Genomic DNA, 526,014 nt, shown 5'->3' with positions numbered 1-526,014 from the left:
TTGCCAGATATTAAAACATACTTTGACTTGAAGATTTTTATCAAGCTTTGCCCTACCTCTTCAACTTCTACAAAAGATATTAACATATAAGTTGTTATCATCATTGTGGTATTTTGTTTATGCTCATGAGGAACAATAGAAAGCAACATGATTAATTATCCTTATGTAGATTCTTCTTTTTGCCTTTGGATGGATGATAAAATCAACTTTTCCAATTCTATTTACATTTTCAAGGAGAAACTATGGTCTATCCTATTTACCACCAAATCCTTTATGTCTTCTAATTACATTGATAGAGAGATATTTTTTGATACTGACTTAAGTATGTTCCTCCAACAGTAGATTGACTGGTCTTTATGTAAGAAATAATTGTTATTATAAATATTATAAAAATTAACTTATTTTAATATCATTTGCTAAAGTCATATGTAGCAAATAAATCATAAGACCAAATAAGAGTGAGGATTGATTTATATTTTGATTTCTTTCATTGGCATCCATGATCAAAAAATTCATTAGTAATTGAACATCTTAGTGGTAAAAAGTCTTTGCACACTTAGACTTGTCCTCCAACAGCAGATAAACTGGTATTTACTAGGACCATGTACACCATTTTTCTCTCATGAAAGAGCCTGTCTAAGCATAAGCTTGTAAACTCAGGTTTGCAGATATGCTGTGATGAGGCTTCTGAGAACTACCTGAGAAGCTTATTTTAAAAAAGAAGGAAAAAAATTAATTTAGTTTGGCTCTTGGCTGTATACTCCCTGGGACTACATACCCTCATGTTCATCCTGGATATTTGCAAATTGACTACTCATTTGTTTTATTCATGGCTTTGTGACTTCTCTAATCATAATTTCTTTCCCTGGCCATCCCTCCATGACATGCATTATTTCCCCAAATAAAATATAAGCTCTTTGAGAGCCATGTGTCTTTTTTGTATTTATATTTCCATCACTTAGCACAATTGTTGGCATATGATAAGCCTTTGATAAATGCTTTTCATTCATTTGGCATGGCTCAGGCTGGCTTCTAATTACCTCTTTTTTTCTAAGTGCTTGCAAACCACCTGTCTTTTTTAGAAAGTTGCAGAAAAATTTGTATCAAATTTACCAGTCTAAAATTCTAAAATATAGCTTTCCCCCTTTTTTGAAACTTGGTGTGATGTTTTTCTAACTTCTGTTATTTGACACATCTCCTAGTTTTCTATAAGTCCTCAGAGAATACTGACAATAGATTAATGAGAACAGAAGTGAATTATTTCAGTGCTATTAGTTGTAATATTTCTAGATCTGAAGAACTGAACTATTTAAAGTGCCTAAATACATTCTTTTTTTAAAAAAAATTCAATTTCATTTTCAGTTCTGAATTTTCTCCCTCTTCCTTCTACCTACTCTCCCTATTAATAGTCATGCAAAATAAATTCCCATAGTAACCCAAAACAAACAAAACAAAAAATAAACAAAGAAAAAAATTTGCTTCAATTTGCATTCTGAGTCCATCATATCTGCTTATTTCATCATAAAATCTTTGGAATTATGTTGATTATTGTTGATCAGTTACTAAATCTTTCAAAATTCATTTTCTTTACAGTTGTTATTGTATGAATCGTTCTCCTGGTTCTATTTATGTAAATTTTTCTTTCTTTATGTTTGTGGTATTTTTTTTTTACTTGATTTGAAAGCTCTGGATTTGGGCTATAATGTTTCTGGAATTTCCAATTTGGTATTTCTTTTAACAAGTGACCAGTGCATTCTTTCACTTTCTACTTTGCCCTCTGATTCTAATAGATGATTAGTTTTCATAATAAATGTTATGGCATCTTGAAATATGATGTCTAGGTTCTTTTTTTTTTTTTTTTTTTTGCTCATGGCTTTCATGTAATTCATTGATTTTTAAATTATCTATCCTTGATCTATTTTCTAGGTCAGTTGTTTTTCCTATGATATATTTATTATTTTCTTCTATTTTAAAAAAATTGGCTTACTTTATTGCTTCATAGAATCATTAGCATCCACTTGACCAATTCAAATTTTTAAGGAATTTTTTTCTCTGTTAAGGTCTTGTACGTCTTTTTATCAAACTGTTAATTTTCTTTTGATAGTTTTTTCTCCTTGTTCTTGTCTCTTTTCTCATTCTTTACTACTTTCAAATGTTTTTTTTAAACTAATTTTTAGCTCCTTCTTTAACTCTTTTAGGAATTCTTATTGGTTTTCTGTCTTAGTTGCACTTTACTCTGAGGCTTTATTTGTAGGTGTTTTCTTTTAAAATTTTAAAAATTTCTTTTATTTTCAATTTATTAGATAAAATATTTCTATAACATATTATCGTAAAATGATTACATATGATACTGCTAATCTATTATGTACATTTTATTATTTCATTTAAATATTTACCTTGTCAATTTCTTTTTTTTCTTCTTTTTTCTATCATAGAGATGGCTATCATTAGATACAAATATGTATGTGTGTATGTGTGTCTATACATACTTCTATTTATCACTTTTTTCTCTGCATGCAGATAGCATCTTCTTTGATATGTCCATTGTAGTTAATTTGGGCATTTATAATAGATAAAATCGACTTATTCACTCAAAGTCATTCTTAGAATAATATTGCTGCCTTCCTAGCTGTATAACCTTGGGCAAGTCACTTAATAGTGTTCTCTTAGTTCCATTCCATTCCATTCATCATTATTTCATGCAAGTCTATTCATGTTTTTCTAAGATCATGGAGTTCATCATTTCTTTTAGCATAGAAGTATTCCATCATAATCCTATACTATATAGACTATCCTATATCCTATAGCCTAGCCTAGCCTAGCCTATAGCCAACTTATTTGGCTATTCCCTGATTGATTGCTATCCCTCCAATTTCTAGTTCCTTGTTCCCACAAAAAGAGCTGGTATAAACATTTTAGAGCATATAGGTTCTTTTCCTTTTTCTCTAATCATCTTTGGAAATAGATCTAGTAGTGGTTATTGCTGGGTCAAAAGTATAGGCAGGTTGGTAATTGCTTAGGCATAATTTCATTTTGTTCTCCACAATGGTTGGATCAGTTCACAATTTTTACCAACAATGAATTAGTATCCTAATTTTTCCATATTCTCTCTGACATTTGTCACTTTTTCCTTCAGATAGTTTAGCTAATGTTATAGATGTAAAATGATCTCTGAAGATTGTTTAAATTCACATTTCTTTAAACAACAATGATTTATAACATTTTTTATTTGACTATAAATTATTTTGACTTCTTCATTTAAAAAAACCTGCCTCTTCAAATCCTTTGACCATTTATCAATTGGGGAATGACTAATATTTTATCAATTTGACAAAGTTCTTTATATATTTGAGATATGATACCTTCAACTGAGAGACTGTTTATAAAAATGTTTTCTCAATTTTCTGTTTTCCTTCTGATTTGGCTTCATTTATTTTATTTGTAAAAAAAAAATTAAAAATTATGTTGTTATTTTATTTGTACAAAACAGTGAGGATTCTTATTTCATATCTGATCTTACTGAAAAATTTTCTGGCTTAGCTCCATTAGAAATAATATTTGCTAATGGTTTTAAATAAATGATTTTTATCAATTCAAGGAAAAAAAATCCATTTGTATCAAAACTTTCAAGTGTTTTCCCCCTGAGGCAATTGGGGCTAAGTGACTTGCCCAGGGTCACACAGCTAGGAAATGTGAAGTGTCTGAAACCAGATTTGAACTTAGGTCCTCCTGACTTCAGGGCTGGTGTTCTATCTACTGTACCATCTAGCTGTCTCCAACTGTTCGTTTGTTGTTGTTGGTTTTTTTTTTTTAATAGAAATGAGTGTTGTAATTTATCAAAAGCTTTTTCTGCATCTATTGACATGATCACCTGATTAAAAAAACTTTTATTATTGATATAATCAATTATGTTAATAATTTTCCTTATACTAAAACCTGCATTTGTTCTCTGTTTTTATTTCTTCTAGTTTAGGTGTCAGTATTCTATTTGTTTCATAAAGGGAGTTTGGTAGAATTGCTTTTTTGTCTATTATTCCAAATAAATTTTTAATACTGGAATTAATTGATCTTTAAATATTTTATAGAATTAACTTGTAAATCTACCTGGTTCTGGTATTTTTTTCTTAGGAAACTCATTAATAGGCCATTCAATTTCTTTTTCTAAAATAGATGATTTAGATATTCTGTTTCCTCTTCTGCTAATCTAGGCAATTTATATTTTTCTAAATAGTCTTCCATTTTACTTAAGATGTTAACTTTATTGGCATATAATTAGACAAAATAGCTTCTTAAGATTGTTCTAATTTCTTCATTGTTAGTGGTATATTCACCTTTTTATCTTTGATAGTAGTGATTTGTTTTTCTTCTCTCTTTTAAAATCAAATTAACCAATGGTTTATGTTATTTGTTGTTGTTGTTGTTTTTCATGAAAACAACTTCTGTTTTTATTTATTAATTCAATGTGGGAGTTACACTTGATTTTTATTAATTTTGACTTTAATTTTTAGGATTTTTAATTTAGTGTTCAACTAAGAATTTTTAGTTTATTCTTTTTCTAATTTTTTTAAAATTGCATACCCAATTAAATGATCTACTCTTGCAGATTTTTAAAAGTCCTGTTTCAGCCATTTTTGTGTCTTGATCTTCCTAGTTACCATAATAATTCTTTATTATGACTCTTTTTTCTCTCTCTCTCATTCTTCCAGTCTATCTCTTGACTGTGGATTTTATGTTACAGTCCAGCAGAGTAAGGGCAGAGTGGGTAGGGGGACATCTGGTCTGAGTTTCTGTCTTTTTATGTCCTGCTACTTTCTCAACTTTGGATGGGACTCTGAAAATTTGTGTTTTCAAAGGGGTGTGATCTAGAGGGGAGTATGTTCACTGCCCTCCTGGTCTGAGTTCTACAAATTCCTGGCCCAAGTTTGGGTCCATCAGATTGTTTTGGATTGATAGTTTCAGCAGACTGAAGCCCTTATTAGAACTAATAGAAGGCTACATGACCCTTTGGGTCTAGGTATATTGGATCTAGAATATTGGGTTCTGCTCCAGGAATAAGTGCCACACAACTACAGTGGGCTTCCTAAACATCTTCCTTTGGGTTGCCTCTAGAAACTATTCCTCTGTGGCCCAGGTTTGTGGAGATGGGCATTGATTGGTGGGTGACAGTACTGCCAGATGTCCCCATCTCCTATATCCAGTGCTTGATCAAGGATCCTCTGAGATCTTTCTGGTTCCTTGCCTTGGTCCTCACCCATGAGCATTGAAATGTTTCCTGTGCATTTGCCTCTAAAGCATTCCTAACCTCCTTACTGTAGTGTATGCAGATCTCTCTGTCCCTTTCCCTAAGTCATCTTGGCCTAGAACAATAACTCACTGTGAATTCTTCTTTGGTTTTAGAACAAGAATTCAGTCTGGTGCAATTTTGAATTTTGCCAAGAAGATATGTGGGGATGTGAGCTAGAATCTATTACTTTCATTCTGCCATCTTGGTTCAACCTCCTTAGATGCAGTTTTAATATCTTCCTATATGACATGGAATTCAATTCCCTCTTAAGAATGACATATTAAAGATATCATATCCCTTATGATATCTTTCTACTTTTAAGAGTATTATCTTTGATACAGGAAATGGAATGAAATGAGTGTTTATTGGTTTTATTTTTTCTTTGTCATGTATTAACATAATATCCAAATATGTACTCATAAATGCTTAACAATCAACTTTTAGGAAGGGGAGGGAATCCATTCATTCATACGTTTAAATGTTATCAATGTTATTAACATTAAATCCATACCAAAGGTAGATCTATATGGGGAACCATAGTGGAAATCCAAGTAGTGGCATAACAAATTGGGGGGTAAGGTGGGGGAATTGAGGGGAAGGGCCATGGGATCTTAAGAAATGCTAAAGGATGATAAGGGCAGTGTTGTAAAGAAGCCTAGGCTTGGTTTGCTTTCCATGTATTTTTGGCCTTCAAAAACTAGTCCCCAGAGAGTACTAATTGTAGTGACCCCTGGAAGTCAGCACGAAGCACCAAATATCTTCAAATACCCACTTGCCTTTCTAAATTAATGTACATGGACCTATTTACCTTTTTTCATGCTTTTTAGCATTCATACCTTTTTAGCATTTTTCATGCTATACATCAGAGAGACTAGGATTTACTGGGATGTTCCTAAAAAAAATCTTTAAGTGTCAGGTTTGTATTTCCTAGAGTCTTTATGGCAGGTCCAGGATTCTGCAAATGATCCAATGTTTGAACTAGGCTTGAATTAACTGGTGAGCAGGATTTTATGTAACAAAAAAGTATTTATGTCTGTTTCTTCCAGAATAGTTCAGAATTGGAAGTGAGGGGGGAGAGAAAGTTAGTTGTATTAGCTAGGGTCTGCCAAGAGATTTTTCTATAACTATGTGCTAGGTAAGTAATTCATGTAGCCTGGTAGAAGGGGTCAAACAATTAATCATCCTGAAAATTTTTCATCAGCTTTTATTTCCTTGATTTGAAAGCAAAGTCACATCAGAAGACAGGGAACACCAAAAGTTTCAAGTAGTTTTAGTGCCCCTGGGTCACATTTTCCAATTTTATTAAAATTCTCTCTATTCCACAACCAGATTGGATAGTCTCAACTCAATTTATTTTAGACCTGGATCTGTCAATCTATAATTATTTGCATAGATGGACTCATTCAGGATTATTCATCAGTATGCTCTTCTCTAAAGAAAGATCAATATATTGAATTAAAAACTCAGACTTGATAAAATGGAAAAGTAATTTGTGTGTGTGTGTGTGTGTGTGTGTGTGTGTGTGTGTGTGTGTATTCAGTTTCAGGCTGGAAAAAGTCATGTGACACCTACTGATGATGTCAAAATCCAAAATTCTAGGAGACTATAAATACAAAACAAAAGAAGGGAGGTGTTATTAGATTGTAAACTACTCCAAGGCAGGGACTGGGTCATGCTTTATTTTTGTAGCTCCAGAACCTGGATTATTTCCTTACCCATAGTTTTTAATAACAATTCTGGGAACTATGAATATATTTGCAGGAAAACTCTTAGGGGTGGAAGTTTTTATGGGACTGGGGGCTTGGAATGTGGTTATATCCAAAGTAGTGGTAATGTGAGGAAAAATTTGCAAAGGAAACTTTCAGTTATTACATGTTTTTGTTGTTCATTTGTGCCTGACTCTCTATAACCCCATTTGGGCTTTTCTTGGCAGAGATACTGAAGTGGTTTGCCATTTCCTTTTCCAGCTCATTTTACACATGGGGAAAGAGAAGCAAACAGGAGTAAGTGACGTACCCAGGATCACACAGCTAGTAAGTGTCTGAGGCTGCATTTAACCTCAGGAGCATGAATTTTCCTGACTCCAGGCCTGATACTCTTATCTAATGCCTTCTAGATGTCCCTGTTACATAAAACACTATAATCAAAGCCTTGATGGTCTCTTATAAGTCTAAGATACCATAGATCTAGGCAATAATAATAATTGTCACGTATGTAACCTGTTAAGATTTGCAAAGTTCTTTGCAAATATTTTCATTTAACACAAAAACCCTGTGAAGTAAGAGGTATTACTATCCTTATTGTTCAGAAAGGGAAATTATAGATGATAATGGCTAAATGACTGGCTTAGGACACTCAGCTAGAAGTGTCTGAGGCCAAATTTGTACTAGGAATTTTCTGCTTCTAACCTGGTATTCTAAGTCCTACACCACCTACTTGCCTATAAGGCATGTTTAGAGGACAATAAACCCTTTCCTAAAGCAAGTGATGGTATAAACATAAAAGCTTATGAAATCAGGAAGAGTTGGTGTACCAAGTCTATGTCCAAATGCTCCAGATATTCATTCTCTTGTTCATTCTATCCAGATTTGATAAGCACAGCTATCTAGAGGTTGAGTAGATCTCCCTTAAAATCACTTTCCTCCCATTGCCTCTTTCCAGTGTGACATACATTCAGAAGCTAGAGAGAGTAGAACATCTATGGGTTTTTTTTTGTTTTGTTTTGTTTTGTTTTGTGGCTTCAGGCAATCCTAAGTTAGAGACAATCTCCAAGCTTTGAAGTCAACCCACATACTGGCATCTATTATTTGGATGTTTCTGTCATATGTCTTTCTTTGCAGTGTCAGTTTCTTGGACATGCTTCTGTTTCATATTTTTAAAGCTCTCCCCGTTTTGAGTTAGTTTAAGCAATAGCCAATCCTCCCTTCCAATGTGCCCCTCTCTATTGGTTATATCCTTCTTTCCTACTAGTATCAGAGCTAGATTGGATTATAGGAATATATCAGTTTCTTCCCAACAAAGTATATAAAAGAGAATCATAAGTATATTGTTTTTTTATAATCAATGTACAAACATAGGGAAATTGAGGTACTATTTGGATACACAAATGAAATTACTTATAGGAAGTGGCACAAAAGGGCAGTAGAAATGTGTTATGTGTCTTCCAAACCTAAATCACTTTGTTTAAATCCAATTGCCTAAAAGCAATTTGACTAAGAAGAAAACGTGTGGTAAAGGGTTGTCAGAATAACTGAAATTGTTATAGTTAACTTTAAAAAAAAATAAGAGTATTTTTTCCAAATACATGCAAAGATAGTTTTCAATATGCACCTTTGTAAAACCTTGTTAGACTTGACTTATGCTTGCCCCATAGGGAAAATTGATTCCAGGAAAACCAACTTTAGGAGAATGGATTTGAGTAAATTGTCTTTTCCCCTTCCTAAAGAATTTTCTATTACTAGAAACATCAAAGTAGACAATAGATGACCCCTTGAAGAACATGTTATATAGGTGTTATATAGTTATATAGGTGCTTCATGTAAGGGTTTGACTAGAGGACCAAGGTTCTCTTCTCAGGTTTAATCAATTACCCAAAAAAGAATTAATTAAGCATTTACTATGTTACATGTACAGTTTTAAGTGCTGAGGATACAGAGTAAAAAGCAGAGTCTCTGCTCTCAAGAAACTCACAATCTATTGGGAGACAACATGCAAAAATTATGTGCATATTAAATATTAATAATGTAATGGAAGATATTCTCTGAGGGAAGGAACTAACAGTTGTGGGGATCAAGAAAGATGTCTTTCAGTAAGTGAGATTTGTACTGAAGGAAGCCAAAGAAACTAGAAGGCAGACATAAGGAAGGAATATATTCCAAGTATAAGATGCAATCAGTAAAAATGGAGCTTGGACTTGGGAAATGGACTATTTTCTATAAAAAAACCACAAGAAGGTCAATATTGCTAGATCATTGAGCATTTGCAGGGAGTCAAGTGGAAGAAGACTGGAAAGGTAAGAAAAGGCCAAGTTATGAAGGACTTTTAAAATCCATGTAAAGGATTTTATGTTTGATCCTGGAAGGAATAGGAAGTTCCTAAAGTTTCTTAGTGTAGTAGGGTGGTAAGTAGGTGGTGGGCAGGAATATGGTTAAAAAAAAAAGCTCCCCTATAAGAAAATCACTTTAGCAGTTGTTTAGAGGTTGGACTTGAATGGGAAGATGAATTTGAGATGAGGAGAACAATCAAAGAACTATGGCAATAATCCAGGTATAAGGAAAGGATAACCTGTACCAACATGGTGGCCGGATTAAAGGAAAAAAAGAAGTTTATGTGATAGATAATGTGAATATAGAAATAGCAAGACTGGAAAAGTAGAATGTATTTGAAGAATAATCAAGTGTGTCATCAAGGTGGCAAACCTGGGTGACTAGATTATGTAGGTGACCTCAACAGTAAAGAGAAGTTGGGAAGAGGGAAAAGTTAGGGGGAGGTATACATTTTGTTTTGGATCTTGAGTTTGAGATGTTATTGGACATTCAGCTCAAGTCCAAGAGGCAGACTTTGACTTAAAAGTTAGGACTAGATATATTGATCTGAGAATCACTTACATAGTGTTAGGATTACATGGTGAGAACTCAGGTTATTGGGACAGTGACAAGGTGAGAACTCAGGTTGACTTGATAGTTCTCTAGCTCACACCTTTGGTTCAGGCTTTTAAAGGGAGTTTACACCTTAGGAATTCTAAGAGGAGCAAGTTCATTGGTGGAAGTATTTCCCCATGCTCCATTGAGTTCTCACATGCCTATTCTCTGGGAGGATAAAAGAAGGGCAGCATTGGGTCTGGGAGAATCGACTCTGGGATAGAGTTTTGACGCCAGGCAGGCTGAAAGGAGACCAGTCTGATTTGAGAAAGGACAAGAGCTGGAGGAGATTCAGAGCTCTGCGCACAGAGGAAAAGATTTTACAGATCTCCTCCCAGAGAAGGATTATAATTGAGCAGACGACTGGACCCTCACAGTTCAAGAACTTTACATATTGGTGCCCAATGTGGGGCAAGGACTTTTGCTTATCCTGACAAAGACTTATTCTGAGCCCTTCAGAGGAGCTAGACCGGACCATCGTAACATAGAAATGATCAAACTGTATTTCTTTTCTTTTCTTTCTTTCTTTTCTTTCTTTTTTTTTTTTTTTAACATTGTATCCTGAGCTGTGCCTGTCTTATTTTCTTGAGGAAACTAAGGATCCATTAGGTCACATTGTTTCTCTTTAAAAGTCAGTTCAGTGATGCTAAGTAAAATAAGCAGAACTAGGAGATCATTATACATGGCAACAAGAAGATGATATGATATTTGATTCTGATGGACATGGCTCTCTTCAACAATGAGATGATTTTTCCAGTCCTCATTCTTTGTGACCTCTTCAAAGCATTTCACACTGTTGATTATCTTCTCTTCAATATCCTCTCTTCCACTGGATTCTGTAAAATTATAATTCTCAGGAAACCATGCCCATTAAGTCCACACTTTGTCTGACCTACCTGGATCCTCATTTCTACATAGCATTTCCTTTGTTGCCTAGCTTCTCACTACACTCACTTTTGCAAACCTTCTCACTTCCTCTCCTCTCAACCTCCTTATATCAACCTGAACCTTCTCTTTTTCACCAAATGATTTTGCCAATTATATTACTGAGAAGATTGAATATATTCGTCTTGAGTTTCTTCAACTGCCCTCCATAGCTCCAAAGCTTTTTTTATACTCCTAAGCGTTTCCTTTTGTTGTGATGAATTATGTTGTGATGAAGACAGCCATCTACACCCACAGAGAGGATTGTAGGAACTGAGTGTGATTCACAACATAGCATTTTCACTCTTTTTTGTTGTTGCTTGCTTTTTATTTTCTTTTTCTTTTTCTTCCTGTTTGATTTGATTTTTCTTGTGTAGCAAGATAATTGTATAAATATGTATGTGTACATTGGAGTTAACATATATTTCTATCATGTTTAACATATATTGGATTACTTGCCATCTAGGGGAGGAGGTAGGGGAAAGAAGGAAAATTGGAACACAAAAGTTTGCAAGGATTAATGTTGAAAAATTATCCATGCATATATATGGTCCTCCAGACCTTAGGGCTGATGCTCTATCCCCATGCATATGTTTTGAAAATAAAGAGCTTTACTTAAAAAAAAATAATAAAAGTCAGTTCAGGTTAATTTCTTATAATACACCTCAGAAGAGAGGAAACATGGCATAGTTAGCTGAAGAACTGACCTTGGAGTGAGGAAAATCTGAGTTTGAGGCTCATATATTGATTTTGCAATTTTATAGTCTATATAAGAACCTGTTACAAAATTTGAATTGGTACAGAACATTTCCTCACTGTAAGTTACCTATGCTAATAACATTACAGATTGGGGTGGAAGGGGTTAGACCTCAGGAACTATCAAACTGTAATACGTGTTTTGAGATGGAAACCTATTTTTCAATGGTATCTGATCCTGGCATAACCAAGGATCCTGTTAATAACTGAACTGAATATTTCCCTTTCTTCATTCTATTATGCATTCATCCTTGGCATTGTTCTGAATGTTAATGAATGAGAATGCTTTTAAATATTTGGAACAAATATACAATGGAAATAATAAATACTCTTATGATACATGTTGGGATAATAACTTCCCCTCCCCTCATTTATCGCCCTCCTCTATTTGGCCAGGAGAGAGATGGTGAAAATAACTAGTGAGCAATAAAAAATTCCTCAAGAAAGGCAAGTGACACTGAAAGAAATATAGTCAGAAAATAGCAATCTGGCATAAGTCAGAGGAAGATACTAAAGCAAAAAATAATACACCAAAATACTAAGGATTGCTGGAAAAGTCAGGAAACCACGCCCATTAAGTGCACACTTTGTCTGACCTACCTGGATCCTCATTTCTACAAAGCATTTCCTTTGTTGCCTAGCTTCTCACTACACTCACTTTTGCAAACCTTCTCACTTCCTCTCCTCTCAACCTCCTTATATCAACCTGAACCTTCTCTTTTTCACCAAATGATTTTGCCAATTATATTACTGAGAAGATTGAATATGTTCGTCTTGAGTTTCTTCAACTGCCCTCCATATCTCCAAAGCTTTTTTTATACTCCTAAGCTTTTCCTTTTGTTTAGGTCTCCCTAAAAAAAATGAATGAAATAATTTATGCTTTCAATTCCATCCTTTTCAGTATTTTCCAAGACACTGCTTTATTGGGCATCCAGTTCTTGATACTTTCTATTCCTACTTGTCCCTTGCCCTTCTGCCCTATCTTTGAAACAAGAACACCTTAAAACAATACAACTTGCTTCCCTTCACCATTTATAGGTTATCATCCTATATCTCTCTTCACTTTCCTTCCTAACTTCTCAAAAAAGTAGTTTATACTTTCCCCACATCTTTACCATCCAATGATTCCCCAATGCCTTACAACATGAATTCAAATTTCATTACTCTCTTCTAATTGCTTTCTTTTCCATCACTAATGAGCTCCATATCAACAAACTGAATGGTCTTTTTCCAGTCCTCATTCTTTGTGACCTCTTCGAAGCATTTCACACTATTGATTATCTTCTCTTCAATATCCTCTCCTCCATTGGATTCTGTAAAATTATAATTCTCCTGATTTTCTTACCTCATTCTTTCTGGCTCTGGATCTTATTTCTATCCACAGACCTTAAATGTGGATGGGCCTTTAGACTATGTCTTCTATCCTACACTTTAAATAGGTTATAATATCTCCTTCTAAATTTTTATTTCCACTCTCAAATGTCTCTTTTACCTTTTTAGTATCACAATTCCAGATGTGCAAGGGGTATCTCTGGCTTTAAGATCCCACCATCAGGATAGTGGCCTGAAAACTATTTCAAAAAATAATTCATCTTCTTCACTCCAATACCTGCCCATCCTACCCCATTTCTTCATGTCTGTTGATATGATGATACCAAAAACTGTCCCCCCTCCACCCCAAAACAGGCTTCATAACCTTTTTTGACTCTTTCTGGCTTCTCATTAGTTGCATAATCTTGTCAGTTTGATAAATGTACAGCATCTCTTTCATCCATCTCCTCTTTTTTTTACTGACAACCTTACATAACACCCTCATCACTTCTTACCTTCACTGCTATAATAAATAACTTCCTATCTGTTTCCTCTGACCTCAACACCACAGCTTGGAATAGCTCAGATATCATCATTGCTATAGAAAGCAGGGCAGGAGGCCATAGCTGAGATGTATAGTATTGTTATGAGTGCTTGGTGCTATTATGTAGAATAAAGATTTAAGGAAAAAGAACAGATGGATCTACTGCTGCCTAATATCTAGATTGGCCACAATTATGGAGTCTTTTGGGAAATTTGGTTGTTTTCAATTAGATATTTGGATTCAAATGATCTTCCAAGTTATAATCACCCAGACCATGCCTATTAAAATTTGGAAACCTTATGTGAACATATTATTGTATTTTCTCCCTGCATACTGGATTGTGCAACAGGAAAATTGAAAATTCTCCCTCTATCCCTCCCTCCTCTTATCCCTCTCTCTCTTCTTCTTCCTTTCCCTCACTCCTTTCCCTCCTTCCTTCCTCCCTCTTTCTCTCTTTTACTCCTTCCCCAGTCTCTCTCCTTCTCCCCTTCCCCTCTCTGTTTATTTCCCATGGGTATCATGTCAATGCTCTGTGTCTCTTTCATGGCAAAGGTGCAGAGACGATCAACCTCTTACAATTAAGTCTTGAAAATGGGTTTTCTTAGACAGCTGTAAATCTAATATTGCAACTGTGGTAAAAATCTCTCCTATTGACCTGAGTTTATTTGGGAGTTCTGTGTATATATAAACTCCCATTCCCCTCCCCCCCCAAAAAAAAGTTGTCTGTCATAGCACTATCAGAATAATTTTTCCAAAGCATAGTTAAAGCATCTCACTTTCCTGCTAAAAAAAAAAAATCCTTCACTAAAATACACGTGCCTTATCATAGCATCTGAGGTTCTCCAATAATCTAGCTGAAACTTGCCTATTCATTACCTTTTTTTTTTTCATGCTACTCCACTCTCATACTCTTTTGTAGCCTCTATGGTCCCCCAACATGTTATTGACATTAAAGGTATTTTAATTAAATTTAAAATGTAAATAAATAATAAAACCCTTCTTCCACATGCCTTAAACTCATTCTCATATAAATACAAATATATTCAGTGGGAATAGGATGTCTTTATGAGAATTATGTGTGGGACCTCTACACATGCAAAGCATGTGAGCAAACATGTAAGAAGGAATACAAAATGCCACAGCAAATATGTAGCCAAAGCATCTACATGAAGGAAAAATTCAAGCCTTCAGCATGGCAAGACTGCAGATATTTTCTGTTGATGCTCTCAGCTAAACCTTTTCCTGCCAGATATTGTTTTCTTATGCTAATCTCCCCACCAGCAAGTTGCCACCTCCAACCTATTTTCAAGATAATCTTATATTCCAAACAGAGACTGAAGAGTCAAAGAGGAAGAAGACAGCTAATTTTTAAGAAGACAAATAAGTAATCCAGAATGTGATAGTTTTGGTTTCTTGGTGGTCAGATCTATGACACAGGCCACCAACAGAAGAGAGTATCTAAAGATCTAGATTCTGTCCACACAATGGATAAAATGCTGGTTAAGACAGAGTCAGGAAAACTCATCTTCCTGAATTCTAATTTGGCCTCAGAAACTTACTATCCATGTGACCCTGGGAAAATCACTTAAACCTTTTACTCAGTTTCCTCATCTGTAAAATAAACAGGAGAAGAAAATAGCCATTCCAATATCCTTGCCAGGAAAACCTAAATGGAATCACAAAGAATTGGGCACAAAGAGTTGAGTTTGAAGATGTAATAAACTTCATATTTCATGAAAAAAGAGATGGATAGGTGACAAAGAGATAAGGCACTGGATCTAGTATCAGGAAAATGAGTTCAAATCCAGAATAATTCATCTTATTCACCCCAATATCTACCCCTCCTCCCCTACTTCATTTTTGTTGATGTGGTGATATTGAAATACATCTTCTATCCCTGAAGCAAAATTTCATAACCCTCTTTGATTCTTTCTGATTTCCCATCAATTGCAAAATCTAGTCAATTCAATAAATCTGCAATATTTCTTCCATTCATTCCCTCTTTTTTTTTAACTGATAGTCACCACTTTACATTATACATTACCTTCATTGTATGTATCTATTTACCTCAATTTACTCAACATAAAATGGTGGATTTTTCCTTAGAAAAGAAGGCTACAGCTCTCTTCTCAGCAAGCCAACTAAAACCTGCATTGATGCTCTTAACAGCTTCCCCCGCCAGCTCCCTCAACCAAGCTGTCTCAGAAGACAGAGAAGCTTATGCTGACTTTAACCTCTTCTTAAAACTCTTTTATTAACTGCTTCTCTTCTTTTGATTTCTTCTCTTCTCTGAATTCAACTCAATGATTCCATTTCTTCTAGACCATATAGTTTATCTAAAGACACCTGTTTCAGTTAGTGAGTCTTTTTTGATTCCATCACAGAATTAAATGTCCTTTGGACTCTACTCCCTCTAATAAGCATAAAAAGATTGAAGGATATTGTGATAAGGAAACTTTTTTTTTAACTTCACCTCAATAACCCTTCTTCTTAAAGCAAAATACCAATGGCTATAATAGCAAGATAATTCTGAAGGGTATTGACATCTTTCTTCTTTTTTCCAATAACACATCGTAACCATGACCCTGACCTCTCTGTACTATGTACTTACTAGATAAATCAGTCTGCTTGCCGTTCTGTGACTTCATTCTGGTCCTCTCTCATATCTGTGCCCTTGGTTCAAGCTGCTTCCTGTACTTAAAATGAGCAATATATGTAACTCTTGAACTTTTTGCCTTCAGACTCAGCTCAGCTTTCTCCTTCCATAAGACTCCACAAGACATATCCCCTCTGCCTGATTTGTCTTCTTGAATCACTAATGCAATTCTGGTTATTTCTGAATTTATAATATAGCGATTTATAATCTAATTATTTGTATATTTCTCCTAGCCCTTCAAATAACTTCTCCCCTCCCACAAAGATTATAAAAATCTAGAAGTCAGAGACTATATCCTGTTTTGTTTTTCCATTCCCTAATGTTCATCACCATGTGCTTCACAGAATAGGTGCTTTCATAGACATTTTTGAAATTTGCTTATTGAATCATTGCTATTCCTTATTTCCTAAACAAAGATAGAGAAGTGTCACATAGCTGTTCACAGTTAGGATTACAATTCAGGATGATTTTCAGCCCAAGTCTCTTTCCCTTTCTCTTTCATATTTCAAAGGTCAGTCCAGTCAATGAGTGGTCCAGAGATCTAATCCAATTTATGATTGAAGGGTACTTTCATTATTTTCATATAACATTTTGTATTGTAGCTATATGCATACATGTCTTATCCCCTTTCTAAATAAGTAAGCTATTTGAGGGCAAGGATTATGTTTTGTGTAAATTTTTTATTTTCCATAGTGCCTAGCACAGTACTCTGCATATTTGTTATTGTTATTCAGTCATTTCAGTCATGTCTAACTCTTTATGACCCCATTTGGGATTTTTTTGGCAAAGATTCTGGAGTGGCTTTCTGTTGCTGTTTGTTCTCATTTTGTTTCCTTTTGCAGTTTTTTTTTCTTCCTTCTTGATCTGATTTTTCTTGTGCAGCAAGATAACTGTATAAATGTGTATACATACATTGGATTTAACACATATTTTTATATATTTAACATGTATTGGACTACCTACTATCAAGGGGAAGAGTGGGGTGGGGAAGGAGGGAATGATTTGGAACAGAAGGCTTTGCAAAGATGAATGTTGAAAAATTACCTATGCATATGTTTTGTAAATAAAAAGCTTTAATTAAAAAAAAAATTCTGGAGTGATCTGCCATTTCCTTCTCCAGATGAGGAACAGAAGCCAACATGGTTAAGTGACTCGATCAGTGACTTGATCAAGGTCACACTAATCTCACTAGTCTCTCAGAGTAAATTTGAACTCAGATCTTCCTGACTCAAGGCTGAGTAGTCTATCCGCTACACTATTAGCTGCCCTATTCTACATATAGTAGCCATGTAATGCCTATTATTGTTTTTTGTTGTGGCCAAGACAGTAAAAGACAACTTTCAAAAATTTTCTCAAGTACAAATTTTATGCCAAAAAAGAGAAATGAAAATGCATGATTGCTCTGTATTTTCTCCATCTAAATGATGGATTCTGAGAATTGCATGATATCCACTAGTGAACTCTATCCTAAGTAATTAGAGGTTGTCACAAGGTTGGTAGAACTTCATTGGATATGATTTCTAGGAGGGCAGTGATAGAAACTCTCTTTATAAAATTGAGATAATTTACAGAATAACTCAATTACTCTGTTCCCTGAGGGAACACATTGCTTTATAAACCCTTTCCTGATCTCCCTCCCCACTCTGTTGACCCCCTCACCCTTCAGTTAAAAGTCATCTTTCCAAATCTCAGATTTCTCATAGAACTTTGACCCTCCACATTGCTCTTAACAGATCCTGACTTGTATCATAGCTATATGTTTAAAACATGCAATATTTCCTCAATTAGATTTCAAGAACATTGAGGGAAGAGTGTTATCTTTCATCTGATAATTAGCATAATTTATTATAGTTACCAATTAAATATTTATTGAATTCATATAGTTTGGGTAGTAAGTAGAGACTTTAAACAGTCTCTGTTACCTTGAGTTTAAAATTTAGTTTTAGAAAATGTTTAGAATTTTTAGAAAATTCACTTAGAAGTACAAGATGGTAAAAAAAAAAATTATGATGGTAACAATGTATTCATATCCTTTATTCAAAATGATTTAAAAGTTGAATTGAGTTTATATGTTTTTAAATATGCATATGGAAATTTGAATAGTTAATCATAAATTCAGTTTGTGCTTCTCTGGGTCAATTGTAAAGTTAAATACATTTATTTACTCATGTAAAAGAAACTTCTCTATTTCACATTATTTAACTTCTTATTAAATGTAATCCTTTTATCCTCTCAAAATCAGTATTTTGACATAATCAATTTTTACTATGAATATCTACCATGCTCTTCTCCTAACTATACAAGGACTAATCCAACTATCAGTTTTATAGTCAATGTCATTTTCTTAGAATGCTTATCTTTTGCACTAGCTTACTTTTTGATGTAGTTAAGTCAAAATTTCCTGGAGGTCTCCAATATTTCCTTATATCCTCATGATAGAATCATCCAACACAATGGACCAGCCTTAGATAAAAATTTGAAGATAGCAAAGAAATGTTTCCTTCTAATATTCATCTCTTCCTAGATAGTAAGTGTGACCTCCTTGAATAGAAAAGCACAGCAAATAATGTCACTAATATCTTAGCTTGAATTCATTTAATGAGTTTTCCCTCCCAATAATATACATATTTAAAAATCACCTCTTTATCCAACCATTCTGGAGAGCATTTTGGAACTGTATAAGGTTATAAGACTATGTGTACCTTTTGATCCATCAATATCACTACTAGGTCTGTGTCACAAAGATTTTTGAAAAGGGGAAAGGACCTATTTGTACAAAATTATTTATAGTAATTCTTTTGTTGGTGGCAAAGAATTGGAAATTGAGGTAATGCCCATCAACTGGGGAACGGCTGAATGAGTTGTGGTATATGGATCATAGTGGAAATTATTAGTTATAGTACTATAAGAAATGATAAGCAGACTGATTTCAGAAAAATTTGGAAAAGCATATGAAGTGATGGAAAGTGAAATGAGCAGAACCAGGACAACAATGTACACAGTAACAACAATATTGTATGATGATTGATTGTGAATGTCTTAGCTGTTCTCAGCAATACAATGATTCAAGATATTTCCAAAGAATAAAAAAAGCAAAAACAAAAACAAACAAAAAAAAAAAACTTCCTTTAGCGAAAAAACTGATGGAGCTTGAATGCATTTTGAAGCAAATTAATTTTTGTGTGTGAGGTTTTGTCTCATTTGGGTATATGATCATGATAGGGATGTTCCCTTTTGATCTGTAAAATTAACACTTGAAATTCTGTTCCCTTTGATTCTTGACCCCTCCATCCCCTGCCAGATTCCAGAGAGTCTATGAAAGCATATTCTCCTGGCTGGGCCTTTTCTAAGGCAAATCACCCCATGGATGCAGACCCTTTTCAAGAAATTCCAAATTCCAGAAGCCTTCAAAAAGTGATTTCCATTCAATTGGATATCTAGGCCTGGGGAATTTGGCTTTCTTTTCTACCTAAAACCTGAGCCTCAGATTTTCTATAAAAGATATTTCTAAAATTACTTCTTTGCAAAATGTCCAAAGTAGCATGCTTTGCCTTTTTGGCATAGCTGCTAGGACCCATTCTCTTCTCAGTGCCAGCTTCTATTTCCCTTGCTACTAAGAAGTCAGTCTCGTCACAAAGTTGACTTCTCATCCAACAATAAACGTCCATTTTTGCCACTTAAAACTCTTCAGATTCGTTAATTCTTTCACAAAGGACCTATGCCAACCAAAAGAAGATTCCCACAACTCTCTGATTGCCACTAGAACCCCATCAATCATACGTTTGTATGACTGAACATATATAACCTTTATCAAATTGCTTACTGTCTTGGGGAAGAAGCTGAGAGTGAGGAGGTTTTGTTCCCCTAAATCCCCCTGGGATTTGGCACATGGCAGGGAGTTGTGGGAACCCCCTTCTGGCAGCACAGAGGGCTTTTATAAAGGAATTTATGAACTCAAAAAGCTAGACTGGTAAAAAGAAGTTTATTATTGGCATTGGGAAGTCAGCCTTTGCTATGGATGAATAGAAAGACTGAATTCCTTAGTGGCAAGGTCTGATAGAAGTAAAGTTTCTAGTAGAGAAATCATGACAGAGAGGTATAAAGTCTTGTTAGGGAAATAGGTTCAGAAGATAAAGAAAGGGTAATGCTGAAAGAGAATATCATTTCAGTGGGCAGAGGTTGCTGCTATGCCAGGGAGAGAGATTCCTTGGCATATTAGGTCCTCTGCAAGGACTGAGTTTAAAATTGTTGTTTTTATAATAGAAGCCTCAGCTACAAGCTGGGAGTTGCTCTTGATGGGGGCTGGTGGGTACTGTCCCAGCTGAAAATCTTGGAATTGAATGAGTGTCTTTAGGCTGATCTTTCATTCAATGGGAAGCTTAATCATTAATGAGTGTTATCAATAGGGGGTGGTGCTGTCTCTTAGGATAAGAGAATGAAGCTGTTTATCCTGTTTCCCTTGGGTGGGGTCTTTTACAGAAAGCCATCATTCAAGGAGAATCTCTTCTTCAAGGAGTTTTAGAGAGAGTTTTGAGGCTCCTCTCATCAAGAGCAGAAGAAAAAAAATTGGAACTCAAAAGTTTATTTAAAATAATTAAAAATTGTCTTTATATGTAATTAGAGAAAAATAAAATATTATTTTTTTAAAAGTTTTGAGAGATAAAGCCAAAGCAATTAATTTATAATGGTATTGTAAGCATCTGCTAGATGGAGAAATGGTTATATTTTGGAATAGGGAGATTATTCTGATATCCCTGAAATTATACCATTCAGTAGGTTATCCCAGTGTTGCAGACTATAAAAATTGAATAATACTTGGAGCATTTGTTAATCTCTATAGGCCTTGAGTTTATGTTACAAAACAAGGGGATTGAACTAGATGACTTCTAAAGTGACTTCCAGCATAAGTATTCTCTGATCACTTCTCTACTAAGTAGTATGAAATGACATTTCTTCCCTAAAGTGAAGTATGCCTCAAGTAGTACTCCAGAGCAACAGTTCATTTGTTTTTAATTCTCCAGGCATTTTTGTATGTCACAGAAGGGCTGCAGCTGGCACAAAAAAAAAAAAAAAAAAAAAAAAGGCATTGTCTTGAAGTCAAAAGTCCTATATTCTGGTAATTCCTAATCAAACACTTAGTAATTGATCCATGGGAAGCTGGTGTTTTCATTTGTTTGTTTTATTTTCCCTAAAGACATTAAACATGTGGACATTAGAAAGAGAAATCTGGTTAAATCAGTAAAACCAAAAATAAAAATAAATGATATTTTTACCAAGTTAACTCATCCCTAACTTTCCTAATAAAAATGCCTTCTCTATAAAAATTAGAGTATAGGTTTTACAGTAGAGATTTTGGTTAAATTTATGTAACTTCCTGGACTTCCGGCCAAGATGGCGGCGTGGAGGCAGACAGCTGCTTGAGCTCCTTGTTTTCTCTCAGAACTTACTTCATGACAAGCCTCAGACTTAATGCTTGACCCAGAAAGAAATCCACAAATTATCACCAAGAGAAGACATCCTTGAAAGTCGCCAGAAAAGGTCTGTGTTTGTTCGGGGGAGGGTCAATCAGACTGGGGGCAGACTGAGGGCAGACAGCCAGAGCAAGACAGGCAGCTCACACAGCTCAGACCGGAGGGGGAGGGGTGTGATCTCTGCCGTTTCTGCGAAAGGGCTTTTGCCCCAGTGTGGATGCTCCGACTTGGCAGCAAGCCAGGAGCAGCAGAGAGGGTGTAAACACCGGAGGTGAAGATTAAAACCCCAGAAAGCCAGGGTCTCTCAGAGCCCGGTCACCCCCAACCCCCACCTGGACTGACTCGGTGCGTTCTCAGAGCCTCAGAGCGCAGACTCAGTACAGTCATTGCTGTTCTGTTAGTGGCTCTCTGCTGCCCTACCCCCAGTCTGTAGAGGAAGCCATTAATAACATCCAGCCCTATCCCCCGCAAAACAGACCAATTGTTTCTCTTGTCAGTTTGTTTTCTTTGATTCCTACTCTGACAAAATGAACAAAAAATTCAAAAGGGCTCTAACCATTGACAGCTTCTGTGTGGAGAGGGAGCAGACTTCAAATGCTGAGGAGTCTAGGAACAGACTGTCCCCAGATGTATCCCCTGGGAGGGATATAAGCTGCTCCTCAATACAAAAGAACCTCATAGAGGAAATCAAAAAGGCTCTCACAAGAGAGCTGGAAGAGAAATGGGAAAAGGAAAGGGAAGCTTGGCAAGAGAGCCTGGAGAAGTCATCCCATGCATTCAAAGACAGAATGGATAAAGAAATCAAATCATTGAGAAACAAGATTAGTGAGCTGGAAAAGGTAAAAAACTCCAAGGAAAACAGGATTAGTGAGCTGGAAAAGGTAAACAACTCCAAGGAAAACATGATTAGTGAGCTGGAAAAGGTAAACAACTCCAAGGAAAACAGGATTAGAGAGCTGGAAAAAGAAATCAGCTCTCTAAAAAAATAAAATGGATAAAATGGAAAAAAATTCCATAGAAGATAAAAACTCAATTGGACATTTACAAAGAGATATAAAAAAAGTGAGTGAAGAAAATACATCATTGAAAATTAGACTGGAACAAGTAGAAATGAATGACTCAAGGAGAAACCAAGAGGGAGTCAAGCAAAACCAGAGAAATGAAACAATTGAAAAGACTGTCAAGTACCTTACCAGAAAGACAACAGACCTGGAAAACAGATCCAGGAGAGACAATTTGAGAATAATCGGACTCCCTGAAAAATGGGAGGAAAAAAAGAGCTTGGACACCATTTTCGAGGAAATTATCAAAGAGAACTGCCCAGACGTTTTGGAAACAGAGGGTAAAATAGACATTGAGAAAATTCATCGATCACCTACTGAAAGGGACCCTAAAATCAAAACGCCAAGAAATATAGTGGCCAAGTTCAAGAACCATCAGACAAAGGAAAAGATATTGGAAGCTGCTAGAAAAAAACAATTCAGATATGGAGGATCCACAATAAGGATAACACAGGATCTAGCAGCATCCACATTAAAAGAACGCAGGGCCTGGAACATGATATTCCGAAAGGCTAAGGAACTTGGTATGCAGCCAAGAATAACGTACCCAGCAAGAATGAGCATCGTTTTCCAGGGAAGAAGATGGACATTTAACGAAATAAATGAATTCCATCTATTTTTGATGAAAAAACCAGACCTACATAAGAGGTTTGATCTTCAAATACAGAACTCAAGAGACTTCTAAAAAAGGTAAAAAGAAATCTTGAGAACTATACTTCTGTCAAAAAAATATGTAAAGAACATATGTACAATTTGTCTTAGAAACTAGAGGTGGAAAGGAGATTATATCATAAAAAAGTGTAAAGTGGTGGTACTACATCTCATGAAGAGGCAAAGGTAACCTATTATATCTGAGAGAAAGAAAGGAGGGAGATGAACATAGTGTGTATCAATAGACATATTCGATTTATGGTGAAACTTCTTCCACTTTATTGTAAAGTGAAAGGGAAGGAGTAAGCTAAGGGGAAGGGAATACAGTAATTTCGAGGAAAAGGGGTAAAATAAGGGGAGGATCTTTAAGGTGGGGGAGGGATCCTAAAAAGGGAGGGCTGTGAAAAGCAAGTGGTGTTTACCAGTTTAATACTGGATAGGAGGGTAAAAGGGAAGGAAAGGGGAAAAGCATAAGCAGGGGTTAATAGGATGGCAAGCAATATAGAATTAGTCCTTCTAACCATAAATGTGAATGGGGCAAACTGCCTCATAAAGAGGAAGCAGTTAGCAGATTGGATTAAAAGTCAGAACCCCACTATATGTTGTTTACAGGAAACACACCTGAAACAGGATGAGACATTCAAACTAAAAGTAAAAGGGTGGAGCAGAATCTATTATGCTTCAGGCAAAACCAAAAAAGCAGGAGTAGCCATCCTAATCTCAGATCAAGCAAAAACAAAAATTGATCTAATTAAAAGAGATAAGGAAGGGCATTATATCCTGCTAAAGGGAAGCATCAATAGTGAAGCAGTATCAATATTAAACATGTATGCACCAAGTGGTGCAGCATCTAAATTCTTAAAAGAGAAATTAAGAGAGCTGCAAGAGGAAATAGATAGCAAAACTATAATAGCGGGAGATCTCAACCTTGCACTATCAGAATTAGATAAATCAAACCACAAAATAAATAAGAAAGAAGTCAAAGAGGTAAATAGAATACTAGAAAAGTTTGATATGATAGATCTTTGGCGAAAGCTAAATGGAGACAGAAAGGAATATACTTTCTTCTCAGCAGTTCATGGAACCTATACAAAAATTGATCATATACTAGGGCATAAAAACCTCAAAATCAAATGCAGTAAGGCAGAAATAGTAAATGCATCCTTTTCAGACCATAATGCAATCAAAATAACATTTAATAAAAAGCCAGGGGAAAATAGACCAAAAAATAATTGGAAACTAAATAATCTTATACTAAAGAATGATTGGGTAAAACAGCAAATCATAGACATAATTAATAACTTCACCCAAGAAAATGACAATAATGAGACATCATACCAAAATGTGTGGGATACAGCCAAAGCAGTAATTAGGGGAAGTTTTATATCTCTACAGGCCTACTTGCATAAAATAGAGAAAGAGAGGGCCAACGAATTGGGTTTACAACTAAAATTGCTAGAAAAGGAACAAATTAAAAACCCCCAGACAAACACAAAACTTGAAATTCAAAAAATAAAAGGTGAGATTAATAAAATTAAAAGTAAAAAAACTATTGAATTAATTAATAAAACTAAGAGTTGGTTTTATGAAAAAACCAACAAAATAGACAAACCCTTAGTAAACCTGATTAAAAAAAGGAAAGAGAAAAAGCAAATTGATAGTCTTGAAAATGAAAAGGGTGAACTCACCACTAATGAAGAGGAAATTAGAACAATAGTTAGGAGCTACTTTGCTCAACTTTATGCCGATAAATTCGATAACTTAAATGAAATGGAAGAATACCTTCAAAAATATAGCTTGCCCAGATTAACAGAGGAAGAAGTAAGTAGTCTAAATAGTCCCATCTCAGAAAAAGAAATAGACCAAGCTATTAACCAACTTCCCAAGAAAAAGTCCCCAGGACCAGATGGATTTACAGGTGAATTCTACCAAACATTTAAAGAACAACTAACTCCAATGCTATGTAAACTATTTGAAAAAATAGGGATTGAAGGAGTCCTACCAAATTCCTTCTATGACACAGACATGGTACTGATACCTAAACCAGGTAGATCGAAAACTGAGAAAGAAAACTATAGACCAATTTCCTTAATGAATATTGATGCTAAAATCTTAAATAAGATATTAGCAAATAGACTTCAGAAAATCATCCCCAGGATAATACACTATGACCAAGTGGGATTTATACCAGGAATGCAGGGCTGGTTTAATATTAGGAAAACTATTAATATAATTGACCATATTAATAATCAAATGAATAAAAACCATATGATCATCTCAATAGATGCAGAAAAGGCATTTGATAAAATCCAACATCCATTCCTACTAAAAACGCTTGAGAGTATAGGAATAAATGGACTATTCCTTAAAATAATAAGGAGCATATATTTAAAACCTTCAGTAAACATCATATGTAATGGTGATAAACTAGAACCTTTCCCTGTAAGATCAGGAGTGAAACAAGGTTGCCCACTATCACCATTACTATTCAATATAGTACTAGAAACTCTAGCCTCGGCAATAAGAGCCGAGAAAGAGATCCAAGGAATTAGAGTAGGAAATGAAGAAATCAAATTGTCACTTTTCGCAGATGACATGATGGTATACTTAGAGAACCCCAAAGACTCTGCTAAAAAGCTATTAGAAATAATTCAGAATTTTAGCAAAGTCGCAGGATACAAAATAAATCCACATAAATCCTCAGGATTTTTATACATTACCAACACAATCCAACAGCAAGAGATACAAAGAGAAATTCCATTCAAAATAACAGTCGATAGTATCAAATATTTGGGAATATATCTACCAAAGGAGAGTCAGGAATTATATGAGCAAAATTACAAAACACTTGCCACAAAAATAAAGTCAGATTTAAATAATTGGAAAGACATTCAATGTTCTTGGATAGGCCGAGCGAATATAATAAAGATGACAATACTCCCCAAACTAATCTATTTATTTAGTGCTATACCAATCAGACTCCCAAGAAACTATTTTAATGACCTAGAAAAAATAACAACAAAATTCATATGGAAGAATAAAAGGTCGAGAATTGCAAGGGAACTAATGAAAAAAAAGTCAGAGGAAGGTGGTCTAAGTGTACCTGATTTAAAGCTATATTATAAAGCAACAGTCACCAAAACCATTTGGTATTGGCTAAGAAATAGACTAGTTGATCAGTGGCATAGGTTAGGTTCACAGGACAAGATAGTGAATAAAAATAGCAATCTAATCTTTGACAAACCCAAAGATCCCAAATTTTGGGATAAGAATTCATTATTTGACAAAAACTGCTGGGAAAACTGGAAATTAGTATGGCAGAAACTAGGCATGGACCCACATTTAACACCACATACTAAGATTAGATCAAAATGGGTCCAAGATTTAGGCATAAAGAACGAAATCATAAATAAATTGGAGGAACATGGGATGGTTTACCTCTCAGACTTGTGGAGGAGGAAGGAGTTTGTGTCCAAGGGAGAACTAGAGACCATTATTGATCACAAAATAGAACATTTTGATTACACCAAATTAAAAAGTTTCTGCACAAACAAAACTAATGCAAACAAGATTAGAAGGGAAGTAACAAATTGGGAAAAAATTTTTACAGTTAAAGGTTCTGATAAAGGCCTCATCTCCAAAATATACAGAGAATTGACTTTAATTTATAAGAAATCAAGCCATTCTCCAATTGATAAATGGTCAAAGGATATGAACAGACAATTTTCAGATGATGAAATTAAAACTATTTCCACTCATATGAAAGAGTGTTCCAAATCACTATTGATCAGAGAAATGCAAATTAAGACAACTCTGAGGTATCATTACACACCTGTCAGATTGGCTAAGATGACAGGAACAAATAACGATGAATGTTGGAGGGGCTGTGGAAAAACTGGGACACTGATGCATTGTTGGTGGAGTTGTGAAAGAATCCAACCATTCTGGAGAGCAATCTGGAATTATGCCCAAAAAGTTATCAAAATGTGCATACCCTTTGACCCAGCCATACTACTACTGGGCTTATACCCCAAGGAACTACTAGAGAAGGGAAAGGGTCCTGTATGTGCCAAAATGTTTGTGGCAGCCCTTTTCATAGTGGCTAGAAGCTGGAAGATGAATGGATGTCCATCAATTGGAGAATGGTTGGGTAAACTATGGTATATGAATGTTATGGAATATTATTGTTCTGTAAGAAATGACCAACAGGAGAAATACAGAGAGGCTTGGAGAGACTTACATCAACTGATGCTGAGTGAAACGAGCAGAACCAGAAGATCATTATACACTTCAACAATGATACTGTACGAGGATGTATGCTGATGGAAGTGGATTTCTTCAACATAGAGAAGAACTAATCCAATTCCAATTGATTAATGATGGACAGAACCAGCTACACCCAGAAAAGGAACACTGGGAAATGAATGTAAACTGTTATTTTTACCTTCTGAATCCAATTCTTCCTGTGCAACAAAAAAAAATTCGGTTCTACACACATATATTGTATCTAGACTATACTGTAATATATTTAACATATATAAGACTGCTTGCCATCTGGGGGAGGGGGTTGGGGGAGGAAGGGAAAAAATCTGAATAGAAGTAAGTGCAAGGGATAATGATGTAAAAAATTACCCATGCATATGTACTATCAAAAAATGTTATAATTATAAAATAAAATAAAAAATTAAAAAAAAAAAAAAAAAAAAAAAAAAAAAAGAAAGGAACTCTAAAGAGACTCTACTCTAACAAGAAAGATTAAGCAGCTTACCCATGGTTTATTGGCAGCAATTGGCAAAGCTGTTATTTGAACTCAATTTCCCTGCTAGTGTGCTTTCCATTAAGTTGTTCTCAGTTTCTTCATTTGTAATATGGTAAAAATAATATATGCAATATTTAAATCATAAAGTTGCTGAGAACTTTAAGGTAATATATGTAAAATAATCTGCAAAATACCTCAAAGCCCTAAGTAAATGTTAGCTGTACTTCAGTAGAAAATAAAATTTTCTTATGTCTAAAAAAAAAAAAATAAAAAATAAATTTATGTAACTTCCTCTTCCAATTAAATATCATTCATGAAACCAAGAGAAAAACATCTTTCTCATTGATCATTTTTATACAACCCAAATAACTAATTAAACCTAAATATGACAAAGTTTAAAATGTAGCAGAAATAGACACTAAAGCTAAGTATTTCTGTAAAAAAAAAAAAAGGTTTTTTTTTTTCTAAATAAAATGCTACCCCATCAAGGTGAAATGTATGAGTGTAGCAAGAAAAATAAATTTTATACAAACCATCTCACAGAATAGTTAAACTTTGTAACCTCAAAAATGCTTTAGAAAGATTGTTGATAATTTGTATCCCATTTTGGGAACCATTATGCCATGGTGGATGAAGACCTGCTCTCCATATAAAAAAAGACCTGGCTATCAGTCTTGCCTCTGATGAAACCTGACTCTGTAACTCTGGCTAGTCAATTTTTCAGTGGCCTCAGGAAGACTTTTGGTTGCAAAGCAGATACTGATTTATTTGAGTGGGTGGGAGAGAGACATTCCATATTGGGAGCTCCTCATACTGATAATTCTAGTTTCAAAAAAAGGAAAGTCCTTGTTTTATAGAGGGAAATGTATTCTGCCACAAATTTCAACTCTGATCTTCAGGTGGAAGGTCAATGACCCTGGGCTTTTGAAACCTATCACAGTCAAGGATTAGTAGTAGGAATTCCTAGATAGCTGAAAATGCAATGCTTAGGAGAAAAAAAAAAAAAAAAAGGAAATGGACTCTGTTCTCAAGGAACTTGGCAGGTAGAGGAAACTAAAAGCCAGAAAGGTCTATTTGTTCAAAAATGTTTGTGAAGGGGCAACTAGATGGCGCAGTGGATAGAGCACCAGCCCTGAAGACAGGAGGCTTTGAGTTCCATCTGGTATCAGACACTCAACACTTCCTAGCTGTGTGACCCTGGGCAAGTCACTTAACCCCAACTGCCTCAGCAAAAAAGAGAAAAATATTTGTGAACCAAGTAAAAATGACCATGACCATATAGCCACTCCCCTGTAATATGCTAAGCAATCTCAGATTCTCTTCCATGGAAAAAGCTGAAAGAATAATAGATACACAGATGAAATAAAAGATCCTTGGATAATGGAAATAAGATTCAAATTCTTCCTTTGTTATTTGCTACCTTTGTGATTTAGGGCAAGACATTTTATCTCCCTGAGCCTCACTTTTGTCATCTGTAAAATGAGGATAAGCCCCTTCTACTCTAGATTTGTGATCTATCCTATTCTCCCTGCCCTGTGAGCCTTCCTTGTTTGGTTACAACTTCAAGTCCAATTGCTGAGGCTAATGCTTATGCTTCATCCACCAGAAGCGTAATGATAAACCAGTAATGTTCCCCCTTTCAGAGAATCTGAGATTGCTAAATACGTTACAGGCCACAGGCTAGACCACCATCAATCATCCTTACTTAAACTATGACCATTTTAAAGCAAACCAGGTCTTTGGCTCTGCTGTGTTTTTTTCTGGGGGATAAAAAGGAAAATCATCTTAGGGTCTCTAAATGAGAGATATACACAGACAGTAGAGCAGCTCAACTGCAAATGTATTTCATGGTTAGTGCTTTTGTTTCCAAGTATTCAACATAGGACTCTATTATTACAGAACAATAGGAGTCATTAATTACCTGACTTTGGGGAAATTCTTTGTAAGAAAGTCAGTCTTTGATTATCTATCTTTGTCATTTCTTCAAGGCATTCTATTAGACTAGTTGTAGTTATAGAGGAAGAACAAGAGGAAGAGAGAAAGAAATCCTGCTGAGGAAGGTGACCCAGGTTCATAATTGCCCTCCTCCTCTGAAAATTTCAAGTGTAATTATGTTTCAATTGTCTTAGGTGAAGAAGCTCATATTTGAAGATTGAGTCATGTGAATTTAGGATGGAGAGACCTCACTGAACCACATAAGAGATCCTGAAATAGCAACTTGGGGCTAGTTAAAGAGAGAAGATTTTTAACTTCTTGTTACCTGTCATGGAAAATTGGAAGAGACCTTAGAGACTATTTAATCCAACCCTTGATTTTACAGTTGAGAAAACCAAAGGCCAGACAATTTAAGTAACATCCCAGGTCACAGAGGCAGAATTCACATTGATATCCTATGATTCACAAGTGATAGAAGTAGGATTATATCATAATACATACATCCTTCTGTTCCATGATCTGAGTGTGTGTATGTGTATGTGTAAAAGGAAAAACAAAACTGTTATGGGCCAGAACTTGAAACAAGATGCTAATGCTTATGTACTTAGTTCACACCTTTAAAGGAGTTCACACATTAGAGAGAGCATATATATATAAGGAGGAGTTCACAAGCCCATTAAAGGACAAGCCCACTCTTGGACTTCTGGGAGATTCACAAATCAGAAACCCCAAAGCCCACTCTCTGGGAGGAGGAGTCAAGATTTCATTCCAACTTCCACTGGCTGGAGACTTTGGGAGGACAAGAGGCTGAAGATGGCAGAGACAAAGGACTAGAGACAAGAGCTCTCAGAACCAAGGAGAGAGATAGGCCTCTATTAAAGCTAACTAGGCCCAAGGAAGGACAAGACTTGGACAGCGACAATAAAAATTTTGGACTTTAATTCCTGGCTGCATTCAGGGTGATTACATTGAACTGAAACTAAGGCTGCCTCCAGAAGCCCTCCAAGAAACCTGCTCACAGAGATTATATTCTAGAAAAAAAGAACATTACATAAAACCATTTAGAAAAAGGTAAAAGGAGTAATTATCTTATACAAATGGGGGGCAATAAGAACTACACTGACACAGAGGAATTAGATGGGGGAATAAAGCTAATAGTTTTGGAACCCCATCTCACTGGGAATGAGTTAAAGAGGAAATGACATATGTATATCAAGAAGTATATGAATTATTCTATATTCCGAAGAAAATAAGGGAGTAAGAAGATAGAGAGAAAGAAGAGGATAAGGGAGAGATTTTTGGAGGAAACCACACTCATATTAGATCTGGGTTAAAAAGAGAATATCACATACATTTAGAAGAGAATAAAAGTCTTCTAAATTTATAAAGAAATAAGAGGGTGAGTGAATAAATAAGTGAATAAATAAAAATCTTATAAAAAGAAGAGGGCAAGGAGAAAAGGGAAGAGGATAAAGGAGGGATCCTTGTGGGGGGTTAAATATAGGGTAAATAATAGGAGGGCAAAGTAATGAGTAGAAGTAAAGCAGAGGATTTAGGAAGAATAGAAAATAAGAGATACATGCAAACATAAAATAAAGATGATGAGTAGAATTTATTAGGAAAAAAAGCAGGAGTAGTAATGATCTCAGACAAAGTCAAAGCAAAAATAGGATTAATCAAAAGAGAAAAATAGGGAAACTATACTATATGTCAGCCATATTAATCAATATAATTTTAGAATATCTAAAAGAACTAGATAATATAAGGTTAGAAATATTGCTGTAGCATAGGAAGTGATGATTTGATGGATTTAGAAAAATATGAAAAGACTTGGACTTATGAAGGAAGATATTTACCTTCAGAGAAACAGAGGACAAATAAGCACAGTACATACAGTATTACATAGATGCATATGAATATATATGCGTATGATTGGTAGGTTGGTTTTGATTATTTTCAAAGAGGACCAAAATGACATCATTTTATTAGAGTTGACATCATCTTATTATAGTTGAATTATAGTGTGTCCAACTGTGGCTAATCATACTATTAGGAGCTCAGAGTGCTCTGCCACAGGTCAGACACAAATAGTCCATATGAACATTTGGGGTACCTTCTCTAATTTTGTGCATCTTGTGTTTCTTCTGAGCTAATTTAATTATGCTAAAGAGCACCTTCTCTGATAAGGGCATGCTGTGATGGTTGGTCCTATGCCAGTGTCTCCCATATCATGCACCATGTATAGTGTATTATAGATAGATATATTAGAGATAGTATTTAATATACCGTGTATGGTGTATTATAGATATTTATGTATATGTATGTGTGTATGATGAGGTCCTGAATGGTGTGTTGGACAGAGAGAAACTAAAGAACTGATCCCTGAGGCAGGCAGGGAGAAAGCAGTGATAGAGATCACTGTAGCTCCATGGTTGCATCCTCTGGGGAAGTATCCCAGTCAGAAATCTAAGTTATGTTAAACTCCTGAGATCTACCTCTATAGGAGTTTTAAGCAGTCTCACCTTGCCATGTCTTGTCAAAAATCCCAGTCATGTCCATGAGGTTAAATTTTCCCTATAAAATCTACTTATGAGCCATGACTTAGCTGCTGCTCACCTCTGAATCAGTCTGCCAAGGCACTCTACCTCATGATGTCTTTCTCCTTACCTCCCTCACCCCCCCAGAGTCCCTCTTAACCCCCTCATGCCTTATGATGTCTCTCCTAATTCGAGTTCTCCTCCTTAAGTCCCTTTCAGGATTTAGCCTGCTAGCTAAAGGTATACCCCAACCTCATAGAGTGGTTTCTTTCTCCTAGTAAAAAGGCAAGTTCTATTATGGAACTTGCCCTTTCCATCATTAATTATTAAAATCCCTTTCTATGCTCTCCCAACTGTATTTCATATTTTTCCATTCCTGATATCTATTATATCCCTTCATTTTATCTATAACTTCTTTCCTAAATAAGTCTACCTTTTGTCAATGAGAATAGCCATTGTGAATTCTTCACATGACCAAACCCCAACTTTTGGTGCCTACCATCAGCCGGTGTCTACACCCACATCATGTATATGTATATATGTATTAATGTATGTATTTGTGTGTGCATGTATATCTGCACTTAACTCTAGTCTTGGGGTGGGAGGAGAGGGGAAGAAGGAAGAAAAGGAATAAAGTAAAAAATTCACAGAAGAGAACAAAAGAAAATGTCCAAGGAAGCAAGGAAAAGATGGGCAGTTCTGATCACAATATGTAGTATTTATTATATAGACTTTCTTGAAATGGAAATTTATTGCTTTATATTTTGAATATAAAGTCCTTTCATGTTCTGCTGTGCACATGGCAATTTTTTTTTCTTTTCCTATTTTGTATTTAAGTTCTCAATAAATAAACAATGTGAAAAGGTTAAGAAAAGGGGGAGGGGAGTAGTGAATCTTTCTAGCTTAACAAGGTTTCAGGGTTTTCGGCTGATTACTTAGATCTGAGTCTAAACTTTTTGTAATAGCAACAGATAGAACTGCTTCCTTCTCTCATATCCTCTGCTTTCCTGAGTTACTGCCTGGCTGACAGTCACTGGAGCTCTGAGATGGGGGAAGGTCCAGACCCTGAGAGGGTGGCAGGGACTTGGAACTAAAGAGTTGGCTGCACACAGGGCCATCACCTCAATTCACCATACCCTAGAGACATCTCTGCTTACATTGGATCATTTGGTATCTTTGTCTGATGGGGTTCCTGAATGTCTGAGCATGCAGGTGATTTGCACACTGTAATATAGCCTCCACAGTCCAGCCAAAATCCAGGAAAAGATTTTACTGAAGAGGGAGCCAGCCTGGTCTTTGTCACTGCCAGTGGATCAAAAGACAGACACTGAGGAAGATCATCCCAGGGTCCAAAGCCAGAAATACAGGCTGGTTTCCAAACTCTTCGAAGGCACTGATTACAGAGAAAAAGACCAGGCCATTTCTTAGATTTTCTTATGGGTCTTCCCTTTCCCAACCATCTAATATATACAGTAGAAACAATGTTTAATGACTTGTTGTTGCCTGGATTCAACTATATTATGAGGTAAATCATCATCAATAAAATACACCATTATAATGGCATGATGGACTATATCATTTTCCTATGGAATATAGGATAGACTTGTTTTCCAAAAAACAAGGTTATGGGAGCAGTTAGGTGACTCAGTGGTTAGAGCACTAGCCCTGAAGTCAGGAGGCCTTGAATTCAAATATGGCCTCAGACAGTTAACCACTTCCTAGCTGTGTGACCCTGGGCAAGTCACCTCAGGGGAAAGAAATAACAAGGTTATGAAATATAATTATTTAGCAGCTTGATATAAAGCACTGGTTCTGGAGTTAAAGGATCTGAGTTCAAAAAGATGATGTAAGAGTGCTAACCATGATCACTTCAGACCTACTTCAGTCTTGACTGTCCAAACTCCCTTGCCAGGGAGGATTATCATTTCAGGTCTCTTGTGGTTGGAACTTAAACTCTATGAAGGCAGGGACTGTCTTTTTTATTTGTTATTTATAATCCCAGCATTTGATTTGCTCCAGACTTTTAGTAAGTGCTTAATAAAAGCTTTATATAAGTATGGTTACCTATCTCAACTTCAAAGCTTCTGAGACTTTGGGTGAGAAACCACTTCTAAGAATCTCAGTTTTCTCTTTCGTAAATGAAGGGATTAGATTAGCTGGCTTCTGAGGCAGCTTCCTGCTTTGAGATCTATGATTCTAATAGTCAAGCTACAAGTTACAGGTGAGACTAAGAAATGAACTCAGCTGCCAAACCCAAGCTATGCTCCTGCATGGTGTGAAGGAGACAGATCATACTGTACACACCCTTCCTTCTCACATTACTGCATCCAGGTGAAAACAAATCTTAAGAACAACTCTGAAAGAAACATATACATCCTGTATCTGGTGGATGGGGACTTAAGATTTTATCATTAAACTTTCTTTTTCTTTTTCTTTTTTTCTGAATAAGCCACAAAAGACTACACATTTTTAAGAGTTTTTGTTGCTGAGGCTATTTTAACCAAAATGGTCCTTCCTGGCTTCTGAATTCAAAGCATCCTAGTTCATTTCCTAAAATAATCCATTATAAATTATGACAAACTTCCAAAAGCCTGGTTGAAAGTTTGGCCGGACAGGCTGAGTAGGTCTCACTTTTCTGTCCTGTTCATCTCAGACAAGTTCCATGCGTGACAGGTCAGGAGACTGTTGGTCTCAGTCCAAGCATTTTTCAGATGATCATTATTTTATTTTTAATTTCCCTACAAACGTACGCCAGGCGCGGATCTCGTCACTTACAGACATAGCTCTCTAATCTATGCCGCCCTTCCGTAGTTCATACTACGAAATGAATTAAGGTCCGGTTACATATAAAAGTGATTATGATCAGTAAAATAGCCAAGGTCGCCCCTGAGTCGGCAATCCCAAAAAAGGACAAAGGCCCTGAGTTGAGGCACTCTCCTTGGCTTCCCAGGGACAGGCTCTGCGAAATTAAAATCACCTTGTGAGCAGCCTTCTCAACATTCCACCGGTTTCAGATTTTATGGCGGGGCAGCTTTCCTGCTGGTAAACACCCCCAGCGTCCTGTTGCACAGAGACAATGAATTGTTTTCTATTGTTGAAGGAAATAGTCTGTTTTCCATCTCCATCAGAGGCCATTCCTTTTAGTCAGAGCTGACCTCATCCTTTTGGAAATTTCCTCATTCATTTTTGCAGTATATGACTTCCCCACTGAGGCAGGTGAATTGCTTCAACTTTCAGCATTTGAGAGACTTTACCCATTTTCTTGTCTCTATTAGGTTCACCAAGAGCACCCTTGAGACTTTAGCCTCTACCATCATCTCAAGTCAGCCTACTGCCCCCAAAGGATCCACCAAGCCTAAAAATATGTGATGAATATTAGAAGGAAATGAAAACAAAGCAAAAACATAGATATTTTCCAACCTGGAGGCATTTATAATCATTTGGGGGCGAAGAAATGGAAAGCCCCAACAATATGAGAACATTCACACAGCCACATGTGTGATAAAGCCATGTATAAAGCAGGATAAAGCAATGTATCTATTGAAGGGATATAGTATATAAATTAGAGTTCTGATCTGGAAATCACTAGCCTAAGCTGCAGTTGATTTTGTTTGGGTAAGTTGCTTTTCCCAGGGACTCAGTTTCTCAATATAGTATAAGAGAAAAGAATTGAAAGATCAGTATTATCATAGATTTTGCAGCTGAGGAAACTGAGATTAGAAGTCCCTTGTTTTCTCTGGGTCTCAATTTCTCAACATAGTAAAAGAAAAGAGTTGAAAGAGCAATTATCATTAGTCAAAGATTCTGAGCTAAATTAAAAGTTCTCCACTTGTTAACTTGGACAAATCACTTTTATCTGAGCCTCAGTTTCCTTGTCTGTAAAATAAATTTTTATTAGGTTATTGTGAGTAGCTGAGGAGGTAATGCATATGCATAAGAAGAAAGGGTATTATTTATCCATTTTGCAGCTAAGGAAACTGAGATTCGGAGAGGTGAAATGATTTGTTCATAATTACACAGTCAATGTGTCCTAGTAGCATAATTCAAAGCAACTTCCTTAGTGACATAATTAGAAACTGCTCCTCACTGTTTTTCTGTAAAATGACCAGTTTGGCTTAAAGAATTTCTAAGGTCCCTTCCAGATCTGGCATGCTTCAATTCTTTAATTTACTTGTATAATGGAGGAGTGGAATTAGGCAATCTCTTGGATGGTCCTTCCAAATGTAACATGTTTTGCTTGTAATTATAAAAGCTAGCATGTGTTTAGCATGCTTTTAAGGTTTGCCTAGCACTTTATAAATATTGTGTTATTTGACCCTCACAACAACTCTATTAGATAGATGGTATTATATCCATTTTATAGAAGAGGAAATTGAAATTGATGAAGATTATGTGATTTGCCTTGGGTCATACAACCAGGATCAGAGACTAGATTAGAATTCAGGTCTTCATGTTTCCAACTCCCTTATTCTATCCATTGTACCACTTTGCTGACAAAGAACAAAGAAATAAGTAAATCAAATAATTCTTTCTCTTTTCCCTAGGGCACCAAGGATAGCTACTTTCCATTTTCAGAATGCCTATTCCTAAAGAATTTCTAGCCTGATCCAAAGTGGTATCTCTTGGGGGCAGACCTATTCCTGTGTATTGCCTTGATCCCAAAACAAGTAGAGGACCACTGATTCAAATCTTTAACATTAGGGAGCTCATAAATTCAAGCAACCCCCACAAGGGATATGATGACTCTCACAAAGGGTCAGACCACAAAAAAGCAAGTTACTGTTGTCCCTTCCCTTGACTATAAAAGGAGGGAAATAGTAGTTTTTTTCTCCTGGATTAGTGGCCTTTAGGAAGTAAGCCAACTCTGAGACTCATCTTTCAAGTTGCTATGGCCATTTCCTTGGTCATCCTCTTTCATTTTCCTTCCTATTCTGTTTTCAAATCATTGAGTTTAATACTAGAAAGAACCTTAGAGATGACCTTGTAGTCAAAACCCGTGCTCATTTTGCAGAGGAGTTGGTCTAGAAATATTGTGAAGTTATTGTTTGTCCATTCTGGAAAAAGACCATGATGTCAGTGAGGTGATACCATGACACACAAGTGAATTGCATTTAAGTGGGGGAGAGCTGGGCAAGGTCACCTACCTCATTTTTTGCTCCAGAACCATCTGGGACCAGCAGTAAGGCATAGATCAAGACAACTGGAGATGACCATAGATGAAATGGGAGACCTTGGCCTATTTAAGCTAAGATATTCAACAAGATTCAGTGCTATTCAGGCCATACCCATTCTGTGATTTAGACTAGGTAGCAACTGAAGCAAAGACAGATAGACAGATAGATAGATAGATAGATAGATAGATAGATAGATAGATAGATAGATGAATGAATGAATCTGGGAGGGGAAAACCTCAGGGTTTCTGGCCAAAGCAGACAATCTGAGTCAATCAGGACTCAAACAATAACCAAATGTAACCTGTCAAGGATGCACAGGTAGCAAGAAGAGGAGCTGCCATTTAAACACAGATACTCTGACAAACCCAGAGACACCATATGGCTTTTCAGATGTTTACCCAAGGGTCATGACCCTTGCAACTCACATTGCAGAGTGTAGCTTCACCTCCAAAAGGGATTCTTCAGCAGGGTCATTTATGGTCCATAAAATTGCCTTCTGCTGTTTCTGTGTGCTATTCCAAGGACTTCTTCTTAAAAGATCACTTTTCTTCTCCTCCCACCTCCTCGATTTCCTATGCCTTCCTCCCCCCCCTCCAAAAAAAAAAAAAAAAAGTCCCTGCAGAGGCTGGAAGAGGGTTTGGATCACTGGCTTAAAATGCGATTAATCCTGGATTAGTCCAAGTCGGATGCCAGAGGATACAGTGCCTCCTCTGCGGGAACACTGGTATCGTCTGTGCTCAAAATGTTATCCCTCACTCACGGCGGCCTCAATTTGATCTGGACATCCGGATTCTGTAACATCATTTTATAACTGTCCCCCCGACCCTGATGCTATCCTTTAGCGCTCCGAGGACATGTAACGGGAAGCCGCTCTAGTTTCTCTCTCTCTCTCTCCCTCTCTGCTATCGGCCGCCCGTGTCACCTGCTGTCCTGGCATCATCCCCCAAGCATCTGCTGTCACACTACACACCGGAATGTCAGCTTGCTGTTTGAGATTCACACCAGCACTGGGCCCCCAGAGGGTGTTGCGTCCTGGAGCCAGGGCTGCTCTTGGGAGCACATTAAAGCGCTGGAGTCCCCTGGCTTTCTGGCAGGACTTCAAGGGACTATCCCAATGAAGAGATCTGGGCTGCATACTTGTAAACTCCACGGGCCCCAAGGGCTCAAACACCACCATATTTATGCCCTGGGGGATGGATCGCCAAAATAGTTGAGTTGTTATGCAGACGTGGCTCTCTTAAGCAAGGGCCAGCATTTCTGACACCTGTTAATTGGCATTTGAAAAAAACAAGAGTGAAAGTGGGGGTGGGGGACAGGGAGGGTGAGGGTGGAGGGAGTGGCTGTACCTGAACAGCTGGGGGTCTAACTGAATTTTTCTTCTGGACTTTTTAGCTGGTTAAACTTTAGAAGGAACTGATTGAGAGTTGATTGGGATTTCTCGAGCACCTATTATATCCCATGCACTGTGGAAAGTCCACTGTGCACCCAAAGAAAGGCAAAGAACAGTCATTTATCTCAACACTCAAACATCTACGTATAAACAAAGAAAAAAATAGAGAAGACAAAATGGGGGAAATCGTAGGAGTAAAGACACTATGATGAGGGAGAACAGAAAAAAGACTTCTTGCTGTTTAGTGGGATTTTATCTGAGATTTGAAAGAAGTAATAGAAGAGAAGAGGTTGAGATAAGAAGATAAGGGCATTTCGGGGATAAGAAACTGAAGAATATAATTTTTAAAAAGAAAAAAAAAAGAAAGGAGGTAAGAGAACAAGTTAAAATCGGGGTGGGGTGATAAAAGAAGAAAAACTTAGGTGATAAGGGAGAAGACTTTGTAATTATGGTAATCAAGCCCTGGTTTTTTAGTCCCATTTTCTTTCTTTTTTGAAATACTTGAAATACCCCTTTGCTGCTGTCTATCCAGTCCATTTACCCAGCTTTCAAGGCCCAATTCAAGTGATACTTTATGAAGCTTTTGATAACTATTCTCTCTACTATTTATGAATATTCCTTGTACTTATGGTCACCATTATACAATGAAGCAATATCAGATTCATTTTTAATTGTTCATTTTCTCTGCAGACTATAAACTCCTTGAAAGCAGGGACAATATTTTCTTTAAACCACCTCAGATCTCAAATATTGCTGACTGCTGCTGGATATAGATTTTGTTTTCAACTCCCTCCCTTTTTAGTGCGTTAAAACTGCCTTCTGGTTCTCATATTGAGCAATTTTTTTAGGTAGCCAAACTCTGAAATATGCAAGTCTCACTAGCTAAGGGTTTCTTTGTGGCCTATCCCCCAGCCTCATAAAGTCTGTTGTCGTCTTTACCTCATGTGTTCCTACATTGAACAGATAATTTTTTTAAGTTAATGTTCTATTTTACAAGTAGTATTTTATTTTGTTTTTTTAGAAGCTTTTTATTTTCAAAACATATGCATAGTTTTTAACATTCACCCATGCAAAACCTTTTGTTCCAATTTTTTTTTGTCCCTCTCTTCCCCCACCTCCTTCCCTAGACAACAAATAATCCATTATAGATCAGATGTGAGCAATTCTTCTGTGCATATTTCCACAGTTAACATGCTATACAAGAAAAATCAGTTCAAAAAAGGGGGGAAATGAGAAAGAAAACAAAATGCAAGCACAACAACAAAAAGGTGAAAATACTATGTTGTGATCCACATTCAGTTCCCACAGTCCTTTCTCTGGAGGCAGATGGCTCTCTCCATCACAAGACTATTGGAGGGGGCAGCTAGATGGCCCAGTGGATAGAGCACCATCCCTGAATTCAGGAGGATCTGAGTTCAAATCTGGTCTCAGACACTTAACACTTCCTAGCTGTGTGCCCTGGGCAAGTCACTTAATCCCAGCCTCAAAAGAAAAAAAAAAAAAAAAAAAAAGACTACTGGAACTGTCCTGAATTATTCCCTTGAACAAATCATTTTCAAATCTTCTTAACCCCTCAACATATAGTAAAATTGAGAGGGTATAAGCTATTCCAAGGTAGGGAATATAACTTAGGATCATGAGGCTTTAGAAGTTGTGGTCCAGCACCCTAATTCTAAAACTGAGGTAACAGCTTGGCATGGAGAGAAATGACTTGAATAAAGGTTAGAAATGGGGTTTGATCCCACTTCATCTGATTGCAGATCTAGTGGTCTCACTATGAATCACTCCAGAAGAGGGAAATTTACAAAGAAATGGAAGCTTTCACTTTGCCTGATTAGAGGAGGGTATTGACAACAGTCAGATAGGGAAAATATAAAGGGGTGAATTATGGCCTATCTTCTGAAGAAAAAATATTAAAGTTTATCTTTGGTGTTTTTCCTCTTTTGTCATTCCTACCTCTTCTCCAACTCTGGGTCTCTATATCCCTCACTGCCAAAGTTCTTTCTTCATTTAGGCCTTTCTTTGCCATGCTGTAGTACAGCCATTTTTTAGTCTACTTTCTAAATAGATTAATTATCAAGCATGTAGAACCCAAGATGTTGAGACAGATTTAAAGTTTTAGGAATATAGGTTGTCTTCATAGAAATCACAGAGTAACATGAGTATAAAGTTGTCAGCTAAATATAATATGATATGAACTGTTGAGAAAGAGATATCATGAAGGAGTTAAATTTAATTTGTCTCTTAAAAGATTGAAAGATCAATAGAGGAAAAGGTACATAGAAGATATTTTAAGCTGAGCTGCCCTCACCAGTTTTTGCTTCTTAATTTTGTTGGCTTCCTTTAAGACTCAGTTCAAATCCCACCTTCTGTGGGAGCTCATTCCTAGTGTCCACTCCTCCTTCCCATTCTGTTAGTGCCTTCCCTCTGAGAATAACTTCTATCTCCTCTACCTCTATCTTTTATGTACTTTCTTATTTATATATTATCCTTCCATCAGAGTGTGCCTTCATGACATCAGGACAGTGTGCAATCTTAGCTCTAATAGTACTTCATTTTCATTTTTTTTCCATTTTTTTTTAGAAGCAACTGGGGTGGACTTCTGGCTACTATGGCGGCGTGGAGGCAGATAGCTGCTTGAGCTCTGCGTTTTCTCTCAGCACTTACTTCATGACAAGCCTCGGAGTTAATGTTTGACCAGAAAAGAAACCCACAAATAATCACCAACAGAAGACATCCTTGAAATTTGCCAGAGAAGGTCTGTGTTTCCTCCGGGAAGGCTCGAACAGACTGGGCGCAGACTGAGGGCAGGCAACAAAAGCGAGACAGGCAGTTTACACAGCTCTTACCAGAGGAGGGAGGGGTGCGATCTCTGCTGTTTCTGCAAAAAGACTTTTTCCCCAGTGTGGATGTTCCATCTTGGCAGCAAGCCAGGAGCAATGGAGAGGGTTTAAACACTGGAGGTGAAGAATAAAACCCTGGAAAGCTAGCATCTCTTGGGACCCGGCCACCCCCACCGCTACCTGGAGTGACTCAGCACGTTCTCAGAGCCTCAGAGCTCAGACGCAGCACAGCCATCGCTGTCCTGTTAGTGCCTCACTGCTGTCTCCCTCAGTCGGTAGAGGAAGCTCAGTAACACAATCCAGCACCATTCCCCCCCCCCCCCCCCCCCCAGAAACAGACCAATTGTTTCTCTTGTCAATTTGTTTTCTTGGATTCACGATTCACGCTCTGACAAAATGAACAAAAAATTGAAAAGTTCTGTAATCATTGACAGCTTCTGTATGGAGAGAGAGCAAACTTCAAAAACTGAGGAGACCAAAAGCAGATTGTCTCCAGAGGAATTCCCTAAAGGGGATATGAGCTGCTCCTCAATACAAAAGAATCTCATAGAGGAAATCAAAAAGGCTCTCATAAGAGAGCTAGAAGAAAAATGGGAAAAGTAAAGGGAAACTTGGCAAGAGAGTCTGGAGAAGTCATCTAGAATGGATAAAGAGATCAAATTATTGAGAAACAAAATTAGTGAGCTGGAAAAAGAAAACAGCTCTCTAAAAAATAAAATGGATGAAATGGAAAAAAATGCCATAGAAGAAAACAACTCACTTAAAAACCCAATTGGACAATTACAAAAAGATATTTAAAAAATGAGTGAAGAAAATACATCATTGAAAATTAGACTCGAACAAATAGAAATGAATGACTCAAGAAGAAACCAAGAAGTAGTCAAGCAAAACCAGAAAAATGAAACAATTGAAAAGAATGTCAAGTACCTTATTGGAAAGACAAAATACCTGGAAAACAGATCCAGGAGAGACAATTTGAGAGTAATCGGACTCCCTGAAAAATGTGAGGAAAAAAAAGAGCCTGGACACTATTTTCCAGGAAATTATCAAAGAGAACTGCCCAGACATTTTGGAAACAGAGGGTAAAACAAACATTGAAAAAATTCATCAATCACCTACTGAAAGGGACTCTAAAATCAAAACACCAAGAAATATATTGGCCAAATTCAAGAACCATCAGATGAAGGAAAAAATCCTGGAAGCTGCTAGAAAAAAGCAATTCAGATATGGAGGAGCCACAATAAGGATAACCCAGGATCTAGCAGCGTCCACATTAAAAGAACGAAGGGCCTGGAACATGATATTCCAAAAGGCTAAGGAACTTGGTATGCAGCCAAGAATAACTTACCCAGCAAAAATGAGCATTGTTTTCCAGGGAAGAAGATGGACATTTAATGAAATAAATGAATTCCATCTATTCTTGATGAAAAAACCAGACCTACACAAAATATTTGATCTTCAAATACAGAACTCAAGAGATTTCTAAAAAAGGTAAAAAGAAATCTTGAGAACTATATTTCTGCCATAAAGATATATAAAGAACACATGTATAATTTGTCCTAGAAACTAGAGATGGAAAGGAAATTATATCATAAAAAAGGGTAAAGTGGTGGTACTACATCTCATGAAGAGGCAAAGGTAACCTATTATAACTGAGAGAAAGAAAGGAGGGAGATGAACATAGTGTGAATCAATAGACATATTCGATTTATGGTGAAACTTCTACTTCATTGAAAAGTGAGAGGGAAGGAGTAAGCTAATGGGAAGGCAATACAGAAATTGTGAGAAAAGGGGGTAAAATAGGAAGAGGAACTTTAAGGTGGGGGAAGGATACTAAAAAGGGAGGGCTGTGAAAAGCAAGTGGTGTTCACAAGTTTAATACTGGGTAGGGGGGTAAGAGGGAAGGAAAGGAAAAAAGCATAAGCAGGGGTTAACAGGATGGCAAGCAATATAGAATTAGTCCTTCTAACCATAAATGTGAATGGGGTAAACTCCCTCATAAAGAGGAAGCAGTTAGCAGACTAGATTAAAAGTGAGAATCCTACTATATGTTGTTTACAGGAAACACACCTAAAACAGGGTGATACATTCAAACTAAAAGTAAAAGGGTGGAGCAGAATCTACTATGTTTCAGGTGAAGCCAAAAAAGCAGGGGTAGCCATCCTCATCTCAGATCAAGCAAAAACAAAAAATGATCTAATTAAAAGAGATAAGGAAGGGCATTATATCCTGCTAAAGGGTAGCATAGATAATGAAGTAGTATCAATATTAAACATATATTCACCAAGTGGTACAGCATCTAAATTCTTAAAAGAGAAATTAAGAGAGCTGCAAAAAGAAATAGACAGCAAAACTATAATAGTGGGAGATCTCAACCTTGCACTCTCAGAATTAGATAAATCAAACCACAAAATAAATAAGAAAGAAGTCAAAGAGGTAAATAGAATACTAGAAAAAGTATATATGATAGATTTTTGGAGAAAACTAAATGGAGACAGAAAGGAATACATTTTCTTCTCAACAGTTCATAGAACCTATACAAAAATTGACCACACATTTGGACATAAAACCTCAAATTTAAATGCAATAAGGCAGAAATAGTAAATGCATCCTTTCCAGATCACAATGCAATTAAAATTACATTTAATAAAAATCCAGGGGAAAATAGAACAAAAAATAATTGGAAACTAAATAATCTTATATTAAAGAATGATTGGGTAAAACAGCAAATCATAGACATAATTAATAACTTCATGTAAGAAAATGACAATAATGAGACATCATACCAAAATGTGTGGGATACAGCCAAAGCAGTAATAAGGGGAAGTTTTATAGCTCTAGAGGCCTACTTGCATAAAATAGAGAAAGAGAGGGTCAACGAATTAGGCTTACAACTAAAATTGCTAGAAAAGGAACAAATTAAAAATCCCCAGACAAACACGAAACTTGAAATTATAAAAATAAAAGGTGAGATTAATAAAATTGAAAGTAAAAAAACTATTGAATTAATTAATAAAACTAAGAGTTGGTTCTATGAAAAAAACCAACAAAATAGACAAACCCTTCGTAAATTTGATTAAAAAAGGAAAGAGAAAAAGCAAATTGTTAGTCTTGAAAATGAAAAGGGAGAACTCACCACTAATGAAGAGGAAATTAGAACAAGTTAGGAGCTACTTTGCTCAACTTTATGCCAATAAATTCGATAACTTAAATGAAATGGACGAATACCTTCAAAAATATAGCTTGCCCAGATTAACAGAGGAAGAAGTAAGTAGTCTAAATAGTCCCATTTCAGAAAAAGAAATAGAACAAGCTATTAACCAACTCCCTAAGAAAAAATCCCCAGGACCAGATGGATTTACATGTGAATTCTACCAAACATTTAAAGAACAACTAACTCCAATGCTATATAAACTATTTGAAAAAATAGGGATTGAAGGAGTCCTACCAAATTCCTTTTATGACACAGACATGGTACTGAAACCTAAACCAGGTAGGTTGAAAACTGAAAAAGAAAACTATAGACCAATTTCCTTAATGAATATTGATGCTAAAATCTTAAATAAGATATTAGCAAAAAGACTTCAGAAAATCATCCCCAGGATAATACACTATGATCAAGTAGAATTTATATCAGGAATGCAGGGCTGGTTTAATATTAGGAAAACTATTAGTACAATTGACCATATGAATAAATCAAATTAATAAAAACCATATGATCATCTCAATAGATGCAGAAAAAGCATTTGATAAAATCCAACATCCATTCCTACTAAAAACGCTTGAGACTTTAGGAATAAATGGACTATTCCCTAAAATAATAACAAGCATATATTTAAAACCATCAGTAAACATCATATGTAATGGTGATAAACTGGAATTTTTCCCTGTAAGATCAGGAGTGAAACAAAGTTGCCCACTATCACCGTTACTATTCAATATAGTAATAGACAAATAAGAGCCGAGAAAGAGATTTAAGGAATTAGAGTAGGAAATGAGGAAATCAAACTATCACTCTTTGCAGATAACATGATGGTATACTTAGAGAACCCCAAAGACTCTGCTAAAAAACTATTAGAAATAATTCAGAACTTTAGCAAAGTTGCAGGATACAAAATAAATCCACATAAATCCTCAGCATTTTTATACATTACCAACACAATCCAAGAGCAAGAGATACAAAGAGAAATTCCATTCAAAATAACGGTCAATAGTATAAAATATTTGGGAATATATCTACCAAAAGAAAGTCATGAATTATATGAGCAAAATTACAAAACACTTGCCACAAAAATAAAGTCAGATTTAAATAATTGGAAAAACATTGAGTGCTCTTGGATAGGTCCAGCGAATATAATTAAGATGACAATAAATACTCCCTAAACTAATCTATTTATTTAGTGCTATACCAATCAGACTCCCTGGAAACTATTTTAATGACCTAGAAAAAATAACAACAGAATTCATATGGAACAACAAAAGGTCGAGAATTTCAAGGCAAGTAATGAAAAAAAAAATTAAGTGAAGGTGGTCTAGCTGTACCTGATCTAGAACTATATTATAAAGCAACAGTCACCAAAACCATTTGATATTGGCTAAGAAATAGACTAGTTAATCAGTGGAATAGATTAGGTTCACAGGGCAAGATAATGAATAAAAATAGCAATCTAGTGTTTGACAAACCCAAAGATCCCAACTTTTGGGATAAGAATTCATTGTTTGACAAAAACTGCTGGGAAAACTAGAAATTAGTATGGCAGAACTAGGCATGGACCCACATTTAACACCACATACTAAGATTAGATCAAAATAGATCCAAGATTTAGGCATAAAGAATGAAATCATAAATAAATTAGAGGAACATAGGACAGTTTACCTCTCAGACTTGTGGAGGAGGAAGGAATTTGTGACCAAAGGAGAACTAGAGATCATTATTGATCACAAAATAGAAAATTTTGATTACATCAAATTAAAAAATTTTTACACAAACAAAACTAATGCAAACAAGATTAGAAGGGAAGTAACAAACTGGGAAAACATTTTTTACAGTTAAAGGTTCTGATAAAGGTCTCATCTCCAAAATGTACAGAGAATTGACTTTAATTTATAGGAAATCAATCCATTTTCCAATTGATAAATGGTCAAAGGATATGAACAGACAATTTTCAGATGATGAAATTAAAACTATTTTCACTCATATGAAAGAGTGTTCCAAATCACTATTGATCAGAGAAATGCAAATTAAGACAACTCTGAGATACCACTACACACCTGTCAGATTGTCTAAGATGACAGGAACAAATAATGATGAATGTTGGAGGGGCTATGGGAAAACTGGGACATTGATGCATTGTTGGTGGAGTTGTGAAAGAATACAACCGTTCTGGAGAGCAATCTGGAATTATGCCCAAAAAGTTATAAAAATGTGCATACCCTTTGACCTAGCAGTGCTACTACTGAGCTTATATCCCAAGGAAATACTAAAGAAGGGAAAGGGACCTGTATGTGCCAAAATGTTTGTGGCAGCCCTTTTTGTAGTGGCTAGAAACTGGAAAATGAATGGATGTCCATCAATTGGAGAATGGTTGGGTAAACTATGGTATATGAATGTTTTGGAATGTTCTGTAAGAAATGACCAACAGGAGAAATACAGAGAGGCTTGGAGAGACTTATATCAACTGATGCTGAGTAAAATGAGCAGAACTAGGAGATCATTATACACTTCAACAATGATACTGTATGAGGATGTATTTTGATGGAAGTGGATATCTTCAGCATAGAGAAAAGGTAATCCAATTCCAGTTGATCAATGATGGACAGAATCAGCTATACCCAGAAAAGGAACACTGGGAAATGATTGTAAATTGTGAGCATTTTTGTTTTGTTTTGTTTTGTTTTTCTTCCCAGATTATTTTTACCTTCCGAATACAATTCTTCCTTTGCAACAACAACAACAACAACAAAATTTGGTTCTGCACATATATATTGTACCTAGGATATACTATAAGATATTTAAGATGTATGGGAATGCCTGCCATCTAGGGGAGGGGGTACAGGGAAGGAGGGGAAAAATTCGGAACAGAAGGGAGTACAAGGGATAATGTTGTAAAAAAAAATTACCTATGCATATGTACTGTCAAAAAATGTTATAATTATACAATTAAAAAAAAAACCCACAAAGCAACTGGGGCTAAATGACTTGCCTAGATTACCCAGTTAATAAGTGTCTGAAGCCAGATTTTAACTCAGGTCCTCCTAATCCCACAACTGATGCTGATTTCATTGGTCCTTCATTTTTTTTTTTTTTCTGAGGCTGGGGTTAAGTGACTTGCCCAGGGTCATACAGCTAGAAAGTGTTAAGTGTCTAAGACCAGATTTGAACTTGGGTCCTCCTGAATTCAGGGCTGGTGCTCTATCTACTTCGCCATCTAGCTGCCCAGGTCCTTCATTTTCAAAGAAGACTAATGACATTATGGGATAATGTCCTGAATCTCTTATGAATTGGATTGAAGTGAGGCAGAGTTGTATGAAGTCTCTCTTTCAGAGTCATCAAAATCCCATAAGGGTATTTCTCATTGATTTAGTCTTAGGTTATATATTTGCATACTTCTAAGATCTGCAGTTGCATCTCTGAGTGTCCCTTCCACTGTCATTGATTCTGACCACTCCTTTTTTTTAACAGAAATGTCATGGGTAGAACACTGGAGTTGGTCTCAGGAAGTCTTGGTTCTGAAACCTGCCTCAGGTGCTTATTAGTTGTACAATCTTAAACAAGTTGCTCTTAGGGCCTCCGGTTTTTTAAGAAGTGAAAGTGAAGGCTGTCAATGAAGAAGTCAGTCTAAGAAACATTAAAAATAGGACACTAATGAATTGTTTTTAATTTTCCAGAAGGCTAAGAAAAGAAGAGCTAAGTATAAATTTTGACAAATGGAAGGCAAGTTAGAGAAGATAGCAGCATTATATAGCAGAAATGGCACTGCACTAGAATTCAAGGGCAGCCAAGTAGTCCAGTGGGTAGAGCACCAGATTAATAACAGAAAGATCCAAATTCAAACCAGCCTCAGATGCTTATTAGTTGTGTGAACTTGGCAAGTCACATAATGCTGTTTGCCTTAGTTTCCTCATCTGTAAAATGATTTAGAAAAGGAAATAGCAAACCACTTCCAGTATCTTTGTTGAGAAAATCTCAAAAGGGGTCACAGAATGTCAAGCCGACTAAAAATGACTAAACAACAACAAAAATCAAGAGACTTAGGATATTCTCTTCTCTCCTGCTAACTAGCCATGTGGCCTCTATCTGTAAAATAGGTAGCTTGGATTAATTGATTTTTAAGCTCCCTTCTGAACGGCCGTTTGAGCTAATAGACAGGGGATTAGATATGGAATCAGGGTAACCTGAGTTCAAATTCTGCCTCTGACACCTACTGGGGTCAAGTAATTTAATCTCTCAGTGTCCCAGGCAACTTCTACAATTCTGAATTCCAGATGAACTGTCAATCCTACACCTGGAGCTCCCTACTCCATTACAATCACAGATTGGACCAAACCCAAACCCAAAAAAGTTCCCTTCTCATTGTATCACGCCATGATCTAAAGGGGAGAACTTCCTGACAGTAAGGAGTGCTAAACACTAGAAGATTAGCAGGGCCATGGCAGCATTTCTTTCCATAGAAATACTAAAGAAGAAGCTAGAAATTTATCTGCCTGGAATGTTTGAGGTGTAGGCTTTCCTGGAGACAAGAGGATTAACCAGATGATATCTCTAGGTCCCATCCAATCCTCAGATATTATCATGCATGGCGTTTCTGCAGTGACCCAGTTTGTAGCCTCCCAGACACATGCAAAAAAGGGCAGGTGCTTGGCGAGTGTGAGAAACTGAACTCTCTTGGCTCTCCCTTAGCTCCGTGCCCTCTCCTTTCAACATTCAGGGGTGAGTCTGTTCCTTTGGCATTAACCACCAACTGTCTCATAGTGGGTGTACTATATTATTAGTGAATTTTTCTTGTGTTTGTGCATTTTCTTCCCAACTAGATTGTAAGCTCCTTCAAGGCAAGATCCGTGGGTCTTACATTTCCTTGTATTTTCTCACAACACCTAGCATAGTGTTAAGCTGGTGCATGGTAGATACTACTTGGCTTAATTGAAAGCAGGATGAGATCAGGGCAAAGAAATTTATAGGCAGGGATGTTCTTCAACTCATTCTGTTCCCCAGTTAGCCTGCCCCACCCCACCACTCCTCTGTAATGGATTGAGTCCATAAGACATAGCCTATGCTTAAAAACTGAAACTTTTAGGCAGGTGTCTAGGGATATTTCCAAATATCCATTATGTTTGGTTCTGTATAAACAGAATATCAGGCTGATTAATTGTCTGTTTCAGACTCGTGATTTATATTATCATGACAACTTGTAGGGACTCTATGCATGTGTTTTTCCCCTGGAAACTATGTCTAAGATCATAATTATATCAAACTTCATAGTACAGTGATGAGAAATAAAGGATTCACTGTGTAAATAAAAATGTCAGTGTGAGTGTTCCACCTTTTATTTTTCAAAGCCTTTTTTTCAGTATCTGAATCCTATCCATCCTTCAAAATCTAGCTCTTCTTACTTTCTCTACAAAATTTTTTCTTTTCAATTTAGTCCACAGTGATCTCCCTCTTCTATGGCCTCCTATGGCACTTACTGTCTCTATGGCACTAGCAAAATCTAAGAATTGGAACAGACACAAGAGACCATCAAATCCAAACCCTCTCTGATCAGAACCCCCCATCCAGCACCATGTTCAAATAGTCATTCAACCTTTGATCAAATACCTCCAGTGATATGGAACCCCACTATCTTCTGAGGAAGCTTATTGTACCTGCACTCCTCCCAGTGGTAGGAAGTTATTCCTTATGTAAAACCTAAATATATCTCTCTTCAACTTCTCAGCCATTGCTCTTGGTTCTGCCATCTGGGATGAATCGAACAAATCTAATCCCTCTTCCACAAGAAATTTCTTTAAATACTTGAAGACAGCTATCCTGTTCCCCACTAAGCTTCCTCCCCAGGTAAAACAATCTCAGTTATTTCTACTGATCTTTGCATGGCACAATCTTGTCAGAAAAGTCAAGGGAAAAAAATAGTATCCAGAAGAAGAGAATGTTAAAAGAGATTTAAAAGAGGACATGATCCAGTCTTTCCAGGAAACTCTTTGTCCATTTACTGTCTTCTTTCTGACTTATCAATGTCCTTCCTATTAAGTAGTACTTAGAGTTCAACATAGTAAGTACTGCAGGTATGGTTCCACCAGTCCAGAATACAAAGAAAATCTCTCCTTTGTTCTGGTCATTAATCCCATCTTGTCTTTTGTTACTAACCATCCTTTCATGTTCATGTGTCCCATGTACTCCCACTGGACGATAAGTACCCTGAAGTGAAGAATACATATTATGTCTCAGGATTGCCCACAGAAGTTAACACAATAACTTTGTACATTGTGAGTGATCAATAAATACTGGATTGATTGAGAAATAAGAAAATGAACTGTCAATTTCAGCCCAGTTGTCCTAAATTATTTCTACTGAATGAGTGGGCAAACCAACATTTTCAGTATTCTATGTAATATTGAACAAAGCTTAGAGATAGTTGAGAAGAGCAACAGTTAAGCCCAGGCCAAAAAAAAATCAGGGAGGTACAAGAATTGACAATTTTTAATATAACCTTTTTAACATGCATGTTTTAAATGTAAAGAATTCTGTTCTCTGCAACACCTAAGTTTTTGTTTTAGGATAATTCTAGCTTCATTTGTTCCAAGGAGGAACTAACTCCAGCAATGGGTAAGTTGTAGAGAGGAACAGACTTTGGGATCATAGCAGAATTATCTGACAACACAAGCAATTCCTTATAAAGCAAGAGATATGGAATGGCTATGTTTGCTATACATATCTTTACCCTAGAAAACTCTTTGCTAGATCTTTTTAAGTTTCCCAGTGGATTGTGTTCACAAATACTTTTCAAAAACAAAATTCTGAAGTTGATGATAAGGTTTGATAGAAATTTGTTTTTTCATCTACTTGAGAAATTAGTTAACTTGCTACTTAATTTTTATATTAGAGCTAAGCATTGCTAGAGAATAAAAAAGCTTGCAGCACCTTTGTCTTCATTCTCAAAATATTCAATTAAATTCAATGAGTATTGGGAATATCATGAAAAATATGAAATAGTCTATATCATAAAAGAGCTTACATTTTATTGGGTAGATAGAATATGCATCTAAATAAATGTAAAATCATTTGAGGCAGCATAGAGGACTAAGAAGTGGGGAGATCATAAAAAGTTTTGCATAGGAGGATGTTGAGCCTTAAAGGAAACAGAGAATTCTAACAGCAAAAGTAAAGAGACAGTGTATTCATTGGAGAGATGGGCTGGGGGAAGGGGAACAGTCTATATAAAAGCATAACATTAGGAAATGGACTATCAAGTGTGGGGAATAGCTAGTAGGTCCATTTGGGGCAATGAGGAGGCTCAGGGGACAGAACACCAGGCCTGCAGTCAGTTGACTTTAGTTCAACTTGAGTTCAAATTTGACTTCAGACACTTACCAGATATATGACCCTATAAGCCTCCATTTCTTCATCTGTAAAATGAGTTGGAAAAAGAAATGGCATACCAGTTAAGTATCTTTGCCAAGAAAACACCAAATGGGCTCATGAAGAGTAGAGCAGCAACTGAAACTGAACAGTAACAATTAGGCTAGATCATAGAGTAAAAAAGGGGGAGAAATAGTAAATAATCTTAGCAATATAAATGGAAATTTTATCATAAAACATTTTAAATGCCCAGTGGAGAAGTTTATATTTTATCATATTGGCAAATGAGAGCTACTGAAGAATATTGGGAACAAGAATGCTAGATTTGTGTCCTGGGAATATTTTGTCTTAGGCGATGTGGGAAAGAAAGATTGAAGAAAGGAGAGGTTTGAAGGAAGTACAGCCTTTATTTAAGAAGGCCAATGTGATAGCTGTGATGAACAACAGTAAGATTCTGAACTAGTAATATGATCCTGTGAATTGAGAGAAGGGGAAGGTTTTCAAAGAGATTGTAGAGGTAGAATGAGGAAAGACAACAACAAATTAAATATAGTGGGAGAGTGGAAATAGTTAAGGAAAACTCTAAGGTGGGTGAACCTTAGAAAGATGGTGACATACTCAACTAAAATAATGAAGTTTGGAAGAGATTTTCTTTTGAGACAATTGGAGGAAACAGACTTAGGAGTCGGGGTTATAAAAAGTTCTTCCAATCTCTATAAGTCCCTCTTGCTCCTCATAATCTTTCATAGAAATTCTCCTTCATAGAAATTCTCCAATCTAACATGGACACAATGTCTTTTCAGTGACCGACTATTATTTAAAGTTTGTTTATCTCTCAATTGCAGGTCTTCTCCATTAATATTCTGACATTAAATTAGAATTTGAGAAATCTCAACCTCAATCTTGCCCATGTTTGAGTTTTTCTTCTTTTTTTGATTATCTTTTGAAATTTTCATAAATATTTTTTGGCATTTTGCAAGCACTATGAATAAACGTTTCCACATAAAAATTCGGAAATGTTAGAACATGCGCAGCAATGCCATGTCAATTTGATGTACATACAGTATTTCATCCTACCTTCCTACAATGCCTGTTTATGCCTCTCACTAACAGGCAGTACAGACCTATATCTGGATAAAATCAGAGCCACAACATGATCCAGTGACTGCTACAGTAAAGAACTCAACCATGAACTTCAGGCCTGTTGATATTCACATTCTGAAGTAGGTCACCAGGCTGATATCCCTGTGTTCTGACCCAGCCAAGTTCTCCCTGGTTTAAAGAAAACACAGGTAAACAGGATTTTTTATATATTCTCATAACTGACACTTCTGCTGCAATGACAAGCTTCTCCTGTGGAGTGAAGCCTGGTCAGAAAATCTAGCATTACCAAAATCTCTGAAGGGAAGAGAATTTAATGAGATTTTAAGAATTCTTTCTATTGCAACTCTTTTGGGTCCTCATCCAGCCTTCACTAACTAGAGGCTTCTGGGCTATGGGAGTGGGCTGGAGGAGAGACTCACTATCCACTTAAAATAGTCCTGTTCAATTTGGACGCGTCACCTTCTCAGCCTCTCTAGAACAAGTCTAATCCCTTTTCTAAGTAACAACCTTTCAAAATGTGAAGACAGCCTCCCTCTTTCCCCAATCTTTTCTTCTGTGGGCTAAAAATCTTTAGTTACTTCAACAATTCTTCCTGTGATAAGGTTTCCAGTCCCCTCTCTTCTGTATACACAAAAATGGAGTATCTAGAATTTCACACAATTCTTCAGATATGGTCTGAGGAAGGTAAAGTACAATAATACTAACATCTCCCTTCCTCTGGGCAGCCTCTTTTTTCATGACAGCCTAACACTGAATTAACATTTTTGACTGGCTCATCACATTGCTAATTCATTTCAAGCTTGCAGTTACCCAAAACTATGAATATCACTCTGGCTAGGATCAGGGATATAAGAACATGGTATAGTACAAAGGGCACAAAATTTGGAGCCAGGAAAAAAATAAAAATTAAAAATAAAAACTGGGTCCAATTCTGCAGATATTTGCTAGGTTTGTGGTCTAGGGAGAAATCATTTTTTATTTTTCATTATCTTTTACTTTTCATATCTATAAAATAAGGAGATTGAGCTTGATTGCCTTGGAAATCCAGCTCTAAATCGTTAATCTAATGAATTCCTGCATAAAATAAACATTTCTTAAACCCTTACTGTATAAAGAGCACTATGTTGGGCACTGGGAGAAAGGATAAAATGTTTTAACTAAAACAGTGTTCTTACAATTTAGCAGGACCAATAATATCGCTTTGATTCTAGTTTTCACAGAATATTAGGGCTGGAATGAATGAGCAAGATCATGTTAAGTGCAACCCACTCATTTTTACAAATGAGGAAACTTTATCAAGGAGAAATTCAGTGATTTCCTGAAGGCTTCCCATCTGGTTATTGGCAGAACCAAAGTCAAGATCTCCTTATTCTCAATATGTGTTGAACTATCTTTCTTTATCCCTATGTTCCATTTTCTTCTAAAGTGTTAAGCAGACAGTCCCTTTGCAAAGAATAACAGTGATAATTAGTTCAGATGTTCTTATAGGTTTTAGCCAAGTGCTTTATGAGAATTGTTGTTGAGTCTGAAGACTTAAGGACTGAGGGTTTTAGTTTTATCCACAGTCTTTATACTAATGTTATTTTAAATATATATGTCTTTTCCACTATAGATCTCAAAGTATTTCATAAGCAGTTGTGTTTGCTGATTTGTTTAAAATGAAGTGACAGCTCCCATTATAGGTAAATTTGAGATAATGAAAATTTGAAGGATGGAGTCAGAGGCACAGAGAAACCCAGGAGATGGGCAGGCTTGATAACAAGTTCAAATTATTTTTTAAAAAATACCCACCATCATTCAAATGAGGATTGACTGGATCTACACTGAGTCAGTGGGAGAAGGTTACTAAGTCACACAAGTTTTAGTAAAAGTCTACTAAGCTCTCACTAGGGTTAGGGGTCACCCCATCAATGTCCTCTGGAGACCAAGATCCTAAGGGTTAGCTGAGAAATTTGAAGCATTTCCTCAATATTGAAGACACCTTTCTGCATGTTTTCTTAAGTGCAGAATGCCTAGGTGGGAGCATAAATATATGTTCACATACATATTTAATTTATTTTGGAGGTGAGAGAGAGCATGAGAAACACTAGCCCAGAGGGGAAACTTTAGTATATAGAAAGTAATAAGCACCTGGAAACCAAGGTTAATAGTGAAAAGTCTCTCCCATCATAATTCAGCCATTGCTGGGGTGAAGTTATAATTTACTATTTCCTGAATGTTTCGTATATTCTTGAGAATAATTGAGGGGTTGGGATAGGGTGATCTAATGGGGCATTTCCCCCCTTAATATAGATCCAAGTGGAGGTATAAACCTTACCCTTGAGGATTTAAACTGGAGTCTGAGACATCCCCCTCTCCCGGTTCAATTTAGGTTCCCTCTTTCAAAAATAGAGGTTGTCATTTATTTACACCTGCTGTCCCTGCAGCTTTGCTTCCTTTCTTCTTCTTGTCTAATCTGGCTTCCAGGAAGAAATGTCATTTCCCCTATCCCAGACAAGCTTCAGGGATGGAGGAAGCCAGGAAACAACTTTTTGGACCCCAGCTTTCCAGTCAGATGAATGTCAGGGTTTTTTACTCTTGTCTTCCCTGGAGAAACTAGTTTCCATGAGTATATCAGTAAACAGCACTGAAATGCCTTTCTTCAGAGACTACTGCTCTATAATGGAGAAGCTCTGCTCTCTAGTGGTCAATGAGTTGTACTAGAATGGCCAACAAGGCTGAGCTATCAACTCATTCCTTTTGCCTGAGTGTATATCCAAGCCCCTGTCCTGATCAGATGGCAGCTGCTTTGCCTTCAGTCTGACCCCTAGGCCCCTGGAGTGTATCCAGATTTATGACCAGGAGGGGCTTCTTTTTTTTAATCTCTTTAGGAAGGCAACGTTTTGCTTGGGAAGCTTTACAATTTCCTCCCAGACTGAGCAAAGCCACTCCAATTTCCCTAGGCCCCCATTCTCCTCTCCTCATGGGGCAGGCCTGGATGTCTCATCTCAGGGTAATCAGCACTGGACTGACACCTGCACATCCGTGTTTTGGCCAGGCCTTTGACTAATGATGGGGATGGTGACCAAGAGAGAAAAGTTTGCAGATTTTATCTTAAAGATCAGTTTGTTGTAAAAGTTTTGGGCTATTATTCCCTTAGGTATAAATAATCGCTTGGAATTTCTGAGGAATCTTATAACTGTTCTTCTGTCCCCCCTCCCCCCCATCTCAATCTCCTGCAGGAGATCAATTAACCAAAGGTAAGGGGACCTTTTCTAAAATTTGTCCTGAGAGATTTAGGCAGAATTTAGCCTCATGCTTCTTTCAGTGACTATTTTAGGTGTAGTCATCTGGAGGTTGGGACTAGTGAGTGTATCTTTGGCTGGAATGGGTCAAGAGAGGGCTGGTGCTCTCATTTTAATCCTGAGATTATATAATGTTGTCAACAAGAAAAAGATATGAATGTAGGACAGTTCAGCAAAGCCTTGCATTGTACTTGTTTCCTCAAACAATGTTTGGTTGCTGTCATTGTTTTTGTTGTTTTGTTTTGTTTTGTTTTGGCTTCAAAGGTTCCGTGCTCTCACTTCCCCCACTTTTCCCCACCTCTTTACACAGATTCCCCCCTTCAAACTCCCATACTCACCCTCCCACGCAGTTATCCCTCTTAGCCTGGTCCCCACAGCAGTGTCATTTGAAAGTCAGGGAAAGCAGTAAAGTCGGGACATCCCTTTTATACCTTTGTGAATAACTTCCATTTCGATGGGGCCTTTTATCCTGAAACCCTTTACCCACTTTATATCCCAGGATCACTTCACCCATCACTGAAGTGCCGCCAGCCGACTCAGGAGCCTAAGTGGCAGCTGTTCCACAGTTTAGGGCAGGAAGTGAAGAAGAACATGATATTCAATTAAAACTGCAGGGGGAATTCAGAGAGGCAGCAGGGCCTGATGGAGAACTATGGGCCCGGAGGTCAGGAGCTCTGAGTTTCATTCCCAACTCAGTCACTAGTCACTCACAGAGGTGACCTTGGACCAGTCATTGAAACTTGTTGGGTCTGCATTTCAAACAAACAACTAAGGGGGGGGGGGAGAAGGAAAGGAGAGGGGAAGAAGGGTAAAGGAAAGGAGGGGGAAAAAAGAAAAAGGAAGATAGAGAAAGAAAGGAAGGAAGAAAGGAAGTAAGCATGCAAGAAAGCAAGCAAGCAAGGAAGGAAAATAATTCTCTAGGTTGTTTGAATTTGTTTCATATGTCAAAATAATTACAACAATGAAAATAACTTTGGTTGATATAATATTTTGCAAGTATCAATACTTTATATCCATTATTCTCATTTGATCCTTATAAGAGACTTTGTGAGACAAAGAATGAAAAATATATTATCACCATTTTATAGCTATAAAAACTAAGGTTCAGAGAAATTAAATAATTTTTCCTAAGATTACACTATTGGTAATAAAGGAGGAAATAGAAATTTATATTCAGGCTTTTAAGACTAGGGCTCTTCTCATTGTAGTCCTGCGCCTTCCCAAAAAGGCACTTAAGCATAGAGGCCATCCCATACTTAATACAGTAGGTGGTCTACAAATCTATTCTCCTCAGGTGAGGTGCCTGCCCCACAGTGTCTGAAATCCCTATTACGATATTGTCTGTCAAAAGTCCCTGCATGTTAAAATGAGCAGGACCAGGAGATTGTTGTATACTTCAACAACAATACTATATGATGATCAATTCTGATGGATGTGGCCATTTTCAACAATGAGATGAATCAAATCAGTTACAATAGAGCAGTAATGAACTGAACCAGCTACACCCAACAAAAGAACTCTGTGAGATGACTATGAACTACTACATAGAATTCCCAATCCCTCTAATTTTGTCCACCTGCATTTTTTATTTCCTTCATAGGCTAATTGTACACTATTTCAAAGTCTGATTCTTTTTGTACAGTAAAACAACTGTTTGGACATGTATACATATATTGTATTTAATTTATTTAACATGTATTGGTCAACCTAACATCTGGAGGGGGGAGGGAAAAATTAGAACAAAAGGTTTGGCAATTGTCAATGTTGTAAAATTACCCATGCATATATCTGGTAAATAAAAACTATTAAAATAAACAAATAAACAAATAAATAAATAAATAGATAAACAAACAAATAAATAAATGAAGTCCCTGCATGTTATCTCATAACCCATTTGCAGAGAACTTTTCATTCCACAGCACCCCAACAGGTAATGGGACTCTGAAGATTTGGGACCAAGGACAGCTACATTTTAATAGAAAATCTGCAAAGGTACAGAGCATGGAAGATTTCAAAGAAGTCAATCCTGAGGGACAAACTCTAGTCTGGAGATCTGGGCTATCAAGAAGGAAACATGAAGAGGCTGGTACCCGAGGAGACAAAAAAAAAAAGGGGGATTTTTTTTAAAGACAGTCTGATAGAAAGAAAGATGTTCATGATTTTTCTTGGACCCATAGATGTTGAGAATGGAAGGGAGCTTAGAGAACATTTAGTTCAATCTGCTCATTCTGTAAAAAAAGAAAACTGAGGCTCAGAAAAGTGAGGTGATTTCTGTGACTACATGGCTTCCTCCTCTCCTTCTTCTCCCTCCCTTCTTCCCTCCCTCCTCCCTTTCTCTCTCCCTTCTTCCCTCCCTCCTCCCTTTCTCTCTCTCTCTCTCTCTCTCTCTCTCTCTCTCTCTCTCTCTCTCTCTCTCTCTCTCTCTCTCTCTCTCTCTCTCTCTCTGTCTCCTTCTCCCTCTCCTCTTTTACCCAAATAATTGACTACTCATGTAAAGATCACAAAATTTCTGGAATAAATCTGTTCCAACACCTTTCCTCCTTCATACATCAAAACCTATTTATAGGCAACTGATTAGAATTCCCAGAGGCAAATGAGCCCTCAAACCTTCCTTTTCAAGATGGGAAAACAGGTTCAGCAAGATTAAACAATTTACCCAATGTCACATAGAATCAGAAGGAAGGACACAGATCCTTTGACTTTAGAACCAGCTACAGTCAATTCTTTCTCTCTTCCCACTTAAATTCCTTTTCTTTGACCTGGGTTTTAAATGATAGTAGCAATTCTCTTTTGCTCCACCATCAAAAGATAAGATGCCCTTTCTTGCAAAGTCATTTCATTTGTGACTGATACTGTCCCCCATCTGTCTTCTCTGTGTAGTTTCTCTCTGTCTCTGTCTCTCAACCTCTCCTCATCTTTCTGGATGTGTTTCCCTCTCCTGTCCCCTCATTGGTGATTTCATCCTATGACTTACAAATTTACATATTGATTCCATCTCTCTCCCTAGAATTCCAATGTTCTATTAGCTTCTTGCTGGACATAGCCACTAGAACCATTAACCCAATATATTTAAAACAGAACTCATCACATTTCTCCCTAAACTTGCCTTTCTTTCCAACTTCTTTGTTTCTTTGAATGGCAATACTATCTTCCCAGTTCCCGAAGTTCAAAACTTTGGAGCTACTGTTGGTTCTTTTCTTTCCCCCTCATTGGGCTATTCACCATCCTCATATTCTGCCCTTCTTACCTTGTCTTTATATTCTTGTTCTCATTAATCATTATCCCTATAATGCCTTCTTCCATCCAGTTCTTCATACATTGCATTTTTAGTCAAGCCAACAAAAGCAAGTGTTTATCAAATACTTATTATATACTAGATATCATGCTAAATGTTGGAAAAATGACAAAGAAGTCCCTTCTCTCAGTGAAATGGAAAAGATGCCTATTCATTCTTTGAAGTTCAACACAAATGTCATGTCATCTAAGAAGTTTTCTGATTCTGCAGGTTGCTAATGATCTTATTTACCTCAGACCTCACACTGAGCTTCATTTGTAGCTATCTCATATACTTTTCATATGTAATGATATATTTTAAGTTACTTGTACATCCACTAGACCATGTGCTTCATTGAGAATATACGTCCAAGTCATATCTAAACTTTTTATTTTCCCCAATGTTCTGAACAAAATTGGTGCTTAATCAGTGTTTATTAATTAACTAATTGAAAAGCCTGGTCTAGAATTTTACTCTAGAGCTCACGTTCTTTTTACTAAAGCACAATATCTCTTGGGGGCAAACTTCAGTGTTGTTTGGTTACTGAGTCAGGTTCTGCTCTCAATAGAGCTACCCCCTGCCACACACACCTTCATTAGACATAAATTTCCCCATGGTAATGTTAAAAAGTGCTATGCAAGACAAAACTATCATTACTATTTTAAAGATATATTGATCAATGTCATAAATTCAGATCCTGGGCAACAAAGCAAGGATTTCAGACTAGAGCACTTGTTTCTTATTGAATTCACAATAAACAAATTTCTAGCATAGTAGACATTTCTTCTTTAGAGTAGGAGAAACCAAAGAAAAAATGTCTACTACACTAGAAATTTACTTTGGTTTGGGATTAATATTTTTTATTTGTAAGACACTTGTAAGATTATTTTTTAATTGTAAGATTAGGTGGCACAGTGCAATGGTTAAAATTCTGGGCCAGAAGTCAAGAAGTTTCCCTGGAGGAATGGATGGATGAGAATAATTTGTGCCAATAGCCATAAAGGTGGCTGGAACAGGCACTGTAGAACTTAGTCATATATGAAAAATGTCAAGGTCATCCACTGCATCTTGGGCCATTTCCAGTTATCCTGACTTTCATCTTACTACTGGACTTCAATAACTGGAAGAAACATTGAGGTTGGTCACTTTGTGTAGTTCTACTCACTTAAATCCAAGTCACACCCAAGTCAAGACATCACCTGTGTTACTGGATTTATTCAAAAATGAAGAATGAATAACAACAATATGAATAGTCACCAAGTTTAACCTAGCCTTTAGAGATTAAAATCAGGAGACATATAGAATGGTGAAATCATATTAGAAATAAGTCATCTAGGGAGAGGTAAGGCCAATCATCTGGAAGTTTAGTTTAAAAGTTTAGTTTCCAAGAAACCTAGATCTTGAGGGCCTTAGCTATTTAGCTAAGACTGAGTCTGAACTGGAATCTAAAGATTTGGATGCTTGGAAAAAAGAACCTCTTACTAAAATGAGAGGCATTCTTTTTTTAAATTAAATTTTTAGCATTCATTTTTATATGATTTTGAGTTTTAAATCATTCACCCCTTTACCCCTCTTCCAAAGATAGTTTGATATAGTTTCTACATGTGTTACCATGTAAAACATATTTCCACATTAGTCACATTATGAAAGAAGAAACATATCAAAAGAAAAAAAATGAAAAAGAATAAAGTAGATGAGGAAAAATATGCTTCAACTAGCATTGAATCCATCAGTTCTTTATCTAGATTTGGGTAACATTTTCCTTCACGAGTTCTTTGTACTTGTCTCAGATCATTGTGTTGTTGCTGAGAATTCACGAGTAGTGTTGGGATGCTGTGTACAATGTTTGTCTAGTCCTACTTATTTTACTTTTAGTTTTTTTAAGAGGTCTTTTCACTAAGACTCTGAAATGAAATGACAATAGCAGGGTACTCCTGAAGAAAAATTTTGGGAATATTTTTTTTCTTTTCCTAGGAAAAACTTTTGCTAGTCCATGACTGAATGAAGAACTGATTCTTTTCTAAGAGAGGGAACAAGAGAGAGAGAAGAGAGAGAGAGCAAAGAGAATAGGAGAGAGAGGGGGGAAACAAGAGGAGAGGGGGAGAGGGAGGGAAAAGAGGAGGAGGAAAAGGAAGGAAGGAGGGAGGGAGGGAGGGAAGGATATAGACAATCAAACAGAGATTTGGGGTTTTAAATTTTAAAAAGCATAGATGAGCCCACTCTTCATATGGGAAAAATATGGTACTATAGCTAAGGACTTCAGCTAAAATAAAAAAAACTAGGCATATAGAAAAAAAAACTTTAATATCCCATGCCCTGGGATCTATTCCTGATGGCAAATTGTAAAAACTACATATATCCAGGAGCAGTATCTATATGTATCAAGTGGAAATTAGATATCTATTGGAATAGATACTCTGGTAGACACTCAGCATCTAGCAAAGCAATATCTGATAAAGAGAATGTGGCGGGAGGAGCATAGTTAAAAGATATTGTCACCCATGTTATTCCTTTATATCTGTGCTTGTGTATTTATGATGTATACTTTGACCATACATATTACTCTCTAATAATATTCTTTATATGTTTTTATTCTTCCAAATAATTGTATATGTATCTGTGGGAGAGTGTGCCCCAGCTTTATGAGAGAAAATGTTCACTTCTACTTTTATATATACATATATATGTAATTATATACATATTATATAATATATATATATTATTTCATTAAATGTTCTTGCTGTAAATTTCTTGTATCCTTGGACTGACTCTTAGAAAACACTGATGGGATCTTAAACTGTGAATTTGTGGAACAGTTGTTAGAGAACTGATTTTGTAGCCATGAAGATTGGATCCTGTCACTGATATTTATTGTCTATGTGGCCCTAAGTCAATCACTTAACCTCTCAATATCCTGAGCAAGCCATAATAAATTATTTTTTTAAAGTTCATATCTACACTGATAAAGAAAATTTCTTGCTGGGAACTCCCTATACCAATGATGTCCCAGGTCTGGGGAAAAAAGCTTTGTTTAAGGGATCCATTCAGTGAGTTAAGTGCTATCTCCAGATGTTACATGAGTTATTAATTGTGATGACCATTGTATAAACATCATTGACTTTTGAGTACTCAGGACTCATCCATTCCTTGCATAATTTCTGTAGGTTGAAAAATGATTATGGAGAAGAGAGTTAGATTTAATGAATGCCATTCATGATGGGGAATGCTTTTGTCCTTTCTCTTTTCTTTCTACACTGCTGCAGAGAGAAGAGCTCAGGTGGCAGAGTTTGGGGCCACCCATGGAGCAGGAACTAATTACACCAAGTTTGAATGCTGTTGCAGAAGGGCATACTTCTCCTATGCCCCAGAGCCCTCTTTGTGCCAGTTACCTACTGGCATCTGTGTAGCATAAGCCAAATGCTCAGCTTGATCTGTTCCTTCCTTGGAGGCAGACAGACATGAGGCTCTGTACACTTCTCTTCATGTTTCTCCTACTTTCCTATTCCCTGTCAAGAAAGTTCAGATCCTCAGAACTTCAAGTCTCCAACATCCAGAACCAAATGAACTCTTCTACAGCTCCTGTCAGGACTTTTATTTTTTTCCTTTCAGATTGTTTTTCCACTCATCACCACTTCCATTAGGGTCCTGGTTTGGGGATAATTCAAAATTGACAATTTATAATCAGTTTCTGGCTGTAAGAAAAGATGTTAAAAATGTAATTGAAGTCATGAGAGAAAGTAAGGTTTGGTGATGAGCTGGATTCATTCATCTATGTTTTCCCTTCTTCCCTTCCATGGATGATGGAGAAAGGGCTATCTCAGCTGCCGGAATTCATTGCATGGGACACATTGGGATATTCTTCCTGCTCTTTTCTGGTAGGCATTTCATAGTGACTCCAGAGTGCCCTTAGTAAAACAGGTCAGTGAGGCTGGGGCCTCTGAAGTGTGTAATGTATACAAGTCAGTGTCATAGTGACAACAAAATACCTTGCCTTTCACCTGGTTTGATGTGGTTTGAATTTGGAGTCTAGCATTAAGAAAGTGTCTTGGGCTTTCTTTGTCTTCAAAGTTAAAAGGGAAGACTGGGAAAGAGGGAAATCCTGCAGGCATCTCTCCACCTCTGCTGAGAACAAGCAGAAGAAACCCACAGCTATGTAACTATCAAATAACAGGCTTGTGTGTTTATTGTCATGGAAATGGTTATGCAGTTCTCAAAAAGAATGCCCATGAAATGTCATACTGAACAGATGCAAAACCTATTTTCAATCATTTATAACTAAGTTAGAGAAAGATGTTTTCCTAAATTAATTGGGATAGCCTTCCATTTACAGAGCATTGCGTGCAACAAGTTGAACATTTTCAAATTCAGCTGTTTTGAATTAAGTTTTAATTTTGTGTAATTTTTTTTTTAGAATTGGGGGTGGGGACAGTGGGAAGACACTCATTTTGACTCATTCATAATTCAGAATTTCTTGAGAAGCTGACAGTTTAGGTAATATGGACAGTCAGAGACACAAGGCCCCTTGGCCTCAGATGGATGACCTTGCCTCTTTAAGGGAAATCACTTCTTAGCAGCCAGGGAAAACCCAGAGCCAGGAGAGATACCCAGGCATGGCCAGTTGTGCCCATTAAGGGGGGGAATGGGTAGGAGAGAAGAGGAAAAGGGATCCCCCACCTGCTGCTATGGAAATTTAAGCCGGGAGGTTCCGAGTGGGGATTACCCTGCTCTAGACCCTCTTGAACAGGTGGGTAGCTAAGAGAAGTGATGGCCTTGAGATAGATGTGTTTTGGCTGTTTCAGTGTCTCTTCCTTCCACCCACCCCCCCACCTTGAGATTCATCAACATTCTTGGCTTTATTCAACTTATCTATCTTTGTAACTCTTTGAACAAAGCAGGCCAGAATTCTCAGCAAGCCAAAAATAGCTGTAAATGTCTTTTTAGAAGAAAAAAGACAAATTACAAGAAAACCAAGATATTACTAGAGACTCAGTAAAACTGAAACAAAACAAAGCAAAACCACCTTCTTAGGTTTATCCTGGGGTCAGTACACATGCAACTTAATCTACTTTACATCTTCAGTTCCATACCAAGAGCAGTGATGCCTCTCATGATGACCCTAAGGCCCTACAAGATCCTTAATCATCAAACACAAATCCTATTACTTTTTCTATTGTAAAGTTGTATCACTAAAGACAGATTAAAGGTTGAAATGAAGATAATTTATTATGGCTGGCTGATACTCAAATGATTCCAAATTCAATCAATAGAACAATCAGTCTTTGAGCATTTTGGTTAATGGAGATCAGATCAGACTATGTCTGGCTTTTGTTGGGAGGGATGGTAACCAACAACTCCCTAATGCTTTGTAAAGAGTAGTGAATGCCTTCAGGGATTTGAGTTTCAACTTTATTACATAAGAAGGCAAAGCAACAGAGATTAGCAGTAATTCTCTTTTCATAGGGAAAATTTCTGTTATGGAAAGAACGTTTTCAAAATTGTTTCACAGTTCATTGTGTACGCATTTATTATATGCAAGTCAATTTACCTCTTCTGCAAGTACCTAACATCCCTATAATTTCTCCAAAGATTTTTGATTGCTTTTCAGAATTGTATTGTCTTGCTCTCCCAAGTCTGTGACCAAAACTCACAGAATTAAAACTAAAATAATGAAGGGAACAGAGAGGGGGGAAGGAAGAGTTTGTGGATGGGTATGTAGTGCTGTTCAGGGGTGCAGATTGATCCAAGTTATCTGAAATCTCAACTTTGTTAATTTTCCCCCATAATATTTCAATTAATTTTTCTTTGGTACCACTGATTGCCTTAGAGAATAATGGGAACAAGCTTAATTACTTCCCTATGAGCCAGAAACATGCTCTCCTAGAGTCAAAGAGAAGTGTCATCTGCTCTTTCCTCCCAATCCCCTGGTCTCCTACAGCTGGGCTTGTGATAAGCAGTTCCCTCATCTGTCAGCTGAGAAATGGAATTAAATAATCTCTGTTTCAATTCCATTTCCACTACAATCTCAGAACTACCTATTGTTTACAAATGTCACTACAGAATCAAAGATCTAAAGCTGGAAATTACCTCAAAAACCATGTAGTCTAAACCTCTTCATTTTAAAATTAAGGAAGCTTAAAAATCAAGTGATCTGTCCAAAGTGTCTGAGTAAATATTTAAGGTAGGATTTGAAACCAAGTTTTCTAATTCTAAAGCCAATGATCTATCTCTCCACTGGATCACATTGCCTCCATGGTGCAAGGGACATGATTTGAGAAGTACTAGAAAAGTCTCTCACACAAATATCTTCCTCCTGGTCCTGTCACTTAGGTCTGGAATTCCACTATTAGCTGGTTTTTTGTATTAAGCATCATTCTCTTCTATCCATTTTAAAAATACAAACATCTTTTAGAGAAGGGTAACATTTTTGGTAATTAACACTTTAGTAGGAATTAGTTTATCAGATTAACTGGGGAAAAAACCAAAGGAATTTGAGGGAAAAGAAAGCAATGCTACACAAGACTATTCCTTGAAGACTAGAATGGTGAGAGACTATCATATATAAGATTCTAGGACTTAGAACTGAGAGAAACAGAAATAAGTCAATCAATTAACAAGGATTTATTAAGTACTTACTGTGAGGCAAACACAGTGTTTAGGTGTTGAGATTATACATGCAATGCATGAAATAATCCCTACTCACAAGGAACATATATCCTAATATGGAAGACAGCAAGCACTTATATGAGGACATACAGAAAAAAAGGAAATTAATATAGATAAATACAAAGTCATTAAATATAAGGTAGTATAGAAGGGAGGGCATTAGTCGTTGGGAAGATCAGGGAATGACTGACCATGCAGAAAATACAGCTAGAGCTGCTCTTGAAAAAAGAAATGAAGTGTGTGAAACACATAGAGATGAGAGAGTAGATTCCAGAAAGGAAGTCGGCCTGTGCAAAGGTATAAAGATAGTGCCCAGCAGATGAAGAACATTTAGGGGAGCAGCTTGACTAGATCATAAGGTATATATATTCGAGGGGAAAAGAGGCAATAATATTCAATGAGACAGGAAAATAGTATGGGGCAAGGTTTTTGCTTTACCATAGAGGCAATAGAAAATCATCAAATTTGTTGAGTAGGGGAGTAACATGATTTATTTTATGTAAAAAGAAACTCACTTTGCCAGCAAAAGAGGGAGATGAGCTCATAGGGTAAAGTGGTGATCTCAAGTAAATGGCTAAGGAAGAACTTGAACCCAGTTCTCCTGTCTCTAAGTTTGACTCTCTTCTACTATACCACTTTAACTTTGGCCCTTTCTTTTTCACAGTGGGCTTTTGGAACAGAACAATGTCCCACCACTAAGTACATGATTATATGCAGTCAGGCTCTGCTTCACGTGTGCATGTTTTATCTCTTTAACTTTTTAAAATTTATCTTTGCATTCCTCTCATTATCTACAAGTGTACCTTGCATATAGCAGAGGCTAAATAAAGATTTATTGATCAATTGATTGAAATATTTGAACAATATTAGGATCCAGGTTTCCAAATAAACAATTTCCATTCCTAGTATCAGAAATCCCAAGTTAATCTCAACTAATGGAATCTCCAAGGAACTATAATGAGAATATGCAACAAAGTTTGTCTGCCCCCTCATGGTGGGAAGTATTAATGAATGATTATATATGCTAGTTGTAATATAGAATGAAAGGCATGTGCTAGTTCTAAGGATTAACTGTTTCCTTTATAATAAATGTGCTTCTAACATTCTACAAACCCTCTCTTGGCAATATATGTACTTCCAGACATTTTTCTATGTATTTTCTATGTACTCATACTTCTGGGTACGCCATATAAGCAATGACACATATCTGTGAGATAGTTGGATGGCATTACAAGTTCAAGATCATACTGGAGCCAGCTCTTTTAAACTTCTGAAAACCAATTATTAAAATTTTAGTGTAAGCATTTATTTCTTGGAAATCAGCAAATGCTACAAATCAGGATTTGATTTATTGTTTTGTTGAATGAATAGATTTAAGAGAGCGATGGGGAAAACATTAATAATGCAGGTAAAATTTTATTTTTTTCAAATAAAACAGATCACTTTGATTACAAGTAGCTCAAAAACTTCTGCACAGGCAAAATCAATGCATCTGGGATAAAAAGAGCAGTGATTGGGAAAAGATGCTTTGGCTTATTACTGTCAGTATAAAATTGAATTTCATTTGCCTTCTTATTGAACCAAGAATGCAGCAACTCTCTTTTTAAAACATATTTCCACATTTGTCATGTTGTGAAAGAAGAATCAGAACAAAAGGGGAAAATTACAAGAAAAAAAGTAAAAATACTAGTTCTTTCTCTGAATGTGGAAAGTATTTTCCAGCATGAGTCTTGCATGAGTATTTTAGAATTTTCTTAGATCATTGTATTGCTGAGAAGAGCTAATTCTATCAAAGTTGATAATCTGCACAAAATTACTGTTACTGTGCATGATGTTTTTCTGATTTGGTTTCAATCAGTACAGATTAAACTTTAAAATGTAATATGTGCCCATTATACACACATGCATACACATATTTTTTCAGATAGCCAACTGTTAAACACTTATCCTGAGTATAATATATGGCTTTGAGGTAAATATAGTTGTGACCAATGTAGGGATCTTTGTCTCAATAACAATATTCTCTAGTCTTCTAAATTAACATCTGCTGATGGGCAGATTTGTCCCACACTAGTCCTACTACTTATTTATTCTGTTGTTCCAAGATGCAAATTCAAGAAGGTCTTTATTTCCTTTTGTTAATTGCAGTATTTCTACTACCCTTCCTATCCTTTCCTATCCTTACTGGTAGTATCTCCGAAGTAAAAATTGATTAACTTAAATAGAAAGAGAGTGGGCTCAGTCACTCTAGAATGAAATCCAGGGAAGTAACTAGTAACCTAATGTGTAGCCTTTTGCCTATCAGAGAGAGTGTACTTGGCAATAAATGTCAATTTACTGTGAGCTAGGACAGAGCTGACCAATGATTTATTAAAGATGTAATAAATAGCAATAATATAATGAACTTTCTTTTTGCTCTGTTTACTAGAACTCCAAATCTGCCAGGACTAGGAAGCAAATGAGTTGTTATGTTACTCCAATTAATAAATTTATAATATATTCCAATGTGAAAGACAATGTGATATAGTAGATAAAGAATAGACCACAGAATCAAGAATACCTGAGTTCAAGTCTAACCTTTGACACATCCTGTGAGCCAATGTGTAACTCACTTAACCCATGAATTCTCCATATAATTCTCCAAGGCAAGAAGTTTCAGAGGAAGTAATGGTCTCCATTGGTAGAAGGATATCTTTTAGCTATGACATCACAGCTTCATTCCCTATCTTGAGCACAAAATAATTCATGATTGCTTTTATATGGATCAGAATATGCTAAAATATATTTCTTTGAGGACATAGGTTTGAATCTTGGCTCTTCCACTTATTCCCTGGGTGATCTTAGGCAAGTCACTCAACTTTTTTTTTTTTTTTTTTTTTTTTTTTTTTTTAACCTTGGTTTCTTCTTCCATAAAAGGAAAGGGGTTGGACCTCTAAAGTCTCTCTCAGTTCAACGTCCTAGTGTGCTTGCTGAATACAACTTAAACCTTCTTTGTTCCTTCAGAAAGCATTTCAGAACCTGAAATACTTTCCCATGCTTTCGAAGGACTATCTCCAATCTCTTATAGACATGTATAATAGGGAGTTCCAAATAATGGAGAGTTTATCGGGTTCCTGTCATTGACAATTGATGAAATTTTATGAGATTTTTGTAAATATAAAATCTCATCTGAACCCAGGTTCTTTTATCCTCTCTTTTTTCCCCTAGGTCACCATAAAAGCCTTAAGCAGTTGAGATATAGCTGACTATTGCATAATCCAAAACTCTGGAGGGTTTCAGTAGTTTTAAGAGTTAGGGGAAGAAACTTTGTTCCCTTTAGGAAATAAAGACCGTCCAGTGTATGAAACAAGATCTTCCTTTTTAGTGGTCTTATTGGCCCCGCATGGCACTGGGGAGTATCATAACTGTAGGATCTAAGAGTGCTCTATGCAACACAACATACTAGTCCCAGAATGGTGAGGGAATGGGGCGGTTAGATTAATAAAATAGTTTTCTATGGTACCATCCATACTAATATTCTTCAATGTTGTTGATTTTTGTTAGTGTGGGTATTCCATCCATTCCAGATCATCTGTAATTTAGTAGATGGTAGGAAAGATTGATAATTCCATTGTTCTCCAACCAACTTTGTGTGAACAGTTTCTCAGAATTTAGGAAGATTAGTTCTCAGATAATAGATGAGAAAGATTATCACCATGTCTGTAATGGAAGACTTTCCAGCTCAGGAGAACCAGCTAACACTTAAATTCTTTTTTTTTTTTAAATTAATTTTATAATTATAACATTTTTGACAGTACATATACATAGGTAATTTTTTTTACATTATCCCTTGTATTCCTTCTGTTCCGAATTTTTCCCCTCCTTCCTTCCACCCCCTCCTCTAGATGGCAGGCATTCCCATACTTATTTAATATGATATAGTATATCCTAGGTACAATATATATGTGCAGAACTGAATTTTGTTGTTGTTGTTGTTGCAAAGGAAGACTTGGATTCGGAAGGTAAAAATAACCTGGGGAGAAAAACAAAAATAATGCTAACAGTTTACACTCATTTCCCAGTGTTCCTTTTCTGGGTGTAGCTGATTCTGTCCATCCTTGATCAATTGGAATTGGATTAGCTCTTCTCTAAGTTGAAGATATCCACTTCCATCAGAATATGTCCTCATATAGTATTGTTGTTGAAGTGTATAATGATCTCCTAGTTCTGCTCATTTCACTCAGTGTCAGTTGATGTAAGTCTCTCCAAGCCTCTCTGTATTCCTCCTGCTGGTCATTTTTTACAGAACAATAATATTCCATAACATTCATATACCATAATTTACCCAACCATTCTCCAATTGATGGGCATCCATTCATCTTCCAGTTTCTAGCCACTACAAAAAGGGCTGCCACAAACATTTTGACGCATACAGTCCCTTTCCCTTCTTTATTATTTCCTTGGGATATAAGCCCAGTAGTAGCACTGCTGGATCAAAGGGTATGCACAGTTTGATAACTTTTTGGACATAATTCCAGATTGCTCTCCAGAATGGTTGGATTCTTTCACAACTCTACCAACAATGCATCAGTAACACTTAAATTCTACTGGTATAGCTTTCCAGAACCCAGAAAATCCATGGTGAGATATAAGAGGACTATAATGAAGGGCATACCATGAAAATATCAATTGTAAAAAGATCAGGATACAATAGAAATAGTCCAACCTGTACATAACTGCAACTTCATTTGATGACTGAGAAGCAGCTACTAAATTTTGGTTATCATTATGAACATCAATGAAGTTCCAATCCATTCCAAGAAGGAAGGCATAAATTTCCACTGAATAGATGGTGCTCACTCATAGTTTTCCCACCTTACTTCTCATGTTAGACACTCCCCACCAAAAGCCTTCCCCTCTGTGTTGCTTCATATATTTTCCCTCTACTCTCATTCTCACCCCTACCTTCACAAAGGGGCCCTCAGGTTGTCCTCATAGCCATGGCTCTGCCAGTTCATTGTGTTGTATGCACCTTAAAATAGGACCAGGGTAAGGGATAGAAAGGGATAAAACTCATAGGGAACAGAAAAGATAAACTACTCCATTTTTGGAGTGGCTACCCAACCATCTGCACCAAAGCTTCAATCTTCATATCCCAGACTGATCTTCTAGACCTATGAAGCAGAAGAGAAGGCAGACTCAGAAGCTGAATCTAAACTATAAGACCAGAAACAGCTCAAGGATACCTTAAACTATTAATTGTGGAGCACCTAATAGAACATAAACAAGCCCAAACAACTCAACTCCTCTCTTCACACATTTCCTTCTCAGTTCCTGGTCTTGCTCTTGCTTCCTTTCCCTCTCCTATCTGCCTTCCTGCTCTGAATCTACCCCATATTTGCTTTAAGTTCCCTCTCTTCATTCCATTTGCCCATTCCTCCACTTTTCCTATTCTCTATTCTCCTTTCTATAGGTTTCCTTTGGAACTTATTAAAGAATGAAGACAAAGAAAATACCTAATTGAGGGACAGGTTTTATAGATGTGTGTGTATTTATGTAAAAACTTCCATTTCTTCCCCCCCCCAACAACATTATTAAAAGTATGGGCATGTGAAGCATCCTTTTCTCATTACTTTGTACCTTGGGAAAATAGTTCCACATTAATGCATTCTTAGCTTCTACAGCTAAGGAGCTGTAATTTTTATTAGTGAAGGTACCTTTACAAACAAACAAACAAAAAAGCTCATAATGCCTGTATGATAAGTTGAGTCCAATGTCCTTATGGTCCAGATGAGAAAACTGAGCTCCAATAATATTACATGACATGTCCAAGATGATATAGTCAGCAAATGTTAAAGGTAGAATTTAAAACCAGGTCCTTTTGATAGCAAGGCAGTGCTCTAGCTACTCCACCATGCTGATCAATTGCCAGAGCTTGTAGCCTTCTTGCTTAATGCATTTAATGATAAGCCAGAGTGGAGCTGTGATAGAGAACATATTTTGTTTTACCTTTAAGAATTTGTTTTAATTCTTTTGTCTATGCTTTAATATGGTGCAGTTAGCATTGTTTTTTAATAAAACTATTAATTAGAACCCAGTAAATTGAGAGTGTTTGGCCAGAAGTTTTGCTCTCCAGATTGAAAAGAAGGGGGTAAACCCTGAAAAAACAAAAAAGTATCTTATCTCTTACACTTACATAATTTTTTGGACATAAGCCCAGAATATGAGAGGTGGAAAAGACTGGCAATCATTTAGATCTCTCCTTAGACTGGTAAGCAATAATAACCTATGTTACCAGTGACTGCCAAGAACATGATAGAAACTGAAGCTTCAAAGAAAGACTCAATCATATGCATAATATTAATTTCTAACAAGAATTTGAAGGGGGTAAAAAGATTTTCTGCCAAATGCTAACTAAAAAGAGGAATTTTAAATGAAAATTAAATTAATAAGAAACATCAAATTTCTATAAATATTCCAGTTATCAAGTTTTCCTTAAAATAAATGCATAGAGAAAATAAATATTCATCTACCAATCCACCAGGATAAAGATTGTAAATATACCAAAATAATACATCTTGATTCGTCTGTTAAAAAAAAAAAAAAAAAGACATTTTTGCTTTCCCCACTAGATGTCTCACAACACCAAACAATTAGCACCATTCTGTCTGAACAGTTGTATGTATATAAACTCTGAATACCTCCTAGAATGAATGTTATTTCATTTTCTTGAGGGTTTCTCTCTAAAAGGAGAGTGCTGGGAGTGAATGTAGGTAACTAACAAAATGTCTTAAATCTTGCTGCACATCAGATAAATCTAATTGAAGCAAGCCCCATTTTGAGTATGGTGTCCATAATAATTAACTATGCCTTGTCCTGTTCAGATTGAATTTGCTGAAGGATAATGTTTCAGTATCACTCTTTAGGAAGAATGTAGACAGACTTTTTAGGAAGTATGTTGACAGATGTAGGTCAGCATAGTGAATAGAGGGACTCAAGTTTGACCTTTGATAAAATGACCCTGGGCATTCACTTAATGTTTCATTGCCCCAAGAAATAGCCTCAGACCATAAACTGAAGTTCCTCTATATCAGATGAAGAAATTTCCTCAACAGGAATTCACCACACCAGTGAAATCACCAACCTGGTATAATAACACCAATAAAAAGCACATCCTTAAATATATCTAGAAAAAAAAGCAAAAGGGATAGATAGTAAAGGGTCTTAAGACCACCTCTCTAGAGAATCAGTTGAAGGAACTAGAAATGTTTAGGCAGAAGAGAAGTGATGTGGTGTGGAGGGAACAAATCTCTGCCTTCAAGTATTTTAAAGGATATCATTTGGAAGAGAGATGAGACTTTTCCTATATGAGATTGATCAATTCTTGAGGTCTTTTATAACTTTAAAATTCAATGATCTTCTTCCTTCTAGTTTACCTTCCAGCTCTGAGATTTTATGGATAAAACTTTGTTTTATCCATTTTACCTACAAGTATAAGGAAAATAAAATCTGACATACAGACTGAATCTAAAAATGACATGCTGACTTTCCTTCAGCAGCCTTCTTCTCAAGGCTTTTTCAAGCCAAGATTTTCAATAAATTGACTCTAAAAACTTTGCCTAAAGCCCATTTCTATAAAGATTTAGAAGGCATCCCATTTTCAGACAGATCAAAGAGATGAAAACAACTATCTCCCTGACTGTTGGCAACATACATTATTGAAAAAGTCTTCCTTAAAAATTTGTTGGCATGAAATATCATAAAATGTGAAAGTAAAAAGGAACTCTTATAATAGAGATAAGTGAGTCATCCATTATTAATGCAGCTACTGTTCACATACATACACACACACACACACACACACACACACACACACAGACTCCATTCATTTGTCACCAGCTACTTGATTTTGGACAGGTATGTATAGGATGCACCTAGTAAGGAACTTTCTCTGTTAATGCTGATCATACCTGCTCTGCAATATATTGTTTTGGAGATTTACTTGGGGATACAGAGAAGTTGTGACATGGAAGGAAGTCTTAGATTTTTCTTTCACAGATCAGTTTTTGATATATCAGCTGATATATCTTTAAGCTCCTAGAGCACAACAACTAAATATGGACATATATATGTATATATATATGTATGTGAATATAATGCATATATATGCAAATATATACATATTTTCATATGTATATATGTTTGTAGTATTATTTTTCTAGAGTGCAAATATATATACATATATTATTTTGCATATAATATTTAACCATTTAAATGAATTTAAGGAAATAAATTTGTGGAAAATAGACTTAAAAGACTGTATTATATATTCCAAATTTAAATTCTGAGATTATTTACTCTTTTACAAGGACAACTAGGCAATGAAATGGAAAGAGAGCTGGACTAAGTGTCAGAAAGACTTATCTTCCTGAATTCAAATCTGGTTTCAGAAATTTACTTGCTGTGTGACCCTGAGCAAATCACTCAGTCATAATTGCCTCAGTTTCATTACTGGTAAAATGAACTGGAGAAGGAAATAGATAAACTACTCCAGTATCTTTGCCAAAAAAAACCCAAATGGGGTCCCGAAAAGTTGGATACAATTGAACAACATAAGAATTCTTTGATATTATCTATATTGTATCTATAAATATGGATAACTGAATAATAATTATGGGTAATATGTATACAGAGTCCTAGATCCATATATCAGTGTCATCATCAAAAAATCATGAGATATACGGCAAATATATCTCATCATTATAAGATAAATCACCATCTTGATATAACCAGACTCTTTTAAAAAAGTTTTTGCACATATGTGTGTAAATTCTTAAACAATAGTGTTCATTTTATTTATTTAATTCATCTCCTCTCACGAGATCACAAAATATACTTAAAAAAGAATGCCCTCTGCACTTTACATATGATCATCTTGTCTCACTCTTCCTCAGTATCTCCAAGGGGGTAGCAGGAATTCCTATCTGTTGAAGAAGCTCATTCCACTTTTGAACAACTCTATTTCCTGCTTCCTGGTATTAAGCCTAAAGTAGCTTCTTTCTGATTCCTTCCCACTGTTTTTTCCCCTCTGGGGACAATCAGATCATAATCTCTCCTTCTCATAACAGAATTTAAAATATTTGAAGACAGCTCTCAAATTCCCTGAGTCTTCTCTTTCTAGGCCAGGCATCTATTTCAATCTATACACTGTTAGACTATGGCTCAACAATTGAGGGTTAGGATTAAATCCTCCTTGGCTACTTGACCACTGCCATCTTAGTACTATTATTAGGACTAGTATCCTCTTCAATAAGCTAGCAGGTTTACACAATGCCTGTTGGTGCTAGGAGAGAAGTAAAAAGGGAAGACGTAGAAGGAAAGAACTAAGCAGTGAGAATAGAAGATGGAAAAAAAAAAAGAAATGAAGAAAAAAGAAGGATAAAGCAAAAGTGCCTATGGTGGATCATGGCAGAGAACATACAATTTCAAGATGTACTAGTGTCTCCAAGGCTTTATCATAATGTGAAGATATTCTTGGGATCTTGAAGGGTTTGCAAATGAAATGCCAGCTCTGGAAGGTACTACTCAGATAGCAAGGTTCAAAAAAAGTGGTGCATTGTTAGTACCTGACAAACCTACCTAATCTTAGAGAGGATTTTCATTTTCACTTACAACTCTCAAAGACTGTTTATAATACTATAAGCAATCCAAACACACACTGACAAACTTAAAGAGAAATACCTTAGAGTATTTAAATATTAAGAGCACATGGAATTCTAGACTTGGAACCAAGAAGATCTGAGTTCAAATTCTATCCCAGACATTTACAAAGCTATATGGTCCTGGGCAAGTCATTTAAACTGTTCATCTTAGTTTTCTCATCAGAAAATTGGGAATAATACTCCTCATCTCCCAAGCATCATCTCCCAAAGTTGTGATGATCAATTGAGATTATATAGTAAAGTGCTTTGCCAATCTTAAAGCATATATATATATATATATATACATATGCATATATATATATATACATATATATGTATGTGTATTTTAGTTACTGTTGTTATCAACTGTTATCAGTTCTTACTCTGGAGTTGAGTAACATTTTTTCTTATCATAAATCCTTTGGAACTATCTTAGAACATCGTATTGCTAAGAATAGCTAAATCATTCACAGTTGATCATCATATAGTATTGCTGTTACTATATACAATGTTTTCCTAGTTCTGCTCAATTCTTTTTCCATCAGTTCAAGTAAATTTTTCCAGGTTTTTTTGTAAGCATTGTGCTGGTCATTTTTTACAGCACAATATTTTTCATCAGGTCATACAAGATATCAGCCATCTCCTCAATTCAGGACAGTTAAGTTTTGATGGTATAAAGTGATCAGGAAGATTCAAAATATGTTAAAAATGAATTATGTGTCCAGTAGGCACGAAACATGAGGACACTGGGCTGGTAGAAGATGAAAAAATATGAAAAGCAAAAAGATGCTGTTAGGAGAATAAAACAAAGGGTTATTTTATTTCTTTGATTTTTTTTCCTCCACTTATCTTAAGAGTCTACATTTTAAGAACTGAAAAGTGGGCTATCTTTCTCATTTTAGGAAATTTCCCCCCAGAATAGGCATTCAGTGGAAAGAAATTTGTGGGTGTATTTCTGTGTGTATGCATACATATATGCATTTACTCAGTCATGTCAGGGTCCTCTGACTTTTAAGTGCCTCAGTCTGGGAGTCATTAATGCAAGTACAAAGACATAAAATTGTTCCCATAATTTTCTTGAGACAATAGGTAAGATACACTGGATCACTTGTGCCACAGATTATGCAGTTTCTGAGTTAGAAGAAATCTTAGAAATCATCCACCTTATATCTGAATAGGAATCACTTCTAAATTACTACCTATAAGTGGTAATCCAGTCATCACTTCACTACTTCTAGGGAATGAGAACCCATTTCTTTCTGAGGTATCCCACATTTCCATTTGTGAATATCTCTAATTCTTAGGAAGTTTTCCCTCTTGTCAAGTCAAATACTACTCTGCTCTGCTCTAATTGGTCCTAACTTGACCCTTTTCAACCAAGCAGAATAAATCTAATTCTCCTCAATCCAATATGATATCTCTTAAAAGCATCTAAAATGTCTTTCCCAAGCCTACTCTTCTACAAATTGAACTTTCCTAGTTTCTTTACACACTCTTCACATGACATAATTTCCATTTCCCAAACCATTCTGGTTGTTTTCCTTTAAATATGCCTTTTCTTAAATGTCCTCCCTAAAATAGAGCTCTCAGAATTGAATAAAAAAATTCCAGATGTGATCTGAGTAGGACAGAGTAAAGCAGTATCTATCTATCATCCATCCATCTATCTATCATCATCATCATCATCTTTGTCTCTCTATTCACCTATGTATTTATCTATCTATTTGTTTATATATTTTCCATCTATATAATCTATTATCTATGTGTTAATCTAAATATTTATCATCTATGTCTATCAGCTATGCATCCATCTATCTATATTTATATCTCATTTATATAATCTATTTATCTCTAAATAGATACAGATAGAATAGATAGAAATATAGATAAAATAGATAGAAAAATAGATAAAATAGACAGAAACAAATATCTTTTGTTAATCTAGCTAGTTAGCTAGCTAACCATTTACCTAATACCTGTCTTATTCTGAACACTACGCTTTTCTCAGAATTTCCTAAGATCTCATTACTTTATCTCACTGCCCTGTTACACACTATTGACTCATATTGACTTTGTTTTCCACTAATACCCACATATCTTTTCCACATGAATTCTTTACTACATAAATCTAGATACAGGCTTAGACTTGTTCTTCTTGACCACAGAGGAAAGAACTGGGAGAGATTCCCAGAAATTGTAGAGAGGTAGATTTTTACTTTACATAAAGAAACAGAACTATCCAAAGGGTTTTCTCAGTATACTGGTTTCCCTCTCATTACAAGTATACAACTAGAAGCTGAATGATCTTTCTTTTGGATGCCATTGGATAGATTAATAATCAAATGTAAAGTGGAAAGACAGTTTGTCATAGTAGATAGAATGTCGTCCTCAGACTTGGAAATGTTTGAGTTCTAGGCCTGCCTTTAACTTATATTGGTTTTTATTTCCCTGGACAAATTAATTAGCCTATCAGAGTCCCCAAAACTCTCTAAGCTGTAGAGTACCTGCCATGTTATTTGGTAGAGGGAATTTCTACACTGAAAGTACTTTAAAAATTCAAGCCAAAAAAAAAAAAAAAAAAAAAAGAATATGGTGGCCTCTGACATTTTGTGAGAGTCTTACTGCTACCACAATCAGCAAAGTGGAACATCTTCATAGATTACAATAACTACCCTCTGAAAGGGTAAGAATTAGCTATCAGTAACCACTTATCACTCTTCATTATCACAACCCACTCTCCAGAAAGCCAGGAAGACTGGGTCTAATTTGGATTCTCTAATTTGGAAAAGTTTTCTGCTTCTCCCTCAAAGACCCTTGATCTAAAATAAGACCATGTTTGCTGCACAGAAGGAATCAGTGTGTTTTCAAAGAGGATTATAATTTCTGGGAGTAAAATTTCCACAGCTGGCTTGCATGAGAAATGCCCAAACTTTAACAATTGTACTATACCGGCTTCTACTGAAGATCCTCCTGTGATACCTCTTTGGAGGCTAGAGCTCATGCTGCATTTTAATTTGTATAGATACCTTTTTTTTTTTTTCACATACATTTCCCAATACATTTCATTCATCTAAAGTCTTATTCCAGAGTTATCTATTATAACAAAGAGGAAAAAATGATCTAATAAAATGAAGTCTCATATAAAACAAAGTCTCATATATATATAATGTTGTGTAATGAGAAGAATATGCTGTGAATGTCTGTTTGGACATGGCTTGGCAATGTCACAGGTAATAGGTGATACCCAATTATGCTTTCTAACTATTTAAAATTGGATGGAAAATTCCTTGTTTTTCCTTCCTAACCTTCAGATAGAACAGGTCTTAGGAAGTAATGATTTTCCAGTGTTCCTGGTTGACCAGAATGAGGGCTCCTTTCTTTTTATGAACAAGGAAGGATCTCATTAATTCAAAATGGTGGCTTCCAATGAATCATATTGATGAAATTGATGAAGCAACTTTCTATCATGAATAAAACAATGAATAAAACAAAACATTTCTTTAAAAATTGAATTCCCTGCATTGACCTTCAAACTTTTTCATAGAATGAAATGTAGAAGATAAGCTGTCACTTGTAATAAAGTGAGAGAAGAAGCTGAGCAGAGCTCTTTCTCCCCTTTCTCTCCCCTTATGAAAAACGGAACAGTGGGGAACATCCTAGTTCCTCAACTTCTCTTTGGGTGAGTGAATGGAAAGCTTCCCTTCTTGGGGGAAAAGAAGTAACTAGCAGTTTCTTAGTCTTTTTTTCTCCTTCTCTGCCAAAATTTGAGACATATGAACAGCCTCATGACAGTACAGGATCAGCCACTGATAATGGCAACTCTTTCATTCCAGTACCTGCAGTTATCATCCTAGGAAACAGACCCTGTGGAGTTATAGCATGTCATCTGCTCCTACTGGTGTTTTAGCCAAGCTACTGGAGACTCTGAAAAGAAATTCTTGTCATCAAAATCTTTGGTTCAGTATTAGAAAAAATGTTTTGGTATCAGACACTGAAATGATATTATCAGTGGAATGACATTAAAGAAGGGGCATCAACATCTGCTTTACCTCTGGACTACTAAGGACTATATAGATCTTTTCATCTGACCTCATGTGTTGTCTCCTCCATTAGAATAGACATCCCTTTAGAAGACAGCGCTTTGAACATAGTAAGCATTTAGTAAAAAATAGTGTAACTGGTGATATGAATCTTTGGAGTTATCCACATAAAATAATCACTGAAGCTGTGGGAGTGGAACAAATTATTAAGGTAGAGAAGATCAAGAGAGAAGAGTCCCTGAAATGGAATCCTAATAACACTCACATTTAGAAGGCAGAAGTATAAAAGGGAATTATTGAGAAAAGAAATTCATAAAAGCCAAAAATGTGCTATAGAAACCATAGGAGGTCATTCCATGAAGGAGGTAGTAGTCAATAGGATGGTAGAATCATGGGGGATGTAGAGTGAGAAAATACCAAGGACTTTGTTGATTGAGAGGAAGGAGTGACCTTCAAGAGAGCATTACAATGGGGAAGAATAAGAAAATTTGCTAGAAATTAAGGAATGAGTAGGACTGGCTTGAAGACTAGAGGCAGCTAGGTGGCTTAATGGTTAGAATACTGGTCCTGAAATCAGGAAAACTTGAGTTCAAATGCAGTTCAGATACTCACTAGCTATGTGACATTAAGAAAATCACTCAACCCATTTGCCTTAATCTGTGGGAGATGAAAAAGGCAAGCTATTCTAGCATCTTTGCCAAGAAAATCCCATGTATAGTGTGGTATGTCATAGTTCATGGGGTTTGAAGAACTGGATACAACTGAACAACAACAAAGAGCAAGATTGTAATGAGGAAGAAGAGACTATTTATTTTTCAAGCTGTGTAGTAAAAAGAAGAAAAGACATAACAAAGTGTGTGTGTATGTGTGTACATATATGCATATGCATTGTACACATGTGTGTACATGTATATACACATATGTATATATGCACTGTACATATTTATTGTATATATGCATATTTATATGAAATTTATGTATATGTATTTATGATGTGTATACACATATTTATACAATATTTATATACATGGTTGCACATACACATGTATGTCTAGATATACATATATGCATCTAGATACACACATGTGTATATTTAAATCCTTTTGTGTATTTTCATTTATATTGTACATGTTTGGAGACAGAAGAGAAGGAGTCAATAAAAGAATATGCAAGGATAGATGGTGATTGGGAATGCAAAGTGGAGAAATAAGGAGCAAAATGACTCTAGATTTATAGGAATATAAACATGATCTCTAAGATCGTTGAGTACAATCTTCTCATTTTATAGTCAAGTAAAGTGAAGCCCAGAGAAATTAAATGAGTTGCTTGGTGCTATAAAATCAGTCAGTGGGCTTTAGAAGCTTAGGTCTTTGTGATTCAAAGTCTAGCACTGCCCATTACATCATACTTCCTCTCTAAGTAACAGCATCAAAGGTAGAGATAGAGTGATTGACTTTAACAAAGACTCTTCTTCCTCTGAGGCAGGTAGGAACAAAGAGAAAATGGGTGAAGATATGGAGTTTTGTGAATTGGAGGCAGCTCATATTAAATAGTTTTGATATCAGAAAAATGAAATATAAGATCATCTACTGAATACAAACAATTAATCAGCTTGCTTAGAGTAAGCAAAGTTTGAAAAAGCTGTTGTAGGGAATTCAATAAGGAGTCAGCAAAAGATTAATTTAAAAGGATTGCCAAGACAGACGTGAGGTTCGATAGCATGAACTTGTAATGGACCCAATTGGCATGATTTCATAATTCTCCAGCAATACTCAGCAGCTAGGGAGCAGAAAAAGAAAAATTAGACAGTAAAGACTGACAATGTTAAAGATTAGCAAGAAAAAGAAGACAGAATATAGAGACCAGACGTACTATGTATTATTGAGGAGATTGTTGAAATGGCCTACCATAAGAAAGCAAGTGAAATTATCAGGGGTTGGAGAGAATGGAAAGAGTGTTACAAGAATGTCCTAATCTATTGTTTGATGCTTGGAGATTTAAGCTATCAAGTTAAAAAAATACAATTTAAATAGAAAGATTTCAGAAGGGATTGGTAACAATTATTCCTACAATCAGGAAAGAAAGGCTATGTTTGAATCAAGTAGGCTGCAACTGTTGTCAAAACTTGACAAGATCACTAACTTATCTTCTCCATTAAACCTGCCTGTGTCTAGCTTAAAAAAAAATCAAGTTTTCAGTTTTCTGGGCTGATGTTTCTTTTAAACTTGTTCTAGATTTAGAGAGTGGCCTTGTTATTATGAGATGAAACAAAAGAAGCAATTGACTGCACTACTTTAGAAATCTTGTAGTTCTATGGGATCTGATTACGTTGGTTACTCTCCCTGTGTTTATTTTTTTTCTCTTATACTATTGTGCCCCTTGGATAAATGATATCAAGTCAAGTCAACAAGTATTAGGACATAGCACACACCAAAGAATTGGGCAGTCATGACTTTGTGTCTTCAGACTAATCAATGATGGAATCTTATAACACCTTCAGATTTTTTTCAGTTGTCAAAAGTCAAGAGATTTCTTGCAGTCAGAAATTCTGGACCCTTAATAGCATTTTACTATGGAGAAAGAAATCTAATTCAACTTAAAAAAAACAAACATTGGCTAGCTATAATGTTTAAAACACTTTGGACGTATAGCAAAGGATAAAACAGTATTTGTACTTTTGAGAAAAGTATAATTTAAGAGAAAATATACACACATGAAAAATAAATTCTGTGCTAATTATCAAAAGAAGTATAGATAGAAATTGCCATCAGGATTCAGAGGAGGTAGACATTCTTATGGGCAGGCTGGTGAGTAGAAGAAACTTCATGTATGGCAAAAGATTTGAGTCACTATAAATCCTTAAACATAGTGTACAGTGAGCTCGTACTTACAACTATAAGCTGGTTGTACTGAAAGCACATTTTGATGAGGAAGTTGACTACACTGAAATGTAGAAAAGATGCAGGAGCCCAGGGGAAGATAAAGATGAAGTTAAGGCCTAATGGAAAGAAGAAAATATGATGAGTAGTGAAATTCAAAAAAATGAATCCGATCTCAAATTTTTACTTAAGACCAATTCTGTTTCTACTTGAATTCTGGTTTCACATCCAAGAATGAATTATTTTAGAATCTTTTCCAATGCAATACAGTTTTATTCATCAAGTTATATCATCACCACCAACATCATATCATCACAATCTCTTTTTAAAATGCCTATGTTTTATGTGAAGAGAAAAGAAGTGATGTTAAGAGTTATTCATTCATTTATTATTTATTTGATGTATTATTATACTATGTTTAAAACACTGATCTCTTTGGGGCCAGGCTTGAATTAGTCTAGTAATAGTTTAGGATCAAAATTAGAATCAAATGACATACTTATAGACTATCTAACAAAGTCCCAAACTTTGTTTCTAGTTCTTTGCTGGAATAGTAGCAACAAAAACATTATTATAACTATTTTTGTACATATAGATTATTTTACTTCTTTGATATGACTGAAGAATACTAAAAATAACATTATTCATTTAAAGAATGATGAATTTGTAAAAGATGGAGATGGGGTAGTATATTGTTCCACCTTGCTATCTAGACTAGAACAGTGATCTATTCATTGTTTCAATAACAATGTTATTACTGTGCGCTGTTTCTTAAAGGTACAATAATAATGGTCACTTACCTTTTTTGCCATCTTTGCAAATTTGATGAGTGTGAGATTAAACCTTGGAATTAATGTGCATCTTTCATGTTATTGTTATTAGGGACAATTTTTTTTCATATCACTTCCCTTATTAGAATGAAAACTCTTGAAAGTAGGGATTATTTCATTGTTTAAATACTTATATTCATAGTGCCTAGCACAAATGCCAGACACACCAATGGTGCTTAATAATTTCTTTTTTATTGGCTGATTGATAAAGTGGGTGATTTTATATATAAAGTGAAGTTATTTTTCCCCAACTAAGTTTAATTGAAACTTTAGGACTCTATAAAAAACTTTCATATCGTTTACAAAAAAGCAATGATTTTATTTTTCTGTCTTAGTTTATCCTCTCACACACACTTGCTTTTTCTTATCATATTGCTTTACCCAGTTTTTTAAAAAACTATATCAAGTAAAAGTAGTGACATTGTACAACCTTGTTTTAATCCTGATATTATTGAAAAGATTTCTAGCATTTCTCCATGACAATGATTAATTTTGGCTATAGATACTGTTTACAATTTTAAGAAATAATTTATTCCTATGATTTTGAGTTATTTTGTAAAAGAAATAATTATTTTATTTTGTCAGAAACTTTTTCTACATTTGCTGATATAGTTATATAGTTTTGTTATTAATATATTCAATGTTGTTAATAAGGTCTCTAATATTGAACCAACCTTATATATCTGGCATAAATCTAACCTGGAATATATAATCATTTAAATATGTTATATTCTCTCTGACAACATTTTAACTAACAATTTTTCATTAATATTCATTAGTGATATATATTGATATTCATTAGTGATATTGGTCTATAGTTTTTTTTTTTCATTCCTGGATATATCTCCTAGGATTAGATACCAGGGCCATATTTGTCACATTCAAGATGTAGAATCTCTTCTTTCCATATTTTATTACAATTAATATAATAATTCAATTTTTTTGAACTTTTATTGAAGAAAATGTTTAGTCATAAATATTTCCCTTTAGAGAGTGCTTTGTGTGAATATCAAAATTTTTGTTATATTATCTTTGCTCTCAGTTACTTTAGAACAATTAATTTCAATACTACATAGACTCTTTGTAATAATAAAAAATGAAGGCACCCTTTCAATATCTTTTAAGGATATACATATGTTTTATATAACTGAGGAATAGATGAAATGGAGAAAAAGAAAATTATAGGGAAATCTCCTTAATGAACATTAATTTAAATACTGAATATATGAAATAATGAAAAAGAAATTCTGTGCTAATTATCAAAATAAGTACAGATAGAATTTGCCATCAGGATTCAGAGGAGGTAGAGATTCTTATGGGCAGGCTGGTGAGTAGAAAAAACCTTCATAGAGTTTAAATAAAATAGTAATATACATGCTAAAACAACATATTAGAAAGATTACATTACATACTATAACAAGAATGCAGGGTTCTTTCAATATAAGGAAGATTAAAAATATAATAAATTATGTCAATAATACAAATGACAAAACCATAAGATTACATCAATAGATTCTGGAAAGATTTTTTGTTAAAATCTAACATTCATTTTTATTAAAAACTATAAATCATAGGAATAAATGTACATGTTCTGAGAATGATCAATACCATTTATTTAAATCCAGAAGCAAATGTTATATATATAAAATGAAGAAAACCTAGAAGCCTTTTTAATAACATCAGGGATAAAGCAAGAATGGCTATTATCACTTCTACTGTTTAACATAGTGCTAGAAATGCTAGGTGTAGCAATAATAAAGGAAAAGAAATTGAAAAAGTAAGCATAGACAAAAAGAAAATAAATGATCATTTTAACACATGATATGAAAATGTAGAAAACACTCACAGTCAGCTAACATTAATTGGAATCATCAATATTTATCAATACAAAATTAGCAAGGAGGGCTTGAAAAAGAAATTCTATTCTAAATAACTATATAAATTGCAAAAACAAAACTTAGATGTATATATTCCAAGATTCATCCTGGGACTATATCAATCTAACTATAAAATTATAATTATAAAATGATCCTTGGAGAAGTAGGCAGACTTAAATCATTGGAGAAACTATAATTGCTCATCAGTATGTCTAGCTATCATAATAAAAATGACAATAATATCCAAATTAATTTACTCATTCAAAATCTCAAAAGAATATTTTATAAAGCTAGAGAAATAATAATGAAATTCATATAAAAAAGTAAAATCCAAATTTAATAGTGAAAAATTGGGAAGAAAAAAAAGTATTACTAATAGAGGTCAAATTATACTATAAAGCAATAAATAATAAGTTTGGTACTTGCTTTAAAAAAAGAGAGTTTGTTCAGTGGAACATCTTAGTATACAACATACATAAGCAAATAGTAACATTGTTTTTAATAAACTCAAAGAACCCATTTACTGAAAAAAGGATTCATTACATGACAAAACCTGCTGGGAAAACTGGATAACAATGTCAGATATTAGAGTTGGACAACTATCTCACAATGTGTACCAAGATAAATTCCAAATAGTTATGTGATAGATTTTGTTTTTTAAAAATTACACCATAAACAAATTAGGGAAGCAAAAACATTCTTTCAGATCTATGAACAGGGGGAGAGTTTGTGATGAAAATGACAGAACCAAACAGGACCCAAAAAATAATTTTGATAATTTAAAATTTTTAAAAATTGTACAAATTAATCTAATGAAGGAAAAAATAGGACATAATCATATCCTTTTACTCTTTCCCCCTTATCCTTTCTTTGGGAAAAAAAAGAGAGAAGAAAAAGGAATCTGATCAATACTAGTAAATTAAATTGAAATTATCTGTTCTTACTCTACTTCCCTTCCAAACCTAAATTCTGATCTCTTGTCCTTATACTTTTTTGTTTCTTTTTTTAATCTTAACTTTATTAATTATCCTTTTTGACATTTATTTTTTGTGACTATTACTTCCCTGACTCTTCCTTCTCTCAACCTTTGTTGCCTTCCCCTTTTTTCCTTTTTACTCTTTATTGAATTTAAAGAATGTCTACATAAAGTTTCTTTGGTGTTTCTGTGTCTCTGTCTCTGTCTTTCTCTCCAGCTCTTATTTTTCAGCTTCATATATGAATAAGGTTCATAAAATACTCAATGCCTCCAAACTCTTCCTCCATGCTTACAGTTATATTTATCTGCATATACCATGGTACCTTAATAATCATACCCTTTAAGCATTTTATATATCAATAAAAAGGACTTTCTTTATCTTATCCAATAAGAATATTTAATAGTATATAGAAATGAAATTATTTTATGTATATATTTTAAATACCATTATTTCTCTGAATTAGTTCACTAATTCACTCATTTATTTTGATTATTTTTCATAATTTTAAGAGTTTTCTATCTGAATATAGAGATGATTTTGTTTTCTTTTTCCAATACTTATTACCTTATCTAGTCTTTTTAAAAATTCCATAGCTCATATTTTTAATACAACATCAAATAATAGAATAGAATAGGAGTATCCTTTTTTTCCACCCTGAGTTTATTGGGAAAGAATCCAGTGTTTCTACATTATAAATCTTACCAGCACTTGGTTTTAAAGAAATATTTTTCCTACTATTAAGAATAGGCCCCTCATTTTTATTTTTTTTGCTTTTAGTATTTTGATAAAATGAATACTGTGATTTATCAAAGCATTTTTCTTTATTAAAATTATTATTATTTTGTTAATGTTAATAATATTATTTATTTTGTATTTTCCTAATGTTGAATAATCTTGGCATCTCTAGTATGATTTCAATTTTTTCTTAATAGACATTTTTGAACAGAGTAGTAAAATCATTTTGTAAATATTTCATCTAAAATGATTGTATCATTGTTTATTCATGAATTTGAACCATTATTTTCTTTGCTTACTTGATTTAATCAGTAGGATCATAATTATTTCATAAAATGAAGGTGGTATTATTTTGAGAAAAATTTGTCATGTATTTTACTTTGGCAATAAATGATTAATAACATTCACTTGAAAATCCAAAAGGTAGGGTTTTTTTTTTTTTTACATTAACTAAGACTTCTCAAATTTTGTTTCTGAAATCAGGTTATTTAAGATTTCCTTTTTTTGGTTAATTAAGCATTTTATTTTTGTAATTATTTATCAATTTCTCTTAAATTCTATATTTTATTTTCATATGGTTGTGTTTTCTGATAATTTTATTTATTTCTTATTATTCATTATTTTTCATTTCATCAATTTGATTTACTTTTTTAAAATATTAAGGTAGTTAAATATTTAATTATTTTGTATATGTTTAAATAAAAATAGTTCTTTATTTTGATTATCAATGCAATGCTAACTCAATTAACAAGTATTAAGTGCCAACTATGTACTAAGGTACTAGCTATACAAAAGCAAAAATTAAATCAATTAAATCATCCCTGTTCTTAAGGAGCTTACTTTCAATTGGGGGTGTGGGGTGTGGGGAGACAACAAATATACATATTGTTTTCAGTTTTAATTTTCAAATCTTCTTCTTTTATGGTTTCTTGATGATTCGTATATTTAGTGAATTTCTAGGTTTAAAAATGGAATACTTTATTTGTTATTGCTCTTTGTTCCTCCTATGAGAATATATATTTGTATAAGAGAGAAACATTTTTCTAAGCCTCAGGTCTTCTTTAACTGTATCCCATAGATTTTGATATGTTGTCCTAACATTAATATTTACATTATTCATTGTTTATATAATTTGGGTTTTTTGATGTATTTGTTTTTTAGAATTTTTATACTTAGTCTCTATTTCAACCTGTAATTTTTATTATTATTCCTTCAGTGATAATTATTTTAACTGAAATTTTACCTATAAAGGAAATGTTTACTATGTCTATTTTTGTTTATTCTAGCACATGATTAGCTTTTGAAATACCATTGTGTAATACTGAAATATATATATATACATATATATGTATGTATATATATATATATATATATATATATGTTTGCTGAGGCAGTTGGGGTGAAGTGACTTGCCCAGAGTCACACAGCTAGGAAATGTTAAGTATCTGAGGTAAAATTGAACTCAAATCCTCCTGATTTCAGGGCTAGTGCTCTGTCCACTGTACCATCTAGCTGCCCCCCAAAAGTATATTTTAAATAAGCTCATTAAATATCTGAATGGTTCTAGTAAATTTTTTCCAATTTTTGTTCAATTCTATAATTTCCTCCTCTATCTTTATACTTTTTGCTGAATTTAACAAGTTCTGAAAGAGAAACATTAACATGATCTAAAATTATTGTATTGCTATCTACATCTTTTTTGCAATTCAATGAACTTTTCTATTAACTTCCTCATAATGTTTTTTAATTATAGTGTAAGAGCTTTTTTTTAATTTATTGGTTTATAAATTTTTCAGTCTCTGTTGGTCTTAAGACTTTTTATCTGACTATTCTTTTTTTCCCTTATTGTCTTCTTTTTAGTGTAATTTTACTTTATATAGTGCTTAACTTGATTTTTTTTTTGTTGTTAACTTATTGTCATTTTTTCTTTATTTGATGTATATCTTAGTATCTTGAAATGGAGTTTGCCTTAGACATGTGCTATTATTCAACCATCTATCTGGAACTATGCTGGTTTTGAGCTACATAGATGGAGGAGGTTCTTGCCCTTTAAAAAAGACAAATATTTATATAAACACATTTTTAACAAATTTTAGTTTTTTATTTCATCAATTGGTAGAAAAACCAAAATTGGTAGAAAATTGGTAGAAAAGATGGGAAGGAGAAAATTCAGAATTGGAAATAAAATAAAATTACATTCAAAAATACATATATAGAGGTATAAGTAAGGTCAGATAACTGTGGATGTATGCAAAAGAAAAACATGTTCTCATTAAAAAAAAATGTTTAAGAGAGTTAAATCCCAGAATAACCTGATGTTGATGAATGTTAAAAACAAAACAAAACAAAAGTTATTTTTAGTTTGGTTTGGGACAAGAAGCAGATCAAAGAAGGAATAGGAAAAGTAATTGAGTTTATGATAATGGATAATGGGCGGGAAGTGGGGGGGAGACTAAACTCCTCAACTCCAATTTTATTTCTGTTTTTTCTTCCAAGTAGAATTTTCTTCATCCTAGCAGGCAGGGAATGGGAGTGGGGAATGGTATCAGAAAGTAGATACCCAAGATTAGTTTTTTTGCCTTTAAAAGTTCAAATCAATAGATTCGGATGAACTATCTTCAAGAGTAGTGGTGTCAAACTCAAGTCAAAACGGGCTCCTATGAGGGTGAATATTGATTTAGAAAATCACAAATTAACAATAGCTGTATTGCATTTTAAAAAATTATTATACATCTACCAAATTTCATTTTTATTTGGTTACTTACTCTGCGGAGTTTTGCTGATAGGCTTGTGACTGTGGTACGTATACACTGAAAGAGCTGAATGATATGGCGATAACTGAAATTCTCTCTATTATTCTTTTGTGAGACAAAAGGAGTAAAGTGACTTGCTCAGGGTCACACAGTCAATGTTAAGTGTCTGAGGTCATATTTGAACTCAGGTTCTCTTAACTCCAGGGCTGGTGCTCTATCCATTGTGCCATCTAGCTGCCTTTGTTCCTCTTATTTTAAATGGAGGGGGAAGATGTTATTTCCTAGGGACCAAAAAGGATTCTCCATCCTTCTTCCATTAATTTTAAGTTGAGAGAACATTGTCATCCTTCTGAATAAAGCTCTGAGGTTCTCTCTGGCTGAGCAGGGAGTTCAGAGATATTTTATGAGAACTTGCCAGAAAGAGAAAAAGAATATTCAAAGCCCTGGAGATCACAAACAGGAGGATTAGACTTTGAGGTACTAACAGAAAAAGCAGTGGAGCTGGGGTAGCTAGGTGGTTCAGTGTTTAGAACACCAGCCCTGAAGTCAGAGGGACCTGATTTCAAATCTGGTCTCAGATCTTTAACACTTCCTAGCTGTGTGACCCTGGGCAAATTACTTAACTCCAGTTGCCTCAGCAGAAAAAGCAGTGGAGCTGCTTAATATCCAAGCACAAACACATACTTTGTCCATGAATCATTGACAAATTAGGACATCACGTTTTTAATTTACATTTTCTTTTTTTTGCTGATAGTATTACATAAAGTCATTTTATGAAGGTAAAAGACAAAAAAAATCTATATTGGACAGTTTTCCTTTTAGACAAAAGATTCATTTATTTAATTTCTCTTTACAGAGGTTCCTAGTGTTTCAAATGACTGTGAAAATCCCTACTCACCTTATGTCTTGACATATAAGGATTTATTTCCCACTAGTATACATATATGTTATTTTAGTGGCTTGTCATATTTAATTGAAGATAGTAAATTGAAGAATGTGAATTTTATATGGGGAAAAAGAGATGTCTATGACCTATGAATTTTTCTAATTATTGAGAGACCCACAGAGCACCACTTATGACAAACTTTTCAGTGAGGTTCCTATGGTATGGAAGACGATATCTCTGCCATTTGAAGCTCAGCATATAGCAGACTGTTAGTACCCTCAAGCTTTCTGTACCATCTTGATATCCATGACTAGTATATGTAACCACTCAATAAATATTAATCACATTGAAATGGAAGGTTTGTACATACAGTAAAACCTCTAGTTTGAGGCAAGATTTTCATTATTCAAATTCTTTTTTTTTTCTACCTGCCAGCAATGCTTTGATGTGTTTTGGATTGAGATTCAGGGAGCTAATTCTTATCCATGTTTCTATCCTGATAATCTTTGGAGCAACTGGTGCATACAATTGGAAACACCAGGTTCTCCCACAGATAATATTTTGTTCAGTAGATACAATCAACTGCAAAATCTCAGCAAAGATGTTACATCATATTCTGAGCATTAGAGAAGCTGAGATTCTTAACCCATAATATTTTCTCTTGACAGCATTTTTTAAAAATTCATTACATAAAGGAGAGTTAAAAAAATCTTTAGATTTTTTTCCTCCTAGTCTGTGCTTTCTCTCTTTTTTTTCCCTTTCTGTTTTGATTAAAGGTATCATTACATTGTTTGCTATAGACATGCAAAACTGTTCAGGGTTAGAGTTTGTAGCTGTTAGGTTGTCCTATAAGCCTGCATGCCTTCATAAAGCTTGAATTCCCCAATATAATTTTAATATGAAACATTAAGGACAAGGAGAAGGACAATGACAGGACAATCTCATTCACTACAGATGAAAAAGAAATAAGGAGGGCATTTTTGAAGATAGTGCTCAGTGATTTCTTTTACCAGCCCCTGGTAGCAGTGTTGAACTTAATTCAACTATGAGTTTCTCAAGAAAGCTAACAGAAAAGTATTTTCTTCCACTATGTATTATCTATAGGCGCTGTCTTTTCAATCATAGGAGGCTTTGTCCATTGATTCCCTCTCTTCACAGGCTACATACTCAATGACTTACAAGCAAAAATCCATTTCTCTATTATATTTGTAGGAGTCAACATATTTAGTGACTTAAAATAGGTTTTTGGACCTTAAAGGAATGTAAGATGTTACCTAATCAAACCATATGTTTTATAGATTAGGAAACAGATTTAAAAAACATAATTTGCCCAAGATAATTCAGTTGCTCAATGGTAAAGAGGGGACTGGAACTATGATCTAGTGCATTTTCCTGGTAAGGTAGTCTTACAATATGTGTAAATTATAAAGTAGACTTAAAAGTTCCTGAGTTAATATAAATACCCCACCCTTTCTTGAGGCCTTGTTTTGTCACACAACTGAATCTTTGTTATCTTGAAAAAAAACATAAAAGTTGTATGATCACTATAGTTGTAGTTAATTCAAATGTTGAAGATGAATTATGTTTCTTATTTCTAAAAGGATTCAAATAAGAAAAATGGGGAGTCATAATCAAAATAGTAGGATGAAATGACTGGGACTTTAATCCTAGAGCAATGACATCTATGGGGTCATGCTTCCTTATCTCAGAATGTTGACATCCTGGGGAATGTGCTTCTTCCTTGTGATCATTTATGCATGCTTCACAGTCTCTTCCTAGTGCTGTGCCATCCAGCAACTCTCCTTCCCCATCCCACCCCAGATATCCTTCCATGTGCATCCCATCACCAACATAACCATCTCCAGGCCTGATTTCCCCCAATATTATGCTGGACTTGGAGCATTCATGAGTTGCAGCCTCCTCCTCTCCCCCTTATTCAACTGAATTATTTGCCTCCATATCTCAGAATTCCTGGTTATGGCTCTGGAGATGAATGTTACATATTAGGAAAATAGGCTTCAATACATGTCTTTTCATTTGTTTCTAAATGTTTCAGAATGAAACTTTGGGTTTACCAGCTCCACTTCACAAACTAGACTTTTTAGGAGTTGTAACTGCATCTCTTGTGGTAGAAAGGACAGTTTAGATTCTGCTCAGATGATGACGGGATCAACTCTTGACTTGGCAAGGCTGAAGAGAAGCTAATTCATAATAGCATTTCCAACTTCTGACTGTTAGGATGCCCTCTCACGCTGAACTCCTTGAAGTTTTAACTTCATAGAACATCCCAATGTGATGATTCCATTGGCTGCAGTTTGAATAAGTCCCTGATCCAGTGGTCATGCCCAGGACAATAACCCCTCTCAGAAGGCCAAACCCATAGATAGGGACCAAACAAAGTACGGCTGTATTAAAGTTATTTCATAGAATACTGATGTGCAATTCACCAACCAGAGGGAGGGAATGTCTGGGTGGGAGAGTACATATAGAGAATAAAGAACAAAACCTAAGTCTCAGACACAGAGTTCAAGTATGCCTAAAAAAAGAAATTTGGGCCAAGAGTGCAAAGATCCATCTAACAAGATAGGCTCTGATATTTGGGCAGAATAGGAAAAGAAAGCACTATTATGTAGATGCCCAAGTATGACAGATATAGCTATGCTAATAGATAGTCCAACTTCACTAAGCTTCTATAGGGCCTCTTTTTTATTCTTTCTTTGGATGCCTCTTAGGGTTTGGGTGATCTGGAGATCAACTAGACATCAACTTTCAGAAGAGGTTCTTAGGCTAAGACTAGAGTTTTAACAGTGATCGTGGAGTGAAATTTCTTTGGAGATTAATTCTTCAAAGGTCTAGGAAAAGGAAAGTCCTCTTGGGGGTCGGTGGGGTAAGGGAAGCCATATATGGAAAATGGCCTGAAGCTAAGGAAGGAGAAGTTCATACTCAAAAGTTAGATAGAGCTCTCAACAATAAACTATTGATGAGGAGTTTCAAAGATGGGACAGAAAAAAAAATGAATGGAAACCATGTAAGGAATGTGCTGAAATCAGACTGACTAATCAGAGTGAGGCACGTAGTCTTCTGGCTTCTCTTTCTTTAGGATTTCATAAAAATGTATGCTTCTTGGTTTTTTAACATATAAATCAAGTTGAAAAATGCAAAAAAGAGATATTTCCTGAATGTTAAGTTGTACTTGTAAAATAATTGGTAGAATGTTTTGATTTGATAATGATTCTCTTATTTTTAAAAAGCCCTACAATTCTACCTTGATGAATTACAGAAACTTTCCAAGATACAAGTGAAGGAGTGTTGATAACTAGTGGGTAAATTTTCACTAGATTTCAATGTATCAAAAGATGTGAGACTTCCCTGAGTTTGGCACTCCTTCCACTTATGCAGAACATAAACAAATTCTGTATACAATAGTATATTATTTTATGAATAACTATGTTACTGAAATTAATCACCCTGGGATTTTGGATCTCTCTACACTTGGTTAGGGGTGGAGCTGGTCTCCCAACTAGGCTGGGTTCCCACTTGGAATTTTTTCCAAGCTTGGTAAAACTTAACAGAGCTTGTGATTCTCTAGCATAGACTTCAAAAATCTAGGGTCATCTCTGAAGCATAATTGGGAACCTCCCTAATGGAATTTCAGAAGTTTAGGTTCATGGATTTGTAGCTCAAAGATCTTTCAAATCATCTAATAGCAACAACAACTAATCCAAGGCATTCATCTCACAAAGGAGTGAGATAAGATAAAGCATAGAATCATGGATATAGGGCCAAAAAGGATTCCCTCTTCTCTCCTGAAATCATCCATTTTGATTTCATTTTATAGAGGAAGAACCTGAAGCATAGAAAGGTTAAGTTATTTGCTGAAGGTCACACAATTGATAAGTGCTATGATTTGAACGCAAACTCTCCAACTCTACAATCATTGTATCATGCTCTTGAAATATCTTGATTTGCCTAAAATTAAGGCTTTTTCTATTTAGAGTTGAGCACAGATAAGTCTTGACAAGTGCAAATAACAAATCTTCATGAAATAGTCATATTATTCAAATTCTCATTGCATATTTCCACTGGACTATAACCAAATATCATATTTTAGTATAATTAGAATAGCAAAAGACCTGGGAAAAACCTTAATTTAAAAAGATCAAAGCTTTCCATTGCATTCAGAACCAGAGGAGAAAGTAAGGCTGGTGACTTTGCACAGCCCTGCCTTACTTAAATCCAAATCACTTTCGAGCATGGTGTCATCTTTCTGATATCATAGTCCTCTTTGATGATTAAGAACAAACAATAACAACAACAACAACAACAATAACAACTTAGAATGGCTCAAATTTCAATAATGCTACTACTTCTTTATTCTTTATCCTCACTCATCAAAACTACCTACAATCATTATCTCCACTAATAAGCAGAACATTTTATAAATACCCATGTTGAACCCTAAATAACATTGCATATATAACATAGTAATTTAAGAGAAATTTAAGTACTTATTTATTGCTTACTATTTAAATAGGTTTCCTTTACTCCTTTTTACTAATATGTTTGAGACATTGGAGCATAAAAGTTTTCCTTTTTAACAGTGTCTTTAATTTTTTTTTAACATTCATTTCAAATTTTTTCAGTTCTAAATTCTCTCCCTTCAACTATTCCCACTCATACTATTGAGAAGGTAAGCAATATGATACCCATTGGACAGGTGAAATCATTCAAAACATATTTCCATATTAATCATGTTGACAAAAAAAAACAAAAAACAAAAACAAAAAAAACCCCCAAGATGGTAAAGAACCTTTCAAAAAATTGTTTCATAATATACCCAGAATTCAGCAGTTCTCTTTCTAAAGGTAGATAGCATTTTTCATCATGAATCCTTTTGACTTGTTAGCTAAATCATAGTTGATCATCATTAAAATATTCCTTTCACTGTAGATTGTAGTCTCCTGGTTCTGCTCACTTCACTTTGTATCAGTTCACATAATTCTTCCAAGGTTTTCTAAAACCATACAGATTTTTTTCTTATAGCACAATGCATACAAGTCTTTCTACCACCAATTAGAGACTCCCCCTATCTCTGAATCAGATCCAACTGAGTACCATTCAGTCCTATTAGCTGTCACTCTGTCCTTTACTAGTTGTTTACTCGCTTGCTACATTCTCTTTAGCTACTATGTTTTAATCAAAACATTTCTTTCTCAGACTTCTATGAGATGAACTCTACCTTCATCCCCTAACTTCAAACCTCTTCGAAGGTCATTCCCATGAGCGTACAACATGTTCCAATTCATTCCAACAATATTATTGTCATACTTAAAGATTTTCTTCAGAAAGTACCTTCAATAGAAAGCCTTCCAAAACTTAACAAAATTAAATTTTTATGCACATCCATAAACATGCATGAGTATATGTGTGTGTGTGTGTGTGTGTGTGTGTTTGTGTGTGTGTGTGTGTACCTTTAGCCAGCAGTGACTCTGTGGGAAAATTGTGAAATAGAGTAATCTGTGCTCTTCAGTCTCTCCTTTCTGAGTTTCCATGTACTATTTCAGCTTCTATTTCTTCCCTCATACAATTCATTTCAACCATGATTTATGAATCACAGTATGTAAAGAGAATCTGGGAGAGATACAAAGATGAAAAATGGCACAGTTTCTGCCTTTACAGAGCTTAGGGGTTACAGGATAAAGCAGCATAAATAATTGTAATATAAGATAAAATGTGATAGAACACAAACTGAGGGCAGACCTTAGGAAGGGGGGAAGCAATCAATTTTAAGTTAAGGAGGAGGAAAGCTCTCTCATCTAGGAGGGATGGTATCTGAGGAAGGAAAAGAATAACTGAACAGCCAGGTATGTGGAAGAAGTCTGTTCTGGACACAAGTTTACTTTAACAAATGAAAAGGGGTAGGAGGAGGTAAGATAAGGCATGTCTCCTGAAATACATAATGTTTGAAGTACCTATATGGACTTGATGGATCCCCCATTAGAGTATTCTGGAAGAATAGGAGCAGTGTATTTCTTTATATTTTTGTCCCTGTTGCCTAACACAATGTTTTACTTTGACTTATCCCATAGACAATCAAAAGTTATTGCAAATATTTGAACAGGAGCATCATGGTAATAGTGATATGTATAGAAGGATGTGTTAAGATTCCTTTGAGAGAATAGAGCAGGAAATAGTACAGTGAGCCCTTTACCATTTACTACAACTCCTCCATAAAGATGTAGAAAACACATGAAACTGAACTTTTGTTGTAAAATACAAGGAAATCAATCACAGTAAGTTATTTTCCCAGCCCAGGTTGGCATAGAAATACATAGTGATTAATGGACAAGGGGTCAGGGGTGTTCAGGAACACATGCTGTAGACCACAGGCAAGGGGAAAGTGATTACCAGGGCAAAACCCTTGTGTAAGCTGTGATACAGATGCCAGCTCTAGCTCTATCACTCCCTACTCAATTTTGGGTCATAGATCCAAGGTAAATTAAATAAAAGGACTTGAGAGGAATGAACCCAGAACCTAAACTGTGTATCTAGCAAGAAGCAAGTCCGGAAGCAAGTAGCAGCTGAGTGTCTTGGACACCAGGAGCAAAGTGGGGTCTCTGTAGAGGAAAAACCAGGGCAGGAAGCCAGATCAAAGAGAAGTTCATCATAGTTGTGTCACTCTGAACCAGCAAAGTTTTCCATCTAGTTGACTGACAATGCTTGAAACTAGAAGCATTCTTTTTTTTAAATTTATTTTAACTTTTATTTCTATTAATAAAGTTGCTGAATATATAAACAAGGACAAAAAATAAAATGAAAAATAACACATGTGCATCAAATAAAAAACAAGTCATTCAGAATGATTACATAAATGTCTGCAAACTTCTGCATTAACTCCACCCCCAATAGTATTCATATATGTTTTTTTTTTATAATTATAACTTTTTTTTTGACAGTACATATGCATGGGTAATTTTCCATAACATTATCCCTTGCACTTACTTCTGTTCAGATTTTTTCCCTTCCTCCCCCAACCCCCTCCCCCAGATGGCAGGCAGTCTTATACATGTTAAATATATTACAATATATTCTAGATACAATATATGTGTGTAGAACCAAATTTCTTGTTGCACATGAAGAATTGGATTCAGAAGGTAAAAATAACAGTTTATACTCATTTCCCAGTGTTCCTTTTCTGGATGTAGCTGATTCTGTCCATCATTAATCAATTGGAATTGGATTAGCTCTTCTCTATGTTGAAGATATACACTTCCATCAGAATACATCCTCATACAGTATCATTATTGAAGTGTATAATGATCTTCTGGTTCTGCTCGTTTCACTTAGTATCAGTTGATGTAAGTCTCTCCAAGCTTCTCTGTATTTCTCCTATTGGTCATTTCTTAAAGAACAATAATATTCCATAACATTCATATACCATAATTTACCCAACCATTCTCCAATTGATGGACATCCATTCATCTTCCAGCTTCTAGCCACCATGAAAAGGGCTGCCACAAACATTTTGGCACATACAGGTCCCTTTCCCTTCTTTAGTATTTCCTTGGGATATAAGCCCAGTAGTAGCACTGCTAGGTCAAAGGGTATGCACATTTTGATAACTTTTTGGGCATAATTCCAGATTGCTCTCCAGAATGGTTGGATTCTTTCACAACTCCACCAACAATGCATCAGTGTCCCAGTTTTCCCACAGCCCCTCCAACATTCATTATTATTTGTTCCTGTCATCTTAGCCAATCTAACAGGTGTGTAATGATATCTCAGAGTTGTCTTAATTTGCATTTCTCTGATCAATAGTGATTTGGAACACTCTTTCATATGAGTGGAAATAGTTTTAATTTCATCATCTGAAAATTATCTGTTCATATCCTTTGACCATTTATCAATTGGAGAATGGCTTGATTTCTTATAAATTAAAGTCAATTCTCTGTATATTTTGGAGATGAGGCCTTTATCAGAACCTTTAACTGTAAAAATGTTTTCCCAATTTGTTACTTCCCTTCCAATCTTGTTTGCATTAATTTTGTTTGTGCAGAAACTTTTTAATTTTCTATTTTGTGATCAATAATGGTCTCTAGTTCTCCCTTGGACACAAACTCCTTCCTCCTCCACAAGTCCGAGAGGTAAACTATCCCCTGTTCCTCCAATTTATTTATGATTTCGTTCTTTGCCTAAATCTTGGACCCATTTTGATCTAATCTTAGTATGTGGTGTTAAATGTGGGTCCATGCCTAGTTTCTGCCATACTAATTTCCAAAAACTAGAAACATTCTACCAAAACTCTTAATAAGAGACAACAGGAATATTGTGAGGACTCGATGCCATGGTAAGAATCTGTCCTGGATCAGACCACTTTCAGAATATTGAAAATTTTCAATTCCCAGCCTGAGAAGATCTTGAAATCTTGGAATAATATACCACTCAATACTCTGAGAAAGCAGCAGAAGGACCAAAAGAGACAAAAACTCAACCAAGAAATTCCCCCTAGAAGGATGAAGATGCTAGCTCTAACATAAAGTCCAAAATCAGGACATGTGCTGAAAGAATGAGTTAATATACAAACAAAAAAAGAACCCTGCCTTAAAGAGCTACTATGGTGTTATTGATGCTCAAGATACAGATCCAAAAGCAAAGCCTCAAAGAGAAACACAACTTAGGCAAAAATTCAACTGTAATTCCTGGAACAGATGAAGTGGGAATTAAGGCAACCTTTCATAAATGAAATAAGAATACTATAGGAAAAATTAAAATGAAATGAGAAGTATGGGGGAAATAACTAGAAAGGAAATTAATAGCCTGACATAGGCGGTAAAAAATCTTATCTAAACAGCAAACTCATTGAAAATTATAATGGACCAAACAGAAACTAGGTGGTGAAATATATATAGTGTGTCAAGCCTGAAAGATTCATCTTCCTGAGTTCATATCTGGCTTCAGAAACTTAGCGGCTGTGTGATTCTGAACAAATCACTTAACTCTGTTTGCCTTAATTTCCTTACTTGTAAAATGAGCTGAAAAAGGAAATGACAAACTACTCTAACATCTTTGTGAAGAAGACTCCAAAAGGAATCACAAAGAGTCATACAGAACTGGAAAATTATTGAACAACAAGTAGAAACCAGATTTCATGAGTCAATGACTATGGTGATCTGGTGTTTGATAATCCCAAAGACTCCAGCTTCTAGGAAAAAACTCAATATTTGACAAAAATTGCTTGGAAAATTGGAAAATACTATGGTAGAAAGTAGGCACTGACCAACACCTAATACCAAGATGAGGTCAAAATGGGTTCATGATTTAGACATATAGGTGATGATACTATAGGTAAATTAGGAGAACCAGGGCTAGTCTATATCTCAGATATGTGGAGAAAGAAAGAATTTATGGCCAAAGAAGAACTAGAGAACATTACAAGATGAAAAATAGAGAATTTTGATTATATTAAATTTTTAAAATTTTGTACAACAAAACCAAGGCAGCCAAGATTAGAAGAAAAGCAAAAACCTGGAGGGGAGGGGAATTTTTATATCTACAGTTTCTGATAAAGCCCTCATTTCTAAAATATAAAGAGAATTGACTCAAATTTATAAGAATACAAGCCATTCTCCAAATGATAAATGGTAATGATATGAACAATATGAACAATTTTCAAAGTAATTAAAGCCATCTCTAGTCATATGAAAAAATGCTTTAAATCACAATTGATTTGAGAAATGAAAATTAAAACTACTTTGAGGTACCCCTTCATACCTCTCAGATTGACAAAGATGACAGGAAAAGATAATAATAGATTCTGGAAGGGATGTGGGAAAACCAGGACATTAATATAGTATTGGTGGAGTTGTGAACTGATTCAACCATTCTGGAGAACAATTTGGAACTATGCGCAAAGGGCTATCAAACTGTGCATACCCTTTGGTCCAGCAGTGTCTCTACTGGGGTCTGTATAAGAGACCATAAAAAAAGTGAGGAGGATCTCAGACCAAATTTGGATTCAGATCTTCCTGACTTTATAACTTCCTTATAGAGGAAGTCTAATTAGACAAAAATCCTGTGTGTCTTAATGATCTTTTTTTTTTTTTAATCATAGCTTTTTATTGACAGAACATATGCATGGGCAAATTTTCAACATTGACCCTTGCAAAAACTTCTGTTCCAACTTTTCTTTTCCTTCCCTTCACCCCCTCCCCTAGATGGCAGGCAGTCTCATACATGTTAAATATGTTAAAATATATCTTAAATACAATATATGTATACATATTTATATAGTTCTCTTGTTGCACAAGAAAAATCAAATTTAAAAAGGAAAAAAATAACCTGGGAAGAAAAACAAAAATGCAAGCAAACAACAACAGAAAGGGTATAAATGCTATGTTGTAGTCCACAATCATTTTCTAGTGTTCTTTCACTGGGTGTTGCTGGTTTTTTTAATCACTGATCAATTGGAATTGAGTTGGATCCTCTCATTGCTGAAGAGAGTGACGTCTATCAGAATTGATCCTCATATAGTATTGTTGCTGAAGTGTATAATGATCTCCTGGTTCTGCTCATTTCCTAAATGCATCAGTGTCCCAGTTTTCCCACATCCCCTCCAACATTCATCATTATTTGTTCCTGTCATTTAAGCCAATCTGATAGGTGTGTAGTGGTATCTCAGAGTTGTCTTAATTATCATTTCTCTGATCAATAATGATTTGGAACACCTTTTCATAAGAATAGAAATAGTTTCAATTTCATCATCTGAAAATTGTCTATTCATATCCTTTGACCATTTATCAATTGGAGAATGGCTTGATTTCTTTAAATTAGAGTCAATTCTCTATATACTTTGTAAATGAAGCCTTTATCAGAACCTTTAACTGTAAAAATGTTTTCCTAGTTTATTGCTTCCTTTCTAATCTTGTTTGCATTAGTTTTGTTTGTACAAAAGCTTCTTAACATGATACAATCAAAATTTTCTACTTTGTGATCAATAATGATCTCTACTTCTTCTAGTGTCCTCCTCCACAAGTCTGAGAGGTAAACTATCCTATGTTCTTCTAATTTGTTTATAATCTCATTCTTTATGCCTAAATCATGAATCCATTTTGATCTTATCTTGGTGTATAGTGTTAAGTGTGGATCAGGGCCTAATTTCTGCCATACTAATTTCCAATTTTCCCAGCAGTTTTTGTCAAATAGTTAATTCTTATCCCAAAAATTGGCTCTTTGGGTTTGTCAAAAACTAGATTGCTATAGTTATGGATATTTTGTCCTGTGAACCTAATCTATTCCACTGATCAACTAGTCTATTCCTTAGCCAATACCAATGTTTTTGGTGACAGCTGCTTTATAATATAGTTTTAGATCAGATACAACTAGGCCACCTTCATTTGATTATTTTTTTCATTAGTTCCCTTGAAATTGTTGACCTTTTGTGCTTCCAGATGGATTTTGCTGTTATTTTTTTCTAGGTCATTAAAATAGTTTCTTGGAAGTCTGATTGGTATAGCACTAAATAAATAGATTAGTTTAGGTAGTATTGCCATCTTTTATTATATTTGCTTGGCCTATCCAAGAGCACTTAATATTTTTCCAGTTGTTTAGATCTGACTTTATTTTGTGTGGAAAGTGTTTTGTAGTTTTGCTCATATACTTCCTGACTTTCCTTTGGCAGATAGATTCCCAAATTTTTATACTATCGACAGTTATTTTAAATGGATTTTTTTTTTGTATCTCTTGCTGTTGGATTTTGTTAGGGATTTCTTTTTAGCTTTTTATGTTTCTCATGAGTCCTATATTTGGAGGGCAAACTTTTTGTTTAGTTCTGGCTTTTTCATCACAAATAGATGGGATTCACCTGTTTCATTGAATGTCCATCTTCTTCCCTGGCAGAAAATGCTCAGTTTGGCTGGGTAAGTTATTCTTGGCTGTATACCAAGTTCCTTAGTCTTTTCAGAATATCAGATTCCAGGCCCTTTGATCCTTTAATATGGCCACTGCTAGATCTTGAGTAATACATATTGTGGCTCTTCTGTCTTTGAATTTATTTCTAGCTGCTGGTAGTATTTTTTCCTTCATCTGATAGTTATGGAATTTAGCCACAATATTTCTTGAAGTTTTGATTTTGAGATCTCTTCCAGTAGGTGATCGATGAATTCTTTCAATGTCTACTTTAATAATTGACCATATTAATATCAAATTAATAAAAACCATACGATCATCTCAATAGATGCAGAAAAAGCATTTGAGAAAATCCAACATCCATTCCTACTAAAAACGCTTGAGAGTACAGGAATAAATGGACTATTCCTTAGAATAATCAGTAGCATATATTTACAACTGTCAGTAAGCATAATATGCAATAGAGATAAACTGGAACCTTTCCCAGTAAGATCAGGAGTGAAACAAGGTTGCCCACTATCATCATTACTATTCAATATAGTACTAGAAATGCTAGCCTCGGCAATAAGAGCCGAGAAAGAGATTCAAGGAATTAGAGTAGGAAATGAGGAAATCAAACTATCACTTTTTGCAGATGACATGATGGTATACTTAGAGAACCCCAAAGACACTGCTAAAAAGCTATTAGAAATAATTCAGAATTTTAGCAAAGTGGCAGGATACAAAATAAATCCACATAAATCTTCAGCATTTTTATATATCACCAAAAAAATGCAGCAGCAAGAGATACAAAGAGAAATTCCATTCCAAACAAATGTAGAGAGTATAAAATATTTGGGAATCCATCTACCAAAGAAAAGTCAGGAATTATATGAGCAAAATTACAAAACACTTGCCACAAAAATAAAGTCAGATTTAAATAATTGGAAAGACATCCAGTGCTTGTGGATAGGCTGAGCAAATATAATAAAGATGACAATACTCCCCAAACTAATCTATTTATTTAGTGCTATACCAATCAGACTCCCAAGAAACTATTTTAGTGACCTAGAAAAAATAACAACAAAGTTCATATGGAAGAATAAAAGGTTGATAATTTCAAGGGAATTAATGAAAAAAAAGTCAAATAAAGGTGGTCTAGGTATACCTGATCTAAAACTATATTATATAGCAGCAGTCACCAAAACCATTTGGTATTGGCTAAGAAATAGACTGGTCGATCAGTGGAACAGCTTAGGTACAAAGGACAAAAAAGGGTACAACTATAGCAATCTAGTGTTTGATAAGCCCAAAGATACCAACATTAGGGATAAAAATGCATTATTTGAAAAAAACTGTTGGGAAAACTGGAAATTAGTATGCCCACACTTAACACCATATACCAAGATAAGATCAAAATGGGTCCATGATTTAGGGATAAAGAATGAGATCATAAATAGATTAGAGGAACAGAGGATAGCCTACCTCTCAGACTATGGAGGAGGAAGGAATTTATGACTAGAGAAGAACTAGAGATCATTATTGATCACAAAATAGAAGATTTTGATTACATCAAACTAAAAAGTTTCGGTACAAACAATACTAATTCAAACAAGATTAGAAGGGAAGTAACAAATTGGGAAAATATTTTTATAGTTAAAGGTTCTGATAAAGGTTTCATTTCCAAAATATAGAAAGAATTGATCCTAATTTATAAGAAATAAAACCATTCTCCAATTGATAAATGGTCAAAGGATATGAACAGACAATTCTTAGATGATGAAATTGAAACTATATCCACTCATATGAAAGAGTGTTCCAAATCACTACTGATCAGAGAAGTGCAAATTAAGACAACTCTGACATATCACTACACACCTGTCAGATTGGCTAAGATGACAGCAACAAATAATGATGAATGTTGGAGGGGATGTGGGAAAACTGGGACACTAATACATTGTTGGTGGAGTTGTGAAAGAATACGGCCATTTTGGAGAGCAATCTGGAACTATGCCCAAAAAGTTACCAAACTGTGCATACCCTTTGATCCAGCAGTGCTACTACTGGGCTTATATCCCAAAGAAATACTAAAGAGGGGAAAGGGATCTGTGTGTGCCAAAATGTTTGTAGCCGCTATTTTCGTAGTGGCTAGAAACTGGAAGATGAATGGATGTCCATCAATTGGAGAATGGTTGGGTAAATTATGGTATATGAAGGCTATGGAATATTATTGCTCTGTAAGAAATGATCAGCAGGATGAATACAGAGGGACTTGGAGAGACTTGCATGAACTGAGGCTGAGTGAAATGAGCAGAACCAGAAGATCATTATATACTTCAACAACAATACTGTGTAAAGATGTATTCTGATGGAAGTGGATATCTTCAACATAAAGAAGATCCAACTCACTTCCAGCTGATCAATGATGGACAGAAACAATACACCCAGAGAAGGAACACTGGGAATTGAATGTAAAATATTAGCACTACTGTCCATCTACCCAGGTTACTTATACCTCTGGAATCCAATACTTAATGTACAACAAGAAAACTGGATTTACACACATATATTATATCTAGGTTATACTGTAACACATGTAAAATGTATAAGATTGCCTGTCATCTAGGGGAGGGAATAGAGTGAGGGAGGGGAAAATATGGAAAAATGAATACAAGGGATAATGTTATAAAAATTATTCATGCATATATACTGTCAAAAATGTATAATTATAAAATTAATTTAAAAAAATGTTTACCTTCTGTTTCTATAACATCTGGACAAGTTCTCTTTGATGATTTCCTGAAAAATAATGTTTAGGCTTGTTTTTTCATCATAATTTTCAAGAAGTCCAATAATCCTTAGATTATCTCTCCTACATCTATTTTACAGGTCTATTGTTTTCCTATGTAGGTATTTAACATTTTTTTCTATTTTTTTCTTTTTCTTTTCTTTTTCTTTTTTTTTTTTTTTTTTTTGGTTTTGCTTGACTGATTCTTGATGTCTCTTCAAGTCATTCACTTTCATTTGTTCAATGCTGATTTCTAACGAATTTTCTTCATTTATTTTTTATTTCTTTTTGTAATTGTCCAATTGAGTTTTTTTAATGAGTTGTTTTGTCCTATGGAAAGGACAATTTTATTTTTTAGGGAGGTATTTTCTTTTTCCAGTTCACTAATTCTGTTTTTCAAGAAGTTGATTTCTTTATCCACTCTATCTTTTAATGAGTAACATGACTTATCCAAACCCTCTTGCAAAGCTTCCCTTTCTTTCCCTATTTCTCTTATAGCTCCTTTAAAAAACCTTTTCAATTTCTTCTATAAGAGCCTTATGTGATGGGGACCAAGTTATATCACCATTTGGGGCTTCATCTGGAGACAATCTGCTTGTACTCTCCTCAGGATTTGAAGTCTGATCTCTTTCAGTATAGAAGCTATGTATAGTTATAGCCCACTTTGCCTTTTTACTCATTTTGAAAAAAAAACAAAAAACAAACTGCAGTTTGTTTTTGGGGCAGTGTGGTGTTACCAAGTTTCCTCTACACACAACAAGAAATAGTAGTGAAGCAGGAGTAGGACAATAATGGTTGTGCTGGGATCAGCATCTACACTGTGATTAGCATCTATCCTGTGGTCAGTTTCTGCCCTGCAATCAGCGGTTGCATGCTGAGATTATGCTGAGTCCCTCAGTCCCTGAGGACATACACATCTTGGCTCTGCCCACTTATATATGCATGTCTTAATGACCTTAAAAGAAAAATGGGAAAAAAACAAGAAGACTACCTAGAGAATGGAGGAGGAAGAGAAAAGTTATCTCACTTAATCATGGTGGGAAGTAGAAGTCTATACAAACACAGAAGACATGGGAGAAGTTGTGGACATGTGCCTAATTCTCATCTGAACTGGGCAACGAAAGGAAGAATAAGCACACACAGTTGGGTACCCAAAATATATCTTACTCACTAGGGATATAGGAGAGAATAAGAAGGAAAGGGAGAATAAAAGAGAGGATAAAGGGAGTGAATCCTAAGCAAAACAAAGACCATATAAACATATTTATAGCTCTTTTGTGATAGATAAAAAATATTGTGTATCAATTTGGATGCTGAACAAGGTACAGTATATAAATGTGATAAAACATTACTGTGTTGTTGTTTGTCCTTAGTTTTTGGAGAAGATCAGTGACATCACAGCAAACATCACAAAAGTGGCTTGACTCATCCATGAATTGAATTTAAGTGAGACAGCATTGTACAGTCATCAGCCTCACTTTCTTTTCCAGAGTCATAGAGTAGCTGTTAGGTTCTTACTAAGTGCTAAGTCGGTACTTGACAATTCTCTAGTTCTGGTCTTTACTGGGAGTTTTTACTTGTGAATTCCTGGAGAAGAGCTTGAATGCTTAGGAGGAGCAAGTTCATTGGTTGACGCAATTCCTCCAGAGCTGCTCTCTTTATCCTCCCAGAGAATGGGAGTGGGATAATGCAAGGGCTTCTGGGAAGATACTGCAACCAATGAACTTGCTCCTCCTAAGCATGCAAGCTCTTCCCCAGGAAAGAATTGTCAAGTACCAACTTAGCACTTAGTAAGAACCTAACAAGTAGCAAGACAAAATTCAGGACAAATGAGAATGCCCTGGGGTGCAATGAATGACTTTGGTGCCTTCAATCTCTAACCAAGTTCTTCTTTCTCTACAACACTTGCTTCAGTCATCTTCATAGTTATTGGAACAAATTGCTCTCCCTGCCCATTCCACTTGAGGATATTTTAACATTTCTTATGGTACACAACCCTTAACTCATCATTGGGTTTTACTGTAGTGTAAGAAACAATGAAAAGTCTGATTTCAGAGAAATCTTGGGAAAATTGTATGATTTGATGCACAGTGAAGTTAATAAAAGAGAGGAAGAGTTTATATAAAGACAATACTGCAAAGTTAAGCAACTTTGAAAGATTAGGAAATCTAATAAATGCAATAACCAATCAGATTCCAGAGGTGAATATGCTACTGGTAGGTGAAAAATTCAACAGTGTAGAATGATACATATACACATGTATACATACATACATACATACATCATATATATATGTATGTATATATATATTACATTTAAATAGACTGACATATATGTTTGTAGGTATATCAAACATGGTCAATTAAGATCTTTTTGCTTGACATACATGTTTGTAACCAGTGTCTGTTTTTCTTTTTCATTAGGACAAGGAGAAGGGAGGAGAGAAAGCAAATTTTTGCTGATTGAAGAAAATAAATTAAAAAGACTTCTTTGACTTTTGCATGAAGGATATATTTGAGAGGGAAGAAACTAAGGACGGGGAAAACAGTTAGTTAGAAGGTTATTTTAATAGTCTATATAAGAAAACTTATTACTCTGTTCAACCTAAATTTTCCTCTGAAAATCAACTTGCCTTTAAATCTCTCCAGCTCTCCCTTGTCTCTATTTTTTCCCTCCTTACTAAACTATAATCTCTGAAAGAGGAATCAAGTCATAGAAATTCTTTATTTGTATTTATGTTTGTATTCTAGTGGTAATGAATCTATACATGTTGTACTTTTTTATTCACTTATATTCTAAGCTATATTATAGCTATTTGTGTGTATTTCTTACAACACCTATTAAATCCCCTTGTGAAGCAAAGAGCTATGGATACCAAAGGTAGCACCAGTTTAAAACATAAAACTTATTTGCAAAATCTTACAGAGGAGGATAGGGGAAGATTATGCATAATACCACTTCATAAGATAGCAAGAAACAGTAGAGGGAAAAATTAGTTGATAGAAAATTTGACATGAAACCCAATTAAGTCAGATCATCTTAAGAGCATTTAAGGACAAAACTTAAATGAGAACTCTGAAAAAATGAAAAATGGAAAAGATCTGTCAAAATTTCTTTAGCAGATACTTTTCTCCATCAATTACAGAAAAGTCACCTATGATTTGCACAGTCTTAGCTACTAATATCTCGCACAAGAAAGAAATGACACTAAAGGGGAAAAAGACAGAAAGAGCAGTGGGAACAGACTAAACATCCTCAAAGGATATCCACTGATGAAGATTTGATGGATCCATTTTCAATATATCTGAAAGAATAAAGGATACTTAATGACTATAATAAATCATGACATCACAAATAAAAAAGCAATCATGAATATTTAAGTGATTACAACTTACAGCTCACTTTTTTCATTTCTACAAAATCTTAGGAGAATAATTTGCACAAAATTGATAGCATTCTTGATTAGAATGTGTTTGAGCAGACTTTTGCAAAGGATGTAACAGCACAGTGTTATGAACAAGATATTAGACTTAGAGTCTAGAAGACTTGAGTTCAAATTCAGCCTCATACCCTGACTGTGTGATCCAAAGTAAGTCACTAAACTTACCCTACGAGCCTCCATTTTTTATCTATAAAATGAATAGATTGGATTCAATAGTTTCTGAGGTCTGTCCCAGTTTTGAATCCTTAATACTATGATGTTTTGTTGCAGATCCCATCTTGGAGCACATGACTGACTGAAATATGTTCAAAATGGAAAATTCCATTATGGTCCTTGCTTGCTGATATTTAAAAGCCTTTCATTATGTTGAGCAAAAGGTCCCTCCTACATGAGAATTCTCCTGTGTACACATTAAAATTACAAACAATCCCTTTAAAAGTGCAATATCAGAGATGATTTAGTTGGAAGATCCTCTGGTTATTAATATGCTTATAAATAATTGCATAAAACAGGGAAGCTAATGTTAAATGTATTTACCAATCTCCTGGAAGGAAGTGCACTTCAAAATAACACAAACTCTTAAATGAGAACTAGGATCAATCAATCAAAAAGAATTAATGTTTGTTTGCCATATGCCAGGTTAAACACTAAACATACAAAGAAAGGTAAAAATAGCCTTACCCTCCAGTTGCTTACAATCTATTGGAGGAGAAAAACGTAATTAAACCAAAATTATATTAGGTCTAAGGGATGGTGATCTCAGAGGGAAGTCACTAACAGGTGAGAGAATTAAGAAAGGCATCTTGCAGAAGGTGGGATTTGAACTAAGATTTAAAAGAAGCCAGGACAAGTATAGTCTATCTGCAGAGGAAAAATTAGGCAGACAAAGAATGCCTCTTCATAAAACTGTGATGTGCAATTGGATGGAGAGCATATAGAGTGTGTCAATTATTGATATATCTTGGACAGACAATGTAAATATGCATGTAACTGAGTCCAGACTGGAATAGAAAGAAAACTTTGGAAGATTAAATTTCACTCGGGAAAACATACAACACTTTCAATGATCCAAGACCTACCCTTAAAACAAAAATTCATCTTCTCAACATAAATATTCTTTCTGAGGATGCTAAGACGATGAATCATGAAATGTCAAAGTGTCTAAGGAATCAAAATGACAGGTCACCCAAAGGACAATCAGAAGCATATGGTGAGTTTAAAAACATGGCTGCAAGATATAGAGTATATAAAGCAGCAAAAAAGAGATATGTGACCAGAATAAAGTGGACTAACTATGTGACAAGAGCAAGGGAAAACAACAGGAGAGCCTGCATGATGCCTTGGTGCCTACATTTGACAAAAGACCTAAAGAAAGACTTTCAGAGTGTTAGGTAGACACCATCCAGAGCATTTCCCTTGGGAGGTTGCATGATGAGAAAATACCAATGGATTATCACCTTCATTGTGTGAGGGATACACAAATCAGTGAAAGCATAAATCCAGTAAAAGAAGGAAAGTCAGAGGAAGGAGTAATGTTGACTTAGTTGAATTGCCTCATGGAATCTTAAAGCAGAATGAACTGTTATAAAATACTCAATGTGCTGATCAGTGCTAATTCTTGATTATCATTAGTGACGGGGCAATAGTCCTGAGGAGAGGGGTGTCTGGTGACCTGGATAACTGGAGATTAAAGTGAATACGAAAGTTTCTCCTTTTGCCAATACTTCTAATTATCACTTTCATCAAGATTTCATTCCTAAATGTTATCCTTTCAATTAATTCAACAAAAACTTACTAAACTGCTACTATGTGCAAGAATTTTAGCTATGCCCCAGAATTTTAAAAGCTCAAATTTTATAATAATAAATGAGGACATAATAATGAGGACTAGACATGTATATAAATAACTCTGAAGTGAGGAAGAATGTAAGAAATGTTAAAAAGCAGAGATATAAACCAAATGATGAGGAGAGATATTCCTTTGTGGTGGTCCTAACAAGGTTAGAAATGTCTACAAGGCTGGCATCCAGAGAAGGGAGAGAGCAGAGGACCTGGATAATTCACAAGCTGAATAATCAGTCCCTGAATAATTGAAAGTTGCTTGTATTTGTAACCTCACTTCATACCAATTAGGGGGTTAGACTTCCTAGATTTCCCTGACCAACCCAAAGACAACAAATCATCCCTTTCCTTGAAATTCAGTCACATCATTTTTTAAAGATAGACATTGACTGACTGGGCTTTATTAAAATGTATGTCTGTGTATTTTCTCTCTTTTTATCATGTGCTGTATGTGTACACTTCATGAAGATATAAAATTGACTTCAGGCTCTTTTATAATTGTAGGGGGAAAAAGGTGGAACAAAAGAAGTCATATTAAACCTATGTGTAATAACAGTAACTAATGTATATATATGGTTTACAAAATGTTTTAAATATATTATCTCATTTAATCATACCAACAATCCCAGGAGGTAAATGATATAATTATCCCCATTTTACAGATGAAGAAATTGAGGCAGACAAAAGTAAACTTCTCCAGAGTTATATAGCTAGTGTCTAAAGAGGGATTTAAATTCAGCTTTTCCTGATTATGAGTCTAGAACTCAAAGATTCCAGGTGACTGACTTATGTGTTTCAGGATTTTGGAAACATAATACTAGTATATGTGATAAGCCAAATCTTTGGTTTTTAAAAATATATCTGAATTTTGGACAAGCTGGGAACAGAATTTCTATAAAAATAAGTATGGATGACTCAAAAAATGCTTATACTATTTTGGATAATGGTAATAATAGTGTTGTGTATTATAGCTATCAATGCATACATCATTTCTGCCTAATGTAAGTTCTATGAAGACCTGAATCATACCTTATACAAACGAACAATTCCTCATGCAGGAGGAATTTAATAAATGGATTTTTGGATCTAGTGCTGTCTATTTATTCTAGTGTAATAAAGTTTGTATTGGAAAATACTCCCAGGGAGTATCTTTCTGGCAATGGATTTTGTCAGGGAAGCTTTCCTTTATCATTGTGGATCACTATACAGCCATAAACACATGGAAGCTACAATTCACATCCTGTCTGGGTAATGCTGACCCTAGGTTTGAACCTGCCTCTTTTGTGCTTATTTTTAGGTGAAGGAGTATCAATCCCGACATGAATATGTTTAGGTTTGGAGGTTGTCTTCTGATTTCAGGTAATCTTCCTGAAAATTCTGAATCCTTGGTTAGTACTGAATATGAAACTGGAATCCAAGTATATCTTCACTCAAAGTTTAACACAACCTAAGATGAATGAGACTTAAAGCTTGTGGATTTTTATTCTTTGAAAACCCTGAACTCAGGCAGATAGAGTTTCATTCTGGGGCCTAATCCCAGAGAGAATGATTTCTCTTCTTGATTCTATCCCTACACAGAGAAATCTCCAAAATTAAAACTCTGGAGGAATTTCTAAAACAAAGTTTAGGTATGGCTCACATCTGGGTGTCTCCAAATATGAGTCACAGGAACCATTACTGGCAAATATCCATGCTCTATAATCTCAACAAATTGATCATGGGGAAGGGGCTCATTGGATTAGTCAAAGACTCGCTGATTTATCTTCACTAACCCTTGAGAGAATGACTTTGCTAGAGAGGTTATATATGCTGACATAATTTTGGCAGAACACAAAATGGAGAATTAAATGCTTTCTGGGAGTAAATGGGGTCAGCAAGCACCATTCCTTTATGAAACTCAGGTTTGGCCTTTGTCTTTAAGTGGAAGATTACACAAAGTTGTCTTCCTAGAGGGCACTAACTCTGTCACCTTTTTCAAAGTGCAAGAAGTGAGAAAGCAGGTCCTAGTTGGTGATAGCCACCTTGTATTGGTGTGAGACGGGAGGCTACAGGTTTCACTCTGTGGTTCATCCTCATCCATCACAGCTCTGACAGACTCATTGTTTCCTGTTAATTCTTTTCATTTTTGGCTTGTCAGGTTATGGGGAAGACACCACCTTTGAAAACTGAGAAAACAAAATGTTTACATTGATTTTGCTGCCCACTATCTCTTGGCATGAATAAGACTTGGGGTTTGGAAGGGAGAACTAGCAGGCAGCAGGGGGCTTGAATTGAGAAAATTTGCTTTAGAATTAAGATAATAATCTTGCAGTTGTGGGGACAAAAGAACAGCATGTGTCAATGTAAATGGTGTATCACACTTGGGGAGGGGTAGAGCCAAGAACTGTGGAATCAGATTAGTATGATAGTGAATAAAGCATATACAATGACATATGAGTAAGAAATGGGGAGCCACTCTCTGCCAACCATATAAAGGGATTCATGCACAGCCTTACCTGGGCAGGGCTTGATGTCTGGAGCTAGATATACTCCTTTTTTGTGAAGAAATGCAGAATACTAAAAAGTGACCTCTTCTTCCCCTCTTCCCCACCACCAGACTGCATCTTCAGGAGACTGCCTGGCTCATTCTCTCCTGCAAACCATCAGCTGCACTTCTTTTAAACAAGCAGTTCTGGATTGTTTATATGCATGAAAGAGGAAAGGAAAATCAAAGTGATTTCTTCATTAAAGCTAAGATGGCCAAATGTAGTCTGGAAACTATAAGAAATTCATAAAGGGGAGTGCGAGGATAATATATTTATAAGGAATTTAATATGAAAAAAGGGGTTTTAGAGATCTTGATTGGATTGATAATTTTTATCTTTTTAAAAGCAAATTTATACTTTTGAAAGACTTAAGAAATCTGATCAAATCAGTGACCAACCATATTTCACCAGACCTATCACAAACATGTAACTTACCCCTTCATAGAATAGTGATGGACCCAAAGGACAGAAAGAAACTTTTATCTTTGGACATGGTCACTGTGTGGATTCATTTTGCCCAGTTATGCTTATTAGATACATGGTTTTGATTTTTCTCTTAATTAAGGGCTGGGGTAAAAATAAAAGAAGGTTAAAATGTGGTGTCAAAACAAAAAGAAGGCCATTGTAACTTTAAAAAAATGCTAAGGAGAGAACATAAAGTTCAGAAGGAAGCATAGATAAAGAGGACAGTTTTGAAAGTAACACATAGGATTTATTATATCCATTTTAAGAATGCAGAAAGACAGATTTACTTTATTTTTCATCCTTTTGTGCCATCTGCTCTGTGTCTAGAAATGTTCCATTTGGGGGTATTTCTATGCACAAATTTATGATGTAGCAGTATGCCAAACAAATTTGAGAGAGTCCTAGATTGAAACACCTTCTCTAATGCATCACTTCTTTTCTCCTAGCTTTAGTTACTCTCTCTGAAAATGGAAATAATAATACTTAAAATATTTGCCTCCCTATTGGTAGGGTTCAATGACATCCTTTATGCCACAGAATTTTGCCAACCGCAAAATGTTACAGATATGTGAGCTATTATTTTGCAAATCCAGTACTGGAAATTGCTCAGCTGAGCATGCATGGCCTAAGGTACCCACTCTTCCTCAACCTAGCCATTGTGATTTTTGAACTAGGTTTAGTTTGGACAACTTGGACTCTAACAGGTGTCTTTTTCTTGTCACACTTGGCTCAGTAACAACTCCTCCATCCCACCAACATTAATTATGGTTACTCACTGAGATGGTATTCTAATAGTATGGTACTTCTCTTGCTTCTCTGGTTATAGCATGAAGAAAGCAGCATTATTTTTTAACCTCCCTTCCAAGACCACAAGTTTCTCCTATCTTCTCAAAATTCTGCATTGGGCATGAAATTATTTCTGACATGTTTAAACCCCTGGATGTTTAATTGATCACAAAATGATGCCGAACAAGCTCTGCCTTACATAAACTATAGTCATGCAGGCAGATGGTGAAGGAGCCAGCTCTCCCAGGGAAGTCAGGGAGGTTTGAGTAGAGATATATAAGATGAAACAGTTCCTTGCAGGCTTCCTCATTTTTCTTTCAAAATCAATGTTCTCCTCAATACAGAAGATATGAAATATATTAAAAAAAAAAACCCTCTTTCTTACTTTCTTATTTGTTGGTGTTAGAACTAGGGGAAAATTTTTCCAAAGTGCTTAAATTGCTAATCAAATGAAGTAAGATGGTTTGATTACCAGTGGCAAGGCATATATATGTCTGATTATAAGCCTGACTGGGGATTGCTATTTCCTTTTTTTGTTGTTGGATATTTCTTCCTCCTGATTTCTTTAAAAGGATGTTTTTCTTTAGTTTGATTGCAATGTATTCCTAATGATGTTTTAGGAGCTTGCTTGCATATTATCAGCGAGCAAGAGATTTAAAGCATAATTATGATGACGATTATATAAATTCACCAATATTAAATACTAAATATTAGTAATCTCAATCTTTGCAACCTTAATGGGTCCACAGCATTATTTTGTTTTTAAAGTTTTATAGAAGAATAAAAAATAACAAACAGGTCCCCTTAAAACTGAATATCGAATAAACACAATCATTAAAAATGTTCATAAATGTGGAAAAATGAATAATGTTATAAAAATTACTCATGCATATATACTGTCAAAATTTATAATTATAAAATTTAAAAAAATGTTCATAAATGTTGCCAAGGTGCCTTATAGACACTTTAGATTCTGAATCTGTATTGATGCATTAGTGGCTACTAGCGTTGAACCACTCAAACAGGGTCATAGAAAAAATCCAATGCCTAGAGTAAAGAATCAGCTTGATCTCTCTCTCTGGGTATGGCTGATTCTGTAGTAGCATAGGGAAGCAGTTAAGAAGGGAAAGACTTACTAAAACTTAATAGTGAATTGGGTTTGGAGACAAGGAGAGAAAAGGAGACATATCATTTCAAAGATGCAGGCATGGTCAGATTGGGGTTACTGTTAACAGAAGTGAACAATTTTAGCCACTTAGGATTTGATTGAATTCAATCTAGCAGACATTTATTAAGCATCTTATGTAAGTACATCAGTAATATTGCTTTCCTTGTTCTAGGGATTATATTAATATAACTAAAGATTGTCTTAGCTTTTGTTAGCAGTCACATTATACTATGTAATTTCCATGCAATTAAAATCCTTAAATCATTTTCATGCCAAGTTTCAATTACCTAAATGTGATTGGTGTTTCTGTTATGTCTTCATCCATATTGCTGAATAGCAGCATATGACTGAGGAGAGAAGTATGGAGGTAGATAGAATGCCAAGCGTGGAGTTTGTTTGTTTGTTTGTTTGTTTTTTTACCTTCCTGAGTTCAAATCTGGCCTCAGACATTTACTAGCCATGTGACCCTGGGCAAGTCATGTAACGCTGCTTTTACCTCAGTTCCTTCTTTGTAAAATGAGTTGGAGAAGGAAATAGCAAACCACTCCACTGTCTTTGTCAAGAAAACCCCAAATGGGGTCACAAAGAATTAGACATAGAGAAATGACTGAAAAACAACCCAAGAGAATCTCAAGGCAAACAAAAAGAATGCCTTTCTTTAAGTTAATATTGGTTATTTAATCATCCACAAATCTTCCTAATGATGCTACCAATCAGCCTACATTTCTACAACTTTTTGACAAAGATTTCATAATTCTGTCAAATGCCTTGCCAAAAATCCAGAAGCAATATGTTTGCAGCATTTCCTTAATCTAAAAACCAGTAGCTCTATTAAAATAGGAAATAAGATTAGTTTGGAAATATTTGGTCTTGGTAAATTTCCTCTAGCTCCTAGTTATAATAACTTGTTTCCCAAGTGCAAACCATCTATTTGATACTTTGTTTTAGACTTTTGCCAGGAAGTAAAGGAATCTTGCCAGGAAGTAGTTTCTGGAATCTATGTTTTTTTTTTCCTTTGTGGAACTTGTAATATTTCCCACCTCCATTCTTCTAACTTCTCTGCATTTTCCATAATTGTCTAACATCACTAAAAGCAACTCAGCAATCATTACCTACAAGTTCTTTTATAGTAGTACCCTGAGATATAATTTGTTTGCTGCAAGGGATTTCTCAGTTAAAACAGTCAGATGTCCCCATATTATCTCCTCAAACCACTTCCTCTCAGGAATATGAGATTAGAATTATAATGTCATTGATACAGAAAACTATCAGATAAGGAAATTCCCTCTGTCAAGACAGGTCAGCATATAAAAATTAATTCTTTCAAGAAGGGTCTCCATAATTCTCAAGGAATTACTTCTAACACTGAATTGCCCAAAAAGTAAGAATGTGCTAATATTGGAATTTGAACCCAGGTTCTATGGATACTATTGGAAGGAAAGCATTTTGCCCATATTGAAGCTTTCTATAAATGTGAACTTATTTTGGTAGGTCTTATTTGTTCAATTTGAATATCTTTTTCATTTGTAAAGAAGATAGAACCAAAAGAAAGGTTAAGTAATGCATCACATGTACTATTTGTGTTTAGAAATTCTTATTCTTACACTGAATATACTTTTGAAAAATCCCTTTTAATGCCCTTAATATCTTCCTTGAGAAGTAGCTCATTCTAGACTTTACTGATCTTACAAGATGATTTCATATTTTTGTATTCATCTTTTGCAATATTTTCCAAATCCATCATTTCTATGCATCTTTTTAAGATCTAAACTCATCCTTCCACTTTTAAAATCTCCATTTCTTACCAAGAATACAACTTTGTGCCTAAATATTTCATCAACTTGTTAACATTTTGACAGCACATCATTTGGGAACCATCTAAACTGAGAAAACTATCAAGGGTCTCTGAGATGACAATAGCATGCTTAAAATCTTCCACCACTTGGAGGGATGTGAAAAGTTAAATCCAAAATTCCAAATTCCCCCAATCATAACAATAAATCATCAGTCCAAGTTCAGAGTAAACTGAGTTCATAGGCAAACGCTAATGCCTTCTTAAATCAAAGAGAACACATTCCTTCTTCATATATTCAAATATTCTTAAATTCTTCATTTCAGACAATTTTTTTTTAAAAAACAACTCTATCCTATTCTATACAATTTGTGTGAGTGAATGAATGGATTTTTCAACCTCACAGCCACAAGAACTCACAGTTTCTAAAGGAAGAGTGCTAACAATGTTTGATAATAAATATGAAGAAGTAATGACAACACAAGAAATAAAAAAGATAAAAGAATCACAGAATTTGAGAATTAGAAGGACTTCACAGGATATTCAATCTCACTTGTACCTTACTCTGAGTCTCCTCTATGATATCTCCAGTAAGCAGCCAATTGTCCTTTGCTTGGAATTCTAGGGATTAAGAATTCACAACCACTCCAGGCAGTCTATTATAGTTTTGGATAGTTCTACATGGTCTTCTTCGAGAATGAAAGACCACCACCAGCAACAACCATAGCTCTCATAAACTCCAAATGGGGTCATGAATATTTAGACATGGCTGAAAATGACTAAACAACAAAATTTTCAGAAGGTTTTCTTATAATTCTCTGCTGTTCATTGGTCCTAATTTTGTTTTTTTAACTTGCATATTCTTTAATAATATCCTCTTAAAGGATGGCCTCTTCAAATCATGTAGAAATGGGTTTCATAAAGATTTTATATAGACACCATCATATTTGTTTGATATTTATAAGGTTCAAAATTTTTTTCCATGCTTTTGGCATCTCCAGAAATAGATGTTTCAAAGTAGACTTTCTTTACCTTGATGTACAGAGGGAAGAACATTGGACTTTTAGATAGGAAAGCTCAGTTCCAGAGTGTGCTAAAACAGTTCATACCGACTAGAGAGAGACAGTTGTTAAAATGACAATGTTAAGATTTATACTTCAGAAAAAAATTTTGAATGTTATAAATCAGGGCTTGATTTATTGTTTTGTTGATTGTCTAGACTTAAGAAAGTAAGGGAGAAAACATTAATAATACAAGTTAAGTGGATTTTGAATGCATTTTTTCTTTCAGAGAACTGATTGCTAAATATCAGTTCAATTCTCAGCTTTCCATCTACCCTGGTGAAAAAATATGGAGCTCAGTCGCAAAGTTTTAGGTGATCAGATTCCTCTTAGACCAAACTTATGGTACATATCACTATCACTACCACTCACAAACCCTTCAGAAATGGACTCATGATTTTGAATCAGCACAGGGCTCAGTTGTGGACCTCACATAGATATAGTAGAAAACATATACATCAAATTAACTTCTAACACTTTACCAGAACCAGATCATCCAGGACATAACATCACAAAAGAAGATAAGAGAGAAAACATAGTAGCTGAGCTGATGGAAGCTATTTGGATTCTTAACTGGTCATTCTCTCTTATACTTTCATACTTATGCACAAACTATATTATGAATATCACAAAAGGTAAACTTGTCTGATATTGGGGCACTAATGCTGAAAGAAGTCTGAAACTAGCAGATAGGTATCATTTCTGAAGTTTATATTCTACCCAAGGTAAATAAGCATTTTTAGTTATATAAGGAGCCTCTTTACCTCACTAAGCATGTTTTCTTATTTATATAATGGGAATAATTCTATTTGTACATCCTATTTCACATAGTTGTTATAGGGAAGTACTTATAAGTCATAAGATGTTCTGTGAATGAGGATTTATTATTAATCTACTAATCCAATTTAAAGTATCAGTTAGTCCAGCTGTGAACTACTCTGATAAATACTACTACTGCAGCAATGACATTACAGCAAAAAAGCAAATTGGCCTATGATGTGAACACTTGACTAAGATCTTAAGCCCAAATTCAGTTCCCTTCTTGCCTTTGTGTTGGTTGTTTATACTTCATTTTGGAGAAGTACAATGACATTATTGACTGCTGTGAATTGGATTTAAGTGAGACAGAGTTACAACTCTGTCTTCAACTTCATCTTTTCTTTCAGAGTTACAAGAAAATAGTATAAGACTAGAGATTTAGAGCTGGAAGGGGCAGAGAAATGGTTGCTGCCTTTACTATATGGTACTTTGAAGTCATACCCCAAAATGCATGGCAATTATAAAAACTTTGCTGGGCTATAAATCACTTTAATATAAATATAATTTGTTTTTATAATGGAAAACATCTAGCTCAAGACAAACTATATATCAATCATAAAGGTGATGTTCAAACAATTAGATTATTGAATTGAATTTATTTTTAAAAAAATAAATAAAGTTATATAGATAGATAGATAAATGTTGATATAGATAGAGATAGAGATAGAGATAGAGATAGAGATAGAGATAGAGATAGAGATAGAGATAGAGATAGAGATAGATAGGATAGATAGCATAGGGAGTTCAGTATTTAGAGAGCTGGGCTTTGAATCTAGAGTTCAATGAATCTGAGTTCAAATGCAGACTCAGAGACTTACTTACTGTGTGATTCTAGTCAGGTCACTTAACTTCAGTCTACCTAAGTTTCCTCCTCTGTAAAAGGGGAATAATGATAATACCTACCTCCTCCCAGGTTTGTTGTGAGGGTGAAATAAGATAATATATTTTGAAAACCTTAAAATGTCATATAAATGCTAGCTACTATTATATCATGCTACCTCAACATTAATAACAAAGAAAAATACTTAGCTCAATTTAATATAGAAAATATTTCAGAGTTCAGATCACTAAACAACTATTACCAACTAACATTTAGGTGACTGTATATTTTAAGTGAATAAATTTAATGTCTTTTATTGGCACTAAAAGGTTAAGATTAACACTTAGAAGTTCAGCATTTCTCCAGACCAAGAGTGTGATTAAGTTGAACCCTGGCTAGACTTGGAGTTCTATTTTGTGTGTATACACACACACACACACACACACACATATATATATATATATAGATATATAAATATATCTATATATATATATATACATGCTAATTCAATCATTTTACATCATGAAGACCACAGGTGAACTTTTCAGCTGAAAACAAAGATATGATATTAGCTTAGATTAATAAACTCTAATATAAAAGAATGCAGCTTTCCTCTGTCCTTCTTGCTGAAAATTAAAAAGTGAAAGGTTTCATAATTCCTTCACCATATATCCCCATCTTGGTGCTATCACTGTCTTAATAGTGTATTGATTAGCTCTCACCACCTGCTATCTTTAAAGAAGTATTATTACTCTGTTGGGGCAAACCTGAAAAACTACTTTTAAAGACCTTTTATTACATGTTCTTGATTTCTTAAAAGCTTCTCAAATGCCTATTGAGGGTCTGGGGTTGCTGGAATCAATTCTACAATAGTCTTTTTATCTATTTTTAAGGCAGTGAATTTATCTGAAGCAAACTAAGTTATCTAGGATCCAAAGGAGGGGGGATATTAGGAGCCTGGATGATAAATTAACATGGTAATTAGATTATGCAAAAATATATTTCAAGAGATTTCTAAATGACAATTCCTTCTTTTGTGATATGTAGCAGTGGTTCTTTTGAATATAGAGGGGCATGAATGTATGGGTATAGTACTGAGTCAAGAAAAAATAGGCTAAAAAACCAAATATTCAAATACTCAATTCAAAAATTTAACAAATATTTACTAAGTGCTTGCTATGGATAAAGAACAATGCTAGACATTAGTTACAAAGATTAAAAAATAATAAAATTTACAATCTAATTGGAAGGAGGAGGGGAAACACAAGTACAGAAATAAGTATGAAAGATGCTCTCTCTCTTCTTAAAGAATTTTATGTGAATTTAGTCTGCCTCCATGTTTCCCCACCTTCAGTGATACTTATTTATATATTTATATATATATTATTCTATGTCTTTCTGTAAAAGGCCAACTTCTCAACAGGTATTGTCTTCCACAAGGAAAGCATTTTATAAATTCTAACAAGATGGGAGGCTTCAAGTAACAATCTAATAATGGAACAGATACTTTTTATGAGTAATAAAATAATAATGAAAATAGTATTAGTTTCTTTTTTACTTCAGAATATCCAGTAGGATGAAACAAGAGGATGGACTCTGAAAACATTTAATAAAAATGTCTTTGCATTGCCTGAATTTCTCTAGAATAGTAGGAACATGAGATCATAGGATGATGAATCTGGGTTCAGAAAGTACTTCAGAAGCCATCTAGTTCAGCCCTTTCCATACACACATCCCTATTTTATGATGAGGAAACTGAGGTCATACAAGTAGTATCAGATGTGAAATAATTGAAATGGAAAAACATAGAAAATAGAGTCAAAAACAGTGATTGGAGTCCCTTATTTGCAATGTATTTAGCTTTGTATCAGTCTCTCACCTTGGCTTCATTTTTCTTCTTTTAAAATGGAAATTTAATTAGATTACTCATCTCACAGATCTACAAGTGATCAATATAACATCTGTAATATTTTAATTGGGATAGAGGACTGCCTCTGGAGTTAGGAGGACCTCAGTTAAAATCCAGCCTCAAAAAACTTAGTAACAATATGACTTTGAACAAGTCGCTCTACCACTTTGCCTCAGTTTCCTCATCTGTAAAATGAGCTGGAGAAGGAAATACTAACCCACTCCAGTATCTTTCCCAAGAAAACTCCAAATGGGGTCATGACAATCAGCCATAATTGAAACATCTTTTTAAAAATATACTCCACTCAGGCATATTGCAATCCTACCACAATTTAGTACATATGGTCATCTCAAGATTGTTATGGTCACAGGATGATTTCAGAAAGGCCTGGAGAGACTTACATGAACTGATGCTGAGTGAAGTGAGCAGGACCATAAGATCATTGTATACTTCAACAACAATACTATATGATGATCAATTCTGAAGGACACGGCCATCTTCAACAATGAGATGAACCAAATCAGTTCCAATAGAGCAGTAATGAATTGAACCAGCTACACCCAGCAAAAGAACTCTGGGAGACGACTATGAACCACTATATAGAATTCCCAATACCCCTATTTTTGTCCGCCTGCATTTTTGATTTCCTTCACAGGCTAATGGTACACTATTTCAAAATCCGATTCTTTTTGTACAGCAAAATAACTATTTGGACATATATACATATATTGTATTTAATTTATACTTTAACATATGTAACATGTATTGGTCAACCTGCCATTTGAGGGGAGGGGGGAAGAGGGGAAAAATTGGAACAAAAGGCTTGGCAATTGTCAGTGTTGTAAAATTACCCATGCATATATCATGTAAATAAAAAGCTATAATAATAATAAATAAATAAATTTTAGAGTACATAAAATAAAAAAAAAATCTAAAAAAAAAAGAAGATTGTTATGGTCAAAGAAAATCAATACAATCAACTATTGGATTAATCTTACCAAATTTAGTTAATAAGCTGGTCTTTGGACAACCCACATTCATTCCATCAATGAATTGTTCCATGAAAGAACTCATAAGAGCTTAAATTCCACTGGTCTGGCTATTACATGGCATAACTAAAATGCTACACATAGAATCAGAAAGACCAGACTCAGATAGCTATTGGATATATGACAAGCTACTTAACCTATTTGTCACTGTTTCCTCAACTGAAAAATGGGGATAATAATATCCCTTATACCCCCACCTTGGGTTGTTATGAAGAACAAATGAAATAATGCTTGTAAATCACTTTGCATAGTATCTAGAACATTAGATAATATTAATATTATAAGTTAATACTATCATTACTATTGTTATTAATATCAAGCACTTTTATACCACAATGAGGCATTAACATGGGGCTTTCGTGGAGGAAAGAAAAGAAAATTTAAAATTTCTTCTTCTAATTCTCAGAATTGAATTTGTTTGTGTCCTTTCTTAGTATCCTTGCAGGAAGAAAGAAAAAAAATCCTCCATTTATACCACTACTGCAAAAGCAAAAGTACAACTGGGTAGCAAAGCATATGGAAATTCAATTTATAATTCCAAAACCATTTGAGAATTTAGAAACAAATGGAAGTACTACAAATAGAGAACCAAATTTATGATGTTAGTGGGACTGACATCTTGATACCAGGGATATATGTATTGAAGAAAGTGTTACTAAGATGAGACTTAAATCACCGAGTCATATAATTTCAGAGCAAGAAAGAACCTGTGCAAGAATCTCCTCTAGAGATGGAATCAATAACATATGATAGCTGATTGGATGTGAGAAAGAAGAGTCAGAGAAAATCTCAACATCACAAATGTTTGAGACGGGGTGCCACTGCTGAAAATGAAATCAGAAAGAGGAGCAGGTTTAGTGGGAAAGCTCCTGAGGTAAATTTTGGACATGTTTACATTGAGTAGATATTCCCAAAAATAGTTGGAGCCCATGAGTCTGATGCTCTGAAGACAAGTCAAAACTGGAGGCAAAGTTTGGGCAATTATTTGCATAATCCTTGCGAAATAGAAATGAAAGAGATTGATAACAGAAAGAATGTAAAGAGAAAAAAACTAGAATAAGTGCTTGGGGAGATCTTACATTAAGAGTTTAGAATTAAATGAAAAAAAAAAGAATGTACACAATACACTTTTAAGTTTAACTTGCATTAACATTTTCTCCATAACTTTTTAAAATCTAGAACCAAACAATTGAATATAACAATAAACCAAATCCTAATTCTTGCCCAAAGTTTTGGGATAAGAATTCATTACCTGACAAAAACTGCTGGGAAAATTGGAAATTAGTGTGGCAGAAACTAGGCATTGACCCACACTTCAACAACAATACTATATGAAGATCAATTCTGATGGAAATTGCCCTCTTCAACAATGAGAGGATCCAATCAGTTCCAATTGATCAGTAATGAACAGAACCAGCTACACCCAGGAAAAGAACACTGGGAAATGAATATGGACTACAACATATCATTTGCATTCTTTCTGTTGTTGTTTGTTTACATTTTTGTTTTTCTTCCAAGGTTATTTTTACCTTCTTTCTAAATCTAATTTTTCTTGTGCAACAGGATAACATATGAATATGTATACATATATTGTATTTAACATATTCTTTAACATGTTTAACATGTATGAGACTGCCTGCCATCTAGGGGAGAAGGTGGAGGGATAGAGGGGAAAAGTTGGAACAGAAATTTTTGCAAGGGTCAATGTTGAAAAATTACTCATGCATATGTTTTGTCAATAAAAAGCTCTAATAATAATAAAAATTTAGCTACAACTCTATTCTCGTTCCAATTCCTGGGAATAATTCCAATTTTAGTTTACTTAATACTTTTATAAGGACTCAGCTTAATAAAATCCCACAACCAACTGAAACAGACATTTTTCCTTGTGTGACATCATTTCCTTCTTCATGTGACTTTGGATTGGGAAATTTCTAATAAAAACTCTTCTTATTAATGTAAGGATGAAGTCTGTGATAAAAATTACAGAGTTCAATATGGAAGTAGACTGAAAAAAGGTCATTGGAGTTGATCATCTGTTTCAGGTTAATGTGCAATTCATCTTTTAAGAGAGAGAATAAGTACGAAGGAAATAGTAATACTGTGTTCTGGTAGCTTTTTCAAGAAGTGAAGAAATAAAACGAAAGAGGATTGGTCAGCAGATGAATTAGGTAGAGGGATAGAGGGAAATTGTTTTGCTTTTGTGAATAGAAAAATATGACAGCTTTTTATTTTTGTTTTAATTATGTATGCTTAGTTTTGCCCTGAGGGACCAGAAAGTCTGGCTGACCATTAAAAGGATTACAATAACCCACTTGTTCCCAGAAATGCCGCCAGTTATTTATTCCATGTTCAGAGGTATCCTACACTTATCATTTCCTTTCCATTTAAAAAAATTGCTTTACATTGATCTGGTTTCAGATATGAATTTGACCCATTTGAGACTGTTCTGATTATACTAAACTAAAGATAACTACAGAACCTCCTAAATAAGATTCACATTCACCCACAAGAGTTTAGCCTAACTATCCAGAAAAGAAATACTGAGTGCATAAAGAACATCTATTGTCCAGAATATGATCCTATTATATGTGTATGCATTGGATGATGCTATGTATATGTATGAAAGAATCCTTATTCAGACTGAACCTATATCCTGTAAAAATAGATCTTCATATTTTAATATACACATTTGTACCATATAAATAAGGTAAATGAGATAAGTGGTTCATTTGTATGAAAAGACCAAGAATACCAGTAAGCAATCAGCAGAATGAGTGATCTTGACATTGATTTATTATACTCTTGGACTCAGAGGATGCCCCAAAATAATGAAGAGTATTTTGGATACCCTAGAGTCTTAAAGAAGGCAATACAAGTTACCATAATTTTCCAGTTATTTTATACGATGTATTGGAGAAAAATTCTGTCAGTGCTTTCAGAAGAGTTTGAATTTAAAGAATTGTGTGATAAATATTATCCACAACTGAGTCATATTAGACTGTGCCTGGAGTTCACTAAGGTGTGGTTGGTGAATAGGAACATTATTTGCTAAAACTATTCTGTATAGGCTGATACTTTTCATCTTCATTGAAATAATAATTGATCATATTCATAAAGCTTTAAGGTTAATGAATCTTAATGGTGTTAACAGAAAAATGAATACATTGACTTCAGTCTAGCTGGACCTAGAAAATATCATTGTAAATCAGCAATAATTGGAACCAAATTAAATCTATTCAAAAACCTAGCAAGATACTAAAGACAAGATGGGACCCAGTACCTACACACTCTAACCATTCTATCCAGCCTTTCAGAGGACTATAGCAGAAAAGTGTTCATAATGAATGGTCATGGGTATCACAGTATATATCAAGAGACTAATGTTTCAATTTATAAGTGGATCCCAAGATATTTGAAAAATAAAAGAATTTAGTTGAGGAACAAGTTCAGCAAGAGGGCAAATATATTTACATTTCATGGAGGAGTGTGTAGAGTTTGATATGATATACACCCAAGGAGTTTACTGACTCCTGGACAAACAAGGGTATTTATTTCATCTGTGGTGCAAAAATACAGGAGCCACCACCTCAAAACTCTATTTGTCAATGATAACTTCATGGAATCCAGCAACTGATATGCATTACCTATACTATAGTACTGGTAACAAAAAATTCCACTAACCCACTTGTGCCCAGAAATGTCCCCAATTATTTATTCGATGTTCAGAGGTACCCGACACATATAATTTCCTTTCCATTTTTTAAAAAAAAATTGCTTATCATTGATCTGCTTTCAGATATGAATTTGCTCCATTTCAGACTGTTCTGATTATACCAAACCAAAGAAAACTGCAGAACCTCCTAAATAAGATTCATGTTCTCCCAAAAAAGTTTAGCCTAACTTATCCACAAAAGAAATGCTAAGTGGATAAAGAATAACTATTGTCCAAAATATGATCCTATTTATTATATGTGTATGCACTGGATATTACTATGTATATGTGTATGAGAGGGTATGAAAGACATAAGTATGAATTGAAATGAATGAGCACACCATCCCAAGAGTTCAACATTATGTGGGCTGCCTATTAGGTAGCCTATCAGCAGTTTTTAGCATTAGATTTACACACTATATTCCTCTGATGGAAGAAAATGAGAATATGTTTTTAATCTTTCCAAACAGATCTTAATGAGTTTAACCATCTACCCCAAAATCAGCTACCAAAAACTTACCAGTAATATGGTCAGTGACATAAAATACTTGCCAGTGTTGGTGATCTTGATAATATTATCATCTTTGAGACGACCTTAGAAGAGCATGGGGACAGGTAGATGAAGTTAATGATTTGGCAAGTAAAAAATGACCTGAAGCTTTCAATCAACAAATAATAATTTTGCAGTCTTTGTCAAGTAAATGTATTCTATACTAAATATCTCAACAAGTACCAGAGATGACAAAAGTTCTCCTGTTATGACTGTGTCCACAGAACATTCAGGATCTAGGCAATTTTCTAGTATTTGTTGGTTATTATTCCAAGTTTGTTTCAAACAAGGCTTCTATTGCTAAACCATTGGATGACCCAATCTTACTTAAATGATTGAAGAGAACCAAAAAAAAAAAAGACCGATTTATCTTAAAATTCATGAAGTCCACTGGAGGTCAATGGAGAGGCAGATGTGAACCAGCTTTCAAAGTCTTGGTAGACTGCTTTATACATGGGATTATGCAGATACAAACAAGCCTTTTGTCCTGAATACAGAAGCAAAATTAGAGAGTTTATGATTAGTTTGATGTTGAGAGATAAACCAGAAACTAGTTGCATTTGGCAGCAAAGAGCTAAGTGACAGAAAGGCTCATTACCCGACATATAAGCTGGAATTCTTGGCTTTGAAAGTGAATTGTAACTTAAAAACTAAAAGATTGTGTATAGAGCAAAGTTGCAAGTGTGGACTAACAACAATTCATTGATATTCTGATAAGTACCAAATAAGTGTCTGCTTGCCAGAGATAAGTATAAACCAATTACATATTTAGCATGTACTCCTGGCTAAGGAAGACTACTGTAGATGCAGATGTCTTGTCCCAAAGTTCATTTGACATTAGAGCTATATATACCCAAGGAAAGAGGGAAGACTATATGTGACACGGAAGAAGTTAGCTTACAGCTGAGAATTTAGAATTTCCACCAGAGTTATAGCTTCATCATATGCAAGATGAGGATAATGATTGCTTCACTAAACATGCTACAGAGTTGCTGTGTGGATCAAATGAAATAAAATATGCAAAAACACTTGATAACATTAAAGCAATATAAATATGATTAATTATCATTAGTGAAGAGGAGCTTAGATGAAAAGTGTCAGACCACACAGAAATAATATTAACAAACTTTGGTGCTACTCACAAGGAAGCGGAGAAAACAGTTGCTAGCAAGGACAGTTTCAGTCTGTCACCTCCATATTCTCAATTAACAGCACATAGAAAAGGAGATCCATGATCCAGTTGAAGACTCAGAGTCTTTTAGGGCTCAGTCATCTATCATTTGATACATAAAGACAGTATGATAACCACTAAGTGATAGCTTATTTTTTGTTAATTGAGAGTATTTTCTAAATTACTCGATGAGGAACAGAAAACTATGGAACTTCACTCGAATTGTATTGATCAGTCAAGAGTTTGAAAAAGCAGAACCTGGTTCTATACTAATTAAACCCATTTTCAGTGATCACTATCACTTGGAAAAGTGTTAGGATTACTAAGTGAGAACTCAGGTTGTCTGGACAGTGACAAGGTGAGAATTCAGGTTTTCTGGACAATTACAAGGTGAGAACTCAGGTTGACTTGATAGAAGGGGCAAGCTCATTGGCTGGGGTGGTTCTTCCCAGAAGCCCTTGCATTATCCCATGCCCATTCTCTGGGAGGATAAAAGAGACAGCACTGGGCCCAGAGAGCAGATCGGCCTGGAGAAGGATAAGAGTTGGAGGAGATTCAGAGCCAGGATTCAAGAAAAAGACTCTGCATTGCATCAGGCTTGACGGGGCTCTCTGCAGGAAGGGAAGTCACTTCTAAGGACAAGAGTTAACAGCAGCTGCCTGGAGACAACGGTTCATTACAGGAAGAAGAATCTGTCTGAAAGATTTGAGTAGACACAGCAGATCTCTTCCCAGAGAGCGATCCAGCAGCTTCTGGAGACAACAGCACGCTACAGAAAAGGATCAATAGAGAAAAGAAAAGGAAAATTTTGTTTACAATATGTACTCTCATTCCTGTGGCATCATTATTATCATCAGACCCTCTCACAAAACATTTTGTCAAATGCAAACTATTATTGTTTTTGCTTTATTAATATTTGTCACTTTACTATTTAATGGTTCTATGACTTTATTAATATTGACACACCTTAGGGAACTGAGGCAAATTAATAATTATACAACCATTCCCTAATTGATAAATAATCAAAGGAGATGAACTAACACTGTTCAGATGAAGAAATCAAAGCTACATATAGGCATATGAAGAAGTGCTCTAAATCACTTTTAATTAGAGAAATTTAAGTTAAAACAACTCTGTCATACTACCTCATACTTATCCGATTAGCTAAAAAAAAAACAAAAAAATGATGAATGTGAGAGAGGATATGGGAAAATTGGGCCATTAAAGTAGTATTAGTGGAATTGTGAACTTATCCAATCATTCAGGAGAGCAATTTGGAACTATATTCAAAGGGCCATCAAGCTAAGTATATCCTTTGACCCAGAATATCACTACTAGTCTGTATCCCAAAGAGATAATAAAAAGGGAAAATGACCTACATGTGGAAAAATGTTTATAGCTGTCCTTTTTGTGGTGGCAAAATAATTGAAAATGAGGGGATGCCTATCAATTGGCAATGGCTAAACAAACGATGATACATGAATTTAATGGAATACTATTATACAATGAAAAGATGAACAGGCAGATTTCAGAAAGACCTATAAAGATTTGTATGAAATAATAAGTGAAGTGAGCAGAACCAGAAAAGCATTGTACACAGCATCAGCAACATTGTGTGATTACTAACTATGAATGATTCAGCTCTTTTCAGCAACATGATGATCCAAGATAAGTACAAAGGATTCATGAAGGAAAACACTATTCATAACCAGATAAAAAAGTGATTGACTCTGTTTGAAGATTGAATAATATTTTTCATGTACTTTATTCTTGTGTTTTTTTTTTCTTTTGATATGTTTCTTTTTTCATAAGTGGCTAATATGGAAATGTGTTTTGCATCATAGCAAATGAATACCAGGCCTATCATCATCTGAAGAGAGGAGTGAAGAAAGTGAGGGAGAAGAATGTAAAAATTTGTAATATCTTGTAAAAAATGAATGCTAAAATTTTATTGACATGTAGTTGTGGAAAATAAAATACTATTTAAAAAAACATTGGCACATCTTCCAATGATACAGATCCTTTCCATTTTGGTGACTCTTGTGCATTTTCTCTTGTAAATCCTCCACAGGATGTCTACTCATTTTGCTGGAGGATGTCTTCATATCTTGATACATGGTCACCAAAGGAGCACATAGTCCATTGGTTATCCTTTCATTTTTTTTTCACTGCTTGATTTACCTACCTTCTTTTCCAACTTCACATCTGTGTGTGTATGTGTGTGTGTTTGTGTGTGTGTGTGTGTGTGTGTGTGTGTGTGTGTAGCTTTTTGTATAATTGAATGTTGATACTGCTAGTAGATTCCATGGCCATTAATAATGTTTTTGTTTAAGTATAAATTCATAGTTAAAGAAGGAAAGTTAGCCCTTAAGATTTCCTCTATTCACCCAAGGAAGGATTGAACCCACTAGAGAAACTGTTTTCTACTCATTTATTGAGATTATTCCAAACCATATCTGCTGGATTGCTTTTAAACTTGGAAAGAGATAACTAATAAAGGTATGATCCAGTAGTAGAGAGAAGTTGGGGTTGATGAGAGTGCCCTTGAATTCATCTGAGAAGTACTGCTCACATCCATTTACACATAACTGTATAAGTGTTATGATCCCCATTTTACAGATGATGAAACAGGCCCAGAAAGGTTAATTGACTGCAAGGTCACACACAGTAAATAAACCCTGGAATAAGTACTTAAACTCAGGACTTCTGACCTTTCCACTATATCATGAAGTAAAGAGTTTGGAGAACATTTCTCAAGGGGAAGTTTTGCTTGGGATCTAGAGGATGAGGTCAGACTGACTCTGACAATGTCAGAAAGGAAAACACTGAGTCAGGAAAGGAGTACGTAAGAGGGAGGCTGAGGGTTCCAAAACAAACTGCCTACTTCACAATTTTGCTGAGAATGAGCTGTCCCTGCAGCCTCCTCTTCATTTTCTTCACTTCTGGCTCCAAAGATGGATTTCCTGGGTTGGGAGAAAGGGTAAGGGTGGCAGGTTTGGTGCTTCTAAATAGCAAGAACACTTTCTTGGCTTTAGAATTTCTCCAGAGAAACAATTTAAAGCCCAGAAGCCTGCAATGTAAGTGGTAATTATGAAACCATAACTAAAAGGACTGAACTCTGCCACTTTGGCAAACAACAGTAAAGGCGGGAAAATGATTTTGTTTCCCTTCTATTAGCCTCTGAAATTTTACAGTATTATCTTGCAAGGAGAGCTGCTGCCTTAGATGAATGGGGAGAGCTTGGCAAGACATTAATCATGTCACTTTTAATCCTGGACAAAGTCATGTATGGTTGGTCAAAAACTTGGGGCAGAGGGAGAAAACTATTGTAAAAGCAAAATCAAATTACTACTCAGTCACATTCATGTATTATTAATAAAAATGCAAAATGAACTCTCAGTAATAATAATTTTTAAAAGTCCTTAAAGACACAGGGTTTCAGACTGTTAGTGAATCTGTGTCCCCTCCCTTATTCTGTCAGCTCCTTTTCTGCCCTGCTTTTTGGAATGTGGGGAATTTGAGTGGATCAAGATAATGAACAACACCTCAGGTGCAAAGAGGTTCTATAGTCATGGTCAGGAAGAGGATATTCAAGGCAACAATAGTGGTGACAGTCTGCTACTTCCTAGCCCAGGTGTTGATTCCACAAACCTTGCTTCATAGTGGCAAGTAGTGCTCCTGTACTGATAAACCAATACTAGCAGTGGGAATTACTGTCTTCCCCTGAATTTACTTGGATTCCAAGTCCATTTGCTGTGCTTTGAGTTCCTCAAAAGTAAAAGTTCTTTCCCAGAAGTCCATGGATACATTTTTAGGTATCCACAACATTGCATTGGGAAAAAAAAAGTTTTATCTAACCACTAACTTAAATTTAAAATTTCCCTTAATGATTTAAAAGCATTATTCTGAGGAGTTGCTAGGCTTCATCAGACTGCCAAAGCTATCTATGATACCAAAAACAAAGTTAACTTCTGTTTCTAGAACTCCTATTTCTAGAACCCTACTGGAAGTGTAAGTCTAGCTTCAAGTGGGCACTCAAAGTAGAACAAAAGGGAATAAATTAAATAAACTCAAAGTGAATTAAAATTTTTGGATTGGATTGGATAGGAAAAGATTGACATAGTATGTATTTGGTTGAAGGACTATCTTCAAGTTCAATCTGTCAATGGATACTCACCAAATCTCTACTAGGTGATTGGCACTGTGCTGTGTTTACCAAACACAGATTACCAAAAAAAAAAAAAAATAAATCAGAAGATGGTTCATGTCCTTAAGGACATGTCTCTAATAAGAGAGAACAAGCAAATGAATATGTAAAAAACAAACCATATAAAAGGAAAAAATAATTAAAAGGCATAAGAATTAAGAGAGATTAGGGAATGCTTCCTTTAGAAAATGGGGTTTCAGATGAGCTGTGTTATTGTTCATCCCAGTGACATCACAGGATAATTCCTTGACATGCTTGTGAATTGGATTCAAATGAGGCAGAATTGCACAAAGTTGTCAGTCCTATTCTCTCTTTTAGTCATTGAAATCCAGCAGCAAGGCAAAAATCAAGATGACTGGTAATGGCCTGGGATGCAGTGGATGACCTCACCTACCTCTTTCAGGGCCATTAGACCAAATAATTCTTATCTGCCCATTCCAGCAGTGGAAGTCTTTACATGGGGAGACATCATACATAGACAGAACATTTTAACAAGGGTTTATTATATTCCAGGCAAAGTATAAATACTTCAAATACAAATAGAAGCAAAACAGTTGAGCTTTGTATCTGTCAAGAAAAGATTCCCTCCACCCAGGAAAGCTAATAGGAGTATATGAGGAGCAAGAACATTTTAGAAAGAAGGACAGGATAGACTTTAAGGTTTTCTGCTTTATTCACTTAGAGTATGTAACAAAACCATAGAAAACTGATACTAATATAAATGTATGTACTAGTCTAGATGTCTGTACTAGATGAAGAAATAGATACACGCACACACACACACATACACACACACACATATCACAGAATTTTTGAACTAGAAGGTTTTTGAGATCAGGTAGTTTAATCTTCTCATTTACTGATAGAAAAAATGAGCCTCCAAAAGATGAATTCTTTTGGTTAAGATCCTGCAACTAACAATTGTTATATAAAGAACGGAAGAGAGAAACACTGGGGAAAATTAGGAAAATGAAGACACAAAAGATTTTTAAGTGGAATTAAATCCTACTAGAGAGTAACTAGTACAAACAGCCTCCCTTCTTTCTATTTTTTTTTGATTGGAAAGAAAAGTTTATTTTATTTTTTGAAGTGATGGTTCCTTCCTTGTTTTAAAGAACATTTTATGACTAGCTTTACCTAAGAATTTTTCTGCTGGTTTTCTAATCTCTTCAATAAACTCTAGTTTGGACTGTATTATAGAAGTACCCTGTAGAGGGATTCCCAGAATACATAGCTTCTGGAAGAAAAACTGCAAGCCATTCTCTTAGTTCTTTGCCATTCTATCTATAGCTCATCATTCTTTTTTTTTTAAATTTAATTATAATTTTTATTTACCAGATATATGCATAGGTAATTTTACAGCATTGACAATTGCCAAACCTTTTGTTCCAATTTTTCCCCTCTCCCCCCCCCACACACAGATGGCAGGTTGACCAATATGTGTTAAATATGTTAAAAGTATAAACTAAGTGCAATTTATGTATACTTGTCCAAACAGTTATTTTGCTGTACAAAAAGAATAGGACTTTAGATAGTGTACAATTAGCCTGTGAAGGAAATAAAAAGTGCAGGTGGACAAAAATAGAGGGATTGGGAATTCTATGTAGTGGTTCATAGTCATCTCCCAGAGTTCTTTCTCTGAGTGTAACTGGTTCAATTCATTACTGCTCTATTGGAACTGATTTGGTTCATCTCATTGATAAAAAGGGCCCCGTCCATCAGAATTGATGTTCACATAGTGTTGTTATTGAAGTGTATAATGACCTCCTGGTCCTGCTCATTTCACTCAGCATCAGTTAATGTAAGTCTCTCCAGCCTTTCTGAAATCATCTTGTTGGTCATTTCTAGCCAATCTGACAGGTATGTAGTGGTATCTCAGAGTCATCTTAATTTGCATTTCTCTGATTAATAATGACTTGGAGCATCTTTTCCTATGGCTAGAAATAGTTTCAATTTCTTCATCTGAGAATTGTCTATTCATATCCTTTGACCATTTATCAATTGGAGAATGGCTTAATTTCTTATAAATTAGAGTCAATTCTCTATATATTTTGGAAATGAGGCCTTTATCAGAACCTTTGACTATAAAAATGATTTCCCAGTTTATTGTTTCCCTTCTAATTTTATCTGCATTAGTTTTGTTTGTGGAAAAACTTTTCAATTGGATATAATCAAAGTTTTCTATTTTTTGATCAGTAATGATCTCTAGTTCTTCTTTCGGCCCCCTTCTTTAATGTTTCTTTATCCATCCATGGTTAAACTTCTGTTTTTACAGTAGCCATCTCATTCTAGCATTTCAGCAGTGTTTTGCATGGATTTGCCACTGTTCCAAAATCCAATCTTGGATTTCCTATTAAAATAGAGTTAAATGTAGATAATTTAACTGAAACAGCATTTTCCTTCTTCACTAAGCCCAGGGCTTTTTTCCCCTCTTCTGTCAATAATCCTTTTGTCATCTGGTTTCTAGATTACATCATATAAACTGAGAGTATTGATAGTTTTCTGGGTTATTCTTTGATACTGATGAGGTATATACCTAATGATGAGGTATAACCAAATGATATCTAAATAAAATTGGGATTAATTGAGATCTAGTGGCAGGTTTGGGGTACAGGGAGTCAAGTGGATCTCCCCTGAAACCCCTTTGGATTCGGCACAAGGATACAAAATTAAATGAGTTCTAGTGGTGGCAAGAGTCCTCTGTAAATGAATTTACAGGCCTGAAAACTTAAGATTGATAAAAAGAGATTTATTGTAGGGTTTGGAAGTAAGGTTAAAGTCTGGTTAGTAAAAGGTATTAGATAGAGGAAGAAATACACCAAAAGTAGCGGGACAGAGAGTCTGTGATGCAAAGCATGGTTGCCAGCATGTTTCAGCTCTCTGCCAAGAGATGATTCCAGCTTGGCTCTTTTATTTGCTTCAAGGAGCCTAGGGCAGTGGCCAAATGCTTGGCGGGTTTTTCAGATAAGGAAGAAACTGTTTTGGGGAAACCTGAGCAGATAGTGGGGGTTGAGAAAATCCAAGCCAGCTCAGATCCGGTGGGGGATGGGTACAAGCCCAAACTGGCTCAGATACGGATCTCTCCCCTTGGAATACAAAAGGGTGGTTTTGACCAGATCTTGTAAATCAAAGGTCAGTCCCAAAGGAAGTTGAAGATGAGAAAAGGAATCTGCATCAATACAACCCTAAAATTTTCTGGGACATCTTTGTTATATAAAGTCTTTGAATCTCCCTCAATCTAACTATTGGCTTCAGCTCTGCTTCTGTGTTCTTCTATTATGCAAGAAAGAAAGGAAGAAAGAATGAAGAAAAGAAGGGAGGGAAGAAAGGAAGGAAGAAAGGAAGGAAGGAAGGAGGGAAAGAAGGAAGGAAAGAAAGGAAGAAGAAAGGGAGGGAAAAGGGAGGGAGAGAGGGAAGGAAGAAAGAAGGAAGAGAGGGAGGGAAGAAGGGAAAAAGGAAAGAAGGAAGGAAGGAAGGAAGGAAGGAAGGAAGGAAGGAAGAGAGGAGAGAGGGAGGGAGGGAGGGAAGAAGAAGGAAGGAAGGGAGGAAGATTTAAATTATTTCCTACTTCTCTCAGACCACATTTCTCTCCAGTCTTTTTTCTGCTCTTATCTCCCATCCTCAATTCCCACTAGATCCTGCTACAATCCCTTAGTTACACTTGGGCCTTTTTTTATCCTAATACCACTCTTCACACTCAACCAATAGATAGTAAATCAGTCTCCTCCCATCATACTTTTATGAATTCCCTTTTACCTTCTTCACACCTTTCACTCCATTTTCTTACCTGGCAAATTTCCTTCAGAAACACCCTTCCCTTGCCACCTTCCAGTCTCTACACAATACAATTCCCAATCTCTTTGAAAATCAAATGGGAAGAAAGAAAGAAAGACAATTTAGCAGTCTCTCACACCTTTCTAAACACTCTTTAGGTATCAGGAGTATTGTATTCAATGCCTGAATTATTTTTCTAAATTAGATCTTAAGTTCCTTGGGATGGAGACCTTGTTTTTTTCTGTCTCACACCACCAGGAATATGCTCTCAGGGTTCAATAAACGATAGAGGAGAGTAACAATCTCCTCGGTCTCTTTCATCTCCCTTTACCCATTCATTCTCTCTCTCTCTCTCTCTCTCTCTCTCTCTCTCTCTCTCTCTCTCTCTCTCTCTCTCTCTCTCTCTCTCTCTCTCTCTCTCTCGTTAGTTATCCCTTTGGGAATATACATGATCTTATTGGAAACTCAAAAACAAGGTGGTTGTTATTTCCTGGCTTCCTCTTTATTGAAAAGTAAATAGCAATTGGGCTTCTTTTCTCTTTCTTTCCCCTTCTCTTCTCTTTCCCTCTTTTCTCTCTTTTCTTTCCCTATTGCCACTTTTCTATCTTCATTTTCAAAAGTCACAATTTCCCTCAGAAGATGATGTTGACAAGAAATTTTCCTGAATCTATCAGAAACACTGGTCTATAATTAGCAAAGATGGATATATTTCTTCATAGAATTTCTGGAAAAAATGTGGAATGTAGAACGTAGTCTTAAAGATTATCTTATTTATTTTTTTCATTTTACAGATGAGTTAATGAATCACTTGTTGGATTGAAGGTTTGTTAAATTCAACAAACTGAGTACCAATAAATGTATGTTCTAGGGATAGTGGTAGAGATGGAAGGAGAGATGGAAATAAACTGATAGAGAAAGGGGAGAGACAGAAACAGAGAGGAGACAGAAAATGCAACAAAAAGAAAAAAGAGAGGGGAAAGAGGGAGGAGGGGGGGAGGAAGGACAGAGGAGGAGGAAGAGAAGGAGGAGGGGGAGAGAAACAGAGAGACAGAGACAGAGAGACAGAGAGAGAACACTTAAATTTTACTGGCAGGGAGGAGAGAATACATATACACATATCCCAGGTTAGACATATAAGAAAATACAAAATATATTTCACTTGTGGTCTAGGGACTTTGAGCTTACATAAATCTTGTTTGACCCTGGAGTTTAGCCCCAAAGGGTTTTAGTTTCTTTCTTTGATTCTTACCCACTGTTTTTTTAGAGTAGAACCCAAGGAAATCTGAAAAACAAAGATCAGTTTTGGCTTGTATCTATTTCCCTAAATGATATCTCTCACATATGCATTCAATATATAATATGTATATTCACCTGCTATAATAAAAAATTAATATTCTATTATCTCAGTAAGAAGTAGGGATGGTTTAGCAAAATTGATCAAAGTATTCCTATTATATATATACAAAGTAATTTGGGGAATGGAGAACACTAACTAGGGGAACCATAAAAGACTTCCTATAAGTAAAATAAACTTTGTTTAAATAATTGGACATAGATACATAGATAAGTAGATTAGATGATAGAGATAGATAATGGGTAGAACTAGATTTTAGATAAATATAGGTAGATATATAAAATAGATTGATAATAGACATATATATTTTTAAATAAAGATTAGATTATTGTTGTTTGTCCTTGGTTTTTGAAGAGGACCAATGACATCATGGGATAATGTCTTGAAAGCTTGTTCGTGAATTGGATTTAAGTGAGGCAGAGTTGCAAAAATTCATCAGCTGCACTCTTCCACTGTCCCTGAAGTCCAGGGACAAAATAAAAGTCAAAGTGCCTGGTGATGGCCAGGGATGCCATGGATGATCTTGAAGTGTTTGATAACTGACCAAGTTCCAAGTAGTCCACACACCCACTTTAGTCAGTCCACCTTTATGGTCCTTAGAACAAATTGCTTTCATTCACCCATTCCACTTCTGGAAATCATCACATATAGAAATATGGTTCATAGAACATTTTATTCAGGATTTACCATGTGAAAGGAAAATTATAAATACTGAAAATACAAGTATTTGCAAGTACTGCTGTCAAGGATCTTACATTATATTGGGGAAAGACAATGTATAAATGGATAGTAGAAAGAGTGATGGGGTAGGGAAAGGATAAAAGGATATCTGTACAAGAGGGTAGGAAGGATATAACAGGAAGTGATAGTTGGGGAAACCCAGTTCTCAGCAAAATACATAAAGGACTCACCTATTAGAACTGGGGAGAGCTAAAAATGTATGTATCAATCTAGATGTTTATCCTACATGAGAAAACATATATACATACATATGTGTATATGTGTATGTGCATATTGCAACTGTTTGAGCTAGAATGGTTTTTTGAGATGACCTTGTCCAACCTTCTAATTTTATTGTTTCATCAAGTTGTTGAAATAAATAAAATTTGCAGTCTCAACACAGCTGTGTGACAGAAAGAAAATTGGATCTCTAGTTTCTTGATTCCCATTTGGTGGTCTTTCCACTATATCACTTCATTGTATATATTAAAAAAAAAACCCTCACTTGATGTTACCCTTTTATGGATATATGCCTTAAAAAATAGTCTCCTAAAGACTAATTATCTCCACTTTCTTCCTGATACTTCTCAAGTTTTTCTAATCTGCTTCAGACTTTATCTCTCAACTGAAACTGCTTTTCCCAAAGTTGCTTATTGGTCTCTTTAATTTTCAAATCCAGTGACCTCTCTCAAACCTAATAGTTCTTGATCTCCCTTCTGCATTTGGCACTGTCAACAGTCTTATCCTCCTGAAAACTCTCTCTACATAACTATTATTTCTTGGTTCTCTTTCTCCCTGTGTGACTGCTCTTTCTCAGTCTCCTTTGTTGGATCATCATCTATATCCTGTCTCTTAACTGTGGCTATATTGATCCTTCAACTTTTTTTCTTCTCTCAACCTTCTCTTTGTGATTTCAGCAGCACACATGTTTTCAATTACTATGACTATCCAGATGTCATACCATCTTTATATCTTGCCCTAGTCTCTCTTCCCATCTCCAGTTTGGCAAGACCAATTATTAGACACTTACATCTTTAAGTTCCATAGACATGTTGACTCAACATGTCCAAAATTGGACTCATTTTTTTCTCCAAATTTCCTCCTTCTTTGAAAATTCTCCTTTTCTGTTGAAATTATCCCCATCCTTTCAGTTACCAAGATTCATATCCTTTGCCAAATTACTGATTCTGTCTACACAACATATCTGACATAAGTCCCTTTCTTTTCAACCACACAACTAAACTACATTTAATACAGTATGCAGGCACAATAGTAGGCACTTAGTGTTTATTGATTTGATTGATAGAGCAGGTCACAAACCTATTTTGCTTGGACTATTGCAATAGTATCCTAACTGGTCTCATTTTCTCAAGTCTTTCCCTTCTCTAAACCATACAATTGCCAAAATAATATTTTTAAAGCACACATTTAACTATTGTGCATCTTTGTCTAAGAAGCTTCCTATTTCTTCTAAGCTCAAAAACATACTGCTCTATTTGGCATTTAAAGTCTTCTCATTTGGCTCCATCCTACTTTTCCTTCCTTCCTGCATTTTACCCTTTTCATGCATTCTGTAATCCAAACAAATCAGTTTACTTGCTATTTTCACATTTAACATTCATCTCCTGTTTCTGTCTTTGCATAGTTTGTCCCTTATGCCTTGAATGTTCTTGATCCTCACCTAACTCTTTTAGAATATCTATTCTTCAAAGGTAAATTTAAGTGCTACTTTCTACACTGGCCCTTTCCCAATGCCTTTAGCTGCTAATCCCTCCATGCAAAATTATCTTAAGTGTTGTATAAGTTTTGTACCTACTAATATGTGGAAATGTTTTCCCCAGATAGAAAACAAACTTTTTGAGGGCAAGAATTTTTTTTTTTATTTTTATCTTTGTACCCCTGTCAAATCTGAAAATGACCAAAAAATCGCAGGTTATCTAACTCTATTAACTCTAGAAATTCCAAAGAATTCACTCAGATTATTACAATCAACACTAGGAAATAAAAATAAAGAGCTAACAGTGGTCATAGGCAAAAAGCTTTCTTTATTCTGTTGGAAAAGGGAAACCAGATATATGTGTTGGAGTGTCCTATAGGAGATTTACTTTGGAGTTTGATTCATGCAAAGCTTCATGAACAGAACATGGAACCTGCAGGTATTTGAACACACTTGGGCTGGTGTTAAACAATTCTGAGATTCTGCTACAACAGAGTTTATCCAAAGGATGATTGCAAAGGATTATTGTTATGCCAAGCTCAAAATACAGCTTGCTTGCTGGACCTTAGCTCTGGAAAAACAGTGACTCCTAATAATAAAAAGAAAGGAATCAAAAGAAATGCTTAGTCTTGGCATGGGAATCCTGATATCCTGGTTCCACCTAGCCCCTGGGGATATTGTAGATACTTAATACATACTTATTGACTGATTCTTAAACTACCTCTAATGTACAGAAAAAAAGATGGATTTTGGCAACAAATTGTCTCTAATCCTGAATTCACCATCATTCTTTTTAACTTTGTTCCATTGAGTGATACTGATTGGTATTTAGACCATTGGTCCCTAACATGAAGGTGACTTTGCATACCAGAGAGGATTTTCATGGACTCTTCCACTTCTGGGAAGATGATAGATTCATGCTCTTTATGACATAAAGAGTCAGGTTACCAATGCTAGATGGATAGCATACTGGCCCTAGAGTCAGGAGTTTGAGTTCAAATATGGCCTTAAATACTTAATATCTATGTGACCCTGTGTAAGTCACTTAATTCTGATCAACTCCCCCTCTTCCCAAATTAAAGTGGGGTTGACCCCATGTAAGATTGTGAAGTAAGAAAATTTTGCATTTGGTAACCACATCCTCTTCATATACACCTTTCTGTTTTTCATTGCCTATTTCCAGGCACTCTTTGCTTCATGCTTCCTCCTGGTTTCTTTTCTCTCCCATCATATCTGGTCTTCCTCTATTTTATATTTTTTCTACTACTCTTCATTCTCCTGTCTCATCATAAAAATTCAATTTCCTTATCAAAGACCTGAAAATGTTCTACAATATAACTTATAGATAATCTTATACATTTATCTGTACTTGCTTTTGAGTCCTCTCACAGTTCTCAGGCAAAATATGTATATTAGGACCAACTAAAGGCAATGCCTTAATTCAAAGAAGGATTCTAATTTTGCCAGTGGGCCAAAGATTTTGATCATTCGAGTTCTATAGTGCCCATTAAGTCATGCCAGTTATAGAGTTACCTATTCTGCTTTTGTTTAGGTAAGGTCTACCATGTATAGAGGGGAAAAAAAAAAAAAAAAAACAACTACTTTTTTTCCTGTCAAGCAAAGAGCTTTATTTCCCTTATTTAACATAAATAAAATTAAACATCTGTAAGGGCATAAAGTTCTGAAGGCTCACAGCAAGTCCTTTGCCACTTTTTTTGTAGCAAGGAAGTAAAGTTGTTTCTCTGTCTTTGTCTCTGTCTCTCTACTTGCCCCACCCCTTGAAATCTGGTGACAGGATACTTGAAAAAAGTTTGAAAATATATGCATTTAGTATCTTCCTTCAAAAAAAAAAATTGAGGGGACTTCCGGCCAAGATGGCGGCGTGGAGGCAGACAGCTGCTTGAGCTCCTCGTTTTCTCTCAGAACTTACTTCATGACAAGCCTCTGACTTAATGCTTGACCCAGAAAGAAATCCACAAATTATCACCAAGAGAAGACATCCTTGAAAGTCGCCAGAAAAGGTCTGTGTTTGTTCGGGGGAGGGTCAATCAGACTGGGCGCAGACTGAGGGCAGACAGCCAGAGCAAGACAGGCAGCTCACACAGCTCAGACCGGAGGGGGAGGGGTGTGATCTCTGTCGTTTCTGTGAAAGGGCTTTTGCCCCAGTGTGGATGCTCCGTCTTGGCAGCAAGCCAGGAGCGGTGGAGAGGGTGTAAACACTGGAGGTGAAGATTAAAACCCCAGAAAGCCAGCGTCTCTCAGAGCCCGGCCACCCCCAACCCCCACCTGGACTGACTCGGTGCGTTCTCGGAGCCTCAGAGCGCAGACTCAGTACAGTCATTGCTGTTCTGTTAGTGGCTCTCTGCTGCCCTACCCCCAGTCTGTAGAGGAAGCCCATTAATACCATCCAGCCCTATCCCCCGCAAAACAGACCAATTGTTTCTCTTGTCAGTTTGTTTTCTTTGATTCCTACTCTGACAAAATGAACAAAAAATTCAAAAGGGCTCTAACCATTGACAGCTTCTGTGTGGAGAGGGAGCAGACTTCAAATGCTGAAGAGACTAGGAACAGAATGTCCCCAGATGTATCCCCTGGGAGGGATATAAGCTGCTCCTCAATACAAAAGAACCTCATAGAGGAAATCAAAAAGGCTCTCACAAGAGAGCTGGAAGAGAAATGGGAAAAGGAAAGGGAAGCTTGGCAAGAGAGCCTGGAGAAGTCATCCCATGCATTCAAAGACAGAATGGATAAAGAAATCAAATCATTGAGAAACAAGATTAGTGAGCTGGAAAAGGTAAACAACTCCAAGGAAAACAGGATTAGAGAGCTGGAAAAAGAAATCAGCTCTCTAAAAAATACAATGGAAAAAAATTCCATAGAAGATAAAAACTCAATTGGACAATTACAAAGAGATATAAAAAAAGTGAGTGAAGAAAATACATCATTGAAAATTAGACTGGAACAAGTAGAAATGAATGACTCAAGGAGAAACCAAGAGGGAGTCAAGCAAAACCAGAGAAATGAGACAATTGAAAAGACTGTCAAGTACCTTACCAGAAAGACAACAGACCTGGAAAACAGATCCAGGAGAGACAATTTGAGAATAATCGGACTCCCTGAAAAATGGGAGGAAAAAAAGAGCTTGGACACCATTTTCGAGGAAATTATCAAAGAGAACTGCCCAGACGTTTTGGAAACAGAGGGTAAAATAGACATTGAGAAAATTCATCGATCACCTACTGAAAGGGACCCTAAAATCAAAACGCCAAGAAATATAGTGGCCAAGTTCAAGAACCATCAGACAAAGGAAAAGATATTGGAAGCTGCTAGAAAAAAAAATTCAGATATGGAGGATCCACAATAAGGATAACACAGGATCTAGCAGCGTCCACATTAAAAGAACGCAGGGCCTGGAACATGATATTCCGAAAGGCTAAGGAACTTGGTATGCAGCCAAGAATAACTTACCCAGCAAGAATGAGCATCATTTTCCAGGGAAGAAGATGGACATTTAACGAAATAAATGAATTCCATCTATTTTTGATGAAAAAACCAGACCTACATAAAAGGTTTGATCTTCAAATACAGAACTCAAGAGACTTCTAAAAAAGGTAAAAAGAAATCTTGAGAACTATACTTCTGTCAAAAAAATATGTAAAGAACATATGTACAATTTGTCTTAGAAACTAGAGGTGGAAAGGAGATTACATCATAAAAAAGTATAAAGTGGTGGTACTACATCTCATGAAGAGGCAAAGGTAACCTATTATATCTGAGAGAAAGAAAGGAGGGAGATGAACATAGCGTGTATCAATAGACATATTCGATTTATGGTGAAACTTCTTCCACTTCATTGAAAAGTGAAAGGGAAGGAGTAAGCTAAGGGGAAGGGAATACAGTAATTTCGAGGAAAAGGGATAAAATAAGGGGAAGATCTTTAAGGTGGGGGAGGGATCCTAAAAAGGGAGGGCTGTGAAAAGCAAGTGGTGTTTACCAGTTTAATACTGGATAGGAGGGTAAAAGGGAAGGAAAGGGGAAAAGCATAAGCAGGGGTTAATAGGATGGCAAGCAATATAGAATTAGTCCTTCTAACCATAAATGTGAATGGGGCAAACTGCCTCATAAAGAGGAAGCAGTTAGCAGACTGGATTAAAAGTCAGAATCCTACTATATGTTGTTTACAGGAAACACACCTGAAACAGGATGAGACATTCAAACTAAAAGTAAAAGGGTGGAGCAGAATCTATTATGCTTCAGGCAAAACCAAAAAAGCAGGAGTAGCCATCCTCATCTCAGATCAAGCAAAAACAAAAATTGATCTAATTAAAAGAGATAAGGAAGGGCATTATATCCTGCTAAAGGGAAGCATCAATAGTGAAGCCGTATCAATATTAAACATGTATGCACCAAGTGGTGCAGCATCTAAATTCTTAAAAGAGAAATTAAGAGAGCTGCAAGAGGAAATAGATAGCAAAACTATAATAGCGGGAGATCTCAACCTTGCACTATCAGAATTAGATAAATCAAACCACAAAATAAATAAGAAAGAAGTCAAAGAGGTAAATAGAATACTAGAAAAGTTTGATATGATAGATCTTTGGCGAAAGCTAAATGGAGACAGAAAGGAATATACTTTCTTCTCAGCAGTTCATGGAACCTATACAAAAATTGATCATATACTAGGGCATAAAAACCTCAAAATCAAATGCAGTAAGGCAGAAATAGTAAATGCATCCTTTTCAGACCATAATGCAATCAAAATAACATTTAATAAAAAGCCAGGGGAAAATAGACCAAAAAATAATTGGAAACTAAATAATCTTATACTAAAGAATGATTGGGTAAAACAGCAAATCATAGACATAATTAATAACTTCACCCAAGAAAATGACAATAATGAGACATCATACCAAAATGTGTGGGATACAGCCAAAGCAGTAATTAGGGGAAGTTTTATATCTCTACAGGCCTACTTGCATAAAATAGAGAAAGAGAGGGCCAACGAATTGGGTTTACAACTAAAATTGCTAGAAAAGGAACAAATTAAAAACCCCCAGACAAATACAAAACTTGAAATTCAAAAAATAAAAGGTGAGATTAATAAAATTGAAAGTAAAAAAACTATTGAATTAATTAATAAAACTAAGAGTTGGTTTTATGAAAAAACCAACAAAATAGACAAACCCTTAGTAAACCTGATTAAAAAAAGGAAAGAGAAAAAGCAAATTGATAGTCTTGAAAATGAAAAGGGTGAACTCACCACTAATGAAGAGGAAATTAGAACAATAGTTAGGAGCTACTTTGCTCAACTTTATGCCGATACATTTGATAACTTAAATGAAATGGAAGAATACCTTCAAAAATATAGCTTGCCCAGATTAACAGAGGAAGAAGTAAGTAGTCTAAATAGTCCCATCTCAGAAAAAGAAATAGACCAAGCTATTAACCAACTTCCTAAGAAAAAGTCCCCAGGACCAGATGGATTTACAGGTGAATTCTACCAAACATTTAAAGAACAACTAACTCCAATGCTATGTAAACTATTTGAAAAAATAGGGATTGAAGGAGTCCTACCAAATTCCTTCTATGACACAGACATGGTACTGATACTTAAACCAGGTAGATCGAAAACTGAGAAAGAAAACTATAGACCAATTTCCTTAATGAATATTGATGCTAAAATCTTAAATAAGATATTAGCAAATAGACTTCAGAAAATCATCCCCAGGATAATACACTATGACCAAGTGGGATTTATACCAGGAATGCAGGGCTGGTTTAATATTAGGAAAACTATTAGTATAATTGACCATATTAATAATCAAATTAATAAAAACCATATGATCATCTCAATAGATGCAGAAAAGGCATTTGATAAAATCCAACATCCATTCCTACTAAAAACGCTTGAGAGTATAGGAATAAATGGACTATTCCTTAAAATAATAAGGAGCATATATTTAAAACCTTCAGTAAACATCATATGTAATGGTGATAAACTAGAACCTTTCCCTGTTAGATCAGGAGTGAAACAAGGTTGCCCACTATCACCATTACTATTCAATATAGTACTAGAAACTCTAGCCTTGGCAATAAGAGCCGAGAAAGAGATCCAAGGAATTAGAGTAGGAAATGAAGAAATCAAATTGTCACTTTTCGCAGATGACATGATGGTATACTTAGAGAACCCCAAAGACTCTGCTAAAAAGCTATTAGAAATAATTCAGAATTTTAGCAAAGTCGCAGGATACAAAATAAATCCACATAAATCCTCAGGATTTTTATACATTACCAACACAATCCAACAGCAAGAGATACAAAGAGAAATTCCATTCAAAATAACAGTCGATAGTATCAAATATTTGGGAATATATCTACCAAAGGAGAGTCAGGAATTATATGAGCAAAATTACAAAACACTTGCCACAAAAATAAAGTCAGATTTAAATAATTGGAAAGACATTCAATGTTCTTGGATAGGCCGAGCGAATATAATAAAGATGACAATACTCCCCAAACTAATCTATTTATTTAGTGCTATACCAATCAGACTCCCAAGAAACTATTTTAATGACCTAGAAAAAATAACAACAAAATTCATATGGAAGAATAAAAGGTCGAGAATTGCAAGGGAACTAATGAAAAAAAAGTCAGAGGAAGGTGGTCTAAGTGTACCTGATTTAAAGCTATATTATAAAGCAACAGTCACCAAAACCATTTGGTATTGGCTAAGAAATAGACTAGTTGATCAGTGGCATAGGTTAGGTTCACAGGACAAGATAGTGAATAAAAATAGCAATCTAATCTTTGACAAACCCAAAGATCCCAAATTTTGGGATAAGAATTCATTATTTGACAAAAACTGCTGGGAAAACTGGAAATTAGTATGGCAGAAACTAGGCATGGACCCACATTTAACACCACATACTAAGATTAGATCAAAATGGGTCCAAGATTTAGGCATAAAGAACGAAATCATAAATAAATTGGAGGAACATGGGATGGTTTACCTCTCAGACTTGTGGAGGAGGAAGGAGTTTGTGTCCAAGGGAGAACTAGAGACCATTATTGATCACAAAATAGAACATTTTGATTACACCAAATTAAAAAGTTTCTGCACAAACAAAACTAATGCAAACAAGATTAGAAGGGAAGTAACAAATTGGGAAAAAATTTTTACAGTTAAAGGTTCTGATAAAGGCCTCATCTCCAAAATATACAGAGAATTGACTTTAATCTATAAGAAATCAAGCCATTCTCCAATTGATAAATGGTCAAAGGATATGAACAGACAATTTTCAGATGATGAAATTAAAACTATTTCCACTCATATGAAAGAGTGTTCCAAATCACTATTGATCAGAGAAATGCAAATTAAGACAACTCTGAGGTATCATTACACACCTGTCAGATTGGCTAAGATGACAGGAACAAATAACGATGAATGTTGGAGGGGCTGTGGGAAAACTGGGACACTGATGCATTGTTGGTGGAGTTGTGAAAGAATCCAACCATTCTGGAGAGCAATCTGGAATTATGCCCAAAAAGTTATCAAAATGTGCATACCCTTTGACCCAGCCATACTACTACTGGGCTTATACCCCAAGGAACTACTAGAGAAGGGAAAGGGTCCTGTATGTGCCAAAATGTTTGTGGCAGCCCTTTTCATAGTGGCTAGAAGCTGGAAGATGAATGGATGTCCATCAATTGGAGAATGGTTGGGTAAACTATGGTATATGAATGTTATGGAATATTATTGTTCTATAAGAAATGACCAACAGGAGAAATATAGAGAGGCTTGGAGAGACTTACATCAACTGATGCTGAGTGAAACGAGCAGAACCAGAAGATCATTATACACTTCAACAATGATACTGTACGAGGATGTATGCTGATGGAAGTGGATTTCTTCAACATAGAGAAGAGCTAATCCAATTCCAATTGATTAATGATGGAAAGAACCAGCTACATCCAGAAAAGGAACAATGGGAAATGAATGTAAACTGTTATTTTTACCTTCTGAATCCAATTCTTCCTGTGCAACAAAAAATTCAGTTCTACACACATATATTGTATCTAAATTATACTGTAATATATTTAACATATATAAGACTGCTTGCCATCTGGGGGAGGGGTTTGGGGGAGGAAGGGAAAAAATCTGAATAGAAGTAAGTGCAAGGGATAATGTTGTAAAAAATTACCCATGCATATGTACTGTCAAAAAATGTTATAATTATAAAATAAAATAAAAATAAATTAAAAAAAAAAATTGAGAAACAATAGTTTGGACAGTTTGTGTTGAAATCCTTGGCCAGTAAATTAATCAATGTAACTAAAATTTATAAAGGAAAGAAATAGAAATAATTTATTCTGAGAACTCTGACTTCATCTAATTGTTATTAATTAGTAAATTGTCATATTGATATTATCATATTAATAGATTAAGTATTCATTTTTAAAAAATGTATTAATTTTATAATTATAATTTTTGGACAGTACATATGCATGGGTAATTTTTTTTACAACATTATCCCTTGTATTCACTTTTCCAAATTTTCTCTTCCCTCCCTCTACTCCTTCCCCTAGAAGGTATTCATTTTTAAAATAAATATTTATTAGGCACTTATATTCAAAGTACTGTACCAGGCACTAGAGAAGAGATACAAAGTTTTAAAAAGATACTCCTCTGTCCTCATGAAGTTTATAATCTGGTAAAGGAATAAAATAGGAATACAAATAAGTACAACAATGCACATCATGTGATAACATCATTAGAAAGCTAAAATAAAACAAAGGGGGACATTTTGTTCAAATCTATTATTTTTAAAATGAGGCACATTTCTAAAATATTTAGAGAATTGACTCAAATTTATAATAGTTCAAGCCATTCTCCAATTAATAATAAGTGGTCAAAGGATATGAACAGACAATTTTTACTTGAAGAAATTGAAACTATTTGTAACCACATGAATAGGTAGATGCTCCAAATCACTATTGATCAGGGAAATGCAAATTAAGACAACTTTGAGATACCACTTTATACCTGTCAGATTGGCTAAGATGACAGGAAAAGATAATGATGAATGTTGGAAGGAATGTGGGAAAACTGGGACACTGATACTTTGCTGTGAATGGGCCCAACCATTCTGGAGAGCAATTTGGAATTATGCTCAAAAAGTTATCAAACTGTGCAAATCCTTTGATTCAGCAGTGTTTCTATTGGGATTATCTCCCAAAGAGATATTAAAGAAGTGAAAGGGACCCAAATGTGCAAAAATGTTTGTGGCAAGCCTCTTTGTAGTGGCAAGAACCTGGAAACTGAGTGCATGCCCATTAATTGGAGAATGGCTGAATAAATAAATTATGGTACATTGTAAAGGGCTAGAACTGAGCAATGCACTTGGATGGTGAAGCACGTGAGACTAATTGCCAATTGGACGGTTCCCTATTAACTTGTTTAAGGTTGACCCTCCCCAGCTGTTCTGTGCTGACTTGATTGGTGGGACAAAGAGGGGGAAGTGACGTGTGTGGGAGGAGCAAGAGAAACTTGGGTGGTGGAACTCACGCTCACTTGCACTCGTGACCGGGCGTTGGAGGCGAAGGTAAAGATCTAGAATAAAGACGTTTAGTGATCCTGACTCTTGCTGATTTCTGGAAAGATAGAGTTCCAGCAGTACATGAACACTATGGAATACTATTGTTCTGTAAGAGATGACCAGCAGAATGATTTCAGAGAGGCTTGGAAAGATTTACATGAACTGATGCTAAGTGAAGTGAGCAGAACCAGGAGATCATTGTACATGGTTAGATTAATTCTGATGGACATGGCTCTCTTCAACAAAGTGATGATTCAAACCATTTTCACTTGTTCAGTGACAAAGAGAGCCATCTACACCCAGAGAGAAGACTGTGAGAACTGAGTGTGGAACAAAACATAGTATTCTCACTCTTTCTGTTATTTGCTTGCATTATGTTTTCTTTTTCAATATTCCTTTTTCTTCCTTCTTGATCTGATTTTTTCTTCTGCAACAAGATAACTGTGTGTGCATATCTATATCTCTCTCTATATATATGTATGTATACAAATATTGGATCTAACATGTACTTCAACATATTTAACATGTATTGGACTATCTGACAGATAGGGGAGGGGTTGGGAGGAAGAGGGGAAAATTTGGAACAAAAGGTTTTGCAAAGGTCAATGTTGGAAAAATTACTCATGCATATGCTTTGTAAATAAAAAGCTTTAATAAAAAAAATAAAAAAGAGGCAACTGAAGCCTCAAGTGATTTGTTAATATCATAAGCAGTCTTTTTTTTTTTTTTTCTCTTTTTTTCCTCTCCTCTTCTCTCTTCCCATTCTAGGTCAGCATGACAAGGTAGTCAACTGGAGCATTCTGATGGCAAACCATTTCTTTATAAATTTTAAGTGAAAATGAATTAAAGATTTTGACTTTGCCTGAGAAATTCTCCAATGAACACTTCATTTTTCTCTCCTTCATTTAGAGTATTACAGAACATTTTCTTGTTTGATAGCGTTGACCTTCCTCTTCTCCAAAGGCCCATGAAATTCATTCTGTGGAATAAAGGTCAGAGTTCTTTCTCAATATTGAAAAAAGAAGGCAGATTGCTATCCTATAGGAGACCTTGTTAATTGAGTCTGACTCTCAGGTCAACTGGGTCAGCTGTTCTCTAAAGACTCAGGAGTGCCTCTTTGGCTTTTTTCAGAACTTTCTTCTCACCATTGGCAGAAAGCACTTTCAGAGCCTGAAAGACATGAAATTGGACCTAGAGAATAAGATTCCACCAAGTTTAAGTCTAATATGCTATATGATACTGAAAAATATCAATAATAATAGCTCAAATATATAGGACATGACCTGCCTGCAAAACAATGTGCAGCCCATATATTCTTAACTGAGGGTGGGGAATAGGGACATTAATGAACTTTTTCTTTTTAAGTTTTTTGATAAATCCATTTAATTCAGGCAGCTAAGTGGTGAAATGGGATAGAATTCTAGGTCTAAAATTCCCAAGTCCTGAGCTCAAATGCGGGCCCAGATATTTAGTAGCTTGTGACCTTAGATAAGTCATTTTACCTCAGTTTTCTCAACTGTAAAATACCTGGCTCTCAAAATTGCTTTGAGAATCAAGTAAGATATTTGTAAAACAAACAATAATAAATGATATTGTTATGTAACTGATTTCCTTTGTAACCATTTAAAAGCATTATTATGAAAAGAGGTCTACATAACTAATAAGTGTCTGAGACCAGATTTCAATTTAAGACTTTTTGATTCCTGACCAGAAATTCTATCCATTGAATTGTCTAGCTGCCCATTTTATAGATAAAGAAAAGGAGGTTGTGCAAGATTAAACTATTTCTCCAAGATCACACAAAGGCAGTAAGTATTAGAGCCTGAATTCCAAAGCAGCATTTTTGCCTCTGAATCTAGGGCTCTTTAAACCAGTTAGATTATCCCTAGTTGTTACTATTATTGATAAAAAAAATGAGAATAACTTCTTACAGGGAATTTTTCAAGTTGTAGTGATTGTAAAATGCTTTAATATTTGTAGGATACTTTTTGGATTCATAAATAACGGCAATTCAAATCTCTTCACAATTCCTGGCTATCTGACCGTGAGCAAAAGATATTAATGGTATTATTCCCCTACCCCACCCCCAACTTTCTGCACTTAGAAAAGATTTGGGGCTAATAGCTGAGGACTCATATATACCAAGGAATTGGATCAGACTTTGGATTTATTCACAGCACACCTTTAAACTCCTCCCATGTCTGGCAGCACAAGGTGTGTGTGTGGGGGGGAGGGGGCGGGGCAGGGATGAGGAGAGAAAAAAAAGGCAGCTATTAGTCAAATGATTAAACTTCCCCAAATCGATGTCATTATATAAATTAATCTTTTATTTGTCAAGTTTCTTTGACTTTCTTTAAGTTCCACCTTCCTCCCCGTACCACTCCCCCCCCCCCAAAAAAAAAATCCCAAACAAACTAGGATGGGCTCCTGAAATATGATTAAACAGGAACTAAAAGTGCTAGGATGTTTGATCCTCAGAGGTTGAGGCCCATGCCAGGAAGACCTGCTATATTTTTTCACTACAGAAGTAATTTCTCTCAGAGTAAGAAAGTACACTAGATAGACGTATCGTGGATTGGATCCAAAATGGCCATTCTTGTGAATTTGTCCCTAGGAATCGATGAGTGTTCCATATTCACTATTCTGTTTATATATCTGAACGCGAATCACAGAATTTTAGAACTAGGGATGAATTAAAAGTCATTTATTTTGCTGCTCTAATACTTAAGCCTGGACACTGAGGTTATTTTTTCGTGTCCGTGCTGCCAGGTGATAGCCTCTGGGCAGCAAGGACCAGGCAGGCATTCCAGGAACAGAAGACACAGATTCTCGGGGAGGAGCAGAGGCAAAAGTTGCTCAGGTCTTGATACACCGTCTCAGGGGTCAATTCCAAGGACCAAGGCAAGTAATTTGTGTATCTTTCCTCCCTAGATCCCAGCCCTACCCATCTTCTAGCCCCCGGTTTCTGATGAACCCACTCAAACATCCCCCATTTCTGCACCGCCGAACTTAATCTGGAGTTTTACATCCATTTCTACCCCACCCAGGAAATTCAGATTTCGAAGATGGGAGACGACCTAGCTTCCCGATCCTACCCACCTCCCCGCCCCCTCACGCTTCCTTAGTTTAATCCGGGCGCTGCTATTTTATACTGAGTGGCCAGAGAGGATTCAGCAACCCATCTGGGTTTGTTAAATCCTATTTATCTACTTAACTCCGCAGCCCCCACCCCGAGCACCCTTGTTCCTATCTAAGGGCTTCCCCACCTCCATATTCCTCTCTGCCCACTGGACTTGGAGCCGAAACCCCCGACCCAGAAAAAACCTCGGGTGGTGGGGAAGGGCAAATCCTGGGGAAGTAGAGGGTTACCAAAAAAAAAAAAAAAAAAATTAGGGAAAGGGTCAATAGATCGAAGTTTCGGTGACAGGATCGGGTCAGTGAGACAGTAGGAACTGCCTGTAAGGACTCACACACTTAGTCCTCTTCGGGCTACTGCTCTCACCCCCCTCATCTCCCCTCCTGTCTCATCCCTCTACGGCGTAGAAAAAGGAAGCGAATAGTTTACTAAAGAGGGGAGTTGGATCTTGTGGGGACGAGGGAGTGGGGAGGGGTGTCTGCCCTCCCAAAGTGGGTGAGGGCGAAATCTGCCTATTTGAATTAGACTTGAATATAATCGCATCAAAGGGCCAGTCTGAGCCTCGCGCTTCCCAGTCCATCCTCTGTCTGCCTCCTTTCCTCTCTTTCCCCCCACCCCGCCTCCCACTCATCTCCTCCTTAAACTCCCCCCCTCCCCTTTACTGCAAAAGAAGTCCGACTGCTGCTGGGTGCGGGCTCCAGTACCGCTGGTTGACTTACGGGCGGACCAGCTGCTGCCCTTCTACCAGTGGACTCCTTCTAATCCCTGGTTGCATCTCCATTCAGCTCGGGGATCCCCCTCCCCAAACCTCGAATCTGTCTCAACCTAGTACCGCAAGGACTTTTTCCATTCTTTGCTCCGGACTTTCAGAAACTTTACGGGCGACTCGGGGCAGATGGATTTAGCCAACGGATCCCGCCGAAGCGGTTCCCACCGAAGCGGTTCCCACCTCCTCCTCCTCCTCCTCCAGTTCTTCCTGATTTTTGGCTTTGGACCCGACTCGGCTTTCCCTAGGGCTGCTCTCCGAAAGGAAGGTAAAGAGAGTCGGGCTGTCTGCCCGTAGCCTTCGCCCCTCAGTCCCCTGCGCCCCTGTCCGCAACTGTCCTTGCCCAGTAGAGCTATTGGTGGAAAGAGGTGAATCCTAGTATTCCAATAGTGCCAGGGGAGAGTACTGAGGCTCTAGTATCTTGAGAGCCTGGAAAAGACTGTCTCTGCCCGGATTCTCACTCTTGCCGGCCCAAATAGTGCCAAGGATAAGTATTTGTTTAAAAGAATGACACATTTTTCCTGCTACAATTGGGACGTGGGCGGGGGTCTGGAGAGAGGGTAGTTCTGTTTTGACTACAAAGACCTAAGAGTTGGAGGAGCCTCCATGTGATCTCAATTACTAGGCTCAGGCGGCTGAGGGAACGTGCGAAGCAGTAAGAAGCAGCTCATCTCTGCTTTAAACATCTTGTTCGAACCACATTGTCCAGAGGCTAGCCATTCCCTAGGAAGCATCCGTGGGTTTCTTTGGAGGAGAGTTTCTGATCCTCTTTGCTTCCGGGACAGTTGTTTAGAGATGCTCCCTTTGCTTGGAGGGGGTGATGTGGCTGATCTTTTCACGGCAGTGCTTGCAGAGGGAGGTTGCGTGGATTTATTTCGACGAGTTTGAATCCATGTCTTAGCAGCTTTTAAAGAAATATGTGTTAAATGAACTGTTTCGATAATACCGGAAGACTTAGTGACTTCCAGTTTCAGGAGACATGCAGATGGGCTCGAGTGCTTGTGAAAAAAGGAAAATCATACTCTTGGCTTCTGTTTACTTTTATTTTGTCTGTAAACTTCGATTATGGGGTGGGGGGAAGGGAAGATAGTTGGTTGAGAATGGGAAAGTTCCAAATGGGAAAGTGCTTCCTTATTAAGGGTTCCTGTTCTTTTTTTTTTTTTTTTTTTTTTCTGAGTCTATATTTAGAACACTCACAAATATGTTTTTTCTTAGTTTACTTTGGTAAACGAGGTTGTCTTATGGGATTAATTATCTCTTTTGAACAATGGAAAACAATATGACTATTTCGGGGACGTCTCCAAAACCTCATAGAAAGTGTAGTTTGTCTTCTGTAAGAAAGAATGAAAATCAGAGGGCAAAGAAAAATCTTAGCATTTTCTCATACGGCTGCTTAAATATTTTAGATGTTTCTGATTTCTCCATTTGGAAATCTGACTTGTTGCCCGTCAACCCAGCAAAACATACTCACTCTATTACCTGTACATTCCCTGCCTCGAAATGAAGTTATTATCCTACTATGTGCCATAAATAATGCATGAACCCTTTTTACTTCCAAAGGATTCTATTCATTTTTCCAGATAAGATCAATAATTCCTGAAAATGTAATAAATTCTTTGTCCTCTTACTATGTACACACACAAATATATTTTCAATGAAAAACTTCAAACTTCCCTTCCCAAATTAGCATGTGACATGATTTACTATTTGCAAGTTGCATTCAAATGAACCTTGGTTGGCTTTCCGCCCTCCCCCCCCCTTTTAAACATTAGAGTTCAGTTTGTGATTCTCCATGAATGATATGTATGGCCCTTTTATTAATAGTTTTCATTTCTTTTAAGAAAATTTCTTGAAGTAAGCCTTGCAATAAAGATTGTGAAAGAATATAATCCTTATCCAGTTTTATTAGCCTCCTTTATAATTCTTTGCTATTAGCTCAAAATTTGTAGTTGTGCAATTAAGTATATTCTTGATATTCTATCTACCTGTTTCTGCTGAGTACTGTAATTTTTTTAAAAAGTATTTATGGCATAATGGTTTATAGGTGAGGGACAATTTTATATGCAGCTACTGATCTCACCCAAGTCAGTATTACAATTCCTGGTATCAGAAGACCTGGATTTTAATCCAACTTTGATAAACATCTGTAGGACTTTAAGCAAGTCATTTAATTTTTCTGAGTCTCAGTTTCTTCAAACACAAAACATTGCTTACCACATAGATTTGTTCTTTGTATGGATCTTCAAGGGATCTATTTCCAACTTAAGACAGCAGAAAGGCAATGAGGTACAATGGCTAGAGTACTTGGCTTGAAGTCAAGAAGATCTAAGCTCTGGGATCCATTTCCATCTCTTCTTCCACTTATTAGTTGTTCAAAGCCCTGTTAAGTTATTTGAATTTTTTATAATTGAAGCAATTTGCTAGGACTTATCTACTACCACTTAGAATAATTTTGATCTTCTTTGTTAAGAGCAAGCCCCATCCAGGAAACAGCACATTGATAAAATTCCATGTATATACAAGTGGGTGCATGCCAGTGCATATACCCTCCCCCAGACATAAAATTGAGGAGGGTCCAGACTTGTGATTTCATCTGAAGGAAGCACCCTGTATCGCTCTCTGTTTTCACTTATGTAAATAGACAACTCATCTGTAAGGTGAAAAAACTTAGCCTTAGTCACAACAGCTGGTGTGGCTCAGAGCTCAAATTTACACCCAGGTCTTCCTGCCCCCAAATCAAACTGTTTATGCATTATTCCACAGTCTCTAAGAACTATTAAATGTCATCTTATATAGGAAAACAGTTTTTTAAAGACCAGAAACAGAATGACCATAGGAAAACTCTTAAGATTTTTAATTTGTTCATCCATCTTTAAAAGATCTGAGCATTCCTTGATACATGCCCTTTCTTTACCTAGCTTTAATATATGTGAGTTGTTATAGTCTCTCCTTTCTAAAATTATCCAGTGTTCAAGTTTTAGTAAGGGGCACTGGTATGTTAACTTAAGTGTATTTTCAAGGTGGAAGGTAGATTCAAATTCATTTTCAAATCTGAAACAGATTTTTTTAAAAGTTACTTTGTAACTTATCCAGAGCACTGACTTTCAAGTGACAAAGATACTCAGACCTCTGCTTCATAAACCTGCATGAGAATTACCTCTTGGGCTCATTTACATCCCTTGGAGAAACTAATTTTTGATCCGGAAAATCGGTCCAGATTAAAAACTGAACATATCCAGCTTGTCTGTGATGTGAACACCAACCAGCTAATACATAAGCTTCCCCAGAGGCCAGTAAGCTCTGTTAGTACTCAGGTGAGAGCTTCCCTGTACTTTGTGTTCTCACAATAGAAATTAAATTGTGAGTAGGACTTTGAAATAGTTTGGCCATGTTGGCTATCCTAAAGGGATTCTTTATAAATGTATAAAACTCTTGAATAATTGCATGTTTATCATTGTTGATTTTGACTGTTTTCCAAAGTCATGCTTCAGACCTCTACCAATAGGTTAGAAAGGGTGAAACAAAGATTTACATCTTCTCTGTGCAACAATAAAAATCCTGAAAATCATAGCTGTTCTGGCAGATAGCATGATTCCAATTTGTAGGTAAAATGAAAAGTCTCTGTTTTTATTGCTACAAGGGAAAATGATATTTGTAATTCTTAAAAATTATAATAATATTGCAACCATTAATCTAATATCATAGCTAGGAGAAATATATAGAAAAAAGGTTTGGGTATAAATTGAATTTGAAGGGTGGCATTAAAAATAATTAAAGGATGAAAAAGAAGAGCTTACTGGGTATAGAAGGAAAGGAGAGGTAGAATGGGGTAAATTACATTAAGGCACAAAAAATCTTTTAGAATGGAGGTAAATATAGGAATTAAAAAATGGGCATTGCTTGAACCTTACTCTCATCAGTATTGACTCAAAGAGGCAATAATATACACATTCAGTGGAATATAGAAATCTATGTTACTGGACAGGAAAATAGGAGGAAAGGAGATTAAGTAAAAGGGAGCCAGGGGCAGGGGAAGGAAGAAAGGAAGTTGACAAAAGAAAGGGCAGGCCAGGGGAGATGACAGACAGAAGCAAAACAGTGGTGAGGAGGGAAAGTGTGAAAGGACAGATGGACAGAGAAGACAAAGAAGAGGAAAAATGGAATGGAAGGAAATGCATAGTAATCATAACTGTAAATGTGAATGGAATTAACTCTCTCAAAAAATGGAAGAAGATAGCACAGTGGATCAGAGTTTTAGAGTTCTACAATATGATGTCTACAAGAAACACACTTGAAATAGAGAGATACACACAGAGTAATGGTTAAGGGGCTGAAACACAACTCTTATCCTTCAGCTGAAGTAAAAAAAAAAAAGGCAGAAGTAGCAATCCTAATCTCAAAGTAATAGCAAAAATAGACCTTACTAGAAGAGATAAGAAGGGAAACTACATCTTGGTAAAAAGTATTATATACAACAAAGTCATATCACTATTAAGCATATATGCATTCAGTTGTATAGCTTCCAAATTCTTAAAGAAGTTAAATGATTTATAGGTCCATGACCAAATAAGAGATAGGAGAGCAAAATGCAAAATGCATAAACAGTCAATTTTCAGATAAAGCTATTCATAACAAGTGTTCTAAGTCACTTTTGATCAGAGAAATGTAAATTAAAACAAGTCTGAGATACCGCCTCTTACCATATACACCTATATTTGCCCAGTGTAACAAAAGAGGAAAATTATAAATGTTGGAGAGGATGTGGGAAAATTGGGACACTAATGCACTCTTGGTGGATCTCCAGCAATTCTGGAGAGCAATTTGGAATTATGCCCAAAGGGGATACCCAAAGGTTGCCAAAAGGCAGTTAAACTGTGCATATCCTTTAATTCAGCAATACCAATACTATATCTGTATACCAAAAAGATCATAAAAAGAGAAAAGGAGCTATATGTGCAAAAGTATTTATAGCATCCCTTTTCATGGTGGCAAAATATTGAAAATTGAAGAGATGCCTATCAACTGGGGAATGGCTGAACAAGCTATGCTATATGAATGCAATTGAATACTATTGTGCAATAAAAAACAATAAACAGATAGATTTCAGAAAAACCTGGAAATACTTACATTAGCCAATGCTGAGTGAAATAAGCAGAACCAGGAAAATATTACACAAAATATCAGCAACATTGTGTGATGACCAACTGACTTACTCCGCTCTTCTCAGCAACACAATGATCCAAGACAAGTAGATAGGACTAAGGAAAGAAATGCTATCCAAATCCAGATAAACAACTGATGGATTCTTAATCCAGATCAAAACATACTTTTTTCACTTATTTTAACCTTTTTTGTGTGTTTTCCCCCTTTTTATCTGTTTCTTCTTTCACAACTGTGACTAATACAGAAATGTGTTTTACATGATAGCACATGTATAATCTATATCAAAATGCCTACCATTTTAGGAAGAGAAGGAAGAAAAAATTTGAACTCAAAATCTTACAAAAATGAATGCTAAAAATTGTCTTGACCTGTAATTGGGAAAAATGAAATATTATTTAAAGAAATAAAATGATAAATTCTTACAAGGACAAAGTAAGTATGCATCTTTATGGCACTTAGTGGAGGCAGGAGAGATTTTTCAACTAGCATAACTAAAGAGCAAAAAAACCTGATTCAAGAAGTGTCAAGATTAGGTTTGATAGCACTTCAGCTGAACCCTTCTCTGAGTAACCTCAGTTAATGATTAATATTTTAGGTTTTGGTCAACCTTAGGACTTTGGGAGGACAAAGATCTAGATGGAGTGACTATGACCTTAAGCTAAATTTTTGGACAAAACTGTCCTTTTATGTAAAAATTAGAATCTATTAAACTCCACCTAAGAATCAGGAGAAGCCTTGCAAAGGATTCATCCTCATATCTTTGAACTCCTAGAAGCTAAGGAACTGAAGGTTCCAAGTGATCTGCCCTAGCTATTGGAAGAGAAGGACTCACACTATTTTTCTTTGCCATAATAGTATGAAATTGATTATAATTAGATGTCCCTACTCCACATCCCCTTTGAGAAAATAACATCAGTATTATAGATACTATTTGGATGATATTTCAGGGGAGGCAGGGTTGACAAGGCTATGGAAGGAATATTGAGCTGGGAATGGGGAGAACCAGGTGTTCCAATGATAAGATAGTATGGAAAATTCCAAGCTAATATCAATATCCAAGAATATGGAACACACTCTGAACCTAAATCAGTGCTTTGAATATAGTGAGGACTTAGCAAATATTTGTTGGATGAATAAATGAATAAGAGAAGAATGGATTTGACCTGAAGAGTCCTATGCTATTATAGTTATTACCTTTGTGACCTGGGCAAGTCACAACCTTTCTGAATCTGAAATTTCCTTACCTTTAAAATAAAATTTTTGACAATAATACTTGCATTGCTTATCTCTTAGACTTGTTGTGAGGAAAGTAACTTTATATTTTAAAGCATTGTATAAAGATGAATGATGCTGCTGCTGAAATATTTGCACCCACATGATTAGTTTGTGCATTACAGTATATTCCCGCTAAGGAAATTAGTAATTCTTAACCTTGTTTGAAAAACATTTTTTACCAATGTTTCATGAAGGACTCAGGTGTTGGAGTATAACTTTCTGATTTAAAATTATTTGTCTTCTGAGAGAAGTAGGCAACATTTTGCATCAATTCCCATTTCAGGTGCACAAATGCTACTGGGCTTGTGTTTCTAAAATGTGATTTCACAACATAATAATTCTCAAGTATTTTTATGTTTTTTTCCCCAAAGTAGAGATCATGTAGCATTTTTTTGCAGTCAGGAGGGACCTCAGAGCCCATTCAATCCAAGTTATATCTGAACAAAATTCCCTTCTACAATATACTTGACAAGGGCCCAACCAACTTTTGCTTAAAACTCTCTTTAGTGTGAAGGGAAGCCTTGGGAATAAGGAGTGAATAGGCCTTTATTAGCCTAATATGTACCAGGTATTTTGGTAAGCACTTTACAGATATCTCATCTGATTACTTATTTTCTCATAGGAAACCTATTCTATATTCTATTTTAGATAGCTCTAATTATTTGTAAGTCTTTCCTTATGCCAAACCAAAACTTTTTTGGTTTTGTTTTGCAACTTCCGCTGAACAACTCCTAGTCCTGACCTTTGGAGTCAATCAGAGAAAATTAAATGTCTCTTCCACATGAAAGCATTCTTCCTAATATTTACAGATAGCTGTAGTTTTACTTGCTGTCCAAGCTAAACACCCTCAGTTTCTTCTATTAATCAACATGCAACCCACTTTCAAGGCTCTTCTCTATACTGTTTGCCCAGAACACCTTCTATTTTATTAATGTCTTCCCTAAAATAGGGTACCCATAACTAAAACTGGTATTCCACTGATACTCTGATTGGGATAATTTTACCTGTCTAATTTTCCATTCAGCCTCTCCACTTGCCTTTCAGATGCCTTGAAATGAATGTCAAGTAGACATCTCAAACCCAGCATGTTCCAAACCCGCTCCCATTCCTCTGACATCATTACTACTTTAGTGCAGGCCCTCCTAACTTCATGCCTGGACTATATTGAAATAGCCTGAAATAAATTTTTTTCCCTCATGTCTATCCATACTCTGATTCATCCTCCATTCAGCCATTAAAGTGATTTTCCTAAAGCACAAGTCCATCTGTGGTGCCCCTCTAATAAACTTTAGTGGCTGTCTATTTCTTCCAGGAACAAATAAAAAATGCTCCATTTATAGTTCACCATTTTTGATAACTTAACCCTTCCTTCCTTTCCAGTTTTCTTATATCTTACTCCCCACCACATATTCTGATTCAGTGACCCAAATCTCCTGGATGTACTACAAACAAAACTTTTAGCTTCATCTCCTAGTTCTCAGCATTTTCTCTAGCTGATCCCATATCCTTGGCTCCCTTCAAGTTCCAATGAAAATCCCTTCTTTTCCTGGAAAGGCTTACTTGAATTGATGCTGAGTGAAGTGACCAGAATCAGAAGAACACTGTACATAGAATAGCAACATTGCATGATGATCGAACATGATAGACTTAGTTCTTTTCAACAATACAATGATTCAAGACAGTTCCAAAAGACTCATGATGGAAAATGTTATCCACATCCAGAGAAAGAACTGTGGAGTCTGAATGTAGCTCAAAGCATACTATTTTCACTTTTTTGGTTTTTCTTTCTCATGATTTTATCCTCTTGTTCTGATTCTTCTTTTATAACATGATTAATGTGGAAATGCATTTAACATGATCATACATGTTATAATCTGTATTGGATTGCTTGCTATTGAGGATGGGAAAGGGGAAAGAAAGAAGAAAGATTCAGAACTCAAAATATTATAAAAATGAATGTTGAAAACTGTCTTTACATGAAATTGGAATATCTATATCTATACTATTAAGTACAAAAATAAAAAATCAAATATTAAACCTTAAATAAAATCCCTTTTTTACTGGAATCTTTCCCCATCCATTCTTAATTCTAGTGCTCTCCCTCTGTTAATTATTTCCTATTTATCCTGTATGGAGCTTCCTTTTTATATATTTGTTTGGCTATTTTCTCCACCATGAGAATGTAAATTCTTTGTGGGTAGGGACTGTCTTTTCTCTCTTTTTGTATCCCCAATCCTTAACATAGTGCTTAGCACATAGTAGGCAATTAATAAATGTTGCAGATAGTTATTAATAAATGCTGGATTGATTGATCTTTCCCTAATGTTTTTAGGAAAATAAAATCTGGAAGATATCAAGGGATCCTTGGAGAAAATAAATCATTGAAGAACAACATTAAGTGTGACAAATGGTGGAAAAGGGAATTCAAGAGAGACAGAGACAGATACAGAGATTCCTTCCATATCCCTTTTTAATTCCCTGAAGGTGATAGAAGAAAATACTGTGTGTGTGTGTGTGTGTGTGTGTGTGTGTGTGTGTGTGTGTGTGTGTGTGTGAAGGGAGATAGAAAGAGAAGGAATTTAGGTAATTTTCCTTGTTTGAAGTTTTCATGATACAGTGACAAAGGTAATCCATCCATCCAGAGATGGATTCCTCAGGAATGTTCTTTCCTTTTCTCCCACACTATTCCCATATAGCTGGCTCAGTTGACCTTTTTTGCCTAGGAAAGAAAGTGACCTGACTACTATGTATTAGATTTCTCTTTCTTCCCCTCCCCGACAACTTTGTGCTTATAGCCGTCATGTGCCACCAGGGAATCCTCTCTAATTTATTCTCTTTCAAGTAATTTCATCTCAATTATTTTTTTTTTGCTAGATGTTCAAATCACCCCTTGACGTGATATTACAGTGTATTTATGATATCCCACAGAAAAGAAAAAATATAGTCTCAGTACTTCTTTAGGTCACAAGGAGAATAGGATTCATATTCAGACATTGTAAGGAAGGGACACACTCCTATATAATAATACAGTAGGACATCAGTTCATCTCTCCAGCTCACTAAAAAGGGTGTCCTAAGGCTTAAAAATTCAAGGCAGCATGAATAGGGACTGATAGACTCTAGATTAAGAAAGGGATATGTTTTTGCAGGCACAGCCAATATAGATATTTATTTGTTTTGCCGGATGATACATGTTTGTTATAAAGGAGGGTTTTATTTTAGAAATAGTAGGTTAGTGGATGAGATAGATAAGATGCAAAAAAAATTGTTAATAAAATATTTTAAAGAAATGAATAGTAAGTAACAATGTGTCTACGAAAACATCTAGATCCGTTTTGTAACTACCTTATTAAATATCACAAATATATTTACAAAACCAGACCAAAAAACAAAAAACAAAACTGTTCACAAAAAAACTTCATCAACTTCTTAAATAAGCCTCTTGTCTCTCTTTTTTATATATTGAAGTATTTGTGTTAATGATTAAAATCACAATTAAAAAGAAAATATTAAAAAAAATGTCAGAATGGTAGAATATGGGTAACTAGTGGAATTAGCTCTAAGCAGAAGCTAGTCAAGGTAAAATGGCCAGGACCTAAATTAATAGATGGGATCTCAGGTTTGCTGTCTTTGCCTAAAGCTTTTATTGTTCTTTCTACCCATTTCTAGGGTCTATCACAGAACTATGTGAAATCATAGAATATTATGAGAGTTAAAAGGGACTGTAGAGATTGCTGTCATCAATGGATGAAGAAACTGAGGTTCAATGATATTTGTGACTTACTAAAGGTCACAAAGCTCATTAGTGTAATATCTTAGGTCTCTTGATTCCAACCCAGTCTTCTGATTCTATCTTTCCTGAATAATGGGCATTCAAATAAGTTTTTGATGATGAAGGGAATAGAAAGAACACTTTGGCTGGCAATAGAGATTCTTACTTCAGTTTTAATCTTAAAAAATTGCTTGTTGACTTGACTTGAATAGATATTTATGAAGTTCCTGTTTTATTAAATTTTGTGCTAAATACTGAGAATACAAGGACAAAATGGAATAATTCCTGCCCTCAAGGAGCTTATATTCTGCTGAGGGAAGCAATATGTTCACATATTAGTAATTTTAAATATATATGAGTGTTCATGTTTGTGTATATATGTATATATGTGTGTGTGTACACAAACATAGACATGTATGTACATTTGTGTGTATATATGTGAACATACAATGGTATATGTTTATATATATACATTTGTTCATACATATTATCTATGGTATGGTATACTAGGAAGAACCTGGCTTCATGTACTGGCTGGGTGAGTCTAAGTAATTCATTCAGTATCCATCTGGGAAATCAGCAAATTCTTTAAATCAGTACTTGATTTATTATTTTGTTGTCTGTCTAGACTTAAGAAAATGATGGAGACAATGCTTATAATTCAAATTAAAGTTCAAAATGAGTCATTTGTCCATTTTTCCTCCTGGTTAAATATTTATCAGCACATCCATTCCTAGCTACGCAGAATTATAAATTGCAAGGTTGCAGTGTCCAGGGGCTAATCTTTAAAGGAGGTAAAGGAAGCTTCCTCACTGGGAATTTCCTATTTCAATGAAATAACATATCCCTCAAAAATATGCAAAATAATTTGAGGACAGGGGAGTTGGTGCTAGCATCTGGGGGGAGGAAATCAAGAAAAGTTTCTTGGGGTGAAAAGTGAGTTCACTGTAAGCAAGGGTGACAGTCAGTCTGGGTAGGGAGATGTGAAATGGTTTCTGATCATTTTTCTAAGACATTTTTCCTTCCAGGCTGAATGCTTTCCTTAGGCAGGTGATTCTAAAGTGAAGGGAAATCATTCTTGAGTTGTGCATTTGGAATGAACAAATTCTACTGCTTTGTGTCAGTTGCTGTTTGCTTAACATCATGATTGTCTTTTAACATCTATCTCCTTTCTCTCTATCTGGATTATAAACCCCTTGGAAATCAGAGATGGTGTCTTTTGTAGTCTGTCTTGGTCTATCCAGTACTACTAGCCCAGTGGTCCATGCCCAAGAGGCCCTTAGTAAATGTTTTTTGATGATGCTTTCAGCAGCTTCTGTTTTCTTGAGAAAATAGCAGCTACTCACACTCCACCTCTCCACTGTCACCCTTTGCCACTTTGTTTCCATAAGTACCTACAAAGAAATTGATTTTTCTCATTTCTGATTTCTGTTCCTCTGACTCTGATTTTGAATTATGGTTGTATATATCTAATAACCTCTAACAGACTGAAAGTTCCTTGAGGGCAGGGATCTTGCCTCATTTATCTTTATATTTCTTTCAGGCTTTGACAGTGCTTTCTATACAGTAGTAGGTCTAATAAATATTTGCTAAGTCAGTGTTCTCTTTAGCCTAGGTCTTAGGGATTTGTTGGTGGTGGTGGCTTCATATGATTTGAAGTGGGCAGGTTGGGAGAGGGAATCTTTCTCAGTTTGTTTCCATAGACAAGAGTAATGGCTAAAATGGGCCATATTCTGTCACTGCCACTCTTGATCCCCTTCCCACCCACCCTCACACTCTTCATATGTAGAAGGTTTTGATCATTTAAAATTCTTTTTGGGGTTTTGGCTGCTGATCAGGTGAATTAATTCAAAAAGATCCCAAGATGCCTTGGATTTAGATGCTTTATCCATTGACTGAAATGAACCTGAAATTGAGACTAAGATGGGAAAGGGAAAAATTCTTAACACCCCACCTAGGTTTTATAGAATAGATACAAGGTATCATACTTAAGAAATGCTTTTTCATTCATTCATTCATTCATGTATGTGGCACTTTAAGGATTAAAGTTCACTTTATGTACATTATTTCCTTTAGTGATACCTAGCGTTTATGTAGTGTTTGAATGATTGCAAAGTGCTATACAAATATCTCATTTGATCTTCATAACAGCCTTAGGTGTAACACTTTGGGTCTGTTCTCTATAAGAATTTTTCTCCTCATCTCAGCCTCAGTCTTTAGCCTATGCCTAAAACCAAAGTCGTCTTTGAATCCCTTTGAATTAGGATAGTTATTATTATTCTCATTTTACATTACGAGTAATGTGAGACAGACAGCAGTCAGATAACTTAGCCAGCATCATGCAATTAATAAGTATCTAAAGGCTGAAATTGAACTGCATCTTCCTGACTCCAACTCAGTGCTCTCTCCACTATGCCACCTCGCTGCCTAGAATAATTTGAGGCAACACTATGAGGTAAATGCTACAGGTATTATCAAAGATGAAGAAACAATTCATAGAAGTTGATGGTCCCACATCTGGTCTTAGAGGAAAGATCTGAGCCTTGACTGAGACCTGGCCATAGACTTGATTTTTTTCTCACAATATCATGCTGCCTCTCATAACGTTTTGCTGGAAGATCAGCTGTTGTCCTCATTTAATATACAAAATAAACATTCCTTCCTTCAAAACAAAATTTGTTTTTTAATGAAGTCATGCCAAATCTGGCAGAGGAAGGTATAGACCTGGACTAGAAACTTGATTATGGCAGAAGGAATAATAACAATAAAAGCAACTCCCATTAATGTAACATTGTGATATCATCTGCTCCATGATACCTTGGAACAATGGAATAATTTTTGTTTCGTACTTGACCTCATTGAGGCAGACTCAGGATCACAGACAGAGAATTTGAAAGGGACCTTAAAGAGCATTGACTGAAAACTTCCTTTTTTACAGATAGGTAAAACAAGGCCCAGAGAAATAAAGAATTGTCCATGTGAGAGTATCACAATATAAACCCAGATCCTTAGATTCCAAATCTAGCATTCTTGACACATGCCTTTCCCTTCAAGTGATACAAGAAAGAGTAATAACAATAATGACAACTATTAATAGCTAATATATTTATTAGTATTACTATTATTAGCTAATGAGTTTTATAATAATATTTATTCTTATCATTGCTCATTAGTAGCATTACCCTTACTAAGCTGCTGCCTATATAGAAATTTAAATTTTACAAATATTTACAAATATTATCTCACAACAACTTTGAGAAGTAGTCATTATTATTTTCCCCATTTATACAAATGAGGAAATCTAGGCAAATAGAGATTAAGTGATTTGTCCATTATCACTACCTAAGAAATATCTGAAGCAGAATTTGGACTCAAGAGTTCCTGACTCCAAACACTGCACTCTCTCATCCCACAAAGCAGTCTATTCATTACCATCCTATCCAATTTTTGTCCATATTCTCCAGTAAATCCCACATAAATTAATCTGCCCACAGAACCTGAGGTCTTCCTCTAACACAGAGGAATTTCTAATTTTTTTTTTTTGGTGTTCTGAACCTGTCTGCTGAGGCCCAATGGACATTAATTAAACTGCACAGATTACCAAGGAAACCAATGTTTCCTTATGTTGAAACTGGTTATGAAAATATTTTTTAACCAAGCTTATAGATGGCATTTGAAGAATTCAGGCTAAATCTTTTAATATTTTGTGTTAAAAGAACAAGTGTAATACTTAGCCTTTCCATTAGTTATCCTTTGCTCTTATTTTATATGTGACAGACTCACCTTCTTTTCTGATCACACATTTCTGGTAAAATATTTTTACATCATATTTTACATGTGAGTCAACATTGTTATAAGCTGCAGCCTAGCAAGCTTCATTCTCTCCTATGCCTCTCTGAGTATTATAATCCCCAGACGAAGAGAATGATCAAGATAAGTGAAGGGGTTTGGAACCATGCCATACTAGGATCTGTTGAAGGAACCACGAATGTTCTTTTTAAATTAGAGAGGACAATATGGGAGTGGGGAGAAGGATGAGGAAGGCAGGGCATAATTGCTGACTTCAAATACTTAAAGAATTACCACATGGAAGAGAGCTGGGATTTTTTTCTATTTAGACCCCAAAGGTAGAAACAAATTGAAACACTAGATAGAAGTTTCAGACAGATTTGAATGGAGTTTGAGAGAAAACTTCCTATCAATGCATTGAAGATATTGCCTCAGGGGATAGTGAGCTTCTCCTTATGGAAAATCTTCCAGTACAACCCGAATAACCATTTGTCAGAGATGTCATAGAGAGAATTTCTGATTCAAATTGGAAACCTTAAAAATCTGAAATTTTGTGATTCCTATGAAAGAACAAATGATGATGAAAATCACACAATAGTGATTTAGAGTCTCTTCTCTTCAGTACATTACATTGTCTCAGTTCTTCATTTATCACATGAACTCCTCTCAGAGTTCTCTTCCAGGACTAATTTTGAGGAAAACTAAAACTGCATTTTTTTCCTACAATACCTAGCCCATGTCCCACCTTAGGGATCTGATGTGTTCAGACCTTTCTGTTCCCCTCTTTAAAAATCTCTTGGATCTATCAAGCACAATAAGGAATGAATCTTTTGGCAGAGTGTGGTTAGAGTTCTGGACCTGGAGTTAGGAACATTCATCTTCATGAGTTCAAATCTGGATTCAGATATTAGCTGTGTGCACCTGAGAAAATTATTCTTGTTTGCCTCAGTTTCTTATTTACAAAAGGAGCTGAAGAAAGTAATGGGAAACCACTCTAGTTACTTAGCTAAGAAAACCCAAAATGGGCTCAGAGTCAACCATGACTGAAAAAGGACTAAACAACAACAGATGGAGTATCAACTCTTGCCTTTCCTTCCTGCTCCCAGTCCCATCAACCACACCTCCCCCGTCCACTCACACAAAGAAGGCAGATGGACAGGTTGGGGGATGGGGCAGGCATATAAGCAGATAATTCAGGCCAACCAATAAGTTAAATTCATATACACACATCTAATTCAAAAATATTTGTCAAAAGTCTACTATGGTCACAATTCTCCTATAACTGCCTATTTTGCTACCTTTTTCTGTTGTAGAAGTGAACCTGTGTTCTCAGAAGCTACCTGTAGCAGAACTCAAAATTTCTTGAAGCTCTTAGCAAGCTGGAACAAATCCGCAAAGGTTTCAGTGCCTGTTGTCTGAGGATCAGCTTAATTTAGCTTAAAGAGAGGCTCATCTTTAGAAGGATGGCAACTAATTCGTGGTTTGTGTTTGTTCGTTGTTGCTTTGACTACAGTCATTCACAAGGATCTAAGGGCTGCAACCTGCATTGGTGAGGGGAGCATTACCCTGAGAAAACTGCACTTCCTAATAATTTGAAGTATACTGAATCAACACACTTTATATCCCTGCCTCGCTCCACTCCCCAAACATTTTTATACTTCTCTAGTTGCATGTTGCTCTTTATCAAGTCCCTTTTATTTATTTCTCCAACGTGATTTTTAATGCTCATTTGAATTCAGTTTTACCTGGGCAAAAAAGTGTCTTGTGAATGTAATGAGGACAATATGGTTTGGCAAGAAATGATGAATGTATAGATTTCAAAGCTACATGGGAAAATTAGCATAAACTAATGTGCAGTGAAATTTTAAAAATAGAGGAACAATATATGCAATATATTATAAATAATACAATGTAAATGAGAAGTTTACTTAAAAGGATATGAACTCCAAATAAATAAAAAATAAATAATAGTTTGGGAGACCAGATAATGAAAAATTATTTTCTTTTCAAAGCAGAGTTGGGACTACCAGGATAGAATGCTACAAACATTGTTAGACAAAGTCATCATATCAGGATTTTTTTGTCTTTTTTTTTTTGCTTAACTGCTTTTCTCTGTGACAGGGAAAAATTCAGTTTTCAGGTGAAGAGGCAGAAATATAGATGATGTGATATGAAATTAAATGTAATATAAAATTAAAACTGTTTTAATGTAATGAAGATGAGCCCCACAGTGTGTTTTCTTTTGATTGTTTCTTTCATTTCAATATGACCTCCTATACAGCCACTCATACCTGATGGAAATCTGGAGACAAGACTTACTTGAGGTATTCAGTTCAACTGAGACAACCATTTTTAACTATTTGCAGTCTTTCTATCTTATTTTCTATGAAAAATTAGGAATTATATAGATTTTGAGATTTTTCTTAAGCCTTGCTTTTTTATTTTCATTATAAACTTAATTCATTAAAAACTTTTCATTTTTTACTTATCCTGTTCTTCTCCTTCCTTTTCCTCCTTTTCTTCCTCCCTTTTCTTCTACAAAATAGAGGAAATGTTCATATTTTTCCTTCCTTAAAATAAAAGACCAAATGATGCTCAATAATGTCAAGATGTGGTCTCTTCTGTATTTTACAACTTAAGAAGGACATAGAGAAGATCAAGAAAAATCCAGCAGATTAAAAGTGCTGGAAATCATATTCTTAGACTAAAAATTGGAGGTGTAGGGATGATTTAATCTGGAAAAGGCTAAGGGAATTTAAAAATAAGGAAGGATTTCCTGTCAATGTATGATGTGGGTTATGTTACTAAAGGAGGTTACAAGGTCAACCAAATCTGTAATTTTTTTTTAAGAGAAAGGCTTTATTTCCCTTACAAGATGATGGTATTATTTTTCTAACCATGTGCAGAGAGCTAAAGAACTACTATGCATCATACTCCCCAAAGTGGGGTTGATGTGAATTTTTTTTTATCCAGTGGTTGGGGCTAGCTTCAAAGGGTATCATTGTGGATAAAGCTCAGGAATAGAAAATGTTCTGTAAATATTAAGACAATAAGGAAATGTCATTTGTTGTTATTTTGAGGTCCATTCTCCCCTTCTATCCCAAGATGAAGTTCAGGAACCCCATGAAATTGTGCAGCCTGAGTTGGAGAGGTCATCTAACCAGAATTGGGACGAGGTGCTTGTTGGACCCAAGACAAAGTCTGAAAAATGCTTTTCTGTGTATTACTCCTTGTTCACATGAGATATTGAGTTTTCATATGCTATTTGAGTTGCCACAAAATAGTATATCAGAAAGTTAAAGGAACTCTATCACTGTTTACTATTATTCCACTCTCAATGATACATCAATTTTCTCATCTATATAGTGAGGATACTAATGTCTGTGACTCATTGGAGAATAAAAGTGCTCTATGATGTATGAGACATTATGCAAGTATAAGAAATAATCCTTACTATATTGAATAATAATAATATAATTTTTTAAAATTGGCCATATCAGTTGATTTTGTATTTTTTAACTTGACGATCTTGGTTTAAAAAACAATTCTTGTATTGCATTTATCTGACTTACAATACTGATCAGTTTAAACTTAACACTTCTGTTTGCTGACAGGGCAGCTAAAACACTGGATCAGATTTAATGGAATGCTAATGCTATTTATTTTTCTTGGTGCAATAAGTTTATATTAGCCATTTAATGGTTTACATTGTACAAAAGGAGTTGTATCAGCAGTCACTTTTGTGCAACATCTGGACAGTTTGAAACATAATACTTATATACAACCTGAGCTTAAAGCCTTCCTTGGACAGATGGCTAATTTTATTGATCTAATCCTACACTTAGGAATCAAATCCCATGATCCTTTGCTAGTCTTGGGAATAAACACTGAAATAAATGAGATGGATGATAGCTGTGAATTAAATGACTAAAAAACTGCATTGGTAAATTGAATATAGTATACTACCAATGCAGTTCCTCACATTTTATGGAAATTTTAAATTAATGAAACCAGAAAGTAATTAAGATAATATTCTGTCTAGCCCTAAAGTTCCATGATTCTAATCAATGGGTTAAACAGAGAAAATGTGTAATGCATAATGTGTAATGATACGACTAAAATTTCAGAAAACATTTCTGGAGGGTATTTTGTAATCTCTTGGGCAAAAATATGTCTTAATAGAACAAATTATTCAGGGAGAAATAGACTTTTACATAGGAGATACATTTTTAAACACTGAAGACTTCTTAACTAGGAAAAAAGGTGAATTCTCAACTCATCTTCCAACTCATCTGATGCTCTTTCTCACTAGTCTTCATTAATTTGTGGAATGTATAGTTTTCTGTGTAACATTTTCTCCCTTGTTTCAATTGGGATCAGTTTCTTCATCTGTAAAATGAGCAGCTTGTTACTATTATTTCAAAGGGCTTTTCTCCTTTTTATTGACATTCTCCCCTGGCCCTCTTGTGCCAAACTAGATTCTGCAAGAGACATATCGTTGCCTTCTAGCCCTGGATGGTGCTTTCTACCTGGTTGGTGTTGAATTTCACCATAGGCTAATTAAATCTACAGTACATCTTAAGTTTCTTTCTAAGTGAAATTAGTTCCATGGCTTCCTAAAAACATGGGGAAAACAAGGATGACTCTCCTGACATTCACACCTTGGTCATTTGCTGTCTATTTTTTTTTATCCTCAGTAGGGTGCTGGCTCACTATTGGATTTTTTGTACCTTAAATTGGTATTTGCTGCAACTGGCCTTGGTAGTGACAGCAGCATATTTGGATCAGGACAAACCTGGATTCAAGCACTCCCACATCTGATACTTCCTTTCCAGATGACCACGGGCAGATCATTTATCTCTCTGAACCTCAATTTCTTTATTTCTAAAATCAGGATAGTATTTACTACCTGAGGTAGTTGTGAGGAACAAATGAGATAACATACACAGACTTCAAAACTCTGTATAAATATCAATTACTATTACTATTGTTCATCAGATATCCTTTTTATATATGAGTGATTTTAATTTAGTCTTCAACTCTGAAAGAATAGGTCTTGTGTCTTCCCTACATACTATAAACCTCCTATCATCTAATACCACACCTAGCATCCTGTGGCCATTTACTAAATATTAATTGATGCAACAAAAACAGGACTACATGGCTGATGGCTGTTTCCATGAAAAATAATACTTAGATTTTGACCAAATCCATCTTAACTTTATGTTGCTAATCTGATCCTGACCAGTCCCCAAATTTTACATAGTTCCAGAGAATTCAAGAAAGGTTATTTTTTCCTTTTTTTTTTAAAGTAGCAAGGAGGGGAGGGGGGAACCTCAACACATCCATGTGCCAACGATTTCACACAAACTATGCAGACATTTGAAAACTCACATTGCAGCATGATTTAGAGAAGGATATTCCCTGGAGAGTTAGTCTGCTGCAGCATGTAATTTAAATCCCACCTACATGCTGCCAGGGGCTATTGGAATTGTAGGTTTTCAAGGAGCCTCAGATTGAGACCATGCTGTGAAATATGTCATTTTCGATAACCAGAAAACAGGTAGAATTGGAGAGAACAGCCTTGCCTCAGACCTGCTGTTTATCATATGTTGGGAGGTTAAGAACAAAAGGTAACTACCATTTACTTAGACATCAAAAGATAGGGGCTGTGGAAGAGATAAAATAGTCAAATGTTCTCTTCCCTGTCTGTATAAAACCAGAGGGAAAATGAAATGTGCACAGGAATTGGTGTCCAAGGTAGTGTTGGAAAGGTCATGCTGCAGGAGAAATTAATAAAGCCAGTTCATCTCCAGTAATGAGATTGGACATAGGGGTCTCATGGGTCATGAAGAAAATGGTAGTCAAACTCTTCAACATTTTTCTTAAGTTTTATCTTGCCAATCCTGGCTTGCTAACCAAAATCAATTCTATAATCCCTGGAAAGCAAACCAGTCCCAAGCCCAGCACATTTGTAAAGATTTTCTCTCTGGCTTTCATTTCCAACAGTATATATCTGATAAAATGAAAGCCCTCAGTAGACCTGAAGTGAAACATCCTGGTCTCCTCTGTATAGCTTTGGGCATATATCTGTTTGTAATGAGTCATATTTCATATTTGTGAAAGGAGTGGATGAGGAAGTATAAACAGCTGCATTTCAGAGGGGATTCAAATCCTGGCTGTGTATAGAGGACAAATGGAAGGATTGCTTCCCAAGAGTTAAACTCCCCCCAGTCTGCTTTATATCCACTTTGAGATTCTAGGCAGCTTAAGAAATTGGTGTCACTTTTCCTTGTGTGCTGTTTCTTATTTATTTTCTCCCATGAGTAAGAACTATAGGTTTTAAAAGTTATCAGTGGATTAGATCCTAGATGAATGTAATAGCTCATATTATCACAGGACCTAGCACTATAGAAATAGGAATGACTTTGGGGGGAGATAATTGAGTCCAGTCCCCTCATTTTATGGATGAGGAAACTGAGGTTCAGAATGATTATGTGATTGGCCTAGGTTAATATCATTTGAGGAAATATTCAAACTCAGGTCTTCCTGACTCCAAATCTACCACTATGTCTCGGAGAATTACATGTCTCATATTAATGCTTCACACCATTGGTGTGATCTAACCATTCTCAAAAACAATTTGGAACTATGAACAAAAGGCTATAAAATTGTGCATACTCTTTGATATAGTAATAACCACCACTAGGTCTGTATCACAAAGAGATCAAAGGGAAAGGAAAAGGGGCTTTTTTGTACAAAAATATTGTTAGAAATTCTTTTTAAATTTTTATTAGCTTAAAAAAACAGTTCCAAGTTTATTAATTCAATGGTCATTTTGCTTTCAATTTTATTAATTTATTCTTCAATTTTCAAAATTACTACTTTGTTGCTTAGTGGGAGGCAGAGATGCATTTTTTTGAGGAGTTGGCTTACTTATGTTGTGGTGTTCTTCTCTTATTGTGAATTGGTGTCTTAGGTGGCTCTGGCTCCTTAAAAGCTCTTTATAGTGAAAGTTTTTGTTTGTTTACTCATTCTAGACTTACTTCCTGAATCAGACTTTGTGTAAGAGCCAAGCTTTAAACAGCTCTAGAGGGAAGAATAGGGCTTTGTTGAATTGAAGCTATATTCTCCAGGTACTGAATGCTTTGTTTTAGAAATTATTTTTGTGGTGGCAAAGAATTGTAAATTAAGGAGATCCTCTTCAATTGGAGAATGACTAAACAATTTATGATATATGGTTGTAATATAATGCCATTTTGCTGTAAGAAATGATGCAAGGTTATTTTAGAAAAACTTGGGAAGACTTATGTGAACTGAAGCAAAATGAAGTGAGCATAACCAGGAAAACATTGTAAACACTAACAACACAATTGTAAGGATGATCAACAATGAAATACTTAGCTATCCTGATCAAGACAAATTTCAAAGGACCCAAGATGAAAAATGTTATCTACTTCCAGATACAGTACCGGTAAACTCTGATTTCAAGTTGAATTACACTTAGGAAAAAAAAAACCACCTTTCTTATTTCTCTCTCTTCCCTTTCTCCCTCCATCCCCCTTTATTCTCTCCCCCATCTCTATTTCTTGTTAATATTTTCATTTTTAACATGTATAATATATAAACATGTTTTGTATGACTTCTCATTTATAATTGACAACCAAATGTTCTTGACAGCCGCTACTATCTGAGTCAGTTTGGGTTTGAATTCTGAAATTGCTGCTTAGTGTATGACCTTGACCAATGCACTGAGACTCAGGTTCATATCTCTGTAAAATGAGGACGCTTAACTAGATGACTTTATGATTTATTCTAGTGATAGGCTAAGAGGACTTTAAGTCAGTAGTTTGGATATTCAGAGAAATGAGACAAGGCCTGTTTGAGATTTTAAATTTCCCCCAGGCTCAGTTCAGGCATATCTGACTCTTTTTTCTTCTACCCCCATTAAATCAGTTGTCAAGTTCTGTCAGCTCTGCCTCTGGATTCAGTTTTCTCCTTTTCAGCCCCATTTCCACTATTCTATCCAGGCTCTCTTGATTTCTCACTTAGATTATTGGAAGAGTTGCTCACTGGCCTCCTTGCTCCCCTCTGACACTTCCCAATCCATCCTTTACACAACTACCAGAGGAATCTTCCTAATGTATTCATCTGACAATACTATTTTCCTGGCCAGACATTCAATAGATCCCCACTGCTTGCAGAAGAAAATACAGACTCCCTTGACTGATATTTAAGGACCACCACAGACTGGCTAAGCTGCTATCCTTGACTTTCATAACGTTCTTCTTCATACACTCTGTCCTAACCCAACTGGACTGCTATCTGCTCCCTAATCTTATCTTACCCACTTCTAATTCTGAACACTTATACACATAGGCAATGCCCTGTATCTAAAACAATCCTCCCATGTCCCTGGTTGTTCATATTCTTCAGGATTCAGTTCCAGTGATCTCTCCTCTTCCTCCTTAAAGCCTCCCTGATTTTTCCAGCTAGAAGTATACCAGCCTTTTCTAAATCTTTTACATCTTCCTGTTTAATTTTTCTTATGCACTTTTCTTTTTTTAACTTTTATTCTGCTAACTATTTTTTTAACTTTTCTGTTCCTAATTTATACTAAATGTGTGTATTTGTATTTTTGTAGTCATACTAAATTGAAAACTCCTTGAAGAGAGGGGATATTCCATTTTTAGGCACAAGTTTAGAATATTGTGCATTTATAAGGATTTAAACAATGTTTTGTTGAATGAATAGATGGATGGATAGAGATGGATATTTTAGATGACATTTGTAACAGTGGTTTGAATTACATATAACCAACCACAGTGTGGTGCTTAGTAAGTCAACAAAGATTTATTTTTTATGATGCTACAGGTACTCTGATAAGCACAGAAGATATGAAGGCAAAAGCACAATTCCTATTTCAAGGATTTCATATGATGGGAGAGAATATATATATATATATATATATGTATATATATATATATATATATACACACACACATATATATATATAATATACAACTAAGATACACATATAACAATATACATCAAAGATACACACACACACACACACACACACACACACACACACACAGAGCAAATAAAAGTAATCTCAGAAAGAAAGTCCTAGCTGTGTAGAATTAATACTTCCTTTCCCTTCCCCTCTCTATATGAGCCTAATATATGGGGAGAAGTCTCTGCCCCTCCACTTAGACCTTTTTAGAGAGCTTCTATTTTCTTTTGTTTTTTCTTTCTTTCCTATTGTATGTGAGATTTAGAAAGACTGGAGTGAAATGATGGTTATCCTCAAAAGGAGTATCAGATAAGACAAAGAATGTTGCACGGTGGAAAAGACAGACATTGAATCTTGGAATCAATTCACTTCTGGTTCAATTCACTTCTCTGCATCTCAACTTTCGCATCTATAGCTTAGATAAGGTGCTTTTTACCTCTGGAATCCTAAAATTCTGTGTTTTCACATAATCTTAAATTTCAGTTATTCTTCTTATGTCTTTCTCTTGCATTCACCCTCAAACAAATCAGGAATTATCAGAGAAGATGTCTAACATTATGCAATATACAAAATACAGGTCATAGAATTTTGGGTGTTTAGCAAGGCTCTGCTTTATTTAAGATGTTCAAATAGGTGTGTCATATCAATCATTTAGATTAATTGAGAGTGAATTAGTGGTAGTCATTTGTTCATCATTTGACTTTGCTAATTTGCATTTGATTTTTAAGATTCTTGGATACCCAAAGGTCATTGATTCTTTATCTTTCTTCAGATTTTGTAGAGTTTTTATTTTCCAGTTTTTATTTCCTCTTGTCATCTCTATATGGTCCTTAATTACCCAGGCCCTTAGGCAGCATATGTTTTGTGGCAGACAGGGAGGGCTGACTAATTTCTGAGAAGGAAAACATAGGGGGGGAAAGGTAAAAAAAAAAAAATTACTTATCTTGGTATATCATTCTCTTTGGGAGAAGATGGCAGCAGCTGCTGCTCTCTAGCCCTTTGACACCTACTTGGCCATATCTTCCTCTTTTTCTTCTTCCTTTTCTGATTTTAAGCTCTAGGGACTCCCAGGCTCATTTCAAACTGAGCCTTGAAGTGGTGAGGAAGAGGCTAGAGAGAGTATTGGGGCATTTTGGGAGCTGGGATTATTAGATAGTTTCATTAGACCAAAGCTGAATTTAATCTGTATCCTTGAAGTTTCCACAAAGATATTTTTGCAAGTATCTTTTTATTGTAGGAACATATTAATGGGTTACTCATCCTCATTATTTGCCATTTCGTTGTTAGTCAGAAGTTCTCATTGTTCATCTACTATGAATCAGGACTTACTGTGGTATAAATTCTGGTTTACAGAATGTTTTCAAAAAAAGATGTTTTCAAAGGCATTAAAGTTACAGAATTTCATAGTTGGAAGGAAACTGCTGCTTTTACTTTTAATACTTCAGGAATCTCAGGTTACTGCTGAGTGGGTATTTTCTCTCTACCATCATGGAGACCTGTGTACCCCACGCCCAGAGGAGGCTTACATAGAACTTTTATGGAGGACAGTATTTTTTGTAAGCACAGAAAATAACTTGAGCTAAGAACAGACACTTTTTCATTAAAACAGAACTAGTACTTGGGAAAACTAAGAGCTTTCTATTGTTAGTAGAGTTTAGAGATAAGAGCCATGCCTTATCCTACTATTGAGAGATAAAGACTAGCCCTGTGAATTTATTGGTTTAAAAGAAACTCATAGGTAAGGAAATATCCTTTACCATTATAGGTGGGAGATTTTTTCTACAACTAAAAGTCTTAGATAATTGCCTAAAGCAGTGAGAGAGGAACAGCCAGATGGCACAGCCTGTAGAGTTCGAAGGCAGAAGTTGGGAAGACCAATCTTCTGAGTTCAAATTTGACCTCAGACACTAATTTTATGACTCTGGACATATTACTTAACCGTGTTTATCACTTAACCCTGTTTGCCTCAGTTTCTTCATCTGCAAAATGAGCTGGAGAAGGAAATGGCAAACCATTGCAATATCTTTGCCAAGAAAACTCCAAATAGGGATCATAAGAAGTCAGATATGACTGAAAAATGATTGAACAACAAAAGAGACATTAAATGATTTGGCCAGATTCACACAGTCAGTATGTGTCAGTTGTTGAATACAAGCCTTCCTGGCTTTGAGTCTAGATTTCCATTCATTTTTACTACAAAAACTTACCATCAAGTTTATTCCTTTAAGTAGTTAAAACAGGACCTCTGTAAACTAAGGATTATGGGCATAGATTTTAGAGTTGGAAAGAATCTTAGAGAGATTATCTAATAGAAACCTCTCATTTCACAGATTAGAAAATTTAGGTTTAGAGAAGTTAAAGGATAAAAATTAAATGGCAAAGATTTGAGCCTATCCCCTTTGTCACCAAGTTCAGAATTCTTTCCATTTTTGGACAACTCTAATTTTTACATAGTTGTTTTTTAAATCTAATTCTACTCTGCCCCAACTTCTATCCAAACAATTAAATGGTTCACTGACTAGAAAGATGGACCTGTAGTACTCAAGACCTAAGTTCAAATCCAGATTTGGATGTCATTATTGCTGTTATTTTCCAACTTTCTAAGACTTCATTTGGGTTTTCATGGCAAAGATTCTAGAATTTAATATTTCCTTCTGTAACTCATTTTACAAAAGAGGAGACTGAGGCAAACAGGTTAAGTCACTTGTCCAAAGTCACATAGCCAGCAAGTGAGTGGAGCTGGATTTAAACTCAGATCTTCCTGACTTTAGGGCTGGGGATCTCTTCAATGTGCCTGAGCAAATCACTGAATGTATATCTGCCTTGGCTTCTTTAATTGTAAAACTAGGAAAATAATAGCACCTATTTCCTAGGTTTGTCATGAGGATCAGATGAAGTAATATTTGTAAAGCAATTAGTGCAATACCTGGCATATAATAGGCATTTAATGAATATTTGTTCTCTTCCCCCTTTCCTTTCCCATAGTTTCTAATTCTGACCTGTGGAGTCAAAAAGAATAAATCTAATCCCTCTCCCACATGAAAGGCCTTCAATTATTTCAAGACAACTATCATGTGCTCCTTAAATGTTCTTTTCTCTAAGTTAAATATCCCCAGTTCTTTCAGCAGATCTTTATATGTCATGACCTAAAAGTCCACACATTTAGGGAAAGATCAAATGATGTAGTTCTGGTGTTTTGCAATGAGATTAGAAACAGGCTTGCAAAACAAGGGACAAGATTGGGTTACCAGAGGAAGCTCACATACTTCAGAGAGAAGAGGAGATAGATCCCTATGAATGGCATGGTGGGAAAACAGGAAAAATCCCAATGGGAAATACACCGTGATGATGAGAAAATGGAGATCCAAGAGTTAGTGGGCTATGTTGTTGTCATTTACTGATTGTTTCATGAGATCATAATTTCTTATTTTTAGAGCTGAAAGAGACCTCAGCAGTCATCTTGCTCAGCTCCCTTCTTTGACAAATAAGGAATAAATGAAGTCCAGCCAGGACAAAGGATTTGCCCATGATCACATAGGGAGGAAAGATTGGAATTCAGATCTTCCTACTCCAGTTAGCATCCTGACCACTGCACTGTAATATTTCACCAGATTTTTTTAAAATGCCAATATTTTAAAAGATCTGTGATGTCATTAATGCTGTTATTCTTTTTTGCTTCTATGTCTTACAACCCATGTATGCCTTAAGTAGATAATTCCCTGAGTCATTCTGGCCAATTTTTCTATCACAACTTAGTGTGATCCTTGGAAAAAGAGATACAAAGATTATCCTTGGTTTGTAATCAACTTAGTGAAGCTAGCCAAAATTCCTGTTCTTCTGACATAGCCTTGGATAACACAGGTCATGTCCATGGCCTGATGTGGCATCAGAATAGGAATTTAGGGAAAGATTACTATGTATAACTACTTTTTCTTCATTTTTAGTACTTAACAAAATTCCAAAGTATGAATAAAATGCTTGGCCAAAATGAATAAATTTAATATAATGTAACATAACATAGTATAGCATAATATAAATAACCTAACATATTTATGTTTTATTATATCATATTAATATCACATAATGTATAAAATATAATATAATAATAAATATATTGAATCTTAATACTAAGGGATTATAAGATCTTAGACTTAGAGCTGAAGGAGATTTCGGAGGTCATCTTGCCCAATTCCATTTTATAATTGAGGAACGTCAGTGAAGTTAAAAGATAAAGTCACACAGACAGGAAATAGCTGAACCAGAATTTGAACCTAGGTATTCTGACTAGAGGCTGCCAGGTGGCATGTGGATAGAATGCTGGGCTGAAGTGAGGAAGACTTATCTTCCTAATTCAAAATCCAACCTTGGAAATTTACTAACTATGTGACCCTGGCCAAGCCACTTTACCCTCTTTGCCTTAGCTTTCTCATCTTTAAGATATTCTTTATGGAGGAAAAAAAATGACGAACTTCTCCAGGATCCAAGAAAACCCCAATGGGGTCATAAAGAAATGGATATGGTTGAAAATTACTGCACAAACACAACATATTCTGATCCTAAAGCCCATATTCTTTGTACTAAAACTGAATTAATTAGCTAGCTAATAGTTAATTGAGAATAATAAGTTACTGGAATCCAGAGTGATTTTTAGGAATCATTTAGTCCATCCCTCTCGCTATTTTCATATGTAAAACTAAGACTCTGTGTTCAAGATCATATAGCTAAATAATGCCAAATTCAGTATGAGCAGCCAGGTTTTCTCTCTCCTATTTGAGGGCTTTTTCAGTTTGTTCCAAATTAGTAATGTCATTTTGGTCCTCTTCAAGAATGAAGGATACCAACCAATCAACCAACCAACTAACTAACCAACCATTGTTCCACATAGCGATTGTAAGCCCAGAAATTATTTGCTTATCTTCTTGATTTCTCACTCATATCACCACTTTCCCTAGCTAAAACCTTGTAGCCACCTTTGGCTATTAGTTACATCTCACATAAAGTCAGTGGTCATGCTGTGTTATTGAATTCAAAACCCTCTAGCATATTACTGATAGAGTAGTATAGGACTTGGGTTTGCAGTCAGAGGAACTAACTGAGCATCTATAACTGTGGAAGGGCTACTGTAATTTTGTCCCCAGGTATTTAGAGGGTACTATAGCATAAACAGATCTTGGTAGCACTTCCCTCTTGATCATAGTCTCAATCACAGTGACATGGGTTACACATTTCACACACACATTACACAATTATAACACACACTCTGATCAATTTTTTCCCTTTTCCTTCCATTTATCTTATTTTCAAAACATGCATAAGTAATTTTAAACATCAACCCTTGCAAAATCTTGTGTTTCTTTTCTTCCCTCCATCTCCTCCCTTTGACAGCAAGTAATCCAATACACATTAACATGTGCAATTCTTCTATACATATTTCCACAATTATCATGCTGCACAAGAAAAATCATATCAAAAAGGAAAAAAGAGAAAGGAAACACAATGCAAGCAACAATAAAAAATGAAAATACTATCTTGTGATACACACTCAGTTCCTACAGTTCTCTTGGTACAAATGGCTCTCTTCATCACAACAGCATTGGAACTGGCCTGAATAACCTTGCTGTTGAAAAGAGCCATGACTACTTGTTTGACATGTTTGGGGTTCTTGATCTATGTACAAAAATTACTGTATATTACTCTAAAGTGCTTCTTTAATACTTATTCACTCTGTGGTCTTAGACAAATCATCTGTCTCCCAGAGCTTTGATCTTATTACCTACACAATGAGGATAATGACATTTAAAATGAATAATTATGGGGGAAATGTGATTACTATGGCATCCTATTCAACTATTGGTTATTCTAGCTAACCTTTTCATTTTAGGAACATTGGATCCTCCTATTGTTGTTCGTCCTTCATTTTTAAAGACATCATGGATGATGTCTTGACCTTATATGAATTGAATTTAAGTGAGATAGAGTTGCATAGAGTTATTAGTTTTAGTTTCTTTTCCTGAGTTTTTGAAGTCCAGTGGAAAGAAAAAGTCAGGACAATTGGTGATGGCCAAGAATTCTGTGGATGACCTTAGCATCTTTGATATCTGACCAAGCTCTAAGTGCTCTACGCCACCTGCTTCAGCCACCTTCATGAGTTTTGGAACAAATTTGTCCTCATCCACTCATTTGCTCACAGAATAGCACTAACTTACTAATGAATTTGAGGTCTGTCCATTACCTTCAAATTGGTTTATCCCAACTGTCAAGAGAAGCTAGGATACTCTTATATGTAGGGCTGGTAGAATATCTCAGCTGTTATCTAGTAAAATTTCCCAATTTTACATGAGGAAATTGAGACACAGGGACATTAAATGACTTGCTCAGTTGAGCTTTAGTTCTTTTGTTCTGTCTACACATCCCACAAGATTGTATTGAAGAAATATGCTACTTTTGAAAGTCCTAGAAAAATGCATGGAGCCTTTTGGTAAACAGCAGCTTTCTTTCTTTTAAGCATGATATCCATGCAGTGTGGGCCTTTTGAGTGTTGATACAGTCACCATACTTTTTCCACTAGAAATATAAAAGAATAGAGAATTGTCTGCTCCATTAAATCAACAAAAGTGAGAGAATGCAATTAACCCCAAAGAAAACTGGCCCAGGCTCTGGGATAGAAACCTGATACTCATCTCCATATGCCAAGGAGGACTAATGACTGGCACTTGATGCATTCTTTCTTTACATATTAGAGCTAGAGAAATAAATTTGCCAAGTGAATATAGGACATTTTCAGAAAAATCCCTGATAGCCCAGAGAAGAGTGTAGGTAAAAAGGTGGCACTCCTCAGGTTATTTTTTTTTCTTTTCAAAAAGAAATGCCTGTTCTCTTAAAAATAGTTCTCAGATTTGCGAAATGGTGACAAGGTATTATATTGTGAAATAACATGAGGAGGTGTGATTTCAGACACATCTGTAGCCCCTCTGTTTTGCTTCTGGTCCCTGGCAGGATTAACTAGCAGATGTTTGGGAAGATGGTATGATTAGTATTGTCATCCAATTGTGAAATGCTATACCTTAACAGGAAATGTCTTCTGACCACAGATGGTGATCAGTTGAAGTTTTAGAGAAAAAAATGATAAAAAAGCCCTTCTAATTTTATTACTATTAATGCAAAACCAGAGAGTATAGTTAATCGAATGCTTCTTTAAAATATCTTAAACATATGAAAGCACAGCAAATGATGAAATCTTGAATTAGACACTAGTTTAAAAAAATCCCATATTCCATTTTAAATTAGTTGTCTTCTGATTACATTGTCTTGTTCCTTTGTTCATGGTTAGCTCTCTCGTATGTTTAAAAGAAAGCAACTCAATTGTGGGCCTCAGTTTTCTTATATGTAAAGTGAGAGGCTGAGATCAGAAAATCTCTAAGGTTGCTTCCAGCTCTAATATTATTATAACCATTAACAATTTGACACTAATTCAACTTAATTTTTGACACAATAGTAGCTAGATATTGTAATTTAAGATTTAATAAACTCTTACACAGATGTTGACTCAATGATCCTCACAACAATTGTGGGATATAGATACTATTATTATTATTCCATTTTACAGATGAGAAAACTGAGTTTGGAAGATTAAATGATTTGCTCAAATTTACACAGCTAGTAAGTGTGTGAGGCAGCATTTGAAATTTAACATTTATTGAGTGTTCACCATGTGCATGGAACAGCTAGGTGGTATAGTAGATAGAGTGCCAAACCTGGAATTAGGAAGATTCCTCTTTATGAATTAAAATCTGGCCCTAGACACTGTGTGACCATGGCAAGTCACTATTTGCCTCAGTTTCCTCAGCTGCAAAATGAGCTGGAGAAGAAAATGACAAATCCCTTCAGTATCTCTGCCAAGAAAACCCAAATGCAATCATGAATTGGCAGACATGACTGAAAAATGACTGAACAATAATAAACTAAACATGACCCTGCACTTGGCCTTGAAGACATAGAGACATAAACAAAGAAATGTCTGCACTCAAGGAACTTAACATTTTACTGTAAGTAAAAATCTGTATAACGTATATATATGTAGCCTATAAAATAGGTAATTTCTGCTATATAAAGTACATACAAGGTAATTTCAAGAGAAAGAAAAGTGCTCATAATTTAGGACCTTGGGAAAAAGCCTTTTTGGACAAGAAATATTCCGAATTGTGTTTTGTGGAAGCCAGACATACTAACAAAATGAATCAACTAGGTGATTCAGTGATGGATGGAGCACTGAGTCTGGAGTCAGGAAGATTTCAGTTCAAAAACAGCCTCAGATACTTAGTATCTGTGTGACTCTAAGCAAGTCATTTAATCTGGGTTTCCCTGAGTTTCCTCATCTGTAAATTGGGATTAATAACATCATCAGCCTTTCAGGGTTATTATGAGGATCAGTTGTGATATTTGTAAATCACTTTGTTCATTACCTGGCATTTAGCAAACTCTATATAAATGTTAGATTTTTCACATTAATATATTTCTTTAAGGTTTGCAACATACTTTGCAACATGTTATCTCATTTAATTCTTGTTAACTCATTTGATTCTCATAATTGCCACCATGAGGTAGGTATCACAAATAGCATTGTCTCCATCAGACAGTTAGACAATGAAATTCTGAAAAGGGATATGACAAACCAGGTTTCTCTTACCTCAATGTACATGAGATTTTTTTTTGCTATGCCTTCTTATACTATGGTTCAATAAAAATCTTAAGTCTTTTTCTGTAAATAATATTATGCCAGGTAATGGGTGAGATAAATTTGAATAAGGCAGGGAGCTTGCCCTTCTGGAACTCAATTCTTAGAAGGGTTTGATATTATGATATATGCACAAATAGCTACAATATAAAATTGAATATATGAGAGGAAAGCTACAAAAAGCTATGAATGAATGAAAAAGCATTTTCAAATGCTTACCACATGCCAACCACCTGCTTGTGAGGTCTGAGGAGTGAAAGGCGATCATTATCTACCAGAAGGAAACAGAAGACACTTTCGAGACATAAAAGGCGATCATTATCTGTTGGAAGGAAACAAAAGACACTTCCCCTGAAAAATGGAATGAGACTGAGCTTTAAAAGATTTATAGGATTCCAAAAGATTTTTACTTATTTTTAATAAAATATTTTATAATATTTCTAAATAATATTTTATAATATTTCTAAAGAATAAAAGGAAAGGGCATTGTAGGATAAGGAACATCATATATAAAGCCATGAAGGTAAGAAAGTATAGGACATTTACGAGAAATAGCAAATGGTTCAGTTTTATTAGAATATAGAGCCAGGTGGAAGGATGAATAAGATGAGAGTCAAAAGGTAGAATAGGACTAGGTTTTAAAATCATTCAGTTAGCAAGCATTAATTGAGCCCTAGTATGTGCCAAGCACTGTGTTAGGCTCTTGATATACAAAGAAAGAGTGACATAAAGTCCCTACTTACCAAGCTGCTTATAGTCTAATGGGGAATTTTAAATGCTGTTGAAGATCTGGCAAAATCCATTCACTTTTGAACAACTATGCATTTCACTAAGGAGCTTCTATGGTATTCTGAGGGAATGATTGATTTAACTTACTAGCTGAATTGGCATTAGGTAAGTCACTTAACCCAGATTGCCTACAAAAAAAAATCACTGATCATAGATCACCATACTAAATATAATAATAATAGTGAAAAAATTTGAAATATTCTGAGAATGATCAACATGTTAGAGATACAACGTGACCACATACTGTTAGGAAAATGGCACCAATAAACTTGCTTGATATAGGATTGTCACAAACCTCCTATTCACAAAAAGATATAATATCTGTGAAGCTCAATCAAGCAAAGCACAAAAAACAAAGTGTGCTATAATTGAATCCATGAAAGAAAAAGAGATCACCAAATAAGTATGTAGAGAATAAAGGGAAGCATTTAGTTGAGAGTGAAGTATACCTACAGTTAGTGGTCATGACATGGATGAAAGATCATCAAAATAAATTGAGAAAGATTTTTTGAAATATTCTGTTATGATTTCTTGGTTGAATTATCCAAGTGATACCCAAGGGATATTAAAAAGCATGAAACTCATTCTTGTTTGTATTCAACTGTGATTATTTCAAAGACAATGGGTTTTGCTCTACTCTTGACCAGTGGCTTTTATTTTAACTTCTTCATTTAGATTACCATAAACATTTTATTTTCACTTGGCAAAAGTTTGATTTATACAGGTTTGATTTATACAATTTGAATATACAGGTACCTCACTTTCTATCTAATAAAGAGACTACTATAAATATCTTTATTTTAAATCTTAATCAATCAAAAAATGAGCATTGCATAGACACCTTGCTACCCATAGTCCATTCTTCATGGATTTAATAGCATTTTCAGGTTTTTGACACAGATATTTACTTCTCCAGAAGTAGACCCCCCCCAAAAAAAAAAGTTGTACCTTTTCCTTAGGAGTGTCCTTTGTTTGGCATCAGAACTTGCTTAGAGATTAAGATTTTCATGTATACATGTAATATAAATGTATATAGTAAGCTAAAACAAATACTCCAAATCTCTCAATTCTACTCTTTCCTAACTGATCTATTTGGATATTTGAGAATGCCAATAAGAATCTCATGATGTATTAAAAACCTTCTTGGTTTTCTTATTCTCTTTGTTAATTTTCTTTAGGAGTGTCTTGTGGAGGTAGATATTTATGAAAGATGAAATTATAGAAATTTTGGCTCTATGATCCTTTGAACATCAATATCAGGCAGGACATAACAGGAAAGAGATGTGCTCTGCGATAGTGTTTTGTCAAGTTTCATTAAGGAGCATAAATACAAAAGAGTCTCTCTTTATATAATAAAAGTCCCCAAATATTCTTAATTGTGTGTAACATTGTGCTGCTTATATGTATCACTGCAATACTACTATCTTTCTGCAATGTTATACTCAATCTGTTAAAAACAAATCTGCCTAATAATCCACAAAGAAAAAACTCAGAATACATATTGCCAGATAGTGATGTATAATTAGAAGGGTAGCTCATGGCATTGAATTAGGGCTAATGGATTGGACTATATAAGTTTCTCTTGAAACTTTCATATCACTTCTGATTATCAAAAGCTGCTTTCTATCATAAAAGTTTTTTTTAACATTAATATTCTTCTAGTGTTGCTGTTTAGTGGAGAATCATGGAATGTCATAATCTCAGAAGAATCAAAATTATAGTGACCCAAAGGGCAATGGAGACATAGATTGTGAGTGTTAAGTGGGTTGTACCATATTACCAATGACAACTTTGTATAAGAAAGGTAGGAAGAAATAATCGGTGATAAATATGATTGGAAAGAAGGTAGGCTGGTCACATTATGAGTCTGATGAGTCAAGAGATTGACAGAATACTACACTGCTGTGTTAAATAGGAAAATAAACAACATGTTGAGTGCTTCCTCTCTAGAGGACTTATCAGGAAGACATGGACAAGGACTATTCAATAAATCAACAAATGGTCTATTAGAGGCACTTTGTAGTGGGCAGAATATTGGCTTGAGAGTTAGAGGACTTGAATTTCAGTTCCATTTCTATCATTGGTAGACTAGGTGACCTTGGGAAGGTCACTCAATCTCTTTGCCTCAGTATTCTTAGCTACATAAAGAGTATAATGACATTTGTATCACTCGGCTAACAAGATACTTATAATACTTATAATAATAATAATACTTATAATAGTAATAACAAGTCTTCATAAAGTGCTTTATGGTTTGCAAAACACTTTACATACTTTATCTTATTTGATCCTCCTAAAAGTCCAGTAGTTAAAATGAAATAACTTAATGACATTTGAAATCATTATGTAAAATGATTTATAAAACACTATATAAAGTGTCTCAAAAATGACACAGTTTTAAGCTTTTATGCTTAAAACTGTGCTAAGATTTTTGAGACACTTTGTATACATTTCTGCTATTATGTTTTGCCTGAGAAATTCCAGAATTCCTCTCAGAAAATGCCCTCATGACAATAATGATTCCAATAGGATAGTCAAATAATTCTTGCAAGAACACTCTTATGCTACTATCCAAAATTGCTTCACTTTTTAAAAATGACACTCATCATCTTTTAAAATGATTGGGTTTGTAATGCCAGTGATTTGTTTTCTGTCCCTTGAAGCCAGTTACTTAGTCATTCTGCATTGATGGTTATTCTTTTATAAGTATGAATAGAACTAGCAAATTGTGTTGATGATTATGAGTACATGGATCCAGTATTCAGATAACACCACCAAAGAGTATTCAGCTAATTCAAGTTGTTGGCTCTGATACTCTCCCAAGTGATCCTGTATTCACTCCACCATCTATTATGTAGTACATGCTGATTTCACATATTCTCATTTGTTTATGAGTGAGAGATGAGGAAGACTGGGAGTTTCTGTTAAAAAATTAAGATGGCATCTAAGTCCAGGCTGGACATTCATTTGAAGAGGAATGCTATTTCAGATAATATATTTATTAGATGCAAATGTTGAGTGGATTAGGTGTCCACTGGACCCCTGAAAAAGCCAAAACTTGGGTAGCCATTAATTAGGATGTTAGCTGGGATTTATGATTTGGGTAAATTTTGGGAAAAAATTCTCAAGAATCCTTTTCAATTCTAAAATTCTAGGGTTTGCTAGAAGACATGAGAAAGGTCATGAGTTTATAACTACAAACTTATTCACAGGAAAGAGATTGAAAATCTCAGATAGGAAAATAATAATGGATCTATTATCTCCATAACATAGGATCTCCCTCCAAAAGTAAGTAACATAATCTATACATGATTTCTCATCCTGTACAACTCTTATACAGCAGTAATGAGAAGACTTATCTATCTAGGAAAGCTAGTCCAGATACCCATTAGAGGCTGACCTCCAATTCTGACTTTTAATGATTTGTCTGGTGCATCAAAAAGTTATGGGATTTTTTGATCTGATTTTTCTTGTGTAGTATGATAATTGTGGAAATATATATATATATATATATATATATATATGTATATATATAAATTATATATGTTTAGCATATATTGGATTACTTTCTGTCTAGGGGAAGGAATGTGGAGTGAAGGGAGGGAGAAAAAATTTGGAATACAAGATTTGGGGGTGAATGTTAAAAACTGTCTTTGCATATATTTTGAAAATAAAAAGCTATTATTTATTTTTTATTAATTTTATAATTATAACATTTTTGACAGTACATATACATAGGTAATTTTTTACAACATTATCCCTTGTACTCCCTTCTGTTCCGAATTTTTCCCCTCCTTCCCTCCACCCCCTCCCCTAGATGGCTGGCATTCCCATACATATTAAATATGTTATAGTATATCCTAGGTACAACATATATGTGCAGAACTTAATTTTGTTGTTGTTGTTGTTGCAAAGGAAGAATTGGATTCCAAAGTTAAAAGTAATCTGGAGAGAAAAACAAAAAATTCTAACAGTTTGCACTCATTTCCCAGTGTTCCTTTTCTTGGTGTAGCTGATTCTGTCCATCATTGATCAATTGGAATTGGATTAGCTCTTCTCTATGTTGAAGATATCCACTTCCATCAGAATACATCCTCATACAGTATCATTGTTGAAGTGTATAATGTCTCCTAGTTCTGCTCGTTTTATTCAGCATCAGTTGATATAAGTTTCTCCAAGCCTCTCTGTATTCATCTTATTGGTCATTTCTTACAGAACAATAATATTCCGTAACATTCATATACCATAATTTACCCAACCATTCTCCAATTGATGGGCATTCATTCATTTTCCAATTTCTAGCCACTACAAAAAGAGCTGCCACAAAAAATTTTGACCAGAATGGCCAGATTCTTTCACAACTCCACCAACAATGTATTAGTGTCCCAGTTTTCCCACAGCCCCTCCAACATTCATCATTATTTGTTCCTGTCATCTTAGCCAATCTGACATGTGTGTAGTGAGACCTCAGAGTTGTCTTAATTTGCATTTCTCTGATCAGTAGTGATTTGGAACACTCTTTCATATGAGTGGAAATAGTTTTAATTTCATCATCTGAAAATTGTCTGTTCATATCCTTTGACCATTTATCAATTGGAGAATACCTTGATTTCTTATAAATTAGAGTCAATTCTCTGTATATTTTGGAGATGAGGTCTTTATCAGAACCTTTAACTGTAAAAATGTTTTCCCAATTTGTTACTTCCCTTCTAATCTTGTTTGCATTAATTTTGTTTGTACAAAAAAAGCTATTATTCCAAAAATAAATAAAAAGGGAAAAAAGTTATGGAACTTACTCAGTATTATTTAATATTAAAAGCAAAACTTGAACCCAGGTTTTCTCAATGCCAAGATAGACCCTCTGTCCAATACTTCATGTTGCCTCTTGACTTTGTCTTCCCATAAGCACCCATTAGTGTTGGACCCATGTGTTGGAAACCTTCCTCTATTTATCTTGCCATTGTGTGTATACTAATAGAACATGAGAGTCATCAGTTAGGTATTCTTTGTATGACTGGCTCTCCATCTTTACCCGTCTCCTCTCTCCCTCTGATAATAAATGCAGTTCTTCATTAGGAATAAAGTATGGCCTACTCATGACTACCATGTGGCTTTCTGATTCCCAGCAGATGACCAACAACTCCAATTCAATACAGAATTAAATTCTCCCATGGTATTCCATTTTTCATAGCCATCTAAGATCACTAAAGAATATATCTGTGGGAATCATTAAAATGATTTCACAGTTTCCCAGAGAAATTCTTGCCTGAGAGACTGATATGATTCTTTCTAATTGCTTTCTTCCTAGAAAAAGACTTAAATAGCCTCTTTATATTGCTATTGTATGGTACTTTAATATTCTATGGATGCTCCAACTTCTAGTATTTTATGGATACCAAGGTAGCGCTTGGACTATAATGGGCTAGTCTGATTCTCAATATATGACTTGCCTTACTATTTTTCCATCCAATAAACTCAATGGTTCACTCTTCTATGATTGATTTTTGGAAAGACATGGATGAAAGTGAAAAGATGTGAATGGGTTTTGAACTGAACTGATTCCAGAAGTACCCATATGGTTGGGATAATAGATCTGTGGCAGAATTGAAATGTCAAAGTAGTTAGTAATAATAATACCTAGTATTTACATAGCACTTAAAATTTGGGAGGCATAGTTAAATTACTCTTTTTTTTTCCTGATGCAGTTAGGGTTGAATGACTTAGCCAGGGTCACACAGCAAGAAAGTGTTAAGTATCTGAGACCAGATTTGAATTCAGGTCCTTCTGACTTCAGGGCTGGTGCTCAATCCACTGTACCACCTACCTGCTCCTAAAGTACTCTTTAGTCATTTAATAAGTTACTATGGAAAAGAGAAATCATTAGAAGGTAGCCCACTCACTTTGGATGATTGCACATTTAATGAACTTACATTTTATCTTCAGATGACAGACATATAGGCAAGTGTAGAGGCAAGAGCAATGGGTTAGAATTCAGAAAACTCACTGCTTCTCCAAGGAAGTCTCTTTTTAACATAATAATAGCAAATAATATGAATATTTATATGGCAATACAATTTGCAAAGCATTTTCCAGATATTATCTCATATGATCCTCACGATAACCTTGTGAAGTTGGTGTTATTATTCCCATTTTACAGTTAATGACACTGAGGCAGAAAGAGATAAAATGACTTCTCTAAGGTCAAATAGGAAGTGTCTAAAGTTGCATTTGAACTCAGGTCTCCTTAACTACAGGGGTATTTCTCTATCCGCTGTGCCACCTAGAGACTTTGCAATTAATTCATGCCCACCATGTGCTACTCCATTGTCCTGTGAGTGACAGCAGTTCTAAATCTTCAGATTGCTATTCCATGATTCAGAGTCATATAGAATCAATGGAACTGTAATAGTGTTTTTAAAAAACAAGGCTTGTTTCAGAGAGAAGCTTGAAATAACTAAAAACCCTGTGCAATTTTTAAAAAGCAATCCAGACTCTTCTTTTCCTCTTTTTTAATTCAAGTTCCAGTTGTCTATTTTCAGTTACTATTCAGATCAATGAAATGTGCTTCTTTCCAGCTATATTTTATAGCCTATACAATAGATATTCTACATCCACATGATTTTTTTTTCTGTGTGAATTAGGTAATACTTTTGAGGTATAACAGTAATTATATTAGAGTAAATGCAATAACAGCTAGCATTAATATAACACTTTGATGTTTGCAAAGTACTTTATATGCATTCTCTTATTTAATCCTCACAACAATTCTGTAAAATAGGTACTATTATTATTCCCATTCCCAAAAGAAGCTGAAATAGATGTAACATGACTTGCTTAGGGTCACACTACTAAGAAATGACTGAACTGAACTTAAACTTGAGATCTTAATGATTTTCAAGTCCAACACTATGCTGCTTAGGTGCCTCTGGATCTTTCTGAAGAAGTTTTGCATTCTTCCAGGTTTGAAACATCTGGCACAATTTTATTTACATCTCTATCAGTAGGCAATCCTCTTTCATTTGGAGGTTACAAACATTAATTCACAAGAATAATAACTTTTTGTTTTCCTATTTTGTAATCTCAAGCACATCCATCTTTAAACAAAACAGTACCTTCACTTATTATTCTTTAAAATCAATCAATTAGCATGCATTTATTAAGTGCTTGTATGGAAGGTACTCTGCTGAAGAGTCCAAGATAAAAATAACATTTAAGAAACTTACATTCTTTGCAACAGAGACATGTGCATACATATGTGTATTTAGACATATATAAGTATATGCAAAATAAATACAAGATAATTAGGGATGTGTGAGTACAGTAGATTTATTTTATATAAGGATTTTTTAGAGTAGATTGAGAACCAAGACTTTATAGGAATTACAGACCATGGCACATTGATGAGTTATCTGGTACTAGCATCCTTGGAAGTTAGCGGGAATTTATCATGAATTTCCTTATCATGAATTGTTTTGACAGTTTTTCCAAGAAGTTCATAGAATTTCCTTGCTTAAGATTTTTAGACATGCCAAACTTTATTATTTGAACACAAAGCTTTTTTTCAAGATATATGAGAATCAAAAACAGCTACCATAAAACAAGTAACTTTTTTCCGCCTGTGTTGAAATAACTCTGAAATGGGCAATATAGATTTTTCTAAAGCTTCCCTGAAAACTCACATCAGGAAGGATACAAAGCCTTTGTGATTTTAGTTCCCAGGTAATTTCCTGAATAGACTCTTAAGTGACTGAAGTGGATATTTACAGAGCAATCTCTATCTTTAGTTGCTGCTTTGGCACACAACTTCCTTAATAACCTAGATTTAGTGATAAACCCATTCATTTCTTTAAAGGGCTAGAGCATTTTGCAGACATTATCTAGCCAATCTTCACAGCACCCTACTGTGGGAGGTAGTGGAGAAGTCGCCACATTGTCATTTTCCAGATGGGGTAAGTAAGGATAGCAAAAAAAGGCAGTAATGCCTTTGTCCAAGGCCAGTGTCACATGAATTAGTAGCAGAGCAAGGATGATAGATCCTAAGTATGTGATGACTAAAACTATGTAGATCTTTTGTTGATGTCAGTAAAAAGAATAACACCATCATTAGTATGGTCCTCAAATGACAATGTATAAAATGAAAACCATCAGTCCAAAATCCTAGAATAGAACAAGGGCATTAAAATATTTTATCACTGGCAATATCCATCAGAGTAAAATCAACTATGGGGAAGTCAACATTATCTCAGTGTATCATAAGATTGTAGCTTTAAAGATGAATGATAAGCACCAATGCCTATATTAAGTAATCCTTCTACCATTGCTTTTACTCATTAGTATGACCCATAGAAATGATCCATATACATAGTGTTGCTGCACTACAATAGACTATTATGATTTTCATCAAAGGACATGGTCACTATATAGACATATCATCATTTACCAAAGGAAAAAGTAGGATTTTATTACACATTGGAAATAGCTGAAAAGCTCTTCAGATAGCTAGTAGCAAATTAGGAAATGTTGAAAAAAATAAATACTGAACTGGGATTCAAAAAAACTGACTATAAGCCCTAAATAGTACTGTGAATTTCATCTTGTTTCAATCAGAATGGAATTTCTGACAGATTTTCTATTTGCCTTACTGACATTATTATCTCTAAAATGGAAAAAGAGTAGCATAGAGGAGTGCTACTATGAATTTTATAAAAATAAGAGAATTTTGAATCCTGAAAAGGTGGAGATAACATACACTGATCTCATTTATTATTTTTCCTTTAAAAATATGATTTTTTGTAGTGTAGCAGAGTTAGAAACAGAAGTAGCTTGTTGCCTACTGGCTGATGTCCCCAGCCAGCCCCTTATGTGGTCATTAATATATGGTATTGTCTCTGCTTTTTCCTCTTCCTCTGTCCTCATTTTTTCCTGATCTAACATGGATGAGATTCAGGGATGGAACAGCCCAGATCTGACCTAATGTACTCCAAAAAGTCAGGACACTGGACATCCAAGAACTGGAGTCTATAATAGTCTTCTGATAGCTATTATCTTCAGAGCTGGAGAGCAGGCAGTCCTGCTTTCTCAAGCAGGAGTAACCTTCTTGACCCTGCTCAGCAATGAACTGATCTTACCATTGAGTCCCTTTGCCCTGCAAACAAGGGAATGATTCATTTATCACTTTCAGAAATGAATTTGGTGGGAAGAATATTTTGTATCAACCACTTTAAGTTTGAGTCCACTCTCCTTAGGGACCAACATGGTAGAGGAGAGTGTACTTCCAGTCTGAGAGATGGATGTACTTCAGTCTTTGCTACTTCTACTTTCTTAGTAAAATATTCCTTTGTAAAAATTAATTACTGTTAATTTGTCAAATACTACTGTAGAAATGTTAACCGGCAGTGGATATTGAGGGAACATATCAGTGGAAGTAGTAGAAACTCTGTTCCCCCACCTTCCAGGTTTACTTTTAAAACTCTGACGTAGATAAAGAGGAGGAGAAGTAGCTTCTATCTGGAGGCTTGATTAGGTTGGGAGAATGAGCTCCATTAGGCTATATGTTACATTATACATTTCTGTTGTCAGATCAAATAAATTGTTTAAACTGCTTGTTTATGATTCTGACTTTATTTAAATTTCAAAATTATGTGCAAATTCTGCATTCTTTGAATATGTTGAAAGAAATCTTGACAGTCAAAAGTCTTTCATGATGACATTTGTGATCAAGGGCCAGGCAGCAAGAAAATGAACAATGAAAGCAAAGCTATCAACAGATCTCTTCCTTCAGTCTATTTTCCTATGTGCTGCTCCTGAAGATAACTAGAATCTTTATAGTGACACATACCTCTACTCATTCTAATGTATCAGTTCTTATCATTCATTTGTTCATTCATTTAATAAATATTTACTTAGTGCCTATTTTGTATATTAAATGCTAGGAATATTGCAAACTGAATGAAAGGGAACAGCAATGAGGATAATCCAAATAATACAGATTTTAAAAATATTTTAAATATGATTTTCATATTGTAAACAATAAAATTCTTAATAAATACAAGTTAACATAAAACAGAATAAATAAAGAATTGTACCTCAAGTAAAGTCATAAACTTTGAGCTACCTAAATTTTTATTAAAAAACAATATCATGGACAGAATCAGCTACACTCAGAGAAGAAACACTGGGAAATGAATGTAAACTGTTAGAATTTTTTGTTTTTCTCTCCAGATTACTTTTACCTTCGGAATCCAATTCTTCCTTTGCAACAACAACAACAACAACAAAATTCGGTTCTGCACATATATATTGTACCTAGAATATACTATAACATATTTAATATGTATGGGAATGCCTGCCATCTAGGGAAGGGGATAAAGGGAAGGAGGGGAAAATTCGGAACAGAAGGGAGTACAAGGGATAATGTAAAAAATTACCTATGCATATGTACTGTCAAAAAATGTTATTAATTATAAAATTAATAAATTTTTTAAAAAATGGGTTATCTCACAAAAAAACAATATCACAATACTATAAATGTTTTTAAATAGCAATTCATTTGTTATCTATCTCCTTATAACAATTTTCCTGAATACTTACCAAGTTTTGTTGTTAATACAAAGATAAAGTTTATGTTGTTTTTCTAATTCTGCTCTCCTCACTTTGCATCACTTTCAGACTTTTTATATTGGTAATTTTATGATCATCATTGTTGTTAGCATAATATTATTTCATTACAATAATATACCACTTTATTGAGCCATCCTCTAATTGTTGGTATATAGATTGGTTTCAGCTTTTAGAAATTATAAACAGTATATTCATAAGTATTTCTCTGCATATGATAATTTTAGGACTTTTAGTGACATCCTTAGAGTACAGTCCCAAAAGTAGGTCAATAAGTATGGCCAACTTTGTAACTCTTAAATGTATTCTAAATCTTATTCCTAAAATTTTGCATTAATTTATAGTTCCCCAACTCCAAATTTAATACAGTACTCATCTCCTCACTGATTCATCAACATTGAATTTTATCACTTTAATATATATTTTTGCCACATTCATGGGTACATGGTTTGTTAGAGCAGGTTTTTTTGTTTAATTTCTTTGATTAATAGAGAGTTTGAAGAGTTTTTCAAATGGTCATTAGCAATTGGTATTGCCTCCTTTAAAAATTATCTGTTTCTATTCATATATTTTGAGTAGTTTAGACTCTATTTGACACTGGAGAATTAGTATTATTCTTATGAGCTGATTTTTGTTTCTTAAAATTATGGATTCACATTTTTTATCTGACATATTTGCTAAAAGACTGTCTTCTGATCTGTTTCCTCTCCTTTTTTTTAAATGCTTAACTTTGTTTTACAAAACTTTTTATATTTTGTGTGCCCAAACCTTTCCATTTCCTATGCTTCAAATAACATCATCTATCTAATTGAAAAACATTTAATTCCAGTTAACAATTCAAATAAATACATTAATCATTTTTCTTATACTTTTAGTGTTCATTTTTTCATACAGACATCTAATTTTCCCAAATATTTTATTGGATTATTGAATTCATCTTACTAATTTAAAAATATTTTGTTTAGTAAATCCTAATCTCTCATGTAAACTGGGTTCTATTTATGTATTATTTAATCTTTTCTTCTACTCTACTTTATTTTTTTTATGCAGTTCCAGAAAGGGTCTTATAATTATTTTTTAAAAGACATTGCTATCTGGCAAGACTACTTCCTTATTTTTGATGTTATTGTTGTTGTTGTTTCATTTCTTCTCTTTATGACTTTATTGCTCTTTCAATTTTCATGCTTTGTCTTACTAAGAACATATTCCTTTTGATTTAAATCTCTGCATTAACTTGGGACCATTTGCATTTGTTACATTAGCTTGATCTAAAAGAATGCAATAATTGACTTCCCTTATTATACAGATGAGTCAAATCAGGATCGTGGAGGTGAAATTAGAGCCACTCACTTATATAACAACCAGAATTCAGACTAGAATTCACATATCCTGATGCTAATTCTTTGTTCTTTTCACTACACCATAATTGACCAATGAGAAAATGTTGATTTAAAAAAAAAAAGCAATGGAACTTTGGGAGAAATTACTAGGATCCTGGAATTTGTGGTAGCTGTTGACAGAAATGCTGGATGCATGCTAGATTTTAAGAAAACAGGTTTCACAAAGTTCAGTGACTAATTAGCCTTCCCATATTCACAGATACATCAATTATACAAGATCAGTTCTGTTAATGATTTATATAAGAGCCACTCAGAAAAAGATAATTTTGATGGGTTGCAAGTTCAGTATGAGCAGTGTGGTTGCCAAGAACAATAATGCTATTGGGGATTGCATTAATAGTTCATTAACAATTAATTAATAATAATAATACAATACCTGGAATAAGGGAGATAATAATCATAACATATTCTGTACTGCTCAGATCACATTTGGAATCTTATGTACTTTTTTAGTACATTGGGAAGGACATTGACAAATGGCTTCCTTAGCTTCCTTCAAGGCTCAGCCCAAAAATTTCAAAAATTTCCGCAGATCTTTCCAATCCATCCTTCCTCCTAGTAGGACCAGGACCTAAGATGTCTGACTCCAAAAACAGAACTCTGGGCCTTGAAAAAAGGAATAGAAATATTTTTGATATTCCTTTACCCTTCTACTCTTTATATCATCTATGACATTCAGGCTGTGGATTCCTGGTTCCAGAGTTCAGAAACTGCAGAATACCACCATCACCAGCACCAAGTGTCCCCATTGCCTCCTACATTTCTAATGCTTTTTTCTCTAAGATTTTATTCATTTACATTGCATATATCTTGCATGTGTTAAGTTATTTTCATATTGTCTTTCCCACTAGAATGTGAACTCCTGGAGATCAAGAACCATGTTTGAGCCTTTGTTTATATTCTCAAAATTTGGCACAATGCTTAGAGCATTGTTACCATTTAATAATGTCACATTGGCTAACTGATAAACTGGAGTACATTCAGAAAATGAACAGTATGGTGTGCTGCCTAAAAATCATGTTTTTTGACAAATAGTTGAAAGAATTAGGGGATGTTTAGCCAGAAGAAAACATTATTTGGGAGATCAACAGAGGTCAGAGTTTGGGAACAAATTGCCTTCAGATCCTTGAAAAGCTTGCTTCTGGAAGTTTGCTTCATATTCTAGATAGCCTTAGGAGACAGATTATGACCATGAATAGAAGTTCCTGGAATACCAATTCTGCCTTGGTATAATTGACTGAAAAATGTGGCATGGAGGAATAAAAACATATGTATATATTCATATATATGATTATATATTATTATATTTATGACAATGAAGATGTAAAAACAGAAAACATCCATAAACATTTTAAAGTATTCACTTTAATATAAAAACTCACTTTAAATAAAGTTTTTTCCAACAAGATATCTGATAGTGCCTATATCAGAATTACTCAAGATTCTTTGAGAGAGAATAATTAATTAATTTAAAGCTTTTTATTTTCAAAACATATGCATGGTTAATTTTTCAATATTGATCCTTGCATAGCCTTCTTTCAGATTTTCCCCTCCTTCTCCCACCCCCTCCCCTATATGGCAAGCAATCCAATTTATGTGATACATGTTAAAATATATGTTAAATCCAATATATGTAAACATATTTATAAAATTCTCTTGCTACACAAGAAAAATCAGATCAAAAAGGAAAGAAAATGAGTAAGAAAAAGTACATGTGAACAACAACAAAAAGAGTGAGAATATTATGTTGTGATCCACATTCAGTTCCCACAGCCCTCTCTCTGGTGTAGATCACAAGATCCTTGGAACTAGCCTGAATCATCTCCTTGTTGGAAAGAGTCACATTCAGTGATTATCTTATAATAGTGTTGTTGTTATGTATAATGATCTCCTGGTTTTGCTCATTTCATTCAGCATCACTTCACGTAAGTCTCTCCAGGCCTCTCTGAAATCATCCTGCTGATCATTTCTTATAGAACAAAAATATTCCATAACATTTATATATCATAACTTATTCAGCCATTCTCCAATTGATGGGCATCCACTCAGTTTCTAGTTTCTTACCAATATGAAAAGGACTGCCATAAACATTTTAGCACATGGGGGTCCTTTTCCTTTCTTTAAGATCTCTTTGGGATATAGGCCCAATAGAAACACAGTTTGATAATTTTTTTAGCATAGTTTCAAATTGTTCTCAAGACTGCTTGGATGTGTTCATAGTTCCACCAACAATGTGTCAGTTTTCCCACATTCCCTCCAACAATCGTCATTATCTTTTCCTGTCATTGTATCCAGTTTTGAGTGTTGTGCAGTAGTATCTCAGAGTTGTCTTAATTTGCATTGGAGAGAGAATAATTTAGCTAACCTGTTTGGCAACCTCCTGATTATTAAGATCAAACAAGGCATAAGACAGGAAGATCTATGCTCCCCCAAATCTATGATCATGAAGGATATTCAATACAAAGTTCACAATTCAAGTAGAAGAGAGATTTCCTATAGGTGTTAAGGTGCTCAAGATGTTCCAGGTTGTTGATAAGATTATTTCATCAAGCCCCAAAATATTACAGAATGTCTGAATAAGTCATATAATCCCTCAAAAGAGTTTGGCCTAACCATCCATACCTGAAAAATCTAATGGATAAAGAATGACCATTGTTTTTGTTATGTTGTTGCTTATCCTTCATTTTCCAAGAGCCAGGCACATAGCTAGCTGTACAGTCTCTTAGTCTTATCCATCAGGATACATACCTTGGACAAACACTTCAAAAGGAAAAATGATAGGATGTAAAATGAAACAGGATGATTAGAGGAGTCTGGATTGACTTTGGGAAGTTGTAAAGATCTTTTAATGACCTTAAACTTCTTCCTGAAACAAAGGTTCATATTTTTTAATACCAAATATTCTACCAGTGTTGTGCTATGGCTATGAGTCATGGAACACTTCGGTCTCTCAAGAATTGACAATGAATATCATTCAGAGGACACTGGAGAGATGTGTAGTAGCTGTGAGCAGACTGTAACATATGAGAAAAAAGGAACTATGAGGAAGCACCAGGGTGAAAGAGATTTCCAAAGAAATATATGATTGAAAAAGAAATGATATGGTCAAGTGGAAAAAGTAAGGCATTACTAGTAGACACATCATGTGCTCTGCTTGTATCTTCACAATCACAAAGAAAACAAGAAAGGTCTCTGCATTTTTGCATGAAACTCTCCTCCCCCCAAGTTAGAGGAGGATATGGTCAAGAGTCACACTGGATACTCAGGTATAGATGGATCACAGTCTGCCTTATTTGAGGGAACATATAACATTGATGAGATTAAAATTCCATTTAGGTAACATATATATGTATACATGCATATACATATATATTTATATACACACATGTAAAATATCCTTATGCATTGAAAGAAAATTGAAGCTATCAATTTTAGTACACCTCTACCAGTTTAGATCAAAATTCATACCCCTTTCTTATCCTGAATGATTCATGCCCATGCCCTTCTATAAATCTTCCATAGATAACCTGCACAATGTGGGGTCAAGCTTCCCTTAGATATTTGAACACTTCATGAATACCAGCACAACAGTCATACTGTGTACCTCTTACTCCTCACTTTCAATATCTTATCATTCTAGTTTCTTTTTCAAATATACATAACCTTAATGATACCTTTTATACTATTTCTTGTGTATAAGTTATCATTAGTAATATATCATAGACATTATATACACTATTCACTTTTTCATCCATGCTCTTTGTGTCCAGTAATTTTGATTCCTTTAGATAGTGTGACTTTTTCTGATTTATTGTGGATCTCATTAAGGAAGGCCTATGTATTTCAACACAATCAAAATATAGCATTTGTGGGCTACTTTGATTAGAATGTAGAGAAGAAGATCTCACATCTAGAATATCAGAATTTAAATTAGTATGTGTAGACAGTCTAAAAAATTTGGGATTCTTAGAAACTTCTTATTTCTTTCCCACAATCTGTTACTGTCACTGTAGGACCAGAAGGGAGCTGACAACAATTTTGTATTTTTATGAAATCATGGGTCTCCCAGTCTAGTAATTCACCACGTAGTAACCAACTTCCTGTCAATAAGCCTGTCTATTCTTAACTAGGCTGGTGTTCAATCTCAGTTGCAATATGTTGTAGGGACTATAGTTGAAATCCTTTTCAGCTTGGTAAAATCTATCAGAGTTCTAATTCTACATATATAGCCTAATAGAACTTAGAGCTACTTCTGTACCCCAGTGAACATCAGAGTAGACCTCAGGTGGAGCGCTTTCATGTGGGAAATCTAATTATTAATCTATGATCCCAAAGGTAATAGAGTTTCAAGGTCAGTATTTTGGGCAGAGATTGAGCATGAGGGAGGAAATTTAAAATCTGAGGTAGCAGATTAGAGCCAGCAAATTAACAGGAGGGGAATGGAGAGGTGGGAAGGGATTACTTCATCACCAAATTGACACCATATCAGAGAAGGAATCGGCTCATTGCTGGGACATTTATTGTTCTTTCTGGCACCGAAAAGGGGCATGTAGGAAAATATAGATAAATGCTTCTTACTATTTGTCCAACATAAGCTATTCCTTATCTAGAATGATTATTTTCAAAATATATTTCAATTTTAGGGAATATTTGCTAAAATGCGTATAAGATCTTAGATATCTTTGCAACATCTTTGTACAACTGGTAAACCATTATTGAGTTTGTACCAAATAGGTGAATGTTGCTCATTATCTATTGTTATACTGTCAGGTGAAAATTGAAAGAAAAAAATTCCCCCTCTCTTCTCAAAGTGCACAAACACTATAAGTCAGTGAAAGACAGAAACAACGAAGAATGTTAAGAGGAAGGGAATAGAAATGGAATATGGAAGTGACTAAAACATGAACTAAATCTGGCTAGAAAAGAGAATCAGAAAGAATAAAAGTGAAAGAATAGTCTTTATGATGCCTTGGAGAAATTAATAGAAAAAGCTAAGTGACACAGAAAAAATGAGCTAGTTCTCTTTCTGTATGTGTCTCTGTCTCTGTCTCTATCTCTTTCTCTCTGTCTCTACCTCCCACTGTAAGTCTCTTTCTGTCTCTCTTTCTCCCTCTCTTTTTGTCTCTGTCTCTCTGTTTCTACTTTCTCCTTATTTCTCTCTGTCTCTTCCTTTGTCTTTGTGTCTCTGTCTTTGACTGTCTCTGTTTTTGTCTCTCTGTCTGTAACTGTCTCTCAGAAAATAGTAGCTTTTATTTGTGTATGAATTGCTATCTTGTCATCTTAGAGATTTTGTTTTAAATGATTTGAGTTTTCTCTAATAGTTGGCAACAACCTCACTTAAACCTTGGAATGGAATTGCAGTGCTGGAATTTCTGACTACCTGTTATTTGATCCCTATATCTGTCACTACATTTCCTGCAGTGTGGCATTATCTCTCATAATGACATTTGGTGTTATTGTGCAGAAGTGTTATTACCATTCATTAAGGCTGAACATTTAGCTCAGGTTGGACGTTACCTGCCCCCAAAGAATTGAATTTACTGTGCTGTGAGGAATGTGTTTACAGGTTCTCCTTTTTATTAGGAGAGAGGGAGGGTAATATAAAGAAAGATCCAATTCAGGGATTTAGCCAGGCTCCAAGAAAGGCATTCTCAGACCACTGCCCAAGCAGGTTGCTTGTAGTTTACATTATTGTTTTAAAGAAAGAAGTTCATGCTTTTAGGAAGGCATTATACAAAAATGCGAAGATGAGAATTGGACTTGGATTGTTCTTAACTCAAGTTCCAGGTACCATTTTCAAAAAGACTTTCAGATTCCACCCATAGATTTGACCTACAGATCAAATCTCAGTAGACTCTCTCCATCTTTGGGAATATCACATCTTGATTAATTAGGAGAGGGTGAAGTGTTCTCTGTATCTACTCAGCAAGCCCAGGGCATAGGAAGAAAGATTCATGCAAACAGGGATAGATTGATATGCTTCTGTATCCCTAATTTCTCTTCTTTATCAGATCCATTGATTGAATGGAGTAAACACAGGAATTTGGTTCACAAATTCTTATGCAAAATTTATAAGTTCCACTGGCTGTTTCATCTAACAGAGGTGAACTTGAATGGGAAGCAGTGCTATTTGTCACTGTAAATCTCTGCCAGCTTTTATCCATTCAGGGACAACTTTGTTTGCCAATGCTTTTGAATAATATACTTCACAATGCCAGCATGGATGCACCCATCATTCTGTGACATGTCCAGGGCCCTTTCCCTTCACAAATACTCATTAAAAAATATGTGACTACACTTTATGCAGTAAGGGTTTATGAAACCAAGTAGGTAATTGCTTCTTAAAAATTATTTTGTGTCAGTAACAAATAGATTTGTCTCATTGTTTGGCACTGGCATCAGCCACGTAACAGTAACTCAGTAAATCATAGATCTGAAGCAGGCTAGCTCCTCACAGGACCTTAGTGGTCATTCCTCTTCAATCCTGTCTTTTTATACAAAAAAGGCTTTACCTATAGGCTTATTTTTTAAAAAAAATTATGTTCAACTCTTTTGAAAGGACTCCTACCAGAAATACCTTATTGTGCCACTGTGGGGAAGCTTATAATGAATATTTTCCATTTTTGCATTTACTGAGTTCCTTTTGCCTTCCCACCAAGGGATATTCAAGATCTCTAGTTCAAAATAATGTTCTCTTGACTCATTCTGTGAGTAACTGAGCACATGGAAGAAAAAGTAGCATTGGGTTTCTTCACACTTAAATTTTTCACTGAAAATTTGAGAAAATGAGGAGCCCTTAACACATCACAGTATGGTATGTGTGTGCCTGTTTCTCTTGCTAAACAAAGTGATGCTATTTTAAAAATTCTATAGCCCAAGTTTCTCTGTACAAATGACAGGTGGAAAGAAATTAGTGTTTTAAAAAAACAGTAATAGTTCTTAAAAATTAGGAAATCCTACTGACCAGTTGCCTGATTTGGTTAAGTAACAAAAATCTCTTGGTCATACTCTTATCTTTTTCTGTTACATTATATACAACACCAAAGAACACTCTGGGATGACTCAAGTTCTCTATGGTTCTCAGAGGGTTGACTACTTCTCTTAACTGGCTCTTCTTTTATGTGAGTAGTAATAGTAGCCTAAGAGTTTGTGGGAGTATGTAGATTTATCCAATCTTTCTATTGCATCATGGCAATACTCATATAAGCATGGCATAAAATTGTATCTAGCTTCTTGCTAATAACAATAGAAATGGCATAAAACCAAATAAAACACTCAATATAGACTTGGGATCTCATTGCTTCTTCCTAGTCCAGGCATTCCATACCTCTTTGTTCCACAAGCATGTTAATCTCAGAAGTTCAAAGATGCATAATTTGAATACTCAGATCCAGATCTTCCTCTTGTCAAAATGTATACATTACGTGCTTTCCCATAAAGCGAGCCAAGTGTCTACCCCAAGCTGGTCTATTCATGGCCAACTGCTATAACCAATACTTGGGTTGACTGTAGAGCGCAGGATTCCTTGAATGGTCTGTCTCATTCTGAAGAGTAACCTGAGCCTTTAGCTCTACTGGTATTTTAGATTAGACTCTGATTCCTCCCCTAGGCAAACATATCTCTGTTTTCTCTCAATTGTCAATCTTTCTATTTTGGCTATATACCCTGCTTTTCAACTCCTTACTCTCATACAGGTTCTCTAAGCCTTTTTTATGCATAGGAGTTGCAACCTCACTATTAAATTTTCACCAAGAGAAAACAAGTCTGTGCTCTTTCTGGTCTCCTTGAAATCCAGACTAGATTCCTTCAATCTTTTACCCTTCTCCCAGCTTTTACTGGGAGGTCATGGTAGTGGAAGCTTAGCCATACTCCCTAATACACTTCTTCATTATCACCACCAGTATTATGAAGTTTTTTAAGGTTTTCAGATCATTTAATGTTATGTCTTTGGATCCTTACAAAAACCTTGTGAGGTAACTGTTATTATTAGACTCACTTTACAAAGAAACTGAGACTAAAAGAGGCTAAACCATTTACATACAGTTCATACAGCTAAAAAATTATATCTATATCTATATATATATATCTATATATATCTATATCTATCTATCTATCTATTGCTGAGGCAATTGGGGTTAAGTGACTTGCCCAGGGTCACACAGCTAAGAAGTGTTAAGTATCTGAGGCAGGATTTGTACTTAGGTCCTCCTGAATTCAGGGCTGGGTGCTCTATCCACTGAACCACCTAGCTGTCCCCAGCTAAGAAACATCTTAAGATATGAAGCTGGTTCTTAAAGATTCCAAGTCCAGCATGCTATCCACTGTACCAGTCCTCTAATATATTCTTCCTTGAAAATTTCCTGATGTCTCCAGTTCAGATGATTTTCTTATCTCTCTACTTTCTTGTTTATTGATTGTATCACGCATTTATACCTGAAAGAGCTCGAACAGAATCTAGCTACCTGGTAATCTTCTTTATATCTATCCTATTTACTATTTGTTTCACATTCACATGTCTTGTCTCCCTCTTCTAGGTTATATATTACTTGAGGGCAGTGAGAATCCCTTATACTTCTAGGTGATACAGTGCTGGGCCTGGAGTTAAGAAGAACTGATTTCAAATTCAACCTCAGACACTTACTACCTATATGATCCTAAACAAGTGAACTTCTGTCTTCCTCATTTACTTCAGTTATAAAAGGGGGATAATAAGATCACTCAGGATTATTGTCAGGGTCAAATGAGATAATATTTATAAAGCACTTAGCAGGCCTTGACACACAGTAGACCCTTGATAAAGGCTTATTTCTTTTCTTTCTCTCTTGTATATGCTTCTGGACCCTGAGCACTGAATAAACACATGGTAGGAAGGTGTAAAAATATTTATTGGTTGATTGAGTTTGGAATTTTGGGGAGATGTAAGGGATGTTCATAGAGGACTGGCATCTTACTGAGCCTTTTTCAAAACTGCTCATCCAACTTTGATGTCTACCACCTGTGGTTCCAAGAAACTGTAGCAGGCCTAGCGGTCACACCCCTTGGCAGAATGTCTAAATCAAGTTAAGAGTAACCAATGGGCCTCAGCTATCCTTGAGTTAGAGTGATGTCTACCTCAACAATGTGAAGACTTCCCCCAGCAAAATGGGCAGATGAAAACAATGTATTCCAATGGCCATGAAGGTGGCTTAAGCAGGCTCTTTGGAGCATATTCTGGACCATTGCCAGTAATCTTGATTTTTATCTTGTCACTGGACTTTGATGACTCTGGAAAAGAGTGAGACTGATGAATTTTTGCAACTCTGCTTCACTTAAATCCAATGTATATGAAAGTCAGGACATCACCTCATAATGTCACTGGTATTATTTGAAATAAAATTTAAAATATCAGAATATTTTATGACATTAAGTGAATTCAGTTTTGTGACATTAAGTGAATGCTTTTGACATCAAGATTATTAATTCTTTGGATGAGGGAGATAATCTTTTTGTTGTTGTTTTTAATTAATATTTTATTTCCCCCCGCAATTACATGTTAAAAACAATTTTGACTTTTTTCCTAAATTTTGATTTCTAAACTATCTCCCTCTCTCTTACCCCACCCCATCATTAAGAAGGTAAGCAGTTTGACACAGCTTTACATTTGCATTTATGCAAAACATATTCCCATGTAAGTTATACTGTGAAAGAAAAAACACAGACAGATAAAACCCCAAAAAATAAATAAAGCAAAGACAAAATAAACTTTGATCTTCATTTAATCTTTGTTCTTTCTCTAGAGATGGATGGTATTTTTCATCATAATTTTTTAAAGTTGTCTTGGAACATTGTATTGCTGAGAATAGCTAAATTATTCACAGTTGAACATCATACAAAATTGCTATTACTGTATATAATATTCTCTTGGGTCTGCTGATTTCACTTTATATCAGTTCATATAGATCATTTGAGTTTTTTCTGAGATTACCCTGATCATCATTTCTTATAGCACAATAGTATTCCAACACGATCATATGCCAAAACTTGTTCCAACATTCGCCAAGTGATGGATATCGCCTCAATTTTCAGTTCTTTATATATATAATATATATGTATATATATACATATATATGCATATGTATGTATATATATAAATATATTTATACATATGAGTTTTTTCATTTCTTTATTTTTTATCTCATTGGAATACATTCTAATAGTAGTATTATTTAGTCAAAGGATATGAATGGGTTTTTTTTTAGCCCTTTGAGCATAGTTCTAAATTGCTCTCTAGAATGGTTGAATAAACAATTTCACCATTTATGAAACTAGTATATCAGTAAAGGGGCTAGGAATAGCAGTGCTGTTTTGAAATCTCTATCCATTTCTTTTCCAAGGACAATGAGGAATTAAAAGTTCCCTATGGCTACCTACAGGCTTATATAATCACATGGCCTTTTAGACCATTAAGCTGTATGTCCCACTGGCCCTATTCCTCTGCTTCGCACAAGCCTTAGGCAAGGTTTACAAACTTTCTGCTGTGTTCCTTGTTTCTTTAGCAGGATTTGTTGTGGTCAGACTCCTGTGTAACAGAAAGGATAAAAATTTCTTTCTAAGGCTAGACACCTCTCCATCCCCTTTGGATGCTATGATAGCTATATCCATTCAGAGGAGGTGTGGACTAGCATTCTTTAGTAGAAAGACTCAGGAAGAGACTTGAAGTCAGGAGAGACTCAAATTCAGTCCTGCCTCTGGTACTTATTGGCTATAGCTCCATGAGCAAAAGGATACATTTCTATCTAACATGGATAATAGTACCTCAAGAGATTGTTATGAGAATCAAATGAGGCAGTACATATGAAGCACTTTGTACCTGGCAATTACTAGGTAGCATAGTGGCTGGAACACTGCACCTGAAGTCAGGAAGACCTGAATTCAAATTCAACCTCAAATACTTATTAGCTGTGTGACCTTGGACAAGATACTGAAATTCTGCCTCAGTTTCTTTATCTGTAAAATAAATACAATAACAACATTTATCTCTCAGAATTGTTGTGAGGATAAAATAAGATAATATTTGTCAAGTGCTTTTAAATAGTGTTTGCAAATGCTAGCTACAAGAGGAATAGAGAAAAGAGGAGATTTTGATGAAACTGGAAAGGACCAAAGCTCATACTTCTTTCACTTAAGTAAAGTAAATATAATCAATGAAAGTTAGTTGCTCTTAAAAAAATATTCCTCTTCTGTTTTAGCTTTTATCATTTGAAATAAAGAGGCAGCACCAAGGAAATAATGCTTCTGGTTTTGAAGTTCATTGGATCACAGATTTTAGAGTTGGAAAGTACCCTAAGACCATTTTGTCAATCTTCCTTATTCAATCATGAAGAACCTGGAAGCCTAGAAAATTTCAATACTTGTCATAGATCACTCAGAGGATAAATGATGATAGAGTGATAATTAAAGTGAAAATAATTCAATAAAATTGTAAAAAATTGACAACTCCTGGTCAAATGACATTAGGCAAAATTCTTAGTCTCTGGGATAGTGAATACCTTCTATGGTCCATAGAATAGATGCTGAACAAATCTTTGCTATATGAATAAATGAAGTGATGCCCTTCATTATGGTCTTGAAAGTTCATAAAGATCACTAAGGTGAGTGGAACTGTATAGAAAATTCTATACTCATCATAGGAAGTAAGAAATTTTCCAGTTGCTATACACTATATATATTATAACCATAGTTCTTATGTTATCGCTAAACCAAATCACAATTAAATTTAGGTTCAAGGAAAAGTGAAGTAGTATATAATCTCATCAATTCAGGTGCATTTCACTAGCTTAAGTGCTGGAAGGAACTTTAGAGATTCTCTAGTTTTAGGACTAAAGAAACACAGGGTCAGAGAGGTGTTCATTCCATACACAGCTTGATTTGTATATATTTGTTTGCATGTTGTTTGCCCATTGGATTGCAAGCTCCTTGAGGGCAGAAATTATCTTTTGCCCTTTTCTGGTAGGCCTAGTGCTTTGCAATTAGCTGACACATAGTTGGTGGTTAATAAATATTTATTGATTTATTGATTAAGTTACTTGCCCAAGGTCATGTTACACAGTTAGTCTTTATTAAATATTTATTGATTTATTGGTTAAAGTTAGTTGCTTAACATCACAGTAAATGATAATGTTGAATTAGGAGTTGGGTCTAAACTATATGCTTAAAATTCTAGTACTCTTTCCATGTACATGTTATCCCTACCTACTTGTGCAATGTATGCATACAAGTGCATATATATATATATATAATATATGTGTGTGTGTGTATGCATATATATGCATACACACACACACACACATGTAAATATAGAGCTACAAGCTGAACTCCATTTAATCAATTCCTATTCTCTCCATTTAGTAAGTTTTCAAGGAGAATTCTGGAGTTGAATCATTCTTCTTGGACCCTTAGCAAGATTCCAAAATGGGTTGTATTTCCTTAATTGTTTCTGAATAGATTAAGGATGTTTTCCTATCTGGATCTGAGATCCAGAAGCCGGATTAGAACCAAACTCAATTGTAGGAATATGTTGTATTGGTTGTGATTAAAGAGGAAAAAGATAAGTAGGTGTTCAATTCAGTGAAACTTTTTGCTACTAGAAAAAAAAAAGTTTGTTTTTTTTTCTTTCTTGTGATTTTTCCCCCTTTTTATCTGATTTTTCTTGTACAACATGACAAATATGGATATATGTTTAAAAGAATTACACATATATAACCTGTATCAGAGTGCTTTCAGTCTCGTGGAGTAAGAAGGGAAATAAGGGAAGGAGAAAATTAGGAACACAAAGTTTTACAGAAAATGAATGTTGAAAACAATCTTTATATGTGTTTGGAAAAATATAATTCTATTAAAAAAAAAAGAAAAAACATCCTTAGAATTTGAACTATTTGTTACTTGTAACTGTGACTTACAGTTATGGAAACTCAAGAAATGGAAAACAGTATGTAAACCAAAGAGAAATGCAGTTATAATCATCTCTAGCACAAACATAGTGCACACTTCTACTTAGCTCAAGTAATTTTTTTTAAAAATAAAAGATGTTGGGGCAGCTAGGTGGCGCAGTGGATAGAGCACCAGCCTTGAATTCAGGAGGACCCAAGTTCAAATCTGGTCTCAGACACTTAAATGTCCTAGCTGTGTGACCCTGGGCAAGTCACTTAACCCCAGCCTCAGAAAAAAATAAATAAATAAAAATAAAAGGTGTTCCCCCTCCAAGGCCAATATTCTATAGTAGGTTATATAAGGTCATTTAACCTCTCTCAATTTCAGTTTCTTCATAAATGAAATGAGTATGATAATAGTATTATTATGTGGTAGTATTATTAGCATGTATTATTGTGAGGATCAAATGATGGACTTTTAACCAAGGTTGCCATGGAAAAATTACATAACATTGGGGGAAGGAGATTAATATAGAGTAGGCTGGTATACTGATTACTCCCTTATTGTGAAGGATCAGCATTATTTTTCACTCACCTGAAAGTTTTTAGCCATTTTCAATTAAATTCAATAAATCTTTATCAAGTTTCCACTATGTATAAGACACTGTATTAGTTGCTAAGGATACAAAGACAAATACAAAATAATTCCTGGCTTTAAGGAGTTTGTTTACATTCTATAAGAATAATCCATGTGAATAATACTAGATATAGTGGTATCTATATGTCCAAGATAATTTATGGACCACCTAGAATAACAAGATGATTTCCTCTAACTGGTTCATTTGCTTAGGTAATTTTTGTTTTGGTTACAAAATTAATAGTCATTTCATACTACATCAGTCTGAAATGCCATATAGTTGATTGTATGATTTGATTAAACTAAAGAGCTAAGTCAGTATGGTTTTTTTTACAAAAATATCTAGGGAAGATGGGAGATTCATGGTAAAAGATGCCGCCAAAAAAATTTTCTTTTAATGCCCATTGTATTTGGGATACATAGGTAGTGCAATGGATAGAATACTGGGTCTAGAGTCAGTAAGATCTGAACTTAAATCCAGCTTCAGATCTTAGCAGTGTGATCCTAGACAACTCACCCTCATGGAGAGTTTCTTCATCTATAAAATGAACTGAAAAAGGAAAAGTCAAATCAATCCATTATCTTTGCTTAGAAAAGCCCAAATAGAGTGATGAAGAGTCATTCAGGCTGAAATGAATAAATAAAATATTATGGAGGTAACATAGATTCTTGAAGGTTGGACCAATGGAATACAAGCTCTGGCAAGTTCTTCCAAGTTGGAAAGGCTTCAAGAATGACCACAGGACCAGTTCTATGGTTCCTACATGTTCTAAATCCTGGACTTTTAGGAGGACACATATGTTAGGTAGCCTTAGCTTTGGGCAAATCATTCCATTTCTCTGACTTCTCAGTTCTCTTATCCATGGAAATGAAGGGGTTGAAATAGCTGATCTCTTAAGTTCCCTTCTAACTCTAATTTGTGATACTACTTTTGCTCATAGTCCTTCTTTTGGGAAGAAGCACCTTAAGATCAATGAAAGGGAAGAGTGTTGGTAGTGGAATTTCTAACAGGTGAAAGGAAAATGCAACAGGCATTTATTAAGTACCTACTATGTGCTAGAAATTGTGATAAGTACTTTACAGATATTGTAAGAGAAACTATTGTTACTGTAGACCTGGGGATCCTTCACATATTTTTACAACTAAGTTTTATAGATATCATTTATCTTTACATCAACTAGCTTGCCTCCTATGTCTTACTCCCATAAGTTCCTCCAAGAACCACCAAGATATGACCCTCACATATTTTAAACAAAGGATTATTCATAAATTTGCATTATTTCACATGTACAATTAATATAATACTTGACTTTTTAACAAATGAGAGAAGATCTCAAGAGAGGGAGATAATCTGAAACTTAAAATGTAAAATTAAAAATGAATGTTAAAAACAAATCCTTTTTTCAAAGTATGGCCCCAGGAACAGACTAAGTCTGTTTTCCACAGAACAGACCAGCTAATCATGGGGAAACAAACCCAAATTGCGAACCATCTAATCAGGAAAATTTTTTGGCCATGGAGAAATAAATGAGGGAATCATATTATGAACAATCTCTTTCAAAGAAAGATTGGTGGGTGGTGATCATAGAAAACATAAAACAACATCAAGAAAAATGAAATTATGTTTTAACAGACAAGAAAAGATTGAATCGAGTGTCTATGCGCAGTCAGACCACTTATTCATCAGAACTAAGATAAGAATTTATAATAAATAAGATAAAAGAATAGTAATAAGAAAAATGCATAGCATATAACTAAGATTTAACTCTGAATTAAATCAGATATAGAAATTTTAAAAAGAAAAACATGCAACATAAACAATATCTACATCAGCTATGACAATTTTATCCCGATACTAAGCCAATGTAAATTAATTGCCACAACAGGGAGACTAAAAGAGCCCAGAAAATGCCTCAGTCAACAAACATTTAACTTACTTGCCAAATGGAGAGAAATAGCTGCCAAAGACCAACACCTGTTTAGAATTTAAATTCACATGTAAAACATTATGAAGGAAGATTATGAAATGTCATCTCATAAAGCAAAGAGAAGCAATGAAGGATAAAAACAGTCTAAAGAAAGATATCTTACTCAGGAAATTGCTAATCACGTTTACTGATTCCTAGTTTTATATAATAAGAAAGGCATATCTTTTTAATATAAACTTTTAAATTGGCAGGGTGATATGATAGTAAGACCTGGTACTTCTGAAGATCTAAAGATGAGCACCACACAAAGGGCAATATAAAGAGAGGTGGTGGATATGAGCAGGCAAATAATCAAATAATCTGAAAAAGAACATACGTAAATGATATCAAAGAATTACATATAGAAAAATAAGATGAACTGTCAGAGTTCTTCTAGTATCTGTGACCCTCTACAGGTAACATGACAAAGGTACTCTATTTCTATCCTCAGGATTTGGGGGGAATTTAACTCAAAATGTAAAAGTAAAAATGAATGTTAAAAACAAATAATATTTTTTTTAAGAAGTATGGCACTCCATACTTTTTGGCAACTCCAACACATTGGGCAGACTTTCTCTGGTGAACAAGGAAGGGAGTAGTACAAGATGAACAAGTATAGATGGGTTTATATTTGGCATCATTGGAGGGAACTCCTAACTTGATGAGATTAGAGAGCCATTTGAGCATTTAAGTACTGAATGGAAATGGCTTAAGCTATCCACAAGCCATGTTAATCTTCTAGGCATATATACCTTTGCATAATAATAAGTACTAAGGACAAGACTGTAAGGTTGCATATCTGATGATGTGATAGAGGCTGTAGATATCTTTTTAAAAATCAATCAATAGTCATTTATTTATTTTGAATTTTTTTTTTGTTACAGTTTTAAATTCTAAATTGTCTCCGTGCCTCCATTCCTCCCCTGAATAAGAAAAAGTCACCATTTGACAAACACACGGTTATATATCTGTATATGTCATATATGAAAGAATGTATATAAAACCAAACTAAGTATATTTCTATTTATCAATTTTTTTCTCTGTAACCTCTTTTGTAGTTGATCTGAATTTTTTATAATACTCAAAATAACTTCATTATTTATAAATCTTTTGGTTGTGCTCATTTCACTCTTTGTTATTTCATGTAAATCTTTTCATATTTAAAAAAAAAATCAATAAGCTGCGCTACTGGGTCTGTATTTTAAAGAGATCAGAGGAGATAAAAAAAAATGGCCCACATGTGCAAAAATATTTGTAGTAACCCTTTGTGTAATGGCAAGGAATTAGAAATTGAGGGATGCTCATCAGTTAGGGAATGGTTGAATTATGGTATATGAATGTAATGGAATATTGCCATTCTATAAGAAATAATAAGTAAGCTGATTTCAAAAAAGCCTGGAAAGGCTCCCATGAACTGTTGTTGAGTGAAATGAGCAGAATCATGAGAACATAGTACACCGTAATAAGATTTTATGTGGTGATGATCAACCATAATGGACTTGGCTCTACTCAACAATGTGGTGATTTAAGGCAATTCCCAATGACTTGGTATGGAAAATGCCATCTACATCCATAGAGAGAACTATGTAGACTGAATGTGAATTGAAGCACAGTATTTTCACTTTTTTTCTTGTTTTATTTCTCATGTTTTTCCCCCTTTTTGGTCTGACTTTTCTCACACATGAAAAATATGGAAATAGGTTTAAAAGAATTGTACAATTTAAATTATATCAGATTGCTGTCTTGTGGGAGGAGGTAAGGGAGTGAGGGAGAAAAATCTAGAACACATCATCTTACCAAACTGAATGTTGAAAAATTTATTTACATGTATTTGGAAAAATAAAATAATGAAAAATTTAAAAGAATAGAATCTATGAGCTCATCTTTTCTTACAGCACAGTAGTATTCCATCACAATCATAGACAACAACTTGTTTAGGTATCATCAAAATGATGGACATCTCCTCAATTTCCATCAACAGGTATTTATTAAGCATTTATTATGTACCCCTCACTATACCATGTACTAGTGACATTAACAAAAAGCAAAAATATCCCTTGCCTTCCAAAAGCCTATAATATTCTTCTCATCATCAAGGCAAATGATAAAAACTGTAGTATTGGCCGGTGAAGAACTTTTTGAATCCTATAATAACCAATGACTTCTTTGACATTTTATGTATGATTCTCTTCTTCAGATGGTCCTGGCTTTTCAGTTGTAAACATTCTTCATTGTTCCATCTGTTCTTTTGTGTCTAAGCATAACTCTAGTTTTATGAGGGGAAGTGTCAGTAGTAAGAATCAGTTTTACATTTTTTGTAATATTTCAGGAAAGTCAATAGCTGCTTATCATTTGGGAAAGCATCCTCACCCTAGGAAATCTAGTGCCACAGAAAGTTTGTTTTCTATTAAGCAGTGAAATAGCTGAACAATGGTCCTCTCCTTTTCTCTCTTCTCCTCTCCTTTCTCTTTCTTTCCCTTTCCCTCTCCTCTCCTCTCCTCTCCTCTCCTCTCCTAATCCTTCCTTCAAACTTAAACTTATTGGAAAGGCTTCAAACTTATCCCCATTACAGATAATGCTCGCTGATGGTTTTGTATAGATACTACTCATCATTTTAAGGAATGCTTCTTTTATTCCTATACTCTATGTTTTTAATAGGAATAAGTGCTATATTTTGTCAAAAAACTTTTCCAACATTTATTGAGATTATCATATGATTTCTATTGATTTTGTTATTGATATGGTAAATTATATGTATAGTTTTTCTAATATTGATCCAACCCTCTATTCCTGGTATAAATTCTATCTTCTCATAGTGTATAATCTTTGTGATATATTGCTATAATCACCTTGCTAGCATGTTGTTCAAATTTGTTTCATCAATTTTCATTAGGGAAATTAGTCTATAATTTTCTTTCTTTGTTTTAATTCTTCTGGTTTAGGTATCAGCACAATATTTGTGTGATAATAGGAGTTTGGTAGGATTCCTTCTTTGTTTATTTTTCTAAATAATTTGTATAGTATTAGAATTAATATTCTTTAAATGATTAGTAGCATTCACTTGTGAACCCATCTAGTCCTGGGGATTTTTCCTTATGGAGTTCATCAATGGCTTATTTAATTTTTTTAAATTAATTAATTAATTTTTTTTTTTTTTTGAGGCTAGGGTTAAGTGACTTGCCTAGGGTCACATAGCTAGGAAGTGTTAAGTGCCTGAGACCAGATTTGAACTCCAGTCCTCCTGAATTCAAAGCTGGTGCTCTATCCACTGTGCCACCTAGCTGCCCCTTTTAATTTTTTTTAAAATGGGATTATTTAGGAATACTATATCCTGATCTATTAATCTGAGTAATTTAAATTTATATAAATATTTATTAATTTCTCAAAGATTACAAGATTTATTAACATATAATTGGATAAAATGTTTCCTAATGATACCTTTAATTTATTCTTCATTAATGGTGATTTCATCCTTTTAATTTTAATATGGATATTTGGTTTTCTTCTTTTTTAAATCAAATTAAACTTTGATTTTGCTATCTTATTGTGTTTTTTTTTTCATAAAACTAGTTCCTATATTTATTTATTAGCTTGATAGTTTCTTTTATTTCAATCTTATTAAGCTTACTTTTGATTTTCAGAATTATTTGTGTGGTGCTCAATTAGGGGTTTTTAATATGTTCTTTTTCTAGTTTTTTTTTTAGTTGCATACTTAATTCATTGATCTGTTCTTTTTTTCTGTTTTTTAAAATGTAAGAATTTAGAAAGATCAATTTTCCTTCTAGTATCTGTTTGGCTGAATCTCATACATTTTTATACATATTTGAAATGTATTCTTGTTGTCATTCTCTTTAATAACATTATCAATGGTTTATATGATTTGTTTTTTGACCCACTTATTATTTAGGGTTATATTATTTAGTTTCCAATAAATTTTAATATTTTTGCTGCCCTTTGTTGAATGTAATTTGTATTGCATCATGATCAAAAAAGAATACATTTAATGTTTCTGCCTTTCTACATTTGATTTTGAGTGGTTTTTTTCCCTAATATTACATGGTCAATTTTTGTGTAGGTATCATATGCTGCTGAGAAAAAAAATATATGTATATATGTTCTTTTCTTTTCCCATTCAGTTTTCTCCAAAGGTCAGCCATACCTAATTTTTCTAACTAAAATATTTGCCTCCTTTCTTTCTTGTTTTCTTTTTTTTTGTTTGTTTCTTTATGTATTTATCTAATTGTGAGGGCAACATTTGAGGTCCCCCAATAATATAGTTTTACTGTCTGTTTCTTCCTGTATCTCATTTAACTTCTTTAAGAATTTGGATACTGCAGTCAGAGCCAAGATGGCAGAGTAAAAGCAGTAATTCTCCATGAACTGCTCCAAATCCTTTATGACTCTAAACAAATTTTAGAGCATGAAAACACCCAAAACAACTAACCAGAACATTTTCTAGCTGAAGACAACATAGAAGATCAGCAGAAAATCTTTGTGTTACCAGAGTGGGAGTCCAGGGTGCACTCCCGGTGCTGCCTCGTTCCAGCCCCAACTCTGACCCCATGCCAGCAAAGCAGGAACTGGCCAAGAGACCTCTGAATCAGTGGCAGTACTGATGGCTTTCAGACTTCTGCCCATAGACACCAAAAGGGATTTGCAGTGTCAGCAGAAATGTTCTATGGCAACAGAGTGTGAGTTCTGTGTGTAACTTCAGTGCAGGCTATACCAAGCTCAACCCTAGACCTAGTGCTAGACCTCTCAGCCCAGAGACACCAACGATGACTGAAAGTTCAGCAGAAAAGGTTTGTCAATAGGATGAGAGGGCTTGGGAAACCAGCAAATCAAGAGTGTACATGGGCGGTGGTAGTGATGGCAGCTTCCAGAGATCTCAGCCCATAGGAAATCTCTTTATTAACATTAAAGAAGCACTATGTTGCTTTAGCACACTAGATATTACAACTGTAGTGGGACAGGAGCATTCCTAACAGTTTCAGGGCAGAAAAGTGTGCTTGTGTCAAGTCCCTAGAAAGATCTCTTAAAACAATAGCTTGGAACAATGCACCTTCCACCCTGGAAACAGAGCCTTACTTTAATAAAGAGTTAAAAGCAGAGTAATTTGCTGGGAAGATGAGCAAACAACAAAACGAGTTTCTGACCATTGAAAATCACTGGGCTAACAAGGAAGATCAAAACACATTCAGAAAAAGATTTCAAAGTCAAAACTCTGACATCTAAAGCCTCCAAAAATAAGAATTGGTCTCAGACTGTGGAAGAGCTCAAAAGGGATTCTGAAATCAAGTAAGAGGAAAGTAAATAAGGGGGAAAATTAAGAAGAGAGTTGATAGTGGTGTTAAAGGAAGTACAAAAAATTAATGAGGAGAATGTCTTAAAAAGTAAAATCAGGCAAATGGGAAAGAAGGTAAAAAAGCTTACTGAGGAAAATAATTCTTTAAAAATTAGAATTAAAAAAATTAGAATTGAGTAAATGGAAGCTAGTGACTTTATGAGAAATTAAGATAGAATAAAGCTAACCAAAAAAAGAAAAAAATAGAAAACAATGTGAAATATTTCAATGGAAAAATAACTGGCATGGAAAAGAGATCCAAGAGAGATAATTTAAAATTATTAGTTTACCTGAAAGTCATGATCAATAAAAGAATCTGGATATTATCTATTAAATTATCAAGGAAAACTCCTGATATTCTAGAACCAGAGTTAAAATAAATTGAAAAAATGAAAATTACCTCCTGAAAAAGATCCCAAGATGAAAACTCCAGCAATGTTATAGTCAAATTCTGGAGCTCCCAGGTGAAGGAAAAAATATTGAAGCATACAGACACAATTCAAGTATAGTGTAGCCACAGTCAGAATAATATAAAACTTAGCAGCTTCTATATTAAAGGACCAGAGGGCTTGGAATATGATGTTCTGGAGAGCAATGGGAGCTAGGATTACAACCAAAAATCACCTGCCCAGCAAAACTGAGCATAATTCTTTGGGGAAAAAGGTCAAAATTCAATGAAATAGAGGATTTTCAAGCATTCATAATGAAAAGACCAGAGCTGAATGGAAAGTTTGATTTTTAAATACAGGACTTTGAAGAAGCATAGGGAGATAATCAGGAAAGTGAGATTGTAAGGTACTTAATAAGTTTTATCTGTTTACATTCCTTCATGGGAGAAGGATATGTGTAATTCATTAGAACTTTCTCATTATTATGGCAGTTAGAAGGAATATATATATATATATATATATATATATATATATATATATATATATATATATATATATATATATATGTAGACAGAGGGCATAAAAGAGAGTTGCATATGAAAGGATAATATCTTTAAAAATTAAGTTAAGGGTTGAGAGAGGAATTCACTGGGAGAATGGGAAAAGAAGTGGAATAGTGTAAATTATCTGCCACAAAAAGAGGCAAGAAAAAGCTTTTACAATGGAGGGGAATAAGGGGAAGAGATAGGGAGTAAATCTTACTCTCATCAGAATTGGCTCAAAGAGGAAATAATACACACTCAGTATAGGTATTAGATATTTATCTTGCCTTGTAGGAAAGTAGGAGGGGAATGGGATATGGAAAGGAGGGAGAGTGATGACAGAAAGGACATATTAAGGGAAGGAGTGGTCAGTAGCAAACTGCTTTTGAGGTGAGACAGGTTGAAAGGGGAGAAAGAACAGAATAAATGGTGAGAAATATAGTTAGCAATAGTAATTGTAAAAATAATTTTGAAGCAGGTTTCTCTGATGAGACCTTATTTCTTAAACATAGAGGAAACTGAGTCAAATTTATAAAATTAAGAGCTATGCTCCAATCGATAAATGATCAAAAGGTATATATTTTGCCCAAAGAGTTACAAATTCATGCATATCCTTTGACTTAACAATATCACTATTAGGCATAAATTCCAAAAGCAATTTTTAAAAAAGGAAAAGGACTTATATGTACAAAAATATTTATAACAGCACTCTTCTCAGGGCAAATAAAAGGGAAATTGAGGGGATGCTCATCAATTAGGGAATAGTTGAATAAATTGTACCATGTGATGATGATGGAAAGTGATTGTTCTGTGGGAAATGATGAGAAAGATGCTCTCAGAAAAGCCAGGAAAGTCCTCTATGAAATCAAGCAAAGTGAAATGTACTGTACACAAAGTAATAGCAATGTTCTCAGATGATCGGTTATAAATGTCTTTGCTATTCTCAGCAATATAATGATCCAGACTACTGTGAAGAATTTATGATGAAAAATCCTCTCCATACCCACAGAAGGAAATGACAGCATCAGAATACAGATTGAAGCATTCTTTCTCTCCTTCCATCCCTCTCTCTCCTTTCCTCCTCCCTCCTTCTCTTCTCTCTCTCTTTCTATGTTTCTCTGTCTCTTTCTTATTTTTAGGGTAGGAGATCTATGTTTTCTTTCACAACATGACATTTATGGAAATGTTTTGCCTAATATTATATGTGGTTTCTTAATGGGGGTTGGTGTTAGGGATAAAGGAGAGAGTCTGGAACTCAAAAGTTTTAAGAACAAATGTAAAAAAAGTTATTTTAAATGTAATTGGGGAAAATATTAAATAAATACATTTGAAAAATAATTTGGATGCCATGCCACTTGATGCATATATGTTTAAAACATCTGATATTGTTTTATTGTCTTTGGCTCTACTTGTTAAACTGTGGTTCATGATACCATGTGGGTTGTTGTAACTGAATGGGGAAATCATGAAATTATGATTTATTATCAGTAAACATTTGATTTTATGCCTATTTTATATACTTATATACCTGGGGTCATATACAAATTTCTTTGTACAAAGGAATCATAAATGGAAAAAGTTTAAGAAGTCATCATTCCTCGATAATTAATCTCTTTTATTTAGGTCTATTTTTACTTTTATTTTGTTTTGAAATCAAGATTGCTACATTTTTTTATTTCAGTGGAAACATAATAGGTTCCACTTGTCTTGCCATATAATCTGGGTATATCTCAGCTTCAAGTGTGTTTCTTATAAACAACATTATAAGATTTTTTGAGCCACTCAGCTATCTACTTCTGTTGCGTGGGAGAGTTCATCCCATTGATATTCACAATAAGGGTTACTGTATATTTCCAATGATCTTGTGATGGAGAGAGCCATCTGCCCTTAGAGAGACAATTGTGGGGACTGAGTATGAATCCAACATAGTATTTTCACTTTTTGTTGTTATTGTTGTTTATTTTAATTTTATTTTCTTTCTCATTTTTTCCTGTTTGATCTGATTTTTCATGAGCAGAATGATTGTGGAAATATTTATGGAAGAATTGCACATATTAACATATGTTGGATTACTTGCCATCTAGGGAGGGAATGGGAGAAGGGAGGGAGAAAATTGGGAACACAAGGTTTTACAAGGTTTACAAGTGAATGCTAAAAACTATTCATGTGTTTGGAAAATAAAAAGTTTTATTTAAAAAATTTTTAAAGGATTACTATGTGTTTCCATCCATCCTATTTTTCTTCCCATTTGTCCTCTTTTTCCTTTCACCCTTTCTCTGATCACCAGTGTTTTGCTTCTGTCTACCACCTACCTGAGCCTGCTCTTTCTTCTGTCAGTCTCCCTCACCTCTGCTTCATTTAATCTTCTCCCTTGTCCTTCCCTTTTGGATAAGATAAATTTGTATATTCAATTGAATGTGTATATTATTTCTTCTTTGACTCAATACTGATGAAAGTAAGGTTTGAATGATGTCAATTGCCTACCCTTCTATCTCCCTTTCTACTAAGATGGGTCTTTTGGGAATCTTCATGTGACACAATTTACTTCATTCTACCTCCTCCCTTCTTCAGCACCAGTATACTCCTCTTTCTCAGTCCTTATTATGTCATTCCCTCAACTTAAACCATATACCCATATCATCTCTGTGTAATCCTTTAGCTGCACAAATAGAAGTGTGTATATCAATTTCATTATCAATGTGGAAATCCCTAGAAAGTACAATTCCAAGGAAACTGAACTTATCTACAGCATTAAAAACGCCTCCATTTGCTGTAACTGATTGTTCCACATATGGATGATGTAGTGCTAACTGATGGAGCATCTGTGTTTTCTTGTTAAGTGTTAAGACAAAATTAGACCAAGTATCAGAGAATCTATCTATACTTCATATCCATAGCTTCAAGGACTTAACTGAGTGCACAGTCATCTGCAAAGAAAAATCATGTACCAACACTCCCTTCACTTTAGTTTTTGCTTGTAGTTATTTTTTTTAAGTTGATAAATTTACCATCTGTGCAGTAGCTGATTTTGATGCCATATTTACCTTCATTGAAGTTGTGTGACATGGCTGAAAACATGCTAAAAAGCATGGAAACAAGCATACAACTTTGTTTCACTCTATTGGTGACTGGGAAAGCTTGAGAATATTGTCTATTATCCATTACCTGGAAAGCATGCTATTATGAAATTGACATACCATGTTGATGAACTTCTCTGGGCAACCATATTTTGATAGAATTTTCCATGATCAACAGTATCAAAGGCCTTGGTCAGATCTACAAATGTTATATATGACCTCTGTTCTGCTCCTAGCATTTCTCTTGGAATCGTTGAACATCAAATATCATATCAACTCTTCCTTGGTCCTTTCTGGTCACACTGGCTCTCAGGTAGATAGCCTTCTTCCAGGTGCAGTATTAGCCTATTAAAGAGGACTTTGGCAAGAATCTTGCCAGAGATGTCTAAGAAAAAGATACTTCTGTAATTGCCACAGAAAAATTGATTCCCTTTACCTTTATAAAGGTGACAATGGAAAGATCCTTGAACTCTTGAGATATAACCTTGTCTTGCCATATAATCTGGAAAATTTTAGTCAGCTTTTGTATGTGCTATGGAACCTCCCATCTTGTAAATCTCAGCTGGCATATAAGCATAAACAGGTGCTTTGTCATATGGAAGTAGCCTAATAGCTTTCAAAACCCCTTCTTTAGTTGAAGCTTCAGCTAGGGAGTAATTGATTTCAACCTGAGATAAATTGTCAGTGGCTTCAGCATTGATTGATAATAGTCTATTGAAGTGTTCAACCTATCTCTCTAGGATCTTGTTCTTATCAATACCTACTATTTCTCCATCAGCACTGAGTAATCGAGAGGTCCAATAAGTCTCTAGTCTATAAATAGCTTTCAGTGCATCATAAAAGTACTTCAGATTGTTATTTTCAGCATAAAACTGAATTCAATCTGCCTTCTTACTGGATCTCCTGCATCTCTCTAATTTTCAATTGTATTTTACTTTTGATGGAATTGAATGCCACATTCTTAGAGATGGATTAAAAACCTTTCCACTGGTACACCCCATGAAGTTCTCATTTTTTCACTGAGCAGTTTCTGAATTTTCCCATCATTTTTGTCAAACTAGTCTTGATGTTTGAGAAAGTTCAGCTGAGCAGTCAACAGTTACAGAAAATGGACAAGTTTTGAATGTTGTGGATAAATTCACTTAACTTGGCAGCATACTTTCCAGGAATATTCACATTGATAATGAGGTTGACACAAGCATTGCCAGAGCTAGCTCAGTTTCCAGTTTCTGGCCACTACAAAGAGGGCTGCCACAAACATTCTTGCACATATAAGTCCCTTTCCCTTCTTTAAAATCTCTTTGGGATATAAGCACAGTAATAACACTGCTGTGTAATGTTCTGTTGTCTCCAAAAACTGCCGATCGCTCTCTGGGAGGATATCTGCTGTCTCAACTCAATCTCTCAGCCAAATTCTTCTTCCTGTAGAGATGCCGCCCACTCTGACCTAGAGTAGAGACTTCTCTCCCTTGCTTAATGTTGCTTTCTTTTTAACTCAGGGGCTTCTGGGAAAAAATACTTCAACCAATGAACTTGCTCCTCTTAAACATGCAAGCTCCTCCCCAGAAGTTCAAAGGGATAAAACTCCCCTTAAGGCTGGAACTAGAGAATTGTTAAGTACCAACTTAGCAATTAGTAAGAACCTAACACTGCTGGATCAAAAGGTATGCACAGTTTGATAACTTTTTGAGCATTGTTCCATATTGCTTTCCAGAATGGCTGGATATATTCACAATTTCACCAAAAAATGTATCAGTGTCCCAATTTTCCCACATCCCCTCCAACATTCTGCATTATCTTTCCCTGTTATTCTAGCCAATCTGGCAGGTGTGTAGTCATAGCTCAGAGTTGTCTTAATTTGCATTTCTCTGATTAATAGTGACTTGGAGCATCTTTTCATATGGCTAGAAATAGTTTCAATTTCTTCATCTGAGAATTGTCTATTCATATCCTTTGACTATTTATCAATTGGAGAATGGCTTGATTTCTTATAAATTAGAGTCAATTCTCTATATTTTGGAAATGAGGCCTTTATTGGAATCTTTGACTGTAAAAATGTTTTCCCAGTTTATTACTTCCCTTCTAATCTTGTCTGCATTAGTTTTGTTTGTACAAAAGCTTTTCAATTTGAAATAATCAAAATTTTCTATTTTGTGATCAATAATGATCTCCAGCTCCTCTTTGGTCATAAATTCCTTCCTCTTCCGCAGGTCTGAGGTGTAAACTATCCTATGTTCTTCCAATTTATTTATAATGTCATTCTTTATGCCTAGGTCATGAACCCATTTTGACCTTATCTTGGTGTATGGTGTCAAGTGTGGGTCAATGCCTAGTTTCTGCCATATTAATTTCCAATTTTCCCAGCAATTTTTGTCAAACAGTGAGTTCTTATCCCAAAAGCTGGGTTCTTTGTGTTTGTTAAATGCTAGATTATTGAAGTTATTGGCTATTTTGTCCTTTGAACCTAATCTATTCCACTGATCAACTAGTCTATTTTTTAGCCAATACCAAATGGTTTTGGTAACCACTGCTTTAAAATATAATTTTATCTGGCATAGCTAGGCCACCTTCATTTGATTTTTTTTTTCATTAATTCCCTTGAAATTCTTGACTTTTTGTTTTTCCAGATGAATTTTGTTGTTATTTTTTCTAGGTCATTAAAATAGTTTTTTTGGGAGTCTGATTGGTATAGCTCTAAATAAATAGATAAGTTTAGGTAGTATTGTCATCTTTATTATATTTGCTCCCCCAGTTCAAGAGCATTTAATAGTTTTCCAATTGGTTAGATCTGACTTTATTTGTGTGGAAAGTGTTTTGTAGTTTTGCTCATATAGTTTCTGATTTTCCCTTGGCAAAGAGATTCCTAAATATTTTATACTATCAGTAGTTACTTCAATTGGAATTTCTCTTTGTAGCTCTAGCTGTTGGATTTTGTTAGTGATATATAAGAATGCTGATGATTTATGTGGGCTTATTTTGTATCCTGCAACTTTGCTAAAGGTGTTGATTCTTTCTAATAGCTTTTTAGTAGAATTGCTGGGGTTCTCTAAGTATATCATCATATCATCAGCAAAGAGTGATAATTTGGTTTCCTCATTACCTATTCTAATTCCTTTAATTTTTTTCTCAATTCTTATTGCCAAAGCTAGCATTTCTAATACAATATTGAATAGTAATGGTGATAGTGGGCAACCTTGTTTCACTCCTGATCTTATTGGGGATGGTTCCAGTTTATTCCCATTATATATGATGCTTACTGACGGATTTAAATAGATGCTACTGATTATTTTAAGGGAAAGTCCATTTATTCCTTTATTCTCAAGTGTTTTTAATAGGAAATGAATGTTGGATTTTATCAGATGCTTTTTCTACATCTATTGAGATGATATGGTTTTTGTTAATTTGGTTATTAATATGGTCAATTATACTAATAGTTTTCCTAATATTGAACCAGCCCTATATTCCTGGTATAAATCCTACTTGATCATGGTGTATTATCTTGGGGATGATTTTCTGTAGTCTTTTTGCTAATATCTTATTTAAGATTTTTGCATCAATATTCATTAGGGAGATTGGTCTATAATTTTCTTTCTCTGTTTTCAAACTACCTGGTTTAGGTATCAGTACCATGTCTGTGTCATAATAGGAATTTGTTAGGACTCCTTCAATCCCTATTTTTTCAAATAGTTATATAGCATTGGAGTTAGTTGTTCTTTAAATGTTTGGTAGAATTCACATGTAAATCCATCTGGTCCTGGGGATTTTTTTCTTAGGGAGTTGGTTAATTGCTTGTTCTATTTCTTTTTCTGAAATGGGACTATTTAGACTATTTACTTCTTCCTCTGTTAATCTGGGCAAGCTATATTTTTGAAGGTATTCTTCCATTTCATTTAAGTTATTGAATTTATTGGCATAAAGTTGAGCAAAGTAGCTCCTAACTATTGTTCTAATTTCCTCTTGATTAGTGGTGATTTCTCCCTTTTCATTTTTAAGACTAACAATTTGCTTTGTCATGTTCCATGACCTTTTTAAATGTCTTTTAATGTTGCAACTGCTAAATTCTGTGTAATCTTTTTGCATTACTTCTTTCTGGCCACTTGCAGTACTCTTTCTTTGACATTACAGTTCTAAAATTTGGCTATAGTCTTCCTTGGAGTTTTTATTTTGGATCTTTTTCCTGAGGCAATTTGTGAATTCTTTTAATGCCTATTTTTGCTCTCTGTTCTAGGATACTAAGGTAGTTTTCCTTTATAATTTCTTGAAAGATGCTGTCTAGGTCTTTCTTTTGATTGTGACTTTCAGATAATTTGGTGATTCAGATACTGTCTCTCCTGAATCTCTTTTCTAGGTCAATTGTTTTTCTCATCAAGTATTTTACATTTTCTTCCATTTTTTCATTCTTTTGAATTTGTTTGATTTATTCTTCATGTCTCATAGAATCATTAGCTTCTGTTTGCCCAATTCTAACATTTAAGGTGTTGGTTTTCTCAATTTGCTTTTTATTTGGCCAATTATATCCTTTGAGGAATTGTTTTCTTTGGTGGATTTTTGTATCTCCTTTTCTCTTTGGGCAATTCTACTTGAAAAATTTTCCTTAATTCTTCAGCAGCAGTCATTCCCCCCCCCCTGCTATTTTTCTTTTAACTCTCTTATCTGATTTTAAGCTCTTTTTTTGAGCTCTTCTATGACTTTGTAGATTTGTGACTACTTCCCATTTTTCTTTGGGGCTTTGCCTATAGGTGTTTTGACATCATTATCCTCTTTTGAGATTGTGTCTTGATCTTCCCTTTCTATGGAGAGATTCTTTTTTGTTGCTATTATTTTTGCTTGCCTTTTTTGGTCTTTTTCCTTTTTAAAAAAAACATTGTTCCTGGAGTGGAAGGGGTACATAAGGCTTCTTGGGCCAGAGATTGCAGGAAATAGCTTTTTACCTGGTACTGTACTGATTTTGCCCTCAGGCCCATGGAGGGACTCTTCTGTTTGGTGTTGCACTGAGGGAGTGTGATGGAAGGTGGGTGGCATTGTTCAAGGCTGTAGGGATCTGACAGCTTTTGCTGGTGCTGAACTGGAGTCCTAGGTTGATGTCTGCATATATTAAAGTTTTTGGGGTGTTTTTGTACTTCCCTGGACTATCCTTGAGCACATAGAGACCTGCCTCTGGAAGTTATCTGCTTGGGGCTGTGCTGAAGCACAGAGCTCTGTCTACTGGTTTTCAGAACTGGAGTCTTCCCATTCCCCTGCCAAAGTTGAGGCATATAGGGAGTCCTGGTGTTGGCTTTTGCCTGATCCACTGCACTGGGTGCTCAGGATATATTGCTGGTTTGCTGAGGTGGTTTTGCTGCTAGCTTTCTGGGATGCTTTCTGTCCTGAATTGTGCTTTTACTTGAATGAAACAAATCTTTCCTATTTATCTTTCAAGTTTCTTGAGCACAAAGACTGTTTCATATCTCCGTTTTTGCTAGTTCTATTGTTCCAGGATTTATTTTGGGGTGCTATTTTATTGTTGTTTGGAGATGAATATGTGAGAGTTATGGAAAATATGGGAGAATTGTAGCAATTTACTGCTTATTTCCCTATCTTTGTCTCTTGAAAGCTAAGACTGGCTTGATTGCCTTTTATTATCTTCTTTCTTCTTTTTTTCTATCTTTCTTCCCACCCATATATTGAAAATATGTAGAAATTCCTAAAGTCTCTCTACAAGTTCATCCTTTATCAATACCCTGATCTGCAAAAGCATCAAAACCTGATGCAAATAACATCAAAATAACACCCACCAATTTCAAACCTTAATAAAGAAAGGTTTCCATGATGCTTAAAAAGTCCAAGTACAGTATGAATTCTTAAGTAAAGGTACTTAGCTTGAAATGTTTAGTATCCCTATCACCAGTACTACAGCCATCATCCTCATTGCATTTGACATAGATGAAGACTTCTGCTCAGAGGAAATGACTTTGCCCAAGATAACAACAACTACTAACTAATGATAAGTTTAAAGTAAGGTCAAGTTTTGCAAAGAATCCCCTTAAGCCAAAAAAAAAAAAAAAGTGATCATTGACTGCAGGTTTTGGATATAGGTACTACTTAAGTACCTTATTCACAGTATATGCATAAACTCCACCAAATCTCATTTTGCTATTTGGCCCTAAAGCTCACAGAGTTGATATAATGCACTGGGTATGTGTGATTTGTTCCAGGATGTTGACTGGTTGTTGAAATTCCTCATCTCTTTTCTCCTTTAAAACAAAAGACACCATGTCTAGCCTTCAAGTAAACTGGTGCAGTTCCTGGATCTAAATGGAATGACAGTAGGTTCCCTGTTGTAAACTCTCAAAGCCCTGAGAACACTTTGAGAAATCTATTGACAATTTCTTTTTACTTTGTCTAGCCTAACAATATGCAGGCCTACCACAATGATTCCCAGTGGTGTAGTCTACTGCCTAAGAAGTACAACTTGCTGACAATAATGATTAGAAGTTTTTTCAGGAAGGAAGTAAAAAATACATATTCCCTATACAACTTCCAAAAATATTTCCAATGTGGTTATTGAAATTTTGAATAATGCATAGCAGTTTCAACATAGTATACTACTGGATCATGAATAAAAAATGAGAAAAGGATCTTTGAAACTAGTTAGTCTACTACCCTCATTTTGCAGATAGGGAAATTAAGGCAGAGAGAATTTCAGTGGCTTACCTAAGGTCACACAGGTAGGAATGACAATGTCAGAACTAAAACCTGGTCCTCCATTCTCCATGAGTCTTTAAGAGAACATTTTGACAGGTATCTTTGCTAATTAATGATACCTCATGACTAGAATTAAATTTAATTTTGTGGTTTGGGCAATTTATAATTACAAGCATAAAAACTGCTGTGCTCTGTCATTGGCCCGCTAAAGATGATATAATTCTGGAAAGCCTACCATCATGCAGTCCCTGAAATTAATTATTAGGTTTTCAATTCTTGGGCTTTCTTCTAGTGTATCTAAAATAATGACCCAGTGGTAATAATAAAAATAGTAATACTTTCAAAGTGACTTTTCTTAAATGATTTTATGGGTTCATATATTTAGAGCTGGAAGAGACCTTAGAAGTTATCTGGCTTAACTCCCTCATTTTAACTGAGGAAACTGAAGATGCCCAGAGAATTTAAGTAATTAACCCAAAAGTCATACATATATTAAGTTGTGCAGATGGGTTTCTAATCCATATCCTGACGCCAAATTCAACTCTTTTCCTACTATACAATGTTGTCTCTCCAGCGTTTTTTTTCCTGCATTCTCGAATCTACCAGCAGAGTATCCTTATACTCTTCCATGAGGTTGGTATGTCTGAATTGTAATAGTAAGAATAATAACAACAATAGCTAGCATTTAATGCATAATTTTAAGGTTTGCAAAATGCTTTGCAAATATCCTCTCATTTTATCCATATGACAACCCTGGGAGATAGAAGCTATTATTATTATGCCTATTATACAGATGAGCAAACTAAGGCCAACTAGTTAAGTGACTTGTCCAGGGTTACACAGTAAGGATATGAGGAAGGATTTGAACTCTGGTCTCCCTGACTCTAACCCTATCCAGTGCAATACCTTGCTTCCTTACCTGAAACATTTTTCCTCTTCTATTCTGACTACTGACTTTCCTGAATTCTCGTTGTCCCAGGTAAAATTCCACCTTTAAAGGAAGCCTTCCCTAATCTCTCTTAACTCCAATGCTTTCTCTCTGTTAATTATTTCCTATTTTATCCTGTATATGGCTTGCTTTTTATATGTTTGTTTGAATATTGTTTCTCTGTTAGTGGGCTCCTTGAGGGCAGGAATAGTATTTTGCCTCTTTCTGTTTTTCCTTTGCTTAGCATAGTGCCTGCAACAGAGTAGGTAGTTAATGTTTATTGAGTGATTGATTCATCTATAGATACTTCAAAGTGTGCATCTACTGACTCTATTGGCAAGAATTCTCTGTGTGTCATAGTGTCTGTATTTAAGGCTGCTCTTATTCTATGGCTAGTGGTTAAGCCTCAATATGAAATCTTAACTTACTCTATTATAAATGTCAACTTTGCTTTTGTCAAGAGGTTCTGTTCAAAGACTTTATCATGAACTCCACATACAGAGTGATTCTGTGTCAGCTAAGAAACCCTACCCCATCCTTAATGACTGTGTTGAGACAGACAGTGCTGCTCTGTAATACATCCTTATCAGTCTGGAGTTTCCTTTTTTGAAATAGCAATTTTGGGACAATGACTGATGATACTCATGAGAAGTGTACTTTCACTGATCCTACAAGTTCATTAAATAACATTGTTTTTGGTGAAGTGATGGCAGTACAATATGTTGTCATGTTTGCAGCTTTCAATCTATCAGACCAGAACAATCTTCTTTTCTGGATTTTCTACTTTTGTTTGTTTCAAGAGAGCAAGGTAGTCACTTTCCTTAAGAATTCCTGATTAGAATGTGTCATATATGATTGCAATAGGTTATAAAATAGTCTGTTCATATTCTAAAATGTACATTATATTCAAATGGATATTCATAGTTATTGAACAAGAGTTGATTTTTACCATTTATAGTTACCTAACTTCAGAATTCCATTTTCTTTGCCAGAAAACATTTTGTGTCCTATAGTAATAAACATTCAGAGGACAAGAAAACTTTTCACATGACTAAATTTTATTGCTGCATTCAACTCAAGAAATCACTACATCCTGCAACTATGAGAGGTCAAAAGATCATAAAACATTTTGTAAACCAAAGATAATAAACCCTCTATACTACAACAAACCACCCCATGGTATACATATGCAGCCAAGAGGAATGATTTGTTAAAAAAAAAACTGCTTGTCTAATTTCATTTGTACACTAAATTTCACTTAAGTGGTTTTTTTTTAATAGGTAAAATGGGAGCTGTGACCCTTGCAGAAATCTTGACATTCCACTCTTAGTGAGTAGATTTGAGATAGGTACAGTTCAGGAAATTGGAACCAGCTGAATTTTAGAATAGAATGAAATCATAGAATATTATATTTGGAAGGAATATTAGTAGAGATCTAGATGAGACTTTTGAAATCAAATAAGTGACAGCCCTTGAATCCCAATGAGAACCTCAACTCCCATGGCCTTGGGATCTTCTTAGAACTGACAAAGAAAAAACTTGCTCTTGGATGAAACTTTATATAACTCTAGCAACAAAGATCATGGCATCTGGTTTATTTGGTCTTGTTTATAATAATAAGAACATAGTTTGTTACTTTTTACAAAAGGAAATTGTTGTGGCTGTTGATTATTGGTTTTGGAGTTGTTTCAATTATGTCTGACTCTTTGTGATTCTCATTTAGGGTTTTCTTGGCAAAGCTACTTGGAATGGTTTGCCTCTTCATTCTCCAACTTATTTTACAAATGAGGAAACTGAGACAAATGGATTTAAGTTACATGCCAGATTTGAATTGATAGTTTTTTTTTCTGATTTCAGACCTGGCACTCTATCCACTATGCCTAAAAGGCTACCCAAAAGGAAGTTTCGGTATTATAAAAAAGATGAATCTAGATTGAACGATTTTTTTTCTTCTTTGGAATTCTTTCTTCAGAATCCATATCAAGAAAAAGGGTAGTGTTGAATAGCAGAAAGAGCATTACACTTACTAATTAGGAGTCCTGAGTTCTAATCCTAACTTGACGAGTCATGGAATCCGTGTATTGTGAGTTGCTTAAAGTCTTTGGATCATAGTTTCTGAAATAATGAAATAGGGGGTTTGAGAAAGGGCTTTAATAATTTCTTAAAGTAAAATTTATTTTATAGATAATGGTATAAATAATTAATAACATAGTATTACTTTTGTACAACCAAACCAATTTTTTAGTTTTTCATTTTACTTTATTTTCTTCATTATTTGTAATCAGAATTCATGTTGGCATTTTGTCTCCAATGTGTATTAATCAGACGTGCCCCACTCCCTCCCCACTACACACATGGATACCCACAAGACCCACTTAAAAAATCTTGGCTCAGAATTCGCAACATCAGACGTTTTCTTACTTAATGCCCTCTGTACCACCCCTCATGCTGAATCTGAATCTCCTTTATATTTAGTCCATATATACATAGCCATCTACTTCTCACTATCCTTCACATATAACACCAGAAGAAGTCCTTGAGCAATAGTTCCCTGTTTCTTCTTCCCTGCCTCTGAGTAGATGCTCTGGATATGCTGGATCTGCCAAAATTCTGGATTGGGAATTTGGCATTGTTTCCCTGCATTCCTTCAACTTCTCCAGCATAGTCTTAACACACAAGTCTACTAACTAGAGTCAAGTGGCTTCTAAACATTTTAAAATGGGTTATCTCAGGATCTGCTTCTGAAAACCTCTAGTTTCGTATATCCATACAGACAGAGACCTCCCAAGAAGCCTTATTATTCTTAGTACCCAGAGAGCAGGAGAATGACAACAATTTGAATGTTCTTTAACATAATATTTTAATAAGGCTCTTTTAAGTGTCATGCATTCTAAAAATCAGATATTGGAAAATCCTAAAGTGTTATATAATCATTAAAAAGTTAGGGTTTCATAATCTTACAATTGAGGATCTGTTATAAATTTGGGGTGTTTCACATTCAATTTGTTGAATATATAGCTGTCTTGATTTTTTTCTCTTAACTGAACCCTGGCTGTTTGTAAAGGTTTTTCTTCCACAAAAAGCATAACTTTGCTAAATTTTATTTTTCTTTGCAAGAGAAATTTTATTTTTAAAAACACAATATACACATCCAAAACACAACACACACAATGGTGTGACTAGATGATCTTGAAATTATTCCTCTTAGAATTCTCTTTTTAACTCTTGGTATGGTCAGAATATAATATCAAGGTAATTATTTTAAAATTATTTTGATTTGTCATGGCTAATACAGCTTTTATTTAATTAGGTTTATTTTACTATCTTATTCAAAATACCATCATACCTTGTAAAAGGAAATTTCTGTTATGGGATTATTAGCACCAGACTCAATCTCCTGGATGAGAATTTAAGGCTCTGTCTCTGGGAGAATCATAGCCTAATGAAATGCGGGGGGGGAAAAGGGGGCTCATGGTAGGGTAGAGAGAGTGGAGTTTGGCCATTGGATGATCTAGGGCCAAGGTTCCATGATAGAATGAATGTAGATGAGAGCATCCCTAGAACCTTATTTCTCAGAGGGTCACTTCTACAACTCTTGGGAAAGTTAGATACGTATAAGTACAGAGATGCCTGGCTGCTATTGTAACATCTCTTCATGGTGGGAATGGAAGGGGAAATTTCCTTACAGCACAATTATAGTTACAGGGTATGGCTGTAGTGGCCCTTCCAAGCCCTAAGGCCATCTGTGGCTGTGAGAACTCTTATGTATCGCCAAAGTTGTTGATTGCCCACCTGAAAGGTGAAAATTGTGCTTGTTTTATTTTGTTTTTTTAAGAATGATTGGCTTTTATGGAAGGAAAGAGAAAAAAGGCCACAAAAAAAAAAACAAGGATGAAGCAAACCCTAAAATGATGAGTGACTGAGACTGTAAGGGATGGTTCGTGATTCGTTAGCTAGCCTTTATATTCTAAGAGGACCAATGACATCACAAGGGTATTATTTTGACTCATGAATTGTAAATCCACAGCTTCACAGAGTCATCAAAGTCCAGTGACAAAAGTCAAGATTACTGACAATGATTTAGGAGGGTTTATAGAGTTAGAGCAACAGGGATAGACCCTTCTGATTCAGCTTTTTCCAGTACCTTCTCACATACACTCCAAAATAACTAAAGCCCAGATTTAGTATAGAACAAGGGCAAAAGGAACAAAACTATGGATCTAGAGCCAAAATAAATATTTTTAGGGCAAGGATTTTTAACCCTTCTTTCATGTCATGCCATAAAATCTATAGGGATCATATAGGGAGGCTCATAAAACTACAGAGATATCAGAATAATGTTTTACAATGCATTGAATAAAATATATATGATTATATAGGAGGTCCATTAAAATGAAATAAAGTTACCAAACTAAATAAAAATTTCTCAGACTATAAGTTAAGAATCTATTGCAATGCATCTAGTCAAGCTTCTTCATTGTACAGATAAAGAAATTCAGTTGTAGGAGAGGTTAAGGGTCTTGTGTGGGGCCTAGTAATGGACATAAGAGGTAAGTTTTGAACCAAGGTTCTGTGTCTAAAGAGGGAGTTTCACAGTACTGCTCCTGCTCCAAATCCACGTAACCTACTCGCTATTAAAAAACATCTTTGAAGAGGAAAAAAAAATTTGTATTTTTTATCTACTATGACAGAAGGTAATACTTGGGACAGCATTGGTATAAAAAAAAGTAGATCAATGGAAGAAAATAGTAGAGATACAATTTACAACAGAAAATAACTATAAAATCCTTGTGTTTGACAACTGTAAAGTTTAAGTTGGGGGAAATAATGTATTATTTTATATTTTTAATCCTGTGATTTATAAGAGAAGAGTTCAGATGATAGAGTTAATTGAAAGTCTATAGTCTTGTCTGATGGACCCTAGCACAGTTTAGGTTATGGAATAAATGTTCAATAACTAGTTTTCAGTTGAGTGATTGGCTTATAGCTCAGACAACACCAGATCTTCAATAGACTTTGTGTGACACTTAGCATTACTTTATAGGTTGTAGTTAGAAAGAGTGACTCATGAGGCCCTTGTTTTCTTCCTAAGTGTATATGGCCTTTAGTTATTATCAACTACTAACAGGTAAACAAGTGTCTTGAATGCAGTTTTTTGTCTGAATGAGCAAGCTATATTATAGATATGGATAATTCAGCAAATATTAATTAAGTACCTGCTAAAATAGAACAATGTGTTCATCCTGGAGATATATATATATATATATATATATATATATATATAAAACTTAAGCAGCCCCTGACCTCAAGGAGCTTACTTTCCATAAGAACAATATACCTTGTGCACAGATAAGTAAATATAAGGTTATTACAGGTGAGAGAGAACACTAACAAATTAGAAAGATTAGGAAAGGTTTCTTGTAAAAAATGGCCCCTGATTTGAGGTGTGAAGGAAGCAAGGGACGCTAAAGTGTAAAGGGAAGGGGGAAGCAGTGCAATCTAGTTATGCAGGATAACTAATCTATGTAAAGCCATGTAATTGTGAAATTTCGTGCTAAGTTTGGGGAGCAGACCCATTTGATTGTGTTGTAGGATAAATGAAAAAAAAAACAGTAAGTCTAGAAAAGCTTGTGGGAGCTTTTTTCATAGGCTTTTATATCCTCAACTAAACAGCTTATATTTTATTTGAGAGGCAAGCTCTACTCAATAGAGAACCATTGAATATGTCTTGAGTAGGGGAGTAATATGGTCAGACTTCTATATTAAGAATGTTATAACTACATAGAGGTGTATCTAGGTGTCACAGTGGATAAGAGCACCTAGATTTAAGAGGACATGACTTCTAATCCAGTCTCAGGAACTTAGTAGCTGTGTGACCCTGGACATGTTTCTTCACTCCATTACCTCTCCAAAAAGTAAATATAAAATATATATATAAAAGTATATACAAGGTAAATTGAGAGGGGGAAACTAGAAACAGGAAGATCAATTGTAATAGTTTAAACAAAAGGGGTTGAAAGGCTGAAATATTTAATGAGTATATGAATGGAGAGAAATGTGTGAATGGGAGACATGTTGTGGAGATAAAAATAGATGATATAACAAGGGGTTAAGGGAGGAGAGAGAAGGATTATTTTTAAGTTGTGAAAAGGGAGTAGATATTGTGTGCTAATGTTCTCCATAGAAGCAAGAAGTTGAGAGGATGCATAGGTTTTGGAGAAATATAAATAGTTCTGATTTGAAAATGTTAAGTTTGAGATGTTGATAGGACTTCAAGTCAAAATATCTGGCCAACAGCTGGAAATACAAGTCTAGTGTTTAAAAGAGAAAGTAAGGGATAATTAGCTAGCTAGCTGGGTAGCTGCCTAAATAGATGGATGGATGGAAGGAAGGAAGGGAGGAAGGAAGGAAGGAAGGAAGGAAGGAAGGAAGGAAGGAAGGAAGGAAGGAAGGAAGGAAGGAAGAAAGAGAAGAAGGAAGGAACTATGGATGGATAGATAGGTGTACTAAGAAGGTAGATTAATGGGAGCTGATGAAATTATTTAGGAAGAGAGAAGAGGTCTTTGGATAGATTCTGGAGTCACTTATATTTAATTGGCAGAAGAAGATGATGATCTAGAATAGTATTTCTCAAAATGGGGTTTGGAGAATACTGGGGGTCTTTGAAAGACCTTTCAGAAGGTCCATAAATTCAAATTTTGTTTCTATATTGCTAATATAGTAAATACCTGTAAATATAACTCACATGAACAAAAATTCTTTGGATGGTTTCTCAATAACTTTTAATAGTATGAAGATACTAAGAAGAAAATTTTGAGACACACTGGTTTAAGAAATCTGACAATGAGTGTTCAGACAAGTGGGCATGTGTATTGGTTTCTGGTAAGTGAGGTTATTGAAAGTGTATTGGAAAAGAGCATGCTCAGCCCTATAACAGAATGAGCAGACTGACTAGTCCTTTCTAATCTCTGAATTCTGTACTTCATTGAAAAATGTTACTCTGCTTTCAGCACAGAAATGAATCAATGTAGACCTGTTTGTTTATAAGCTATGTGGTACAGTGGGTAAGAGCACCTGGCCTTGGAATCACAAAGATCTGAATTCAGATCCAGTCTTAGACACTCTTTCAGAAGGTCTACAAATTCAAAATTAGTTTTTATTTTTTAATATGATAAATATCTGTAAATATAACCCATATAAAATTATTTGGACAGATTCTCAATAATTTTTAATAGTATGAAGTTACTGAGAAGAAAAGTTTGAGAACCAGCTGGGTTCACTTAACCCCGTTTACCTCACTTCCTTATTTGGAAAATGAACTAAATAAGGATATATTCCAGTATTTTTGCCAAAAAAAAAAAAAAAAAAAAAAAGAAAACCCCAAACCCAAGCCCAAATGGATGAAAAGTTGAACACATTTGAACAAAAACAAATTCAAAAAAATCCAAACTTTAATTCAGGAAAACAGGGATATGTAGTCACAGCTTCTGATTCTTAATTAAGACAGAGGATAACTATCTTGGCCCTAAGCCAAGCTGATTATCTCAAAGTGGCAAATCTTGTCTATGTCTGGGTAACTCCATGACATTACAGGCAATGATAACAAAACACATCACTTGATCTTTCTGTTTCTATATTCAGAAGCAGGGGTTCTTACTTTTTTGTGTCATGTACTTTTTCGATAGGTTGGTGAAACCTAAAGACTGTTTCTCAGAATAAAATTTTTAAATGCATAAAATAAAACAATAGTGTTATACAGCATTTTTAAAGTTTATGGCTGTCAAGTTAACCAATCTCAGCTTTTAGACTGCTTTTGGAGATCCTATCTTTCATTCCCTACTTACAGAACTATAATTGGCTCTTTAAACCCTCCATTTGCTGAAGGAGTAAAAAGAGCAGTAGGCTGGCTTGTCATGGGCCACAAAGTTTATCATGCACCACAAACATATGATGCCTTTACATAGGATGTGTAGTAAATGTGTAATAACCAGCTTTATGAAAGAAAACAACACAGTTTAAATTTTTATCTGCATTGTGAACATTGTTTTCCCCATCACTTTCTTGAGTCTAGATAATTAATAAAACAGTAAACCAAGCCAATTTCAGTGATACAAATGTTCACCCTGGAAATTTGACAATTAGTTTTTCTGTTTGTGCTATCTACAGCACATTCCTGAATTTTTCTTATATTACTTTGTAAATGGCTGTTTTTTTTGGTGAGATTTGTCAGAAAGTTCAGGAATGCAAGAGGTAAGTTATTAAATATAAATAAATTATATAATATAAATATATGTGTGTTCATATAAAGTATGTGGGCTACTAAAAATTTAGCAAGCAAGCAAAAGTACCATGTTATATATGCGTGTATGACATTTAATTTGAATATCTCTGCTGTTGGCAGTCCAGCCATGGTGGCCCCCTTGTTGCTCTTCACATAAGACATATTTTCTTCTCTGTCTCTTTTAACTGGCTGTCTTCATTCATGAAACATTCTTCATTCTCAAATGGATCTCCTAGTATGTTTAGTTTCTTTCAAGACTCCACCTAAGAACCACCAATAATACAGGAAGCCTTTTCTGGTCTTCATCTCATCCTCCACTTGCTAGTCCCTCCTCCTCCATCTATTTGTATGTATTTTTAATATATGTTGCCTTCCTCATTAGAATAGAATTCTCTTGAGAATAGGTACTATTTCACTTTTTTTTGAAGCAATTGGGGTTAAATAACTTGCCCAGGATCACATAACTAGGAAGTGTTAAGTGTCTGAGATCAGCTTTGAACTCTGGTCTTCCTGAATTAAGGGCTGTTGCTCTGCCCTAGCTTTCCCTACTATTTTACTTTTGTCCTTGTATTTCCAACCCCAGCGTGGTACCTTGTGAGCATCAAGTTAGCACCCTGGATACCTTAGAATCAGCCAGAGTCAGGATAAGCCCTTGGTCTTAGGGGTAGAAGTAAATTAGATGGACAAAGGATCTCCACAACTGCCCTTCTCTTCCTCTACCACCAAAGCCCCTTTGGCTTGTCTTACTCCACCCCTTACCCCCTCCTACAATTCTCTGTATATACCAAAGGATTGAGCCAACATAGAATAGTGAGAAGGGCCATTTCCCAAGCATTATGCTAATAGAGTATTGTCCAATAAGTAATTAGCCTTAAGTGCTCAGTTGTCCAAATGCACCTACTCAGAGTTTCAGCCTTTTACAGTACCTGGCACATAATAGGTGTTGATTGATTCATTTCCCCCAAGTTTCTGGGGTCTTTCCTCTCAAGAATGATCCCAACATAGTGATGTCATTTTGCTCCTTTTTAACTACAAATGACAACTATTCATATACACACACATATGGTATCCCCAGAATCAATGTTGTTTTATATGTGTATGTGTAGACATATGTATGGTTATATATATTGACACATATAGTCACACAACACATACTCATGCTTCTGCAAGGACCAAGCCCTTGGCAAGGATACTGGCCAACTCTTCTTTAAGGATAAAGGAGGACAAAAAGGGAAATGATACAGATGGGCTTTGATCTACAGTGTAAGGGAAATGAGGAATGTAGGATGGATGAACTCTTGTCTTCTCAGTAAGGTCCTCTGCTGAGGAGAAAGAGGAAAGAGTTGAGTAATAAGAGGCTATTTAAATTAGATATGGCTCAGCGTATGATAGAGTCAACAGGAAAGAATTAAAGGATTATCATGTAGGAGTGATAACTTCAGCTGAGGTTACAGAAAACAAATTGCAGTGATATAATTGCATGGCTTTTTTCAGTAGTATTCAGCATTATGTGAGAAGGAATAGAGAAGGCACCTTGGTCTGGGGTTTGTCAACCCCAATGACTAATGATGAGGAGATGAGGAACTCAAAAGATTTTAAGAGTGGAGCATAACTGAAAGAAACTTTCTTTGCCATAATTTTGAAAAAATCATATATATACATACACACACACGTGCACATGTTCTTTCTCTCATAGAAAAAAAGCCATTAAAAGATTTTAAGAAGATAAAACAATATAAAGCAAGATTTAAAGAAATACAAGTATTTAGTAACAATTTGGTTTCTTTTCTCACTTATATTTGTTAATTTCTGGTTCTTTCTCAAAAGAGAACATATTAACTTGCCTTCCCTTTCTGATGGGAGGCATTCTCAATATTTATCTTGATGCTTCAAGAATATTAACTTTTTTCACCCAAAACTTTTCAGGTAATTTTTACCTACCTTTGATCTTTATTGTAAGAGGCTTCTGAATAACTATTTACAAATTATTGGGCATAAAACATTCTAGTTTTATGTTTCTAGGCATCCTACTATTAGCTTCTGTTTCTTTTCAGTTAATTGGCAGGGAAATTTAAAACAATAACAACAACAGATCCCATGATATAATAGAATGATGCTATTGGTCTGCATAAAATCTAATGAGAAAAAAGCTGGTTTTCTCTAACTTTCTCTGTTGTTATGGTCTCAGAGCAATTTAAGGGACATTTAACTGTTACCCTTCCATTTTGGTATTGTCAGAGTTTAGCCATTTTTAGTTGGTTGTCTGATTCTTTAATTTAAAGGTTTCTGGGCAAAGATACTGAAGTAGTTTTCCATTTCCTTCTCCAGCTCATTTTACAGATGAGGCAAATGGATCACACAGTTAGTATCCATCTGAGGTTGGATTCAAACTTAAGTGTTCCTGACTCCAGGCTTGGCATTTTATCCACTGCCATCTACTCTATTCTTGTATTCTTGTAAACGCATGCAATTGACAAAAGATTGCAGAGAAATGCTTTTCTTTTCAAAAGTTCACTGAATAAACATGTTAAGACCCATATCAAAATATAAATACTTTTTTTTTAACATTTTTACCAACTTAAATTTTTTTTTCAATTGGAAGCATTTATTTTTTTCTCCATCTTACCTTTTTTCTTGCCTGATTGAAGTGGGGGAAAGGAAATCAAAATATTATAATAACATTTTGATGAAGGAGTCCTCTGACTTTCTGACGTGAGGAAGAAGGTATATTTTATTATCTCTTCTCCAAAGACATTATTGATAGGTTTTTCATTTTTCCTCTTTTAGCTTCTACTCCCATTAACATTTCATGTGCAATGTTGTAGTTGTTTTTTTTTTCACTCTGCAGTAATTCATACAGATCTTTTCCATGATTTTTTTTTCTAGATTTCTCATATTTGTCTTTTCTTATTGCATCCTAAGATTATATTATTTTCGTATTCCATAGGAGCTTTTTGTTGTTGTTCTTTGTTCTTGGTCATTCCCCAAATGATAGTATCTACTTTATTTCCAGTTCGTTGCTAGAAAAAATTTACATAATAACATTATTTCATATTTAAAAGAAATAGCAAGTTTTACATTTTATGGAAATGTTTTGTTTCATAAATTACAAATTAAATAATTTTACAAAAAGAGAACTGGTATTACAGGTATTTCTAAAAAAATCTAATTGTGGTTTAACTTAGATGTATGAATGCAACAAATGTACTATAAAGGCATTTTGAAAGTTAATTATATAAATTTATTTCATATTATTAAAATTTTTGAATTCTGAATTATACTATTTTAACAAATTTAATGAGATGGAATACCATGTCCTGCTGCATTGTATGTATGAATTGCTGGATGATACTTAATCAGATTAGAGATTTGCTTGGCCTCCTTGGTCACCTAAGCTGTAATCATGGACTCTTATAGGGTCAAACTATCTTGTTTGTGTCAAAACCTCATTCTTTGGAGGATTTTAAGACTAGGATTGCAAATGAAATACTTTCAGTCACTAAATAATTGTTGAAAAATTTTACAAAGTTAGAGTTTGGTACAAAATTACATTTATGTTGAATTTTCTTAAGAAACATCAATATTTTAAAATTTTAAAATAACTAGTCTTTCAAAAATTGTTTTTCAAGCTTGGGACATTTATATTTCTAAAGTTATTAAAGCCTGAAACTGCAATAAAAGTTTGAGACTGTGCTGTTTATTGACAAGCACCATGTTTTAGAAGGAATGTAGATAGGTTGGATTATGTCTAAAGGAGAGTGAGTGTGATTGTGAGGGAAAGAAAACAATGAGTTTAAATTAAAGGAATTGGGGATTGTTAGCCTGAAAACTGAAAACTTTGGTGGGGGAGGGGAGTCACTATTGCAATTTCAAGTATTTGAAGGGTAGTACAGCAGATGGAAGTTAAATCAAATAAATAAACATGTATTAAGCAGAAAGATATATTTATTTTCCTTGCCTTCAGAGAGAAATTTGTAAAAATTTCATATAAGCAGTTTTTGGTTTTCAATAATGGAAAATTTTTCTAACTGTTCAAAATTATAATGGGCTGCCTTTAATATTAATTCTCTGTTAAGTCCTCAAATGGAGTCTATGTGATCAGCTATTGTGTTATGAGACATAAGTGAGGGGGGATGAGTTATGACAGACTCTATGGGCATGGTTCTATGACAGGCTATCTAATCAGTCACCAACTCTTGTCAGTTTTTCCTAGTTGTCTTTGATTCACGACCCCATCTATATTCTCATTGCAACCTCCAGCTCCTACTTCCATGTTTCCAGTTCCTTCTTTCCAATCCATTTTATCTTTCCTTGAGAATCTACCTAACATACCATATTCAATATAGAGTCAATTTTTTATATAAAGGAAAGAACTTTGGTCTGAGAATAAGAGAAGTTAGATTCTAAGTCTGATTCTCTTACTAATTAAATGTGTAAACTTGGGTGAGTTATATGACTTCTAGGACCCAATTTCCCCATCTGTAAAAGGAAGGCTGACTACAAGCCAGTATGGCTCTTAATGACAAATCTCTTAATGATAAATGCAACTTAATCAACCAGACTTCATTAATCAGCAACCAAAAAATATTTATTGAAACCCAATGACAAAATCTCTGTCATAAGGAGTTTAAATCAATTGAAGAGACAAGACAAACAAAACAATTAATGAACAATCTACTGATTGAATGAGGGACTAAATTGCTGAAGACAGTCAATTAGATGACTGGACAATATATCATAGGGTGCTAATTATATAGTGCACAGAATAAACACAAAATAAGGAAACTGAAGGAGAGAAAAATCCAATATGGATTTGAGGCATCAAGAAAGACTTTATGGGGCAGTTGAAAGAAGAACTTGTCTTTCTCTTTGTTAGCATTCTTTTTATATATTTTTAAATTCTCAACATTTACTTTATTAAGATTTTGATTCTCATTTTTATTCTCCCTCTTCTTTCTTCCTCCTCAAGAAGACAAGTAATCTGATAAAGGTTGTACAAGTATATTCATATTAAATATATTTCCACCTTAGTCCTTTTGTCAAAGAAGAATTATAAAAAAAAAGGAAAACTGTAAGAAGGGGAAAAAACAAACAAAAAAAGAAATTAGTATGCTTCAATCTGCATTTAGATATCTTAGTTTTTCTCTGAGTGTGTTCAGCATTTTCCATCATGAGTCTTTTGGAATCGTGTTAGACCATTGTATTGCTAAGAGCAAACTCTATCAAAGTTGACCATCACATAATGCTGCTGTTACTGTGTAAAATGCTCTCTTGGAGAATAAATAATTTTTTATTGGTTCAGGTAAAATCTCTTGAGACAGGACAGCCTAAGGCAGGGATATATTAAAGTATGGCAAATTTCCCCTGATTCTAGAAGCCTGAAATATTAGATTCCTATATTAGAGCTGGAATACAACTTAGAAAACAGCTAGGTTAATATACTTATTTAAGAAATAAGGAAACTGTGAAGTTGTGCACCCTGAGGGCCACAGATATTTTGTGGTAAAGCCTAGATTAAAACATCTTTCTCTTGACATAGTTTTGTGCTTTTCATTTCCTCAGCTAACCCTTCTTTCCAGAACCTCTGATCAGTCAAGATGCTTTAGGTCTCTTGACAATGATGTCTAGAGCAGGAAGGATGGCATAATGTAATGGAAACATCATTGGATTTAGAATCAGAAGAATTAAGGATAAAACTGCTTCTGCCATTTATTACCAGTATAACCTTGAGCAAACTTCTTTTCTGCTCTGGTCCTCACTTTTCTATATAATGGTAGTTGATCTAGATCACCTTTAAATTGACTTCTAACTCCTAATATATGATCCCATCAGTCTTTCTAGGCTCTTCTTTTTGTAGTCTAACTATGCAGAAGCTGTTTTTTAATGCTTCTGAATTTTAAACACCCTGTTTTACTGCCATCTTTTGTCATACCTTTTTTCCTAATTATTCAAGCCTCCCTTTCTCAGTTATCCATCCCTTGCAAAAAAGAGGAGGAAAAAGAAAGAAAAATGTAGTTCAGTAAAACCAATTGACACATTAGTCATAGCTGGTAATATATGTGATATTCACAATCTTATCCTTTACTTTTGAAGAAAAGAAAAAAGAACATTTTCCTCCTAATTCTCCTTTGGGGACAAAACAATCGATAACTTTAATAATCTATTCTTTGACAAACCCAAATACCCCTGCTTTTGGGATAAGAACTCACTGTTTGACAAAAATTGCTGGGAAAATTGGAAATTAATATGGCAGAAACTAAGTATTGACCCACACTTAACATCGTACACCAAGATAAGATCAAAATGGGTTTATGACCTAGGTATAAAGAATGAGATTATAAATAAATTAGAAGAACATAGGATAGTTTACCTCTCAGACTTGTGGAAGAGGAAGGAATTTATTACCAAAAAAGAACTAGAGATCATTATTGATCACAAAATAGAAAATTCTGATTATATCAAATTGAAAAGCTTTTGTAAAAACAAAATTAATGCAGATAAGATTAGAAGGGAAACAATAAACTGGGAAAACAGTTTTACAGTCAAAGGTTCAGATAAAGGCCTCATTTTCAAAATATATAGAGAATTGACTCTAATATATGAGAAATCAAGCCAATCTCCAATAGATAAATGGTCAAAGAATATGAATAGACAATTCTCACATAAAGAAATTGAAACTATTTCTAGCTATATGAAAAGATGCTCCAAGTCATTATTAATCAGAGAAATGCAAATTAAGACAACTCAGAGATACCACTATACACCTGTCAGATTGGCTAGAATGATAGGGAAAGATAATGCAGAATGTTGAAGGGGATGTGGGAAAACTGGAACACTGATACATGGTTGGTGGAATTGTGAATATATCCAGCCATTCTGGAAAGCAATATGGAACTATGCTCAAAAAGTTATCAAACTGTGCATACCCTTTGACCCAGCAGTGCTACTACTGGGCTTATATCCCAAAGAGATCTTAAAGAAGGGAAAGGGACCTGTATGTGCAAGAATGTTTGTGGCAGCCTTCTTTGTAGTGGCCAGAAACTGGAAACTGAGTGAATGCCCATCAATTGGAGAATGGTTGAATAAATTGTGGTATATGAATATTATGAAATATTATTGTTCTGTAAAAAATAACTAGCAGAATGATTTCAGAAAGGCCTGGAGAGACTTACGTGAACTGATGCTGAGTAAAATGAGCAGAACTAGGAGATCATTATACATTTTAACAATAATACTATATGATGATCAATTCTGATGGACGTGGCTCTCTTCAACAATGAGATGAACCCAATCAGTTCCAATAAAACATTGATGAACTGAACCTGCTACACCTTGTGAAGAACTCTGGGATATGACTATGAACCACTACATAGAATTCCTAGTCCCTCTATTTTTGTCAGTCTGCATTTTGGATTTCTTTCACAGGCTAATTGTACACTATTTCAAAGTCCAATTCTTTTTGTGCAGCAAAATAACTGTATGGATAAGTATACATATATTGTGTTTAACTTAAACTTAGGCATATTTGACATGTGTTGGTCAACCTGTCATCAGGGGGAGGGGGTGGGGGAAAGGAGAGGAAAAGTTGGAACAGAAGATTTACAATTGTCAATGCTGAAAAATAACCCACGCATATGTCTTATATATGAAAAAACTATAATTTAAAAAAATTATCTTTTGGAACCAAACTTGATCATTATAATTACATAGTAATTAATTGGATTACCCCCCTTTCCATTTGGATTGTCATTATGTTTATTTTCTTTGTTCTAATCACTTTACCCTGCATGAATTCACATGGATCTTCCCATGCTTTACCATATTCTTCATTTCTTAATAATGTTCATTTTCTCAATAAAATTCATTTTCATTCATATTTAAATTCATTCAAATTAATATTCAATTTCTTGATAAAATTTATTTTCTTAATAATATTTATTTTCTTCAGTAATACTCCATTATCACAATTTGTTGAAGTCATTGTTGTTGGTATCCATTACAGCTTTTCCAGTGACTACTTTCCTAAGCACAAATCCCTAGGTTGTCAAGAAGATAAGTCTTTCCTATGCTGCCAACTGCATCTCCCCCTACTCAATACCAGTCCCCATATATAATAATTCTGATGACCCAAATGTGACATTGAGGACAGGGGGGTTCACTTGTATTATTTGGTCTCGCTGCCTTTTAAAGCCTTTCATATTCTTTAGATGCTCTCTAGTTGAGACTTATATTACAAGTATGTAGACATTAAGAACATCATAAAGAGACAATAGTGAGACCGACTAGACATAGTATTTCCTGCCATTTGTCAATTATTGAGGGTTTCTGAAAGGCCCATATGACTCAAATGAACTATGTGCTTCCTGAGTCCAAATTTTCCTATTACCTTGAAGGCATCACCTTGGAAATGCCCATAGTGGGAAGATTCCTGGTGACTTATTCACAGCAGCCTTAATAAAGCTCCTATTTGGAGCAAGCTTCCAAAATATGGAAACATACTATGTGTGGTGGGTTGTCCATTCAGAATTTCCTGATTATTTTTAGTTCATCTGGGAAGTTTTCTTTCCATTTGCATCTGTGGGTATAACTTGGTTTATTTCATGAAAATCAAATAATTCAAGAGCTAGCAATGTATTTCTGTCATATGGTATATTTTTTATTTGTGTTTTGGGGATATTTATATGAATTGAATTACAAGAGTAATTACATCAGAAATGCATTGCTCTCAGGAAGCTGAATTGAAGTTTTTATTAAATAAAATTAGCACAGGAAATTTGACCTAATTATTCAGAAAGTTGAGATACAAACCAAATAATGTAGTGCAGTGAAGCCAATGTTTTGACATTGGATTTACCAATAGTGCTGGGAAATGGCTTTTATTCCTTTGACTTTCAAAAAGTACAGTTTTCTTTTACTTATGAAAGTACTTTAGGGTATATTATATAAAAAATAACTTTCACCTTTTAAAGGCCACAGTTCTTCAAAACTGGCTTAATGTTTCCTTTATTCTGCCTTTTCTAACCACTGCTAATTAAATAGGAAATGTTATTTTGTTTTTAGGTTTAGAAGCTATATACATAGACTTGTCTAACTCTCATTTAAATTTGTCACACATGTGAGTGACCTTTGAAAACAACCTGATTTCATTTAGCAATGAGTAAGCATAGGCACTTTGTTATGCTATGGTATAGAAGGTCACAGAAAGAGTAGTTGTTTAAAATCCTCATGAAAACATTTGTTTGGAGATAAATTGTTTCTGTCTGCTCACCATTAAGCATGTTTGAGAAGCATGACTCTGATTTCATAAATATGGCTTATTGCCACCAATTACTTTACTAAGGTTGTAAGAGATGTATGAAATACCTTCAGAGGGGTTTTGGTCTTGTTATTAGTGTGAGAAGTAGGAAAAGGACATCAAGAGGATCATTTTCAATACCCACTACCTCCAATCTCTTTCCCAGTATTTTCCATACTAGCCTGACCTCTGAACTTCGAAATATATCAAAAGGACTCATAAATTTTAGTTCAGTAGGTCTGAGAGTATAGAAAACTTCCCCTCCATCACTTCTTCTCCTATCTTCTTTTCCTGAGGAAAAAAAAAAAGAGGGAGTGGAGAAATTTTCAAAGAATTAAAGAAATTAATCCTATTAATCCTATTTTCATACCCCTCAAATTGCCATACATACATATTTTGATGTGTGTATATATATATATATATATATATATATATATATATATATATATATATATATATATATATATATATATATATATATATATATACTTTCATGGATAAATAACATTTTTGAATCTCATTCAGTTTTCTAAGACTGCTTCTGCATCAGTGGAGGGAAGGATAGATGAATAGATTTGGAAATGGAAGGAACCCTACAGGCAATCTACTCCAAATTCCTCATTTTATATTTAAAGCAACTAAGGTACAGAGTGGTTAAATGATTTACCCACATCACACAGGTAGGAAGTGGCGTATCTGGGATATAAACCCAGATCTTCTGATTTCAATTTCAGTATGCTTCCTACCAGCTAAATCACAGGTCTTTGATGTATCACAACTAGATGGAACAGTAGATAGTGCCAGGCCTGGAGTCAAGAAGACTCATTTTCCCAAATTCAAGTCTAGAGCCTGATACTTACTAAGTGTATGACTCTGGATAGCCTCAGTCAGCACATTTGTAAAATGAATTAGACAACAAATGGCAAACTATTCCAATATCTGCCAAGAAAATCCCAAATGGAGTCACAGAGTCACAGAGACAAGAATGAAAACTACTTACAAATAACACAATTGTACAGGAAATGTTTTAAAGCTATCCATATCTCCAAAATGAGTGGGTTTTTTTCTGGAATCCATAGTTTTATGGTGTTAAACCCCTGGTAATGAGGGAAAACACTTTGAGAAATGCTGTTTTTACCCAGAGTCTTATGCCTGAGCATCAATTGCAATAAAAAAGACTTTTATGTGCCCCATTTCGTGAAACATTACACATAGAAACATGAGAATGAGGATTGTCAGTCTCTAGAGTAAAAATCATGTAGGATTCCTCATGAACAGGATTAATCCTTGCTATTAGCTGTTGCCATACCCTGTTTGCTCCAACCACTGCTTTCTTTATCTCTACTGTTTTTTCTTCCTTCCACTCCTTAGTATTATGGAATCATAATAATACAGTGAGTTAGGTGAAGACTTCCCCTGTCAAAATAGGCAGATGAGAAGTTTGTCCAATGGGCATGAAGGCAGCTGAAGTACCATGAAGGTACTGTAGAATGCTCAGAGCTTGAAGACCAGAAGTACATTGCACTCAATAATAACAAGAATGTATGATGATCAACTATGAAAGACTTGATTCTTCTCAGTGGTTCAGTGATCCAAAGCAATCTTAACAGACTTTGGATAGAAAATGTCATTTGCATTCAGAAAGACTTAAGGAGACTGAATTTACATTCAATACATGCTATGTTTATTTTTTTTTCTCTTTTTAATATCTCCCATGTTTTTTTTTCTTTTTGCTCTGATTTTTCTCTCCCAACATGATTCATAAAGCAATATGGATTAAAAATAGATGAATTTACTAGGGAAAAAAAGAATGCTTAGAACTTGGTCAGACATTAGAGACACCAAGGTCATCATTACATCAAGCCATTGTCTTGACTTGGTTGCCAGCTAGTTAATATTAGAGCCCAGAACTCAAAGTTCCTGACTTAGGCCATGTACCATAACAGCCACTGGACCCTATTTTCCTTGAGGGTAAGGGTATTAGGAGATTTCAGAAAACTGGAAATGCATATAAATGTCTGGATGTTTCCCTTCTGATTACTGGCTCGTGCCTCCAGAAAAATCTCTTATTATCAAACTTCTTCATCACTCTTAACTTGTATTTCTCTTCTGGTAAAGAAATATTTGGGTAACATTGAAAATTTATTGAATTTTTCCTAGAAAGCTAAATTTTTCTTGAAACTCTTGACTATGAATGTTATGCTTCAGTGATTGGTCATTGGGTCAATCCCTGTTATCCCCTTCTTCATCATCTTTTTTGTATCAGAACTTCACTTGTATAATGATATACCCAGATTTCTACCCTTACCACTGATTTTGTTTTTTTTTTTTTTTGTTTTTGTTTTTGTTTTTGTTTTTGCATTTATGACCTTGGAAATAAGTGATAATTTAAACTCCTTGGGCCTTAATTCCTCATCTGTAAAATGAGGGTAGATAGTTTCTAAGGTTACTTCCACCTCTGGAGCTATGATTCCATGAATAATCCCAGATCAAATGACATCTCCATAAAGCCTACAAAGACAATTCTCTCTTCTGAATTCCACTAATTCTTTATACCTCTCTTGCTTTACATTTATATTCTATTTCGTACTACTGTAAAGTGTTTCTATACTTATCTTCTAACTAGTCTATGAACTACAAAAGGACAGACTGTTCTACCCAGAATACCTAGCACAAAGCTTTAATCATAGCAGGCATTCAATAGCTGTTTATACATTGAATTAATGAATGAATGAATCATAGTCAAAGGTAGTATTTTCAAAGACCTATCCATACTCACCATCATCCCACATTAGCAGTTTTTTTCTATAGACCAGACTGTCCTTTTCTATAATATTCCACAGGAAAAAAATTAAATATGCACTTTATCATAGAACAAAATAATTGGGAAGTCTTACTCCAGAGAACGTTCACTTCAATTTTAAAATTATTGTTATTTCCCTGAAGTATTCTGTGCCTGAATGGCTGGAGGGTCACACTATTTGGATGTTCTACACAGCTTTTTGCATGTGGGAGTACCTCAATAAATGCTAATTAATGATTTAGGATGGCATAATTTACAAAAATGAATAGCTTTCTTGCTAGGGCTCATTCATTTTCCAGAACAGTTGGTCATTATTTTACACAGATACCATACCTTTTGTTATTTTGTCAAACTAATAGACTTGCTCAGTTAATTGCCTGCTATTTTTGGTGTTATTGTCTAGGAGATAGACTCTGCATGAAAAAAAAAATGAACCAATATAGTGGAGTCTATTTTAACTCAAATAAGAGTAATTAAGCTGGTGTTTTATTGTAGATTTTCTCAAGTAACAAAGGACAGGAGTCAGCACACATGATCACAGGTGTGCACTCACACATAGTGCCTTCATTTTGTTTCATAAAGAATCTTTGAAGTGAAAGAAAATTCTAAGTCATGATCACTTTTCAGGACTCTCTCTTTAATGTATACATTATATTGATGCCTCCTGTCTTTAAATATCAATTATTTCAAACCCTTTCTTTCATACTGAATTTTCCCATAAGACAGAGAGAAATAGAAACAGTAACCAACACATCAACCTTGTCTGACTTTATGAAATATTTCATATCCATACTTCACTTTTGGAAAAGAAATCAGAAAGGTGAATTTTTTCCATCCTTCTTTGAAACCAAATTTGTTTATTATATTCAAACAATGTTGTATCCTGATCATCCCCTGCCTTTCTGCCAGAGGGAGGGCTATTTCCTTGGGACATACATTGGTTTTTTTTTTTATTTTCAGTTACTTAGACTTCCTTTTAGTGAACTTATATTGTTATCTTGCACTTAAATTGTTATAGGTATGGTGGATATATATGATTCTCTTGGTTCTCTATATCAAGTCTTGGAAAATTTTCAATGTAATTATATATTCTTTATATTTCTTTTTTTAATGCATAATAATATTCTTTTATATTCATATACAATAGTTTTTTTTCTGTCTGTCCTCCAGTTGAAGGAAAGGCAGCCATTTTTGTTTCTAAGTCTTTGCTTCCATAAAAAGTACAAACATACTTGTATATGGTCATACATGTGAATATTATACATGTATTTTTGTAGTCTCTAATGTGTGAGTATATTCTTTGTAGGCTCATACTTGTGAGTATATTTTTTGTAGGTGAATACATGGGACTATGCTTTTTGTAGGCTTATAATTGCTCTTTTTGTGCTCATATGTGTGTTTGTTTTTATAGGATATTTATATTATGCTATTTATACTATAAATGTTGATATATATTGAAATTTTGGTTTTTTATCTCTGACTTTCTTATAATACATATAAAGTGATGATATTGCTATGTTGAAGGATATGGAAAATTTAGTCACTTCCTACATAGTTCCTAATTAATAGATAGATTCATTGATCCTCTAGAAGTGTATAAGCAGACCTATCTTCCCAACATTGACTTTTCCTAACTTTTTATAACTTATATTCTTAGATTTATTAAACATTGGCCAGTTATTAAATCTAAACTCTCTATTGCTGAATGTGACATTAAGGATGGTGCATTTTTAACAAATTCTCTTTAAAGTAACTATAAAACATTGAAAGAAAATCTCCCTTGCATTAATTCTAACTAGAGAAGTAATGAATGGTTTTCCCAGAGGAATGTAGCAGATGGTCTCCTGCAGGTCTGTAGGTGAATCAGTGATTATTATCTTTGGCTTTTGTTCTGCTTAAAGTCTGATAAGTTCTTCTGACCATCTTTTCCCTTTTTACTACATGGTCCTTTAAACTCAAGAATAAATTGATAAATGGTAGATCTTAAGGTTCCAATTTTGTCTATAACTAAGCTCCTAGCTAGGGTAAATTACAAAGTGTCAATCTATTCTTACCTCAGAGTCTTTTTTATGGTTTTCTGGGACTCCAGAAAGGATTTGATCAAGAAACCTTAGTTAATTTGCCAAGAAAAAAAAAAACCCAGAAACAAATCCACCATAATAAAATACAGAAGACTATCTATAGCCTGAGTTGCAAATTATATGACTGTGAATTTTAACTGGGTTTCTGCATAGTTTCTTCTTAACATCCACCAGATAATACCTCTTGCACTTTCTAACACATTGTCCTTTTGTTTTGAGGTAGGCAGACTGGGTCCCCCTGTTAACATCCTACTGAATTCTTTAAACTGTTCAGCTTTCCTGATTCAATGGAAAATGCCACATCATCACATCAGTCTCATCACTGGATATACTGTGAGTATATAGGTTTGATGGTTGGGTTTTTTTTTAAATAAAATGTCTGCCTTTCTAATGTTTATCAACCTCTCCTCTCTCCTATCCTTATGTGAGCTCTTGGTCCATGAGCATCCCTAACTCTAATAGGATCATTTCTTTGGAAATATCCCATTCTTCTTGAAATTAGGGCAAAAGTAGCTTGTACTTGCACATTCACTAAATACTACAACTGGATTAGTCAAACATCCATTTGGTTGTTTTCACATCATTCATAGCTTCAGGCCAGGTTTAATAGAGGTGGTAAATATAGTTCTTGCCATCAAGTTTGGAAAGACAAAGCATATATGTATGAAACAATTGGAATACTGCTATAAAACCACCCTAGTGATAAATGAAAAAAATATGTCAACATTAAATCCAATTGGTAGGCACTGAGGGACCAGAAAGAAAAATGACAGGTTTTTTTTTCAGGAAAAGCCACCTATAGAATATAACCTGAAGTAGGGTTACCCATATAAATTAAATGTATGGGAGGACAGGGGAACAGAAGGAGAAGGATGTGAAGGGAGCAATGAAACATAAGAAATTAATTCACTACAGCTTTTAGTGAAATTAGAGCATCATATATTCTATAAGAAAACCTTTGCACTGCTGTTGACCCCAGTTAACTATATTTCCTCAAGGTGTTTTACTCTGAGGCTGGGGAGGTCCTACATCAGATGTCAAAAGATGTACCGCTTAATGAGGACATGCTCAATATGGTGAGTATCCCCATAGCTGGCAATGTTCCTTGAATATGATATGAATGTCAGTGCCCACAAGGACACTCTTGATAACTAACAATGAGAATCAGAATGTCTTTTATCCTTTAAGAAAATGTATGTTTTTCTCAAATTTGCATGTTGGAAAGGTGAGAGACTATCAGGTCAGGATTTTGTGAATACCATCAGATAAGATATTATATATGATGTTTGGGCTTATTTTTCTTTCTCTTTTTTCCTTGAAAGTTCAATCCGGAGGAGTAGAGTGGGATTGCATTCTCTTTTATATCCTATGATGACAGTGATATAATGACAAAAATCATCATTTTAAAAAATAAAATGTGTATGTTGTATATCACAAAAATTCAGTCATTTGCAGAAAATATAAGTTTAAATTGTCCTGTTCACTATTTCCTTTTTTGGTTGATTGCCCTGAAAATAAGTTCCTTATTGCTGCTTTTTCCTTATACTCATAAAGTTCAATTTTAATCTCTTAGAACTAACTCACAGGAAAGCTTTATAAGTAAAAATGACAAATCTAAATGTTCCCAACTACCTAAAGAGACACAATGAAGAGAACAATGTATTTTCAAGTGTATTTTTTAATGGTCCTATCTTACATTTTTCCACTTTCTTATTACTTGCTCCTTCCATTTTCCTACAGCTTTCTTAATTCTTTTCTATGCTTTCACCTTTCCTCTTTGAGCAAATTTTTCTTCTTAGACATTTTCTTTCTCTTCTCCTCCCCTCCAGTTTTTTTTATTTGGGGAAGATATGTTTTGTTTTCCCATCAACTTCATTTCCAAATCTGTTTTTCTTCCCCTTCCTAAACAGAAAGCCACCTTTTATAATTTACGTTCAATTGTTTCAATCATGTCCATCTTTTTGTAACTCCATTTGGAATTTTCTTAGAAAAGACAGTGTAGTAGTATGCCATTTCCTTCTCCAGTTCATTTTACAGATGAGGAACTGAGGCAAATAGGATTAAGTAACTTATCCAGATCACATAGTAAATGTGTAAGTACCTGAGGCTGTATATGAACTCTGAAAGAAAAGTTTTCTTGACTCCAGACCCAGAACTCTATTTGCTATGCCACCAGTTGCCCATTTTTTATAATAAATGATCCAAAAGAAAAAAACTCAGTAAAACTGCCTAAGACATGGCATATATTCTATACTTTTTCCCCCATTCTCAGCATTCTTTCTTCTCTGTCTCTATCTGTCTCACTGTCTTTGTGTGTATGTGTCTCTCTGTCTCTACCTCTCTCTCTCTCTCTCTCTCTCTCTCTCTCTCTCTCTCTCTCTCTCTCTCTCTCTCTCTCTCTCTCTCTCTCTCTCTCCATCCCTACTTCTTACTCTCCCTCTCTCCTTTTCAACAAAGTAGCTTTCTCCATTTTTGATTAAGAGTAGGCAAAAGATTAAGATACTGGCCTCAAGGCCTTAAAGAGAAAAATGTTCCTATTGTTGTCTCTCAGCACAAGAACTTCCTGCCAGATTTTAGTCTTTTTCCTCATCCTGCTAATGTCAACAAGCATTTATTGTGTGACTGACTCTTTTTGTTCCCAGTTTAGTAGTTTGAGGCTAAGTAGTAGGGTGGATATAAGAGAGTTATAGGATGTGGATCCTGCCTGTGAGCTGCCTAGAGCCTTATTGGAAAGAGAAGATATGAAATAGAGAGCAGAATTAGTTTTTTAGGAATAGTCATCAAATGCTGAATTGTGTGCCATAGAGTACAAACATTATAGGAGCATAGAGAAAAGGGTTGTTAATGTGGATTGCACTGATCAAGAAAGATTTCGTGGAAACAGGAATTTGAGGGAGCATGAGGTGCTGCACTTGACATGAAATTCACAGAACCTGAAATTTAGATCTTGGCTAGATTTGGAACTGGAAGAGATCTTAGAGTCCATTGATTCCATTTTATAAATGAAGAAACTGACATGCAAAAAAAGCTGATGTGACATACCCAGATTCATAAAGTTAGCAAATCTCTTCGTCGAAATTTGAACTGAGGTTTTCCCAACTCCAAAGCCACTGTTATTTTCACTAAACCACTTCATTCCCTTTCTAAAAGATATGATCTGTGAGGCTTTGGACAAATAACTTAACAGAGTTTCTTCTGTGATCATAGATTTGGAATTCATATAGTCAAACTACCCCATTATACAGAGAAGAAAATTAAAGAAAAGAAGGGTTACCCAAGATCAAATAGAAAGAAATGTCTAAAATGGAGATAATAATTTTATTTTTGTATTTGTGGGCTTTTCTGTGATGAAACCATTTTATAAAATGTAGAATTCTATATAAATGTGATATCATTGTATTTGACTGACAAGATGGGATAGGATGAAGGAAAAGCTTAGTGTAAGAAAAGACTAGAGTTGGTTATGTAATTACAAGAAAAATGTCTGTACTGACTGGAGCAGAGGGCTCCTGAGGGAATGATGTAAGTACCCAGCTTTGCCTAGGCAGTAGCATAGTTGGTTTGCAGACTGACTTTGAAGCTTTCAGTGTCCCATCATTCTTCATGCTATTGTTTCTTTTCTTTCCCCTTTACAGGGTCAACTTGATGGCCAGGCATCTTTTGTAAGTATGCTTTAAATGCTAATGTATCCATGATGCAACTCTAAGAGTGTAGGTGGTCTCTTCTCATCCAAATATTGAAGTTGGCAGACATCCTTTTGATATTTATTAATCAAAAAGACCAACCAGACAGTGCATACTGTTAGTGAGAGCAGAGACCATGGAGTGTACAAGGTGAATTTTTAATCATTAAAAAAATAAGCTTCTCTTAGTTTTGCTGTGTGATGCTTCAGCTCACATGGCAATATAAGCATGAGGCCCATTTTTAAAGATTGAAATAATTTAATCTCTGTCTTGAGACCAGGTGAAGTAGATTGGAAGAGAGAAAAAATATTTAAACTGGTAAAGTGAAATGGTGTTTTTTTTAATAAACTCTTTTTCCTTCCTTTCCTTTCTCTCAATCCCCCTGAACTTTTGCTGCACACAGTTTCAATTACTTCAGACATTTCTTCAGGATGTAGTCAATTTAACCAAACAAGAGGTGATTTTTGAAAGTAGAACTTATAGCATGCTTACTGAAAAATAAGGATTTAAGGTAAAAATGATGGGTTTAATTTTTTTGGTAGACTTCCAAACAATGGACTGGATTGACAACCAGTTGTTCTGGTTCAGTTAATAAAATGGCCATAATAATGTGGCTTTTTGTTTGGAGTACAGATCTATTGTTTCATGATCCATTCACAGGCATTCATTAAGTGAAAGATCACTAGATTTTGGGTCAGTGGTGTAAGTTCTATTACTGCCTCCATAATTTTCTATATGACTTTGTGGAAAAGTAATTAGCCTTTCTAAGCCTCGATTTCCTAATATGTAAAAATTAGTGACTTGAATTTTGTTATTGTTCAACCATTTCAGTTGTGTCTTACCTCATACAGGGTTTTCTTGGCAAAGATACTGGAGTGCTTTGCCATTTCCTTCTGCAGCTCATTTTACAGATGAAGAGACTGAGGCAAACAGAGTTAAATAACTTTCTAAGGGTCACACAGTTGATTACTACCTGAAAGCACATTTGAACTCAGGGAAAATGAATCTTCATGATTCCAAGCCCAGCACTGGGATTCCAGGACCCTGTATGAATATTGGAGAGATAGGAAGGAGCCAGGTTAGGAAGGGCTTTAAAAACTAATTATAGGATTTGATATTTGATCTTGGAATAGGGAATCATTGGAGTATTGAGGAAAAGAAGTAAAATGATCAGACTTTTATCTTTGGTAACTGAGTGGAAGATGGCTTGTAATAGGAGATATTTAAGGTAGGAACATCAACCAGAAAGTCTGTTTCTGTTGGAATAGCTTTGAGATCACATCTATCAGGGCTTCTTAAACTTTTTCCACTTAGGACCCCTTTTCATGAGAAACTCTTACAAAATTCCAGGTATATAGGTATACAAATCAAACATTTCCTAATAACAAATCATAATTTTATGACCCAAACATTCAGTTAGGAGACTTAATATGGGGTCATAAATCACAGATGAAGAAGAAGCTGGGATCTTATTTATGTGTTCTTGGGAAAGTCACTTAACCCCAATTGCCTCAGCAAAAAAACAGAGAGAGAGAGAGAGAGAGAGGAGAGAGGAGAGAGAGAATATGAATGAGAATGAGAAGCTGGCATCTATGTGAGTGGAAGGAGAGATAAGAGACATGTTGTGGCATGGATCCCAGTGGGACAGGAAAACTGAGTAGTAAGGCATTGAGGAACAGAAGAGTATAGGCAGGTTATATTCAGTTCCCACAAGCAAAGAACTCTTGAGTGAACTTTCTTGTCTTTTCACTAATTGCAAAATAAGGAAATGTTGGGTTTGCTAACTGCAGATCAGAGAACTGTATATGCAAAAGGATAACAAATAATTAAGACATAATCCAAGCTATTGCAGGGTTTAAAACCCAACAAGGAATGGAGATGGCAGGGGAAAAAAGGGATACACTGCGCTCATCTTAGACCATTGTAACAGAAGCTTATTGTATTTTAGGTGATAGGAATATAAAGATGGAAGAAAACATACTCTGTACTCTTAAGGAGCTTACATTATCTCTCTTTTTTTTGGGGGGGCAGGGATGTGACATTCAGAATTAGGTGGGTTTTTTTGTTTTTTTGTTTTTGTTTTTGTTTTTTTATCTAGGATCACACAGTAAGCCTGAGATCTGATTTGAATTCAGGTCCTCCTGATTCCAAGATTAGCAAACTATTTACTATGCCATATTGCTGCCTACATGTTCTATCTTTAAATATTATGAAATAAAATTTAAGTAAAATGTATAAAAACATAGAATGAATTTTGGCAAATTAATTGGTTAGTTCAGTTCTTGTGGGAAACTAAAACAGATACTTAAAAGGAAATCTTTCCTTGTATTTACTCTGGCACATCTGCCTCCTTGATATTAGATTATCAGAGCATGGGCATTTAAAGGGCTGTTTTATCAATCTTGAGTGTTTGTGGTCACTGAGTCAGAGTGGCTGCTGTGGGGGCATTTGTTCTCATGGAATGCAGAGTACAGTATTCTGGTTGTCGGAAGTGGCCCAGCATCCCTGAGGAGCACTTCCAGAAAAGAGGAGGATGCTGTGGAAAATCTATTCAGTGCCAGATGCAGACATAAGAGATTAGAATAATGACGAGAGCCTCACTTTGGGGAGATTTCAGGGGAAAAGCTAGGGGTTGACGAGGGTCCTCATAGACAACTCATCTTTTCATGAATTTGCAGGAAATAGCTCAACCCATTTTCATACTTTATTTCTTCTCTCCCATACCTTCCCCTCCTTTGCTCTCCTGTACTCTCTTTTCACTCTCCTGTTCTCTGCTCTTCTGGTATCCTATTGCAATGACCTTTCAGTGCATTTCTGACAAAATGCTCCCCATAGTACAAATTACATAATCATGTGATAAATATTTCCTTTTTTAAAATAGCTTTTTACTTTTTTTTAAAACATATGCAAAGATAGTTTACAACATTTACCTTTGCAAAACCCTGTGCTCCAAATTTTTTTCTCCCTCCCTTCTCCCTATCCTCTCCTCTAGACAGCAAGTAATCTAATATATATTAAACATGGGTAATTCTTCTATACATATTTCCACAATTATCATGATGCACATGAAAAATCAGATCAAAAAGAAAAATAATTGATAAAGAAAACAAAATGAAAGCAAACAACAAAAAAGGTGAAAATACTATGTTGTGATCCTCTCTCAGTCTCCACAGTCCTCTCTATGGGTATAGATAGCTCTCTTCCTCAAAAGATCATTGGAACTGGCCTGAATCATTTCATTGCTGAAAAGAGCTAAGTTCATCAGAGTTGATCATTGTATAATCTTGCTGTTACAGTGTATAATGATCTCCTGGTTCTACTCACTTCATTTAGCATCAATTTATGCAAATCTTCCAGGCCTCTCTGAAATCATCCTGCTGCTCGTTTCTTATAGAACAATATATTATATTCCATAACATTTGTATACCATAACTTACTCAGCCATTCCCCAATTAATGGGCATCTACTGAGTTTCCAGTTTCTTAGCACTACAAAAAGGGCTGCCACAAACATTTTGCAATTGTGGGTCCTTTCCCCTTTATTATGATCTCTTTGGGATACAGGTCCAGTAGAAACATTGTTGAATCAAAGGGCACGCACAGTTTGATAGCCTTTTGGGCACAGTTCCAAATTGCTCTGCAGAATAGTTGGATCAGTTCACAACTCCATTAATAATGTATTAGTGTCCCAATTTTCCCATATTCCTTCCAACATTTATCATTATCTTTTACTTTCATTTTAGTTAATCTGAAAGGATATAATGGAACTCAGAGTTGTCTTAATTTGAATTTCTCTGGTCAATAGTGATTTAGAACATTTTTTTCATATGACTAGAAATGGTTTTAATTTCTCTGAAAATTGTCTGTTCATATTCTTTGATTAATTATCAATTGGAGGACGGCTTGAATTCTTATAAATTTGAGTTAATTCTCTACATATTTTTGAAATGAGGCCTTTATCAGAACCTTTGGATGTAAAAAATTTTTCCCAGTTTCTGCTTAACTTCTAATCTTGTCTGCATTGGTTTTATTGGTACAAAACATTTTTAATTTAATATAATCAAAATTATCCATTTTACATTTCATAGTATATTGTAGTCCTTCTTTGGCCATAAATGCCTTCTTTCTCTACAGATCTGAAAGATAGACTATCCTTTGTTCTTCTAATTTTCCTATACTATCACTCCTTATGTCTAAATCATGAACCCATTTTAACCTTATTTTGGTATAGGGTGCGAGGTGTTGGTCAATGCCTAGTTTCTGCCATACCATTTTTCAATTTTCCCAGCAATTTTTGTCAAATAGTGAGTTTTTATTCCAGAAGCTGGGGTCTTTGGGTTTGTCAAACACTAGATTACTATAATTATTGACTATTGTGTCTTATGAACCTAACCTATTCCACTGATCAGCTACTCTACTTCTTAGCCAGTACCAAGTGGTTTTGATGACCATTGCTTTATAATATAGTTTTAGATCTGGCATAGCTAGACTACCTTCATTTGAAGTGATACAGATTTTCTTGAAGATTTATGTTCACTATGTCTCTTGTTTGTTCTCAAAAAATTAAGTAACATTGGTTTTTCCTGCTAATCTTTAAAAAGAAGCAAAAGAATCCCATATTCTGGGGTCTATCTTAGACTAAGTATTTGCCCTGGGTTCCTTTTGTATAAGTAAAGCAAATAGAAGCAAAGGTTCAGGAGCAGGAAAGTATTTGGAACAAAAAGGACCTTAGATATCTAATATAATCTTACTTAAAAGATGAGGAAACTGAAACCTAGAGATTAAATAATGGCATCCAATTATTACCATTAAGGAAATTTTAATAGAAAAAAATTTAGAACTCATTCTAAATATTTTAAAGAAGTTCTGGAAAAAAAGAAAACTAGTGTTATTTTATTACAGCAAAGCCCTATCTTGAATAGGAAAACCAATTTTGTTGCTGCTGTTATAGACTTGAATCCTATGTAAAATCTTAGCATTTTAAAAAATTCTCTTTTTCAAGATAAAGCAAAGGTTAAATAGACAACAAGATCATAGATAGAAACAATGCAGAGATAGCTTAACTTGTCCTTAAATTTCCATTCCATTAAAAATATTCTTTTTTCTACTAAAAGAAAAAAACAACACATACCCTTTAACTTCTTATCTAAGTTGGTGCAAATGTAAATAATGAATAGTGGACAGTGAGATTCCAAGGATTACTGTGATGTTTCATCAAGAAAATAAGACATATCACTCCAGTAATGAAGCCAGCTAGATAAGAATAGGGACATTAGAGGAGGAAATGAGCAATTAGATGGCCAAATTCTGCTCCTTCCTTGACATCTTCTAGGTTAGAGACTGTTTTCTAACCTAAAGTTGAGCTCACTACTTCACACATAGTAGGCCTTTATTGAATTAAAATAAATTGAAATGCCAAGCCCACAATGCAGGAAAACAAATTAACTCTGCCTCCTAAAGTGGTAGAGTTAAGTGGAAAGAAAGCTAGCTTCCCACACCAAATGGAGAATTTGGTTTATGGTTGGTTTTTTTGTTTTTTGTTTTTTTTAATCCCACATGAAAACCTTCTGGATATAAAGATTTTTCCTAATTTTTAAAAGTGAGGACCTTGCCTTTTTGATTTGTAAACCTGAGCAGACCCAGGGCAATCTGATCTTGAAAGTTCTTACTAAATATTTCTGGTGATTTGCACATTTCTTAATCTTTTCCACCCATGTATCAGGCAGCTTTACACTCAGGGAGAATGTTTAATGTTAACATTTGGTACATACTGGCTGAACTCTAATTTATGACTTATAATGATTTTTGCAGACTACATCTTTAATTCATATGGTTTTATGATTTTTAGGAGAGGAGGAACATGAAACAGATGCCTTTGAAATATTTCAGTTGGTCTAGAAGAGAAATTCTGTTTGCATTAGGAGATTCAGGGGTTGGAAAGGAAGGACTAGAAAAGGATACCAACCTTCTAGTCTCTTTATCCTCCTTAACTAGAAATGGAGAAATGGATGCTCTAAGTGATTCCAGGAGACAGAATTCAATGCGAAGAGGGTGAAAGGCAACATCACATAAGAGATGAGTTGCAGAGAAGAGGTTTCCTCTTACTCCAAAAATGCCTATGAGACATGGGGGTAGCTAGAAAACCCTGGCTACTTATCAAAGACAACTTTATTTCCTCATGTTGCAAACATAGGTCCTATTATTTCTTGCATTGAGTTCAAAAGAATAATATTATTTGAATAGGTTCAACTTCTATCTTTTCCAAGAATAGCTTGTAAAGTTCATGAAGGAGGGAAATTCAGTGTCAAGTTCAGGGAACAGGAGGGAACAGGGAACAATCATCTACAACAGCAACATTTTTTTCCTACTCAAGATAGGGCTTTGCTATAATAAAATAATACCAGTTTTCCTTTTTCTAGAGTTTTAAAAATGTTTAGAATGCCTTCTAAATGCTGATTTTTCTAGTTTAGCTGGAAAAGTTTGTGAAGGCAATTGATAGGGAATAAGGTTGCAAAGGCAGGTAAAGTCAATAATTAAACATTTAATAAGTGGCATTGTATCTGGGGATACAGAAAAAGGGAGAAGGAGAGCAAAAGATATATATATATATATATATATATATATATATATATATATATATATATATATATATATATATGTATATATGCATATATACATATATACATATATATACATACATATGTGTATGTATATAAAAAGATATACATATATATATACACATACATATATATGTATGTATGTATGTAACAACCTGTATACGAGATAAATAAGAAATAATAGAGAGAAGGCACTAAAATTGAGAAGTTTTGGGAAAGACTTCCTGTAAAAAATGAAATTTTACTTGGGAAGATAGGAAGTTAGTAAACAAAATTGAGGAGGAAAAGGGTACTAGGTATGGAGGACAGCCAGAGAAAATGCTTGGATCTCAGAGATAAAAGATCTTGTACATCAAAAAACCAGTATCAATAAATTGAAGAGGATGTGGCAGGGAATAAAGACCTTTGCATTGTCAATTCTACCCGACTCACCTCCTCTGAGGCCTTCAAAGGTCTCTGGCCACGATCTCTTGAATCTATAGCTTAATAACCGGTAGCGCATTCAAGAACAGCCACGTGTAATCTTAAAAGCCTTTATTATACCTACTCACATAATGCCCTGACTTGATGCCCTGACTTCTTGGTTCCCGAGTGAATACCTGGTCAGAAGACCCATGTGTTCACTACCAAAATCCTTATCTCTTTTGGTTACCCAGCTTGGCTTGGCCACCCAGGCTAGAGAGCCAGGGTAAACTTGAAAGGTATGAGGGGGCTTTTTGTATTTGATCACTGAGACACTGGGTAGCCATTGGAGTTAATTGAGTTGGGGGGGTGGTGATAGGTTGCACCTGAACTTTAGTAAAGTCACTTTTTTAGTCACATTGAGAATGGTTTGGATGGGGAAAGACTTGAGGCAAGCAAACTCACCATCAGACTATTGCAATAATTCAGGAATGATGTGGCCTTGCATTAGAGTGACGACAGTGTCAGAGGAGAGAAAAGGGCTTATACAGAAGATGTTGCAAAGTTAAATTTGATGTCTTGACAATGTATTGAGTCTGAGGGGTGAAATCATGAGAAGTTGAGGCTGAATCCTAAGTCATAAAACTTAGGGGCTGGGAGGATGGTATTGTTCTCTATAGTAATAGGGAAGGTATGGTTTAGGAGATATGATAATGGGTTCCATTTTGGATATGTTTAATTTAAAATGTTTATTGGATATCCAGTTTGATATGCCTGAAAGGCAGCTGAAGACAGGAGCAGGTAAGAACCATGCTGTGGTGGGCTTTAAATGCTGGGCTGAGGAGTCTACATTTTATAGGGAGTCACTGACATATTATACAAGTGCCTTAGGAACATTATTTTGGAAAATGTGATGGATAGATTGGAGACTGAGGGAAAATGAAAACAAATAGACCTATTAGGAGGCTATTACATCACTGAGTTGTGAGGCAATGAGGGCCTGAACTAAAGTGATATGTAAGAGGAGAGAAGAGCTACAAAAGCTATTGTGGAGATGAACTCAACAAAAGTAGGCTAATGAGGAAGAGGAAGGAGACAAGGATGACTGTAACGTTGTGAGACAGTAGAAAGAGCACTAATTCTCGAGCAAGAAGACCTGGATGCAAATTCTGCTATCTGTGTAACTTTGGGCAAATCAATTAATCTTCCTTGTCCTCTACTTCTCCTTGAAGACTGAATGATCTCTTGGTTTCCTTCTAGCATTCCATAGCACCTTTAATCCTATGGTCCTGTGAAATAACTAGAAGGATGGTGAGGCTCTCAACAGAAGTATAAAAATTTGGAAGAGGGATAGATTTAGAGGAGAAATAATGAATTCTGTTTGGAGCTCCATGGGAAATCCAATCGAAGGCATCCAATAATCATTTAAAGGTGTGGAACTGGAGTACAATTAGATTAGGACTGGATCATAAATTCATGCATCATATTTACAGAGATGAACTTTCAGCCCATCCAAACAGATGAGATCACTAAGGAAAAGAGGGAGAAAAGAGAAAAGGGACCAGGATAGGTATCTGGAAAGCAGCCATGATAAAGGTAAAAGAGATTGATAACGATTCAGCAAGGAAGAATGAAGGGTGGTCAGGCAAGTAGGAAAACAAAGAGAAGAATGTCTTGGAAATCATGAGGAGAAAAAGCACACAGTAGCAGGTTTGACAGTGATGTCAGAATTAGAGAAAGGTCAAGAAAATATGTTTTAAAGGACTCTACATGTTTTATATCAGATTGCTTGTTTTTTTGGGGGGAAGGGGAAGATAAGAGAGGGAGGGAGAAAAAATTTGGGACACAAATCTTTCTATCCACTCTTTCAACCAGCAGCCCCTTTATGTATCATATTTTATGCAATTTTAATGGCAATTAAAATTTGCATGTTTCACCAGCCTTCTAGATTGCTATAACTCAAAAAAAGGTCAATTCCTCATGTAATTTATATGGCTTAATCAAGGTCCTATTGGCAATAAGAGATCCAAATAAAATTTGAACTCAGATCCTCTGATTTCAAACTTTATATACATTCTATTATACTACACTGTCCCTAGCATATCTTACTCATTATTTAGTTTTGTGTTTTCATTGCTTTTTATACAATAGCAGATGTAGAAAGTGCGTAGAACAAGTCTTGGCTCAGTCATTTCAGATTGGTGGTCTGAGGATAACCAGAAATGTGGTTGAGGGGCAAGTCTGGATCTGTAACTACATATTTTTTCTGTACCCCAACACAGTCAAGGTAAGAATCAAGGATCCCATCTCTTGTGACTAGTTCCATTTCCCTCAAGATATTTGAAGATGAGATAGGTATAGCTCATGAATCCCAATATTTGGCCCAAGGGATGAATCTTACTTAGGTCCAGCAGTTAAACGATAGGAGCTGCTTCAAACTTCATAAATCGTTTCTGAATTGTGAAGAGTAGTCATTCCAGGACCATTTAAACATTCCTCTAGAGAGCAAGCCTACCAGTTTAATAGGAAACATGTGAGGTTTCTTTCTTGATTTTTAAAAAACAGAACTGACACTGCTTTTGTTTTTGAAGAAAGTCTGAAAACTCTTGCAAAAGGATTCTCCAGGTAGCCCATATGATGCAGTATCAATGAAAATTTCTAAATCCCCAGACTTATGAATTCTTTGTCTTTCCTTTTTTGACCATTGACAGGAAGTAGTGATTGGGGATTTAAAACCAGGTACCAGCTACAGAGTGAATGTAAGAGCTTATGGCTGGAACATCAAAGGACGTCTAAGTACTCCCCAACATGTTACTACACTATCAAAAGGTAAAAAGTTGCCCTGAATCCCTTTCAGTATAAAATGCATGGTCTCTATTAATAAGAAACATTTCATTTTGCATAAAAAATATAAGTGACTGAGAACTCAAGTTCTGCTCATAGACTGAAATCCTGTCAACATAAAATAAAAGGCATGATATTGTAAATTGTGAAACCTTTCTCTAAGTTTAAAAGGATAAACACAAGTGAGTTCCTGAGGGCTAGATGGTGTGAACTTCTTAAAAGCTAAATTTTTTGCTGGAGTTATCATAGGAAGAAGAGGGAAAGACAGTTTTTTTCATGACTTTGCTCTATTTTCTCAGAAAGAAGCATTAGGATGGAGGGCTTCAAAATCAGTAAGCCCTGGGTGTCAGTTGTTCTAGATCTTTGAGATTTCTTCTGATGTTTGAAAACGGTGTGTCTAAATTGGGCTATTTATGAAAATATAACAATTACTTTGCAATAAAATACTCTGATAAAATAAGCATATCTATGGTACAGTGAAGCAATGAAACTAGGGACCTGATACAAGTTAACATATTATCCTGAGAAAGGTTTTTTAATCTTTCGGTTCTCTGTAATGCTCAAAGCTCTAGAGCAATGAGGTCAAGCTTGAATGGAAATCAGGGCCACTAATCTGTACAGAAGGATCCCTATCTGCACCTTTCCCTAGTGAGTTGCTTAATTGACACCTCTACGCTAGGTGAATCTCTAAAGTTTATAAATTGCAGAAAAGGTGCCCATTTGCAGCTGCATAGGGAAATTCCTCAGCCAGGAATTTCCTACACCAATGAAATTCCATATCTCATTATTATCCATTCACTCCATACTTAGTGAATCTATGGAATCTTAAAATCTCCTCTTTAGAAGAAGTCATCTGGTTCAGTTAGCCATAAATCCCCTTCATAGTATTCCTGACAAAATTATCATGCAGCATTTTCTTAAAACTCTTCAAAGCTGATGAACTTTGATGAACATTGATCCCTTATATCAACCCTTTCAAATTGTTTGTTGTTCAGCTATTTTCCTGACTCTATAGATACTCTTCCTGACTTCATTTGGAATTTACTTGGCAAAGATATTAGAGGGATTTGCCAATTTCCTTCTCTGTATTATTTTACAGATGAGGAAACTTGAAGCAGACAGAGTTAAGTGATTTGCTTAGGGTCACACATCTAGAGTCTGAAGTCAGATTGTAATTTAGTGAGATGAGTCTTTCTGATTCCAAAGTCAATGCTCTATCCCTTGTGCCATCTAGTTGCCCTTTTAACATTTGGATAATTCTAATGTTTCCTCATATCAAACCTATACCTGCTTTTTGACAACTCCCTATTACTCTACTTTTATCCTTAGATGCAGAATAAAACAAGTTTGACATTTCTTTCTTAAGACAACTCTAACATATACCCTCCTCAAATTCTAGTCTTTTTTTCCAAATTCCTTCAACTCTCTCTTGCCCTTCTTTTTTTGGCATGAAATCTAGTTACTTTACCCTCCTGATCATTCTCCTCTGGATGGACACTCTTGTACTGATTAATATCATTCTGAAATGAGGCTCCCAGAACTGAGTATTATATTCCCAAGCATGATTTATCTAGGGCCATCTTTCTCTAGGGCCATCGTGTAAGGTGGAGAATAAAGGATTGGGATGTTGATATCTTAAGCTAGCAGAAAATACTCTGAATGAGATTCAGTTATTCTATAAGAAGAGTCTCTTAGGAGAAAAACATATTTTGCGGCCATAGAAAACCTATTAATTTTACTCTAATAATCTGACAATTTTTTTTTTGCTCCTGATAGATAAATGCATGCCCCCATCATCTCCTTCTCAGCCTCAAGTCATCGTAGTTTCTGACTCTGAGGTGGCACTGTCCTGGAAACCTGGAGAAAGTGAAGGAAGTTCGCCTATTCAGTACTACTCTCTGGAGTATATCAGGTACTTTGATGGGTCTAATCTAAATGCTCAATGTCTTCATTTCAAGTATTTAAGCTGTGAGCCCTAGTCATAGGGGATGTTGACACATATTTAAACTCCAACACTGAACTTGCCCAAATGATGCCTTTGAAGTCCACCATGAGACCTAAGCCAGTGTTAAAGGGAGTGGCCTAATGCTAATGTTATCACCAACTGCCAACCCTAACCCCAAGTTGAGAAATTGCCCTATATTCTAAAAACATCCAGATTGTATCTGGCATATTATAGACTCATTGTAATTGGCTTGTCTTTTTGAAAATTTTGCCCCCAAAGTAAATATTTGATACTTACTCTTCTTAGAAATTTTAAGAAATGAGCACTAATGACACTTTTGTCACTGTGGGGAAATGTTGATCCTTTCTTTATCCCCAATCTCTGTTCTTCTACTTTCATTTATCAGAAAGGGAGGATAGAAGAACTTCTCTGCTTAGGAGAATCATGGAATCTCAGATTTAGTCTTGAAAGGTTATGACCTAGTGCCAACCCTCTTGAGATTTTATAGATGAGGAATCTGAGGCTTTGGGGAAGGCATAATACAAAGACTTCTTAGGTCAAATGCTCTTTTGTTTTTTTTAATTCTGATGGTCACAAATGGAGTTTGAATTAAAGTCCCCAATGATTAGTGGGTCTGAAACACAAGAAACATTTATGACTTTTGGAATCTATTCATTAAAGATGAGAGGGAGGGGGATTTTCTCTCCTCAGTTCAAAAAGGGACTAGGTTAGCTATTCATCTGAGTCAGATGCTCTCCAAAGTTTGGGGAGATGATTCTGCCAAGATTTATATAGCTATGTTCTTGGCTGTAGTCTTCCCACACTTTACCTCACTCAGGGAGGACAGGAAGTAGGTTCTTGGAGGAGAAGGATCAAGTTCCTTTCACTGGCCTGGGTAACTCATGTGTGAGGGGTGTGTGTGTGTGTGTGTGTGTGTATGTGTGTGTGTGTAGTATTTTGTTTTTCCCCCAATTACATGTAAAAACAATTTTTAACATTAATTTTAAAAACTTCAACTTCTAAATTCTCTCCCTTTTCCCCTTCCATCTTCCCTGATTAAAAAGGCAAGCAATTCAATATAGGTTATAAATATGTAGTCATGCAAATATATTTGCATATTAATCATGTTGTGAATAAAAACATAGACCAAAAAAAAACCCAACCAATCCTCAAGAAAAATAAATTTAAAATTATGCTTCAATATATATTCAGACACCCTCAGTTCTTTCTCTGAGAAAGGATAGCAGTTTTAATCATAAGTCCTTCAGAGTAGTCTTGGATCATTGTAATGCTGAAAATAGCTAAGCCATTCACAGCTGATCATCTTACAACATTACTGTTACTTTGTACACAGAATATTTCACTTTTCATCAGCTCATGAAAGTCTTTCCAGGTCTTTCTGAGAGCATCTTGCTCATCATTTCTTAGAGCACAATAGCTTTCCATCACAATTACATGGCACGGTTTGTTCAGCCATTCCCCAATTGATGGGTTTTCACCTCAATGTTCTTTTTTATTACCAGAAAAGAGCTTCTATAAATAATTTTTGTTCATATAGATCCTTTTCCTTTTTGTTTTTAATCTCTTTTTAGATACAGATCTAATAGTGGTATTTGTAGATCAAAGATATATATATGATTTTATAGCCTTGTAGGCATAGTTCCAAATGGCTGTAAAAAATGGTTGAATCAATTTACAACTCTACCAACAGTGCATTTCCTCCATATGCCTTCCAAAATTTTGTTATTTTTCTTTTCTGTTCTATTGGCCAATCTATTAGGTATGAGATAATGCCTCAAAATTGTTTTAATTTGCATTTTTCCAATCAATATTAATTTAAAGCATTTTTTTTTCATATTGGCTAGAGTAACTCTTAGCAGGGTCTGTTACTATCACATAACATACTTTTGCAGATGTAGAATTAACAAACTCATTATCATCCTCACTCAGGATGCATTGATATATAGACACAGCCAGAAATGTTAGGATTCTCCTACTGATTCTAGTTAGTACTAGTTTATTGCCTATATCTTGGAAAACCTTTACAAATTTCTACTTAAAGAATCTGTATATGTTGGAACTGGAAGAGATCTTAGAAATCATTTAGTCCAAGGATTCTAAACCTGTCATCCATGAACTTGAAAAAGATATATATTGGTAACTATTTCAATACTCAGTATCTTAAAAGTCTTTGTTAAAACTACATTAAGACTTTTGGGACACCTCACACGATTGATTTCTTGTATAAAACTTTGTATTTTAATTTATGTATTTTAAAAATATTATTCTGAAAAGAACCCCTGGCACTCACATACATAAGAGGGCAAGGACTCTTTCTTTAGTCATGGGATACTAGGATCATTGATTTAGAATTGACAGGGACCTGAGAGACTATACAACTTCCTTATTTATAAATAAGAAAACTAAAGGCAAAGAGGTTTAAGCCTAAGCATAATGGAATCTGGTGCATTGACTCTAATTGACCAAAAAGCCAGTAGATTGGGGGATAGGGAGAAGTCACTTAATTTCTCTCTACTTTCCCCACTTGTAAAATGAAGAGATAGAGTAAATGACCCTCAAGGTCCCTTCCAGCTGTATGAGTCTTATGAACAAGAGAGGAAAAAAAATTTCCCCAGCACATGAAAGTTGTTCCTTTAGCTTCCTGCTCTGCAAAATAAAGTTTGAATTAAGTCTATTCTGGTCCAACAAAGCATACCATTGGTAAAACTTACAAAGAGGAGGGAATTTTCAGGTAAGGCACAGGGGATCATTTGTAGAAGTTCATTCATTCATTTCAAGGGCATATGTCTGTTAAATATCTTCTGTGTAACTGCTACTTGGGTAGAGAGAAGACACTGAAAATTATGATGAGCTCACAGTTGAAAAGAGATTACTTGTATTTTGTTGCAAAGTTTTTACTTTGATATTTCAGCCTCAATTTCAATCAATCAACAAATGCTTAATTAAGCATCTCCCTAAAATATTATGCTTAGCCTTAGCCTTGAGAATTCAAAAATGAAACTCCCCATTCTTAAGGAGTTTTTGTTCTATTGGGGAAGACAGATGGAGTTGTATATATAATATATACAAAATTCCCTGTGTTTTCTGACCTCATTAATTCCTTCCTTCAAAAAAAGCATTCTAATATTAAGAAGCAAAAGGGACTGTCTTCAAGCAAGACAAACGAAGATAGTAGGGTAGGGGTAGGTGAAAGAACTAGGAAAAGAAATTTCAGCTTCCAAAAAGGAATAAGAGAAGGGAAAGGATACTATGACTGTATAGAAAAGATGTACATGTTTGCTTCCAGACCATTCCAGGCCTCAGACCATTTCACACTATTGCTGATTTCTAACTATATTATTCCCTAGAAACCATGGGGAATGGACATTTCAAATAAAATATGTGTAAACTTCTTTCTACATGGCCCTTTCTCTCTTTGTATAGAACAAAGGACATTCCACAATCTACATTTGTAGAACTCTCCAAAGCACATCCCATCTCTTTCTCCCTTTTCTCCTCTGAGGTGCTGATGATTCTCATTTTCTAGGTGACGAAATTTAGCCTAAAAGAGATGATGGCACTTTCTCCTATGACACTAGCTCTAGGGCTGGATGGTAACTTGAAGGTCATCAGATCAACCCCTTCATTGTATGTTAGGATTACTAAGTGAGAACTCAGGTTGTCTGGAGGGTGACAAGGTGAGAATTCAGGTTTTCTGGACAATTACAAGGTGAGAACTCAGGTTGACTTGATAAGAGGGGGCAAGCTCATTGGCTGGGGTGGTTCTTCCCAGAAGCCCTTGCATTATCCCACGCCCATTCTCTGGGAGGATAAAAAGAGACAGCATTGGGCGCAAAGGGCAGATCGGCCTGGAGAAGGATAAGAGCTGGAGGAGATTCAGAGCCAGGATTCAAGAAGGAAGACTCTCTGCATTACATCAGGCCTGACGGAGCTCTCTGCAGGAAGGGAAGTCACTTCTTTGGACAAGAGTTAACAGCAACTGCCTGGAGACAACGGTTCACTACAGGAAGAAGAATCTGTCTTAAAGATTTGAGTAGACACAGCAGATCTCTTCCCAGAGAGCGATCCGGCAGCTTCTGGAGACGACAGCTCGCTACATTTGGCGTCCACACGTGGGGCAAGGACATTTGCTTATCCTGACAAGAGGAGCTAGACCAGACCTTCGCAATCTGGCGCCCTAACAGGGACAGACACGGTCTTGATTTCAGTGGAAAAGCCTCCCATCCAGATCTCAGTCTCTCTGACCCAGAACCGTGAGTAACGAGGAAACTTTGTTAAAGATTAAGTGAGTGTGCTAATAGATAAATAAGGAACTTGTTAAGGACTAAACCAGGAATCTCTTATAGCTGAAATGGGGCAAACACCTTCTGTTCAAGGAAAATGTTTAGAGAGCATCATCAAGGTTATGAAAAGCCAAGGATTGATTATAATTTTAGAGGAGATTACTGAACTTTTAAGAACTGTGAAGGTTATATGTCCTTCTTTTTCTCTGGAAGAAGAATTGGATCCAGATGAATGGGAATTAGTAGGAAAGCAATTAGGTGAACACTACAATTCCAGGCCAAACTCAATTTCCAAAGATACAATTCATATATACAATGTAATCCAATTGGCTTTAAACAATGTTATTCTAAAGGAAGAGATGAAGGAGCAAAATGGGGAAGTGTCAACTAAACTAGGTGAAAAGGATGAATCAGATAACAATGAAGTTAAGTACAATTCTGAGCAACAGGAGCACCTCCCATCTCCTCCCTCAATTAACCCTTCATGGGTGGAGCAAGAAGGAGGAGAGGAAGAGGCAGAAACACAAACAGAATTGCCTGTGAAGCAGCCTAAGCCTATGACAAGATTAGAAAAAGCATTGGTTAAAGCTAAGAGAGAAGGACAGGATATAAGTGATTTTATACATGCATATCCTGTGATTGAAAATATTGATTCTGTAGGTCATAAAATGAGAAGATATGCACCTTTAGATTTGAATAAAATTAAGGATTTGAAAAAAGGTTGTACCCTTTATGGGGCTACATCAGCTTATGTCAAAATGTTACTAGATGGTTTGTCTTATGAAGTCCTACCCCCGAATGATTGGAAATCCATAGCAAGGATATGCCTGGAACCTGGAGAAAATTTATTATGGCTTTCGGAATTTCATGAATTATGTAAAATTCAAGTCAGATGCAATTTGGAAATAGGAGTTAACACACAATTCACTTTTGAGCACTTGGCTGGTGAAGGTCGGTATGGAGAGAATTCGGAACAGATTCATTATACCATGACAATATATGAACAAATTGCCAAGGCTGCAATAAAAGCTTGGGGTGTCCTCCCTGGACAGAAAGATCGTGGAGAGGCTTTCACTAAAATAGAGCAAGGTCCCAATGAACCTTTTGCAGATTTTGTGGGACGTTTGCAAACTGCTGTCAAAAGAACTATTGGAGAAAATGCAGCTACAGAAATAATGACCAGACATCTGGCTAAGGAAAATGCCAATGAGATTTGCAAAAGAATTATATGGGGATTAGACAAAGATGCTCCTTTAGAGGAGATCATAAGACGCTGTGCTACAGTGGGAACAAATGCTTTTTACACCCGGACAATGATGAATGTGGAAAGACAGGGTCCCTCCTGGCAAGGGACTTCTAGAGAAACTCGGCGATGTTTTCAATGTGGAAAAATTGGGCATCTAAGAGCTCAGTGTAGGTATGGAGATACAGTGAGAAGACAGGGTGAAAGAAGACCTAAAACCCCATGTCCAAAATGCAACAGAGGACTCCATTGGGCATCAGAGTGTAAACTAATTCAGGGAAATAGGATGAGGGGCCCAGATCCAGGGCCCCAGGCAAAAAAGACTTGGGGCATGATGGCAGCTGATGTTACACCTAAAGAGCCTTTAGAAGGTCAGGACTCTGATTTAATCAATCAGCAGAGAAGCAATCACATGGCAGAAAGGGATTACCTGATAAGTCAGTCAAAAGGCAATCAGATTGCAAAAATGGATTACACTTGGGGAGAATACAGGCCTTTTAAACCAACAGGGCTGTACCCAGTGCAAACAATTCCGATGTAATTGCCAGATGATGAGGAGAGATCCAGAAAGTGGTGAATGGAAGGGACCAGATAGGTTAACTGCCTGGGGGAGAGGGTTTGCTTGTATTTCTTCAGCAGGAGAAGGAATCAGATGGGTGCCAACGAGTCATATTCGCCTTGTCCATCAGAGAGAGACAGAAAAAGAGAAAGATCTCAAAATAAAGGAGAAGATCTAAGAAACATCTGACACTGAAAGAGCCATTGGACTTCCTCACACAAGATGAGACTAATGGACAATGGACTTATGGACATTTATAAATTTTCGATTTATGATTATGTTATATACTTCTAGCATGTGTTATGTTACTATGTTACTATGTGCTTATGTAATTCATGTAATTATCTGTAATACTTCCCATATTGATGGATTTATGTTTCAAGGTCATTTATGTAATTATCTGTAATACTTCCCATATTGATGGATTTATGTTTCAAGGTCATGACTGTCCTATGTTCTAAATCAAAAGAAAGGGGGAGATGTTAGGATTACTAAGTGAGAACTCAGGTTGTCTGGAGGGTGACAAGGTGAGAATTCAGGTTTTCTGGACAATTACAAGGTGAGAACTCAGGTTGACTTGATAAGAGGGGGCAAGCTCATTGGCTGGGGTGGTTCTTCCCAGAAGCCCTTGCATTATCCCACGCCCATTCTCTGGGAGGATAAAAAGAGACAGCATTGGGCGCAAAGGGCAGATCGGCCTGGAGAAGGATAAGAGCTGGAGGAGATTCAGAGCCAGGATTCAAGAAGGAAGACTCTCTGCATTACATCAGGCCTGACGGAGCTCTCTGCAGGAAGGGAAGTCACTTCTTTGGACAAGAGTTAACAGCAACTGCCTGGAGACAACGGTTCACTACAGGAAGAAGAATCTGTCTTAAAGATTTGAGTAGACACAGCAGATCTCTTCCCAGAGAGCGATCCGGCAGCTTCTGGAGACGACAGCTCGCTACAATTGTACATATGAGAAACTAAGATCATGAGAGTCTTAATGGGTTGCTCAGGGTTACACAGGCAGTAAGTGACAGAGCCAGGGTTGTAACATACAGGTCTGACAATTCCAAGTCCAACATTATGTTAAGTATTCTTTCCATTGTACCATACTTGCTGAAGATCAGACAGCTAGTTCATGGCAAAAGGGAGCCCAGGTTCCATTCTAGTTTTCTTTGTACTAGCCTGTATTCTAACCTTATATAAATATCCTCTGCTCCAAGATTCAAATCAGCAAGCATTTGTTCAATACCTACTATTTGCAAGGCTTTGGAGTAAGTGAAAGGAATGCTAAGAAAAATCTCTTCCCAACCCCAAGGAGCTTACTTTCTCTTGAGAAAAACACAATATTTAAATAAAATAAATACAATATAATTTGAAAAGGGAGGGAGCAGTAATAATTAAAGGGCTAGGAGAGATATCCTGTGAGAAAGTATACAGGAACTGATCCTTGAAGGAAGCTAACGATTCTAAAAGGCAGAGATGAGAAATGAATTAATGCATTTCAGCCGTGGGATTAGTCTGTACAAAGGGACGGTGGTAGGAAATTCAGTGCTGTGTCCCAAGAACCTTAAGTAGACTTATTTGGTTGGAACATAGAGTGTTTGAGTGGAAGTAATGAACATTAAGTGTGGAAAGGTAGACTGTAGCCAGATCATGCAGAGCTTTAAATGACAGAGGTGTTTCTAGGGATAGAAGATAGATCTATAGCCATAATATTCAGGGAACCAGCTGTCTAAAGAAATTGGGACCTTGATTTCTATGATTTCAATGTTTGCTGTGTTTCAGAAAGAATCCCATAGCAGTATGTTGCTCTGTTTGTTCCCATGTTTTAAAATAAATACCAGCATTCGTTTGTAAACATCTCAGATTATACTCTATTACAGCTGAGTGCCCAAGGATGTGTACTTAGTAAGAGCTTGTGTGGGCTCAAAATCAGAAAAGGCAATTAGTATGGATGATTTCTCAGGCTTCTCAATTATTCCTTCTCTCAGATATGCCTGTTGAGTGTTTAATACTAAACTCTTCTTGTCCCGATACTTCATATCTGCAGAAAAAGGAATAAGATATGGCTCTGGGGGCCCCAATTTTAAGATAAATTAATGGGTTCACTGCATTCCTGAAAGGTTGTATTCTAGGTGCTATTATAGACGACAGAAGCACCTATTAAAGTTAGAGAAAAGGATTACCAGCCTTCAAATTCAAAGTAGGCCAAACTGCCCAAGTCTAATGATTTCCAGCTTATGAAATTTAAAAAAGTCATTTAGGGTCATGCAAGGGGTTACTCACAGAATGTGTGCCATTTGACTGCTAGGAATGTGATTTTTCAGAAATAGGTTAATATAAACCCCAAATGGTGTTACTAGAATTTAACCTGGGATACTACTCTAAATTATGATCTGTTGCTTATTCCACCTGCTGCCCCATATAGAGTCAATAATGAAATTTTAAAAACTCATCTACACCCAAGGCTCCTCCAAAGCTGATAGTGATGCCTAAGAATTGATTTCATTTGAGAGCCTTGATGTCATCCACACTTGAGCTGCTCTGTACCAAAGCTCTCTGTACTACGAGGGGAGATCTGGGTTGCAATGGCTTTAACTAGCTGTGAAATTATGAGCAAGTAAGTTTACCTCTTCATTTCATCACTCAACAGTTGGGATAATATTCTCCCTACCTGGCTCATAGGGTTTTCAGAATGAAATTAATGTAGAAATATGCTGTATCATAAATATGATTACCAAAATGGGCTCCCAAGTCTTGAGCACTCATTTTCTATGGAATTCAAGTTTTAGATATATTTCCTATGTTGTGGGGATGATGTCATCAGAAACAAAATAAAGCAAAGAACTTTTTGTAATATTTTAGAAGTATCTATCTTACAATGTTATTTAAAAAGCAACTGCACAATGTCATTACCTATCAATGAATAAGCAAATATGTCTTAAATGTTACTACTCGGAATCAAAGACTGTTATCTGCTAAGGATACAAAAACAAATTGAGACAGTCTCTTCCCTCAAAGAGCTTCAAAGAGCTTACATTGTATTAGAGGAAATAATACATACATAAATAAGGTTATATAAAATAAATACAATGTATTTTTTTTCAAAAGGGAAAGATAGTAGCAAAAGAATGGATCAGAAAAGTTCTCAAAAAGAATGTAGGTTATGGGCTAAACTTTGAAGAAACTAGGGGCTCCACGAAGCAGAAGAGAGGAGAAAGTGAATTCCAGGCAGGAGGGATAAGATACAAAGATGTGGAAACAGGCCAGGGAGTATTACTTGTGAAGAAAGACAAGAATACTTTCCTGGATGGATCAAAGGGCATTTCTGGAGAATAATGTTTACCTCTCTAACCAGAAACTCAAAAATCATTTGCATAAGACTCAGTGGTGATGATTACTCAGTGTTCCACATTTAAATAAAGGGCAGAGTTAGTGAGACCTTGGGAGAGGAGAGAGTCTGGTCTCCTGATTTCCATTTTTTGAGGAAGGAGCCTTACAATTCAAGATTCTTTTGAAGAGAAAGAAAAATTTCAAAGAAGCTGACATGGAGAGAAGCTGGTACTTTGATGATATCCCTATCCCCAGTTTGCTACACTAGAGAATTTGAGGAATTTCTCCTAGGGTAAAATCTATTTTTCCCTTTCCCTCTCCCTCTCCCTCTCCCTCCCCTTCTCCCTCCCCCCCTCTCTCTTTCTTCTCACAGTTCCCTGTCTCTATTTCTCTTGAACTAAGTTATTTAATTTCTAGAGGAAGGGCACTTCACTCTGAATATTAATGAGTATATTCTTATCTTTTAAACTTCCCTGATTTTTCTATCAATCTTGATAAATGCATTTATTTAATAATCATTTTGTCTCTCTCTCTCACACACACACACACACACACACATCTGGTGTTTGATAGGAAGGGAATCAAGCCTTAGATATACAATTTGAAGATCTCCCCATTTAGGAATAATGCTCATAAGAACACCCTGAATCTAAAATTTTCATTCCCCACACCAGTATTTTTTCTGCTCACCTTTCTTCCAGGGAGATTGTCTATATATTTAGCCTAGTATCCCCTCTCTCTGAAATCACAGTGGCTGACCTTTTATCCTCAACCTCCTGCTTCCCTTCAGGGTAGAATCAAAGTCTCCCTTGGAGAAGAGTAAGTGAAGGAGACTCTAGAAAACAGTGTGTAATAGGACTGCAAAGGTAGTTATGTTAGCAAGGGTTTTAAACCAAAGCAGAACATGGGAGGGATTTCTTTTGTCACTGACAGTATCAATGTTACATGTCAGGCCACAATACCCACATGAGGCAGTCACTAAACAAGGTCTTAATATCAAGAAGTGAATGTTTTGCTTCAATTTACCCCTTTCTGAGAACAACCACAGTTCACCTATAGGGTGAGACCAAACAAAAGAATTTATTCTTTGTGACTATCAGAAGAGAAGCTTGTCAGAAGCTTAGGCTGAGGATGAAAGTTTTCAGTCTGGTGTGATCATAATAATTTATGAAAGCCAGCCTACAGGCTTGAGATTAACTTAGGCTCTAGCATTTTATCTTTTTCAAATGTGCCCAGCAGATGGTGGGTTGTTGTTTTTCTTATGCAATGGAGAGAATATTTAAAGTCTGCAAGCTCAAAATAAGCCTGTAGACAATAATGTTATCATTTTTAAACTTTACCCAATATTTTAATATAACAGATCCTATTTTCAGGTGAAGATGAATATCTGTTTTCCAAATGATGTTGGGCATATCTTGGTGGACAACAAACTTAGTGCTTATTGAAATAAGAACCTAGCATATGTATAGCTACCCACATTTGAAATATTTTGGTTATGAATATCTGAAAAGTTATTCTTTCTGACTGTGAATTTCCCTGGGGTATCTCCCATTCTTATAAGAAAAAAATGTATTCTAAGAAAATAAAGCTAGAGGCCTGTAAAGGAAATATTTTTCACCTTTGATGTCCTAGTCTTTTCAATGCCCATATCCATATATACTGTCTGGCAGGTTGATCAGAGGTAAAAAAATAGTTTTCACTTAGCTCCCTTCTATAGCCTTTCAAATTGAACATTCCCATAGGTGTGGACTGATTGGTTAAAATTTAATCACAGCATAGTATTATTGACCAAGAAGGAAAAATAAAATATTCTTGAGTCAGAAATAACTTTTAATTCCACCATTTTCTTCTTCTAGTCCATACAAAAAATTCAAGATGATATATGATTTAGAGCCATGGGTCAAAAAAAAAAATCTCAGCAAAAAATTAGATACTTTCTTGGAAGGAAAATAGTTTTTTTCCCTCTCTTCTCCCTTCTGTCTCTTCTCCACTAAATATTCAATACCTGCTTTTACCCTCTTGTTAGAGAAACAATCCATAATGAGACTTAGAAAATTCATCTTCACACAGGTCTGCTCCTAAGCTAATTGTAATGCTTAAGAATTGATTTAATGTGGTAGTCTCAAAGTCATTCATACTTGACTTTTTTTTTACTAACAAATTGATATTTTTGTTAAGAAGTCATCCTTTTTTTTTTACACCCCACCACCTCACAGATCACAAGCTACTTATTAATCCTAGAGTAACAAATTATGTTAATTACAATTTTCTCACTGGAAACTACCTTCCAGGGAATTCAAGTGTGGGGAGCATCAGCCCTGAACTTCAGCAATGAAGACTAAGATCAATGCAATGATCTTCCTAAAACCTGAAGTTAAGATTAATAATAGCTTTTCAGATTAAGGAAGTTTGTTGTTCAGAATATGAATTTAAGAAAGGAGAGAAAGAAAGGGCACTTGGATGCTTGTATCACAAGGGAACAATGAGATCTAGAAACATTTCTTTTTCTTTTTTTTTTCTTTTTTTTTTTTAAGTCTGGGGTTAAGTGACATGCCCAGGGTCACACAGCTAGGAAGTGTTAAGTGTCTGAGACCAGATTTGAACTCGGGTCCTCCTGAATTCAAGGCTGGTGCTCTACCACTGCACCACCTAGCTTCCCCAAAACATTTCTTTATATGATCTGAAGTGGCCACTTCACTTAATATGGTGAGCAACACAGGATGTATCTCATCTTCCACTTGAGAAGGAACTTTGAGCCTATGATGCTAAATAATGAGCAATATACTGAAGATCCTGGGTTCTGTCAATGAAATCATGGAGTTGCAGCAAAGTTTAAAAGCCCTGGGTGAGAAAAAGTGATCAATCACAGCTGGCCTTGGGTCTCCCTGAGGTTGCTCCCACATTAGGAAGCCCAGCTCCACCAGCTTTGTTTAAGAACTTGGCTTCTAGGGATGCAATGGTCTGCATTTCTAGCCTGGCCTAAGTCAGACAAATAGAGTTTTATTTTAGCCAAAAAAAAAAAAAAAAAAGCAAGAGTTTCTCAAGAGGAGTCTTATTAGGACATTGGGAAAAACAAAAGAAAATTTGGTATAGTAAAAAGAATCCTGGCTGTGGAGCAAAAAGTCTGGGTTTTATTTCTAACTCTTCTATTTCCAAATACTAAAGTCATTTGGTTGAAAGATAGATGACTTCATAGAGACTAGAACCTAGATATTTCCATGCTCAGCAATTCACTGAGACTATATATTACAGAAAAAATTCTGAAATATTCATATATCAACAGAGGAAACAAATACCTTGGGAGTTTCCCATGTCAGAAATCATTGTATGAATGACATTAAAAATAATGATAATAATTACTATTTGTATAGATTTTAAGATTTCCAAATTTTTTTAAGTTATCTCACTGGATGCTCACAACAACTCTGGGATGTGTTATTATCATAAACCATTTTACAGATGAGGAAACTGAGAGATTGGCTTGTCCAGTGATGAAGCAATGAGTGAATACATACTGTATATTAGAGTAAGGAGGTATGGTAATGTATTTTTACCTTTTTTTTTTTGCATACCCATCCCTTAGCCCAATAGCTAGCACAAAGTTAAAATCTTATTAAATGCAAGCTAATGACAAACTAATTTGCACATTGGCTCAAATAAAATATCAGCATATTTTAAAATATAACAAACATCATGTTTTATAGCTAAAAGTGACAAAGGTCAAGAATGGGGACTAATTAAAAATAAATTTCCCAGGTTTCAGTGGAAATTTCATATTAATAAGTATTTCCTTTTTTGATATTATTATTATAGGGTTTTATTTATACAAATACATTCAAAGACAGTTTTCAGTATTCACCTTTGCAAAACCTTGCATTCCAAATTTTTTTCTTTCTCTTCCTTCCTCTCCCCCTCCAAATAATAGCAATCCAATAACAGGCTAAACATGTACAATTCTTCTGAACATATTTCCATATTCATCATGCTGCACAAGAAAAATCAAATCAAGTGAAAAAAACATGAGAAAGAAAAAAACAAAAGCAAGCAAACAAAAATAATAACAAAAGGTGAAAATATGCTTTTATCTACATTCAGTCTCCATAATTCTCTCTCTGAGTGCAGATGACACTTTCTATGACAAGTCTTCAATAAGTATTTTTAAGAAGCATTGGATTTTTTGCTTCTGGTTTCAAAATAAAGCATCTCAAAGAAGACTCAGAAATTGTTACTGAGTACCAAACCTAAGTTATCTCATAATGGTCAAGCCCACCCATTCTGTACTGTAATGGAAGGGTTAGAAGGGTGAGTCTGACACTTTTCACAAAATGGAGACATACTAGCTCTACAAATTGATCACTTAAAGCTTCAGTCACTCCTATGGTGAGCTTTACTGATGTAATACCAAGTCAGATTGATGGAAGTTGACATAAATTGAATTCTTGTGAGGGTAGCAGCACTGGGAGTAATTGGTACAGCATAAAATGAAAAGTGCACTCCCCGGTTGGCTTGCCTGGGACAAATTGCCAACTGAGTTTATCATTACCCCACTGTATCCATCTGTTTGTCATTTGGTAAGGATGGACTAATTCATAAATAAAGGAAGCAAGCTGAAAGCTGAAGGTCAAATAATACGTCATTCTTTTTCTTTTTTTCCCTTTTTTAAAGCTGAGACTATTTAGTGGTTTCTGGAGTTTTCTCTACAATCCATTTTATTGGAAATGTTTTGCAGAAACTAGCTCTGAAGAAGCAAAAGAGATTAGTTTAGGGAACTCATCCCTGGAAAAAACAAACAGTTTACCTTGAATAATCTGTAGGTCTATGAATTTTTTCTCTTAGAGCAGCATATTACAACCCAAAAGAGATTAAAAGGTTTATCTTTATGTGGCATAATGTGATAGTGCTACTACATTTATTCTTATTTTTTAATAGTTTTATTTACTCAGATAAATGCATGGGTAATTTTACAACATTGACAGTTGCCAAATCTTTTGTTCTAATTTTCCCCTCCTAACCCCCCCATGGCAGGTTGACCAATACATGTTAAATATATTAAAGTTGATACATTGGTTTTAATGGATGATCATAAGATCATGGATTTACAGTTATCATGGACCTTAGAGAATATCTAGCCCAGTGCATATCCAACTTCAATAGAAAGGGATTCCTGCGGGTAGCATTTGACTTAGAAAACCACAAATTAACATTAATTCTGTGATGTTATATTTTTATTTCTTTTGTTAAATATTTCCTTAGTAAGCACTTACCAAGCACTTACTGTACCAAGCTCTGTGCTGAGCATTAAGCATACAAAAAGAAGAAAAAGATAGTGTAGACTCAAGAAGTTCACAATCTAATATTAATCCCCTACTATGTGTTTCCACAGCAACCATCCTGGGTCATGCCCTCATTTCTTTTCACCTAGACTGTCATTATAGCCTTCTTTAAATTTTTTTTAAAAATCTTTTAATTTATTATTTTTATTTTTAACATTGTTTTCTTTTTCATTGTGATCTCCACCTTCTCTTCCTCTCTCTCACACATTCCAACAAACGTTAAGAAGACAAGTAATGTTATATTGATTATACATGTGAAATCATGTATAACCTATTTCCACATTAGTCATATTTCAAAAAAAGAAAGAAAAATGAAGTAAAAATATTATACTTTAATTTGCAGTTGGAGTTCATCAGTTCTCTGTCTGGAGGGGGAGGAATAGCATTTTTCATCATGAGTCCTTTGAATTTGTCTTAGAATACTGTATTGATCAGAACAGCCAAAACTTTTCACAGTTAATTGTCTTTACAATATTGCTATTACTGTGCACAATGATTTCCCAATTCTTCTCATTTCACTTTGCATCACTCTATATAGGTCTTGCCATGTTGTTGTTATTATCTGATGCTACCTCCATCATCATTACTCACAGGAATCGTATCCCATCACAATCATGTGCTACAACTTGTTCATCCATTCCCCAATTGATGAGCATCCCCCTCAGTTTCTAATTCTTTCTCATCACAAAAACAGTTGCAATAAATATTATAGGTACATAATAGTACATAAAGATTCTTTTCTTTTTCCTTTATTCCTTTGAGGGAAAGACCTGGTAGTGGTTTTACTGTGTTAAAAGATATATACAAATTTGCAGCTCTTTGTTCATAGTTTCAAATTGTCTCCAGAATGGTTAGACCAGTTTCCTATTCCATCAATAGTTCATTAGCATATCTATTTTACATCATCCCTTCCCACATTTGTCAGTTCTGATAGATGTGATGTACCTCAGAGCTGTTTCAAATTTGTCTTTCTGTAATCAATACTGATTCTATTTTATGGTGAGCTCATCCCATTTACCTTCAGGTTATGATTATTATCTGTGTTTTCCTTTATGCTTTCTTCTCCTCCTCCTTTTACTTCTCTTTCTTCATCTTCTCTCTCCCTCTCTCCCTTCTTCTCTCATTTCTCTATCTCCATCTGTTGTCTATCTCTCTTGCTCTCCATCCTGACTCTCCTTAAACATCTACTTTGGTTATTACCATTGCCTCTCAATCTCTTCTCTCTTTTATCACCATCCCCCTTCTCTTATCCCTGTTCCTTTCTATTTTCCTATTAGTTAAATTTTAATTCTATATACAAGTGAATATGTATATATATAGTCTTTCCTCTTTTAATTAATTCTGATGAGAGTGATATTCAAGTATTGTTACAACCACTATTCCCGTTTCCCCATATACTGTAAAAGTTCTTTCTTGCTTGCCTCTTTTACATTAGAAAATTTTACCCATTCTACCTCTCCCTTCCCCCTTCTCCAGGTACATATCTATTTCTACCTTCTTCATTGTTTTTAAAGATCATTCCAACATAATTGACTCATACTCATGCCTTTTATATAAATTCCTTTTAGCTGCACTAATAATGATAATGCCCTTAGTAGTAAAACATGGCATAAGAATGGAAACAATTAAACTTTATTGAGCCCTTTATAATTATGCTTTTTCTAGAACTTTGTGTTTGGGTGTTAAATTTTCTTATTTGCCACTGATCTTTTTATCATGAATGTTTGAAAGTTCTCTATTTTCTTAAGTGCTTAGTTTTTCCCCTTATGGATTATACACAGTGTGCTTATTAGATTATTCTTGGTTGTAATCCTAGTTTTTTTCTTTCTAGAATATATTATAAGACTTTTGTTCTTTTAACATGAATGCCACTAAGTGTTGTGTTAGACATACTATGGCTTCACAATATTTGAAGTGTTTCTTTTTGGCTATTTTCTCTTAATTTGGGAGTGTTAGAAATTGACTATGATATTCCTTTTAGTTTTCATTTTGAGATTGCTTTCAAGTTATTGGTGGATTTTTAAAATTTTTATTTTGTCCTCTTTTCATAATCTTTTTATATCACTTTTACTTCTTTCCTCAAACTTTCCTCTATCATTTTTATCTCTTTAACTTACTCCAGGAATTCTTGTTGGGCTTGGGCCCAGTTAGTATTTTTCTTTGAGGCTTTGTGGCTATTTTCATATTGTTTTCTTATAAATTTATGTTTTGTTTTTCCCTGATACTCTGGTTGATTTTTACAGTCACATTCTTTTTTTGTTTGCTCATTTATCTAGCCTATTTTTATATTTTGATTACCTGGGGTATGGAAGCAGTGTGCCAAGCTTCAGACTAGTTCATGTTACTCTTTTGAGAGCTCATTTTGGGAGTCTACAAGTTTCTGGTGCTTTCAAAATAGGGTTATTCTGGAAGAGGTATGGTCACTGTTCTCCTCATCTGCTCTCTTGTCTTTACCCCTAGTCCCCTGTAGTTACAACTTTTTAGGACTCTTCTTTGTGTGACCAGGCCCCTGGTCTCTTATAAGTGACCCTAAGTAACTCTTTCTGCTATGGAACTGAAATCCTGAACTGTATATAGACAATAGAATTGATAATCAGTGCCAGCTGTACCCAGTGCCCACAAACAATCACCTGTAATCTCTTTCTGACCAGTTGTCTGACTCCTTTGCCCTATCTGGGTTAAGAACTTCTGAAGCTACTACTACAGTCATCTTTGCAGCCACTGCTGTGTATGAACTCTGATCAGACCTTCATTCAAATGTCCAAACTTCTCTTTAAAACCTACTAAATTTTCTTAAACTGGAAAAATTTCTCATCTTGACCTTTTGTTGACTCTACTATACCCAAGTTTGATTTGAGGCATTATCTTAAAATTGTTTGGAGGGGAATGTTAAGAGAATTAAGTTGGGCTGTCTATAATCTGCCATCTTATGCCCCTTACTTTCCAATTACATTTTAATCTGGTTCAGGACACTCAAGAATTTTTAAGTTGCTTATGGCCAGAATCATGAGTTTGACACCTCTGATTTTGCTTGACCATCTTTTATAACAAATGAGAAAAATACGAAAGTGACTCCTATGGTCACAAAGGCAGTAATTAATAGAGAGGAACCTAGGCTTTCTGCCTCTAAATCACTATACCATTATTTTGTGAGTAAAGGCATTTAAGAAACAACAGTAAATAATTTTAATAAAATTCTATCACTTCAGAAAACTGTGTTCCCAAAGCCCCCATAGAAATCAGGAATAATATATTTGGATATGGGTTGATGGAAAATATTAGCTGGGGCCTTTATATTAGTCTAATTAATATAATTAGATTTTCCCAAAACAAAGGAATGAAAAGCAGATCTTTCAGTTTATGATGATTTGGCTGTCAAGAGATGCAAGATATACATCCTCTAACCTCAATTAGAAAACATCCATCCCATAATAGATTTCATTGTCAGAAATGTTTTTCCTAACATTGAATCATTTTAGCCCTATTTCCTAATAATAGTTGACCTATAAGTATATATATTATATATATATACACGTGTATACATATATGTATACATATATATATATATATATATATATCTTTTGCTTCCCTTTCCTTAACATAATGTGTATAAATATATATGTACGCACATACACATACATATTCACACACCCATATAAATATTTCATATTAAGGGAAGAAAGGCAAAGGAATAAGCATTTGATCATCTCAACAATCTGGTGAGTATATCTTGTTTTCATCCCCATTTTACAAGTGAGGGAATTGAGGCTCCAGTTGAATGATTTATTGATAGCCAATAAGTACTAAAGGCTTAGAATCAAAGTCACTGATGACTCTAGGAACAGTACACTTCTTTACCATTAAATCACCATTCCAAAGATTATACAGTTTAGTTCAGAAAGAGATTGTCTAGTCCAGTCCTTTCATCGTATTGATGTGAAGATAGGCTTACTCAGAGAAATCATAATAATCAGTAGAGCCTGAATTTATATTCATATCTTTTGACTCCAAATTCAGTATCCTTTATACTACATCATTCTCTGTGTAACTAAATCTTTGTGCTGTTAATCTTCGCCTAAGTATTTACTTTCTAAGACATGATAAGCAATAGTAGTTAAGAAGGCCATATTTGTTAATTTCTGAATATTCTTCCATGTCTTATATGTTCCACACACACCCTTCCATTGGTGGGGGAATTCTGGCTTCACTAATTTCAAAAAGAATTGAATTTTCAAGTAGGAACCAAGTCGCTCAGTGGTATCAAATTCAAGTAAAAACAGAGATCTGCCAGCAGCATATTGAATTTTTAAAATCACAGCATTATCTATGTTGTATTATATTTTTATTTATTTTGTTAAACATTTCCCAAATGTATTTTAATCTGGTTTTGATTGGTCTAAAGAGTTTTGCCATGACATCTCTGATCTAGCTTAACCACCTAGGCTCAGAGATTTATTATTATTGCAAGTAAAGCGCACAGCAGATCTGAATCCATCCCAGAATGGTCCATCAGTGCAATAATTATCATAAGGCATCAGTGATGTGTTGAGTCAGACTAATACTTAGTGGATCAGAATTCATCCACTGCATCATGTCTGTTTGAGGAATGGGAATGATGCTGCCATCAAACTCATAGGATTATATTTCCCAAGTTATCTGTTTTCTTTCCTACTCTACATTGTCTAACTTCCCATAAAAAGTCTGCATCAGTTGAGCTTAGCTTGGCTATAGTAATATTGGGATGGCCGAGAAAATCTTTGTTTCTTGACACAAGGAGTTGAATTCTCAATGCCAGTTCTGTTCCCCATTAATGTCCTACCCCAATATTTCTGTTGGAATGATAGCATGGGTGGAAAGCAGAGTAAATTGTCTCTTGTGTCTCTTTTGTCTATCAGAAGTCCTGAGAACCAATGAAAACAATTGTAGAAAAAAAGTGATAAATTTATAATCAAAGGACCTGAATAGAAACTATAGCTTTGCTACTTACTTCTTTTGGGGCCTTGGAAAATTCATTCTACCTTTTTAGAACTTATTTCCCACCAATTAATTGAGTGCTGCAGTGGATAAGAGTATTGGAATTGGAATGAAAATGACCTGATTTCAAATCCTACCTAGGTGTATGATTAATATCACAGTTAATTGTTTTTTTCTCTTTCCTTAAAGCTTTCTTTTAAGGCTGAAACCCCTATTTATTTCTTTCTCTGAATTTCTGTTGTACCTATTTTCTTATAATATAAACATAAATTAGCTCTTTATTTTATTTTATTTTTTGCTGAGACAATTAGGGTTAAGCCCAGGGTCACACAAGTAGAAAGCATTAAAGTGTCTGAGGCCATATTTGAACTCAGGTCCTCCTGACTTCAGGATTGGTGCTTTATCCACTGTGCCACATAGCTGCCCAAATTTGTTCTTTATGATAAACTTAGAATAGTTACCTTGCATGTCCTGCACATTGTGTATGTGTGTGCCTTGTCTCAGCGTCAGCTAGGTAGTTGGTAGAGCATTGAGTCTAGAATGAGGAAGACCTGAGTTTAGATATGGCTTCAGATACTTACTAGCCATTTGACGTTGGATAAGTCATTCACCTCTATATTCCTTAGTTCCCTCAACTGTAAAATGGGGATAATAATAGCTTCTTCCTCGCATGGCTGTGGTGAGGAACAAATGAGATAATATTTGTGAAGAGCTTAGCACTGTGCCTGGTATGTAATAGATACTATATAAAGACCTATTTCTTTCCTTTTCTTTCCCATGTCTCCTCAATTTGTCTATAAGTTCTTTGAAATGAAGCGTTTTATGTTTCCATAGAACTTACACAAATGATGGTCATAAGTGGACATTTTACAAATACTTGTTAGTGAATTTATTTGCCATTTTGTATGGACATCTTTACTTTTGTGACTTTAGCTAGATTAATAGTGAGATATCCAATTCAATTCATTAAACATTTATTAAGCATATATTATATCCAAAGCCCTGTATCTAGCACTGAGGTTGCCAAATAGACATGAGAACACAAACCCTATGAATGTAATTGCCCTATTGAGGTTGCCTTTGCAGGGATGATTCAGGGACAATGGGTAGCACAGAATACCAAGTATAGGAAGGCTTTAGGGTGACATTGCTCAAGTAATGGCTAGTCATTTCTTCTGTCCTTCTTCATTTCTTTTCTTATTTTCTTCATCTCAACAGCCCAGATAGACTCCTGTGTTCTTAAACAGAGCAAGTAAGTACAAAGTAAATACAAAGAGATCCTTGCTGACAGTCCTAGTCTTTTCTGTCCCATCTTCAGACAGCCATGTCACCAGTGAATGCTACTGATCAAAAGGAAAGTCAGAGTAGAGATCAGATTAGAGAATACATTACTTAGAGGAAATATCCTTACTACTGGTTTAAAAAAATCAAGTAAAGGGAAAGTAGTATAAAGTCTATTCTATGTTGACAGTGGGTCAGGAACATTGTATTTATCATGAAGGATAGCTTATGCTTTCATGCACCCTCTTTTCATTCTGTGATTTTTTTTTTTAGTGAATATCTTCATTTGCCAGATATGTTTGTTAAGTTCCTCCAAGTACAATCAGGGTATTATATTTAGGTTAAGAGAAGTTTATTTGACTGAAAATAGGATTTAAGATTATGCTTTTGCTTGATTCATCATATCCCTACATTTTTACCTTTACCTGGAGGTAACTCGTCCTGACCTTCTATTATGTCTTCTGGTGCTTGGAAGACAACATGTATTCAAGTCAGGAAGCTAATGAGGTATTCAAAGTCAGGCTGGGATTCAGAGTTTTAAACAGCTCTTCAATCAGTGTATCATCCTTTCTTTCTTCCCTTAAAGAAATAAAATCGGAGGTATTTGAACAAACCTTGAGTAGACTAGCAAAAGGAACCATCAATTTGTGTTTCCTTCTAGCAACAAAATGAATGGGACATACACAATTATTATCTTCCACTAAAATACTCACTTCAAGACCATTGGTAATATTGACACTTGTCCTGTGTAAATAGAGGAACATTTGGGGAGCACTTGGAGGTTATTTCCTGCAATAAATATCACAAGGACATCTTATAAAAGGACACCAGAATAATTTTATGTCAAAGGTCACATCTTTAACAACTTTGCTTATAGATATCCCCAGCTGACTTTTTTGGGTTGGAGTGATTTTGTTCTAATTTCAATTTATAAATGTGTTTCCTTCTTTTGACTTAATTTTCCTCTTTGATGATAAACTTGGCTTTTAATGAAAAGTCCAGCAGCTATGAAACCATCTAGAAGCTCCTTATCCTCTCTTTTTGGAGGAGCAATTTTTTAAATCATTTAACTAAAGCCATAAGGCATGTAAGTTATTATGAGAAAATGCCCTACATGTCATTTACTAGCAGAGATAGAAGAGTTGTCCCAGCTCCTAGTCTGTTTTTTTCAACTTCATATTTAAGTTATCAATTATAGTCAACTCTCAATTACTCACAATAATGAGAAACAGAACTAATTTGGATTATATAAATCCATGGATAATCTAAATATGTTTTATTAATTAAAAGAAAAATTTAAATGGTGGCATTAGTAGCAAAACGCGAGATAGTCTCACTATACTTGTTCCATCTAATAATCTCCTGACTGAGGTGTTTATATCTCTCACTGCAAATTGCAGCATTTTTTCACTTTGTTTTTCTTGCTCATCATGGTCATATAGAAATAATAGGTTTTGTGTAACTTCATTTGCATGATGGGTATCATATTACTTGCCTTCTAATTGGGTGGGAAAGAATAGAGTGAGGGAGAGAATTTAGGGATCAAAATTTTTAAAATGAATATTTTAAAAATAAACAAATTTTAAAAGAATGAGGATCTCCAACCATTCTGGAGAGCAATTTGGAACTATACTCAAAAAGTTATCAAACTGTGAATACCCTTTGATCTAGCAGTGTTACTACAGGGCTTATATCCCAAAGAGATCTTAAAGGAGGAAAAGGGACCCACATGTGCAAAAATGTTTGTGGCAGCCCTCTTTGTAGTGACTCAAAACTGGAAATTGAATTGATGCCCATCAAGTGGAGAATGGCTAAATAAATTGTGGTATATGAATGTTATGGAACATTATTGTTCTATAAGAAATGACCAGCAGGATGAATAAAAAGAGGCTTGGAGAGACTTACTTGAATTGATGCTAAGTGAAATGAGCAGAACCAGGAGATGATTACACACTTCAACAACAATATCATATGATGATCAATTCTGATGGATATAACTATCTTCAGCAATGAGAGGATCCAAGTCAGTTCCAATTGATGTGTAATGAACAGAACCAGCTACACCCAGAGAAAGAATATTAGGAAAGGAATATGAACCCCAACATAGCATTTATACTCTGTTATTGTTTGCTTGCATTTTTGTTTTTTCTTCTCAGGTTATTTTTACCTTCTTTTGAAATCTGATCTTCCTTGTGCAGCAAGATAACTGTATAACTATGTATACATATATTGTATTTAATATATACTTTGACATATTTAACATGTATGGGACTGCCTGCTATCTAGGGGAAAAGTTGGAAAAGAAGTTTTTGCAAGGGTCAATGTTGAAAAATTACCCATGCATATATTTATATATAAAAATCTATAATAAAAATGTAAAAAAATGAGGATCTCTTCAATAAAAGATAATATTACATATACAAACATACTCCATATAATAGCAGTTGTATTGTTAGTAAATGGTTAATGGAAAAAATGAGTGATAGGCATTAAGAGGGTGAATAGGGATCTGCATGAATAGCATATAAGCTATTCCTTTTTTTAGTTTTCAAAGGCTCCCTTATCCCACCAGTCTAGCATATAAAAAATTATTTTTTTAGCTTTCAAAGTCTCCCTCATCCCACCAGTCTACCTCCAGCCAATCTCAATCTCTCTCTCTCTCTCTCTCTCTCTCTCTCTCTCTCTCTCTCTCTCTCTCTCTCTCTCTCTCTCTCTCTCTCTCTTTCCTCTCTCTCTCTCTCTCTCATTCTCCTCTCTCTCCTCACTCTCTCTCTTTTCTCTCTCTCTCTCTCTCTCTCTCTCTCTCTCTCTCTCTCTCTCTCTCTCTCTCTCTCTCTCTCTCTCTCTCTTTTAATCTCCAATATTATTCCTCCAGTCAGATGTCTCTACATTTTCTCCTAAACATGCTATATCCATCCCAAGTCTGCTCATACTATTATCCTATTTATACTCTCCTTCTCAAACTTCATTCCCTTCCACTGCCATCCAAATTCCATGAATGCTTCAAAATTTAGTTCCTAGAACTTCTAAGAAGGCCTTTCCTTACTATATTAGCCCATAATGGCCTTTACTTTCTCTGAACTCCACAATCTGTGAACTCTTCAAGAGCAGATTCTGTCTTTTGCCTTTCTTGGTCTTACTTTGTCTTACTTAACACAGTAATTCACATAAAATGTTTTTGACTAATTAGCAATCTGACCAACTGTAGTATATATTAGCCAAATTAGTGGTTCCTAATTTGCCCACTCTAAGTCAATCATCCTCAGAGGACTCTAGGATTAAAACCAAGGGTCTATGAATACATATTCACAACAGATATCATGTTCAATTTTATTTAATACCACAAAATATGTGGCATGGCTCAGCAATCAATAAATAGGCATACCTTCCTCAGACTGAGCAAATGAAATGTCCTGCACATATAATTATTTCTATTTTCAAATTAATGTAGATGTCTCTGTGGTTAATTAAATACAAATCTATGTGTTACTGAATTTGTAGCTGCTTTTACATCACTCGTTTTTCCCATTAACCAATACTAACAGTACAATTGCTATTACATGGAGTATGTTTGTGTTTGTAATATTATCCTATATTAAAGAGATCCTTATTCTTTTAAAATTTGTTTTTAACATTCATTTTTAAAATTTTGAGGCCTAAATTTTTTCCCTCACTCCATTCTTTCCCATCCAATGAGAAGGCAAGCAATATGATACCCATTATGCATGTGAACTCATATAAAACCTATTATTCCATATGAGCCATGATGTAAAAAAGCAAGAAAAATTAAGTGAAAAAATGCTGTAATTTGCATTGAGAGTTCATTAGTTCTCTCTCCGGAGATGAACAGCATTTTTCATCATGGGTCCTTTGGAATTATTGTAGGTAATTGCATTGATCATAATATTGAAGTCTTTTACAGTTGATCATCCTTACAATATTGTTGTTACTATGTACGATATTCTTCTAGTTTGATCACTTCATTTTGAATCAGTTCATATAAGTCTTCTAAGTTTTCTTCTAAAAGATCTTCATTCTTGAAAAAGATTGGAAGCCACATTGGGATCTTTTATCATACACTGTGTTAAAGTGATTCTTAACAGTCATATATATGTGTGCCATGTCCTTGACTGAATTGTAAACTCTTTGAGGACAGAAATGATTTCAAATATTTTAATATCTACTAAGCACATAGTAAAGTGAATAATGAGCTAACATTTATATAGCCTTTACTTTCCATATCTCATTTGATCTTCACAATAATCCTAGACATGGTTGCTGTCATTGTCTCTATTTTACTGATATGGAAACAGGGGTCTGAGAAAAATTAAATGGTTTGTCCAAGCCTACACAGCTAATGGATAACTGAAGTAGAATTTGAATTCAGTTCTTCCTGACTCTAAGGATAGCACTATGCATTGTTTGTTCTAGCCACCTCCAATCATAAAAATATCTTTCCAGGGGCAGCTAGATGGTGCAGTGGATAGAGCACCAGCCCTGAAGTCAGGAGGACCTGAGTTCAAATCTGATCTCAGACACTTAATACTTCCTAGCTGTGTGACCCTGAGTGAGTCACTTAACTTCAATTGCCTTACCCCCCCCCCAAGGGAAAAAAATATAATTATATATGAGCATATATATGATTATATGCATATATATGTGTATATATATTTCCATTGATTCTCCACAGAGTGGCCTCTTAACATGCTGGAGATCTTTAGATCATATGACATTATATGAATTCCAATGGAGGATACAAAGATGTCCATCAAATTTCTTGTTTTTGCTAGCTCACTCCCTTTCCAATCACACATATCTCTGCACTGTTTCTCCTGCACAAGCCTTCAGATGTATTCTTGTTGCAGGCATTGATTCATATTGCTTAAATTTCATTAAGATTTGGTGATAATCTTTGTTGATATCTGTTCTATTTCTCATTTTGGGCCTTCCAAGAGCTTATTCAGGGAATAATGTCTTCAACTGTATTCATCACATTTTTTTCTTCTTTTAATTTGGTATCAATTTTTATTTGTATTCAAGTAAAATAAACTGGCTATATACTTAAAGCTGATTTGGAAATTAATCCCACAATGATAACTAGTGATTATCAATCAAGTCTATTGAAATGTAAGTAATATCATTTTTAAAATATCACATTCAATGCTTCCAAATACTCTTCTTTTAAAAAGTGTTGTTATGCTAATTAGCATGATATATTTGCATAATCTAGATGCCTTGTACTCTTTAATTTCTTACCTTTGAATTATGTTATCCAACATATTTTTGTGATCTTACTTTTGCCCATCTTTACATTGAAGTGACTGAGTTTTATAGTATATATTAATATAAGCTATGGGCTCTTATTAAGTTTTGGTCCCATTGATAAAATGTATTTACCATGCCCATTTTCCATCCTATTCAACAGATAAATCCTATTCTCTTCTAATTATTATTATTGTAATAATTAAATCCACTTCACTGTTTGACTTCAGATCCATCTCTGGTTAGTTTCAACTTCCTTACATTTTTAAATTATATTTATAAATTTCCAATATTGATATGATACTGATCATGGAACAGAGATTGTTGACCAAATATCTCACATTTTGAGTACAAACATTTAAATTAATCTTTTTGGATGGTTTAAAAACTATGTGATTCTTTTAAAATTAAATTTTAAAATTTAAAACAAAAGCTATTTGTTTGTTTTTGGCATTGTTTTCTTTTTAAATCTTGAGTTCCACATTTTTTCCCTCATTCCCATTCTCCCCTCCCCACCCACTGAGAAGACAAGCAATATGGTATCAATTATACATTTGAAATCATATAAAACATTTCCAGCCATATTTCAAAAGAAAGCAAGAAAATTTAAAAGTGAGAAAATCCTACTTCAGTCTGCACTCAGAGCTCTTCAGTTTTCCTCAGGAGATGGACAGCATTTTTTTTTTTATCATGAGTCCCCTAGAACTGTATTGGGTCATTGTATTGATGAGAGTAGTCAAGTCTTTCACAATTGATCATCATTACAACACTGCTGTTACTGTGCACAATGATCTTCTGGTTTTTCTTACTCCTCTTTGCTTTAGTCATATAGTTCTTACCATAAGACTATGTGGTTCTTAATATCATCTGTCTATGCTCCCTTTTTGCTGCTATCTCCACAGAAGCTAAAAAAGGTCAGATGGTCTCTTTGTTACTGGTTCTCCTCTTGCCTATTTGACCGCTCCACAAGCTGTCTTCATCCATGAGATCCTCACTAACTAAAAATGATGTATCCTAGGACTCTTTTCTGGGTCTATCTCTCATTATATGATCTTACATTTATATGAGTTAAGGCATCAGGGTGAGGCAATGGAAAGTGTATATGACTTAGAATCAGGAAGATACATATTAGCTATGTGACCCTTAAACTTAACCTCTGTCTGCCTCAGTTTTTCCATGTGCAAAATTGGGATAGTTTTTGAACTTACCTCCCAGTTTGTTGTGATGATCAAATGAGATAATATTTGTAAAGCACTTTGAAAAGATTAAAATGCTATATACATGCTAGCTATCAATAGTTACTGCTGTATTTATACAATTGACTATTTATCCAGCCCTAAAGACTTCCTTCTAAGTTCCATTCTTGTATCATCAACCTCCTTTTAGGCATCCCAAACCCATTATGTACAAAAGAGACCTCATAAGCTTTCCCTGCAAATCCCCCTTCCCTCTTACTGTCTTCTGCTGAAGGTACAACCATCCTTCTAGTCACCCAAATTTTCAATCTCATTATCAACCCTGATGCTTCACTCTAAATCACCCCACATAGTCAGTGAGTTTCCAGGTCCCGTCATTTCTTTTTCCATTACTTCTCTTGTATAAATTCCCCTCTCTACTCACATGGGTACCACCTTTGTTCAAGCTCTCAATGTCTCTCACCTGGACTATTATAACTGGTCTTCCTGACTCAATTTTTTTCTCACTCCAATACAATCCATTCATCACCCAGCTAGCTAAGTGATTTTTCTGTAAAGTATAAGAAAAACTCACTATAACATCTTTCATTTCTGAGTCAAAGGTAAATCTCTAAGACTAAAAGTTAAACACTATATCTGACCTCTAGAATATAATATAAATTCCTCTAACTGGCATTTAAGATACTTTATAACACTGACTGTTCCTTTCTGTTTTCTTTGCATATTACTTCTCTCTACACATTCTTAAGATCTGTCGACAGTGGCTTATTTATTATTCCTCATACATAATGCCCCATCTTCCAATTTTTGGACCTTTGCATTAGCTACTTTGATCAATGCCTCGGATCTTCTCTGTCTCTGTTTGTCTCTCTGCTTTGTCTCTGTCTCTCTGAACCTCTTTCCCTTTCTCTCTCTCCTTCCTCCTCCTTTTCTGTTAGAACCTCAATTTCCTTTAATATTCAGCTTAAGCACGCACCTTCTACAAAGGCCTTACCCAGTCCCCCAAGTTATTAGCAACCCCCTACCTCAAATTAACCTTCCATCTAATCTGCACATATATAATATTTACTTATTTGTATGTTATCTTCTCCATTAGAATGTAAGCTCCTTATGGCTAGAGGTTGCTTCTGCTTTTTCTTTGTATCCTCAACTTTTAGCATATTAAGTAAAAATTCAATGCTTATTGATTGATTGAGGGACTTTTTTTAGTTTTCTTTGTGTCAAGATTTGCCATGACCGAGGAATTCATCACTACTTGGCAAGTTTACTAGTGATAAATCCCTCTGAACTGAGTATCTGTCATCCTGATCAAATAGGATTGCTGTATGGTTCAAAGAGAAATAATATATTGTGTCTTGCAAATCTTATAAGTTTTCTGTAAATTAAAATAATAATTGTAGTAGCAATATTTGTGATGGTATTTAGTGATGTTCATTTGATCCTTGGGAAAACAGCCTTTCCAAAATGGTAACCTCAAGAATAGCTTTTGAGAATGAATGAAATCCTACCTCAGATCCTCACTAGCTGTGTGACTTTCTGTAAATTAATCTCTATGGGCCTCATTCCCTCATTTTCAAAAGGAAGGAGGAGAGAAGGGTTGAATAATGGCCTCTAAATCTATGATCCTGTGATTTTCATTCTGGAGAACATGTTTAAGCCCAGCACAATTCTAGGCATGCAATAGTGGTGAGAAGGGGGAATATTGTTAAATACTTGTCAGATGAATAGGGACTAGATGGTTTCATGAGAAGGGGGAAGATTATTAAGTACTTGCTAAATGAATAGAGACTAGGTGGTTTCATGCTAACACAAGATTGTCAGGAGCCCTGGATTCAAATCCCAATTCTGACACCAACTAGCAGTGTGATGTTGGATAATCTACTTTCATGACATATTTCTTTACATATAAAAGGTCAAAGATGAGCTCTGATGACCTTTGCAGAACTCAAATTCTGTGTCTATGAATAAATAAGAATCAAAGGGCCTAAATAATCCCCAGATGCCATCCTTATGCCAAAAACAATTGTCACATGACTGTGTGATGTTTGTAGGGGCCCTAATTCTCTCCTGCCCAGCTCTCTTTGTGCAGAAGATCCATTCAAAGATTGACTTGAAAGTTCTGTGCCTGAAGGAAGACAGGTGCCCTGGGATAATTTTTACCTTTCTATATAGAGTGGATTGCTTGAAATGTGAAAATTTAGTGCCCTATCAGACCTCTGGTTATTAAATCTCCTTTCACATTTCAGGTACAAGTAAAGACTTGCCAAAAACAGAAAGAATCTGTAGGGTTTCCTCATAGGGATTAGTGCAATTAGCCACCCTATAAAACCTTTATTTGTTTTATGAACTGCAAGTTGGGAATAGATTGCATCTCTGTTTCCCTGACCTCCAAGAAAGGGATGGGGTTGCTGAGTGGATGCTTATTTATGAAACATCTGGACAGAAGAGTCCTTGAATGATTATCAGGACTGCTATTATCTTTCAGTCATATTCTAAGTGGAAGAGGGGAAGGAGCTAGAAGACAACCTTTAAATTGACTTTAAGGCTGATCCTACAAATTATCCAGTATGTTTTATTGTGAGAATCCACAAATACACAGCCTCTGATTTATAATATAGGTCACTTTTTAGATAGGAAACCGTTATTCATTTTTATGAGTATTGCTTCCAGAGCTCAAATATTGTTGGTTTTTACAGTTTTCCTTTTTCTGGTATTTCTGAAGTATTCCTTCCTCCTCCTCTTTTCTCTCTCTCTCTCTCTTTTAATGATAAAGGCCAGATTTCGACAACAGTTGGACTCTAATCAAAGAACAGATCCAGATGGATTCCATGGTTCTTAAGGGACTCATTGCAGATACCCAATACCAGTTTGCTGTGAAGGCTGTGAATGCTTTTGGTGCCAGCTCCCGCAGCCAGCCTAGTGACACCATACGAACCTTCAGTGAGTAGAACAGATTTTCTTTTTTTTTTTTTAGTGTTTATTAATATATTTTTTCTTGACATCACCTTCTCCTTTCAATGTCTCCCCTCCACCACCTAGAGAGTCATTTGTATTGATAAAGAATAAAAAAGTAAGAGGGGGATGAAGGTATCAACCAAGCCTGATAGTATATTCTGTGTTCTATATCCATAGTCCCCCACTTTTGCAAAGAACTGAAGGAAGAATTTTTAATCTCTTTTTTTGATTGTCTCTCTGATTAAAACAGTATAGAACTACTTTTCTTATCTGAGTAATAGTAAATGTGTTGCAGAGCTGCCTTGAAGTCTTGAAATGAGTTTTCTTAGGACCCTACCGAATGCACATGTCTAGAATCTGACATTCCCACAAGGACTTTTCTCCCTAGAGTTTTTTTCAGTTCTGTAGAAGATGAGCATCTGGTGAGAGAGGCCTGGAACAAAGGTCTTCCCTTTCTGTTCCTGCACTGGAGGTCACTGACAAATTTATTTTTGGATTGTCCTTATGGGACTTGGGGTCAGTTTTCTTTCATGAATGCAATGCAGGCTTAAGTACACACAGCAAGATGGAACTCAGCCACATTCCTTCTTCATCCTTGGAGGAATTAAGTTAATCTTAGATCCATTATGGAATAGAAGAGTGGTGGGGGTAAAGGTGGGAAGAGACATGGGGTTCTAAAGAAAGTAGGCTCTTTTAGGATGAGTTCTCAGCTCTAAGCCATTGATATTCAAATACAAATCAATCCCCTAGATGATTACCCTGCAGTATCAATGAAACCTTTATTCAAGCCTATAGCTACCCAAACAACATATCCTATCCTGTATGGCATTAATGGTCCAAACAAAGACAGTCACCCAAGTCTTATCCTAACACCTTGTCCATAGTAGTTGCTTAATACATGTTTGCTCAATTATAATATTATTAAATTGGATTGGATTGAATAATATCCCATCATTTGTATAGGAATTCTTTTCTAGGAAAGGAGAGGAGAGAAAGACTACATCTTCTTGATCATCACAAGTTTACATACCTTAAATATTTTGAGGAAAAATATCCACTTGTCCAGTCTTCTGTTTGTGAGATTTTGCACCCTTTCTTCAGGATGCCCTTGTACTTCTCAGCTTTCCCAAGAAAGTCCTTGTGATACAGCAGAAAAAAAAAAGCATTGAATGGGGAGGGAGATGGGAAGAAGGAATGACTTTGAATCCTGCCTCTTCACTTACTATCTGTATAATTGTGGACAAATCACTTAATCTCCCTGAGTCTTAGATTCAATATTTGTAAAAATGAAAAATAGCATAGGGTTAGAAAGAGCAACAAACTGCAAGTCAGAAATTATTCAGTTTACTGTTCTGTCTGGTGCTTTGTGACCCTATTTGGGATTTTCTTGGCAAAAATACCAAAATAGCCTGCCCTTTCTTTCTCTGACTCGTTTTACAGATGAGGAAACTAAAGCAAACAGGATTAAGTTACAGGGTCACCCAGCTAAGTGTCTGAGGCCAGATTTGAACTCATGTCTTCTTTATTAGTGTTTGTGCCACTTAGCTTCCCAAAATGCTACTTCCTGCATGATTACAAGCAGGAAGTCAGAAATAGCAGCATTCAAATCCTACCTTAAACACTTCCTAACAAATCAATTAATACATGTTAATACAAATAATTACATAAAATCAATTAATACATAATGTGCCAGTACTGTACTAAGTGCTGGGGATCCAAACAAAGGCAGTCTCTGCTCTCAAGGAGCTCAGAGTCTACTGGAAGAGTCAACATCAAATAACTATGTACAAGTAAGCTATATGAAGGATGCATAGGCAATACTTATCAGAGAGAAGACTCTAGGGGACCAAGAAGGACTTCTTGTAGAAGATGAGATTTTATCAGGATTTTGAAGGAAGCTAGGGACCTACACACACACACACACACACACACACACGAGATGATAGTTGTAGGGAGACACATAATTTGGGTAAGATTGGACTCCAAATCTAGTATTCTAAGATCTTGTAAAGATTGGCTTTTAAGTGAATGAATGAATGAGCATTTGTTAAGCATCTTACTAACTGACAAACACTATACTAAGTACTGGGAATGAAAATGCAAGCACAAACAAGACAACCCTTGAATTCAAGAAGGTTATATCCTAGAAAGGGAAAAAACATTATATAGGAGAATAGTTACAAGGGAATAGTGTTTTGGATGGGGAAGGTTCATTTTCAGGAGTGATAACGTTGGTTTAATGACAACTCTCAGAACAAGAGTTGGAAAGGGGAGAGAGGAATAATGCTTATCATGACATGCCATGGCAAAAAGATAGGGGCTAAGGGAGAGGAAGTAGCATGGAAATTGAAATTAAAAGTCCTCAGACATTTGTAAACTAAAACAAAATTAGAAAAAAAAAACTCACTGTTTTTTCCAAAAGTGGAAGAAGGTTTATAGCTTTAGAGAAATCTTAAAAGTATTCTTTGTTCTTGTTAGAAGAATAAGCAAATTCATACTACTACATTTGCCCAGAGTTTCAAAATTTAAGGACTGGGGTAGGGGAAAACTGAGAAATGAAAACTTGACAGTGTTTATTTGTTCTTTTTAATTTTCAGTTGAGCAAAATAACAGCAAAACAGTATTTTACCCCAGTCTTTGTCTTTTCCCCAATCCATGAACCCTTATATCCTTTCACTAAGTAATATTCCCATATTCACTTTCCTTTAGTCTAAGGGTTCTTAATATCTAGGGGAAGGGGGCAGTGTCCTGCATCTTTTGTCAGTCTGGTGAAGCCTTCTCAGAGTAATATGTTTAAATACATAAAATAAAATACATTGGATTTCAAAGGAAACCAAATGTGCACATTGTTATTACATTTAATTAATTATAATTTATGTTCTATATATTTACATTTAAATATAATATGTAATATTATTGTTGTTGTTGTTGTTTTTGCTTTTTCTCTAAAAGGATAATAATATCAGAGAGATAGTGCCATGACATGCAAGTGAAGTGGATTTAAACGAAGGTGGACTGTGCAAGGTCACCTGCCTCACTTTCCCCTATGTGGACAGAGGGAGGGAAGAAGAAAAGGAAGGAAGAAGGAGGAAGAAAGTGAAGAAGGGAGGGAGGAAGGAAGGAAAGAAGGAAGAAAGGAAGGAAGGAAGAAGGGAGAGAGGGAGAAAAGAGGGAAGGATAGAAAGAAGGAAAGGAGGGAGGGAGGCAAGAGGGAGAAAAAGAGAGAAGGTGGAAAGAAGGAAGGAATAAAGGAAGGAAGGAAGGCGGAGGAAGGATACAAATATAAATATGTATGTTTGTAAGTGTGTGTATATATATATATATAGATAGATAGATAGATAGATATAAATATATATACATATATGTATATATTTATATCTCCAAGTTTATCCACATAATCCTTCGGGGTTAATGTATCCTAAGTAAAGAATCCATGACTTAATCCAATGGGTCATAGAACAATAGAATTAGAAAAAACTTAAAAGAGCACCTAATTTAGGTCCCTCATTTAGTAGAGCTGAGGCCTGGCTATTATTCTTTGTATGAATTTCTCATTTCCAACAAAGTAGATTTGAACATCTGGGACAGCTTAAAACTTCCCACTTACCTATGAATAGTCATACATCATAGATTTAGAGCTAGAAGGGATCTTATGTGCCCCCAAGTCCATAAAGACCTAGAAGAATAAACTTATCTTAGATAGGGTAGGTTTTACTCATGGGAGACATCATACAAAGCCAGACCTTCATGACTCTTAAGGATGGCTCTACTAGATCATTTCATCTTTTTTGGTCTCAGGACCCCTTTACACTATAAAAATAAATAGGAATCCCAAAGAGCTTTTGTTTATTTAGCAGTTAGCTACCAATATTTACTGTATTAAAAATTAAAACTGATAAATTTTAAAATACATGCTTATTTGTTTTAAAATAATGACAAACCCACTACATGTTAACACAATCTAATATTTATGAAAATTATTTTCCAAAAGAAAAATTAGGGGAATTAGCATCATTTAAAATATTTTCATCAATCTCTTTATTGTCTGACTTAATAGAATACAGCTACATATCTATTTCTGCATTCAATCTATTGTGATCAGTTGTTTCAGTTAAGGAGAATATGTATAAAAGAAGAATATGAAATACAATATGTATATATAGTCAATATATGAAATAAAATAATGATATGGTTAGTGTATTGCTATGTTGTAATAAGAGGAAAAAATATTTCAATAGGCAAATAACACCTTGATATTATTATGAATAAAGTTTTAGTTTCGAGAGCCCCTTTCAAGAGTTTTAGGGACCTCATGAAAAAGGCTCAAGAGCTCCTAGATGTCTGCAGACCATACTTTGAAAACTGCTGCACCATAACATTCTTATAATCCTGTTCAGAGAGAACTTTCTTTTTAAAAAGTAGTGGGGAGGGGCAGCTAAGTGGCACAGGGGATAGAGCACCAGTCCTGAAGTTAGGAGGACCTTAGTTCAAATCTGGTCTCAGACACAACACTCTCTAGCTATGTGACCCTGGGCAAGTCACTTACCCGACTGTCTCAGCAAAAAGAAAAAGTAGTGGGAATTATATTTTCTTTTCATACACCCTTGTAGAATTCTGCAGAAGAAGACATTTAACTTCTGACCTAAGTAGGAGGCAAAATAGCATAATAAAAGGCCTGGAATTTGATCTATTCTTAAAACAAATCTATGTTCAGTGTTCTCAGTGTTTCTAATTTCTTGATCTTGCAAGTAAAATAATGCCTAAATGGTATTGTAAAAGTGGAGATCCCTAGAGAGGACACTTTCATAATAACTGGCTACGAAAATTGTTCTTATCATTCCAGTTGTTTGCAAATGACTGGGTCCTCCCAAGTAGTTGAAAACATTTGATTCTGAGAGATTTAACTTTTCTGCTCAGCAGCCTTATTTCCATAGTTCATTTGTTTCAAAACCAGGGACTTTTTACAGCAGTTACCAAAGTTCCAAGCTTCCTGAAATAGCCCCTGGACCATAATCCAAGAGCTCTTGAGTCTTGGAAGATGTACTGGCTCTTTCCTCTAACTACCTTTCCTGGCCTACAGGCTAGTTCTTCTCTTACTCCTCATCAGAGTTATTTCACTCTCTTAGGCTTTTTTGTTTTCCTAGGTGTGCATTTATCCAGTTGGATATCTGACCACGGGATAGTTTCTATGCCATGTACTTGCACACTACTCTAGCTGAGCCCCAGAACAGAATGTTCAAGGAGACCTCTAAGGTACAGAGAACTCAGCAGGAATTTGATATTGGCTTGAACCATCCTCAGCACTCCCACCTGGTTCTCATCCATTTCCTGTTTATCTTGAGTCCAGGACATTCACATTCTTCCAGCAGGAAAGATAACACTTCTATTCTGCTAATAAGGAAGGGATTGATTTCCTCCTGTGCCTATTAAGAGCTTCATCACTGTAATTGGAAGATCACTGCTGCCTTCTTGAGTTTAGTCACAAAAAACATAGACCCATTGTTTTTAGTTAATTGAAGATTAAATCCAGGTTTGACATTAATGGTTCCCTGGTTTGGGGTGGCATGGACTAGCATTTTGAGAGGTTCCGGAAACTTTTAATACTCCACCCTGGTAGCAAATTCACCAATAGAGTCAAACCTATGGATAATAAGGCTTTAATAGCCCACCCAGTGCTTTCCTCCTATGCACTTCTCATTACAGAAAATGTAGACTCCATGATTCTAAAGGATGCCTTGACTTTAGGAATCTTTTTGTGCAAAGAGCTTCCCCATCTGTTGTTTTATTTATACTCCCAAACATTCCAAGGAGGCAAGGAGGAGGAAAGATCATAACTCACCCAAATCTCTCCCCATATAATCATCTTCCTTGCTAGCCTCCTAAAAAATAAACCATGGCACCCCATGCTACATTATATTGCTACATTACTAACTTTGTTTCAGTTTTTTTAACCTACATTTTATTATTTCAACCTGTGATTTCATTGATGGAGGTAATTTGCCAGTGAGGAATTTTTTTAAAATCCAGATTATCACCTATTTTGAAACCAAAATTCTTAGAATAATCATAAAGCCAGTATGTGTCAAAGATAAAACTTGAATCGGGGTGTTCTTGAATTTAATGCTGATCCTCTATCCATTATACTACATGGCCTTTCTCCTCTTGCAAAGTATCTTAGAAAATAATTCTAGTTTTTAATATTAGTTGGCAGGGTTGAGATTTAGCAAAGCATGATATTAATGCCATCACAGGAATGACAAAAAAGGAGAAATTAGCTCCAGAATCCAGGAGCTTTCTCCTTCTCCTGTCTACCTCAAACATCCATGCTCTATATTCACTATTCATTTTCCTACTATTTGAAGAACTCAGGGAACAAACCACAATTTAATTCAAGGATCATTTGTTGAAGGCCTACTGTTGCAAGGTACTATGCTAGGAAATGGGGATATTTAAACAAAACTAAAACAATCTGTGCTTTTAAGAGGCTTATATCCTACTGGAGAAATGAACCATGTGCTCAGAGATATGAAAACAAAAAAAAATATGGAAAATAAAACAAATAGTATCCTCCCCTTTCTGAAATGGAGTAGTGAAACAGAAGGGAAGGAGGAGCATTAACAATTAGGGTAACACACACACACACACACACACACACACACACACACAAAACCAATTAGGGTAACACCTAACTAAATCTGAAAGGTGGTAGGGATTATAAGCAGCAGAAGTAAAAAAGAGGAACAATCTATGCAAAATCACAGAGGAAAGAGATGGACTGTCATATATATCTAAGAGCAGCAAGAGAGCCAATTTGGCAAGGAAAGAGAGTATGTGAGAAAAAGGAATATGAATTGTAGGAAAGATGGTCTCTTGCCAGGTTGAATAGAGCTTTGATGTCAGGGTGAGGAGTCTGTATTTTATCCTCAAGACAAGAAGGAGCTACTGAGTCTTCTTGAGAAAAGGAATGATATAGTGAAAGGTATACTTTAGGAAGATTATTTTGGCATTTTTATAGTAGAAGAAAGAAGAGTCTGGAAGCATAGAGAGCAGCTAGTTGTAGGCTGAAGCTACCTTTATTTACTGGTGTAAAGTGTGTGTGTGTGTGTGTGTGTGTGTGTGTGTGTGTGTGTGTGTGTGTGTATTTACCATCTTTTCATCAAATAGTAGTTGGTTAAATCACCCCTCCTTCTAAGAAAGCAAAAAACCAAAAATGAATAGTAAAGAACAGATAAACCTATTTATCCAAATAAAACAGCAAACAGAAATCTGAGAAGTTTCATAGATTCCTATACCAAAAACTACACAAAGGTAAAGAGTTCTACCATTGAGAGCAAGTTTAAATTTAAAGACTGAGTGATCTCTCACAGGGGAGGCCCATTTTCTGCAGTCTGTAAAGCAGGAATAGAGGGAACCTTTTTTTTTTTCTGTCAAGAGTCATTTGGATGTTTATCATTCATGGGACATCCAAAATTATCAACTTAGAGAACTCAAGCAGTGGAAGTTGTTGAAACCTAGCTTTCAGTTGATTTTGCAAATGATTTCAAGGGTCTTGAATGTTTCCCTACCTCTGCACTAAAGTTACAAGTTCTAGAGGTCAAGGATGATGAGCTCAGTATCTTATATGTATATTCATTCCATGGGTTCCTGTCTATGATTCCAGAATTCTTGATTTGAAATAAATTAGATTTAAGTGAGGCAGTTCTGTATAAAATCAACCTTAGTCTTCTCAGAGTCATTGGAGTCAATGGCAAAACATAGGTGATGGTCCCAGATGCATGTATTACACTAGAAGAGTGTGAAAATCAACCATCCTATGGTTACCAGAGTATTTCGTTCATCTCTTCAACTCTCTGTGGCTCAGGATTCCAGACTGCTTAAGTAAAACTCCATTCCTCAGATAACACCTTATCTCAGGTACCTAGGTTTCTATTAGTGTTAGCCTGATCCAAATTTAAACCATCATTCCCATGTCTTCTAGGCTTTCTTCTTTTAGTCTCTACTTCCTAAATTTGAGGTCATTATTTTCTTTGCAATTAGGTCTCTACTTCTACCTTCAGTGATAAAACTAAACTATTATTAGTTATTTCATTGTCAGAAAGTTCCAGATCTACCCTCATAGTTTCATCTCAAAACCACTTTCCTCATAGCTTCCTGAACACCAACTCAGGCCATATTCTCTAGGCTCTTGTTTCCTGCCTATTCTTTCCTCTGTTCTAGGCACATAGGCCTAGATTGTAATCCTAGATTCTCTCTACTTTTCCCTCCTGTTGTCCCACTCAACAGAAGCAGAGCTCTGTGATTATAATCTTCCATCTTTGTTATATTTCTAGGCCAGAATTTCTCTCTGAGCCATTATTTCTTCTTAAGCATTAATATAATCATTTATATGTTCTCACTTAATACAGTTCAATTCCTATGGTTCTAACTAGGCTGGACAAATGTCTTTAAACCACAGAATTTTGAGGAAATGATTTTTTTTGGCTATACAACCCTTCCCAAAGATTCCTTTTTTTCAGAACTTGCCTTCCTCACCAATATTTCTTAGATCTTCCACAACCTTTGCTATATCCCTAGTTTTTCTCCTTCCTTATTTCTCTGGCTACTCAGGCATTTCTGTGTTTAACTATGCACAGCTGTGGCTAGTTGAGTATATGTTTATGTGTTTCTGTCACGCATGTTTATGTGTGTGAATCTGGTTATGTCCAGTCCCCTTTTGAAGGCAGCAACCAAGTTTTTCCTTTCCTTTGTAGCTCCCCAGGGCCAAGCTTCAGCATTCTTATATTGTTGAATGATTGTCCTCAGACATAGAGCAACAAATAGTTTCCTTTTATTCCTTCCCATCCTTTGGTCAGGGCCCATTTTTAGCAACAACCTATGAATCGTCAAAGGCAGTGTTGGAGAGAAGGGGATGTTAGCAAATAAGTATTTTCACACTCTTGTTTGATAGTGAGGCAATCAGGACCCTATAAAAACCAACTTCTTTCTGGGAATCCTATGAAGTATTTACCCATCATAATCTCTCATATTTATCCATTACAATCACAGAACTGAATTCTGGAATAACTCAAAAGACCCGAAAGATGATCTTTATTTCCTCACTGCCTATGAAAATCTCTTACCTCCCATCCAGAAATACATCTTGGTTTCTGAAATATTTGTTCTTCTAAGGCTATGAATAAATCCATCAACAAATGAGCATTTATTAATTCTGTCTCCAAGGATACAAAAGCACTGTTCTAGGTTGCAAGGATCTAAAGATAAATAAAGAATCTCTATCCTTAAGATTCTTACATTCTTTGGTTGTATAGTCATTCCAGTTGTGTTCAACTCTGTGATCCCATTGGGGTTTTCTTGGGAGAAATGCTGGAATAGTTTGCTATTTTTTCAGTTTTATCTTATAGAGGAGGAAACTAAGGTAAATAGGATAAAATGATTTGCCCAGGATCACATAGCTAGTAAATGCCTGAGGTCAGATTTGAACTCAGAAAAATGATTCTTCCTGACTCCAGACTGAGCCTATATCTACTGCATTCTCAGCTGTCCATAATAGAAGAAACCTATGACTGAAAATGAAGAATCAAGATTCAGGTTTCTTAACATTCAGTGCATGTAGAATAAACTTGGGATTTACTAAAAGAACTCTTGAATCTTGATTGTTCTGTTTATTTGCTATGTGACTTTGGAATGCCTCAACTTCTTCATTTGTAAAAGATGAATACTAATATCTAATTTAGATAATATATTCCTCAGAGAACTATTCTAAAGACCACAGGAAATAAGCATGTGAAAGCAAAATTAAAAGGGAAAGGTATTATTATGAATTATCAGGTGCAGCTCTTTGAGAGCAGAGACTATCTTTTGTCTTTCTTTGTATCCTCAAGGCTTCACAATTTTCTACTACACAATTGGCATTTAATAAATGTTCATTGACTTACTGACATTTCAACATGAGAAAAATATGGGAAAATATTCCCTTACCCATAAAGACAATGTATTTAGACTTTAGTCCCCAAAAGTTAACAGCAGAGGGGGACAAACATGAATTTAAACTGTGTTTTATTCTTATTTTCAATGAGGAGTATTTAACTCAGTTACTTTTTCTAAAACTAAAAGAATCATAGAGAGGCGAAAAATTTAGAGATTGCTTAGATCAAAAGTTACCAATCTTTTTTTTTCTATTCTTGGCTTTCTTTGGCTTTAAATTAACTTTCCCATTCATCCTATTCAATATGAAAGGAAATACATTATTGAGTTTATTATGGATATACACATAAGAAAAACCTTCCATTTCTGCTCAGAGAAATGAATTCTAGAGCTTATATATGCATATGCATATATAAGAAATAAAATAAAGGACTGTTAATTTAAAATTAGTTCCAATTGATTTCATTAGTATCTGATATTTTTTTGCCAAATATTCCCCAAACCCTTTTAATAGGTTATTCATATTCCCTGGATCTATATACATGCCTCAGATTGAAAACTTCCTGATCTAGATCAACCCTTTCTTTAAAAACATAAGGACAAAAAGCTCCATAAAATAAGGTAACTTGCTAAAAAGTTTCATAGCTAGTTAGAGGAAGAGCTGAAATGAGAATCCAGCTGGTCTCCTGGCTTGGGGTTCAGTGTTCTTTCTACAGTATTCTGCATCCCTGAGGGGCAATGTCTATATTAAGAAACAGAAAAGAAAAATTCATAGCACTCTCCCTCCCCCTATTAGGTGTTATCTCATTAGAACATTCCAGAAAAGCTTTGCTTAGATTAATAGTAAAATCAAATAGACTCATTTGGACATTTAGAAAAAGGGTGGGGAGAAGCAAAGTAACTTAATTAAGACTTGTAAAGCAGTTTAACAATAAAGAGAGAAAAAATTTGCCATTTTTCTCTTGAACTTCAGGAGAATCTAAATAACACTAGTTGGGTAAGAAAAGAAAGGAGAAAGAAAATAATAATAGTGCTGAATTATCTTGTTTTGACCAACAGAAGATTAACCAAAAGGCAGAATTTTAATTAGGAGGGAGAGCCTAAGGGACTGGGACTATATCCCAAGATGCAGAATTTAGAAGGTATTAGTTATACTCTTAGTCCTTCAGGAGTATGGAAATAGCAGAATTTAGCACTTAATTAGCAAGAATAATAAGGGGCTATCAGCAGACTCAGGGGAGGGGAGGTACTGTCAAAACCAGTTTCTTTCCAGGTCTTCACTACTCTTCCCCCATTAACTAAAGATGAATTTTTGTGGCCTTAAGTACACAAATTCATAGTTATAAGTTTACTAAAGGGAGTATTCTCCATTTACTAGTCTATTGTTCTCACCAGTCAGAGTGTAGGGAAGAATTTGGATATCTCTGTAGCAATATCAATTTTTGTCCAATTCAGAAGAAATTAGGTAATGCATAGTAATGAGGTTGTCTTACATTCTGAAGTCCATTCCTGGAACGCAATTTTTACATAGAAGTTTTAACTAAATAACAACTTCAAAGGAACCAGCATTGCTACAATATTCAAACAAACCTCTGGCTCTCTCAGGAGGGAGAAATATGAGAAAGGAGAGGGATTGCTAACTCTGAACCATAGGGAGTAACATTTATGGAGGTTGGGATGTGCATATAAATTGGTGGATTTCATTGATTAGCACACAATTTGTAAATCTTATGGATTTATGACAGCTGAAAGAAAAATAGAAGAAAGAACATATCATTTGTTTCATTGTTAATATAGAATAAACATGCATGGTAAGTGCTAGGTATATGTGCATAAACATAATTTTAAATGTGATTCTGGATTTAATGTGCCTACCATAGGTAATCTCTCCATTGATTTGTGAATACTTGGCTACATGTAAATCTAATTAGCATACATTTTCACAACTTTATTTGCTTAGAAGGAAATGATTCACTTTGTTGCTTAAATACCTGGTACCCATTAATTACTCTTTTGAATTTTTTGCCTATCTAAGATGCAGGAGAATTACCTAACATCAGCATATATTTACTTATAGTCCACATGTTTTTTTTTCCTCTTTCTTTTATTACTTGGGAAGGGAGTGAGGGAGGACATTGAAGGAAATGGGAAGAAAAAAACGAGTTTTCTTGTAAAGAAAGAAGAACAAAATGATTCTAAATTTAGAAAATGCTTCTCTGATGTTCAGACATCTTTAGTATCTATTCAATCAGTCATCAGTGTTTACTGAGACTCTGTAGGAGGCCTTTTTATGTACTATTCCAATGCTTCCTTTATAGGTTTTTGGTTTAAATAATTTCCAAGGTATAATAGGCAGATAGAATGCTTTTCTTTGCTTAACATTTATTCCTTTTCTACTATATTCATCATTTATTTCTGGTCCTTTTTTTCCAAATAAAGGTTCTTATTTTTTAAAAAGTTTTACCATTTAATTTTTAAAAAGACACTTATGTAGTTGTTTATGACATTCCTATTTGTCAGGACTTCTCACCTCAATTGGTTAGGACTCTCAGGAAGCCATGATCATGAATTTAAATAGGAAAAAAAAAAAAAATATATATATATATATATATATTATATATATATGGTCATGTCTTAATCTTACCTAATCATACTGAAAATACATATTTGTTATTGTCCAATCAGGTTGAAAGGCACAGCAAAGCTTTTCATTATAGAAAAGATGATTTCAAACTCATATACTGTTTATAGATAATTATAATAGATTCACTCCATTTCATTTCTATTGTCATTGTATTAATCCTTTGAATCCTTTCACTTCTCATAGATCTATTCCTCTTGAAAGCAGGAACTATGACTTATTCATCTCTGAATCTATGATCATAACTAACGCACATTAAGTCCTCATTAAAAATTTTCTAAATGAATGGCCCTTCATAAAATTAAAGACTTGGCAGGGCCTTGGAGGTCCAACCTATTGTTACACTATATCTCTGACAAGTAGTCATTTGGCTTCCATTGAAGACTTCCAGTTGTGGGGTACTAGCTACCATTTAACTTTTGGTCAACTTAAATTATTAAGAAATTTTTCATTATATCAAACAACAAAAAAAGTTGCTTCTTTGCCACTTCCTTCCATTGCTCTCAGTTCTATTGGATCAAACCAAACCAATACTTCTTTCAAGTACTTTTTAAAAACCAGTAGTATGTTGATAAATGTTTAACAACTAGATCTCTGATTTTTTAAAAAATAATGTATTCACAACACACTTTAATCTTTATTATTAACATTTTCTCCATTACTTTCTTAGACTAGGAAATCAATACAAGAATAAATCAAGTTCTGATTTGTAGCATTTGCTGATTTCTGAGATCTAGATGCTCATGTTGAAAATTCAGCCCAATCTGAGCAATAAACCCAAGAAAGCCAGTTCAAGTGGGCTCCAATATGCCCTTACATATAACTATCATGTTTCTCCACCCCAAATCTTCTCTTCTCTAGACTAAAGGTCTCTAGTTTCTTCAACTGATGACATAGACTATTCTCATATTCTTTTATTACGCTGATCACTCTCTTCTGAACACACACCATCTTGTTAATGTTCTTACCAAAACGTGGGAAGAACCAAATATACCAGCTAATCTGGACAGACTACAATGGGTTTGAGATTAGTGGATCATAGATGAGAGTTGAAAAGGGATTCAGATTTCATTTAATTCAACCCTTTCAGATTTGCAGATGAAGACCTAGGGAGATTAATTTATTTTCCCATGGTCACCTAGCTAGTAAGGGGAAGAGATGGGATTTAAATCCAGCTCCTATAATTCTAATTTAGCACATTTTTCATTGTACCATGAAGTATAATTCTCTTGTTTTCTTCCTCAGTTCTTTCTTTTGTTAGCCAACTATTGTTGTTCAGATTCTCCTGAAGTTCAAGACAAAATGGCGAAATTTCCTTTTTGAAATGTTAATTTGCTCTACAGTGTTAACTGTCCCTTTGTCTCCCACTAACCATTCCTCCCAATCTTTTTTGAATGCTCAAATAAGTTTATTTGACTTTACTATTAATGCAAACAAAGCTTTTCTGGAATGTTCCAATGCTATTACATCAGATTAACATCAGTTTTTAAAGCAGAGAGAAGCAGTGGAAAATAAAACCACTTTAGAGATAGATGGATTGGTGAGATACCAAACTAAGACAAGATAATTCCAAGTACATTTAAGGGATATTGCAAACTAAAAAAGAGGGCCACTAAAACAACATTAATTCTTAATTTTCCTAGTACAACTAAAGCTTTCATGCTATAAGCTTCCATGCTTTTTTCCAACAAGGTATCCTTTATCCAACCATCAGAATCATTCAAGATTTGATGTAAGATATAACAATGGAGCAAGGATTCTAAACCTTAGAATATAGATATAGATTTTAGAGGATTCTATGAACTTGTAAGGGAAAAATTATTTTATTATTACTATCACTGACTTCACTGAAATTTAATTTTTCCTTTAATTTTGAATACATGCCACATCCTTTCCCAGCTGTACCCATGACTTTGTCATCAATAGAAATCACAATATTTTTTCATCACATTAACATTGTTGCAGATATGTTGAAATGTCATTCAAGCTTCTCATTATTTTGAAATTATTAAAATTATTAGATCGACTACTAGAATGCATATAATTGAAGTCTTCCTGTCTGCAAACACTCATACAGCAATACAACTAACCAACTTTTGGGACAGATAAAAGAGTCCATGATACAAAAACATCAAGAGTCCTTAGAAGAGTAGCAACCATGTTCAATAGCATTCAAATTATAGCCATAAGGCGAATCATAAAACAAGGAAAAGCTTGCTGGTCAAAATTGTTCACTACTGTAATACAGGAGATCCAACAGTTTCAAGTTAAAATCTTTCAGATGCTCCTGTTTTTGTGGGTGCCATATCAATCCCAGAGCCTCTTGGAAGAGATTTATAGTTACTCAAACACTGCTACAAACAATTCCTTCTAGCTCTAAGGTTATAATATCATAATATTATATGTATCCTATACTCTCAAGACAAAACACCAAGTGGATGAAGGCTACCTATTTTCTAGATTATGAATGCCATTGTCATGGCAACCTATGAAGCTTGTTGATCAATGTATATATCTGGATAAATACTATAAATGAATAACAAACAGGGTCTGGAATTTTAAAAGTAGACAAAAACAAACTGGATCATTTTTAGGAAATTGTAAAGTTCCATAAAAGCCCCAAATCTTAAAACAACAACAACAACAACAACAACAACAACAACAACAACAACAAAGATCTACCTTTTTTTTAATATCAATGATCTACTTGTGCTGTTTGTGCCTATGAGACATGAATCACAACAGTCTCCAAAGAATTGAAAATGAATTTTGCATAAAGAGCAATGTAAAGTCAGATAGGTCAAACTGCAAAATATAATGAATGAAAAGCCTGAAAAACATGAGTAAAAATTGACATTGGAGAGATGTATATAGAGCAAAAGGACAGGCTGCGCACCTGGTGAAGACAAAAGATGATAGGTAAATAGCCACTGGTATCTTTGTAATGTCAAGAGAAAGTTTAAAAAGTCACCAGGACATTAGCCACTGGGTGGAATTCTAATGACATTATAGGAGGACATGAACAAGTCATACAAGCATAAATAGGTTGCAATCTGAATTATTAGTATTCAAACTAATAAAGTCTCAATTCCATTTGCAAATAAGAGTCTCATGGAATGACTAAAAGTCTCAGCAGTCTTCTTAAGTATTTAGTTTTTTTTATCGTGTAGTCATGTCTGACTCCTTGTGACCTCATTTGGTATTATCTTGGCAAAGATACTGGAGTAGTGAGCTTCTCTAGGTCATTTTACAGATGAGGATACAGACAAAAAAAGGGGGGGAGGGGGTTTAAATGATTTGCTTAGGATTAGACATCCAGTAAATGTGTGAGGCCAGATTTGAACCCATGTTTTCCTGACTATGGACCGTTCGGTCTCTCCACTGTGTCACCCAGCTGCCCAAATGTTTATTAAATACTTATGTACAAAACATAATGTCAAGGCCTGGGAATTCACAGAGGAAAAATAAGAGGGAGTTTACATTATTAATATATACTGTGAGCAAGGTAAAAAGAGTAGCAGCCCTTTATTTCTTTAAAGTTTTTTTGTGTGCACAGATCATAATACACTTTGGAGCAATCACAATAACTTCCCCAGAGATGGCACAAAGTGTCCCTGAACTTGCACTTCAATTGCTGAAATGGGAACCAAATCAACAAAAGTAATCTAGGTAATCAGAATGTAGCCTACATTGTTCCTTTCCTTTCTGGTGCACAGGTACTCCTCTGGGGTATTTCAAAGGATGGATTTACAAACTGAAGCATGTTCTAATACTATCTTTCAGCTTCAGCAATTCTGGGAAATTTTGATTATTTTTCTTAGATTTGGGGCAGACTGATAGGTATGAGGGTGAAGAAAGACGTTCTTTTATCATTGTCTAATGCAAAGCTGAAAAATAACTCTGACATAGTTTGCTTGCTGATGATTTTTTAAGAAAGGATATTTCTAGACTAACCAATCAGTATACCAGATGTTGACATGCCAATTATATTATGCATAATGCATTCTAAGGGAAGAGAAGAATGGAATTGACAATGACTATCATAGGTACAAGCAAAGTACTTTCCTCAGTAAGCCCTAGCAAATATATTGAAAAAATGTTCATACTCCATTCCTTTGCTTCTGCCTTTTAAAGGTCTCCCTTTACTCAGTATTGCTCTCTCTGGGCCATCCATTCTGCAAATTGATAAGTCAGGCTCATCTTCTTGAAATACCACTTTATTATGTTTCTCTGCTGGTTAAAAACTTCATAGAGTTCTCTATATCACCTTCAGGGGAAAATGTGCAATCATTAAAGGATAAGGTCCAAACTTTATCCCAGCTTTCAAATCTGATCCTCAACTTATTTCCTGCTTTTTCCCTATATTCCTTCCTTCAGTTATTCTAGCCTATTCATTATTTCCTATTGAAATGAATTTCATCAAACCAGTTATAAATAAAGACACAGCTATCTTAGTAAAAATAATAATCAACTTAGGCTATCTATCCCTGACTAAAGAGATGACTCATTAGAATTGAAAAGACTTTGAGTACAGGGTCAGTTATGAGTTTTACTAGAAGTTTTTCCATCTCGTAATGAATTTTTTCAGCAGCAGCAACTCAAAAGAATTCTTTTTTAAGACATGCAGTCTGTATCCGTGAAGGAAATCAGCTATCCTTGAACTTTTGAAGCATAAGCTGTCTCTGAAATAACAAAAACAACAATTTGGATCATAGATTCCAAGCTGAAAGGGACTTTTGGAGGTCATTTGGTCCATCTCCCTCATTTACAAAAGTGGAAAAGGAGAACCAGGGAACTCTTGTGATTTGTCAAGTAGTTAGTGATAAAGTAAGGATTCAGCTATAGCTTTTGGTATCATAGATGGCAAGTACAAGCTCTTAACCTAGTTCATAAAAAGATTTCAGAGGATCCATGAACTTGGATGAAAAAACAACTTACTTATTGTCATTGGTGTTTCGTTTCCTTTATGATCCTATATATTTTCTTTCATCTATTTAAAAATATGCTGAGAAGAGATCCATAGCTTCACCAGATTCTGCTAATGGGATTCATAACAAACAAACAAAAATGTAGGAACCCTTGATCTAAAACTAGATAGGACCTTAGATGTCATCAAGTCCAGTAACCCCATTTTACAGATAAGAAAACTGAAGTTCAAAAGATGAGATCCCTTCCCAAGGTCACAAAAGTATTAAGTGGAAGATCTGAAATTCAAACTAAGATTCTTTGATTCAAAAGTCAATTCTTATCCCCCTGTACTATACGGCTTCCCTTTTAGAGGTTTTTTAAAAATTAAAAAAATTCAGTAAAATTGTTTTGTTTGTGTGAAGCTCAACTACAGTTTAAAGGGTATTAGTGGATTTCTTTTGTTGTTATTGCTCCTTTTTTTATGATGTTGCCTGGTGGCTTTAGCATCAATATGGACAATCTTTGAGAAATGTTTTTCCCATAAGAAACAAGAATCTGCTTTCAGGAGAGGATGACCTAGCTTTTAAGAAAAGCTTGCTAATGAGGCTCCCAGTTTGCCATTGGTGCTGGTCAGAAATAGCAAACCAAGGGCTTATGGAAGTATTGCTGCTCTCAATCCCCCCAACCCATCCCAACACACATGCACACTAATTGTAACTCTCCCATATTTAAGAATAAAAATCCAGTTTCATTTTAGTCTAGTAGAATGAGTCTCCCACGGCTTTTCTTGACCTTGGAGCTCATAAAGTGACTGCAGAAACCAATAGAGAATTCTGAAATTCATGAGCATCTGGGAAGTCACTGTTCCTCCAATGGAAGAAATATGAAAAGACATCCAGCAGGTGGCGATAACTCACAGATTTTGGGGGCTGATAGTCTCTCTTCTCATCAGCTGAAATGGATGTGAAGGGGGCTAAAATAAAAAAATGCTATGTGAAGATAGCCAAATTGGAAGGTGGGATGGGCAGACATTATTGAATTTTGCCTTTATTTAAATCTATAAGACTTCAAACAACATAATTGAGAGATAGATACATAGAGAGATAGATACATAGATAGGTAGATAGATATTTAGATGGATGGATAGGTGGATAGATAGATATAGATGTAAACTTTTTAAACTTTTTCAAACAATGCTAGGCATGACATCCAAAGACATCCAACTGAGTTTCTTCACTCACTGACTTTATTATCATGGTCAAATTATTTGACTTCTCTGCGGCTCAGTTTCCTAATCTATAAAGTGAGGATAATATTTGTGTAACTATAACTAATCTTATTGCCTAAAGGCATGGGGGCAGTTATGGACTCAAGCACTTATCAATTATATTTCCTCTATTTTGGGGGTCCAATCATCCCAATTCCATTTATCCACTTGATAGTCAGATCCAATATTATAAAGAAATATTATTTGGAAAGCATAGCAAGAACAAATATTCTTTCCATCCCATAGGGACATAATGTTTACCCCCACTCCCGATCTTTGCCTCATTTCCCTCAGCCTCTGGGGAGGGAAGAAGAATTAGATTCACAATTTAGTTAAACCCAAAGCCTGCCTTCCAACCTTGCATCCATGTATCTTGCTTCCTCAGGACTTCCCTGCTGAGTTGTCAACCTCATCCAGCCTAGAATTTTAAATTTCAAGGTTCCAGTAGTTCACAGTTCTGCTCCTGGGGACTCTATCACCTGCATCTATATAACCAAAATAACCCACAAGTTTCAAGCTTGTTTTTCAGTCATAGGGCTTAAGAAGAAAGGAAGGTATCCCTTTCCTTAGCCAGTTTAGTGCATTACACCCAAGTTGCATGTAAACAAGACCTTGATACTACCCAAAAGAGAGAGCTACTATGCCTTCATTAGCTACTAGTAAAACTCTGAGGCTAGATTCGAGCTCAGGTCTTCCTGACTCCAGCTCAGTGCTCTATTCATTATGTGATCTACCCACTAGGCTCTGGACATACAAATTTTTTAAAAATGGAATTGCATATGGTGTCAAAAAATGTACCGCCTCTTTGACAGGATGTGATATTTAGAATGTAGTAAGTATAAGGACAAAATCTACAGAAGGTAATATTAGAAATCGAGGAGGAAGAGATCACTTTCAGCTGGGTAGACCTGGATCATGAAGGAGGAAGGTACCTGAGCTGGATTGGGAGAGAAGACATATTTCCACAGGGACAGATACAAAGAGAATGAATTCCAGGCATAGGGAGAAATAAGAATGAGCCGGAAGAGAGCAGGATATAAAAATTAGTCCAATTTTTAGCATTCTGATAAATCACCATGAAATAAGACTGGAAAAGAGACTTCACTCCCATCTTCTTCAGATTTGTTGTACCTGAATCTGGAAGTGGGACTAGTTCTTTGGGGGTCTTCTAGACAATTAGGGAGCCTAGAAATTGAATCCCACAAAATAAAAGAAAATTTCATTTTATAATTTTGTGAGAGAAAAAGGAAGAGAGAAAAGGGAAAGGGAGAGAGAAACAAATGCATAAGAACATGAAAAAGAATAATGAGAATTAGAGGGCCCTTGAACAAATCCTTTAAACCCCAAAATGAAGCTAAAAACTCAATATAAGTTAGAATCTCTCAGGCACTTGGACTATATTCCTAGCTGAGTACAAATATATAAATCTATAAAAACTGAATAAGAACTCAGTAACCAATTGTGTGTGAATATACACAATATAGATAGGGCACACAATTCTTTTTGAAGGGAGAATGGAAGGTTGGAAGTGTATTGTCAGTTGCTACCTTGGGGACCTAATAGGACACAGTCACCTGAGAAGAGTGATAGAGAAAAGGAATTCTTGCCCCAGCATGAAAAGAGAAAAGGAGAGAGAGACAGAGAGACACACAGAGAGAAACAGACATAGAAAGAGAGAGACAGAGACAGAGAAACAGATACAGAAAGAGGGAGGGGAGAGAAGAGAAGAGAAACAGTGGGTGGGTGGGTGAGGAAAGGAAGAGCTGTTTTCTAGATCCATAAAAAAAAAAGGGGGAAAGGGAGATAGAACTAAGAGAGCAGAGTCAAAATTTTTTCTTCTTTTCTGGTAGCCAACTGGAAGTGAAGAGAGTAAATGAACCATGGTGATTCCAGAAGGTTGATTGTCTTGAAGAACCCCTTATATCAGGTCATATTCTAGGCAGAAGGGAAGCTCAATTTTGTTATTAAAAGCTTGGGAATAACATCATGATATTTGTATTCAAAACTCTGAAAGATTTTAAGTCAATGGAAATATTTCTCTCCTTTTCCAAGAAAGTAATCAGTTATAAATCACCTATAAGAAAAAGTTACCTCCTTAAACCATGACCTGTTGAGATCCTTCTCTCCTGAAACCTATTATAGTAGATGAAATTGAGGGACAGAGAATAAAGTATTATCTTTCCATCCCCATGCCCTCATTTCAAACATCTTAAAGATGTTAGTTATGTTATGATGTATCTATCCTCCTCTTAGAGGGAAAAGTATCAAGGGAGAGATCATCAACGATGTAAAATGCTATAGAAGGATCAAGTATGGTGAAGACAGAGCAAAAGCCACTGGATTTGGCAACTATAATTAAAGTCATTGATAGCCTTGTAAAAAATAGTTTTAGTAGAACCAGATTGCATAGGTAGTGGAATTAATAGATGGCAAATAGGAGGCAGTAAAGAAGAGTAGAATTGTAGGATAATAATAATGTTGATAATAATAATAATAACTCACATTTACATAGTTTACTATGTTCCAGGCACTGTGCTGAACGGTTAACTATTATTTCTTTTGATCTTCACAACAATTCTGTAAGATAGGTGATATTTCCTCGCACTTTTCAGATGAGGAAACTGAGACAACAGGTTTAAGTTACTTTTTCTCAGTTTGTAGGTGTCTAAAGCTAGATTTGAACTCAAGATGACAGCTCAATAAGTTGGCAGAGTCCAAAGAAATTTGTTATAGTTTTGTTCTGAGGACTGTGTAGAACTTGAGCATGTTTTGGGGCAAAGGGAAGGACCTAGTAAAGAAAGAGCAATCAAAGATGAAAGGAAGATAGTGGTTCTAAAAACAGATATTTGAGAGACAAATGGGACATAACAAAGATAAAGAGAGTAATAAACATTGACTAAATACCACTTACTCTTTTCTAGGCACATTAAAAACTTGTGTTCAAAAGAATTGAATCACTTCTGCAAGTAGATTTTCCCCTACAAACATCTCCAGTCCTTCAGTTCTATTTTGTGTGAGATATCCCTGATTCCTAACACAATGTAGTTTCAGACTGTATGATCTGCTCTCTATTCCCCCAAACAACTCATGTACCCCACTCTAGGTTTGGACTAGAATGCTGTAGCCTCAAAAACTCTTCTTGTTTATTTCTCAAATTGTAAGTTAAAAAGGTCCCTTAGTATATCTTGCCCCATTAGAAAAGTTGTGTAAATGTATACACAGCTATATAAATTGTGGTACACATAAGATAACGAAGAGCCAGGAGGAAGAATGATCTCATCCATTGAAAGTTAAAGATCAGCAAATCAAAGAATTCAATTCAGTATTGAGGCAGGGAACCCATAGAGTTAGCATTCTGGCCATTTCCCTGGAAAGGTTACTTATCTAGGGAAGCTTTAATACTTGGGGCATGCTGGTAAATACTTTTAACTTCTCATCTTCTAACCCTATATTGATCAACATGCAAAAATCCTTCTTCCTTGTTCTTGATAACAATTTACCTTTGTTTTTGTTTATTATAAAAAGGTCTTTTGTCCAAAAGTATTCAGATTGTGGAAAGCCAATGTTATCATTTGTCCATTGTTGCCTCTGGAATTTTCAGTTAATTATAGGACCACATTATGGGACAAAGATGAAGGATATAAGCCAAGTTTCATTTCTTTGCTCTATGGTTTGGTTGTCCACATGGCATTAGAGGGAGGGGTGGAAGTAGGGTACATTCTTCAGGTGAGTCATTTTTGATATTTCCTGTCCCTTACATGGTTTATTGTCTTCCAGAATTCTCTAGGGCTTTTAAAACACAGGCCTCATTGAGGAATGTATGAAATCATTCTAACATTCCTTTGGCTTGCAAGAATTATATTAATTTTTTAAAGGAAGCCCTTTTACCAAAAGAACATAAAAATATATTCAACAAAATTCATAAGGTTTCAGACACATACACACACTTTTTCTCATAAGAGCAGAAAAAATAGTCTGTGGAATCTGCTGATATTAAAAACAATAAAATTATAATCCAACATAGCTTACTTCTTTGGCTTTGCTCAAGTCATACTACTTATGTTTTACAACTGGCTTTTTCCATCTCATACTTTTTAATTCATCAGTGTTCCATAGAAAGGGCCCTAGAGTTCAGTATGATCTTAGTCCAGCCTGGGGACACAAGTACCAGGTACTTGCTGACTCAGACACCTGAAGGGAACTCTCTGCTGCATTTACCTGGTGTCCACATACCCAAGTCCCCTGTGTCTCCAGGGATCAGCTATGGAAGCTGATGTCACTATTCCTGCAGAGATTCTCTACTTAGATATCACAAGAGTCTGAAAAGTAGAACTCCAATTAAATGATTGCTTTCCCATTTTATGGCAGGCACACTTATAAATAATGTTTCCTTGATCCTTGTGATTCAAAGCTAATATCTACTGAGGTGAATATTCTTTCTTCCTTTTACCTCTTCTGGAATTTTTTTCCCAGCCCCTTCATGGATCATATTTCTTTATTCTTTATGTTTATCAAGTTTCCCTTCATTCACATCCTTTCTTCTTATACTTCTTTCTTATTCTATTGATAATGAAACCTATAGAAGAACACATCTTTAATTGGCTTCTGTTGTACTGGGTATTCTTTCTTTTAGTACTCAATCAACAAACCTCTATTATATATTTATGATGCACCAAACATTGCTAATTTATAGGGTTACAAAGAAAAGCAAACACGGCTTTAGCTTTCAAAGAACTAATATTTTAAAAGAGGAGACATAAATTATAAATCAACATACAAAATAAAGAGCCAAGAGAAAGAATAGTCTATCCTTTGCTCCTTTTGCTTGCTCTTCAGTAGTCTTTTTACAGTTGGTTCACTCTCTCTGAGCAGCCTCTATTCTTCTGAAGCTCACTCCATTTGTCTACATTATCAGATCCATCCATCTAATGGCTTACCTTTGCCTTCTCAAGGAGGTCAGAAATTGACTCAGTCTTTTTGTAACCTCAATTCCTTATCTTTATACTAAGGGACTTCAACATGCTTAGGGAACCAATGTCCCCTCAAACCTCTTGGACTTTCAAGTTAATCAAAAATTTTATTACATTTTTATTTTCCAGTACAAGTAGTTTATTTGAATAAATCAGTTAGAAGCTTGTAATTATCATATATGTCATATATTCTCATCCTTATCTTTTCTTCTAATTTGGTCTTGATTTTTAGCTTTACTCTAATAAATCAATTGAACCCAGAGAACTGATTCTCAAGTGTCCCCCACATTAGTAATCAGTCATTCTCTCTCTATTAAGATATGGCCATTTTCATTTTGGGGTAATATGATGTTATTCATTGCTTAACATGTCTGTTATCTTTCTCCTTTATTCTTGTGTAAAGTATTAATGATGCATAGACATAGGCTTTCAAGTCTGTGAGATTTTGACCTTTTTAAAAAAATCCTAAACTTTTTTTTTTACCATATCACAGTTGTGCCAATAATTATACTACAGTCACCAAGGATTAAGGAACATGTTGACTTTGTCAATGTAGGGCCTAATTGAATTCTTTATGGAATTTCTATCTCCTCATTAGCAGAAAATGTTGTTTTCATGGTGGTTTTATTGCTTAAACTCACCATAATCAAGTATCCCATGAAATTATGTTTCTTGTTGTCTTTGAGCATTTGGTGAACCTAACTTTCCTCTGGTGATGGAAAGCCACTTGATTTGTAATCAAATGAGCTGGATTTGAATTCACACTCTGCTACTCGATATCTATATGATCTCTCTGAGCTTCATTTTCCTTATTTGAAAAAGGAGAAAGTTGCATTTCAGTCTTGTCTAACCCTTCATGACCTATTTTGGGGTTTTCTTGGCAAAGATATTAAAGTGATTTGCCATTTTTTCTCCAACTCATTTTACAGATGAGGAAACTGAGGCAAACAGGATTAAGTGATCTGCCCAGGGTTACACAGCTAATAAGTGTCTCAAGACAAATTTGAACTCGGGAAGTTAAGTCTTCGTGATTTTGAAATGTTCTATTTACTGTTCCACTTTAGCTGCCCTGAAAAGTAGCATTATATTCTCTAAAATATCTCTTACAGCTCTATACCAAGATTTACTTCAAGTATCATTTCTTCAGAAATCTGATTTCCCAGTTAATTTCTCTTCCTACAGCATGCACGGATAGTCTCAATGTCTTTTATCCTCTGATAATATTATGGAATCTGTGTAGAGGATTTTAACCTCAAGTTTGTGAATTTATATTTAAATATTTCAAAAAGTTCATCTTAATATCAAATTATTTTATAAAATAATAAAAATACATTTATGTTTATTTATTTTTATTATTTTTAAAAATTTTTCATTTAATTATTTATTTTGTTTCCTCATTTTATTTATTGATGTTAATCTGATTTGATTTAATTTGGTTTAAATAAAATAAATGTATTTTATTAAAATGATTAAATGAATATTTTAATATGCAGTTATCCCTTCCACCTTGAAACTTTCCCTCTTATAGTTTTGATATATCATAAGAAATTAAATGGAAATTTTGGGAGGAATTTTGCAGAAGTCACAGAAAACTTAAGAAGGCCAGCAAAGAACACAGAGCCTATGACTAAATACTTACTTTAAATTTTTCAATAAGATATTGTGAACATTCCATTAAAAAAAAAAAAAGAAAAAATTCAGACTTCTCTCGTATAAAGGGAGGGCCACAAAATTTTACATGTATTTTCTGAATTGTGGGGATGTCTTACTCATAATTCTTCCAATGTGGAAGCAAGAACTATTATCTATTTCCTTGAAAAGCCTGTATTTTATTTTACATATTTAAAAATATTATTTCCAAAAGGATTCTACTGCCAAAGGGCACTAAGCACAACAAAGGCTGTCCCTGGGCTAGGGCTTGTGCCCCACTGACACAAACCCTGGGCAACCCAGCATTTGCTGGGTCCAGCCCAGTGAAGCTAAATACAACTTATGCAAACCAAGTCCACATCACAAGGAGAGATCCAAGTAGTACTTTTCTTCAGGGGAAAGTACAGTTTTTTATGAAGAATAAAAATTTCAGGATTTAAAAGTAGAAAGGTACTCAGGTATGTGTATTTTATCACTTATGAATATATTTACCAAGCTAGAGATATTTTGCCCCAAAGGATTATGGAAATTGTGTCATCCATTCATTTCACTCATGCAACAAATACTTCCTCATCACCTGCTCTATAAATAGCACCAATAACAGTCTTTCCCACTATAATTTTTTAAAGCCTTTTAGGAACTCTTTTAATTAATTGTATGTTTTAATTGAGAGTTATAAGGTATTGCCATGAAAGGAGGTGACTGAGTAAATTATTATTCAATATTCCTCTCTCAAGATCCAAGAATTCCAAGCAGCAACATCCCAGCACAACAGGCTGAAAATATGGGTTTAAGTTTGCCTGCTGGGTTCCCAGCTGAAGCTCATATTATGCCTTGCCTCTGTATTTCCTAAGCCAGCAGGTAGCAAGAGCAGCCTCTACCCAATGCCCAAGTATCTAGCCATCTGCTTAACTTTCTACTGTTTCTTTGACTTTACTGAGAGAGAGTGTGTTAAGGAATAGAAAACAGAGTAGCCTGTGCCTTCAGATGACTAATTTTATGTTCTTCTAACCACAATTCTGATAAGGGTGATATAACATTAGAGAGTATACTCTTTAAGTTTGTAGTTATAATAGAATCATCATTTTAAAAAACCCATTATATTTATGGTATGGAGTGCCAGGATTGAAGTTAGGAACTCATCTTCTTGAGTTCAAAAAAATCACTTTACCCTGTTTGCCTCAGTTCCTCATTTGTGAAATGAAATAGAGAAGGAAATGGCAAATCACTCTAGTATCTTTGCTAAGAAAACACCAAATGGGGGTTACCAAGATTTGAAACAACTGAAAAAAATAGCAATAAAAGGTACTTACATAGCATTTACCATACATAGTAAATATGCCAGGCACTGTGATAAGCATTTTACAAGTATCTCTTTTGATTCCTACAACAACCCTGGGAAGTAGATGCTGTTATTATCCTTTTTTTTTACAGGAAAGAAACTGAGGCAGGGATTAAGTGATTTGTCCAGGGTCACAGAGGTAGGAAGTGTCTGAGTCTTGATTTGAATTCAGGTCTTCCTGACTCCAGACCCAGTGTTCTGTGCACTAGGACACCATGTAATAGTCTCATAGGACTCTGTAGTTGGGGAAATCTTAATGATAATCTAGTTGAACCTCCCTATACTCATGACATCGCTCTTACACACACACACACACACACACACACACACACACACACACACACACACACACACACAATCATCTGACAGATAAAGGTAAAAAAATGAAATTACTTGCTTAAATGTCAAAAAATAATTAGTAACCATAACTAAAATCAGATCTAATGCTCCTGTTCTATTCCGTTTTCCTTATAGCTTTCCAATATTGGAGAATATTATTTAAGAATAATAAGAACATGATATTATAGACATAGAGCTGACCAGAAGTTTATAATAAGCCATCTAGTGTAGCCTATTTGTTTTATAAGCAAGGATTCTGGAGCCCATAGAGTTTAAATGACTTGCTAAAGGTCCCACAACTAGTAACTGGCACAATTGGGTTTTTAACCCAGATGATCTGATCCCAAGAGCCTTGCCATTTATAAGGCAAAATTTTAAAATATGTATATTTTTATAAAGCAAAATTCTATTGCTTCTATTAGTCTAGTATTTTCCTATTGGGTTTCAAATGGAAACATTCCTCCATTGTGTTTTTTTAATCCAGTTAACCATATGTCTACTCTAATTATAATAAATGTCTGATTTTTAATATTCTTTGTTTCTAATTATCAAAGTGACAGAATAAAATGAGACTGTCCCTAGGCTATAGTGGAGATTCTAACTGATGCTAAAATGATGCTTTTAAGTTCTCTCTCCCAACAGCAAGAGCATCTTATGGAGTAGGTCATTGAGACAAAACCTGAGGAAAAGTTGTTTAGTGGGAAAAAGACAATCTGAATCCTACTTCCAACCTTATTGATGACTGCTGTATGATCTTAGGCAGATCACCGAACTTCTTTCTGACTCTTTTTTCTTCTATGAAAAGCATGGAAAATTAAGAAGGGTCAAGAATAGTAAAGTACTACAAGCCATATTACATATGGCAAAATATATGAAACTGGGAAGCAGTAGCTCTGCTTTTGGTTCAAGCTCTGCTACTCATTGAATAATATTCAACAGGTTTATTAATTGTTTTTCCTAAAGTAGAACTGTGGTTATATCACCTCCTACATACACATACATACATACATATACACACACACCATGTAGTTATCTCCAGTGACTCCCTATCACTTCCAAGATTAAATATCCAGGATTAAATAAATTAAATAGATAGATAGATAGATAGATAGATAGATAAAAATAAATAAATATATTAATCCAGAATTAAATATAAAAGCTTCTGTTTGATTTTTAAAACAATTCTATAACCTGGCTCCTTCCTATCTTCCCAGCTTTCTTAAAATCAACCAATAAACATTTATTAAGTGGCTACTATCTGCCAAGAACCTTATACCCCTCCACATACTCTGTGTGACACTGACTTCCCTATAGTTCCTTACACAGCACACCTCATCTCTGGATGCCAGATTTTTACTGACTGTTCCCAATGCCTGGAACACTTTCCTTCCTCATCTTCTTCAAGTCTCAGCTAAAACTCTACTTTCTATAGAAAGCCTTTCCCAAGACCCCTTGATACTACTGCTTTCCTTCAGCTGATCATCTCCAGGTTATCCCATCTTTATCTTGTTTGTACATAGTCTTTTTCATAGTTGCCTCCATTATTAGATTGTGAGCTTCTTGAGATCAGGGATTGCCTTTTCCTTTTCTTTATATCCTCAACATTTAGCACAGTACTTGGCACATAATAGGCTCTTAATAAATGCTAGCTGGCTCACTGACTTTCTAACCCTCTTTTTTGGTCTATAAAATGAGATTATTGGACTAAATCAGAAGTTTCAAGCATGAGATCCCAGTGCACATGCTGCCCAAGACACTCCTTTTCTCACCAACACACTAATTAGAAAATATTGGTATTATTCAGTTGTTGCAGTCGTGTCTGATTCTCACTCATCCTGGGTTTTATTTTGTTTTGTTTTTTGGCAAAGATACTAGAGTGATTTGCCATTTCTTACTCCAACTCATTTTACGGATGAAGAAACTGAGACAAATTGGGTTAAGTGATTTATCCAGAGTCACACAGCTAGTAAGTGTCTAAGGCTACATTTGAATTTTAGCACATCTCCATCTACTGAATTCTCTAGCTACCCTAAAGAGACTAGTGGTATTAAAAATAGAGTTTTCGGTTTCAGAAAAAAGTTTGGGATCATTAAAAGAGTCCTGGAGTTTCATAAAGGCAAGGCATTCTATCCTATTCTTCTCTTTTCAATTGTGTGTATGTGTCATGTATGGCTTATATATGTATGTGCATATATGCATAGGTAAAAAGGAATTCTACAATTCCTTAAATGAGGAAGGAAAGATCCAGTAAGACCAAGTGGAAAAGTTCCCAGAGTCACATAGCCAGTAAATGTTAAAAATGGGACTTAGAGCTAAAACTTCTGTTCTTTCCATACCACAGACAAGTTCTACACAGGTTGTCAATCCAACTACATATAATAATTTGAAGAAATGGAAATTGAATATCTGTCAGGGAGTAATGAAAATTCATAAGATGAACTAGCCACGATGCATTACATACAAGGAATCATGAAGAAGTAGAATAAAGGATGTCATAAAAAATAGATGAACACAAAAAAAGATGTGAGTCTTAGGCAGTGAGAGTGAGGAATAGTAATTGATAGATATATTTTTAGACTTTTTCGATGTATTGATTAGTTTTACTGATTTTTTCCTTTCTCTTTTTTTCTTTTTTTTTCCTTTAAAAATATTATTTGTTATGTGAAGTGGGTCCTTGAGAGGGGGCAGTAGGAAGAGTGGGAGAAAGTATGGATATAAAAATGTTGAATCATTTTCAGTCGTGTCCAACTCTCTGTGACTCACTCCATTTGGGGTTTTCTTAGTAAAGATATGGAAGTGGTTTTTTATTTCTTCTTCATCTTATTTTAAAATGAGGAAACTGAGGCAATGTTAAGTGACTTGCTCAAGGTCACTTAGTGTCTGATGCCAGATTTGAACTCACAAAGATGAGTCTGCTTGACTCCATGTCCAGTGTTCTGTCTTTCTAGCTACTCATCTATTCATCTAATGAGTCTTATTTAAAATACTCAAGTTCAAAGAAGAGGAGAGGTTATTGAGAGTTAGAATAAACTTGAATTTTAAAAAAATGTGTTAACTATGAATAGATAGGAGAAAGGTGAGGAGAAAGAGTATTTTAAGAAGTAGGAATAGAAATAGGCATTCATAAAAAAGCAAATAAACAAATTTGGCAAGAGTATCAGAGTTGTACTCAAAAGTAATCAGAGTAAATTTCAAAGAGTAGGTTGAGGCCAAATTGTAAAGAAATGTCCAGAGTTTGGACTCTTATTTTATTGGCAATAGGGAGCCATTGAAGGTTTCTGGGTAAGAGTATACTGTGATACATGTAAAACCTGTATCAAATTGCTTCCCGTCTCACTGAGATGTGTGGAGGGAGAAAAAGAAGAAAAAAATTTGGAACTCAAAATTTTTTTAAATGTTAAAAAAATTGTTTTTACATGTAATTAAGTAAAAAAATAAAATGTTAATTTTTAAAAGAATATACTATGACAAAAGTGATGTCTTAAGAAAATTAATATGGCTACAGTGTCTAGGATGGATTAAAGCCAAAAAAACTGGAAATAAGGAGAAACTCAAGACAAGAAAAGCTTTGAAGATCTTTTTGTGGTTGTTTCTTATCATATGGATTTTTTCTCTGATGTTAAATGATTTAGAAGCTAATAACCTAATTATAAAATAATAATGATGAAATAATAACAATAAAATAACAAAATAACATTAAAAATCAGTTAAATCTGATTTCACCAGCTGTCTTTGGGAAAACACCTAATATGCAGCTGGTGAGGTACAGACCTGAGTTGGCAAAAGCAGTCACCAATATTCTAGGTCTGACAGCTGGCAGAAGTTGGGACTTTTAAAGAACTGCTGGAAATTACTATAGAGAAGGTGAAAATAGACTCCTCTGCTCTGCCAACACGTTCCTGAGCTTGGAAGCCAGCATATTTTCCACTCACTAGCTAATTCTTTTTCTTTCTCTCCTCAAGCCTTACCTCTTTTTTTTTTAAAGCTTAATTGATGCCCTCATAACATCACTGCGTATCAGCATCTCTCATTTCTTATCACCTAAAATGCATCCTAAATTTTAACCTTTCCTCAAGAAAGAAAAATGCTTTAGTATAAACAATCAATAAAGAGACCAAATTTCAAAGTATATGTATTATTCTGCTTCTATCATCTTCTATCTCTTTGCTAAGAAGAGGAAAATATATTTTATTATCTATAATCAGGACTGTTATTAGTTTTATTTACTCAAAGCTTGGTTTCTCTTTAGTGATTTTTTTCAGTTATATTATTGAAGTTATTGTATTTATGGCTTTCTTCCCTTTTAGAGAAGAGATTTATAGTCAGAATTAGACATAAGAGACAAATGAAGGAAAGAGAAGAGAATAGAACAAGTATTTATTAAGCACCTACTATGCGTCAGACATTGCAATGCTTAGTGTTTTATTATACTATTTCATTTAATCTTCACAACAATCTTGTTAAGTAAGGCTATTATTATCTTCATTTTACAATTGAGGAAACTGAGACAAACAAAAATTAAGTGAATTGTTCAGATTGATACAGCTAATAAGTGGCTGAGACCAGATTCAAATTCAAGTTTTCCTGCTATTACTTTGTATACAGTATATTTCACTCTACTTGAGTTCATGGAGGATTTACAGGTGTGTGTGTATGTGTGTGTGTGTGTGTGTGTGTGTGTGTGTGTATGTGTGTGTGTTTTACAGAGAGCATCCTGCTCATTATTTCTTGTAGAACAATAATATTCCATCATAAACATCACAGTTTATTGAACCATTCCGCAATTGATGGGCATCCCCTCAATTTCCAATTTTTTTTGTTCTAAGAAGAGAATTGTTATAAATATTATTTGTACATAAAAATCATTTTCCTTTTTTTCAGAATATCTTATGGTTTTCATGTTAAGTAATGATGTTGTTAGGTCAAAAGATATGCATAAATTTATAGTACTTTGGGCACAGGTCACAATAAACTGGGATATTCAACAAGGATATTTCCTTATTTCCCTTAGGTAGATAAGGCCCCCCTCATCCCAATATGTCAATGTGCCTGGTCAGTAAAGCAGAGTATTAAATGACTTGTACATTCTTGGGATATATGCTAAGTCTGAAAAGCCCTGACCCCACATTAGTGACTTTTTTTGGCCCTAGATGACCACTAAGTTCCTAAGTTCCATGTCAGCATGACCAGAGCTTTCTAGGAAGCTGCATCTAGAGAGATATAGCTTGACCTGTGGTCAATTATGCCCTGGGGACAGCTTCTATGGTTAAAAAAAATAATAATAATCTAACCTATGATGTGTGTGTGTGTGTGTGTGTGTGTGTGTGTGTGTGTGTGTGTGTGTGTGTTGTGCTCCTGGAAAATACTGCTTCCATTACACTGTAGATCTGCTTTTCATTAGCTTTCTATACACTGCATTAGCAGTATTTCTATAAACTGTTTAATAAGTCCTTATTGAAATGCAAAGTCAAAAGAGACCCCAGAGATCATTTGGTTCAATATCTTCCTCACCCTTATTCCCCTGTTTTTAACATATGAGTAATATGAAGTCTGTGGAAGGAATTGCTTCTCTTTTCATTGAAAGACAAGTTAGCAGCCTTCTCAAATCTGATAGGAGAAAATGGGTCAGAACCATAGACCACCATTTTTAGAAGCCCCAGATTTCTTGAGTATTACTTTCCTACATTTGATCTATATCTGACCTGAGGCTGCTGCAATATTATTTCTTCTTTTGGAGAAAGGGATATCTAAGGGAAAAAAAAACCCAAAGAAGCTAATTGGAGAAATGATCCATAAACTAACCCAAGTTTCTTAGAGATGATCTTCTTATATTTATGCTTTGTCCATCACCACCCTTCCCATTCTGAAGATTCTAATTCTGGGCCAAGGTTCATGCCAGTGCTCTGGTCAGGAAGGACAAGACCATATCTTTTTCTCTATATCAGGTATATTTATGTCACTATATGTTTTCAGTGTTGACATGGATTGGTTTGTAAGAATGAATTGCAGACTCTGGCCGCTTTAACATCCTAAATCTATCCTGAAGAAATTAGCTAAATTCTCTACCTGGTGGAGTGGAGTAGGAAAATAGAATATAATAAACATCTAGGGATATATTGATAGAAGGTTGTGCTGACTTTGCTCTTAAAGGTACGGAAGAGGCAGGAAGTGGGACCTCTGAGCCACGGTATATCACAGACACAGGAGAAAGCATTGACAACGAATTTGACACTGATGACTCTGATTTTGACATTTATATTGAAGAGGTAACAAAAGTCCTTGTTCTTGAAGCTGAATATGTTTTTTGTTTTCTATTAAAACCAAATAAGTTAATCAATGGTTTGAAACCTTAAACTTCACAAATTTTAAATAGACTAATTTGTATTGAAAGCTGTAACTTTCTATGGACATTCCACTCCAAATATTTTTAAATTAACATTAACCAAGCCAAGTCCCAACTATGCTGGGACATCTCTTCACTGACTTCACAATCTGGAGACAAGAAGGAACTTTTAGATTTCATAGTGGGTGGAACGTTAAAAATTCAACTACCATGTTGAGGGGGAGAACACACTCATTCCCTTACCATTTGGCCCTTCTTAATGAGAAATAGTTTCAAAAAACTCTTTTGTTTTAATTCTTCCACTGCTTAGCTGTGTATCTGAGCCAGTTAATATTCTTGCATCCAAGTTTCTATCAAATGGGGATAATAATACCTGCCCTACTTACCATTTGAACTATGTTCTAAAAAGGAACAAGAAACAATACAAATGTAAAGGGATGATGGTGATGCAGTTTAGGATAGGGATGGTGAAAATTATTAATCAATCAATAAGCATTGATTAAGTACCTACTGTAATATGGAGGGGACACCAAGAAAAAAAATAAAGTCCTTTCCCTCTGGGACAGTAGAGATAGAGATATTGGTCATAGTGATAGGAATGGTGAGGATGAAAATAGGGATAATTCTTGATGGTGATAATGATCTAAATGCTTATAGGAATAAAATGGGTGTGATGAGGCAAAAGATTTTTATGGGGAGTGGAATAAATATAATCATGATGGCAATGATGTTGACAATGATGACAGCAATAATGTGACTACATCCTTCTTATCTTTTCACTTATTTTAGATTAAACCACTTCCTGCTATCAAAGGAAGCCATAGGAAATTTTTTGTGGAAACCAAAATGCCTCCTAGATCTAACCCAAAGACTTTTTCAAGGTTTATCCCTCCTACATCAGCTTCTCCCATTGCTACCACACCAGTTCACCATACCACCACAGCAAAAGCAAAGAGAAGGAGTGGGATGGCTGCAATGACGAGGCTCTTTGACATGTCTTGTGATGAAACCGTCTGTTCATCTGATAGTTTCTGTGTTAATGACTACAACCTTGGTGGTTCTCGATGCCACTGCAACCTTGGCAAAGGTGGTGATAATTGTGCAGAAGGTAAGCCCTCCCTGAGATACTCACTCAATACTGAAGATGATGGTAGACATAGAAGTATTTCATTGGGAACAGAACATCCCACTCTTCATGAGTTCTTCTCTCTAGGTCCATTCCTAGAGGTACCCTGAGCTGTATGTGCTCTGTGAAATTTAACCCCAAAACAATAAACTAAATAGATGAGATTGAGTCTATGTGGGCATAAAATTTTGTGTTTAATTTGTTGTGTTTTTTACTACAGCTGTTATTTCATTGGTATGGGGAATTTTCAATGAGAAAACCTCCTTCTACCAATAATAAGTAATACCTACTTTGTGTTTTTCAATCTTGGTAACCTAGAGCACTTGGTAACCTAGAGTCACATATTATCATAGATAGAACTTGGACCTAAGACTTCTTTACTGGAAGGAAAGCTCTCTATTTACTGTGCCAACCTGGCTCTCGGAGTCCTCTCTCTCTCTCTCTCTCTCTCTCTCTCTCTCTCTCTCTCTCTCTCTCTCTCTCTCTCTCTCTCTCTGTATATATATATATATATATATACATATAAGACAATCTTGCATTTTTTATACACAAGCTAAATCATCTAGGCATTGGAGAAACTCAATCTAACTTATAGATCATTGTTAGAGAGAGTAAAGTTGATGAGTGAATTATGATAATTTGTGGGTCACATTTAGTGGTGAAATTTATATTACAACTCAAAAGTGCAACCAAGAAAAAGGAAAATGAGAATTCTCTTTAAAACTATCACTACATCATCAGAAAATTCATTTTCCTTGGGCACCCAGAATTCCCTAACCACAGAGCCATAAAATCACATTTCACTAAAACAAGAGATATAACTGAATACATTGAGGAAAAGATAAAGACCCATTGGGCTTAATAGATTGTCAACTTATTTCGACTAATAATACAAGGGATTCTCCATCTTGAATATTCAGTATATTTCAAGTTAAGTATATATAGACAAATACATACATATACATATGTGTATATACACACACATATTTCTGTTTTTGAGGAACAAGGAAATAAGAGAAATAAGAATACACTGATGAAAGGATAAACACCCATTGGATTAATAGATTGTCAACTAATTTTGACTAATAATATTAGGGATTCTCCATCTTTAATATTCACTTGAGTGTATTTCAAATTAAGTATATACTACACACATGCATACATAATATATATAATATGTACATATTATATATATACATATATGAATATGTTATATGTACATGTTTGTGTGTAAATTTCTGCTTTGGGGGAAGGAGGAAATAATTCTTTTCTCTTTCCTTTTCAGATATTTTGATCCAATATCCTCAGTTCTTTGGCCATTCCTACTTAACTTTGGAACCACTAAAGAATTCTTATCAAGCATTTCAAATCACTCTTGAATTTAGGGTAAGAAAAATATAATTGTCTCATAGAAGCATTTCCTATTCCAGGTCACAGAATGTCTGTCTTCACCATTATGCATGTCACTAAATGAATCTAACTAAGTGACTATAAGGTTGAAGAAAGTCTCTTGAGTAGCCTAGATGACTCAGAAGGATTTGATGAAAGAAAAGCATGTTCCTTTGGAATCTCTAATGAAAATTATGGCTCTAGTCAAGGTATTAACTAAAATAAGAATGGCCAACCCCACCCCTGTCAAAACCATGCTGGAATTGTGTTTCATTATCTTTCCTACTTAACAGGAATCAGGAAAACAGTCTATAGAATGCTGTGTTATGGTTATGCAACAGCCCAGTGAAAAGATTTAGTTTTTAAATGCATGTTCTTTTGCAAAACTATCTTGCCTGTGCTTATTGCTTTGCCCAGATGAGTTTTTTTGAAGACCTAATCTTAAGTCAACCAAGGTGAATAAAGAAAAAGTCTAAAAACAATGAAGCTTTCCTAGTCCCATAAACCACAAAATTTCAAAGCTAAACAGGAATTTATGGGATGAACCTTCTCATTCTGTGCTGAGAAAACATCTCCTAACTTTTCAAATGCATTGTTCTCCATTTGTTTATTGAATCTGATCAGAACCCATTATGTGGGAACTAAGTGGCATTCACTTACTTGTCCCTTTCTAACATTGTTTAGGAAATAGGAAAATGTTTAAGGATTCCTGTCAAAAAACTTCCAGATGGGGTTTTGTTAGAGAAAAGGTTCTCATTCTTCATGTGGCTTTTGTTCTGACAACAGGCAGAAACAGAAGATGGCTTACTGCTGTATTGTGGAGAAAATGAACATGGACGGGGTGATTTTATGTCATTGGCAATTGTCCGGCGTTCTCTCCAGTTCAGGTAATATCTGCCAAAAATAGTTTTGCTTTTTTTTTTCCCCAGTGTTATATATACTTAGCCAGTTAGTTTGGTCAATTGGTAAAATAAGTTTTAACTAGTATATGTACTTGAAAATTCTTACAAGAAATAGGAAAGAATTAAAATTTTATGTCATGAACTTACTTGCACCATTATCCCATAAAGAAAAATTGGAGAATTGGGGGGGGGGTCAGAGTGGGTGGATAATTCCATGGATCCTTGGAGTAGACTTAGATAATTCATTTCTCTGAGCCTCAGTTTACTTTTAAAAAAGAGGCACCAAAAAGTGTGTTGGTCTAAGAAAAGAAATCTTTTCAATCTTCAGAGATGAAGGCTAAAAGATGATATGATCAAAGTTCATAAATCATAAACAGTTGAAACTATGATTAAAGTACCTCAGCATATTCATATTGTAGGATATTCCTTAAAATTTAAAAGGAGTCTTGGAATAAAAGAATAGGACCATATAATGATCAGAACTCCAAGGTTAGTTTTTGTCTGAGGTTGAACTAAAACTGAACTAAAACTGGTGTTTTGAAGGTAAGCTTTATTTAGAGATGGAGGGTGGAAGATAGAGATAGCACTTCCCAGCATTTTCTGAAATGGAGTAACTTTCCAATGCATCATGGAAGAATCACAAGGGGAGTCACAGATACTTATCCCCCATATTTGTGGACAGTTCCATTTTATCTTTCCTCTAGCCCTGAACTCTTCCATAAGCCAAATATCAGTATAACAACTCTGAGTTGATCTAGGATTTTCTTGAATGGAGAGGAAAAGGAATGTAAAGGTGCAATAGAATATTCTAAGAAAGTTATATAAGTTGCTGAAGTTCAGGAATCATTCAAAAAAGTTATGCCTGTTAGTGTTAAAGTAGTTTGAGTAGATGCTGTAGATGAGTAGATACCCATCCTAAAGAACTGAGATCTTTAAAAATTACTTTAGATTTGGGGGAAGTTTTGTGGCAGAAGCTACTGATATTGCACATTCCTGTTGGTGTGACAGTTGGTTGTGCTTTTGTTTTCTGTAAAAAATCCCTATGTGCTTCTTGTCGAGGGAACTAGTGGTAGCCATAGTTGAGACTGATCAGGTAAGGCTTATAGTTTGTCTGACAAATCTTGACTGCTAAGTTAAGATGCTTTGGACCAAAAAAATGATAGATGGAGAAGAATTAGATAGAAATGTCAATTTAAAGAAACAAAAACACTCCCCCTACCCCACATGAATGTTCCTACACTACCTCAAATTCATATCTCAGTGGGATCCTGCTGTGAAAAAAAATAGATTGCATATTTCATGCAGTTGAGCTTAAGCAGCTGTTTTGACAACCTTGCCAATCAGAACTCAAAGGCTTGATTTTCACATTTTTATTAATACCATCTAGCCTGCCACTTGGGAGCCCAAGTCCTTGGAGAAATTACTAGGATAGGAATGACTCATATTCTAAGAATATGTACCTTTAGTCCATTTCAAGTAGTTGGCAGTCTCCACGATGCATTGTGTAGAGGTGAGTAGTATAATTGCTTGGGCTTTTTTTTTTCCTGTGAAAAGAGCAGATCAAAGTTTTAAATGTAAAGGCATTGACTGAGGCAAGTAAGCCAGATTTAGCTCAATTAATAATAATAATAATGATAACAATAAACATTTATATAGCATCTACTATATACCAGGCCCTATTCTAAGTACTTTACAAATACTATCTCATTTAATCCTCACAACAATGCTAGGAGATAAGATATCCTTATTATCCCTGTTTTACAGATGAGAATACAAATATAAACAATGGTCAAGTAACTTGTCCTTAATTACATACATGGTAAGTTTTTAATGTCATATTTAAACTCAAGTCTTTAGTTGCCCCTCCATCCATAGGTAAACGGTAGAGTGGGATGGTTGGATTTTATTTCTTTTTGGTTTTAGGTCTCAATTCTATTTCTGAATTTTCATTATGAATACCAAAAGAGTTCCTACTGTCAGAGTAACAATGAAACTATTTGATAAGCTCTTTCTTCCTCTCCTTCTCTACAGATTTAATTGTGGAACTGGAGTGGCCATCATTATGAGTGAAAATAAAATAAAACTAGGCAGCTGGCACACTGTCAACATCTACAGAGATGGACTAAATGGGTTGCTCCAGGTGAACAATGGTACCCCAGTGACAGGCCAATCTCAGGTGAGTTTTTCACTGCCATATGTTTTCTCCCATGCTAAGTCCATTGTTTATAGCTCATAGAATTCCAGAGATGGCAAGGATTGCAAAGGTTCAACCCACAACTAATGGAGAAATCTTCTACTATATCCCAACAAGTGGTCTTTCAGACATCAGCTAGAACTTTGTCCTGGGACAGGGAAACTCATTATTTCATGAACTAGTATATTCCCATTTTGCTATAGATGTAATTTTTTGAAAGATAGGCAGCCTGGTATGGTGGATAGATAGGATGGCCTTGGAGACAGGACTGTTTCAGATACACACTAGCTATATGACCATGAATAAATTACTGATTTCTTAGTATCCTTCTGAGAGAGAGAGAGAGAGAGAGAGAGAGAGAGAGAGAGAGAGAGAGAGAGAGAGATCTGATTTGAGTCAATTGAGCTAGATATTTATTCTGCCAAAATCGTAGGTTCATATCCAAAAATAATTAGAAAGTTCTTCTTAATACCAAGATTTTAGCTTGGTTCTCTTTACAATTGGTTGTAGTTCCAGTCTTTAAATTAAAATGTCGTGCAGAATCACACAGCTTGTAAGTGTCTGTGGCTGATTGGAACTCAGACTGGCAGCCACCTGGCTGACACAATGTCATGGAGTAAACCTAATTCTTTGTTCATGACTGTCCTTCATAATTTTGAAAACCCTTATATCAATAGGCTAGATTTGAGTTAGAAAAGTCTGGGTTCTAGTCATGCCTTAGATACTTGCTAGCTACATGACTCTTGAGAGTAACTAATCTCTTTGGGAATTAGTTTCCCATCTATAAAATGAGGGGGTTGGACTAGATAGTCCTTATGGTCCCTCCAGGTCTCAATCTATGATTATATGTCTTTGCCACTTTCCCAAGGCATCCCCATTTCTTTTAACCCTCTTTAATATGTCCAACATTTTTTCCAATATTCTGGCTATTCTCCTATAACTATTCTCTAGGTTAATATTGTTTCTTTTAAAAAGTGATGTCAGGAAATGAAAACATTATTCCCAGTATGGTTTGTATATCAAAAAGTTTTCTAGAGTTTTCACCTTCCTTATTATGCTAGTCACTATACTTATATCAATAGAGGCTATTATCACTATAGTTTGGTAACTATGCCATACTTTTCATTCATATTCAACTTGGTCTTATCCCAGTGAAGACCTTCTCCATCTTTTACCAGTGTGACTGATTTTTTACACCTAAGGGGAGGACTTTATAGCTATTATAGTTCCTTTTTGTTAAATCTGGCCCACCATTCCAGACTATTACAATCTTATAAAATCCTGGATGAGGGCCTAGCAGTAACTTTTTCTGAGCCATAATCTAAGAGGGAACAGTCCAGGATGTTGCTAAGTCAAAGGTTTCACAGTTTGTTGCAAAAATGATGGGAAAAGTCCCTTTCCTCTCAGACAACCATGCTTCTGGACTTACTCTGTCCTTGATTTTCATATGCCTCAATTGCTTGACTTTTAGAGGACAAGACCCTTCTTTTCAGTTAGGGATTTTGTACAAAGGAAAGAATCAACCATGCCTAATCTATGCCAAACCATGAGTTAGGAACTGAAGATTTTGTTGTTGTTCAGTCGTATCAGTCACATCTGATTCTCTCTTACTCCAATTTGGGTTGTTTTTTTGTTTGTTTGTTTGTTGGGTTGGTTTTTTTTTTTTTGCAAAGATACTAGAGGGGAGTCATTTCTTTCTCTAGCTCATTTTATAGATGTGAAACCTAGGCAAACAGGGCTAAGTGACTTAACTAGTGTGACACACCTAGTAAGTGTCTGAAGCCAGAGTTGAATTTACAAAGATGTGTATCTTCCTGAATTCAGGCTCATCAGTCTATCTGCTGTATCATCTAGCTGCCCTTGAGAAGTGAGGATTAGGATACAATAAATGAAATAATCTCTACTCACATCTCCTAAAATATCATTTTTGTACACACATATATTTGCTCTTATTCTCTTAGTACTGTGACTCTAAAGTTAGTAATGGAGCAAGAAAGCCAGGACCAGGAGAATTGAACCCATTATTATTATCAAACCAAAAAAGCATCAACATATCACTGTCTTTCAGTTGAAAAAAAGAATTCTGAAAAGGTCACTTGGTTCGGTGTTTGAGAATAAGCTATTTATCTAAGGTTTTTAGACCATGACTTCAGGAAGTGGTGATATATTTTTAGTATTGGACTATAAAGTGAATTACCTTACCATTCCCACTTCTGTCATGCACTAGATAATTTTAGTTTCTAGTTTGAAACAAACAGTTTGGGTTAGCAAATTGCCAACCTAACCTGCAATTATAACTAGGCAGGTGTCTGTGTTCTCAGAAGGGAAATGTGGCAAGGATGCCTCTATATCTGTGACATTCACTTCTTTTCTCCTTGTATCCATCTTTGCCCTTGCCCATTGAGAAGACATAATGTGTGAGAGCTCATTCCTTGAAGAGTTAAGGAAAACAAGGATAAAAAGACTAAAACCTCATTGATTCAGATCCTACTATTTCAGAGCTCACAATAATTTAGACTCTGACCTACATGAGATCAGACAGACATAAGGCCAGAGTTTAAAGTGACATAAGCTTTGACAAGAAGGAGAAGTCAGAATTTGTCTCAGGAAATCACTTAACGGCTTTAATGAGAATCCTTTGTAATGACTACATTATTTTTTTAATATGTTGGCTGAAGTTCACTGTTGTATAAGCCTTGTAAAAGAAAGAACTTGGTAACCAAACAGGATTAAAAAAAAAAAATCAGAGTGGGGAATAATGGATCCCATTAGACCTGGAGGCAAATAGACTCAAATTACATTTTAAGTACCACTCTTGAGTAGCAACCTGAAGTATACAATGTACTAAGTTAGAAATCAATCAAATCAATTGTGTCCACATATAACTACCTGACTCTAAATTAGGAGTTGGGGGATACAAACATGAAAGTGAGATGGTCCCTGCCTTCAAAGATTATAAAATTCTCCTGAATTTTTATCTATTCATTAAAATATGAAATAAAATAAATATTGAATATGTCTACAAGGAATAAATTACAAATACATCTCTTTGCAAATTTGCCACAATTTGGACTTTTTGCCAATCTTATCAGGACACCTTTCCAAAACCCCCATCAAGAAAAAATTCCAGATTAATAGGTTTTATAGTGACAAGAACAATCTTCAAGGACATCTTCGTCTTGTTCTATTGAAAATACTGCACAGTATTTGAATTCAAACTCATAAATATCTAATCCAAATTACATTTTTATATAGAATTGTAGAGACATAGAAAAATTAGAGCTGGAAAAATGTCTAAAAGGTTTCTGAGTCCAACCCTCCTATGTACTGTTGAGAAATCTAAGCCCTAAAGAAAAACAGGTGACTTTTCCAAAATCACATATATTAATTCCTAGCCATTGTTTTCTCCTTGTTGCCAAAATGCACAGGGATTTTGGTTCCCTGGTTTGAATAAAAACTTAGCATTAATATTTTTCCATTTCAAAATTTAAAAACATAGCTTGCTTAATTGCCAAAGTTCTTGAAATTTTGACAATAGGAGGTAATAGATGAGGTTATATAGTCATTTCATTTCGGATTACCCTCTTTATTAGATGAAAAAATAGAGGAACAAGAATTGTGAATAACAACAAGAGGAAGTGTATATAGTGGAAAGAATGCTAAATTGGAAATCAGAAGATCGTAGCTTGAGCTTCACCTTTGATATTTACTAGATGAGTGATTTTGAGCAAATTATTTCACCTCTTTAAACTTGTTTCTCCATCTGTAAAATGGAGATAATAACACATACTATCTACTTAATAGATTGTCTTGAGAATCTGATGGGATAATGTGTTGAGTTAATCATGTTATATAAATGAGATATCATTAAATTAGTAGAAAAGCTAGAAATAAAAAATTCATGTTTTGTTGCCTTATGGCTTTACACAGCCACTCAACTCTTCTTCTTCATGGAATTATCTTTTATTATTGTTATTAGTATTATTTCAACATTAGGAATATTTTCCAATTACATGTAAAAATAATTTGGAATTCATCTTTTTAAATTTTATGTTCCAAATTTTTTTCCTTCTTCCCCTATTGCCCTTCATTGAGAAGTCATACAATTTTATATAGGTTATAAATGTAGCATCATGCAAAACCTATTAACATTGAAATATCTTGCCTTTGCCCACCTCCAAGAGACTTTTTCAGAAATCATTCCCCATGAGGAACTATCCATGGTAACAAACACAGTAATTTGGGGGTTCAAATGAATTGTAAAAAAAAATCCCCAAAATGCATTTGTCACATAGTTAAAATATTGAGCCTATCTCTTACCTCTATATTTTTCCTTTTAAAGTCTTTTAACTTGTTTTTTGCTTGTTCCTCCTTTTTAAAGGGCCAGTACAGTAAAATTACATTCCGGACTCCTTTCTACCTTGGTGGGGCTCCCAGTGCTTATTGGTTGGTCAGAGCAACAGGAACAAACCAAGGTTTCAAGGGCTGTTTTCAGTCACTAGTCATCAATGGGAAGAAAATAGACTTACGGCCCTGGCCACTTGGGAAAACTTTAAGTGGGGCTGATATAGGTAAGTACCACATGTTGCATTTGGTAGAATTATGGGTTATGGTAAAGAGGAAAGTACTTGGTGTTACTAATGAAACCAAAGGAGGAGACTATACCAAGGTGGGGTTGGGTTGAGCATTTCAAAGATATATGTATAGATCTTCTATAATCTCACCCTTGAATATCTCCTACTCATACCCGCTGGGGTAGCTAGTTGGTGAAGTAGGTAAAACACCATGTTCTGGAGTCAGGAAGGCTCATCTTCCTGAATTCAAATCTAGCCTTAGATACTTGCTAGCTGTGTGATCCTAGGATGTCACTTTGTTTGCTTTGGTTTCCTCAGCTGAAAAATGAGCTACAGAAGATAATGGCAAACTGCTAGTATTTCTGCCGAGAAAACTTCAATAACAACAATAGCAATCGTAGATCCTAAATTTAGCATTCTATTCCCTACCTTGTTGCTGGTTCTTGCTAGTAGAAAAACAAATGCTTGTTGAAATGAATTAAACTGAATTGAATCTAATTTAAAAAGATAACTGACTTGCTATAAGGTACCACTCTGATAAATGGCAAATGAATACTAATGGTAATTATTGTCACGTAAGTGGCACTCTATTTTTTTCCCCATTATATTTTGCACATATCCAATCTTACTCGGTTGTCAGGACATTTCTTTGAAATAAGTAATTTTACACATGAGGAAACTGAAACATAAAACTGAAAGGGACTCACAAGCTACAGCAGTTAATAAATATGGGAGCTATGACTTGAACCCAAGCCTTCTGACTCCAGATATGATAGTCTCTCCACTGTCACAAAGGCTTGCCAGTAATAACCACTATATATTCTTGGAGGATTTGATGAATGTTGTAAACTAAGGGGGGGGATAAAGAAAAATAAATAGATAAATGAAAACTTTTAAAATTAAAATAAACTTAGGTACCCAGAAAAGAAAGGTTGCCTAAGTTCACGCAAAGAGAGTTATAATTTGAACATAGGTCTTTTGACTCCAAATCCTATCTCTTTTCATTGTAACACAGTGCCTCCTTAGATTAAAAGAAGGTAAGAGAGTATTCTGGTTGGGAGGAATGTAAAAGCAGAAAATACAGGAGCATGTAGGGCACTGACTGATAATCATCAACCAGTTTCACAGGAGAAAAATGGTTCATGGGATGGGAGCTAAGCCTGGAAAGAGAGGTTAGGGCCAGATTGTGAAGGCCTTGGAATTCCAGACTAACACCTAAGTCTTATTTTATAAACAATGGGGAACTACTTTTTTTTAATAGTGGAGTAACATGAATAAAGCAATATGTTTATAGAAAATTTGTAGAGTTCAGAAAAGACATATTTAAAGGAGGAAACTCAATAGAGCTAGAAGGCTATTGCTATAGCTTGGGAGTAAGGTGGGCAATGATAATAATAATGGCTAAAAAGTCGAAACATTCTACCTAGGGCTTGGTGCTTGAGACATTTAAGGAAATGGAAGAATATGTTGTTCTACCCATATTTACTAAAGGAAATTATTCCTTAACCTTACCACCTTTCCTCACTCCCACCTCCAGGCACATCTATCCTAGTATAAGATTTCTTCTCCAAGAAAAAAGGTTTCTAGACACTTTGCTATTCCATGGTTGACAGGTTCATGTGGGGAAGGAATAGGAATGACCAACACTCACATTTTCTCTTGAGTTCCTACATCCATAACCTCCTCTGAGAAAATAGGAAGGGAGAATGAGATCCCTGGAGATAACTCATCTGGCATCATGGAAACAAAGATAGCTTGACCAGAGGGAGAGCCTTTGGAAATCAGATAGGCATGGCTACCTCTGAGAGGATGGTAAAAGTTATTGTCTTTGAATCACCAAATCCAAGCAACTCTTCTGTTTGATCTTTGGACACAATTCAAAGTAGAAGTAAAGTTTAAGTTTGTGTCAGTTTATCAGATAAAAGCTAGACAGTCAGTAGGAGGACAGAATAGGACATGGGATAGGTAAATTTTTCAAGTCTAGAAGACACAAAAAAGGACACTTAAAACAACTTCTGAGACAGCTTGTATACATCTAGGCTTTAGACCCAGCTCAATCATTAAGTGACTATGACAGTAAGCTACTTATCCCCTGGTCTTCAGGCTTTTCATCTGTACTAGGGATAATGACATTTGCTCTATCCACCTCTCAGGATTGAGTAAATCACTTTGTAACTTGCTGAATGTTATGGCATGATGAGTCTTTTTTTTTTCAGGGTATCCTAGCCTGGCTCCTTAAGGTAGTCCAAATCTGTCTCTTGCCAGCTATGATGATGAATCACAAAAGACAGCCAGGATTCTCCTTGCTCTGTATTTAATCTGGAACAAGAAATCCAGTAGTTGTGGGGCAGAAACCTCTTTTCTGATAGGTGATTGGCCTAGGAGTAGCCCTGAGAGATAGATTAATCAGGCAGCTGTCACCTCACTGAACAATCACAGGATCTGGCAAATAATGCAGATGTCCCTAAATTGAGCAAGTGCCTAGATCTGCCAGCCTTTTGGCTTCCAAAACAAAAAGTTCAGTGTTTTTCTTTACAAGTGCCACAAGTGCTATATGAGAAGGGACCAAGTGGTTGATATCTGAACTCTAAAAGTCACCTATCTGATTATTGGTTTTTTTTTTCCTTCTGAACTTTGCAAAAGTCAATTAGATCATTTTTTTCCCTTTTCTTCTAAGCATTCTAGAGGCAGCATAATATAGTGGGTAGAAAGATAGACACCCAAATAAAAGTTAAGGGTTGCATCAGAAAAATCATTTAACATGTTTAGTCTCAATTTCTTATAAATAAGGAATTTGAGGTCACTTCCATTTCTAAATCTATGTTCCTATGGTCCTATTTTCTGGGACACATGCTTGTGTTTCCCAATTAAGTATTTTTTTTGTTTTGAGTTATTCAGCATTTTAAAAATTCTCATAAAGTAAAAGAATCCAGACTTAATGCTATGGCAGTGCACTGTTCTAATATAAGCAATAGTAAATTTATTGTAATGTTATTATCTCCCAAAGCAGGGTGGTGAAGCCATGGTAACTCACAGAACAGAACTATAGAACCTCAGAGGATGCCTAGTCTTATCCATGCCAAAATAAAATAGAAAACCCTCCAAAATGAGCATCTACATTTTGTTTAAATAATTATATAGGGAAGAATTATCATGGGTGAATTATTTAAATACAATATGATTTTATCTCTGAGATCTATAACTCAACAGCCCTTTCCCTATAACTCTCAATTTCTTTACTTTTTACTCTTTATTTACACAGTTCCCCCCCCAAAACATATTCTTCCTCTTCACTGTTATCTTTCATCTCTCATCTGCTTTCTTATTATTCACTTTATTCATGATCTTCAGACTAATAAACCCCTGGTAGCAAGACCATAACATTAGAAAATCATTGGCCCTTGGCAGAAGAGGCAGCACGACAGCACTAAATTTGGAGCCAAAAAAATCTGGATTTAAATTCTGAATACTCTTCTTATTAACTACATAATCCAGGCAAATAGATTTAATTTTTTCGGCCTCCTCTTTAAAAAGAGGAGATTCAGTTAGTTTACTTTTGAGGTCCCTTTTATCTCTAAAGCTATCATTTTAGAAATAGCTCCCATAAGCCTTCCTCTTCTTTCTATTATCACTTCCAGCTTCTTTATTACCCCCTACCTAGATTATAACAATAGCCTACTAATAATTTTTTAATCCCATTCTCTAGACTATTTAATTCAAGGAAATATTGATTAAGCATCCACTGTGCTCATGACCTCTTGCTTAGTCCAGTAAATCCAGTAAGAGATAGACATTTTACATAGCTGGTGTTGGCTAAGGGGATGTGACACAAGATAACTCTAACACACATTGCTGCCGGATTTAACTTCCTTACACATAAATTTGGTCTAACAGAAATCAATCAATTAACATTAATACTATGTGTCAGGCAGTCTGCTTTTCTCCTCTTCTCAAACATCTTTAATAATTCACTATTGCCGGGGGCGGCTAGGTGGTGCAGTGGATAGAGCACCAGCCTTGAATTCAGGAGGACCCGAGTTCAAATCTGGTCTTCAGACACTTAACACTTCCTAACTGTGTGACTCTGGGCAAGTCACTTAACCCTAGCCTCAAAAATAATAATAATAATAATAATAATAATAATAATAATAATAATTCACTATTGTCTACTTGGGGGAGCTAGGTAGCACAGTGGAAAGATTGCTAGACCTGAAGTCTGAAGGTGCTTACTAGCTGTGTGACCCTGAAGAAGTAACTTAATTCTATTTGCTTCCTTTTCTAATTTGTAAATGAGGTAGAGAAGGAAATGGTAAAACACTCCAGTATCTTTACCAAGAAAATCTCAAAAGGTTTCACAAAGAGTTGGAAAAACTGAAAAATGACTAAACAACAACAAAATTTCCTATTGAGTAAACTTTGTACATTTTGTGGAGCCATCAAAACCTTCTATAATCTCATGCCATTCTTCCACAACACTCTGCACTTAAATCATATTCACTTCCATGTCATCAAAATCACCTCCCTGATTTTTTTGGTCCTCTTCAAGAATGAAGGACAAATAACAACAACCTTTATCTAAAATTTCCCACTGAGTTCCAGTCAGACTAGATTGTTTAATAAATAATATAGAATTTATATAATTAATAAAAATATATAATTTAATAAATAAAATAATAAATGATTGTTTCTTTTCTATATTACTAACCAATTATTGAATTAGAACTAAGGCTTTCCCCCCCTTTTTCTCATCCAGAAATCAGCCAAAATAGAAAATCTTTCTCAAAGACTTTCCCATCCATGAAAGCTAAGATTTAATCAAAGACAATACAGAAATTCTAAGTTTAGGTGAAAGAGTGAATTCCTTCTCATGATGTTTAACTTAAACAGGTCTAGAAAATTGCAGATTCTCCCTTTTGTTTAACAGGTGATAGAGAAATTGCTAAGTCTCTTTGACTAAGATTTGGGTGCTCAGTATCATATAACTCAAGACCCTCAATAAGTCTACCTCTTATTGTTAAATTTATTCTCTAATTAATTGTTAATGAATCAGTTGATGACCATCCTGAGGAACATCCACTTTTTCAAGGGCATATAAACTGTACACCCACTGCCATGAATCATCTGGTTTAAGAGAGATGGCCAAATGACCATTCTTTTTATTAATAAAATGCTAAATTAATGATAAAAATGATTAACTACTTAAAAACCATGTCTCAAACTTTTTAAATGTCACCTTAGACCCCATGTATTCCCACTTTTATGCATTTGTTCTTCCTTCCCTTCTTTCTTGTTGAATTTTTAGTCATTTTTCAGATCTCATCTCAAATAATCAATTTTTCCAGGAACCTCTCTTTGATCCATCCAGATCTCATGTGTCCTATTCTGTGACACTTGCATATTATAATTATCTGTGCTTATACTATGCCCCTTACATAACTATAAGTTTTATCTGAACACAGAAACTGTTTAATCAATGTTTTTAGTTGAATTGTTATGTTTCCTCTGATGTTCTTAGCCTGAGAGGTAGCCTGATATTAGAAAGAATATTGGATTTGAAGTTAGAAAACCTAGGTTCTAAATTTTCTAGGAAAAAAACTTATTACCAATGTGACTTTAGGCAATATCACTTGGTCTGTCTAGGTCTCAGTTTCCTTAGCTATAAAATGAAAAGCTTGAGATAAATAACCTCTGAAGTCCCTTATAGTGCTAAATCTGGAATCCTGAGATGCTTATCCTGGGTCTATACAAACAGAAGCTTATGCAGAAATTAGTAAAAGATGGGGAGGGTATAGGAGGAGTTCTATGAAGAATCTGCTCTTCAAGGGTCAAAAGTCAGTTCAGAATACCACTGCTTCAGTCTTTCTGGGTACTTTGAACTTCAGGGACATTGGCACCAATCAGTAGATTCTCTAACTGGATAGAGACCACCAGCTTGTCTGTCTAAGCTCTTGAGGGGGTACCAGATGGGATGCACAGATGATATTCTACTTCAGCTCATGGTGGATCAGTCACCTGGAAATGAAACGCTTTTTTCACAACTCATTAGCAGCCCCTCCAGTCATTCTTCTCCCTCCTCTGCCCAGCATGTTTTGCTTCCCTCTGCCCTCCAACACCTGATCAGCTTCAGAGACCAGATGAATTCTGTAAATATGGTTGACTAAGAACAATGACATAATAGGCTGATCTGTATTATTTCATATTTCTAAGGATAGAAAGAACCCCTGGAATGACAGAGATGGAATGGTAAAGAGGAAAGGTGGTGTATTATTTTAATTTTTCTTGTTAAACTTATCTGGGAGAAATTCTGAGAGATATCTTCTCATACTTAAGAAAAAAGCCAGAGGAATTATGGAGTATTGGGAGAGTGCAACAGGCAATCATTGACCCAATCAGGGAAAGGAGACATCATTTTTACTTTTTCAATAGCCTTGGAGCCACCTCAGACCCTTCTATCACCTGAGACTGGAAGGCATTTTATTTTCACCTGTATTCTTTGTTCAAGGCCAGATTGGAGTCCATCTGTCTAATCTAGTTCTTTTGTGCAAGGAGAAATAGCTGTCTACAGCAGAAAAACAGTCAAGGATAAACCAAATATTTTCCATTCCTTAGAAGCTATGCAATTGCAAATTAAAAAGTAAATCCCTCATGAATTCCCCCTTGATAAATTCAGTGAGGAAAAAAATCCACCTCCTGCTTAGACTTTTTAGTATGGCATTGCCCTTGGGCTCTTACTTATCCCTCATGGAGGGTACTGATGAGGTGGGAATGGTGATTATGAGGCCCATATGTTACCATAATATGGATTGCTCATTGCCCAGACAGAACAGTCAACAACCTTCAGGTAGCTAATAAGCTTAGGCCCCAGCCTCTTAACTCCTTCAAGGCTTACCAGGCAGGGAACAAACTTTGACTTGACAAGACAACACTTAAGCTAATTGAGGTTACACAAATTAGAATGCTTATAACATAAACAATCTGGTGACATTTGGAGAGTTTGAATTATGTGTTTATGAGAACAACAGAGAGATTAATTAAAGCAGAAAAGGGCCAGTCATCCTGGTGAGTGGTCATAAAAATGTCTGGTGAATTAATGTATGATTTATTGTTCCCATTGTGTTTGAGAGGCTTTGTGGCATTCTGTAAAGCCCCAATGGAAATCAGATTAAAATGAAGGGACATTTCTACTTGTCCTTAAACTTAGTTTGCAGTGCTGTTGAGGGAGGAATGAAGTTCATAGGACCAGGAACTAAATCCAAGGCATTCGGAACAATGATTCTTGCTTCCTAGTGGGTTGGTCTTAAAAGATGAATATCTATCCTAATTCCTCCTCTGTGTGTGTTTAGGGGAATGCAGCAGTGGGATTTGTGATGAGGCCTCCTGCATCAACGGAGGCACCTGCACCGCAGTCAAAGCAGATTCCTACATTTGCCTTTGTCCCCTGGGATTTAAAGGAAGACATTGTGAAGATGGTGAGAAGGAAGTGAGCTGCTAACTAGCAAGCGGGATACAGAATAGGAGAGTTGGATGGAGAGGCAGAATTTGGTGTCTGCTTAATTGTTCATGGATTAATGTAATTTTTCATCCATGGAACATTAGTTAGACTTAGAAGACAGTTCAGGAGATGCATTTTCAGAAGAGTTTACAGAGTCTTTTGGCCAAGTTGTAATACCCTACTCTCATTTGTTTGGACTGGGGCTTTCCAAATACCCCATGCTTAAATCAATTGTATTTTGGGCACAGTATGATGTGCTTCTTTTGAAACTCATATGAAACTAAAGAACCATAATAGATAGTATATATATGAAGTATGCAAAAATTGTTCACTTGGGAATATTTGGTTGGTTTTTAGAAGAAGAAAATCTATGTTGAGTATACCATATGGACTATGGGTAGACCATATTCTCTTGATTGGATAGAAGCCAGAAAGGAAGAAAAAATAATCAGGCATCCAAAGCTAATCAAGGATCTTCAATTTTTAGATTGTAATGGGAAGGGTCTTGAGCAACATCCATTTGTTTGGAGGGCCTGGACCTATAATTTCCTCAATGTATGGAATTCTCATCATAGAAATGCTCTCCATCAATACAAATGAACAATCCTTTAGTAACTTATAGTCCTAATGAGTTGCCTAAGGTTCTGAGACTTTCTCGTAGTCACATAACCAGTATCTTGATGTTATATCTATCTGACTCTAAGGCCAGATCTCTACCCAGTATATCTCAAAGAATTATTTTTTTTTTAAATCAGCAATTTTGCATTCATTTCTCACTGAGTATTCTAATGTCATGTTTGTTTCTTGTGAGACTTTCAGCTTTCACCTTGGCCATCCCTCAGTTCAATCAATCTCTGAGGTCTTTTGCTGCAACCCCTTGGCCATTAGAGTCCCAGTATTACCTCTCTTTCATGGAGTTTGAGATCACATTTCGACCAGAGTCAGGAGATGGTGTTCTATTGTACAGCTATGACACGGACAGCAAAGACTTCCTATCTATCAACATGGTGGATGGCTATGTGGAATTCAGATTTGACTGCGGCTCTGGAACAGCTGTTCTCCGGTAAGGACCAATTCCAAGCCCCCCCCCCCCCCAAAAGACTAATACATGGACATTTTGGAATCAACCCTAAATTTCTTTAATTGTCTGCTACAAAAGTGAGTACTATCCACACAATCCACAATCTAGCACTATCTTACCTTTTGTCTTGAGCTTATATCTTCTCTATCTTTCAAACAAGCATCCACATTCCAGCCTTTGTGCCTTTTTAAAACATGATTCCACAAGCCCACAATGTTCTTCTTCCATCTCTGCACCTATTAAGTTCCTTTCTATTCTTTAAAGTAGAACTCATATGCCATTTCTTCTTCAAAAATCTTCCCTAGTCCCCTTCCCAATTTCCTGTGGGTGAAGATCTTCCATTTTAGGCCTTCTATAGCAATTTTTAACACTCTCTTATACATGTGTTATAATGAGTTTTATAGTTTGTTTTTTATGCTAGTGATTTCTTTATTTCTAGACTGTAGGAAGGAAGGACTTAGTGTTATCTCCCCTAACAGAATGTAAACTCAACAATAGTAGGAACAGTCTTTATATACCCAGTGCCTAATGTGGTTCCAAGCACAAATTCTTATTGGATTGTATTGCACAGCAGAGTTTTATACATCATAGGCAATAAGTAGAAGTTTGTTTACAGATAAATGAATGAAGCACATTTAACCATGTCCTTCCTTTTCATGTTGTATTCCTGTATATTTCTATTTTCTGAACTCTGGCCTAATACACACAGAAGAGATACTTCTTAGAGATAGTATTCTTCTGCTTACAATGTTGGGGGTTTTTTGTTTTATTTTTTTTTTTTTTTTACTTTCTCAAATGATTTCCTAGCAGGTAGCTGTTTTCTGCTCCAAACAATGGAAAATATTTCTTGCTTGAGGTAAAAATGAAATGCCCTGATTTCTTCATAGGGTGGTAATATACAATGTAATCATTAAACCCTTAATAACTATTAATCTATCATCATCATAATATCTAGAATAAATTTATGTGCATATATATGCATGAAGATGCATATATAGATAAAATATCACTTTAAGATTTGCAAAGTACTCTACAAATATCTCATTTTGTAGCACTATACTTTTTTGTGGTAGATAATAAATATTTGTTGATTAATTGATGAAAATGTTAATGATTAGTGATCTGCTTTATTATGTGATTCTATGATTTGGGTTATAGGAAAGGGAGGAATATGTTTCTTTTTTAAAAATATTAGACATCTCCTTGCCCCAAGCCTGAGGATAATTCAGCTGGGGATTAATAAATTAATTAATTAATCAAGCCTGAGGATAATCCAGCGGGGATAATTTTCCCTTTTGTGTTTAATGTTTATTTTTCCTCTCACTCTCTTCTCTACATGGTCGGTAACTTCCTAGCCTCAGTGGGCCCTGAAAGATTGGGGATCCTAATATTATACACTAATGCTTCACAGTTTCAATAAATGTTATTTCATTACTGGTTTTCTAATGATGCCCATGACAACCTATGCATAACAACTTGGGGAAGATTCTTATTATATTCTGTCCTATATACACCATAGAAAATCCATGCAACATATTGGAAGCTTTCCTTCCTGCAGGTGTAGACAGAGTCCTTTTTGTCAGCAGGAATTTCCTACTGGAAAGAGAATTTCCCCTCCCTTCCACAAAGAGTCTAATAGAGTGGTACCTCAAAGTGAAACAGACTGACACTGGCATGGCAACAAACCTTCCACAATCATAAACTATCATGGCCCTCCACAAGTTTCTGAGGATGGAGGGGAGCTTTCCTAATCCACTACTTAAGACATTTGGAGGTGAAGAGAGTCCCTACCCAAGACCCTTTTTTCTATCATTTCTTCCATGAGGAAAAGAAGAAAAGTTACTAGAAAACAAATATTTTAACATTACAGTTTAAACACATCTAAGTCCTTCTCCAAGTCTTCATTTCAGTATAACAAGCTTTGTTTTTAGAGGCTGTCTCACCAAAAGGCAGCTCCTACCTGGGACATTGAGGTATGGGCTAGGAATGGAATGGTCTGTGGATCTGTTTCCAAGGTCCAGCTTAGCCCAATTCAGAGAGGTGTATTACAGTGAGATTGGCTAAAGAGTGAGAAAGTTTTTTTGAGCACACCAGCTTTCAAACACCTAACTAGGAAGTCACACCGAGGGGTCATGATCTTACACTAGCAGAGACTAATCACAATAAAGAGATCCTGGATCCTAGAAATCTGTAGAAAGCTCTGAGAAAGCAACTAGGAAAAAAAAAAAAAAAAAACAGTTTAAATCCTGATCCCAAGGAGCCTAAAATCATGTAGGAGAAATGAGATCCTTTCTAAATCCTTTTAATCTTCCATCTAGTAAGAAAAATAGAACTTGTATGCAAGCAGTTTGGTACTGTAAGATACAATGTTTCTGGTCTAAGTTACACTATTCCTGACATCAAAAGACCCAAGTTTCTATGTTACTAATGCTCACTACTTGGGAGAGGTTAGATAAGTAGTATGTTCTCTAGCTTGTTTCCTCACCTTCAAAATGAGGTCAGACTGGATGACTCCTGAGGTCTCTTCTAGTTTGAGATCTATAATTCCATATTTAAGGAAAAACATTTTTGATACATTTGATACATTTTTGAGCCCCTGACTCCTGAGCATTTCTCATCTTTGCATTTATATCTACTTCCCTTACTCTGTTCCCTATTTGCCCGCTTCTGCTTAAGACCCATTCCATCTAATAAGAGTGTGTTCCTTGTCTCTACAAATGTCTATTTCTTCTCTCCTGAAGTTCCCCAGCATGCTTTTCTTCAATAGTGCTCCTGCAGCAAGAAATTAGCAACCTTTTTTCTTTTTCTTAAATCTCCTGTTCAGCTGACATTCTTTCCCTCTGCCTGCCATTTTGGAAAGAGTACACGGGTGACATGTGACAACTGTAGATTGGCTGTAACTGCTGCTCATTCCTCATAGCTGATGAGAAATTCTGGCTGTGCTTAGTTTAAATGATTATTAAAAACAGCCATTATTTTTTCTTCTGTGACTGTTCCCCTTATCCATCGATGACACTGCCTGCTATGGAGGATGGACATTTCTCTTTGTCTCTGTCTTTCTCTGTCTCTTGTCTCTCTCTGTGTGTGTGTATATCAGGGGCTGTTTAGAGCTGCTAGTTCCTGTACTTCTAGACAACTTTGAGTAGTCTTGGCTGATTCTATTTGCATAAGATTATGCAAAACAGCTGAAGCAATTCACCTGAAAGGATTCTGTGCCGACAGGTTGAAAAGAAGGGGGGGGGGGGGGGGAGTGCAACATTGATTATCACTTTTCCCCTTTCAAATTTAGCTTCCTCCTGGATAATGGCCAGGAAAAAAACCAGAGAAACCTATGTTTGAATTTTTTGGCATACCTCAAAAAATCAGCTGTATCCTTCCCACCCACCTTCTCTGCAGCTATAGCTGAGAATGGGAACTTTAATAGCATTTGGGATACTGGCAAACTGGAACTAGGCACAATTCTCCTTTCAGAATATGGTACCTAATTTTATTGGACATGAAGAGCTTTTCTTCAGTTGTCCAAAGTAGCTGTAGCCCTTACCTGTAAGCAAAGACAAGTGGAGAAAGAACTCTGGAGTGTTAGGTGTAGCAAAAGGAGATAAATTTCTCCAAACTTCAGAGATCTGTTCAACACTGAGGAAGCATTTGAACACAAGCTCACTAGTTGATTCTTTCTCCTCCCACATGCATCCATTCATTGTCTATTAGAACTACAAAGTCACTTCTCAACAATGAGAGGATTCAGGACAGTTCCAATAATCTTGTAATGATGAGAACCATCTACACCCAGAGAGAGGATTGTGGGAACTGAGTTTGGATCACAATATAGCATTTTCACTTCTTTTGTTGTTGTTTGCTTGAATTTTATTTTCTTTCTCATTTTTTCCCCTTTTTGATCTGATTCTTCTTGTTCAGTAAGATAATTGTATAAATACATATCCCTATATTTGATTTACATATATTTTACCATGTTTAACATATATTGGATTACTTACCATCTAGGAAATGGGGTGGGAGAGAGAGGAGGAAATTGGAACACAAAGTTTAGCAAGGGTCAATGGTGAAAAATTATCCTCGCATATGTTTTGAAAATAAAAAAGGATAATAAATAAATAAATAAGGAACCACAAAGCCATTAAAGGATTTTTTTTTTTTTTTTTTTTGGTAACACATTTCAAATACTTCTTTTTGAATCCAGGCCCACAACTGAATGTTATTTTTAACTGAGCTCTCATGCTCTACCCCCTTATATCTTATTCATTGCCAAATCTTTTTGTTTCTATCTTTACAATATTTTCTTGTATGAATCCCTTTCTCTCCACTCACATAGCTGCTATTCTAATTTAGGTCTCATCCCTTCTTGCCTGTACTGGGATAAACTTCTAATTGATCTCCCCACTCTAATTCATTCTCCACTCAGCTGCCAATGTGATATCTCTAAAGCCTTTGCCTGACTATCACTCTCCTACTCAGTGAGCTTCGCTGGCTAGCTATTACCTTCAGAATCAAATACAAACATTTCTGATATTAAAACTTTTCTCAACATGGCCCATTCCTACATTTCCAATCTCCTTACTTTCTCATTCTCCATGTACTCCACAATCTGGCTACCACTTGCTGCTCCTCATACACTAGATTCTTTGTCTCCCATTTTAATGCCTTTGAGGCACTGATATATTTGCACTGGCAAATATATCCCAGGCCAAGAATTCTTGGCTCCTCAACACCCCTTTGTTTCTCAGGCTTTCTCTAAGACTCAAGTCAGTTCTCATTTTCTACAGGAAGCTTTTCTTCATGCCTAGTGCCTTCCCTGCTGAAATTACCTCCCATCCACTCAATATTTTCATGTGGCCTACTGTATTATAATGTTAGCTCTTTGACATCAGGAAATGGTTTTTAAAAAATTTTTTTTTGCATTTTCTCAGTGTTATCATAGTGCCTACCATGTCCTAAGCACTAATAAAATCTTGTTGACTAATTGGTTGAATTAATAGAATCCAAACAAAAAAACTTAGAATTATAGGATATCAAAATTAGAACTACATTGTTACAGATAATCTAGAACAGCCTCCCTCAGTTTTCATATTCTAAACAGAAAGTCTGAAAAAAATGCACATTACTTGCTCAAGGTCATTTGACAGATGAGACTTAAGTTCATTGAATAATTGAGCTAGAAAGAACCTTCAAGAGAATATGGTTCAGTTCTTTAATTTCGCAGATGAAGAAATCTAGTCCCAGAGATACCAAACCATTTTTACCCCAAACTATCCACATCTTCAGACTAAAATCATGCCCCCTTCAGAAAACTGACCATTTAATCCATGGGGCTCCTTTATTGCATATTTATTTAGCCAAGGTGATTAAATTCTAGTTGCTAAGGTCCAATCACAAGAGTATTTGCTAAAGCAAATAATCTGCTAATATTGTGTCTACTGCTTTTCCTGATGTTTTTTTCTTAAAAAAAAAAAAAAAAGAGTAGGAGATACTCATGGTTGTGCTGGAGCCAGCTCCAACAGCTTGATTTATGGTTTTACTGATTTTCTAGAGTTAAGAAAATAAATGAGATAAATGTTAATATACAGATTAAATTTAAATCTGTATTATATATACATTTTTATTTCTGGAGAGCTATTTGCTAAACATTTACCAGCATATCACCGAACAATTTAATATGGACATAAGAGTCCCCAAAGTATAAACCAGATGCCTTGTTTTCTTTATGACAGTCTAGCACACAACTGCCATATTCCATTTCTTGAAGCTATAGAACAACATGAGTGGAATATTTAATATCTATATTCCACTGGTATTGTTATGTGGATACAAAAGATGGGACATAACAGTCTCAAAAGGACTAAAAATGCATATTGCTCAGAGAGCTCTGGAGAGAAGCATGATGAGTATAAACTGTCTGCAATATATAATTAATGAGGAATTCCGAAGAATCAGAATAAAGGATGCCATCAGGGAAATGTGTAGTAGAAAAATTAAAGATGTGCTATGTTGAGGATGAGAATTATTAAACAGACAAAGTGTTCCATTGGTTTCCTTGAACTGTCAAGACAACGCAATGAGGGTACCCAGGACATTGGATGGTCTTCCTGAAGCAATATGTATGGAAGGACAAAACTCACACAGGAAGGGAAGGAATAAATGGGTCATAATTTGCATTGTTAGAGGGAATATCCACATTGATGAAACCATCACTCCATTCAAGGATTTGTGACCTTGAGAATTTAGTAAGTCTCTTATGGCTCATTCTGGACTTAGATTCTTTTGCCATAACTTCCTGAGCCAACTTCATACTTGTCATTTCACTAGAAATCTTGGCATCTAGCTTTAACAATACTTTGCCCTACTAGAGAGTTTTGGATGCTTCTATAAGGCAGGTTGCATTGATTATATCCACTTAGCTTTGTGGGAACACAAAGCTGGTCTCAAGGTCAGCAAGACTTGAATTCAGGGTTCGTCACTGATACATGCTGGCTGTGAGACCCTTGGCAAGTCATTTAACTGCTAAGCAATTTCCTTTCCTTTTTTTTTTTTTTTTTTTTTTTTTTTTTTTTTTTGAGGCAAGTAAAGTTTACTGACTTGTCGAGGGTTATACAATTAATAAGTGTCTGAAGCTAGATTTGAACTCTAGTCCTCCTGACTTCACTGTCCCAATTAGCTGTCCCATTAGGCAAGTTTCTAAGATATAAGTTGGGGGAAAAGGTGCCAACCTGTATTGGAAGAGGGAATTTCATTATCTGTATGTTCCTTTTATCAATGAAATCACAGACCCACATCCCATTCCTATTTCCTGTTTAGCTTTAAAACATCCTTTGGATATTTTTTGTTCAGTCATTTCAGTTGTATATGGCTATCCATAACTCCATTTGGGGTTTTCTTGACAAAGATACTGGAGTATCTCCAGCTTATTTTACAGATAAGAAATAGAGGAAACAGGGTTAAAGGACCTGCCCAGGGTCATGTAGCTAATAAGTATCTATGGCTAGATAATAACTCAGGTCTTTGTCACTCCAGGCCTGGCATTGTCACTCTGTCATCTAGTTGTCCTCTTTGAATATTGGCAGGGCAAGTATTTTTCTTCCCATATTACTGAAGTTAAGAAAGATGAGATGTTATTTTAATCATATATCAAGTTAGTGGCAGGTCAGGATCAGTTTTACAGAGCAAGCTAGTGTCTTTTTTTTTTCCACTAGACCTGGATGATGTTTATCTTGTACAAATACAATAGGAGTCCACAGGAATAGGAATTCACTAAAATTATATTTCCTTCTCATTTCAGGAGTGAAGATACCCTTTCTCTAGGTCACTGGCATGAATTGCATGTGTCACGAACAGCAAAAAATGGGATCCTTCAAGTGGATAGGCAAAAGACAGTGGAAGGCAGGGCAGAGGTAAGACACAACCCGTCATATTATTTTTCTATCAGTTAACATTGAGGAATCTAACCATCTTAAGCCTGAGAAGCTAGAATCTTAGAGTTAGGAAGTCATGGGTTGATATTCAGCTCTCTGACACATACTATGTGACACTGAATATATCAATTAATCATTCAGTGCCCTAGGCAGTCCTTTAAGACCTTCCATGTGGTCAAACAGTTACTGATTTGTATTGGTAAACATCCTCACTAGGCATCTTCTATACTAGAGAAATCACAGATCTGGTTTTAAGAAAATGGTACTTTAGACTCTCTAAATTAGGAGAGATCTCTAATTTCTTAGAGAGAGACCTCTTCAGAGGTCAATTAGTTCAAACCATAGCTGAAAAGTAATCTTTTCTCCCAGAGCTTCTAAAAAGTGGCTATTATGTCTTCAAATTACCAACACTAACAAGGCAAGTTTTTTGTTGTTGTTGTTGTTGTCTGGGTCCCATGATCTCTGACTACCAGAATTCCAAGATATAGGTGCATGCAAGAGAATAAAGTAAGACTCAGTGTTGTCAAATGATAAATAGTTGCTCCCTTGTGACACAGAGCCCTCCTCACCCAGCCCTTTACTATCTACCATGTCCAAAATTTCAAACATCTTATATCACAACAGGTATACAGTATTGCCTCAGGAACACATATAACACAAGGGAATACAAACACAGATACACAAGAAAATTGCTCAGAAAACAATAGAAATTACTAGAAAGTAATTGCTGTATCATAAAGGAATTCTACTAGGTTCTCCTTTCAACACAGTCAACTCTGAAGTCATAGTATAAGGATAAGTTTAGGAACACCATGCTCAGAGTAAGAGAAATATAAGCTTTTATTAGGATTATTGGCAGCAATTGTTATCTTTTAATTTCCACAGCTCAATTATTCTGCTTCCTTGTAATACTTCTAATAACTTTCAAGCCCTGGTTAGGAAATACTATCCCATTTCTTTCAGCAATATAACTGAATCTTCAGGGGAAACCAAGAGACATGCTTTGCTCTTACGTATATGAGCTGCTCTTACCTCATTGAGGGACTGCTCTAAATTTCCTACCAGTAAAACCCCAATTCCCTACCAGTATAAAAAAATCATAATATTCTCATAATCACTTTTACTAATGAGAAAACTGAAGACAAGAACTATAAAATAACTCCTCAGGAGTTAACAACCAACTCATCTGACTTCTGATCCAAGACCTCTTCTTCTCATTATTCACCTCATTAATTTCTCCTAGTACTTCTGATTCAATCAATTAATCAGCATATTTTATTAAATGTCTGCTATGTACAAATAACCACACATTGGAGACACAAATACAGAGGATGAAATCATTCCTAGTCTCTCTTTTTAATGATATTTGGATGCAGTTACTTACCCAGGGTCACACTGATGGCTAATAAATGCCTGAAGTCAGATTTGAACTCAGTTCTTCCTGACTCTAGAGTCAGTGCTTCTCCACTGTGCCACCTGACTGCCCAATTCCTGTTCTTAAAGAACGTATATACTATGGAGGAGCCAACACATATACCTACAAATATACATGGAATAAATATAAAGAAAATAAATACAAAGGAGTCAAATAAAAGGTAGTTAGGGTCTTATAAGTATGGCCAAAATGAATAAAAAAGGCCTTGAACATTGGACTATATGTCCAAGTAAAATGAAAATTAAAAAACAAAAACAACCAAACAAAAAAGCAGAAGAAGCTCTTTCTTTTACCACTTCCAGATAAGACAAGTTCTTGGTCTCCTGTATAGAAGAAGAAACCATGAATACCTGGGCTTAGCATCAAAGTAAAGAGCATGGTACCAGTGCACTACCTAGGTCAGGAAGGTAATGAAGGTCATGGCTTTAAAATCAGAGGACAAACTCATAACATATTCAGTTGGAAAAGGGCTTCAGATCCTACTTCCATCATTCAGTTACATTTCACAGTGTGGTAGGAAAATCGTATAATACACATTTTCATAGAATCAATTATCATGAACATTAGGGATGGGATAAAATCCTAAAGACAAATTTTAATCAAGAATTTCAACTCTCAACAAACTTTTAATCACAACTGTTGAAAATCAATCAGCATTTCATATACCTACATATATATATATATATATATATATATATATATATGTGTGTGTGTGTGTGTGTGTATTATATATATATATATATATATATATATATATATATATATATATATATATATATATATATATATATATATATATATATATATATGTATGTATGTATATGTATATATAATCAACTACTATGTTAAATAAACACTAGGGATAACAAGGAAAAGCAAAATTTGTCTTTGCCTTTTCCCCCACTTCCCAATCCAATCTCTCTATGTTGCCTTGGCCATAAGGGCAACAGCCACTCTCTGGCCCAAACTCACTGCTGATTGACAGAATATTTGACCTACTCCATTTCTGATCTGGAGTGGGTTCAGCTCCCCATATAGACTGGTGCCCATCCTCAACCCCATTTCCATGGACTTGCCATATTGTTGTCCAGATTTAGTGTAGACATCCAATTGTCTTTAGCCCTATTGCAGTTTAGAACTTCCAAACTCAAGAGATCTACCAGCTTCAGTCTGCCTAGTAGTAGGGATTATGCCCAGTAGTCCTTGCCTTTCAAGGAGATTACATTGTAATGGGGGGGGTGATAATGTATTATATAAATATATACATGTAAAACACAGAGAACAAATAGATTACCTTAGGAAATAAAGTTTTCTAAGCAAAAAATAATGGGTGAATTTTACAGTTTTGAAGATGAATTCACCTCTTCTTTCTCAAGAAACAAAGAAGCTTCACAGCCCATGCATATAAGTACCAGCTAGAACAGAGGTGTCAAATATTAGGGAAGAAGTAGATTAATATGTAATTAAGAAAATATTTAACAAAATAAATGAAAATACAATAGAACATAGATAACATTAATATGTGGTTTTTCTAAATCAATACACACCTCCAGAGATCTCTCTGTACCATATAGTGGCCCTCATTTCTATTTGAATATGATACTACTGAGTTACAGGGCATGAAGAATTTTCTATAGTACTAGAAGGAATCAACTCATGAGCATCAAACTCAACTTTGTTTTAAATTAACATTGAGTTTAACAAACTATCATTGTTCTCTCTACCCTTACCTATCTGTAAAATGGAAATGGGAGCTATCATGAGAATGTTATAAATGGTCATTAATTGCATTGGTTGTAAAGAATTTAAGAATTGTCATTTTGCAGAATACAGCATTTGCTCTTAGGAAGTATAGCACACCACAGACCTATCATTACAAATAATACTAAAACATTAACCTCAGAGTCAGAAATTCCTGCTTCAAGTTTCATCTCTGACACATACTGGTTATGTGACCTTGAATTAATCTCTTAGTTTCCTAGTGTCCCGAGCATCTCTTTAAAACACAAAGTTGAAGAGAAGGTACCAATATGCAGTGTGGGGAGAATTTCCTCACTCAAAATTCTCTATATGATATCCTAGTTTTAGTGCATATATGTGTGTGTGTGTATGTGTGTGTGTATATATATATTCTAGTTCTAGCATATATATATGTGTGTGTGTATGCACACATACATATATATATATATACATATATATATGTGTGTGTGTGTGTATATATATATATATATATATATATATATATATATATATATATAACCCACCCCAGAGGGTTTCCACACCCATCATATCTGGATATGACTTGCACCCAACGGTAGAAGTCAGTGTCTCCTTTGTCTCTATTTGAAGCAGCCCTTGGCTCAGTGGAAAGGACTGGAGAGCCAAAACTGAGAACTGTTTTAGTAAGTGACTCGTGAGTGTGTGAAGAATTTGTTTGCAGCTGGTCTCTGAACCAGAGAAAGGTAGCTCTGTTCTGCAGGAGGAATGTGTGTGTGTTGAAAGTTGAGCTGTAAACAGTTGTCTTGCTTGGAGATTTTGTGGGAGAGAGCATCTGGTAGGGTTATGACCAGGTGAAATATATGGGGGAACAGGGAGAAGAAGTGGAAAATAGCACACTGCTTGGTGTGTGGGACTTTTAAGTTGTTAAAAGGGACTGATCTTGAGCTCTCTGTGAATGCTCAGTGGGCAGCACTTAAAATTTTTCCTCAGTCCTAGAAAGAGAGAGATCCAAGAAAAGGTCATTGGTAACTAAGGAATACCGTGTTTGCAGGGGCCTTGTACAATCTTAGCATGGTATTATTTGCTTAGCTATCTGAGGAGACTCCCTCCAGCTAAGCACAAGAGGCAGATCCTTATATGAAGCCCTTTCTCTAGCCTGGAGCCATGCAGGCGTTGCTTTGATCTTGGTGTATTTCTTTCTTTTATTCTGCCCTGCTGGATGACAGCTGTGTAACCTTGCCTCTTGTCAACAGGAACGTGAAAAAAGGATGGGAGGAGGATTTTGATGGGCAGCCAGCACCCCAAGAAATCCTTTCCCTTTTTCTACCTGGAGTTTCTATAACTTTAGTTGCAAAGTACCTTTCAAAACAAACACATTTTCATTTTGACTTCTTTGTAATCTTCCTCCTGCATTGACTTATTTTTACTCAGAGGCTGTGGTGACAATTTCTGATCCAATATTTAAATGGGTCATTGCGTCCCTCTTAGGCCAAACATGAACGTATTAATTAGAGGGATTTCTGAAAGCCCATCTGCCTCTTTGATAACCTTCAATTAACATGGGCCCTTCAAGTTGACAAGTTGTTTAGTAAAGTGGTTCTCCTGCTGCTATTTTGGGTACTATTTATAATGAAATGATGCATTCAATAGTTGATAATATATTAATATGCTATGTCACCCATAGAACTTTCATCCTCTAAGCTCTCAGAATGCTTTGAAGGATCTTTCTTTAGATAGTCATACAAAAAACAGGGTTTGGAGCCTAGATTGCTGCAAACCTATAGGAGGAAGTCTTATAGGCTTGTGAATGTATATGGGGTCAGAAAAACTTATCTTAATGACATAGAAACAAATGTTCATACATTTAGAGCTGGAGAAAACTTCCAAAGGCATCTAATCCTCTTATGTGATACCTTAAGGTCACCTTCAGAACCCTTTGGAAGCCAACCCTCTTATGACACCTTAAGTAGAAAGCATCAGAAATATGCTTTGAATCCTTTTCATTCTGAAGTCAGAATTCCTTCCAGTATTCTCTTTAAAAAGTAAGGGATGGAAAGATCTTAGCTCCCTCTTCCATTCTAACTTGAGAAAACCCATGGCCATTACAAAACAGTGTAAAAGTTTCCTGGATGATATACTGGAAAATTGCCATGAATGAGACTTGAGATTTTCTATACCCACCCTATTCCTTTGCCTCCTAGGAGGTACAAAAGAATTGTTAGCCTAACATTTTTTTGTATGCTATTTTTTATTTTTGTATATATGTATACTATTGTATGTATGCTATGTATTGTGTATATTTGTGTATTGTATAGTATGTATACTATTATTTTAACTTTTTATTGTGATTTTTTTTCTCTTTAACTCTCATGCCAGGGAGCTTTCACTCAAATTAAGTGCAATACTGATATATTCATTGGTGGAGTCCCTAACTATGACAACCTAAAGAAGAATTCAGGCATTCTCCAGCCTTTCAGTGGGAGCATCCAGAAGGTACAAGTATTAACTTTTTACTATTGTGAGATATTGAGTAAAGTCTTCATATTGAGGATTGCTATGGAGTAGAATCTTTAGGATGATGGAATCAAAGAATCAGAAATTAAGGTATGTCCATCCATTGAGGAATGACTAATATGAATATAATGTAATACTGTTGTGCTGTAGGAAATGATAAAGGGGAGCTTTCAATAAAACCTGGGAGAATGTGTATGAACTGAAGCAAAGTGAAGAGAGAACCAGAACAATTTACCTAACATTTTTATTTACAAAACATATACATGGGTAATTTTTCAACACTGACCCTTGCAAAACTTTCTGTTCCAAATTTTCCCCTCCTTCCCTTAGATGGCAGATAGTCCAATACATGTTAAATATGTTAAAATACAAGTTGAATCCAATATATGTATACATATTTATACAGTTGTTTCTTGGGCAGTTTGCTGCACAAGAAAAATCAGATCTAGAAAGAAAGAAAAAAACCTGAGAAGAAAAACAAAAACACAAGCAAATAATAACAGAAAGAGCAGAAATGATATGTTGTGGTCCACACTCATTTCCCATAGTCCTCTCTCTGGGTGTAAATGACTCTCCTCATTACTGAGCAATTTGAATATATAACAACATTTTAAAAATAATTTTGAAGGACTTTGAACAATACAATGACCAACAATGATTAAAGAGGAACCACAATGAAGCATGCTACCGACTTAATAGAATTTTAAGGAACTTGAGGTGCAAAATGAAAGGATTTTTTTAGGGGGGATATGGACAAAGAAGAATTTACTCTTGCCTGACTGCATATTTGTTATGTGGGCTTTGTTTTTCTTTTTAAATTAGAGAAAGAAAAAATAGTTTTTTGTTCATTAGAATAAATAAAATCGGGGCAGCTAGATGGCACAGTGGATAGAGCACCAGCCTTGAATTCAGGAGAACCCGCGTTCAAATCTGGTCTTAGACACTTAACACGTCCTGGCTGTGTGACCCTGGGCAAGTCACTTAACCCCAGCCTCAAAAAAAAAGGAAAAAAAGAAAAAATAAAATCAACTTTTAACATCATTAATCATATTAAAACCAGTGCTACTCCAAACCACATGATTATATCAAAAGATGAAGAAAAGACTTTTATTGAATTATTTATACTAATTTTTTTTAATTGGAACACTGACTATCCATTTAATATGATAAAAGTATATATATGTGTGTGTGTGTGTGTGTGTGTGTGTGTGTGTGTGTGTGTGTGTGTGTGTGTAGGACATCCTAAAAATCTCAGTTCAGTTTTAAACTTTGTAAGTTTTAATAAGTTTAAAACTGAAATACTTTGCATATTTACATATATACAATTATTGAAAAAATGTTTAAATTTCGCTCAACTTGTCACCCTCTTCTACTTCTTGTGGCAGGCAGGACAATGATGGTGTTGCATGTTCTAAATGTACCAAAAGACCCTGGGATATCTCATGAAGGGTAGCAGTGCTTGGATAAATCTAAAAAGTCATACTTTGGGGAGGAAAGAGGAGTAGAAGGAAGCCTAAAATCTATTCTTGGCTTTATTCTCCTCTCTGGAATTTCTCTTTGGTTTGCTCAGGATGCGAGCCAATTTGTAGAGCTGGGTCCCCCCCCCTCTTCAGCAGTTGCAGGCTATTAATCATATAACTGAGCTTATAAGAATTAGGATGGAAGAAGACTTGCAAAGGGGTTACAGAAGCTGTTCAGCCACAGAGATTAAGTCCTGCATAAAATTCCATGCATCAGTCAGTCCCATACTATTTCCAGCTCTTCCCTTCCCTATATAGGAGGCTAGAAAAATATGCTCTCTCTACAGCAATAATTGAATAAGTCACAGACACTGACATTACCAGAAAATCAAATACACCATAAATAACAAGCAGAAACAAGGCATGGTTAGGCTACTTTACCTTTCTAGGTATGAATTTTCACATCTGTAAAATAAGAATATAGGATTCTATTTCTAAACTTCCTGCCAGCTCTAAATCTGTTCCCCTGCAATATTGTCTAAATTCACCTTGATTCCTTAGAACCAGAGACTTAAAAAGTAATAGACTCATAGGATTGAAAGGGACTTTGGAGATTATCTGATTTTACCTACCAATTTTAAAAGTGAGAAAACTACCCCCCCAAAAAAAGTGAGGAAACTAAAAATGTGTTTTATGCTTGTGGGCCAGTGCTTATCTTCATCCCTGAGATGAAGAATGAAAATGACTAAAATGCGAAAGAGAAAAAGAGAAAGACACACAGTGAGAGACAGAAGACAGAAAGAGGTGGGGAGGGAGAGAGAACAAGTATCTTGCTTTTCTACATTTAAAAAACTCTGGGGTCTCTGGAAGATCTCTGTCCTCAATTGTTCATTTGGCTTAGATATTTGCTGTTCTAGGATGGCTACAACCCTAATCTTCTTAGAGTCTAGGTCTGACCCTGTCACATACAGCAGAGACTCCTGTATCACTTCCAAAGCCAAATATAAGATCTTCTATTTGGCATTCAAAGCCCTTCACAACCTCCAGACTGTAGGCATTTTCACTAGCTATTCCCCTGGCTCAAATTCTCTTCCTTCTCTTTTCTGCTTCCTTCAAGTCCCAGCTAAAATCTCTCCTTCTGTAGGAAGCCTCTCCTGATCTTCCTTAATGCTCTTTCCTTTCCTCCATTAATTGTCCCCTATTTATTCTGTATATAGTTTGTTTGTACAGAGTTGTTTCCATGTTGTTTACCACATTAGACTATGAATTCCTTGAGAGCAGAAATTCCCTTTTATCTTACATCGTATCCCCAGAATTTAGCACAGTGCCTGGTACATATAAAGTACTTAATAAAAGCTTATTGATTAAGTCATAGGTGGCTAAATTAATTAGCCATCCATCTCATTTGTGTGTGTGTGTGTGTATGTGTGTGTGTGTGCGGTTTTCTTTTTTGAAGGCAGTAGATATGCCTGACATATTCATACTTTACTCCACTCATTCTTTTCCCTGTTTTTTCCTTCCTTTCTTCTCACTGATCCATACACTTTTCAAATTATTCCTTTTCAAATTATTACTTCCTTAGAGATGCTTCCATTGTTTCTATTATTATTGATTCTCATCTACCTTAACCTCCTTCCTTCCCTCTCCTTGGCTAAAGCTTAAACAGCCATCTTTAAGCTCTAACTGCATAGAGCCCTTTACTACTAGCTTAGAAAATGGAAATTTCAGAAAGACTGGGTCTTATTGACATTGAGATTGAGGGGAAAGAAACAGTTGGGAGGAGGAGAAAAAAGTAAAAGAGAGACTCAAAATTTTCTCTCAGCTTGAGTTATCTGCTTCCAAGATCCAGGCAAGCCTTCCAAAATCCATATTTAGATCAGGAAGTACCACTGACACACTCTTGTAACCTTCACACATATTGCTGAGTTCCCCTGAGGGGTGATCTTACTTTCTCAAAGTAAATACACATTCTGTCCCATTGATGGAGAAATCCTCTTGGGAGTGGGAAGTAGGGGAATGTGACAGTTCATAATTTATTTCCCTTCATGTGAAATCAAAGGCATTCTTCAATAGAAGCCATGATGGGAAAAGATAAGGAAATGAAGGCTAGGAATTTTTAGGATTTTGGGTTCTTATGAATAAGCAAGTATGAGAAAATGCATGCAGTAGGAAAGCACAATGGCTGGACTCTGTAAAGGTAGACTGGTAAATCATACTATAACGTCCTCTTGATTGGCCTTCTTGCCGCTAATCCCTCCTTTCTTCAATTCATCTTTCATATCAATGCTCAAGTAACCTGACATTTAATACTCAACATGTTTAATTTATTACTTCTGCCATCGCACATGGAAAACAAGTGTGACTTGCCTTGGAAGCTTTTGAAACCATTTACACCCTTCACTAAAAATGATTCCATCCATTCCCAAGTATTTTCCATTTTCCTTTTGAAGCAGGAATGGGAAATTAAGTAAAGTTAAGAGGGGGGAGTAAGAGAAATAATTTGTAATTTTCTCCTGAGTTTTCTCTTATTTCTTTTTTTTTATCCTATTTTCTCAATCTTCAATTATACCACCCCTCTACTCAAAAACCTTGAGTTGTCTACTGAACAAAATGTGAACCCTTGATCTTAGCATTCAAGCCACTCTCAAATCTCACTCCCTATCTTTCTAACTTTATCGAATATTATTCCTTTTTCAATGTGCTAGAGATACAAACTAAGCTGCATACCATTTTTATGCTCTTTGTTTCTTTGTCTCTGCTTAGACCACCACCATTCCCTGAAGGGACTTTATTCCTGTAGGTATCCCTTACTTCCATCCCCATCTAAAACCTTGTGTTCTTTTAAAGCCCAGCTGAGATGTCAGGTCCTCCTTAAAGCCCTCCCTGATTCCCACTGCTGAAATTGTTCTTTTCCTTTGCCTGGCCTACTAGCTCCCTATTATCCCAAATTTTTCATAAGAATTTGCTTATTGTGCTTTCCATTGTGCTTATATTTTGCTTGTAGCACTTTTTTTTTTGTTGTGGTGGTTTAAAATGTTTCTGCCTCTTATCACCAACTTCTCAAGTGCTGGGTCTGTGTCATTCCACCTTCATGCAATGAAATCTGATATCCTTCTTAGTAGCACCTTTTACATAATAGGTGTTAAATAAACATTTGTTGGATTGCATTGAATTATAATTTGAAGAGATATGTTTATTATCAAGAGAGTAGTCACTTTATCCTAATACTCTATTATTTCCTATTACATATATATGTAAATAATTATAAAATTATCATTAGTGTGATTTTTACTTACTTTTACTTACCTTTCACATTTCCACCAGGTTAGAAGGCAATCTAAGCAGATGGTAGAGATCTTTGTGCATAGAGTTACTCAAAATCACAAAAATCCAGACCCAAGCTATATTAAGTAATATTTTAAAAGCTTACATAGAGGGCCTCTGAATTCTTCCATTGTTTTTTCTTGTTCCAAGATTGTCCTCAATGACAGAACCATTCACGTGAAGCATGATTTTACTTCTGGTGTTAATGTGGAGAATACTGCCCATCCCTGCGTGCGAGCCCCCTGTGCCAATGGAGGCAGCTGTAGACCTAAGAAGGATGGGTATGAGTGTGATTGCCCCTTGGGCTTTGATGGGCAACACTGCCAAAAAGGTAAACACCAATAGCATTATAGTCTCTGGTTCTTGGCTTGTGAGGAGGGGGTGTAACAAAAACACTGAACTATTATTAGAATAGCTATAACCTTTCACACATTTGGGTCTATTACAAGAAGATATCAAGTATGTGTACATGTGAGTCTGGGGGAGAATACAGACTTTCTGGTTTTTAAACTGAAACTAACCCATACATATAACAGATATATAAATAGTACATATATATAAACAGAGGTGCTATTATATGCAGTTTTACTAAGCAACCTTCTCCAATTTTAGAAATATTTTAAGCTTAAACATGCTAATAAATAATTAAGCTAAATCTCATATAATGATTTTAGATATTTAAAACCAACTAAAATTTCAACAACAATTTTACTTGGAATTATTGAAATAATGTAAAATTACCTGAAATTATTAACAGACCAAAAGAAAAAAAATTTCAGAAGATAAATTTAAATCATTCAGATTTGAATAACTTGATTTTGATTTTCAAAAAAAGAAATGAAGAAAGAAAGAAAGAAAGAAAGAAAGAAAGAAAGAAAGAAAGAAAGAAAGAAAGAAAGAAAGAAAGAAAGAAAGAAAGAAAGAAAGACAAAGAAAAAAGAAAAAACAACAGAAGGAGGAAGGAAAGGAAGAAGAAATGGAGGGAGGAAGGAAAAAAGAAAGAAGGAAAAAAGGAGGAAAGGAAGGAAGAGAAGAGGGAAAAAGAAGAAAACCCTATAAAATGATTTCTCTCTTAAGTGTTTTATCTATCTATTTAAAATTCTTTAACTATCCAAAGTTCTAGGAATGATCCTAAATATAGATTTTGTGGCAATTGGACCACTTGTGAATAAATGAGCCAGTTTCTGTCATTTCTGGGTCATAGGACACAGCCATGAGAATTTAGTAAGCTTTGGACTGTATGCTTCTAATTACCCAAGAAATAAAAGAAATCATATGTGATGAAAATGAGGTTTTCAGATGACTTTTTAAAAAGTGCAGTATATTCTAACTATTTCTTTTTTTGATCATTAAGGGGTATTCGTGGCTTAGAAATTCTCTTATTCATTAATGTATGGAATGGCAGATAGAGAAGTGGATATTTTAAAAGAGAAAGACAGAAACCAATGGAGTTTTTAAATGTTGAAAGTAGCATAGAAATTTTGTGGATCGATTGCATTTTAAAAACAATTTAGTAAACTGTAAGTGGATCCATCAGGCTTAACATGCCAGCTAATGACATACATTAAGGAAGATCAATTAGCATTTTGACAAATTAGTCTCTATACTTCAAGCCAGCAACTTATTCAATTCTTAAGTTATGTTTACATTAGTCTGCCATTAGTGAATTTTTGCCATAAAATTGTATTCATTTATCTTTTACAAGTATATTTGAATTCCATAAACCTTACTGGCAGCCAAACTCAGTCTGTACTTAATATACTAACTCCAATGATTAAGGTCACCACTGATGCCATGCTATGGAAAGAAGGCTGGATCTAGGGACAAATTACTCAAGTTTGAATCCCAGCTCTGTCCTTTACCCATGTGTCCATAAGCAAATCACTTAACTTCTCTGTAACTCAGTTTCCTCGTTTATAAAATAAAGCCGTTGGCTTTGATGACACTTAAGAGCTCTTCAAACTCTAAATCTATGATTCTTTAAGGCTATTTATCATGGTGCTGCATAGGGAAGTGTGTCTGACTTAAACTGACAAATTATCATTTGGAAGGAAAAGATAAATAAAACGTAATTTATGAACTTGTCTTTTATTTTTTTCTGTTGTTATTCTTAAATGTTTTATACATATATATATAATACATATATGTAATATATGACACATGTTATATATTATACACATATAATATATAGATACATAGAATATATATTATAAATAGCATATGTACACAGATTGCACCATAATTCCATATTAAGAAAGACATCTACAAGGATTTATCTACAGGATCCTGAGAAAGTCAGAAAAACCTCAAAATAGCAGCTGAAATCTGCAGGGTGCCCTTGGCCTCCTGACCTCTGCTTCAGCAGCTTCCAGCTGCTTGAAACATGGTAGGAACAGGAAAAGGCATCTGTCTGCTCTGCTGTACAATATGTCTTTGTGCTTTATAAGTGAGAATGCCATAGCTAGCAAAGTCATCTTTTATCAGTTCACCATCACCAGGAGGGCATGTTTATATTGATAGCAGTTTGCATTTCATCATTTCTACTCCTTTTAAACATGGCATGAGAGAATTAGTGGAGGGTAGGATTCTGGCTAGGACTGTCAACAGCTTTCTTCCAATACCTTCCAGGTGAACCATTAAGATTTTCACTTTTAAATCAATATCTGGAGATTGGATTTGCATAAGAAAAAATATTCCAACAGTAAAATTTATTATTATAATAACATTTGGTAAGCCAATATCATGTGCCTGAAGTTTTGATTGATTGATTGAAAAAGAAGCTGTTTTGTTTAAAAGTTTAAAAGTTCCAGAGAAGGTACTTCAGAAACTATCTAATTCAATATATGTGTGAATTGAAACTCCCTATCCTTATCACAGCATACATACATACATACACACACACACACACACACACACACACACACACACACACACACACCTGTGACAAGTGGTCATCTAGACTCTTCTTGAACACCTAGAGTGAGTGACTGGTTGTTTATCACCTTCTACAGCAGCCTATTCTACTCTGGACAGCTCTGCTTGGGAGATCTTTTCTATGTAGAATCAAACTTATTTACAGGGACTACTTATTGCTCTGATTTCTATATTTTGAGATAAAGTAAAACAATGGAATCTCTTCCCCATGTCACAATCCTTCAAATTCTTTAAAACACTTATCAAGTCCATTTCTTCTTCAAGTTAAATTCCCCATTTACTAGTTCACAGTGGAAGGGGCTTGTCACCAATAGATTGCCCTCAAGATGATGATCTTTTTAGCCATGGCAATTGATATAACCCAGAAAAAAAATTAAATGATCCTCATTCCTACATGGCTTTTATTTGCATAATGGCAAATGGTGACCTCTGGGCAAAGTATAGAGAATTTTTAAATCACACAAAAAAGTCTGCTGAGGAAAAATTGTATGCGACACCTTTGTTCAATGACTAATTAATGGAAATATTAGAGAACATTTACCTATATCATTACTGATAGACATCCTCACAATAAATAAGACAAAAGCAGGTCATAACTAAATGGAAGAATGGGTCATAGAGTTCCCTTGGAGAGACAAAGAAATTTGTTTCCCTGTGAGCGCAAAGGCAATAGCAATATTATTTAACAGAAGAGTTAGTCATATCATCTTGTACTACTCATGACATCCATCTGCAAAATGAATACCATTGAAAAAATTGAGAAAGTCAGTCAAGAACTTAGGAAAATCATCCAAACCAAGTCAGCATTTTATCAGTTACTTCATACAAAGCCAAGTGCATGAGTGAAGAGTGAAAAATACATTTGAAAATAATGTTCAGATAAAAAAAAAAAACAAGACACCAAAGACTTATAGACTACTCAGAAGTCTCACGACTATATATCATAAATAATTTTTACCAAAGAGGGCTGGAATGCTCTGAACATATTGAATATCAAACAACATGCACAAACATACACACACATGTAATTATATGATAACAGGAAAAATTTGAAGTGGGAGTCACTGTAGAATATACTGTATGTAATAGGAGCAGAGAAGTTAGAAGAGATGATAATGATAAAAAGAAGATATTTAGTTGCAACAATTTTATCCTAATTTATTCAAATAAGCCTTTGTTGCAAAAAAGTGGAAAACAGAAAAAGATTAAGAGATCCAAGATAATCACTATTTCTAACAGCTTAACTGGTATGTAGCAGAACAAAAGATCCCAGAATCCACTTTAGATAGCAAATACTATTTTTTTTGCCAAACTGAGTGATAACCACCCATTTAGAATGACAACACCATCAGCTTAGAATAAAAACTTTTTTTAAAAATAATGAAAAAGTATGGCAAACAATTATGAACATTATAAAACATTGAGAAGCAGTGGAGATGAAAAAAGTTTGCAGAAAACTTATGAGATGTTACTCAGCTACATCATTCCCCAAAACATTCACAGATTAAACTGGCATGAATACAACAAAGAGATGGCAAATGGAAACAATTTTTGCATTTATTAAATCAATGCCCATCATCCATACATAGAAGTACCACATTTCGGACCCTAGAATCTAAATACCAATGTTCTTTGTGAGGTAGTACAAATGGCACTTAAGAAAATGAAATTGGCAACAACAGCTGGACAATACCAAATGCAGCCTGAGGAAATCCATGTTGGACCTGTCACAATCTTGAAAGCATGGAGATTATTTGACAAGGAAAGTGAAGACACTAAAATAATAGAAAAAGTCACAAACAATATTTATTATCTCCCCCGAAAAATAGGTAAATGGACATTAAGGACAGCTGACCAATTTGCCTTCTCATTATTAATTTTTAAAAATAATTCTCTAATAGATGGATATACTTTATGAAATATGAAAAGGGGAAATGTCATGATTTTGCAAGTGATTTCTTATGGGAGATTTCATTGTAGTGACACAATTTAAAAGGACATCCATTCTAGATAAAACAAAATCTTGAAAGCATTGAGAGTTTGCCTTAGAAAGGGGAAAAGATAGAAAGAATGGAAGATATTCAGATAGAACCATATGCTTGTTTTCTTTTTATTATAAAATCTTTATGAGAATGACTTAGACATACAAAGGCATCCTTGCCACAAATATGAGAAAGGAATAGGCAGGTTTTTGCAAGCCATTTTCAATAGCAGACTAGGTATTTGGGATCACACTATTGACAAAGGAGGGAGAAAACAAAATCCCTCTGTGTTTATCATTTATTGATTACCAAAAAGAAAAAGACTTTGCTTGGAATAGAAGCAAACATAACTCTAGAGATTCTCTTGTGTGTGTGTGTGTCAAAATCACATGGAATCTCTTGATAAATTCAACTGAAGAACTCTCACTTCAGTCTCCAATGTGTTATGAATGTCAAGAGAGACATAAAACAGGAAACTTTATTGCCAAAGTTATTTAATAGTGTCATGAAGAATCCACATTAATAAGGAATTCCCTTCAGATGTCAAAGTCTTTCAGATGCGCCTATTTATAAATAGGAACCACTTGGAAGACTAGGATATTAGATGAGCACAAGGTCATTTGAATTCCATCCTTTTAGACTCTTCCATGCACCTCAGGGACATTTCCCTGGAGTTTAGAAGTCAGTATTCCAGATGATCACTAGGTGGGGGTGTTGCTCCATTGGCTGCTTCTAAAAATTGCATACTTTGCTAACTCCTTCAAGCCACACTGAAGTGGATCAGAAAGGCAGTCATCTTAATTGGATCCTTTGCTGTGCTCTTAAAAGTTCTGATATTGCTTTAATCAGTAATGATACAGCAGAAAGTTGTGTTCCTGATGTGGATTATGAGTTTCCTGTTGTATTGAATAGTTTCATATCACATTTCTAGGTGCCAAATAGAAATCTAGGTTGTTGCGGGGGGTTGAGTATAAGCAAAATAGTGCAATAATTAAGTGGCAGAGTGGGTAATGTGCCCAGGCTACATTCAGAAGGTCCCAAGTTCAAATCTGACCTCAGACACTTACTAGCTGTGTGACTCTGGGTAAGTCACTTTATCACTCTGCCTCAATTTTCTCATCTGTCAAATCTGAGCTGAAAAAGGAAATAAAAAGTCCTTTGGGATTATAAAGGGTCAAACATGACTGACAATTAAGCAAGGAAAAATATTTTCAATACAGATGGACCCCAGATAAAAACTCACCTAATAAACTTAGACAGTTATGTTACTCTTTACTAACAAATCTAGTGTCATACCTTTGTGAACAGATGAAAGATTTGGGGGATGGTTAAGCCAAAGAGAGAATGCTGGAATACAGGCAAGGGGAGCACAACCACTATCTTTAAATCTAGGAATTGACAGGTGTGGAAAAAGAATTAAGTGATTTGGAAGTACAGAATTAGGATTATGGGTAGAAATTTCAGGGGTATAGTTTTGTCTCAGGAAAAGGAATATTCCTAATATTTAGAGTAATCCAAAATTCGAGTGGGCTACTTCATGAAGTTGTGAATTCTCTGTCACTGGAAATGTTTGGGAGTAAAGTTTGGAGGTAGAGCTGACCATCTGTCTAGGGATGTTATAAAGGGAATATAAACTTTAAGTGGAAAGTTGATGGCCTCCAAAGTCCTTTCTAATTTTATTAATTCTATGAAGTAACTAACTTGCCTAGAGAATTTAAAATGATTTGGTTTACAAAAATTTTAATTATATATAATTCTGCAGGAGATAATATTAAGTCTCTTCTAGCTTTCACATTCCATTATTAATCCACGATTCATCACCTCTACTGCACATAAAGTTTTTAGATACATTATTTGTACTTAGATCCCCAGTTTTTAGTACAGAATTAAACATTTATTGAGTATTTAATAAATATTTTTTGACTGATTTATTCATTGATTTCTACTTTTTATGTCAGAAAGAGTTCACCTCTCCTTTGTTCACTACAAAATAATCACATATACCATCTCTCGAAAATCATTGTTATTCAGATTATTTTGACACTTAAGAAGTTAGAAAAAAAAAAGGGGAGCAGTTGACATGGATTATTTCCTTTAATCTATTTGCTCTCCTTTGCCTTTTGTACTTTCTTCATATAGATCTGATTTACATAAGTTAATTAATCTTTTACAAGCTTAGCAAGAGCTCTGTCACAAAGAATATCTTTTGCTATTCAGTTTAACAATCTTTATTAATTAAACCTCTGTTCTATGCAAGGTACAATACTTACATGACTAGAGAGATTTAGACAGAGTAAAATTATAGCATGGGGCCGCAGGTCTGCTAATAGACTATAAGATACTTGAGGACAGAAATGATAGACTTTTGTTTTTTGATTTGGTCTTTGTAGAACAATGCCTTGTATGTAGTAAAAGCTTAGTAAATGTTTGTTGAATTGAACTAATTGCAAGTAAATCACGTCCAATTAGCATCTTCAATTCTAGAATTTGTGGTTTCTTTAACCAACTCTCAAATTTTGCAGAAACTGGATGCTAGCCAGGTCTAGGATCAGCTGGGAAAAGGAAGCTTCTAATGTTTCAGTGGGGGTTGATGCCCAACATTGCCTACATCAGTGGTGTCCAACTCAATTGGAAATGTATCCCTGCTACCACATGTTGACTTAGAAAACCACAAATTAGCAATATCTGTGTGGTATTGTGTTTCCATTTATTTTGTTAAACATTTCCCAATTATATTTTAATCTGGTTCTGGCCACACTTGAGAATGTTGGGACCAGAGACAGTGGATTTATCACCTGTGACCCACATAACAGTAATATTGGGGCTCTAGCCTGGGAACCCAGAGGAAATGATGATATTACAATGACTCTCCTTATTTTGTTTTATGCTGGCCCCTTGCAGAGTGTGGGAATTACTGCCTCAACAGTAAGTATAATAGGTCCTATAAGGAGAATGTTATTTGTGGAAAATTACTCTCCAGTTTACCACTCCTCCACCCAGCAAACACCAATGCACTCCTACTTGAAGTCTGGAGTTACCAAACTCAGTTCCCAACCTAGGGTTGGCTGTCCAAGAGTCATTTTTATTCTTCTGACCTATAATACTACCAACAGAGCTGCCCTTCGCACTTATGGAAGGGCAATAGCCATTGAACCTTCCTTCCTTCCTTCCTAGAACAGTCTCCTCACTCAAAGGGAACATATATGCCCCAGAGCAAACCCCAGGGAACAGAATACTTATTAGAGAATCAACACACAGCTGAACTATGAGCTCTAATCTTCAAGCCTGCATTTTTGAGCCTCTCTGTACAGGGCTGGTGTGTGACAAGTATGTTCAGACCATTTAAAGAAGTCCAGGAGAAGGTCTCTTGGCCCTGGATTTAACATTCCTGGCCAACAACAGCAGGGATTTGGCATGACTGTAAAACTCACACTGGGGGCAAGCCAGAACTGGGCAGGGGCCCCTTGGTTTATGTTTAGTTCAGTTCATGTTGGAAGATTGGGTCAGAGCCGGAATCTTCCTGCCCTTCTTTTCTTTCATCATCAATTATCTGTAACAAGATGCTTGTGATTCTAAGAACTTTATTTTTTCTTTCCTCCTTGAGCTAATTTCCCTCTGTCTTTCTTTACTTCTGACTATATCTTTCCATCTGTTTCTCTGTCTCCATCTGTCAGTCTGTCTCTCATTCCCCTCCCTCTCTGTCTCCTTTTCACCCCCTCCCCATTTCTTTCCTTTTCCTTTTCTATCTACTTCCTTCTGTTTTTATATTTTTCTTTCTGTTCAGCCTCTTTCCATCTTTCTGCCAGTCTTTTCCTACTCTAATCCCCCTCTTCATCACTCCTTGCCTTTGATGTCATTTTCCCTTTATTTCTCTGCCTCTTCTTCCTTTCTCTGCGTCTTTGACCTCCTTTGTTTTCCCCTTCATTTACACTGTTTCTGCTCTCCATTCTTTTTTCTATTTTACCAACCCCTCCTTTGTCGGCTTTTGTACTCCTGATTTTTTTTTCCTTCTTTGTCTTTCTTCCCAACCCCCCCCCTTTTTTTTTTGAGTTATTAGTAGTATATCCCAGTCTCCCATCATTGCATGGGTAGATGTCCAGGTCAGCCAATTCCTTTCTAAAGCCAGTCCTCAAAGGACAATGATACATTTTTCCACCACCCCACCCCACTAATCTTTTGGAGTATCTATATTGGTTCTATTATCATTTCAATAATCACGCCACCATTCATTTGAGGATGTCCTTGGATGGATTCTGGAATAGATTCTTTTCGAAGAAAAAAAATCCTAATAGACCAATGGGAATTATTTTGTCTTCCTGCCTGGGAGAAGAGCCAGGCATCCCCCCAGATACTCAGCATATGGCCCAAGACCTGCTCTTTGACCTCAAAGAATGATTCTGAACAGGCCTGATTTTGACAGATTACACACAAAGGAAGCACTTGCCAGAGAGATATGTTCTGCCCAAAGAGTGGTCAATGACACATGCATGTCAGCCCAGATAAGGGATTTAACTAAAACTGATTGACCAAGGGGTAGAAAGAACCAATCAGGACACACTAATTTCAGGCAGCTGGGGTAAGGGGAAGCCAGGCAAGACAATAAATATGCTACTAAGAGGGAGGAGATTTTGAGTTGCTTAGTGTCAGACTGCTCCCAGTTGATTTTTTTTTTTTTTTTTTTTCCGTATTTTCCTACCTTAAGGTTGGCTCTTGGGTCTAGAGTATATTCACATTGACCCAGCTCCATTCCTGAGAACTACATACCTATCTCACCTCAATTCTGTTTTTTCCCCCCAGCTATTACCGAAGCCATTGAGATCCCACAGTTTATTGGCCGGAGTTACCTCACCTATGACAATCCAGATATCCTGAAAAGGTATTGAATTTCTAGAAGTCTTTCAATTATTTTTCCAGCTTTCTGCTAAGCCTAAAAGTGAGCATTCTCTCTCCTCACCTCTGCCTTTTGGAATCCTTAGCTCCTTTTTTAGAACTCAAGTGCCACTTAATGGGATAGCAATAACTCCTCCAATTATTTCATATTTATTTTGCATCTAATTTGTGTCTACTTGTCTCTGTCCTTGTTATTCCCTTCCAATAAACTATAAACTCTTTGAAGTCAGAGACTATTTCTGTCTTTGCACCTGGTGCTCAGCACTTACTAGGTACTTATTAAATTGTAAACTGGATTGGAATTTTCCTATTATGGAAGTGATAGAGCTTCTGAGGGTTTTTGGATCCGGGATTTCTAGGGCTTTTAATCCCTTTCAAACTTGTTCTATTCTGATTCTAAAATTATCTGATTAAGCCTTATCTAGAAGGAGAAACCTCTTAACAACCTTAAAACAAAAGAAAAGTAATCACTAGTCTTTGAGGATGGGGAAAGCCAAGCTGTGGCAACAGCAAACTTAGGGAGAGTTCAAGGTCATGGATTAGATCATTGTGGCTGCTGGCTGCAGTCCTAACCCTGGCCAATTGTCTTCCTAAACATACACTATTGACTACAGAGGACACTGGACAAGAAAGAAGGCATGGTGGAGTTCTTTGACTACCAGTAGAAAAAACAAGTCAAAGTTCATGCCTGTTTGATGATCAGAGTAGGTGAACAGTAATAGCTCAGGAGGATATTGTATGACCTTAGGCTCCGGGTGATGAGGCATTAACTTGGCCTGAATCCCAGGGCCACTTTACCTAGTACTTAAGAATTCATCCCAGGAGGATCTCAAGTCCCAATGTACACTACTTCCTACTAGAACTATTCTGCTTTAGCCAGAAACTTTCAGGATCTTCCCCTCCCAGATTCATGAATTTATTTATTTATTTATTTGTTTGTTTGTTTGTTTATCTATCTATCTATCTATTTATTTATTTGATTATTTGTTTAATTATTTATATTTATTTAAATTTTAGAGGGACTAAGCTAAAGAAGAGATGCTTTGCCTCAGTTGCTACCTGATTTTAATCACTGAATGGGTGGAGATTCAGCCAAACTAAGACTTGTTGAAGACCTTAAAAAGGCCAAGATCTCCCACTTCATCATTGGCTAGGAGACACTAGATTCCTAACTTAGCCTGTTGCCCCCAAAATATCACAGAGACTGGTGCCTCATCTACCCTAAAGGCCAGCAGCAGAAGGGCATCTTAGTTGACCCTAAAGATACCCTTTTAGGGATCAATTCTAGATATCACTGCTTTAGGAATCTGTCCTGGTTTGGGATTGTGGCTCATTGAAGATCTTATCTGTGGTCATTTGACTTTGAGCCATTTATTCTACCTCTCTAGATCTCAATTTCCTAATCTGGAAAATGAGGGAGTGGAACTAGAAGTTCTTATGATGAAGTTTAGTTTTGGGGTACCCAAATGAAAATGAGGTTTAGTGGCGGCACAAGCAGTTCTTTGTAAAGGAATTTACAAACCTGAAAACCTAGATTGATAAAAGAGGTTTATTATGGGGATTGGAAGTAAGGTTAAGGAAATAGGTCAGAATAAAGAGAGCAGGACACTGGAAACATTCCAGTGGGCAGAGAGTCTTTGAGGTGCCAGGCGGAGTGCCAGGCATGGTGCTGGCATGTTTAGACCCTCTGCAAAGAGAAGGCTCCAGTCTGGCTCTTTTATAATAGGAGGCTTTGGCTGCCAGCTGAAGGGGGATTGTGGGTGAAGTCCCAGGTTGGTTCCTGGCTAGGTTTCAGCCAGGGTTAGAATTTGAATTGAATTTAATGGGTTTGGGGATTGAGCCATCCCCACCCAGATAACAAAGATGAAACTGTTTGTGCTTGGGGTGGAATCCCCTCACTGAGGCAGAGTCCAATGTTTTCTCCTTTAAGGATTCTTCAGAGTTTTGGGGTTCCCTCTTCACTTATAGACTAAAACCTATGATTTTAATGATTCTGCTTTCCCTGATCTACTGATTCTTTCTATGCTCACTAATCAATATATTTGAGTCATGTATATCATGTAGCTTTGTCTCCAGCTAAAATTCATATATCCTTTAGGATAAGGGAAATTGAAGAAGTTTAGAAGTCCCACTACTTTTTTTGAGTTTATTTTTAATCTCTGAAGTATCCCCAGTCCCCTCCTTTCCATGTCTATTGTCACTTCACTAGCTTAGGCTCTTATTTCTTCTCATCTGAAGTAATCCAATATCCTTGTAAGTCATCTGCAACCCTCAGTCTGACCCTTTTAAAATTCATCCTTCACACTGATGAAGAAATGCACATCTCTTTTTTTTCACTTTAAAATTTTTTCTTGTTTAAATTTTAATATTTTCCCCCAATTACATTCAAAACAATTTGTTTTACATTTGTTTAAAAAAGGAAATATAGTTTTCCTTATTTCTGCCCACAATTAAGAAGTTAGGTTAAACAAGAAATTCACATCTCTGATCATTCCACTGCTTAAGAACCAGTAACTTCTCATTGCTAAGTCAGGAAACGTAGGTTTATATCCTGCTTCAGATACCTAATACATACATATATATATATATATATATGGAATATATATATATACATATATGTATATGGAAATATACATATAGAGATATATGGAAATCAGTAAGACCCATTCAACCTATCAGGATCTCAGTTTCCTTATCTGTAAAGATAATAGGTACAAAACTCATGAGTTGTTTTGAGTAAAGTGTTTAGTAAACCTTAAAATATTAAATTAATTCATTATTACTACTGTTGTTGCTGAATAAAATAAAATCTCAGCCTTCCCCAATCTGAATCTAACCTTCATTTCCTATATTATACTTAAAAATCCTATATTTTAGCCAAATTAAACTACTTACTATTGCCCTATTTTGCCCTCCCCTTTATCTGAGTTCAGCTCTTCTCTTCTGATGTGTTCCATTACTTCCTCCTCTATCTCTACTCTCTTATTTTTTCATTGTTTCTCTCTCCTCCCCTTGATCCTTCCCCACTCTTTATGGTGGCAACTATACTGTTACAGTCTCAGGTGGCACATCATGCCCTTAACCTCAGAGTTTCTGCTATTCATGTTTTTTGGTACCTAAAAAAGAAAAGAAAAAAGAAAACACCTGAAGCTTGTCTTTCAAAAAATGGTTAGCAGAGAAAAGCTACTTAAAAAAACTCCTTAGCTTTGGGCCTTGGATAATTATCCTGTAGTATAAAGTGCCTCTGGGTATAAGGAGAGGTACTTTATACTACAGAGCTTCACTGTGACAGTAATAGCCCATGCTACAATTTGAGTCAACTAACTGATTTCCAAGGCTGTGGCACAATTTCAGGAAATCCTGTTTTTAAAAGAGGGGATCTGGAAAGTCATGGTGCTCAGAATTGGAGACTCACAGACCTCTTGTTCTAAGCTGGCAGGCAAGATGGTGTTCATAGAGAACAGATGTTAATGAACTTATTCAATCAGACTTATTTTTACTTCTCTTTCCCCTCCCCTCTTCAGAGTTTCTGGATCACGTTCTAACGCCTTCATGAGGTTTAAGACAACAGCTAAAGATGGGCTGCTGTTGTGGAGGGGAAACAGTCCTGTGAGACCCAACAGTGACTTTGTTTCTCTGGGTCTTCAGGATGGAGCACTTGTGTTCAGGTAAGGGATGAAACACTAGAACTGAAATTGGGGTTATTATTGCCGAGGAGTATGGGAAGGAATTCTGTGAGCCTACATTTCACTCTAGTATTTATCAGGCATTGAGTAATGGAAAGAACATTTGATCTGCAGTGAGAGATTCTCAATTCAAGTACTTTTGGTCTACCATTCGGCCCCCATAAAATTAGTTCATTTCTCTGGGCCTTCATTTATTCATCTGTAAAATAGAGTTATATTATTCTCTATGGTCCCATCCAGCTCACCATCTATGTTTTCATGTACTTCTTTTTATCTTTTTCCCTTCTCTTTCTGGCCTCGCCTAATATGTTGTTGTTTTATATAAATTAATTCCTCCTTTCTACCTCCCTTCAGGAGAAGGAAGTAGTTTGTGGCTTTTCAGACCACAAAAGCATGGCTACTTTTATGTCATGTCATGTTTTAAGGGAATGGTACTGAACACAAATGGACACAAGGACCACTAATCCAGGGCTTCTTAAACTTTTTCCACATGCAATATGTTTTCACCTGAGAAATTTGGACCCTGATTTATGGGTATGTAGAATAGGTATACAAATCAAACATTTATTGATAATAAATCATAAAGAAACTTACCTTAAAACAGTTCTTTGATATACATATAGTTTTATTATTGATTAAAGATGAAAGCAAATTTGTATACTAATGAGATGAGCATGCTTATTAATTTATATATAAAGAATTAAATTTTGACAGAATACTTAATATCTTTTTACAGTTGGCGAATTTTTTTGCAACCCTCATATTCAGTTTTGCTATTCCATATAGGGTCATAATCCATTGTTTAAACTTTGTACTAATCCGTAAATAAGCATCTTGGAAGGATGCATATTGACATAGTATAAAAATGTAATATGAAATCTATTTTATTTCATTTTACTTATTTTAATAAATATTTCCCAATTATATTTTCATCTGTTCTAGTACACTCAGGAATGCTGTGAATTACATGTTGAGTACTTCTCATTTAGAGCAATGACACTGATAGATTTGAGAAACTACTGTGACTTTTACTTCCTTTGATTAAATACAGATTCTAACCTCCCATAAAGGATCATCTATCAGCTAACCATAGCATTATACCTTTAGAGGTAGAAAATCATTTCTATGAGATTATTTAGATATTGTTATTAGAGGTCATTTATTTTAACCCTTCATTTTATAGGGAAAAAAAAAACTGAGGCAGCATGGAGCAAGTGGCATAGCAGGAATTTGAACCTTTTGGCTTTGTATCCAGTATTCTTTCTTTTTCTGCCATATGGCTTCCCACCCTTTCTATCTGTTCTGACATTTACTTACTCCCAACAAGGCAGGCCCTCTGCTCTAATCAAGCAAATCTCCTTGCTATAAAGTTGCCTCTTCCCACTTTCTTAGGGTTCAGTTTCTTCATCTGTGGAAAGGCCACTGGAATCTCTTTTAAGTGTAAATCTGTGGTCCTATGATTCAAATAAGTTGCCTGAGGCACCTAGTATTTAACTGATTGGTCCAGGGTCTTACAACTAGTAGTAACTGTCATATACCTACATTTATCTCAGGTTTTCCTGACTTCATGCTTAATTGTCCTCTCCCTACCCTTGGGTGGGTCTCTCTTCATTTGTAGAAAAGGAATAATGATTCTTGATTGCCCACTCTCATAAGGATGTGGGGAAAATGTTTTACAAATTTAAAAGTGTTATATCCATTTGAATTGCCACTTGTTTTTGTTATTTAACAGTTACACTTGAATTTATTGATTATACATAGATCAATCTGAAGGAGAAATGGAGAGAGGCAATCTCATTCCACCTCCTGGCAGATGCATTTGTTTCTACCACTACCTCAACACACACACACACAAGTAATCATCTAGTTTCTAATTGAGCATGTCTGCTCCCTGGCCAAATTGAAAACTTCTTGAAGCAAGAACTGTACCTTCTATTTGTTTATACTCACCCTTCTCCCCTGCCCTACCCCAAGCACACATAGTTCAAGTGTATACCACTAAGATTTCTGAAGTAAGTCACATTGAAAGGGAAAGGAAGACAAAAGACTTGTGCTACTGTTAAAACTTTGCTTCCTGGAAACAGTGAGAGAAGTTGAGGTCTAGGTAGGGATCCATCCTATTCAACCTCAGGACATCTTGTTGGGGCCTCTGAGGCTATTGATTATTATTATAAATTCTACATTCTGAATATAGCCATATAAGAGGCTAAGTGGTAAAATGGATAGAGTGCTGGATCTGAAGTCAGGAATACTCATCCTCCTGAGTTCAAATCTGGCCTCAAATATTAGCTGTGTGACCCTGGACAAATTACTTCATTTTGTTTGCCTCAGCTTTTTATATATGTAAAAATGAGCTGGAAAAGGAAATGGCAAACCATTACAATGTCTTTGACCAGAAAACCTCAAATGGGGTCTTGAAGGAGACATGACTGAACAATAACATTATATTGCCATATATAGAACCTCTTTGATGGAAGTAGGGATAAGGAGGTACTGTGATTTTTTTTTAGGAGGAATTTTGGCTCCAAGCAAAGAGATAATAAGCTATCACTTCTCTAAATATGCAGGAACATGTTCTTAGTCCCAAATAGCACCTCACTTTTGATCTAATTAAATTCCACAAGTATTTTTTTCTTGTTGCTAAGTTGTTTTGGTTTTTCTTTTTTAGTCATGTCTGTATCTTTTTGACCCCATTTAGATTTTTCTTGGCAAAGATATTGGAGTAGTTTGTCATTTCCTTTTCTAGCTCATTTTGTAGGTGAAGAATTGAAGTAAACAGTTAAGTGAAGAAGTATTCGAGGCCAGATTTGAATTCTGAAAGAGGGCTGACTCTAGGTCTATCGCTCTATTTACTATACCACCTAGCCACCCAAGCATTTTTAAAGCACTTAGTATGTAACAGTGTGGAACAGTACAAAAAGTGCTAAACTTGGAGTCCTGGGTTCAAATCTCAGATGTGAGAAAGGAAAGACATTTACTACCTGTGTAACCACCTTAATTTCTCTGGGTCTGGGCCTGTTTCCTCATCTCTAAAAAGAGGAGATTGGACTAAATGGACCTCTGTGAGAGGCACTGTGTTACATACTAAGGATATAGAAACAGAAATTAAAACAGTCTCTGACTAGGACAGCTGGGTAGTGCAGTAGATGGAGCACCAACCCTGAAGTCAGGAGGACTTGAGTTCAGATGTGACTTCAGACACTTGCCTCGGCTAAAAAAGCAAAAATAAAAACAAAAACCAGTACTTGCCTGAATCCTTGCTGTCCTGGGGAAGGGGAGAAGATTAGGAAAGGAGAAGGAAAAAAATTGGAACACAAAATCTTACAAAAATTAATATCGAAAAACTATGTATTTGGAAAAATAAAATATTATTGGGGGGGGGAAGTATTCTTCCTGAAAAAAACAAAAACAAAAACAAAAAAACCCCAGCAGCTCCTGCCCTCAAGTAATTTACTGATTTCTTGGAGGGTTAGATATGGAGGGAAATGACCTACACAGATGAGCATATGCATAACATATACAAAATATATGCAAAAGAGAGAAGGAATGGGTACACTCAGCAGTGGCCTTTGAGATAGACCTTGAATGGAGTTAGAGCTTCTCAGGGGAGCACAATTAATGAGATAACAATTTGGTTGCTGGAGACTGAAAGCTCTTGAGAGATTTAGCTATGCTACATTATTTCACTTAAACTCTGTTCCCTTCTGCCAGATCGGCCCCCAGAAGCAAATAGCAAGCCTGTAGCGGAGCTTAGGTTTCAGACTCCTTGCTGGAAGGCCATTTTCTTGTGGTTTTCCTGTGGTTAACCTTGCAAAAGGCCTTAAGTGCATGATTGTGCCCAAAAATGGGAACTGAAACAGTAGCTATGCCCCTGGTGGGAACCTGCCCACTTTCACCCAAAACTGACAGCTGAAAGCTATTCACCTTCAGCCATGAAAAGGGATGACACAATAATAGGGAAATTTGATCCCCATCCAGTACAACAAGCCAGTCCCCCCAATCCCTTGGCAGGCCAGCTTCCCAGCCCGTTAAGCCAGTCTCCCCCTCAGTTCCTTAGCAGGCCAGCCCCCCAGCCCTTAGCAGGCTAGTCTCCCAACCCCTTAGCAGGTCAGACCTGCTCTCACACTAAAGATTCTACAACAGCCACCCACTTTTCCCCAATCTCTTGATACCTTTCTGATGACTCCTGTCTCTCCCAGACACCTCTGAGTTATTATAATTTCTTTCTCAAGTTTCTGAAAACTGACTCTAAAGTGTTTTCCTCTCAGCTGGAGGTGGAGGATATATTCTCTGCATGAAAGGCACAAAAGGCACAACTCTGCAGATATCCAGCTGGTCTAAGCTCAGTCTCCCAGTCCCATTCCCTTCTTCTCTGCCCTCCTTCCTATCCCACCTGTTTGGCACCTGGAGCCAGATCTACTTGGGAGGTTGGAAGGGTGAGAAGATGAAGCCTTCCCTGAGCCAGACCCAGACTAAGCAGAATAGCAACTGCAGGAACTGGAGAGAGAAGGCAAGTTTATAGTATAGCAGAAAAGGCATAAGACACCAGATGTAAAATCAGGGAAACTAAATTAAAATCTTAATCTCTTCTGGATGCAGTTTTCTCACATGTTAAAGAAAGGGAATCAACTAAATGTTCTCTACAGGCCCTTCCAGTTCTAGGACGTATAAATTGCTAACCTTCAAAAATGATGATACCCAGCCTTGCCACCACCTCCCCTCTTTTTCTAGGTTTCTAAGATCCCAAAAAAAGTTTTGAGCTATATAGGATCATAGAATCAAAATTATAAAGCTGGAAAAGACCTTAGAAGTCATATAGTCTATTTTGCACATTTTGCACATGAGAAAACTGAAACCCAGGGAAGTTGGAACTTGCCCAAAATCACACAGGAAAAAACAGCAACAATAATAAGCATTTATTAGTGTTCCAGGCACTGTGCTAAGCACTTTATAAATATTATCTTATTGAAGACTCACAAAAATTTGGGAACTAGGTGTTATTATTATCCCCATTTTACTATTGAGGAAACTGAGGCACACAAAAATTATGTGACTTGTTCAGTGTCACAGATTTAGGACGTGTCAGTTTTCTGATGTCATTTGTCCTCTTCAACAAATGACAAATAACAATAGCTGACTTTCTATAGGTGGTTTAATTCATTTTTTCACACTAATCAGGACTTGGGCATAAACAGCCAAAGCAAGTTTTGAATCCAAGTCTTCTGACTATGAATACAATGTTTTGTTTTGTTTTTTCCCACTGAGCCATGATTCCTGGAATCAACACCTCAATCTTTCCAGAGAAGAGATTCAGATTTGTTCCTTCTTCCCCATCTATTTCCTTATTTCCTCAAAAGCAACACACTACAGATTAGTCCAAAACACTAGGAGCAATTAAGTGATGTATTGAATAGAATGCCAGGTCTGGAATCAGGAAGATTCATTATTTTGAGTTCAAACAAATTTGGCCTGTCTCATAATAGCTGTGTGATCCTGGGCAAGTCACTTAACTCTATTTGCCTCAGTTTCCTCAACAATAAAATGGGGATAATAATAGCCTCAGTTTCCTCATCTGTAAAATGAGTTGGAGAAGGAAATGGCAAACCACTTCAGGATCTCTTTAGAATACCATTTGGGATTTTTCAGCAGAGTCAGACAGGACTGAAAACTACTGAACAAGAAAAAAGAAAGTCAAAACATGACAATGGAAATAAGGAACAAGGGAGATTTAATAATAGATGGAAAGGGAGAAGTTTAGAAGTTACAGAGATTTCTATGAGTTCATAACTGTTTTTTAGCTACAAAGATGTGTGTAGAGATAATAACACTTGCTCCATCTCCCCCCCCCCAAGTTATGGAGATCAAGTGAGATCACATGGAAAAGCTTTGGGGGAAAATGTCTAGAAAGTTTTGCAAACTTTCAAATACTATTCAAATTAGAGTGATTATTATATTGATGATGCTCGTCAGGAACCAATGTCATGGAAGACTGATCAATGGATGGAATCTTTTTCCAGGGTTATTAACCTTTCTGAAAGGATTAAATCTCTTAAGTTGAGATGGGAATTATGAAAGACCTATAAGCCTCAGTGTGTGGCCAAAATATAAAGCATTTCCTCCAAGGAAAGTTATCCCTCTGGTGACATTCTCATGCAATAAAGAAAACAATGATTTTATAGTGTGGTTGGTTTTCTGCCCACCAGTTTCTCAGTCCTGCCTCTTATTTATTCATTCATTCATTTATTCATTCAAGAATCATCTGGCCAGCAAATAATGAAATCTATGGCTACATCTAAACAGCCCCAAACAAGAAGTCATTTGATAAAGAAAAATAAGTATTAGAAAAATACAAAAAAACCAACAGTGAAATTTTCAAAGAATAAAAGGACATCCTTATCCCATAGTTTAATTTGAAGTAGTCTTTTCCCAGGCTTAAAGACTTACTCTGTGACCCACTGGCTTTTAGATCTTTCTGACCTGTGATCATTAGTGAAATGATTTCTATGTGGGTTTGTAGCCCCTTTTTCTAGGGAAATTAAAGGCTTTAGAGCAGCAGTTCTCAAACTTTCATTAAATCAGTAGAATTCTACATTAAAATCTTCTTAAATGACTTTTTGGAAAATGCTACTTTTAGTAGGTCCAAATGATGTTTCATTTCATCTTCCCTCCCCCAGCTCCAAACCTTCCACTCAAACAAGTTAACAACTTATTTATAACATGAGCTTAGAGAATTACAAGGGACATTGAAAAGTTAGGGGACCTGTTCATGGTCATATAGCTAGTATGTCACAGGCAAGCATTGAACCTGTGTTTCTGACTCCAAGACCATCCTTTTCTCCTCTATGTCATGCTACTTTTCACTGAACCTTTTTATCCCTACTCAAACTACTCACAGTCTCCTCTTCCTCATCGTCATACTTCATCTACAAAGTTAATAACATTTGCCAAGAGGTCCTCCATTGTATCTTCCTTCTCAAATCATTTTATTCAGACATCTTCTACTATCTTATCCTTTATTCTGGTTTCAGATAAAGAGGTACACCCTTTCTCCCTGCTAAGGCAAACTCCTCTACATACATATACCCTTGAATACCCTCCCAAGTTTTCTAGCAAATTGTCCCCACAATCATCTTCTCTCCCTCCTCTTTCCCTCTTTCTCTCATATATGTGTGTGTATGTGTGTGAAAAAAATACACACGTGTGCCTTCCCTACTTCTGCAAGCCAACACACTCATGTTCTCCCAATCTGACCAGCACTGCTAGCTTTAGTCCTATATCTCTCCTTCTCTTAATTATCTCTAAACTCTTTAAGAAAACTGTCTACAACTGATGACTCTACTTTCTCTCCTCTTACTCTCTCCTAAACCCTGTATTTCAGTTTCTGGTTTCAGTCAACTGCAAATGCCCTCCTCATAATTATCAACAATCTCTTAATTCTCAAATCTAAAGGACTTTACTTAATGCTGATTACTCTAAATTTTGCCAGCACTTGACATTATTAATGAATTTCTCTTCCTGTATAATCTCTGCTTAGTAAGTTTTTATTATAGTTTTGTAGTTCCATTATCTCACCATATCATCATCCTAAAATTTTTATCCATACTCCCTGGAAGAGGGGAGAGGAATATTTTCTCTACTTGTTGCCTCCACTTTCTCTCCTCTCACTCATTTCTTAGTCCTTCTTTTTCTCTGAGTCAGAGACAGATGAAATGGAAATACATTCCATGCCTGACAGACAGATAGTACAAGAGCATGGAAGTGGAGAATAGAATGTTTGTTAGCAAGAACAACAAAATGGCCAATTTGATTAGATAGTAGAAAGTAAGAATAATAATAACATATGACAAAAAACCTAGAAAGATAGATTGGGACCAAGTTGTGAAAGGTTTTAAAAGTCAAAGGAGTTTATATTTTATCCTATATGGAATAAGGAGATTTGTGAGATAATAGGAAACTTACTTCCTTATTCATTAGGAAAATAACTTGCTCAGTAATTACAGCTGAGTAAAATCACATTGATGGATGGATGTATGGAGGATAAACTGAAATGCAGAGAGATGTGGAAGGGAGACTAATTAGGTCATTGTGATAATTCAGGCAAGAAATGATAAGGACCTAAAATAAGGAGGTCATTGTGAATAGTGAGACTCACGGCATACTCAAGAAATGAATAGGCAGACTCGAGAAATGTCCTAGAAGTAGAAATGACAATGTAGGGAGTAGGGAATTGAAGATAACATGAAAATTGTAAGCCTAGTTGACTGGAAGAATGGGAATTCCCTCAATAGAAAAAAGATAGTGCAAGATATGGGATGAGTTGACCAAAAAAAGGGGGGAGACAATGAATTTTGTTTGGAATAAATTGGGATGTCCATGAGATATCTAGTTTGCAGAAGAACAATAGAAAGACTGGAGCTAGAAAAATGAATTAGGGAGTTATTTGCATGGAGGCAAAAACTAAATCCATGGAAGTCAATGAAAGAGTATAAGGAGTGGAGAGAAGGCCCAAGACAGAGTCATGGGCTAATGCTGTAATCAGAGCCAGCAAAAGAGGCTGAAAAACCACGGTCTGACAGGTAGGAATAAGAACCCGGAGAGAGTAGTTAGATAAGAAGACAATGATCAACAGGGTCAAAGGCTGTAGCAAGGTCAACAAAGATAAGATTTGAGGAAAGGCCATTTCATTTGGCAGATAAGGGATCCAAGTTAACCTTAGAGAGATAAGTTTCAGTTAGTGGTGATCAAAGTAGACTGCAAAGGATTGAGAAATGAGTAAAAGGAGAGAAAATGAAGGCAACAAGTAGAGAAGATTATATCTTAGAAGTCTGGCTAAAAAAAGGCGAGAGAAATATAAGTTGATATTGTGATAAGATGGGTAGAAGTATATAAAGTAGCTTAGGGTTTTTTTGTTGTTGTTGTTGATTACAATAGAGGAGATTTTTGTTAAGTATGGTCTTTACCATTTTGAAATGGCAAAATAAATAGTTTTAAAATAAAAATAATGGTTTTTAATTTAAAAAAAAGCTTTATTTTAAAATGTTAAAATCAGTTTTAACTCATGGAAGAAATATTGGCCACAGTTCATTGAATTCTGCTCTTGATCAGTAAGAAGTCAATTTTCATTCACCTTATTGTTTTTAAGTTTTTGCTTTGGCTGAATATACACATTTTAAACAACCATTGTAGACAGGTTTATTTTATGTATTCTTTTCTCTTTTTGTTGTTTAATAATATTCAGTTATGTCCAACTCTTCATGAACCCCTTTTGGGATTTTCTTGGTAAAGATACTAGATTAGTTTACCATTTCTTCTCCAACTCATTTGACAGATTAGGAAACTGAAGCAAACAGGGTTAAATGACTTGCCCAAACTCATACAGCTAATTGGTATTTGAGGATGGATTGGAACTCAGGTTTTCCTGTCTCCTGGCCTGGTATTCTATCTACTGTGCCGCCTAGCTGCCCCGTTCTCTAAATGAATATAACTATAGAAAAGTTTTGCTTCTAGGCCAACATAATAATAACTGACATTTCGATAGGACATTAAAGTTTATGAAAGTACTTTATAGTCATTATTTCATTTGAAATTCACAATAGCTTTATGAAGTAGATAAAACAGTTCCATATTCCCCCATTTTATAGCAAGATAAATTGAAGCTCCAATTAGTTGTATCTCATGTAGAATCACAGGGATAGTGAATATCAGAGGCAAGATTTGAACCAGATGTTCCAGCCTCTAAGTCATTACACCCTACCATACAAAGCATGGTTTCTTAATCCAGAGTCTGTGAATTTGTTCTTTTCAATATTTTGATCATTGCATTTCAATGTAATTGATTTATTTTGTAATCTTGTATATTTTATTTTATCCATTTAAAAATATTCTACAAAGAGATCTGTAGGCTTTGTCAGACTGTAAAAGGGATTCAGAAGACTCCAAAAAATTTAAGAACTCCTGACATGAAGGGTCAAATGAGTTACTAGAGCCCAGGGATAGCTCTTCTTTCCTGTCCCCAGACACTGCTGCCAAAGCCCCTGTGTCTTGATTCTGGTGTTCCTGGTGGTTCAGGGAAGTAGGTCTGATGGGTGTCTTGAGATGGAATAGAAACAGTATTATAAATGATGATTAATTTAAAATGAAATAATTATCTTAATTAAAAAAAAAACTTTCAGAGACATTATGGATTCAGTGGGACTTTGTAGATTTTGTGGGAAATGCACCAACATGGTATCTATGGGAAAATTATCTTCTAAGTTCCATATTGTTCTCCTCACTTTTAGAATGCAGCCGTTAGGCACAAGATTGGATTGTGTTCTCAAGTTTTACTCTTTTCTCTGCTTCTAGCTACAACTTGGGCAGTGGTGTTGTTTCCATTGTAGTGAACGGATCTTTCAATGATGGCCGGTGGCACAGAGTAAAAGCTGTCAGGTGAGTAAGGGTTTCTTTGGGAGCAATCAGGGCCAAAAAATAGGGATCTAGCTTTGGATTTAGCACCATCCCTCAGCCCCATCTATGTCTCATCCCACCCCAATCATACACATGCATACACATGCATTGCCTCACCTTGGGGAATCCTACATCAATGTCCTATCTCTGGACCCAACTCTCTTGAAAATATTTTGTCTTTAACTCCAGATTTTCCCAAATTCCCACTGGAATGCTTTCTCATTCCTGGCTTTCTAGGTATCTTATGCATCTCGTGGATTTCACAATTAGCATTATAGGGCATTTTATTTCTATTCTATCTCCACCCTTCCTCATCACTCAAACTTATTTGTCCTGTATTATATTCTTCACTTCAGGGTGACTTCAAGGATTGACTCTATCTTCCAATTACCTTCTTATTAACACATTAAAATTGTCTAACTTATGGGAAAAGACTAAAGGAGATGCCTAGATTCTCTTTTCTCTTCTTGTCCTTGTTCTTATCATTGTTGTTCTCCTTATCATTGTTGTTCTTTTCCTTCTTTTTCTCTCTTCCTCTCTCTGTCTCTCTCTCTCTCTTCTGTCTCTCTCTCTCTCTTTCTCTCTCTGTCCCTGTCTCTCTGTTGTCTGTCTTCTATGTGTGTATCTGGGTCTTGTTCTGTCTGTGTCTCTCTGTCTCTGTCTCCTCTCTCTGTGTTTCTCTCTCTCTCTCTCTCTGTCTTTGTCTTTCTCTCTCTGCTCTGTCTCTTTAGCTCTCTCCTTCCCTCTTTCTCTTCTCTTCTCCTCTTTCCCTCCCTACTTCATTGTTGTTTGTCCTTCATTCTTGAAGAGGACCATGACATCAGGGAGATGATACCATGACATGCAAGTGAATTGGATTTAAGTGAGGAAGGGCTGCACAAGGTCACCTCCTCACTTTGGCCATTTGGGTTTAGTGGCCAGATATAGATCAGAACAACCAGAAATGGCCCTGGATGCAATAGAGGAACTCAACCTTTTTAAATTAAGGTCTTCAACAGTTCTCAGTTTGATTGAGGCTGCACCCATTCAGTGATTAAGGCTAAGTAGCACTCTTTCACCTAGTCCAAAAACAAAAACCTAAACAAATAAATTTGGGAGGAGAACCTCCTTTCCAACAAAGAGTCATATTTAGGAAATTTATCTTGGAGGCCATAGCAGGGGACAGCTAAATGAACAAGCAAAAGGCCTCAAACTGAGCTCTATTCTCAGGGCAGAGGTTTTTATTCTCTTTCTGTTTTATACAATCCATTGAGGGTAAGAATGAGAAGACCCGAGCCATAGGTATTCATTATAAGCCAGAAAGTAGGTGGTCATTCTGTGTTTCAAAATCCCCTTTGTCTTCTGTACTCCTCCATCCCACCCCGGATACTAGAAGTAGGATTAAAGTGTTAGCTCTTGAGGTTTGGGACACCATTCTCATGCTTAATCCTCATCCTTCATTAGATGCTGTCTATAAAATAACAGTTGAAAATGGTGACTATCTTTCCAGGGATGGCCAGTCTGGGAAGATAACTGTGGATGACTATGGAGCTAGAACTGGCAAATCCCCTGGACTTATGAGACAGCTGAATATCAATGGAGATCTCTATGTAGGTGAGTTTGGTGATACTTGGCTAGAGCTAAAGGCTTTGTTTACATTGATATTTCCTGTTTGTTAAGGTATGGATTCCCTTTAACTGTTAGTTCCAGTGACTAAAGCCAAATGAATGACAGGCAGGAAATTTGGGAGGTCTTTAATTCTTCCACAGTCAAACCTGGGCTGGAAACCAGGGCTGGAGGAGACTTGCTTAGACCCCTTTGTGTTTGGCCCAATGCGGTGGGGAAACAAAGCTTTTCTTGTTTTGGAAACAAGAACTTGCCAAAACCAGGCACTATCTGGAAGGAAGGAGAGGTTCTTCTGTTCCCAGGCACATCTCTCCCACTCAGCAAAGACTTAGGAGGAGCAATGAATTTGCAAACTTTCTGCATATAATAAAAAAATAAATAAATAAAGTATCCCTTTATGATTAATAATATATTTAAATTAGTTAATAAATTGGGATTAATAGAAAAAAATGATAAATGATGTTTAGCAAATTTGCTAACTCGTTTTGTTTGAAGTTGGTGTGGTCTCTTATACTCCACATATCATTGAAATTAATATTTATTGACTGAATGAAATCCCTTAAAAATTTTACCAATGACCATTTTGTTCCAAGGAAATGGCTTTAACTAGAATATAAATGTATAGCATATGCTTGTACCCATTTACTTGACTTCACAGTTAATCATAAGATTGGTTAATATGACAGAAAAGGAATAAATGTTGGATAAATGATAAATGTTGCAGAAGATTAGGACATTTGGAAGCTAATGCATTGTTGGTAGAGTTATGAAATGATCCAGCTGTTCTAGAGAATAATTTGGAACTATGCCCAAAGAACAATCAAGCCATGCCTACCCTTTGACAAAATCATAGGAGAGATGAAAGTGAAATGTTAATAGATTCATCCCCCTTGACCTTGTTAAATTGACTGAAGGGATAGATCAGTCAGTCAATCAATAGAAACAGTGGGTACATCAGCTGTGCAAGCATGTTCAAGAAAGTTGGAAAGATTCAGGAAATGTGACATATCTAGATTGGAAAATAACTGCCTCCTTGTATTCTTTCCTGTTCATAGCACATCTGAAGTATTGGGCTTAATTATGGGGTCACAGCTAAGAAAAGACAATTGAATTCTAACTCTAATACTACCTCTTTGAACTGGAGCAAACCACTTCATTTCTCAGGATCTTAAGTTTTCTTTGTAAAAATGAGAGTATGGGACTTCGCGACTTTTGATCTATTTTCCTGCAATAAATCTATGATTCTGTGATCTATGAGAAGCTAGATAGCCTCTAGAAAAATACATCTAGTATTACATCCAGAAGAGTATTATTCAATTCATGAGGAAAAAAAATTAGAATGTTTAGCACACACTAGAAGGACAGACTTGAGAAAAGGAATTAGGAGTGGGAGAATTTGAGAGCTACCTTTTAAAATATTTAAGGAACTGTCATATGGAAGAGTGATTAGAATTACAGAAGGCAGAAAAAGGTCAAAATTTAAATCCTTGCCAATTGTGAAATATTGTGATTCTCTAGTCTTATGATCTCACCTTTGACTTGTCTCCTTCCCTCTCTGTCCCTGGCAGGTGGAATGAAGGAAATTGCTCTGCATACAAATAGGCAATACATGAGAGGTCTAGTGGGCTGTATCTCCCATTTCACTCTTTCTACTGATTACCACATTTCCCTGGTGGAAGATGCAGCTGATGGGAAAAACATCAATACCTGCGGAGCCAAGTAAGCACAGCCAAACTTTCCCAAGGGAAAGTGAGGATTATTCTTCCAGAAGCCCTGTGTCCCTGCCATCCAGCCCAATGCTGCACACCAAGTCCCCAGGGCACTCTTTGCTCATCAAAGAGGAAGTCACCCTGATGAGAACCTATGGACTGGACCAAGAGAGAGGAAACCCAGCAGCTTTCCCTGTTGATGCTCTATGGACCAAATCTTACTGAATCCTCTGTGTAGGAAATATCAGACTGTCCACTGAATGTATAGTGACTAACAAGATCAAACATCAATGCAAATTCCAGAGATCACTGTGCTGTGATGAATAGTTCAATGACTTTATTGTGAGTCATAGTGCTTTCTTTTTAAACATCCAGCAGAATAGTATTAAAATGTTTTTCTTCATTCCTGATTCATGATACTTCTAATGACAGCAGGATGACTATGTGACCCCAAACTTCCCCTCTGTTACCCTGCCTCATGAAATTGCTTAGTTACCTGCTATGTCCTCAGCACATTCTGGCCATACTATGTATATAAGGAAACAAGAAATTCAACCCTATGGAAACTATTTCAGAATCATTATGGGGACTGGAAAGGTCACCCTTAATATTAAAAGTCTCTTTTTTTTTCAATAATATGAACCTCAGAAAATAGACGCCATGTTTTTGTAGAAGTACTTTTGTATGTGTATATTTTTATAGAGGCAGAACTGACCACATAGTATACTTTGGAAAGTTTAGGTGAATTCCATATGCTTCAGTCCTTGAATACTTTGCATTTGAATACCATTTGGTTTGGTATCTGTGGAGGGGTAGGGTCAGGGTGGACAATAGGGAACCAGATAATTCTCTTTTGTCAATATTGATGACTCAGAGTGTATGATTATGAAGCTTTCCTGACCTAAGCTGATTAAAGGATTGAACATATATCATTTCTGGATATTTTGCTATTACTTTTTCTGTTGAGTGGGGAGAAAATTAGTGAAATCTTAAGAAGAGGATAACATTCATTTGTTCGCTCATTTACCCATCCATTCATCCATTTATTCAGTCATTTTCCTTCATTTATTCTATTAGCATAGTTGCTTCCCTCTTGTAGTAGCCATACTCCTGAAACCTATAAAAATTGGCATTGCTCACACTGAAGTCTTTCTTATGACCTGAATAGAGACATAGCCATCAAGGTGGGGCTAGGGAAGAGCTGTTCTTCCAAAAGGTCAGCCATGGGCCCTTTGATGTCCAGGCATATGACTCTATAGCCTGAAGAATATATCCCAGTAGCATGATTATCTGGGGGAAATTTGAGCTGCACACCCTGTCCACACGAAGAGCTGAGAAATCTGACCTGACTGAAGAAATGAACTATAATTAGCCCCATCATGGAATCAGCCTTTTTCATTCAACATATATCCATTATATCCCTGCAAAAGCACTACTGTACAAGATTGGGGTGGGGGGAGCAGAGGGCACATGAAAAGAATGACTTCCCTTTAGACATGTTTATGGGTTATATATCAGTCACAACTTAGTTTCTCCCAGCTCTGTGAGGTTGATTTATATATATATATATATATATATATGCATTATTATCCTTAGATATAGATATAGATATATAGATAGATAGATAGATAGATATATGCATTATTATCCTTAGTATTGGATGGATAAACTAAAGCTAGGAGAGTTTAAGTAGTTTGCCTATCTAGTTAGTTTCATTCAACTGGTAAACAGCATAGTTAGCATTCAAACTTAGGTCTTTGAATTCTATGACACCATGTTACTTAAGCTCAGGCTCAGTGACTCCCAGCATCCTGGCTTTGGGAATTTCAGAGTAAACATATCCTGATACCTAAACCAAGTCAGAGGTGGCCAGGATACTTCCTGCCAAGAGCTGTCTGCTAATTCATATTCTCATGTCCTTGTCCCTTCAAGGGTATGGGAATTAGTATGATCACACAATGTTTAGGTAGATCATGGCTGTGTACCACTTCATAAACTCTCTAAGAGGGAAAGTATTGGGTCTGGGTCCTGTCTCTCTACCTTCCCTGCAAAAAAGGAGAAAAATCACTTCCCCAAAATCACCATTCCTTTGTGAATATGGGTATATATTTAGATTTAGGGTAAGAGTTAGAAGTGGGAGGCAGGAATTGGATTAGGGTTAGGATTAGAGTTAGTTATATACTATATGATATATATATTTATACATATTGTATGTATGTATGTGTATAATAAGGTGAGTTATTTTTCCAATGTAAATATTGTCAATGGAAAAAATGACCCCAAAATATGAAGACAGTGATATGGCATTTGCCTTCAAGGAGCTTACAGTCTAGTTGGCAAGATAATATAGGGAGACAGATATGGGTAAATTAAATAGGGAAAGTGCTATTCCCAAGTAATAGATGAAGAAACTGAGGTTCAGGTTGAATAGATGAATTGCCCTATGTGGGGTTGGGCAAGTCCCATTCTCTTCAGATCTCAGTTTCTCCATCGGTCTAGCTAGAGGGTTGAACTAGATCAGATGTATCAAACACATAATCGGAAGGCCGCATGCACTCTGAAACACTCCCCAGTACTAGGAATCAGATTAAAATATAGTTGTGAAATATTTAACAAAATAAATAAAAATACAGTAAAACATGGATAATAATTACATTTGTTTTGCCCTCAGAAATCCTTATATGTGTATATCTATAATCTTGGAATATTAGATAAAACATTAGACTTAGAATCAGGAAAACCTGAGTTTGAATCTTGCCTTAAGCATTTACTAGCTATGTTTTCTCAGGAGAAAGTCATTTTACTATTGTTTCAGTTCCTTCATATGGAAAATGAGAATAATAATATTATATATATTCCAGGGTTGTAATCATATATATGTAAACTGCTTTGCAAGTCTTAAAGCATTCAGCCACTTTAGTTATTATTTCATTATCATATCCTCATCTAGCTGGGAATGTGCTTCTCTAAAACGAGAGTGTGATGAGCCCCAATCTAAGTCACCGAGGTAGGTTGATGATAGGCAGGGAAGAGGAAGGAATCATAAAGAAGTGAACATTTTAAGGAATTCCATAGGTTCAGAAGCATAAGAAGATGATCAAAGGCAGGAAGAGGAAGTACTGAATCTCTCACCTTTGTTTTCAGTCTTGTTCATGTTTCTCCTCTTTATGTATTCTCTGTTCTAACCAAATTAGCTCCTCTAGTCATTCCCCAACTCATCATCTTTCTGTGCCTTTAATTAGGATGTGCCTTTAATTAACTAGAATGCCTTCATTTCCTACTTCTGCTTCCTAGAACCTTTAACTTCCTTCAAAGTTCACAAAGTTCAAAGCCACTTCCACTCAAGTTTTCCTGATCTCTTTCCCCTCCTCCAATTGTCAGTGATTTTCAGAAATGTCTTTGTATTTATCTGAGTGTATATTATATAGGCTTCCTCTCCCCCTACCACCATCTCTTTTCTAGTGGATTTGAGGTCAGGGACTAATTTTTGTTTTTGGAAGGTTTTTGTCTTTGTATACAAAGTTCATTCATTTGTTCAGCAAACAATAAATTCCCATGGCCTGTGCTGTCTCATTTATAAAATAAGGGAACTAAACTAAATGATTCTTTAATGCCATTTAATTATTATCTACTATGTACCAAGAAGGCAGCTATGTGATTCAGTGGATAGAGCACCATAACTGGATTCAGAAAGACCTGAGTTCACATTTGGCCTCAGATACTTACTAGTCATGTGACTTAACCGTGTTTTCCTCAGTTTCTTCAATAATAAAATGAGTTGGAAAAGGAAATGTCAAAACACTTAAGTATCTTTGCCAAAAACAAAACAAACAAACAAACAAAAAAAAACCCCAAATAGAGTCAGAAAGAGTGAGACAGGACTGAAATATCTAAACAATGATAATACATACCAAGCACTGGGCTAATAGTTTATAGAGGCAAAAAAAGAAAAGAAAAGAAAAACCCTGTCCAATTAGTGCTTAATCATTTGAATGGGAGGTATCCTCTTTGAGGAAATTGAATAAAATTCTCAGTGCCCCAAGCAGGAAAAAGCAGCCAATAACTACTGGATAGAGGTTAGAGGATGGCATTAGATTGGATGTTTCTGGTGCCATGTTGAAACAAATCTGAAGCGAAAGCTAAATAAATTGTTGGCCTCAGGACTCAAATAGGTCTTTACTTTACTCTCAGTCAACAGCACTGAGAGAACTCGAATGTAATAGACTTGAAAGAACCTCAGAAATCATTCCAGTCCAAACTTTTCACTGAACAGATGAGAAACTTAATTAAGTTGTCTAAGGTCATTAAATTTCTCAGTGGCAGAGCCAGGACTATAAGTCTAGTTGCCTGTCTCTGGTGCCATGAAGGAGCTTGAAAAAGACTTTTAAATGCTTTAACCTCATGCCAGGTTCCCCACGTAACACGAGATGGTGAAGCTATGACTTACCTCATTGGTACATAGTTGTGCCCCCATTCCCTCATAGTCATAAAAATAGTTGTGTACTTGAATGAACCATGTATTTGGTAACTGCAGCAGATATGATGGGGGAGGAGGATGGGGGAGGAGGACTACAGAAAGAAGTGGAAAAGCAAGAGAAAGACTGTATGGGTGCAGGGACATATTTTTTGGAGGCAGAATGTTCCTGAGTTCTTTTGTTAGTGTGACATTAGCAGAAATTGATTCAAGAACAATATGGGAATTTATTTTGTTTGACTATTGTTATTTCTTTAATTGGGTATGAGAAGAAGACAAAATAAATGTCTACTAATTGAAAAAGAAAACAAAAGAATTTTTCCCAAGGGGAAGAGGAATGTAAATCCATCCAAAGCAGAGCAGCTTTCTATACAGGTAATGCTCTAGTTGGCTCTGTTCCTCCTTTCCCCAATTCCTTCACATCTCCATACTCTTATCAAGAAAATAAGTCTGCAAGTCCCAAGGAAAGAGTAGCTCAGCCCCATGGTTGCTGAAAAGAGCTTTTGATTGTCCCTGATGGACTATATTTTTTGATCTTTAACATTCCATCCGTATTCTACTTATTTCAGTTATGCTAATGGTTTTATTACAGTTTGGAAGAAACAAGACATCTGCTGATTTCCATTCTTCTTACACCAAATATTAAGTAGGGATGAAAGGGGGGCAGCATTCTTGCATGGAAGCAGTTGGATGAAGATCACCAGCAGGCAGGTGCTTTGGTGACCATAAGTAGACTACAACACACAGCAACATACAGCACCAGCAAAGAACTACAAAATCAACAAACTATGACCTGGGGGCCAGATCTGTCCTATGTTTGGTATGGTCCGAGGGCCATAAATTCCCAGGTGTCTCACCAAGAAAGATGGACTGGTCACCAATAAATGAGGCATAACTGATGGATAGCCTATAGGTTCTCATTTTTTGATATTTTGAAAGAAAGCCTCCACTTCAAGTAGATTTAAGTGTGACAAACTTACAAGACGACTTGGGTAAGAGTCACAAACGATGGATAGATAGGCATGGATTGCAAATTCATCACTGGAGAGAATAGCCATGTTGTTGAGATTACACATTAAATGACATAAGGGTAGTATAGATAACTGCACCATGCTCTATGCCCCCTTGAAGTAAGTACATTCTCCGAAGTAACTTAGTTCTCAGTACCGCCCAAATTCTCTCAGTTTCTCTAGTATTAGAGTTGTTAGCTTCACTAGTAGACCATATGCTCTTGGGGGGCAGACAGACCCTATGGATCTCCCTCAGCACTTAACAGGGAGCCCCATACATAGCAAGCACATACTAGCTAAAAGGTGGTGCACTTGATTCTACTGCATCACTCAAGGGATTCTTGATGGTGTTGGTTAGACAATAAGGATTACTTATCAGTTTATTTAGCTTGTGGGATCCCTGTTTTGGAGAGAAAGGGAGGACAAAGGCATCTAATAAAGTTGATCAATTTAGCCAAAGAGTTCATTTTGTTACTCTTCAATTGTGTCCAACTCTTTATGATTCCATTTTAGATTTTCTTGGTAAACATACTGGAGTGGTTTGCCATTTCCTTCTCAAGCTTATTTGACAGGTAAAAAATTGAGACAAACAGGGTTATGTGATTTACCAGGATTTGAGTCTTCCTAATTCCCAGTCCATTCTCAGCTCCATTCACTAGTTGCCCACAGATTTCATTTACTCCTTCCCAACTAGGAGGGAGATTCAATTCAATTCAAATAGCATTTATTAATGCTAAAACACAGTCTGGAAGAAATGACATTTACTGATTTCCATTCTTCTTACAAGTCAAATATTATTAAAGTGGGGTCAGGTATTATGCTAAGCACTGGGGACACAACAGAGATCCAAAAGACAATCTCTGTCCTCTGGGAGCTTACAATCTAATGTATTCAAGAGCCAGCTATAGCATGCATTTCTCTCCCCATCCCAACCCCAGCCTTCACTCATATGTCCCAGGGACACCTGGGAGTTCTAATATTTGCTATTAAAACGGAGTTCCCCTGCCCCAGGGCTCCTTTGAGTGCTGCTTGATGTGTTGCAGGCTCGAAGATGGCAGCTTTCCTCCTGCTTCCATCCCAGGTCTCCTGGCCAATCCGGATGTCCTGGGTGACCTCTGGCTTGTCAGTGACCTTATTCTTTGGCTGCACTGGTAACCTTCCTCAAGCAGGCCTGGGGAACTTGTCAGTGTTATTTGCATTTCATTTCCTGATCCAGTCACTTGTTTTAGTTGTTCCAGCAAGTCTCTAGTTCTGTTCCAACATAAACATGTCAGTCGGTTTCCATACATTAAGTGCTCTGATGTCAGAGAAGCAAACACCTTCCTCTGGACTTCCTGTCTCTGCAGCCTCCTCCCAGCCCCAACCAGGCCTGGCTCCCTTCCCCCAAGGAGCTAGCTGCCTCCTGGGTAGGAAGAACAGCTTGGCTTTCTGAAATGGGGCCAGAGCTGGCAGGCTGTGTGTTTTCCATTCTGGGGAAGCACTGCATTTTTCACCTTTAACCCAGAAAATATAGTTCTCAGAAAGCTTGTTCTTGGGACTGGGAAGTCTCAAAGGAAGAAGAGCAAGAGTTGCAGGAGGGGCTCTGGCCTCTCCAAAGGCTCCCACAGCCAGCACCTGGACCCCTCCAGAATGGCCCCGAGAGAATGCACAGCGCTCAGGCCCAGCAGCTCACTGCTTTTCCTCCGGGATCTGTGGGCCGCCTGTAGATCAGGGAGCCATCTGTGCAAAACAAAAGCAGAGAATTCCAGTCTGGGGTGGAAAGACAATTAAACCTTTCAGAAGAAAAGACTGGACAAAGCATTAATGCTTCATACCTCCCATCCTCCTCCTCTTCAGGCCATAAAGTCCTCAGCACTCTGGGGGAACTGGGGAAAAGGGTACAGGAGGCCCTCAATGCTGATCTGGATGATTGCTATTAAAGCAGATGCTCTTTCAAGGACTGAAATGAAAGGAATGGTTGGGATTTCAAATAGGAAACTGCAAGGTACAGAGGAGTGAGTAATGAGGTTTAGAACTAGGGTACCTAAATGAAATTAGGTTTTAATTGAGGTCTAGTGGCAGGTTCAGGGTACAGGAAGTCAAATAGAGCTCTCCTGCAACCCCTTTGGATTCGGCTCAAGGATACAGAGTTAAATGAGGCGTAGTGGTGGTGCAAGGAATTTACAGACCAAAAACCTAGATTGATAAAAAGAGGTTTATTGTGGGGTTTGGAAGTAAAGTTAAAGTCTAATTAGTAAAAGGTGAAGGTAGAGATAAAAGGGCACTGGAAGTAGGATTCCAGTGGTGCCAGGCGTAAGGCTGCCATGTTTAGACCCTCTGCAAAGAGAGGACTCCAGCTTGGCTCTTTTAAAAGAAGAGATTTAGCTAAAGGGGCCTAGGGGTGGAGTCCCAAGTTGGTTCCTCCTTGGGTGGAGGTTGGGAAACCTGAGCAGATCATTAGAATGGGAGCTGGGACAGCCCAAGTTGGCTCAGATCCTATGTGGGTTGTGAGAACCTGGATATCTCCTATTGGAATCCAAAGGGATGCTTTTGACCAGGATTTGTGAATCAAAGGTTCTAGTTTCTTGAATTGATCAGCTAGGAGAGGCTGGGAATCAGAAAGGAATAAATCAATCTGAAAGGACTAGTCTTAAAGGGATCACAACCTGCTTCACGAGGAGCAAGAACCAAGGATGGAATCAGAATCCAAACAAGGATAAAATCCTATTGCTGTATCCCTAAGTACCAGAAGCCCATTTTCCATTTTTAAAGAGCACATCAAACAAAGAAGGAAGGAAAATCACATGTGGCCCTGCCTCTGGTATATGAAAGCAGACGTGAAACGAGTTGGAAAATATTCGTTGACAAGTCTCATTTGGAAATTGCAACTTAGAGCTAGAAAATTCTGCCTATCAAGGTGACCAAACAGTATGTTGCTAGAGAGGAGCCCAATAACCTGGGTTCTAGAGCTGGTGTGCTGCTAGTTAGCTTTGTGCTCCTAGGAGGGGAGGGAGAGAGAAGGAGAAGGAGGCAGTTATGACTGAGGCAATCAACATGCATTTATTAATGTAATAATATAATAATACTATGTGCCACTTATTGTGAACAATGAGGATGCAAAAAAAAGGTCCAAAACATATTTCAGGTTCTCAAGGAACTTATATTCAATCGGGAGAGACAATATGCAAGCAACTATACTGATAAGATAGGCTGTTTTATTCAGTCTTTTCAGACTCATGACTCTATTTGGGGTTTTCTTGGCAAAGAATGTGGTTAGCCATTTCCTTCTTCAGCTCATTTTACAGATGAGGAAACTGAGGTAAACAGGGTTAAGGGACTTGTCCAAGGTCACACAACTAGTATGTGTCTGAGACCAAATTTGAATGATGACTCTTGCTGATTGCCAGCTCAATATTCTTTTTACTGCCACTGTGCCCTACCTAGCTACCCACATTTACAAGATCTAACAGTAGAAATAGAAGATACTGGAGGGAGGTAGAGCAAGATATGTTTCCTGTCATATTTGGTGATATCTGAGCTGCAGTCTTACGGCATTATAATAAAGCTTTGCCCCATGAACTGGAGACAATTTGAGCCTATGAGCTCATTCCAGATGACTCCCCACTTTAGTGACCTGTAGCTCATCATGGCTTGTTGGATCTCATCATCCCTAAATCAATTAACTTTCCTTTCCCCATGATGCCTCCTAATACCTCCACAAATATGTCCTAGAAAATAAGAATTGTTTCATACTTTTGTCATCTCAAGGTCTACCACAGTATTTGGCTCAGAAATTGTTGCTCAATACATGCTGTTTTATTGGATAATTGAACAATTGAATGAATGGCTTGAGGGAGAATATAGCACCAGAGTCTCTGCAAACTTTTCCATGGTGTTGTTCTGGAAATACTTAACAAGTCCAGCACAAAGCATGGCATCTAGAGCTAGGTAGGCTTTTGTTGTTCAGTCATTTCAGCTGTGTCCAACTCTCTGAGCTTACTAGGGGTTTCTTGGCAAAGACAATGGAATGGTTTCTTTTTTTTTTCTTCATTTTATAAATGACAAACTGAAGCAAATAGTGTTAAGTGACTTATCCAGGCTCACAAAGCTAATAAATAGAGAAGACCTTAAAAATATTTCAAAGGAAATGGGACCATTTTTAAGGTCTTCTATACTTATATCTTGTCTTCAATGTCTTGAATGGTATTATAAGAAACGAAATATCTTACCAAGAATTTACCACTGACTCACAGATGGATGCAGGAAAGATTTATTTTACATTCTTGCAAGAATGGGTGCCGAGGTGAGTAGACACCTTTTTATTTCCTATCCCGAAGTACTTGTCTCTCCCCTGATTCCCCATTAATTGAATGTTACAGAAGTTATACAACATAAATTTTCACTCCTCATTACATAGTTCCTGCTCCCAAGGAGCTTACATTCTAGAAGCTAACAGAGGAGGGCTAAGGACAGAGGAAAAAAAGATTCTTTTCAAATCTTAGGTCACTGCTTCTGATTGTAAAAGTCAGTCTCTACCCCCAAGGAGTTTACATTCTTTTTGGGGAAGATAAACTCCACTTTTGATTATTCCTTGATGTTCTTGTGAGTTTCAGTTTTCTAATTTAAGTTTCATTTCTCCAATTTAATTCTCATAACTGTGGAAAACAAATGTCCATTCATTTTTTCACAGTATCAGTAGGAAAGTGATTCCCTTTCAATATATATCTTTTTCTAGAAGGGGGGGGGGGAAGCCCTTGATTGATACTGTTCAAGACATTTAAGACAAGATGAGAGGATGTCAGAACTGGAAGGGATTTATAGGATTATGATTATCTTACTTCCACTTCTTCATTCTGACAGAAAGGCCTAGGAAAGAGCTGCTCCTCTCTTGAGTTTCCATGTTTGAGTTCCTTTGGCCAGAAATTCCTCCCAGATTGGTTCCTTTTTTAATTTTAATTTAATTTTTTGACTGGGTAAAAAAAAAAATGTCATTCTTTGAATTATTTCTTTCTTCCCTAATCTTAATCACTTAATGGGCCATTACCTTAGTCAAATTGAAACCTGTTAAAGATCTTAGCTAAGGCCAAGGTCTCCCACTGCATCCAGAATCATCTCCAATTGTCCTGAACTATATCTTGTCACTGGACCCAGTTGGCTCTAGAAGAGAAAGTGAGACTGGTGACTTTGCACTGCCCTCTCTCATTTTAATCTAATTCACTTGCATGTCTTGGTTTCGCCTACCTGATGTCATAGTTATCTTCAAAAACAAAGGACAAATAATTAGGCAAGATGATAATGCTCTGAGACCATTCTCATTGCCTATTGCCTCTTTGTTTTGGAACTGATTCAAACTCTCCCACTAGCTCACCCTCAACCTTGGGTTTACTTTTAAAAAAACTGGTCCAAACAAAAATGTTCATATGAGAGAGATTAGACAAAAGACACTGATTTGGTTCTCTGGGGAGAGGTCTGTGGATACATGTAGCACCCCTTGATTCAAATCTAGTTCTTGTGAACTCAGAATCAACAGTTCAGGACCATGAGTTAGATAGTTGAGGAAATGGAGAGGAGAAAGGAGAACTGATGAGCCCAAAGTCCCACAAATAGTGAGTGAATGGCAAAAACCAGATGTTCTAACTCACTCTGGTTTTCTTGATAAGGGGGGAGAGAGAGAGAGAGAGACAAAGACAGAGAGAGACAGACAGACAGAGACACACAAAAAGACAGAGAGTAAGAGTAGATTTGGGATCACTCCATGTATGCCCACATGTTGAAGGGGCATATCTTGAACGCTTGAGTGAATTGTGTAGCATAGTAGTTCCAAAGTATTTACCTAGGCATGTGACATAATTGGCTAAGGAAGTCACAGGACATTTCTTGCCATGTTACTCTGTTGCAGTACACAGTGTAGCCACAACCTGTGCCTGCCTTCTCAGTCCCAATCAAAGTAATTGGCTGTGGCCACAGATGCCTTAAATAAACAGGTACTGGTCAGTTATAGCTCCAGTAGGACTGTCTAAAAAGGAACTGGAGAAGGACTCCTCAGAAGGAATGTAAAAGGATGCTTGAAGTATCTATAATTACTCCAAAAAAAAATCTGAAAACAAAGGAAAAGAAGAGAAAGGAAGGGGAAAGATGAGAAAGGAAAGCAAAGAGGGAAGAAGTCAAGGCAAGGAAGAAATATGAAAGGAAACTTGGAACATCTATATTTCTTAGGAAAAAAGAATTTGAAAAAGGAAGAAAAGGAAAGGAATAGAAAACATAAGCTATGGGACTCCAATAGCTGAAAAAAGCTCTGCTTAGGAAACAGACAGAAGGTAAAGGAGGAAGTTTAAATTAGAAGCCAGATGTGAAAGCTTTGGAGGATTAAAATGCTAGACATAAGGTTATTGTGGCAGCTCTAATGTTTCCAGCAGGCCTTTTTCTTTAGGCTTCAGTTTTTTCAAATATAAAATAGAGGTGGGCCAAGACTGTACTAGAAGATCTCAAAAGTCTTTTTCTAGATCCAAAACCTAAGATCTGTGAAGGTGAGGGCTGAGCAGAGAAAGTGTGGTAAGGCTAGTACCTGGAGGCTTTGTAATGGTAGATACTATCATACTATGTAAGAAATAATATCTGATAATATCTTGGCATCTTTCAGATTATGCTTGGAAGTTATGGTAGGAAAGATCAAAGGATTTGGGGATAGAAATCATCTAACCTATTCCCTTTAATTTAGAGATTAAAAAACCTGATGATCAGAGAAATAAAGTAAGACTCAATTCCAGGGCCTCCATTGCCATCTACACACTGACAGATTATTTCCTGTCTACTTTGGTGGAAATTGTACAGGGCTACAAGACATCAAACTTCCTTAAACCAGTATCTGGAGTTCTTCTTGTATATGCCAGGGAGAGAAAAAGGATGCTGATGAACTTTCCTAAAGCTATTCTCATCTGAATGTCTGACATAATTTAATGTTCACAATGGTGGGGAATAACTAGAGTCCAAGTTACTATTAAGTTTGTCTGTATCCCTCTCTTTCATCTTAAAGATATGTCTAAATTCATTTACCTTTGTCTCCTAGGTCTCCAAGCAATAGGGTAGGAAGTTGTTATTCATCCTTCATTTTCTTTTTCTTTTTTCACTGAGGCAAGTGGGGTTTAGTGACTTGCCCAGAGTCACACAGCTAGTATTAAGTACCTGAGGTTGGACTTAAACTCAGATCCTCCTGACTTCAGGACTGGTGCTCTATCCACTGTGCCATCCAACTGCCCCTCATCCTTCATTTTCAAAGACCAATGAAAACACAAGGATGATGGCTTGACTTGGGTACAAATTGGATTGAACTGAGACAGAGTTGCTCAGAGGAACTGTAAGTCTTACTCATTCTTTCCAGTATCCTGACAAGTCAAGATGATTGGCAATGGCCCATGATGTAGTGGATGACACTTGCATCTTCAATATCTGACCAAATTCTAATCATTTCATTGAACTTGCTTTAATTGCCTTCATGACTCCTGAAACAAATTGTTTTTACTTGTCCATTGCACCAGGATTTGTCTTCACGTGCTTGGGGTAGACACACCTCTAAATTTCAGAACATTCAGAACAAATTTTGAATCCTTTGGATCTCATGATAATCCTTTTTCCTGAGTCTTTTCTTATCTTTTTTTTTTTTTTTCTGGATTTCTACTATATCATTTTCTTTCTTCCTCTCCCTAAATATGGGTGTTTTCCAAGATTCTATCCTTGTATCTCTTCTTTTTTCTCTGCACTTTCTTCACAATCAGTCTGATCTATTCCCTACCTTTGAATGTTGAATCAAACCCTACATTTGAGTTTGAACAATAGGTTTTCTCTCCTTCAACACCAAATTGGCCATATTTCCTGAGTATCTTACTGGCTTCTTAGAGAAAAACAACAACAAAAATCCAGTCAGCAGTCAGGATCAGGAAACCATCCAGTGCAATTAAACTCACAGAAGCATACAGATATTTCTCAGAGGTATTGCCTGTTGAGTTCCAGACCACCACAATAAAGCACATATTGCAATAAAGTGAGTCACATGAATTCTTTGGTTTCCAAGTGCATACAAAATTTATAATCACACTGTGCTGTAATCTATTAAGTATAATAACATTATGTCTAAAAATCATACATACATTAACTTAAAAAAATTTTAATGCTAAAAAATGCTAACCATCATCTGAGTCTTCAATGAGTAGTAATCTTTTTGTTGGTGAAGGTTCTTGCTTTGATGCTGATAGCTGCTGACTGATCAGGATAGCTATAGCAATTTAAAAAAATAAGATAGCAATGAAGTTTATCACATCTATTAATTCTTCCTTTCATGAAAAGTATTTCTGTAGTGTGCACTGCTGTTTGCTAGCATTTTACCCACAGTAGAATTTTAAAAAGTGGAATTAATCCTCTCAAGCCCTGCTGCTGTTTTGTCAACTAAGTTTATGTAATAATATTCAATTTTTTTGTGTGTGTCTCAGGAAATAGGGAAGTCCATGGATAGGGAAAGAGAAAGAGGACCAGCTGGTCAGTAAACACACACAACATTTATCAATTATGTTTGTCACTTTATATGGAAACATTTTTGTGGTTTCCCCAAACAATTTACAGTAGTAACATAAAAGATCACTGATCACAGATTACTATAACAGGTATAATGGTAATAATAATAATGAAAAATTATTTTGAAAATTACCCAAATGCAACATAGAATCATGATAAGAGCAGATGTTGGAAAAAATTATGCAAGTAAGTTTAAATTTATTCTACAAGCCTTCAATTTGTTTTAAAGCAATATCTTCAAAGTGCAATAAAGTGAAACACTAAGACAAGGTATGGTGTTATTGCACTTCAGTTTTTAAAGTTAATCTTAGATATCTTGTCAAATTAATTATACAGAAGGAAGAATAACTAAAGGTATTTTAGAATAAGGAAATTTCAAATGTAAGCCTATTTTAGTTCACAATTTCTCTTGGACCTTGGGTACCTTAATTTTCTGGGGTCTAAATTTCATTTATATATATTAGGGATTATAATACTGTATGTTATCAAGGAAGAATATTCTATTCACCATAGGAAACAAGTGAAAGTGATAATGGCTTCTGGGAGATGGAAGATAAAGAGAGAAGAATTTCTTGGTGAAAATTGTTTTTGTTTTGCTTTCTTTCCCGCAGTTAGAAGAAAGGTTGAGACAAAGTAGATCTGAGGACCATCCTCATAGAGATGATAATTGAATCCATAGGGGCTGATGAGAAGACCAAGTAAAATGACATCAAGGGAGAAGAGAAGATTCTGGACAGAGATTTGGAGGGGATAGGAGATACCCATGTTTAGTGGGTAAGACTTGAATGAGATAGAGCAAAAGAAGATTATAAAGAACAAGGAGAAAGTGTCACAAGTAGCTATACAGGAGAAAGCATCAAGAAAAATTGAGTGATCAACAGTGTTAAAGCTGCAGAGAGGCTAAAGAAAAAGACAACTGGGGGGGGGAAGCTATTGGATTTTGTTATTAAGTATATATTACATATATATACATAATATAAAATATAATATTAAAGGCAACTTTGGAGAGAACAATTTCAGTTGAATGATGAGAATCAAAGAGTTAAGAAGGTAAATGAAGGCTCCTATTGTAGACAGTCTTTTAAGGAATTTAAGCATGAGGGATATGGGATGATAGCTATTAGAGTTAATGGATCTAATGAGGATTTTTGCTATTGTTGTTGTTTTTGTTTGTTTGTTTACTGTGGACAATAAGGAAGCAGCCAGTAGAAGGAAAGGAATTGAAGATTAGTATGAATTCAGATGATAGAGGGGACATTCTAGAAGGAATGGGATCATTTGTGCATATAGAAGAATTTTTCTTGGGTAGGAAGAGCTACCATGTTATATGAGATAAGTGAAGGTAGTGATAATGGCAGAAGACTTCTGGGAGATGGGAGATGGAAGAGAGAAAGAGGATGAATGTTGTTGTTTGTTGTTGTTTTTTTCCTCCAGTGAAATATGAAGTTAGACTCTGCTAGAAAAATAGGGGAAGAAGAAAGTGTTGGAATATTTGAGGAAGAATAAACAGATCTTTAAAAAAAAATTCTGTTGAATGGAATAGTAAATTGCTTTTGTTGTTGTTGTTTGACTCTCCATGATCTTATTTGGGGTTTTCTTGGCAAAGAGAATGGAGTGGGTTTGCCATTTCCTTCTTCAGCTCATTTACAGGTGACAAAACTGAGAAAAACAGTTAAGTGACGATCCTAGGGACACACAGTGACCCTAGTAATTGCCTGAGACCAAATTTGAACTGAGGTGTTCCTGACTCCAGGTTCAGGGCTCTATTTATTATATAAACTAGTGAATCAATTAGGGAAATATGAAAAAAAATTGCCTTGCTGCAAAGTGAGTCCAACTGAGATTATGGAAATTAAGTTTTCAATGGATACATTTGATGAGGTTACTATCCCCCTCCTCCTCCCCCCATTCCCAGTGGTGATGAAGTTGGTAAATCCCCTTTTGGTCAACCCACAGGTTCAAAGTGAAAGAACTCATTTATCCTGAAATATTAATGACAAAAATGAAAGTTTATTGTTGGATAGGAAGCCAGTTTTGCTAAGAGATTGACTTCTATAGTGGCAAAGTTCTATTAAGAAATGGAGTCTGGCACTGAGAAGAGAATGTTTTCTCATCAGGCAGAGGGTCCTCATAGGCAGCTATGCCAAGGAAAGAGAGAGAGGTTCCTTGGCTGGCATGTTCCTCCTTTGGGCCTCTGCAAGGTAAAAAGAGGCTGGCACTGAGAAGAGAATGCCTTCTCAGCAGGCAGAGGGTCCTCGCAGGTAGCTATGCCAAGGAAAGGTCCCTTGGCCTGGAATGATCCTGCTTTGGCCCTCTGCTAAGAGTGAGTTTAGAAGCTGCCCTTTAAAAGGAGTCTTGAGGCTTCAGGATTCAGGTTCCCAAGCTTAGATGCTTATCAGTATCCAGCCCAGATCTCCTGTTGGAATTAACACTTCAAAAGGTTGCTTTTTGACCAGGATTTCTAATTGAATCAAAGGCTCTGGCATCCCTGAAAAATAACTTATCTGGGGGGCTATGCCTTCCCCAGGAGGCGCTGAAACTCCAAAAGGGATCACAGATCAAAAGGAAACACAGTTTCAGAGTGATAATCTTAAAGGGAACATAGTTTCAATAAAGGGAACACAGTTTCAGAGTGATAATCTTAAAGGAGCACAGTTTCAGTAAAGGAAACACTTTCCTTCCCCCTTCACACTCAGCATGATTTTATAATTTTTCTCTAGCTTTATTCATTGTATTTTGCTAGGTATTTAGTAAATTCTAAATTTTGTAGCTTACAGAGATGGATTTCAATGTATTATTTATTAATAACAACTTATATTTATATAATGCTTTAAAATTATTTCATGGGACTGTTGTTACAAGGAATCATTTCATTTATTTATTTATTTTATTTTTACAGTTGAGAAAAACATGGTCAGAGATTAGTGACTTGTCCAGAGTCTTATTGATAATATTTGAAGGTAGCCTCATCCTGGCTGTATCTAACTTGAAGGCATATTTTTTTTTTTATTTTACTACAGTTGTCCCAGAACTAAAATGCTACAAAACAAGTATAGACCCTTATCCATGCAAATCAGATACAATAACATCATGCTACAGAGCAATATCCCATATTTATAAATAAGCAATTTGAAACCATTTTATTTGTGCTTGTTATTACTCATGTATTATTTGCAATTCAAACTGTTCAAAAGTGGAATGTATTGCCTTAAATTAGTGAGTTCCCTATCAATGTCATCTTTAAAAAGAGGTTGGATGACCTTTAAAAAGAGGTTGGGGATATTGCTGAGATAGTTCATACTTGAGGTAAAAGATTAGATAGAATGACCCTCAAATCCTAATTTTAAGGATCCATTATCCTGTGTAATGGGATAATTAGCCTGGTATTTTCCATAACTCTGAAAGGGATTTTTCCATGTTTATATAGTCACTCCTCCCTCCATAATTTCCTCCATTGTCTCTATTCATGGACTTCCCATAGTCCTTCAATTGAGAGTACTAGACTTTGGCTCAAGAATTTGCCCTGTGGAATCAAGTTAATAATCTGTTATGTAGAGCAGAGACCTCCTCTGAGGATATGTTACATACCATAAAGCCTTCTAGCACTTAACTGTTAACATGTGTTTCAGAACTCATTACAAATTATTCTATGGTTCAAGTATCCAGCTTCTTTCACCATAAAGTCTAAGAAATCCATTTTTCTATCTGTCAGTATTTATTCCAAAACAAGTTCAGACAATGACCAAGGACTTCACATTTAATGCCTTTCTTTGTTTTTCATATCCCACTTAGTTAAGATAGTTTAAAATTTGGAAATCACTTTACAATGTTTCTGGGTCTCTTAATTTTTTTTTTCAAATCCAAAATGATTTCAATATAGAACTCAATATCTAAGAATCAAAAAAGTTATTTAAATTGCATTTTGGAGATCGACATTTACTTTCAGGTATCTATTTTGCTAGATTATCATGGGGAATGCAGACTCTTGTTGGAAGGGACCTCAGGAATCAAATCACTAAGTCAGTCAATTAAGTATGCGTGTACAGGCATTCGAAATGCTGGGGAAGGAAGCATAGATTACCTCCATCACAAACCCAAAAAGTAGTCCCTTACCCACCTTCTGCTGGAACACCATCCACAATGGGGAACTCACCTTAAATTATGTCAGTGTAGAATTACCACATTTCCTTTCCCACCTTTTTTTAAAAACTATTATCACTCTCAGAAAAATGCTGAAATAACGAAATATAAAACAGAACAATGCAAGTTACTGCAGAATAAGTGAAATAGTAAGTTTGTCTGTAGGAATGAGATGCCTATAAACATAAGTTTCACAGCCATGTGGTAGGTAATATTGTACAAGATTTAAATGGGAGGATGGACAACATTTATATTCATTGTTAAGATAATTGGGTGCTTTACTAAATAATATTTAATTTACTAGTGTACTCAGAAGTGTGAGTTGCTTAATGCAAATAATTATTCCTTTTTCCTGGAAGAAGAAACTCCTTGCAAACTGGCTTAGGACTGCATCACTCAACTGAAAATGCTCCCTCAAAACTGCTCATAACGGGGGCAGCTAGGTGGCGCAGTGGATAGAAGAACCAGCCTTGAATTCAGGAGGACCCCAGTTCAAATCTGGTCTCACACACTTAACATTTCCTAGCTGTGTGACCCTGGGCAAGTCACTTAACCCCAGCCTCCAAAAAAAAAAAAATGCTCATAACTGTCTAATCTTATGATCTTTTCTCAGTCCTACCTGTCTGCTTCAACTGACATTGTGGACACCCTCTTCTTGAATCTCCTTTGGATTTCTGTGATAACTAGTCTCTCCTGGTTCACTTCCTGAATATCACTGTTTTCTTAGCTGGCTTTTTGACCAATCATACCCCCTACTAGTGGAGATTTCTCCGAGGTTCTGTCCTGGCTATTTATTACTTCCTCTCTAATCTCTCATATTCTCATCCACATCTATGGGTTTCAATAACATCTGAATGCAAATGATTTTCTGAATCTCTATATATAGCTTCTTAATTTTTCTCCTGAACTTTAGGCCCAAATCACCAACTAATTGCCTATTGGACATTTCAAAGTGGGTACTCCAGAAACATTTTAAAAATTCAGCTTTGTCAAAAATTGTACTCATCTTTCACGCTAATCTTTTGTCTCTTTCAAACTTCTTTGTCAAGAGTATCCCAGATTCATACTTTGTACAGTCTTGGTCATCTCATTTTCTCTTACCCTGCAAATTAAATCATTTGCTAGATCTGGTTTTTACTTCCATATCTTTTAAAATCTTTCTTCTCCTCCCATAGCCCCCACCTTACTTCAGACTATTACCATCTCTAATTACCACAGTTACTACTAGTTTTCCATTACTGCAAGAATCTTCTAATAGGTTTCCCCTCCATTACAGCCCTGTAAAGAGCAGGAACTTTGGAGAAATATACTTAAGACTCAGTATGATTGATTTAATCCTACAATAAGGTGTTAATTCAGTGGAATTGTTAAGACAGTGGTTACCTAGTTTAGCATGTGAGTTCTCTAGTCCAGGATGGTTGATTTAATCTTACAACAGATGATGGTTCCCTAGTGATATAATGATTGGTTTATACTCAGTACACTATAATGATGTAATTGTAATAGAGTATATAAACTGGGACAAACTCAGTCAGACACAAGATAGAGACAGTCCTAGTGGCTCTCCTGCCTTCCTCTACTGAAACCAAGACCCATTGGATCTCCAGAAAGCTAGCCTGGCACCAGGTGAAGGAGACAGCCTGTGAAGGAGATAATAAAGATTTGGACTTTATGTACTCTATTACAAGTATATCATCATAGGTGTCATGTCAACTTGTAGAACTATACTAAGTACTAAGTACATGTAAACTACAAAATCATTATCTTAATTCCACTGAGTTAACACTTTATTGTAAGATTATATCAATCAAGATGCAGAGGTGTGTCTAGATTGTGGACAGGAAAAAGCTTTTAGTTTTAAAGAAAAGAAAAAAAAAAAAATAATAAGTCTTACCTTGTCCAAAGTTCCGGATTTCCTGGTTCTGCTATCCCTAAAAACAGAGCGTGACAAAGAGGCCTTTTTGCCTGAAATGCAAGTAGGCTCCACACGCGAATACTGCCCACAGCCCAGACCCGGTCTGGGTGCCCACTATCTTTAGAGATAGGGTGAGACGAAAGAAAGAACACAGATACACTTCCCCGAAGAATACTGCATGAACAGCTCAAAACCCAGATTGGTTCTCAGTGCCCTGAAAAGGTTAAGGTTCCATTTGGTAGCCAAATTATGTCTAGTTTTCAGGGATTTTGGTCAGGGAACCAAATGATGAGATTTAGATAAGGGATAACTAAATAAAATTAGGGTTTAATTAAGATCTAGTGGCAGGTTCGGAGTACAGGGAGTCAAATAGAACTCCCCTGCAACCCCTCTGGATTCGGCACAAGAATACGGAATTACATGAGGTCTAGTGGTAGGTCAAGTGTCCCCTGTAAAGGAATTTACAGACCGGAAAACCTAGATTAATAAAAGAGGTTTATTATGGGGTTTGGAAGTAAGGTTAAAGTCTAGTTAGTAAAAGGTGTTAGGTAAAGAAAAGAGGACACCAGAACCAGAAGTTCCAGTGGGCAGAGAGTTGACATGTTTCTTCCTCTGCAAAGAGAAGATTCCAGCTCGGCTCTTTTATAAGGAGAAATTTAGCTAAAAGGGCCTATGGGTGGAGTTCCAGATTGTTTCCTCCCTGGGTTTCAGCAAGGGCTAGAATTTGGTAGGTGGGGATTGGGAAACCTGAGCAGATCATTAGAATGGGGGCTGGGACAGCCCAAGTTGACTTAGATCCCATGGGGGTTGTGAGAGCCTGGACTTTATTCCAATTCAAAAGGGCGCTTTTGACCAGGATTTGTGAATCAAAGGTCCTAGCTTCTTCAACTATGAGGGGTTGGGAATCAGAAAGGAATAAAGGAAATAAAAGAATGAAAGGACTAGTCTGAAAGGGACCATATCCCACATCAATACTGGACTAGAGAACTATTAATCACCATGCTAAATTAGATAACCTTTGTCTTAGCAATTCTTCTGAGTTAAAACCTTGTTTCAAGTATGCTTCTCCAGAGTTCTGCCCTTTACACAATCCAAACAACAAATTGTCAAAGGAAATTTCCTTAAGCAGAGAATTCACCATGTAACTAACTCCCATGCTCAATCAATTGTGATAGCTTCCTATCTGTCTCCAGGATAAAATAAAAAACCCACCAGTCTAGGAATTTGCTCCCCACTCCATCCCCACCCATCCCTATCCTAGAAGGTATTTCCTCCTTACATAAAGCCTCAGTTTCTCTTTTCCCTTAAGATGCAACTCAGGCCCATTTTATAGATTTTTTTTTTCCACTTGCTGATACCCCCAAGAACTCCTCATTATCTTGTATTTACCTATTAAAAATCCTGTTAGAATTGGTGAATTTTCATTCTTAAATCCCCAGCAACTAATAGTGTGCTTGGCACATAATAGGTGCTTGATGCATACTTGTTAATAGATTGAACCATTTCCCAAGGCTATTTAGTTTGTACCTGACAGAACCTAAGGTTAATTTTAGGTCTTTAGATTCTGAGTCCAGGGTTCTCTTTCTACTGCACTGTTTTAAAATAAAGAATGCTTCTAGGTTACAAAAACATGATGTAGATTAACTCATGTCTGAGGTAGATGATATATATACTTGATGAATAAATAACATTTTAAAGAAGTCACATGCTCAAAGTCTCCAGATGTTTCACTTACAGTACTTTTTCCAAATAACTTCTCTTGGGTTAAATGAATAGAAACCTCATTGGTCCCTCCCAACTTAAAAATTCTAATTCTATGATCTCAATTTTTAAAAAAGATTCAAATAAGGTTCCATGTGACAAATTAAATAGCCCATTAATGCAAAAGTGTAAGAAATGTCTTTGGGGCAGCTAGGTGTAGCAGTGGATAGAGCACAGCCTTGAATTCAGAGGACCTGAGTTCAAATAAGATCTCAGACACTTCCTAGCTGTGTGAACCTGGGCAAGTCACTTAACCCCAATTGCCTCAGGAAAAAAAAAAAAATCTTCCTTTCCTGTGTCACACCCACTCCTCCCTCTTATCTCTACCAAATCAGCCAGGAATCAATATAAGAAAACACATAAGCAACAAATGTCCAAACTTGTTAGAGTGTAAGAAAATATATTTATTTATTTTCATGGCAATACTATGATAAAACTGTTAAATACATGCATATTTTAAAAACATACATAAGCAACACTTCAAGAGTTAACAGCCAAGCAAACTAGTTTTACATTTACGGTGTCCTAGTAATACATGAATTAATAGTCTATGCCTCTGCTGTAACCATATTTTCCAACATGATACTAAATCTCACTTTTAAAGTATACATTATTTCCCTATGCTTGTCTACTAATCATTCAGATTCTCCTATCCTTATGCTATATGAGGTAACAACACAGTTCCAGGGAGAAATCCGTTTGTTACTGATAAAAGAAAACATAAGATTTCAAATTCCCATGTAAAAGGTTCTTCATGGTTTATTCCATGGCTTCTAGATTAAGTGAATCATTTTAACCTACTTTGTTTGCATCTAAATATTTAAGTTCTGATTTCTTAAAGAGGTTTCTTTTATTATTAAACATAACAGTTTTAGATAATGCATATTTCACATGTAATCAGATTTAAAGGCAAATCTGAGGGATTAGTTATTACATGAAATATAAATGGTAAAGTTTTGAAGCTTATGTTTTTCCCAACCTTGTCTCAACTTGTACTCAGAACATCTTTACAGAACAAATTAGTAAACATGATTTATTAAAATATGTAGCAAACTGAAAATGTTTTTAAACATAATTAACATTCCTTTTAAAAAAAAGAAACACATATTCTACATACAACCTTACAAAAGACATAAAAACTTAAACCTGTTCACAGTATGTGTATATTTAGTAAACAGCAATTCAGTATAATGCAATTTTGGAAATGAGAAAAGGGGATGATTTTCTAGATTTATGAACATATTTATGTGATTGTTTAAAGAGAGAGGAAAATAAGCAGTTTTTGGAATTCCTTTTCCAGAAATGGAAAGAACACCGTAAATTAGATAAGCATAACTAAAGTGTAACAGTTGAATACTTTGAAATATCCACTCTAGCTTTGGGTTATACTGTTGACTATATTCCTTTAAAAAAAATTAAGGAAGCAAATTAGACATATTTTACTTTGAATCAAATGTATAACTATTTTTTTAAAATCAATTTTTAAAAAAAATAGAATCACAGGCTACAAGATATACCGAAATGTCAAGTAGTCTCTCTCTTCACAAAAGTACACTGAATAGACTTTCTTTTTATGTGTTTCCTTCAACTGCATTATTCTTAGTGCCATTCACATTTCTGGCTTTTATGTTGGTGGGAATAAAGTTAAAAAAGAACTAATGGTTTGTGCTATATTAAGAACACAAGTAAAGTACAGGATATCTATTATCAAAGAGGGGGAAATTACTAACATGGAAGGGAGCATCTATGAAAATGTAAAAAAATAAATTCTATAAAAACTAGTACTCAAGTGTTCTTTTTCAATGTTCAACAACAAAATCATGAATATAGCTACTTTTTTAAAATATCAGATTAACAATGATTCCTCAGAACATACTGTTTCATCTTTTCAACACGCCAATGGCAATGTGTTTTACCACAATGGAATAAATAATCTGACCTTTTTTACAACATGGAATGCTCAGCAAATAGAACAGAGACCTAAAAATTAGGAGATACCCATCAAAAATGGTGTGTATTGTTAGAAGTACATCCAGCATTTGTGCAATACGTAATAAAATTCATGGAGATTTAGGTGACAATGAAACTAACAACTTTAATTCGACAATCTAACCAAATCATTTTCATTGATATATACTATTTCAGTTTATTTTGGTTCTGATTTTAAAAGGAACCATAAAAGACAGAAATCAATATGATTAATTCAGTTAACTATCTCCATATTAATTTGTTGACAAGATAATCTCTTTTCAGTGATGAAAGTGATGAAAATTATTACCAATTATTTGGTTGATATTCACTCAATTATAGTTTATTTTTCTAAAAACTACATTTGTTTCAACTAGGCACTTTCACAGTAAAAGGACTAATTTAGAGGGTGGTTTTTATAAGACCACAGCAATAAGCTCATGAAAATATTAGGCAGTCAGAATCTGACTTGCATAGGTAAATTTTATTTAAGTTGTGAATATCTAAATTCCAAGTAGTATTATTTCAAATATAGAGAAGAAATGACAATAATTACAACTGATCCAAAGGATGCAATGGAAAGACACATAGAGAGCATAATAAACAGATTATAGCATGTAATCAATGATAAAATGCCCATAAGAAGTGGCAAGAGACATTATCATGGACATGTTTGACCAGAAGAGAAGGGGCAAATCTTTTTTTTTTTTTTTTTGGAGGCTGGGGTTAAGTGACTTGTCCAGGGTCACACAGCCAGGAAGTGTTAAGTGTCTGAGACCAGATTTGAACTCGGGTCCTCCTGAATTCAAGGCTGGTGCTCTATCCATTGCGCCACCTAGCTGCCCCAGGGGCAAATCATTAATCAAAAATGAGACAAATGAAAAAACGGTGGGACCCAAGAGACACTAAGAGAATAACAGAAAAGTTTTTGGTATGTTGAACAGAAATTCTCTGAAGGATTAAAGGGAAAGTAGCAACAAGAATCGAAGTGACACAAAAATAAGGAAAGGCAGTAATCAGCATTATTTCACACCAACTAAAAAACATAGAGAGAACTCACCAATATTGTTCTTATGATCAAAACTCTGTTCTAAACACAACAGACCCTCTCATAACACAATGCAACATTATCACATGAGTTCTGAAATAATCTTGGTCAAATCAAGTGTCCTGAAACATATACATACATATTATACACACACATATATACATATATATATATATATATATATATATATATATATATATATATATATATATGTATGAAATAAAATATATGGCCTATAAAATGGATATTGGTTTGGATTTCTCAATGGTAGCATTTTTAAAAAGATTTTATTAATTAGCATGAAACAAGTTATCTTTGATAACTATCACATAAGAACTGAAAATAGGATAACCAAATTAAGGCACTAATATAAATTTTTCATGATTACTACTTAAACATAGTACAGGTATAGAGCTAAAGATCTGAATAAACCACCTTTAAAAATAATTTCAAAAAAATCCTCTAAGATTATAGTTTGTAAAAAGCAAGCATATTTTTCTCTTCAATGTTATAAATGGAATTTGGATGTAAAAAGATTAAAAAAATAAAGTTTGATGGCAATTCAAAATTGGCTCCCCCATGAAACCAATGTGACCAGTTCGAAATACATGTTTTAAGGAGATTATTTTACAGAATTGAATAGTTCTCTATATTAAGAAATCATAGCCCAAGCTTATATGTACAAGTTAATACCTTTCCCAAATGTTTTCTAGTTATGGTATATATGTTTTAAATTGTGTGCACACTATGGCAAAACAGAAACGTTCAGATTATGCACAAAGTATAACTATAAATGCAACAATTCTAGTGGCATTTATGCTTTATCATATTTCAAAATGGAGTGTAAAAAATACAAAGTCTTTTTATATAAAACAAATTAGGTATATTTTAACATGGTTCAAAATAAAAAGCAACTATATGTATTTTCATTTTCAAACCAAATTCAGAGAAATGAAAGACCCTTTCCCTCCTTCTTCCAGAAAAATTTAGGCTTACTCCTTAGAGATATCCATCTAATGAAGGTGGGGACACGTAATTATCTAGAAGATCTCTGGAGTGTGAGGTCAGTTTGGTTATATGGGGCCACTTCTATAACAGTTGGAACTGACACTGGAACAGACCTGCTTTATACATGGCTACTCTAGACTTTAATGGATCACTAAAGATTACTCCAGTTTGGAAAGATTTTCTCTAGGTCAAGTTCAATAAAATATATTTATTGGGCATCTATGTGCTTAATCTTTCTGTAGCTATAAGACAAGCATCACTAACTTAGCCCTTCTGTCCTAAATTGATGCTCAATGCTGAATTTCTACATAAATAAAAATTAATTTTAAACAAAAAATTCTACAAATCATAATATGGCTCAAAATAGAAAGCAGCAGATTCAGAGTTATCACCCCAATTTATAGAAAGAAAAAAGTAACAAAATATCTAATTTGAAACAAATGCTGCAAGGATATGGATATCCACTTCAGTCTCCAACAGTACCAGTTGTGTTTTCCCTTTAGAAAATGACTAATAAAAAAACCCCTGAGTATTAAAAGATTGAGAATTCTTGCTGTGTATGTATATTATATATATATATATCCATATACATATAAAGTTGTATACTTTTTCAATTAACAATCTTTTTTTTTCTTTCCCTGGTTTAGTTTCTCATTTGCAAAGACTAAAAGCTTGTCACAGTGTTAATCAATTGGAAAGCTATTATTGTCCTTGTTTCCATACATTTAATTTTAATTTTATAATAGGTGAAATAATCTATACAACACAAAACGTGCTTTGTTCAGATCTGCGATTTCATCAGAATGGGGAGCTTCCTGGTTATGAAACTCCCTTTACCAAAGCATACCAGCAATTGTTAGTTTTACAGAACTGGCTTGAGACAGTGAGAGATTAGATGATTTGCCCAAGATTATATAGCCAGTATATGCCAGAGAATGGACTCAAGCCCTTGTTTTCCTGACCCTGATGTCAGGTCTTTATATTCACTATGTCTTGTTATCTTTGTGAAATGTATTATGACAAAACGTGATTACCTGATTACATTTTTCTATGAATAGTATGTAATTATCAATTTACAGTCTTCAAAATGATTGTAGAGCTTGGAGTCATGGAGTCTATACTCAAATGTGGCTTCAGACACTTAGTAACTGTGTGATGCTGGGCAAGCCACTTAACCTTTCTTTCAGTTTCCTCAATTGTAAAAAAAAAAAAAAAAAAATCAGGATAATGATTTCACCCATCTCCCAAGGTGGTTGTATCAAATGAAAAAACAAAGTTCTACTACATGAAAGCATTATATAAATGCTAACCATTACTAATAGGTTGTTTGACTGGTATGCAAAGGAGACTTGTTTGAAAAATGTAAAATTTGTACTGAAATTCCAGAAATGTGCTAATGTGTTAAATATGTTTCAAAGTATGATACTATTTGATCAACAAGGATATAAACTTACTGTAATTAAAATTTTCTATCACTAATTGAATTTATAAATGGGTAGTATGAAATCATCTACCAGTGTAACAATCAGTTGCTTAAAGTTTGACCTGCTCTAAACTATTCCAACATGCTGCCACATTACTTCTTACCTGGACTAAAATTTTCAGGGTATCACTTCTTTAATTAGGACAAGGAAGATAGAGCAATGTCTCCAGATGACCACTGTTAACAATGCATTCCTGTTATTTCAAAGGAAAGGAGAAATTTGGGGATATCCTATTTTCCCTAATAGCTCAGGTTAGTTCACTATCACTTTGAAACATTGATAGCTTGTCCCTGAAGAAATAAGCTGCTTAGGTACATAAGTTGCATTGTAAGCTATGTAATGATGAGAGTGCAATTACAGTTAACAGGCAGTTAGGTGATTGTGGCAGGGTACCTGCCAGGGAAAGCAATACTTAAATGATGAGGTGTAGAGAGTTTAGAAGCTTCATGAGAGGAAGGCAAAGTGAGGAAGAGAGGGAGGGAGAAATGTGAGGGGAAAGAAAGACACACACACAAAGAGAGACAGAAACAGAGAGAGAGAGAGACCAGAGACACAGAGAGAGTGCTATTCACCTATTTCATAATTTTGTTTAGGATTAGCCCTGGGGATTAAAAAAATGCATGTGGTCAAAGTCTGAATATGCTACAATTATACTTAGTACATCTTAACTATCATTCCAGATCCTAAATATTAGCTGAAACCTATAAATTAAAATGAGGGTTTAAAAACATGATCTCTAAATGAAATTTGCTCCTAATTGCCTATCACCTTCTACAAGATATACTAGGATGCTTTAGTCAAGGGTCCAAATGTACTAACAGAATGCTCCCTATGATAGCAAACAAATCAAAATAAAATAAAATACTTTGACTTAATCAATTATCAAAGGATTTTAAGTATCTATAACTTAGCTATTAAAAAGGCTAAATACATACAGATCTTAAAGGCAGATGAAAAAACACTTTGTAATTTGTAGGTTGACATGAAACAAAATTTTCCAGGAGTCATTTCCCAAAGAAGCAGCTGTTTCTGAAAAACTTGGGAGGTTAAAATTATTCTTTGTTATAAGGGCACTCATGCTTTTTATAGGTGATAAAGGCAATTGTTTAGTTATGTGATGCTTAATAGAATTAATTCAAATTAAGTTTGAATTTGTAATTGTTCATGACATTTACTATAACATAGCTACCAAGTGATTTATCTTAGAGCAAAAAAAGAATCAGTTCTTTACTTTTTCATCAAAAACAGTTAAGTATTCCATCAGGAAGGTAGTATTGATGGTCTATTTAAGAAATGTAACCATTAGATTACAATTAGGAAATAGATCATATGCTCATATTAAATGACATTAATTTGTGGCTCACTAAGAGAAAATTCCTAGAATCACTTCTTCATGGAGAACTAATGCCAATTGTTTCCACTAGTGGTAGAGATTGATTTGGCTGAATTTTGCTAATAAGAGTTTTAAATGGAAGATTAGTGCAGTTAATGCTGAAGCATTATATTTAAGTGTGTACTTTGTTCACACACTCATGAAAACTAGCATTTTCACAAAATAAACATCAAGAGTTGGTCTTATTTGCACAGTATGTCTTAGATATGCAGTCCTAGTTCTGTAAATTACTAAAGCATATACATTAGGGTATTACATGTAATAGTTAAAAATTAATGGGGAAAAGAAACTGCTAAATCAGAAATGTGGCATGTCAGTGTTATACTCATTTTCCAAGTTTGTGCCCCTGAGTCAACAATTTCTTAACAATTATAGAGTAGGCACAGAGACCTACTTATCAAAGAAAAAACTAAAATAGCTATTGCTACATTTTAAAAGCTATATTAATTACAGAGGAAAAAAAAGTTTTATGATACTTAATCTGTGCTTGGCTTTTATATAAATTTAAACAAATTTCAATCAAGTAATTCTCTTTGCTGATCTGAACATCTGCATGCTTTTTTCCCCCTGTCTGCAATTTCAAACGTTCTGATGGGATTCAGTAACGTACACATTATAAGAATTGATTACTTAATGAACGTAAAACAGTTTGCATATTTTCTGAAGTATTAAGCAATAATTAATCTGAAAATGCCACGAGTTAAATGAGGCTTCTTTGGCTGGAATCACAAACAGATCAAACCCATATCTTGGATCACATGAATTGAATTACTGAGTTGCTATACTTTGGCTTTTAGGCTACAGTAAAACAACATTAACACTTTCAGTGTAACTTAACATGTGGTAAAGTTCATCTCACTAAAAATATACTCCACTGGAGGCCTCCTAGAATAACCAGTGCTGTTGCTATTACAACCCCAGGAGCCAGAGCTTATTGAGATGGTAGACTGACACAACATGATGCTATTGCTAATCATTTGGTTTGTTTTGAAAAAAATTTGTAAATGACCACCCTCCATTAGAAGATTTAGGAGATTCTTCATCCTTTGGGGGAATCAAAAACTGTCGAGAATTAATTGAACACGGGCTTCCAAAGGACATAATTTCACTGTTGCTGTCTATGGACCGAGGAGAGTCTGGAGAGTCTAAATTCCAAGCATTTACATTTGTCTGAGGTCTGTAACCTGCAGTTTTCTCTAAGTCATCTGCTGTGATTATGTTCTCTACAGTAGAAGTAACAGGCAGATGCATTTGTGGCTTATAGCCTGCTCCACCTACTGAGTGGTTTTCTAGTTCTTCCTCTGGTTTTGCCTGAGGTTGATACATTGATTGAATATCAATATAAATGACTTGGGAAGAGCTTCCTGCCTCCCCTCCAGCATTTGCTATCTCCTCCTCAATGATTGGTGGACAGTAGGAGACAACCACATGGTTTTCAGGCTCAGCATCAGATCCTTCTTCAGGACCATCAGCCACTGGAGACTTGATTTCAGTATCCTCCTCTATTTTAGGAGCCATTGATCTTGTTTCTACCACTTCCACATTATTAGGGGTGCAAGGATTCATTTCCAGCGTTTTCAGAGTGCTGCTTCCCTACAAAGGGAAAAACACTGCATAAGAACAGAAGACCCAAACTCTTGTCACACACAAAGATAACAAATTTTATATTTGTTCATTTTCAACTATAATCTGATCATTAAAAACTCATTTCATATATTTTCTGCTACATATTAAAACAAAACTACAAGGTTTTCCTCCAATCTTTTTTCCTTGTGGTTCTGTTGTCCAACATCCTGTCCATGGAGTTTTCTGAGCAAAACTACTGAAGAACTTTGCCATTTCCTTCTCCTTTACCTTAGGCACACAGATAGTATCTAAGGCTGGATTTGAACTCGGGTCTTCCTAACTTCAGACACATTGCTCTATACACTGAGCCATCTAGCTACCTTTTACTTCTTGCTTACCAATTATAAATAAAATAGTGAAAGAAAAAAAAATAGAGTACAAAGGTATTTCTTAAATCTCATAACTTGAGATGACTAAATGTATTATTTTATTCATAAATTTTCAGGTTGACCTACAGCTTCAGTTCATCTTTCTCTTCAGAAAGAAGCCATTAAGTTTAAACTAGAAAACAACACATTTTAAAATCTTTAAAAGCAAAAAAAATCTTACCTCACAGATGCTTTTATGAAACTGTAATGCCTTACTATTTTCTGGATTTGGAATATCAGGATAGAAAGTTTCTTTAATCCTTAAGAAAAAAAAAGAAAGGATGATTAAAGAGTATGCTTTTATAAAGATTACATATATATCAATAAGAAAATTAGGCAACAGAACTTAATATTTTAGTATCTTCATTTTTGCATTTCTGAATATGAACTACTTTAATAATAGAATATTCATTTGTAGTAGTAGATCTGTGCATGCATTTTTTTCCTGGATGTTCAATGATATATATATATATATATATATATATATATATATATATATATATATATATATATATATATATATATATATATATATATATATACACACACACACACATACATTTATATATACTATATTTATGGAATTCCCAAATTGCTAAGTATAATATGTATGCTATATATTCTAAGCTTCAATTTACACCAAGTTTGGCCTTCTCCAGGTCATAGGGATATTGCACATAATGATAAGTTTATCTGTTAGCTGTGTGAACAATTCAGGAGCTTACTGTCCTCCTAACTAGAAGAGAAAAAATTTCTAAACAATTAGAGCTGGACAACAAAAGAGTAGAATGGGAGATGATAATTATACTGTATACCCTGAATAAAGACTACAATTGAAACACCATTTTTAGTACTGATGGTGCTAGAGAATGTCCAGATGAGGGCAACTAGAGTCACAAAGAACCCTGAGATTTCCTTGTGTACACACTATATCAGATGGATGTTGAAGTTTCTTCTAATTTTCAGATTCTATAATAATTAAATGAGCTGCTTCAAGAATTATCAAGTTAGCTATTATTGCAAATATTTAACAAAAGGCTAGAATAGAAGACCACTTTTCAAAGATACTGTAGAGAAAAAGTGTGCTTTCATATATGAGGAAAGGAAAAGCTAAATTAAAATATCTCTGAGAGTGCCTTCTAATTCAGATTCCAGATAGCATGCTAATGTATTTATAATGAATTATATTCTATAGTAGATCAGCATGTATATAGAATTCCCAGCATCTTCCAACCTATAATTTCAGGAAAGTGTTTCTTTTATATTAGCAGGAACTGGTAAGATCAAAGAATAAAAGATGTTAGACTAAGCCCAAGAATTTCTCAAAAAAATGAATAAGGGAAATTAAATTTATCATTTAAAAATATAAACTTGAAATTTCACATTAATTTTTCAAATTTTAAAAGTACTAGACAGTATAGTATAGTATAGTGGAAAATGCCCTGGATTTGGCCTCAGGTGTAAATCTAGTGAGACACAAGGCTTATTTATATCCTTATTTGTAAAATGGGGATAGATAATTCAAAAGATTATAATAATAAAAGGAGATGATATATGTAAAGTGCTTTATAAACCTTAAAAGTACTATCTAAATAAATAATTTAAGCTATCTAATGGAAAGTGGTGGGATTGATTTCTCCTTTTAGTGAAGTATCTAATACAATAATGAAAACCAACGATTTTTATGATTAACAGTGAAAATTGTATAACTAATTAGTAAAAACTAAAAAATTGTCTAGAAATTAAAAAACTTTTCCCTTATAATAAGAAGTATTTTTGTCAGTTGTATCAATTATCCAATCATATTAAGTACTCTTCAAAATATAAGTCCTATGATTCTATGCCACCACATTCATTTCCATTAGTATGTTTTACTCAAGTTTTATTTCATTCTTACATAATAGGAATTTATAATAGGAATTACATAATAGGAATTTATAAACCCAACCCCCAAACAAGCAGTACAACACATAAATCAGAAAACATCATTAAACACATGTATGTATTTATGATTACCATTCTCTTTTACGATAACAAAGAATACTTGTTACTACTCCAACAAAGATAGCCACTGCCACAGGGATGAGAATGGCAATAATTAATCCCTCAGCTGAAAAAAAGAATGTTATAGATTATTAGTTGCCATTTTTATTAGTTCAAAATACAAACAAAAAAATTATGGTTAAGAACAAATTAAAAAGGGGAAATTTTTTTACCATTTGTAATTGACCAAATTGTCCTGAAATATTACTACCTTATTTGACATTGCAAAATTAAATATATTGTCTATTCATTAATTTTGGAGTGATCACAGTCATCATAGTTCTTTAATTTTAAGTTGTAGATAAGCTCCAGAAAAAAACTGAGAATAATTTAGTGTTCATCTCAGGGTAGCACCATAACATACTGATGACTAGTTCAGCCCACCCCAGTTGTCACTCTTTATTTTCTATTTTTTCTGCCAAAGTACTATTCCTTTTTTTTTTTTTTCCCTTGAGAGTAGCAGGCAGGATAAATGATGGAGAGGCTTAAGGGAACGAATGAGTGATAAAATCTAAGAAACAATACTTTGGCCTATAACATTATTAATGTTAAAATTAATTAAAATTAATAAGCATCAAGTGAGGTCTTTTGGTTTTATCCTCTACAACATAAGTATTAAACTCATTGCCTTACATTCCCAGAATTGATCAAATCAGAATAAACATGTAATTTTAAAAAAGAAAACTTCTTACGACTGTAGCCCAACAAGAATCAGACTGTAAACTTGAAACTGTCACCCCCCCAAAAAAAACCCATTCCAGAACTATCTTGAATTCCTAAGGGATTTCTATTGTTACATCTTGAAATTTACTAGTAATAATATACAAAACCATTTCTATTAATAAAAATATTTAACTTACAATTTTCCTTTGTAACCACATACATGGACTTTCCTGGACCTATTCCACCATCTGTGTAAGCTTGCAGGAGCAGATGATAGCCTGTTTTTCCTTGAAGATCAACAATTCTCAATGTTTTCTGTGTTATGTCAGTAATATTCTTAACTTTTACATCAGAACGTCCTGTTTTTGAAATAAATATACCAATGATTCATAATTATTTCATGTATTTTTAAAAATGACAATACAAACTGGAAAAGTGTGTTCTGAGTTAATAGTAGTATAATACTTTAATCAACAATAAATAATTCTGACCCCTGATTTGTTGGACATTATCACAATTATTCTCACAGATCTTTTGCTACCACTTTATTTGATGATTTCATCAGCTCTTATAGATTTAATTATCATTTCTATATTGATGATTCTCAAATCCAAGAGAGCTTAAATTCAATCGACAAACCTGTCAGTTACACCTTTACAATATATCTGGAATATATCCCTTCACTTCTATCCTCTGACAATTATCCCTCTAATGCTGACACTCATCACCTCATACAGTGTCTGCTTCCATAGAGACTGCTGATAAATCTACCTGTCTCAAATCTCTCCAACTAGCCTTCCATTTAGCAAATGATTTTTCTCAAGCACAGAACAAAACAGTAACTCCAGTGGTTTCTATCACTTCTAGGATCAAATACAAAATCCTCTGCTGGCATTAAGAACTTTTCATAATCTAGCCCCCTTCTACTTTTCCAATCATCCCACACTCTACTCCCCCACACAAACTCTTCAGTTCAGTTAACGAAGACCATCCTGCTGTTCCAAGCACAGTACCATCTCTTGGTTTAGGCATTTTCTTTGGTTGGCCCTCATGCCTGGAATGTTCTCTCTCCTCATCCATACCTGGTATCTCTGTTGGGGTTCCTTTATGTTCCAACTAATATCTTATCATCTACATGAAGACTCTCTCAACTTCTCAGTTCCAGGGCCTTCCTTAGCTTAATTATTTCCTATTCAACTTGTATATATTTTGTATGTGCATATTGTCTCCATTAGATAGTGAGCTACTTTGTCTTTTGTCTTTTCTTCCCTCCCTCCCTCCCTCCCTCTCTCCCTCCCTTCCTTCCCTTATCTCCAGTGCTTAGCACAGTACATACAACAGCTTTTATATAAATATTTATTGATTGTTATTAACCTCTACATAAGAGGCTAATCCCAGGGGAAGGGATGAATTGGCAATAAATACAATCCAGCTGAGAATTTCATGACCTCTAAAGATTTTGCCAAAATAACCATTTTTTAAATTTATTAAATTTTATTAGTTTTTTTTTGATAATCTGATTATATGTATTAGTATATGCATGTGTGTATGCATGTATATATACTATATATGCACATACACACATATCAGTATTCTCATTCCTAGACTCATAATAATTAGGAGATTGTGAAGGGAGGGAAAATAAATCTAAATTTGTTCTAAGAATTATTCCTTTTTTACAAATGAGAAAGCTGAGATAGAAGATACAGGATGGATATGAATTAAATGCAAAAAAAAAAAAAATGAGAGCTTCTGGATTGCTGACATACTCAAAGTTGAGAAAAATTTTATCCTATAAGGAAGCAAAAAAAAGATGGATAGCTCTGAACACAATGTGTAATATTAGGTAGGTTTTCTAGACTGGAAATTTATTGCTTTATATTTTGAATCCTCTCTGTTCTGCTGTATTCATAACTTTTTTCTTTTCCTATTTTGTATTTAAGTTTAAAATAAAAAGAAATGCAAAAAAAAGAAGAAAAAATTCTGCTAAACTTTAATGACACTTGACATGACAAAATGTGAATTGATCAATTAACTGACAAAATGAGGAGAAATTATTCACTAAAATTAGTAATTCACTAAGGGCAAAATGAAATCAATTGGACATAAGCAAACTAACATTGTTAAATTAATGCTTTCAAAATATACCATGAAAAAGCAAAAAATGTTAAGGACTACCAATGGTGACAAAACAATTTATTCCACATATGTTTACTTAAGATATGGTAAAGTTACTGAAATGTTCTATTATTTTGTATCCCCTTTTAAACTTTTTCTTTGGTATACATTTAAAAACAACTCTTCGTTAATTTACCCTCCATTGTAACAAATATATGTAAGATTTTTTCATTGAAAAGTGACATCTTCCTCATGATTAGATTTTCCTTCACACAAAGTTTTGCAAGGATGAATGTTGAAAATTATCTAAGTATATGCTTTGAAAATAAAAAGCTTTAATTAATTTTTTTCTTTCAGTTATCAGAGGACATTTTCTATTAGTGGCTAATTTAACCAGTTTATGTTCAGACCCAAATCTCTAAATTTAATTTATATAAAGGATTAAACACACAATACTATGAAATGATTTGATCCAATGAGTCCCTGGAAAGCTTCTTTCAATATTTTTTGCTCCTGAAGTGGGATTATTTTTTCTTAGCAGGAATATCCCTAAGATGTGTAATTTGATGGCAATTACTCTGGGACCAAGGATTTAAAAGAAACCCCTGAGATTTTCAGAAACATTTGGTGTTAACAGGAAGAACCAATTCCCTTCTATAACTATCCAGGCATCAATTAATTAACCAATAAGCATTTAAGCTACTCTGTACCAAGCACTATGCTAGACACTAAAGATACAAAGACAAAAATAAAAAAGAGTGCCTTTCCTCAAAAAGCTTACATTTTATTGGTATCTTGGGAAGGGATGAGACTGGCTTCCTGGCAACAGTGCTCCTCTTTCTACTTAAAACCATTATCTGAGGTCCATGCTATTCCTCAGTGTTTTGTCCACCTTCCTTGAGATTATAAGCTTTTACCAAAACCAGCATCACCACCACCACCACCTCCAGTGTAATCAAGCCATTGTGGGAAGAAAATTCCAAATACATATTCATATTTTCTCTCTCTCTCACTGGCTCTCTCCTAATCTCCTCTCTTGGTAAATGGAAAATGATAGGCAGTAAGCACTCTTTCAAGTATATATATTTTTTCCCCTCACACTCCTCTTGATAACTAATAGTGAAAGCAAGAACTAAGTTTTTTAAAAATTACTTTTAATTTCAGCAGCTTAAACAAGGTGAAAAAATGCTCAAAGTTTTAAACTCATTCTTTACATCCCAAGTTCTTTGAGGAAGGAACTGTTTTTTGCCTTTCTTTTTTATTTCTGGGGCTGACACAATGTCTAGCTTGAATTAGGGTTTACTGCTAAGATTCCTTCTTTCAGCTTTTAATATAATATTCTATGCCCATGTTATGAAACTGCTTGATTCTTAGGCTTAGTGTATCACTCCCATAACCTTACCAATTCATACCATCAATTAATTAATCAGAATTTATAAAGTACCTATAATATGCTGTCTATCTTGTCAGACAATAGGATAATGCCTTCTGTATGAACATTTAAATGCAAACTTTGTAAAAAGTTTCACATGTTCTTATAACACAATATATTAAAATATGGTAATTACAAGAATTGCTTAATTTTGCATAATACTTTTTTTGGTAGATAAGGAAATTCATAAGAAATTTTCAGCATGAAAAATGAGAATCTATTTACCTGATTCCAAACCCTGGATTTTAGAAGTGCCTTTCTCCCCTTTTTCAAAGTAAAATAAATATCCTCTTAAAAATCCTCTAAGATCTTCAACAGGAATGTCTTCCCATTTTACCAATATTGAATCTGCAGAAGTGTCTTCCACAGTAAAATTTGGTGCAACACTTGGAGCTATAGAAAGAAATTATCAACAGCTAAAGGATATTTGATTGAGACTGAGATTTACCAGATAATTTTGAGTCAAAGTTGATAAAGCTTCACCACAGTCTTAACATATATTTTTGCATTTATAGTAAAACCAATACTAAAGAGTCCTACTCATACAAAATCTTCTTTAGTGGGAAAAAAAGTATTTAAATCTATAATAGAAGAGTTCTTTTTATTTCTTTGAAATGAATATTTCAATTTCTAAAATGCAAGTTTTAATACAATTTTCCATGTGATAACTTTGTTAGAGTTTTGTCATGTTGAGATTTTATTCTACTTTAAACTCTAAACCACTTAATAATTCAAATTGTGAACATGCATGTAATGAACCATTATTCCATTGTAAGAAATGATGAATAAGAAGATTAAAGAAAAACATGGGAAGACCTATAAATTGATACAAAGTGAAATAAACAGATCCAAGAAAACATATATAAGAATATAACAATGCAAAAGGAAAAAAAAAAAGCAAAATTGAATGTTGTATAATTAAAATTACCAAGCCTAGCTTCCCAAAAGATAAGAATATGCATTTCCCTCCCTTCTTTGAAGAGATGGAAAGGGTTATGAATGTGAAACACCACATATTAAGTCAGATTTGATTAATGTACTGGTTGGTTTTGTTAAATTGCTTTTCCTCTTTCTCTTATAATTGCTATAAGACACAGCTTTCGGGAATAAGGGAATACTTGGAAATAAACACATTATAAAAACAAAATATTCAAGTAAAATTTCAAAAGGAAATCTAATACTTTACCCAGTTCTTCTGTATATCCAAGAATTGAACGTAATAACTGATATTTCTGATTTTTGCAGCCATAGAGGAAAAAGTTATAGCGTGTTCCAGATCGAAAATTATCTATAAAGAATACTACATTCAGTTACAACTTAAAAATAATCTTGTCACAGATAGATCCACTTGAGAAATAGGTAATGTGCAACAAATTTTACAATTAAAATTATCCTTCTTTGAAACTAGCTTAAAAATTATTCCATCTATCCAAAGGAAATGAAAATTAACTCTACTTGAAAAGTCATTACTTCTAGAGCTGACTATATTAGAAATTTAAATGCATAAAATGGTTTTAAACATCAACAATTATTTTGGAAATCTGATGTCTGGTGACAACTATGATAACCAAAGTGACCAGACTAATTAGATGAGAAAGTCCCCTTCTTTAACTATAAGGTCAAACTATTCAGAATTTAATTTAAGAATTCTTCCTAGTAATTTTCAATCAGTCCATTAATTTACTTGAACACTATGCTCCAACCCCCAATTCCCTATGCCTTTCTGAAACTTCTCTTTTAAAACCAAAGTGGCAAAACAGCAAAGTGGCAACTGTCACCACTGTTCTCATTCTTCTTTAAAGAAAACACTAAATTTCAGTCAAATGAATTTTCAACTTTCAGGGGCCAGTTAAAATCCCAATTCTACTATGAAGTTTTCTTTGACTATTTCAGATCACTTATTTTCCCTCTGTTATCACAGAAATTAACATATAAATGTTAATTGTTTCAAGTTAGTTTCTGCAACTAATTGGTACCAACTCCATGCAGAGAAGGCTCCTTTAACACTACCACTGTCCATGTAGAAAGGATTTAGTATCTTCTTAGGTAAGTTGTTTTTTCCCCTTTCAGGAGACAAAAGGTAAGAAAAAGGAGAACAAGCATAAGAAAGTTGGAAGCCAAAAAGAGAGTAAGCATGGGGAAGTAGATTGCTCTCTGGTACTAGGATGAGCACTGATCCATCATGGTAAATGGTCAGTAGAAACTCAGATGAGAATTAGTCCAAAAAAAAATTGAACTGCTAAGGATGGGGAAATGGGTAGATGGAATAATGCTCAGAGAAATTGGCTTTGTGGAGAGACTTGCCATTAGTCCATGTTATATCAAACTGGTATTGTTCTTATCCTATTGTTCTATCTATGCTATATGTTTCTAATGTTCATTACTTGGGAATGTTTGTAGGGTAGGTGGAAGGGAAGTAGAAGCTGACATATCAGGCAAACTTTTTTTTTAAGGCCTTGGAAATAATATCTAATTACAATCAGTATTTTTGAGGTTTTCTTCCTCAAAGACAAAATTTGATGAACTCATGAATTTTTATTCAACTCCTTAAGACTAAATAGCAATTATTCAATTCTTTAGAAGCAAGGACCTATTATGGCATTCTACAAACAGTGAAAATCAGTAATGTTGCCATCATCATCTTCCTGGAGCTTTGTGCTTATTTATTCCCTACTGTATGTTTTATAGTGAAAATATGTAGACTTGGGGAGTAAATTTTAGCAGGAAAAAAAAGTGCTCAGGAAAAACTTGTGAGAATCCAGAAAGATTGAAACAAAATCATTTTCAAGGAGTTAAGAATAAAAATCTAATTCCCATGCTGTCTCTTTTCTTATATGCCTTAGATCCTAATCATTGCATATACAGTCACATTGGGGATGATTTTATTGCTTCATTTCCAAACATTCATTCCTATTTTGCTAACCCCCCCTGTACCCTCCTTCTTAATTATTTGTCTCTTACTTTAGCTATTGCCCACTGTTTCTAAAAGCGCTATTATAAATTTCTAGTGACTCTAGATATAGAATATGAGCAATTTAAATATATTACAAACACCTTCAAAGAATTATATTAGTCAAAGAAAAAAATGTTAATTTTCTTTTTAAACTTATTAGCTAAGCAAAGATCTACATACACAAAATCAGTCAACATGAAACTAACAAAATGTTATTCATCTAGTTTTACTCTCATCTATATACATTTTAAGTTGGAAACTGGGACACTACTAATTTTTAAAGAATTTTAATAGAGAGAAATAACTTTTACCATATTCTACAAGTGCTCCAGTACTATTTGCTGGGAATTTTTTCCAGTCAATGAGGCAGGGTTCAGATTGAGTTGAGTTACACCATTTTATAACATAATCACAAGTCATGTTGGGATCGTAATTCCAGTGAAATAATATGCCGTTTTCTATTCCAACAATTTGTTCTACTTTGATGTCTTCTACAAAAAAGGCAAATTATAAAAAGATATTATTGATTTCAAAACAACAAGATAGAAAATCTATTTTATAGGATTTGACCTAATACAAATTACTTCATGTATTGGAATTTTGTTAGATTAGCTCCTGGAGTTTGGAAATATTTTTATTTTGGTATGATTAAGCAATAGTTAACAAAGAGCTTATAACAAAGACTGAAATTGTTTTAAGAACTTTCAGGTAGCTAAAAATTATTTATTTCACAGTGACTTTCAGATTTGTCATGATCAAGGAATAGTTGTTGCCCTCTTTCTAAACTCCATAATACAACAGTATACTGTCAAATAAAAGAATGATTCAAAGACAAGTTAGATGAAAGGGGTGGGGAGAGAATCATAAAACTGGATATATTAAAATCAGGAAGCTATGGTATATAGTATGGAGTATAGGAGTCTGATAATTTATAAATACGTCATTTATTAAAAGTTTATACATTGACTGTCTGGCAATTAAACCGCATTTTTTCCTAGAAACATTATACTGTTTAAGTGATTAAATTTTTCAGACCAACAAATAAAAACCTGTATAGTCCATAACATGCTTTAAAAATAAAACAAAAATATTTCCCAACTATAGTAGTGTGTGTTACTTAGGATGTGCCATAATTTTGATAGTTTCATTTTTTACTGACAATAACCATCTATATATGTTTAATTTTGTATATGTTGAATTTAAAATGTCTTTGGGACATCCAATTTCAGATGTTCAAGAGATAATTAGAGATGTGAGACGGAAGGTAAATTGAGAAGTTATGGCTGGGTAAATAGACCTAAAAATCATCTGTATAAAAATGATAATTCAGTCTTTGAGAACTGAAGGAAAAGAGAAGAAAGCCCAGTACCTAGGCTTTAAAACACCTACTGTTAGTGGATATAATGGTAAACGAAGCATATTAAGATACTGGCTACACAAAAATTTTATGAAAATACTGTACTAAACCAAGTAAGGTTTAAATTGAGGGTTGGGGTCATAGTGGGAGGTTGATTCTTATAAAGGACTATTATTATGTACACTATCATCCTCTTAAACATAATCCATGGAAAGGAGTTTATGAAGGAATATGTGGAATTAGCAACATAAGAAATCTTTTAGAAGAAAATAAGTGTCCTGGATGATTCACTTTCCTGAACATTGGTGCTGAACTAGACAGATAGTTCTCTTCCAGCTTTACTAAGTCCTTTATGAGATATAAAAATGGCATAAAATATGGCCCTGATTTCACAAAGTTTTTTAATAAATAAGATGACATATTATGTAACATTACTAATAAAAGAAAGCTAAGAAACATATAATTCCAAGCAGAAGCTAATTCAGTTACTCACATATATATTATCATTGTCAAGTCAAAATTACTGTCTCCCTCCATGTATGCTCTTACTAGTTTATATGTGTATGTTGTTTCTATTTGATTTTTATTTATCTTAGGTCCACTTTGCTCTTTCTAGTCTTGCTTAACTCTGTAAGTGCAAGTCAAAGAATACAATAAAGCTACAAGTGAAGAGAAAGTGATTGCCTCTAAAGAACTAGAAAGTCTGTAAATGCTCATAGCTAGAAGTGTATCTGAAAGATTATCAACCATTTTCAGGTTTCTTGGGTTTCATGATCGTTGTGTTCTTCAATCTTTATAGATAGGTCATATGATTTGTGTTTCCTGTCATGGATATAGAAAGAAAGTATCTCCTATGGATGGATGGATCATTTCTGAAGTAGAGATGGGGGATCATAATGTCATCACTAACAAGAAGAAAAGAGAGGAATCAATTATAGTATAACAGTAAGCAACAACTTGACTCAAACTGAGTAAAAGAATCCACATGAATAATCCAGAATGAAGATAGCCCACCCACAAATAACTAGGAATTTATTATGAATTAATTTTAATGAAGAAGAGAAGAAGCAAATGAGCTGTATAATTAAACATAAGTTTTTTAAAAATAAAAAAAATGATGGAAAATGAACTTAAATTGAAGGAAGCAAGCTCTACGTTAGATATAAGGAATACTATGGTGACAACAAAGTGCATTCAATAGCCTTCTTGGCTGTTGTGGTGCCTAAGAGAACCTTTATCTTCAGCTATCTCAAAAGGACATACATAGTTAGTTGTCTACTAGGTCTCATAATAAACATGGAGTCACAATGTATCTGGGAAATCTTACATAAAATAAATAAAAATACAATGTCATGGATAATGTTAGTTTGTGAGTTTTTCCCTGGGTCAATATTTAATCCATAGGGAGCCTTTTCTATTTGAGTTCAGAAGACTGAATTAGAGGATCTCTTGAACAGTAGGATTTTAGATATGGAAATAAAATCTGTATATAAACTGTCAAAATATTTCTGCTCTTTCAGTTAGCCAAAACAATGGAATTGTACACAGAAATTAGTTTACTAATTAGGATGCTCTGAGACAATGTTAATGAGTTCTATTTCTTACTATACATTGTAAGGGCCCTTTAAATGGGCTGCGCCACAGCTCATCATTGAGGCCCGGAAGTAATTTCTATGGATATTAGGACTGCCTTGTAGGTGGGATCCTGTCCATTTTGAGATAGCTTCGTAATGGGTGACTCGCTGATTGGCTGTGTGTGTGACCTCACAGGCCCTATGTAAACCCACTGCAGGCAGCAGGTTGCTCTCTTTAACCTGGCGTTCTTCACCCTGGCTTCCTAGCCTGGGTGGCCTAGCCAAGATGGATAGCCAAAAGAGGTAAGGATTTTAGTAGTGAACATGTGGGTCTTCTGACCAGGTGTTCATTCGGGAACCAACAAGTCAGGGCATCAGTTAGGGCATTATGTGAGTAGGTATAATAAAGGCTTTTAAGATTACACGTGGCTGTTCTTGAGTGCGCTACCGGTTATTAAGCTATAGATTCAAGAGATTGTGGCCAGAGACCTTTGAAGACCTCAGAGGAGGCGAGCTGGGTAGAGTTCACACTACTAAGCACAGTGGTCAAAGGTACTCTGGTGGGTCTAGGACAGACTAGTAATTGTAACTGCCAGGAGAGCACGTTACAATACAATATTATTAATATGGAATTTCACTAGAACTGGTTAGTAATATGTTGTCACTTTTACCTTGGAGAAAAGAATTCTATCAATGTGACTGCTATTTTTTTAAAAATTCCTTTGGGAAAAAGAATCTTGAGTATTTAAATATTTATAGTGCTACATTTAATATATCATGAGGTTTTAAAGAATTTTTAAATACAGCTTTTCCATTTCTGAGAGCCATCAGAATAAAAAGCAAATGAAAACTCATCATTTTAGTATAAGCACTTCTATTGAGGAAGGCAAAAATAATCATTATTTAAAAATTAACTATTACAATAAAAAAGAAATAGATTTTATATGGAATATAAAGTCATACAGTTAATAAGTTACAATTGTCTTAAGTACTCACCATTTGGGATTTCCATACTAGTTATCTTAGAAGGTGGAGATGATCCAACTGAATTTTTGGCCACAACACTAATGATGTAATCACTATAATCATTTTTATCAAGTTTTATTTCTGCTTTATGCTGTGGATCAGGAATCTCAGAAAGGTATTGTATTTTTTCTTCTGACCAATATGATACATTATAAGAAAGTATTTTTCCATTAGCTTCATTAAGAGATAAGGGCTAAAAATAACAAGAAAAATTCCTTGCTAAGAAGTTTATGAATAAAATGGTCATAAATATTACTAAAGTTATGAAAGTGAATATGAAAATGTTAATTCTGAAGATGATACAGAGCAGGGAGAAACAGGGGTTACTTACACTAAAGCAGAAGATTAGAATTCAATGTACCCCAAAGAAATTATGAATAAACAAGACAAAAGAACAATTTGGCAACACTGCATACTATTAAAAAACACAAGAAGGCATCTGGCTCAGAATGGAACACAATTTAAATAAAAATAAGAAATGTTTCTAGTACCAAAAATATAAAATATTATACTAATAACAGATTAATTACATTTTTTTTCTTTTTCTGAGGCTGGGGTTAAGTGACTTGCCCAGGGTCACACAGCTAGGAAGTGTTAAGTGTCTGAGACCAGATTTGAACTCAGGTCCTCCTGAATTTAAGGCTGGTGCTCTATCCACTGTGCCACCTAGCTGCCCCAATTACTTATTTTAAAAACAAGCTAATTATTTGAAATGATTAGCAGAAATAAATACTTTAGAGGAATTAATCCATTTATGGTTTCTAGATTTTGAGATTACGGGAAATTTAAAATAAATGCAGGTGAGAATTTTAAAAGAAATCAGCGTAAAGAAAAGACAGCTAAACTAAGGCTATTTTGTCTTCAAATATATGAAATACTACATAAAGATTATCAAATTATTTTTTATCCGTGTTAAGAACAGAATTAGAGGAAATAAGTTTAAATTATAATGGGATAATGTTTTTAAAAGCTTTAAGAAAACTCTATTATAAGGGATTAAGAACATATAGCAAGATATTGAAGCAGCAAAATTCTCTTCCCTAGAAATATTTAATAAAGAAGACTATTGAAGAACTAACCTTCAACTAATTTGAGATAAAGCTATCAAATCTAAAGCCATTATACTTTTATCTTATAATTTCACAAAACAACATTTACCAAAATAAAACAATAAAAATCAAAACAACCTTATTTCTTACTACATGTCAAAATATAAGGTATTTGTTTTTTTATTGGATATTAATGTGAATCTTTACCTGAATCTTCCACTGAAGCTCCCTTCAAAACCCAGAATCTGTGAAGTTAGCCTGCTGGCTTATAAACTACAGCAGGCTTAACAAGCCAGATAGTTTTCTGATGTGGGCCATGTGATCAATAGTATATTAATTGTCTGAGGACTAGCTACATTTAGTGAGGTCCATTAACATTTTAGCCACAGAGTAACAAATTTTTCAGACAAGATAACTCTCAAAGACCACCTATGAGAGTAGAGGGATGATAATCTGCTTCAATCTAAGAAACACTCACAATGACAAAACCACAAATCCTTAAAATGCTGATATTTGTTGTTCAGTAATATCTGACTTTTCATGATTTCATTTGGGGTTTTCTTGGCAAAGATAATGGAACAATTTGCCATATTCTTTTCTACTGCATTTTCCAGATGAGAAAATTGAGAGAAACAGGATTAAGTGACTATCCAGGATCACATAGCTATCAAGTGTATAAGGCCAGATTTGTACTCAGGAAAAGAAGTCTTCTTGATTTCAGATTTGGCACCTTTGCTGCCTAGTTGCCCTTAAATACTGATAGCAATATATATAAATGAATCATTTCACAACTTTTACTGAGTGATTTAAATAAATGTGCTGTTGCCTGAAGTGAGGAAAATTGAAAACCTAGGACTCTAAATTACAACAGGCTTTACTGACTGAGAATGTGACAAATTAGCAAGAGATATAATTTTAATAGAATCTCAACAACATGTTAATGTAAAGGAGAAAACTGTAACAGATAGTATCCTGAATAAATTATGTAACTTATTAAAATTAAAAGTTATTTGAGTAATTAAAAAAACAAAGAAACTTACTTTCCAGTATATTATTATACTTTTCCCATCAGCACTCCACTCTCTCCAGATATCTGGTCCTTTTGAAGGAACTAGGAAAGATATTGTTAAGTAAGCATTTGAAAACATTTATCTTATCTCAATTAATAAAATTATTGATTAGCACTATGGAAAGGATAAAAACCTGGAATTCTTAACAAAAACAAAATTCCAAGGAGACCTGGGATAGTGGTTAGGATAAGGGAGAAAAAAAAAAAAAAAACCCAAAACCTCAAGTCCAAGAAATTTTAAAATGACAATACAAAGGACTTAAGTTATTGTTATTTGTACTTGAAGATGACCAAAACATCATCTAAATGAAGTTCCTATTATTGTACAATTTTACAAATCAATACATATACATTCATATATAATTATTTCACAGTTGCTTAATCATTCAACAAGCACTTATGTGTTTATTATATGGCAAGCACTGTACTAGGTATGAGGAATAAATAGACAAAAAAGAAAGTCTCTGCCTTCAAGCAGCTTATAGTTTGGTGGAGGAGAAACAATAGGCATATGTGTGGGAGGGTATGTATGTATGCACATGTGAATACACAAACACACACATATAATATACACAAGACAATTTTGGTAGGCAAAACACAAAAAAAGGCATCAGGAAAGGCCTCCTGCATAAAAGGGCACCCATTTATAGGAAATACATACCTACTTCCTCCCACACATACAACCATCTCCCTGGGACAGGCTCTCATTACCTCATACTCAGATAAATGCAGTGGAGCCTTCTAACTGGTCTCCCTGCCTCAAGTCTCTCCCCCTTACAATCCATCCTTCACTCAGGGGCTTCCTATTGTATCCAGGTTCTATGTGGTTTTTAAGTCCTTTACAAACTTAGCCAGCCATTTCTGACCTTTCTAATATTTTTACACTTTACTCCCCTTTATTCCCCTCTAAGCTGGAGTAAAGGATGCAACAACTATGACCTATTTGATCCTTACACATGACACCCCCAACTTCATGTTGCTTTTTTTTTTTTTCTGGTTATCTTTCACACTTGGAATACTTTCCCTCCTGGCTTCTATTCCCAGATTCCTCACCCCAAACTACACTTTCTGCAGGAGGATGTCTGGTTCCCTACTACTGCTAAATGTCTTCCCTCTGAGATTGATTTTTTATTTACACTTTGTGTGTGTGTGTGTGTGTGTATTGTGTGTAAATGTGTGTTATAGAAACCTGACACAAAGCCTGATATAAGTATCTTTTAGTAAGCACTTACTAAATGCTTATTGATTGCCAAGAACTATGCTTTCAAGGAAATTAGAGATTCTAAGAAAAAAAAGAGAGTGAATTTTAGGAATTAAAATGGGCCAATGAAAAAAAGAAAAGATGGAATAATGAATATAAAGAACAGTAAGGCTACTTTGGCTAGACCAAAGTGTTTTGGGATGGAAAATATAATAAGTCTAGAAAGGCAAGTTGAAACCAAACTGCAAAATATTTTAAATGCCAAAGAGGAGTTTGGATTTGATCCTAGAGGTTATAGAAAGTCACTCAAGTTTATAAAGAAAGGAATAACATATGGGATTTATGTTTTAGGAACATTACTTCCATAATTATGAAGAAGATGGGCTACAAGGAAGACTAAGTAGAAGGCTTTTTTGAAATAGTCCAGATGAGAGGTAATAAGGGCTTGAACTTTGGAGGTGACCATGTGAAGAGAGAAAGGGATATATACAAGTTATGTTGAGGGAAGTAAATTTGACAAAACTTACAAACATATAGGTGGTAAAGAAGAGTAAAGGGTTAAAGCGTAAACTGAAGGTTGCAAACCTGAATGACTGAAATAATAATAATGAAGCCTTTGATTAAAAACAGGGTTCTCTGGAAGAAAAGTGAGGTTTTATGGAAAGATAAATTCTTTATTGAATATCCTGAGTTTAACGTACCTTCAGGAAATACAGTTTTAAATGCCAAATAGAGATGGTGATCTGGAGACTGGGAGGGCAAGTATTGTTATAGATATACAGATCTAGAGTGACCCTTGAACAGAGATGACAACTAAATCTATGGAAGCTGTTTGATTTACCAAAAGAGAATGCAGAAGAAGAAGAAAATAATTAAAGAAAATTCATAAAGCCTTCATGTTCAAGAAGGAATCCTCTGTTTGCTGTCCCCCACCTCCAATTTCATGTAAAAGCTGAATGATCTTTACTTAGATGGCCTGATTCCACACCAACCATGGAGAAAAGTAATTCTATGAGATCTTTAAAATCCAAATCATAGATTTTTAATTATATAGATTTTTAATTTTTAAAGACAATTAATTTAAGGACTAGGTCATTCAAAACAACTTACTTCCTTCCGGGGTTAAGTAATGCTTTTCATTACTCCATTTGCTCCACTTCCAAAAGTTCTCAGAAGAACAACGAACTCGGAAAGTATACATAGTATATGGTATCAATTTATCCACGTAAACATGATAATTAGAGGTTTCTAATCCTCTAATAGTAATGTTCCGCTGTTAAAAATTAATGAAGTTTTAAAAATTAACAAAGCTTTCTAAACTTTGTTTTATATCAGACTCTATAAATCCATTATTTTATGAGTACAAAAACAAAAGCAAATACTTTTTTCCTAACCCTTACCTAGAGAAGCTAAGACATTTTACTAACAACATATGAATTAGAATTAAGTCAGAGGAAGAGATTCTGTTTCAACAATAAGAAAACATTCATTTATTAAATACCCACAAGCCAGACTGGGGAGACAAAGAAAAAAAAATGAAAAATAGTCCTGGTTCTCAAAGGCCTTATGTGCACCAGGAAACATAATACTTCACATGTGCATGTTAAAATATATTTTGAAAGCAATTTCACAGATATTTCATGTAAGATTCTAGAATTTCAAGCTGGAAAGGACATACTGTAAATATTAAGTTCAATTCAATCAACTTACTCATGAGAAATTAAAGCTCAGAGAAGTATGCTCTATGCCCCTTCTCCCTTCCCTATAACCAGAGTAGTAGTTACTCAATAACTAAATAAATAAGCCAAGTTGGATAGGGAAGTACAAAGAAAGTTTTAAGGATTTCTATGTCCAAACTACCTGCTGTATATTAAAAAACTTCAATATATATTTTTATTTTATTTCTCAGACCATCAATAGGCTTTCAAATGCATGTTCTTAGGTATAATCAATGACAAAATTATTCATTCTGTATTACAGTCTTTAAGTTTATAGTATATAGGTCAAACCAAGGCTATAATCTCTCATGGGCATTTGAGGATAAGGCCTTTATTTGTGGCTATTTAGATTTTTTATCAAGCCTACCTTTTCTTTAAAAAAAAAAAAAAAAAAAAAAAAAAAAAAAAAAAAAGATATTTTAAGTGCCCATAACTACTTCTGGAATCCTCCATTTGTGATAAGTTTCTACATAAAGCTCTGAGTCAATTTTAATTTTTCTATGGGAAAAGTATTTTAAAATTCAAGTATTTATTTATACTTATCATAAAAATGGTCACTCATCCTATTTCTACTTGTAAGCTTTATTTTAGCCTTTTGTTATTCGTTAGCTTACTAACTGATTAATTAATCTCACTGTTGAGAGTTAAACCATAAAACACTGATTTATCTCCCACAATATCTATTATCATGATTGTACTTTAAAATATCGATTATAATATTGTTCAGAATAATAAAAAAGGAGGCTCTTTGTAAATCTACTAAAATAAATTCCTTCAAAGTTCCTCCAACTAACCATTCCAATTTAATTTTTATGTCTTGCTTGAAATAACATATTTCATTAAATAACTATTAAATTTACATGAAAAAACATACTTACCAATTCTTGCCCTGAATAAGTTGCATTAATTTCAATTTCACATAAAAGATTAATATTTGCAAAGTTGCCAGATAAGTGCCAATAGAGAGTAACAGCAGTTGAATTAATATCCTTTGCAATGAGTTTTGAAGGAGTATGAGGACAAACTGAAAATGGAAATTTATAAAATAATTTTATAATTATTTAAAAGCAAAAAAATAAGCAAGAGCCTTACATTTTCTAATATAACATAATAAACATATAATGAAATCATTAACATACATAAATACATGGAATTCATTTTTTCTATTTTTGATCATTACTGAAATGCTAACACCATTATCAACAAACACTTATTTAATATGTACAAGATACTGTTCATTGTTGAGAACATTCAAAAGATATAAGTACTATTCTCAAGAAGCTTATAGTTTGTAAAGACACACCATAGATATAAGTGCAAAAGAAGGCATTCCAAGAAAAGCAGATAGAGTAAAAAAAAAGCTAGAAGGTAAAAACATGAATAGTTCTAGTGCATAACAGGTAGATGCATTTGGTTAGGATAGAGGGTTCTTATAGAGAAATAATGGGAGATATGAGAAGCAGGTAAGATTATAGACGTGTTTACATTTGTTCTTAGTGCCTTTGCCTTCAAATGTGACTTGATCTCTGTGGGATAAAGAGCATTCATAAGAGTATGAATTAGGTGCTTAAAAAAAAGGCAAACTGTAACTCATCTGCATTTATAATATCTATTTTTCAGTAAGCCCTGTCTAAAAGCAAAGAATTCATTTTCTTTCATTCATTCATTGGTCATTAAGAAATCATAAAATAACTTTTAAGGAGGGCAGTTGTTGAGTTTTTAACTGCCACTGAATTATGGATTAATAGAATAAGCCAATTACTGAATCAATTAGATTAATAGAATAGCCAATTATTGAATTAAAGATATTTGTGAAGTTTTTAGAAACATAACTTTAATGAAAATTAAAGTAAAAGGCAGAAAAAGATAATGGAAATATGTGTCTATTTGGGCACAGATTTTTTTTTTCTGCTAATCTCAAACTAGAATAATATTCCTAGTCCTTTTAATCTTCCAAAATGGCATATAAAGGGAAAGTGGGGATGGAGTAGAAGAGGAGAGCAAAGGCGAACAATTATTTATTAAGATGAGCTAAGAACTTTACAAATATTTCATTTGACAAGGGTTCACTTGTTTACCAACAAAAGAGGCCTGCTTATCTGTAAATGAGTAGATTTCCATGTATGAGTTTTATAGGTAAATGTCAACATGAGTACCTCAGAAATATGATTGATGACTAGTCTCCTAAATATTTACACATTATTTACATACAATATTTTCTGTCATGTAACAACACTGAGGAACCTCTGAAGAAAGCCTCATAAAAGTCTTTCAAACCATCAACTGCTTACACAATTATACTGAATGACTATTGAAGTGCAAAGTGATTAACCATTCATTTATGAATTATTAAAGATTTAGCAAGTATTAAATTTAGAAATAGAACAATAAAAATATTTCTGTCAGAATCAGAATCTAAGCAAAAATCACCAAAACAAATACATACAATATTTTGTTACTTTGGGCTAGAATGATAAATAGGCTAAATGTATGAATTCTAGTTATCAATAAGAATTAGACATATTCATTTCTAAGTACAGATACAATATAGACAAGAAGATCATTATTATGTTCAACTTGCCATTTTCACAACTCTCATTCTCAAGAAATGTTACAAAAGAACATTATTAGTATAAAAGTCATTCCCAAAGGTACTTCTGATTGTTGAAGCAAATTCTAAAATTACATAAAGGATAGTTTATGTAACACTTTTACCTCTTTGAGTTATATTAACTAAAATTACTGCTTCAGATCTACCCAAAGGATTGTTAGCTTCCAAGGTGAAATTATATATTTCCTGACCAGTTATCATTTGGAAGGTTAATTGATGGTTTTCATTCATGTGTTCTTCATCTCTTCTGAATGTAACATTTTTTCCTGAAAATCTGAAATTAAAAATTTAAAAAAAATCAATGCTACATTTCAGTTGTCCAATAAAGAGTTAGGAAAAATATGGTGAAAATACTAACAATTAGTTAAGATGTAATATATAGAAAACTCTACTAATTTTGGAGTTGAGAGATTAATTATCAGTGTGGTCTTTGATAAGTCACTTAATCTCCCTTGCACGTAGTATTTCATCTGTAAAATGAGGGAATTGGTTAAATGGCTTTTAAGGTCTGTTCCAAATCTAAATATCTGATTCCAAATATGACCCCAAATTTGACTTTTAACAGATGTATTGACCCACCAATAAAGTTTCTCATGCTTTGGGAAAAACAAAATTAAATTTGTTTTATTTTAATCTAGAACTCAGGCAATTAAAAAAAGAGTATATTTACAGATGTAATTTAAATGATTATATAATTTTAAACTCAAATAAAATATATACATATAAACTTTCAAGTAAATGTCTTAAAGAAATATTTAACTGACTGCTGATCTAAAATTCATGGAAGAGTCTTGGGAGATAATTTTGCAAATATTGAGTGTTTGGGAGAAATGCCAGATATCCGGATCAAAAAAAGGCAAAAGTATATAACTACCAAAATACAGATATACACTCTTCTCTCTCTAAAATCTTTATAAAGATTTACACACAATTCAATGGAATTCTCAATGAAAATATGAAAAAATAAGAGGCTTTAAGCAAACTACTTTCTACAAAAGATAGCTTCAAAGTCATGTGGCTGATTAAAAATTATAAATTATGCAAAGAATATGTTTTATTATAAATTGATTTAATAGAGGAAAATCAAGTTATAAAGATGTCCTTTAGCAAATATATGTTAAGAACATATAGGTTTCTCTAACAGATATAACATCAGAAATAAGTCTGATCAATGAGCCTCTATCAATATCAAACAAGGCATTAAACAGTGTAATGTATATTTGTCAAAGGTGTCTGCCCTATGACAGTAGATGTTTTATACAAAAACTAGTTGAATGAGGGATTCCTTGGAGATGGTGGTATCTACCATATGCTCCATATATGCTAAATATAATATGTAGCTAGATAAACAGTTCATTGAATTAGTCCATCATTACACCTATGTTGGACAGGCAGTACAGATAAACAGTAAACTAGGACCAAAATTGAGTAGGAGGAAGAGAATAGGCTGGACCATATTTGGAAAACAATGAAGTATTTTCAATGATCTAAAGTGCTCCTTGATATAAAAGGGAATCTTTTTAATATTAATATACTTCTTTTTTGTCTATTTTTTTATTTATAAAATTATCCCTTGTATTCATTTTTCCAAATTATCTCCCCCTTCCCTTCACTCCCTCCCCCCCGATGACAGGTAATCCCATACATTTTACATGTGTTACAATATAACCTAGATACAATATATGTGTGTAAATACCATTTTCTTGTTGCACATTAAGTTATTAATATACTTCTGATAAAACTATATTGCTACTAATCATGAAGACCCCAATCTCTCAAGAAAATTGCATATAGACTAAAAGACACTACTGTCAGATAAACAAACAGAAATACATTACCAGTGATAACTTATGACAAGAAATGGAACAAAAAGAAAGCCAGGAAATGTATGACTGGTAAAGGAGCACTTTGCGTGTTTGTTGAATTGGGGAAAAAAAGATTTTTAAAATGTTCTGTTAAAATACTTTCTGTAAGAAAACCTTTATGAAGATAGTTTTAGGATGTATTAAAGCATAATGATAAGATAGAATACACAGAAAGCATGTCTAATTATGTAGTAGTAGGAAAAAATCATGTTTTTGAAAAGTTTTACAGATTAAAAATCACTATATACAATAGGAACACAGTCTAAATCCAGAAGACCTATAAACAAATAAAATTTTATTTTTGAGCAATAGATTTGATACTCTTAAAATTATAAATAATTTTAAAACTGTATTAAACTATTATATTCCAGGCATTGGAGATACATAAAGATTAAAAAAAAAAATAGAAACCCAAATAGAAATACAGAGCTTACAATTTGTGTCTTTGTGGAGTTAATAGTCTGATATGGGATATAAAATACACAGGTAACTGTAATAGGAAGGGAAAGAGAAGGGAAAAGGGAAAGGAGAGAGGGAGGAAGGAAGGGAGGAGTTCATTAAGTGGTTACTATGGGACGGGCACACAGTTTTATAAATATCTTATTTGATTCTCACAACCACCCTGGGAGGTAGGGGTTATTATTTATAATCCCCATTTCATAGTTGAAAAGTGTTTTGTAAAGTTCTTGAAGGGAAAATGATCGTTACTGACTATAAGCAATCAGCTAGGGCTTTACTGAGAAGGTGACATTTAACTAGGCTTTAGAGAATATGTTGGAATTCAAGTAGCAGGATGACATTTACATCAAGAACAATAAGAATGAAAAGGGCACAGCAGTAAATAGTGGGGAAACAAAGGTTCTGTTCCTAGTATACTTGATAGTCCAATTTGGCTGGCACACAGAGCATATCACAAAGAAGAATATAATATAAAGTTGGAAAAAGTAAGATGGCATAAGATTGTAAAAGTTAATGAACCTCTCAAAATTTAGTTAAACTGACCCTTAGACAACTCTTACTGTTTGAGGCTATACTTGGTGTGTCCTGAAAGGTTTTTGTTTTTACTGACCAAGCCCCCTGGAATTCTAGATAACTTCAGTATCGTGAGTAGGACTTTAGTGAAGGACTATTGCTCATTAACATTTCAATAATTAATAAAAATATGTTTAAATAGTACACGAATGTATTTTTGGGGGAGGGCAGATTGGGGCTTTTCAAGTCAAAATTATCCATGCTTCTAGGAATATAAGTTTCTTGCAATCAAGAATTATTTTTTGCATTTCTTTGTTATCTTCAATGTTTAATATAATACCTGACAAATAGTAGAACTTAATAAATGCTTGCTGACTCTGAGTACGTATACAAAAATGTAAGATGTGGTTTAAAAAAAATAGCAAGCTGGACTCCATAAGCCACATAGACTGAGCTCAGAATACTGATTCAGTCATCCACTGTTTAGATATAATCAAATACCATCAAAGCTTGATTATTCATGTGTGAATTTTTATATTTTATTGATTTTCTGATAAAATTTTCCCTTACATAAAGCAACCTCCCTTACAATCACATGATTTATGCTCATGGAAAACAGCTCAATATAAGCCTAAAAACAAGAAAGGTTTTAAAACCTTTCTTCTCTTTTTATTTTCAGAATTCTGTGAGCTGACATGGGTAGGAATAGTTCCCATTTCATAGATGAGGAAACCTAGTAAAATGACAACTTCCACAGGGTCATACACCACCAAAAAAATGATGTATTCCCAAACCATATCACTTTCAATATTCTACATTATGGGTAGTTCATTAGAACAAATATTAAGCACTTACTGTATAAATAATTCAATAATGCTAAGGATTAAAATTTCATTGTTTGGGATATTCCTTCTTCTAATTTAGGTTGCAAAAACTTCACCTCAAATCTAGATCTACTCTAAGAATTGTCTTTTCATGTACTGCTGTTCCCCTGGAAATCAACTTTCATAAAGTCAGGTCTCTATCATCAAAAATCAAATCTATTTCTGAAGCCTTTCAAGCTTGATATATTCCATATAAAACATATTCTATTCAAAAAAGCTTCAAGAACCCTAGTCATCACCATCAATCACATTAGTCAATACCAGGTCACCTTTATACTCAGTAAATTACACAGCTTCCCTATCAACACCATAATCAAATTCAAAATCTTGTTAAACATTCAAAATTCTTTCCTCCCCCTCCTGAGGCTGGGATTAAGTGACTTGCCCAGGGTCACACAGCTAGGAAGTGCTAAGTGTCTGAGACCAGATTTGAACTCCAAGGCTGGTGCTCTATCCACTGAGCCACCTAGCTGCCCCCAGCATTCAAAATTCTTCATACGTTCCCCCTCACCCCTCCTAGATACCTAGTTTTCTCACACCCTATATTCCATCATGTATTCTTTGATTAATGATATTGACCTTCTTACCTTCAAATAAAAAGACCCTTACTCTTACCTCTGCCTAGGCAATTTTTCTGGCTGTTACCCATGCCTAGGAGGCCTCCTAGGATCTATCTCTTGGCTTCTCTTACTTCCTCAAAGTTTCAATTAAAATCCTCCCTTCTAAAGGAAGCTTTTCCTATTCCTTCTGTTAATGATTATCTTTTTATCTGTACATGTTTGCTTGCTGTCTCCCTCCAGGACAATGACTGTCTTTTGTCTTTCTTTGTATTTCCAGAGCAAAGTTCAGTTTGTAGCACATAGTAGGTGCTTAATTAATGCTCACTGACTGACCTCAGTAATTACAAGAATACCAATGTGTCTATATGCATACACACACACATATGTGTATATATACACATGTATATATGTGCGCACACAACACACATACGTACACACTCATGTAAAATAAAAATCACCCAATTCTGATCTTAGAGAAAGAGCTCAAAGGGCCCTAGGAGGTTTGGTCCAACTTTGACATTACACTGATCAGGAAACTGAAGTAAAAAAAATTGTCCAAGACCAGAGCCAGGATTTGAACTCCAGTTCTTTGGATCTTTTCACTGTCCGTAAGCAAACATAAGATCATAAGGCTGTTCAGTGTTACTACTGGACTTATATCCCAGAGATCTTAAATAAGGGAAAGGGATCTTTATGTGCAAAAATGTTTGTGGCAGCCTTTTTTGTAGTGGCTAGAAATCAATTGTGGCCCATCAATTGGAGAATGGCTGAATAATCTGTGGTATATGAATGTTATGGAATATTATTGTTCTGTATGAAATGACCAGCAGGATAATTTCAGAAAGGCCTGGAGAGACTTACATGAACTGATGCTGAGTGAAATGAGCAGAACCAGAAGATTATTATATAATTCAACAACAATATTATATGATGATCAATTCTGATGGACATGGCTCTCTTCAACAATGAGATAAACCAAATCAGTTCCATTTGTTCAATAATGAAGAGAACCAGCTACACCCAACAAAATAACTCTGGGAAATGAATGTGAACCACAACATAGCATTTCCAATCCCTCTGTTTTTGTCCACTTGCATTTTTTATCTCTTTCTCAGGTTAATTTTACCTTATTTCTAAGTCCGATTTTTCTTGTGCAGCAAATAACTGTAAGGATATGTATACATATATTTAACATATACTTGAACATATTTAACATGTATTTGTCTACCTGCCATCTGGGGGAGAGGATGGAGAGAAGGAGGGAAAAAGTTGCAACAGAAGGTTTTGCAAGGGTCAATGCTGAAAAATTACTCACACCTATATCTTGTAAATAAAAAACCATAATATTAAAAAATAATTAAAAAGATTATGAGGCTGTTATGTGTTAGCCCCTTGTTCTCAGCCCAATATCTAAAGAGGTGTTGTTCTCAAACAAGGGGAGTGTTCACCAACTGAGAAATGACTGAGTAAACACAGGACACAAATGTGGTGGAACCCAGGCACAGACCTGAGAAAACAGGATTTCAAAAATCCATGAGAAGACTGAAAAGAACAAATACAGAGTGAAGTAAGCAGAACCAGAAAAATGACTATGATATAACATCAATATATAAAAATGAAAAATTCCAAAACATTAGGAAGAATGAGGTAAAGCTAAGATAACAATTTATATACTAACAGCACTGCAAAAACTATTCTGAATGCTCTAAAAATTATGAACAATATAATGACCATCTATGATTCTAAAGGACCAATAATGAAACATGCTATCCACTTCAGAAAGATGAAGGTACTTAGGGTACATAATGATACATACATACATACACACATGTGGATATACATATATATATATTATATATATATATATATATATATATATATTTTGGATGTATGTACTGCCTTTGAAGGGATTTATTTTATCTAAGAAAGTAAGCTTTAGTAATATTTGTTATCTGGATTGATACTGGAACCTTCACTTGGTTCATATGTCTTATATGATACACAAGGTATTCTGATGGAAAGTAGGAGTTCTACAATAAGGAGGGGTATATCAGTTCTTACATATTAATTTATTTCTAACATACTGAACAACATTGCAGTTTATATGTAGTTTTGTAGATTAACCAAAACAGATGAAAAGATTTCTACAAAGAATCCATGGCTTGAATACAAATAATTTAGTTACTAATGAGCAAGAAAATGGCAGAACTGACTTTCTCTACTCCTAGGATGAAGCTCTTTGTCAGCCACATTCTAAGGTTAAAACACTGACATATTAAAAAGCCTAGTAAAAAAGTGGAAATCATCAAGATTATTTAAAATATGGATTTATACCCATTCTCATGAATGTTTTTAATTAACATTGTTTTAATATGGAAACAATTTTCACAACAGTTTAAAAGCTTAAATGAAGTGGATTCAATCTATGTTTTGAAAAATATGAAAATGCAATACCTTCTAATTAGGTTGAAATGTCAGTTAATATCAATAAAGAAAAAATTAATTAGCTAAATTAAGAGCTTTGTATAATTAATAGACAGAATTGGAAAATGAGCACCAATATTTTAGCAACATATACTTCTTTTGCTTTACTGTGTATATTTGTTTCAATTTATCTTTTTTCCAATAGGGGAGAAGGAAAAAAGTTTATGTGATGCCTTATCTTAGAACTTTTAAATTTTGAAATCTGATATGGTTTGAATAAGGGAAATAAACAACTGGATTATTCTTAACATTCTGAAACCTTTTGATAAATCTTACCTTTCATAGAGGATATAATTTGTACCACGAGGCCCAAAAAATCCAGTTGGTCTTCCTGGATTCCAATTGCATATAATTTCTTTCAAATCTCGTGTTTCACAGGTCAGCTTTCTAGGGATATCAGGTGGATCTAATAAATAGAAAAATCTATAGGTATTCTTGTCTTGAAAAAAAATCTTAAATGTTTTATTTAGAGACTAATTTTTGTTTAACTTCCAAAAGTGGAAAATGCAATTCTCACTTCAATATTAGTTAAGCATATAACTATATTTGAAGAACTTAAAAATTATACTTATTGCTGAAATATTTTTTTCAGTTTCCTTATATGTCTTCCTCCATTAAAAATATAAGTTCTTTGAAGGGAAGAAATGTCTTTCCTGTATTCTCAGTTCTTATCAAAGTGCCTGGCACCTGATAGGTTTATTGATTTGACCTGACTTTTTTCACAGTTCATTACAATAAAATTATTTTAAAATATAAAAGTGTTACTTTTGTTGTTTAGTTTCACTCTATAATCTTGATGATTCCATTTGAGGCTTTCTTGGTAAAGATAGTGGTTAGGCATTTCCTTCTCTAGCTCATTTTACCAGTGAACTAGGCAAACAAGGTTAAATGACTCACTTAGGGTCACACAGCTACTAAGTATCTGAGGCCACTTCTGAACCTAGGTCTTCCTGACTGCAGGCAGAGCACTTTACATGGCTTGTCCAGCACTAGTTTTAATTTATGATAACAAAAATAACACTGAAGTAGGATTTGAATTCAGGTCTCTAAGGCCAGCCTCTATGAAGTATCCAATGAGTACAATAATGTGGAAAATTAGTGATATCATAATCACAATGGTGATCATAACTACCATAGCTGATCAGTATGAAACTAGACATCACTGCTTTGTAAGAGAAGATCAATATATATAATTCACCACTGCCCAGTTTGCATTTTTTAAAAATTGACTAAATGAAATAAATCATGCAGAGTAACTGATAAATACATCTATTTTTCTCATAGCTAGCACATTAAATAAAGAACATGCACTGGAAATAACAAATACGAACAGGTATGCTCTACTCTTTAGGGTTTGTATTCTGCCCTTTCTTTAGAAGAAAAAACAAAATTCTTATTCGTTTTTTCCAGGAAGAAAACCTATCCTGTAGTTTTCTTGTTTATCCAGAACATTTTATCTGGCAACCACAACTATTCAGAACACAAAAATCAAGAAGTAAGCAAAGGTCTTTTGCAGTTAAAATAAATAATACAAAATTCATATAGTAAGTTAATACTCCTTTCTTATATTTCCTAAACCTTTACTCTGAATCTACTTATATTTGCTTTAAATACCATATTTTAATAAACTTTATATGATTCCTCAAAGTACAACAAGGGGAAGGAAACTGTTTAAAAGGCACTGATAAAGTAGGCAGAACATTATTTTAAAGAAAAACTGGAAGAAACTAGTGAAGAGTTCATTGTCTGCTTATGAAATAATTAAGAATGTTAAATTCATTTTCTTTCCAATTTTTAGTTTATTATTTTCCCTTTTTATTTTTATTGTTCAAATGTATCACCTGGATCATTGCTATTTTTTAAATTGTAAACTTGCAGAGGACAGCAAATGGATCATCCATCAATGTTGAACTAGAACAGACCTTAGAAGTCATATAGTCCAATTCTACCATTTTCTGTATAAGAAAACCAAGAACCAAAGTGGTGGTCACCCAGTTAAATAGAAGAGCTAAAAAATGATTCCAGGACCTTTCAGTCCAATTCTAACTCTTCTGTAACTATATCAGTCATCACATACTTTCATTATTCCTTTCTGAAAAAGGCAAAGACACAAATGAGGTTTAATGCCACTTTTTTTTTTTTAGATTTATATGGAAAAAAAACACTTTATGAGAAACTGTTCATTTCCTGAGGGTATCAGTTGAACAAGGTAATAATATGAGTTGGTTGCGACTGAAAATATTGTTATTCAATTTAAAATTGTAGCAATTAGATGCTACAATTCTTACTAAAGAAAGATCACAAATTATTCTGATTTAGATCAAGAGGAAAATAAATAAACATTCTGAAATTTTTGTACTTTTTCCTAATACTAAGAAACAAGGAAAAACAGGAAACAGAAAGGGATTTACTTATATTTACTTTAAGCACAATATTGTAATAAACTTTATCTTCAGAAAAGAATCATAGAACTAACACTTTAACAAATTAAAGAAATGAGATTAGTAGAAATGATTGCTTTAACTTTATATAACTTACATCCTGCAAATACAACTGTTCCATACACATTTGACTTTGTTATAAAAACCACATTTGTTCCACTACTTGGAGAAACAGTAATATTGTTGACCTTGATTGCAACACTTTTGTGATCAAGGCGGATAAAAGAACATCTTTCTTTTCCAAATTGTGCAGTTGAGACAGGTTCCTCAACTATACAACAAAATGTCATATTTGAACCCACTGGTACTACTTTGTCTCGAGGAAAAACCTCATAATTTTCTTTTACGGGAGGTCCTAGGAGGAAAAGAAACATACAAAGTTAAAGTAGTTGAAAAATTCTCAAATATCTTGTGTTATAGAAAAGTATTAATATAGATATAAAACTAGAAGTGTGAAATGTCACATCAAAAGTCAATATATTAATTTTATTCTTTTTTTAAAATTACTTATGTATTTAACATTTGAAAATATTAAAAATTATAAAATGTCAACTTTTAGACCAATTTTTCCTGATATGCATAATAAGAAATGATAAATGAAATAAGTTTCATTATGGGAATTAACATATCAGTGAAGATAGAGTGTTTGTAAAACTTAAGCATTTCAAAACACTAAATTTTGTGTTGATTTCCTCAAGTCATATGATAACTGGGCTCCATTAATTATTCTAAATAGAATACATGGATTACCTGAAATATTCCTAAGTGGACTCCATTCACTCCACTCTTTTTGACCAAAAAAATGAAGTTCATCAATGTAATATCTAATTTTCACATAATGTGGAGTACATTCCAAAGGGATATCTGAGGTCCAATTCCAATGATGAACTGAATCCTTACCAATCAGAGTTGTATTAAGTGTTGCCTAAAAAAAGGAAGGGAAAAAATTAGAAAAAAGAAAGTTTTTCTTATATTGTATAATTATCTAACACTTGTTTATGTTAAGGTTAGTAGTCTTTCACTATCTTATATGGGAATCGCAAATTTTTAGTAAGTATAAACATATTAAAGTTATATCTGCCTCATTACCTCTAAACTCTATCCCAGTTCAAAGGGCCTGAAATTCTGGGATAATTAAACATATAGCTGAAGAATTCAATGACTTAAAATATTTGAACACTAATAGTCTAGATAGAAAAAAAAGGTTTTTTCTCTTTTATAGGAAGAATAAGAATCAGCTCACAATACTTGAAGATCAAAGAAAGCAATGGATTCAATTCCACAAACAGTTATTTGCTAAGTCTGGAAGAGGAAAGATTAACAATAGTACCATTGGCCCAAGGGGACTGAGGGCATCCTACCACTTAAGTGACACAGATCTGGGCTCATACATTTCTGTTATACTAAAGAACTTTGTCTGGGATCTGAAGGGCTGATTTCAATCAATTCTGATTGCTTAATTCTTCTTGGAGAGTCTCATATATATTTCAAACTCATCAGAGTTTGCTTTATTTTGGTGCTAGAATTGCTGTCTAGCACTAGCAGAACCTCAATGTGGCAAGTTTTCTGTGTTGCAGAAATATCTAGAGGCAATTTAAATATTTTGTCAGACCTTAAGAATCTATATTGTCTAATGTGTTGATAGGTGATGCAGCAGAAGCAGATATTTCAGAGAATTTGGTTTCTCATCTGAGAGTGAGAGTGTGACTTTCAGTCTACCCCAATTTCCTTAACTTTGTTGGGAAAGTCCCATAACAGTTATCACTGAATGAAGAATCTAGAATTCTTGCATGCTGAGTGCTAGAAACATCCATCTCAGGATTCCTCTTCAAATACCTGGACTCAAGAAAAAGAAACACAAAGCAGAAAGGGGAAGTAGGGCTTTGAGATCCAGTCTTAGGTTCACCTAAGTATCCTTGTAGGGGCCATTGCTACCTAGGGGAGGAAAAGAAGTTTCAATGGAGAACTATCAGAATCTTAAGCCTCTTGTTCTCAAGAGAAAGTCTCAAGAAGAGAAAGTCATTTGTACTGATAGCTCATCTGAAATTAAAAGTTTCTTCCTCAGAAGCATTTTCTTTTTCCTTTTCTCTATATTATGATTTTAGTACATGTATTTCCACTTTAAATTTTTGTTTGGATTGAGACAAGCCCTTGTTAACAATAGACAAGTTTATAATTTAAGATAAACTAATTCAATAAATTAGTTTCCTTAATTTATCTTCATATTTGAGAGTGTTTGACAACTCTTATAAAGAACCTACTTTGGAGATTGTCTAAGAAATGCAGTGGATCATGGGAGCCTCATATGCCCAGAAAGGATTTCCCATAATGGAAATTATGAATAAACATGCCATATGCACCCCAGTTGATTTGCTGAGGACAGCAAATATATAGCTGGGGGGGGGGAAGTAATAGGGATACAACACATTCCATGAGACTAAGATATCCTATCTTGTTTTAGGTTCACAAATACTCAGTACTAAAATACTTTAGGATGTCCTTATTGGACACTGAATCAGGAATAGCTACTTATACAGTATTAAAAAGAAAGACAATTTCCTCTTTTCCTTTCTTCTTTCCATGTATTCTGAACATGTGCTTTAGGATTCTGACAACTCTCCCTTGAGACTTCCCTTGGAGGTGGTAAGAAATTTCTTCCTCTCTCCTGCCTTCCCTGGAATCAATGGCTCCTGGCCTTATGTGGGAGCCTAGGTAAGTCCAAGATTGGATCTCAAAGTATTAGCTTTCCCTCCTATTGTTTCTTTCCTTGTGCCAAATTAATTGAATAGAGATTCTGAGATGAATGTTTCTAGCTTTAGAGGTATCCTGAGTTGAAATGTTCCCAAGTTCTTCAGTCAGTGCTAACCAGAAGCAAGTAGTGTTTTCTGCAACTCCCATAATGATTCTTAAAGGTGACCATTGACAGGAAGATGAACCTATGTTGTAGATATTGAGACAATGTTCAAAACAGTTGAAAGTCAAGGTAAATGTGAAATGAATAGCTGATAGTCCTAGACATGTTTCATATTTTAATGTTTTTAAAAACCAACTCTTTAGGGAATAAAAGAGGAGTTAAGGATTACTATTTTTTGTTACTTTTGTTTCAAGGCAGATTTAAGTCTCTGTCAGCAAGTCCTGAGTTTTTTGTATTTTAAGCATTTCTTTTGTGTGAAGAAAATAAATGGCGATCACCATACCAGATCTACTTTGTTTCACTAAGCAACAGAGTGTTCCTGGAGCTTATTCATGACAAAAAGATATGTCAAAAGATAGCTCTCAACTCCAGGAAACCAGATCAATGATTATTGATTTTAAAGTTTAATAAGCTTTGAATACCATAGGCCTAGGGCATATTTCAGACCTATTCCTGCCAGGGAATGTTAGAATTAGAAGCAATAGAATGTAGACTGCTTTCCTTTCTGGTATCTCCAATACCTAGCACAATGTTTCATACAAGAACACAAACATACATTCATACAAGAACACAAACATGACAGGTGCTTAATCTTTCTAGATAAATAAATAAAGATAGCAATGCATAGAAATTATAGAAGAATATATTTAGACTTGGTTTGAGGAAAGACTATTTTAACAATCAGCACTTCCTAATAAAGGAAGGAACTACTTTTGCAAATAAGCCCACCCATCAATGGGGGTTTTCAGTATAAGGTTGATCATTACTTATTGAGGGTGCAATAAAAAGGATTTCTCCTTTATATATAGGTTGGATTGTAAAGGTTCTGGAATCCCTTTTCCAACCTATGGGAAGTCTGTAGAGTCCATGACCTTGTTATGAGTCCCTTTATTTTTCTGGGCCTTACTTGTCAAAAGAATATGGACTAGATGGACCCTTAGATATATCTAAGTTATAGGTTTAATCTCATGCATCTTATAAACTAAATTTAGGTTTCTGCATTTTTTCAAACCATCAATTGCAATTTTTTGGTAAGATCAAGTTTTTTTTTTTTCTTTTTTCAGGTTCCATCAAAAAAGCAATTTCAAGAATCAATTTGCATCTAACCTTGGATTTCACAACTTCATACAAGACCAATATTGGCTTTCTTTAAAATTTATTTCCTGATCTCTCAAAGTTGTTTCTTCAATATTCAGCTATATTATATACTAAGGTAATTAGGGTCAATTCATATTTTTTTCTTTAAGGAGATTCTTGCTTAGGTATGAAATAGCTTCTTACCTTCTTTATCATTATGACACTATGATGTATCTTAGAAATAAAATATAAGACTCTTGAGAGCAGGAACTGTTTTGATTATATAGCTATATCACTAATATCTAGCATTATGTCTGGTAGTTAGCAGGTACCTTAACAGATGCTTATTATATTCTATATTCTTATAGTTAGATACATGCTATATTAATTCTACAATTATAAAAAGTTATTCCTATTCACAAAGAGCTTATTGTATTCTATAATACTTATCTCCAAGTTAGAGGGTGAAAACCAATGCAGTAGAGAAAGGGAAGAAAATATTAGATATTCTATTCAAATTTATTTTATCTAAGATAGTAAGCTTTACTAATATTTGTTATCTGGATTGATACTGGAACCTTCACTTGGTTCATATGTCTTATATGATACACAAGGTATTCTGATGGAAAAGTAGGAGTTCTACAATAAGGAGGGGTATATCAGTTCTTACATATTAATTTATTTCTAACATACTGAACAACATTGCAGCTTATGTGTAGTTTTGTAGATTATACCTGGTTTTAACTAACCAACACCAAAACAGATAAAAAGATTTCTACAAAGAATTCATGGCTTGAATACAAATAATTTAGTTACCAATGAGCAAGAAAATGGCAGAACTGACTTTCTCTACTCTTAGGATGAAGCTCTTTGTCAGCCACATTCTAAGGTTAAAAATCTGACATATTAAAAAGCCTATCAAAAAAGTGGAAATCATCAAGATTATTTGAAATATGTATTTATATCCATTTTCATGAATGTTTTAAATTAACAATTGTTTTAATATGGAAACAATTTTCACAACAGTTTTAAAGCTTAAATGAAGTGGATTCGATCTATGTTTTGAAAAATATGAAAATGCAATACCTTCTAATTAGGTTGAAATGTCAGTTAATCTCAGTAAAGAAAAAATTAATTAGCTAAATTAAGAGCTTTGTATAATTAATAGACAGAATTGGAAAATGAGCACCATGATTTAGCAACATATACTTCTTTCACTTGGAGTTTTGCAAAAGAAAAATTTAAAGAGCAATGACAGCCTTAAAACTAATGAATGATCAGAACAAACTTTACCTAGAATCATACCCTTGGATACCTGTATCACTAAGTATTAAATTAAAATATTAAAAAATAATCAAACACATTCAAGTGGCTCTCATTAATAATGTAATGAATAATTTTTAGTGAAAGCAAAAAGGATGTTTTGTATCTTTAAAGCAATAATTAACCCAAGAACTCAGAGTAAAGATACTTCAAGCCAGCATACAAAGGCCTTGCACAGTTAGTATTTTTAGCTAGGCTCTAAATGATGGTGTGAGAGTTTAAAAAAAAAGTCCTGTAGTCTGTGATGCTAAGACTCATTGGACTCATAGAAAGGCCTTTTTCTATTCTGAGCTTTGGCTTGTATTCTTGCCCCAAACCTCTATGTTCAGGGCCTTCCTATAAATAAATATTAGAAATAGTATGGCATAATGTGTGACAGTGTTGAATATGGAGTCAGGAAGACCTCAGATCAGCCACTTACCAGTTGTGTGGTCTTTTCAAAATTCTTCTGGACCTCCTGTTTCCTCATCTGTAAAATGAGGGAGTCAGACTAAAAAGTCTTTGAGACTCCTTCCAGCTCTAAATCTAAGAGCTAAAATTTCCTCAATAAAAGATAAAGAAACTTATCAGATGCATCTGAATGAGAACCTTTCCCTTACATAAAAGTTATGAATTTCACTTGAAGCATCTGCATTAGGAAGTAATGCTAGCGACTGCAGTCCAGAAATTTATCTCATACATTCATTAGGAAATAAATTGAGAAAATTAAGGGTGCCAAATCCAAGGGTAGTGGCATTCAACAAAGCTGCTCCTTCTTTGAATGCTACTTGGGCTGGTAAAGACCACCAGGATTGTGGCCAATCTTTAACCAGTCAATTTTCTCTGAGAAATGCTTCACTCGGAACTTCTAAGGGATCCATATGCATCAAATTTAGACAATTCCAAGTGAACTTTTCCCTTTTGACCTCAAAAAACCCCTTGACATCACCACCTGCTTTTCTCCCCTTTTACTTAATTTCAACAATGAGATGGACAATGCCTTTACATGGTCTATTAATCCTATACCTTTCCTACTCTAACAGATTGCCCATATCATCATCCCCATTGTCTCTCTAATCTTCAGAATCTCTTTCTAGATACTGATTCTTTACCTACTACTGCTTTCAAACATGCTCAGGTCCTATCCCACCCTTAAAACTTTTTTTTGTAGATTCTACTAACTCCTCAAGTTCTCAGCCTGTATCTTTCTCCTCTTTTTCTTCTAGAAAAGCCATCAAAATTAATGGCCTTCACTTTTTTTCTCATTCACTTCTAAATCTTGGGCAATCTAGCCTCTCGCACAGAAACTGTTCTCTCTCCAAATAATCAACAAGCTCTTGTCAAAACTGATTTTGTTTTTAATGTTTTCCTTCTTCATGACCTATCTGTTGTATCTAACACGGATGGCTTTTCTCTTCTTATGGATACTTTTCTCTGAGTTTTTGCGACAAATAATTTCTCTTGGTATGCCTCCTATTTAACTTATCACGTTTTCTCAGTCTCCTCTGCTGGTTCATTATCCACATCATGCCCCTTGTGAGTATTCCCCAATGCTCTGTTCTAAGCCCTCTACTCTTTTTTTCTCTCTTGGTGACCTCAACAATTCCATGAGCTTAGTATCTCCTTACAGAAGACTCTGTTCTATTCTGGATACCCAATATCTAGCCCCAGCCTCTCTCCTCAAGTCCAATCCCACATCACCAATTGCCTATTGGACATTTTAAACTGGATGTGCTGGAGATCAAATTATGTCCAAAACAGAACTTTACACACACACACACACACACACACACACACACACACACACACACGCTTCACACCCTAAATAAATATACATATATATCTTTTGTTTAATATTTGAAATCTTTTACAATCTGGCCAACATGTATCTTTCCTACCTGAATGGACATTATTTCTCCTCCCATACTTAATGACACAGCAAAATGACCTCCTTCTTTTTCCTCACAATCAGAAATTCATCTCACTTTTGGTCATCCCTCAAGCCTAGCATATAACCTTCTTTAGTGGATTTCCTTCTTCCTTTAAGATGTAGCTCAATTGCCACTTTGTACATAATCCAAGTCTTTCCTGAGCTTTATCTCTCTCTAATACTAGGACCCATCATCCCTATCCTGTTTTTATTGTATATTTATTCTGTATACAAAGATATATGATCTACATGATCATATACTCTTGTGGAGACTCCATTAATATAATTTCATACTTTCTATTTGTATCTCTCACTCTTAGCTTTTAAATCCTTCAGAGCCCCAAAACCTATCTTTTCTATCCCTTTAAACATGAATCTTTTCTTTATCCATCTTGTATTTCGTTACTTTGTAGTCATCCTATTATATTTAATCTAAACTTATGTATATATTTCTCCCCCAATAGTAAAAATTATTTCATTCTTTGTATTTATGTTCCCTATGTGTACCATCATGCCTGATAAATAGTAAGAAATTAATAAATATTTGATTGCTTGCTCTTTGTTTCTATTATTGAATAAATGAATTTATTGCTTGCATGCAAGCACATGTTTTGATATAGAATTCTTATTTTATGCTACACATAAACGTGTGTATATATGCATAGAATAAAAGATATGTAACAAGCTTTCTAGAACCAAATCAAATGTTGTCCCTTCCAGGAGACATTCTTTATTTTCTCCATGTGAACTACTAACTTTGTTCTCTGACTATAACACTTTGTGTTTCTTTTATTAGACATTCATATTTAACTTTCCATTGCGGCATTATCTCCTCCATATACTATAATGTTTCATTCATTCTTTTTTGGTCCTGTCAGTACAGTTACTTAATAACACATCCCCAAATGGAATGGAGCACATCTCCAAATATTAATAGAATGAATGAAGGAGATGTATGTACATACACACATACGCATACATACTACAGATAATATAGCATAGCTGCCCAAATAGGAAATGATATGGTGAGAATGGATAAAATGATTGTAACATATTCATTCTTCTATTAGCCATATTTGAGTTCAATTATTAAGTATGCAATCCATTAATATACTATAAAGCTATTAATACAAATAACATTATTAAAAAAGGAGCAAGAGACTAAAGAAAAATATATTACTAGGTATACAACTTCACAGTTTTTCATTACTACTGAAATAAAACAAAATGGAAAGAAGTCATCTGAAAATGAGTCACAGGGAAATCATTCCAAAAAGGTATAAAAATTATAAAATAAACCATGATATAACAGGACAAGGTTTTTTCCTTAATCACAAATTTAGAACCAGAAGGGACTCCCTTCATTTGAAACATTATTAAACTCAGATAAAAAAGGGTTACAGTATTTATTTAAGGTCAAAGAATATGTATTATCTTGAAAAGTTACCTAATCTATTCCCCAAATCAAAAAGTTTAGCAGAATAACAATGCCAAAAGAACCCCAATGTTATGAAAATCTAACTTCTCATATTACTTAGGAAGAAGAAATTAACATTTTTAAGAAGGCAGGAAACTTACTACTGTGGCAACTTCCATATTTTCTTTATATTGAACAATAATTTCCCAGATGATACTTGAGTGATGGGGAAAAACAGAGCCATTGTCATTCCACTTCAGGTACAATGTAGAGGTTGAAAAATCAGCTGTCAAATTAAAATCCTGTAATGTAGCTGGAACTAAGGCTTTTGAAAACAAAAACAGAATAAATTACTAGTTAAAACCATTAACTTCACAGTTAAAATATAGACACTTATTCTTCTGATCACAAAAATTTAAAAGGCCTAATATTTAAATAGAAAAAATCTCACCAAAATTATATATGTACATAAATGTAAATATATGTATTATCTATCTATATCTCTATCTATCTATCTATCTATCTATCTATATATATATATATATATATATATGTATGTGCATTTTTATACACACCACACACACACATAGACACACACCCTTCTAAATGTATTATATTTGTGTATGGTTTTAAAACTTACAGTTTTAGATGGACTTGTGATTTCATTTATGTAAGAGGTACTGAGAAGTTAATGATACATAAATAAAATTTGAACCCAGGTTTTCCTGTCTCAAACAACTCTTTTCCAAACTTGGTACCATAATGCTAAGTTGAAAGACAGACACGCTTACACACACATCCATGAAACTACATATTTAAAAAATAATTCCACATATTTATAGTCAAAAGTATTCCCCAATTATAAATTGGTTACATTTCAGAAATTCATTAGCAAATTATGTGAAATTCCATGCATTTTCTATAAAAACAATAGCCTAATATTGGATTAGACCAGGTGAGCTTATTAATAATACTATTATTTTAGGTTCTGATTATTGGAAGTCATAGAATCACATTGTCGTAGAAGAAAACTTTCTCTTTTTGGTGATATACAAAATTTCAAAACAGTCTATTGGTTTCTTATTTTCCCTACTCACTATCTATACCTTTTTACAGGCCTTGGTACTGTAATCTAATCTTATCCATGATACTTTTATAGTCCTAGTGTAAAATCATTAGATGTATCTACCCTACTCTTTCAAATGCCTTATATTTTAAAAAATATACCTTTTCTTTATATAATCTTATGAAATTCTCAGGTACTGACTCAGCTATCAAATCAGCTGCCACAGTATATGTTTCAATTACTTTAAGAGACAAACAATTTCCAAAAATTGATTCAAGTTAATATACGAATTATAGATAAGGTTTTTAACACATTTCTAGAGGTATATTTTTCTAGAAGAATACTGTTAAATCTAATTGGTAGAATGTATATAGTGATTTACAATTTATAAAACACTTTGTTTTATATATTATTTCATTTGCTTAAGTAACATGAGAGAATGTATTTTTTGGGAAGCAAGCCTGTCTCAATGTATATATCTGCTACTAGTTCTCAAAATTCCATGATTCTAGATTTAAATCTGCTGATTATCTTAGGAAAAGGTCACAATAATTCACAATTTCTTACTGAAGAAAATAAAAGAAATATTTAAAAATATGAAACCTCAATTGTCAGAAAGATTTTGCATATTCCAAATAAATACAATAAAACATCATTAATTCAAACTAACTAGGGACAATATCAGTTTCTTACTAGCAAATTATTTGAAGAATATTTTAAAAGAAATTGGAATAGATGATCTACAAGGTAATTTTTAACTCAATTTCCTATGCATAATTCTAGTATTTTTCAGGATTGTAATAAAACTAGATTTTATTACATTTAAGCAGAGGCCTTTTTAGCAAATGAATAAAACTTATTTGTAAAAATATCTTATAAAAATTGAGGGTTATTAAAATACTTTGTTCAAATATTTTCTTTACTATTCTTATGACCTAATTTTCATTACATATGGAGTATATCAAAATATAAGGAAACTTCAGGCAAACTCTATTCAAATCAATTACTTAATTAAGTACTTATAGAATGTCTATCATGTTCCTAGCAGTGAGCTATATTTCAGTTCCTGAAATATAAAAGTAGATCTATGAGCATAAGACATCTAGAATCTAGTTAAGATTATGAAGCACACATGAAACAATGAGAAAAATTAAATACTAAGTGATTATATAGTTTCTAAATTCAACAGAAGTTTAGCAAAAGGATAAACCGCAAGTATTTAAATCAGTAAGTTTCATCAAAGCAATTAAACTTCAAAACAGATTTTAGATTTTTTTAAAAAATTATTAGCTGTACTGAGGGAAAAAAAAGACTCAAAGGATTAGGATCATTGTATGGAGTGAAGAAGAGGATACTAAAAAAGGGAAAAAAAGTAGAACTACTTAGCTCTTAACTTGTTTCTATTCTTTTTGCCAAGGAGAATGGTGTTTTAATTTAAAATGACAGAACAAAATGGATGATCAGGAAGTTGATACTCAAGATAAATAGGGAGATAGAAAAGAATGTACCTAACTAGTGAACTACATTTTTGTTTACTTTTAAAACCGACAGAGAAGACTTCTCAGCCAACTACAAAAGATCTTAGAAAAATCATGAAGAATGGGAGTAATTCCACAAGATTAGAGAAGAACAATTGCTGAATGAAACTTGACTGGATAGAAGGACTACATGGGGTCTGGAGTCTTATAGTAAATTGGAAGATTAGGAAGTCAGACTTTCATCTGAAAGTGAGAGAATAAGTTTGACAAATGTGGGAATAGTTATAAAGTTACTCCAACTTGAGAAGTTACTATGAAGAAGCATTTAAAAGTTGTATAAGTGGGATAAAAAAATCAAAGCTAAATGGAAATTGTATAGCTTACTTCCTCTTTCTACAGAAGAAGAAATTTGTATTAAAGTTAAATGATTGGTAATGGGTCACACAGATAGTTAGTAGCAAGGACAGAACATTTTAGTCCATCGTTTAAGTCCTAACACAGTTTTCATTCACAACATCACTCTTTCCACTACATTACTCCAAGAGTTTGAATTTAAGGTTACTCAATAGTGAGTCAAAATATATTCTTAAGTAGGGAATGGTATGATAAGATCATTTCAGAAATGTTATTTTGACATTAAAATGAAAGAGAATTTGGAGAAGAGTAAAGAATGATGGTAGGAAAATCAGGAAGATATTTGAATAATTCTGATTATCTCTTCTGCAATATAGTTCAAAGGAGATGTCAGCGTTTAGAATAAATAAAAATTATTGATATTCTACTCTTTATATATTAAAGTAGGCTTTTTAAAAGTTCTAAGGCTGGTCAACTAATTTATTTATTATGTCTTCTAGCTTCTTACAAAATAAACTTAGGTTTTTTACCAGTTGCAAATTCTGCAGGTTTATATTTCAGTGAAGAAGTGTATGAAGATATAAGATGTCCAACCTAACTGAAACAGGGAAGGAAAGCTTCTATGTATTTGACTTTGCTTTCAATATACTTATCTAATGTAATTAATTTTATTCTTTTAGGTTATATATGTACATTAATTTTTTTTTACATTTTCCAAATAAGTCATTTTGGGAAAAATTAGAGCAAAAGGGAAATACCATGAGAAAAAAACAGAAGAAAGAAAAAAGGTTTAAATAATATACTTAAATCCACATTCAATCTCCATAGTTCTCTCTCTACATGCAGATGGCATTTTCCATCCAAAGATTATTGGAATCGCTTTGAATCAATGAGTTACTGAGAAGAACCAAGTCTATCATAGTTGATTATCACACAACTTGTTGTTGCTGTGTATACAAAGTTTTTCTGGTTCTGCTTGCTTCATGTAGCATCAGTTAATGTAAATCTTTCCAAGCTTTTCTAAAATCAATTTGTTTATCATTTTTTGTAATAATATTGTAGTCTGTAATGATATTCCATTACTTTAATATAACCTATTCAGTCACTGCTCAATTGATGGGCATCTATCCACTCATTTTCTAATTCTTTGCCATCACAAAAAGAGCTGCTACAAACATTTTTGCATGTATGGGTTCTTTTCCCTCTTTTATGATTTTTTTTGGGATATAGACTCAGTAGTGACACTGCTGGATCAAAGCATATGCATGGCTTTATAGCTCTTTGGGCATAATTCCAAATTGCTCTCCAGAATGGTGGGATCACTTCACAATTCTAACAACAATCCATTACATTAGTCTGGCAGTTTTCTCACATCCCGTCCAACATTTATCACCTTTTCCTGTCACCTTAGTTAATCTGATAGGTAGACAATGTAATGTTTTATCCTTAGTTCAATGAAATGTGAAATTACTAAGGCCATCTTTATCAAAATATATTTTTTCAGCCAAGAATTTCTTTAATATTTGAAAAGATTTAAAAGGTATGCTATGTACTCAAGTTAACTATGTAAAATATGAAAAGTCAAAAGAGAGACCTGGTTAAATGTTAAAAGAATCGTAAAGGAAGAGTCACTTAGTTTTGAGAAAGGAAGGAATAATCAAGAAAAGAAGAAGGTGGTACCAGGGTTTGGCCTTGAAGGATAAAAAAGAATTTCAATAGATGAAGAACACCACAAATATTAGTGACTGATCTATACAGATGAATGGATATTTTAGCACAAAAATGAAATGTATTGGGAGCTTCCTCAGTACCAATTTAAAAAATTCAATAGTTTCTACAACTGCATGCCATCTTTGTGCTTCTTTGTGTCTGGAACAAGAACTTAGGTTCTTAGGTTTAGAGCTAGAAGGGACCTCAAGGACACTGGGTCTAATCCCTTCATTTCACTAATGAGGAAATTGAAGCCTAGAGAGGGAACATGACTTGCCACAAAGTCACACAGGTAATAAAAGCTCAGGTTCATTATGTTGAACCATGTTGTAACTTTCAAGTGAAGTGGGAATTTGATCAAAATTCTGCCAGAGTGTTAAAACAAATCCAGTTTAAACCAGGTGCTCATTTATTTACATCAGGGATTCTTCATTTTTTTTTTTTGTATAACAGACACAGGGATCAGCTAGTAGCCCAGTGGACAGAGTTCTAGGCTTGGAGTCAGAAGGACCCAAATTCAAAGATCACCTCGGACACATACTAGTTTAGAAATCAAATGGCAGTTACTATTCATTATTCTATAAAAAGGTAAAGCAAACATATGCTGTTCATCAAATCATATTTCATGACTGCATTGCTATATCAAGGGCATTCACAGGATCACAGATTTGGAAAGGCTATCTAGTTCCCTTATTTTATAGATGAGAATGAGTCCAAAGTGGCAAAGGTGGGATTTGAAAAAGTCCTCTAAATCCAATTCTCTGCTCATTGAACCATAAAATTCATTTGAAATATTACATAAATTCAGAATTTAAAAGGTATATTGATAAATTAAAGGAAGATATAGCAAGACCAGTGAGATGATCCATATACTTTTTTTTTCTTAAATTGGCGATGTTTAGTCTAGAGAAAAGAAGATTTAGGGGAAATAATCTCTATTACCAAATATTTATTCCTTGGTACTGAAATACATAAAAAATTCAGTATTAAACAGACAAGTGAAAAATTTTTAAACTCACAGAAGAAAACAGAAAGAGGTCTAAAGGTAACACAAACAAGTAGAAGAGCTCTGGAACTAAGCTACTAAATTTACAACATACTATTTTTTTTAAATCTATATACCGAGAAATTCATGGAATCACGTGCAATACTCTGATTTCTTTCATATAGAAATGCCCACATTTGTCATTGTTTATCATGTTTGGAATTACTAAAACCAAAAAAAAAGCAAAATTTTCTTTTAAAAAAATAAGCAATTAATATTAAGAATTGATTAATATTAAGAATTCAGAGAAATAAAAACTAAACCAAACAGAATTGCACAAAGCAGAACTAAGAGAACATATACAGCAAACAGTAACATCAAGACATCAAAACAAAGCAATGAAATGACCAATCTTGTCTCTAGAGGCATGATAATGAAATAAAGTGGATGATGAAATAGCTAATAAGTTGCTACTTTGAGCTATTATAGTGTGCTTGCCTCTACCACCATACCATTCTATCCCTACTGACTAAATTTCAAGTTTCAACCTGCTGTGGGGATGGAACACCAAATAAGTCAACTTTATTACAACTGTGTCTTAAATAAAAATAAATTACTTTTAAGCTCTACTCGAAACAAAGTACATGAAATTTAGAGCTCAGATTTTTTTACATCTATTTTAACTATTTGCCTCATTTATTTCTTAGTGATTCTAAGGTATTTTAAAGAATAGTTTGCATTATGAAAATGGACTTCTAGATGAATCAAATATTACTGTAGTACCTTAAACGGCCTTTTTCTATCATCTAGAAAAGCAAAAGATATGAATATCCCACTAAAAATGTCACCTAGATTTTAAGGTGTATTTTTCTTTAGAAGGAATACTTACAAACATTTCTTTCATTTAGGATAAATTTAGTAACAGAATTCCCAGAAACATGAATCGAATGTATTTTTATCTCATGATCAGCAAAGGAAAGAGCTGGAATCTCAAAATGTGTTTTTTCTGTCCGAATACAGGAATAAGAACTGCAATATAAAAAAGATCATTTGAAAAGAAAAGAATCAACAACAAAATCTTCAGAGAGAATGAATAACATTGAAAATGTTTTCCGGAATTTTTTGTATACAAAGAAACAAAGAATTTGGGAGTTCTAAGCCTAATATTCCTAGTAATATTATTTTAAGTTCCTTAATTATTAATCATAATGTCTATTCTTCAACAAAGAAAAATAATAGAGCCAAGCTTTTATTATCAAGGAAGAACTTACATTACAGAGATATGTAGTTGGTTTTATCTAAGGTCTACTGCAGCCATTTAATGAACATTAAATCCACAATAACAAAAACCTCATCATATCAATCTAATTCAACACTAAACCTCATGATCACAATAATAGGAGGTTACAAAGTATATCAAATTTACTCACTATAAATATAGCATTGTATGGAACATTTATATAAAAGAACTGAAAGGAAGGAATTTTGTTTTGTGGATGGTTTTAACACAAAATTAATTGTATTCATGCATACTAATATTTCTTACTATAATTACTCATAATAAAGTACATGTCATTTTTGTAGTATTTTAACTTTTTAACATATGAATAAATGAATATATTAACAATTTTATCTGCATAATCATGCTAGCTAATTAGCATTCACCACAAGTCTGGAAAACACAGACAGTTAGAAGTCCACTGAATTCCAATTCAGGATGACTTGGAGAATGAAGACATTAGATTTGAGTTTTATTAATTAAATAAGCTATGTTACAATAAATAAACTCTTACAATGTTTAACTCTGTAGTTAAAGGGCTATAACTCCATATGGTAACAACTTTACGAATTTTAAGCTGATGGCGCAGTAGATAGAGTACCAGCCCTGAAGTCAGGAGGACCTGAGTTCAAATATGGCCTCAGAGACTTAATACTTCCTAGCTGTGTGACCTTGGGCCAGTAACTTAACCCCAATTGCCCCAGGGGAAGAAAAAAAAAAGAAGAAGAATTTTAAGCTGTTGGGGCAGCTAAGTGGAGGAGTGGTTAAAGCACCAGCCCTGAAGTCAGGAGAAACCTGAGTTTCAAATCTCACCTCAGACACTTAACACCTCCTACCTGTGTGACCCTAGGCAAGTCACTTAACCCCAATTACCTCAGGAAAAAAAAAAAAAAGCTGTATATTACACCAAGTAGACTCCGATTATTAAACTACTGTAAAAGGAAGAAAAAACAATATTCAAACATACCAATTACATATATCAATCAACAAATATCTACTAAGTGTCAGTCAGGTACTATGCTAGGTGCTTAGACATTTAGAAAGACAGCAACAAAACATTTCCTGTGCTCAGGAAATTTATGTCTTATTATGGAAGACAAAAATCTACATAAAGGATTACAAACATACAAAATAAGATTTGGAGAGCAGAGATGGCACTCCAAGGGTGAAGAACAACAAATCAGCAAGTTTAGCTGATCCAAAAAATGCATGAAAGAATAATTATGTTAAGGATAGAAAGGTGGGCTAGAACCTGGAGTACCCCAGGAGTCTTGAAAATTAACTATGTATCACATGACCTCAGAGCCACGTTTAACATTACATCCTGGTCATCTTGCTTTCTGTTTTGCTGATGTGCAGATCCTTCCCTTTGCACCTCCCAAACGAATAAGCTGGAAGCATCATCAAATAAATTCTGATAGTGCAAGACCTCAAAGACGCCACTCACTATCCTAATGGCTTCTTCAGCTCAATTATCCCTTGGTTTAACCCCAAGGAATATACACTTCTTGAGGACAGGAAAGCTAATTTTTGTATTCATATTATCAGGGCTTAGTGTGGAATTTGGCAAATACTTAAGACTTTTAAATTCATTCATTATGAATTATAAGGCCTCGATTAACATGATACCTTCTTAACCTTAGTTACTCCGTCTGTAAATTGGAAGATTTTAAACTTAAATTTACTTTATAGTTACTCTGAAAAACTATGCTCTTCATAAGCCAGAAAGTGTTAAATAAATATCATTATAAAGATATCATCCTGAAGATAGCAGCAGCTTCCTTCTTCATAGCAGAAATTGAGGTAGCTATGAATCATTTTCTACCAATTCCCAAACATTAACTAGGAATTCCCTCTAATTTTCTGTACTGGTGATAGATTTTGAGATATTGGTAGACTTCTATTATCTGCCATTTCTGAGAATGAAGTATTCCATAGAAATAAATTTTCCAGATTACATAAATGTTCTTTAGGTGCCAATTTTTTAAGGACTTTGATAATTATTTCCAAATTCATCTCAAGTTATATATTGAACACAATTATTCTAGCACTGAATCTGGACTTGAAGGATTTCAATCTCAGCTGAGCCAAACTAGATATCCCCTATGTAACACTTTCTTATTTGTAAAATGGAGATAACTCTAAATCCTATAGCTCAAGTTTAATTTTTTTTCTAAATGATTCACATTTTAAGTTTTAACTATACAAAAGTAAAAAGGTAAATATCACTGCTTAATACCCCATTAAATTATTCTGGAAGCTTTCTTAATTTCTTTCTACTCTATAATAGCTTTAGATCTTCAAACAGAACTTGAGACCCAAATTTCACAAAAAATGATCAGTAAAAAAATGGAAATTTGAAAGAAAACAGCTTCAGAGAGCAACCATTTGAGACCTTAAAAATAACCTGACAATTTGATGAATCCTAATTTGGGGATAGAAAATATGAGCTGAGAAAGTAAAGTTTGTTCCTGTGTGTGGCTCTAGGAGGCATCATACCACATAATGAAAACCTGAATAAGAGGATTTGGTTGAATTTAGCACTCTTCACTAGGCACAAATGCAAAAAGTTTTAGAAAACAAAGTATCTAGTTAACAATTAAACCTGGAGTCCAAAATTTATCTCTCTCAGTAAAAAAGGAAATAATAAAGAAAAAAGGTGTCTTCTTTCAAAACAAAAAACAAAAACAGTTACTATCTAAAGAAGAGGAACATAATTCTAGGGGAGATAATTTCACCAAAATTCATTGACAGAAAAGATCTTATTATCTTCTTTAGAAATGAATCAACAGGAAAAACTTCACAAAAACTGTATTTAAATATCACTGGAAAAAATATTCATCCAGTTATATTACACAGTAAAACAAGTAAATATTTTATTTTTTTCACAAAATTAAAAATTTTCAAGTTTCCTAAAACTTTCATCTAAGTTTTAAGAAAATTAGAAACATACCTGTTTATAACACAAATTTCATAAGTAGTACCATGGTTTATTGTAGGTAAGGCTTCCCAGGAACAGTCCCATACCTTTAAGTTATGGGTTATACACTTTAAATCATAAGGAACTCCTGGTGAACAAAAGTAATACGACACAATTATTATTTCAATGTACAGCAATAAAAGGGTAGCATATATATTTCAGCTATATTGTATGAAAGGAATATGTGTCACACACATGCCTGCTAAAATATCATTTCTATGATGAAGAGTGCCTTCTGTTTTGTTTTATTATTCCATCTCCTCTACTTGCTTTCTAGGTAAGGAATAAGAAGTAGCTTAAAAAGCTGAAAGTTTGTGAAAGGTTAAGTGAGCCAATGGTGTATCTTAAGGAAAAGGACTTCTATCAATACTTATTATAATGGCAAAGAGCAAAGATAATTAATGGGAGATTCAATACCTAGAATGTTAACTACTTTTAAGTTAGAAAGTAGAGCTGTATTTTCTTTAAGTTTACAAAATGCTTTGCCAAAAAAATAAATGGAAAACAACAAATGTGTTGTAATTATCTATAGGCAACTGCTCCTAATATCAAATCAGTTTTGAGGATTCAATATGTAAAAATGGCAATAAAATACATTATAGCCATATACTCCATAATGAGAACATCAATTATCCCCCAAAATATTAATAGCAGTATTAAGAAGTTTCCTTTTCCTATGCTCTTTGTATAAATATAGATATTCCCATGATCAAAGATTTGATTTCTTTTCTACATGGGGATTAAGTGGATTTTCATTGTGAGACCAAATTATAGATCAATAAAAAGAAGATTACTTAATCACTTATCTTTAAGGTGACAGATTTAATAAACTATCAAAATATTACAAAATTAATATGGGAGCTGTGAAATTAAAATGCTATTTATAAATATAGTGATCAAAACATCTATACTAGAGATAATCAAATTAAATGTTCTTCACATTTCAAGGATCTATGATTTTGCAATGTGTCTTATTTCCTTCACTGATGAAGACAGCAACTCCTCTAACTTAATAGTCTTTCAGAGTAGAGTGCCCATGATGGAAAAATTCATCACCTGTTTGGCTATGTGACACTAAAGAATTAGCTATATATGTTCTTTACTGGGACGATATTCAAAAGCCTTTCAATTTTGCGGGACTTGCCAGAACATGTGCTCCTTTCTTGCTATAAATGTTAAGAATCCATGGTCATAATATACTAAAATATAGCATTAGTAAATGATCTTAAATAATATATTATTTTTTTAAAATGTAGGGCAGATGGGGATGAGGGAGAGATGAAGAGATAGATGGAGAAAATTTAAAAATAATTTTTTAAATTTTTGCTTAATTGAACCATTAGATAATTGATAACTAAAATGCTCAATAACAATACAGGTTATTTCTGAATAAACAGAATAGAATTAGATTTTAACAAGTTTCCTAATTCATACGTACCTCTACTCTGTCCATGTACTTGGTTCACTAAATATAAAAAAATAACCGATGACAACCATTGGAACTTTGAACTACTCCTCATTCTTTTATTTCCCCCTGTTTTTGATAACAGTCTTAAATAAAAATAAACTTCCATTTTCGACACACATCAGTCAAACCTAAAATTCATAAGAAAATATTTATTTTAAAACTGCATGCTCTGTAATAGAAATATTGTTAGGAAGATCTATAAAAAGAATTATTATTAAAGATATGAATACTAAGATATACCAATAATATATTATTTTAAAAATCAGAAGCTATCAAGGTAATTCCCCAATTCAAAATATTATAATTCTACATGTAACCAATCTATGATTCTAGCTTGATTCCAGTATATGTATATACACCTAATTTCAATTTATTATGAAATAATGTACAAAACCAATAATCACTTTACTGTTAATCAGTAGTAATACAAAAACAATTTATATTTGCATTTCATAGTTTTAGTACAAATATTCCCTACTACTGGCAATTAGAGATAAATGGAAAAAAATCATTGTTTATTAAAGAGAAATAAATGTTAACTGTAAATAACAAAGAAATAAAATAAATATCCATAAATCTAATTTGAGTACCAAAGCCCAAATATAGGTGAAATATAAATGAAGTGCTTATCTTCAACATGAACTTATTTTTAGAAATATTATTGGGCAAGGGATACTATTACATTTTTTAATAGTTCTATGACACTGACAAAGAATTTTAAGACAAAACTCAAATTTTAAGTTGAGTAATGAAATAATTCCAAAAGTCATTTATGCAAATAAATCACTAAAGAAAAAGAAGTTAAGAGATACTTAGTAATCTATTATAAATGTTGTTCCCATTTATAGAGAGCAAACAATACCATCATCACTAAACAAATTGTATATAATACATAGCATAAATTCACAACAAAAGCCAACTGAAAATAAGACTTTATTTTTATCTGAAATGTCATTTGATAATATTAAATGTAGACATTAAACTGATTTTAAAATATTTTCCTTCAAGAATTAAGTATTACTTAAAGTGAAAGATTGTAATATAAAATGACAATTCTCCCACATTAGTATAACTCCTATATTGACATGTCTTTATTGGCAATGAAGCCCTTATGAGCTGGAACTGGAAGTAAGGACAGATGACATCTAATATAACACTCCTCAAAAGAAGAATATATGCTGCAGGATATCCCAAGTCTCTTGTTCATTATTCTGAATAATCAAAGTCTGGCCACTGAACTACTGAAAGAGGAGGAAAAAACTTCTCCTAAATAAACAAAAGCTAGTTATTATAATTCTTCACACAGGAAAAATCAAGTAGATGTGATAATTAGTTAGATAAATAAATTTAGTTAGTGATATTTAGAACCAGCCCATTGAGCTGGTTCATTAATACATAAACTAAAAGAGTTATTACATATGAAAATGACCTAGGCCCCAAACTAAATCAAAGAGAAGAGACTTTCAAATGAGGAAGATTTCATCTTCTAGGATTTCATGCTATATTTTCTAAATTATAAATATCCAATTGAAGAACTATTCATATCTTTTTTAAAAAAAAGATATACAGATGCATTAATTTCAAATAATATAATATTTTAAAATTGACAGATTTTTTTACTAATAAATTTATAATTACAATATCCTCTTTTAATGACTATAAGATGGTAATTAGCTACTTAATACAAATGCATATCATTAAAATATTTCAGGATGAGTGAAAAGAATTTTATCTCCATTACAATAAACACAATTCACTTATAAAAGGTTCTATACTTTTTGTGTGAGCAGTAGTTTTTAACCTCAGATGTTAAGCAATATTTAAATCTGGAAAGCCCATAATGATAATCTAATTCAATCCAATTTTACAAATGAGGAAACTGAGGTCCTAAAAGATTAAGTGATTTGTCCAAATTCATAATGATAGGGCTGGGATTGAAACCCAGATCCTGTGATTCTAAATCCAGCAATCTTGCCATGTGGAAATAAATATTCCCAAATTATCCGCATTCATATTATTCTTACTAATGAAAATAAAGAAGGAATAAGGAAATTACATTAATCATATCTAAAAATTATATAATATCTAAGAGTTAACCTATGAAATTCTTAGTACAATGCTTGGCACTCAGTAGATATTTAATAAATATCTATTGATTGCCGACAGACATAAAATTTATATAAATAAAACTACAAAATTTTCTTTACAGAAATAAAAAGAAACAAATTGGAAAGCTACCTATTATATAAGGCTAAAACAAATGGCTTCTGAGAGATCTTTCAATTGTGTGATTGTCATATACACAGTAAATTCTAGATAAATAATGTGAATCAAATAATAAATACAAATAAAATATTTTATAAACTAAAAAAAAACTTTGACTTATAAAAATAAGGCATTACTATCATTAGATACAACCCTATGCTTTTGTAGAGGTACTTTTCTATTATTCAAAACTTTATAATTAATTATTTTGAATATTGTTTCTCTTCAATGCATATCCTAAAACAAAATGCTTTGGACAACTTTGTCATTCCTTCATTTTTTGATAAAAATTTTCTCATCAATTCTAGAACAGCCCAAAGAATATTTTTTCAAAACTATACTTCTGAGCAACATGCAAAATTCTTTAAATAGTGATATCAACAACTTCAGATATGTTTTATAGATTTTTGAAAATTATGAAAACACTATTAAGTCTTGAAGTTTAAAAAAACTGAACAAATTTTTTATTTATAAAACTGGTACTTTGGGACTATGGTAACAAGCCTCCTACTCGGCCTTCCCTGCCTCCAATCTTTCCCTCCCTCTTCCAGTAGCTAACAAAGTAATTTCTAAAGCTTGGGTTTAACCATGTAACACAATAAATTCCAGGGGCTTTCTATTACTTCTAGAAATGAGTATAAACTCCTCTATTTGGCATCTTAAACCTTTCACAACTAGGCTCCAAGTTACCTTCCCAACCTTAGGGTATATTACTCTACTTTCACAAATTCTTAACTCCAATCAAACTAGCCTTCCTACTATTTCTTAACATACAACATTATGTCTCCTCTTACACAGCATGAGCCATCCCCATTCCTGGATACACTTCATCCTTTGTTTAAAATCCCTAGTCCCCTTTCAATTTTAGCTCCATTCTCACCAAGGCCTTTCCTGGTCTTTCCTGCGTCCTTAGCACTCAGCAGTGCTTAATACACAGTGCTTAATAAATATTTGTTAACTGATTGGTTGGTTGGTAAAAGAAGGGACAGATTTAGGGAGAACATGTTAACTATAGCTGGTTTTTGAGAAACTAATATGATCTAGACATTTACAGGAAATGAGAATGGCTCTGTTGTAGTCCAGGAGAAAAGGACATCAGAACAAAGATCTTAAAAAGTCTAGAGAAGCATGGCTAAAGGGAAAAAATCTACACTAGAAAATAATAAAAGATAAGTTCAGCAAAGTAGTTTCTAGTCAGCTATCTTGAAACAGTATAAACTTATAATAACCTATGGTATTTTGCAACCTTAAACCTTACTCAAGTCAGGGTATATATAAATTAGACTTATCTGCACAGGGATGATGTTTAAACTTACAGAACCTTAAAAGATCTCCAAGAAAGAAATTGTAGAGAAAGAAAAGAAGAACCAGTACAAATCTTCAATTGCACTTGTAGTTGGGAGGCAAAATATGTATCAGAAAAGGATTCTGCATGTTCTTATTTGTATATATGTTATGTCCTTCTGGTAAAATATAAGTTCAGGCTTGAGTCAGAAATGGTTTGGTTTTGTCTTTATGTATCTAGCATCTATGACTATGTCTGATATATAATAGGAAAATTGATAAGAGTACCGTTTTCAAGGGGTAGCTAGGTGGTACAATAGATAGAGCACAATCTCTAGTGGAGTATCTAAGTTCAAATCCTGCATCAGACCCTTGATACTTAATTAGCAGTGATCCTAGATAAGTCACTTAATCCCATTGGCTCACCAAAAGGATTAAAAAAAAAAAAAGACTCAAGAGACTCCTGATTTCCAAACAAATACCTTGGTGATGGCTTAATATATTTAGCTGTGGCAACAACATTTCTAAAGAAAAATAACAATGCATTTGCACACTTTTTATAAAAACTTTTTCAAGAATGAACTACCCAAGCATCAATAATGAAGCAGTATCAATATTAAACATATATGCACCAAGTGGTGCAGCATCTAAATTCTTAAAAGAGAAATTAAGAGAGCTGCAAGAGGAAATAGATAGCAAAACTATAATAGTGGGAGATCTCAACCTTGCACTCTCAGAATTAGATAAATCAAACCACAAAATAAATAAGAAAGAAGTCAAAGAGGTAAATAGAATACTAGAAAAGTTTGATATGATAGATCTTTGGCGAAAGCTAAATGGAGACAGAAAGGAGTATACTTTCTTCTCAGCAGTTCATGGAACCTATACAAAAATTGATCATATACTAGGGCATAAAAACCTCAAAATCAAATGCAGTAAGGCAGAAATAGTAAATGCATCCTTTTCAGACCACAATGCAATCAAAATTACATTTAATAAAAAGCCAGGGAAAAATAGACCAAAAAATAATTGGAAACTAAATAATCTTATATTAAAAAATGATTGGGTAAAACAGCAAATCATAGACATAATTAATAACTTCACCCAAGAAAATGACAATAATGAGACATCATACCAAAATGTGTGGGATACAGCCAAGCAGTAATAAGGGGAAGTTTTATATCTCTACAGGCCTACTTGCATAAAATAGAGAAAGAGAAGGTCAATGAACTGGGCTTACAACTAAAAATGCTAGAAAAGGAACAAATTAAAAACCCCCAGACAAACACAAAACTTGAAATCCAAAAAATAAAAGGTGAGATTAATAAAACTGAAAGTAAAAAAAAAAAAACTATTGAATTAATTAATAAAACTAAGAGTTGGTTCTATGAAAAAAACAACAAAATAGACAAACCCTTAGTAAATCTGATTTTAAAAAGGAAAGAGAAAAAGCAAATTGTTAGTCTTGAAAATGAAAAGGGTGAACTTACCACTAATGAAGAAGAAATTAGAACAATAGTTAGGAGTTACTTTGCTCAACTTTATGCCAATAAATTCGATAACTTAAATGAAATGGAAGAATACCTTAAAAAATATAGCTTGCCCAGATCAACAGAGGAAGAAGTAAGTAGTCTAAATAGTCCCATCTCAGAAAAAGAAATAGAACAAGCTATTAACCAACTTCCTAAGAAAAAGTCCCCAGGACCAGATGGATTTACATGTGAATTCTACCAAACATTTAAAGAACAACTAACTCCAATGCTATGTAAACTATTTGAAAAAACAGGGATTGAAGGAGTCCTACCAAATTCCTTCTATGACACAGACATGGTACTGATACCTAAACCAGGTAGATCGAAAACTGAGAAAGAAAACTATAGACCAATTTCCTTAATGAATATTGATGCTAAAATCTTAAATAAGATATTAGCAAAAAGACTTCAGAAAATCATCCCCAGCATAATACACTCTGACCAAGTGGGATTTATACCAGGAATGCAGGGCTGGTTTAATATTAGGAAAACTATTAGTATAACTGACCATATTAATAATCAAATTAATAAAAACCATATGATCATCTAAATAGATGCAGAAAAAGCATTTGATAAAATCCAACATCCATTCCTACTAAAAACGCTTGAGAGTATAGGAATAAATGGACTATTCCTTAAAATAATAAGGAGCATATATTTAAAACCTTCAGTAAACATCATATGTAATGGCGATAAACTAGAACCTTTCCCTGTAAGATCAGGAGTGAAACAAGGTTGCCCAGTATCACCATTACTATTCAATATAGTACTAGAAACGCTAGTCTCGGCAATAAGAGCCGAGAAAGAGATTCAAGGAATTAGAGTAGGAAATGAGGAAATCAAATGATCACTTTTCACAGATGACATGATGATATACTTAGAGAACCCCAAAGACTCTGCTAAAAAGCTATTAGAAATAATTCAGAGTTTTAGCAAGGTTTCAGGATACAAAATAAATCCACATAAATCCTCAGCATTTTTATACATTACCAACACAATCCAACAGCAAGAGATACAAAGAGAAATTCCATTCAAAATAACGGTCGATAGTATAAAATATTTGGGAATATATCTACCAAAGGAGAGTCAGGAATTATGTGAGCAAAATTACAAAACACTTGCCACAAAAATAAGACATTCAGTGCTCTTGGATAGGCCGAGCGAATATAATTAAGATAACAATATTCCCTAAACTAATCTATTTATTTAGTGCTATACCAATCAGAATTCCAAGAAACTATTTTAATAACCTAGAAAAAATAACAACAGAATTCATATGGAACAACAAAAGGTCGAGAATTTCAAGGGAAGTAATGAAAAAAAAAATTAAGTGAAGGTGGTCTAGCTGTACCTGATCTAGAACTGTATTATAAAGCAACAGTCACCAAAACCATTTGGTATTGGCTAAGAAATAGACTAGTTGATCAGTGGCATAGGTTAGGTTCACAGGGCAAGGTAGTGAATAAAAATAGCAATCTAGTGTTTGACAAACCCAAAGATCCTAAATTTTGGGATAAGAATTCATTATTTGACAAAAACTGCTGGGAAAACTGGAAATTAGTATGGCAGAAACTAGGCATGGACCCACATTTAACACCACATACTAAGATTAGATCAAAATGGGTCCAAGATTTAGGCATAAAGAACGAAATCATAAATAAATTGGAGGAACATGGGATGGTTTACCTCTCAGACTTGTGGAGGAGGAAGGAGTTTGTGTCCAAGGGAGAACTAGAGACCATTATTGATCACAAAATAGAAAATTTTGATTACATCAAATTAAAAAGTTTCTGCACAAACAAAACTAATGCAAACAAGATTAGAAGGGAAGTAACAAATTGGGAAAACATTTTTACAGTTAAAGGTTCTGATAAAGGCCTCATCTCCAAAAATACACAGAGAATTGACTTTATAAGAAATCAAGCCATTCTCCAATTGATAAATGGTCAAAGTATATGAACAATTTTCAGATGATGAAATTAAAACTATTTCCACTCATATGAAAGAGTATTCCAAATCACTATTGATCAGAGAAATGCAAATTAAGACAATTCATTACACACCTGTCAGATTGGCTAAGATGACAGGAACAAATAACGATGAATGTTGGAGGGGCTTTGGGAAAACTGGGTCACTGATGCATTGTTGGTGGAGTTGTAAAAGAATCCAACCATTCTGGAGCGCAATCTGGAATTATGCCCAAAAAGTTATCAAAATGTGCATACCCTTTGACCCAGCCATACTACTACTGGGCTTATATCCCAAGGAAATACTAAAGAAGGGAAAGGGACCTGTATGTGCCAAAATGTTTGTGGCAGCCCTTTTCATAGTGGCTAGAAACTGGAAAATTAATGGATGTCCATCAATTGGAGAATGGTTGGGTAAATTATGGTATATGAATTTTATGGAATATTATAGTTCTGTAAAAAATGATCAACAGGAGGAATACAGAGAGGCTTGGAGAGATACATCAACTGATGCTGAGTGAAACGAGCAGAACTAGGGGATCAATATACACTTCAACAATGATACTGTATGAGGATATATTCTAATGGAAGTGAATATTTTCAACATAGAGAAGAGCTAATCGAATTCCAATTGATCAATGATGGACAGAATCAGCTACATCCAGAAAAGGAACACTGGGAAATGAGTGTAAACTGTGAGCATTGTTTTTTTGTTTGTTTTTTGTTTTTGTTTTGTTTCTTTTCCCAGATTATTTTTACCTAGTGAATACAATCCTTCCTTTGCAACAACAACAACAACAAAATTCAGTTCTGCACATATATATTGTACCTAGGATATACTATAAGATATTTAATATGTATGGGAATGCCTGCCATCCAGGGGAGGGGGTGGAAGGAAGGAGGGGAAAAACTCGGAACAGAAGGGAGTACAAGAGATAATGTTGTAAAAAAAATTACCTATGCATATGTACTGCCAAAGAAAATGTTATAATTATAAAAATTAATTAAAAAATGCTTAATAAAAAATAAAAAATAAATAAATAAAAGCCTAAAAAAAAAAAGAATGAACTACCCAAATCATAACAGCAAAACTGTAAATTTTAAAGATATAATGCAAATAATTTTTTAACTTTTGAAAATTCCTATCACTTATAGTAGATAAAACTGTTATGAATATGATGATATTTATGTTCATTTTGTATAATCAAGATGTACTATAGCATATTTCTAAGTATTTTCTAGGACTTTTATTTTTTTAAAAAATTTGGCCATGTAGAAAAATGGCCTCCTATTCAAAAGATACAGATTTTAGTCTCAGCTCTATCATAAACTAGCACTTTGGAGAAGTTACTAAAGTCTCTGGGCCTCACACACTGATCTTGACATTAAGGTGAAGAAACTTTCAGGAATTCTTTTAACCAGCAAGCATAGTTGCAAGCAATTGATACATATCATATTTTGATGATGCTTGGTCATAACATAGCTATGGTCAAGGTCAAAACAAGTGAGTTTAAAGATGAAATGAATGAAAATTTATGTTTCAACAAGTTGAGATATTCATTCTCCATTCCTGATACTTGTTACAAAATGTTTCACAATCTAATTATGCTCCATCAGCTTTAAATGATCAGGTCTATATATCAGTAGGCAATAGAGAATTTGTGTTGGAGAACTTAAATAACAGTTACATAACTTTGATAGTTGGAAGCAATCTCATAAACCACCTAATTCAATCCATAAATCAAAAAACAATCTGTAATAATAATAATGCTAATGCTAATAATGATGACATGGTGCCGTAAGATTTACAAAGCAGTGCTTTGTATTATATATCATATATATATATATAAAATATATAATAATAAAATATTATTTTATTTGACCCTCATAGTCACCCTGGATAGTCTATAATATTATTATCCCCATTTTAAAGATGAGCAAACTAAGGAAAACAGGCTAAATTTCTTGCCTAGGGCCACACAGCTACTAAGCTGCAGAATCCATTCAACCTTTGCTCGAAGACTTCCAGTAAAGAAGAGACCTTTATTTCTTCTACCTTCTGAGGAAGTCTATCTACTCAAAAAGAGCTCTGAGAAATCTTTCTTCTTGCCACTTCACTCACTCCTGGTTCTGCCCTATGTAGCCAGACAGAACAAGTCTAAGCCATCTACTAAGGACAAGCCTCCAAATCCTTGTTGAAAGTTATAATGTCCCCATGTCTTCTTAGGTATCCCCTATTGCCTGCACTTTGAGTTCTGTGTGTGGAACAACCAGCAATGGGAAATGATGCCATGCTTTTACACTGATAATTGCCCTGGTATCATAGAGTCCTATAGGATTGGGTTCTCTATGTTGATCAACTATTTCCACTCTCATCCCATGAAGAGAGAGAATTTTTTTCTGTAAATAAACCACTAGAATTTTCTTCTTTTCTCAAGGAGTTCAGTTTTCAGAGTTTCCATTTCAGCCCACTAGAAACTTTAATATCCTGTATATGTTGATGTCCCCTTGAACTTGAAAGTTATCAACTTCAATTCTTAAACCTCTTTAAATGAAAATTGAGGCAGCTAAGTTACACAAAGCATAAAACTCTGAATGTGGAGTCAGGAAGACCTCAGCTTAAACTCTACTGAGACCCTTAGCTGTGTGACCAAGCAAGTCACTTTAATTTCACTCAGCCTCAATTTCCTAATCAGTAAACCAAGGAAAATAACAGCATTACTTCACAGAGTAATTCTGAGGATCAAATAAGATAACAAATATAAAGCACTCTGCAAACTTAAAAGCATTTAAATTCTAACAATTGTTATAATTTTCATTATGTTTATTTTAAATCAGAATACTCAAAAAGATGATCACATCTAACTGCTCACTATCACTCCTAACTGCAACCTCCATGATCTTAAACTCTAAAAATTTTCTCTTTGATTTTGTATAACTTTCTATCCTTTCATCTTTCCTTCTGCATAATTGCTAATCTATTTTGCACTTTCACCATGTCTTCAAGCTTTCTATTCACTCCTGTTTTACCAGTCTATTACTCCTATTCTGCCATATCCCTTCAGTCTTGACTTTATGAGTAAATTGTCAGGTCAGTTATATGTAACTGAACCCTGTAACACTGAACCCACTGTCCCCTTTACCATTCAAACTTTGCTAGATTCCAATCCTGGTTACCCCCAACATGTACCTTCTCCACTTTTACTCCTGCTTGCTTCTGAAAAAAAATCATATTACTATGCCAACTAGGTCAATTATAAATTAATTTGATATGATCTCAATTGTACATCATTGCTTTTATTCTTCTCTGGTAGATCATACAAATTCCTTAGAAGATATTCTAAAGGTCTTAAAGGTCCAATATCACCACCTTTTTCCTATTCCTTCCAGGGATTCCCCTCATACTTTCCTGAGGAAATAGAGGCCCATCCATCATGAGCTCCTTCATGTTTCCCTTTTAAACATCACAAAACCCCTTCATATCATCTGCCAAAGGAAATCTTTCTCCAACATTTTTTCCCAACTAGGGAAGTTTTTTAAAATTCTATTTTTATTCACTTTGAATGCAAAAGCATTTTACCAGCTTATATCAAGATCACATAATGTGAACGATTTATCAATCCTGCTTTACCTATAAACCCATCCCCTTCTAGATATGCATTGTTCATTCCTTAAAGAACTGTATGAAATTCAAAGTCTAACAATCAGTCAATAAATGTCAAAAGCAGGATTTGAATCCAGATTTTGCTGCCTCCACTAAGCAAAAATTGTTTTTATTTTATTAGTTTAGGAACTTAAAAGAACTTTAGAAATTACCTAGTCCAATGCCTTATTTTAAAGGAATTTGAGGCCCAAGAATATATAAAAATAATTCAATTATATAATGTTTAGAGACTAAGTAAGGAAGAATAGAAGTTTCATTGCAAGAGGAACTTAGCAATACTAGTCAATATAAAGACAAACTTATTAAAAATATTTTCAATTTTTCAAAAGTAATTCTTGAAAAACCAAGGAAAAAAACAATTTTTCCTTTCTAATTTTTCTTTTGATCCAACATAATTCCACTCTGAGTTATAAATTTTAAAGCTAAAATGTATTAGGAATTACATTGCTAGTTGAAAATTAATCAGAAATTATGATAAAAATACATTTGAAATGACCATGTAAATCTCTAGGAACATATCTTGTCACTTAAAATAATTTACTACGAAAGTAAAATATGACATCAAATTATCTTCTGGGGCAGTACTATTGCCTAGTAACTAAAACTCATAATATTTTTTTTTGGTCTATTCTCATTATAAATAAATGAAAAAACACAACTAAGCACTTTCCATGTGCCAGGTACTGTATTATGTATTACTCTCTGGGGACAAAAAATTATAAAGATTAGACTGTTTCTGCCCTCAAAGGGCTACTATTCTAATAAAAGAATTACAAAGTATGAAAGGACTGTTAAACACTAAAAGATGCTCTGATGTGAGAAGTCAAAGGGATTATACATGAAGTCATAATGCAAACACTTATACAAGGTGGATCATACCACCTTGAAAGAATAGAAAACTTAGTTCGCTTAGTTTTCTAAAAAACAGTTGCACAAAATCTCTGAAGCTTGGGATAATACAGCTTCTAGCCTGGAAACACAACTAGCCCTACTTTAATAAAGAATTAAAAAGTCGAGTAAAAGGATGAGGAAAATGAGCAAACAACAAAAAATGACCTTGATCACAGAAAGTTACACAGAAAGTAACAAGAAAGATCAAAACACACTCAGAGGAAGATAGAGTCAAAGTTTCTACATCCAATGCTTCCAAGAAAAAAATAAGAATTGGTCCCAGGCTGTAGTAATGAGAGTGATGCAAAAGTACAGAAAGTTAATGAGGAGAAGAATGTATTAAAAAAGCAGTTGGTCAAATGAAAAAGGAGATACAAAAGCTCAATAAGGAAAATAATTCCTTAAAAATTAGAGCTGAAACAATACTGTATGAGGATGTATTCTGATGGAAGTGGAAATCTTCAACATAAAGAAGATTCAACTCACTTCCAGTTGATCAATGATGGACAGAAATAACTATACCCAGAGAAGGAACACTGGGAAGCGAATGTAGATTGTTAGCACTACTGTCTGTCTACCCAGGTTACTTATACCTTCGGAAGCTAATAATTAATGTGCAACAAGAAAAAGGTATTTACACACATATATTGTATCTAGGTTATATTGTAACACATGTAAAATGTATGGGATTGCCTGCCATCGGGGGGAGGGAGTGGAGGGAGGGAGGGGATAATTTGGAAAAATGAATAAAAAAAAAATTAGAGTTGAACAAATGGAAGCTAATGACTTTATGAGAAATCAAGAATAAAACAAAACCAAAAGAAAAAGAAAACAAAGTGAACTATATCACTAGAAAAACAACTGACCTGGAAAAGATATCCAGGAAAGTTAATTAATGCATTTTATTTTGCTGTTTTCCTTTTTTTTTTTTTTTTTTTTCCTGAGGCTAGGGTTGAGTGACTTGCCAAGGGTCACACAGCTAGGAAGTGTTAAGTGTCTGAGACCAGATTTGAACTCAGGTCCTCCTGAATTCAAGGCTGGTGTTTTATCCACTGCGCCACCTAGCTGTCCCTAAGCTTTTTATTTTCAAAACATATGCAAGGCTAATTTTTCAACACTGACCCTTGCACAGCCTTATGTTTCAGATTTTCCCCTCTTTTTCTCCACCTCCTCCCCTAGATGGCAAGCAATCCAATATATGTTAAATCTAATATGTGTTAACATATTTATACAATTATCTTGCTGCACAAGAAAAATCAGATCAAAAAGGAAAGAAAATGAGTAAGAAAACAAAATGCAAACGAACAACAACAAAAAGTGAGAATGTTATGTTGTAATCCACATTCAGTTCCCACAGTCCTTTCTTTGAGTATAAATGGCTCTCTATCACAAGATCATTGGAACTGGCATCAATCATCTTACTGTTGGAAAGAGTCACATTCGTCATTATTGATCGTCCTATAATATTGATATTGCTGTGTACAATAATCTCCTAGTTCTGCTCATTTCACTTAGCATGAGTTCATGTTAAGTGTCTGCAGACCTCTCTGAAATCATCCTCCTGATCGTTTCTTATAGAACAAGAATATTCCATAACATTTATATACTATAACTTATTCAGCCATTTTCCAACTAATAGGCATCCACTCAGTTTCCAGTTTCTTGCCACTACAAAAAGGGCACATGTGGGTCCCTTTCCTTCCTTTAGGATCTCTTTGGGATATAGGTTCATAAAAGGGTATGCACAGTTTGATAACTTTTTGAGCATAGTTCCAAATTGCTCTCCAGAATAGCTGGATCTGTTCCACCAACAATATATTAGTGCAGGCCAGATAATTTAAAACTTATTGGTGCACTTGAAAGCCACAATGAAAAAAAAGAGCCTAAACATTATTTTTTTAGAAATTGTCAAGGTAAATTGTACTGACATTCTAGAACCAAAGAGTAAAATAGAAACTGAAAAAATCCACCAATCACTTGAAAGATATTTATCCCAAGACGAAAACTCAGAAACGTCATAGCCAAAATCTAAGGAAATTAATCTGAAAAAAAGATGTCAATTTAAAAATTTAGATTAAATACTACCACTGGAAATAATAGATTAAAAAAATCAATCCAATAAAAAAAGCAGAAAGCTGGAAAACAATTTTTATTGTCAGTGTTTCTGATAAAGGCCACATTTCTAAAATACACAGAGGAATGGAGTCAAATGTATAAGAATACAAATCACTGCCCAATTGATAAATGGTCAGAGGATGTGGACAGGGAGTTTCCAGGTTTAAAAAAAATTAAATCTATCTATAGTCATATGAAAAAATACTCTAAATCATTGATTAGAGAAATGCAAATTAAAACAATAAATTAAAACACCTCATACAATCAGACTGGCTAATGTAACAGAAAGGAAAATGATAAATGTTGGAGAAGATACGGGAAAATCGGGACGCCAATACATTGTTGGTAAAGTTGTGAATTGACCCAACCATTTTGGAAAGCAATTTGGAATTATATCCAAAGAGCTATATAAAACTTGTATAACTTTTGATTCAGTAGTACCACTAATAGGTCTATATCCCAAAAATATCATAAAAAGACAAAAGGACCCTTATGTACAAAAAAATATTCATAGCAGCTCTTTTTGTGGTGGCAAAGGACTCAATTGAGGAATGGCTGAACAAACTATGGCATATGAAAATAATGAAATATTATTGTTCCATAAGAAATGATGAGCAGGAAGATTTCAGAAAAACCTGGAAAGGCTTACATGAACTAATGCTGAGTGAAGTGAGCAGAACCAGGAGAACACTGTACTAAGTAACAGCAACTATACAATGATCAACTTTGATAGACTTGATTCTCCTCAGAAATACAATGATCTGTGACAATTCCAATAAATTCATGATGGAAAATGTTATTTATCCATATCCAGAGAAAGAATTCGAGTCTGAATGCATATCAAAACATAATTTTTCTATTTGTTTCTTGTGGTTTTTCCCTGATTCTTCTTTCAAAATATGACTAATGTGGAAATATGTTTAATATGATTGTACACATATAACTTTCATCAAATTTTGCCATATTGGGGGAAAAAACAGAAGCCAAGATCTTATAAAAGTGAATGTTGAAAATTATCTTTATATGTAATTGGAAAAATAAAATACTGTTTAGTTTTTAAAAAAAAACTCAAGAGTGGGGGGGAGGGGAATACAGGAATGGACAGACGGATATACCTGTTAGATGCATTGTAAGCCTAGCCAAGACTAAAAGATACTAATTGACCCACCTATGATATAGAGTTAGGACAACACAGAGAAGTCAACTATCTTGAAAATAGACAATGAATTGGGTTCAGAATTGAACAAATAGTAGATTATGTGTGCAAAATTTCAAAATTCTAACTGACCTCAAGTTTTTCCCTGAAAATAGTCCTATTTTTAAAAAAATAGTATTTTTCAAGTACAATATGGGTGCAGGTTACAAAACAGTAGTCGATAAAGAAATAAACTTAAGAACTACTCAAAGGATAAAAGAATAAATAGTAAATATGAACATGATGATACATTATGAAATTATAAAGGAATAATAAGATAATTATACATTTTATCAAAATATATATATAACTGATAGGCAATTGAATTTATTGGAGGAAATAAACAAGTATCACACAAAATGAGAACGCATGAACAAGTTATATATCATTGGAAAGAATATCCACTTTGACAATATTGCACACATATTTGCATATGTTATTTTTTGAAAATTAATTAAATTCTTGTCATTGAAGCATAAACATGGAATCTTAAGAAATTTTTTAAAATGTTAACAAAACACAAAAAATATTACTCCATTCACCTATTTTAGTGAGAACAAGACCGTGTGATATAAATTGTTTCAACTCACTGTCCTTCATATCTCAATATTTACAACAGGGAGTTTATAATCTTCTTTCCATAATGAACATCCTTGTCATTTTGATGAAAGCAGTTGACCCAATCTCTAAATAAATAGGATTACAAAGAAAACCAATTATATTGAATAAAGATGCAGTTTTTTCTCATCTTACTTTATGAAGCTCCTGAAATCTATTCATAAGTCCTTTGGGTAAAGAACCCCCGAAATACATTTTCATTTATCTTTTCTCCTTTGCCTAAAATATTCTCAGCTCTTCTTTAATATAAGAAAAATTTCTTTCAAATCTATATCTCTATTATTTAGCTAGTATTTATTTATTACCAGAATTCAATGAAGGAAGGAAAGAAGGAATGAAGGGAAGGAGAAAGGGAGGAAAGGAGAGAGGGAGGGAAGGAGAGAAAAAGAAGAGAGAAGGAAGAAAGGAGGGAAGGAGGGGAGGAAGGGAGGGAGAGAAGAAGAAAGGGAGGGAAGGAGAAAAGAAGAAAGAAAGGGGGGGAGGGAGGAAGGGAGGGAGGGAGAGAAAACATACATAATATATACTAACTGACACCACTTTTCATCCAATTCTTTTAACCCTTGCTAGTTTCTTCCCTGACCTATTCAAAATTTCTTATGGCACGAGTTATCCCAACTGTTGACTAATGGCTGGCTTTTTAAAATTGTCATCCTCCTCCATCTCTTGGTTTGAACAGTAACACTCCCTCTCCTTTGCAATAATACTCTATATCCATCATCTATCTGATCACTTCCATTACATTGTACAGAACAAGATATTCTAGCTCTTCAATCCCCTCCATGTATATCTTTTGTTGGCCTTTTTTCCTCAATCCTGTCCCTAAATGCAGGAGTAATATAATGCTTTAAAATTGCTCCTTTTTTTCTCCATTGCCAATAAAAATGCCCAAATATTTTCTAATGAAGAACAAAATGACATACTTATCAAATTTACAGAAGTCAAGATAAGATAGATAATTAATTCAATGCATATGAAAATAGAAATACAAAAAGATCACAAGCAGCTACATATAATAAACTAAGACTTCCAAATCTTCCTCTCTTACCCTAATTTCTTCCAAGTGTCCATATTTTAAAATTCTCAGAATTTTCATATGGACTTTCTCCTATACCAACCAACCTATATATACATATAATACACATACATACAGATACACATGCAATAAAATTCAATGTCTAATATGCACCTTCAAATATTAATAGGCTTATCTAAACAGAAAAGCAAACTATGACTTTGTGAAATTCTATTAGAGTTTTTTTTTAATTAACTTAAGGTGCCATACATCTAAATGGTGACAATTGTGTAAGTAATTATTAGACTTTTTTATGCTTTTTTGAGGAAGTATTTTTGAGAATGTTTTTTCTTTCAAAATTAAGTATAAGACATCTTATCAATATAAAAGTTAAATAGATTTTAACTTCAGGCACATCATTGTTAATCACATTTATTATGTTTCTTTTCTAATTCTATAATAAAAGTAATTTTACCTTTTTATATGTTCTTAAAGTTTTCAAAATGCTTTCACATATATTATCATTTGAACTTTAGGCTGCCAGACAAGTAAAATCTTGAGCTTTAATATCTGTTTAAGCTCTAGATCTATGATCTTATGAACATAGAAACTTTTTATTTCACAAAAGTAGAATAAGAATCTAATACAATAACAACCTTCATTTCCATGGTAAAACCTCAGTTGTGTAGACAAAGAAAACAGTGATAAGAATTTGTTTTTTACACAAATGCTAGAACCTGTTTTTAATGGAAAACCTAAAATTATATATTTCCTAACCTTTTTAGACTGTATTGTGCTACAGAAGTAGACCTGTATTGCTTAGCTTATCTCCATAGATCATGGCACACAGCAAATTCAATACTCAGATTTCCCTTTTTACTGGACTGGTTGTCATACTTTCCTCATGATATATAAATATGCCCTTAAGGGCTATATCTTGAAGTTCAGGTAAATGTTTGCCACCACCTACTGTCACACATAGATACATAAGAACACAGCCACTCTATCTCTGTTTCTAGTCATCTGACAAGGTGCCACTGTCACGGCTGCTCTTAACTGCTGGTCCCCATTACTTCCATTTCATGTCACTGCTGTTCCCACCCTGTCACTGTCTTTCTCCATTTGATTTTCTCCTTCCTTTTGCCTCCACTTTTCTTCTGTTATCTTTTCTATCTCTTGTTGCCTGTAACACATTTTTTAGTTTTTATATTAAAAAGTTGATCTTGTAGTAGTTGTCAATTTCTGTACTCCTTTGTTTTGATGCATCCAACAATTCCAGACCAAAATCAAAATTTCAATTTTATAAAATTACTGGTGAGGTCACTGTATAGAGACAGGGAAGAAAAGGAAAAAAATGCATAGAGAAAATAATGGTAAAATGGTATGAAAGGAGGCAGAGAGAGCTATAAAAATACAATGGCATTAATTCTATTCTTTGTATTACTATTCAAAATGCTTTCTGGACATCTGAAAAACCCACCATTAAATGATTCAAATTCACAAAGTTTTATGAACAATATTCATATAGAAGAGATTAAGAGAAGATAACTGATATAGAAAACTTTGGTAACTTTTATCAATAAATATTTTATTTGTACCTCTTTATTTTCTAATTGTATTAAAAAACAGTACTTTAAAAACAAGGAGAAAATGACAAAATATATGATCATATATTGAAAATATATAAAAGGGAACACTCTCTGAGGTGGTTTACTACCTTGGGTTACCAGACTTGGACAATACTTGTTAGGATTCTTACAAGGTGCTAAGTCACTGGAATGGATAGAGACAATAATTATCTAATTTAGCATGGTACTTAACAGTTCTCTAGTTCAGTAATATATTTACTAGAATTCCATGAGAGTCACACCTTGAAGAGAGCATACTTTTAAGGAGCTCCCACAAGCCCAGGGAAAACCCACAATCCCACACTCTTGGAGGCAGAGTCTGATTCATTTCCACTTCAACTTCTGTGCTGGCTGGAGATATTGGGAAGAAGAGAGGCTAGAGACATTAGGACAAGAGCTCTCCAAACCAAAGAGAGAGGAAGGCCTCCAGAAAGCTAGCTAGCCCCAAGTGAAAGAGACAAGACTTGAAGGAGAAAATAAAAGATCTGAAGATAAGATTTGGAAAGAGACAGTAAAGGACTTTAACTCCTGGCTGCATTTTGGGATTATTGAACTGAACTTATACTATGGCTGCCTCCAGAAGCTCCCCAAAAAACCTCCTCTCAGAGAACAATTACAATTTAGAGAAAAAGAACATTACAAATACTAATTAAAACATCTATGTATCTTGCTTCACACAATAGACATAAGTATGAAAAGTTTTATTTTTAATTATTACAATTCAAATATTTTAAATATATTATAAAAAATACTATTTATAAAATGACCACACTTTAACCCATCTTTATTGTAAATTAGCTCTTCTATTTTAGATTTGCTTAAGCAAAGTACCTATAGTAAGTACCTTAAATATCTATCATTTGTCTTAAAAATATACAGGCAAGCTCTACTATGGCAACAATTTACCCACTACAATGTAAACTAGGAGATTTACTGTCAAAATTTACAGCAACCTTATAACTACTAGTTTTCTTATTAATAATAGTCTGACAAAATAAACCCAAAGAAAAAGATTATATCCATCACATTAATCAATTGTGGCGGAGCTCATCCACAGTAGAAAGTGTATTAGATTTGGAATTAAAGAATCTAAATGAAAATTCTACCTCTGATGTTAACTACATATGTGACCTTGGGAAAGTCAATTAACTTCCTTGAGTATCAGTTTCTTTTCTTTTCTTTTCTTTCTTTCTTTCTTTTTTTTTTTTTTTTTTTTTTTTTTGACTATCAGTTTCTTATCTGTTAAATGAAGAAATTGTAATAATGGGCTCCAAACTACCACAGTCCTATGACAGTAAACAATGATTCAATGATCATAAAACTCTAAAATGTATGACTTTTTTATCTCTTCATATCCAAATTCATTTTATCTTTCCTTGAAGATTCTATCACAAAGATTTTATTTTCTCCATTCAATATTTCAGATATCATGAAAAAAATATAACTTTTCATCTGTCTTACTGTCCTCCACACACAGAACCATACTATTCTTTTTTTTTCTTTTTATTTACTTTTTTTAAAAAGTCTTTTATTTAAAAGATATATGCATGGGTAATTTTTTAGCATTGACAATTGCAAAACCTTTTGTTCCAACTTTTCCCCTCTTTCCCCCCACCCCTTCCCCATGACGGCAGGTTGACCAATACATGTTAAAAATGTTAAAGTATAAGTTAAATAAAATATATGTATACATGTCCATACAGTTATTTTGCTGTACAAAAAGAATCGGACTTTGAAATAGCGTACAATTAGCCTGTGAAGGAAATCAGAAATGCAGGTGGACAAAAATAGAAGGATTGGGAGTTCTATGTAGTGGTTCAGTCATCTCCTAGAGTTCTTTTGCTGAGTGTAGCTAGTTTAGTTCATTACTGCTCTATTGGAACTGATTTGGTTCATATCTCATTGTTGAAGAGGGCCCCGTCCATCAGAATTGATCATCATATAGTATTGTTGTTGAAGTATATAATGATCTCCTGGTTCTGCTCATTTCACTCAGCATCAGTTCATGTAGTCTCTCCAAGCTTCTCTGTATTTATCCTGCTGGTCATTTCTTACAGAATAATAATATTCCATAATATTCATATACCACAATTTATTCAGCCATTCTCCAATTGATGGGCATCCACTCAGTTTCTAGTTTCTGGCCACTACAAAGAAGACTGCCACAAACATTCTTGCACATACATGTCCCTTTCTCTCCTTTAAGATCTCTTTGGGATATAAGCCCAGTAGTAACGCTGCTGGATTTCCAAATAATTCTCCAGAATGGCTGGATGTATTCACAATTCCACCAACAATGCCATACTATTGTTTAACAAAAGCATTTCCTTTGATTAGAAAGCCTTCCCTACTTAAAAAAGAAATTACATATATATAAAACATACATATGTTTGTATTTATAGTAGTATTCAATACTACTAGAAACAACTATTAGGAAATATAAATAAATATATACATAGGTTCTCGATTTAAGAACTTTAAAAATCTAGTTGACAAGACTAAAATCATGAAACCCAAAATGATAAAGTCAACAATACAAAGTAAGAAATGTCAAAAGGCAATACAGAGTTGATTACTAAATGAGAGCTATAAGCAAGAAATTGCTATGAGTTTTTAGGGAAGGGTAGGTAGCTTAAATCATCTATACTTCATAAAAGACAAGAGCATTTGATTTTGAGACTTTGGGAAGGAAGGAGAAGCTGAATTTGGATAGGAAGAATACATGGAACAATGTTCTAGGGCAAAGATAACATGTAAGAAAAAGCTGAGGAAGGGAAAGAGAGAAGACATTAAGCTAGGTTTGGGAAAGCCCAATTTGGTTTAACTAAAAGATTTTTAAAGAGGAAAAATGAGAGAGAAGATTTTCAAAAAGAATGAGAAGCCCTTGAATTCCTGCCTCAGGGATTGGATCTGTGAATTTCTGAGCAGGACATATTTGGTAGTATATGCCTGAAAACTCTGTTCCTGAGGAATGGATGGATCTCTTGGATTCTGCAGTTCTAAGCTGCAGAACAGCTAAGAAAATTACTAGCATCTACAATAAGTCCAGCACCAATATGGAAAGCCTCTCAGGAACGGAGGGGGGGGAGGGGGGCGGCTGACAAATTACTTAAGAAGAGATGGATCCAGGACAGAAACAGAGCAGGTCAAAGCTTCTTTGCGATTAGTACTAGAATTAGTGGCCTCTGCATTTCTAATCTGGATGAGATAGGCAGAAAGGGGCAATGGGGAAACAAGTGGAGAAGGGAGCAAGGAGAAAGGAAAAGGAAAAGGAAAAAAACAAAACAAAACAAAAAACCCGGAGGGACATACCAGCTGAGAGTCTGTGAGTAGTTGTGTGAGATAACTACTTAGAATAATAGCAATGTAAATGAGAAAAATGGAATTGGACAAGGAAGAATTTATAGGATTTGCAGGCACATAACAGTAATAACCACCTTTCCCTTTTCTAAATAATCTTTTTTCTCAGAGATTTTTATGAAACTATACTCTTTTATGAAACTATATTTTTCTCTCTGTGACCTTTGCTTTTATTAAGTCTCCCTTGATGTTTCTTTAATCCATATCATAGCCCTTAACTGGGTCCCACAATCTCACTTGGTAATCTCATCAATTCCAAAAGGTAATTTTTAGTCTCTATGCAAGAGACAAGAGATCTTCAAGATCTACAAGAAAACTTAAGGCTCTCTTCTGAGCTCCAGTCCTTATCAAAAACTGAACATTTGAAAATAGATGCCCCATAAACATCCCCAACTCAACATGATCCCCAAAACCCACTTTTCCTTCCAAACTTCCCTATTTCTGTTGAGGTTACATGCTTCCTTTTGACCAGCAGGTTTTATATCTTGAAATTATTTTCAAATCCTCATTATTCTCCATTACAGTCCAATTACCTTGGCCATCTCCACATTTTTAACATGTCTTCTCTCTACTCACATGGCCATCACTATAACTTAGGTCCTCATCACTCCTTTTGCAAATCATCTGAACTACTGTAATAGTCATATATTTGGTCTTCCTGTCTCAAGCCTTTTCTTGGATATATCATCAACATAGCCGACAAAGTAATTTCCCTAAAATACAAGTCTGGGTATTGCCTCAAGGATCAAATATAAATGTCTTAGTTTGTTATGCATATCCCTTTAAAATCTGTCTTCAATCCACTTTCCTGGCCTTATTATACCTTACTCCTCTTCGTACCCAAAAAGCATTTATTAGGTGCCTACCATATGTCAGACACCATGCTAGGCACTGGAGATATCAAAAAAAAAAAAAAAAAAAAAAAAAAAAAAAAGTCTATCAGATTTTACAGCCTAATGAGCGAGACAATATACAAATGACTATAGACCATCAAGTTGCAAACAAAATGAATGGAGATAAAGGGAAGACACTAGCAAAAAAGAGAGATCAGGAAAGTCTTCCTGAAGAAGGTACGATTTTAGCAGGCATTTGAAAGAAACCAGGGAAACCAGGAAATTGAGACTGGGGTGGGGAGAGAAGAAGGGACCATTCCAAGTAGAGGTGACAGTGAAAATACAGTCTGGTGAAGAAGTCAGCATCACGGGATCACAGAATACTTGAAAAGGGAGTGAAGTATAAGAAGACTGTTAAGGCAGAAGGAGAGCAGTTTATAAAGAGTCAAAAACAGATTCTATATTTGGTCCTGAAGGTTAAAAGGAAGTCATTGGCATTACTGAACTGGGTGAGGTGTGAGATAAACTTGAAGATCAATATAACAACTGAATGAAGGATGAACCATAGTAGAGAGAGACTTGAGGCAGGCTTTTCCACAAAAGCTATTCCAGTAGGTCAGCTGTAAAATGATGAATAAGTTTGGGAGAGAATATTCAGTAGATGTGGCCTCAAAAGATCCACCAAGCAAACTTGAGAAGGAATGATCAAAAAAACAGGAAAAAAACTAGAAGAGAGAAGTGTCACAAAATAGTGACAGTATCAAGAATACTAGTAGTATCAAGGATAAAAAAACTACTAGCTTAAGGTAGCAAATTCTATTTTTGGAAGCTTGAGTTGTTATAAATAAAAAAAAATCCCCTATATAAATAAAGCTTTGAACTTTGATGGAATAAATGTGATTTACTATAAAATATATTCCTAGTTGCTATCTAAAGCAGTATTTGGGGGATTTATTATATTAATATTATATATATATATATATATATATAAAAACATATGTGTAATATATATAACATTATATTATTTAAAAGTATCTCCCACTGTATATACCTTGCTTACCCTCCTCCCTCTACCATATACAGGACAGAAATAATTCTCATTTCCTTTCTTCCATTAACATTTGCAAATTTTGACCCTCTGAGGTGAAATGTCTTTGGAGTGAACTAAAAGATAAATGTGGACTACAATATCTGACAGAAATACACCAGGTGAAGATTAAACCCAGACATCTAAAGACTAACTGTATTAGACATCTATAATATGATCTAGGGCAGTGGTTCTTAATTTGGGGTCTATGGACTTTAAAAAAAATGTTGGTTTGTAATCCAATGTGGTTTATTTAAGCATTATTGTAAGAAGGGATTTGTCGCAGGCACACATGTTAAAAATACCCTGACATAGGGGAAAGAATAGTCTGAGTCAAAAGACTGAGATACTAAAAATTTGGACCTCAGTTTCCTTACGTCTAAAAAAATGAAGAGATTGAACTGAATGTTCATTAATGCCTTATGCAGGTCTAATATCCTTAGATTCATCATCAAGAGTATAAGTAACTAACTTAAGGTTCTAATATTAGAAAATTTAATATGCAGAGTACCAGCCATCAAGTAGATTACAAAAGCAAATTTAGAGACTATATATTTGTAAATGCTAAAGACATGGCTTTATATTTATCATAGTAAAAATCATAATTATTGTAGTGGCTTATTCCATTCTTTAATCCTAAAGAACATTTTACTTATATCTGCAAGCATCAGGCTAATCTTAAATTTTCTGAGACAAGCAAATTCCAGACCAATTAAAATTTAAAGAGCTAAATCTCTTCATTTATGTTGTCTGCCCTTTACTATAGTACTATCTTCTGAAATTGGTACTATTAGTGCTTGGTTTTCTAAACCTATTTTTTTAAACTACAACTTTCACATTTCCTTTGGACATATTTCCCCTTTCACATTTCCAATTAAAAATAGTGATAGTAATAATTCAGATTAAAGTTGAACATACATATAATTCAGGATTCAGTTCAACATTTACTGAGTATCTACTATCTAAATCTAAAACACTGTGAATGCAAACAAGCATAAAAAGCCCAAAGAAAGAAGAATCTAATTAAATTAAAAAGTAAACTATTAGGCTAAGGTATCAACCTAGTAAGGGGAAAAACATTTTTCATAAGATAACAGAATCATAAAATCTTAAACAGTAAGATGGGATAAAGAGATTATAAATACTTATCATAATTTCTATCATAATGTCTATCACCAAAATTAACATACTTCCAAGCTTTCAACTGACAAAGCAAGAACTTATCTGCATGCACTTGTCAGCTCACACACATACCCTGCCACAGATTATGAAGTAGCTTATAAATTAAAATGAAGAAATGCCACAGGTTTCCAAATGTTATTTAAAATGGAGAAAAAACACAATCCTTTCATGAAGACAGTGACAATACAAATCCAGATACTGTTTTATGTACATATCTAATCTTTTAGTGAATAGGTGATACAAATTATAAACTAAAAAATAGTGCCTTTGAAAACTTCGCAAACAAATGGATGGCTTGACAAAACAGAGAATATATATAGAGAGACAGACTATATAATATAAAACAGTCCATTATTGCATCAATAAATCACTATTTCAATATTTTAACTTCATGTCACATTAATAACCATGAATAAAATACTATATTTTCAGAAAATGTACTAAAGTATAAAATGTGATAGGAAAAGCTGCCTAAAAAAAGGAAAGGAGGCATTTAATTTTTAATTATAAGTTATATTAAGATTCAAATATCTTAATATAAGAGTAATACAGAACTTAAATAATGCATAATTTAGTACAAAATCTTCCCAAATCTGGGCATAGTCACCAAGAGAAGGTAATCTTTTATTAGCTTCCAACATCTAGAGTTGGTTCTATTGAAAATCTCATGAAATGTTTCCTTACTGTAAGTCAAAGGTGATTTTTAAATTTTATTTTAAATTTTTAAATTTAAATTCTTAATTAATTAAAATATTTTAATTATTTTAAAAAATTAGCAATTTATAAACAGATAGGTATACATACACCTATAATGTGTGTTCTTTTAATATAAAACCTTGACATCCGGATAATTCTCAAATTTAATGATAAATTAAACTATAAAACTTTCTGTTTATAGTCTCTCTCTATTAATGATGTATTTTACAATTACAAGAAGGTACTAAGAATTGAAACTTAAATGAAATAGATATTCAATAAATATATCATTAACATACATTAACTCAGATAATATTTTCCCACCTTACTAATGTTATTTAAGGATCCTATTCCAGAAATCTATAAATCTATAAAATTCATTGATCTTGCAATCTAAGGGCAAATGTGTTGCCTTAGAATGTAAACCTATTGTTTCTTTATTTTTAATCACAAAAATTCTTTTCAAGTACAAATTTTTGAAAAATTTAAACACTTCTTGAAATGCAAATTACTTAACTAAGCAGTTAATTTCCCTTCTCTTACCACCCTTTTAAATGAACAGCTAATTTCTTTGGGAAGACACTGTAGCTTGAAGGAGATTCTTTGTTTCATACTTTAAAAGCTTATTTAAATATTGGTTTAATAAATAAGTACTAGAATTAATGATCTATTGCTATACTCCATAAAAATCCTTAAGGTGGTCGAAAGTGTTGGTATATGTTTGGGGCAAAGTTGGGACAAGACACAGTAGAATCTGAATGATTAGAGATGGAATATTCACGAGCTGATATCTGACTGTAAACATAAGAAATAAGCCTAGGATAATATTTTGTTATTATAAGAGTTGTTCAAGTCAACTTACAAATCCTAAAAATGGACTGAAAAATACTTTTTAGACAATTTTAGAGATGACACCTTTATGTGTTATGTTATTTGAGTAAGACCATTAAGTAATGCTTGTAAGAAATCTAACAGTTCCTGATCCATTCCACTCCATCCCTAAGAAGCCAAAAATCAGGTTTTCACTGCTTTATTCGTGGGTACGTTTTAAAAACATACTACAGGAATTTAATTTGTGATTAGTTGACACTGTCCCCAAATACCTTCCATCTTATCAATCAAGGACCAAGGTAAGAAATACACAGGGAAAAAACAACTTAAGTATGACTATACGAACCACATACAAAATTTCTACGGTCTTTCTCATTTTGAAAGAAATAGTGATTTAAGGTATGGGGCAAACTCTTAATTAAAATTATCAATGCTTTTTAAAAAATGACACAAAAGGAAGTTTCCATAACAACAATTGAAGGAGATGCCTTATGCAAGCTTCCTTTCAAGAACAGCAAATCACTGTTACTAGTGTGTCACAGTTTCACAAAACACCAAAAAATAATTTCAACCACAGATTCATACAATAGTTTTTTTTTTTAATTAAGTACAAATTAGCTGGATAGAGAAACCAACTCTTTCCCAAGTTCACTTAAAAGGAGAATACCTTACATCGGACCACACGATTTTCTCGAACTAATTCATTCTCGCTCTCGCTTCTACAACTACCGTACTCCACCTGCACCAATAAGTTCAGAACTTCACCTTATATAGTAGCACACTTTTCACCAAAGTCTAACTATGTCCAGTTAAGCCGTCATCCAAGAAGAAACCCTGGGTTAATTTTTTTTTTTTTAAATTACTGAAAAGGTAATTAAGTACAAAGTCTGGGTGTGGGGGAGGGGGGTAAAAGGAAGGATGGCTGGTTGGGATGTTCCTGAAGATGGACGGAGCCATATGGACAGAGAAACCAAGAAGCTTGTTAGTTTCCAGAGATAAAAATCAGCGCGTTCTTTCCCTTATACCAGGCTGACCTCTGGCCTCGAAACTTACAATTATTCCATCCCATTTTCTTCGGAAGCTCAATGTGCTTAGAGGGGAACTTGACCATGGGAGAAATCTGGAGAAACAACAAAGTGAGGGTATTTCCCTTCTACCTCCCCCATCCTCCGGGACTGTCACCGAGGTGAGGTGGGGGCGTTGAGGACCGCCGAGCTTGCCCTCTTTCCAGCCTCCCAAATCGCCGAGCTCGAGGAGTCTCTGCGGGATGTGAGGGGTCTGACCTCTCTGCTTCCCCCTCTCCGGACCCCCACCGCCCCATCTCGCCCTCCCGTTACTCACCCGCGGGCGGGCGGCGGAGCCGGCGCCGCTACTTCTGCATCCTCCCGTGGGCGGTGCGGCCGCTCTGCAGCCGACCGAGCTCTGGCTCCGTGGCTCCCGGAGCCGGCCCGAGCGAGTAAGGAGCGAGGGGGGAAGGGAGGCAGAGCCCGGGCAGGGACCCGCCGCCGCCGCCGCCTTGGCTTTCGCTCCACACTCCCCGGGCTCCCGAGGCCACGACAGGCCCGCCTCCCCCCGCCTCCTTCCACGGTCCCTCCTCCCCCTCGCCGCGAGCCCGGCTTTTGCTTGACCGCTGCCTCCCCGGGCTCTTCGGCTTCGGTTCCCGGGCCCTCAGGCAACGGTAACGGCCCCCGCAGCAAGCGGTGGCGGCCGAGCCTCAGACTCGACAGCTGTGACTGCGGCGCGCGGGGGCGGCGCCTGCACGCAGCACAGCTGGGGGCGCTGCTCCCCGGGGCCCCGCCCCCGTCTCCCCCTCCCCCTCCCACCCACCCACACACCCTCGCGGCTCCACCCGACTCGCTCCCTCCTACTCCAGCCGACTCCCTCTACAACCACAACAGGAAGCTTGGAGCGCGCCCCCGCCTCACTCTCTCCCTACTACTTCCCTCCCTCTCCTACTCTAGTCCCGTCGGCGCGCGCGCGCCCTGAGCCGGGAGAACCAAAGGGAGGCTCGTGCGCGCCCTGGGGGCCTTTCCAGGCGCGCTCCGCGGCGCAGCGGGGGTCGGACGCGGTGGGTGGTGCTTCCAGAGGGACTCCCCCGACTTCCCTCACCTCCCCCCCTCCAGTCCCGGGGCAGATCTTGAAAGGTCATTTAAGTCTCCAATGAGAAGGAAGAAATGGAGAAAAGAGCTCTAGGAGCTCGGTCAGTGAGGGGCTGCTCGCCTTCAGGGGACCGAGAGAAAAAAGAATTGAGCCGAGGGTTTGGAAGGCTCTGAGGGACTGCGGGAGACTCGACTAGTCCAGATGAAGGCTGTGCAGAAGTTCCAAAGACTCGTGTGCAATAAATAAAAAATAAATAAACAAATAAAAAATCTGTCAATAAGACCAACACATATATTGTTAATTAATAACAGTAATATCAAGTGGCGAGTGGAGAAAAGCGAAGGCGCATCCGTTCTACTCACGGTAGTGCTGCGTACACGAACATCTTCAGGGCTATGCATTTTATATAGGGTTCCAGAGACAAGACCATTCTTTTGCTTGTTGGGGGAGGGAGGAGGAAGGGGGTTTGCCTGAAATTGTCCTATATCTCTCCCCTGCCACCTTTCCAGCCCCATGTTTTAAAAGTTTTATTCCCCCTGAGTTTCGAGGGTCCTGGTATGGTTTATTACTCTTTATCTAGATAGAAATAATCAGGCACCGCTACTTCTTAACGGGTGTGCGAGCCAGGGGCTCCTTTTTTCCCGCGCTAAACCTGGCCCCCGCGCCCTGAGACTGCAGAGTTAAAGAGGGCACTCTAATTTCTCTGATCTATTAAGGTTCCACGCTAGTTGGCCCATGGACGTGGCCTTGCTGTAGGTGAGGGCAAACTTTCCTGTGGGAAGGATACTTCGGTTTGAGAGGACAGGCAGGACATTTCTCCTTACTGAGAATTTCCTGGAGCCATCTAGTCTTGCCTGTAAAGTAAGGCGTGGCTAGGCTATTATTTGTGTGAAGAAGAAACGGATCCCTTAATGGTGTAAGATTTTTCCTCTGTGCATTGTTCCCATTTCCGCAGTTTCACTTGGCCACTGTGTGCTCCCAAATAATGAACAAGATGAAATTAGCTGAAGAGCGTTTGATGGTGCAGAATCACGGGGGAAGATGTTTACCCTTGATGCTGAATACTTTTGATAATTAATTCTTGCAGTGTTCAGAAATGTGCCAGATGGAATTGATGGCATGCAAATTACAGGGGTACTGGATACACACCTTCCTCTGGAGACCTGATTTTTTTTTTAATAATTAGAGAGGGAGACATTAAAATTTCAAAGCATAACAGTCCCAGGAGGTTAGTTTCTAGAGACATTAGTCCATGAAGTAGCCCTGTAGTGAATGCAATTCTGTGGCAGCTTCTACAATGGCAAAGCTAGGCATGGTTTCCCAAACTTTTCCTGTTGCTATAATTGTGAAATAAAGTGCCATAGATTGTTTTGTTCAATTAAAAAACAGTTTAAAAATAGTTCCTACAGGGGAGGTTAAAAAAAAAAAGAGCCCGAGACTATTCTCTACATTGTAGTTATATGCTTGAGCTGAGTGGATTTTCTTCCCTGGGCCTGTCATTTCCAAGGATTATTCTTTTTTCTTTTTTTTTAATATTTTAATAGTTTTTATTTACCAGATATATGCATGGGTAATTTTATAACATTGACAATTGCCAAACCTTTGGTTCTAATTTTTCCCCTCCTTCCCCCCTCCCCCAGATGGCAGGTTGACCAATACATGTTCAATATGTTAGAGTGTAAATTAAATACAATATATGCATACATGTCCATACAGTTATTTTGCTGTACAAAAAGAATTGGAATTTGAAATAGTGTACAATTAGCCTGTGAAGGAAATAAAAAATGCAGGTGTGTTAACTCCCGCTGCTCACCTCAGCAGGGTCAACTAGCGTCTTACCTTCACCAGGTCTTCGGACTTCACAGCTTCGATTCTCTGAATCAAAGAACGACCTCAAGAGGTCCCCCACAGAACACCCGATACACACGAATATACAGCAACAAATCTTTATTCTACTACATTACTTCACTACATAGAGTTCCCTATATCCCAATGCTCAAATCCTAAAGCATAATGAATCTAATCTGCTACTCCTCCCCTTTCTGCAACCCCTTTTTCTATAGTCCCCAGGTCACACGTCAGAGAGTCAGAGCCAGGTGCATAATCAATCAAGAGTGAGGAGGGCTTCCACCTCATTGGATGAGGCTTACTCAATGCCGTCCATGCTCTGTTGGGCTCAGGCAGAGTAAGCCTTCAAGTGCCTCAAACTCTGCTCTTGAGATTTGCCCTCACCCTAACACAGGCGGACAAAAATAGAGGGAATTCTATGTAGTGGTTCATAGTCATCTCCCAGAGTTCTTTCTCTGGGTGTAACTGGTTCAGTTCATTATTGCTCTATTGGAACTGATTTGGTTCATCTCATTATTGAAGAGGGCCACGTCCATCAGAATGGATCATCATAGAGTATTGTTGTGGAAGTATACGATGATCTGGTCCTGCTCATTTCACTCAGTATCAATTCATGTAAATCTCTCCAGACCTCTCTGAAATCATCCTGTTGGTCATTTCTTACAGAACAATAATATTCCATAACATTCATATACCACAATTTATTCAGCCAATCTCCAATTGATGGGCATCCACGTAGTTTCCAGTTTCTGGCCACCACAAAGAGGGCTGCCACAAACATTCTTACACATACAGGTCCCCAAGGATTATTCTTTGAAAAATGTTTTACTATATAAAGGTAAAATTCTATGAGGTGTCTCTTTTCAATTCTTGTCTTACTCTACTTGCAATCTCTTCAGTTGGACAAATACTATGCACACAGTGGGAAAAGTTAGCAATTATTTACTTAAACAGAATTGAAACATCCTTTCCCTGTGAATTTTTCAGTTTTAAGTGCTTTATATAGAACTTCATGCTTAGGAGCCTTTAAAAAATATTATTGTTGAAAAACATTCATGATGTCATGGGAGTTTAGATGGATGAGTTAACTTTGCACATTTAAAAAATTAATTAAATTTTACTACTGCAATGATTTTTGTATTAATTTTATAATTATAATTTTTTTACAGTATATATGCATGGGTAATTTTTTTTTTTTTACAACATTGTCCCTTGTACTCACTTCTTTTCCGAATTTTCCTCTCCCTCCTTCTACTCCCTCCCCTAGATGGCAGGCAATCCCATACATGTTAAATGTGTTACAGTATATCCTAGATACAATATATGTGTGTAAAACCAAATTTCTTGTTGCACGATAAGAATTGGATTCAGAAAGTAAAAGTAACCTGGATAGAAAGGCAATAGTGCAAACAGTTTACACTCAATTCCTACTGTTCTTTCTCTGGGTGTAGCTGATTCTGTCCATCAATGATCAATTGGAACTGAATTAGATCTTCTCTGTGTTTAAGATAGCCACTTCCATCAGAATACATCCTCATACAGTATCATTGTTGAAGTGTATAATGATCTCTTGGTTCCGCTCATTTACTCAGCATCAGTTCATGTAAGTCTCTCCAAGCCTCTCTGTATTCCTCCTGCTGGTCATTTCTTACAGAGCAATAATATTCCATAACATTCATAAACCACAATTTACCCAACCATTCTCCAATTGATGGGCATCCGTTCAGTTTCCAGTTTCTAGCCACTACAAAAAGGGCTGCCACAAACATTTTGGCACATACAGGTCCCTTTCCCTTCTTTAGTGTTTCTTTGGGATATATGCCCAATAGCAGCACTGCTGGATCAAAGGATAAGCACAATTTGATAACTTTTTGGGCATAGTTCCAAATTACTGCAATGATTTTTAAAGCACCTTGGGTATACCTCTTCATACTTGAAGGTCATATTGCAAATTTTTAATATAGATTTACAAGTGAAGGATAATGAATTTTATACTGAAGAAAGGAGCTTACAAAAAAAAAAGTCACATCAGTGACTAGTAATCTGGGTGTAAATAAATTTGTACATAACCAACAACTCACTACTGGGCATCTAAAAAGTCACAGCATTTGTATGACTTTGCTAGCAATGCAGCTCAATTGTACATGTGTGTGGGGGAAACATGAATTACCTAATTCGAATTATTTAAATAATTTTCATTGTAATTGCATTAATTTTCCCCTCCACCTAGACAAATCTATAAATAGTAGTAATCCTCATTGCCCATGAGCTTTTCTAGTCCTGGAATTGTTGATTATTCTTTTAAGTATAATAATAATAATACTAACAAATAATTAATGTTAATTATATATAATTCAACAATTATTATTATTATGCTACCTACTAATCAATGTGCAAGGTGTTTTTTTTTGTCAAAATGAGGCATTACACATAAGTCACTAATAGGAGGATTCAAGCTGGGTGAACTTTAGGTGCTAATAATGCCAATAGACAAAAATATTGTTTCTGTATGTGATAAAGATGCCCAAATTGAAATAAAAGATCATAGTATGTAACAATAAGTTAAGCATGTTTCCAATATGAATGTGAATAAAGTAGCATATCCTACAACAAATTGCAAGTGGAAGACATTTTTGAGTAAGCAGGATGGTCTTGTTACCAGACTTCATTTTATAGACTTGTGCTCTTCCTTCTCTTGTTCTTGAGTTATTAGTTAGATTGAGGGTTAGAGAGACTTTTAAGTCATTTACTCTGCCTCTCATTGTGTAGATGAGAAAACTGAAGGTCAACAAATTTAAATGTTTTTCCAAGGTCACATGAATAATGTAGCATAAAAAATTTCAAATTGAGCAATATTTTTATTGCAATCTGGTCTTTGTTTTATTCTAGTTTCTTTAGATATCTGCTATTACTTTGGGCCATAAAAATAGACATGTTTGGATGACAAATGACCTTTAAGCCAAGCAGAAAATAATAATAATACCTGTGATGAAAGTTCTAGAAGTGGGGGCTTTTCCTTCGAAAAGATCAGTCAGTTATGAAAGCCAAAAACTTGAACTGATGGTTTTCTCTTTGTTATTAAATTACACGTATCTTGGCCCATTAAACATGCTTCTCATGTCGTGTGAGCTAATATGTACAGTGTTTATAAATCAGTGGAACAAGATAGGGCAGAGTTCCTGGAAGAAATTTTGGAACTGAAGAAAAAAATCTGCAAATTAAGTACAGTCATCAACAAATGTCAAAGCTTTTTACTAACCAGTGAAAAGTTGAATGGAGTGAAACTATTCCTAGTCTTAAGCCTGATAGATAAATGTAGAATTAAATTCATTTACTTTGGAGCACTGTTTTGGACAAGATTCAAACTTATAATTAGATCACTTGAAAAAAAGACATGAGAGTAATCAGCTAATTTTCCTTTGGATTTAGTAGTCTTTATCCAGAATAGCTTGGAATTCTGTCTAAGAGATGTAGAAAATTTAAGGAACACTATTCTGAAAAACATATCCCTAAGAATCTCTTCACCAAATTTCCTCAGGGATAAAATGTGTGATTTTTTTATATCAAGTAGTAGAAATCCACAAAATACTTTATATCCAAATTTTTATTTTATCATCTGTATTTGCTTTTTTCATTTCATCTCTTTGACATTAACTAAAAGAACATGATATACCTGAAGGACTACTAGGCAAGGTCCTCTGCCTTAAATAAAGGGGCAACTTCTTTCAGGAGCTAGAAGGCAATGAGAATTATTCTACAATAATTTATTAAATGCATATTATGTGCCATCCAATACCTAGCATTTAGCACAATGTCTGGTACATAGTAAACACTTATAAATGTTCATGGATTGATTGATTAATATCTGCTAAAAATATAAAGACAAGTAAGTCATCCATTCACTCATGGAGTTTACACATTATTTGGGGGGGAGGAAGCAACATGATTCTGTTCATTTTACTTTGTATCAGGTCACCCAAGTCTTTCCAGGTTTTTCTGATATCTGACATCATCATTTCTTATTGGAGCAAATTCTTGAGATATCACCACTAATCATTTCTTCACATCTTAAAGACTTTTTTATTTTCAAGAGTCTTACTTTAAAATTCAGATGTAACAACTTAAGATGCTACGAATAAACAACTTTATACAGTTTTTGACAGCTAGCTAGGAGCGTCAAAGTTTTGGGAATAAGAGAAAATGTCCTAAGTATAGACACTAATAGGAGAGATGAAAAATCATTGAAGATAAAACTCATGTATTTCAAAAAAATTGCCTACAAGGAGGTTAGTGACAAAAAAAAAAAGGCCATGTACATTATTATCCATCTATCTATCTATCTATCTATCTATCTATCTATCTATCTATCTAATCTGCCTATTTATCTATATCTACCTGTTTATACATAGCAACCCTCTTTATAATAACAAAGAATTATAAACAAATTATATGCCCTGCAACTGGACTAAATAAAATTTGGTACATGAATGCAACAGAACGTTACTGGCCTATAAGAAATGATTGATAATAGTGAATACACAGAAGCTTGGGAAAACTTATATGAACTGATTCAAAGGGAAATAATCAGATCCCAGAAAATGATATACACAATGACAATAAGAATACAATAGTATTTCTCTTTTTCATTTTTCATGACAAGGGATAATGATTTAAAAATATAAGCTATTAATAACAATTATTGCTTTAAAAATTATATAAGGCGAATAGACTTTGCCTGCTACTGTCCTCCTCTATATATCCTCCTCTATATTCAGAGGCACACTGATTTCACAGTCCCTTTGATGAGAGAGAAAACCAGACAGCCCAGTATGTAAATGACCAACAAAACCTTACATCCTCTGGAGAAAAATTCCTTTCTTAAAAAGACTTACAGTCTCTGAAGAAACTCCTTTGTTATACAAACTTCTCCATATCCTCTGGAAGCAGAAAAGTCTTTTCAGATACAAATCCTGTTCTATTATCCTGTTATGTATAAAATAAAGTTTTCAAGTTATGTTTTTTGCACTATTACTTCTCTCTTGAAGCTGATATTGCTCACCCAGACATCTTGGTGTCTTTTCCTAACCAACAAAGCCTTTCTTATCACAGCTTTGAGTAGGCGAATTCTTTCCCGAGGACCTGTCTTTAGCACTTTGAGGAGAGAGAGAGAGAGAGAGAGAGAGAGAGAGAGAGAGAGAGAGAGAGAGAGAGAGAGAGAGAGACAGAGAGACAGAGAAACAGAGAGACAGAGAAAGACAGAGAGACAGACAGACAGACAGACAGAGAGAGAGACAGACAGACAGACATACAGACAGAGACAGAGAGAGAGAGAGAGAGAGAGAGAGAGAGACAGAGACAGAGACAGAGACAGAGAAACAGAGAGAGAGACAGAGAGAGAGAGAACCTATAGACTCATCTCTGCCCAGTATCATACCCTCTTCACCTTCACCCAAAGTCTACTCTCTTTCTTTTCCTTAACCAAGTTCCATCCTTTCTCCCCTCCTCTTACTATTTTTATCACTTTATTTACATGCCTACTGCTCTGAATTCCATCTCATCTCTATTATTCTCTAAAACTTGTACCTTTTAGTTCTTTATTTGAGCTTATATCCCTTTCATCTCCCATCCTCTCCTTTTATTCCTTGTCATTTATAGTCTTTAACTATTGCTTGGAATTGAGGTGAGGGTGGGGAAAGAGGTGAGGTGAGGAAGAACTTTAAAATCATTATTATCTTTAGCTAGAGTATGGTTGTCAATGATTTCAGACTCAAGATAAAGAATCCAGTGCTAACATTCTCAGTTGACCTAATGGATCTCACAAAAGAATAATTTACTTCCTTTTCCTGCACAGTATTAAATACATTATTCATTAATTCCCATAATCATACAATTGAATAGGATTCCAGAGGTACCATTTTGCAGGTGAAAAGAAGAAAGTGAAAGATTAAGAAATTTAGCTGAAGTATGGCCAGAGAAAGATAATAGAGCTACTAGAAGTAGAAAACCAATTCCAAAGAGCCTTTAATACAGTTCAGTATATTACTCTATCCATTGCATTCAATCCATATCTTTCAAGATATTATACAAGGTCAGAAATTCCAAAACTATAAAAAATAAAATCTTTTAAATCTAGTTGTTGTGACTATGAAGACTTTTTTAATTGTAAATTTTTCCTCCCACTATAAATTTAAAACCCCTAAAAGTCTGCTTAGGTGAAAAGTTCCTTATATGTTTAGGGGAAAATAATTTGCATAATGATGAGGTCTCTAAGGCTTATTTCAAGTGCTAAATCTGACTCACTGCTTAAGTTCTACAGTGGAAAAGAGTGGTCTCTTAGGTAATCATCACCATGGTAGCTTTAGCCAACAGGGATCTATCATAGCAGATGATTTCCAAGTTAGAATTTCAGGTGCCTAAAGATAATGCTATTTCAGCAGAAGGTTTATATGTGTTAAGATTTTTCAATAAATGTAGCTAAAAAATGGTTCAGCAAATACACCAGCAATTCAAAAGACTGGAGATTATTATCTAATATAACATTATATCTTGCTCCCTGCCTTTGAAAAGACATTTAGTCTAGTTCTGACTCCTTTATTATTAACTGAATTACACTATTCCTAATTACTGGCCTTTACTTATTTATTTTTATTTTATTTTAATAGTTTTTATTTACCAGATATATGCATGGGTAATTTTACAACATTGACAATTGCCAAACCTTTTGTTCTAATTTTTTCCCTCCTTCCACACCCCCCCTCTAGATGGCAGGTTGACCAATACATGTTAAATATGTTAGAGTATAATTTAAATGCTGGCCTTTACTTATTGACCTCCAGGAAGGAAAAACATAGTCATTTACAGTAACTTTGTTTTAATAAAAATGAGGGCATAGCACACACACACACACATGCCATCTACCCAAGATATTTCAGCATTTTCTGTCTCAGCTAATCTATTCTTTCCCCACCTTGGACCAGAGTTCTCCACACTGGCCCTGAGACCTGGATCTTCCTGGATCCATGCCTCCTAGCCTTGGGGAAGCTATTGGGTCATCATTTTTGGTGTTCCAGACCTATGTTTCAAACTAGTTGTTTATTAACTGTATGAAAATTAATCCTCTTAGCTGTCTAATTAGCTTGTCCATTGCTGGACAGAACACTGGGCCTGAAGTCAGCAAGACTCATCATCCTGAGTTCAAAACTGGCCTGAGAAACTTACTAGCTGTGTGACCCTGGGCTTAATTCTGTTTGTCTTAGTTTCCTCATCTGAAAAAATGATCAGGAGAAGAAAATATAAACCAAATCTTTGCCAAGAAAGCCCCAAATGGGGTCATAAAGAGTCAGGCAAGATTTAAAAACTATTTAATAAACACACACACACACACTCTGTCTCTCTCTTTCTCTCTGTCTCTATCTCTTTGTTTCTGTCTGTCTGTCTCTGTCTGTCTCTCTGCTGCCTCTCTCTCTATCTCTGTCTCTCTGTCTCTCTTTCTGTCTCTGTCTCTCTGTCTCTCTCTCTGTGTCTCTGTCTCTCTCTCTCTCTCTGTGTCTCTGTCTCTGTCTCTCTGTGTCTCTGTCTCTTTCTCTCTCTCTGTCTCTCTCTCTGTCTCTGTCTCTTTCTCTCTCTCTCTGTCTCTCTGTCTCTCTCTGTCTCTGTCTCTATCTCTGTCTCTCTGTCTCTCTCTCTGTGTCTCTGTCTCTCTCTGTCTCTCTCTCTCTGTCTCTCTGTCTCTCTCTCTGTCTCTCTCTCTGTCTCTCTCTCTGTCTCTGTCTCTCTCTGTCTCTGTCTGTCTCTCTCTCTGTCTCTCTCTCTGTCTCTCTCTCTCTCTCTCTCTCTCTCTCTCTCTCTCTCTCTCTCTCTCACACACACACACACACACACACACACACACACACACACACACACACACACACCCCAGAGGGTACTTTCTGCCTCCTCCCTTCCCTGATCAAACCTCCCCCATATTTCTTGCCTTCCCATATTAGAATGTAAGTTCCTTGAGGATAGAGACTGTCTCTTTCTCTATAAAGAGTTTGTATCCCAAGGGTTTATCATAGTGTCTGGCACATAGTAAATAAATAGTAATATGTGAGAGAGCTGACTTTAGATATTATATATTAAATATATCTGTCATTTTAATTCTTGGAAATAATTTAGAAAATGTTGCTTAAATTTAAGTTGCCAAAATATATAATAATACAACCCTGATGGCTAGTAAGTAGTTTGTTTCTGACTATTAGAGCTAAGATACTTGAAATAAACAAACTGATAAATGATAAACCATTCAACTAGTTTCAATCCTGATCGCTAATAATCCTGGTCATGGTTTTACCTTTGGTATAATAGACCAGGGCTTTTTAAATTTTTCTACTTGTGATCCCTTTTCACCTGAGAAATGTTTATATGACCCTAAGCATATAGGTATATAAAATAGGTATACAAATCAAACATTTATTGATAATAAATCAGAATTTCATGACCCCCATGTTCAGTTTAATAATCCCATATGGGGTCATAACTCATAGTTTAAGAAGCTTTGGTTTAAGACCCACAGTTTCAGAAGTCTTATGATTAAAGTATGCAATTTATTTAATAAAAATGTATTTGTTAACTCCCAAGTAAAAAATATTCCATAAGTGTTAAAAGCAGTCTCCAAAAAATATAACAGCAGACATATAGCAACAAGAATGTAAAAGTAATCCACAATTAAACTAAGATCTCTGTTCCAAAGTCCTAGAGATTGTCTATATTCTCTTATTAGCAAAGGGCCCATAACTGGTCCCCCATCAATGTATCCAAGGGCAAAGTTAACTCAAATTGTCTTCCAATTTTGTTCAATTGCATCTTGACTTATAACAGTGGTTGATGTTGTGGGAATATTGGTGTTAACTAAAACTTCCCCAATTCCATTTGTATTCTGGCCTACAATAGGAAACAATTATCACTAAAAAGATTTTTGCTATTAAGTAATATATTTTTTAGCTACAAAAACTCATGAAATAGTCAAGCAGAATATAAAAGGGTTAAAGTTTACCTTCTTCATCATTGCATCAAGTAATCCTATCAATGAAATAACAGATTCTTAAAGTATTATAATTTAGTATCGCAAAAGACATATTTAGAGGATGGTAGAATTTAGAATACTTTAATAGGTATTTTTTTTTAAATTTACAGAAAAGGATTTTTCTGTTCTTTGTTCTTAGCTTGTTTTGTTTCTAGCAGATGTCATTTTTAAATTCTCAATACTTAAGAATTTAATATTTGTCTTCAAAAATCTGTGGTAGGGGGCAGCTAGGTGGTGCAGTGGATAGAGCACCAGCCCTGAATTCAGGAGGACCCGAGTTCAAAACTGATCTCAGACACTTAATACTTCCTAGCTGTGTGACCCTGAGCAAGTCACTTAGTCCCAGCCTCAGGGAGAAAAAATCTGTGGTAAATTACAGCTTATAAAAGGGTTCACAATTAACATATAATTTTAGCCTACAGGAGTTGGGAAATTTACCATTCCTTTAATTTTAAATCCTTGGCAAGCATATTTTATCTTTAAAGAGAAATTAAATAGTGAGTACAAATTAATAATAGCTCACATTTCTTCAGTGCGTTAGAATTACAAAATGTTTGTATTATAATAACCCTAAGAGGCAGTGGGAGTATTACTAACCCTATTTAATTTAATAATAAATTAAAGTTCAGAAAGATGATATGGCTACAGAGATGTCAGAGACAAGACTCTAACTCAGGACTTCCTCCAAGCCCAGTACTCTTTTCATCACACAAAAGATGGAGAAGATCTGTGAGTAAAGTTAAAAACCTAAACAGAGATGAAGAGAGCTATCTCCACCCAGAGAGAGCACTGTGGGAGCTGACTGTGGATCACAACACAGCATTTTCACTCTTTTTGTTGTTTTTTGCTGCATTTTAGTTTATTTCTCATTTTTTTTCTTTTTTGATTTGATTTTTCTTGTGCATCAAGATAATTGTATAAGTATGTATGGATATATTGATTTAACATATATTTTTAGCATGTTTAATATATATTACCATTTAGGGGAGGGCGTGGGGAAAGGGGCAAAAAATGGAAATAGGATTTTGCAAGGGTTAATGTTGAAAAATTAGCTATGCTTATATTTTGAAAATAAAAAGCTTTAATAGAAAACAAAAACTTAAACAGATACACCAGAACTTGAGGAATAAAGAGTCCAGCGATCCTAATCTGAATTAGTCAGTTTGGACTCAGAATTTTTTTTCTTTGAATTGTTCTTTACCTTTTATATAATACACACACACACACACACACACACACACACACACACACACACACATTTATTTAGGGAAAAGAGTATACAGGGAAATTTCATTTTTTATTTTAGTAGGAATCATATGAATATTAAGGATTACTTTGGGTTTCAGCCAATAAAATAATAATTTTAGCTAGAATTTATATAGCACTTCAATTAAATAATAGGAGGTGAGGGGAGTTGAGGGGGGATATGATGCATTCTATTTTGGATGTGTTGAGTTTAAAATGTTTATTGAAAATGCCAGGAAAGGAAGTTGGAGATGCAAGATTGGAGATCAGAGGAGAACTTGGGTCAGGATAGGTAGATTTAAGAATCATAAACAGAGAAATGTTAATTAAATACTTGGGAACTGATGAGATCATCAAGTGGAACAATTTAGAAAGAGAAGAGAAGAGAGCTTAGAATGGAACTCTATGGTTCTGAGACACTAAATATGCACAACCTATCAAATGGAGGATAACTGAGAGAGAATGATTTCTCAAAAACCTAGAGAGAAGAGAGTATTAAGGAGGAGATGACCAACATCAAAAGTTTCAGAAAGATAGAAGAGAAATGAAAATTGAGAAGCCATCATTGGGCAAGACAATTAAGAGATCACTGATAATTTTGACAGAAAAATTTTGTTGGAATGTTAATAGTTAGGAACCAAATTTTTAGGGTTTAAGATGAGAATGAGAGGAGAGAAAGTGGAGGCAACTATTATAGATAGTCTTTTCAAAGAATTTTAACCACAAAAGACAAAAGAGATAGAGCATAGAAGAATTAAGTAAGATTTTTTTTCAGTTTATAGGAAATATGAGGGAATGGCCAGTGGAAGGGAGAAATTGAAAATAAAGAATAGAAGAGAATTAATGAAAAAAATGCAAAGGAAAATGACCAAGGTGTGCCAAACCTAAAACTCTAACCTAAAATAAAGCAGCAATCATCAAAACCATTTGGTATTAGCTAAAAAATAAAGTAGTGGACAATGAAATAGGTTAGGCATACAAGCATAATAGTCAATGATGATAATAATCTACTATACCAAAATTCTAACTTCTGGAATAAGAACTCAATATTTGACAAAATTTTCTGGGAAAATTGGAAAATAGTATGGCAGCAACTAAGCACAGACCAACATTTCATACTTTATTTGAAGATAAGGTCAAAATGGGCTCATGATTTAAACATAAAGATTTGGAATATAACAAAGTACTATGGAGAAGGGAGGAATTTAGACCAAAGAAGAAGTAGAGAACATTATGTAAAAAATTGGATAATTTTGATCACATTGAATCAAAAAGATTTTGCAGAAACAAAACCAATGCAGCCAAGATTAAAAAGGAGCCAGAAACCTGGGAAACAATTTTTTCAGCCAGTGTTTTTGATAAAGGCCTCATTTCTAAGATACAGAGAGAACTGAGTCAAATTTATATGAACATAAGTCATTTACCAACTGATAAATGCTCTAAATTATTATTAATTAGCAAAATGCAAATTAAAACACCTCTGAGGAACCACTTCACACTTATCAGATTAGCTAAAATGACAAGAAAAGATAATGATAAATGTTTTAGGGAATATGGGAAAATTGGGACACTAATGAATTGTTGGTGAACTGATCTAAACATTCTGGAGAACAATTTGGAACTATGCTCAAAGGGTTATAAAACTACATATTCTTTGATCCAACAGTGCTCCTATTTGGTCTGTATCCCAAAAAGATCATAAAAGATGGAAAAGGAGATATAAGTATAAAAATGTATGTAGTGGCATTTTTTTTTGTAGTGGCAAGGAATTGGAAATTGAGTAGATGCCCATCAGTTGGGGAATAGCTGAATAAATTGTTGTATATAAATATAATGGAATATTATGGTTCTGTAAGAAATAATGAGCAGGCTAATTTCAGAAAAGCCTCAAAATATTTAGATGTTGAAAGAAGTGAGCCAAATCAAGAGAACAATGAACATAGTTAACAACAAGATGATGTGATGATCAACTGTGATGGACTTGGCTTTTCTCAGCAACACAGTAATCCAAGGTAATTCTAATTGATGTGGGATTGAAAATCTCATCCATGTCCAAAGAAGAGACTGAATGTGGATCAAAGCATAGTATTTTCACTTTTCTTTACTTTTTTTCTTTCTCATTGTTTTTTCCCCTTTTGGTCTGATTTTTCTTGCATAACTTGATAATTGTGGAAATATACAACAGGAAGAGAGAAAGAAAGCCATTCATTAGAGGGAAGTGGTAAATTTAGGGTATAGAATGAGACATATAGGGAATTTGACATGAAGGAATTTGGTTTCTTTAATAATATATATTGAAATAAATTTGTTTTGCTTTTTTCTTTTTTCCCCCAATGTAGTAGAGAAAGGGAGAGGAAATAGATTTCTCTTCATTAAAAAAAAATAATAAATAAAGAGGTAGGGAAGTACTGCAGATGAGATATATTGCATTCACCCTCAGATGAGGTTATTTATCATTAGTTTTGCTTAATTGTTTTATTTTGTTATAAATGATCTCCCACAAAATGAGGGTAATCTGTAAATATAATGTAAAAACAAGACACATCAATAAAACATTTCAAAAAACTCAAAAAAAAAGTGATAGAATGGAGATAAGATTTTTGAGGAGATAGGAAGGAATGGAATCACTTGATTCAGTGACAGAGTAGGTTTGGAATAAGTTTGATAAGGAGTAGGCTCACTTCATCATATAAGACAAGGGTAAAGAATAGAGAGAACTGAAGTGATCGGAGATGAAGAAGGGGGCAGAAGAGTCAATTCATAGCAAATGGTCTCAAGTTTCTTTTGTAAAATATAGGGCAAGATTCTCAACTGAGAATGGGGGGAAGGGAGTCACGAGATATTTGAGGAAGGATGAAAAGGTTTGGAAGAGCTGCTGTAGAAAGTGGGATAGCACATTGATAAAGCAAGAATGATTGCTTTGCAGCAGTGAGGGCCCAGTTGAGATTGTATAACATAAACATGTAATAGATTCTGTCAAAATGATTTTATGATTTTCTCCATCTTTATTAAGCACTACCTGCTCAGGAAAAAAAGATGGTAATAGTAAGAGAACCAAAGCTGAGATGAAATTGATGAAATGATAAAGGGATTTAAGAGAGGAGAAAAGTGTCAAGTTGAATTGGTTTACCAATGGATTAATATGAGAAAGTGGCTAGTACAAACTTTAAGGTTTATAAAGCATGTTACATATATTAACTAATTTGATCCTCACAAGTGACCAGAAGCTGAAGCAAAGAGGTTAAGGGTCACATAGCTATGTATATATCTATATCTATATCTATATAGATATAGATATAGATATAGATATAGATATATATCTGAGGTAAGATCTGAACTCAGATTTTCCTGATTCAAGTACTGTTCTCCATCATTGCATTATAGCTTGTTGTAATTAAATCATTTAAGTCTTATCTGACTCTTTATGGCCCTATTTAATATTTTCTTGACAAAGATATTAGAGTGATTTGTCATTTTCTTTTCCAGCTCATTTTATAGATGAAGAAACTGAGGCAAACACAATTAAGTAACTTGCCCAGGATCACATGGCTAGTAAGTACCTGAGGCCAAATTTGAATTCAGAAAGATAGATCTTCCTGATCCATTGTGCCATTTAGCAGCCCTCAGCATTACAGACAGCTGTCTTTTAATATGACCTAGAGGTACTTGGAAATACTGGGTATATCATCAGCTCTAGGATAGAAACATATTCATTCACCCTGGCTTTTGAAAGTAAAACCCTTTTTATACAATCTAGACATATATTCAATGAAGGAATACTTTCTTCCTGTAGGAGAGGAAATGTGCTGATTCAAGTTTTTTCTGTCCCTTCTTCAAAATTTCCTTATTTAGTGAGAAAATGATTGCAAAAATTTCAGAAATCCTGAATTCTTACTTTTTATAAAAAATGTAGAATACTAGGTTTTAGGCTTTGGTCTACATATTTTGAGAAAATGAGAACAAAGCACTATGTTTATAGATTAATTCATAGAATTCTTGAATTGTACTCCTACTTCTTTATGTTCAAAAATGCTTGCTTTTATATTCTCCACTCCACTTTTCTAACTCTTAATGAGTATTTTACCTAGCTCTACATGAATTTTTTTCCTTTTTCAGATATACTATCCTATTAAACTTCATCTCTTTTTTGTTCCTGACAACAATATTTCAAGGTTAGTTCAGCTTCTGACTATGTTCCAAGATGCCAGCTACTCTCTGAGATGAGCACTATCTGTACATATAATATATCCCTCTGTGGGGTTGTTGAAAAGGTTAAACTCAATGGAATACTACTGTGCTGTAAAACATAATAAGCTCAATGATCTTAGAAATACATGGAAAGACTTGTAAGAAATTATGAAGAGTGAAATGAGTAGAACTAAGAGAACATTATATACAGTAAAGCAAATATTGTTTTAAGAATGACCTTGAATGCCATTCTCTAATTGATAAATGGTCAAAGGATATGAACAGAGAATTTTCAGATGAAGAAATTGAAACTATTTTTAGTCATATGAAAAGGTGCTCCAAATCATTGTTGATCAGAGAAATGCAAATTAAGACAACTCTGAGATACCACTACACACCTGTCAGATTGGCAAAGATGACAGGAAAAGATAATCACGAATGTTGGAGGGGATGTGGAAAAACTGGGACACTGATGCATTGTTGGTGGAGTTGTGAACGGATTCAACCATTCTGGAGAGCGATTTGGAACTATATTCAAAAAGTTATCAAACTGTGCATATCCTTTGATCCAGCAGTATTACTACTGGGCTTATATCCCCAAGAGATATTAAAGAAGGGAAAGGGACCAACCCGTATGTACAAAAATGTTTGTGGCAGCCCTTTTTGTAGTGACTAGAAACTGGAAATTGAAGGGATGCCCAACAATTGGAGAATGGCTGAATAAATTGTGATTTATGAATTGGAATATTATTTATAGAATATTATTGTTCTATAATAAATGACCAGAAGGGTGAATACAAAGAGGCTTGGAGAGAGACATACATGAATTAATGCTAAGAGAAATGAGCAGAACCAGGAGATCATTGTACACTTCAACAACAATACTACATGATGATCAATTCTAACGGACGTTCAACAATGAGAAGATCCAAATCAGCTCCAATTGATCTGTAATAAACAGAACCAGCTACATCCAGAGAAGGAACACTGGGAAATGAGTGTGGACCACAACATAACATTTCTACTCTTTCTGTTATTGTTTGCTTACATGTTTGTTTTTTTCTTCTCAGGTTATCTTTTTACCTTCTTTCTAAATATGATCTTTCTTGTGCAACAAGATAACTGCATAAATATGTATACATATATTGTATTTAACATATACTGTAATATATTTAACATGTATGGGACTACCTATCATCTATGGGAGGGGGTGGAGGGAAGGAGGGGAAAGTTATTTGACTATTATAAATACACATATTAACTATAAAAGACATATGAAGAAAGATGCTACCTGTATCCAGAGAAAGAAGTGATAAATATAAGTGCTACAGAATAATTGTATATTAGAATATATACTGAATAATTATATATAAAAGGCACATTATTAGATATATATTATAAGTGTGTATGCATATAATACATGTATATATCAGACACAAACCATTAGACACAAATAGGTATGTATATTTTATATAAATATATGTATGTATATGTAATGGTAGCCATGTATAAGTTAGGGAAGACGATAAAAGGGGAAAAAAGAAATTTATATAAATGACCTTATATATTTCAAAGGAACAGCAAGTTAATATATGAGAATTGCAGTCTCATGTGCAATTATTTTTTATAATATGTTTTGAAAGTGCTTTTTTAATTCCATAAATAAAGAATAAGAAAATATTAAACCCTGACAAAGTAATGTCAGGGTTTACATTCTAATTGTAGAATTTACTTATTACCTATCTGTAGGAGGATATTGGTTCACTAGAAACTGCCTTCAGGGTAAGAATATCCACTCAATGAAAATCACCTAAAATTCATATGAATAGGGGCAGCTAGGTGGCGCAGTGGATAGAGCACTAGCCTTGAATTCAGGAGGATCCGAGTTCAAATTTGATCTCAGACACTTAACGCTTCCTAGCTGTGTGACCCTGGGCAAGTCACTTAACCCCAGCCTCAAAAAAAAAAAAAAAAGAACTGGATTACAAAAAATTCATATGAATAAAATATAAATAAGTAAGCATTTACACAGTTTATTGACCAATCTTTCAAATAATAAAAAAAATTCTGCTACTGTCAAAATATATGAAATCTGCCCCTTTATTTTGATATCTATTTGTCCAATTTACCTAAAACCAACCTTCAGTTGAGCATATCTAGTATGGGAGAAAGCATATACTAATTTCAGATTTGGTAGATGGGAAACATAATTTTCATTCCAGACATTCAACAAAACAACAAACAAAAACAAACTAGTTTATAGCATTTTCTGATATCTGAGATGTAAGTGTTCACAATGAATTAGAGCAAATTTTTAGCACAACTCTAGGTGGAAATGTCCTGAGAAATCATTTAGTCCAGAGCTTCTTAAACTATGGCCATGACCCCATAAAAGGCTGTGTATTGAATGTGGTGGTTACAAAAATTTGAGTATAGTAAAAGGTATCAAATATTCCACCAAGATTTAATTCTTTATGTAAAAATAAACAAGCACATCCATCTCATTAACAAACAAATTTGCTTATATCTTTAATAAATGGTAAAATTGTATGCATACCAAAGAATGTTTTAAAATAAATGTTTGATTTGTATACCTATTTTTATATCTGTATGCCTGAGGGCATAAAAAATGAATAGGGGTCACAAGTGGGAAAAGTTTAAGAAACCCTAATCTAGTCTAATATCCTTAATCTACAGATGAAGAATTTATTCCTAGATATATAAAATGACTTGTGCATGGTCACACAGAAAGTACCAGAGACAGGATTTGAACTCAGGTCCTTTGAATGAAAAGACATCGTTCTTCCTATTGCTCCATATATCTATAAACTATAAACTTCACTCAAATCACTCAACTATTCTGGTCCTCAGTTTCCTTTTTTTTTTTTTTTTAAACTCTTTATGAGTGTATTGGAGTACATTTTATATAAGGACTAGTATGGTAACGTGGAAAGATGGCTAGCTTTTTTTGAGCCTGAATTCAGATCTCAACCTTGTTATTCACCCACTGCTTGGATGACCTGAAGAAAGTAATTTATACTCTTTGGGTCTAAGTTTTCTCATTTGGAAAATGAACCATGTAACAGATGAACCATGAAATTGCTTCTGGATCTATATTCTATTTGACTCTTTTACCACTTGGTCATGGGGAAGTTTGATGTAATGTTTGCCTAAACTTTCTTGGGCAGTGAGATGTTGTAGTGGATAGAGTACCAGTACTGGAATCAAGGAGACCTAAGTTCTGCCTTCAGACACTTACTAGCTGTGTGACCCTGGGCAAGTCACATAATCCTGTTTGCCTCAATTCCTTCATCTAGAAAGTGAACTAGAAAAGGAAATGGCAAAGCACTCCAATATCTTTACCAAGAAAACCCCAAATGGGATCATAAACAATCAGACATGACTGAACAACAAAGACGTTCTTGTTTTCACTAAAATGCTTGGTGCTCTCACTTGAATGTACATT

General features: G+C 34.9%; 2 protein-coding genes across 4 annotated transcripts; one reads left to right on the top strand and one right to left on the bottom strand.

The window, feature by feature from the left end:
- The first annotated feature begins 154,099 nt into the window (after window positions 1–154,099).
- EGFLAM (EGF like, fibronectin type III and laminin G domains) lies at window positions 154,100–398,151 on the top strand. 2 transcript variants are annotated; one of them, XM_074282625.1, is made up of 24 exons: window positions 154,100–154,814; window positions 254,260–254,369; window positions 255,035–255,112; window positions 257,672–257,698; window positions 267,449–267,566; window positions 269,358–269,493; window positions 299,773–299,939; window positions 333,146–333,261; window positions 334,128–334,446; window positions 335,750–335,850; window positions 336,640–336,740; window positions 338,787–338,931; window positions 343,331–343,520; window positions 350,867–350,992; window positions 351,835–352,078; window positions 359,388–359,499; window positions 365,051–365,167; window positions 370,123–370,303; window positions 377,790–377,813; window positions 379,686–379,764; window positions 383,303–383,446; window positions 393,809–393,892; window positions 395,400–395,503; window positions 397,084–398,151. In XM_074282625.1, exons 1-24 carry the CDS (start codon window positions 154,676–154,678, stop codon window positions 397,236–397,238), a joined length of 3,117 nt encoding a protein of 1,038 aa, XP_074138726.1. In that variant the 5' UTR covers window positions 154,100–154,675; the 3' UTR covers window positions 397,239–398,151. The 2 variants fall into 2 exon arrangements, with proteins under 2 accessions (XP_074138726.1, XP_074138727.1); XM_074282626.1 differs by lacking the exon at window positions 377,790–377,813 and having other exon boundaries at window positions 154,104–154,814.
- A 21,300-nt stretch (window positions 398,152–419,451) lies between these two features.
- On the bottom strand, window positions 419,452–508,223 carry LIFR (LIF receptor subunit alpha). Of its 2 annotated transcripts, none has more exons than XM_074282624.1 (20): window positions 508,043–508,223; window positions 477,914–478,071; window positions 476,449–476,563; window positions 473,106–473,245; window positions 466,785–466,948; window positions 458,734–458,908; window positions 458,081–458,338; window positions 455,819–455,948; window positions 448,882–449,051; window positions 447,045–447,190; window positions 445,559–445,721; window positions 443,219–443,289; window positions 441,100–441,322; window positions 437,484–437,663; window positions 435,406–435,507; window positions 434,445–434,612; window positions 430,867–431,028; window positions 429,980–430,073; window positions 428,145–428,223; window positions 419,452–427,562 (listed from the first exon to the last, which is right to left on the bottom strand). In XM_074282624.1, exons 2-20 carry the CDS (start codon window positions 478,047–478,049, stop codon window positions 426,939–426,941), a joined length of 3,300 nt encoding a protein of 1,099 aa, XP_074138725.1. In that variant the 5' UTR covers window positions 478,050–478,071; window positions 508,043–508,223; the 3' UTR covers window positions 419,452–426,938. The 2 variants fall into 2 exon arrangements, with proteins under 2 accessions (XP_074138725.1, XP_074138724.1); XM_074282623.1 differs by lacking the exon at window positions 508,043–508,223 and adding an exon at window positions 505,445–505,837.
- Between the last annotated feature and the right edge of the window lie 17,791 nt (window positions 508,224–526,014).

The sequence above is a fragment of the Sminthopsis crassicaudata genome, chromosome 1, assembly GCF_048593235.1.
Source record: "Sminthopsis crassicaudata isolate SCR6 chromosome 1, ASM4859323v1, whole genome shotgun sequence".
NCBI classification, from domain to species: Eukaryota; Metazoa; Chordata; class Mammalia; order Dasyuromorphia; family Dasyuridae; genus Sminthopsis; species Sminthopsis crassicaudata.
Note: the sequence above shows the minus strand (reverse complement) of the source record. Positions and strands in the feature narration are given on the sequence as shown.

Excerpts from the sequence above, each read along its gene's own strand:
- EGFLAM (XM_074282625.1), top strand. The coding sequence starts at position 154,676 with ATGGATTTAGCCAACGGATCCCGCCGAAGCGGTTCCCACCGAAGCGGT. Across the intron at positions 336,741-338,786 it reads CGGCGTTCTCTCCAGTTCAG|ATTTAATTGTGGAACTGGAG; the intron begins GTAATATCTGCC and ends CCTTCTCTACAG. Across the intron at positions 359,500-365,050 it reads CAGTGGAAGGCAGGGCAGAG|GGAGCTTTCACTCAAATTAA; the intron begins GTAAGACACAAC and ends CTCTCATGCCAG.
- LIFR (XM_074282624.1), bottom strand. The coding sequence starts at position 478,049 with ATGGAAGTTTATTTTTATTTAAGACTGTTATCAAAAACAGGGGGAAAT. Across the intron at positions 476,564-477,913 it reads AGTACATGGACAGAGTAGAG|GAGTTCCTTATGATTTAAAG; the intron begins GTACGTATGAAT and ends TTTGTTCACCAG. Across the intron at positions 434,613-435,405 it reads TGGATATACAGAAGAACTGG|CTCCAAGTGTTGCACCAAAT; the intron begins GTAAAGTATTAG and ends TTCTTTCTATAG.